Source organism: Anthonomus grandis, chromosome 4, assembly GCF_022605725.1.
Source record: "Anthonomus grandis grandis chromosome 4, icAntGran1.3, whole genome shotgun sequence".
Taxonomy (NCBI): domain Eukaryota; kingdom Metazoa; phylum Arthropoda; class Insecta; order Coleoptera; family Curculionidae; genus Anthonomus; species Anthonomus grandis.
The window spans coordinates 7,478,203-8,000,008 of record NC_065549.1 but is presented as its reverse complement, the minus strand read 5'-3'; the positions used below and the strand labels follow the sequence as shown (position 1 = coordinate 8,000,008).

Here is a 521,806-nt window from a genome sequence, read left to right as displayed (position 1 = left end):
GATTTCGTAATCCAAATGATTTCAATAATTATTAGAATACATACATTAAAGTGAAGTACGGACGTTAAAATCAGTTTTTTCTGTTGTAATACCTTTATGAAAAGAAACTTTTTGGTGTAAAAGGCAATATCGTCACCTATGGGACATAAGTCGGACCTAATAGGAGGCTGCCCTAATGAAGCAATGGCTACAAGGGTCACGTTAAGTCTAGATACAAGGTTGTATGTAAATAAATAATGTAGTTTCAAAGAAAACCCAAATTTAATGAAATTAGGATAAGCCTCCAACAAATCAGTTTTGACCAATTTTCTGGGATTTTGGGATTATATCTCTTCTTATTCTGCTCTCTCTCTTGACGTTAAAACTAATTTTTTCATCTATGAAATTAAATTCTGAATATTTGTGTAAACTTTTGCCTCAGCGATCCTAACTCTTACCCACTTATCTTCCTCTTTATACACTAGTAAAAAACTTTCTATGTTGCTAAGAACAACAAATTCCATATATCTTAACCACACATAACTCCCACATTATCTCTCTCTTAAACCGAGCCTTAAGCCTTAAAAAACCTCGTATTACACCTTGTTTATAACAAATTACATAAATTATTCACACCAAACGAAAAACCGCAGCCTAGAGTCATTTCTATAAAGTAAAAGCGGTAGCAAAGTAGACGTTGCGAAATATCACTTACGGTGAGGTGCTTAACAGGCGAATAATTCCAATTTATAAAAAACAATATGTTTTAGTTTGCTAACATGAAATAATGCTTTAAGCCATCGAATTACTTACGGTATGCGATATGTGGTAGAGAAATAAGGGCAATTGGGACTGTTATAGTGTGTAATTGACTTGCGAGATAAACCACCTTATTTATAAAGGAAATATGTGATTTCTTAATTTCTACCATACAAATTGCCATAAATATAAGGATTTTTTTTTAAATATTTAAATTTTACGTTTTTTTTTAGTGAGCTTCATTAAAGTCTGCCTGTCTATTGCTGCCTGAAGATGAGTCACAGATAAGCAAAATGTTTAGTTTTTAACATGATAGGGAACTATCGCCACTATATTTCATTCCAAAGTAAGTAAATTTTCCAATCCAAGCAAAAATATTATTCTGTATTTTATTGAAATATTAACTTAAAATATTTCGTTGGATGTACCTAAAACAACTCACGTTAATGCTCCAGATACGTTTAGTTTTTATCAAAAGAATATTCCAAGCATATTGCCAGAGCTGAGATTTTTGGAGTAAAAGTGGTATATCCCGCATATTCCCTTAATATTCTGTATGGATTTAACGGATGGAGATTAAGTAAATATGCAAAGATCGAGCGAGTTTTCTTCAATATTCTCTGAATCAAGATAATTTCAAGATTTGAATCCTGATCCTTTTCAATACCATTTATAATTTAAAAGAAAATTCCAGGCATATTATTGGAACTAAGAGTTTGTCAAATTAAACCAGTATTCCCTGCATATTCCTTCGACGTCTTAATCCCTACGTTTTAGTTATTTTGCTATAAAATCAATTATTTTTAATTTCTTACAGGCAGTTGGCGTCATTAAGAATATTTTCTAGGAAATTTTAACTATTTGGAAAATTTCTTAAAAGAAACATAGTTTTTAAGACTTCCAGTACTTGAACGTTTATTTATTTTTTTCAAATTCTTGTAAATTTCATAAAATTAGCCAGATTAGATGGATATTTTCTACTGAACTGCCTGGAATAATGAAAATACCATTTAAACTACCTAAAATTAATCAATTATTTAATATCGTATTTATTTTATTACAAATCCAGGTAAAGTAATATTCATTAATATTAGTCAATTTTAGTACCCTACAGTTAGTTGACAAAGTTATTACAAATATTTTCCAGGCAGTTGAAATTATTATTTAATACTCTAAAGTAAGTTTAGCATATGCCTAAAAACAACTTGAAACTTATTTTTCTATTTTTTTAATTTTTAATTAATTTTCTTTACTTATTTTATTTTTTAATAAATTTTAAAACTTTTTAAAGCAAAATTAGTGACACTTGAGGCAGGTAAAGTAATTTTTGAATATTTCTTAAAAAAGAAAACTAGACTATTTTCATCTAAATAAAAAGTCTGAAATTATAATTTAATTTATAGTCAATTATCGACTTTAAGATTTTCAAGGCAAAATTAGAGATATCTTTCAGGGATTTAAATTGATAAGACTTAAACACTCTTGGAAAATACCATTTAAAAAATAAATTTCTATTACTTATAGTAAAGCTTTATACTGTTTAAATTTTTTGTATTTTGTAGATTCATTTGTAGAAAATTAAAACAAGAAAATAAAATTTTTATTTAAAAAAGCTTTTAACTTCTCGAAAATTTAAAGATATATAAGTAAAATTTGATCCTTGTTTATTTTTTCTTGAAAAACTTAATTTACTAAACCTTAGCTTTAAAAGTTAAATTTTTTTCTTGAACCACTATGTGCGATATAAATTAATCACATTTTTAAGACAGTTAAAGTATTTGTGCATTTTCTTTAATTTTTTTTAAATAAAGTGGTTTAAAAGGCTTTAGCTACATGGACGTTTAACTTTTTTAAACTACCACGTCTAACATAAAATTAGTTATATTTGTTATGCAGTTGAAGTAATTCTACAATTTTCGGAAGGACTTTTTGATTGAACTGCCTAGAATGAGCAAAATATCATTTCATTTACCTGAAATATATGAATTATGAAACAAAGAAATTAAAGTTATTTATAAGGGAGTCTTGCCTTATAAGTAACTTCAAATTGCCTATAGATAGTTGAAGTTGTTGAATATTTTTCAGATTTCAGGTAGTATATAATTTTTAAATTTTTGGGAAAGAATTCCAATAAATTGTCTGATGGAAAAAATATATTTTTGTTTCAAATATCGTATCACAGATATCATTAGTTTTAGCCAAAATATCATTTATCAGTTTCCTTCAAAGCTCTTAAATCAAATTTTTTCATTTTCAGTTTTTACACTAGGTCGAACGTTTTATTTTATCTACCCTTCGTGGCAGGTAAATAATTTTCAGATTTTTTAAATAAGCTGAATCATTGTTAATGTTTTTTTAATTTTTGGCGGATTTTTTCTAAAGGAATGAATGGCTGATAGGGATTATATTACGTGCCACATAAATCACTTAAGTTTATTAGAGAATTAAAGTAATTCTGCAACATCGAAAAAAACTCTTTTGAACTGTGTAGAACGAGCAAAATATCATTTAAAATTTTTTTTAAATTATCATTTAAATTTAAATATATTTCGTAACAATAAAATTAAAGAAATTGTTTTGCAAGACAGTCTGAGTTTCCTATAGATAGTTTAAGTTGTTGAATATTTTCCAGGCAGTTATAGTAATTTTTTTAAATTTTTATCCAGGCAGTTATCATACCCCATTAATATTTTGAAGATTATTAGGAAAATTGGGAAAAAATTTCTATTCAATTATTAGAGGCTACTGTGATATGTCTTAAAAAAATTATAAGGAAAATTAGTCAGATTTCCCAGGCAATTTAATTAATTTTGCATTTTTAAAAAAATATTAAAAAAAAATGAATTGTGTTAATTTATTTAACTTTTGGCTGACTTCTCAGAAGTTGGGTTTAAGAGCCTTCAAATGCTTGAAATAATTTTTTTTGACTTCCCGATTTAGTTCTTTTAAAATCTCCTAAATTTTGTAATTTTCAGTTTATTACAAATAGTTGAACTTACGATGAATGTTTCCCAGGCAGTTAGGATTTTAGAAGAGTTTTTTATTACTTTAAAGATTTATTTAAAAAAACTTGTTTTATATAATGTTTTAGTTTGCTAACATGAAATAATGCTTTAAGCCATCGAATTACTTATAGTATGCGATATGCGGTAAGGAAATAAGGGCAATTGGGACTGTTATAGTGTGTAATTGACTTGCGAGATAAACCACCTGTTATTAATAAAGGAAATGTGGGATTTCTTAATTTCTACCACACAAACTGCCATAAATATTAGGAATTTTTATTTAAATATTTAAATTGTAGTAGTTTCTTTAGTGAGCTTCATTCAAATTTGCCTGTCTATTGCTGCCTAAAGATGAGTGACAGATATGCAAAATGTCTAGTTTTTAACATGATTTCCCAATCAATCGCTTCTCTTAAAATTCGCCTTAAAATTGTACTACCATATTTCATTTCGAAATAAGTAAGTATTCCAATAAAAGCAAAAATGCAGTTCTGTATTTTAGTGAAATATTAACTTAAAATATTTCGTTGGATGTACCTGAAACAACTTAAATGATGATGAACAACAGGCAAATATAAATGCTCCAGATACATTTAGTTTTTATCAAAAGAATATTCCAAGCATATTGTCGGAGCTGAAATTTTTGGGATAAAAGCGATATATTCTGCATATTCCCTTAATATTCTGTGTAGATTTAAGGGATGAAGACTAAATAAATGAGCGAAGATCGATCGTACTTATGAGTTTTCTTCAATATTCTCTAAATCAAAAAAGTTTTAAGGTTTGATGTTTCTGGAAGACCTGCTGATCTTTCAATACCATTTATAATTTAAAAGAAAACTTCAGGCATATTATTGAAACTGAATTTGTTAAATTAAATTGGTATTCCCTATATATTCTTTCAACGTCTTAATACCTGCGTTTTATTTATATTGTTACAAAATAAGTTATTTTTAATTTCTTACAGGCAGTTGGCGTCATTAAAAATATTTGCCAGGAAATTTTACCTATTTGAAAATCCCTTAAAATAAACTTAGTTTTTAAGGCTGCTGCTTGGCTGTGTATTTATGTTTTTTAATTCTTATAAATTTCATAAAATTAGCCAGATTAGAAGAATATTTTTTACTTAACTGCCTGGAAAAGCCAAATATCAATTTAACTATCTGAAATTAATCACTTAATGACGTAGTTATTTTATTACAAATCTAGTTTAACTAATATTTATTAATATTAGTCAATTATAGTACCCTACAGTAAGTGTACACATTCATTACAAATATTTTCCAGCCAGTTAATATAATATTTTATTACTCTAAAGTAAGTTTGGTACATACCTTAACAACTTAGAACATATTTTTAAATATTGGGTTTTCCTTATATATCTTTGAATTGATTTTAAAGCTTTTTAAAGGAAAATTAGGCCAGTAAAGTTATTTTTGAATATTTTTAAAAAAAGAAAACTAGATTTAAGTTTTCTTTTTTTAAAAACAAAGAGTTTTTAAGAACAAAGAGTTTAAAAATATAATTTTATTTATATTTAGTTCTCGACTTTAAGGTTTTCAAAGGAAAATTATAAATACTTTTCAGGGAGTTAAAGTGATAAGAGTTGGAAAATATCTTGGAAAATGCCATTGAAAAAATTAGTTGCTATCACCTAAATGCTAAAACCTAAAGCTTTATACTGATTGAATTTTTTGCGTTTCGTAGATCAATTTGTAGAAAATTAACAAAAAAATTAAATTTTTATTTAAAAAAGCCTTTGACTTCTCGAAAATTAAAAGATATACAGGGTGTTCATTTGAAAACTTCCCACCAAGGATTTATCAAAAACCAAACTTAAACAGTGGTTTTTGATAAATCCGTGGTGGGAAGTTTTCAAATGAACACCCTGTATAAGTAAAATTCGATTCTTGTTTATTTTTTCTTGAAAAACTTAATTTACTAAACCTCAGCTTTAAACGTTAAATTTTTTTCTTAAACCTCTATGTGCGATATAAATTAATCACATTTTTAAAACAGTTTTTTAAAGTATTTTTGCATTTTGTAATTTAATTATTTAAAAAATTAAAGTAATTCCGCAATTTTCGAAAAAAAAGCTTAAAAATTAAAACAATACTTTCACAAGACAGTCTTAATTCCCTATAAATAGTTTAAGTTGTTAAATATTTTCCAGGCAGTTTTAGTAATTTTTTAAATTTTTATCCAGGCACTTAACATCACTTATTAAAATTTTAAAAATTAATAGAAAAATTGGGAGAAAATTTCTATTCAATTATTAGAGGTTACTGTGATATGTCTTTTATATAAAATTATAAGGAAAATTAGTCAGATTTCCAGGCAATTTAATTAATTTTGCACTTTTAAAAAAATATTTAAAAAAAATGAATCGTGTTAATTTATTTAACTTTTGGCTGACTTCTTATAGAAGTTGAGTTTAAGAGGCTTCAAATGCATGGAATAATTTTTTTTTGACTTGCCCATTTAGTTCTTTTAAAGTCTCTTAAATTTTGTAATATTCAGTTTCTTACAAATAGTTGAACTTACGATAAATGTTTCCCAGGCAGTTAAGATTTTAGAAGAGTTTTTATTACTTTAAAGATTTATTCAAAAAAACTTGTTTTATTTGTGTAATTTTTCAATTAAAAGATATAACTACTTAGATTTCTTTTAAATTATCGTATTAGTAAGTAGTATCTCTTTTATTCGTTTCAACTTATTTTAAAGCCTTTTAATATTAGTAATATCTTCCAGAGAGTTGAAGTGAAAAAACCTTTCAATTCTTGGAACGTTTTTTAGAAAATCTGAACTATTATCATTTTATGTAAAGTCGTTAATTGCTTAAATTTTCTAAAAATTTCTATTTAATAAGGGGTCAATTCTATATGCTATCTTGGACATTTTTAAGCAAATTTACTCAATATAGGAAAAGTTTTTTTTCTATTTACGAGGATGATCCCAGAAGTACTCGCCCTGATCTAGAGATGTCGGTAGTAGTTTGAAAAATATACAATCTGTAAAGCATATGTTTCAAGTTTGAAGACGCCACGTTGTTTAGTATTTGTTTGGCAGCCATCAATAGTGAACGTTTTTAGTGAATTTGTGAAAATGGAGAAAATTGGTCATCGTTATGTGATACAATACTTTTATTTGAAAGGCCTCAGCCCAATCAATATAAAAGCTGAACTGGATTCTACTCTGGGTAAGTCTGCTCCTTCGTTAACAAAAGTAAAATATTGGATAGCAGAGTTTAAACGAGGCCGTACGAGCTGCCAAGTCGAGCATCGCAGTGGTCGACCAAATGAGCTGACGACTCCAAAAATTTTAAAGAAAATTCACAAAGTGGTACTGGATGATCGTCGACTGAAAGTGCGCGAGCTAGCGGACATAGTAGGCATTTCAAAAAGTGCGGTACATCGCATATTAACTGAAAATTTTGTGCCGCGTTTGCTCACACTCGAGCAAAAACAGTGTCGTGAAGATGTTTCAATTGAGTGTTTAGCGAAATTTAATAGCAACAAAGCAGAATTTTTGCGTCGTTTCATAACCATGGATGAAACATGTGTCCATCACTTCACACCTGAGACAAAAGAACAATCAAAGCAATGGACTCAAAAGAGAGAACCGGCTCCAAAGAAGGCGAAAACCGTTTCATCTGCAGGCAAGGTCATGGCGTCGGTTTTTTGGGATGCGCGAGAGATAATTTTTATTGATTATCTTGAAAAAGGTAAAACTATCAACGGCGAGTATTATGCGAACTTATTGCAACGTTTGAGCGAAGAAATCAAGCAAAAACGGCTGCATTTGGTTAAAAAGAAAGTGTTGTTTCATCAAGACAATGCACCAGCTCACAAATCCGCTATTGCAATTGCCAAAATTAACGAATTAAAGTTTGAATTGCTACCTCATGCACCCTATTCGCCAGACTTAGCCCCCCTAGATTATTTTCTGTTTCCAAACTTAACAAACTCAAAGTCAAAGATTTTCCAACGATAAAGAAGTGATGTCTGCAGTTAATGGCTATTTCGAGGCGCAAGACAGTTCTTATTATAAAAAGGGTATCGAACTTATAAAACATCTCTGGGAAAAGTATATAGAGCTGAAAGGAGATTATGTTGAAAAATCAATAAATTTTTTTCCAAAATTTTCGTGTTTTCTTTCTTGGATCGGGTACTTCTGGGACCACCCTCGTATAGTAAACTATCTGGGAAATGATTTATATTTATGGACTAATATAATATAAACGTGACTTTTTATTTTTATTTATTTATTTATTTATTAAGTACAGGAAAACTCCGTGTGCAGAAAAAAGCAAATAACAAATAATAAAAGATATAATAACGAGAAAACAAAAAATAAAAATTCTTTTAGTGGTAACCTGTTACATAAGCATTACAAATACTACTAAGTAAATTATTGATAATTACATATATATAATTTCAATTATTACGAGCAGGTTAACTTGTTGACTAATTTAGAGACACATTAAATACATCAATATTAACATTAATTATTAGGGTCAAATTCCTATCGATTGGATTATTTACACCATACAAGATTCTATGAAAAGAAATAGCCGTTGGTAGGGTACATCAAAACCAATTGAATTTCAAAAAATAGGATACTCTAATATACCATTTTTAAGCTTAAACGTATAAGTACCTATGCCATAAACAACAATAAACCAAATCTCTCTCTGGAAGTACTAAGTGGAGGCAAGTTTAATATTTTTAGCATTTTTTTAATCCTCTGATTTTAGTATTTTGAAACCTAATTTACTTGAGATGCACGCCTCCTATTTGAATTTTAATTAAGATTTACGACCCTGCAAATATTTCAATATTTTTCCCGACTTAATACTAATTACACCGATTTTTACCGTGATTATGCAAAAATAAATGCAATTTTCAGCATATATGGTAAGACCAGAAAAACTCGCTCACTTAATATGGGATCAAAATTAATCAATATCGTTATTATTACATTATTTATAACTACCTTAAAGGCGGAACCGTATTACTGATTAAGTGGGTGTATCAGCTAGAAAAACAAACTAAAAAATATAAATAGCTTTATTTTATGATAAAAAAGTGAAAGATCCTGTTTAAAAGAATGCAGTAAAACGTAAGATTTACAGGGTATATACATAAGTAGGAAAACATGATTGCAGGGTTTTTTAGTAGTGAATTACAGATTTTGTTTACATATGATAACGGCGCTTAAGGCAAGGATAGAATCGTGCAACCACATCTTGCTAAAAGTAGTGACACTGTTTAAATTTATAATTTTTTAGGAAATAAGACAATTTCTGATATGGGAAATTAAACTGGAAGAAACTTGTATATGGAAAAATAATTTATGTGCCAAAATAAAGTATTTCCCATATCTCGAACAAATTAAAAAGTTACATATACAAAACATGTCTAACGATTGTGATTATTGTAATGGATTGTGATGTCACAGCAGAGATGCATAAACTGTTAGTCTGTAGGGAAATATTGTATTATATTAATAAATGTTTTGTATAATTGTTGTATGTTTGTACTGGAAATGAAATACATTTATATGTATGGTTAAAATATATATTAAATGTTAAATGTCAATCGGTAGTTTTATTTCGATAAGTCACATTTAAAAAAAATATTGATTAGGAAAAAGATATTTATACGAAATGAAGCGCATCTTTTCTTAAGTGATTTAGTAGATTTTTAATTATATTTTATAAGTTATTTATTAACCCTTTTTACGTTTACCTAATTAATTTAAATGTCTTCCAGGCATTTTACATCATTTTTGACCTTTTCCATAAACGTCAAATAATTTTTATATTTCCCAGGATTTTGGGATAATTTTGTTTGTTTTTCAGTCACTTGTAGTCAATTTTACTTTAGGCATTTCCTGTCTTTTAGGCATCCAAAGTAATTCATCATCTTACTCTATTTCAAGTTAACTTCAAATAGATTTTGTATGTCTTTTAGTGCCAAAATATAACTGTTCATATTTTTCAGGCATTTGGACTCACATTTTATGACTTCCAGGCATTGCAAATAATATTTTATTCTATTTTATACATTTCACGTAATTTTTTTAATTTTTTAAAGAATGTGAAACATTTTTCAAGGTTTTTGGGTTATTTCTGATAACTGGTTCTGGTCTATTTTTTAATGCACGTGTTACCAGGTTAACATATATTAATTAGTTTTTTTATTAAAAGTTCAACAGTCAAGAATTTTTTTTTAACTCTAAAAAGTTAATTTTTTTTAGTATTTAAAGTAAATTTTGCCAATTTCAGTTTTACAGACAGTTACTTATATAATCTTTTAATTCTTTCACCAAAAAATTCTCATTTATTGGTAGGTATTTTAGTTAAAATTAAACTGCCTGGTTAAAAGTTTAAAATACAAATTCTAAATTATCTAAATTTAAAAATCAAAGGCCTCAAATAATAAAATAATTTATATTTGAGACCTGTGAATTAAAGTTTTTCAAAGGAAAAGTCTAAATAAAAATGTAAAATAAAAATTCTAATTAAGCAATTGCCTTTTTTTTTTAATTTTTGAAAGATATATTTTTTATGGTTAAATGAAACTGCCTTGAAAGAAGTTTAAAATAAAAATTCCAGATAATTTTTTAGGCAGTTTTTTTAGCAATTTCTTCCAGGCAAATTCTTTTCTTACATTTTTTTTAATTTAAAATAAAAATTCTGATTAATTTTTCAGGCAGTGGAAATTAACTTTTTTATTAATTTCTCTCAGGGAGTTCCTTGACTTATATTTTTGAATTATTCCAGATAGGTTAAGCACATTTTTTATTTCTTGGAAGATTTTAAATATTTGCCATAGTTCAAATAAAACTGTTAAGATGGAAGTTTCAAATAAAAATTTCAATTAATTTTTCAGGCCACTATCATTTTTTTTTCCTAATTTCTTCCAGGCTATTAATTTTCATTTTTTAATTTTTTCCAGCTTGAATGAAATTTTAAAATATAAATTCTTATTAAATTTTTAGACAAATATAATTTGTTTTGTTTTTCTTAATGTCTTCCAGGCAATTAATTTTACTTTTAATTCAAATGAAACTGCTTAGTTATAACTCTGCTGTTTCAAAGTAAATTCTAAATAACTTTTTAGGCAACTATGTTTTTTTTTCTTAATTTCTTTCAGGCAATATTTTTGAACGTTTTCAGGTAAAATAGTTTTTTTTTCTTTAATATTCGAGATAGTTAAAGTAATTTTTTTAATTAATTTTTAAATGGATTCTAGGAAAACTACATATTTTCTAGATCAAATAACGTATTCAATTACCTAAAAGTCCTCAACTGCCTGAAATAAAGAAAAAAAAACAACATATTTGTTTCTACTAGAGAGCAAAAAATTAAATAGTTTTTTCTACGCAGAGGTACACTCTTTTTCTATATTTAATAGTAATATAACTTTTAAATACCTACCTAGAAAAAAATAATTAAAAAAAAAACATTTTTTATAAACGAAACCGCAAAATAGATTATGATTTACCGCAAATACACTTATATGATGTTTGAATAGGCAAAAGATGTTATACAAAGAGGTTGAAAATATCCATAATTTATCACTATATATATTTATCACCGAAATACAGGCTGATTTAGCAAATTATAATTTTTTTTTAATCCCTACTACTTCTAAATAATCCGGTATTTTTTTCTCGTTTGGTCTACTCACTTATGGTGTCCTGCGTGCAATTTAAAACTGCTAAAATCAAAGAATCCTAGTTAGGCTTTGATAAGACTTTTAGTATAAAATAATACCTTAAACACCCTATATAGTGTAAATGTAATTAGTTCATTTAGTGATTTTTAGGCTCCTAAAATTTTTAATTTTTTCTTAATAGTTGTGGTTTAATTATATTTTTTTAAAGTTTTTTTTCAAAGCCTTAGATTTAGAAAGTTTTCATTATTTTAATTAAAATTACAATTGCATAGTTTTTAAATTTATTTCTGCAGTTGAAATGATAAAACATTCGTAAAATTTCGGAGTACTTTTCTGGTTATTTCACATTTCGAAAAAAGAGCTCACCTGCTTAAGACAAAGACGAAATTTAAGAAAATATTTGTTCTTTACAGACAGATTAATTAATTTTTTGAAAAAATAAAGACAAAAATATTTACCAGGCAGTTAAATTAGCGTGTTTTAGATTATTAAAATTAGTATTAAATTGGGAGAAATTCAGTAATTTTTTATATTTTCCAGGCAGTTTAGTTTAGTTTGCAGATAATTCAAGTGTTTGTTCCAGACAATTATTAAAATTTTTCAAATTTTTTAAATTTCTGAAAAAGGACGGTAAAAATGTTTTTTTTAAGTTAGCTAATAGTTTTAGTAATAAGTAATAATTTTCAATTATAAATCAGTTGTCCGGGCAGTGGACTTTTTAGTTCAGGCGGTTTTTTTCTAGACTTATTTTTTTAGTCAATTTAACTTAGCAGATTATGAAAAAAGTAGCCATTTACGAATTTTCAGAATTCCATTAGTTGAGGATCGCTTTACAATTTCAATAAAAAAATCAATACTACTAACCATGTTCAGATTTTTCTGTCATCTTACTACACAAAAAAAAACCGATCAGCCTGTACAAGTATATGACCAATCAGCATACTTTTAACTTTCTCCATATAAATTTAAATAAGTAAAGTTGTCATAATAAAAAAATATATATCGCCCAGCGACATTCTTAAAGCAGGCCCAACCCAAGGAATTGTTTCAATACCTCAAAAGTACGTACGCATATTTAATTACGACTTTATCACTTTTTCCCACCGAAACCTGCTCGGGTTTTAGCTTTTTTTTCGTTCTACGCGTGCATTAATGGCCTAGATTTCGTCTATGTCGGAGTCAGTCGTACCGCCTTGACAACCACGCAAGGAATTTCGAAAAAATTACTCCGGCTCAGTGCCATATGTCACTTTGCGTATAACAACTGTTTTAACGACCGGACTTTATGGCTTTCAAACGGGCGATGACGAAAGTGGTTTTGTTTTAATCTCGGAACTACCAGGAAATATTTAAATCGTTGAGAAGGTTCTTTTTTCAGAAAAAATTTCATTGTTTCTTGATATTTTCTTGATAAATAACCCCCAAGGAGACTGATTTCCACGTTGATTAATAGAGGCAACCAATAAATTGCGCAAGTCAACAGTAAATTATTATCCATATATCGTTGGAAACATTTATAGGCCACCCACCTCTAATTTTCACGAATTTTTCAGAAGATACATTGATTTTTACGCTAATAATCTTCAAATTTTGTGTTTCGGTGATTTTAATGCTAATATGTTTGATAACGATGCCTCGAACGTCATTGATTTAAATAATATCTTTGATACATCAATCAATTTGAGTCAAATTATTTCTGAGCCAACCAGGGTTTCTGCAGTTAGCCTCTCACTAATTGATTTAATTTGTTGTGATGTTTCTAATATTATACAAGATGTTGGAAAGCAAGATGTGGGTATTTCTGGTCTTGGTTTACATTAAACTAAATATGACTTATATCGAAACCGAAAATATTCACAATTTTTTTAGGTCTTTTGATAGTATAAATTTATCTCAATTTCAATCTGATCTTGAGATGGCCCCTTTTTAATTACTTTATGCTATTAATAAGAAAGTGCTTCTTTTACCAAAGATTATATTAAATATTTTTGACATGCATGCGTTAAAGGAAAAAAAAACAAAAGAAAACCATATAGTCCATGGATTACGGACAAAATTTGACTTATGAAAAACCTTTGTAATCAAGCGTTTCAAAAGCACTCAAGAACCAATTGGTTGGAGAGATTACAAGGATTTAAAAAATCTGCTACAACTGCCATCAGGGCTAAAAAAAAAGGATTATTAGTATCAGAAGTTCTCGAACTGTAGTGCTAAAGAAAAGTGAAGTTAATTAAGAAAACTAATTATTATTAATGCTTACAACAATTTAAAAAATGTTGATCAACAAAGTGCATATTTCACCCAAATTGTCCAAAATAATAATAATCCAAATCCTAACAATCCGGAGTTATTCAATTTTTATAGAATTAATTTATAGTACAATGAATATTTTTATTTTAATGAAACTGATGAAAAACTTATTTATAAAATTATTTTTAATATTAAATCTAAAGCCTTCGGAGCTGATAATTTAAACATAATATTCATAGACAGAGTAGGCCTATGTTTGTTATGAGAGCAAGAAATCAAATGTTTTATTTGTCAAAATTTAGAGTTCGTCAAAGTACCATACTTGGCCCTCATCATCTATTTAAAATATATCCTACAGCTATTCTTTTGTATTATTCTCAAGGAATGAAAATAAAACCATTTTCTTGAATGATTCCTTAAGAAAAACCGTTTTAATTAAATTTGAAATCATTGTCATCGCAAAAACTGATCAATTGTATAAATATGTTCATATGGACGTTTTGTCTCAAACTCAATTTTTTTATAACCTATTAAATGTAAATCTATTAAAGAGATTAAACAGTAGATACCCTTTACGCAAACCACAAGATTAATAAAGTAAAAATTCTCGAGAACTAAAAATGGATGAAAAAATTATTGCAACTAATTTTTTTACATTAATTATTTTTTATTGTAAATTTTTAAAACGGTTGTATAGCAAAATCAAAACAATTTCCAATTTACGTCACATCCCTTGAGTGACGTGGAATGCCGACACGATTGCCAGCTTGTGATGATAATACAAAAATATAAGTTTTTTTTAAATTTATTAATTAAAATAGCACGTTGCTAACAATTTACAAATAACATTGAATTAAAAAATGTCTGTTTTTTTCATTTATTTACTGATGAAAATAACTTACCTATTGTTAACAATTTACAATAAGTTAAATTTTTATTATAAGTTAAAGATACAGAGTAATACTAATAATTTGACCAAAAAAAGCACTATCTGAATCATTTTCAGAATCACTATACAGATCGTGTTATCGTGAGCTACGTATTACCCAAAATAATGGCAACACCACTTGGTTGCGGCTTGCAGGCGGCGGAATTTTTCGTTTTTATTTTTTGAACCGGGAGTCAGCAGACCTCACTTTGCTGTGTTACTGCACGTTGCATCAATAATTTTTGAGCGTTATTTTCGTGTTTTTTTCACTATGGCTGTTTATACCCCTTCCGAAAGAGTTCAACTAATTAAATGGTTTTATGGAGGCAATTCGGCAGTATAATGTAGAGATTTGTTTTCAGTGACATTTTAGAATAGACCGATTCCTTGTGCAAAAACGGTTTTAAATGTGGTTACAAATTTTGAAACATCTTTTTATCTTCAAGATGCAAAAATGCCACACAAAACGTCAAGAACCACCTGTTAAAGTGGTCCGGGATATAGAACGGAGCGGAGAAATGGTTTGCAGTACCCTAGAACTTGATTCGACACGGTCCACTAGAAGTGCTGGAGAGGAACTGGGAATGAGCAATAAAACTGTTGCTCGTATCTGGAAAAAATATGGGTACAAATGTTGCAAGTATTCAAAAACTCATATTTCCTGAAGACCAGTGGCGAAGAATGGAATTTTGTGAAACCATGATGGAAAAGGCAAATGAAAACGAATATTTTTTAACAAATATTTTGTTTTCTGATAAATCTTTTTTTCCATTACATGGCAAACACAATCCTTCCATTGTTCGTTATTGGTCTCAGGAAAACGAGCACAGAAGTTTTTAGTTTCCTACCCAGTATCCTCAGAAATTGAATGTTTGGGCAGGTATTTTGGGCGACAATGTTATAGGGCCATTTTTTATTGATGGCACTTTAAACGCCCAAAAGTACCTTTAGTTGCTGCAAAACCAAGTTCTTCCTGTCATTCAAATCCGGCAAATCAACGCGGCTAGGGTAAAAGAATTTTTAACAAATACTTTTCCTAAACGCCTTATTAGTGGGACTGGCGATATTAAATGGCCTCCTTGATCTCCAGATTTGTCTCCAAATGACTTTTATCTGTGGGGTTACCTTAAGCAGACCATTTACAAGCATGAATTTGGTAGGCCAACAAATTTAGAGGAGTTGCGAAATAAAATTGTCGAAGGTGCCAATTCCATTTTACCTGAAACTCTTTTGGAGGTGCGAAATAGTTTTTACGGTAGGTTAAGTTTTTGTTTAGCGAAAGAAGGTGGTTTATTTGAGCCTTTTATTTAAAAAATAATACGTTGTTAAGTTTGTTTATTAGAGTTTTATTTCTGATTTTTTATTATATTTTTATCAGAGTTGATATTTTATTTTTTATTAGAATAACGCTTTAATTTTCATTATACAAAACACAGCATATTAAACATTTTAAGATTACAATTCTATGCGGGTTTTACACATTGTCATGTCTGTAAAACCCGCATTAGAATAAATATTTTAAAAATGCCAGGATTTTCGCGTAATATTTTGGGACATTTTGTCGCCAAACGACGAAACTCCCACGAAAGTCAAATGTTTAAATCCCGTCCTCGGGCCGGCCGGGGCGGTGCTCTGTCGCAGGCACTCGTACACGCGCGACGTTGCAAAATTTCGCCTCTATGCGGTTTCCTATAAGTAACGAACGAAAACACGATCTGTACAAATAAGCGATTGAATATTCAGCCTGTCAAGTACTTTTCTTTTACATTCCTGGAGTAACAGTGCTAAGTGATTCCTTCCACATAGTCAAACAAGCAAACTGTACTGATATCTTGACCAATATGCCTGTTATAGTAATAGTTATAGTAATTTGCAATCCACAAAATATTTTTTTGGTGGGTTGTGTCTAAAAAAGAAAAAAATATTGAGTTAACTTAAATTATGAAATTGTTTGAGATATAAAAAAAGTTTTTTTGTTTATACCTAGCTACAACTCGGCTTTTAACAAGGTGTGATTAAATTCGATTTCATTATTGATTAACCATTCTTGAATGGAAGACTTATTCCATGAAGAATTAGGTGTTTCTTCTTTAACAGCATGCTGTAATATGGATCACAATTACTGAAGGCTGGGTAAGATTCTTTAACAATTGGTTTGCAATTAATGTTTCAGTTTTGTTCTCTCTTTCTAAAATTGCCTCAAGATCCGTTGATCCTGGTTAATTTTTAATTTCATCTGTTTCAACGTTTAAGGGCAATATTGTCTTCTTGGCAGTTCGCTGTAGTTGCTTGATTTGTCAATCCAGTTAATAAAAAATTCGAGATTGGAGGGAGACAAAGTCAATGGTCTCAAATTATGTTTATTTTTTAAAATCGATTACACGTGTTTCGCCCTAAGGCATCGTCAGATCTAAAAGAAAAAACAGACCAATGGGTTGGCGATGGGCTCTTGTCTGCCCCCGTTTTTGAGTGAGATTTTTATGTATAACCTGGAAAGTAAGGTAATGTGCAGTACATTTGCCAAGGACATTGTTTTTTACAAATGGTATGTATATGATCTCTGTTTGGTCTGGAATGGGGATGAACTCAGACTGGATAGTTTTTTTTGTATTTTTTAAACTATCTACATCCTAACATAACTTTTACCTTAGAAAAAGAAAAAGACGGTAAGGTTCCTTTTTTAGACCTTTTGCTGACTAGAGATAACAACAAAATCACCTTTGATATTTATAGAAAACCTTCCTCGACGCACAACATTATCCAGTTTGATTCTTATTCCCCGTATTCTCATAAATTTGCTGCATTCAACTCCTTTTTCTACCGGTTATTCAAAACGCCATTATCAACAAGAGCTTTTCAAAAAGAGTTAGCTACAATTAAACAGATTGCAGTAAATAATGGGTTTCCATTAAGTAGAATTAATTAAATTTATTTTAAATTTTATAATAAGTACAAGCTCTCCTACAATTTAATCCATAACACCAGCATTAAAAATTTTAGATTTCATTGCCTCACTTATTTTGGTAAATATCTCCTCCCGATTGGCAAAATTTTTTAAAAACTATAATTTACAGATATTATTTAAACAAATTATTTAATAAGCCGTAAACATCAAAGATAAAAGAGAACCCTTATCCCAATCGGGAGTCTACTCCCTTAACTGCGGGGACTGCAATGCCGTTTACATTGGTCAGTCTGAGAGGAAAATAAAAACGAGAGTGCAGGAACACTTAAGAGAATATAATAAATACAAAGATGATGAAATCGGCTTTTGCAAGTCATTTATTGCCCTCAAAACACTTTCCTTCCATCCCGGAAAATGTAAGAATCCTTTATGAGTGCCCCAAGGGAAAGAAGCTAGACTTATTAGAGAAGATGAAGATCACAAGCGCAAAAAGGGGTCCTGTACTGTGTTGTGTGAATGATGTTTTTACCTTCGAACCGCATTTAATTTTTAACAATATTCATCACGACCTGGATAGCACGTTAGTTTAGCGCTTGCCTACGAACCCGATGGTCGCTGGTTCATTTCTCGACCAAGTCATATTTCACTTTTTATTTTTTATTTTATTTTTTGCTTTATTTCCGTTCTCCCGTTCAACTTAACCTCATTCTGCTTGTTTTGTTTACTTTTATTTTATTTAGTTTTGACACCGGATTTAATGTGAACGTCAGCATTATTTTTTATTTTTTATGTATTTATTTTTGTTTCAACTCAAATGTTGGTGGTATTAATCTAATAGCTTTACCGGTAAGTCATATTTTATAATTGTAATTTGTCTATGCATTGTTGTTTTTGTACTAGGATTGCCTTCTTTTTTCTTTTAGATCTGATGATACCTTAGGGCGAAACACGTGTAATCGTTTTTAAAAAATAAACATAATTTGAGACCATTGACTTTGTGTCCCTCCAATCTCGAAATTTTTATTATTAAGAGGTTTCTTTGAGAGAAATGGACTACTTTTTTGAATCCAGTTAATATTATTAATAACTCATGTTCTAATATTTCTTAACAAAAATATACATTTCGCATATATTTGTAAAACATTGCTAATTTTAGACAAATCTAAATGCTTTTATTAATTTCACAAAATAAAATCTTAAAAAATAGCATTCTCTTTCACATTAAGGAAATAAGGCATAAAATAAGTACATAATCTATACATAGCGAACGTTTATAAATCTGTCGTACATCCCAATTAGCATTACTATAGAATATCCAAGTTTACGAGCACGAGAAAGCCCCAGCTAGCAAAGACAACTAATTAGAACTAGGCAGGAATCGAAGGGGCAACAGGAAACCGCTTTTCACCATTTACAACTTTATCGCATGAGCAACAATGGATCGAACAAGAGTACCATTCAAGTTGCGATAAATTAACACCGCGGTACGACCATTAATAATCGCTTTTGAAATTTTTTTCGCCGTACCAAAATGCACCTGTACGCAGCGTGGTAAGTCTTTGAGCGCGCTATTTATGTAATCGTTATAAATGACGGGCTTTTCGCTAAAAAACTACCGCGTCTCGTAGTCGTTTATTTTGTTTTTAATTTATTTTTTTATTGTTTCTTTTAAATTCGCGGTAAAAAATGAGGAATTAGCGCTGCGCGCGAGCAGGTGGTCGCCGGTATAGGAGGCATTTTTAATTTGAGAACCATCGAGTGTGGTGTGGTCGTACCATGGTAGATATACCTCCGCGGTTAAGTTACTTTACATTAAGGAATTCTTTTTGGAAATTTATTTAGTTTGGATATCTGAAATATGCAATTCGCTGATGCATTATGGGGAGGTTAATTAAGTACGGTGAAGGTCATACAGAAAGTACACTGAAAAAAAAACATAATTTGCAATCGATACTTTCTTAAGAATAGAATAAAAAGAATCTTAGGAGTTTTTGCAAAAAATTTTTACAGCAGAAAAATTTAAATGAGAAAAAATGTTATATGAATTAAGAAGGAAAAATAAAAAATTTAAATTTTCATTTTTCAGAGAAATTATCAGCGAATAAGTGGGAAAATTTATTTTTTTTCAAAGAAATGTTTAATGAAAGTTTTGAATAACTCCCAAAGATAAAGAAATTGCATTTTTTGCATATAGAAAAACTGAAAACGTCCTATGGTCTCCATTTGCAATAAAAAAGTCATCAATAAATAGTATTAAGTTTTTAAAAAAAATGCACCAAAATAAACTTGAACTAATTTGGTCTCTAAGTAATATTTATTAACAATATTCTTCTGAATATCATGTTTTTTGTTTTATAAGAATATTCACATTTATTTTTAATATATCTAACGTTGAAGTGACCGGCTCAAAGATCAATCGTTGTCCTAAGTCATCATTACATAAAAGGGCGGATATTTATAAAAATATTGCTTAGTCCAATTTGAACCCTTAACACTATTTATCAAGAATATTCTTGTAAATATGATATTTTATACTACATAAAAATATTTTAATTAATTTATAATATAGCGAACTGTAAAGTGAGTAGTCACCATGAAAATCAGAAAATGTTCTTGATTGTTGATTAAAGACAATATCTGATCTTTATGGTAACTACTCTAAAACGAATGGAAATATTGTTATGAAACAAAAGGCCTAAAATTCAAAAAAAATATTTTTGATAATGCTGTTGAGAAATCAAATTAGTCCAAGTTTTTGTTTTTTATCCAATGTTTTAAAAAAAATCGGACATTTTAAATAGTGTTAAGAAATGATAACGTCTGATCTTCAGAATGACTACTCATTTCAAAATTTGAAACAATAAATATTAATAGGAATATTTTTGTAAAATCGAAAGCATCCTGTCAAAAGTAATCCTGTTAAGGGTCCAAATTTGTTCAAACAATATTTTCAGAACATGTTATATACCTTGTATATGTTAATGGTATATTTTCCGAAAAAAACAAGGAAATTTTAAAAGAGTAATAAATTCAAATCAATCAGCATTATATATTATTTGGTAAAAAAATATATAAAAAGTCAATTTAAAAAAAAATCCATAATTCATGTAAAACTATGGATTTAATTTTTGACAACAAAAACAATAAAAAGTTTTTTTTTGTTTTTTGCTTTTTTAACTTCTTTATTAGTTTCTCAAAGTATAAATATAACAAAATAGAATTTTTTTACCAAGGAATTGTTATTATGGTGTATTTTTTCAGAACTTAAATATTATTAAAAAGTTCTTATTAATGCAAATTTAAGACCTTTTTATTTTTTCTATATGCAATAAATGCAATTTTTTTAATTATTGAAATTTTTCAAAACATGTATTAGATGATTTTATATGAAAATTAAATTTCCCTATCTATTCGTTAATGTCTTCTCGAACATACTTTATTTTTTTTCTTATAACGATATTCTTTTTTAATTTATATTCTCCTTAACAATAAAAATGTTTTATGAAATTATTGTTTAGTTTTTTTTCAGTACATCCTAAGGATCCATATTTTCAGGTTAAATGATTTCAAAATGCCTAAAACAAAATTTGAAATTACCTGAAATGCCTGAAATAAAATAACAAATTATTTTTGCCTGGAAGACATATAAAACCGTTTTAAAGGCCTGGAATGAGATGAAAATTACGTGAAAGTTAAATAAAATTAGAAATGATAAGAAACGCTGATGGTAGTCTCTAGACATGATTTCAAATACCTGAAATTTGCTTCAAATTTATAAATGTCCCTAAAACCGATAACAAAGTAAATGATTCCTTTAAATAACTGGAATTTCTTTAAAATTTCTGAAGTGACTTCAAAATTCTAAAATACTAAAAATGATTCCAAAATGCCTGAAATAAAATTTGAAATTAATTGAAATGCCTGGAATAAAATATCAAATTATTTCAATTGCCTGGAAGAAATATAAAACCGTTTCAAAAGCCTGGTATAAAATGAAAATTACGTCAAAATTGCATAAAATTCGAAATGATAAGAAACTCTTATGGTAATCCTAACACATTCTATAAAATACCTGAAATTTGCTTAAAATTTATAGAAATAACCGCAAAAACCGGAATAAAATTAAAACTTTCTTCAAATAGCTGGATTTTCTTAAATATTTCTGGATGTGACTTCAAAATTCTGGAATATATTCAGAATAGATTCCAGAATGCCTGAAATAAAATTTGAAATTACCCTGGAATAAAATAACAAATTATTTCAATTATCTGGAAGACATATGACACCGTTTCAAAAGGCTGAAATGAATATGACGTCAAATTGGAACAAAATTAGAAAAGACAAGAAGTTTTGAAACATTATTTGAAATACCTGACATTTCTGTGAAGTTCCTGGAATTTATCCAAAGGCCTGGAATAAAATAAATAACTTTTTCAAATAAATAGAATTTTCTTTCAAATATCTGGATATGACTTCAAAATCCTGGTCTATAAGTACATTTTTTGATATACCTTGTAAACTGAAAGTTGTTGAGGTTAAGTAACTTTAAGTTACGCTAAATATCTGTTTTATTTTATTTTTTACAGGTTAGGTTGGAAAATTTCAAAGCGTTAAGGTCACGACGATTTTTTTAAAATTTCTCAAAAAATTCATATAGAAATATAAAACTTACGTCCATTTAATATGTACATTATATCTTTTAAATTATAATTCTAGGTCAATTAGTATATTTACAATGAAATTTGGTGCTTGGTACTTCCACCCTACATCTGCCGAATAATTTTTTTGGAAATTTCTTAAAAATTATTTAATTCTGAAAAAAATATATAGAGGCATAAAAGTTTTGAAACATTTAAAAACTACAAGTTTTTCAAAAATATGATACAGATTTTTCTTAGAGTACTTTTGGAATTATTCCAGGTACCCTAATTTATCTTTATTTTTGGTTATTCAAGTGTAATAGATCTAAAGGACTTTTTTTATGTATTATATGAGGAAAAATGCATATAGCAAAAAAATATAAATTCAAATTAAACATGAAAATCATAGTTTTATGTCTATAAAAATAATATTCTTTTTTTATAAAGAAGAAAAGATAAGAATATAGAAAGAGAAACATAATAAGAAGCGGAAACACTGAAGAAGATAAAAATTGAAATTAGTTAGTAGTAAAAACTTATTACTAACGTTATTACGTTAAACGTTATTACTAACGTTATTTTTAATAATGAAATAATAAGAGGGATAACTGCGTATAGTATTTTTCTACCAAATAATTTTGCTTGTTATTTTATTACAACTTTATATATTTTTTACTTTATTTCTGACATATAAATTATAATTTCATCATTCATTCCTTAATAACCCTAATATTAAATTTATCTTGCAATCCTATTATCTGACGTAAGTTTTGAAGATACTCATGAGAATTTAATATTCTTTGAAAATGCAATTCTTTTTCTCTGCATGTATTTCACGCAGTATTATAAACACAATTATGTAAATTTCTTTGGTTAGAGAAGGTGTTTTACATAAAAAAAACTCACCAAGGAATATGGAGATAAGGAGTAACAGGAAGACAAATTTGTTTGTTAATTTAAACTCTTTACAGCACTTATGAAGAGTATTCTTCTAAATTTCATGCTTTTTATTTCATAAGAATATTCCCACTATTTTTTTATAAATCGAACGTTGAAGTGAATGGAGACTATTCACTTCAACACTATAAAAATCAGACGTTGTCCTTAGTCATCACTTCCTAAGATGCCGGATATTTCTAAAAATATTGCTTAGAATAATAGGAACTTTCAAAAATATTCTTCTTAATATTATGCTTTTTGTTACATAAGAATATTTATTCTTTTGAATATCATAATTTTTACTTCATAAGAATATTCTCATTAATTTTTAATATGTCGGTTTTAAAATTGAATAGTCTCCATGCAGAACAAACATTGTTCCTAACCATCAGTACTTAAAATAAAGGATATTTTCTAACGATATTTTCTAGAATAATTTGGACCCTGTTTAACATTTGTCAAGAATATTCTTGTAAATGCTAAAAGTTTTGTTTTTAAAATAAAGATCTTTAAATTGAGTAGTCACCATGACATCAAAATCAGATATTGGCCCTTAGTCATCACTACTTAATATGACATATATTTCTAAAAATATTACTTGGAATAATTTGGACCTTTAACAGTATTTATCAAGAATATTCATCTAATTATTATATTTTTTGTTTTGCAAGAAAATTCCTAGTCAAATTGAATATATCAAAATTTGAACTGAGTGGCCACCTCAACGATCAGACATTGTCCTTAGTCATCACTACCTTCAAAGGCGAATATTTGTAAAAACACTAATTGGACCGATTTGGACCCAAAATAGTATTTATCAAGAATATTTATCTGAATATCACGATTTTTGTTTAAAAAAAATATTCCAAATAATTTTTAATATATGTTAGCGTTTATTTAAAAAAAACACAAAATTTATACAAAAAAAACTAGATTCTATTCGTTCTCCGGATTATAAAAGAAATACAGATTATGCAAGATACCGCGCGCTCTCGCAAAGAAAAGAAGACTGTTGTTTTCCTTCCAGCACCCGCTTCTCTACCTATTCCCCACCAGCGATCGTAAATTAGCCGAATGGCGACGGAGTGGTTCGACGTCGCAGTCGGCCACAAGGACGACGATCACTAAAAATAGCTGATGGTGCTGAATACTCTTTATCGCTAACACGGCCATCCTGCTTTGGAACGACCTCGTTCCACTGACTTCTGAAATTATAAACAGATGTTATTCATTGCATAAAATAAAATAACAAGCATAAGGGTACTCCCCTCTTAGTTGGTACTCCCAACAAATTTAAAACACAAGGGTACTCCCCTTTAATTTGGTACTCCCAACTATCAACAAAAATAAACATAAGGGTACTCCCCTTTAATTTGATACTCCCAAATTTCAGTAAAATTAAAACATAAGGGTACTCCCCTTTAATTTGGTACTCCCAAATTTCAGTAAAATTAAAACATAAGGGTACTCCCCTTTAATTTGGTACTCCCAAATTTTAGTAAAATTTAAAACATAAGGGTACTCCCCTTTAATTTGGTACTCCCAAATTTTAGTAAAATTAAAACATAAGGGTGCTCCCCTTTAATTTTGTACTTCCAACAAAATTTGAAACATAAGGATGCTCCCCTTTAGGTTGGTACTCCCAACATACCTGTTTCTTAACATGTAGGCCATTTTCTTAACTGCTCATGAGCAGCTACAGTTGTGCGCTTTCCATTTCGACGCAAAACGTATCTTTCATTCGGCAACAGCTTTTGCACTGTATAGGGGCCATTATATTTTGCTCTTAATTTCCCCCCTGCTGCAGATTGCGAATCTTCAACTGCCACTAAATCTCCTTCACTGAATAACTCTGGTGCGTATCTGCTCATATCAAATAGTGCGGCACTTTTTTCTTGGGCTTCAAACATCTTATTTTGAGCCGTTGCTCGAAGTTTCCCATGATCTGCCTGACATCTCTGTATAGGCACATCTTTTAAAAATAATTCTGTGGATTTTAATCTCGGATTCTCTCCAAAATGTAATAAATTTGGTATCACACCTGTCGCACTATGCACTGTTGAATTCAAATCATCTTCAATCTTTGGTAGGATATTCACCCAATTTTTCTCCTTATCACTCGTGAGGGTCGCTCTTAACAAGTTGAATATTGTTCGCATTAATCGCTCCACTTGCCCGTTTCCACGAGGCATACCTGTTGCAATTAGATGCAACTCTACTTTTTGATCTTCTAAAAATGCCTTAAAAGTTAAAGCAGTAAATGCGGTCCCTCGGTCAGCTATAACTCTTTTAGGTTTACCCAGTTTGGCAAAAGCTTCCGCTAATGCTTTAATTGACGCCTCAGCTGTCTTTTTGGCAATTGGCTTTAAGCAGCAATACTTTGAAAAAGCATCGGTTATCACTAATATCTGTGTACAACCATGTGATTTCACTAGAGGACCTGCATGATCTATATGCCAGGTATCTAAAATATCTTCTGGTTTTCTAGAGTTCTGCCACAATCCTGCTCTACGCCCTGTATGTGATTTTCCTAATACGCAACCACGACAGTTTCGAATGTATTTTTTAAAACATTTACCCATGTGTGGCCAAAACAATTCCTCTTTTAATTTTGCAATCCCTTTTTCCCAACCAATGTGTGCCGCTTCGTCATGAAATAAACGCATTGTTTGTAAACGAGCCTCGATGGGAACGAAATATCTAGTCGGACTTTGTTTACAAACAACCATATTATTTATCACTGTAAACTGGGTCTGCTCCTTATCAGTACCGTTTATTATGCCTTGACAAAATGAATCATCCTTTTGGTATTCAGCCAAAGTTTTATCTGTGGTCACGGCTATGTTATCGCTCTTTTTCTTTCGGAGTAAACAGATGTTCTCTGCCGGATTTCTGCTTAGATAATCGACGTGAGCCATTTTATGACCAGGCCTATACTCGATACTAAAATCATAATCTTGCAACTTGATCCACCAACGTGCTACTCTGGGATGTAGTGTTTTCTTTATTGCCGTCGCTCTAACAGAATTACAATCTGTGTATATTGTGAAATGCGTGCCGTACAAGTATACTCGAAAATGTTCGACGGCATTCACAATTGCTAGCGTTTCTAAATCATAAGAATGATATTTTGCTTCGTATGGAGTAGTACGCCGACTATAGTAAGCTACTGGTCTGATGACGTCATTTTCGCTTTGCAGCAAGGCCGCTCCAATGCCGACCGCACTTGCGTCTGTGTGTAACTCAATATCTAGGCTCGGGTCGAAAATTCTCAGAATCGGTGTGTTGACTAATTTAGTGATAATGGATTGTCGTATTTTTTCCTGTTCAGCAGTCCAAGCAAATTCGGTGTTTTTGCGTAATAACATGCTGATAGGAGATGTTATTATTGAGAATCCTTTTATGAATCGCCTGAAATATCCCGCTAAACCCATGAATTGACGAACACCTTTTATGTCCTTCGGGGGCATAGTTGCTGTAAGAGCCTCCACTTTTCTGGGACTTGGTCGTACACATCCCTGACCTACAATAACACCTAAATATTCAGTCTCTCTGGTAAAAAACGTACACTTTGCATAATTTAAAGAGAATCCGGCGACTGATAAAGCTTGCAAAGTATTGCGTAAATGTTGGAATCCTTGTTCGATTGTTTTTGATGGCACTAATACGTCATCCATGTACACAAAGGCTTGTTTTCCCTTTAGGTCACCCAAAGCCTTATCAATTGCCCTTTGATAAGCCGCAGGAGAGTTGATAAATCCAAACGGCATTCTATTGTATTCAAAATGGCCGTCAGGAGTTACAAAAGCTGTTATATGTCGTGAGGATTCCTCAACTTTCATTTGATGAAACCCGGCCTTCATGTCTAGAGTAGTGTAAAAATTAGCGCCACAAAGAGCATCTATTTGATCTTGTATATTAGGGAGTGGGTACCTGTTTTTAACGACTTTCTTGTTAATGTCTCGATAGTCAACGCAAAGCCTTAGCTCACCACTTTTCTTTCTAACTAATACAATGGGACTGGCGTAAGATGAGAAACTCTCACGAATGATGTTATTATGCAACAAGTCTTGAACAATTTTTTGCACTTGTAATCTTTCTGCGTAAGCCAATCGTCTTGGCTTATAAGCAACGGGAATATCATCTTTAAGCGTAATACTAAGTTCACCTGTTTTTATGTGGTCTGGAGTATTTGCCCGGCTTTCTGATAGCATTTGTTGTAACATTTCTTGTTTTTGCTCGTCCAATCCTGACACTTTAATTGGTGGTAAATCGACCTTCCGTTGCACTGACATCACCTTTGGCACAGACATAACGTCATGGTGAAATTCCAACACATTATTTTTCTTTTCAACCCGCAGGTGCGGCAAACCAATAATATCCCATCCTATTAGCGCATCTAGACCATTCGGCAACACAGCATCCGGCACGATAGCGAAAGATATTTCGAGTGTTATGGTTGGCATCGATACGATGACATCACACTTTCCAAGGCTTTTTACACTGCGAAGTCCTAGTCCCTCAAATATGCGATTGTCGTTAGTTATTTTTGCATTTACTTGTTGAGCTACTCGAGCACTAATCAATGATGAATCGGCGCCGCTGTCGATTAAATATTTTATGGTTTGCGCCTGGTTACCATCAAGCAAAGTTGCTATTGGAGAAGTTGCTAGTCCACGCCCTCTTCTGACTAGCATCGCCTCACTAACCTTACTATTTTTTCGCCAACACGACTCTTCTTTATGGCCCTTTTTATTACAATATCCGCACACATCAATTTTTGTCCAGGAATCCTTTTTAATCTCAAATTGCATCGGTTTACTTTTTGGGGCACTTCTGCAGACGCTTTGTCGGTGACCTTTTTCTCCACATTTAAAACAATTGCCTTCAAATTCTCTTTTTTGTTGGTAAGGTCGTCTGTTTAAAGAGCTGCCTTGCGAATATTGCTTGGGCCCTGCCTTCTGAGATGCCTCTAAGTAGCGATTAGTACGTGAGGCGCCATGTTTTTGGGCTTTAGCATCACATTCACCGAACAACTTCAATAACTCCCGTTCGGTCGACGGACGTTGGAGGCCTATAAACGTTTGCACCTCGGCATCGTTAAGCCCGTGTTCCACAATACTTAAAATTTTAAGCCAATCCGTATTGCTGTCGTATCTTCGGATGCTTCTTATTTTTGCTACTCCATATTCTGTAAAAGTATGAAATTCACGACTTTGCATAGTAGCGGCTCGATGCATTAAGGTACCAGGAGTATCGCGGTCCGGCAAACCCACTATAATATCCTCACAAAAATTGTCCCATGTACGACTTGCGGGTCGCCACTCGCGAAAATATCGATAAGCCCGACCGCGAAGAGCTTCGCCGGCTTTTGCAATCATTAGACTGTCATTTATGCCCATGTCTGTTTTTAAAGTCGTAGCATCTTTTAGCCAATCCGTAATGCTATAAGTACTACTATCTGGGTCAAACTCTACAAGCCTAAATGACGTGTCTATATTTACGCGTCGCGAACTTAGCGTATTAACTTGATATCCGCTAGAGGTCGCCGTCGAACTAGGCGTTGTCCCGTTCACGTCACCAACCGCTCGCGCTTGTCTTAGCTCAGCAACAAGTGCATTTTGACTTCCAATCATAGCTGCTAAAAGTTTAGGCAAATCAATATTTGTTCGCTTATTCGAATGTCCTTTTGGTGTGTGAGACCCACTATCACTGTCACTACTGTCTAAATCATTGCACCGTTTACGCGACGTTCCCGCCATTTTTCGAGCAATTAAGATAAAAATGTCCAAAAAATGAAGAGACAAAAAAAAATTGTCCTAGAGCCACTGGTAGGCTTTAAAGGGCTGAATCCCACTTCTGATGTTAGCGTTTATTTAAAAAAAACACAAAATTTATACAAAAAAAACTAGATTCTATTCGTTCTCCGGATTATAAAAGAAATACAGATTATGCAAGATACCGCGCGCTCTCGCAAAGAAAAGAAGACTGTTGTTTTCCTTCCAGCACCCGCTTCTCTACCTATTCCCCACCAGCGATCGTAAATTAGCCGAATGGCGACGGAGTGGTTCGACGTCGCAGTCGGCCACAAGGACGACGATCACTAAAAATAGCTGATGGTGCTGAATACTCTTTATCGCTAACATATATCCAATTTAGAAGTGAGTAGTCGCCATGAAGACCAGACAATGTTGAAGATGACGGTTATTTCTGAAAAGAAATATTATTTGGATTAATTGGAACCCCTAATTTTATATTTTTCTGAATGTTGTACTTTTGTTTCATAACAATGTTTCCACTAATTTTTATTTTAATATATCTTTTTTCCAAAATATATGGAAAATTTCTCAAAAAACTCGAAAATTATTTCTGTTTTCAAAAACAAACCTGTAAAGACTTTTTTCTTACAAAACGCTTAAGAAAACTATATTTTATCCATGGACTTTTTAAAAATTAAAAACTTTACAAGAACACTTCCTGATTTATTCACAATCTAAAAATGATTCGTTATTCTACCGATCGATGGTCAAGACAACAGGAGCAGCAGGGGCAGCAGCAACAACAGCAATAAGATAGTACAGCCCTCAATTCGATCTCAAACTGATTTATAGCGACGCAACGATTATCTTAATCAAAATCTATTTATTAAAATCTCTTATTCTCCCAGGTAGATTGGAAGATTATTTCAGGCAGATAGCGAGTAGTGATAACCGCGCCAAGATAATCGAAAGCAATGGAGCATGCATGTTTATTGTATTTTTTACGAATGCGCGAAAGTAAGTGATAATTATTCACAAGGATTCCGTTGATGATAAGCGGTTGCTGGCGATGACTGGAGGACGAGCTTTAACTGGCAACCAATCAGAATTGATGACGGATATATTGTTACCATTATAATTATTAAAACAAAAATAAATTTGTAATGTCTGCTACTTACGTAACACGTAAAAGATCAATTACAAATTCGGCAACGTAACACGTTCAGATTAAAGAAAAAAAAAGGTGAAATGTAAATTAGAGAATTATAATGTGGCCCACAACACCGGGAGACAAATGACATTTGTCTGATAAATGTGATCAATTAATTCCAAATGGTCGACTTTCTAAAGCTTATCAAGTCCAAATATCATCGAGATACGGCATCTGGTAGCTCGTTGACCAGAAGATATACGTGTGATTTTTTTACGTTGATCTTTTTGTCGATTTAGTTCTCATAACACTGGGTCATTCTACAAATTAAAATAAATATGCATACAATATTTAAGTTAAAATGCTTGTTTTGCTTGTTCATTTCTTTGCATAAGTTAATTATGCATATTTTTTAAAAAATTGGTTATATAAACAACATTATTAAAATGAACTGATAAACTAAAAAAATTAAGCCAAAGATACGAAATAGAATATTGTTTAAATTATTTTTTTTTTGAAGGCTGTTTTAAATACAAATTTTATGGCAAAGTGAGTAATTTAAGAATTGAAGTTAAGTGTGTTGATAGAACAGCCTTAATTCTCCAAGCAAGCAATGAAAAAAATTAAAAAATTTTGTAAATTAATATATTTAGAGCATAATTTAACTGGATATAATGCACGTATATAAGCAAAAAAAATTGAGCATAGCAACTTTGATCATACAATTATTAGAACACTTTCTACTAATAAATTGGATCAAGAACGCTTAAAAAGTTGGCCAAAAATGGAACTGATAATTTATTTTTAAATTTTTAACCAAAAAATTATTTCTAAAAATTTTTAGGCCAAAAAAATGATTAGTTTTGGTTCTATTGGTTAACTTTGTAGGAGTTTTTCGTAGTTTCATGCTCATATATATCCTCATATCATTTATGGTGTTTTTAAAATAGAATATAGATCAAGTTCACTAGTTTTGTTTTTAAATGTATTTAATAATTAAGCAGATGTTGCAGGTAAAGTATCAACAGCAATCAGATAAACTAGTAACTTTAGAAAATTATTTATAGCAGTATATAAAATCAAAAAATGTGTTTTTTTTCCAAAAAGATCAGCATTATTTAAAAAAAAATCAAGTTCCTTAAAATTAATGATTTTATTTTCAAGGTAAGCTAGTTGATAGACTTTATACAAAGTCTTATACCTAAAGCCTTTATTTACACAAGAAGACCGGAAAAAAAATTAAAAAACAACATTTTGTGCATAACTTAATTGATTATGATAGGCATATTTTTATTAAAATTCGAACACAAGTTATAATAAAGATATAGTTGCTTTATTAGGTTGATTTACAAAATTAATATATTTTCATTTCTTTTTAAATAAATATTATTATCCAAAGATCGCAAAAATGTCTTAGTTAAAAGTGAATTTCAATTTCAGGAGAATTAAAAAAAAAGAAATAAAAATATTTTTTTAATAAAGTCGAATTTTTGATAATTTCTTTCAAAAACCAAATTTCTTGCCTTTTTTTATATTTTTCTTGCAGTTTTTTCCTCAAATCTAAAAAACAATCAATTTTCAAAAAAAAAAAAAATGCGGAGCTCACTTTAGACAAAAGAAATTTTTATTTTTTTTTGGATTTTATTTTTTAAAACATTTACAGCTTTATATAAAAAATGTAATTAAAATTATTTTTTGGAATTTAAGAACATTTTCGTAATTTTCTTTTCTTACACAGATTTTTTTACGGCAATATGCCTGTGTAATAAATAAATAAGCCATAAAATGTATATTAAAAATTTAAAAATAATAAGGCATTTAATGTAACTTTGTTTTAATTTTCTATAGGAAAATGTCAATCATGATCATTTAAGTTATGCAATAATTTAGATGTTTTTTTTTTTCAAAAACAAAAAATAGATATACTTCTTAGCTTTTCTTTAATTATTTAAAAATGTAGTAATAATAATAATCTCTATTTAGCATAAAAAAGCTACATATAAAATACAATATATTTTACAAAATAGTAATATCCTACTTTTATCAGCAATAGTCACGCATAACCAAATAAAACATACGTGGGTCATTGCAAATCAATCTTGCTAAATCTTTTTAGTTTGATTAAAAATTGAACCTGCAAAATTGGAAATTTATGAAAATAACTAAAAGTTTCTTGCTTTATAAATATCAATCAATCAATCAATCAATATATGCTTTATTGTCATAAAAGTAAAATTTGTTGACAAAGCTGTAAAAAAAGAAAAACATATAGGTACACAAACATGTAAAAAGGTTATTAGCATGCTATGGTCCATCATCCTAAAGGCATTCTGCTTCCATGAATATGGTTTACCTATACTGGTAAAACCAACAACATCCCCATTCTTCAGAAATACTCCTCCAAGACTCTGAACCAAAATATACAAAGCTAATGTAATGTCAAGTGTATCAATATGTATAACACAAACAGATATTATTCACTCCCGAAATATACAATTTTTATTAAATGAAAAACTGTAAAAAAAAAATGAAAATGAATCACAGAAATAAATTAGGCGAAATGATATGGTGTAAAAAATATAAAGAATATACCTCCTGCAAGTCCAAGTCCTGCAAGAAAAAGGTAAAAAATGACTAAAATCTATCCGACAAAAAATCAATTATTTCATAATAGCCCTTTGCAACTAAGAATTTTTTAACACGTTTTCTAAAAAGTTTCCAGCTACCTATACCTTTCAAATCTGCAGGAAGATGATTAAAGAATTTTTTAACATCAAATATAAAAGTTCTTTTTGATCTTGAACTTGTAGGCATAGGCAAGAGCACATCATTAGCTCGTCGACTGCTATATTCATGCCTATTAGTTGTGTTCACATTTCTAAATTTCGTATGAACGAGGCAAACAGATTCCAATATAAATAAGGCAGGAAAGGTTAGGATTTTATGAGTGATAAATAGCTGTTTGCAAGACTCTCCCATACTCACATTATACAGACGTCGGATCGCTCTCTTTTGCAAATGTCAAAAATGTCAAAATCAACCTCTCCTGTGACCACTTTAAGAGCATAACAATTTGCTGATATTTTTCTACACAATTGCGTGATATGGCCGCTCAGATTTTAGTTTATTATTAATAAATAAACCTAAAAATGTATTTTTCATCTAAGTTGTTTAGAATGTGATCTTCCAAAAACACATTATTTAAACTGCATTTAAAATTCATAACACTAGTTTTTGAAATATTTAAACACAGTTTGTTGGAATCACACCATTTCTTGATTTCAACAATATCTCTGTTAACTGTGGTATTTAGATTCATCGCACTCGTGTCATGCCATAAAAATTGTAAACTGAATGAATTTACCTGAGATCCTAAGATTGGCCATGTCATTAATATAAATGAGGAATAGAAGTGGCCAAGAACTGAACCCTGAGGAACACCCATGAGTCACAAGCTGCTCCCTTGAAAGGGCACCATCCACAGAAACACTCTGCATTCTAGTATGCAAATAAGACCCAAACCACTGAAGAGGCAGACCCCTGAATCAAATTTCAGAAAATATTAAAAAATATTGCAAAAATTGTTCAAAGACCCATAAAAAACAAGAAAAAAATGTTCTTGAACAATTTAATTAATGCACAACTTAATTAATTAGAATATAATTATTTAGTATAAAAGTTATATTGTTCTAATACTTTAAAATTTTATTTTTTTAAATTGCAAAGACAAACATTTTTTATCCTAAAGAAAACCCATAATTTTTTTCAAATAATATCTTTCTTTAAATAGTATTTCAAATTATAACAATATTTAAAATTTATTTAATAATAAAAATTTCATAAAATAGTGAGAGTTATATCTGAGAATCACGTTTTTCTTCTGAGCATTATAATTGAAATGCATTTTATATCTTTCGCCTAGAAATTTATTTAAATGAACTTAGTTATGCTAGTAATATTTATATTTCAAATTACTTGCATTACTTAAAATTTTAAATATACATTTTTAAGTTTTTCTATTTTATTTTATATATTGACATATAAAAATAAATGAACTTATGTTTTATAATAAACTATTAAATTTTATCAGGTTTCTATAAAATAGAGTCGAAAAATAGAGGAAACATAGTGTTTGTCTAAACTGATTTCCTATTTTTTTTTTATATTTATTTTTTTACCAAATGCACTAAAATTAAGAAAAAATGCAGAAATTTTATTTAATAAAAATTATACAAAAAAGTGAAAACTAGACCTGAGAATTGCGTTTTTTTTTTAATACAGGGTGTTCGGCAGAACGGTGGCCAAACTTAAAGAAGTGATAGAGCAGCTCAAAACAATAAGAAATGTTTCCTTATAAAATTTTGGTCAGAAAATGCTTTGTTAAAAAGATACAGGGTGGTTAAGTTTTACATTTTGCTAAATTTATCCCTTTGTATTTTAGAAGCTAAGCAATTTTGAGCAAAGTTCGTGAAAACTTATTCTTTATTTGATCCAAAGAAAAACAATTTTTTAGAATTATTAATAAAGAATAATGTTTTTTTTAGAATTTCTAAAAATGGATTTTCAGTGCTATCTAGAATTTGAAAGAAATGGCCTAAAAAATTAAATGTTTCTTTGGTAAAAAAAAACTAAATTTACTTTTGATATAAAAATAAATCAAAGCTTTGCTATACTTATATTTGAATATGCTCCAAATTGCTTATCTTCTAAAATACAGAGGGATAAATTTAGCAAAATGTAAAACTTAACCACACTGTATCTTTTTAACAAAGCATTTTCTGACAAAATTTTATAGAAACATTTCTTATTGTTTTGAGCTGCTCTATCACTTCTTTAAGTTTGGCCACCTTTCTGCCGAACACCCTGTATAGTGAAAAGTATTTTACACATTTTGTCTAAAAATAAATATAGATGAACTTATTATCATTTTAATTATCAAAAAATTGAATTAGCAACATTAGGAAACAAGAAAAATTCCTCTACCAAAAATCTATAAAAAAACTGTTAAATCAATTTAATTAGTGCATAACTTAAATGATTATGATCCATACATTTCTATAGAAAGTTAAAACGAAGCAAAATTTAATGCCTTATTATTTTAAAATTTTAAAAATACATAGAACCTGTCAAACCTGTAAAATAAATTAATAAAAAATTGCACAAAACAACAGTTTTTAAACCTAAAGTGAGGCTTACATTTTTTTTTTGAAATTATCTGTTTTTTAGAAAAAGTTTAAAAAATTAAGGATAAACTACGAAAAAATACAAATAACAAAATGTAAAGAACTAAACTTTAATTTTTTAATGTATCTAAAAAAATCTTGCAAAAAAACAATGCAATTGATGCATAACTTAATTTATTATGGTAATCATATATTTAAACTATATTTTCTTGTAGTACAAAATACCTAAAAAAGATATCCAAAGAATGACCCTTCTTGTACCTTAATCGGACCTGTGTTTCGAATAAATAAATATCAAAGGTTCAACCGGTTCGGTTCCGTTTAAAATTTAATTAGGTTCAAAACGTCTAGCCCACCTACCTACCACCATCTACGCATAAATATTCAAAGAGCATATTAATTATGAAAATTAATATATTAGTAACTTAGTATAGAGAGCGTTCCATAAAAAGTTTAGTATAAATTATAAAATGGGTAACGTTTCATATTTATGTATAAATACGTGGGGATCGGATCCCCACTGGGAGCGCAGGATGTCATTAGAATTTTTCGATAATGAACTACGAAAATTAAAAAATAATTAGACGGTCACCGGGAGATTAATAAAGCTGATAATGAAATTAAGAGATTTCTCAGGCTGTAAATAAGCAAATAACTGTTTTGCCCGATTGGATGTTATGAACTATTATGAATTATTTAGGTAATAAAATTAGGATGTCTTTTAAGAAATATTTGTTAATTAATTTATATAGTATATAATTTACATATACATTAAACCGTTGTATTATAGTTGATTTTAATTCCATTATTTCTGTTTGTAAGGGTTCTTAGCAAACCCTCTAGAAACACCTAAACCAATAACCTTTTGTTAATCTGTTTGTTTGAATAAAAAAAATTAACCTAATTTTTGACTCAAGACTATGAAATTAATACCTCTTTATTAAAAGTCCTTAATTTTTTCTTTAAAAAAAATCTGATTCAATACATATGTTGTGCCCCACATGTGGCCCCCAAAAGTGCATTGGCACCAAGAAGAAGCGGAAAGAAATGAACAGGTCATTTTGACCACAAAGAGCTGTTAAAATTAATAAGGAGATGTAAACATAAGTGTCAACCGCGAGGGAACCATTAAAACCATACGACATGTTGGTAGCTCCGCTAACCTTTATGGTCGTGTTTTATGGGCCGAACGTAACGTCACAGACGTATTATAACGGGTTGTAAGTTACCAGAAAATCTGGTTGTTTTTGAGGGTATGAGCCGTATTGTGGGCAGATATGGAGTTAGGAAATATAGTCCTTTATTAAACGGGTTTAATTTTAACTAGGATAATTAAAAAAACCAGTGTTTTTAGTCAATGATATTTGAGAAATTTAATAACTATTGGATGTCGGTCTAAAAAATCAGGAATAATTTAATTTAAAAAAAACTTATTAATTTTCCAAAAGGTAGTTTCAAGATTAGATTAAAGTAAAAGATAAGTTGTAAACACACGGACCAGATCATGTGGTCAACAGCCCTGGCTTAACACATATATAAGATGAGAAAATGTATACAGACAGAAAAAATAAAAGCTATTAAACTCTACCTGGTACTAGACGATAAGAAATCAAAAGAATATCTTTTAATAGAGTTCCCATCAAACTACCACATTGCAGAAAAAAAGCTTAAATACAAAATCTATAAATTGAAATGCAAAGAATGTGTAACATGCACGTTGACGTCATCCCAATGGTCTTCAGTGAGCCACAGGGTTCATCTTCAAAGTGTCAACAAACGTAATAAAGAAAGTCTCTGGAAAACACAATCTCCTGAGCATGCAGAAAGGGCATATTAGAGCACACATACCATAAAAAATTCTTATAACAGCAGTTTGTCTCTTATTGACAAGTAAATATCTTAGGTTCTTGTAGTCCAAAATTTGGAAATTATTGATTGGTGGACTTCTTTGAAGACTTGGTTTGGTCTTTTTTTGAAGAAATAATTTTAACATAAATAATCTTGCTCAGTGACAAACCCTACTAGAGTCTGGATGAGTTTTACATTGATTCTTTCTAGTCAATTTTCAATTTTTTTTCTTTTCCTACTTTTAATGATTTGAGTGGTACATGTGACATATGCAATGTATATTAGTTTTTATTATTGCGCAAATTTTCTGTTATTTTATCAAATTTAACGTATTTTTTACGATGTATATTACCTATTAGCGGTTTAGAATTTAGTTACTTATCTGTTTTAAAATGCTTTTGGATTATTAATTGTCTATGCCCTGTTGCATTGATGTGCCTGTGCAAAAATTTATTATTTCATAACAAACTGAAATAAAGTCGATTTACATGGAAATTATATGTCTTGTAAAAAAATCTCTTAAAAAATCAAGTAAAAAAGGCCATAAGTCAATTGTTTTATTAGTTTTAAAGAAAAATTCATTTTAGTAAAGCAATAAGCTAAACAAAAGCATAACTTAATTGGGTTATGTCATTCATTTTTTTAATTGACCAATAAAATTAAAGCTTAATTTGCTTCAAAATTACGTGTGTTATAACCGAATCTTTTTTGGCACTAAATAAGAAAAACAGCAAATATTGGTTTAATAGTTTTGAAGAAATAATTTTTTTCATTTCGTTTTAGTGCCTGTGCGAAAATTTAATATTTTATAAAAAACTGAAATCAAGTCCAACTTACATGGAAATTATATAACTTGAAAAAAATTCTCTGAAAGATCAAGTAGAAAAAAATAAAGATCAAGTAGAAAAAAATATAAGCAAATTGCTCTAATAGTTTTCACGAAATTTCTTTTTTAATCAAGCATAACTTAACTAGACACGACGGATATTTTTTAATAAATGCTTTATTGACCAAAAAAAAGTTGAAAATTCAAAATCAAGTTTAATTTACATGAAAATTACGTGCTTTATAACCGAATCTCTTGTTAATCAACTAAAAAAAGCCACAAGTCAATTGGTTCAATAGTTTTTAAAAATTATTTAGTCCAAGTCTTATTTACATGAAAATTACGCCAGTTAGAAACGATTTTTTAAAACTAATTTTTATTAAAAAAAAACTAATCAATTGGTCCGGTAGTTTTTAGAAATTACTTTTTTTTATAAGAGTGCATTGATTTGCATTGATTCTTTGTAGTCAATTTTTCAATTTTTTTCTTTCCATTCATTTAATGACTCGAGGTACAGGTGACATATGCAAGGTATATTAGTTTTTATTATTGCGTTAATTTTCTGTTATTTTATTAAATTTAATGTATTTCTTACGATGTATATTACCTATTAGCAGTTTAAAATTTAGCTACTTATCTGTTTTAAATGCTTTTGGATCATTATTTGTCCTTGCTTTGTTAATAATATTTTATGTGTTAAAAATTTAGTAAATACTGAAAGAAATGAACAATTTCTTAAAAATTCAAGTAGTTTTCGGTTCATTGAAACTTCCTTAAAAAATAAATATAACAAAAAAAAAGTGTAAATTGAGTCCCTCTCTGTTAAACCGACTCGAATTATTTCATAAACTCGCCAGTTTGTCGGTGTTTCCTTTAATTTCCGCGGTTCCCACGCAAATAAAATGAATATTTACGAGTAAATAGCTCGGAGTCGGACGGCCGATCGTTGTCCCGTCGGATTTCTTGCACTTAATTAGGTCCGGACTGCACCAGGTGATCATCTCGCTTACATGCTGGACGCCAAGCTGCTTCTTATATACGTTTTATCCCTGTCCCCTTTATACTTTGTATACACTCATAATAATTATACACGTATGTTTAATGTTATCGTAAAATTTCAATTTAATTAGGCCATCTGAGAGAAGCTACTAAACAAATATGAAATTACATGCATAATGTGTAATTATGTGCATATATGTGCGTGAATAACAGGAGCTTATGTTTAATTTGAAAAGTAAACAATTGTACGGATGGCCTTGATAACGAACATGTTATGAAATAATTATATTAATAATTTAAATTGTGTACAAAAAATTTCACCTATAAACATCTTGAACCTTATCAGATAAATCATATAAACATGTGACCTTCAAATCTCTAATAATTGCATGTTTGCTCTAAAAACTTAATTATTTTACAAAGAATTAAAAAAAATGCATTAAAATCCATTTAAGTTATGCATTTTTTGCACAGGAATCATTCTAATAATCAACAATATTATGACAATACTTTACATTCTTTTTAAAATTTATATTTTAAATAGAATAAGAGAAAGGTCGCAAGTCAATTGATCTAAATGGTTCAAAGAAATAATTTTTGAAGCAGAATAAAAAAATACACAAAAGCATAAATTAATTGGACACGATGATATTTTTCATAAAAATGCATTATTAACCAAAAACCTTTAAAATGTCAAAATTAAGGCCAATTTGCATGAAAATTACGTAAGTTATAAGCGAATCTTTTCTAAATTAAATAAAAAAACAGCAGCAATATTCTTCAGCAATAATAATTTTTTACAGCAATATACAGCTTGTAAAAAATTATTTTGAAAATCAAGTAAAAAAAGCCATAAGTCAATTGTTTCATTGATTTTAAAGAAAAATTTATTTTAGTAATGCAAAAAGTTAAACCAAAAGCATAACTTAATTGGTTATGACGTTCATTTTTTAATAAATGCTTCACTGACCAATAAAACTTTAAAAATTCATAGAAATTTAAAGTCAAGCTTAATTTTTATCAAAATTACGTGTGTTATAACCGAATCTCTTGTGAACTAAATAAAAAAAACAGCAAGTATATTGATCCAATAGTTTTTAAGAAATAATTTTTTTCATCACAGTGTCTGTGCGAAAATTTATTATTTTATAAAAAACTAAAATCAAGTGCAACCTACATGGAAATTAAATAGCTTGAAAAAAATTCTCTCGAAGATCAAGTAAATGAAGACATAAGTCAAATGCTCTAATAGTTTTCACGAAATTTCTTTTTTAGTCAAGCAAAAAGTTACGCTAAAAGCATAACTTAATTAAACACGATGGTTATTTTTTAATAAATCCTTTATTAACAAAAAAACTTTAAAATTTCATAGAAATTCAAAATTAAATTTAATTTACACGAAAATTACGTGCTTTATAACCGAATCTCTTGTGAATCGAATAAAAAAAGCTCCAAGTTGGTTCAAGAGTTTTGAAAAAAAAAACATTTTAATCAAGAAAAGTTATACATACTAAAAGCATAACTTAATTGGACACGATGATCATTGTCTTATAAACGCATTGGTAATCCAAAACGTCTAAAAATCAATACCAATTTACAGGAATTATTTTTTTTACTAGTGCTTATGTCAAAATTAAATATTTTATTAAAAATTCAAATCAAGACCAATTTACATGGAAAATATATATCTTATAAAAAAATCTCTCTAAAATCCAATAAAAAAAGGCTGCAAGTCAATTGATCTAATTGGTCTGAAGAAATAGTTTCTTTAGTGGAATAAAAAATTACACAAAAGCATAAGTTAATTGAACACGATGATGATTTTTTAAAAATGCATCACTCACCAAAAAAAATTTAAAAATTAATAAAAATTTGAAATCAAGTCCAATTTACATTAAAATTACGCCAGTTAGAATCGATTTTTTTTGAATTAATCGAAAAAAAAAAACAAGTCAATTGGTCCGGTAGTTTTTTAGAAATTATTTTTTCATTGGCGTGCCTGTGCAAAAATTTATTTCGTAAAAAACTGAAATGAAGTACAATTTACATTAAACTTATACGGCTTGTGAAAAATTCTCTTTTAAATCAAATAAAAAGGCCGCAAGTCAATTCGTCTAATAGATTTTAAGAAATAATTTTTTTGTCAATCTACATGAAATGAGAAAACTAAAGCATAATTTGATTGGACACGGCGATCATTGCCTTATAAGCGCATAAGTAACCAAAAACGCTTAAAAATTCAAAATCAATACCACTTTACAGGAAAATTACATGAGTTATAACTTCTTGTAAATTAAACAAAAAAAACAGCAAGTCAATTGATCTAATTAGTTTTAGGAAATAATTTTTTTGCAGAATAAAAAATTCATCATTGACCAAAAAAAATTTAAAAATCAATAAAAATTTAAAATCAAGTCCAATTTGCATAAAAATTATGCCAGTTAGAAACAACGGCTAGTCAATTGGTCTGGTAGTTTTTAAAGGTTGAAGGTGTTTTTTCATAAGAATGCCAGGGCAAAAATTTAATAATTCGTAAGAAATTTAAGTCAAGTCTAATTTACGTAAAAATGATATGGCTTGTGAAAAATTCTATTTAAAATCAAATAAAAAAACCCTTAAGTCAATTGGTCTAATTGATTTTAAGAAATAATTTTTTTATATGAATTAAAAGTTACATTAAGACATAACTTAATTGGACACGACAATTATTGCGTTATATAAATCCATTAAAACCTAAAAACGTTTTAAAATTAAAAAACAAGACCAATTTACATGAAAATTATGTGAGTTGAAACCGAATCTCTTGTGAATCAAATAAAAAAAACAGCAAGTCAATTAGTCCAGTACTTTTCAGGAAATTATTTTCTTCATTGGAGAACCCCATACGGAAATTTGAAAAAAGTCCAATTTACACAAAAATTATATGGCTTGTAAAAAATTTTCTTCAAAATCAAGTCTAAAAGTCCATAAATCAATTGCTTCAATAGTTTTTAAGAAACATTTTTTTAGTCAAATAGATTTACACCAAAAGCATAACTTAATTGGACACGACGATTATATTTTAATGAATAACCAACAAAACTTTAAAAATTCATATAAATTCACAATCAAATTTAATTTACATGAAATTTACATGCGTTCTAACCGAGTCATTGTTACAATTTAAAAGTCATTGCTGCAACTTAAAATAGAGATATAAAACCAATTTTTATTATATTTAAGCTCTGGACACTGTTAATCCTAAATGCCAAATCCATATACTTATTTAAATGTTTAAAGTATGGCTGTATGGCTGTACCCCTGAAACAAGGAATAAGAAGACTATCCTATTAGTCTTAAGCAACTGTTAATTAAAACGAAGTCTATCGACTTCATGCGTATGCAGGCATTTACGTTAAATTATTACTTTTGACATGAACTTCTTCCAGTAATGTGAGAAATAAACGACCCGAACCACCACCGGGAGTAAAAAAAAAATAGCCGGACCTCTTCGGTTCACATTCCGTTGGGTATAGAAATATGAAAAACTTCTGCGGAGAGCGGATTCCTGCCAGCGGAAGATATATCATGCGGAATATTGCTCTATAAGTGCTCTCTGTGGCTACATACATTGGAGATTCCTACGTAACGAATGTCATATACCGAGCGATACATTTTTCAAGGGTCGTTTCTTATAATAACGTCGCATAGTTTTGTGCGGACATTTTTACAGTAGTTCCTTTTTAATGATTCGGTATCACACGGGGACGTGAGAAGGAACTGGAGAATATTTTTCGTATTTTGTAAAGAAGAAGGATTTTTAAAAATAAAGTTAAGTAATGTTAAAAATGCGGTTTACATTGACCCGATAATAACCTTAACGAGATATTGTTACAATCGTATAGTCTAATTCGTATATTAGCTGTTGTTTTTTCTCGGTATTGCTACTGCCTTAATTATTAATACGAATCGAACGGGTCCGACGGATTTTTATTGTTATACTTGACAAAACACGCCTCTCGACCAAAGAATAATAGTTATTACACAGTATAATGTCCAGTTATTCTACTGTTTTTAAAATGTATCGGTCCGCGATCATTGTTATTAAGTAGGTGAGAAAATTGGACGCTAATCGTTGTTCTCTCTCTTTTACCCATTGTTGTGCTTTATAAATCAAACACGTACCGATTTATGTGCTCTCTCGCTATTTTTTACGACAATTAAATCTAACAGGAGCAAAAGTCTTTATAATGTATGTCTTTTTGCTTGCCGACGCGGTTTTCGTGTTACAGATATTGCTGGGCTTGCCGCCACTGGGCGTAATTAGAAAGGATTATAATAAGCAACTAGCGTCAAAAATTATACCCTTTCTATATTTTATTCTTTGGGAGAGTCTATGATTGATATTGCTATTTATTTATCAAATGCATTAATATCGCCCTAAATTGGATCAGTAACTGGAGAAGAGCAATAGAGACTAAGATTTTTTTTGTCAATTTGTGTCATTTATTGAGTTTCTTGTAAATTCTCGAGTTTATTCAGGCTTGTTATAACTTTTCAGGTTTTTTCCCATAATCTAGCACCGTTCAATTGATCCATGAATAGAAACACGAACGTGGTTTAAATTTCAAATTCAAAGAAAAATTCAAAAGTTTTTTATTTAAAAGCTTAGTATGATTAAAATGCACTGAAGCTCCGAAGAACTTGTATGTGCTAGTTGCTTAAAATAGTTCTTTGAAAATACAAACAAAATACTTATAAACTTATAAAAGTTTGTTTAGCTTCACCATAGAAGATAATAATAGCGTAGAAATAAACATTGTACCTGCATTTTTATATATATTTTTTTTATCCGACTATAACCAGCAATTCTTTAAAAGAATCTAAATTCAAATTCAATTTCAAATATGCTTTATTGTTTGAACAAAATATTGTTATAAACAAAGCTTCACCTAATCCTAAAGAGACAGAGTTACATAGTTAAAATTATATTTAAAAATACAAGTTACAATGACGAATCAAAGTTAAACAGTTAAAATTTACATTTTTTTTTTGAATTATTAAAATCAACTATATCTAACTTTTCTCAACTAAGTACAGTTCAACATTTAGGGATAAAAAAAAAAACATTTAAAACATACAGGTTAGGAAAAGAGCTAGGTCTCCCTTAATTAATTAAAATCTGATTGTCGTTGAAATATTCAGCCACAGAGTAATAAGCTCGACCACTCAGAAATCTCCTCAAGAGAAACTTAAATTTGATGAGAGATTTTGCTCCTCTAATGTCCTCTGGTAGGTGGTTAAAGATTTTTATACCTTCATAAAAAATTGATCTCTTTACCAAGGCAGATGTTGGAATGGGAAGCCGCAAATTATTCCGCTGGCGGCTGGCGGACATATCGTGGATTCTGTAGGACAAACCTGTATTGATGGGAGAAAATAAGGCATGCCACCTCCTGTATGTATAGGCAGTAGATTGTAAGAATGCCCTCCCTGATAAAATATGGTCGGCATGATTCCCTAGGTGATATACCGCATATATAACGCACAGCACGTTTCTGTAGAACAAACAACATCTGTAGAAGATAGTTGCTTGCACTACCCCAAAAGCAGACACCATACCTGAGATGGGACTCAATCAGGGAAAAGTACACGGCTCTCCCAATCCCCATGCCAAGCTCCCGACAGGCCACCCTAACAGCAAAACAACCCGCAGAAACCCTATTGCTGAGAATCCGTATATGGTCCTCAAACTTAAGTTCCTTGTCAATCACCAGACCCAAAAACTTATTGTTAGAATAAGGCAGGACAGGGCAGTTAGCAATAAGAATATTATCAAGACTACCGTTATTTGTAAAACAAATTAGTTTGGTCATCTCTGGATTTAATAATAGTAAATTTGCCCTGAACCACTCATATATAAGTTGAAGATCAGCCAACATGGCTATTCTCAAAGAGTCGGTATCATATCCATGCCAGAGAACGGTGGTGTCGTCGGCAAAGAGCGTGAATTTTCCCTGGATATTAAGTCGGATGAGGTCATTAATATATAGGAGAAAAAGTATTGGTCCCAGTACCGACCCCTGAGGTACTCCCCAGGCAACAGATTGATATTCAGAATACTCCGACCCCACACACACTCTCTGACGACGACCCTTTAGATATGAACAAAATCAATTCGCCGCCAAGCCCCTAAAACCATAGTGGAAGAGCTTCCGCAGCAGAACCTCGTGACTGACGCAGTCGAAGGCTTTAGACAAGTCACAAAACACAGCAGCGGAAACTCCACCACCGTTAATCTGACAGTAGACATAACTCATAAAGTTAAACATTGCGTCATTTGTGTTTTTATTTTCTTGAAAGCCAAACTGAGAACCACTAAGAATAATCTTTGATTTTAAATAAGACATCACACGTTTTTTAACCAATTTTTCAATAATCTTTGAAAGTGTGGACAGAAGGGATATTGGTCTAAAGTTTGATGGTTCAGCGAGGCTGCCCGTCTTATGAATTGGGATAACCTTAGCAGATTTTAGGCAAGCGGGAAAGGTGCCCATAACCCATGATGCATTTATAGCTTCAACAAGGACACTCAGAGAGATGTCCGGCATGTTCAGGAGTATTTTGGCAGATAGGCCATCCCCCCCGGCTGAGTTTTTGTTTTTCATAGAAGTTAATACCTACTTAAGCTCAACCAAGTCTGTAGGTATAAAGAAAAATGATCCTTGAATACTGGTGCTTGATAAATAAGTAAGTGGATCTGTTGTTGGGAAACCCAAATCTTTATGGATTTTATTAGCAATTTCAATAAAAAAGTCGTTTATATGACTAGCAGAACATTCAGGGACTGCCATGGAATAATTGCTGTATGATTGACGGATATCGTTAACAATCTTCCAGCATTCTTTAGACTTGTTTGTGGCCTTATTTAGGCAATTTGAGTAGAAGGATCTTTTGGCGATTTTTATTAGTCGCCGGTACAAAGATATATATATTTTTAATACCAACTTGCAAATAATTGTACATTTTTAGGCCAATCTAGTGATTTCAAGTAAAGCGAATTACATGCAGTCCTGGTTTTATACTTATGATCCTTTGTTGAGTAAAGGTTTGAGTGTTTATGGATAAATTCTAAGGTAACTATAATATACAATGACTTAAATTTAAGCACCGGAGTCTCCTCAAACTAAGATAGGGTAAAAGGAGGAGAGATGGACCATATTTAAAAAAATTAAACGTGCTTCTTTAATAAAAAGAATAACAAAATTGGAAAAAATATATATAACATAACATAACATTGGTATTTCTTTTGGTGTAATTAGGAATTAAAAATATAAATTCTAGGGACTAAAAAATATTTATAATGACAGGTATGCCATTGGTCCATCTATCCTACTCTGTGGAGATGAGATGGACCACTAGGGGTAGGATAGACGGACCATGCTATACTTTCTTTTTTTTTTGGTGGCTACAGTCTTTCCACACTTATTGCAAAGGTTAACGAAGTCAGAACAAGTTTCATGTAACCAACGTTTTCAAATGATACATTGCAGCCATTCGTCTTTTTTAAACGTTTGGTTATAGTCCTCCTTGCAACCGACACATTCATTTTCTAAATCACTAAAGTTTTCTTCACCACTGGAACTGTCATCAAGAGTAACGTCATCTTCAGACACTAAAGATTCACTTATATCTCTTACTTTTTAATTTTTTTATAGGTTTTACGTTCTTTTTTGAGTTGTGCATCTTTCTTATTTTTTATAAATTCCTTAGCTGTTATCTCTCCGGATATTTTTTAAACTCTTTTCACTGCTGCAGATGAAACAGGTACAGGCGTTACTTCATCAAAAGCCTTTCCGAGAGTTATATCTTCATCAGGTACTGATGACTTGTTAGGGTTGATGGGTAAGGCCTTTAGATTTTGAATTCCGGAGGGGCCTGGTTGAGAAGACTCAGGTCTAACTGATAAGTTATCCGTCTGGACCGTCTGTAGTGTTTCTGTTTCAGGACTTTCAAGGGGTGTCTGTGTTAAAAAAGCATATTCCGGGATAATTAACGGATTAAATGGATAAATCCCATAAAACCATTTTGAACCATAAAATGGCATTCAGCGTAGAAGCTGATTTTAAGAGATTTAAAGAAGACGCGATCAAGAGGCTGCAGGTAGTGAGTGGTATGCGATGGTAAACAAAACAAAATTATATCATTTTGATCAGCAAATTCTAGTAGATCCAGGGTGGTCGAATGGGACGTGTGGCCAACGAGGGCTTTCTTGGTAGTAAATGTGTAGAAATGTGACATTGTAATTTTAGAACCCGGTGGCATACCTTCATGCCAGTCTTCTTTTTTATTTTTCCTTTGAAAATACAATATGGGGGGATAAAAGTGACGCTACAACATGCTATGACCCTAATTGTCTCACCCTTTTCCCCAGGGCTTACGCTTGGAACACATTTTGATCCTTTTTCGGCTAGTACCTGACCAGCCCTAGTGTTCAGCTCTAATCCTGTTTCATCTGTATTGAATTAATGCCCGGGTCTATCATAAAAATTGTGTTCAGTCATAATTCTCTGTAGATCCGAAAAGTAATTATTAACGGTTTCTCTTGACATTCCCAAAGCTCGCGCCATTGAGGTGTTTTCGGATTTTCTGATTGAAATTTCAGGTCTTCGCTTTAAAATAGTTCTAACCATTTTTGGCCAGCTTTACCTAAAAAAGACGATAATAAATTAGCAATGTGGTTTTTATTTTTTTTTTAATATACCTTCTTTTTTATTAAATTTATTTGGAGTCTGGCCCCAGACGATTACAGCTATCAATGTTATTTGCTTTTAATCTGCTTGTTTTTAGGATCCCAAATGCTTTTGGGGCTTCGTTAATGCCCATACCGCCATTCTTCACAGCATCAACTGCATCACCTAATGCTCTAGCCATCCAAGAACCTTTTTTAGGTGCGTTTTGTTTTCGGATATATTTATTGGGCATAATCCTAAAACAAAATAGCCTGGTCCATCTCTCCTCCACTTAAGTGGGCTAGCTTCTAAAATATGCCGATTAGAGCTACGATTGGTGCTCTCTAGTACACCTTGTATATGGTATCTAAACACTAATCCAACAAAAATCGGTTAAACTTTGAGTGGTACCACTTGAGTGGACCGTCTACCCTCCTGGTCCATCTCCCATCCTTTTACCCTATTTTTTAATTTTTAAAAATAATTTGCATTTTTGAATTGTGATAAATTTTTTTGCATAATAATCAAAAGCAGAACCCCATGTAGGCAAACTATATCGAATTAGTGACTCGATTAAAGAGCGATTAAAGTGTTCTTACTTAAAAAAGTTCTTAATTGATAAAATTTATAAGGCAATTTATGAATTTTGTTTACTAATAAATCAGTATGAATATCCCACTTTAACTGCTGATCTATTTATACCCGTAGGTACTTAATACTGAAAGTTCTTTCTATAGTTGTATTGCAATCTCTATTGCAGTTCTTAGGATCTGCACAAGAGTGAATATATAGGTTGTTGCTAACATCAGGTTGACACGTAGCATTAATGGACAAAGTCATAAATTTAGTTTTGTCAGTATTTAGGGTAAAATAGTTTAAGCTAAGTCAATTTGAAATTTTCTTTAGAGCTTCCTCTGCTCTTAATTTTGTTTCTTCCCAAGTAATAATAATAATAATAATAATAATAATAATAATAATAATAATAATAATAATAATAATAATAATAATAATAATAATAATAATAATAATAATAATAATAATAATAATAATAATAATAATAATAATAATGTCTTTATTAAAATTTACAATTGGTAAATTCTAAATGGCCAAGTTGAAGCTTACTTCCTAGCTTAACCATACAAATCAGCTTGAGGTTAGATATTACAAAGAATTTCAAAATTTATCTTAAATAATTGCATAGTTACAAAATATTAAGTTCTAACTGCCTATATGCACAACCGATTAACATTACAACGTTTGATAACCACACAGACTTATGAAATTTTCAATAAGTTATAGAATAGATATTTAACAACACTCTAGGCTAACAGAGATCAGTAATATATACTGCTACTATACTGCTTATTTTTCGTTTAAATATAGAAGGTGAAATATATTTTAACTCAGGAGGAATTTTATTATATTGCAGATGAATACAGTAACTAAAGCTCCTCTCAAATAAAACAGTTTTATGAAGAGGAGGTGTAATAAAATGCTTATTTCTTAAGTCCAAAACATGAGCGTCATATCTAAACTTAATTTTCTGATAAAGGTAATTAGGACATTTTTTAAAGACAATTTTATTAAAGAGAACAAGACTATGTAGTAACCTCCTTTCACTCATATTTAGCCATCTCATCAAGCGTAACTCACTACTCACACCTCTATCAAATTCCATTAATTAGCCTTACACAACAATTTTGAATGTACTGTATTCTTTTTATATCACTTATCAAAAGGCAGGGGCCATACAAAACATCACAGTAAGTGAAATGGGACAATACAAGACTGTCACATAAAACTTTTTTTTAGTTTAAGTACTGTCAGCAACGACAATACCACCATTATCTGCAAATGCAACTGATAAAGCTTTTTCAATAAGAATCTACAACATTGCGTTTATGTGTTAATTAAAAGAGGATAACTCCTAAAATTGTACACCTACAGATAGCACACGCTTATCACCAAGTACTCCATTCACTCTTACCCTCTGAACCCTATGATCCATATAACTTGTAAGTGACTTCTTTGCAATCTCTCTTATTCCACAACTATCCATACTCTCAGGCGTAATCTTATGATCTACAGTGTCAAAAGCCTTTGCTAAATCTAGAAATACAATTAGAGGCTTCCAACCATTATTTAGGCTCGTTTAAACAAAATTAGTAACTTTGTAAATAGCATCTGTTGTTGAACACCCTTCTTTAAAACTGAGACTCTGAGAAATTATATTATGTTTTTTAAAATGTGTAAGAAGCCGTATTTTAATAGGTTTTTCTGCAACTTTAGCAAAGTTACTAAATAATGAAATTGGTCTATAGTTGTTCATATCAAGTGCGTGACCTTGTTTATGAACTGGGATAACCATTGTCTTTTTAAATACGTTAGGAAAAATTCAAGTTGAGAAAATATTATTAATAATATGGCTTTACGATATCATCCGCAACCAGCTTGATTGTTTGGTTGGAGATATTATTATATCCTGAACTACTATTATTTTTTAGAGAACTTATAATAGATTTCCAGTTCATCTACTGGCAATAAAAATAGCTAATCTCTACATTTGTCTATAATAGACGGTGTTTTTTGATCTTGATTATCTATATTTTGCTTGATCTTGTCAGCCATTTTTATACTGATATTTGTAAAAAATAAATTAAATTCATTGGTTGGTTTGTAATTATTAGATTGTCATTTGGAATTTTGTTTATTTTATTGTTTTTTCATTTAGGCGTATTGGTGGCTTCATTTATGTACTTCCATGTTGTTTTGTACTTCCTTGATGTTTAATTTTAGAATTATTAATGGGATTAATGTGAATAGGAATACCATTAGTGATCGCCTTGATGCTAATGGTTCACTTAAGAATAATCAAGTCTGCTACCAAATACTAATTTTAGATCACGAATTTTCACAGCTACTTTTAATAATTTTTGAATTGTGCTTCATTTATATTAGAGTCTTTGGTTTAATATCTAAGTTACTTTTGTAACTTATGAAACCTTATATGAATACGATCCCTCTGAGTTGCTGCTCTAAGATGCATAAAATTTAAAGATCAATAAAGAGTTTACCAATGAAATGTTTATGTTATGAAGAAAGGGAAGATAAAAAAAGACTTTAATAAAGACTCATAATTTTAGACTCTAGAGTCGTTATTCTCAATGCTAAAGAAATTGAACTTCGAAAGGATGAAAATATTATCTAGATATGGGATTCTTAAGTATGTCACTGCAATCAAATTGCCTGTTTCAGAACAGACATTTCTCATGTTTCAATCAAGCTGAAAAACTTGATCCAGTACGTTCAGGAAAAACTCTGAAAACCATTTTTAACCATGATCACTCCAGACCATAGAGAATAATCAGCATTTTCAAATGACCTGAAGTGCTTTAAATGTTCTCTAACTTGCTCGATTTGTTATTCTTACAAAAGTTGGAAGTAGTGTGCAAGAGGTGCTTTGGAAACTATGCAAGTGCTATGGAAATTATGCCTTACGTTTACTTGATATAATGTGTATATTACTCTGACAAAAAGCTGAAAACCTTGAAACAATTTGCGATTTTAAATAGTCAATAATAAGCAAGGTTCGACAGCGATTGTGAATCACAAAAACGCTCATCATTATTTCTAAGGTTCTTGGTAATCTATTAAGGCTTTAGTCAACTATATTAGCATATACTTTTTCTAATAATATACTTTTTGTTTGGTTGTAAATACCCCTTTTACCTACTCTTTTAGTTGATTTTAGACTATGAAATGAGTCGGTACTTCGAAAAATGAATCCTATTTTTTAGAGAGTGAATAATTGCTTCAAATCTCTAACAATGCCTTTTAAAAATACTTTTTGAAATCGTCTATTTGCATGTAAGTACCGAACTAATTTTGCATCTAAGTGGACATCTTGGAGTCCTTGGAAATCATCCACGTTAAGACTCCTCTCCACGAATAGTTACATTACCTTTTAAGATCTTCTTCAATAAAAACCTTTTAGAAAGGTTGAATTTGAAGTGCCACTGGGTGGTTTTATAGTTTCTAATGTGGCACTTTTCCAGTCATTGGTTTCAATATCTTTCATTTGTCAAACAGAGCCATGCCCTTTTAGAATATTTATGTATTCTTCGGGTTTTATGATAATTTCGATATTTTTTTTTTTGATTTGCGCAAATACCCTATCTGGTGGTATATACGAATGACCTACAATGGGAAAGATAACTTCAACAGTTTTAACGTTTTGTGAAGCTGATGTTACAAGCCATTTTGACAACATTCACCATCAGCAAATAATCGGACAGTGTCAATATCTTGTAAGTCTGAGTGGCATAATCTGTGGAAAACGGCACTTGCAATTTCATTTTAGCTTTTCGGCCTTTCTATTTCATTCCAATAATAAATATGAACATTGCTTGCAGTTAATGCAGCATGTGAGTTATCTTCTACAATAGTAAAGTTATAGAAATTCCATTGACGACTGAAATAAGCTCTTTGGTCTGGTACCTTTGGTAAGCTCATATTCTTCTGGCAGTCAAAAGACATGGTCAGCAATCCATCTCTTTCCTGCTGCAACATTTGAAAAAATGCCTTGGCCTTTAATTTATAAACTCTTTTCTGTGTAATTAAATTTTGTTTTTTAGTTGGTTCCTTTTCTGTTTTGATGCGATGTTTTTGCGACAGTAATGGGGTTCCTGGGCTGTAAAGGACTCAATAAATTTCATAGCTGACAACTTTTAAGGTAATATAACGGTATATTTTTTGATCTCCTCCTCTTGTTTCTTTTGCTACGCTACCGCCGGATTTAAAAGAACGTGTTATAACCCCTTGAACACGATGTTTTTTAATAACTACAATGTTAAGGAAAGCTGTCCTACAAACTGAAACTTTTTGCCATCATATTGCCTTCTTACAAAGTATTTAAATGTTTACGACTTTTCTGAATTTGAATGGAACTTCAAAATATCTTGCATTTTTAAAGATCTACATTGATAGGCATTAGTATTATGGTGACACTTCGGATATGCAGGGAGTTGTTCACTCGAATATCTAAAATAAAAACCAACTCATCAGGTACTTTACTAATTAAAAAACATTTTAAATGGGATTACCTTAACGTTTTTAGTTTATTATTTTCCATTCAGCGATATTTCGCGTTTTCTTCCTCGCCAGCTTCGGAGAAACGGGGGAAATTACGCTTCCGATACTATCGTTCATTCTAATGCTTTGTATACACAATAAAAACACACTTAACTACTAACTTTTAAATATAAAAACCTAATTGTTTTCAAAAGGACAGATCGTAAACAAAACAAATCTAATACTAAATGAAACACGTGGAATCGACTCGTAAATAAAAACCGCGAAAAGACAAAATCTGAAGCTTCCTATTGGTCAGCCGGAGATGGCCGGTTTTGAACGCAATGCGACATTGGAGATGCCGATTTTGAAATTAACAACAAAGAACACATGACAATTTAGCTTGGATGTGACCGTTTTTGTTAGGAAATTATTTTATAATATAATACGGTTTATGTTTTAGAATGTAACGTAATACTTAGCCTAAAAAATGAAAATTTTGGAGATGGCCGCTTTTGAAATTAGACGATTCAGGTGACCTATACCTGAAGCATGAAACATATGTAAAATTCCACGCGAAATTCAAAGATGAAATAAAAAAAGGTGCTTTCATTTGAAAAAATTAAGTTGATGGTCGTAATTTATTTTTGAGCAACCCTGTATATACAAACTTCACGTACAAAAATGCGCAACTTGAAATAAAAATCGACGGGACCGAGCGTTTTTTTTTCGAACACACCCCTGAATTTTAAATGAACTTAGACATAACTTTTGGGATGCACTGTATATGAAATTATGACATTTTTAATGGACAACCTAAATTATTAGGAAATTTAAGTTAAACCAACATTGGGCTGCTTAACTATAAGTTAACAAAAAATTTAAATTGCATTTTTCCTTATTCAATGCACTTGAAAATGGTAAAACTAATTTCTGAGAATTAGTTTTGATGGGAATAAAATGATGTTCTACGATTGATGATATAGAAAATAGGTGAAAGAATTCTCATAAATATATTCCTATCTCAGTCTAAAAATTAGAACAGGTTGGAAATGAAATGATGTTTTTTGGGTATAATTAGACACACTACAGAAGAAAATTACTTTTTCCAGGCAATCCAAACATTATTTAGAAAATGAAACGATAACATAGAAAAAAGGTGAAATTTCGATTTGTCATTTATACATTTGTATATCTTCATCTCAGTCTAAAAACTAGAAAAAAGTAGTAATAAAATAATGTTTTTCGGGTTTCATTAGGCCCATTACGGAAGAAAAATAATACTAGGCGATAAAAAAAACACTATTTAAATATTGAAACGATTATAGAGAAAATAGGTGAAAAAATCGAATTTTCATTTATATATCCCTATCTCAATCTAAAAACTAGAGGAAGATGGCAATAAGTGATGTTTTTCGGGTTTCATTAGGCTTATTACGGTAGAAAAACACTATTTCCAGACCATTTAAATACTATTTAGAAAATTAAACAATGATATAGGAAAAAGGTGAAAAAATGAAATTCTTATTTATATATCCTTATCACAATCTAAAAATTAAAAAAGGATGGAAATAAAATGACGTTTTTTAGATATAATTAGACATATTACGGGAGAAGTACACTATTTTCAGGCGATCCAAACACTATTTAGAAAATGAAATGATGATATAGAAATAGATGAAGTAATCGAATTATCATTGATATATCTCTATCTCAGCCTAAAAATTAGAAGAGGATTGAAATAAAATGATGTTTTTTGAGTATAATTAGATACATTAGAAAAGAAAAACGCTATTTTTAGGCGATCTAAACACTACTTAGAAAATGGGTGAAAAAATCGAATTCTCTAATTATCTATTAATCAAAGACAAATTATCCCACCCGCTACTTGTGACACAAAAAAGTACCGGGAGTTAAATAATTCAGATTTTAAAAGCCTGGTAAAATTTTTTAAAATTTTGATTTTTAATTGTTGATATTTCGAAGTTATTCATTGGCATAGGGCGTTATACATGAAATGTGTTTAAAATTTATCATAGAATCCAAAAATGTCGCACCCTGTATATTTTTCGGAAATCTGAAAAGATGCAATAAAATTAAAGAGAATTGACGTGTCCGAGCGCTTCTCAATCAGGTTATTCATTTACCTGTAAAAGGTATTTTTCTAGACTTTTTAGACATACTGTATATGTGAAGAAGTGATGTAGTAGAGTAAAAGTAAAAAGTAAAAAAGAAGTGATGAAATTACTTCATAGATTAAATATTCAACTAAGCTCCATAACATATTACTGGTAATATACAGTTACGAGGATCCAAAAAGGTGATTATCGTCCGTAATTCCAACTCATCGCGCTCCCGACAATATGATCGATAACTCCGTACAGTACCAAGAAAAGTACGGAACCACCTAGACAATATATTTCACGCACAAAAGTAACGATCGGTTACCGACATACCCTTAATCATCCGCCATAAACCAGAAACAAATCTTTCAACACCATCTCGGAAGCGTTCCCTCAATTATTGAGATCTCGATAGTGCGCGCGAAATTGGTACCATTGCCGATTGGGATCTCGCCGGTTAGTACCGGCGATATTTAAAAGTTTCAAAGTGGAATTCCAGGCGTATATGCAATAAGCGAGAATAGGATCGAGCAGGGGGTAATGACTGGGAGGTGCAGTGAACCAAAACTTTTGACTCAGGCAACTTTTGACTCAGGCTATTTTATTGTCAGGCATATTATATATAGTATATTGTTCAAACACCCGCATATATATAACAGGTTGCAAAAAGCAATTTTCAGGCTCGTAATGAAGTTTTAACGTTTTTGACGTTTCTTTTTTAGTCTTCTCCTCCTCCTACGTGCCGGATGATGGGTCTAAAACGACGACCGTCGGTAGGAGGCCCAACGACCTTGCTTCTCCCTGATGCCTTTTGCTTTTTTCTTCTTCTTCTTTCTTCTTGATTGCACTTTGATTATTGTGATCAACGACGAGCGCTGACGATTATCTTGAGCCCCCGGTCGGATTGCAGTAGCGCCTGTGGGCTATAATGGTACGTTCCAGAATTCAATAAAACTCTTCACAACAATATTTCAGAATATTGCAAGAATATTGAGGAAATAACTTGTGGCAGCACGCTGAATTTCTGATAAATGAATATTGAGATTCATAAATTGATTTACAAAAATTATTTCTTATATTTGGGCAATAAACTGCATTTTGTGGTCAATAAAATTTTAACCATATCTTACATATATTAAAAGTCATATATTGCCATTGCCCAGCAGTAAATATTCTTTCATCCTTATCCAAGATTCTTCAAAGATTTATATCCGATCAAATAAAATCGCATATTGAACAACCTGGTGTATTACCACTGGCTATGGCACCACCTCTGCTTTGTTTCATATATAAATGATGAAATTTTTAGAGCCACAGGTGAAGGTTGTTTACTAGCTTTGACACTTTCAGACTATAGTAAAGCATTTAATACTCTAGAAAGAATTATTCTTTGGCAGAAGCCTAACAAAAATTATTGAGTCACATTGCTGCTCGACTTATTCAACATCGCCTATCAAGGAGGATTTTTATTGAATCAAAAGTTTTGAATTATTTGAACGTTCAGAAAGGTGTTCCACTCAGGGGTCAATCGTGGGACCACTCATACATGTATATATATATTTATGACTTTCATTCAACATTCTAATTTATTTCTTATTTTCTTACTTAGATAAAAACGAGTTTGTGGCATGTATCAACTCCAGTCTTTTAATAATTTCGGAAATATCCAAAGCTCACACTTGTTTTTAATAATTTTAAGTTTAAGGTATTGTATGAATCTCTCTACTTTTACTTACAAAATTGTTGAGCTATAATGCGGTTAAAAATTTTCAATGATTTCTCAAGAGTGTCAAAATCTGCTACCGCTCTATTGAACTCACTCTATTTGCACATAAAATAAAATAAAAACTAGTCTTTCAAAGGGTTCAGTAAATGAATGTTGTATTGTTAATATAAATTATTATTATTATATAAATTACCTTTCAGTGGACATTAGTCTGATTCTGTTCAACCATCTTTTTAAGTGGCCAGTTAAATTGGGGTTTTTTGTTAAGAAAGTATTAAAACTTTATTGGCCAAATATTTGCTATTTTATGACCAGTTAATTCTATTTTAATACGGTCGATTATATGCTTTCTTTGGCCAAAAAATCAATCATTTTTCTATACGTTATATACAATATTGCGCTCTTTCTAGTTTATTTTCATGATCATATTTTTATGTTCTCTACGTCTGGTAGTTTTTCTGACATCAGCAGTTGTTCGGTTTGATCTTTATTATTCCAATGGATTGTCTAAGATTTCTTCACGTCAACCTGTATATTTACTTCTGCTCTTAACGCCAGCTTTTATTTTTTTCATGGCGTTTTGATGTATCTTAGTTTATTTTGAAAAATTCCCAAAAAAAGTTTAGTTTTTTTAGTTTTAATATATTTATTAATTATTGCTTTGAAGAAATAATGTTCTTGGTAAAACTGGAAAAAAAATTTTTTGGAGAAATTGCTGGAACAATTATTTTCTTGTTAAAATTCTACGAAGAGAGTATTTTTTCTGTGAAAAATTGTTAAATAATTATTTTATAAGTGAAATTTTATGAAAACATTTTTTTTTGAGGAATTTTCAAAAAAATTATTCTGTTGCGAAAATTGTAAAAAAAAATATTTTTTTTAAATAATTTTAAAGCTCTTTTTCTAAAAATATTATTAAAACATTAATTTTTTTGGGAAGATTCTCAAAAAAATAAATTTTTTTTCGTGAAAAAATTTTAAGAAAAAACATTTTTTTTGGAATAAATGGAAAAAACAATTTATCAAACAATGAATTTTCGTGGACAAACATTTTTTAGAAGAAATTGTTAAAATATCATATTCTAAATAATATTATAAAAAAAATTATTTATTTTGGTATGAAATTAAAAAAAAAATCTAATAATCGTATATAAAATTGGGTTACTTGGTAAAATTGTAAAAAAAATGTTTTTTTTTTTTAATAGATTAAAATCAAACAATTTTTTTTGGTAATTATAAGAGTATTGTAAAAAAATCGTTTCTAAAAATTGTAAAAAAAATATAATTTTTTGAGTAGAATTGTAAAAATCTATTTGTTTTGGTAAAAATTGTCAAAAGAAATCGTTTATTGAAAAAAGTTTAAAAAATTTATTCTCTTTAACAACTTTAACAACTCGTTATAAAATTAAATATATTTAAATGGAGGGTTGCCTTATTTGCAAGATTAGATCAGATTTTAAGGTAAAACCGGTATATTTTGACCTCGAATGTATCAAACATTTGAATATTGCGCATGTCAGTTTAAACTCAAAAAAATAAGTTGCATGTTTTTGTCGCTCTATCGCTCTTCTGATTATAGTAAAGAAAAAATTATTCTGTTTCAAAAAAATCTAGAGAAACTTCTGATAGCAGCAAAAAGAAAAGCCACTTATTTGTTTTTGGGAGCCGGTTTTAATCTAGAATTTCTTAATGTTAATAATACATCTAACTCATCTAAGTCCAGTTTTGACGATTTAATGTCTACGGTGCTACTAATAAACTACGGTGAGATACTGTCATTTACGGAAGACTGAATTTTCTGATCATAAGGCTGTCTTGGTGGACGTTGCAGCTCAGAGGCAGGCCACAGAGATGACACCTCAATCATAGTCCACAACCACAGATATACATCGATGCAGTTGCAAGCTGCAATGAGCTTTCTATGAACTTCTCAAACTGGTGAAAGCAAAATGGTTTACTATTAAACGCCGAGAAGTCTGTTGTTATGCACTTTAAAAATAACCGTTTAACTATTAAAAAGCCTCAAAGTGCCCTCGTAAAACTGATAGCCAATCAATAAAAAATGAAAACTTCATTAAATTTTTAGGTTTACATATCGATAGCAGGCCAACTTGGGACACTCACATCGATCACATAGCGAAAAGCTTGGCAACGTCGTGCTTTGTTGTAAGTAACCTAACACGTATAGTAAGCACGGATGTTGTTCGACTTTTTATTCATGCCCACGTTCAAAGTCGACTTTCTTATGGTATCATCAACTGGGGGGCTTCTTCTAAGCTGGAGCGTTTACTTGTCCTACAAAAACATATGATCAGAACGCTAGATGGAGCTGGATTTTTAGACCATGCTGCACCTTTGTTTAAAAAATACCTTATAATGACAGTATATTCGTTATAAATTTATAAACTTTTGGTTTTTGCAAAAATATACAATCATTACTTTACAAGGAACGCAGACTTTAATATGGGTATGCCTACAAGATATCACCAAGATCTCAACATTTTGCACCATAAAACGGCTCTATTTGAAAAGAGTGCGATTTTCGTAGCATCTAAAGCGTTTAATAAATTACCAAACTGCATAAAAACAATTGACGGTATAAACCAGTTCAAATCAAAAATAAAGCAACTCCTTTTAGATAATCCTTTATAATGTCATAATGACTATTAGTGTTTGAACCTAAAAAATGGAAAATCTGTGCAAGTTTAGTCCCTAGTCTATAGTGTTTTAGCCTTTAAGTCTTCTTTTGTAAGTTCGTTTTAATAAGTATTTTTAGTATACATATGTATGTCTCTATTTGATTTTTAATTATTAATGACTTTAGTGTATACATTTAGGTAAATTGACGCATGCTATGTTCATTGTTGAACTTTTGTAATGAAGAATTTTAAATAAATAAATAAATAAAATTGTGTATAGTTTTATTATTTTATTTATACACCTTTAATTTCTACACTTTGCTAAGAAAAGTTAGGTTAGCTTTGTTTTTGCCTAGTTCTAATTATTTTAATTGTTCTCATTATTTACATATATTTAACTTTTATATTGTTTTGTCAAGTTTATTTCGTGCAGTGCAGGTTTTTTTTTGCTTTGCACATTATGTTTACTACATATTTATTTTGTATATCTAAATAAACATTTATTTTTGTATTTGTATATAGGTCTGATGCTAAATAAATATAATTATTATTAAAATTCTTATTGCTGTTTTTATTATTATTATTTTTAAAATTGTAAAAACAATTGTTCAAGAAAATTTCTTTAAAATAATCATTTTCTTAGAAATATTGTAAAAAAACTAGTTTTAGAAAATTTGTCAACATATTACATTTTTCTTTCATAAATTTTGAAAAAAATAAATAAAAAGTAAAATGGTTTACTTTTGATTATTTTTTTTAACAATAATTATAGCGAAATATGAAAATTTTCCTCTTCTTTGTCAGTCAACATCCTCACTCATTCTATGTATTTATTTAATTATTTATTTATTTATACATTTGTATACTTTATTTCCCTAATAATATATTATCTACGTTACATTTATTTGCAATTTATATAAGTCTTCTTATTATTAACTTAAATTTCTTAACTTTTGTGTCACATCCTTCATATCTTCACGTCAAATACTACTTTCTCTTCTGCTCGCAACGTCAGCTTGATCTATTTTAGGTGGTTTTCAAATATTCCAGTTAATTTCGATTACAGGAGAGAGAGCAAGTACTTTTTTATAAGACCTTAAAGTACTCTTTGTTGCTTTAGCAAACGTTCTCATTCCTTTCATTATCATTTATAACATTAAACAAAACAAAAACACAAAATCCACAGTATGACGGTAAATTTATTAAGACTTTCGTCAAATGTCGACATATTTCGCCTTAAGGGAATAATCAGTTCGGACAAAAACATAACAAGCACTTCGTTATCATTAATTTATAGTTAGTGCGCATTTTTTAGGTTTTCTTATTATTTCTGAGCCAATTAATGAATTTTTATTTGGAAACAGAAATTGTTTTTCTATGTTACCCAATTATGACTACGACTATTATTTACCATGACTGAGCTGACCATTCTTCTTCTACGTCAGTCAACATTCTCACTCTATTTTTGGAAATACATTACTGTATTTACTATTACTGTATTATCCGACTTAGACTTTAATTACTCTTTTAATTTAAATCTTAAATTTTAGACTCCGATTAAGACTTTTCGATTTTTTAGATTTATCTTACATGAGCGTTGATCTTTTTGTGCGTTTTTCCTTTTATGATCTTCTTTCTTGAATGATCTTTTGGAACATTAATGGTATGTTCAATATGCGAGAAATATAACACTGACTCTAAAAGAACGGGTACCAGTACTGTTTCTGTTAAACAAGTAACAAGGAAACAAGGAAAGAAAAAATATTGAGGAAAAGGTAGTACCATCAGGTATAATAGCTCTGTAAAGCGTGATGCTCATTGAACAATAGCCGCAATAGTAAAATGCATCGGTACTGCCGCGGCAGTCACGTGGAACGATTAGCCAATAGGCAGGTGCACAGTAAAGGAGGACTGATGCGATTTTTCCATCGGTCCAAGAGAGCTGCAGCACAACGAAAGGCCGAGATAATATATCGGCGGCTACTTTTTGTCGGCTCTTAATAAAATACGAAAGTACGCGCTCCTATCAAAAGAGAAGTACGAATAACTTATTAAAATTCTCGGCATATAGTCTGGGTTGATTCAGTGGCGGCCGATTATAGGTGACATTTGGGCCTTTTTATTTTGACCTAATATGGTGCACATTTAAATAACTAAACAACTATTTCTCATTCACGAATCTTTTCTTGTACTGGCGTGATGTAACAGTATCATATTTTCTCAATTAACCTTGAAGAATTTACAAAAAGAATACTGTGATTTGAGTAAATTCATTGAATATGAGAGAAATTAAATAAATGAATGATGAAATAAAGGACATGCGGACTAAAGCAGACAAAATATTCTGCGAAATTTTCGGATGAACGACATACATTGCTGAATCAATTGATAATTTGCTGACTGTTCCTCGAGAAGCAGAACGTCAGAAAAGTCACAACAACTCTATGTTTTGATCGACATTTTATTCTTGGACAAGTACTCTGAAGTGCTTAAATCGACATTCTTAAGGCAATAAAATGCTGCCCAATGCAATGCGACTGTTTTCCAAAATACAAAATATTATCCCAGCAAAATGTGCAAAAATTGATGTAGTGGAATTAGAAAAGACCATCTCTGTTTTCAAGGAACTGTAGTCAAATAAATTAATTGAAACTACTAAAGAAATAAAATTTGATTTTTAAATATGCAAACTTGTTAAATGAAACTTTCTCTTAGGTAGTAACAAAAACTCAATTTCTCAATGCTCTCGAGGGATGTGATATATAGTTTTACAAACATATCTACTAGTAGTTTCAAGTGAACGGTCATTTTAAATTTAACGGAGATTAAAGAGGTATCTGCGTAATAAAACTAGGAAAGAACGATTCAATGGGTTAGCGTTACTCAAGATTGAACAAATATGGGATATTCTTGCAAAAAAGAAAAGAAGACTAGAGATTACTTTGAAAATGCTGCTCTTTCATAGATTTGTCTCTATTTGAATTCAAAGTTAACAGAGAATTAACCCCATCTGTGAGTGAGGATAACTATTACCTATTATTATCCATTGATACTTCAATTTTATCCAATAAAAACTATAAAAATAAAATTTAGTCGGCCTATATTTATGATTACGACAAAGCAGATTTTAAGCTTTTATAGGATTTAATAAAAAATGTAAATTGGTGTGATTTAGAAGGACATGAAAAACTGCTATCTGGATCTCTTTTATAATAGAATTTATTCATGTATCAACCAGTCTGTTTCCAAAAAATCAATTAAAGTAAGGGGCAATAGACATAATTTTCCTGTTTGGTTTTCAAAGGAATTCATTAGTAGTATTAAAAAAAATCATTACCATGCTTTGATAAAGAAGTGTAGGGCCGGAGCTGAATTGATAAATCTCAGAAATAGGATAAAAAATAAATTAAATTAGCAATATAAAAAAGGTATAGAGAAAATTATGCATGTTGATCCTTTTTTAAGAACCAAGACTGTGTGTGACGTACCAAAAGTTATACAATGCAGTGATCAGAAGTTCAGTTAAGAAAATATTATTGCATTTAAGAGTTTGCTACTTTTTTTCAATCAGTTTTCAGTCAGTTTTCACTGAAGAACACTAATTAGCAGAATTGCAACTTTGGAAATATCGACTTGCCTCTAACTTATAAATAAATAATAAAAAAACAATACAAATTAAATAAGTACGAAACAGACTGGTTAGTTCACATAACTCAACAAAAAAAATCATTATGACAGTATAAAGGATTATCTAGAAGGAGTTGCTTTATTTTTATTTTAAATTTAGTCATAGTGTCAATTTATCTTATGCTCCTTGGTAATTTATTAAATGCCTAAGGCGCCGCAAAAATTGCGCCCTTTTCGAGTAGAACCGACTTATCTTGCAAAATGCTAAAGTTATGCTGATGTCTTGCTTGCATACCTCTATTGTAATCCGAGTTCCTTGTGAAGTAATCACTGCAGATTTTCGCAAATATTAAGAGTTTATAGAAATAAATCGAGTATACTGTCATTATACGGTGCTTTATAAACAATGGTGCTTCATGGTCCAGAAAACCGACAACGTCTAGTTTCCTGATCATTCGTTTTTGAAGAACCAATTATCGCTCCAGATCAGAAGACGACATTAATGATACCGTATGAAACTCGACTTTGGACAGAGGCATTAATAAAAAGTCTAACTACACTCGTGCTTACCTTACGTGTTAAAGTACTTACCATGACGACTTGTTATCAGTTTTTTTGAACAGTTTATATTTTTTATAGATTGAGTGTCAGTTCTTATAAGAGCACTTTGGGAGTTTGTAATAATTGAGTGATTATTTTTAAAATGAATAACAGTAGACTTTTCAGCGTTTAATAATAGTCCCTTTTTTTTGCACCAGTTTGAGAAATTCATAGAAACTTTATTGCAACTAGAGGCTGCATCGGTGTAGGGCGGTTTTCGCATTATGATTGAGGTGTCGTCCGCAATTTTCACACAATTCCCTATATAAACAAAGGATGCGTGCACATTCTATCAAAACCCATTGCACACGCCTTTAATTTGGCTATTCAGCTTCCACTTTTTCGGAAAAAACTTACAATAGCAGTTACTATTTGTGTTTTGAAAAATGGCTTTCAAAAAGATATTGATAATTGTAGACCTAATTAATTTTCCTCGTAAAGCACTTTAAGTAAGTAAATCAAAGTAAAGAATATTGCAATAGTTAAACAGGGATAGAATAAGTGTGTTGCATAAATAACATTTTATCTTAGAAGGTAAGTATTTTTTTAAAACGTTTTTGTACAGGGTGTCCCAAATTCGAGGGTGACCATTGGAATCTTAGAAACCGTAAGAGTTGCAGGGTCGGTTAAATGGAGGCAAAGTTGCGTAATTTGGAGCCTAATAAAATAACATTTAAAATTTTTTTAAATTCCGGATACTTCCCGAGTTATCCGAAAAAATCGAAAATTGTCAAAATCGTTTTTACCTTTTACCGACTATATTTAAAGAGACATCGGAAAACTAAAAACAGTTTTTTATTTCTACTTTTTATGTCACCTATTTTAATCCGACGTTTCGTTTTTTTTTCAATACTCATTAACTTTATTTTTTCTTATGGGCTTATATTGGATTTTTTCATTTTTAAAAAGTATTTTTAATTGAATAATATCTTTAAAATAGTAGCGCACTTGCATGTCCGATTACTCCTTCTAGTACTTCCCATAAGAACTCCATGAGTGCAAGAGAGAAAGATTTATCAATGGGATTTCCAAATAAACTGATTTTATATAAACTAAAGCTATAAAATACTCTGTATTTAATGTAGTTTTTTTTAAACCAATTCAATGAAAATATTTCCTAACCTAATATTTTTATTTTTTTTAAATTTATATAGTAGGACTCTTACTAAATTTATATAGTAGTACCGATTTTAAATAAAGTCGGTAGAAGGTAAAAATGATGTTCACAAATTTCGGTCTTTTCTTGGATATGTCTGGAAGTATCCGGAATTTGGAAATTTTTTAAACGTTATTTTATTAAGCTCCAAAGTGCGCAATTTTGTCTCTATTTAACCGACCCCGTAACTCTTACGGTTTCCGAGATCCCAATGGTCACCCTCGAATTTGGGACACCCTGTACATACGTAATAATGAGTAAATTTTTTAGATGCATGTAAAATGAAATACCACAATTAAGGTATACTCCAAGTTTTTAAACTCTTGACCACCGATAATTAGGTGTTATAAATCTGTGGTTGAAAATTAGAAAGAATATTATGGGCGTTCCTCCTGCCACCTAAAAAAATCACCGGTATATAATTTTAAATTATGATCTCAGGAAAACCTCTGTATATTCTGTATTATCTTGATTGAATTGCTCCTCTATTAAAGGAAAGTTTTGCGAATCATCGGCGTCTTGCTGTACCATCGAATTATTTGTGCCAGATTTCATATATGCGACATATAAAGAAAATAGAATTTCTGGATTGAAACTATTTATTTATTATCACGCAATTCTGTTGGTGATTAAGATATAGTAATAACTATATACTAAGAAAACTATTCGCTAGGACGTCAAGCGATTTAATTTTTTTTGAGAAATGGCTCTAAAAACGATATTGAAAATTGTAGACCTAATTAATTCTCTTCGTAACGCACTTTCAGTAAGTAAATACCACAATCAAGGTATACTCCAAGTTTTTAAACTCTTGACCACCGATAATTAGGTGTTATAAATCTGTGGGTGAAAATTAGAAAGAATATTATGGGCGTTCCTCCTGCCACCTAAAAAAATCACCGGTATATAATTTTAAATTATGATCTCAGGAAAACCTCTGTATATTCTGTATTATCTTGATTGAATTGCTCCTCTATTAAAGGAAAGTTTTGCGAATCATCGGCGTCTTGCTGTACCATCGAATAATTTGTGCCAGATTTCATATATGCGACGTATAAAGAAAATAGATTTTCTGGATTGAAACTATTTATTTATTATCACGCAAGTCTATCAGTGATTAAGATATACTAATAGCTATATACTAAGAAAACTATTCGCTAGGACGTCAAACGGTTTAATTTTTTTTGAGAAATGGCTCTAAAAACGATATTGAAAATTGTAGACCTAATTAATTCTCTTCGTAACGCACTTTCAGTAAGTAAATACCACATTCAAGGTATACTCCAAGTTTTTAAACTCGTGACCACCGATAATTAGGTGTTATAAATCTGTGGGTGAATATTAGAAAGAATATTATGGGCGTTCCTCCTGCCACCTAAAAAAATCACCGGTGTATAATTTTAAATTATGATCTCAGGAAAACCTCTATATATTCTCTATATCTTGATTGAATTGCTCCTCTATTAAAGGAAAGTTTTGCGAATCATCGGCGTATTGCTGTACCATAGAATAATTTGTGCCAGATTTTATATATGCGACATATAAAGATAGATTTTCTGGATTGAAACTATTTATCCATTATCACGCAATTCTGTGGGTGATTAAGATATACTAATAACTACATATATATACAAAGATAATTTTTCTTGACAGAACTTTGTCAAATATAAAATGAAACATTAACCTGTATGTCTAAATTGACGTTTTTTTTTTGTATTATATCCAGGATTAAATATACCAATATTATTACGCAAACCACAATAGGATCATTTATGCTTTGTTTTGTATTTTTCCTATTTTAGGAAAAAAAAATGTCCAGTTTCCGAAGAAACACAAATCCCATTTAAATCGACAGATGTATCTATTAAAGAAGAAAACCTATAACAAACGAACAAAACAAATAAGCGACCATTGAGCAGTACCGGACATGATGATCATGATCTGAGCGAGAAACGGGTCGTGATCCGCAAGGTGAATTGTATCGGGCGGGTACCATCGCACGCACGAACCCACCAAGTGCCCATCTCGTCGTACCTTTTCTCTACGGGAGGTCACTAATTGGCCGTTTTGCATCGCGCCGTACTGCCGATCGCTATTGGTACTACTACTGCTTCCGTACCAGAACCTCATACAACCAAAAGAATATTATTTATATTCGCTTTTATGTAACCTAATGTTTGCCTAAGGTTATTCGGGTTTCATTTTTATTGCTTGGTACTTTATTGGCTGCAAGTGGAAATGCATTGGCGTCCTAATAAATCAGTTAAATTTAGTAAATCATCTATAGATATTTCCTTCAGGTGCAAAAAAATTCAAGGGAACTCTCAAGATGTGGCCTTGATGTGAGTTGTTATTCTAGTACAATGTTACTTTCTAACCATAAAACAAACATTAATGGGGAATATACTAGAATTGTGAGCAAAAGTTTAGTGGTATAACACCGTTTCCATCGAACGTTGCGACGGCCCACACATTGCATTTAGGTAGATTTATGTCACTTTTAAGCAATAAATTGTCTTAATATTCGCATAAATACAATTTGAACGGGCGAAGCGTTGTAATAATTGTGAGGGATTATCTTTTTACCGGTCGCAGCATCTGTTTGTCTATAAATTTCGGTCGCTGGCAATTGTCGCCCGCCGCTCAGTTATAAATTTAAATTATCCGTTAGGCCTCTGACTGTTTTACGTTTAACCACTTTCAAAGAAAAGGGTATTTGTTAAGAACGTAATAAGCTGGAACGTTTTACGAAAAGATTTATATTAATTAAGAATAAAATGTGAGCCATATTCTGACGTTAGATGATAAATAGTTGTCGAAAGCGTCCAGGCAATCGATAGTTGAGTAAGGACGGTTTTCAAATTCAGGCAATAAAGTAATTGGAAGTGATTGAATTAACGCAATAATTCAATCTTTATAGAAATGATCAGGTGGTGTTGGTGTTTACAACAAAAATATTTTTTTGGCACAGGTTATTGATTTTGATCCTAATACTAGTCCTGCTCTAGAATATCCTACACTCAAAGCAAGGAAAAAAAATTTAATTTCTGTAATTTTTATCGACTTTCTAATACTAATTTAAATAATTTGTTAAGTGACTTTGATCGCATTATTTTTTCAATATATCCGAGTGCTGATAAAGTGATCTGTCTGCGGGGCTTTAAAGTAATTTTTTTTAATTTAAATAATCCGTTGACAAACCTTAAAATTAAAACTCGAACAAATAATCTTTATACGAATTTCTGCAACATTTGCTACTTTGATTGATGTTATTTTTGTAAGTAAAATATATACATATACAACATCCCCGCAAACAACTTACACCTGAACGAGTATAGTAAAGAAATATAAATAAATAAAAATTCGAAAAATAAGATTTTAAAAGGCTGCCATACTACTTCTTATTATTCCCCTTAAGTAACACCTTTTTCTATTTAATTTTATTATTTAAAATGGCCTCTCCGGCCATTTTAAAGTTTTGCAAAATGAGCTGGAGACCAAAAAGTAAGTATTTAGTTTGTATTTAGTTTGATGTGTGCCAAATTTTAAATTTTTATATAAATGCATTCAAAAGATAAGAGGAAAGGAGAAATTCGACTTTCCCGCTATTTTGCATATCAACGTTTTTTCTTCTTAATAGTGTCTGAATTGACTGTATTTAGTGTTTTTCTGGCGTAAGGTGTCTAATTATACTTAAAAAAAGTCACTTTATTCCCATCCTCTTTTAATTTTTAAGCTGAAATAGGGATATATAAACGGGAATTCGAGTTTCCGCTATTCTATATATCATCGTTTCATTTCCTAAATAATATTTAGAGCAACTGAAAATAGTGTTTTTTTGGCATAAAGTATCCAATTGTTCTTAAAAAACATCAAGTTATTCGCATCCTCTTCTGAATTTTAAACTGGGATAGGAATATATAAATAAAAATTCGACTTTTCCACTATTTTCTATATAGAAGTAGTATTTTTTTGGCCTAAAGTGTTTATTTATACTCGAAGAATATCACTTTATTTCCATCCTCTTCTAATTTTTAAACTAAGATTGGGATAGCATAAATGAGAATTCGACTTTTCCACTATATTCTATATCAACGTTTCATTTCCCAAATAGTGCTTGGATCAACTAGAAGTAGTGCATTTTTGGCATAGATTGTCTATTTATACTCGAAGAATATCACTTATTCCCATGCTCTTCTAATTTTTAAACTGAAATAGGGATATATAAATGAGAATTCGACTATTTTTCCTATTTGTATACCATCGCTTTATTTCCTAAATAGAGTTTAAATCGATTAAAAATAGTTTTTTTGTCTGACGTATAGTGTCTTATTATGCTTGAAAAACCTCACTTTATTCCTATCCTCTTCTTATTTTAAACTGAGATAGGGATGTATCAATGAGAATTCGACTTCTCCACTATCTGCTATATCATCGTTTCATTTCGTAAATAGCGTTTCGATCGACTAGAAGTAGTGTTTTTCCAGCGTAAAGTATCTAATTATACTCGAAAAATATCACTTTATTTTCATCCTTTTCTAATTTGTAAACTGAGATAGGGAAATATAAATGAGAATTCGACTTTTTCAACTTTTTGTATATCATCGTTTCATTTCCTAAATAGGGTTTGGACCGAGTAGAAGTAGTGTTTTTTTTAGAGTAAAGTGTCCAATTATACTTGAAAAATATCACTTTATTCCCAACCTCTTCTAATTTTTAAGCTGAGATAGGGATATATAAATGAGAATTCGACTTTTTTACTATTTTCTATTTCATCGTTTTATTTTCTTAGTAGTGTTAGACAAAGAGCTACCGGAAATAGTGCTTGGAAACAATTTTAATTTTTTTTTTTGATGCAATTTTCCATTGACTTAATTTAGGCAATTGAATTGTTATGAGAATTTGATTCATGTCCTATTTATTCAATTTAGGCAACTAATTGGTTTAAATATTTTATTATTCCAGGCAGTTGAGTATATGAGATATTTTTATTAATTTTAGAATTGTAAAGCCCTAATTTTTTTTTGGTATTAGGAATATTAAAGGAGAAGCTTGTTAAATATTGATATAAATTTTTTTTAATGAACAGATTCAGGCATTTATGATCCCATATTTTCAGACTATGCAGTGGATGCATAATAAAATTTTCTAATTTTGTGCTATTGTGCCTTGTCTTATTTCAGGCCATTGAATTATCATGGGAAATTAATTAATCCGCTACTTAATTTATTTGAGCAGCTTATAGGTTTTTTTATTCCATAATTCCAGGCATTCGAGTCTATGAGATTTTCTTATTTTAGGATTCTAAAGTTATAAACTTTAATTTAATAATTAAACTTTTTTGGCACTAAAAACGCCAAACATAAGTCATGAATAATTTTTTTATCATGTAGTTCATTAATTTACTTTGATCCTTTTAAGTTGAAATTCATAATTTAAAATATCCAGACAGTTGCAAATAATTTTTCCTTAATTTAAAGTGCTTGAATGAATTCGTTCACAAGTTAGTTTTTAATTTCATGCAGTAAAGTGGTTTAATGATTTCGAGCAGTTACCATTGAGCTTTCTGAGAAAATTCAGACAGATAAATCAATTTTTTTTTTCTTTTAACTTTTATTTCGGGCGCACAAACTCGCTTAATAATATTACTGCATGGAGATTTAACATACATTTCCTGACCGATATAAATAAATTTTCCTTTTTGTCTAAACATCTCCATAAATATCGATGAATTTACTTAACTTGGAGCCTCAAAATCGTATTGTTCTGTTAAGCTCGTAACTCAGCAGCTGTTTTACATATTACGCGGATTCCGGCATATATACGTATATGATTCGCGTTTCAACAAAAATCTCTGTATTTCCATATACATATTACGAGTGAGCGTTTTTACGACACTCCTCAATTCAATGGCCGGTCCGAGAATCAATGGACAATGTGTAATAACTTTAAACGCTTATTTATTACCGCTTTCCGTATACACTAAACGGTAAACACAACTTCGTTTTATTATTTTAGTAAAATATGGACGGTAAGAAGTTAAGGGATTGGTTCCAGAAAAAGTCACTTTTAGCCTCAACTGCCTGTAAGAATAAAATCATTCAACGAAGAGCTTATGAATTTATAACTAAACTAAGAAGTATCGTATCCATTTTGATTATGCCTTTAATTATTAAAACTATTTTAAAATGATTGGGTATAAACGAGTGTCATATAAAACAGTGCTAATTTTAATTTTGAGTGAAATAAAAGTAAAATGTTTAGCAGTCTGGGGCGTAGGCTCGACTAATTTTAGCAAAAACTCCATCGATCCTCCTTTTGTTATTTCAATTCCTATAATTATGCGAAAAGCAATTCGAATTATCTACAAGCAAAGAAATACTCCGCACTTGAAGTATCAAAATAGCACCGATAAATTTCCGCTTTTATTCTGCCTTTTTGGCCGTCCGAGACGGTTTGGAATTTTAAATATTTTTATTTATACTTACATTAATGCAACCTAATGATTGTTAACATTATGTTAATGTAATGAATCTTTTGGATATAATTTTCATCGACAGGCTTTAAAACCACACCCCATCCACACTATTAAGCCACCCCACATATTATAATTTGGGTCAAATAACCCTTTTTGACCGACTATTACCAAAACTAATAGAACCCTACCGCACCTCTTAACAGGTGCTAGAACCAAGTCGTCTAAACTATTTTTCAATGGCGTGCTAACTTATTTTTCTTTTTCGGAAAAATTATGTGGATTTATGATTAATATTTGTATTGCCTAATTATTTAGTTGTCACTTACTTCGTCATTAATTTAAATAAAATTTATTTATTTTTATTGTAACATTTAAAAAATATGTATAACAGCATTCTTGACACAGGAAATATATTTTATAAGCCTTTTTATATGTTTTTTTGCATTTCATTACAAAAATGTAGAATTGACAGGATTAATTAAAAAGTTAGAAGTACTTAAATTTATTAGTTTTTTTTGAAGTAATGAGAACCATGAAACATTTTTTTAATATGTTCTTTGAAATTATAGCAAAAAATTACATTGCACAAAGAAAAAAAAGATTAAGTGAGTTAGGGACATAAAAAATAATGCAAGGAAAATAAAATAATCCAGAAAAAAATTACGAATGAGAAACATAGTATTAAAAAATTGAAACTTTAAGAAATATTTTATAATGATTTATTAATTTTACCACCAAATTATTTTTTAATGGCTTAAAATATAATTAACATTTATTTTATAATTTTGAAGCTTCCCCGGCATAAAGCAAATATACAAATGCATCAATAAATAAATCTTTCTTGTGATATTAACCTCAGCAGTGATTTTAAACGATCAATGTCTGGTACACAGTAAACCAACTAAAATAAAAGTATATAAATGAAAATATTGATACACAAATTTTATTCTAATTTTTTTCAAATAAATTGAAAAACAAAATATAAAAAATTAAGTAAGTTAATTAAGTTAAATGGGGAAAACATTTAGTTAAGAATAAAAAAAACAATGTAAGAAAAAGAAAATAAATTTAGTTGTTGTAAATCGGTTATCATACTCCCATACTTCTTAAATATTTCTACATTTTATATATATTATGTTTATATTTATATATATAATTTATTAATGCAGACTACTTAGTTATATGCAGGTACCGTATTACTTTTTTTAATTTCTTTTCTTTGGTTACATTCCCAATGCAACAGAATTAGTTTTTGTTACTATAAAAAGAATCCTAATTAATAATTATTATTTTTATTTTTACATGCATACTATAGGAAACTTATAGCTTAAATTTCTGTTTTTAGTTCCGTTGCACTAATGTGTTCCCGCCTTGCTATTTATTATGTTATGTATATTTTACTGAGGATCACCTCATAAAATCGAAACGTTGAAAAGATATAGGGAAATGGTTGTTTAGGAATATTTAATTTTTGGCCTGTATCTAGCAAACGTTGGTTAAAAAATAAAATACTAATAAAAAATTTAACTTTAATAAAATTTTATTTTTACAGTTAAATTAATTTTAAAAAAAATTTAATATAAAAGACGGCAATTTTGCTTTTTTTTAATAATATATTTAAATGTATTATTCATCTATTCACTTTTGAATTTTGGAAATTTTTAATTTTAAATGATTGCCATTAGAAGAATCACTACCACTAGTACTCAATAACAAACTCAAATACAAAATAATCACTACTATAGTACCAGGAAATAAATTTTCTTTTCAAATTTAATATATATTTTTTTTAGATTTCAATGTAAAAATTTATAATTGATGAAACTAATTAAAAATTATAAGTACATACGAAAGGTTTTTTAATATATTTTCATTGAGGCACAAAATTATATTGGAAAAATTGATACGCAAAATATGAAAAATTAAGTAAGTTAATTTAGTAAAATAGGAAAAAAAGCATAAGCGAGAAAAAAAGACAAGAAAAATAAAACAATTTGAATTGTAGGGAAAAAGTATAAATATAAAACATCGCATACTACTTGAATCTTTCTATATTTGTTAATGTCTTTTATATAATTTATTACCACAGACTATTAGTTTATATGTAAGCACCATATTACTTGTGTTTTTTTATTTGCTTTTGTTTATTTATAATTTTAATTTAACAGCATTAGTTTAAGTTACTATAATTTTTTTTAACATGCGTTACTTTTATTTTTACATACATACAGTAAGTACATTACAATTTTAAATTCTGCTCTGCTGCACTAATTTGTACCTGTCTTATTATTTGCTAAAATTTCTCTCTGAAAATATCTAACATAACATTTTTTTGATATTTTAAATATATGTAATATTTTAGTGTCCTGAGGATGACCCCACAAAAGGCAAAACGTTGACAAAATATAGGAAATTGGTTATTTAAGGACGTTTCATTTTTGGTATGATTTAGATCAACAATTTCTGGATAAAATACAAATGTGAAAATAAATTACATATAAGGTCAAAAAATTGAAACTTGGACAACTATTTTATATTCAACTATTGATTTTTTTTTTAATTAAATTGAAAAAATTTATTATTTTTTAATATACAAAGCGAGAATTTAAGTTTTTTAATCAAAATAAAAAATGCAAATATTGCTTACATCATTGCTGAAAACAACTAAAAAAAATCGCAACTATAATAAAAATATATAACTGTTGTAAGGAAATATTGTTAAAAAAAGTATAATTTAATTTGTTTTGAATATTTTTAAATTAAAAAAAAACAATGCCATTGAAAAAATAGTCTTGGCAAAGAAAATTTATTTTTTTAAGAATTTTATATATTTTTTAATAGATTTAAATATAAAAATGTAAAATTAATAATGAGTGCGTTTAAAACAATATAAAAAAAATAAAATAAATTGAGTTGTTGTCAAAAAGTAAACATATAAACACTGTGTATATGACTTTCAAGTAAGTTTGTATATTTTTTTTATATGTTTTATATAATTTATTAACGCTATTTAGACTACTAATTCATAATCACTATACTGCATGTTTTCATTTGCCTATCTTTGTTTAAAATCTCAACGTAACAGCATTCTATGCTTTATTATAAAAAACATTTTAACGGTTTATTTAAACATATTCTTTTTTGTTTTTACAATTTTTAAACTTTAAATAAGAATTTTACAATTTTCTTTCAAAATTCTGTTCCACTATATTAATGTATTTCTATATTATTGTTATTTACTAAAATTTCTTATTGAGAATTAATAACATACTAATTTTTAATATTTTAAATACCTGTAATATTTAGTATTCTGAGGATGATCTCATAGAGGTTGAAACGTGGACAAACGCAGAAAAATAATTGTCTAAGAACGTTTTTTTGTCCTAAATTTAACAAATATTTGTTGTGAAAAATAACATACAAATTTTGACAATTATTTTTATAATTTAAATAAATTTAATTTTTTTTAACATAAAATAGGGGAATTTTGGTTTCTCTTAATATAATTAAGTGAGTTACTCCATTTACTTCTGTCAAGAAATATATGGGAAACACTAATAAAAATAAATCTAAAAAATAATAAAATATGCAAAAAGCATTAAGAAAATAGAAAATGAAAATAAGATAGTTTATAAATAGTTGATAAAAAACTTTAAATTCATTTAGGATAATTATAAGAGAAATCTATTCACAGAAATTCCTATTTTTTTTTGAAAATGCCAATTTTTGTTTCTTGATTTATAAAATTAAAAATTGTGAGCCTCAATTGAGAAAAAAATTTAATTCTTTTTATATCGTATTTAGTTAATTTAATAAATGAAAATTCATAGACTTAAAATTAAATTAAATTGAAAATTAAAAGTATTTTAATTTAATAATCTGAAAAAATAAAAAATAAATATAGTAAAATAAAATTATTCTCTTAGAAATCCTATGTTTAAGGGCCAAAAAATTCTATAATAAGAATTTCAAAAACAAAACATTATAACCCTTATTTGAACTTATTTTTTTTCCGACAAGTCCACTCACCCAACTGCATATATCAATCATTTAAATATTTATAGGCTTGGCATATTAATACATAAACTCGCCTCTAACCTACCCTTCTAGAAGAAAAAAAATACGAAAAAAAAAGACAAAAACAAGTACAAAACTCACTGTTTATCTTGATGTAAAATCGGTTCGGATCTACGTCAAAAAGCCAAATCGAAGCCGACAAATCCACCTGTCCTGAGGCCTGGTGATTTGATTCATTCCGTGTGCTTTGGAGGCACCTGCCCGAAGGCAGACTTTTTTTTTTCGTCTTTTTTTGGGCCTACCAAGATTGATGCTCATTTGACAGTGGTGGAACCTGAATAGTCGTTAGGCAAATAGGGTTTTAAATGTATTATTTCACTACCGAATTTTACTGAAAGTTACGGTATAATAAATGGACGATGTCTAGACAAGTTTTTGTTTATAAGTAAACAAACTAACGTAAAGAATAACGTGAGAGTTAGTTGTATCGTTACGAAAAAGCGACCAGTTCATTAGAAGATGAACAAACCCATTTCTAGCCTAAAAATCAATTCTGAAATCAAATATGTTTTCGTGTAGGGAGTCAATAACTGTTGCAATACCAGAATATTTCAGAAAAACCTCAAAACAGGCATTCTCCTTGTATATAGCAATCTCATATGGGAAATATCTTTTTTTTTCCAATATCAAACCCAAATGAAGACACATAACCCCACTAATTGCGCGGACGTGTCCTATCCACGATCCCCGATGACTTATGCCAGTTTTAAGAAGATGTAATGCCGCAACTTGCAAACAATAAATAAATGTAATACCCGTAGCGGTCGTAAATCTCGAGTGAATAATCGGAAAGCGGCGGTTGCAAGAAAAATGCCTCCAAATGACCGAAAGAAGAAGGAATGCTCCTGATTAATGTCCATTATTAAATAATAAATCTGAATCCCCGGGCAGTAGATCTGGTCGGTATGCGGGTTCGACTTAATGGCCTTTATATATACTGGAAGTGCCTATATGGAAGGTATAGTTGGCGTGAACCAATTTGAAGGTTTTACCTGATTTAAAAAAACTGGTAATGTATAAAGGGATGTTTTCTACTCACAACTATATTCTTATATGGAGGATATTCTGCAAAAGGCTGAAAATTTAATCGTTTTTATAAATGTTAAATTTTTGGTACCTACAATATTCTACAAGGCATACACTTAAAATTCAGATGAATTTAATATAAATTTCGAAACTCTTAATAAATAAAATATATATACTAGGCAGAAAATATCTAACTTCATTTTTAGGTCAAGAATTTTAATATTTTAATATGTTTTCAGGTTTGTATATTCTGTTTTACATATTTTTGCAATTATATTTATTAAAAATTTTGATAAAATTTAAGTTTGTTTCTACCTAAATTTTTTTACTTTTTAATAAATTTTGTTTTTTTAGATATTGAATCTGTAATTAAATTTTTTATGATTTTTTAAATCTGTAGCAAAATTAAATTTTTTTTTAGGTTTATGAATTTAAAATTTTGGTATTATAAAGGTTGAATTTTTTTTTTAATTGTCCTAAGAAATATAACATTTAGAATAAAAAATATCCATTGAGCTTTTTAATTAAATTGTCATGATAGGATCTATAACAGAGTTTTAATTTTTTTGAAGGTTAATATTTAAAATTTTGTGGTTGCAAACTTTGGTATTTTATAAAAACTGTTTTTAATTTTTTGATAAATATTGATTATTATTTTAAACATTGCATTTGTAGCAAGATTTTGATTTTTTTAAAGTTTTAGCTTTAAAATTTTAATGGATAATTTTTCTTTAGAACTCTAAGGAATTTTTTTAATTATTAAAAATAAATCTTTTTAAAATTTTAAAACTTAAAAAAAATTATATTCTAAAATTTTTGGCTTATTTTAAAATTTTGAAATATTAAATTTCCAAAAGCTAAATATTTTATTTTTAATATTTTTCTCAAATTACATTACATTACATTAATTGTTACTATAAATTAAATTTTTTTAAAATATTGAGACTGTAGTAGTTAATATAGAAGTAGTTTAGGTACAATAAATTTTAACTTACACATTAATTAAAAATCAATTAATTGATTATTCCAGGCAGTTGAGGCTTAATTTTAATTAAAATATAGGTAAAATGCCTTAACTGCCTGGTATTGTAAAACAATTTTAACTTTAATATCATTAATAAATTAATTCATTATTTCAGGCATTTGGTTAAGATATCAAATTTGGTGATTGCAAGATATGGCATTTTAGAGAAATTTTCATGTTTTTTAATTATTAATATCTATATACAAAAACATATTTATTGTGAAGAAAGCTAAACATTTTTTAAAAACATTTTATTTATTAAAAAATTTTATAAAATTTAAGTCTGTTTTTAGCTTGATTTTTTTACATCGATCGTTTTAATAAATTTTGTTTTATTAAATATTAAATCTGTAATTAAATTTTTTATGATTTTTTAAATCTGTAGCAAAACTAAAATTTTTTAAAGCTTACGAATTTAAAATTTTGGTACTATTAAGAATGCCATTTTTTTTAATTATCCTAAGTAACATTAAATTTATAACAAAAAATATCCATTAAGCTTTATTTTTTAATGAAATTGTCATAATCTACCAATGTACTAAAATTTGGAAATATTGAATTTACAAAAGCTTCATTTTTAACCTTTTTCTCAAATAAATTTAATTACATTAATAGTTCTTATTAATTTAAATTTTTTTAAATATTGAAACTGCAGTAATAAATATAGAAGTAGTTTAAGTAGAATAAATTTTAACTTAAACATTAATTAAAAATTAATTTATTGATTATTCTAGGCAGCTGAGGCTTAATTTTAATTAAAATGTAATTAAGATTCCTCAACTGCCTGATATTGCAAAACCATTTTAACTTTAATATCATTAATAAATTAATTGATAATTTTAGGCATTTGTTGATTACATCAAATTTTGTGATTTTAAGATATGGTTATCATTTCATAGAAATTTGTATGTTTTTTAATTAATAAGATCTAAAAAATATATTTTTTGTGAAGAAAGCTAAAAATGTCAATTAAATACAACATATAAAACATATAAAACAACTAAATATAAAAAAAATTAAATTTTGCCCTAATAGTTCATTTTAGAATTAGTGGCTTTCAACCCTATTTTCAAATATTAAATTTCCGAAAACCTAGACAAAACCCTGACATTTTGTCGAAGTTTTAATATTTTTGAAATATTGACATTTTTTTTTTGAATAATAAATCACCAGTGAAATTTTTAGAGCTTGCAAAATTTAGAAATCGGGATTCAACATATTTAATTTTTAACATTTTTCTTAAATAAATTAAATTAAAAATTATTATAATTTTATTTAAATATTAAAACTGTAGTAGTAAATATATATAGCTTAAGTAAAATAAATGTTACCTTAAACATTAATTTATTGATTATTCCACGCAGTTAAGGCTTAGTCTTAATTAAAATGTAATCAAAATGCCTCAACTTCTTGGTATTGTAAAACCATTTTAACATTATAATCAATAATAAATTAACTGATTATTTCAGGCATTTAATACATCAAATTTTGTGGGAAAAAATATGGGATTTTTTGCGAAAAAAGCTAAAAATGTTAATTAAATATAACATATACTTATAACATTAAAACTAATAAAAAAAAATTAAATTTTCCCTTAATGGTTCATTTTAGAATTTATCGCTTTTTCAAATATTAAATGTCTAAAAACCTGGACAAAAGTTTGACATTTTGTCGAAATTCTAATAATTTTAAAATATTGATATCTTTTTTAATATTAAATCAACAGTCAAATTTTTTAAAGCTTGTAAATTTCAAAATGTAGAAATCGGGATTCAACATATTTCAAAATCTTAAAATATTGATTTTCGAAAGATCGAATAACCGAAAAATCAATGATTTATAATAAAAGTTAATGATTAATATTTTGACGTTTTCAAATTCATATATCAATATTCCAATGAAGTTTAAACTTTTTATTTTTACATTTTTGCAGAAAAGTGTAATTTTTTAATAGTTTTTAGATTGCCTTTGTAGCCAAATTTCCATAAATTCTACGAACTTAAGATTTTGGTAATTCAAGAGTTTCCATTTTTTAAAAACCTTGATATATTATATATGTTATGCTTATCTCAAAAAAGTTAGCTTTTTTATAAAATGTTGGTACTGAGTGCATGTAACCGAATTGGTTAATATTGGAATTTTGTGCCAATTCTAATGATTTTAAATTATTGATATTAAAAAAATATTTTTTTTTAAAAAGTATTAAAAATCGTTAAAAAATCGTAAAGAGTTTAAGAAAGTATATATCACTTTAAAAATGAAAAAACCTAAATTTTGTTTCAAGGGTCAATTTTAGAATTTCTGGAATTTCCAAAGTAGATATTTTTAAAGTTGACTATAAATTTAAAAAAAAATAATTTCAACAGCTCTAGTAAGTGCAATTATTATGTGTCCAATTATTCTAAAAAAAATTTAACAAGATGCTCATTTTCAATAAAATTTTGAGTTTGCAATGATACTCTACGTAAAACCTTCCATAAGAGCCTTCATACAAGTACATAAATTCCTCAAGCATCCTAAGGTAACAATCAACAATAAATTATTGGATATTCAAATTCAATTTTCCACGCACTAAGAAACTTATCAAAAACGATAATAAACGATAATTACGTTGAAGCTCACACACACACACACAAGAGGCGCTTGCGTTTGTTTTTATATTATTATTTGTTTGCGTCGTAATTGGATCCATCTCGGCCAGACACAATCATAATATCGCGGGTGTAGTAGGCCTTCATTATGTTAAAAAAAAAAAAAAACAATTCAAAAAAAACCACTTAAGTGGGGGCCCTCTCCCGATCGCACTCGGCCTACGACTTTCTCGACAGGTACATCAGTACTACGTTCCAGAATGCATTTTCAATAATAACAGACAAAATACTATAAGAGAATCTCTGCTTTCATTCATTCATCTCACATGGTTGTTTACGGATTTTCTCTTAGGATTGATTATTCAAGGAAGAGAAGTCAACAGGAAATTGCCTAACCTAGGATGATGATTGTTCTCATTACTCAATCTTTTCTTGTTCCTACAATAGACCAGTTACGTACTGATTTACATGAAGTTGTGTTACAATTTTGCATAAAATCGGAAAAAAACATAAAAAAACATAACATTCTATTCAAAAAAGGGTATTTTTGGTCTCTACTACTATTGTGATGCCTCCTGTATATGCAAAGTTATCTTTCTAATGTTCTGAAAGAGATCTATAATTTGTATTTGGGAAACTTCTTGATAAGTGCATGTTGACGAATTATTAAGGGGATCCGGGAATTTTTTCACACACAGTATGTTTAAACCCTTACACTGATGAAGGGAATTTCTTTTATTTATATGCAAGTTTGGAAGTTTTAACTACAAATAACTTAAATGCCTTATCAATGAGAATTTATTTTTCAGATTCTGATAATAAAGCATATTTTGACTTCTTCGACTTTAATATAATCAATAACAAGTAATAAAAGTCATGGCCCAAGAAGCTTGAAATACTTTTCGCCAGGATTGTATATCATGCTTTCTAAGCACTTAAAGCGAGAAAATGAGAAAAATTTTAAAATTGAAGACTGGATATTTTTTAATTTACCAACTTAATCGCGTACAAGCACTTGTGCTTCAGTGATTGTGCTTACATTTTGTAACTATTTTAATTGTAATTAATAAACGGTATTCTTCTTGTTTGTATTTTTATTAGTATTATTATTTTATACAGTGTTTAATACCAACAAATTTGACATATCAAAGTGAGGTGAAGAAGTGATTGACGGAACGTTGTCCTTAGAACATTTAACTCCTGTATATCTAAATTGACGTATTTTTTTTGTTTTCTTTTTTTAAGAAGTGCTTAAGGGTGGTTTGTTTTGAATTGAAAGCACTATATGTTTAGTCAACAACAGTACAATCTCACATAATTCAAACTGTATCGAAGATATCTGGAGATACAACTAGGTGGTACCAATCCCATGAAGGAAAATCATTGGTTACTCCTCAATTACTGTCTGATAGCTACCGTTTGTTAGAAATAGATTCTTGTGGTTTTGGGGTATTTAGTTGTATATGCTTTTGAACAGTTGCTTCTTTTGGGTTTCTATTTCTTGTAGCTAACCCTAAAGTTATATGGGGTAAGCTTTGGCGCTGATAACATGCTCATTTTCATAATTAAGGTGAAGGACCAATATTATTTATGAATCTATTTTCTTAGCGTTTATGTTTGGAAAGTGGTACTTGGCCTTTGTATGTAGAAGATTTGCAATCCTGAGCGGGAAAAAATATGTTGCTATTTTTATGTTTTACAAGAGCAGTGATTTAACTAGCACACATATATTTGCAATTTTTCTTTTGTAAGCAAGTTTATAATTAATTTACGTTGAAAAGGCACCACGGCCTTATCACCGGGTTATTTACAATGGTACTTAACGTCCAATATATCATTTTAATACAGAAATACCTTTAAGATATCTGCGATTCGTAACGCTCAGATTATTAATTAAACCATTTTTTTGTTTACCTATAAATATAGCTGACATTAATTCACAGCACGGGGCAGTATTTAAACCCGAAGCAATAATAATAATAATAATAAAACCGGTATATAGGGTGAGCCATTATTATTGCACGAAAATTTAAGGGCGTATCTCTTGAGTCAAAATATTAAAAAAACTTATTATAAACCTATGTCCGATAATGTTTTCCTGCGGAGATACAGGGTGTCAATTTCTCTAAATAGTTTGAAATTGAATGAAAATAACCATAAAATTAGGTATAGGGAGGTTTTCTAAGGTGATAAGTGTAAATGTTTTAATAGTTTTAACGCCACTCATAGAAGGCGCCACGAATTACATTTTGCTTTTTTAAATACAACAATGAAAACAAGCATTGTATTTATTTAATTTAATTCTTATAAATCAAAGGTTTTCACTAAAAGAAAAAATGATTAACATGGCGTAAAATACAACTAAAGGTAGAAATTATAAAAGTTGAACCATTGATTGCCGCACTCATTCAAAAACGCCTGCTGTGTTTCCAATTGTTGCGTAACTTGTCACTGTCCTATTTCTCAACTTTAACATTTTCAATTGGAGTAGTTTAAACTAACGGTTAAGAGGTTAAATCGGGAGATCGGGCAGGCAACAGTTGTGGACCTCCGCGGTCTATTCAGCGAATGAGATATCCTCTATAAGTATTCTCGAGCAATTAAGCTAAAGTGTGCTGGTGTACCAACGTGCATAAAATACATTTGATATCTTAGCTCAAGGGGGACATCTTCTAATAATGCAGGCCGTTCTTCTTCGAGATAATGCCGATAAACAAAATCTCCAGTTAATTGTTCTGGCGAAAAAGTGAACCAATCAGGTTATCTCCAATAATTCCCACTCATAAATTAATCAAAAATTGTTGCTGGAGCCGTGTTTCAATCATTTTTCGTTTGCCTATATGTGATTATTGTGAAAATTTATAATTGCGTTTTTTGAGAGATTTGCTTCATCTGTACATATCACGAACTGAGGATCTTTTTCTATTTTTTTGTTGTAGCCATCGATAAAATGCGTGTCTTTGAGTCCTGGTAAAAGTGCTTGCATTCGCTGTAATCGGTACGCATATAAGAGTTCCCTCTCCGCTATTCTGGAGACTGTCGATTGACTAATATTTAGTGCTGTAGTAATCTTTCTGGAACTTGTTGTAGGATCCTCCTCAATTTGGTTTAACACTGCCTTTTCTGCTTTTACAATTGTAACTTTACGGGGTCGTTTATTTTTAGCGGTCAATTTCTTGAAACTGGCATTTTCACAAAATCGCTGATGGAGACGAATAAACATTGGACTATATGGAATAGCACGATTAGGAAATCTTTCTTCATATATACGCCTTGCTTCTTCGGAATTGCTGTTCGCAATACCGTACACAAAATGCATATCACACATATCTCTGTTACTGTTGGACAAATAGTAAATGTGGCAACGCGGCACGTATACATATGACAGGCACATGACAGACAGACAAAAGCCTGTTACATGTTTGATGTTGACATTTAATGCATGTTTGATTTGACATGACAATACCTGCTAATATTGCTTTTGCTGGCTCGAAATATTTCATATCTAATTATATTAACTTCCTAATTGGGGCAAAACATTTTTGGAATATTATCAAATCAAATCAAATCGTTTATTTCCATCGACATCATAACAATGTATAGGAGCTGTCAATAAAAAATTACAATGCTAATAAAATTACAAAGATATGAAAGGAAACAAATTTAACTTAATTGAGTCAATAAATCTACAGTTAAAGAACTCTGTCAACGAGTAAAAAGGACAGTCAGCTCACATGGTCCTAAGAGCCTTCTTAAAAGTTGGAAAAGTCTTAGCTCTCTTTATTCTACAAGGGAGATGATTAGAAATTTTGAGAGATGTAATTTCCGGGCCATCCTGTACCTGGGACGACCGGGTAAATTATAAAGCATGGGAAGAATTCTTTGGGAGAGAACTTGACTATATTACTCAATTTGGTTATGTTATTTCTGGGACAGTTGGTTTGAATACAGACACTTTGGGTTTGGTTGCTCATAATAAATTTGAAGGGCTCATCAAACTGTGGTCAATTATTTATTTGTTACTTCTGAAAAAATTCATGAAGGTATGAAAAAGTTCTGGGAGAAAGAGTAACAATGTTAGTTTGTTAGAGGATGATGAGATTTGTAAGAATCAATTTGTTAATGATCACTACAGAAATTTCGAAGGACGATTTGTTGTTAGAATAACTAAAGTGAGAGATACAAAGGCTTTGAATAATTTGAAGTTAAATATAAAGAATTTATTATAGAATTTACATTTACATATAGAATTAGAGCTGATTAAAGATACAATAAATGTGTCTGAATTTTTACCACATCATGACGTTATTAGAGAAGAGAGTTTAAGTACAAAGTTGCAAGTAGTGTTTGATGGTTCTGTGGCCCATGGTAAATCCGTAAATCAGATTCAGTACAAAGATCCTCCCATACAAAATAATATCTTTCATATTTTATTAAGGTTTAGAGCACATAAAGTTGTAGTTAGAGTGGACATAGTCAGTTTTTTGTCTTGAATACAGTGACTTATGAAATGGTCAGTTTAAGTCTTTCAACTATAAGATGTATTAAGCAACTTACTTTTAAAAATCAGGATAAGTTTCCTAAAGCTTCAGAAAATATTTTGAACGATTTTTACGTGGATAACGTTATAACGGGATTTGATACTATTACAGAAGCAATCGATACTTGTGATAAAATCTTTAGTATTCTGTTGTCCAGGTATTTTTCGTCACGAAAATGGGCTTTGAATTCTCTTCAGGTATTAGCATCATTAAGAGTGTTTTAAATTTTGGAGATGATCAACAAGTAAAGACATTGGGGACTCAATAGGTCAGTTCATCGGATATGTTAACCTTTATTATCGAAATTCTAGATACCTCGCTTCCTGCTACCAAGCGAAATTTATTATCGAGTAGAGCCAAAATATTTGACCCGTTGGGACTTTTATAATAGTCCCTCAATAATTTTGGTTCAGACTTTTATTCAGGAATTGTGGGTTCTTACATTAAATTAAGATAATCATGTTCTTGAAAATGATAATTGCATATAATCAGTTTCATAAAAATGTGAGCTTTTTCAATACATAGAGTAGCAACAAACTCGAGTGTTGAAATACATTAGTGATTCTTCGTAGAAAGCATATAGTGCTGTTATTCATGTCCGTAGTTTTTATGATCAAGGTAAGTCAAATGCTAATTTACTATGTTCAAAAACGAGAGTCGCACCATTGAAGTCTATAACGATGCCAAGGCTCGAACTATGTGGAGCTCTTATGCTGGCTCGTTTAAGTAAAATAGTTTGTGAAGCGCTGCAGCCAAATATAAGTTACCTTCTTTGATGTGATTCGCAAATAGTCTTACATTGGCTACATACAATCCTTGATCGATTAGAAGTGTACGCAATAGAGTATCCGAAATAAGAAATTTAACAGAAGCTTGGAAGTATGTGAATACCAAAGAGAATCGTGCGGATATCGCGTGGATAACTCGTGGTATGGGTCCTACGAAATTAGTTAAATGTAATTCTTAGTGGCAAGGTCCTTTTCAAGAAATGAGGAAGAGTGGCCTTAAGAAATGATATTTTCAAATAAATCTAAGATACCGGAGCTAGTAAAGAATAATAGTATTCTTCAAGTTAATAAAGTTGACACTTATATACTATTTAATCATTTCTCTTCATTTAATAAATTATTAAGAGTTCAGTCGTACAGTTGTGGTTTTGTATTTAATAGTAAATTAAGTTCTGCTGTCAAACATAAGCGGTTAGTAGGTCCTTTGTCTCCTAAAGAGTTAGAAGAAGCATTGATTTTACTAGTAAGACTAGGTTGGGCTGAAACATTTTCCAATGAACTATCATTTTTTTGTAAGGGGGGAAATTTAAAACCTAAACAAAGACTTTCAGCACTTAGTTCATTTATTGACGCTGAAGAGCTCTTGAAAACATGCCTCAATAAGCTACAATTAAAAACATTCATTATTATTGGATGAAAGATATGTTTTAAGTAAGAAAATTTTTAGAAGTAAGCATACTCGGCTATAGCATGCAAGACCGCAGTTATTATTATACTTTATTAACAAAACGGGACTGGGCTACAAATGGCATGAGGAACGCAAAATCAATAGTACAACAGTGCGTTACATATTTCAGATGAAATCCTTATAGCAGCAATCCTATTATGGCAGATATGCCAAGTAAGCTGAAAATTTCTGTCTTATTTACTATTGCAGATGTAGATTATCTAAAAGAATCGTAGAAGTCACGGTGATAAACAATACAAAGCCTATATTTGTTTGTACATTTCTTTTAGTACTAAAACTGTGCACCATGAACTTGTAACAGATTTAAGTACAGATGCCTTTCTTGCTACATTTAGAAGGTTTGTTGCAAAGGTAAACTTTCATATTTATATTCAGACAATAGGTCAAATTTTGTAGGGGCATACAAAGAATTGTCTAAGTTATTTGAATTTTTTTCAAGTTCGTTTACCGAGATTTTGACCAATCTAAATGATTATCGCACGGAGTAGCACCTTATTCCTCTACGATTACCAACATTTGGTGGATTATGGGAATTTAATAATAAGGGGCTAAGCATCATTAAAAAACGGGTATTCAAAACACCGTTTTAACGTATGAAGAATTTTCAACTATATTAGTTCGAATAAAGAGAACCCTTAATTATCGTACGTTTTACTCTTTACCCTCGGATCTTTCCGAATTTGAACCATAAACACCAGCTGACTTTTTAATTGGGGGGTTAATCACCACAGTTCCTGATCCAACTTTGAAGAGGTGAAAATAGCCTCTCAAGGTTTCAGCTAATTCAGAAAATAAATTAAAATTTTTGGAAACGTTGGTCCAAATGCTACTTAAATCAGGTGCAGCAAAGAATCAAAATTGAGGAGCAATCAAGCAAAACCATATAAATCCACTTTTTAACAAAACTAAGTATAACATAAAAAACTCGTTACAAAGAGCAATACAAAGAGCAAAAACTGTTATTTTATTTTGAGACTATTGATCTTAAGTTTTATTTAGTTTTCTTTCTGATGCTTCATCTTTGTTATGTTAGAAAAGTGCATATATTTTGTACGTATATTTTGATTCTTATAATTTATACTTATAAATATAAAAAGTATGACAAGTACTATTGTACTACTTATACGAACCTATAAGCGCTCAAAAGTTAAGAAAAAAACAATTTATAAATAATGGGACATCATAGCCAGTTAAGTTATGCATTATTTAATTTAGTATATTTAAGACAATCAATTGTAAGCGACTTACATACAATTTTAATATAACAGCAAAATAGCAAAAAAACCTTTCCTGTATAAGATTAGGCCTTTTGTACAACTACTTGTTATAATTTTGGTGATCATTTTGACTTTAGTAGATTCTACTTATATTGCTCATTAGTCGTATTATTTTACTTAGTCTTTGAAACCTTCCATTAAGTATCTGTGTACTTTTAATTAACATGGAAGCAAATTTTCAGATTTTCAATCAGTTTTAAAATCGATGTCAAAGTCAAGGAAATCAAGCAAAACCAAACAAATCCACAAAATAAAATTGCGTTTCGTGTTTTTTTTTGTAGTGTGTATTAATCAGATTTTTATTTTACTTCTTTACGAAGGAATGTAAGTTAAAAAACTTTAATTTTTTAAATTTTTTGTAGTAAATAATAAACGTGTGAACATATATTTTATTTTTTTTATAAGTGAATATAATATCATTTAGCTTAAAAAAAATGCGAATAACATCATACATACATTAAAACAATAATTTTACATTATAAAAAAAACTAAATATATTCAACTCATGCAAAATCTGATAGATCAATTGTTTAATTAGCAATAATTCTTATGTTATAATGTTATTAATTAATAAGGACCAAAATATTGGCTACTAGGCTTATAATATGAAACCTTTCAAGTACACCATATTTTATCTTGTTAAGTTCACTGATGCTCTATAGCCACATTTTTTATTAATATCTCGAAATTTTATGTAATGGATTTATCTGGTTTTGCTTTATCGCTCCTCAAATGGAGGCAGATTTTAACGAATATTAATTTAAATGCCCTGATACTTCTGAAAGACGATAACCTTCCTCCGTGCAAGTGGTTACTAGATCGAGTAACAGCAGTTCATCCTGGGTCAGATAATGTAATGCGAGTAGAAGTAAGACAAGTAATCAGCAAAGTGTGTCCAATACCAGATTCAGAAGACTTCCTGGCCTACCAGCTTAACGTGGGGAGTATGGACAAAAACGTGGTTGGACCATAACAGTGGCAACGTGGTCATGTATGACATATGACATTAAAAAATATATGCACATGAAGCAAAGGAGAGACACGTTTTTTCGTTTTTGGTAGAAGACACAACGTTTTTTTGTTCTATATTTAAATACTAATGTTAATAAAAATATAGGAATGTTTGGAAATACTCAAGTTTAATTTAGACCGAAGAATTCACATATAACAATACAGTCCACACCAAAATAACTAAAATTCATTTGAAGTAAAAATTTTAAAAACTGTCAAGCATAGAAAAGTCACTTCGAACTTCAATAGAGGTATGTGACACCTACTTGCATTTAACAAACTAATATTTTATTTACTGGAAACGATTACAAAAATGCAACAATATGAATAACCTTTGACCAACAGTCGACTTTTTATCCTGCAATCTTTGTGACGTACGAGCGATGCATAGATATGTTTTTCTTTGACAACAAAAATTAATTAAAAGTTCCCATATTTTTTTTATATTCACTTTTTATTTTTATTTATTACTTTCGGCATTTTAGGACGAAGATTTATAAGAAGTTTCTTCAATATTTTGACACAAGAATTACGCCTTAAAATTTTCGTGCAATATTAATGACTCACCCTGTACAGCAATGAAATCAAATGTTATTTCTTATATTTTTTATGCAAATGGTTTAACACGCCCGCTGAAAAGAGAGTCCGTGCCCCGGTCTGTTTTGTTATTTTGTCTCAAGGAGGCCGAGGTCGCCCCCGCGGACAGGGTCGGACTCCACAATGGAGGGTGCGCCGCGCGACATCTGTCACATTTCCTGCGCGCCCACTCCGCCCCCCTGTCGTTTGGTGTCTTCGATACGGTTCAAGTCATCTGAGATTTTACTGGTGTTGACTAAAGTTATGATAATTGAATTAAATTGACATGAATGATAAGAAAAATAGTCGATGTAGAATTTATACTTCGTCTTTCATGTGATCCTGTAATAGTTATAGTCCGATCAGATGATAAGAATTTAGAAGATAAATTACTGATAACTGAATGAGTGATGAAGCCAATCATGTAGATAAAAGCAAAAAAAGATTGGAAGTAAATTCTAAGAAGGAAAGTAATCAGCAAACGGTTCCAAAAAATAACCGTCCCAAACCATTACGTGGGAAAAATAAAAACAATTTTTTAAGAATCCCAATTTCTGGTGAAAAAAATTGATACGGGAGGGTATGTCGTAGCTGCCATATTAGCCCAGATCTCGCATCTCTAATTCACTTAGTTCTGCTCGAATTTCATTATAACCCAGTATTTTTTTTGGTGCAGGTGATAGCAGCAAGTCGCTAGTATAGTTAATACGACTTTAAAAAAAGTAAATTTTTGGTGAAAAAATTCGATACGGGGTGGTATACCCGAAAAATCAAAAATCCCAAATTTTGGAGGTCGATATCTCGGCTTCTATAGGCACTATCAGAAAAATTCTAACGGTTTTGACTTTGTTTCATCTTTCCTAATCTAACAAGACCATCTGCAAGATCGTGGCTTTCATACTAGCTAAGATCTTGCATTTTTAGGGCCCATTTTTAGTCTCAAAAACGAGGTCAAAAAATTACTTTTTCCGAATTTTCAAAGTGCTCTCATTTTCTTAGTTCTGCTCGAATCCCGTTATAACCAGGTATTTTTGTTATGTAGGTGATGCGAGCAAGCCACTGGTATAGTTAATTCGAATTGGAAAAAAATCAATTTTCGGTGAAAAAATTCGATACCTACCCGAAAAATTAAAAATTCTAAATCTTGGAGGTCGATATCTAGGCTTCTATGGGCACTATCGGAAAAATTCTGACTGGTCTTAATTTTATTTTTCTGAATCCAACGAAATTATCTACAAGGTCGTAGCTCTCATATTGGCCAAGATCTCACAATTTTAGGGCTCACTTTTGGGCTCAAAAAAGAGATCAAAAAATTACTTTTCCCGAATTTTTAAGGTACTCTTATTCCCTTGGTTCTGATCCAATCCCGTTTTAACCCCGTGTTTTAGTGATGTAAGTGATGGGAGATTTAGTGAAAAAAATTGATACTTCGAAAAAATAAAATATTTCTTTTGGAAATTATCACCGTTTTTACTACATATTTTGACAGGGTCCAGAAATGCTTAAATGATCAAAAAATCTTCAATTGTTTATAATTCATTAGGCAATAGTGAATAGTTGGTGGTTTCTTACGGGAACTTCCCTATCTCAAATAACCAGATATGTACTATTACTTATATAGGGTGTTCGAAAAATAGACGGACATATTTCAGTGGGTGATTCCTTGTAAAAAAAATATGAGAAAAAGTTTGTAAAAACATGGGTCCGGAAATGCACAGTTTTCAAGAAAATAAAAAAGAAATACCGTTTTATTGCATGCCACTGGACAAAATTGGTTTATTAATTTTTGGTACAAAAATCACAGGTGTCTTGGAAAACAAAAAAATTAAAAACATTTCTAGGAGCTTTTTATTGCAACAACAATTACAACAAATGTTGGAAATGTCCACCATCCATTTCTGTACACCTTCTCACTCGACGAATCATTAAACGGCGCACTCGAGTTAAAATTCGAGGTCTACTCACTTCTTCGCAAGCATTTACAATTTTATCTCTTAATTCTTCTATTGTTTGTATGGGCCTAGCATAAACCAGACTTTTAAGTCTGGTTTAAGTGTCCCCATTAATAAAAATCTATTGGATTTAAGTCAGGGGAGCGAGGTGGCCATTGAATTGGTCCACCTCTTACAACCCAATTTTCCCCAAAGGTGTTATTAAGATGAGTTCTAACCGCTATACTAAAATGAGGAGGAGCTCCATCGTGCATAAAAGTTATTTGATTACATACATTTAGAAGAGCTTCTTCCAGCAGTACGGGCAATTCTTGTTGAAGAAATTCTAAGTAAGATTCGCCGTTTAATCTTAAGGGTAAAAAAAAAGGCCCAATTAAATTGTCACCAACAACACCCATTCACACATTTAAAGAACATTGCTCTTGGTGGCGACATTGTACGTAAGCATGGGGATTTTCGTCACTCCATACAGGAGTATTATGAAAAATAACAATACCATCACGCCGAAATCCAGCTTCGTCCGTAAAAAGTATGGTTTTATTAAAATTTCTGTTATTGTTAACTTTTTCGTAATACCATTGGCAAAACGGCAAACGAGGCAGAAAATCTCTTGGTAGTAATGCCTGCACACGTTGAATATGATACGGATAGAAAAGTTGTTCGGAGAGAACCTGCCACGCAGTGCTGTTCGAATGATTTTAATCTCCTAATCGAGCTGCTATAGTCCTGGTACTTACACCAGGATTTTCTTCCACGGCACGTAAAACTGCCTCCTCAAACTCAGGCGTTCTTACAGACCACGACCGGCCTCTATCATTAGTGGGAATGGCAAAACTTCCTAAGTAACTTTATTGTCAAAAGCATTACGAAAAATAAATAAGAAAATTTGCCTCCTTCCCGCAATCTTGGTCGGTCTACGCTTTCAAAGGTTTTTCTATCTGGAAGTTGCCATTGGGGAAACGCTTCTGCATACACGCGTCTCGCTGCATAACAACTAATATAAGCACGTGCATATGTCGTAGCCGGATTACAAAAGCTGTCGTTTTATAAAACGCCTAGTCGTTTTATAAACGGCGGACAGATTGTCAAATATTAATTGTCAACTCATTATTTTCCTATCTGGCTAGCCATTTTATAAAACGACGAGGCGTTTTATAAAACTACGCTGACTGCTTGGCCCGATTATTAAACACTAAAAAGACATTTCGTCGTTTGATATTCTGACATTGTGACGAGTGATGCATTTTAATCGTTTAAAAAACAGCGGCCAGTTACTCAAATTTGATCCATAATTTCAGTTTTGCTTGGTTCATAGTTACAACTCTTCTTGGTTTGTAAGTTCGGCGGGAGTAGATAAAACTACTTTTATTCCCAGTTAGAAGAGTTTTATAAGGGTAAGTATGTAACATGATACAATAACACATTAATAATAATTATAATAGTATAGTTTAATTAATTATTTCCAAGTTTTTTGGGTAATGGGTTAACTTCGGGGTCAACGATTATTAACTGTATAACCGAAAATGAAAATGTTTTCAATAAAGAAAATGGGGCAAAACGAAAACTGTGCTTATCCTGTGATGAAAGCGAAGCGATATGCAATCTTTGTGAAAAGGAAAAATTAATAAAAACACAAAGAACACAATGCACAATTGGCCAAAAACGTGCAGCTGACCAAATGGCCCAAATAACCAAAATAAAATTCCAGGATTTGCAAGTGGGGGAGCATATATCTGTGGACGTTCCAAAATTTGATAGGGGTCCCCTTGACCCAAAAGGGGTACTAGGAAATATTTTGGATATACAAAATGGGGTATACCAGATAGGTACAGAGCATGGTCGGCTTAATCGATGGTTTTCCAGAGACAAATTAAATCCAGTTGGCAATTCTAACTTTAATCCGTTTGTCTATCTAATTTCTAAGGTTTCGCAATTTGGAGGACAAGGTTTTAAGAAATGTCAGTGCAAACCTAGTAAACTGGTAAAACGACTAGGCGTTTTATAAAACGACAGCTTTTATAATCTGGCTACGACACACACATAACATTACATGCATGTCTGTCATTTCCCCAAAACTGTAATTTTCCATCACAAAAACCGAGATAAAAAATTTTTTGAGAAATTTCACCAAGAAAATTAGGTAAATAATTATTTTCTAGGAGAACTGATGCTTGTCAATGTCAAACCTCCATGCAGAAACGATTTTTTGTTTTCCAAGGCACTTGTAATTTTTTACCAAAAATTAATAAACCAATTTTGTCCAGTGGCATGCAAAAAACGGTATTTATTTTTTTTGTCATGAAAAAAATACAAAAGGGCAAAAAAGTTGTATTTTTAAATGCCCAATCAAACAACAAATATTAAAGTTGAAAAAAGGCAGTGGCATACATTTTTTTGCCAATAATATTTGCTAAGATGTCTTCCGGGACGCCATGAACCTTAATTACAATTTTAATCTAATTAGGGCTAAATTAGCCTCTTAATACATTCCTGTATCTTAAAAACTGTGTATTTCCGGACCTATGTTTATAAAAACTTTTTCTCATATTTTTTCATCAGCAGGAATCACCCATTAAAATCTTTTTAGGACTATTTTAATAAAGCGTTGAAATATATAGACGTTGGTTTTAATTAACCTAACCAATGGACTCAATAAGGTTCATTTACACGCCACTGTCAATATATTCCACAATGCAAACCAACGAAAAGAATCTCTAGTATTCGGTTGCACAACGTACGCAATCAATGCAATCTAATACATTATATTATTGATTGTGGGCGCATTAAAAGACAGACGCAGCCTTGAAGGACCTCAAGTTGAATTTTTCCGAATACCGGGGCGCACCGAACAATGGCCATAACTTACTTTTATGCAAGTAATATTTTCTCGGTAGCAGCAAGTTGATTTTTACCAGTACGACCTTATCGGCTGCCTTGCCTCGGGCATAACAGATTGTTTGTTTATACTTATATACATATGTAGGCTGGAGAGCTTATAATGGCCCAACAATGACTTGTGGGCGATGCCATTATGCCCGTGCAAGTCACAATAATGAGAATATAATGTTCGTACTTACTTGGTTGGTTTTAAGTTGCCTGATCATTGCGGGATTGGAATTTCTTTTCTCGATAAGGATCGATTAAACTAATGGTACCACCCTGCATTTGCATCATCCACACTGTACCATCCTACATATTAATTTGTCTTTCTTTCTAGAAAGTATAGTATAATAACCCAGATACCAAATAAAATTTTACTTTGATTATTAATGTATTAGTTGAAGAACATACAGTTACATGCGGTATTACTAAGTAACAAATCGACATATGTACATATCGCATTTTAAATAAGGGAAACCTTTATCATTATATATGGATTATATCCGCTCATATTCATACATGTAAATTTTAAAAGAAATCCGCCTTTTGCCCGTATAATGTTTATTATTTTTTGTCTTTAACAGACGACAATGTTAATAAGTTTATAAGCGCGACATCGCAAGTTGTTGCGTGGGTGCCCCATAGCACTCACTCCATAATGTATGTCTCATTGTATTTCGGTAATAGGCCCAGTTCAAAGCATACGATTAAAATGTTTCGTGGCCTTTTTTACGAACATTTTTAATGAAAACCGCCATTCATTAACCCTATTTGTTTTCTAGGTGAATCGTATATTTAAACTATAATAGAAGTTAACGTTGAATTGTTTTGAAATGATTTTTGATTTACCATTATACTAGCGTAAATTATAACAGAATGTGCCTAGGATATTTAGTTGGTTTTTATGAAGTGGTAAATAGTTTGAACAGCAACGAATGAATTTTATGGACTTATAGTGAACCTTAATAATAAGGCACTAATTACTTAAAAAAGTAAAATTATGATAATGGGAGGAATAGTTTTAAATAAGTTGTGTTTAGTATATATTTTTAAATTATCTACAGATCTGTTAATTTTTCTTCTCTTTTTTAACTAGTCCAGGATTTACTCTTTAAATTATGCTACACATTTTAATTGCAAGTGTGATAATGAAAAAAATTGTACGTGATGTAGGATAATATCATATTTTGATCTCTATAAAACTTATTATAAGCCTTATTATAGGCCTTAATTAGACATTTTTGTGTAAAGTTCATTGACACAGTTGAAAAAAAATTAGGTTATTTTCCTAAAATATAATATCTAATTAAAAATAACATGGTACATCATAAAAAGAGATAATTTATACAATTTTAATTTCGGACCTATACTTTAAAAAACATTTTCAAAACTTTTTTTTCAAATTATTTTTTATAGTAAATTACAGGCTATCCTTTATTTAAATTATAATGGTAGTAAGTCAATTTATAATTTTTAAATATTTATATCTTATTTTGATTTATACTGGGGTCTTACTTTCCTTTAAATTAATAATTTTTTGCATAACTTAAATGGATACGATTTATTGATATTTACTAATTACGAAATTAGATGTTTTTTTGTCAATAACCATTGTCGTATTAATATTTAAAACTGTTTAAGGGAAAAATGGTGTCAGACTATTTCAGACAATACACCTTTAAAGGGCATACAACTTAATAATTTTTTTTTATTAATTTCTGATTAAATAATTTTTTGCCACACTTAAAAAAAAAGGTTGACATGTATTGATTAATTTAGGATAATACTAACGGTAAAAAAAGGCAAAATCTCTTCTCTATACAAATAAAAGAAAGTTTAAAAAAAGTTTTTGGTTTTTCTCAAATTTTCTAGCAAACGACTTAATTTGACCAAAAAAAAAATTAAGATGTATTAATTTTTATTCTGTGATTATTGAAAAAATAAAGATTTTGATATTTAATTAAAAAATATTATGAAAATAATTAATTGCAGTACAAAAAGTGTTCCATTTTATTGCAATCAAAAAAGGGTATCCTGTAGAAATTTTGGCATAAAATTTAAACTCTTTGGTCATTTATTTAACTTTAAAAAAAATGTTTATCCTTATACTGTAATATTCAGTAGATTTTATTTTCCAACCATATTGGGTCGGCAAAAAACCAACAACCCAATAAGAGACTTTTATTATTTTTACTGGATAATTCAAAGCAATATTATATTTGAATATAAAAATGCATTGATGAACTAACCTAATACCAATGTATTTTCAATTATTCTTACTATATTACTCAATAAATGGTAAGCCTTTTAGCAATTTTTTATAAGGAAGGTAGTAGACCTTACAGATTACGAATTGCGCTGAACTGCTATCGCGTGTAAAAAATATCATTTTCTTTACTGGTAAAAACGAACAGGTTAGTAATTTAATTTTAAAATGTGATAGTAAAACTGTAAATTCTGTAATACAGTTCTACTCAAAATAGTAAAATAAATAAGTACTTATTAGACAAGGGAGTCTGGAGATAATAGAATTATGTCAACTGCATCTGAATATTAAAGTCTGATAAGTTGCTTTAAATTCTTAATTTTTCTTGTTTACTGGTATTGTGAATAGCTAATTGTTTTTTCCAGGTAGTGGAAAATTATAAAATTATCAATGGCAATGTCTGGGAAAATTAAAAAATTATTTCTTGAAATTATGACCTCCTTAGGTACTAAAATATATTTTGGCAAATATTTAACAAATGGCAAAATATTCAGAAAAATCTTTCATAGTTACGTGAGATGCCAGGCAAGTTGAATAGTCAGTTATTTTTTAAAGATAGCAGAAAACAAAAAAAAATATTTAAATTTGTGAAAAAACTGGTTAATCATACTGAATAATTTCCATCTCTTCAGCTACTTCTACCTCCAACTAATGCCAAGATATTGGATGCTTAACTTGTAATATCAGACAGGTGAATAGTTAGTTAGTTCTTCCAGGCAGTGGAAAATAAATAGGAAATTGTTCAACTAGCTGAAGTAATTAAAACATTATTTTTAAAAATTATCACTTTTTCAACTACTGGAACATAAAGGCAAGAGTCTCCAAAAAATGGTAAAATATTTAAAAATCTTCAATTTTTCGTGGTTTACTTCTAATGCCAAACAGATGAATAATCAATTGTTTCTTCAAGGCAGTAGAAAATAAACAAAAAATCGTTTAGTTTACCTGAAAAAATTGAAAAAAAATTACTTCTGGAAATTGCCACATCTACTCAAACAAATTTTGGCAAAAGTCTCCAACTAATGGCAAAATATTCAAAAAATCTTAAATTTTTTGTAGTTCACTTCTGATAGTAAACATGGCTCTTTAGCGACGCTCTTATATTCTGGTACTTGATCAGTAACTTGAGTGAAAGCGTTTCAACAGCAGGTACTTTTCTGCAACTTCTGGTAGTACAGTTGATTCAATTAGGGTTCTTTTGCATCCTTCTTTATCGTACTTACAGATTGAGAACTACAATTGGCCTATTTCATAATGTCTGCCTCTTCAGGAATGTTGATTCGCATTTGGAATTTTTAATTGATTAGTATGTGATTTGACTGTTTCTAAGATTCTATTTTCTCCTACTTCTTCAATATTTTCTTTTTCTTTGTGCATTTCTGAAAATTCATCCGAATAATCTTCTGTTGCTGATTCTTTTGGTTTTTCAAATTTTTTCTCAGATAAGACTACTTTAGTGAATTATGTTTCCTTCAGGAGTTTTAGCTTCTTCTTTTGCAGATACAACTGATGTCGCACTAGACAGGTCAGATATATAGTCAGTAAAGTTGTTTGTTTCTTTTTTAACAGTGTCTTTATGGGATAATTCAGTGTATTCTTTTTTAACTAGTTCAGTTCAGTTCGATTTATGGCAAACTGCCATAAATCGAACTGGTTTAGTGCTAAATAATTGTTTTTTTTAAGAGAAAGCAAAAGAAACAAAAAATTTTAAATTCCTAAAAAAATTACAATAAACAAATGTTTCCAACGAATGGTAAAATATTTAAAAAATCTTAAACTTTTTTGTGACATCTTACTTGTGACATCAAGCATGGCTCTCAGATTCGGGTACATTTTCTTATAACATGATTGTTCTATTGGTGCAATTCTAGCTTGAGTAAAAGATATGATAATTTGAGTAGAACAGCAGGTTCTGGGGCCTCTTCTTCAACTTCTAGCAGTACAATTGGTTCAATTGGGGTTTTTTCACATCCTTCTTCATTGCACTTAGAGGGTACTATTGGCTTTTTGTTATTTCTTCTTGCTTGTGCCTCTTCAGGAACTCTGTTTGGTAAATAGTAAACAGATGTTTTATTTTCAGATATTTTCTTTTCAGTTGTACCTTTAGTAACCAGAGATTTCTGTTCAAAAGTGACTTCACAGAGTCAGAGACTCTTTCTTTTCTTCTGCTTTGTATATTTCTTTTTTTTTTGTGTAATGTGGTACTGGATATTCTTCTAAATGATTCTTTGTTGCTGGTTTTTCAGATTCCTTTTTGATATTTGTTTCTTTTCAGGAGTTTCGTCTTTTTCTTTTTCAGAAACTATTGGTGTCGCATGAATTATAACTGGTTCAGTGCTAAATAATTGTTTTATCCAGGCAGTGAAAAATAGGCAAAAAATCTATGCAACTGCCTATAAAAATTAAAAAATTATAAGATACGAGAATTTAAAAATTATCACCTTTACAAGAACAAATTGTGGCAAGAGTCGCCCACAAATGGCAAAATATTCAAAATATATTTAGTTTTCTATGGTTTCCTTATGATACCAAGCATAACTCTTTAATGACACTCTTAGATTCTGTTACGTGTTTAGTATTTGATTGTCCTGTTGGTGCAATTCTGACTTTAGCAGGTTCTTTGGCCTTTTCTTTAACTTGTAGAAGTACAGCTAACTTATATGGGGTTCTTTCTCAACCTTTTTTATCACATTTAGGCTTTTACAATTGGCTTTTCTGTTATCTCTTCTTATGCCTTTGCAGGAATTCTGCTTGGTAAATCAGTCACAAGAAGTAGTAGCTTCGGTAAACGGAGGTTCCTCTTCGGTATGTAGTTTTACAAGTTCTGAGAATGGTCATTCTATTTTCTCCTTCTTCCTCTCTTTCTCTTCTTATTCTCTGTGCATTTCTTTTTCACTGGTGTCTTCTCAGTCAACCGCTACTGGATATTCTTCGGAATAAAGAGATAACCTCTACTGCAGTTGTTATTTTTTCTTATTCAGAAACAACTGGTGTCGCACTAGACTTGTCAGATCCATATTCTTCAGTTGTCTTTTTCTTTTTCAAGAGTTTCTTTATGCGGAAATTTAATGTGTTCTTTTTTAACTGGTTCAGTGACTTCGGTTTATGGCGGTTTAACTGGTTCAGTGCTAAATAACTGTTTTTTTTCAGGCAGTGGAAAACAAACCAAAATTCCTTTTCGGAATTATCACTTTTCTAGCTAAGAGTCTTTAACCAATAGTGTGTTATTTTTGTGATGCCAAGCAGGTGGATAGCCAACTGCTTTTCTCCAGGCAATAGAAAATCAACAAAAAGTCAGTCAACTGCCTGGAAAAATTAAAAAATTATTTCTGAAAATTAGCACCCGTCCAGCTACTAGAATAAATGTTGCCACAAGAATCCAACAAATGGCAGTATTCAGTAATGGTAAGTATTCAAAACATGTTTAATTCTTATGTTTCTCTTTTTCTTTGTGCATTACTTCTTTTTCATTAAGCGTTACTGGATATTTTTTTAAATGATCCTCTATTCTTCAGATTCCTTTTCTAATAAAACTCTTTCAGTAGTTTGTTATCTGTTCCTCTTTTAAGAGTTTTATCTTATCAGATCCATATTACTCAGTTGTCTCTGTTTTTTTTTAAGTTTCTTTATGGGGTATTTCAGTCTGTTCTTCTTTTACTAGTTCAGTGACTTCGGCTTATGGCTACTTAACTGATTTAGTGCTAAATATTTTTTCCAGGTAGTGGAAAACAGACAAAAAAACAGTTAACTGCCTGGAAAAATGAAAATTTTTTTTGTAAATTATTACAACCAATGGTAAAATATTTAACTGCCAATTGTTTTTTCCAGGTAGTGCAATGATGTCAAGCAAGTAAGTGCCTGAAAAAATTAAAAAATTACTAGAAAATTGGTAAAAAATCTTTCCACATATAGTTGTGCGAACTGCACTGGAAAATCCAAAAAGTAACATAGAAATGATATTGTCATGTTTAAAAAAAGCCAACAAAAAATAACTATGATTTTTATATCCCCCTCTCAGTCTATCTTACGGACTGATCAAAAATGCCGTATATCATCTGTGTAATTGAGCAAATTATACAGGAAAACACAGTTTTTAGATAATCCAGATAGTAGAAGGGAAATTAAATGCACATTTTAGTATCTCTATCTTAGTCTTTAATATCTTAAAAAAGGGCCACACATTTCCACAATTTCCAGATAAATCAAATTAATTTTTCATACACTTATTAGATATTTTTAGAAATAATCCATACATAAACATGTAATATTATCAAATACCCTCCGTATCTTATAATTTAAATAAACTTTACTTATGACGTAGCATAAGTATATCAAAGATAACACATATATAACAGTAAACTAATAATATTGCATTACTGAACAACATTTTTAAAGGCTAAAACGAGTTGTTCATTTGCTTAAATAAATTCTACATTTATTTGTTAGGATGTCACACATTAAGGAAGATAACAGTTACGTAATCCATGGTCCAGAACCTGCGGTACCATTAGGTCTACAAACGGTTGGAAATGAAATTTTAAAAACCCTACAATCGTTGCCACAAGGCAGACTAGCTATGGTAAGTAAAAATCTCATTTTAATTAAATAAAAGAAACCCTTTTTTTTATAGATAGATGCATTTACTGGGGAAAAATTGTTATCGAGCCAGCTCTTGCAAAACGCCATAAATTTAGCCACGGCCCTTAAGTTTCACGGGTACTACGGCCAAAGTACCGTTTTATCAATTAGCAGCTCGAATTCTTTGGATTTTTTCGTGCCTATTCTGGCATCGTTCTTCAATGGAACAATTATGGCACCACTAAATCACACTTACACCCCTTACGAGCTAAATCACGTAATACGAATCGGGTGTGCCAAAGTGATATTTTGTTCCGAAGAGGTGCTGCCTAAATATGTGGAACTTAAGAAGTCAGTGGGATTTATTGAAAGAATTGTGTCGTTGGTAAATTTTACTAAGGGATTAAATTTGAGATTCTCAAGTAATTAATTCGTTTAAGAGTTCAAATGTTTCTGAGGAATTTAGGGAAGATGTGGAAACTTTAAAGGAATTTGTGTCTCGTGCCTTAAAGGGAGCAAATGCCAGAATGGAGACTTTTGAGGTTTACCAGGGAAAAAGTGATAAGACGGCAGCTTTAATATTGTGCTCGTCTGGTACCACTGGATTACCTAAAGGGGTGGCTCTGTCACATTTAAATTTATCTGTACGAATATCTCATAGCAGGTAAAGATTTACATAGAATATCTTATATACAGGGTGATTGACGACCGATGGTACGTTAGCCGTATATAGAAAACAGAACGTAGCATTTTTTTGAACATTTCGTAACATATTTTCAACACTGCAGCGTTGCCGCTTATATAGAAAAATTGAAAGGCCTTTGATTTTTTAAGTCGAACACCCTATGTATTTTTAGATATTTTGATTCCGTGTTTTTTTTTTAATCATACTTCTCTATACCTATCTTTAGCGGTTTTATACTTTTTATATTTTTTAACAAAAAAAATGTGCGTTTTTTGCTAAAAACTAAGGGATCACTAATTGTTTACCTCTCAGCTATTTAAGTTCCTAAGGTCAAATTTTAAATATCACTTTAAGAGACTATCTTAATTAATTTGCTGTAGCCTCATTCGATCAGCATTAAACAGGGTCGTTGAAAATTAAGGTAAAATCTTTCATTTACTAAAATGGTGAAATGTTTTTTTTTTTAATAGAACTCCATATACAGGGTGATTTTCAACCTATGCGCATAAACTTGGGAAATGGTAGATGAAGATCAATAATGAGTAATAATGAGAAAAAAATAATTTATTATTTCCGAAATAAAGTTAAACAAATGTCAACAGAACGTGTATCAGATGAACTTATTTTGTTTATTAATAACTGATAGTAAACAAGTCATAATGTTTGGAATTTGTTGTTTGGAATCTTTAGCAGTACTTAGTTTGTTGGTGGTTGTGATCGCTTTCGATCGTTATTTACACACGAACAAAATAAAAGCGTCAAATGTAATGGCGCACATTTTTACAAACGAAGAACTTGTCGACATGGTTTTGGTTTACGGAGAAACGCATCAGAATGCAGTGGCAGCAGCTGATCTGTATGCCCAAAGATTTCCCCGAAGATATCACCCGAGACGTGGGGCTTTCTTACGTGTTATTCAGCGGGGTAGAGAAACTGGCAATTTGCGGCTGCGGCCTGGACAAGATGGAGGAGCTATTAGACCTAGACACATTCTAAATCTGAAGGAGGATATTTTAGAAGTTATCGAAGAACAACCTGGAATTAGCACTAGGACAATTGCAGCACGATTTAGAATATCGCAATCTACAAGTTGGCAAAATTTAAGACACGAGTTGCTGTACCCGTTTTATGTGTAGAGGGTACAAGCCCAAGAAATTTGCCGCTTCGAGTACCCTTTTATGAGTGGTTGTTACATCACCAGCAGTTAAGCCCAAACTTTACCATGAACATTTTAGTTACGGATGAGGCAAATTTTAGGCGCAATGGAATTTTCAACTTTCATAACACTCATTACTGGGCTTTGGAAAATCCGCATATTACACGGAGAACATACTTTGAACAACGTTTTTCTATAAATGTATGGGCTGGAATTCTGAACGGGATACTTATTGGACCTTTTATTCTGGAAAATCGTTTGACTGGTGCTCGGTATTTAGAATTTTTGCGCAACAATTTACCAGTGCTCCTTGAAAATGTGAATCTCAACGTTAGGCAGAACATGTGGTTTCTTCATGATGGTGCTCCACCACATTTTTCACGACCAGTGCGACAACATTTAGATCGTGTGTTTCTCGGACGATGGATAGGCCGTGATGATTCAGTTGGGTGGCCCCCTCGCTCGCCTGACCTTAATCCATTAGACTTTTGTTTGTGGGGTCATATGAAAACAATGGTGTATGTAAACGAAGTTAATACTGAGCAAAAGCTACGACATCGCATAAACGCTGCCAGTGACGCAATTTGCCTACAGCCTGGTTTGGCCCGTGCATGTACGTCTTCATGGATTCGACGAGCTCAAGTCTGTATCGAAAATAATGGAAACAACTTCGAACAGTTGCTTTAAATTCGTTTAAATTAAACACGTTAAAAAATACACGTTTTTTATTTAAAAAACTATGGATATCTCCAAAACTAAAAATATTTTACTACATTTTTTTCTCATTATTACTCATCAGCTATCATTTCCCAAGTTTATGCGCATAGGTTGAAAATCACCCTGTACTTTGTATTATAGTCTAATGGACAGTTAAAATACCTTTAACTTAATATAGCATATTTCTATACCTTAATCGCAGCCTTTTAGAAATAAATAATTATTTTCGTGAAATTTGATAATTTTGAACATTTTTATTTTGTAAATTACTTTGCTATCAAAAAAAAATTTCTAGAAAGTTTCTTTTTTTTTCAAAATATAAAAAGTAATAAAAATTAAATTCTGAATTATTATTCTGAATATTCTTGGGATTATTTGACTGGATACAATATTTCAGTAATAAAATAATAAAAGATTGTCAAGGTTTTGAAAAAAAAATTTTTTTTAAAAGCTCAATTTTTTTTCAAAAATTTTCAAAATGTCTAACTCAAAAACCAAAATTCTGAAAACTTTTATATATATTCCAGACACAATTTGATATTTTTCAAAAGGATTTTGAGAAAAAAAAATTTCCTAAGGTCCATTTTCTTCTCAACAGTTCAGAAAATGCCGATATCGCAAAAACCAGTAGAAATAATACTTTGAAAATTTTTGTACATATTCCTAGAATAATTTAACTGGATATCTAGTTCAGTGTTCTCCAAAAAATTTACAGAATTAAAAAAAAAAACATTTATTGGAAAGATCGATTTTTTTCAAAAATTTCACAAATGCTAATATTTGGAAAAACAGCAAAAATAAAATTTTGAAAATTTCTATACATATTACCGGAATAATTTGACTGAATATTTATTTTAACGCTTTTAAAAAAGTGGACAGAATTTTGAAAAAAAAAAAATTTTTGGAAATGTCGATTTTTTCTCAAAAAAAATCACAAAATACCTATGACTCAAAAATCAATGGCAACAAAATTCTGAAAATTTGTACACATATTCCTGAAACAATTTCACTAAGTACCTGTGTTAGGATTTTTTTACAAATGCTTAATACCCTGTTTGTAAAAGTCTATAATTCTTTGGCGAATATCGCTAGAATATGATTTTCCTTTTGCTATAAATATATTAAATATATCTCTAATCGTTATAAATTTAACCGACCTAAACACTGCTTATTCAAAAACCGCATATAAAAATACATATTTATAAGTTTAAATAGACAGTTCCAGGCATTTTGACCAGGACATAAATTGAAAATCTTTCTTATTGTGCAAACAAATATAAGCCAAAAATATGTTCTGTGGTATTTTCTTTATTTATTAATGTGCTATTTTTTAAAATGCATAGTTATGTAAAATACATTTACAATATTAGTAATAATTACAAAATTGAAAATTTCCAACCATTATGGCTAATACTGTATAACTAGCGATGAATTTTGTAATATAAATAAGCTTTTTTAATCCATTGGTTGTAAATTTAGGTACAATGTGTTAGAAAATAAAATAGAATATAGTGTGTTAATTAAAATTGAATTTCCATTTAAAAAAATTGACTTTTTGCCATTTTAGTAAATGAAAAATTTTAATTTAATTTTCGACGACTCTGTATAATGCTGATTAAATCAGGCCATGGAAAGTTAATCAAGATGATCTCTAAAAGTGGTGTTTAAAATTTGAGCTTTTTAGAAACTTATATAGCTGAAAAATAAACAATTAGTTATTCCTTCTACGCAATTTTTTTTGCTCGAAAACCCTACAGATAAACCCTACATATACGTCTAACATCGATCATCAATCACCCTGTATGACCTCAAATACTGCCTTTTAGGGACCCTCAATACGTTCCATCGACCTACCAAAATGTCCTTGGTCTTATGCCATTTTTTCACGCTTTTGGTCTCCTAACAACCTTCTCTGCTTTGCTAAATGGTCAAACTGTCATATGCCTCAAACACTTTGACGAGGATGTTTTCCTAAGATCTATTCAAGATTACAAAATAAAAAATTTAACACTAGCTCCTCCTTTGGCAGTCTTCCTTGCTAAATCACCGAAAGTACTGAGGTACGATTTGAGCAGCATCACCGACGTATATTGTGGGGCAGCACCTTTGAGTGCCAATACTGAAGAGGAGGTCAAACAAAGGTAAGTGGGGTTTGTTATTACTGTGTAATTTTATTTTAAATTAATTTTAAGACTTAAGTGTGACGCGGTACGTCAAGCTTATGGCCTAACCGAAACCACATTGTCTGTAACCCTGGTGGGTCGAAATGAAGCAAAACGGGGATCGTGTGGAAAAGTGATGTCGTTCATCTCTTGTAAAGTGCGAGATCCAGAAACTGGACGCTCGTTAGGACCCAACCAAGTCGGAGAACTTTGCTGGAAGGTAACAAAAAATTCACACATTTATTTGATAGTTGGATTTGAACTTTTTGTTATTCATTCACTCGCTGGGTCTTGAAAAGTAAAAAAATCTAAATAAGCACATCAGAATCTACAAAAATCAATTATAACGAGTCCTTTAGCTTTAATTTTAAATATTTTATTTAAATTTTTCATTATTTATTAGCCAACTGGGTAATAAGCTGGACAGTTTGCCAGGAATTAAAAAAATATATTAACCTTTTAAAATTTAAAGAAATTGGTTAATTGTAGAGAGAAATTTTAATTATTTAGGAAATATTTCAATTTTATACTTGATTTACTATTTCAATTAAAAAAACCCCAAACAAAATAAAATCAAAAAATAAAAGTTATAAAAAAATTATTTTAATTAAATGTTAGTTATTTAACAGTTATTTGAAGATTTTATTTAGTTTAATTTTTATTTATTTGGCTATTGAGATTTAAAAAAGTTACATAACTTTGCTAAACTTAAAAAGTTAGTTGACTTAAAATTTTCTGTGACTTACTGTGACTTAAATTTTAGTAGTTATTTTAAAATGTTGAATAAACTTGATTGAGTTCTTCCAGATCTTGCAATAGTCAATAGAGGATATCACATATATCTTGCATAGGTATAGGACTAAATACATATAAGATAATAAAAGACACAGATTGAAATTTTATTTTAAACACACAACAGGCATATAATTAAAAAAATACATTAGAATTTGAAATAATTTAAAACAGCAACACAAGCTGACAATTCTGATACACTATAAAAATAATTGACGAATAAAAATCTGTTCACAACAGCCTTTTAAACCAATTGAGTGATAATTTACGATTTTCTCAGAGTAATCTATTTGTGTGCATAGTGAGTTTCTCCTCTAGTGAGGTGATCATGGGTCTCCTCAACAGTCCTATGTCCAGTTTCTTATTTTTTAAAGCATACAGAAGTGATTCCTATATATACTGTGAAAGAATGGTGAATATCTCAAAGCAAAGGTTTTCCATTGCTTCTGTAGGTAACTTCAGCGATGACTTCTTTTCTGCAAATGAAACAGTCTTGCCAGATGTGTAAATTGGCCCACACAAGTAAACCATATATACAAGCTGAATGCACAAGAGAATCGTAGGATACCTATAAAATCCTTTGCTCAACTCTTTGAGCTTAATGTCTTAAAAGAAATACACTAGGCGCCACCTTTTTCCAAACAAAATTTACATTATGTTTTTCAAAAGTTAATTTTTGATTTAGGATTATTCCTAGAAATTTTATTTTGTCAGAATTACTTGGAGAGTCAGTGTGTCTCAATGTGAAAATTATATTTTCAGTTTTATTTAGATTAAGACGATTTGTCCTAAATCATTTTTTTTATTTCTGATCTTAAAGCCATTATTTCATAGATTTCTGAATTCTAAGCTTTAAAATTTCGGATATTAGGCCTTATGAGAACAACTCGCAATGCATAACTTAATTGCATATTTTTAATTTTTTTTTAAAAACTGGTGTCACATCTGATCAGTTTAAAATGAGGCTGGATAAAAAATATTATTTCGTTATTATTAGAAAACCTCCCTTTCTCTTTTGTACCTTGATCGTTTTCGATTTCTACACAGTGCGTTGTTTATAACATGAAGCTGTCAAGTAGCTTAAGTGAGAGCCTCCGAATACCATTATTTTTAAAGATTTCTTGATTTTTTGAAAGCTTTGATCAAAATTAAGGATACATGTATTATTTTTCCACTAGATCTTTATTTGAGCAAATAGTGTCAACTAGATTGGCCAAAGCATCCTTGGATCGTCGCACTCTCTCTAAGCGAAAGGGATTTTATTATTTATAATTTGTTATGATATTTATTTGTAAAATGGTTTAACTCCGGTTTTTTTAAGACTTTTGGTAGTTAAACAATTTCTAAATATTTATTTATTAAAGGAAACTAATAAATAAAGTTTGTTCACTACCCTCTAATATTTCACTTCGTAAATTGTCTGGCCTTTAGTGTAATTATTGTTTAACCTTTAACTACTCGCGCACTTTGTTTTTCACGCTACTACTCTCGCGGTGTACTTTGTATACCATTGCATTTTATGGTCTAAATTTGTTTTTGTTTTATTTTATTTACTCTATGAATTATAAATATACGTGTAATAGATAATTGCTCAATTTAAGTGCATATTTTTGGCAAAAAATTAATGATTATGAACAGAAATAATATTACACAAAAAGTTATCTATTCACTGCCAGATCCGCCTTCCTTACATTTATGGCATGTAATTACGTTATCACTGTGTTCTTTACACACTAATTGATGACAAGTATTGCATGTAATTGTAGTAACTCTATTCTTTTTTCTGCCGCAGATGAAGCATCTTCCTCTGATTTTTCTGGGTGGCTCTTCCTCTGCGTCGTTTACTTGAGCTTTTCTATACCTAGATAGAAAATGTCTGATATCTATAGGTAAAGTAGATATTGCAGATCTTTCAGACAAATGAGGTCTCATCAATGACAGAGAAAGCGATTTTAGGAAAAGTCTTCTGTATTTGTGAGGAGAATAAGGATGAGTGGCGTTATATAAAATTTGGCTATTGATTCCTGCTATATTTAGTAACTGAAAGAAAAAAGCCAATGGCCATCTCCTTGTTCTTCTTCCAACAGAAAACGTATTGCACATTTTGTCCACTGTGTCCACAGCCCCCTTTGTGATATTATAATCCAATTTAATTTCAGGGTTGTTGGTATCTGGGTCAATGGAAGAGTCGTTGTGCATAGTAGAAATCAAAACAACGCATTTTTTTTTGGACACTTGAAACTATGGTTACATCCTTTTGAAATCCGAAAATGGATGACCCAACCAATCTATTTTTATTTGGCAAAAACTCTATTGGCAGCTCCCGTTTATTTTTTAGAGTCCCGATAAATGTAATTTTATCTTGTAACAGCTCCAGTGCCAAAGGGTAACTTGAGTACCAATTGTCGCGAGTTAAATTCCGGTTACTTCCTTTCTGTTCTTCCAACAATCGGTGAACTATGGCAGTTGGCGAGTTTAATTGATTGTATTGACCGTCTGGTTGTTTTCCACAGTAAAGCTTTAATTTACTGACATAAAATGTTTTAGCATCACAAAGCACAAACATCTTCAACCCATATTTGGCAAGTTTGTTGGGTATGTACTGGACAAAGCTGCACCTTCCTCTAAATGCAATCAAAATTTTATCTATGGTCATAAATTCACCAAGACAGTAGTTTTTTCCTGAATTATAAACAAATTTGTCCAAAATAAATCGCACTGGGGTCAGCTTATCGGTTTTTTTTCTTTCGTTCCTTGTTCCTTTGTCATCAAATCTAATACTTGCAAGCAAAAAAAGAAATCTTTGATAATTAATGCAAGCTCGAAATATTTCTGATCCGGTTCCGTCTTTCGTCCATAGTTCGAAAAAATTGGTGTGATTTTGCTTCTTACATCCAGATAAAAACAATAGCCCGATAAAAGCAAGCATTTCCGTTTTTGTAACGTCCTTTGCGTCTCTTTCTCGATTAAAATTTGCCCGAACTTTTGAAATTTCCAAATTAGTATACAGAATGATATGTTCAATCATTTTATCATCAACAATTTTTGAGAAAGCACTCATCTCATCAGTTATGTCACGGGCGCATTGCTTTGGCCCTGGTAGTATTTTTATTATATTTTTGTTTTTGGGTTTAGTAGATTTACACATAGGGTAAATTTTATACGAAATAGTTGTTTTATCCTTGCCAACATACTGACCTTCTCTATTGGCCACTAACACGGATAGAGGAACATCTTCGGAACCTGAACTTTGATCATCTTCCACTTCATCTTGCTCGCTTATTTCTTGTTCGTAAATTGTGTTTATCTTCCTCTATATCTTCATTTTCATCAGATATGTCACCTTCCCTGCCAATTTCTTCTTCGGAATCCGTATCACATATAACCTGGGCCACAGCTTCCAATTCATTTTGGGTTAAGGTTTCCGGATTTTTTAACTTTATTCGATGCCTGAAAATAAAAAATATATAAATTAAATATACATATGGTACCTTCGTGGCACCAACGGAGGTAATCTTGTACTCCCACTTAGATTTTTACTTTCAAACTACATACCTATCTTTTAACTTATTTAAATTTTTATTTAATCACACTCAAAACAAATCCATTACTAATAATATTTACATATGCACACACTTCAAAATAAACGATTTTTTGTTGAAAAACTAAAAAATATATTATTTTAATGTACTTAATAATTACTAACGTTATTACATAATTAATAAGCGAGTAATTATTACATAATTACTCGCGTTGCTGTATTCTGTACACCACGACAAACTTCTCGGGATATTCGACCTTCTACCACAGTCTAACAGTTGAAATCTATATACTTTGCTTCTACTTAGGCGATCAAAACCGTATTGGCACTGCATTTGGAAGACACATCGAGCGAAGCATAGCTAGCTCGGTGACGCCGAAAAAGTGATCGTATGAAATCGGCAGCGGTTGGCGCCAATTTGGTGTATTTTTTACATCAATGCGAGCAGTTAAAGGTTAATCAACCTCTGTTTCATTTGTTGCCATACTTTTTTCTTTTATATTTTTTTGTTGCAGGCAAGATATCAAATTTTCAGAGGTATTGTTCCACATCATAAACATAGTTGCAAGATTTAATTTAAGTCAAGTATTTTTATCAAAGTCTTGTTATTTTACGTATAAAAAGCAGTTAAATTTTTTAAGAGATGCAAAGTTCACAAGTAGATATGATGCCAAATTTTTGCTAAATAAGACGATACTAGTGCAGGGTGGACGATAAGTTGCTACAATATTAATGCTGCAATAGTTTGCTTTAATTCTTACATTTTGTTGCTTGAACATTTCCGATGTTATTATTTTTAAAATTTGGTTGTCAAGATTTTTTTACGTAAACAACGGTACTTATTTACTTTACAATAGATTAATTGATAGTTTGGAATTTGATGTAAAAATGGATTCCAAATCTTAGAAGTTTCAGTTATTGAACATTCTGTGCTCGAATAAAATCACTTATTAGCAACTCTTTAATTGTTTTATTACTGAAAATTTGTTATGTATCTATTTGTTTTATATTTACCTCAAATTGGAAGAAAAATTAAAAATTTTCGTAATTATATTTGTTAATTTTTACTACAGTATACTTTTATTTTGCTGTTGAAAATATAAAACCAAAATCTTTGTATACGACAAAAATTAAAATAAAATTCAATACAAGACACAAGACGAAAAACAAGTAGAACAATAAGAACAGGCACACGTAAGACGCTAAAAAATTACTTAATAAAAAATATGTAATAAAACTTAATTAGTAAAAAAAAGTAATAGATACAATACTTATTATAGTATAAATCTTTGTGCCTTGCTTGGTTTCAGGTAGTTTTCTTTGTCCTGTGCTTTCCTGAGTCTCAGATTCAGACTGGTTACGTTTATTTTTTAAAATTCTTTCTCTAACTAAACTTCAGAGAGTATTTGTTCCTTTGAATCTAAGGGTTTGTTCCTTAAAATCTAAGTAGATTCTTTCTTTCTGATATCTTTGACGCTTTAGCTATTTTTTCCTTCTATTATCAACTTCCTCTATTTTTGATTTGTGCCTTCGGGTTTATTTTAAATGCTTTCGCAAGATTCTTCCCTCCTCGTACTTCTCTTGGCTTATCTTAAGTATACAAGGAACACCATTCGTTGATTATAGTAAGGCGTCCGATTAAACAATGTGAGAATTAATTTCAGATATAAATATCTATTGAAAAATATATTCATCAATAATAAAAATAGCAAAAGATATAGAAACTAATAAAAGTAAATATAAAAATGGGAGTTATGCAGGTTGACATCCTCTCTCCAAAGTTGTTCATTCTTACATTAGCAGACGTTTTCAAGACAGTAGAATGGGACAGAAAGGTTATACGAATTAACGGTAAATATCTATTCTCTTTGCCGGTGATGTTGTTGTTATTAGTCAGGATATCGGTGAATTACAGCAAATCCTGGAAGAGCTGAAAATTGCATCAGAAAAAATGTATACTCCCCGTTATGACTTAGGGAACGGACACTACAACGCTTATCATTAAATAAGCTAATACACTTAGAAAAACGCAATGGGCTATTGAACGAATGATGTTAGGACTAAGTCCTAGGCACCATATTACAAACACAAAATTGACAAACATCTAAAGTCGAAAAGATTATAACACGTATAGCCCAGTTAAAATAGAGGTGGGTTGAATATGTCGCACGTCAGAATGAATGAATGTTAAAGAGAGAGTTGGCATCAGATAGGATAAGACAAAGAAGCATGGAATCTGGCAGGGGAGACCTACGTCCAGGTGTAAACTGTGATATTTTCGCTAATCGGTTTTGTTACTTGCTAAACGTTGCAAAAGTCGCTGAACTGGCAACTTAGGGCTACTTTCTGCGAAAATAAATTTAGTTAACTATATATATCAGGTATTAAAGTATCCCTTTCACTTTCCTTTAATCCGTAGACCATCAACTTATACCCCTTTGCGTCACCTTTTTTTTATTTTTCTTTAAGAAGTTTGTTTTGTTCCATTGCTTAACTCCATTTTATCACGTAGACTTTCTTTCAAATCCCATATCTCTATGGAGAATGATATTATTCAGATTTGCTTAATTTCTTCTTTAACCTCGTAATTATCATTTGAATTTAGCTATTTAAGAGTAATTCAATAGTTTAAATCTTAGGGTCCTTCTATGATGATGGGTTACTACAAAAACGAAAAAGCCACTAAAGAAATCTTTACCCCTGATGGATGGCTTAAAAGTGGCGATCTAGGCTATTATGACGAGGAAAGGTACTTCTACATTATCGACCGCTTGAAGGAACTTATCAAATATAAAGGCTACCAGGTGCAATTAAAATTCTAATGGTAACAAGGAATTTTTGAATACTCTTCCATTTCCAGGTGGCTCCAGCTGAACTAGAAGCCATAATATTAAACCATCCAGCAGTCATTGACGTGGGAGTAGTAGGACTTCCAGACGAGAGAGTGGGAGAACGACCATTGGCTTTCGTTGTTAAAAAAGAGGATGCCGATATTACTGCTGAACAATTAAAGAAATATGTTGCAGGTAATAGAGAATATTGTAACAAATATATCAAAGTATAAAAAAAATTATTTACAGATATGGTGTCACCCCAAAAACGGTTAAGCGGGGGCGTGGTGTTTGTAGACTCTATTCCAAAGAACCCTAGTGGCAAGATATTGAGAAGGCAGCTACGAGAATATTTAAAAAAATATATCACAAAAGCAAAATTATAATTTATAAGAAGAAAGTAGTTGTTAAATTTAATCCATATAATCCTAATAATAAACTAAATATTTCAATTAGAGACGAGTTTTCGCCCAAAAATAATCTGGCATCGGACACCTTCGAAAGCGATAGATCACGTCATGTAAGGAACACGCCTCAGTTACATCACGATGCCAACTACACTTCGCGATCCAGACGCATTATTTTTCCCGTATGAGATTCCTTAAACAAGTGAACCATATGCCAGAGTCATATATTGCGGCTTACGTGATGTAATGACAATTAAAGGACTGTCTCAGTTTTAAACTGGGAAAACTTGGCTAAGACACCGTGTGATTTTGTGTCTTCTTCTAAGATATAGACCAAGCAACTTAAGTATGACTCGTCAACCATTTCATGAAAATTCATAGCTATATAATGGATTTTGAAATAAACTTCTAAATATGGAGAGTTGAAAATGACTTCAAGTGTGTGGAATTAATATAAACTTTTATTTGGCCTATATGAGATAATCAGAATTAAAGGAGTGTCTCATGTGTGGGTCGTGCTTCCCTAGCCATTCTATGAAAATATGAAACTTGACAAGGTAAAGTATTCAATAGATTAAATGCGTTAAATGCATTTTTTTTAAAATGTACGTTCAAGAATTAAAATGTGACACCTAAAGATGAAAGATATATAGATGGCATCAACTGCCTCGAATATTTTTAAGAACAATTATATCTCTGCTTCACCTTTATTAAACTGAGAAAGCTTGCTTAAAATAAAGTGAGATCTTGCAGCTTCTTCTAGGATAGGACAAAGCCAATCAATGAAAATCCAGATCTGGATAAAAAAACAATGCAATAGGTTCAATAAATGGTTCTCCTGCGAGTATCATCACACATCAATCTAAAAGAAAATAAATTATTATTTCATATCGATCAGTCTGAACTAACATCGCTATTGTAAAAACGTAGTTCTTAGCTGCGTTTCGCGTCGACTCCGTCATAGATCAAGATAAGACCAGAAACAAGCCAGATTTAAAGCGAAATAATTAACGAAAGTCGAAATAATGTGGGCAGACTAAACTAACACATAGTTGGATTCATCGCGGCCGTCTGTCTGTCTGGTCGGCGCACCTGCCTGACCTTATCCAGAAATCCTGGACGAGATGTGCGTGTGTTGCGTCGCATGTTCCACGGTCTGGAGACTTTTCGCTTGTCCGTCGTCCTCTTGTACGTTTTCTCGGATTTCGGGAATCCGAACAATGACAAGGAGGAAGAGCCTTGAGGCACCTGGGACACAATATGATTATATTATGTTAACGAGGTGCGTGTGTCTGGAACTGGTATATGGGATGTTGTGGCACAGGTGCGTTTTGGAGCGGATTTTTTTTAGGTCGTTGTATGAATTATATGTGAAATGCGAGTTTTTATGGAAATGGGATTTTACATTTTCCGGTAATATTTTTTAATAAATGTCTGTTTATAGAATTTGAAGGAGGAAAAGAAGAAAAATGCGTTGTTAGGGCTTTTTTATATATAATTTTTGTATATTTTGTTTTTCACATAAAAAGTTAAATCAAATAAGAAATATTTTGCAGAATTGTCAGTAAATGAAGCTAAATTATTAAACAATAATAATTGTTTATACGACAAATTGCCTTCGTAGTCATGGCCTCCACATTCGTGGCCAACTCTGCGAAAAATAAACTATTTAATATTTTGACGTAAACATAAAATATTTTCATCAAGTGATATACATAATTTTAAAGGGAAAAAAATATCTTTTTAATTTAGCAAAAAAAACAAAATGACCGCCATAAGAAAAAAAGAAGTTGAGGATGGAATCTCAGAACCGAAACATCGAAAGCAAAAACTGAATTCAGTTATGCGTTGTTCTTAAAAAGTTGTCCTAATACTGTTTTTACAGATTTTAAAAAAACGTTGAAATAAAAAAAATACAGCCCTTTTTCAAAAATGCAACTTTTTAATTTTTTCCAAATATTTCAAAATCGGAAAAAGATAAAATCGTTCTAAAAGCAGCACTTAATTGGTAACTAAATGCCCTACAACTTTCCCTATTTAACCAATTTTCTATCTCTTATAGTTTCCAAGATACCCATACATGTACACCCAATTTGGGCCACACTGTATATTATGAATAGTCTAGGTGTTCCAAGTCGCCTGCAAATAGTGTTTTTTTCCTTTAATTTGTCAGACTGTACCCGAAAAACATCACTTTATTCTCATACTTTTATAATGTTTAGAGTGAAATAGGAATATATAAATTATGACCTTTTTCTATATTATCGTTTCATTTTCTTAATAGTATTTGAATTGCCCGCCAATAGTGTTTTTTTTTCTTTAGTTTGTCAAACTATATCCGAAAAACATCAGTTCATTTCTCTACTTTTCTAACTTTCAGACTGAGATAGGGATATATAAATGAGAATTTGACTTTTCCACCCTTTTCTATGTCATCGTTTCTGTTTCTTAATAGTGTTTGAATCGCCTGCAAATAGTGTTATTCTTCTTTAATTTATTAGATTATATTTGAAAAATATTACTTCTTTTCCATACTATTCTAACTTTTAGACTGAAATAGGGATATATAAAAAAAAAAACGACTTTTCCACCTTTTCCTATATCATCGTTTTATTTTCTTAATAGGGATTGGATCGCCTGCAAATGTATTTGTCTTGTAACTCATTGCTAAGGTAAATACTTTACTACTTACACAAAAAATGTTATTAGGAATATGTATGAATGAAATAAGAATTTCGATTTTCTATTGGCCAGTGAAAGGTCCTGATTTAAATCAAATTGTAAACATTTGATTTTTCCAAAAGAAACCACTCTTTTTAAGCCCTCCTTACATTCTTTTGGCCGTTAGTTTATGAAAACTCTTACATAATATTTAAAACTTGATGTTATGAATCCTGGAAACCCGCCAAATAACATTTTTTTCTTAACTTTCTATTTTAAAAACACTACTGTGATTATAAAGAAAAATCGATAGGCATACAAGTTTGTAATTAACGTGAAGAGGGACGAATTTGGGTGACTTACAGAATTGATTCTTTTATCAAAAAAAGCAGAATTCTTAACATTTCAAATTTTTTCTAAAAATTCTTGTATCATTATGTAATATAATTTCCATGCGCGTGGAAAACTGTCAATTTCCACATAGTAAAGCAAAAGAAAAGTAAAAATTTTTTGCTGAAATATTTTTCATTGCTTCGCAAAAATCATTGACTTTCATAAATTCCAGTGGGTCGATACCTAAGATTTTGAGACAAAATGAACATTTTCGACCTCGAAACTCTATTTTATCGAGTCGTTGAAGCTGTTGATTGCAAGAATGAATTTTCAATATTTTCAAAATATTTCGATATTCTCTATAAAAGTTCGTGAATATTTAATTAATTTCTGGTAAGTCAGTACCTAAATTTTCTAGACAAAATCAGTATGTTCCTTTAAATTCACCTTTAGACGGATTTTTCATACAAAACTGAATTTTCACAGAAAAAAAATTAAAATTTATTGATAATGAATAATGGTGACTATTGATGTCCAGTATCTGAAATTTGTGAATAAAAACCATTTAATTATCTAAAATTATCTTGCAGACTCCCAATACAAATGTTCTAAGGTTTTTATACCTTTACATGCAATATGTCATAATTATAATGATGCTGTTATTAGGAAATTTCAATCTATTTACGAAATCCTTGGGTATTTTTAAAAAAAAGTTTTATAGTTTGTAACATATAGTTAATAGAAATTATTTGTCATTGTTAAGCTATCATCATTGCTTAAATCTTGTCGGTATCTATATACTGTAATAATTTTGCTTTTATTTTTTCACTAACTTTTAATTTGGTTTGTACCGGTAGGGTAGTATTTGTAAATAAATATATATCAACACTGCCTTATCAGAGGTTATTTTATTGGAAGCAATTACTGCTCACTAAGGTAACTGCTGAACAACTGCACCCTGCTTTTTAATTCCATAAGCTCTCAGTTGCTCTAGCAGGATCTAGTCGGACACACGGTCGAAAGCCTTTAAGAGATCATAGCTTATTTGATCTACCTGGGAGTCTTATAGATAAAAACATAATTCTGGTCCTGTACTCTTCAACATATATTCCGTTGGATTCAAGTTACGCAAAGCTGCAGCTTTCCATACACTTAATAGTGGGTCAGTGTCTGAATCTGAACAAAATCAATATTTTTCTTCAAATGCCTCTATAAATGGATTTTTCATTGAAAATTAAAAAAAAAATCTTTCAATTTATTGGTACTGAATAATGATATGGACATTCAGTATCCGAAATATATGAAGAAGAACCATATTATCCTCCAAAGTTCTTCTTAAAGTTGAAGTTGCTAAATATTGGAATTCACTTTGGAATTGCTGAATATTAAAATAAAATCTTAACATGTTAAAAATCTGTGTAATTATGATACTAATTGATGTCCAGTATTTGAGATTTGTGAACAGAAACCATAGTATCCTATAAAACTGACATTAAACGGATTTTTGCATTTGCTGAATGTTTAAATTATATTCAAAATTTGTAATAGTTTAATTTTTATTTAACAAATGTTTTTGACCAAACTTTCCACATTTAAAGAATTATTAGTCCCTTGTTTAAGAATATACACTATAACCCCCAAGTGTACGCAAAACTGCAACTTTCCTTATAATTTCCAGTGGTCAGCATCTACATTTTCTAGACATAATTAATATTTCTCTTTATATTTACCTTTAAGCCGGGTTTTCATTAAAAATGGCAAAAAATGTTTCAACAGAAAATAAATGTGAATGAGGATAAAAAAAATTAATAGCATAGTAACTGTGGTGATAGTATTGGTATTGATAAATATATTTATATTTATTGATAAGGTACACGCCTGTTTGTCATTTTATCCACTATAATATGATATTAGTTGATATTTTTTTGGTAAAAAAACTCGATCTTTTGGCCAATTCAAACCATCCTCAATTTTTTCTAAATTATATTTATTATCAGCAGTGCAAATCCCCTTGCAAGTTATAGGCCTAATTTTCTATAAAGAAAATTTAAATAGACCAAGATATATAAAGTTTTTACAAGAAGACCTTATTCCAAATCAAATGTGTCAAATAAGAACATCTGGTTTTAACAAGATGGTGCACCTCCTCTTTTTGCACGTCCTGTTCAAAACTATCCGGATACTATATTTACCAGGCAGATGGATTGGTAGAAGAGGAAATTTTAAATGGCCTCCAAGAGTTCCCGATTTAATTCCTTTAGATTTTTTCATATAAGAATATTTGAAATCCAAAGTTTATGTGTCCAGGGCCGCAAACATTGCAGCGTTGAAAACCATCATGAGGCATGAGTGTAGATTAATTTTAGCAGAAGTTATAAGGAATGTTCAAGACGACTTTCAAGTACGTTAAGGACATTACAAAGTAGTAAAAAATAGCAAAAATAAAAAGGTTAATAAAAAATAAAAGCCATAAAATATCGATAACACTGTAATATGTATTTTAATTTTGGGATTCTCAAGTACGGATAATATTAAATAGTAAACGGAAAGATTTTGAGAAAATTGTTGAAAAAACTTTTTTAATAAAACTAATTTTATAATTTATATTAAATAAAAAACAATATTTTCATTATCTTGAAAACCTTTAACAATAGGCACTAAAAAATGTGGTTGCTATTAAAAAAAATCAGCGATGATGTCATATCTTATTTTTGGGACACACTGTATAACTATTTTTTTCAACAAAAAAGAGCGCAACTAAAATTTCTAATTGATGGGTCCGCGGATTTTTTTAAGTAATTAAAAGAAGAAAAAATATGAATACGTATATGATACATGTTCGTTTAATGAAATTGAGAACAAAGCAATTTTTATACAGGGTGTTTGAAAAATAAACAGAGATATTTCAATGGGTGATTCTTTGTAAAAAAATATGAGAAAAAGTTTCTATAAACATGGGTCCGGAAATGCACAATGACGAACACCCTGTATTTAGTGTTGTTTTTTAATATTTTTTTATTTAGATTTTTAAATGAGCGATAGTTGTATTTAATTAAATTATTTAAACATATGCTTACAATCAAACAATCATTAAAGGGTAAGTTATTTGTCAGACATATTAACCCATCTGTTATTTGATTACTAAATGTATTTGGCTTAATAATGTCTTGTACCTTAAAAGTATTAAAGGAAGGATTAATAATATTGTCTCTACAGAATAATCTTTTAATAAACAGATTAATTATCTAATACAACAATTTTTTTTTGCTTATTTTATCATTTAAATTAACTAATATTACAAGAGCAAGGCATGGACGTTCCTTACCTACTAAGGTAACGTATAATTTTTGGATCTTTACTAGAGGTACACTTCTTAGGGACACATTCCTATAATGTATGCATATTTCCTAAAAAATATATTTTGAATCTGCTCTCTTAATTAAATTTTTTTTTAGGATATTACAATTTTTTTTATTTTAGAGTAAAGTTTTCTCATTTTAGAATTAGCCCCCAAAATGAAATTTGATACAGAAAAATTATCCAGAAATTTCGGATTATCGCCCACTGTGCGCTCGCAGAAACATTTCCATTTTAAACGTGTTTTCTCATGAAATCATGTCTAATAACGGTTGAAAACCACCACTTCCAACCCACACATCAATGGGCTCATACTTAAGAATGAACTTTTTATAAAAAAAAAGAAAAAAAGGGCGAACGGATACGATATTTTTTCAGCCCGCAGGAAAAAATATAGGAGGCGTAATGATACCCTTTCCGAGACGAAACCGGACCAAAAAACCCGATGGTACTGACGGACGCTGGACCATGGGTTGTAATTAGTACCACGGTAGTCGGATGGGTGCGTGATGGTCGGGTTAGTTGGTAGTAATTGGTGGCTTCTTAAGAGTCCCGGCCAGTTCAGTCATGCTACTGCATTTAAAAACGCGAAAATAAAGTTTAAAATAAGAAAACAAAATTAAATAGAAGGGATAATTGCGAGGATAATATGAGTTAATTTAGGAAGGCTTTTAACTGGACGCTTTATTTATTTTCGAAGCATAAGTTGTAAATATAGTGTTGGTGTGTTATTTAAGGTGAATTATGTAGGAAATTAACCTTTTTAAGATGATTGAGAACTTTGCAGAAAAATATGGATTTTGTCCAAATACTCTTGATGCTGGCCCATGGTTAAGTGTATGGAAAGACTATGAACTGGAAGAAAATTAATACAAAAAAGCAGATCCAAAATTTTTCTTGCAAAAAATAAATTTGGTAAGCAAACGTAATTAATAAATGATAGTTTATATATTATTATCAGTACATCCCAAATAATAAGGAACAGTTGAAGCGCTAAAATTTATTATTATGCTATTTTTATTAAAAACATAATTCACAGAGTTAACATAAAAATAAAAATGGTTTAATTGGAGTGGAGTGACTTAATTACTTGGCCAATTTTATATGGTCAAATTGATACTTGCTCTAATGCAGGCGTAACTTTGCTTTAATGCAGCCTATATTCCATATTTACAAAAAACGAAATTATGATTTATCGGAGTTAATATTCTATATACGTAGATCATCTGACAATGTTGAATTGAGGGTTGAGTTCAATGTAAAATAACATTGATTAAACTGTTGTTACAACGTAAATCAATGTGATAAGTTTCGCATATTTAACGTTGATTCAACTACACCCTGCTGCCTGAGAATGTCATATGTCTGATCAAGTTACGTAAAAATTGATTTTATTAATTATTCAAGTTGTAAGATGCACTTGAAATGTATTAGAGAAAAGGAAAAATTGAAGAATCAAGTTTACATTTTAAACATATCATAGCGATACGCTTATAGGGCTTTTTCACGTTTTACTCGACAACCTTAAGGTTATGTGAGAAAAGTATAGATACAAAAACTATTTGTATAAATTTTTTCATCACCTATAATTTTTCTAAAAAACGTTTTTTTTCTCAGGCAATTATTTTCTGCAAAAAAACGACTTTCATTAACCCTACCCTTACCCCACCACCCACCCTACACAATTTACCAGTAAGAAATTATTTACAGAAATCATTGTTTCCAAAATAATACCCACGAATAACAGCTGGTTTCGTCGTTAATATTTATTTAATTAAATTTGATATAATTATATATATGTATATTAATTAATATTTAATACAAAAACAATGTTATTAGATTGGATATTATGGACAAAATATTTTTCAAAAGAATTTCTTACTGGGCAAATGTTTGGGGTGGGTGGGGGGGGTAAGGGTTATGTTGATGAAAAAAACTGTTTTTGCAGAAAATATAGACTCAACACAACTGTTTATATATTATATTTAGTATAAAAACAGCTCTATTAGATTGGATAATAGGTACAAAAATCATTAACTTTTCAGAAGAATTTCAGCAAATATTTGTGGTATAGTAATCGAGTTTAAAAATTAGATATGTAAATCCCGTGTCATTTTTTTCAAATGCCAAATTTTTTTCTTTTTTGTAAGCAGAATCGTATATGATATACGAATATTCTACAGTTTAATAAATATACCCTGACCATATGCGGTTGATGGATATACCAAAACCAAAAATGTACTAAAAAATCGTTGAATAAATATATATTTAACAATAATAATATATGATGTGTTGCTTGGGAACCTCTAAATCAGTCAAAATCGTTTTGCTATACATCAAATTCAAAAATCAATTTACATTCTAAGGTAATTATACTTAATATAAATAAATTCTTAATTAGGATAAAAATTACGATTTTTCAGAACGATTTTCATCCATTTTCTATCAAATTTTTAGGCACAGCCAAAGGGTTAAAGACAAACAGGAGAAACTAAGCCAAAATACGAAAAACCTAATGAAGAAGAGGAAAGAGATCTGAGAAAAATACACGGCAAATTCCGCTATCCTGAAGCAAATCAACAACGATGTCTCCAAATCAGTTAGAAAAGATATCAGAAAATATAACAGCGAGCACATATCTCAAGTTATAAAAAACAATAAGAATTTAAAGGTGCTACGGAGAAAGCGAAGAGGAAAGTAACATTTTAAAAGTGCTTGATAAAAGTAGGACTCCAAAAACTAATAGAGAGGATATTCTTGGGATTGCAGAAAATTTTTACAAAAAGCTTTATAAGAAAGACGAGGATTTTCTTGAACCAAGGCAGATACCGAACTGTAACCGTATTTTGTTTGTTAACTAAAACAATCAAAAATAGTCAACTAATTTATTTACACACTTCACTACAAAAACCCGATGACTGACGAGATAATTATTTTTACTGTATTTATTTAAAAGTTTTTAAATTTCACGCCAATATTACGAGATTTATTTCACTGAATTGACCACTGACTACTATCGGCGATGCGGCTCCTTATATACTCGGCAGGACGCTGTTCCGGAAGATTCTCGATTAACCTTCTAGATGTCGTGCGGTTTACCACTTGTGTCATTCCGAAATAGCGGAGAATTAGCTGGCTTCTCGGTGTTTATATTATCGTTAGAGTATTATCTGAAGATATTCCTGAAATAACATAATGAAATACAATCTTGTCTCTATTAAATGAAGGAAAAATCACCTGGAGATAGCGATATAGTTGTCGAATTAATTTAAAAAGTATTTATATGAGGACTATAGATTTATGACTTCTGAAATAAACAACCTCTATCAATAGCACAATTCAGTTCTCATGCACAAAAGGGGTAATATTGGCGATCTAAGAAATTATCGACCCATTAACCTTTTATCCCATCTTTACAAGTTATTCATAAAAATCATAATAAAGAGACTTACAAATAAGCTGGGCAGTTACCAGCCGCACGAACAGGCTGGATTCCGTCGAAGTTTTTGGTACAAACGATCAGGTCACTAAAACTCTAATAGAAAGATGTAAGGATACAACAAGCCACTTATATTTGTATCCATAGACTACGATCAACAGTGAATGCTGCAAGCTTTAGCTTATGGTCGAACCGCAATAATTGGGAATATCTTCGAAACAACAACTGCATGTATAAGACTCCATGAGGATACAAATAAATTTAAAATAGAACGCGATGTTCGGCAGAACCTTTACAGGTAACCCCATATCGCTACCAAGTGATTTACGAGTTTGCTGCAATACGTGTATAAAAAAAATAATTGGAACGAAATATCGGCCCTTAATTTTAAAACATTTTAAACACTTTAAATTTTCGGCCGAATAATTTTTAAACGTGTCTTTTAGGGTGAGCTTGCTTCAATTCGAAGAAACGCAAGAATTTCATTGACGATGCTTAACCAATTTTTGGATTAACTATTTGTAACTAAGTGTCAGTCTTAATTTACAAAAAGAAGGCTGCGTGCGACTCGAGTAAATGCATTGAATAAGCAAATAATGTCCATGATGAACTAAAGGACATGCCTACCAAACCAGACAACATTACGAGAAATTTTTGAATCAGCGACATACATTATTAAATCGATTGCGACTGTTCCTCGACAAACAGAACGTCAGAAAAGTCGGGACAACAATGCTGGAAATCTTGGAGTACTGTAGGCGATTAATCTCTATTCGATTTTTGAACAAGTACTCTAAAAAGTTTGAATCGAAATTCTTAAAGCAACGAGATCTGCTTTCGAAAATACAAAATGTTATCCCAGCAAGATGTGCCGAAATTGATTAGGTTTGAATTGGATAAGACCATTTCTGTTTTCAAAGAAGTATGGCCAAGTGATTACTGAAGGAATAAATTCTGATATTTAAATATTGAAACTTGTTAAATAAAATTTTCAAAAAATGTAAATTTAACATGAAAATCGTGACATAAAAAGAGTTTTTTTGTCAATAAATCGAAGTATTAAAAAAATATAACAAGAAATCGAATTAATTTAAATTAATAATAGCAATGTCTTTACATGATCACCCGGTATACTTTTTAATATTTTTTTTAGAACCTGTGGCGACATCTCTAACTAGAAATTCAAACCGATCAAGACTAGTTCAACGTACATAATATGTATATAACAGACATCTATTATATTACATGTAATATGGTTCACTTGATTTGCACTGAAATTACCAGTAAGAATTATTATTTCTTATAATAAATAAATTTGATATTAAAGAAAATGTGGCGTACTCTTAGTGTAAATAATAATTTAATAATTAAGGTTGTTTATTAATCAATAAAGGCATATTTGAGAATTCTCATTCTTGATTGATCTGTATAATAACTATGGTAACTAAATTATAAATGAGGAAGTTCCATTATTGTGGAAATGAAATCAATACATGAAGGCCCACTAACACTCTCCGTTCAGCTTATTTCATTTAATAAATTGTATTAAAAAAATCATAATTAATCGGAAAAAAATGACATTAGTAATTAAATATTGATTTAAACCAAATTTCGTCATAATTAATTTGGAAAACAAATCATCATATTTTTATCACGTTCTACGAAGATGGTAATTAAAATTAATAAAAATGAATAATTAGCTATTTCTAATCATATTTAGCTATATCTAATCATTTCTTTTAAAGAGAAGCCAGAAAAAATTGTGTGTTATGAATATTTAATGAATAAATTCCCTAAAAATTAATATTTTACCAAATATTGCCTATATCAATTTAAATTAATTTAATATACTTATTATACTTAAAATAATAAAAAAAGGGTTTGTAATGAATAAACTGCCTGGAAAAAACGAATAATTTATTAAGTGGTCTAGGGAGCTCTTGAATATAAATTTTAGAAAATACAGTAGAGTCTCGATAACGTGAACTAATTAGGGATGACTGTGTTCATGTTTTCGAGGAGTTCATGTTACTGGATAAAGTTAATTGCATGAGAAACTAACACGTATATGTACTTTGAATATATATTTTATTGGGAAATCAAACAAAAACATGTTATACAGTTAGTAATACATAGTTGAAAATGTATATGTATATGTTTATACATAGTATAAAGAAAGAAATATTTATTATATAGGTAAGTATATGTATGTAAGTAAGTACAATGTACATTATTTATATTTAATCCGTTGTTTTTAGAAAAAAGTTATCTAATTTTGTTTGAGGGATACGTTGTTTGTTTGAAAGAATAGTTGCACATTCACGTAATTTGTGTAAAGACTGAATATCCTCGAAGTTGGCATTGTTTTGCTCCGCCCATTCTAGACCTCTGTTAAATATACAAACTGCCTCAACGTGAGTGACTTTATCCATAGCCTGAGAAACCTCTGGATCTTGATCCTGTTTGGTTTCTAAATCATTAGACACTGCAGTACAATTCTCATCATGTTCAACGAAGTCATCTTTATTCCATTCTTCGATATCTCCACGTTCGAAGTCTTGCCCTGGATCAATTTCTTCTAATAAATTGAGGTTAGTCTCTACAATGCTATTCAGGCTTAGCAATTCTTGACGAAGAGTTGCTAAGGGTATTGTGTCTTCACGATTATCATTGCTTTGGCTTTCGAAAATATTTTTCCAACACTTTTTAATGGTTGCTAATTCTAATTTATTCCATGCTGGTGATAAGTTTAAAATAGCATCCCTGAGGTTGTATTGTTTGATAATAACATTTTGTTCACGTTATAGAGGCGAGATATTTTTGGCGTTCACGTTTTAAAATAGGCTGAATACCAATTAGGCTGTTCACGTTTAGGGATGTTCACGTTACGGGACGTTCACGTTATCGAGACTCTACTGTAATGATATTTGAACCTATTAAGGGAATATTTATTTTCAATCTAAATTTACCACATTTAATGAATAGATTTACTTAAAATGAAAACTAAATTCTAAATATTCCAAAATTGTTAATTATACATTCATGTAGTTTATATACAATATAGGAAAAATTGAACAAAGCCAAAATTAAACGAATAATCATTAAAAGTCAAGCAAAAACAGCCATTCAGTTTATTCATTTCCTTACTAGCTCAGAGATTATAAGAGAATAAGATAATTCTGAGCTTTGGATAAGGATTGTAGAAAACCGCTTTTCGAGCATTCAATAGCATTGAGTTCAATTAGAAGTTATAAGGAAATTATAAGGTTTTCTTGTATATATTAGGAAAAAGCTCCAGCTTTACTACCAATTAATAAAGGGAATCTCAATTCTTTTCAAGCAAGTTCAGACAATGAACAAAATAAAACAAATTCAATTAATATAACTGAGTATATTTGACACAATCAGTATAGCCAAAAATACAAATATCAATGAATTAAGGACAGAAAAATGGAATGTTAACTATAAGTACAATCGCGACGATAAAAAATCGCCAAATAACTAAAAACTAACAATAAAAGTCACCAGTCATTCTTACAATCTAAACAGTTGTTTTTTGTACATTAATCGCTAAATATAAAATAAAATTTGTACAAAATTAAAATTTAAAAAAAAAATAATATGTATGTAAATAAAAATTTAAAGCCTTCTCGTACCACATTAAAATGTGGATTTTAAGACGGAATGTTGCATAGTAATCACAAAATAAAAATGTTTGTCAATTATCGTAGTAGTTTTTAACGACACAACAATTTGTTTATTAAATTTTAAATCAAAAGCCAGTAAACAGGCCACTTAACAATAATAATTACAAGAATATAATTGGGAGATTCTCAATATCTCAAAAATTTCTATCGATTATAGCAAAATATCATTTCTAATCTGTCACTTTCTAAAAAAGCTTATATTTGTATTTTTAAGGCCTTGTTTTGTATACTAACAATATATTTTATTTGCTTAAATATACCTGAAAATTATAAAGGATAATCTAACAAATATTATAGGCAGCTTAATCTGATACTCCTCTAAAACTCTTTTAACGTTAAATGCAAGTATTGCATAGGTTTTAAATTGCACAAACAATAATATAGATTATACAATAACATATTTTGTAATTCAATTTTGTCGTAAACATGTTACAAATATTACAAAAAACGTTTTATTTTTTTTTAACACCTGATCCAAATTGCGATGTTTGAAGTTTTGTTTAGGTAATATTTAAAATAAATTTATATGGACAATACAATAATAGTTATAACTTAGAGATGGGAAGATAAATATGGGAGGCATATATATAAAATATATAAAAATAAAATGACGGTGATTTGGTTGATTTTTGATTTTTGTGGAAGTGGAAATTTGCATTAATAAATATTTAGGAATACGTCCTAAAAAATTATAAAAATTTTAAATTTCAACCCATATTTATCACATTTTCTATAAAATACAGTAAAAACTATTAAATATTTAGGGCATAAAAATGAAAACGTCAAAATTTTGATCAATTTAGGCATTTTTACTTTACGGTGTAGATTTCTTTGGTAGAGATTTCCATAGTTTTCTAAGTGAGAAACTAAAAAAAATAACTTGACATATTTATAAAATAATTATTTATGTAAATTTGTAATAAATTGCTTAAAAATGGTTAGAATGGTACTCTACGTGTAGGGTTTAATATATAGGGTGTCAAAAAAACTTCTACAATTTACATAAAAATTAAAAGAAAAAAATTCAATAGTTTGTATATGTATTCCCTTATCAGTTTTTATACTTCTTTCATTGTCTGTATTTATTTAAATTTAACTTTTGTATTTTTTAAAAGTTTATCCCATCATAAGAATTCTTTCAAGTCTTATATTTTTTTGTTATATCAACTAAGGGTTATTATGCAGGTTCTTCAATTTTCAATAAAAAAAATAAAAATAAAAAAATACAATAAAAAGAATTCTATTACAGAAGAATTCAACTGCCTAGAATAAGAAACATAGTTAAAAAATCTGTAAAAAAATTTTCAAAGTTCTATGCTGTCTACTTTTGATGAGCATTTCCTTTTTTACAAATTTCTTTCAGGAAGTTAAGTTCTTCATTAATTTCTTTCAAAAAATTGAATTCTCTCAGCAAGTTAAATTTTTTATCGATTTCTTCCAGAAAATTAAAAATATTCTTTGATTTCTTCCAGGAAGTTGAATTCTTCTAGAAATTCTTCGAGGCAATTGAATTTTCTTTCAATTTTTTTACCTCATTCTAAAAAATTTGAATTTTTCTTATATTTCTTCCAGACAGGTGAAGAACGTTGGTTTCTTCCAGGCTTCAAATTTAAACCTTTCCAAAGATGAAATCAAAAAGATAATAAACTGCCTAGAAAAATACAATTATTTAAAGAATCTGCATAGAAATTTTTAAATATTTATTTTCTCTTCTTTTTTGACTTTTGACCACCTCAAGAACCTAAATTCTACACTGATTTCTATCAAGAAATTTAAATCTTCTTGGATTTCCTCCAGGCAGTTGATTTTTTTTACTGCCTGAAATTTCCTTTTAATATTTAAAGGTATTTAAATCTTTTCAAGACTTCTAAAGGCTTCGACTATCTGGAATTTTCTTTAATTATTTAAAATATTTAAAGTCACATTTTATGACTTTTAAATACTTCAATTATCTGGAATTTGCTTTAAAATATTTAAGTCACATTCTAAAACTTTTATTGAAGTTAAATTCATTGTCAGGCAGTTGAAACCATTATAATGGCAGTCTTTCACAGTAGTTGAAACTTTCAGGAAATTTTGGAAAAATATTATTTTTAATATTTTTAATAAGGTTTCAACTCCCTAGAATTTTATTGTGAAATCTTAAGCATTTGAAGTCACATGTCAAGACTATTATAGTAAAACTCTTTCAAGGAGTTGAAATTTCTAGTTTAAGGTAGTCAAAGTGATTTTCAGACACTTGAAACCATTATAGTTAAACTCTTTCAAAAAGTTCAAATTTTTAGAATATTTTGAGAAAAAAAATATTTTATTATTTTAAATAAGGTTTCAACTACCTGGACTTCTTTTCTTAATTTCAAGCATTTGAAGTCATATCTTAAAGTCATATCTTAAGACTTTTAAGGGGTTACTTGGAATATCATTTTAAGCATTTAATATCACTTGTCAAGACTTCTAAGGCAGTTAAATTCATTTTCAGACAGTTAAAACCATTATAGTAAAAGTCTTTAGAAAAGGTGAAACTTTCAGAATGTTTTGGAAAAAAAATATTTTATTTTATTATTATTAAGGTTTCAACTGTGTGAACTTTCTTTCTTCATTTTAAGCATTTAAAGTCACATATCAAGATTTTTAAGGCAGTTAAAGTCATTGTCAGACAGTTAAAACCATTATAGTAATTATAAAACTTTCAAGTTGTTTCAAGTTTCAATTATAGTTGAAATTCTCAGGATATTTTGGAAAAAAGTTATTTTCTTATTATTATTATTATTAAGGTTTCAATTTACTTGCCTTTCTTTCCTAATTTCAAGCATATAAAGTTACATTTGAAGATTTTAAAGGAAGTTAAAGGCAGTTGAAACCACTATAGTAAAAATTTTTCAAGTAGTGAAATTTTTAGGATATTTAGAAAAAAATTGATTTTATTATTTTAAGGTTTCAACTGCCTGGAATTTTCTTATAACATTTCATGCATCTGTAGTTACATTTCAAGACTTCTAAAGGCTTCAACTCTCTGGAATTTTCTTTCAAAATTTCAAGATTTTGAAGTCAGATTTCAAGACTTCAAAGATTCAATTGCCGGGAATTTTCGTATAAAGTTTCAATAATTTCAAGTCATCTTTCAAGATTTCTCAAAGCTTTAGCTTCGAATTGTTTTTAGGTCTTTAAGGTCGAAATATAAAAATAATTAAACTGCCTGGAAGAATGTGAATAGGAATTGAACTTGCTCGAAGAAATCAAGGAAAAATTTGACTTCCTAAGAAATCAATTAAGAATCCAATCCTTAAACTTTATTTTCCTAAAAATTATGATTTAGGTTTGTCATGACTATTATATGAATAAAATTTACAAAAAAAAGCATTTAGAAATTAATTAATCATTTAATTTTTGGTGTCGAAATTTTAAAGGTAAAATACTCTCCAAGTAGAAAACAAAAAATATTTTGAAAAACTTGTGAAGCAAATTTAAAACTACTCAACAAAAAGGTAATAAGAAATGTATGAAAATAAACTCATAATATAACTCATATAAAACTATAAGATAGCAATGGGTTATTTCGTATTAATTTGAGAATTTATTTAAAACTCGGTAATAATGTTCCGGAGACTATTGACTTAAATTATTACATTTTAGGAAATGTTGAAAGTTTAAAAGTTATATAAGAAGAATTTTATATAATTTATTCATTGAACGTGGACTTAAAAATAATTTCAAGAATTTTGACGAAATCGTCTTATTTTTTCTCGAATATCTCCCGAACGTAGGTATTCGAAACTTCTGATATTAAAGGTCAATTTTATACATTTTTCACACTGTGTTACTACATATAATATGGTTAAATATATGCCTAAATTGGTCAAAATTTGCCCAAAATACTGGATAAAGAAGGATTTATTTGGATTAGAAACCAACCCATCTAGGTCCACCCTGGCTTCACCCAAGCCGCTCTAAATTGTATTTCTACTAAAAAATCACTCTATAAGTTCCAAATTGTCTACTGCACTGTCTTAAATACAAAAACTGAAAAAATCAATAAAACTTAACAACTTAAAACAGAACAAATCAAGTCAAAATCATAAAACTATAATCACATTCATAGGGCGGGGACATGAAGCATGAAACTGGCTTGGAAAAATCACAATATGAGTTTTCAAATACAGGGTGTCAATTTGAAAACTTTCAATGTAAATATCTCCGAAAATAAAAAAGTTAGAAAAGCGTAATTTGGTACAAAAGTTATACAGATACGGAAAACTACAACCACTATATTTTGGTTTTAGGATGTACCCGATGCATTCCAATATTTTAAATGGCATCACTCTTAGTGTGATATTTTAAATTAAAGGTCTTTTGGAGTATTATTCACCTGCATAATAATTTTTCCTAAATTTTATACAGGGTCAAAGAAAGGTATAAGTTAATTAAAGTAAACTCTGTTTTTTCAATTACTTTTTTATTTAATGAGATGCTCAAAAGGCTTTCCATTTTGGGCTAAACAAAAATAATAATATTTTTCAAACTCATTCTAAGAGCCTTCCCTTGGAATAGATGCACACTTTATAATAAATCCGTTGCCAAAGATAATCAAGTATTCTACGCTGAACTGTTTTTTTTTGTATACTACTGATCAATATATAATTTAAGGGTCAGGCTGTACTTAAAAAAATCAAAAGTAGCAATAATTTTTTTAATCCGATTAAAGAGTTTGTTTACTAAGTTGCAATGCAGGATTTAGGTCGTACCAGAAAGTAGATGTTTGGACCTAGTTTTAAAAAATATTTAACATTATATATCGTCTTGTGGCTTTTTACAGATTCACCTAAAAGTGTTGGCAAAATAAACAATCAGTTGAATGTTCATAGGAATAGGAACCTAAACGAAGATTTATTACATTTTTAACAACCTGGAGCAAGACTCCACTATGTTCTTTTTGTAATTCTTACATGATGCGTTTCCAGATTAGTGAAGTCGGCGAAGAGGTCCAATGGAATAGCCGGCGAGATCACCAGATCTAACACCCCTCGACCTTTTTCTCTGGGGTCACTTACTGTTGTGTTTAAAACGCAACCATCTTTACTCGATGATATTCGGTGACAGAATGTGTATCTATTCCAAGAGAAGTACTTCGAAATGTAATAAATGAGCGCGAAAATAGATTATACTTTTGTTTAGCCCAAAATGGAGTTAGAAAATAAAACTTCATAAAAAGAGAGTTTTTTTTAACTTATACGTTTCTTTGACCCTGTAATAAATTTAAGAGAGAAATTCTTGTGAAGGTAAATACTACTCCAAAAGACCTTTAATTTTAATTATCACAAAAGGGGTGAAAATTTAAAAAAGGTTAAAATTTTGGGATTGAGATGTATTGGGCCCAAAAAGTGACTCATTCTATAACCAAAATATGGTAATTGCAGTTCTCTTTATCTGTATAACATTTGTACCAAATTGCGCCTTTTTAGGTTCAAAAATATTTATATTGAAAGTGTTCAAACTGACACTCTGTATTAAAATGCATCAGATCAAGGTCCTGTGACAATTTGTAAATTTTCCATCCATATTTTATTAATCTTGCTTAAGCCCCTTCCCACATCTAATATCTCTAGAACAAATACTGTTAACGAACTTGACACTTTTTCGAAAATTCACTCATAATCAAAGAAAATTCCGGTAAAAATATTGCTTTGTTTGGAAGAATTCCCTCTAAAAAAAACCCTCACCAAAAGTAAGTGTTCAGTTCGTAACCAGCATCTAAAAAAAAATCTCCTTAAGGCAACCACCATTATTCACCACCTCACACCTCATTCTTAGCCACCGCACTACTAAACCCAATCTGAGTGACCACCGAAGCCATCGTGTTCTCCTCCGAATCCGAGTCGGAAGTATCCGAGTTGGGCCGCTTAATCGCCACAACTCGCCCGTGACTCTGCGGCGAGTTGCGCGTGCTCGCGTTCGTGTGTACTCGCGGCACGATCGGCGAACTTCGGCTACGCTCGCCGGAGTTCGACTCGAGCGTCGACGATTTGCTCGAGGGCGAGATCGAGTACTCGGAGGTGTTGCCCTCGTCCGAGGGTAACTCGCGTTGTTGCTCGCATCGGTAGGAACGTCGGGGACGTCGGACTGGACGACGAGCCAAACTAAAGTCGAGACAAAAAATTCCATTTAGTGTTCAAGTGAGGAAAATAGTGAGTAAGCGGTGCGTGAATTTATAATTAAAAGTGTATAGGGGTTGTATGTAAGAAACGTGTTCATGAATATGTGAAAAAATATATATAGACAGAAGCTTTAAGGTAACCAACTTGATGGTTTCAGGCACGTACCATCTGCTTCTATGACTTATTATATTTACGTAAAAAATTGCATATATTATCCTTAGAAATAAGAAAAGGAAGAAAGATGAAAAGTAACATAAGAAGAGAGAATCAAAAAAGAACCAAGAAAGAAGAAGAAAGTAAGTAAGATGAAGAAATCTAGGCTTTCTGGTTAGTAATAAAACACCTGCAGTGAAACATAAAAGGAGAAGCAGATATGGCAGACAGAAATAAAAATAATACAGAAAGAGAAGAAAGATAATAGAGAGATGTAAATCTATGAGCATTCAAGATATTAATTAAAAAATGAATAACGAACGAAACAAGAATCTGATAGGCAGACTGGTCTTCTAGTCTGGAAATACCTTCTCTACTCATATTTATTTTACCGTGGCATATGGAAAATGGCAGAGAAAAAGAACACTAAAAAAACAAAATACAATAAAATGAAGAAAATTAAAATAATCTATTAAAAGAAGAAGGATGAAAAGATGCTGATTTTATAAATGTAGATAAAATGTATATCACATAATACCTAGAGTATCTCACTGATACTCTAGGTATTATGTGATATACATTTTGGGAGATACCCCAAGTACCTTATGGAAAATCAGAAACATTAAGGTCTTTTAGTATACAAAATAAATACCTCCTCTACTTCTATCTATTCTCTGACTATAAATAAAAAATTATAAAAAGAAAGAGGATAAGGATAAGGAGATAAAAATTTGTGCCTCCAAAAGTCTGCCTTGAAAAAACTAATAAAAAATTAAACAATAAACGAAAAAATAAAAGAAATATGCAATTAAAAACAATACTGAAAATAAAAGGAAAATAATAATAATAAGAACAAGAGAAAAATACCGGTAAATAAAGGTAAAATTGTAACAACATTAATGAAATACCCTTAGAATTTCAAATATCCTGAGTCTGAGTGTCAGATAGAGAGAATAGGCAAAAAATTCAGATATTATGAGTTTATATGTATTATCTCTTTTCACCTATATATTATATAAGATTAAAATTAAGAACCCAGATTGAACAAAAGCATAAAGAAGAGAAAAACTATAAAAGAAGAAGGCAAAGATGAGAAATCTAATCATGAGAAGATTAGAATAAAATGTATTAATAAATAAATAAATAAATAAATAAATAAGAGGATTTAGTAAATTCATTTACTGAAAAGAGTAAGGGATAACTGAACTTTAGCTGTCCCTTACTCTTTAAGCTGCTATAACTAGGATGAAAATCTAAATAAAAAATGATGAAAAAAGGGGAAAACAAATTATGAGGAAGATAAATTAAGTCTTTTATTTATTAAAGTAAGAGAATGTAGTCAATTTAGTAATATCAAGAAAAAAGGAAAAGAAAGAAAAGTTGTAGAACAATAAAGAAAGAAAGAAAGAAAGACACTGTTTCTACTACTTAGGTCCAAGTCAAAATCTTAAGTAATGACCAAAAATAAAAAATATGAAAAATGCATAAAAAAATAAAAAAGTAAACGACAAAAGGTGGAAAAGAGGAATGTCGTTCAAATAAAGTATGTTTCTGTACTAAAGAAGAGGATGAGATGCACGTGTATATCAATAAGTGTGTTAAATAAAGACATCTTTCATTACCATCCAAAAACTGAAACGGTTCAGAAGAAAAAGAAACAGGATAAATTGAACACGACAAATTATCAGTACTAAAGCAGCGATGACAAGCTAAAGTTGACCAAACTTATGGCCTTATCAAGATAGCTCTAAAATAAATATAATACTTTATTGAAGAAAATAATACTGTGAAAAGAGAGAACATCAACGACAAGTCATGAATTATATTTTAACATTCCGTAAGAGTTTTTAGATAAGAGAGAACTAACAGGACACTTCAAATAATGTGGTTATTAAAGTAAGTGGCTTTATAGGAAGCGAAGAGGGAAATTGAGTTTTTGCAGACTGTACAAACGAGAAAGATATTAAAAAACAATTAAGAGATCAGAATATAAAGAGCAAAAAACATATGAGATTGAATCTCATCAGATTCATTTTAAAAATGCTAATCATCATTATCATTATGATCAAAAGAATAATGCAAACTTTCAATCTTCCTGACAATAGTGATCAGCTTCTTTAAATGTATTAGTAAATAAGATGAGGATTTTAAGATAGTACCATGGAAGAAATCTGATCCAAAGTAAAAATGATAAAAATGCTGACGAATTTCCAAAATCAGTTCCAAGAGAAGATTTATCAGCAAAGTTTTTTTGACGATTTTCTTGAGTTTTTGAATTTGATCAACGTTTTGATTTTTATAAGAACATCCTCAGGAAAATATTTTTTCCCGCATTCGTTTAATTTTTCTAAAATGTTGGTTACCTTACGCTTTTCACCACTCACACACAGACTATTTTTACCTCTGTTTTATCAGTTCCTTAACGGACTTGCTAAATACAAGAGAAAAAATTTTTTTAGCCAATACCTCTTTTTCATTTTACCGAAACAGGCTTATTAAAAAAATCTTACCTTCTCCTTCTCAACGACTGATTATAAATCTCTCCTTCTTCATCTGTAAAACTATCCTCGTTGGCAGCATCTTCGGTACTATCTCTATCCAAGACATCTCTGCTTTCACTCATCGTTCGTTTCCTTATAATCTCACCCAAATTATCAGCAATATTACCATTCTCTGCACTATAAATGGTCATCTCTGAGACTCTACGACTGATAGCTTCGAGATTCTCTTCGCTAGACACTTCTGGCGTATCGATGTTTCGATTCACGGTATCTTCAACTGTGTCAAAGATTATTGGGCTTGTAGATCGTGAGTCGAGCTTAGTTAGTATTGAGACACCTTAAAAATAATAACCTGAATATATGAAATATTTAATTTAAAAAGGAGATCTTACTAGGTTTCGCATGTGAAACGAAGTAATGAAGCTGTACACTATTGCCGTTATGCCCTTCATCGTCAGATCCAGCAGTGAACTCTTGTAAAATAACTTTTTGGGGGTAAACCGTAGGCCGAGCGGTATCAAAAGATGCTATGGTGTTACTGTAGCTTACTGTAGGGCTGCTTAAATCATTCTCACTTATATCCATGCAATCCGTTTGGGTTTCAGCATCTACAACGATCGAAGCTCTACAACTCGAAGCTCTGGACCCAAATCCGGAACTCCTAGGGGAACCTGAGTTGGTTCTGTGATGTCTTTTACGATAGGAACCAGTTGCCGAGGAGGTTTGAGTAGTAACCGTCTCTGATCCTGGATTTAAAGTAGCATACAGTGGTGCCTTCTGTAATATATAAGTAAGTTTATTGAGTGTTTATTGGTGCTTTATTAATTTTACATTTTGTGGACTATCTGGACTTGTTAAGCTACACTCTGGACTAGTTGGGGTGGTGCTTTGATTGTTCGTTCTGTTACGCCTATCGATCTTCTTCCAAGTGCCAAGAAATCGTCGCCTTCTATCGCCTTTTCGCTCTAACTGGTGCCCTACTGCGGTTTTGGCTCTTTCTCTTTGCATCATGCCGGTTAATTCGGCGCAAAGCTGATGAACCTAAGCATAATACAAAAATTATTATGAAAAATGAAACGCTTAAGTCAAACCAACCTGTTCCAACTTCCGATCATACAGCTCCCTAATATCCAAAATATGCTTAATCTCCATCTCTCTCCTTTTAATCAGCTGCTCTTCCTTCAAGTGATACTCGATCTTATGTTTTTGAAGCTGCTCGACGAATTGGGTTATTTGGGTCTTGATCTCGACCTTCCAAGTCTCCTGCGTTTTGAAGAACTGATCGTCTTTGAACTTGGCGAGGATTTCCACCGCGGCGATTTCCAAATGGTTGCTGATCAGCTTAAAGCTGGGTCGCTCTTTCGGGTTGTGTTTCCAACACATTTGAAGGATCAACTTGAAACCGTCCGGACAGGTTGATGGGATCGGAGGTTTCAGTTTGCCGCAACCCACTGAGTACATTATCGCACCTGTGGGGCGAATTATTAAATTTAGTATTCGAGTGAACTCAAGAGGTAAGTCGAAGTTATCCAAGCTTACTACTATGCAATCCACTACCAGGATGAGAAATGCAATTAACCTAACAGAATATAGCAAAGCGTAAGAATATTATCATATGAAAAAAGGACTTAGAAGACACCAGTAGAAATTGATGACATAATAAGGAAACTAAAAACTTACTTCAGTATCAAGACGATTTCCAGCAAGAAGATGAACAACCAGAACAATAATATTATCAATGACAAGAACAGCAACATACGCGGTATATACATAGAATAATAACCAACAGAAAGCAAGAGATCAATATTTTAGTAGGGTGAGAGAGAGACTTGACAATTCTTCAAAGGACATGGAAGATGAAATCAGCAATGCCTGCAATTGATGGTGTGCTAGACAAGTAAGAGCAAAGGCCGACCGACAATAATATATAGAGTATACCTGAAAAGAAATCCGTCAAAGAAAATCACCAGCAAGGATTGATGTAGCGTGAATGGTTAAAATAAAGTTGACACTTAAAGATCTGATAAACTACAAGGATCAACTTACACGAAAATTAAAACTAAAGAAGACCTCACCAAAATCACGAATGAACTAACAAAACAATAGAAGTAAAAAAATGAGTTCAACTCCAACAGACGGATGTCTTTCCGCCTTTTAGACTACAAAAAAAAAGGCAAAGATCAGTAGTGCTATAGATGGTAAGAAGATTAAAGAATGAGAAAGCAATTAAATGTTAAAGAGGTGGAAGATACAGAGTTTACAGCAGCAGATATAGCCGGGTGTATAAAGAGAACACAGAATTGAAAGATCTGGATCAGGGCCATGGTCTGGATGGAATCCATAATTTTAAATAAAGAAATTTCTATCAATATATTAATGCAAAATAGCCAATATCCACTTTTCGACTCTTTTTCCCACTGTGGAAAAAAAAGCCTTAAATTTCGACGAATTCGGACGAATATTGATTTATTCCAAGCATGGAATTTACATTTTCCCAACTGTGTGGAATAAATCAAGAAATAAAGAAACTGCATGAAAGAATGAAATTATTTAAAGGATCTGCATAAAATTGTAAAATTTTTATTTTGTCTCCTTTTTGACTTTTGACCACTTCAGGAAATTGAATTCTACATTGATTTCTTCTATAAAATTGAATTCTTTTTGGATTTCCTTTAAGCAGTTGAGTTTACGTTTCAATTTCTGTTGCATTTCTTTCAATTTCTTTAGTCGACATTTAAGAACAATTCAATTGCTTTGAAGGATCTAAAGGAGAATTTAACATTTTAGGAAGAAATCAATCAAGAATCTTTTCACTAGACTTTAGTTCAAAAAACTTACGATTTATGGCATTTTATGAAAAAAATCAACAAAAAAAAATACCCATTACCTCGATCTATTACACTATTTTAACTATAACTCTTACTGTTTTTGTTTGACAATATTTGCATTTAGATGGTATTTTCAAATTTCTCTTTGGTGTTGAAATCCCGAAAGATAAAATAATCCCCAAAAAGATAAAATTGGAATTCTTTGAAAGAAAATTTTTACTAATGCCTTGGATTCTTTAAATATATATACTTTTTTCCAACCCAAGTTTTTTTATTTTTGAAATTTGAGTTTTTTGAATATGATTTCTTTTGTTTTTGATGCAATTGTAAAAGAATTGAACTGTCTAAGAAAAATTGAAGAGCACATCAATTATCAGGAACTTTTTTTTATATATGTTCTTTGTGTAAATTGAAGATGTTTGTTATTAAACGAACAGAATAGAGAATAAATTTACTGCAGATGAATTCAACTGCCTGGAAGAATAAAATTATTTAAAGAATATCTACATAGAAATTTTCAAATTTTGTTATGTTATGTCTACTTTTTAATTTTCGACTATTTGAAGGAGTTGAATTCTACATTGAATTTTTCCAAGAAATTAAAATCTTCTTACATTTCTTTCAGGTAGTCTAATTTAGTTGTCAATCTTTTTCAGGCAGTTGAATTTTTGTACAATTTCTCGGTCGAAATCCAAGAATAATTGATGAAAGAAATCAAAGAGAAATTCTCAGAAAATACCTAAAAAAATATTTCCTGCAAGAAATGATTAAAAAATTTAAAATTACGTTTGTCTTTAGTAAGGAAACTTACTCATCTCTTTCTATTATGCTTAGAATCTATTATAGATAGAAAAGAAATGTATTGCAGAAGGATTTAAATGCCTGGAAGAATAAAATGAATGGAAGAAGTTCTATTTGGTCAATTTATGATGAGCACTTCCTTCATCGCAAATTTCTTCAAGAAAATAAAACTCTTTGTTGGTTTCTTCCAGGACGTTGAATTCTTGTTGGATTTATTTCAGGCAATTGAATTGTTCTGCAGTTTTTTATACGCTGGTAAAAAAAATTAATTTTTCTTTTAGACTAGGAGTTTAAAAGATTCTACGACAAGAGCAATAAGGATGTAAAAGAGATTTTCTTGAAAACAACAGATTACCATCGATGTAGTGATTTTTGAACAACTCTAAAGGAGATATCAAAATCTAAATGTTTGCTACATAGATTAGGCCAAGGCCAATGATTCAATACCTCATGATTGGCTCATTAAAGTTTTGGATATATAGAAGATTGACCCAAAAATAAGAGAAATCCTTAAGTATCTTACATCAGAAGTATGCTCTCTGCATATCTGTTAAAAATATGCTAGAAATATTGCACTTGGTACATTTGTGGGATATTTTTTAGGCATATTGCAATATATTTTGTCAAATGAGATATGTCTGGGAAATTCCTAGTAGATAGATAAAAATCAATTTTTTACTTGCTTAGGTTTTCCCAAATATTCAAAAAAATTCCCAGGGAATTTAAATAATTTTCATTTTATTCCAGGCATTTGTCGTGACTTTTGAATGTCTCTGAAGAATTTAACGTGATTTTTTACGTTTTCCAGTTATTTGCTTAGCGTAATTTTTTAGACTTTTTCGGGATTTAAAATAATTTTTTCATAAATCGCTGGAAAAAAACACAAAACTACATTAAATATCTTAAAATAATAATTACATAATGTGAAATTCCTAGCAATTAAAATAAAATTTTTAACCTTTTCCGGTTTACAAAAAACCAAAATTACAAAAAATATATAAAAGAAATTAAAAAAACTCGAAAAAAATTAATGTTTTCCAGAAAACCTAAATAATTTCTTATTTTATTTAGATATTTTTTTTAAGGAATTGTAAGTGATTTTTTATATATTCCAGGTATTTGGTCGGTACTATTGTTTTACATTTTCTAGAAATGAAAAAAAAAGTCCTTAAATCTTTGTAAAATGTGCCTTTAAAAATTAACAGAATAACGAAAAATTCCAAGAAGATAAAAAATAATTTTGTACTTTCTCGAGTTTTCAAAAATCCAAAATTATCAAAAAAACTATTAAGCAAATTAGGCAAACTGAAATAAAACCATGTTTTCCAGAAATGAAAAAAAATATTTTTTTTAGGCGTTTATCGAAAGTTGTTTTTATGGCTTCAAGAAACTTTAGGTAATTTTCGGATATTTTACATTACATTTGATCCTATTTTGCTACATGTTTCAGGAATTTAAAATAATTATTCATTAACTCCAGATATCTAATTATTATATTCATATCTTCCAGAAATATCTCATATCACTTGGCATATGCCAAGCTCACCATAAAACATGAGCCAGCAATATATTTCTATCTTCTTTAATATATAAAAGGCATATCTATTGCGTACGTATATTTAATTCCTATGTCTGCAATATTTTTTTATCTTTTAAGATACATCCTGGCATACCTAATTATTTATACAGGGTGGTCAATTTAAAGTTTCAGAAGTCATAAAGGTTGGAAAAGCTTAAATCACCATATTTTTGTCGTCCCCAAGCATCTTTACCCTAATATTTTTAAATAGTATATTAAGTGAAAAAATTAAATATATATATTATTAAATGTAGAGATTACTTCCATAAAAGAAATGTTAAAAATTAAATTCATACCTAACTAAAATTAAAAAAAAGAATAATTTATTTTAAATTTAACTTTAAACGTATGCTACTAGCATGCTTCACAGAAATGAAAATTAAATATTCTCTGCATATCTGTTAAGCATATGCTAGGAATATTGCTTTTGCATATACGATACTTGACATATTTGTGGGATATTCCAGACATATTGCTTAATATATTTTCTTGGATATATTTCATGCATTGAAAGATCGTATCCAATATCTAAAACGTTGTTTGGTATTGTATCTAAAAAATAAATGTTAAGTCTGGTGTTCCTCAAGGTTTCCACTTTGGGCCTATTTTATTTTTATTCTTTATTGATGATATTTTCTATGTCTAAGTTTTTGTTGTATGCAGATGACTTAATGGTATATTAAGTTATAAATTCTATTACTGACTGTTTCATTGTACAAAATGAAATTTCAGATTTACAGATTGTTGGAAGGATACCTAAGAAATAAAATGTTTTTACTTATAGCTTAATCCGTAGCATCTTACATGGTCTCTTTTTTATAATTGCTATATTGATCTTTTAGAAAATGTGCCACACAAGTTTGTAAAATATCTATTATTTAAGTTTAGATTTCTATATATAAAGGTACCTACCCAGATATGTTCGTTTGCAACTTGTTGGTTTAGAATCTTTAAAGCAACGAAAGGAAAAAGAAATGCCTCTCCACATCTTTAAATTGTTGAATGACCTTATTGATTATTTACTACTTTTATCTGATATACTATTCAATATATGCTCTAGATCAATACGTTTAAAGCGCTTCTTTAATGAGAATTATTACAGAACCAATTATGGTCGTCAAAGCTTTCTTGACAGACTTGTGAAATCTTATAACTCAATGATAAATAAATATAGTGAGGAGATTTCAAAGAAAGGATAAAGGTTCGATGATAATAATAATAATTTTATTAATTTATCAGTTAATTTACCTTGTTCCATTCCATCATAAGGCACCTCACAAGTTAACAGTTCCCAGAGTACAACCCCAAAAGACCAAATATCGACTTTTTCACTACACGCCAGTTCCTGGATAGCCTCTGGTGCCATCCAGGCCACTGTGCCGGCAAAAGTCATTTTCTCGCTCACTCCACTCCACGTTCTGGAGGTGCCAAAGTCGCTGATTTTGATAATTTCACCATCTCCAATTAAGACACTGAAATCGTATAAATTATAGTTGTAAAATCGACAGTTTTTATGAATTAGTTACTTAGGACTCTTAAGATCTCTATGAATGATTTTATGCATATGCAAGTAGTGCATGCCGCTGGCGATCTGTTTGGCCCACGTGACCACCCTGTTGGTCGTGACCGCGTTCTTTTGTTTCTTGAGCAAATTGAAGAGAGACCCATAAGGGCAGAACTCCATGATGATGCAAAAACAGGGCTCTTGGGTGCATATTCCATTGAATTTCACTATATTTGGATGGTTGAGTTTTCTCAGGTTGATGATGTCGGTGTCCTTGAGCTCGGCGACTTTCTTGATGGCCACCAGGGTGTTGTGGAGGTAGCCGGAGAACACCGCGCCCTGCCCACCGGAACTGATAAATTGCAAATCGGTGATTTTTTCAAACGGGATTTCCCAGTCGTCTGTAAAAGGTGAAACGTTTATTTATTTATTGGGAAATAACGTGGGGAAATCGATATTTTCCTTATATAGTTTTCTTGCTAGATTTTATATACCCTGAGATCTGGCAGTTTTTCCTTTTTTCTTTTGCTATTTGGGATCATTTTTTTTTATTATTTTTGTGATATAGAAAAAGAGTGGAAAAGTTCAATATTTATTGTCATCATTCGTGTTTAGAAGGAATTTAAAAATATTATAATAGATCCTTGAAATAAATTATTATTTATTAGGAATATTTGACAGAAGATTCCACAACATATTTTTGGATAAAAAAAACAAGGATAATTCATTGAATAGTGTTATTTTGGTATTACCTTGTGCATTTTTACTATCGACCACCCCTTTGCTAATAATACCGAGTACTGGCCTAAGACAACCGAAAATTCCGTTCATCCAACCCTGTTTTAGGTCATAGGCGTTCGGTTGTGGGGTGTCTGGAGAACTGTCCTGCACCACTGGTGGAATATTCACTATTGAAGACTCTGCTAGTTTATGTAGCTCGTCTTCTAATCTATTTAGGCTGGAAAAGAAAAAAAAAAGTTAAATATTGTTTTTTTCTTGAATTATTAGAAAAATCGTTTTTACCAATAATTTTAGAGAATATTGAAATAATCAAAGATAATGTGTGAGGTTAATGATAATTTTATTGTATTTAAATATTTCTTAGAAAAAATTGCATACTATACTGCAGGAATTATCCATGTGCTTTAAGCATCATATTATATTTTAAAGATAAGCTAATGTATTAAGATAACATTGTTTAAATAAATATTTTTTTCTTAAAATTTCACTTCGTGTCTGATTTTAGGATAAATTCCTAATAATACAATTTAACAAGGGGTTTTAAAAAAAAAAAAATACATGGAGATATAGACCTCGCAAATAATAAATAATGAAACATTCCTCTGGAATCAAACGAATATGTCTCAAGAACTAAACAGAGAAAAATTAAAATATTAAATCTCCTAATAAAATAACTGGATACTTATTATAGGATATTTTTTTTAAATATTAATCAAAAGATGGTTGAAAATTCAAATATAGATTCTCCTAGTAAACTAGTAAATATGGACATATGGAAATATGGAAATAAGTATGAGAATTGAAACATAACATCTCGAAATAAAATAATTTGATACTTATTATAGGATATATTTTTAAATGCTTATGGAAATATGGACATATGAAAATAAGTTTGCAAATTGAAATATAAAATTGTAGGGTTTTATTTTTCTACTCCTTATGTTCACTAAAGCTCCATTGATATTTCATTAATTTCAATAATTACATTAATAATTTCAGTCAACTTCTTTTATTCATAATTCTTTAAATTCACACTGTCAATGACATATTACCACTGTAACGCATCACTCTGCTGGTTTAATTATCCATGCTTTCTGTTGACGGTCCGTCACTTTTCTGATTGGTCTTAATTATTTTTTTCTCTGATTGGCTGATATTGACAGCTCAGGCGAGATGTGGGGTCATTACTGATTTAGTTGGTACTGATCCATTTTTCGAGGACTTGTTCCGTGTCGCAGGTAGGAGCACACGTAAAAGGCCGGTTTTTTATTTCCGAAGTTTGTGAAGCAGGAAGTGGCCAATATGGTTTGTAATTTATAGGGTCAAGTGGTGTAAAAATGAGACATTTTATAAAACTTTTAATTTTTAAACCATTTCCTTTTTGAAATAAATGTTCAAAAAATGATCATACTATGTAGATTTCTATGCTGAATATCATAGAAATGACAAATTCAAGGAAATCGTTATGGGTGTTAAGAAAAAAAATAAAACTCCTGTCTCATAATTTACCTGCCATTTTGGGCAAATATGAGACAGGGGGTGGGTAAAAAAGATACATGGCAATTTCAGACATTATGATGTTGTCCATGGTATCGAGCAATTATGAGGTACCCTGGTTGAAAAATGAAACAACATTTTGTACGATTTTTCTCAGATTTATTTAAAAAATGCAATAAAAACTGGAAAATAATTTAAAAAAAAAAAACATTTTTTTTGGGTCATTTTTACCCCATACTAAAAACCTTTAATAAGAAATACATAAATATGTAAAAACAGTTCAATCAAACTCAAGTCGCAGTTTGATAATAAAATAAAAATAAAAAACAGAAAATAAATTCTAGATAGGTACATCAAAAATATTACCTAAATAAATAAAAAAACTCCAAATACTCTGCATGTAGTTATAGTTAAACGATTTAGTTAAGATTATATTTATTTATAGCGATAGAAAACACAAATTTCTGTGAAACTCTGGCAGTACCTCCATGGGTTATTGGAGGAGGTAGTTTCATTACTACGTCATCCTTTGGTACTTCATATTTTCCAGGTATTTGAGGAAATATGAATTTTTCCCATAGATTCTACTAGCGCAACGTAATGCATTTTTTTTTATTTTGGTACAAAACTTAATCAAAACATAGTCGCCAATATTATGTCACTATTTGTATTAAATTCCTCGGCTGCATAATCTTATATCTTCTTATTATAATAATCTTTTTCTTCCTCTTTTATGAGTTCGTCTAATGTCATATTTTCAATGTCGCTTTCTTCTTGGTAAGTTACACTTTCATCATCTGAAGAGGACTCGGCCACTTTTGTCAATTTTTTCTTTGGTTCTTTTTTCTTCTTTTGTGACACTTCTTTTTCCCTAATACTATCTAAATATTCGGCGCTAGTTAAAACAGCACAACTGGAATTAACTTTTCTCCTTCGCTTTATTTCAGGATTTGTTTTGTTTATCTTATTTAGCAAAATATTCTCGAATGAAGTGGACGAAGACGGTTGTGGCTCAACATTATTATCTTAAAATGTTTTAGTGTCATTAGTCTCGTTTGTTGTTTCTTTTTCAATTATTTTCTGTTCGCTATTGTTTACATTGTTTGCTACAACCTCATCATTTTCCTTGTCTTTAGGTTTTAGAATATTTAGACTCTATTACGTCCTTTTTTCGTCTCATTAAAATAATTTTTAGTGGCAAAAAATTGACTGTCTTATTTTTACCCAAAATCTTCGGTGTCTCATTTTTACACCACTTGACCCTAGTCCTTAATCTTGTTCCTTTAGGGAACCGTTTAATTCATAATTCTGGTGCAGGATGCCCAAGATTTTGATGGATAGAGAATGAAACGTAGCAAGGTGAGTGTGTCACATTTTTAACGCCATTCATTTTTTATGGACAGTAAATACAATGGCAACCGTTGTTTTAGGTTTTTTTTTTAGTTTTCCTCTTTATTCTTCTTCAATTGTTGATGGCTGCAGGCTTTTGATTTCCCCGGGTAATTGCTAAAAGCGGTGGAGCTGGAGCTAGAGTTAGAACTAGTATTAGAGATTCCCAGTCCCGATAGCTGAGCTACAAATCGCTAGCCGTTCATTTCTTGGAGGAATATACAGGCCAGTTTATTCCATTTATTTAAATATTCCTAACCATAGATTTGCCTCACTTATTTAAATTTTTATTAATATACCTTTAATTTCAATTTATTGCTACAAATATTTAATCAATATCATAATTTAATACGTCAATTTCTTATCTATAATTTTAGTTATTTTTTGTTCAGTATTTTTCAGTACCTTTTTTGGTAGTTAAGTAGATATAACTCAGTTAAGGCTGATACGCCTTAGGTAAAAAGGTTCATGAACTTTCCCCTGCGTAATACAACTATATACTAAAAATGTTATTAATTGCAATTTATTTTTCAAGTGCTGAAATCTACCTAGTAGTGAAATCATAATTTATATGTTACTTTTGTCAAATTTATTTTAATCATATCAACATTATTCATACTTTAATTCATAGCAAATTATTTAAATTTGCCAGATTAGAACATGACGAGGTGTGTACATATCTTTGATGTAAATATAATTTGGTTGTATTGTTGAGATTTTTTTGCCTCTTTAAATTTACCTTATCCAGGGTCATTTATTTGTTAATTGAAATCTATATACCAAGTCTTTTTCTTAGTTTTCTTTCATTTATAAAAAAAAACTAAGTGGCGCCCTCTTATTTAATTGTTATAATCAAGTTTATATTTTTTAATAGCCAGTCATAAGTGAACCTTCGAACAAACCCAAGCCTCCAATAATTCTGAGCTACCGTCTGCAAACTCTTGGCAAAATAGTAACACTATAAAGTTAACGCCGCAAAATCTCGTAATAAAAAAATTTGATACTTATTATAAGATATATTTTTAAATGCTTATGGAAATATGGTTGAAAATTGGAATATAAGTTCTCATTCATAATAAAATTATTGGAAGCAAGTTGTAGGATTTTCTTTAAATACACATTAAAATATGAACACATGAAAATGAGATTGAAAATTGAAATATAATTTTTTTTAATAAAATTATTGGATACCCATTACCATCAATCATCATTTCATGCACCAAAATTTAAAGTAAATTTAAAAGTCCTCAATTCCTTTTCTGGCTGTATCTCAGGAATGATCAGAGGTAGAGGGTTTAAAATTGAAATATAAAATATTTTCAATAAATTTATTAGATACCCATGTATCTACTATCTTTTTTTTTTAAGATACATGCCAATACAAATTTTCAATATTAAAAATAATATTAAAATGAAATTCGATCAATTTGTCATGTTTTAAGACCAATAACAATTAAAGGGTTGGAAATTAGAATAAAGATCCTTCCAATGAAATTATCTTCAGGTTTCAAAAAATTAAGGGTAATCAAAGTGATAAAAAGTAAGCTATGAAAGATATGTAATATAAAAAGATAAACAAAAGATATTCAATGAAATAAAAAATTAATTATTGATTTTTTTAACAAATGAACATTTTTAAATTTTAAATATTTACTTGCATTGTCTTTCTTCGATTAAAAAAATTAGCTTTATGAGATGTTAGAAGGGAAAGTAACTCGAAGATCCTCCCAGCAGTTAAAGGCAACATGACCCTAACATGGTAGGAGATCCAGAGACATATGACCTGAAGATTTTAAGCCTTGGATAAAGGACAACCATTCAGAGAAGAAACTACCCAAAAGTCATAAGAAACTTTGGGTTATTTCTAGTCGTAAACTCAAAAATTCCTTTACAACCCATAACCAGTTAAAAGAATTCTTCCGCATCATTTTCTTCACAAGGAAATATGGTTTATTCTTTCATTGGAAATTCGTAGAGCTGCATCATTCTCTTAACATTAAACCGAAACATACATTAATCAGTTTCAGCATTTTGCCTTTGTACCACAATGTTTATATGTTAACACAAACTAAATCCTTGGGTTCGTTATGTAAATGATACCTTTAAAATTCGGACCAAAATAGAGGAAAAACTTTTACCAACAATTTACTTTACGAGGAAGACCATGAAGGATTATATTCAAGAATATAGATGATACCTTAGGAACGTCTGTTTACCGTTGTAATACAGATATATCTAAATTTCCTATTAAGCCATTTTTTTACGAGAAAAAATAGAATTATCAGAACATCATACAACAAAAATATATATGACACAATTATAAATCTTCTTTAAGTAAAAAAAATACGCAATATTTGGGGAAAAACTAAAAACTTCTCAGGAGTCAAATTTTTCAATTTATAATTTTTCCAGTATTGGATACACATTTTAGTGTTTTTTTCTAAGACAATTATGCATTAAAAATATGGATTTCCAAAATTTAAATAAAAAATTAAAAATTCCTATATCAAGAAGATCATTTTTCTCATCTCTTATAAGTTAAAAAAAAACAGTATAAAATTAACCATAAACCTTGCAATATAATTTGCAGGCCCATACAGTAAATGTTTATTACGTCGCTCTCGTACCCGTAATATCACTTAAAAAGAAATTTTTTTAAACTCAAGGTAATCGTGTAAAGTACCAGTTTTCATACTATAAATAAATAAATAAAATATTGTTAATAACGTTTATAGCAGCCTGAAATATCCTAATGGTAAGATAAGAGAACAAAGGTCTGTGTGCGTTGCACAATATTTAAAAGTTTGATTGGTTGCAATTTGGTTGTAACGAACCTAAAATGCTCTCTATAGTTAATAGTTTAAATAATTGTTGTTGATAAGTTTATCAATAAAATATTGTTGTTTTTTCATAACACTTTCACGGAAAAAAATGGTAAATAATATTCGTATAAATGTTTTTCCATTTCAGTCTGATGAATCTTAAACAAATGTAATAAAATATTGCTTTTCAAAAATGTGGCCTTTATGCCAATTTATATGCAAAATATTTTGTTTGGCATAAACGCAAACCATTGTACCATATTTGTTTATTGCAAATGACTACCGTTTTCACTCGTCTTAAAATGTTTTACTATAAAGTTTTTTGATTTTAAATTACTATATAAAAATTACATAGTTTGCCATAGTTACGTAATATTGTGTATTTTATAAATATCACTTACGCTTCTCAAATTGTACATCAGGTTTTTTTTTGTATTTTTTCAGAAAATGTACCATTAACGAACGCGTTAGAGCTTATACGGTATTAAAATAAAGATATTCCAAGTCCTTGATGAAGTCTCTATTTTCGCAGCATCTTTGGAAGAAGATATAATAATAGTGGACAAAATACATGTTGGAAATAGCCCAAAAGTTATTGTATAAAAATTATAGAGTGCTGAAACTTGTCATAAAATTTCCTCTCTAGAAATTTCCTGTAGGTATTCCGAGTTTTAATAAATCTTCAAGTTAGGATCGAATCTAATTTCACTACGGATGAAGAGTATATACCTAGTAAAATTAACGAAAATTCCAGCAGTTTGGAAACTGAAAAACAAAGCTTGACAAAATAAGAAACGGTTATGAATATTTTATCCAAGGAAATAATAAAGAAGAATGCAATGATTTTCTGGGACATAAATGAAGACGAGACAAATATGTGGTTAAAGACAAATAAGACCTCAGCAAAATTAATTGAGAATTTAAAATCATTTTGAGGTTTATTAAGGCATATTAATTATATTCCAAAATTTAAAATTAATGCAATATTCTCCTGGGCATTTAAAAATATTTTGAATTAAATTTCCTGTATTTAAAATAATTTTTTAATTTAGATCCAAGAATTGAAGCAATTTGCAAATAAATTTTAAAAATTTAAAGCCACTTTTGCACTCTTTAAGACGTTGAAAGTAATATCCAATTTCATTCAAATTTTTTTAATTTGATTCCAAGAATTTCAATTAAATTTGAGATTCTTGCAGTATTTTAAAATAATTTTTAATTTAATTTTAGGCATTTCAAGTAATTTTCAAATACATTCCAGAAACTTAAATTTAATTTAACCTTTCTCCAGGCTTTCGGAATGTTTTTTAATTTAATTCTAGACCATTAAAATAATAGTTTTAGGTATTTTAAGTAATTTTTAATTTGATTTCAGAATTTTAAATTTAATTTCAGATTCTTCCAGGCTTTTTTGATATTTTTTTAGTTTGACTCTAGGAATTTCCAATTAAATTTCAAAAGTTTAAAGCCGTTTTAAGAAACTCCTAGGCATTTGAAGACATTTAAAATTTGACTACAGAATATTAAATTCATTTTAATTTGATTCGTCGAGGCACATGAAATAATGTTCAATTAAATTCCAAAAAATTCAATTGATTTTGAGGTTCTTCTTGATTTATTTCGATTTTAGGAATTTAAAGTAATTTTGAACTACTTACTCCAGGGCATTTAAAGCAATGTTTAATTAAATTCTAAAACTTTGAAGCCACTTTCTGAAATTTTTTCCAGGTATTTGAACTAATTTTTCAATCTTAAGTATTTAATTAAATTCTAGAAGTTTAAAGCATTTTGACATTTTAGCCATTAAAAGTCATTTTCAAATTAATTCCAGGCATTTGAAATATTTTTCAATTAAATTCCAAAAATTTAAAGCCATTTTAAAACTCTTTAAGGCACTTAAAGTAATTTTAATTTTGATAGCAGGAATTGTAACTATTTAATTAAACTCTAGCTAAAAGTTTAAAGCCATTTTGATACTCTTTTAGGTATTTGAAGTCATTTTCAATATGATTACACAAATTAAAAATCATTTTGAAATTCTTCCAGTTATTTGAAATAATTTTAAATTTAATTTCAGGCATTGAAAATAGTTGTCGATTAAATTCTTAAAATTTAAAGCCATTTTAAAACTCATTAAGGCACTTGAAGTAATTTTCAATTTGATAGCAGGAATTGTAACTATTTAATTAAACTCTAGGAGTTTAAAGCCATTTTGACACTTTTTTTAGATATTTGAAGTCATTTTAAACATGATTACAGAAGTTTTAAGCCATTTTGAGATTCTTTGAGTCATTAGCAATACCTTTCAATTTAATTTCAGGCATTTCAAATATTTGTCAATTAAATTCCAAAAATTTAAGGCCATTTTAAAATTCTTCTAAGCACTTGAAGTATTTTTTTAATTTGATAGCAGAAATTTTAACTATTTAATTAAACTCTAGAAGTTTAAAGCCATTTTGACACTCTTTTAGATATCTGAAGTCATTTTCAATATGATTACAGAAATTAAAAGTCATTTTGAGATTATTCCAGGCATTAGCAGTAATTTTCAATTTAATTCCAGGCATTTAAAATATTTTTCAATTAAATTCTAAAAATTTAAAGCTATTGTAAAACTCTTTAAGGTACTTAAAGTAATTTTCATTTTGATAGCAGGAATTGTAACTATTTAATTAAACTCTAAAAGTTTAAAGCCATTTTGATACTTTTTTAGATATTTGAAGTCATTTTGAGATTCTCCTAGAAATTAGCAGTAAATTTCAATTTAATTTCAGGTATTTAAAATATTTGTCAATAAAATTTTTAAAATTTAAAGCCATTTTAAAACGCTTTCAGGCACATAAAGTAATGTTTAATTTAAAAGCAGAAATTTTAACTACTTAATTAAACTCTAGAAGTTTTTCTGGCACTATTTTAGGTATTTGAAGTCATTTCCAATATGATTACAGAAATGAAAAGTCATTTTGAAATTCTTCCAGGCATTTGAAATAATTTTAAATTTAATTTCAGATATTTAAAATTATTTTTTAATTGCATTCTAGGAATTTCAAGTTATTGTATGTTGATGATATCTGTAATAATTTTTAATTAAATTTGAAGTAATTTTTAATTTAATTCCAGTAATTCAAAGTCATCTTGAGAATCTTTTAAGCATTTGAAATAATTTTTAATTAAATTTCACAAATTTGAAGCCATTTTGAGACACTGCCAGCCTCTTTAATTAATTTTCAATTTGATTTCAGGATTATCAAGTTACTTTCAATTTTATTTGATAATTTTTCATAAAGTAATTTTGTGATTCTTCCAAGCATTTGAATTAATTTTAATTTAATTTAAGACATTTCACGTAATTTTAAAATTAATTCTAAGAATACAAATTTAATTTACGTGCAAATCATTAAAAAAATATAATTTTTGGAAGTCTCGTAATGCTGTAAAAAGTTCAATCTTCAGAACCATGTAGGTATTTCTAACATCTTTTACCGTCGTTTATCATAAATTCAAATTTATGATAAACGACGGTAATAAAACAACTTAGATGGATCCGGAAAAACTCCCAAAGAGACCAGAACGTTAATAAGAAATGAGAAAACACATCGTACGTCTATTCGCTTTTAAATAATATTGAAAAAAAAAGCCCACTTCAGCCCGACGCGACACGTGCGGTTGCCCCTATCTCCGCAATCTCCAGACGAATAAAAAAAATCCCCTTTTTGGCAGGCTCGTTATTCTTCTGTAATTAAATTTCTTATGCACCCCAAAAGTTTTCGGACCCAGTATATCCCCTTTGGCGCGTGTTGGGGCGTAATATCTCCGAAACTATTTCTATATATGGTCCCTATATCGAGTGGGCGGATAATCGTTTTTTTTTCTTCTATGGTGCGAAAGTTTTATGTTTATTTATCACGAGAGTAAACTGTTGTATGAGTTTAAGCTTGTTATGTTTTATTCGTTGATTTGTGTGTAATGTATACTATATTTTAAAGTATTGAGTCTATAGTAGAACATGTTCAAGGATATAGGATGCTTAGAACATCTTTAAATAACTTTAAATACGTGAAATATCTTATTACGAATATATGTAGAATGGTTTATTTTATACTTCTGATAATGGTTTTATTTATACTTCTTAATTTATCAAGTTGTTCTGTTTCTACAACATACTAGTAAAATTACCATTAACATCAATGGTATGCATTTTAAAAAATAATATTTATTACACTTATAATAAAATAATTACTTTTATTGAAAAATATTAAGATGTTCAAAATAAATAACACAAAACCTAACCAACAAACATATTACATAACGGTTTTAAGTTCCGAAATGTCAACGTCATATCTTAAAAAGATGTTCTAGCACATATAAGTCCGAAACCGTTTGCAACGCGGTTTCAGTTATTTATTTATTTATTTATTTACTTCAGACAAAAAATCCACTTTAATCATGTAGATCTCAGAAATAAAAATGGTAAATCTCCGAATGGAAAAGTGCAACCGGATCAACAACATTCCTAAAATTCCGGTCAACGTATTTATTGTCAACATTAGATAAGTTAAATAAAGAACGTTCGTCTGGCCGGATTACGGCTGGTTAATATTGGCCAATCGAATTTTTTCTTTACGGTTTATGAAACCAGTTTCGATACGGTCTTATCGCAAAATACCATTGCGCTATATCGAAGAAACATGGCGGCCGGCAATTTTTTTTCTTTAAATTTTAATTGCGACATATGCTCACTTTGAGATTGATTATTTTAATAATGGGTTCATGTGTCGAGTTGTATGGGCTTGGGTTAAGAGGCTCGGTACGCACCATTATTTTACATTTCTTAAATGTTTTGCATATGATGGGTGGTAATTATTAGAGGCTTGTCAAGGTAAGTCAGTTGTGAAAAAGCATGTTTCCCAAATTATGTAATATTTTACAAAAAAGAAAAGATACAGGACGAATAAAATATTAATAATAATACATCAGACTAAGACTAACAGCAGTATTGGGATGTGTGTAAATGTATTTCCGCCAAAAAGTCAAAAAAAGAAGTAAACCATAATACCAACGTGATCAAAGCCATAGAGACGAATGTGCAAAAAATAAAAGGAAAAATATTTTTTAATATAGCATTAGTTTTTTGTACCAAATTGGTTACCGGCAAATCCTAATGTAAACTATTAATAAATAATTCCTATTGGAGGAATCGTTTTTTTTTTACTCAAAATCGAAATGGTCCAGTCGTTGCTTGAATTCGAGCATCGTGACTACTCAGGATAGAAGACTTCGCCATGCTTCTCTATCCTATACGAGTTTCATTACTTCTAATATTAACATAAGATCTTAACTTGGCCTATGATTTTTACAAAAGATCTGGTTTTCGTTTTTTTGCTGTCCACTTTCCTTTGGATCATAATTCTCTCCATCCCGTCCTTCCTTACGTTTAACGTCCAGGATTCTGACCCATAGGTTTCTATGAAGAATATCATTCTTTTAAGAAATTTCACTTTGGTCTTTGCAGATTTTAACTAGTCTGTCCAGAGCTTCTTTTGCCAATCCAGTCCTTTTCCCGATTTCTTGTTAGGACCCTCCTTTGTTGGTCATTTTTGCGTCAGTATAAATGACAGTTTCATTGGTTTCTATATCATGGATAAGTCAAAATGGCATTGAGATTTTTTGAGGTCCTATTTCGTCATTTGGTCATATTTAATCAAACAAATGTTTGGTCTGTAGTCATACACCTGATTCCCAACTAACAGCTTCTAGTTGTCGAAGTATTTCAAACATTTCTTGTTCGTTTTATGCCTGAACTATCGTGTCATTTATATATCGTAAGTTTGACAGTTTTTTTCGTTAATAGAAACTCTGCCTTTCTAGTTTTCTTAAGTCTTTCTAATAATCCATTCTCCATTTATGTTAAAGATAATTAGGAAGAAAAGACAGCCTTGTTTGGCGCCTTGGGGAAGTGCTCCAATATTAAGGAAAGAGATCAATTTCCAGACCCCCATATCCAGTCGAGTCCAGGTTCTAGTCGACTTAGGATGTCTCTAATTTTCAATATTTTTGAATATAAAATAGTCAGGTAATCTTCTTTGGACTATTTTAAGCAAACAAAACTGTAAGATGAATTATTTTTTTTAAATAATGAAAAACCTACGATTGATTTATTCCAGGCACTTGCTGAGAGAATTTTTTTTTCCGCTGCAACGGCCTGGAAGAAAACATTATTTTATGCCTTCTTAATTTTTTTATCACAAAAATATGCCAAATAATTCTGCGATTCATACTTAGGGTTATATCCCAAATTAACAGTTAAATTTTTTAATACCTGTCAATGATTTTCTTTGTATATTTCTTATTAAATACCTCAATACTTCAATCTTAATAACATTGATTTGAATTTTTTTTTTATACAGTATTTTAATTATTGTTTAGTTAACTTTTTTTTCAATTTAAAATTATATCTCTTTATTTTACAAAAAACCTCCTAATTTAAATTGAGAAAAAATAAACACATTTTTAAAATTGTTTAATTCAGTTGATTCGGAAGGCTCATATTTTCTATTAAAATAATTTTTTTAATTATCTACATTTTTTAATTGAATCCTTATATTTTCTTAAATCCTCTTCAATTTGTACTTATTTTTTAAATATTCATTTCTATATTGCAAAAAAACATAAATTAAAAAAATCAACAAAATATTTATATAAAAGAAAACTATAAATATTTTTCCTTAATTTGTAATATTTTTTAGTTAAAATATATTATATATTTTTTTAGTTAAAAGGTTTTTATATTATTTAAATTCCATCCTTTTTGCAAAAGCTTTCTAACCTAATATTAAAAAAAAAATTACAGGTTTTTATCAATTTTATCACAAAAAGTTTAATTTATAAAAAAAATTATTTAGGATATTTTAATTTAAATAAAAATCAACTAATTTTTTTCAATTTCAAATTTCGATTTTTTTTTAATTCCTTTGCAACGGCCTGGAAGAAAACATTTTTTTATGCTTTCCAGGTAGTTGAGAATGAAAAAAATTTCAACTGCATGAAAGACAAAATTGATGGATGTATTCTAGGCAGTTGCTGAGAAAAAAAACATAGTATCTTTGAATTTGTCTGCAATTGCCTGGAAAATAACACGATTTTTTCTAGTCCAGGCAGTTGAGGACCAAACAAGCGCAACTGTCTAAGATAAAATATATATTTTTTTATCTCTCTTTAACTGTCAGGAATACAAAATTGATTGATGTTGAAAAAGTATAAATATATGATTTTAAAAAATATAATTTCTTTGAATCGTTCTACAAATGCCTGGAAAATAACATAATTTTTTCTAGTCCAGGCAGTTATTAAGAAAAATCGTAGTTTTTTGGATTTTCTGCAACTCTCTGGAAAATTAAATTGATTGATCTATTCCAAGTAGTTGCTAAAAAAAAACATAATTTCTTTGAATTTTTCTGCAATTGTCTGGAAAATAACATGATTTTTTTTTCTAGTGCAGGCAGTTGAAAACCAAACAAGCTGAACTGTCTGAGGGGAAAAATTTTTTTTTGTTTCTTTAACTGCCTGGAACACAAAGTTGATATATGGATTTTAGTTGCTGAGAAAGCACATAAATTCTTTGGATTTGTCTGCAATTCCCTGGAAAATAACACGATTTTTTCTAGTCCAGGCAGTTGAGGACCAAACAAGCGCAACTGTCTAAGATAAAATATATATTTTTTTATCTTTCTTTAACTGTCGGGAATACAAAATTGATTGATGTTGAAAAAGTATAAATATATGATTTTAAAAAATATAATTTCTTTGAATCGTTCTACAAATGCCTGGAAAATAACATAATTTTTTCTAGTCCAGGCAGTTATTAAGAAAAATCGTAGTTTTTTGGATTTTCTGCAACTCTCTGGAAAATTAAATTGATTGATCTATTCCAAGTAGTTGCTAAGAAAAAACATAATTTCTTTGAATTTTTCTGCAATTGTCTGGAAAATAACATGATTTTTTTTTCTAGTGCTGGCAGTTGAAAACCAAACAAGCTGAACTGTCTGAGGGGAATTTTTTTTTTTGTTTCTTTAACTGCCTGGAACACAAAGTTGATATATGGATTTTAGTTGCTGAGAAAGCACATAAATTCTTTGGATTTTTCTGCAACTGCCTGGCATACACAATTGACTGATCTATGCCAGGCAGTCCCTGAGAAAAAATATAATTTCTTTGAATCTTTCTACAACTGACTGGAAAATAACATGATTTTTTCGGGTCCAGGTAGTTATTGAGAAAAATCGTAATTTATTTGGATTTTTTTTGCAACTGCCTGGAAGACAGAATTGATTGGTCTATTCCAGACAGTTGCTGAGAAAAAAACATATTTTCTTTGAATTTTTCTGCACTGTCTGGAAAATAACATGATTTTTTCTAGTCCAGGCATTTGAGAACCAAACAAGGTCAATTGCCTGAGAGAAAACATTATATTTTTGTATGTTTCGTCCACTGCCTGAAATACAAGATTGATTGATGTATTCCAGGCAGTTGCTGAGAAAACACATAATTTCGTTGGACTTTTCTGCAATTGCCTGGAAAATAACATGATTTTTCCTATTCCAGGCAGTTGAGGATCAAAGAAGCTCAATTGCCTGAGAGAAAACATATTTTTCTTAATGTTTCTTTAACTGCCTGGCGAACAAAATTAATGGATCTATTCCAGGCAGTTGTTTTGAACAAATATAATTTATTTGTTTTCTTCTGCAGCTGCCTAAAAGACAAAATTGATTGACCTATTCCTGGCAGTTGCTGAGAAAACACATAATTTCTTTGGATTTCTCTGCAATTGCCTGGAAAAAAACATGAGTTTTTCTATTTCAGGCAATTGTTGTAAAAATACATAATTTCTTTGGATTTCTCTGCAAATGAGTTTTTCTAGTGCAGGCAGTTGAAAATCAAACAAAAAGAGAATCAAAAAAATATGTTGTCTGAAAGGCAATTTGTTGGACTTTTCTCAACTGCCTGAAATAACAAAATGTTTGTTCTGTCCCAGGCAGTTGCTAAGAGAAAACAATTTTCTCTCATTTTCCTTTCAACAGCCTGAAAGAAACAAATGTTTGATATGTTCCAGACATTTAGTTTTTTCTCAGTTCTTAGGCAATTGATGTGTTTTTTGTATTTGTTAGGCATTTAAAAAAGGAACGAGTTTCAACCATTGAATAGACTAGAGTAGACCCATATTTTAGCATATCTATAAAAAATAAATATATTTTTTTTTAGCGTCTTATGTGCGTTAGCTGAAATAATTTTTTTTTATTTTAAATAATTGCAAAATTGGAGGTACTTAAGATACTACCTTATGTATTAATATTCCAAACGAGTTTTCACGTAAGTTTTTATCATTCTCATTTTTTCTATTAAAATCAAATATAATAAAATTTGCAAAGAATTAATGGCAAAAGAACAAGAAATAAAAGAAACGAATTGAATCGAAGCAATAGAAGTTGAAATATTAATAAAACTGTAGAAGAAAAAACAATTAGAAAGACGTTTGTTTACACGGTACTATATTGATTTTGTATAATAGATCTCTATAATAGATAGCACTGCCAGTCAAATTTTAATTTGACTCGCAGTGTCTAATGCAAACCTTCAAGAAAAAATAATTTTGGCTCAAATTTTTTTTCGGTCTTTTTTTATTGTAGTTCCAAAGCCTTACCGTTATAAGTACAACAATTTTTCATTGAAATCTTTGAAAATATTTGGGGAAATTACAAAACGAACAACAAACGGAAACATAGATTATACTACGTATAATAATTTATTTATTACTTCCAGGCATTTACCTTTGTAAGTTATTTTTTAATTTTTCTCAAGGAGTTGAATGCATTTATTGTCTTGAAAATAAAGTCTTTTTTTCACGAATAATGAGATTTTTCTTATTTCGAATACGACTTCAACTGCCTGGAAGAACTAATTTTTTTCCATGCAGTTATATTACCAATTTAGCCCCAGAAAACATAATATATTTCTTATCGCACTATAGATAGCCTGTAGGAATATCGTAGAGGACTTTTATACTATATAAAAATTATTTACGATACATCAGACTAAGCGATGATAAAAAAAATTATTACTGTATGGACCAACTGTGATTTATGAACTACATACGAAAAACATCATTTCAGTTTGAAATTCATTACTTCAAACCTCTTAGACTAAGATGGTGCTTAAGTATGAAAAATAAAACTAAAAACTGGCTTCTACATGTACATATACAAAAAATAAAACAGGTTAGTTGTCACTTCTTTATTCATTGACGCAATAATAATAATTATTGCCAGGCCATAAAAAACACCATTTGGCAAACTCGTTATGATAAACAACTTAATAGCGATTTCAAAGGTCTCCAAAAAACCCGTATTTAATTATTTTACTAAATTTAACGTTAAATTGAGTACCAATTAACTAAGGAATTGGAATTCTCAAACTGACCTGCCATTATTTCTTCCAAAATTCTCCACCGTAAACACGCTGATCACCTTTTCTGACTCCCTCTGACCCCGGTTATCACCCACATTCACCCTCATTTTCACCATATTTATTGCGTTCACCAAATAATTGCACATAAGTACTTGACAACCCTGACGTCACAATATCGCGCTAACCCTCGAATAAATTTTATCGGTTTTCCACGGTAGGTATTTGCACAGCATTTTACCAGAGTTTAATTGAAATAAAACGCCCTTAAAAGGGTACTAAAAGTACATATTTGAACGGATTAATAATGTTTATATTATTAAAGTGGTACCAGGCGAGCGATTAAGAGAGACTGGCGTACCAAGTTGGACTATCGCCGATTGGTCGGCGGTACCGTTATCTCGAATCACAAGGTGAGCGTTTACAGATAAGATTTTTCAGCGAAATCGATTACGTACGACGGGACGCACATGCGAATTATAAATAAATAAATAAGTAAATAATTTTTATTTGTTTACAGGGTAGATCATATCATAGAGAAGATCTAAGGGTAAATACAGAGTTTTTATTATTATTACTAGACAGACATATGATCAGTTTCTGGTAGGTATATTGATGTTTTAGTTAAACATTTCTGGGATATTTGAGAAAATTGTTATTATATTTATGTAATTTTTTTTTTATTTTAGGTTTTCTAGCATAAGTTTGTTTATATTTATAACTTATTATTTTTGCAATAAATTCTTGACTTTTTTGGGGTATATGCTCAAATTAAATTATTGGAAAAATTTTTAAAATTGGCATTTTTTAATTTAAAATTTTGGCAAGCAAAATTAAATTCCAAAAAACTCTTTGAATTTTAAAATTGCCTAAGAAAATAAAACATTTAATTAGGACTAAAGCCTTAAAAAAGAAATAAATTAATAAAAATTAAAGATATTAGCGTGTAAGATTGGATCTTTTCATACATTCCTCTTAATAATTTTTTTATCCCAAAAATATACCAAATAATCCTGCGATTCATAATTAGGGTTATATCTCAAACTAACAGTTAAATTAAATTATTTAATACCTGTCTTGATTTCTTAATAATATTGATTTGAAATTTTATTTTATACAGTATTTTAATTATTGTTCAATTACATTTTTTTATTTAAAATTATATCTCTTTATTTTGTAAAAAACCTTCTGATTTGAATTGAGAAAAAATAAACAAATTTTTAAATTTTTTTAATTCAGTTGATTCGAAAGGCTCATATTTTCTATTAAAATGCATTTTTTAATTATCTATATATTTTAACAAATTCTTTATATTTTTTTAAGTCATCTTAAATTTGTACTTATTTTTTAAATATTCATTTCCTTATTACAAAAAAATATAAATTGAAAAATTCAACAAATTACTTATATAAAAGAAAACGTAAATAATTTTTCCTTAATTTGTTATATGTATTTTTTAGTTTAAAATACATTATGTATTTTTTTAGTTAAAAGGTTTTTATAGTATTTAAATTTTATTGATTTTTCAGAAGCAGAAATTCTTTAAATATTTGCTTGTTTCTTACAAATTTTATCACCAAAATGTCCAATTGAAAAAAAAATTATTTGGGATATTTTAATTTTAATTAAAAATCAACAATTTTTTTTTATTTTGAAATAATTTTAAGATAAAAATATTCAAAAGCACTAATTTAAAAAAAAAAAACAACAATCTTAAAAAACAAACAAATTGTGAAAATATAAGAAAACATGGGTCTAGGCAAAATATATTGTGAATAAAATTGTAATTATAAAAAAAATCAATTTTAATGTAAAGTCAAATTAAAATTTTGATTATTAGCATATTTTACATTATGTACGAGAATAGTGAAAAATTTTAATTGGCGTAGAAGTTCCAAATTTAAAAAAAAAATAAAACATTTAATATTTCTAAAAAATTTACAATTTTCTACATTTTAATTTTTATTAATTGTTTTTGTAATAAATAAAATATTTTTTAAATTTAAAGGTTTATTAATAAAAAATAATGTTATTAATATAACCTCTTCAGTCCATACGTCCAGCCCGCTGTACATTTTTCAAAATATATTAGTACGGGCTCACGACGACTTAACGTAATTTGGAGCCCGCCGTGCAGCGGACTGGACGTGCATACATACGCCAAAAAATATTTGGTTAAAAATATTTGGCAACGTTGGATTTTTTTCAGTTTTGTTTTGACGGAACAGGTGTTATGTTGTAAATCATGGCGTCGTATCATAAACTAGGTAATATTTGCATTATTTTCGATTGTTTTGATAAAATACTGATTAAAATCAAATAAATTGACTGCTATTTAGTAAATCAACAAATATACGTACAGAAAATGTAACGTCGCTATACAGAGTGTTCGGCTTTTAATTTTGTGCAGTATTTTGGACGTCGGGACTTTATTTGGTTTTACTTTTTACCCAAAAATTTTAAATTTTATGGTTGTTATTATTTCGTCTTTTTTTAAGGTGGTATGCAACCACTGACGGATAAAGATCTTGAAGATATTCTAAATGACAGTGAGTTCTACTTGAGCGATGATGATGAGGAAATCACCGCCGAAAACGGTGAATCAATTGAGGCAAATGATAATGAAGACGACGAGCCGGCGCCGGCAGACGCAGATTCGGTTTTTGATACCATTAAAGAGGAGTCTGATGACGATAATGTCCCTTTATCCAGAATAAGAGAGCAGGTTCTCCAGGAGCAAACAAAAAATAAAACCGCAGAAGTAAAATGAAAAAGAAATGTTCTTGAAAGTCGAGAAGATGTCTACCTTGATCCGGAATGGCAGTTACAAGATGATCATGAGTATTGGACACCCCTGAACTATTTTTATGAATACTTTCCAGATTATTTTTGGGAAAATTTATCAGAACAAAGTAATATTCGTGCCATGCAAGCAAATGTAAAAAACCACTAAAGTCAACAGCCAAAGAATATCGAATATTGACTGGAATACATATTTTAATGGGCATTTTTGGACTTCCACGGCTGCGGTTGTATTTTATGAAGGGAATTGAAATATCTTGCATTACTCAGCTATCTAGAGACCGTATTTTTAAATTAAGAAATTTTCTACATGTTGTTAACAATCTTAGTGTTTCAAATGAGGTAAAGCAGTCAAATCGGCTATGAAAAGTTCAACCTATCATCGATGCGATTCGCAAAAAGTGTATTACTTTACCAAGGAGTAAAGAATTGAGCATCGACGAGCACAAGCAATACTGCTCTCCGACAGTACGTTAAAAACAAGCCAAATCCAGTAGGACTCAAAAATTTTGTTTTAGCTACACCTTCCGGACTGGTTTTAGATTTTATGATTTATCGAGGTGCAAAAACTTGGTCAGATGGTTCTCCCGATCAAAATTTGGGAATAGGTGGATCGGTTGTAAAGAAGCTTTCAGAAGATTTGTCGCCAGGGTACATAATTTATTTTGATCGTTACTGTACTCCAGTCAAGCTACTGGATCATTTACTAACAAAAGGAATTTTGGGAATAGGGACAATTATGAACAACAGAATTCCGCGAGATCTTAGGAGCAAAATAAAAAATGATAAAGAGCTCCTCTCGAATGGTCGTGGTTCCTTTGATGAGTTTGTGCGAGAAGACAAAAAAATTACTATTCTAAAATGGATGGACAATAGATCAGTAACAATGGCATCAACATCTTCAGGCTCTGCGCCAGTAACAGAAGTACGCCGATGGGACAAGAAAAATAATAAGTACCTTCTTGTTTCATGTCCAAACTCTGTCACTAGTTACAACCATTCTATGGGAGAAGTGGACATGTGTGATAGACTAATATCTTACTATCGCATTTGTATGCGAACAAAAAAATGGCCGGTAAGAGTTTCCTGGCATTTTGTGGACTTGGCAATTACAAATTCGTAGGTTGAATACCGCCAAGACTGCTTCGCTCGTGGAGATAGAAAAAACTCTATCATGGATTTACTTGAATTTAAACTGTATATCGGGAAATCTCTTGTCCTTGGGGCACAAGCAAAAGGTTTTCAAGATCCAACTTCTTCATTAGATGAAGAAAAAAGTCAACCTGCTAAAAAATGCAAGAAGTCGGAGATGCCACCAAGAGATGTCAGGACCACTGGTAATGAACATCTATCAATATGCAGTGTTAATAACAAAAATTCCTATATGCGCTGCCGTAATCAAGGCTGTACAAAGAAAACAAGATTTTTTTGTGTGAAATGTAAGCTTTATTTATGCATTTCTCCAGAGAGGCAATGTTTTTTTGAGTTTCATAATTAGAGACTTAAGTCCAATTGTCCAAAATACTGGACATCATATTTTTTTGTAGTATTTTTTTTTTGTAAAAATTTTTTTTTTGTTTTTTTTAAATCTTAATAAACCTATTTTATTAAAAGTTTCACAAAAAAAAAGTAAAACAATTCCTTAGGACTGAAGGGGTTAAGTTTAAAATTTGTTTTATTTGCAAAAGCTTTTTATTTTAGAATTTTGTCTTTTTTTTTTAAATATTTATATAACTTTAATTGATTTATTTATTTACTTTTAGTACCGTATTTTATTTTCTACTAAATTTGTATTTTCTTTTCTCCAAATAATAAAAAGGATATTATTATAAAAAATTAGAAATATCATAAATAATATTTTAAATTGAAATGTTAAAGCTAAAGAAATTTTGAAAAAAAAATATTTAAATAAGTGAAAATAAGGGAGTAAATGAGAAAAAAAGTAAGTTATGCAAATATTAAAATATACTAGGCTAAGCAAAATATTGTTTTAATAAAATAATTTTTAATTAAATTTAATTAGATTTTAAAGTATACATTTTCTGACCAAAAATTGTAAATTTAACAATGTAAAAAGAAATTAATTCAATAAAAATTATAATTTAGGATCTGGATTAAATTTTAAAAATGTGATTATTTTTATTTAAACGAGCAAGAATTTTGCACAATCAAGAAAAAATTTAAACAATTTTAAAAAGGCCAAATTTTAAATATTAATAGTTTTTGCATAATTTGATTAAAGTGTGCTGTTGTTGTTGATTAAATTAAATTGTGCAAGAATTGGGATTTTCCGCAATTTTTAATTAGAATCGGAAAATTAATTTTTTTATAAATAAAAATCGTTGAAAAATAATAAAAGCGTGAAAAAATTAATTAAAATTCGAATTATTTAAATAAATAAATGAACAAAGAATTGTTTTGAAAAATTTGTTACAGGAAATATTCGAAATAATAAAAAATTACGACCTTTTGAATAAAAACTATAAAATTTTATTTTCTGTGTACCTTGCCTTGCTCTGTAATATTAATTTGAAAATAATGCTAAATAAACATGATTAAAATTATTTACAAATTCATTACAGACCTGCCTAAGCTTACATACAAATAACGTTAAAACCTTTTAGATGCTACTTAAGTATATAACACTCTCACGTTCCGCATGAAGGACCAAAAAAAACCTGTCTTATTAAAGAGAAGAATACCTATAGAACTTCCTGCACATAATCACCATTATACTGTGGGAAAATGCATTTTTCTTTTGTTCTATCCAGACCGATTTAGAATTAACTTATATACTTTATCTTTATAAATCTTAAATAATAGTTACAAACCTTTCAGCCATAATATTATCGCATTCATCCTGTCCAGGGAGTGACAAGATATGGGGAATTAAAATATCGCCTGTTTCGATTTCGGGCTTGATTATGGCGGCGGGAGCGGAGTTTGGGGGCACCATCCCCCGTTCGAGAGTTCCCTCGGGGGTGTGCATCCCTTATAGGGTCCGTAACTGGAAAAGAATAAGCATTAGGTGTTAATATGCGGATATAAATAGGTAGAAAATTTGAAAGTGAATTGTTGCAATTTAAAATGTTGGGCGCCAAGAAGTATCACTCAATATTTGATGGTAAAATTGAGTGACGTTTTTCTGCAAAAACTTTTAAGACAGTTGTATTGAGAAGTTAGTTTTTAATGCTTAGTTTATTATAGAAGTAAAAATTATTGAGGGTTTCTCGATAATGATATTAACTAATTAGGAGATAAGGAAAGAAATTTTATCTGCTTAGAAAACTTAGTATAATAATGTGCTTATTTGCTTTCTAAATGTGATTATGAGCTATATGAGCTATATATAACCTCATGAGTGTACTTTAAAAGGTTGAAATATGAGCTAAAGTGCCTAAAAGCAGCTTTTTTAAAAATTATTCCAGACAATCAAAGTTCTACTTAAAATAATTTTGTTTCCCAAAAATCTACTTCCAAATAAGCAAGAAATTACACCAACTACGTAGAAGAACAAAAAAAATATTTCAACTGGTTTCAAATGTCTGCTTATAGAGTTGATAAGCTCAATAATGAAAGAGTTATCTGCAATTTTTACGAGTATTTTGCATATAGTAATATTAAAAGAAAATTTTCTTGAATTTAAAAGCCTGAATGAAAATTTAAAAAAGAAATATTAAAAAGACAAAATAATTAAAATATTAAAATAATCAACTGCTTGAAGCAGCAAATAATGACATTATAAGGATTTTTAAAAGCCTCCTCAACTACCTGGCCAACGAGTTTATAGGCTCAACTGCCTGGAAGAAATAAAGGTACAGGTCACCCCAAAGGTTCCAACCATAAGAGTGTAGGTACAAGACAAAGTTGGGTTGTCCAATAGTACCCCATATGTTGGGCACCAAAATCTATATGGATGGACTGAAACCAGATTTTGGCTAGAAATGACCATTTAAAAAATTTTCAAAAAGTCACAAATTAATATAAAATAAAATAAAAATGAACATACAAATCAAGGTAAACGTATAAATAATTTAAAGCTATAAGTATCCTTTTCTGACTATCTTTATATAGAAATTAATAAATAAAAATGGCAGGACTGAAAATTAATTAAAGAAAACACACAAAAAAGTTTACTGGTCCAATATCATCCCACATGTTGGGCGCCAAAATGATGGCTCGACCAAAGTCTGTGAATATGTGTTCATTTTTTTGTGGCCTTATTAATTAGCGGAATATAAATTAATTATAATTTAATTATAAAAATTAATTAGTGGATACTTTTATTATATATATTAGATATTTAAAAGTATATATTTTACATGCAATTGGATACCTAAATATGAGAATAAGCAAATGAGTTTATGAATACTGCCTGAAAGAATTCCAAATAATTTCCAATTTTTACTTTTTCAATTTTTAAATAATAAAAAAAAAGTTTATCTAGGCAATTGGTAAAGTAGTTTCTTAACTTCCAAGTGTTTGGACTAATTAAAAATAATGTTCTTTTAATAATTTCTAAAAGGTGGCAAAAAAATAGTTTAACTACCCAAAAGAAGTGAGAGAAAGAATTTTAAATGCCCAGGGGTGAAATGGAAAAAGAAATGAATATATGCTTAGAAAGGTTACTCAACTCTCTGGAAAATGATCCTTTGAGTTCAAACTACCTGGAAAAACCTACAAATGTTTATTTAATTAAATATTAAAAAAACTATAAAATTCTATCGAACTAAGAAAAATCTACAATTAGTTTAAATCTGTATGTTTCTTTTTTCTCACTTTTTTTATATAAAAATTAATAAATAAAAATTCAGCAGGATAAAAAATTAATAAAAAAGCAATGTTGTTAACACTTGGTTTATATTAGACAATCCTCAGTGCTCTACAAGAAAAAGTTAACTAGGTTAATAACATCCTACATGTTGGGCGCCAATTATTATTAATTAAATAGTGGTTTTATTATTAATTTAGCAGATAATTAATTAACTAATAAACACCCTTAATTTAGTTTTTTAAAAGTTATTATTTTAGATTTAATTGGATACCCGAATATATTTAGGTCCACTGCTTTTAAAGCTTCAAAATCGATCTGTCGAATTTTGGTTTGTTGCAATGTTTATAAAGAATATTACCAGTACGATTAATTAATTAGTAGGGCATCAATCAATTAAAATAAAATTAGAGAAATTAACCGGTAAATGCTCCATTTTGTATATCTGGGACTTTAAATGCAATTGGATGCTTCAAAATCAAATAAGGATATTTTCAAACAGTCAATATTAATTATTCAATTTTCTTAATCAATTCCAAGGTCTGAAGGTGATAAGCCCAGATACCTCTAATTTATATAACTATAAACAGTTTAAAATGCAATATTACCCATATGTTGGGCGCCAAAATGTATATGGATCAACTAAAGACTGACATTTTTGTTTATTTTTTATTGGCCCAATTAGTTATTAGAACATGAATTATTAAGAATTAAATTACAAAAAATAAATAGCGCTCTTATTACAAATTTTTTAGATTTTAAAAAAAGTAAATATTTTATATGTAAAGAGATGTACAAATAATAAATAAGATGGTAAACCCAGAGGACCCTGATTTATGACTATGTGACTATAAATCGGTTAATCTGGATCAAAAGGGTAATTTGAAGTACAGTAATTATATTACCATATATTACCTGCATGTTGGGCGCCAAACTGTACATGGGCTGACTAAAGTCTCTTTTTATTGGCGTAATTAATTAGCCGAATATGAATTAATTAGAATTGAATTATAGAAATTAATTAAGGACTGCTCTTCTTACATATTTTAGAGTTAAGATTTTACATACAATTGCGTGCCCAAATATATTTAGTTCCACTGATTCAAAATCAATTTATTGAATTCTCTCCCACACACAATGTCTATAACTAGTAGCAATAATCAGAGACATTAATTATTAAATGCTTTTGTAACATATTTAGGACTCTACATGCAATTTGGTGCTAAATTGGATGCGGCAATAGCAAAATGTTGATATTTTCAAACCGTCTAAATCAATTAATCAATTTTTTAATTACTTGCAGGGTCTGAAAACGGTAAGCCCAGAAAACCCTAATTTAAATGACTAAAATGATTATTCTGGATTTAGAGAGTAATTTAAGATGCAATTTTACCCACATGTTGGGCGCCAAAATGTATATGGATGACTGAAGTCTGTGAAATTTTGTTTATGATTTATAAGCTTATTTACTAAGTGCAACATGACTTAAATAAAATTGAATTACAAAAAATAATTGGTTGATGTTTTTAAGAGTTAATATTTTACATACCATTGGATGCCTAAATATATTTGATTCTATTTTATTTATTCTTTAAAATTAATTTATCAAATTTTGTTTGCCTGTAATACCTATACAAAATTTAATTAGTGAAATTAATTAATTAGTAAAACATCAATTAATTCAAGTTAAATTAGAAAAATTAATTAGTAAATGCTCTCATTGCCTACTTGAGACTTCACATGCAATTAGATAAAGCAAAATCAAGTTTAAAAATTTCAAACCATAAATCAATTTTTTTTAATTACTTGCAAGGCCTGAAGAAGGTAGGCCCAGAAAACCTGGATTTATATTTTTATTTGACTAAAATGCTTATTTTGAATCTAAAGAGTAATTTAAATGCAATATGACCCGCATGTTGGGCGCCAAAATGTATTTAGATGCAGAAAAGTCAGATTTTGTTTGGATATTGAAATTCAGCTTAATTGATAAGATTTTATATAAGATTATGTAAATTTTATTTTAGGTTAAGTAATTGACTTGTTTAGCCTTTTAAGCTTATAAGAAAATTATACTTTTTAAAATTAATATTTGATCATACTATTGTCATTTTGTATTATTGAGTTTTAATTAATTACGTTCGCTACAATTTATTCTAAAAAAAAACGTAAAAAATAGAAGTGTTAAAATCCCATTCAAGTATTTCATATGTTTTATACATATATAACAAATATTAAAAATTTAATTTTAAAATAAACTTAATGACTAATAAAAACATTTAAATGGGCTGAAAAAAAGAGTTCAAGGAAATGCACCCTCTGCATCAGTCTTTAGCATGTCAGGAATTTCCTGATTGGTATGCGGAGGCGGCGCCGTAGAATCAAATTAAGTAATATTTGCATCAAGGTATCGATAATTTTATGTGAAATTCTTCAAATATTGATAATATAGATACAAACCTTTAAATGAAAACCTCCACTGTAAGCACGTCGAGCCTTTCTTATATCCAAATAGGTAATCCGTTCGGTCAGGTAGAACACAAAACACACATTTTCACAACACTCGCGTTATTCAAAAAGGCAAAATTATGCGAGACAAATACGGATATTACGAAACCGATTGCGAGAGTTGGACGTGTGGTCGCATTTAATGTCGCCGTATAAAGAGGGTCGAAACCTGCGAGGGTTGAAAAACACGACGAAAATCGGTGGCGCACTCGATTTCGGCGCACGGGTTTCGACGAAATCTACGCTCGATACTGAACTGTGGCGTCCCTTCTCTTTTCTTTCTTCATGCCAACCATGATGGCGATACGCTTGTCCATCGGTATCGGAAGAAGTTTGTTCGTTTCAGATTATAGGGTCACTCCGGAGGAGACGTTTTGTACAGCGAGAGAATTTAATCAGAATTTTTATTAAAAAACTCTAATCTTTTCTTAGTTTTGACTCGGTCCTTTATTTTTCAAAATCTCTGTGACACACTGTCTCTTATTACTTAAATTCTTCTTACTAATCTTTTAACTATTTAACATGTATGCTAAGTTTAATTTGCGTGATGTTCAGACTTTTGTGGAATATGGTCCCCCCGACAACTGCTGTTTATTACTAGAATTTATCGATATTCAAAAGAGGAACGTGCCACTAAAAATCTAATTAACTCAAATCAAAACATCAAAATTTTTTATGACTTCTCTTAAAGTGTGAAGATTGAAATGATATAATTTTGGAAAACGATATAAATTTAAAGTTTGATAAATTTTACTCAATTATAAACTTTTATTGCAATTTGTCTTTGCCAGAAAAAAATATGTAGTTTAGAAATCCCATTAAATATTAAAAAATGGATCTTTCGTGCAAAGCAAAAAAAATATTATGTCTATCAAATCAAATCAAAAGTAATTTATTTGCTATAAAGAGTCAATACATCCCTAGAAACAAAACAAAGGTAATATATTTAATATTTTAAATTACATCTTCTGCCGGCAAAAAGGTCTGTCACACAGAATGATCCCATCCTTAAAACAGATTATAAGAATTTAAATAAACATTATAACAAAATAATTTCTCAGGCCAAAATTAACTTGAACAATGATTTGATCATTAATTCATCTAACATACATAAAACAGCATGGCAAATCTTAAACAATAGTAATGGAAAAAACGCATTTTAATCGCCAGCTGATCTTGTCAAATCTCATGCGGAAAACTTCAGTAATTCTCAAGATCTGTATGTAATAAATTTAACAACTATTTTTCATCCTCAATAAACGATATTTTAATTAATGATTTAAACAGCCGGCAAAGTATAGAATTTAGACCTGTTCTTCAGAATCAAAACAAAACATTCTTTTTAACACCTACATCATAGTTTACTCTAGTCTTTCATTATTTAGGTTTTAACTAGAAAAAAAAGTCAGTTGGTATTGACGCTATACCATAGCCAATAAGATTTTAGCTCCTTTAGAGGATATAATAAATACGAAGATCCGAATAATACTGAATTATACTGAATAATACTGAAGATCAGCAAAATCACCCCTTTATTTAAAAAGGGTAGTCGCTATAATATTGACAATTACTGGCTATAAGTTAATGACGTATCTTAAGAATGTTGGGCGCCAAAATGTATATGGATCGACTGAAATTTTGTAAATTTCTTATCGGCGTAATTAATTAACCGAATATGAATTAATTGAAATTGAGTTATGGAAATTAATTAGATAAAGCTCTTATTACATATTTTAGAGTTTATTCAAAATCAATTTATTGAACTCTTTCCCACCCATAATATCTATAACTAGTAGCATCAATTAGAATCAAATTAGAGACATTAATTAATAAATGCTTTTGTTACATATTTAAGACTATACATGCAATTGGGTGCCAAATTGGATACGGCAATATAAAAATTTTAATATTTTTAAGCCGTCTAAATTAATTAATTAATTACCTTAATTACTTGCAAGGCCTGAAAATGGTAAGCCCAGAAAACCCTAATTTATATGACTTAATAACTAAAATAATTATTCTGGATTTAAAGAGTAATTTAAGATGCAATGTTACCCGCATGTTGGGCGCCAAAATGTATATGGATGACTGAAGTCTAAAATTTTGTTTCTGATTTATAAGCTTATTTATTAAGTGCAACATTTTATCTCCTTAGAGATTTTAGCTCCTTTAGAGGATATAATAAATACGAAGATCTAAATAATACTGAATTATACTGAATAATACTGAAGATCAGCAAAATCACCCCTTTATTTAAAAAGGGTAGTCGCTATAATATTGACAATTACTGGCTATAAGTTAATCACGTATTTTGAAAATAATAACCTATTTTCTGCAACTCAACATAGATTTATAGAGGGTAGGTCCACCGAAACCTCTATTTTTGAAGCATCCAACTATATTAATCAAAGCTGAATCAAGGATTTTGCACCACTGGAATTTTTTACCACCTAAGTAAGGCTTCTTTAAGATCTAAGTTAGAAGCCCCTGGAATAGATCCCATCTTATAATTATATCAAATAGACAAACGAATAGCTCAAATGATCTCTGTAACTATCCTTGTGAATCCTAAATATTGACCACACAATGTGAAGTTCCCGAATTGGGGTATATTGTCACCTTTGCAATTTCTGATCTTTAGTAGTGTTAGACCTTTCTCCCTCTCATTACATATGTCAATTTTCAGACGATACGTCAATTATTGTAAAAAAAAAACAAACAATTTTCAAATTTTTGACTTTCGTTGCAAATATTTCTAATAAATAATTGGAATATTTTTAAAAGAATTACACATAAAAGTCAATATTGTCAAACAATTTTATATATAAACGCTTTTTATGCCTCAACAACTTCTTAAGTTAGAGGCGATTTTGTCATCCAAGATCCAGAGACCACCAAATTGTAATTTTATGGTTTTTTTATCGGATATTTTTGGTTATAACTTGAGAACCACTAGAAATATTTTCATAATTTTTTCACGACAAAATTGTGAAAATTCTTGGGGATTATTTTAAGAGTAGAAACGTCACTTTGAATTAAAAATTTAGATCGTTAGATAATTTTTGGTTTGACAAATTTTTTTTTGATCAATTTTTAACTTTTATTGCAAATATTTCTATAAAATAATATTTTTAAAAAGCTTAAACGCAAAAAAAGGCATTTATTTTGAAACAATTGTATATAGGAGCATTTTTAACACTCACAACAGGCAATTTTGTCATCCACGATGCAAATTTGTAGATTTTAAAACCAAATTGTAATTTTATAATTCTTATTTTATAGCGGGCATTTTTGGTCAAACCTTGGGAACCACTATAAATATTTTTAAAAATTTTCCACGATAAAATAGTAGGATTTCTGAAGATGACCTAAAGGTAGAAACGTCACTTTGAATTAATTATTTGAATAGTATGGCCATTTTTGGTTGGGCCATGTTTTTTGCTAAATTTTTCAACAGTCAATTAAAGAAATTAAAATATTTTTAAAAAGATACATACATAGAAGAAAACATTTTTTGGAATCATTAAATATATGAACGTTTCTTGTTCCTGAAAAATCTTTTGAATTAAAGGTGATTTTAACATACAAGGTTCAAAAACCACCTAATTTAAAGATCTTAAAACCAAATTTTAATTTTTTAATTTTTATTTTTAAACGGACATTTTTAGTCATAACTTATTTACTACTTGAAATATTTTCATAATTGTTTTACGACAAAATAGTGGAAATCCTGAGGTTGAATTTGAATGTAAAAACGTCATTCTGAATTTTAAATTTGAATAGAAAGAGCATTTTTGATTTGACCACTTTTTTTACCAAATTCTTAATTTTATTGCAAATATTTTTTTGAAATAATCCAGTATTAAAACCAAATGGTAATTTTATGATTTTTATTTTTTAACGAACATTTTTGGTCTTAACATGAACCACTGAAAATATTTTCACAATTTTTTCACAATAAAATAGTGAGACTCTTGAGGGTTAATTTGAGTAAATTAAAAAAACGATTTTGCGTTAATAAGTTTGGTAGTTAGGGTCATTTTACATCAAGCACTTTATGATGATTAAAAAGATATAATTTAAATTGATTTTTTTTTACAAAACCAGTGATACTACCTTCAAAAAATCAACTACCTTGAATGATAGATTAACTATTCTGAAAATATTATTTAAGGTACCAAAGTACTTATTCAATAATTCTAATAAGAGTACCGAAGTTAAGCACCAAACTTGCACTTTTTTTTTACAAATGCCTCACTGTTTCGTCAACAAATTAAAGTCAAGATTCCAGTTTAATTTTTTTATTAAAAAGCGTTTTTCCTTTATTAAAAAAACCGGTTTCATGTGCTTTCTAGCTGCAGAAAGAAGTTTAGTTCTAGCACGATTGTTGTCCAGAGCATTTCGCTCGCTCTGTAAGAGATTTCCTAAACCAAACTTAAAACAACAAGTAGATTGCTAGAGGTGGTGGTGTCTGTTGGCCAGCAAGATCACCTGATTTGGCACCTCTAGACATTTTTTGCCTGGGGCATTATAAAGCTGCTCATATACACAACTCCTGTACCCACCACATAGGACCTAGCTGTATAGTCAAATTTTCTAATAGTTGTGATAAATTACAATATGATCTAAATAACTTCGTAGCTTGGTATGAAAGAATGGTATGGAATTAATCCAACTAAATATAAAATTATGACTCTTTCTCGTTCTAAAAATACTATTGATTTCGACTTTATGATCGGTCGTTATACCCTTAAAGGATCTTATGTATAAATTATACAATCTATAATATTAAACAGAATATTTAGATTTTTTTGACGTGACAAATGACACTGTTGACAAATGATGTTAAGTAAATCTTCATAAAATATTCCAGGACTAAGCTGAATACAATTTTTTTTCTATAGAATTAGAATTTTCTTTGATCTTAGCAATTGACCAAACTGACAATTGAGATTGGTAATAAATACGAATGACATTGACAATTTATGTAATTTATTTATTTTAATTTTTTCTCGCTATTGACAATTGACAGATGATATTAATGTAATATTTAAAAAATTTCTAATTTTATAAATTTGACAAATGACAGGTGACTATTGATATTTTTAAGAAAAAGGAATGACGTTTGACGTAATTGTCAATAACTTTGTCGGTAAATATGAAAAACATTAACAATCGAGGTAATTCAGTTATTGAAATTTTTTTTCGCTGTTGACAATTGATAGAAATGAAAATTGACAATATGGACAAATAGGAATGACGTTGGCAACTAACATTGCAAAGTAAATTATCATGAATTATTCCAAAATACTACACGAATTTAAAAAAAAAAATTTTCCTTACTTTTATTTTTTTTAAAAACGTTTTTTTTTCCAATGATGTAGCGATCTTTAATAATAAACAAAACATTCCAGACATTTTAAATTTTTTAAATTTGAAAAATGGCAGAAGTGACCATTGACATTGTTGACAAATTAAAATTATATTGAGAACTGACGTTAAGTAAATGTTCATGAAATATTCCAGGCATAAGCTGAGTACAACCTTTTTTCCATAGAATTTGAATCTTGATGTTGACAATTGATTTCGTTGATGAATATGAGTGAATTGACAGCTAACATTATAAACTAAATTGTGATAAATTATTCCAAGATATTTTACAAATTAACAGAATTTTTTTTTCCTGGGACGATCTTTTAACTAATATTCAAGAAATTTCTAATTTTCTAAATTTTACATATGACACATCTAACTTTTATCAGATTTATTATTTTTATTGTGACTATTTTCATTTTTGACGAATAAGAATTGGCAATTGGCATAAAGTGATTTTTTATAAAATATTCGCAATTATTTTAGGAATAAGCAGAATACAACAATTATAATTTTCTTAGATGTTGACGATTAAACAAAATGACAATTGACGTTCTAGAAAAATATCTATATATAATATACAAATTTAATGATATATAATATTTTATATAAATATATAATAACCTATGATTTAACGATCTGTGATATTAATTAATATATTCTAGTAATACAAATTTATATTTTTCTAAATTTGACAAATGACAGAAGTGATAATTGACATCGTTAAAAAGAAATACGAATGACATTAATAACTGATATAAAGAGAATATTTCATAATTTTCTAATTTTATTGGGCTATGACAGAAGTGACAATTGACATTTCGACAAATAGGTATGACATTGACATTTGACCTAAAGTGAATTTTCATGAAATACTTAAAAATATTTAAAAAGGATAAACCAAATAAATTCTGAGAATTTTGCAAGCTATTGGAATATTGAAAATTAGAATCAACATTTATATTAAATCATTTATAATGGAATCTTTTGATAAAATATTTTTTTGAATATATAAGACATTTGAACTATCCTGTTGCATGTTGAATGTTCTCTAAATATTCTGACAATAGTAATTAATTACTTCATTCCATTATTAACCTGCTATACTAACACAAAATATCTCTCTCTGCCATTCAGATCACATCATACTGACCAAGGCAAAACGAACACGTTCACTTTATGGCGGCAGCTTGGTGCCAGCATACTAGAGAGAGAAAGAAGCTATACCACGCGAGACGAAGAGTATGATGGATATGGATGCTATAGGTTTCTTTTGTTTCATTATGGTATACTCGAATTGCACCAATCGTTAAATTTAAAATAGTGGATGACAATATGGTTTTGCCTCGAGTTTTTTTAATATAATTATTATGTCTTCTATATATATTTAAATATCATTATAAAGAAGCAATTAAAAACAGAATTTATGGGTAATTTTATTTAAGCAAATGTATACATACAAGTTTTAAGTACCAGAATATTGGTGCAGTAAGTCCTTATCCAGTGTTTGGGTTCGGCACCATCACTTCCTTTAAAACAGGTATTTGTACCTTTTTACCTGACATGAACCTTTTTAATACAGACACAGTAAATCTGAACGGTTTGAAATCTTTATTTATTATGGGTCCTAATTTATTTTCTACCAGCACCACATGCAATTATGGGATTTATCTTGGCATTGGGTTGAGCAGAAGTCTTTTATTGTATTTGAATTTATGTGAATTTTCACGGTTCGTGTTAATTTTTGTACGAAAATAAATACAATTTTATAATAGAGCATGGCGAAATATTGATAAATTTTGATTATATGGGGTCTATTGATCAAATGAGGGTGGTCTAGGGTCTTATGGCAGTTTTGCTTACGAAATTTTATTGCAGAATCCTCTCTTAATGTTTTTGACATTTTTTAAAGTAAATTTATTTTTACTTATTATTTTATTACTTATTTTTTGTTACTTTTAGACAGTTGAAGTAATGTTGGGCGCCAAAAATTGACACTCAATATTTTTTTGCTGATGTTGAGTGACTTTCTCTTTGTTATTTTTAATTCCCTACAGGGCAACTACCTGCACAAACTTTTAGGTAATAAGGCTCATATTAAAGTTGTTTTATTTAGGTTTAAGGTTCCTTTCAGGCAGTAAGTTAAAACTGAATTAAACTAATTAATCCGGATGAATAAATAATTCTTATAAACTTTATGAAAGAAAAAAATACTTATAATTCTCTGAAAGGAATAACACATTTTTAAAGTCTAGACAAATATGCTTAAAAAATTGTACTCAATGGATTTTAAGAGAAAAAAGCACAATAGCGTTGTTTGAGAATATACCTATTATTCAATCAACGAAAATAGTTTGCCTGGCAATGAATTTAAATACTTAGGAGATCGGGACACAAGAAAATGAGATTATGAGCTTATCTCTGTGTACTTTTAAAGTATTAAAAATAAGGTCAAGTGCTTAAAAAAATTATTTATAATTGTGACTTGTATTTATGCAGTAATATTTTAAAAAAATCTTAGGAATTTGAAAGCCTGGGAGGGAAGTGAAATGTTAAAGAAGCAAAAGATTTAGTTTGACTACCTAAAAGAAGGAAGAGAAAAAAATTAAATATCTAGTAGTCCAATGGGTAGAAGCAAATAGACATACTTAGAAGGGCTTAAAAGTTTCCTCAACTGTGTAAAAAATTATCATTCGAACTTAATTTGCTCATAAGAACGATAACTTCAAAATATACAATTGGTCTTTAAAAAAATTTATGTAGTAAAGCAAAAGTACCTATCTAGAAGAAATGAATAAAATAATTTCAACTGCTTAGGAGCAGCGAATTAGGACAAAGAATTCTTCTGCTGCCTATAGACTCAATTGCCTGGAAAAACCTCCAAATTATAATTTTTTTAATTATCGCATTTTTTAGGCTATAACTGAAAGAAAAAGTTGAGTTGTCCAATAATATCCGATATGTTGGGCGCCAAAATCTATATGGACCATATTTTTCGACCCATATTTTCATTTGTGAAAAACAGTTTTTTCCTAAATTTTAAATTTTAATTATTGCTTCAGCCACCTGGAAAAATTGTACAGAAAATGTATGAAATAAATTAATTATTTATCTACTCCAGACACTCAGACAGTTGAAATAACTTTACGTTGCTTCAAAGCAGTTCTCTTAGAAGTTAGAAGAAGATAATAGAGTAAAAAGTTGATTTTTTTAAAAATTTAACGAAAAATTTTGCTATAATTAAAACACTTAAATTTTCCACAAGCAGTTTTCTTGAAAGAAAGTTGCGTTTTAATTTTCACTTAATACTTTAACCTTTCAACTTCAGTTTTACCAGGAGACATTTTAAATATAATGCAATATTCCAGGCAGTATATTTAATTCCTTTTATACATAAATATGTTTAAAAAAAGGGAATACGTAAAACTTATTCGAAGTTATTTATGTATATTAGCAATTGCAAATATTATTTTCATATTATTTAGGCATTTTGACGTAATTTTTATTTTGTGTAATCTAAGTTATTTAGAAAATACTTATAGGCACTCAAACTTTATAGTAAGCAGTTTTTATAGAATATTTGAATTAATTAGACACTTATTCCAGGCATTTGCAGTACTTAATTCCAATATTTAAAATAATAAGTCACTTATTTCCACGCCTACTAATTAGTTAGTTACTTAGTGCAGATTTTTGATTTATTTATATTTTTTAGGCCTTTTAAACTCTTGAAACAGATGCTAAGGATACTTGTAGAGGTTCAATTCCTGGCACTTTAATGCCCAAAAGTTTAAGTAACCCAAAATCCTAGTATATGTATCTCAATATACCAGATACCTGTAAGTAACTTTCGATTTACTCAAAAAAAGGTTTGGATTCCTTAAGGAAGTGTTTATAAGTCTGAATTAAGTGTATTTTAGTGTATTAAATTAATCAGCCATTTGTTCTAAGAATTTAGATATTATTTCCGGATGAAGATGATCGCTTGATCGGTAATGGCGAAGCTACTCATGACAATGACGTAATTTCAATTTAATCGATCGACTGAATCTAGAGACCACCAAATATGACCATTCAATAAAATCTTTTTTGTTTGTTCTCTTTTTAATTTGTCAAATTTAGTTATTTTTTGGGCATTAGGGTAATTTTTTTTCGTTTTTTAAAAACAGATTCTTCGTATTTTTTTTTAAATTGAATTATCGAAGTTCAACTACCTGGAAGAATTGTACAAAACATTTATTAAATAAATTAAATATTTATTTATTCCGGGAAGATGAAATAGCTTCAAGTTACCTGACTATTTTTATTTAACCAAAATTTTAACAGAATCAAAAAAATTTTTTTTAATTTTTCACAAGCAGTTATCTTGGAAGAAACTTGATTTTTTAATATCCACCAAATCTTACATAACTTGTCAACTTCAGTTTTATCAGGATAGTGACTATATTTTTAGTGACTTCTAGGCATTATAAACTATATGTAAACTACAAAAATTACCTACAAAATCTGAAATAAAATTAAAAAATTAATTGAAAATGGACAGGGGAAAAAATGAATCAAAGAGTATCGCATTATTTTTTTTTCTAATGTATATCTATAATCCTAAAGAAAATTCAATTTAAAACATTAGGGCAAAAATGCATAAAGCAAAATAAAAAATTATTTAAAACCCTTGGAAAATGGAGAAAATTAAACCACCCCAGTAGCATTATTTATTTTAAAAATATATATTTTCCTAGTATTTAAAAAATTAGGCAAATGTTTTAGGAATACTCAAAATAGATATTACTCTTTTGATATGTATTAAATATTATCTACATATTTGTATACGAATAGTTAGGTGCAAATAATTAATTAATGTTAAAATATAGATACAGAACTTCATACTCTTAATACAAGTACTTCAACTCTATGTAATTTTATATTTAATATTCAATTTTCTAAACACATTTTATAAGAGGTATTTGACACACTTAATTTGCAATAAACACTTTATTTTATAGTTTTTTTATGTTTTCTATTTTACATTATATTTAATTTTACTCCAGGCATCATAATCTTGATACATAATCTAGAAAATCATCTAAGTCATGTTACGGATACAAATATACAATAAGAACCTATTTGTAAGTCGTCTTGCACTCCAGGGGATTCTAGGATTTTTTGATTTGTTCCAGACACATCAACAATGTTTTTTTTATTTAAAAAGATTGTGAGAGTAAAGTAGCTGTAAACATAAAGGAAACTGCCCGATAAATTGAACGTTTTGAAGAGAAACAAAAGGCATAACTTAAATGGATACGAGTGTCATTTCTTTATACTTTTATACTATAAAAACTAAACTTAATAAGATGTTATTTACAAGTTTGCATTGTAAAAAACAGGTGCATGTAAATTTTACTTGGGATACAGAAATTTGAACATTTTTATGTACTCCTTCAATTTTTGGTAAAACCAGAAGTAGGTACTTAAAAAGGATCAAAGATAACAGTGTACTGTCAATATATTACGGTTTATCTAAAAGAATAACCTGTTATGACGAAGACCTGCTCAAAAAGGTACAAGAAGTCGGGGCGAAAGGTAAACGCAAGGTAGGTGGCAATACGTTATAAAGGGCCGATGACTCACGGTCTTGTCCTCAGCAGGTGTATGCGTTCGTGAATTGGTGTTTGTTCCCTTCTATATTCTTGTTCTTTGTCGGATTCGGCCTATATTAAAGGATAAAAGTATAAACGGTTTCGTTGGGGTCTTTTTTTGCTTGAAAAAGGAATGCTGGGAAGAATAGGCATACAGGTTCTTTTATGGAAGTGCGATGACTCATTCATTAATTTTTTTGAAAATTTGTAACTTTTTAAAGGAAAAATTGTCTAAGCAGGTAGGGTGGATTTTCATCAAAATATTGGAACTTTTACTCGGTTATTAAAATTTATTAAAATCTTGTGAAAATTTAATTTTTGGCCAGTCATCAGCAGTTGGCATATCTCCTTAAAGAATATTAATTCAAGTCGTTTGAGACTATAATTAATTTTTGAAATCCAACATAAACTAAAATAAATAGCTTTTTCTTACACTAATGTGAAATTTCGATGCGACAATTCCTGTGCTAATTTAATATTTTGCTTTCAAAAAAAAATGAATCATCCTATAGATCTATGTATAGTCTATACGACTTGATAATTCTAATTCATCTACATTCCGTACAAATGAAGGAAGATGAACAGGTTGCGGCATGAGTCACCTGTTTGATATTCAACAAGCAAGAATCTCGCGTTGTTTAATCAGTGACGATGAACACACTTTTGTATTCTTTAGCGGTCTTGAGGCACTCATTTTTAGACCTTTGTAAACAACGTATGAACTGATAAATCTGGGTGTAAACATATGACATCAGTTACATAATATTTAACCGAGTGTGTAACAATAAAATGCTGTACCGATATGTATACATTAGCTTTTGAGAATGAAAATTTAAATGAGAACACCATATAGTACATAAAAGATGCGATTCCCCTATAAAAACAAATTGTTTTTTCTTTTCCATCCCTTCTTTATATAAGTTTCAAATTATTTTTATTCAAACGATACTTTTCTCGGAAAAATTTTCTATTAGAAAAGAAACATCCCCTAAAGATAATATATCAATGCACTGGCTGGGGGAGTAAATCCATTTACGTCCTCCGCGGTTACGACCCCTGACCTTTTCCGAAACTTGGCCCCGGATTTCTTGGAATTGGCTCGGATCTGACGTAAGAGCCTTTTTGGGAAAACACCACAGTTTTTTTTTTTCATTTTGGTATAGAAGAAAACCATCGAAGAATATGAATTTTATTTAGTTTTTTAAATGAATTACATAAAAAGTCAAGTTATTTTAAAAGTGGCATAATACTTTCGCGGGGTTATTCGCTTAATTTTTCAACAAATTAGTGATATTTGTTTACAAATAACCATACTCAGAAGCTCGGTGTTGCCGGATCGCTTATCAAGATGTCGTTAAAAGGAATAATACGGAAACTTGTGATAATTGCGACAAACAAGTTACCGATGACGACCAGGGGCCGTATTTTTGAAACCATTCGACTTTGATTCGCATACGAAATTAGAGGATTTCGCATGAAAAATCGATATTCGTATCTCGAATGGGTATATACCATTCGAATTTCAAAGTTCGTGTATATGCAATTTTGAATTTGAGTCTGCCACTTGTTTTGTTTTTAAACTAGCTTCGTTTTTTTTCATTTATGTGAGTTGGTTAAGTATTTTCGTAGTGTTTTTTTTTGTTGTTTATTGAAAAAAAAATAATAGGCTTGTGCAGTTTTAGCTGAAAAATCTTGGGTGAATTAGCCCGACTTTAATTCCGAGTGCTCTTCCATAAATGAAATTAATTCTTTCTTTTGCTTACTCGACACAAAACCGCAATATTTTTTATTTTTTGAATCCATCTTAAAAAAAAGTCAATTCGAAAAACCCAAGAAACGCCATGAAAAAAACCTCAAAATTCCCTGATGTTTTTAAACTTAAATTTTATGCTAGATTAAAAATTTTTTATCGTCTTCATCCCGTTTGACATGGCCTCCAATAGCACTCGACTTTGCTAAGTTGCCACTACCAAAGTTTACTGAATTGCCACTACAGTTCATGTTCGTATGCGAATGAAATTTCGAATTCTGTTCAAAAATGCACTTTCTGTGTGAATTTTGCCGCTCGACTTTGTTCGCATTCGAAGATTCTCGCGTGGTTTCGAAAATACGGCCCCAGGGCCTTTTATGCGACAAGAGTTGAATATAGAACCATAAAAATGCTTAGCCATCCACGCCTGTTAAACATACATACCGAAAAATTTGTAACTCGAATTATGTTGTGACCTATGTGATAATAATAATCTCAAGACCAGTCCAAAGTAATTATCCAATTTGACACTCAATAATGTGATGCAAAAACTGGAAGAAATGAATCAAAAGTATAAGAAACATTTCCAAAGGAACCAGGAACAGGTTAAAGTGAATGATAAAGTAAGAGTTGAAGTTAAACAGCTTAAGGATCAATTAAAGAAGGAAGAACAAAGGTCTGTGTGTAACAATTTTATGCTTCAAGGTATTCCATACAGGAAAGATGAGAATCGAGAAGAAATAATCGAAAAGGTTGGTAGGCATCTTTATTTAAATTTGGCTAATGAGAACTACAATGTTATAAGTCTAGGAAAAAATGGGCATAAACCAAGTTCGATTAAGACCATCTTTGCCAAGCTGGACATAAAGGATACTTTATTAAAAACACCAGGTAAACTTAATTTAAATCTCTACATTTGGGATTTAGTAATGGAGGTAGGATTTACCTGAATCATGACTTAACTGAATATAATTCAGATTTGTTTAAAAAGATTAGCCTGTTCGGGAAGGAATATTATGTATAGTATATATGGACATATAATGCAAATATTTTTAAGAAAACAAGATGATAGTAAAGTTATATTAATTAGAAAATTAAGACGATTTAAAAAACTAGTGACACGAAATCTTAAAATAACTTATACTAATATACAAAGCTTTAAACGTAAGTAAGATAAATTAAAATGTTTAGCAGCTGCGTATAATTATTATGATATCATATTATTATTATTAACTCTCTGTGTGAAAGTGAAGTTTATTTGTTTCAACATTTATTAAAAAAGAAATAAAGTTTAAGCAGATCAGCATGTCAAAAAATGATGAACTTATAAGTTTATTAGTAATATTTTTAAGTGATTTTTAGGATTACTTTAATATATAGACTAATAAGTAGCTAGAAAAAAAATTATGTAATAATGTAAGACTTTATTAATAAATGCTACAATTAATATGGAAAATATAACCCGAATATCGAGTAATACTATATATGATCATGTCACAATTGTCATAAATCAGATCGTTGAAAAATGGAAATACCTGTTCAAAATAAATATTAAGTTGTCGTCAGCGTAGTACTTGATTTACCAGTGAACTTGTTGACTTGACAAAAATGAATTGAATTCATAAAATGATACGGATAATTTGTATAGACAGAAACAACTTAATAGAAATAATAAAATTCTGGATAATTTTCAGCTCCTTTTCATATAAAAAAATCAGCTAACAAATAAAGTGAAATAATTAGAAAATTTCTATTTTACTAAAAAAATGGAATAGAGCTAAAAATAATCAAAAAATCATAAATAGTTTTATAAAAAATACTATATTAAATAGTAAATTATCTAAATAATCATTTTTGCAAAGTTGGTAGTATGAGGAAATATAAATATGAGGAAAAATAATCCTAAAGGAAATATAAAATATCGTGTCTAACAATAAATTAAATTTTCATAAAATTGATTGTATTAATACTATGTATGGTAGAAAAACTGATCAAAACGAAACAGGATCCATAAATAAAAATGTAAAAAGTAATTTTGCCCCAGAATATAATCAGATATCAATTGCTGATGTATCTAATTTAGATAAAGAGTAAGTAAAGATAGTAGATAAAGTAAGGAATCAGAATTTTTTTCAAATAACCTTAAAATAGATAAAGTTTGATCAATTTATAAAGCAGATCCAAAGACGGATGTGGATAATTATAGACCTATATCAGTTATAACCACATTTTCGAAAATTATGCAAAGTATACTAAAAGACATTTATAGATAAATATATTTAAACAGATAAGTTTCAATATGGGTTTATTAAGAAAAGCAGCACGGTAGGTGCAACAGTAAATTTACTTAATAAAATTAGCACTGAGCTGGATAGCAGAGGAATCGTTATTGCTATATTTATAGATTTAGTCAATTTAGTTGATTTAGTCAATTTTAATAATTATTTACAAGAGTGTTTTTTGTACCACAGGGATCTGTGGAATCGGGAGAGAATTCATGATCAAAAATTGGTAAATAGGTGTCGATTTTTTAGTCAAACTGTCAAAAATAAATACTGTTTTCCACTGCCTGGAAGAATTATCATTCCAGGCAGTTAATGACGTCATAATTTGGAACTTATTATCATTTAACTAAAAAATTACTCTCTATATGAATTATGTTTCTATTTCAGTCAAATAAAAATGACATCAACTGCCTGAAAGAATTGTTCTTGTTCCAAAAAGTTGATCACATAATCTATGAACTTAATATTCTTATATTTGAAATTAATTAATTTTTTATCAATCTATTCCTGAACGAACATTTCCAAAACACGTGTTTGCCTATAAAGGTACGTATAGTAATGAACAAATTTGTAGACGAATGTTTGGATGTACTTGCGATGTCCAACAAAGGTTCATTGATGTTCGCTGGTAAATCTTATAGAAACGCGCACATGATTAGCTCATTAATACACCTCTAAGATACATACAGAACTGACTAATGAAGAAAAAAATATTTCAATTTGCGGATGCAGCTTATAACGGCCAACTTTGTTTGGTCAAATCGATATTTTAACATCTTTTGAACATCTACAGCAGTTTATTTTTCAATTTTCCTTCTTCCAATGCATATCTATAAACAGATGTTTGCAATAATATTTTCCATCGTTTCTGTGTTTCTTATCAGCTACTGCTCATCATGTATCCCTGTACACTGTCTGATGTTACGCAGCTATAACATTTTCTTGATGCCTGGTCTTTCCCCAATCTTACCCTCGATCGTCAACTGCAAGAACTGGCATCTTTCACTACGCATATGATTCCTCTTCTTAATAATTACTAAAACACCTCTAAGAAGTTTTTCATTTATCAGTTTTTTTCCGTCCACGGTATCTTAAGGATTGTGCAGTACACCTACATCTTAAAGGCCTTTGCTTTCTTAATTGCACTCATCTTCAATGTCCAAAGTTTCATATAGAGAAACACTGAGCAAACAAATGTGCATAGCAATGCGTGCTACAAATTACAGTTAAATTTGTTGCACGTTTGATGCACCTTCCGAATTCTTGCCGGGCTTGTTCAATTGCGATTTACTTCGTTATCTGATATCCAGTCTTCGAAACACTTAAATTTCTCCACTCTTTCTATGGGCATTGTTAAAAGTTATGCTGCAGTTTTCAAATGCATTCTGAATACCGGAGATAATCACGAATTTTGACTTTTAGGCGTTGACATTTAGACACTATCATTAGTAAATGATAGAGATATATGATAGATTTTTTTACCACCTTGACCAGTTGTTAGGTATATGTCGTGTATACATTTCAATTTTTATATAACTTTTCAATTATCAACATAAATTTTGTTTTTCTTTAGCCAGTTATGCTTACTGCACACTACAATGTCAGTTCTGTGATTCTGAGAAAACATTGAAAACAGAAATTTTTTCTGAAGATCCTTGCCCTTAAAGGTTTCAAGTATATGCAAATTGCTGATTTGGATTATTTCTAATGTTAATCGAATAAAAGAAATATTTCGGAACATTCACTATGAATTTTTGTTATGTTATACAATTTTAGTAAAAGGCTTCAAACCGTTATTCTAGAAGTCGTATATAAGGTAACGAGAACGTGATTTTGTTAGATATGAGTATTACAAGTAGCTTGTTTTTTTTTACCAGTATACAGGGTGTTAAAGAATTAACAATAGATTAATACGGTTAACAACAATAATTAGCAATAGGAACAACTGTTAACAAGAATAGATTGAGAACAGCTGTCAAGTTGTTTACTAAATGTTTTAATTATTTAATTTTTATGTAGTGACATTTGATTGAGTATTTATTAAAATCTATTATATGTATAATATTTGATAAAAAAAGTATAAAAGATAAAAATTTTCAACAGAAGTATTGGAATTTCTAGTGTTGCCAAGAGATACGAAGTTAAGTGCATTTTTTTTTCTCCAAGACTAAGCAAGATACGAAAAAATTTAAAAAACAAAAAGACTGTATTTTTTATAAAGAATTTAAAAAAATTATAGAGGTCAGTGGCGTCCATTTTTCTAGTCAAAAATATTGGTTTAGGTACCGCTCAGGACGCCACTAAACTTGAAAATTTAATTAACCCTTTCAGGCATAGTGTTTTTACTATGAAACCACCATATCAAAAGTCTTTATTTTGTCTCACAGTGGTTTTTAAGTGAAACCAACGACAGTATTAGCGACATCTGTTATCGATTTTTTATTATTGTAAATTGGCATAAAATTAAGGGGTAAGTACAATATGATTAGTAGGTGTGTAGTATTACGGTTATGTTTAGAGCGATATATGTCAAATGTCTGCAAAAGTAAGATTAGTAAAAACGTTTCTTGTTATGGTTTCGCGGTGAAACCAGTATGAGTTATCTAGCATGAACATAGAATTTGATAATATATATTTTGTAATTAGTGTTATTTAGTTTTGATTTGATTTACAGTTTTAATTTTTATAAATTTTATAAATACTACCTAAAGAATGACATAAAATCTTGCTACAGGCTACAGTATTGGCAGAAAATCAAAAAAATGGTGGCATAGACTGTTTTGGTAGTTCATTGATGTTTCTGTGGTAAACTCGTATATTTTATATCGAAGCTCACTGAATGCGGAAAAACTAACTATGAAGTTATTTCGCCTTAGAATAATTTCAGGGCTTATTGGCGCGACTAAAAAAGGCACTCCTGGCAAAAAAGCGTCACAAAAGAAAATAGGTACAAGCCGCACGTACCGCCTGAGGTAAGAAAAAGTAATGCTCTTCATATGCCCGTCCATGGAGGATCTAGATGTTGTGCTCTATGTAGCACTGCAGTAATGCCACATCGAACTAAATGGGCCTGCAATACTTGTAATGTTGGCTTATGTCTCAATTCGGATAAAAACTGTTTTATTACGTACCATACTACATAAATTTAAGACTTTGTTTTCGGAACGAGTTTATGTTGTGTCTCACAGTGTTTACCAGATAAAACCATGTCCTGCAGGATGCTTGTAAATAAATTAAGGAAAAAAAATTAAAGTTAAGTTATGAGTTAGAGTATAAAGTTTTTATTTATTAATAAAAAATTTTTGATTAAAGACTTTTTCTTTTATGTGCTTGAAAGTGTTAAACTAGGATAAAATAAACCCCTTACTAGTATAAATTATACCACCAAATTACAACAAAATTGGAAAAAGAATAATGGATATTTAAGATATTCCCAAAAAAAAAACATATTTAATTTAAGTTTTTTTTAAGCAGTACATAGTTAATTACTAAAATTAACTTTTTTTGGGCAGTATATCGGCACAATCTCTTTGGTTCGTTTCTGCCATCTGTCGAGAAACCTTAAAAAACAGAATACCTCTATAAAGGAAACTGCACCGAAACCTTAAATAAATGATTATAAATTCTTGCTTGCAACTATAAATTGTTTATTTCAAGTTAATTCACTAATAAAATAAAATAATTCGTATATTAGAAAGCAACTAAAAACCTAAATTGCGCTATTGTGTAATGTGTTGTCAGATATTCACTGCGCAGCTGCCGCTACGTAATTAATTTCTTAACAGATGGCGCCCGGATCGCGGTTTGTAAAGCAAAATGTAAAATGGTTTTTATTCTCGAGAATAGACTTCCATAATGGTGCGTGTTGAATCATATGTTTTTGTGAGCGATATTTCCATGAAACAGTACTAAAAGGTAAGTTTTATGGTATTAAAATCGATAAGTGAGGCATATTTTACAAATTTTCACACCAAAAAACCCGATTCGACTTTATTTCGGGCTGTAGTGGGCAAAAATAGTATGTTATAAAGTGGACTTTTTTACTACAATCATGGCTACAAGCTCTCTGTTGTGGCTTGACGTGATCGAGGAAAATTCAATAAAATTCCACTGGTTGAGGCGTAAAATGTTATTTTTGCTTTTAGAACTTGTGAAATACACTTTTATAATCATTTTAGGTACCGATTTTCTTTTCTAAACCAACATTAATGTCAGTTTTTAAATATTTTTAAGGAGTTCACCCCTGGGTATGTCTGATAAGTTTTATTTGGTTTTGGTTTAATATTGTATAGTCAGTTTACCTCCTGTAAAGAACCATCCTAGCACCTTTGTTTGTATTTTATATAATCGAGTTTGTATGGGAGTTTTTCCTATGAGGTAAAGGCATAGAAATAGAATACAATAAATTCCAATGGGTTTATTTTTATTTTTGTATAGTGAATTTTATAGTTTGCAGCCTTTCTGTCTTAATGACTTTTTCATTCCTTTTTTTATGTTTTATTTAGTTTTATTACATTGTTACTGGTATACATGGTGACACTGTATTAACATGTTTTAACAAGTCATAATATGCCAATTTTGATATACAATAAGTTGAAATTATAGGCGTTTGAGGCATACTAAGCACTAAATAATTGGCAATAAATTGTTAAAAATACAGGATAAAATATAAATATTTATTCAGGGTCTCACTAGTGTTAAACCTGCTCTACAGTTTGTACAAAATTATACAAAGAAGAAATACAATATAGTTGACATTTTGTCTGATGTACTGTCTTTTTATAAAACATAACCCCACATTTTATTGACATTTACTCAGCTGATTGGAAGGGATTTGTAAGTTTTTGTTGTGGTGAGGGTGAGAGAGTAATTTTATAAAATTAAATTATTTATTGTGTAAGGTACCCACTATCAATAATAGTATTCCAATATAATACTTCTCAAATTTAATATTTTTTAATACTACAGGCAAGTGTTTAAAATGTTTTCTTTTCTTTCTTACTATTGGTGAGTGCAATTGCCGCTACAAGTTCTCCGCTGATGGACACTGTTTAATTCAAGAAATGTTATTTTTGCTTGAAGAACTCATAAAATCCACTTTTACTAAGAAGGTATTCTCTACAGTCGAGATTTTGTTGAATCTACTGTCTTTTTATGAAACATAACCTCACATTTTATTGACATTTACAGAGCTGATTGGAAGAGATTCAAGTTTTTGTTGTGATCAGGGTGAGAGAGGAAGGTGATTAATCAACCAATAATTGTATTACAATATAATTCTACTCAAATTTCATTTGTCTACTACAGGCAAGTGTTCCACAACATTTTATCATAGCCATTAAAAAATCATGTGAAAATTATTCTGACAATATTACCAAATAGGGTCAATGAGCCAGTGGTCCCACAATTTAGAGAAAACTAAATTTAAATCATGAATAAACAAATTTTGATAGGTTTTTAGAACCAAAGTCTTTTGGCATGAATAATTTGGTTATTTGGGATAAAGTTAAATATATCAGTTTTGTTCATAAATTTACTTAGTATTTTTGGTATTTACTTAAGTAAAAAAAATGCTGTTTTGTTAGTAGTCGGACAGTCTTTGCCAATGGTCGGCCGGGTAGTTGCCTAGTGGCAACTACCCGACTATGGCAACTAGTGGCAACTACAACTATCCGACTAGTGTCGGACACCTTCTTATTGGCTGATTCTTTACAGTCCCGTAAAATAAAATAGTATAAAATAAAAATATTTTATTGGGGTAAAAAAACAAAAATTTTCTCCACGTAGTATCAATCAAAACAACACATATAAAAAACTTGAGCAAAAAAAGCATTATAGGTATTCTTTGGTAACTAGTGTCTAAAATCACGAAACTAAAAACTAAGTACTTCACTAACGTATGTGTTTTAGTCATTATCACACAGTTTACAGACAAAATCCAAGTTAGAGACTTCATCATAGGAGAGTCCTGACAACTTTGTGCACTCCAAGTGATACCAGCGACTACATAAATCACAGCCAACATTCTTTTCACCTTCGATTTCAGTATTATTATCAAGTTCATCTTCGCATTCTCCACATGTTTGCTTGAATTGAATTGAATTGAATGTTTGCTTTTTTTTATGTATGGTAGATGACTCTTTTACCTTATCTTTTCTTGGTTACCTGCACTGTTATTTTTTTTTTTACTTTGTTTTTTTTGTAGGGTTGCAATTTTCCTTTGCTTTTTCGCATTCTCTTTCTCCTCTTTTTCCTTTAATTTTCCTTCATAATACTCTCTCCAGGCTCCAGAAGAAATTGCGGAGGGTATTTTCTCCCGTTGACGTTTCTTATTTGTTTTGCTAATAGGTTGTGGATATGCAAGATGTTTTTCAAATGAAGAGCTGCTCCAGCTAGCCGACTTAGCCACTACAACTGAATTTAAAGTTTCATTTTTCAAAGGTGTGCAGTTTTCCTCTTTGTCATCCTGATTATTTTTTTTTCCTCTGTACATTTGTCATTTATTGTGGATGAAGTGATTTTTTTCTCAATCAGATTGTGATTTATTTCAATAAGTCCTTTTATAGGGTTAGCTTGTACTGTTGCATCAGGTTTGATTTTTTTTTTAAACTTTATTTTCTTATTTGGATTTTTATTTTTTTCATCTTCGTTAGTTTTGATGTTCTCTGAGGTGTCTTCCAATTTATTTTCTTTTAGATTGGTCTCATGTACTTCCTTTATTTCTTGGTCATTTCTTCCATTAGTAAATATATCTGATTCTGAAATATCAACATCTTCAAACACAATACTCGGCATTAAATCTTTAAATTTCTAAGATATTTTTCTTTTCTATATTTTCATAAGAACAAACATTTGGTTCTAATGTCGGTTCTATGTGAGTATTTTGTTTGACCTGGATTGAGAAGTACATTTTGTAGTATTACAACTTGAGGGTCTTGAAGGTTTTCAGTATCTTCTTGATTTGATACTTCACTGCTAGGTGTAGCTGCATCATCAGTAAAAATAACGTTCATTATCTGAATCTCTTCGGGAGTAAAAAAAGAAACGTCATTACCTTCACTTGTGTTAGTAGGAATAAGTGTTTTTATAAGGATTAAAATTGTATCCGTGCAAAATCCTGGTTCAGATAGCTTCGGTTTCAGCTTTAAAATAACTTTTTCGGTGGTTATGATATCTGCTTCCGATACTGTTTCCTCAACCTGCGTTGTTTCGCTTAATAAGTTCTCCAGAACATTTTGCACACACTTTTTATAATTTACTGTATCTGGATTAAACGGGTACAAACCACATGCCTTAAAGCCCCGTTTCATATTATTTCACATATTAGGATTCTGAAGGGCTTTTTCAAATATGGGACAAAACTCGGTCATTGTAACCACACGATTTTCATTTTCAGCCTGCCATTTTCTTACCTCTTCCCGCCAATAATCCTTTAAAGGCTTAAAAACCGCGACGTCCGCAGGCTGTAGTAAGTGCGTTGCATTTGGCGGCAAAGCATACAATATTATTCCATTTTCATGGCAAAATCTACTAAGTTCCACAGACATATGGGATTTATGCCCGTTTGCTAAAAATAATACTGGTGTCTGAATCCCTTCGTTCTCTAACCATTTATTTAGGTCGTTAGCCACATACTCGAAAAATACCTACGACCTCATCCACCCACTATCTGATTTGCCGAGGACCCAATGAGGAGGCATACCGCGTTTGCTATACTTTTTAGTGGTTTTACATATGGAAATATGACGAGTGGGGGACAAAGTCTACCATCGGCCGTAAAAGTAATTAATACCGTTAAATTTTCCTTGCTGCTTCCGGTTTTAACAATATTGAGATCACGTCCTCTCACACCCAATACTTTCTCACTCTTTGGACACAGGCAGAACCCACTTTCATCGCCGTTCAGCATCCGACTTGGATCTTCCAAAATGTCTGCAGCGTTAGACTTAATTAAAAAAGATTTTAGATCTTGAAACCAAGATCTAATGTGTTCTTCAGTTATTTGTGCTCTGTATTTTTCTAGGGACTTCTAATTTTTCTTCAATTTCTTTTTTCAAAACTGGATCCGGCCCCATCGTTTTGCAAAGGTCGACAACTTTTCCTTTAATGCGGTCCAGGACCAGTCCCAGTTGACTTGGGGACCCCGTACTACCTACACGTTTCGCGCAATTTTGCCCCGTTTCTAACTGCATTGACCGCTTGTTCTAGTGCGTCTTCATTGTATTGATGAAATTTTCCCTTTGGTTTTGGTTTCATGTCTGAAAACCAAAGAAAAACATAAAAAAAAGGCTTAAAGTCTTCAAAGAGACGTCAAAAAAAGAATAGTGTCCGACTTTTGAAACATATTAAATTTGATACTGACCAGTGGTCGGACAGATTTCATTCTCATTAATTCGCGTCTGTATTTTGTTTTTGCTGTCCGACCACTGAATACCATTTAAAACTTTTCCTTACAATATATATTAGAAATAGAAGGAGCTTATTTATGTGCAGTAAGCGAGAAAAAGACAAAAACAAAAAAGCTTCACTTTCCAGTGGTCACGCGTCCGACTACCGGAGTTATAACAAAATTATATATGAGTTTACCGGACACCTAAAATTAACCTTAAAATATTTAAAAAATGCGTTTTTCGTCATATATATGGCATATTTAGCCCATTTTTTATATACATGAAGCTAAAGAACCTCATAAGTTAGTTATTAAGTTTTTAAACCTACCTTAAAACTGCCTTATTTTTATCTTTCACGCACAAAAAATGGGGAGCACAAACTGGTGGTCACTTTAGCGCGCTTTTTTTTCTTTCAGGGAGACAACTTAAGAATATAAAAATTTCTAGAACCAAAGGTAAGGATTGGCAGAACTGAATTTTTAACTCATTGGCGTAACATTAAATAACATTTCAAAGTTATTTCACGATAAATACGTTTTGTCCAACCACTGGAGTTTGTCCGACTACTGGCTAATTCACCCTACTGCAGTACTCTCACATTTTAAAGGTATAATATGTTTTAACATATATGTATGATAACTACATTTTAATAAAACTTCTATTTATTTCAAAACATCAGCTGATATAACAAAGGGTCTTATACCTGACCTTAAATATGAAAAGATATTTTAAGCATTTACATGGTACCTATGTAAATATTTCATACCTTTACTGCACCCCTTTTGCCCATTTTCAATTAAATTTGAATATTTCATTTGTAAACCTTTTTAATTATTACCTTATTCTGCATCTGGTAAATAAAAATTCCAAGAATTTGCATTTGAACCTCCAGTTCTGATCAATTTTCAGGTATATTTTTCTTACTGTACCACTGACAAATAAAAACTCTTAGAACTTTTAATGTTTTCAATTTTTAATCAGTTTCAAGAGTTCCTTAGTGCAAGTACCTCGTGATTACTCAGTATTAAGAACAAATTTTTCTTGTTTCTGTCAAAAGGTCTTTAATAAAAAGTTATTCACATCAGCTTAAAAGTGGTTCATGATATGAATACATGAGATCTTTTTTGGGTATGTAGAGAAGATTTAGAGTATGTTAGGTTTTTCCATTCATTAGGATGGACATTGTTAATTAAATTGAATTATTAAAAAAAGGCGACCATAAAAATAACTAATGGAATTCAGAGTAAGAAAGAAGTTTGGCATTTGGGTCTTATGTTCTAATTCTCCCCCTTTCATGGTTTAGAAATTCTTATTTTCTATAATTTTCATCTCACTAGTTGCAAATCACCACTTTTATAATTTTGTATATTTTATGGCTTTAATACCACAGATCCTGATTTAGACTACTTTAGGTAAATAAATAACCAGTGGTTTCTTTTCCTTCAATCAGCGTTAAAGATTCTTGTAATGTTATTGTGATTTTCTTAATTATTCACTTATTTTGCATATTAAGTTTTTGAATGGATGTGATTGATAAGCCTCATAAGTGGGTCATAATCCCAATAGTCATTAAGGATAGAAAATATAAGTTTATGTCTGATCATCAAAGAACAAATACAAATACAATACATATAGTTTATTCATGTTAATAGAAAAAACACTTATAACAAAAGTAAAACTACTACTAAAATTAGAAATTAAGTATTGCTCAAATCAATAAATCAATAAAAAGTTAAAAACTGTTTAAACCTAGTAATGGGTATGGATCTGATAGCACCTGGTATGGCATTAAAACACTTTACTGCTCAATACCCTTGTTCATATTGACATCTCTCTAGCACAAAGTATTAAGGGTACACATCAGACCCACTGCATGTATGGTAGGAGTGGACATCCTCATGAGAAGGATATTCCTCCATATTCTGTCTGATATAAAGCAAACATTCCTTGCAATCATCTCTAAATCTTAAACCTGTCATTATCCTCATAACTTTCTTCTGTATTCCAAATACCCTGTGTATCTGGGCTGTATGGCCTTATACCAGAACATCATAAAAGAGGTGTGCATGAAATATTGCATAATATGCGGTTTTTAAGACATCCACACAAAAACAAGTTTTCAGATTTCTCAGTACATATTATCTTCCTTCTATTAAGTTTACCTGAGAGTGCATCACTATGATTTTTGCACTGAAGGTTTCGGTCAAGTTCTACTCCCAGAAACCACACTTGTTGTTGTAGTTTATTATTGTGAATCTATCTCAAGGTACAAAACAGTCCTGTGCTATGTGCCTCAAAGGACCCCATTAAAGTCCATTGGTAATTATCTATGTTCAAAATTGTTGTCCTTGAGTACTAGATAGCTTCTTTAAAGGTGCCCTTACACGGGCAATTAAAATTGCTCAATTTTAGGCAATATTGGTCAATTTTACTTTTGGAAATAGAAAGCAATTTCGGCATGGGCAACAAGTTTCAATTTTTAAAAATGCTCTGCAGCAACAATATTGAGCGATATGGTGCAACTCCAAGAAACTAGCAATAAATTCATACACGACCAGTTTAGTTAAAAACTATCGCTCGCAATGGACGTTGATTCTCTAGCAGCGGCGGCTTGCACTGCCGCGTTTTTGCTTCTTCTCTAATTTTTTTAACTCATTATTAAAGTATGTGCGCAAGTTTTTAAATTTTCTTGCTGCCTCGTCGTGGGAAATTTTAAACTGCAGGCCAATAGACAACCATTCATCTTTTTTAAGCAAGCGATCTTTGAAGTCAGAACTTTTGTTGTCCCACAAGCAATTACGCAAATGAACTGCATCAATAAAGTTAATAATCTTTTCATTACTCCAAGTCATTTTACTATGAACCACATGCAATTACATATACACAAATAATAAAAATTCTTGTTAAAAATAAATGATTGTACCAAAAAAAAACCCGCATGCACGCCTGGCACCTCGTTCTCGCAGTGGAAGCGAGACGTTAAGCCAAAAAATAAATATGTGAAAGCGAGATACAAAATAAAATTGACTTAAATTTCCATGTCCAGCGGATATTCGGCAATTCGTCTCGGCGACATTAAGCAATACAGAATATATGGAGCAATATTGCCGAAATAATTGCCGTATTTTAATAAACTTGCTAGATGTTGCTCCATTAATTGCTCCAGATTGATCAATTGAGTGGCCGAGCATTAATTGCACAAAAATTGCCCGTTTAAATGCGGCTTAAGAGAATGCTCAAATCACAGAAGAGAGCTGAGCAATCCCTTAATTATATCTGATATCAGATGGACAATGGCCAGAGTTGTATTTCTTTGATTTCTATAAGCAAACTTGTTTACAAAAGAGAGTTAGCTTCAAAGGATTGTATCATTTTAAGAGCCATACAATTTTTAAAGGTCTTAGACACTATAGGCAAAAGGGATATAGATATTGAGAAATCATAAAAAAATTACTACATATTTGTATTACACTTTAGTGTACAGTTCTGAACACCCTCAAATTCCACAAAAATAAAAACAAAATCAAAATTGTCAAGTTCATTTTCAAACAATAACAAACCAAAACATTTTATACATACTTTTGCAAGAGAAGCTTTCTACAATTTAAAATATTTTTATTCCTATTATACATAGAACTTGTAAGTACTATTTAATATTTATAAAAGGTGCTCAACACAGAAACTAACTTTTCAGTGACTATTTGTCAGTTTTAAAAGACATGTATGAATTTTATCATAACTAAAAATTATTGTAATATTCTGATGTGTATATTTAATTATTGATTTGAAAGGGAAGATCGTCTATGGCAGATAGCCGCCGCAAGCGTGGGCTGCTGTCGCCTCCCACCTCCAGGGCCAAGCAACCGAGGACTGAAGATATTGCCATAGGAGCTTCGTCTGCTTCAACCCAAGCATCAACAAGTGGTAACACTAAGGTAAAATATTCGGATAATAAAAAAAGAGTTAACAAAGTTGAAAACCAAAGGAAAGCAAATCAGGTTTTAATTATTCAATTCAGTATATTACGGTAAATTAACCAATTTACAAAAAAAAAATTTTCATTAAAATATATTGCAATAAAGCACTTGAAGTATTAGTACTATCATTAAATATCTAGCATAAGAAACAGATAACTGGTAACATCAATAAAATCAAATAAAATATAAGGACAACAATGGTTTAAAACAGAGTAACTACAATAGAAAAGAAGAGACACTTTAAGCAAAGTCAAGATATAAAATTATCTTACACTTAAGCAGATTTTAAAATTTATTAAGTGAACTCAGAGAACAATGAAACAAATCTATACTGACACTATTTGAGTTAATCATTGCACAGTTTTTACCATACAGTGTACGATGTTGTTCAAGGTAGAATAATATAGTCTCTCTGAGCACTGTAGTAGGAGGAACATTTAAATTAAACTGACACAACAACTCAGGATTGTATGTTGTGTTAATAGTGAGTCTCGAACTTTTGAATGTTCAGCAATCTATACATTTCATTCTAATTAATATCAATACAAGGAATATTAAACTTGTAAGAAATGTATCTTATGAATTTATGCTGAACATTTTCTAGACACATTATATATTTAGCACAAAAAGGTGACCTTATACATGAATTTGACTCAAGTTGTCTGTGAAACAATGAAAAATACAGAAGTTTGTTGGAATCATTACTGCTGAAATCATGAGTGTGCCTCTTTATAAAACCCAACATTTTGTAAGCCTTGTTACACAGGTTTTCAATATTTGTTGAAAAAGTTAGTCTGCAATCAAAAAGCACCCCAAGATCATGGATCCCTGATACCTTCTCAATAAGTGAACCCATTGGTGAACCCAGGTGGCCTAAAACTCCTGGTAAATTGGACCATTCTATTGTTCTTGCACCATAATTCAAAGTGGTGAAGATCAGAATAAAGTTCATGATGTGCCAAGTTACTGTCTATAATTCTAAAAATCTTAACATCATAAGCAAAAAGTAACACATTACAATAATCAAAACAATGAACAACATCATTAATAAAAAGGTTTAATAAAAGACCAAGATGCTTCTTCAATTCTGTGAGCATGAAACTCACTAGAGTGTAATTTTTTTATTGTTGGCCACATAATAATGGATGACCACTTGTAAAGCCCATTGTAAATTTTTTATTGATTTAAATTATTCCACTGCTAAACCCACTTACTGGCATAACTATTTTTAGAAAACAAATTAAAATTTAATTAAACTAAATTTCTTAGGACGATAATTTTAGGTCATAGTATTATACTATTGATTTCGAATATTTGTTTGAAAGCAGGAAAAATCTTCAAACTAATGTCTTAATTTCGATTACAGGTTAAGACAAATAAGTTTGCAAATCCAAAAAAACGCGAACATTCCCAGTCGCGTTCCCGTTCACAAGAGACTTTACCCCAACAGAAGGAGAAAAAAAGCGGACACAGAGAACCGAGTCCACAGTCTCGTCGTTCTTCTCGCTCCAACCCAATCGATATCGCCGTACTAGATATAGAAGGACCCGAGCACAGAGGCCGAAAAAAACACAAATCGACGCAAGGACAACAACAACAACCTTCCGCTTCTACAGATAAAAGCGGCTTTAGAACGAAACCGGAGGACAAATCAAAGAGTGATAAAGAGAAAAGTAATAAGAAGAAGGTTAAAGAGGATAAAACTGAGTTGAGAAAGACAGCAGGGGGAGAGGATAAAAGTGCAACAACAAGGAAGAGTACAAAGAGTAAACCCAAATCGAGGCATAGTTTGAATTTGGTGTCTATTGAGGACTTGGATGCGAGCACTTCTAGTGCTAATAATACATATCCACAGGTGAGTAAGAGGGTTTTATCAGTTATGAGGTAAGAGATCGTACTAAAATTATGTCTAATAAAAGGGCAACAACTAACTGTAATTGATTGCTTAAAGTCTTTATTAAAGACTTTTTTATCTAGGATATTTTAAGGATGAATGATTTTTCTTATATTCTAAATGGATAATGTATCCAATTTGCAAACCAAACCAATTATTTGAATGCTCAAATAATCCTGTGTTTATATTTTCACACAAAAATCTAGATATGGATACAATTTCTTATCTGAAACTAGTGCAGAAAATCTTATGTACAGTAGTGGCCATAATTATAGCAACAAGTACATTTTTCCTTCAAATTATATGATGTAGTAGATGGTAGATTAGAAAAAAAACTGGTATATATTATGATGTATTTTTTACAAAGCTTTTTATTTATGTTTATTTTTTTGTTACTTTATAAAAGAAATAAAAAATGGGAAATTTTTTTAGGAAACGGGTTGGACAAAATTATAGCAACACATTTTAGAAAAATCAATTTATTTATTCTCCAAAGTCAAAATAAGATTACAATACAATAATATTCTTCAGTAATTAGTATAGTACCCTTTAGCCCTTATAACAGCAATGCATCTTTTTGGCACGGATAAAATAAGTTTGTTTATAACATCATGATCGATTGACAACCAAGTATCCTGAAGAGCTTCGAAAAGTTCTGCAGCATTTTTGAAATTCCTGGTTCTACACCTGTTATCCACAATTTCCCAAAGATTTTCTATTGGATTTAAATCCGGAGATTGGGAGGGCCACTTCATAACATTAATTTTTTCATCATGGAGAAACTCTTTTATTAGCCTTGAAGAATGTTTTGGATCATTGTCATGTTGAAATTGATATAACAGCGGCATATTTTCTTCAGAATAGGGTAACATAACATTCTTTAATATATCCTTGTACATAAATCGATCCATAATCCCTTCTTTTCTGTGAAGAGGTCCCATACCATACCCCGAAAAACAGCCCCACACTAAAACTGCTTAACTAAAAACTACCACCACCATGCTTAACTGTAGGAGAAGTGTACCGAGGATTAAATCTTTTGCCTACAGGACGTCGAACGTATGCAGCACCATCACTTTTAAATAAATTGAATTTTGATTCATCGCTAAAAATAACTCTGCGCCACTGATCAATAGTCCAGCCCTGGTGTTCTCGAGCAAATTCAAGTCGGGCCTTCACGTTCTTCTTCGAAAGAAGAGGCTTTTTTGCTGGTCTGCGTCCAAACAACTTATTTTCAAATAGACGCCGCCTTATGGATCGTTCACTAAGATCGGAACACCCACTGCCATCCAAAAGCCCTTTAATTTTTGAAGAGGACAAAAATGGGTTTTGCCTGGAAATCCGAACAATCATTTTGTCACTTTTTTTTTGAAGTTTTCCGGGGACGTCCCGAATTTTTTTTGGGTACTACCAGCCCTGTGTTATTGTATCTTTTCACTATACGTGATACAACTGATCTGTGAAGAGCAAAATTTTTTGCAATGGATGACTGTGTGATGCCTGACTTATACTGATTAATTATAAGTTGCCTTACTTCAACAGACACGGTTTTACCACGACTCATACTGTTATTTAAATAAGTTAATAACTACCAAGAAATCACAATATAAATTGTTTCAATATTGCACTTCAACAGATTGAAAGAGCACTAAATTTCAATTGTTGCTATAATTATGACCAGGTGAAATATTTGCAATTACAAATATTTATCGTCAGCAAAAAAACAGGTAGGCTTTTTTTTATTTGAATGAGAAATTTTGTTTAAATATTAAGAGGCCATCTAAACCAGTGGCGTATTTTTACGATTAAAACATACATATAATAGTTATTATTAAATATTAGTAAAATTCAGATTTGTTGCTATAATTTTGGCCACTACTGTATGTATGGCAACATCTCTTAATTTATTTAAACAACAAAAACAATCCTCAGAATCCTATTAAGTATAGACAGGCAGTTCAGTCTGTCTTGATTTAAAAGCTAAAAAGCACTATCTCTCTATCAGGACTTAATATTCACAAATACTATAGTATGGGTATGCTGAAGAAATGTCCACCAATAATTACAGTTGATTTATTCTTGCACTAAACATATTATGTAAACTTGAGGAAACTAACTTGAGAAAATTAATTGTGCCCTTCCAAATGTGATTTAATTTAAACTGGAAAAATTGGAGATGAATTATTAGGATGAAAAATTCAACTTATACTTCAGGAATTTAATAATAAATTAATAATGCTTTATTAAGGCTGTGTTTCATCCATAAGCGTTTCAAAATTTTATCAATACCTATAATATATTAAGTTTAAATTTACAGTCACAATACTTTAATTCCTATAATATTTAGAGACTCTTGGAGTTGAACTGGGAAACATTAAGTGTAGCCTACCATTTTCTTTTCTAATATTGAAATTTCTTTGTTCTTGGACTCAAGGGAATTTTAGTTTCTTTTTGAATGGCTCTTAAAATAATTCAATAGTTTAATGTTGATGATGGAGTTTGTTGTTTTGTTGTATAAAAGTTCATTCAAATATACAGTGCCGGCCAAAAGTGGAGAAAGTTTTAATATTTTTATTTTTTTCTTATTAAAACTAATTCGAAGTAATTGTAAATAATGTTAATGGTTATATCTAGTAGTGACGAAAATAATTAGAAAAAAAAATTGAAAACAAATAATTTATTACAAAATATGAAAACTTAATTTATTTTCTCTAAGGATAAAAATGGAGAAACTTGGAATAATTCGTCTTTATTTCGGAACTTATTCGGATTTTTTTGTCGAACTTTTTTGTCTACGTGCTCCCACAAGTTCTCGATGGGATTTAAATCAGGACTTTGAGCTGGCCACTTTAGAACTTGAATTTGTTGAGAGGTTAGGAAATTGTTAACAATTTTAGAAGTGTGCTTGGGGTCGTTATCATGCTGGCATTTCCAAATTATCCTCGATAATTTGGAAATGCCATGTTGATGTTGTTTTTTTGGGTCTACCTGGCTTAGAGATGCTGGCAGTAGTGCCTGTAGTTTGCCACAATTTGATTTGTTTACAAATGACACTTTTATGAAGATCAAGTTCTTTAGCGATTGTTACTTGTTTCACTCCCGCATTGTGCTTTTCAATTATAAGTTTTTTTATTTGTTCAGATAAATTTATACCTCGAGGCATTTTAATACTAAATAGGCTTCTTCACAATCGAAAACGAACTGTTTCAAACGAGACCTATTTAATTTAAAATATTTAATACAAAAAGTTTCTCTATTTATGTCCTCAAGTAAAAAAAACATTGTTTACTATTTACATTCCTGTGATAAATATTCAAACTGTTTTGGTAAGAATTTATGGCTTAGGCTAAGATAAACATTTTTAATACATGGTGTCTTTCTAAAATTTTGAATAGATTATTAAATTAGAAAATAAATTAAAAGTTTCTCTACTTTTGGCCGGCACTGTATGTAATAAGGTCTTTTTTAACCAGTTAATTTTTTTAACAAAAAAGAAACAGATTTATATATAGTCCTCAAAAATTAGTTTTGTCATTTTCAGGTGCATTCATTAAGGCAAAATGCAATTTCAATTTTTTGTTAATACTTAGTTGAGCAGTTTCAATCTTGGTTTTACTTAAATTTCCTAATAATCAACTAATTTCATATATTTCATTAAATTAAGTAATACAGCTATTTCTTGGTTACCTTAAGCTTGAATTAACTAAATTGCACCTGGAAATTAAAAAAATAGATATCTATTCCTATTTTCATCAAATATTTACATAATAATTTTTTTAGGTACACAAATATCCATTGCGAAACCATTCTAAACCAACCGCATCTGGCCACCAACAGTTACAAGGTACAAGTACCGCTTCATCTGTGGAAAACGAACAATTTAAAAGGTAACAGGAAGACTTATTATAAGATAAAATCATATTTAATGTCTCATCAGCTCAAAAATTCAAATTAAACTTAAAAATCTACAATATTTTGTCAAAATCAAACATTATTAAGTAATTTAAATAAACTGATTGAAATTTTAACAAAAATCCCTTATAAATTATTAAAATCTTCCTTTATAAAATACTAGGCAGTCATAGTTTGACAGCAATATTTTTATTAGATGTCTTACATCTTCAGAGCTTCAAGACCAGAGTAAAAGTGTTTTAATTTATTATATAATAATAAATCAAGTATATTGTATGTAATGCCGTTTTCTTATGGTGCATTTCAAGGGAATTTTGAAAACAAAACAATATATATACTATATTTTCAGTAATGATGTCATATTTAATTATATAGGAGCTGTAAATATTGGAGAATAATCTACATTTAACTGTGAATTTAAGTGCATTTTATTGTTTCTTTAGAGTCCTTTTTGGCGAAATTTAAAAATTGAAGGTAACTGTTAGGGGTAGTGATGTAAATGAAGGAACGTTCCCTTCGTGCTATGGTGAATATTCGCGCACGTTCGCGCCCGATAAATCGTTCGTGCGCGCAAGATAGATCGTTCTCTAGTGCGCGAACGTTCGCCAGAGAATTTTCAGCACGATTCCGTATTCGGCGCGCTTTATTTACAAAAACTCCTGTCGGCGTCGGCAACAGCAAACAAATTGTTAAAGAAGTAACAAATTCACATGTTGTACTTGCTTTTAACATTTTTAACGCAGCTTTTAACGTTTAATAAATTACAAGTAGAGAAAACTGGTAAGGCAGTAGCTTTAAAATTACCTGTGGTAACTCGGTGGGGATCTATCTTAAAGTGTATGGAAAGCCTATGGAGCACCAGACTAATATTAAAAATGCTAGCCATTTCGGAAGACATCAGTGACAAATTAAGCACAGCAGTGAAAAAAAATTGTCTCGATGATGACATATATTGGATCAATGTTGAGAAGGTAATGAGAGTTTTGTCACCTATTGTTAAATGAATAACAAGGCTGGAAGGAGATAACCTGCAAATGTCTGATATCACAGAAGCCTTTTATGAACTCCATGATGTGTTTCTAAAAGAGGTACCTGGGCTACCAGTCACCAAAAAAGAGGAAGAAACGCTAATCAAAAACCTAAGTGATCGAAAGAGCAAAGTCGTTTGCGGAGTGCATTTAGCTGCTAATATTTTAAAGCCGAAATATCAAGGAATACATTTGTCACGTGAGGAACACTCCGATGGTAAGACATTTGCAACTACTAACACGGTATCTAATGTAATAATATGATTTTGAAAATTTTTGTTCTTCAAGAAAGTGCAATCGCCGTTGAATTAGCTCAATACATAGCACATACCGAAACGTTTGCGAAGCCCTATTTATGGGGCATTGTTGGCAAAATAGATCCTGTAACGTGGTGGCAGGGTTATTGCTCGAAAACAGCTATCAAGGATTTAGCAGTAAACATTTTGACGCTTCCGCCTTCGTCAGCCGCGACTGAGCGAACATTTAGAGGAGGGCTTAAATGTAGGAATCTGTACCGCGATTCGGCACACACTCGGGTTTTTCGTCGGCTCGGTTCGGTACGGAACAAGCGCCTGCGCAAATCGATTTAGAATAAATAATGAAGGATAAAAATTGATAAATAGCATATTTAAATTTTTTATTATTACTTTAATACGGACTTATTAGGGACTTTTCCGTGGAGAAGAATGAAAATGTAACTAAATGTGCGTTAGGTATATACGTTTTTGATGTTTTAAAAGATGTCTACATATTATATATATATATATATATATATATATATATATATATATATATATATATATATATATAATATTAATATGTATAAAATAATTATTAAACGTTAAAAAAAAAATTAAATTAAATTAAAGATTGTTCCGATATAACTCGACAACATGAAGGTACCTAGCATTCAATAACAATAATTATATGGTTTAAAAACGAAATAGAACCATTTTTATTCTTTAAACTAACCAAGTATAAAATTAGCTACGGAATAAGTTTTTCTTTCCTGTAATAATAATATAATGAAATAATTTTATTGTATTAAGATAATAAAATGCATTTGCAGTATTTTATTTTGCTTAATTTTATATTAATAGGTAGGTACATTATTATATCTACTTAAATTTATTAACGAGATTATTTATTTATTTTCATTTATATTGCGTTTAAAATTATAATAAGGAGAAGATATTCAATTAGAAGATGGAAATTTATAATTAGAAGATAGCTAGATAGCTATACATGCATCAACAATTTTGGACAGACTGTATATTAGAACCAAAAAACTATATAGAGATACTGTGTATAATTGTGTATAGGTAATTTTATTGCTTTCATTATAATATTAGGTATATCAACACAATATTATTAAATATACATAATTGTCAATATAAATGTAAAAGGTAAAATACGTAAAAAGAATAAACATGATAAGATTATTATAATCTAACCACTAACCACACTTTTTGGTGAACGAACGGGCGAAAAACCAAAAACACCACGGAACTAGCCGAACTCACATACCGAACCGAGGTACGGATTCCTACAATTATGCCCTCCTAACATTTAGTAGGTATTCGTTAGTCCATACTAAACGTCGAAATCGTTTGACGGTGAAGAGAGCGGGAATGCTAACCTATATTGCCTGTAACCTTAATCTGATGGCCAAAGAGTCCCTAAGGCAAGGTGAATCAACGTCAATGGAGGTAAACCAACCTCAATCCTTGGATCCTTCCACGTCTACACAGACAGCTTCTCCTCTGGGTGATCAGGTCCATGATTTATTATTAACATTAGAATCTGAGAATTCAGAGAGATGACGATGAGAGCGGGGCCTACAGTGTTCACGATTTCGATTCCAATAGTAGCATTGGGCCAGAAAGTTTCGATGGGCTTGACTACTCTTTATCTTGATATTGATCCACAATTAGAGTACCTGAGTTAGGTTAAAACTGTATTTTTGGTTTATTGCAGATTGCAGTTAATTTTTTTATATAAAGCTTTTTTTCGAGTTTTTTTTTACTTCCTTACATCATAAAACGTTTCTCATGTTATTTTCATGTTACTTTACCTACTTTGTATTTGTATTCACATAGCATAGCACACAAACTATGCTCAGTTTTTAAGAATATAATATCAAACCTGATCGGTAACAAATTCTTGTATATTCTTTAAAAACCCCTTTAAATATAATATTTGGTTATTTATGATGAATATTCTTATTCTATTCGGATTTATGAATATTATGATGTTAAGGTTTTTATAAAGTTAGAACAATAATTCAGTGTCGGTATTTTACAAAGCATTAGGAGAATATTGAGCATTTTTCTAGACATTTTGAGAAGAAATCATGAAAAATAAGTTTCTTTTAAATTACGTGCTCGAGAATTTTACATCACTAGTTAGGGGTCATAATTATGATTGAAATCTATCAAATTTTAAGTAAATTGTGATGAATTATTATTAGACTTCTTTATTATTCTTTTATTCTAATGTTAAAATTCCTATAAGTTCTACCAATAAATTTGGTAGCTTCTTCCATTTTATCTATGGGATCTTTCTTATTGACAATAGGGTTACTTAAGGAATTTGAAGAAGTAAATAACACATTTATATAGGGTTAAATTTTATTAATTTGTTTGACATGCTTGCAAAATAAGTTAAATATCAGTAAGGTTTTCTTTAAATTCTGTTTTGGATAAACAGAATTATGTAGCCTTATTTGTTGTTTTTTAAGTAAAAGTTTATGGATCAATTCTGATTTATAGTCTATGTAATTATGAAAGCCTGCCAATTTATCTTGAATTGGATCTAGTGATATCTCAGGAATTACGGTTCCAGTATGGGTAGGCTTCCTATAAACTTGAAAATTCAAACTATTTTGTATTAAAGTAATTGTCAAGTCCAAAAAATTAAGTTTTTATTGTACATTTGCTAATTCTGAAGAAAATCTTATTGACTTGTGCAAACTATTGACATAATTTAAAAAGTGAGAGTAATTTAAAACCTTCTTTCCAAATAATAAAAATATCATCCATGTACCTTACACAGAACTTTATATGTTATATTATTTTTTACAATGTTATCCGATTCCAAGTAGTGCATAAATACCTTTGCCAAAATGGGAGATTGCGATGATTGTGAATGTCGGTCAAGCTATCAAAGTTGAGAAAGTTTTGTGATAAAGATACCTTTATGACATTGATCATTTCAACACATTCTTGATCTGAAAAATGGCCATTGGTAAAATCTTGTTGGATAATGTTCACAAGTTCTGAAATAAAGATAAAAGCCCATGGTTTTCTAACTCTGAAACTTTTTCTACCAACCCTAAATTATTTTTTATACTGTATTTTAATCTACCATTATAAAACTCCCTTAACTTACCATTGAGCGAACTCGTAATATGGAGAACCTATAAAAGAAACTGCCGATCTTAGTGGTATTTCATTTAAACATTCTGGTTACTATGTTTTTGTTAAGTACTAATTTGCACACATATAAGTAGTTCATTAAATATTGTTGTAGCCTTTTTGTATGGTAGTTTTAACTTCATTTGTAAATGAATTAACGTTCGTATTTTGTTGCTGAACGGTATTGTCTTGCTTAAGGAAACTTTTAACTTAATTACTGTATTCATCAGTTTTTAATTTTTATAATAATTTTTTGTTACCAGTTTGAAAATTCAATCAAATAATATTTTTCTGTTTTTCATTTCTAAAAATTGTTCTGATTTTATCTCTAATATTGTTTTTTTTTCACTGTTAATGACACATTTACTAATTTAAGGTTTTGTAATTGTGTAATCTAGGTTTCGGTTAAATTTTAAGCCTCTACTTAAAAATTCAAATTCTTTTTGTGTTAAATTTGTGTCTGAATTATTTAAAAAAGGTTTATAAAAGTTATGATACGAGTTAACATTTATCTGGTTAATATTCCCGCGACCACGTAAATTGTTTTGTTTTACCAGCTGTTCATTTTTTTTGTGTAGTGTAGTCCATTTTTCGATACCTTTGCACCACTGTAAAAATTCATTCGCTAGGATTTAATTAACAGGACAGCTACAGTATTGGCCATAAAAGTTGGACCTATTAAAAATTTAAAATTTTTCCAATGTTTTAAATTTATATTTTATTTTTGTACATCCAATCAATAAACATATTTATAAGTAAATAAAAAAAAATACCAGAATTTCAACCTTATCTTGTTTCAGACAATAAGAAATACTTTAAATTTTTGTGCTGGACAAAATCCTTGGAACTTTTTATAAAAGATGTATTCTACAGGCAGTCTTTGACACACCAGTGTGCAAGTGAGTTCTTTTTATTTATTTTATTTTGTGTAACCATGGGAAAAGGCAAGGCCTATTCCAGCGACATTCGCCAAAGAATTTTAGATTTTTACAATCAGGGTGTTAGGCAGCGTAATATTGCTCAAAGACTAAACGTTCCTAAGAACACCTTGTCACGGATAATTAAGAAATATCGTATATTTGGAAATGTGGTACCAGGTAAAAGCACTGGAAGACCTAAAGCCGTAGTAGTGTAGATAGGCGAATTTTAAATATTTCCCAGAATGACCCATTTTTGTCATCCTCCAAAATTTTACAAAAATTAAATGAAGGTGAGCCTTCCAATATCTCTGCAAGAACGGTAAGAAGGCGATTGTGTTCTGGTGGACTTAACAGCTACAGACCTGCTAAAAAACCTTTGCTGCGGAAGAAAAATGTCAAGTTACGCCTACAATTTGCAATGGATCATCTTAACTGGACTGTACAAGATTGGAAAAAAGTGCTATTCAGTGACGAATCTAAGATCAATCTGTTTTCCAGTGATGGAAAACTTCGTGTAAGACGACCGAAAGGTGAAAGACTCAAGAAAAAGTTTATCCGACCTACGGATAAACATGGAGGTGGTAATGTGATAGTATGGGGATGCTTTTCTTGGTACTGGGCCAATACATAAAATTGTGGGGAAAATGGATCGATTTATGTATCGGGATATTTTGCGAAATATAATGAAGCCTTACACATTTGAGTCTATGCCAGTAAATTTTGTATTCCAGCATGATAACGATCCAAAACATTCGTCAAAATTGGTAAAAGATTAGTTGGACCAAGAAAAGATCACAGTTTTAAAGTGTCCGGCCCAGAGTCCAGACTTAAACCCGATTGAAAATTTATGGGAACATCTGGACCGCAAAATTCGGGCATCTGGAACAGTCAAAAATGCTAATGAACTATTTTATAATCTTGTTAAAGCCTGGACTCACATTGACAGACAAATAATTGAAAATTTGATTGAATCAATGCCCAGAAGAATGTAGGCATTAATTAATGCTTAGGGTTAACATACCAAATATTAATTATAATATTATGGTTTCAATAAGTTATGTTTTATGTCGTTTTTGAATAAAAATCATTTAGTTCCAAGTATTTTGTCCAGCTTTTTTTAAATTTTTATTCCGAACTGCTACTGGTGCTGAATTTTTGTCAACATTTAGATTAATTAACACTAGTTTTTCGTGTACAACTTTATAAAAGAAAATAAAATGCTAATTAAAAGGCACACAAAATATAATAAATTTTCAAAAGTTCCAAGTATTATGGCCAATAGTGTATATTCTTTCGAATTGATCCCAAAGTTGCACCATTACAACAATCCATTATGCAGTTATTTAATTTTTATTTTATTTAAGTGCTTGTACCTTAAAATCCATAGCAAATTTCGGTACATACCTGAGAACCCTTTTTTTGTTACACATTTTACGGGCAACATTTTTTTATCACAAATTTTTTTGATACAACCAACACTTTTTGTTCCGATAACAAAATAGTTATTATTTAATACGGTTAAAATATAAATAGCGGGATTCGGGACAACAAAACAAACCTCCAGTTTTTAATTGGCCGACGTTTCGACGTTGTTTACTTTTCGTCTTTATCAAGGCTAAAAGTGAAAAAACTTTTTTACTTTTTTGGTTTCATTAACAATAAATTATTTAACAGATATTATGGAGTGAAGACAACAAAAAATTCAAATCATTAAAACATTTTGTAACTAAATAGATGGGAAGCTCAGGGTAATTTTCGGTCATATTTTAGTTTAATTTAGTTAAAATAAATAAAGAAAATACATACATATAACCATAGAAAAAAACAGCATACTAAAAAGTTGAGTGTTAAACATTGTATTGTTGTATATCTGTTTTTTTTTATATGGTTATATGTATGTATTTTCTTTATTTAAATTAAACTAAAATATAATTGAAAATTACCCTGAGCCTCCCATCTATTTAGTTATTATGTATTCTCTTCTTTTTTTAAGTACAAAATGTTTTGATGATTTTAATTTTTTTAAATTTTTTGTTGCCTTCACTAACTCCATATCTGTTAAATAATTTATTATTAATGAAACCAACAAAGCAAATAAGTGTCTTCTTTTTTAGCCTTGATAAAAACGAAAAATAAAGAACGTCGAAACCTCGCCTAATTAAAAACTAGAGGTTTGATTTGTTGTCCTTAATGCCGCTATTTATATTTTAACCATATTATTGAGGGACACTATACTCTGTCATCATGCATTATACATTGATTTCCGCACCCAACACTTTCCTTTTCTTCTTTCCTTCTTTGGCCAGGCATGTATACTATTAAAAAAAAACTGAATCCAAAAGAATGATCCTCGAGGAGATTAAAATATATCCTGTCCAAAAAAAACCTGAAATAAATATGAAATTTTTCTCCATCCTTATGTACTTGACTAAGACAATAATTTCTGTTTGTTTTGTCCTCAGGACCTCGTCCGGTAAACGAGAACTGACAGCGCTGGGTGCAGCGTCGAGCAGTAGTACCGCGAGCAGTAGCGCGGGCGGTAACCGCAGACAAGGCACGGTTCACGCGCCTGCGCCACCAGTCGCGAGCGTGTCCGAGTCCTCCGTATCCGAGCAGCAGCAGCAGCTTCCTCCGACCGGGTTAAGGCAGCCTCGACTCACGCGCAGCGGGGCTTTGTTGAGAAGGAGCACTAGGAGCGCTAAAGGTAAGAAAACCTAATTAAAAACGGATTATTATTATTTATTATTGGTATGATAAGTTATGTATTGTAGAGTGCAGAACATCATTTATTTATTTGAAGTCGAAGAAGTAGTCCATTCTTGCAGTGGAGTTAACGGATCAATGGGTAACTAAAAATACTTCGGTCATCCTCCACTAAATTTATTTAAAATATTAATCCTACATGCTTCGGACATATAAACAGGGATACTATAAAAGAACCAAGGAAACTTATAAGATATAGATTCAAATTGTTAAAATACAAAAGGTATTAAAACTACTTACACAATGTTGTATTTACACAAATTAAATTGTTGTCGTCAACGCCCAATTATTTGTTAATTAATTAAGCTTTTTATCATATTGTGGATGCCATTTTTATTGAATTTTAGCTGTTTTAAGCTTTTAACCTTGTCTGAGGCACTAGATCTGTAAGATGTATTGAAGGAACCCCTTAATTTCTCTAAATAATTTTAATCCCTTTTGTATTTTAACAATTTGAATCTATATCTAGAGTTTCCTTGGTTCTTTTATAGTATCCCGATGATGGACATGTTATATGTCCGAAACATGTAGGATTAATATTTTAAATAAGTTTAGTGGAGGGTGACCGAAGTATCTTTAGTTACCCATTGATTTATTTATTTATTTTATACTCTTAGAAGCATAATTAATTGTAATTATTTAAATAGACTAACCGAGCTAAAAATAATAAAATAAATTATTAAAATTTGGATGCAAATGTTCATATACAAATATTAAACATTACAGGATGTCCGAGACAAATTGGTCCACCCTGAAAGTCTTGAAAAATAAATTGTTTGGCCAAAAACGACCGAACACGTCAAATTTAATATTGAGGAGAAATTATTATTGTGACTGAAATTGAATTTCTCTGACAATTTTTTTTAAATGGGAATATAGGTCGAGGGATATCTAATTTTATTCTCTACATAGCCCTATTTTTATTTTTTTTATTTTATCAATTCGTTATCAAGAAATATAAGTAAATGTGGATAAAAAAATAACCCTTATATTAAATGATTTAATTCCATTTGTTCATAATCACAATACTAGAAACATACATCTATTTAAAATTCCAGGTCATCGAACAGCAAATTTTCAGTAGTCTTTTCTATATGGAATAATCTTTCAATAAATACTAAAAATACGTCAGAAAAGAATTTTGCAAAATATATAAAAGAGTTTTTGTTAGAATCACAATAAAACGCTAAAGTCTTTAAAATCAAAATACAAGTTTTTAAAATGCTATAATATATACATATACTTAAAAACCTCTCAGTGTTCCTGAAGGACCTCTCGGATGTCGCGGATCAGTCCTCCCTTGTCTGTCGGGGTATCACTAAGCCAGTTTCGACCTTTTGCGCACCATACATGTGACTTTTTATTTTGTTTCTTTTTCTTTATGAATACAATTTTTTTTACCAGATATTTTTTTAGCCTTTCGTTCTGTTAAGTTTCTAAGTTTATTAAATGTTAAGTATTAGTAGTAATAGTAGGGTTGTATCACTCCTGGCATGCTTAATGCTAGGTGTCAACGGTTTTAAAAATCGCGATACCATCCTTTTTGTCTAAAGAAAACTATGTGATTCTTCTGCAATTAGCTTTTAGTTAGAATTGTTTTCTCCTTTTTATAGGCAAATAAAGTATTTTGAATTTGAAATGAAAAAAATAATAAGTATCTAACACCTATTTTATTAAATTGTGAAAATGATCTCCGTAGACCTCCATATAAAAATGCAATTGTTGTTCAAAACGTCTGCGCACATTAGCGAACATTTCGGGCGTTATAACTGACATTCGTTAACAATTATATTTCGAAGATTTTTAAGAAAGTCAGGCTTTGTGGTCTTTAGATGACCTCATATAGATGACATACCTCATTTAGATGACCTCAATTACGTAAATAATGCAGAATAACAAAAGAAAAACAATTTAAAGCTAATAATTATAAAAAATTTATCTTCTTTCGCACAGGCATTCCTGGAATAAGAATTCGAATATCTTGACTTTCACTAAATGAATTTCTTCAAAAAAGATTAAAGGAGTCTTCAGGGTCTCCAAAATATCAATAATTACAAAATATTGACTACTAAAACTTAAGATAATGATAAAAAAAAATTTTTTTCTTAAAGGCACCACTGAAATACAAAATTTTATATTTTGACTTTTAGGGAATGGATTTAGGTAAAGTCTCTCAGAAATCAATAATTGCTAAATATTTACTACTAGAACTTAAAATATTGACCTTTCATTAACAAACAAATTATTTGTTTTTTGCAGGAGCTCCTAGAATACAAGTTTTAGTATCTTGACTTTGATTAAATTGATTTTAGTAATTTCTTCAAGAAACATTAAAATAATCTTCAGATACTACAAACAATGAATAATTACTATTGAAACTTAAGATATTGACGTGCAAATTGTGAAAATGATCTCCGTAGACCTCCATATAAAAATGCAATTGTTGTTCAAAACGTCTGCGCACATTAGCGAACATTTCGGGCGTTATAACTGACATTCGTTAACAATTATATTTCGAAGATTTTTAAGAAAGTCAGGCTTTGTGGTCTTTAGATGACCTCATATAGATGACATACCTCATTTAGATGACCTCAATTACGTAAATAATGCAGAATAACAAAAGAAAAACAATTTAAAGCTAATAATTATAAAAAATTTATCTTCTTTCGCACAGGCATTCCTGGAATAAGAATTCGAATATCTTGACTTTCACTAAATGAATTTCTTCAAAAAAGATTAAAGGAGTCTTCAGGGTCTCCAAAATATCAATAATTACAAAATATTGACTACTAAAACTTAAGATAATGATAAAAAAAATTTTTTTTCTTAAAGGCACCACTGAAATACAAAATTTTATATTTTGACTTTTAGGGAATGGATTTAGGTAAAGTCTCTCAGAAATCAATAATTGCTAAATATTTACTACTAGAACTTAAAATATTGACCTTTCATTAACAAACAAATTATTTGTTTTTTGCAGGAGCTCCTAGAATACAAGTTTTAGTATCTTGACTTTGATTAAATTGATTTTAGTAATTTCTTCAAGAAACATTAAAATAATCTTCAGATACTACAAACAATGAATAATTACTATTGAAACTTAAGATATTGACGTGTTATCACGGGACAATTTATATTATTTCTTACATGCACGCTTAGAATAAAAAATTCAATATCTTGACTTTCATTAAATGGATTTTAGTAATTTATCTAAAAAAAAAAACATTAAAACAATCTAATTATTGCAAAATGTTGACTAATTAAATTTAAGATACTTACGAGCCAATAAGAGACAAATTATTTTGTTTTTTACAGGCACTCGTGGATAAAAATTCCAATATCTTGACTCGCATTCATTGGATTTTAAAAAATTCTTCAAAAAACAGTGAAAGACTACTAAAACTTGAAGAATATCATTAAACTAGCAAAGGGTCAGCAAAAAAACTACAAATTCGAAAAAACAGACAGAACAGAAACACGTGGTTTATTTTGTTTATATCAGTACTACACTCCATTTTCGCACTCAAGTTTGAAAACCACATCATTATTAGGGATTAATTAGAATGCTTTTAATTAGAAATGCTAAATAAAACTGAGCTTGTCATCAAAGGATATTCTTATAAATCAGACCACATCAGTTCATTTATTTTTACAATTACCCAAGAAGTAGTCACGCACATACCATTTCTCAGCAATTCTATTTGCTTTACGTTATGTTCAAAAACTGCAAATTTCTACTGTCCCATTCAGCAAATCTTGAATCTAGGCAGTAACGCAAGTAACTAGTAGTAAATATATGTTTTTCAACTTGAAACCCAAATGGATTCTTTATACATTATTAAAGGAGCTATAGTGGCGCCTCCGTGCGACACATAGCGTCACTAGCTATCGAAAACGTGATATGTAGCTTGCAATTTGAAATGGAACAAATCGGAAGATCCCTATAAAGATTGCATTTAATCGTAATATGTAATGGAAGGATTGAAATTGGAATATTTCTACAGAAACTAGGTTGGTTCCAGTAAAATTTGTAAGTTTTTTTTTAATTATAAGCATTATTAAGTATGTGATATTCACTACAGTTTCAGTTATACTAAACAAGTCTTTTCTCAGTCCATATTCGGCGATAATGGATTCAAAATAAAATGTGTTATGAATATTTTTGATGAATTGGAAATTATTTGGAACATACTCGAAATATGCTTAAAAAACATAAATTCATAGAAATATTTTAGAGAGTATTCTTTATACAAACTAAGTAAAAAATAATACAGAAAAAAAATATCTTCTTTTTCACAGGCATTCCTGGAATAAGAATTCGAATATCTTGACTGTCACTGAATGAATTTCTTCAAAAAAGATTCTTCAGGATCTCCAAAAAATTAATAATTGCGAAATATTGAATACTAGAACTTAAGATAATGACGTTCCATTAAGGAAAAAATTATTTTGTTTCTTATAGGCACCTCTGAAATAAAAATTTCAATATTTTGACTTTTAGGGAATGGATTTAGGTAAAATTTTTTAGTAAATGCGAAATGTTGGCTACTAGAACTTAAAATATTGACCTTCCATTAACAAGCAAATTATTTTGTTTTTTGCAGGAACTCCTAGAATAAGAGTTCTAATATCTTGACTTTTATTAAATGGATTTTAGTAATTTCTTCAAGAAACATTAAAATAATCTTCAGATACTACAAACAATGAATTATTACTATTGAAACTTAAGATATTGACGTGCCATTACGAGACAAATTATATTATTTCTTACAGGCACGCCTAGAATAAAAAATCCAATATCTTGACTCGCATTGATTGGATTTTAAAAATTTCTTTAAAAAACAGTGAAAGGGTTTCAGAGTCTTCCAAAAAACAATAAAAATCAAAAATCTGACCACATACATCAGTTAATTTATTTTGACAATTACCTAAGAAGTAGTCACGCACATACCATTTCTCAGCACTTCTATTTGCTTTTCGCTATGTTTAAAAACTGCGAATTTCTACTGTCCCATTCAGCAAATCTTGAATCTAGACAGTAAGTGGTAGATATATGTTTAAAAAAAAATAAAAATATGAATGTATTTAAGTAAGTTACCAACTAGAAACCTTACTTGAGAATTTGAGTAGAACATGCATTGGAGAAATCAATAAAGATAGCATCAACATCTCCAACGCATGTCTGGTATGATAAGAAGTTAGTTATCACTGAACGGTTTTTTGACAATGGTCTCAGTATCCCTTAAAGGAAAAATTGTATGGCTCAGTAATAATAGTCTGAAAAGCTTAGATCTTTGTCTGTAGTTAGTAATTTGAAATTCATCATCTCTGTTTTTGTCAATAGTCAAAGTAATAAATAATAGCTTTTAGAAATTTGGAGAAATGCCAAACTTAAAAAGAAACGTTTTAAATATTGCGAAATAGATTCATTGATGATAGTAGAAAAAAAAAACAGTTTATTAGGCGATGAAAGCCTACATGGATACTACTACTTTATGAAGTTTGTGGAACAAAAATAGTTCATTATATAGGGTTTTGTCAATTAAAAAAAACAATTTTCATTCTTTTTTTATCTCATAATTAAAGAGAAAAACTTTTCCGCTCTCAAATAATAAACAAAGCACCTAATGGGTCAATAAACTACAAAAAAATCTATCGTATCTGTTTACCTTTGGGGCGTCGTAAAATTGTTCTTTCTTTAAAGGTTATTGACTGCCCACAGTCGCTAAACGAGATGTAAACCAGCTGGGCGTATTTTGCAAGAAGACTCGCCCTAAAAATTTATAATTAAATTCATTTAACAAGACATAATTAGAAATTAAAAAGTTATGGCTATAAAGCTTATCTGAAAAACACCTGGTAAGGGTCATAAAAATGCAAATTACTGTTACGGTCTAGTTTTAAAAGCGTTATTCGTTATTAATTTACGCAAATAAATTCTTAACGACACAAGAATAATAAAAGTTCCTTCGATTAATACGTCCTTCAGCGGTTCATCATCATATATAAAATGACGTAGTAACAAAGAAAACACATCTTCTAAGAAAAGACATGTTTAATAATTGTTTACCTTTTTAATTATCGCTAATCATGCCTCCCGGTTACACCAACCACAATAGCACATTCTAATCTTATCAGTCCAGTTAAATGGTAATTAACATAATAAGTAGCAGTGATCGTAATTTAATCAAAATTCGCAGTTCGATTTACCGTGCCGCGCTTATTGAATGATGCATTCGAATCGTCGTTTTCGGATGATTATTCATTAGCCCCTTTATTCTTTGTTTATTCCAAATTTATACGTTTATGTCTGCATATGTATGTTGCACGGCTGTGCCAACTTATACAGTACAAAGTATTCACCGTGGTGGACGTTTGTAGGTGAATTAAAGCCGGAGTTTTTTGTTTTGATTGTGAGTAGTGGAGTGTTTTTTTACATTAACTGTATACAAAAAAAAGTGACATAATTTCTAAACAAGAGATAAGAATAAGTTTGCCAGAGATAACTGGAAAATCTTCATATTTACATATTTTCACGGTTGTGTTAGTCGATCTTGTGGAAAATGCCGCATTATTTGTGATAAGACCAGGATATTTTTTTGACCCCATTGTTGCAGTTACAGATTAATTTTTTTAAGACGCTGATGCAAGTGTCGTTTAATATAACAAAATATGTCACACCAGTCAGATCAAAATGTTTGCACATGTACCGCATTTACATAAATTTCTTTATACTTTAGAACTTTGATACTTGTCTTAATTTGTAAGTGATTTTCCATATTTTTTATGTAAAATCTTTTATAATAACCTATTCAGTCAAATAAACAATAACATTATTCAAAAATCATATTGTGATGTGGTATCAGACATCACATACACCAGTTTGTTTGTTTTAAACGTTTATATAGCATTTTAACACATTAACATTATCATTTTAATGAAATATTATTAAATATAAGTAATTGAATACGCTGTTAAAATGATCTGGTCAGTAATTTAAAAAGAGTAAAAAAAGTTTAATGGTTAAATTCCTTTATGCCCAGTTGAGCCTAAAATAACTTAAACAATCATAATGAACTAGTTTTTAGTATGTAATTGTATCAACTACATTTCCTGGCCTTACATACTCAACGCTGCTCTTCATATTGTTGGCGATTTAATTTTGACTAATATTTGGCAGATGGGTTACATCAGCCCAGAACACAAATATTACAGACTATACAAAAGGTACACCATCCAAACGCACAGTGGAACAGCTCAATATAAAATCAGAGACATACAGAACAAAATTATGTTTATTTTTTTACCATTTAACTTGCATTAAAATTAATAGCAATCACCTATATTTTAAACCTATATTCTAAACACCATTATTTTTTTCGTAATGAAACTTTAGTGTATTGGTATCGTAATACAGCAAGCTTTTGCTTTAAGTGTCAGCTATTACGAATTTTAATATTTTTTAAGTGGGCTCTGAATAAATAATAAAATATAAAAAAATTATTTGTAAGATCTCTTTTTGTATCAGTGAGTATTGAGCTACCATTAAATGTAGATTATGCCCAAATGAAGTCCAACATATGTAGTTTTCACAACTTAATAATAAATAATAAATAAATAATAAAAAAGTATATTTCAAAAAAAAAATAAAGACATTACAAAGTAACAATTAAACAGGTAAATGAAATAAACAGATAAGACAGTGAAGCAACATAGACGCCGCTTGTTAGTGTTTTAGTAGTTGTATCCAGTTATAATAAGAGTCTATTTAGGGTTATAAAGTCAATTCCAGGTTCACGACACAATCAGATATAAGTCACTAATCGATTCCTTTGCACAAAACAAATTTTTGTTGCCTATTACCTGAATAAGCTATACCTACCTAACATTTAAGTACCTACTCTTATTTTTTTAAATACCCATGATCTTTAGAAAAAAAACATGAATATCTTCTCTGCTTTTTTGGAATAGCCACATTTTTTATTTATATCGGAATGTCTTATCATAAAGAACATCTTTTAAGTCATTAGGCAAGGCAATAACGAATCTTGACGCCGAATACGTTTTGGATTTGTGCCGAATACTTTTTTGGTTTTAATAAATTTACATTTATTAAAACCAAAAAGTTTATGTATCTCTTGATTAAAATCATTCATTTATTTATAAAGATGGAAGGCATTACTCTTTCGTATTTCATATAGTATTTTGTAGAATAAAAATTTATTTATTTTTATTTAACACATATGGGACTTTTTGCTTGAAATATTTATCGTGGAACTCTCTCTAAAATAATAAAAAAATATAAAGACAGAGGTACAGTGAAACCTGCCTTTAAAAGTGGACGCCCGCGGAAAACTTGAGTAAATACTGATCGCATAATAAAGCGTATTTCCACAGCTAACCTCAGAAAATCAGCAAAACAAATTCATAATCAGCTTATTCATGATCATCAGTTAACCATTGACATTTCATTGACAATCATTGGTAGATCATGGATTATTAGGACGTCGTCCCGTATTTAATTTCTCGAGCAAATCGACTACAACGTATCAAATTTGCTAGAGAGAACCTTTCTTGCACCACAGAAAAATGGAATACAGTGTTATTTAATGACGAAAGTAAATTTTGCTTTTCGGTACTGACGGGATTAAATTTGTGAGGCGCCTAGTCGAAAAAAAAGTGATCCAAAATACCAGTTGCCAACAGTGAAACATGGAGGAGGTGGAATTATAGTATGGGGTTGTTTTTCCAGGTCCGAGCCGGGTCCAATTGTTCGCATAGATCAAAAAATGGACCAATATGGTTATATGCAAATCCTAAAGAGTCATATACTGAGGAAAATATGCCTCTAAAATGGCAATTCCAAGAAGACAACGACCCAAAACATACTGCACGATTGGTAAAAAGTTAATTTCAAGAAAATAACGTGAATGTTATGGAATAGGCGCCACAGTCTCCTGATATCAACGCAATAGAAAGCCTCTTGGATCAAGTATGTAGAAAGAGATATCAGGGATTTATTTAATGCAATAAAATTGGAATAGGAAAAACTTTATGTGGAAAAAATGTGCCAAATTAGTAAACTCTATGCAAAATAGATGTAGTCCTGTATTAAGAGCAAAAAGCCGTGGTACTAAATTTTATATATTTTTGTTTTGTTTCCAAACTTATGTGGTACCAATATTTTAGAATTTCTAAATAATATGTTTTAACAAGTAATCTAATTTATTTTGGGTATTTTTTTTGTTATTTAAAATGTTAAGTAATATACCATCTTGTTGAATAAGATTTGGTTACTCATTTGCTATGACATTAAAGGTCAATTTAGATTTTATTACACCCCTTAGATTTTTCTAAAGTTTTGTGGAGTACTGTAGGTGCTTAGTGAAACTGTATCTAATGTTTGATTATTTTTAAGAAAATAATCATTAAGCATTTTGTAAATTTTGATACTGTATAAAAGAATATACAAATAAAGAAACTAAAACAAAATAATTTTTCAGGTCAAGGTACGTCAACAACGGGTTCGTGCGCCAGCTCGAGCAGCGGCGGAGGGGGCGCGGGGACGACGAGCGGCGGGCGACGTGTCGCGGCCGGGGGCGGCAGCTCAGCGGCGTGCAGGACCTCGAAGAGCGGCTCCGCCCCGCCTCCGACTCACGTCCATCCCCCGCCACCGTCTTTGCTGCCAGTGCCGCTTAACGCGGCTGCCGCCCGCGCCATGGCGGCCGATCAACCGCAGGCCGATTTACCCAATAGCGGATTACAAATGCGTAAGTTTGCAAAACATGATTTTTGGTTATTTTTTGAAATATTTGGGAATTGGGAACTCTTTAAGGTTTGAAAAACGGAAATTAGGGTCAAAACATTTGCTTGAAATTAAACCAGAAATAGAAATGGAATATATTCTAGACTGTTCAACTTATTGTTTTATTCCAGGCACTTGAACCAAATTTTAAATTGATTTCTAGAAATTTACAGTCAGTTTTTTGGTTACTATGTTGATATAACATTTATCTTTTATTTATTAACAACAATGTTTACTATAACATTGATTCTAGAAAATTGAAGCAATTTACCTATCTTCGTGGTACGGATTTTAAACCACTTCTTCTATATTCCGGACTGTTTGACTTATTTTCTGATTTACTCCAGGCGCTTCAAGCTTATTTTAAATTGATTGCCAGGAATTTACAGTCAGTCCTTGTATATGCGTAGTATATGCTTGAGACTGTTGTTCTATGTTGCTAGCATACATTTGAGAAACTTGAAGTAATTTAGGTTGTAACGGTTTTCTGCCCATACGCAAATTAATTTACGTTCAATACAATAAAAGTCCCTCTAACTGGTATTTGTCGACTCCTCAATCTTTGCTGTGTTGGCTCGGGCGCCACTCTAAGTAAATTAAAGAAGTTTAGAGTCCTCTGTAGTAATTAATAAAGTAATTCTGTCTTAAAAAGCTTAAAGCACCTTATTTTATAACAAAGTTTTATAGATAACTGTGACAGATTTATAAAATATTTTTATAATGCAGTAAGTAATTTGGTATAAAGCACTTATAAAACAATCTTATATAACTATATTGTGTTTTTTTGTCTACGAAATTGTTGTTTAAAAAGGTTATATAACTTTTTGAAGACTAACCTTGAAAATTAATTTAGAATATCTAGTTAGAATAGCTTCTTTTTTTTTGCAAATCAATACTTATTTATAAAAGTACAATTCTTTTCAAAATGGTTAGTATTTCATCTTGGAAAAACATAAAACATCAGAGAATTTAAAAGGAAAGAGAAATATTTTAAAAACTATATCATTGCAAATTATTTATTCTAATTAAAATATTAGTGAGGCAATTAGATCGCCATTTTCATCAGAGCTGACATATCACGTATATCGATGATGAAGTGAAAGTTATAAATATTGATAATAAGGTTAACAAGCTTAATTCAGAGAGAGAGACCAGTAATGAGCTAAGGATGTCTCTTATGTCTTATTTCTTATAGGCACTCCTGGAATAAGAGTTTCAATATCTTGACTTTTAGTGCATCGATTTTAGTCATTTCTTTAAAAAAGTTAAAAAAGGCTTTAGAGTAGTTTATAAATCAATAATATTTAAATTTTGTCTACGAGAACCCAAGATATTTATTTATTGAAAACAGACAAAAACTCTTTGTTTCCTATAGGCACTCCTGCAATCAGAATTCCAATATATTGATTTTTAATTCATCAATTTTAGTTGTTTCTTTAAAAAAGTCTTTCGACTAGTCCATAAATTAATAATTTCTAAATTTTGACTGCAAAAACCAAAGATATTTTGGGTTTTCGTAGTCGTATGTTTCTTACTCAAATAATAACCTATAATATTTTCAATAAAAAAATTCCTTTATATGTCTAGAATGGTAATATCAATAAAAAGGCAAAACAGTCATACAAACCTTCCTTCTCGGTCCAGCCTAAAAAATATTTAACGAAAAACAGCTGATCTTTGACTTTTACACTTTTATTGAGTGTTGCTAGCATGAACAGGTGATGTAAGCAGTGTTACAAAATCCAAAGAAAATTCATGAAAATAACTGAAAAACATAAACTATAGTGATCAAAATCTGTTGGTGCTAGACATTCATTGCTCCTTACTATCATAAGAATAACAAGGACTAGAAAAAAAGAAGACCAGGGATCACAACACAGTCTATGAAGGACTGGGTACAACCTATTAGAAATCTAACCTATCAAAACCTAACCTAAAAACAGAATTTTGTAACTTTGTTACAGGATCTATTCCTAACATTTGGAGCCACTTCTATATTCTCACACTGTTTAACATATTTTCCGTTTTAGTCCAGGCACTTGAAGCAAATTTTAAATTGGTTTCCAGAAATTAACGGTCAGTCCTTTGACCAGTATTTTGCTAGCCTATATTCTAGAAAACTAAAGTAATTTAGATCTCTTCCTAGTATTTGAAGCCACTTCTTTTATATTCACTCGACTCCGACTTTGTTTGATTTATTTTCTGTTTATTCCGGGTACTTGAGCAAATTTTAAATTGATTTCTAGGAAATTAAAGTCGTTCGTTATATGTTCCAGACTGTTATTAATTATTCCTTCATGGCAGTTGAAACCATGACTTATTTCTTCCAGGAATTTAATATAATTTTTTATATCTTTCAGGTTTTTGTATCTTGTGTGCATTTTAATTGATTTTATTCAAATTATTTTCTTCCAGGCATTAAAAATAACTCCTTAATTTTTTTAGTCTTTCTAACATAGATTCTAGAAACTTAAAGCCATTTAGGTATCTTTCCGGTATTTGGAGCTATTATATTCTATAGTCTATATATTCTATAGACATTTTGAATTTTAAAAGTAATTTTTTTGTATTTTCCATGCATGTCATTTTAATCAATCCCTAATATGCAGGTTCTCTTTAGAAACCTTTTCAACTTCTTTTCCGCTCCTTCTCATCATTTATTTAATCATTGTTGTCTGGAACTGCTTGTAAGATCCTCATGTGGATCTGATCTTATTGATTTCAGCTATCTTCTTGTTCTCACTTCTACTTGTTGTTTTTGCTGCTTCTCTTGGTATGAATGAACTTTTTCTTATTGTACCTGTTCTTCCTTTTTATTTTTTTCTTTCCTGATTTCATTAGCATTCTATATTGTCACTCTGGATATTTTTTCAGCAGAACTCTTATGAGTTTTTTTTTGTTCTTGTTACTTGTTTTCTTATTCCTTGTAGTTTTCCTTGATTCCATTCCTTTCTGTCCTGTTCTTCACGTTTCTTTTTCTGTTCTTCGAGCAAAGCGATTGCTTCTTTTAGCGTTAAACTTGACTCTCCTTGTATTGTTTTCTTCTAGATTTCAATTTGGCTTCATGAGGCATAGACAAAACATATTTTACAAATTGTCCGAAATATATTAGAAACTACGCATATTCGAACGACCTCCTGAAATGAGGTGCCATTTTTGTGCGAACACCCCCCGTATAAACACAATCCCATTAAAAAAAAACAAAATTTCTTCCCAACAATACATCTCACCTACAAATTTGTAACCTTGACATTGACTTGGCATCGAAACATCAAAAACATTAAAACCAAAATTGACATATCCGTGACAGTCCGACAAACATTATGAACGGCGACTCTCCTGAATTCGCGGACTTCATACAGTCACTGAGCGAATTTATATTTGGCCAGAGGGAACTCATAAGTAGGAAATTTTCTTTTACAATATCTTTGAATGGAAGAAACTTATATGTATATTTTTTCGATGCACGACAGCTACAGATGAGCCGCCGTCCCCTCAAGAGGCCACACAGGCTTTATCGGCGAGCGGGGGGCCCTCGGGACCAGGACCGGACTCCGAAAGCGACGACAGCGAAGTGGGGCGTCTGCAGGCGCTGCTTGAGGCCAGGGGCCTTCCGCCACATTTGTTTGGGGCGCTCGGTCCCAGGGTGCAACATCTCATCCACAGGACCAATTTGGGATCCAATAACTGTAAGTATGGGGTGTAATAATTAGTAACATAATGTTATAATCTTATTAGGATTTCTTATAGTTGTTTGTTTGGTAGGTCTATTATTATTTTTTTTTTATGGCTTTGTCAAATATAGAAACAAATCAAAGCAATTCTTGCCGCTTTTGGGGCGTATCATGTCGTTTTGAACCTGTACCTAAAAATCTCAACGTTATTCCGAAATGTGGACAGGTTTGGTCCAGTTAAACAAATCAAATCACAAAAACCAGTTGTAGTCATTGTTCTAAATAAAGTTTGAAATGCGTTTGGTGTCTTTCATTGAAGAGTATAAAAATCACTTTAAATGTTTTGAAGAATTTAATATGAGAACCGAACATGGCGACTTTTTTCCGAGATTTAACTGTAAACGCGATTGAAAAAAATGGGGAGTCTTCTATCAATTTTTTGACGAAAAAAAGCAAACGGAAAAAATCCATAGAAACATGAAGAGGTTAGTTTTTTTTCTAATTTTGCACTTATCTTACAAATTTGACTTGCAAACTACGTAAAACTAAAACAGTTTTTTTTATTTACGTTTATTATCGATACACGATGAACACACAATGCTGATCTGTAGTGGGACCAAGCGAATACCTCGAACTCTCCAAACAGCCCGAATTTTCCGCCCAAAATGTTTATTTCACACTATAAGAGAAATGTTGTTTTCAAAGAAAACTGATTTAAAAAAATACCGTTTATACTTGAAATCTACTTTCTAAGGTGAACATAAATCGAAAATTTGCGATTTTTTTAGGAAAAATATCAATATTTTGTCCTAGTATTTAGTTTTTCAAAATCATTCAATTTCCAACTAATAGGAAGAAAAATCTTATGATCTAAGAACTAATAATATTGTATTTTGCATTAGAGACCATCCTGGCAGTATGTTTTAAACTCACTAATTATAACAAAAAAATTTATATTGAAGGTAATACAGATGAAGTGGAAAATATTTTTTATCTACTGAACTCATTAAAGAAGCAGATTAATCAAATCTATATATCTATATCTGTAGTAAGATATATGTCCAAAAATAAAGCACTTATTCAAATATATAATTATGGAATCTTGATAAGGCAAAATAATATTATGGCAATAATTCCCAATAGCAGACAAATGTCAATGAAGTCTTTTTTATACCATGTCAAAAACATAAAAAATGTTGTTAAAAAATGGTTGTTAGAACAAAACATTTGTCTACCTAATTTTATTAAATTTCATTAAAAACAGTATTGAGAAAAAAGTGTGTCATAAAGTCATTTAAATTAAATTAAAATCTGTCACATCCAAAAACCTTCTTAATAAAATGTTAATACATAAAACTATTTAAGTTACATAGTTGTAAAACATTATAGAATATGTATTTGATTTATATTATTAGAAGCATGCATGTAAACATAGAGAGAGAGCATGTGCTCCATTGTGTACTGTTTTTATGAAAAAGTATTTATGCCGTGTGTCTACATAAGTCACTACAACATATTCATGCAATGGAACAATCTCTTCCTAAAATTGCCCAAATTTTAACGTCAAAACTTGCGACCAGTATGCATTCAAAACAAATGTGTGCTGTGGAATTTACCGAAATAAAATAATTCGATCTCTTTGTTTTCATGAATCTCTTTTTAGAGAATGAATCAGAAGATTTTCTTGACATCATTTCCCTGCTTACACGTGAACAATTATGGTTCCAAGAGGATGATGCTCCATGCCACAGTAGGTTAGATGTAAGGCAATACCTTGAAAAAATTGCTTTAGTAAAAGAGTTATACATCGGTTTTCGGAAATTGTTTGGCCACCTCGCTCTCCAGATTTGACGTCACTCGATTTTTTCTTACGGGGTTATTCAAAACAAAATTTATATCTTCAAAGGCCATTTACAAATATTGATCGTCTGGAAAGAATTATTACAGAATCCGTCAGGAGTATTACTCCAGTTATGATGAGAATAGAAAACTTTTGTGATAGAACCTGTATTGAAAGAGAAAGCGGATATATTGAGGCATTAGCGAATTGAAGGGGCTAGTAATGTTTGTAAATTATTACAACAATTAATTATTACGGTTTTATTCATTTAAATGCATCTTTAAATAGTGACAAGACAGACATTAAGTAATTGAAGTGTATAAGTGTTCGGTAAAAATTAAGTGACTAGTTTTTATGTTTGAAGTACCAGGATATAATTGCGTATTTGAACATCGTTTTTAGTTCTAACCAATTTCACTTTATAACAATTTTCGGTATTGTCAAAAATAAAGGTACTCTTGAGCGAAAGTTCGAAATTCACATTTTTTAACAAACCTTATCCGACTAACAAAATTTGATATTTTATTATTGCATTTTAGGTTTTGGAACATGCAGAACTCTTTATAAAGAATAACTCTTTTTCCTAAAACTAATAATATAAAAGTTTCTCATATGCTGCTAACTTAGAGACACACTCTACAGTCAGTCAAAATGAAACTCGTACACCTAAGGTTTCTTTTACATTCTGTACAAATAACGTGCAAAATATTTCCAACTATATATATCTGCAATCAGCATAAAATGTTAAAGTTGTTGAGCAAAAATATGCAAAGAATGCATGCTGAGCATAAAAAAGTATAAGAGATAAGAAAATGTTATGGTCAAAATGAAACCCGTACATCATATTTACTTTACAATAACATTAATATTATTTATAGTTAGCACTTGGTATTAAGAGCATCTGTTACTTTTAACACTCCTGTGTAATTTTTAATTGAGTTTAATTAATTTTTTGTCCTTCTTTTACCATATGGGGCGTCAGCGTGAACAAACAAGCGTTGTAGAATGCAAATTAATTATACAGCATTGGAAAGATGGAAAATCATTGCGACAAATTTCCAAAATGGTTTGTAGGCCGCACTCTACCGTGCAAGAAGTTGTGGATCGTTATAAAAGTGAAAATAGAATATCAAATAAAGTAATGAAAAGCCCTCGAAAAATGTTTAATTCGTACGACGAACGTTGGATCCTCAGGAAAGTTGCAAAAGAAATTAAGAAATATTTACGAAAAACAGTTAATCCTCAAACAGTCAGAAATTTTATAAAAAAAATAATATTCATAGTAGAGTGGCTCGAAGAAAACCTTGGATCAGTAAGGTAAATAAAATCAAGAGGTTAAGCTTTGCTGAAGAACACAGAGACAAAGATTTTTTATTTTGGAAGGACGTAATTTTTACAGATGAGAGTAAATTTTGTATTTTCGGATCAGATGGACAACGGGTGTGGAGAAAGCCCAATGAATCTCTCAAAGAACAAAATCTACGAGCCACAGTAAAGCACGGAGGTGGTGCAGTCATGGTCTGGGGGTGTATGTCAGCTGCAGGTCCTGGAAATCTACATTTTATAGAGGGTATAATAGATCAGAACATGTATTTGGACATACTTAAGCAGAATTTGAAGGCAAGCGCCCGAAAAGTCCGAATTGAAAAAAAATTTAAATTTTACCAGGACAATGATCCAAAGCATAAGGCACAGAAAGTAAAGAATTGGTTGCTCCATAACTGTCCAAAAGTACTTGAAACTCCACCGCAAAATCCAGATATTAATGTCATTGAAAACTTATGGTCACATTTGAAAGTTGCTATAAGAAACCATGAAATTTCAAACAAAGAGCAATTAAAAGTAGTGATTCAAGAAGAATGGTCTAAAATATCACCCGAATATTGTGAAAAATTGGTGCGATCAATGCCCAATCGTTTGGCAGATGTTATAAAAAATAAAGGACTACCAACAAAATATTAATCTCTTTTTTATGTTTTTTTTCCTGTATATTTTTAATGGTGTACGAGTTTCATTTTGAGTTGTAAAATCGAATGTAAATTTAATTTTTTCATTTTTCTTAAAACTTCTTCTTTTTTTTTTTCTTTGTGAAAAATATATTTTTACTTTTATTTTGTCCTTCAAAGGCCATCATATAAAATGTATATATATTTTTTTATGTAAGTAAAAAATATATTTTTGTAAACAAATAAATAAAATGTAAGGGGTGTACGAGTTTCATTTTGACTGACTGTATATGTAACTTTTTGATATTGACCATTTTTTTTCTTTCTAATTAATTTTTAACTAGCCACCCAGCAGACAACTATTACAGTTTTTTTTTTGAGTTTTCTTCTTTTGCTTCATAAAATAATAATTGTAATTTTTAGACTTCGTGCCTTTACACATTTAAACTAAAAAACTATTCCTTGACAAGTATTCTTTCCAGCAGTAGCAAGAGCTCAAGCCCTCATTCCCGGTCTTCAAGCGAACGGCGACGAAGGCCAGCAACTTCAAGCGGTGATAGAGATGTGCCAACTTTTAGTCATGGGAAACGAGGAGATTTTAACTGGGTTTCCCGTTAAACAAGTGGTGCCTGCCCTCGTTAATCTTTTGCAAATGGAACATAACTTTGATATTGTAAGTAGAAGTTTTTAACGATTGATTTGATTGATTAAGTCTTTATTTCTAGCAACAAAATTTAAAATACTGAAGAAACTAATCAAATTTATTAAAACAAAATTTACAGTATCGCAAAAACGTTTAAATGAAATTGGTTAGTTGATTCGCCCGATTAGAACACGTAATCAGATCTACAAATAACTCTTATCATATCGCTGAATACATGAATTTGTAGCTGGAGAACTTATCATTTATTTGAATTTACGACACACTCAACAGAAACTAAAACAAATTTCTTAAATACCGTTAGATCCAGATGATGATCCCTATAAACAGAAGAACCCAGTACCAAATATTCTAACCTAATTTTACCTCTACACAAAAAGGGTGATAATTATAGGCCAATTGCCTTATTATCTATGTTTTCGAAAAATCTTATAAAAAACAATTTATCGCATTTCTTGATATTTTTAACATTTTGTCATGCCTTTATTTCAGGGCTGGATTCTCCACTACAGATGCTATAATCTTCTTTTTTACCTCTTATTTTATACAATTTTGATTTAAAATTGAAATCTGATGGTATTTTCTTTGATTTTACTAAAGCGTTTGATACTGTAAACCACAGTAAGAGGCTGTGCTACATAGATGGCTTCAATCATATTTGTCATATTGAATCCAGACTGACTGACTTTTTTTTTGTAAATCTGAGAGCAAATAGACGTGTAACATTTTCTAACTGGGTAGAGAACTGTCCTTGATTCAATTCTGTTTCTGATTTTTATTAATGCTGATTTGCTACTGATACGTTGACAATTGTCTCAGGACTACCAGTCTTTTCATATGCGAGCTAGAAACTGCATAACTGATCTTTCTTAGTAGTGTCAAGAAAATGGAATTTGTATTAACAGTTTAAAGACCTGTTTTATCCTTTTCATGTATGTTCCAGTTGTCCAAGATAGAAGCTCAGTGAGGGATTAAATACCATTAATAAATAAAACTCATCTAAATTTTTGGTGATTATCATTGACACGAATTTGTCCGGGAATGAGTAGGTGAACTTAGTATACGTGGCAGATCAGCTCGTAGTAATTATGTAAATTTTCAGCTTAGAGATTTTGTAGATACTTACACCTTAAAAAATGTTATTATGCTGCGGTACATTCTGCTTTGGTCTATGGTTTGTTTGCTTGGGATAATTCCTGCACAATTGAAAGGGTTTGATCTGTCAAAGACGTCATGATCCTTTAGAAAGAAAAAAAGTCCTACTAATTTTATTTAAGTAAGAAAATGAGTAATGTATCTCATATGTTTTTTTTTAATGTGTTTTTGGATTACCACTGATTTTTAAGGTAATTAATTAGTTTTCTTAACTACTTTTTTTTTCAAATCTCGTCTATTAATGAACGAACTAGCTAATAGTTTTTTTTGTTTATAAACTATATGTTTTTTATTACTCAAACTATATGTTTTTTATTACTCTTATAAGTCTCTAATTCTTTCAACTGCGTTGTCTTTTTGGTATTTATATTCGAACAAATGCTGTAATTCTTGCCTATTTTTAAGGAAAGGACTTCTCCGTATTTTGTTATGCAAATCCATGTCTTTATTTTAGTGCCTGAGAAAGCTGGCATTAATCCGGTGAAACGTCGCACTAAATTAACAATATTTTATTACTACTCCTAAGTTCCGACAAACTCTGCCATTTTTCAAAGAAGTTAATTTGATTTGAGGAGACGAAAATTACTATAATATTTAATAAATCCACAAGCTTTTTTAGGTTTGGAGTTATTAATCATTACAGATCTTGAATGCAGACAAATGAGTGAAAGGAATGAAAATCCTTTTACAAATTTATACCAGGTACAGGATGACCTTATGCTTATATCTTGAGGATTTTAAACCTACTACCAAACCATCTTAAAAGTGCTAAAAGTCTTGTACTTTTAATTAAAATTCTTTTTTTTTTGTAATTTTAATGCTAATATAATTTTAAGATTTTTTTTTTGTCGAACATTCTATAATTATCATTCAATTGACAATTTCGATGCATTAATTATATTAGTAGAAATGAGAGATTTATCGTGACCTCAGTTTGTATTAAGTTTTTTTGCTTTATTGAATTTAGGTCGAAATAAAAGACTCTTAGATGTTCAAAACTTATTTTATATATTTCTTGACGTTTACAAATATTTTCTTAACGTTTTGATTTCTATGAGATGATCCTCAGGACTTTACAAAGGATTTAAGTTACACATAATATGTTATTACATCTATAATACAGTGCTAATTAACGCTGATATTACTTTATAAAAAATAATAAATAAAATGTACAATACTCGCATATAAAATATATCATCTGCGTTAAAAAAAAAAAACACGTCGTAACTTGATCCCGTGTTTCTACTTTTAAATAATTTTTGTACAAATATAATGGCTTATACTAAAAAGGCTACACTTATTGGCATCCCTAAATGCCTTTTTAAATAGTGTGTTTTTTTTTAGTTCGAGCCTAAAAAGAGTGCAAAACAGGTGCAGACTTTTGTGAAGTTTCATCGAACTGTGTATATTATTGCAGACAATTTTTTCAACATCATGAAAGTTTTAAGGAGATTTCCGTTATTTTTCGATATTTTACTGATACAATAATTTCCTTGCTTTTTTGCAATCTAGATGAACCACGCTTGTCGCGCTTTGACATACATGATGGAAGCTTTACCCAGATCTTCGGCAGTGGTGGTGGATGCCGTTCCGGTTTTTTTGGAAAAATTACAAGTTATCCAGTGCATGGATGTCGCTGAGCAATCTTTAACCGCCCTGGATATGTTGTCCAGGAAACACTCCAAGTCTATATTACAAGCGGTAAGATCGTACAATTATTATTTGTTAACTAAGTTTATATTCGTATTAAAACCGTGCATTGCAATTATTTCCAGGTTGTTTTTCACCCGTTAGATTTTTATAAATACTTTTGTATAGCCTATTTAAATATGTTTTATTTTATTCGTGGCTTCAACAAAACAAAGGTAAGAACACAAAGTCACGGTCTCATCAAATCCATATAATTTTTTCAAAGCTACACGTGTTTCACTCCTATCGGAGCATCATCAGGCCTAAAAAACACATTAAGATATTTTTCACAAAAAGAACGCTTACAAATTATGATAAAACTCATTACCTAGACCTACACAGATCACATTACAACTAACAACAAAAGAAAAGCTAGGTTAAGTTAACAATTCCCACCATAGATAAAAATGTATGCTTAAAAAATAAAAAAGTAAAAATGTAAAATGTCACCAGTGGGGAACGATCCAGCAACCTTTAGATTCAAAAGTCCAGTTTTTTTGCTTTTTGAGCACTCATGCAAAATATCCGCTCCCTGAGTTAAAGAAAAACCATGTGAGGAGGCCAATAAATGATTTGCAAACGCCGATTTAGTTTCAATCATGTCAGTATCCCTGTACCTGTCCACCAAACTTGTATGTTCCTTTATTCTAGTGGAAATTTTTCTCCCCGATTGCCCTATGTAAATGGCTTTACAGTCTTTACATCTTAATGAATATACCCCTGATTTTGAAAACTTAACCTACTAACAACTAACTTTGTTAACTTAACCTAGCTTTTCTTTTGTTGTTAGTTGTAATGTGATCTGTGTAGGTCTAGGTAATGAGTTTTATTATAATTTATAAGCGCTCTTTTTTGTAAAAAATATCTTAATGTATTTTTTAGGCCTGATGATGCTCCGATAGGAGCAAAACACGTGTAGCTTTGAAAAAGTTATATGGATTTGATGAGACCGTGACTTTTTGTTCTTACCTTTGTTTTGTTTTCGTTTGGTCTCTTAGAGAGAAATGGATGATACGTTTCTACGTGACTTCAACAGCCTCTTACTTTGGATACTGACTCAATTATCTGCTGTTTAACCCATTTAATTTTTATAAGAAATGTCTTGTTTTCACTTAAATTATACTATAAAAAGAAGTGCGCAATAAGCCATTATTAAAACGCCGAAAAGACGAACCGTATTCTATTTAACTCATCTTTTCCATTCCAGAAAGGAGTATCGGCCTGCTTAACCTACTTGGATTTCTTTCCTATAAATGCCCAAAGAAACGCTTTTTCCGTCACGGCCAATTGTTGCCTTAACCTCACATCCGAAGAGTTCCAATACGTTCAGGTACGTCAAACCTATTTCAATCAACTTTTTTAAACCCTTAAGACCCTTTCAGGACTCTTTACCGTTGCTTGCCTCAAGACTAACCCAACAAGACAAAAAGTGCGTCGAGTGCATTTGTTTGGCCTTTTCACGACTGGTAGATAGTTTTCAATTGGAACCGACCAGACTACAAGAGATCGCCAGTCCGGAACTCTTGACTAATATGCAACAATTGCTGGTCGTCACTCCGCCCATTATCAGTACCGGTACTTTTATAACGGTATTGCGAATGTTGTCGGTGATGTGCGCCAATTGTCCCGATCTCGCTTTGACGCTCCTAAAGCAAAATATCGCGGAAACCCTTTTGTATTTGTTAACCGGGTCGGCGGAAGTGAGTCAGGATAATATCGATCTTGTCCAAAGACAGCCTCAGGAATTGTTTGAGATTACTTGCTTAATAGGGGAACTGATGCCCAAATTACCTACAGGTACGTGATGGAAATGTGGCGACAATTGTGGTTTTTATGGAAATTTGTTGGTTTTAGATGGGATATTTTCGGTGGATGCTTTACTGGAGAGACAAACGACGATTGCTAAAGATCAGCCGGTGTGGCAATGGCGAGATGATCGCGGTTGGTGGCATTCTTACGGTGCAGTTGATAGTAGGATTATTGAGGCGGCGCATCAAACGGGCGACGATGAAGTTAGTTTAAACACTTTAGGTAAGGGAATAGATATATTCTTCACTGTTTAATTTATCAAATAATAGTGTCATCATCATTAAATAAAAAGAAACAATAATACTGATTATATTAACAATTCTGTCGAGTAATTATTTTTTATTTTAATTAAATTTAATAGACGTTTAGTTAAAATTTCGGAGTCTTAGGTTTCAATTTTTATCAATTGAAAGTCACAAAATCTTGTCCCATTTATTAATTTATTTATTTATTCAATCTGACGACAACACCATTTTTACAATATGTATTATTAAATTATATCATTTTTACATTAAGAGGGCAGAATACATATAAAGTCTTAATTAAGTAGAATCTTAATTAATCAATTCTTAATAAGAATACAAATCACAAATAATTGGGTTACGGAAATAAAAATTAGTTTTGTTGCTTTACTTTTGGACAATACTGTATACATCGGGTAAAGTCATTATAATTTATTAAACTTATTTCTCGTGTTCTCCTTATAACCCAATTCTTATATGTAGCATAATAGAAGGTTACAAAAGCGAATGCCAAGAAGATTTTTAGAAAATTACTGGCCAAACAATAATTAATATGACTTTCCCAAGATGACATTGAATTATTTCATATTATTTTTAGCAAGATCAGAGAAAAATAAATGTATTTTGTCTTTTGCTTATTAAGTACTAAAACTTTCCAATAAACCACTATTAGTAATTTTTAATTGTGTACTTAAAGTGTTTCTTTTTACGAAATGTCTATAGATGGTGCTGTTATCTGCAGGGACGGTGAAAGTAGCAAAAAATAATAAAATTAAAAACAAATTTGTGTAACAAAATTGCTATTTACACGGAAATTATAATTAATAAATTTAAAACTTATTTCAAATTTTAATAATCCAGAAGACTGTAAAACAGTGAATATTCCCGTTGCCAGGGCCTAGGTTTGACAGAATTTACATTAATAGAAAAAAAAATATTAAATTACACAGGTCTCTATAGCTTACATTAAATTTAAATACATTTTAAGTCGTGACAAAGTTCTTTTATTGTTTTTGCTTCCACTGCTGTCTTTGGTGAATTATTGTAACACTGTTACATTTTAGTATTTTTTTCGTGAATCACTTGCACTTCTTACATTGTAGGAATGTTAGTTTTCCATCTGATTTAAGCTTCAGTTTGTTATTACTTTTTTGTGCCTTATAGAGTACACAAATTTAATTTGTCCAAAAGACCTGAACTTTCCGAAGTCCCCTAGTTTTGTTATTTTATATACATCTTCAATTGGAGTAAAGTCGTTTAATAAAATAGTTTTTACTACTTTATTTTGTGTTCTTTGCTTTCATTTTGTTTATTTCGTTGAATGTTCGGAAGATTTTACCAGCACAGTAGTATTTGTTAAGGCAGGCCGCACACCTACGATACAAATGTTGCGCCACAAATGCTTTTCCACAAATGTATCGGACAGTATTTAACGCGCGCGTGTTATTTAATTTGGATCCACACACCTAAGATGAATTTGCTACCAAACGGCATTTGAAGCCACACCGCATTTGTGTTTACTCCCCGGATAATCAGCCTGTCCGATATTTGTTGCGGCGTGTCGTGTCACGTTTTGAAATAAAAATGAAGGACGATATTACACAAACCATTTTATTTATTCAGGAAGTAGAGAAATCTTATATGACCACACTTTGCAGGTAACATTCTATAGTAAGCTTGAAATTCATCATGATGATTTAATAATTGCTTTAATACTTCAAAATTTCCCTTTTTGGAACAACCATTATTATAGAGATGAACCCAGTAACAACGTTTCCTTCGGTTTTGACTTAATAATTGCCACATCATAAAATCATCGTCATCAGAAGACGACGATATAGCTACAAATGCGGAACAGAACTAAGCCCTGATGTGCGTGCTTGTACCGCATTTGTGGCAAATGTACAAAATGTTGAACGAAATTATGTCGAAAGACAAATGTGGCGCCACATTTGTAACTTAGGTGTGCGGCCGTCTTAAGTTTAATTCTAAAAAATATTTATACTGTTGTACTTTTTAAGTCTTTGTACAATATTGAACAAATTTATATCATTTTGTTTTTCTGTTTCGTAATCATTTTAAACAGTTTTATTTGTATTTACCATTGATTATATGCATCAGGAGATTATTTCCCACTTTCATAATAAATCTAACCCTTTTAGAAAACTTTCGCATTAGGTAGTCTGCGAGGGCATTCAGATTTAAGTTTGCAACTAGAATAGTTGCGAAATATTTAATTTCTTTCTCACAATTAATAATTTCAGCATTTCTTAGAGAATACACAGAATTTTGATTTTCCCGCATTTAAACTGAACTTATTTTCACAAACCCAATTAAATACATTATGAAGTTCATTTGCATTTCTTACTCTATACACTATTGCAATATCTGGGAACAAAACAACTTCGCACTTTTTAAACTCTAACCATATCATTTATATATTATAGAAATAATATAGGCCTCATAACAGTTCCCTATGGCACCCCACAATTAACGTAATTAGACTCGGACATACAATTTTTGAACATAACGTGCTGGACTTTATTACACAAATAAATCGTACTCAACTCCCGAAAGTTCAAGTTAACTTATTCAGATTTGTCTATCAATATTTCCGAAAGCTCTTTTATGTAAATATATAAAAATAACGGGATCACAGTCTATAGCTTTGAGAAAATCGTCAGAAATATTAGCAATTTTCCAACTCACAGGAGTCATCCCCGATATTTTTTAATTTTTAAGAATTTCTTTCCCTTTTAACTTAGGTGGCAATAAAGAATTGTTTCATCTAAAAGTTACCTGGGGTATATTTTGTACAATTTCTTCCACACTGTCAGTAAAATATTTATAAAATCTATATGCTTTTTCTTGGACTATTTATGATTTAACTTTAATTTGCTCGGATAGACTTTCCTTTTTATTTATTCTATTCTGATTTTATTTACAATAAAGTTTCTTTTTACCTTATATTCGTCCCAGATATTTTTATATTTACTGATTATAGCTCTCTTTTTCTAAAATTTTTGAAAATGTATTCAGGACTAAAATTGCTCTATAATTGTTGAGTTCCGTAATAAACATATTTGTTGTATATAGGTGATATTTCAGCACATTTTATTGATTGGTAATAGTTTTTTTTTAATGAATTTCCCATTTTAGGTAGGATATATACAATTGACTTCCACTTGATGCAGCAAATAAACGAGGACACGGGCACCTCGAGGCCGGTCCAAAGACTTTGCACCCCGTCTAGTAATAAATCGAACTCGTCCGAACCCGCTCAGTCAACGAGTCGCCCGAGTTCGGCCAGTCGTGACGCCCGAGTCGCCTGTTTAAGGGAAGAACGGGGATTAGCGGCCGCGTTTATTCGATCCCTATTTTCGGTATTGTACGAGGTGTATTCCTCTAGTGCCGGTCCGGCAGTAAGATGTAAATGCCTAAAAGCGTTACTTCGTATGGTTTATTATGCCAGTCCGGAATTGTTGAGGGACGTGTTAAAGAACCAGGTGGTTAGCAGTCATATTGCCGGTATGATGGCCTCTAGTGACTTGAGGATCGTCGTGGGGGCCCTGCAGATGGCCGATATTTTAATGAATAAGTTGCCTGAGAATTTTGGAGTGAATTTCAGGTAAATATTCGTCTTTTTTTGTGCAATTTTGATTTAATATCGAATTTATTTACGCGATAAAACTATGAATTGGAAAGAGATGTTGGGATGTCAGTAAAAATACACGTTACTTAATCAGGATACCTTTTTTTTATAGATTTAATTAATTTTTTCTTAGCTATAAATTTTTTAAATACTGATATCAAAAATCTAATTAATAAATATGCACCATTGCAGTTCAAAAAATTACCTACTAAATTAAGTAATAATGCTCATAAAATATTTAAAGTATAAAATTGGAAGTTGTATGAATTCAAAAATTCTTAATTTCTAATTGTATTACAATATACAGGGTGTTTTTTTCATATTGCGAAAATATTTAGGGACGTGTCCTTGGACCAAATCAAGCAAAAAAGTTCCTATGAACATATGTCCTAAACGTCTTAGATTTTACACTACAGGGCGGTAAAGTTGAATGAAAAAAACTTTTTAATGGTTTTTAATTTTTTATGCAAAAACCATACATCGGGTGAAAAATTACCTAGAGACCAGATATGCTCTAAAAGAAATAAAGAATTCAAAAATTTACGAAGACACATATAATACGGACTCTTTTTTGTCATAGCTAGACGGTGTATTGGGTGTAACATTTACTGTTTTTGTGTTATATGTATGGAACATTTACAATTTTAAATCCTCTCTGAGATTGGAAGAAGTAAATCAATGATTCCATTATATAAAGTACATATACAGTTATAAAGCATTGATTTCACTTACCATACCTTAAAATGGATTCAAAATACATTATTTTTCATGTACTTTCTCGTGTACCTACCCCACGATTAGTAGGTACTATTACAGACTGAGTTAAGCTTTTTAAAAGATTGGATATATGATCAGATCAAGCGAAAAATTCATTGATGTGCAGACCTAGAAAGTTGGTCTTTTTTTCCACATTTACTTCCTCATTAAGAACAAGCAAGCTAGTGGCTTTCTGTATTCTTGATAATCTTGTGCAAAACATTATTATGTTGGTCTTTTCTTTATTCAGGATGAGTTTATTTGTAAACCAACTATTTGCTTTTCTCAATAAAGTGTCTTCTTTGCTTACAACCCCTTTGAAGTTTATCCTCCCTACTGTTAAATTTGTGTTATCTGCATAACATGTAATATTTTTTGTTTGACCATCTGCTGTAAAGAAAAGATCATTGACCAAAGTTATTAATAAAATAGCAGTCATAGGCCTTTCACAGATCCAAGAAAAATCCTAGCACCAAATTATTTTTAACTTTTTTAAAATGGCTTTTGTAAATTAAAAAATAGCTGCCTAAGTAGATTTATTTAAAGTGTAGTCATGCTGGTGTGGGTTCAATAAATTGCACTGATTGGAATTGCAAGTTCAAAAATTTTCGAAAAACTCGGTAGTAGGCTTATTGTTTTGTTGATTGGAGTTACTACCGTAGTATAAGAAATTTTAATCAACATGCAATTATCCGCGAAAAGAATGCTTACTTTGAAAGTTTATCAGAAACACAGGATCAACGATTTTGGAAGACTGTAAAAAAATATTTTACATAACAATAATTTTAAAATTCCTTCTAATTTAAATGTTTGCTATTTTGCTCATTGTAAAAATTTACCTGATAGCACTTCAAGTGACATCATTCATTTTTATCAGAATAATATAACGCTAACAATATTAACAATAAGCTAAGTTTTAGGTTAATGGATGAATCAACTCTCTAGTGAAACTAATGAATTTAATCAGTACCAACTGTCTTGGAGAAAATGATCTTTTTATAACAGATTTAACGTCATGTTTACCTTTTTGCAAAAAATCGCTTTTGAATATCATTAATACGTCTATTTTGGAAAATGCATTTTCTTACTTGTGTAAAAAAGCCATAATCAAGGCACTAGCTAAAGTTTCTGATCCTAAGGAGCTTAAAGATTTACGGCCTATTAGTACTTTACCGCTTATTTCCAAAATAATCTAGTTTACAAGAAATTTTGGAAAAACATTTATTATCAGATAATGGAATTTTATTATTCCATTGAGTCCGAGTTTCGTAACCAGTATCTTCTAGACTGTAGTAAAGCATTTGATACATTGAAACATAGGTGTGACTTCAACAGTATGTTGATGATTCAGAACTGTATGCTGCATTTTATCTCAATTCCTTATCTCTTCCTCTTTTTTTATATAACATTTCTAAATATGCTGAAAATCACAATCTAAAATTGAATGCTAATAAATCATGTGCTCTTTTTTTATTTAATTTTAGATTGTGATTGATCTCGAAGTAGCAAAGAATAACCACACTCTAAAAATCCAATATTCAAATATATCAGTAGTGGATGAAGCCAAAAATTTAGGATTGATGACACACCACTATATATTTTAATCGCTATAGAATAGACCAACATCGTACAACCGCGTATCATTTAGTCACCAGAATCATTTACCTGCTTATGCAAAAAATTACACTTTTTATAGATTTAAAAAATATATTAAAAAGTTTTTTTTTTGAATTTCGCATCAATACAATAACACATGATATTTATTCATCGTTCCTTTATTTGTATTGTGTGTATTGTTGATATTTCTGTTTTGTTTATCGTTGTGGGTGATTTGAATTAAATTGTATATCCTGAAGTAATTTTTTTTTCATGTAACTCACATTAGTTTGACTCCTCGTTCTGCTCCTTCTTTTTGCGTGTTTTTTTTTTTGATGGGAAAAAAGTAAATATATAATGTATTTAAATTAAAATATATTTTCTAAAGGTGCATTCCATAAGTCCTTTTTTATATATAGTGCGTTTATGTATCGGTTCTATTAAAATCGAGATGCTAGATACCTATTTGCTAGGAAATTAATATGGTAATTTAGTAAGTTTTGAATTCTGATTTTTTTTTTAATTTGTTATTTCTCGTTTTGTGTTGTGCCAGGAGATTGCGAACTACGTCCTTGCTATTACAGTTTAAATACTGAAGCATTTTCTATTATGTTTTTTAAACAGGAGAGAAGGTGTTTTGCACCAAATCAACCGTTTAGCCGACCCGGAAGTCCCTTTGGGAGTAAGCCCTCCTCAATCATCCGGTTGCAGCTCCGCGCTCATAAATAACATCGAATCTCAACCGAGTACCTCGCAACCTGGAAACACTCCTAATTACAGCAGTACCTCGGCTAGTTCCAGTAATTTTAACGTTACCGCTAACGGATCTGCTACAACTGTAAGACTTAATTTTGCCGACTTGAATCAGTTGAAACTAATTACGTTTTTGGTGGTTTTTAGCCGTCACTTTTGAGCGCTACTACCGATTTCTTCAGTTCAACGCCGAATAACGTGCAATCTCTGCAGGACAGCGACGTACGCGCCCAAAGTCCCGCGTTACGGATTAGTGACGTTTTGAAACGGAAAAGGACGACTGGCAAACGAACCGGCTCTAAGACCAGACAAGAGGATTTACCGTTATCACCGTCACTTATGCAGGACTTTTTCAGTAAAGCTGCTTCGCTTACTAATTCGTGTAATGCCTCCTCTACACCGGCTGGAACGCAACGATCTAGGTAAGAAATGAAAGAAGTTATTTTATCATAACGTGCTTTCAAACGTCTAGCCAGAATTTATCATTTATAATTCCTGCGTATGCCTACCTAACACTGTATTTAGTTATGTCATTTAGTTTATGTTTAACTGCTGACTTTGTTGGTTAACTTCAAGTATGTTTCTTAATTTTTATCATGTATACAGAGTGTCCCATAAATAATGGTAAATAATTTAACAGCAGATTCCTTTTTAAAACTTAGTCCGAAAGAATCACCAATCTTACCTCATTATAAATTATGAGGATGTGCTTAATGCAATATCGCATATGAACAATACATCCGTGTCCACAGGTGTTTCCTGATATCTGGAAGGTAACTTATATTACTCCTATACATAATAGTGGAGATAATATAAATATGGAGAATTATAGAGGTATTTCTAAGTTTTCTATCTTTGGCAAAATTTTTGAATTAATTGTTCATCAGAAAACAATTTGGCTTTTAAGAATATTTTTTCTATATCCCAACGTGGATTTATTCATAGTCGCTCTACTGTTGTATGAACAGGTCTCGTTTGAAGTCTTGGAGAGACGGTGTAGATGTGGGTAGATGTCGTATATACGGACTTCTCCAAGGCTTTTGACAGAATGAATGAATCATCGATTGCTTTTGGGTAAACTTAGGGGCTTGGGAAAAGTGAAGATTTGGGATTTTGAGTCTTCTAACATATATGTTGCATCTGGAGTGCCCCAGGATGCTCATTTGTTACCTTTTTTTTAATTGTTTTGTAAATGACATAGAGAATTGTATATTTGCAAGCCAATTACTTTTATTGGCCTATGACTTAAAGATTTTTAAAGTTATTGAAACTACAGAGGACTGCCTAGCTTTGCAAAAAAATCTGGATGGTATGATTACACATTAAATGACACAACACTTAACCGCTTGGACCATATAAAAGACCTTGGTGATATTTTTGACTAAAGTCTTTGTTTTGACCAGCACATTGATCACATATCGGGCCGTGCTATAAAGCTTTTTAGTTTTATTAAATGCATACTTGCGGATTTTAATAATGTACAAAGCTTTAAATCTCTAATACTGTTCCATTGTACGACGAGTGTTGGACTATGGGTCTTCGGTCTGGTCTCCAAGCTCTGAGGCCTATAAAAGCAAAATGGAAAGGGTTCAAACATATTTTTTACGTTTTGTTGCTTTAAAGCTTAATTTGAAATTTATAAATGAGCACATGAAGTCATTAACAACTGGACGTATTTATTTAGATCTCGTTCTGTTCTATAAAATTTTAAGTTCCTTGACGGATACCCCAGAGCTTTTACGTGTTGTTGGATTCTCGATACCTGAAAGGGTGCTTCGCATTTACTCTCTTTTTAATAAGTCACATTTCAGAATAAACTATGCATTTAATACCCCATTAGCCAGAATGTATAAGGACGTGAATTTACTGCCGGAAAGCATTTTTAAACTTTCCTTAAATTCATTTAAGAGTAAAGTCAAAATATTTTTAAATAGCCAAACACATTACAGATGTGTTTAATTTTAAATATTAAAATTTAGGCTATATTATTGAGGTTCTTGTTTTAAGTATCTTTGACAAGTGTGAATATATTTAAGCAATTCTGTAATTATTCCAAATTTTTTAAATTGCCAATGGTTAAATATTTTTACATAGAAATGGTTGTATCTTATCACCGTTAATAAACTATTATTATTGTTATTATTATTATTAAGAAACAACGCTATTTAAAATAAAGCACATTAAAAAGGAGAAGGAAAATATGTGTAAAGATATAGAAAAACTATTTCAGATAGAAATTTAAAAAATTATATAATATAAATATGTTAAATAAAAAATTCTGTTTTGAACTCTATAACAGAAATTTCATCAAAAAAAAATTGAATTTTCGGAGCTTTGCCAACTCAAATTAATTTAATTAGATTTTGGAATATCAACGATATATGTATACCTAGATTTGGTTAGTAGAATGCATGCTTAAAATTAGTTACCGTTTACCACTAAAGTTTTCAGCTTAAACGATATAAGATTTGCTTATTAGTAGCAATTTAGCCAATAACTAGTGCGAGAAAAAAGTCCAATTTTTAAAGGAATTTTTGCATGTACAGGATGTCTTTTGGGTACTTTTGCGAAGTATCTCTGTTTTTTTTTATCCTGCTACCTGGGTGCGGTTTTGACGACCGTATGCTATTTTTTCGTAAAGCTAAAGATTCCGTTTACAAAATATTCATATTCTTTTTTAGTTTTTAAGATATATTTTCGAAAATGATGCAATTTGTATATTCCTTAAAAAATGTTGGAAATGCATTAATATTTTGTCCCACTTAATCTAAGCAAATTTTAAAACAAATTACAAGTGAAATGGACAGTTTTTTTTTTTAAATAACGCAGGTGTAGCGGCTCCTCGTCAAAAACCAGCTTCCTACAAAGCCTTAACCCAGCCAGATGGGGCAGAGCGGTAAACTCGTCGCACGAAAGGAATTACAGCAAAGATTCCCTGAACAATTTGTCGAAATCCGCCTCGAATTCCCACATTACCGCAGGTAATAGAGAAAAAACCCGCACTTGGATCAGAGAGCAAGCCAACAAGTTTATCGAAGCCTATTCAAGTAAGTTAATTATAAGTTTTAGTTATTAGCGAGGATGGAATTGTATATTTCTTTTTAATGTCTTTTAGTGATATTATATTAGTTATACTTTCCTAAAGTAAAATGTGAGATCTCTGAGTTTGCAGTTTAAAGCGGTAACTGTGACTTCGTTCCTCTCTCAACAGTTTTATTTTATCAATTGATTTTTTTTGTGAATTATTGTTTTTTTTAATCAATTTTGACGCCTTGTACGTAAATATCCATCAATTGATTCTTAGCAATGAACTTCTTAAGTCATGTGCGATTTGTAGGTCACGAAAGTGAACACCAACCGGCCACGAACGTGCTTGCCCGCCTAAAGTCCGCCATAGAAAAACTACCGACGGGCAAATGCGTGGACGCCTTGGTGGAATTGCGAGATATCCTAATCGAGTCGGACATTTCGCCCTTCGAGGTTAATTATTCCGGGTTAATTAAAGCGTTGCTCGCTTATTTGGCCGATGTCACGGGTCCATTCGATCGGGATCAGAGATTGAGGATATTTTTGAACGTGTTCGCCGAATTACCGCTCGAGAGCAACGTGAGGGAGATTAGCGAAGTTAATTCGACGTGGATGGGCGCGTTAGTCTCGAAGTTAAACGGTGAGTTTTAATTGAGTTGATTAAGAGAATTTTGGTATAGGTAATTATATTCCTGTAATCCCGACTAGCAAAATAGATCCCTAAAAGAACGAAATTATTTTATAATTATCGTGTAGCGCCATTTAAAGTACATTCTTGTTTTATAAAGCGTATCATTACGGCAATTTTGTCATCAAATAAAGAGGTTTCTGTAATACTGTTCTATAGGCGTTCTTACAATTCATATTACAGGATAAAGGAATACTGTAAATAAAAAATTGATATAAATAATGTTTTATACAATTCTTATAAAATTGTTTTAATATTATATTATGATTGCATAGCTATTTTATTACTTTCAATACCACCGTTAAAAATTAATTATCATAGAAGTTGTGTAAATGGTTGTATTGAAGTTCGTTAAGATAAATAATAGGAATCTGATTTTTCGCAGAAGTAAAAGCTTTATACAACAAGTATGAAAGCGTTTTATAATGATTGTATAACTACAACAGTAAGGTCTTTTATAGATAGATACTTATCTTAAGTTTTGTTTTATAAAATCGGTTTATACGTCACCTATAAAAATATCAGAATTCATAAAAATAGCTCATTTTCGTTTACAAAATGAATTCGACATTGTCTCAGTGGAAACAAATAAAAAAGAGTGACTATTTCAAAAGATTAGTAAAGAAAGTAACAGTAAAAAAAGTACCAAAGAACTAACTAACTAATTACACTACAAAAAAAATTGTGACTGAAGACTGGCATCAGTAAAGTCATTAAGAATCAAACGACTTGAGGCTTTGAAAACAGTTTCTATATTTAACAATATTATAGGACTTCAATATCATATAAAGCCCGGATGAGGACAGAATCATTGAACGACTTTTCTTAATAACACAAAATTATCATATTACGTTAATCGCAATATTTATTAAATGTTCCTTGTTCAGATACCGCCGCGATTATTGGAAAGAATTTATACAAAGATAAAAATCTCCAATAAAAACACCTAGATGTAATAATCACAAGTATTGTTATATCACAATTGTTGTTACAGTTGAGAATTCGAAATTAGAAAAAAAAAATTTATAATGTTAATAAACGTACGCTTAAATGAGGCGCTTCATTTTTTTGCAAAAAATATACACATATCTTGTAAGAAAAGTTGGCTGTTTGTGAATTATAGCAAACATATTTATTCATAATATTTTCAATATAGTAACTAGCTAGATCTACCATAATGCCTGATTAATCTTATACTACATATTTGTTTATGTTTGTGATAGAGAACAACGCCTAATAAAATATTATTAGTGATAATTCTATTCTGAACTTCAGCAGTAAACAATAAAATTATTGTATTAACGATTCTGACTGCGTTACAAGATACTTATAAAATATTTTCTAAATAGTTCGTAAAATACATTTAAACCACATAATAAGCACTACTATGAAATAACTTTATAGCAATCCCGAAATAGTTTTGTATAAGAAATCTTAAAAACATACTTATAGGACCGTTTTATAATTATCTCATTGGTAGTCATATACCGGTTGTGTAATGTACTAAACGATCTCCTAAAATGACTGAACTGTTGTATCAACTGGGGTCCTTTTTGGTTGTAAAGTTCTTGTATAGTGGTTTGCAGCTACATTATAGGATTTTCATGCTGTATAATTATTCTATAAACAGCCATTATGAAATTAGTTTTGCTAGATGGGATTATATTTTTGAGTATGGAAAAATTATCATTTTGAGGTCTTTCAGTGGTATCAAATTAAGAGAATTTTTCCTAAATTAAAGTTGGAGATCTCTGAGTTTGCAATTTGAAGCAGTAATTGTGACTTCGTTCCCCTCCCTACATCTATATCATTAATTTTAAATGTATTTTTCTAGGTTTAGTTAGTGTTTGTCTTTTTTTTAATAATGTGCCTTAAAGTTAAAACATTTTAATTCAATTAAATCTTTTAGTAATTATTAATTTATTAGGAATTATAATATGACATAATATATGTTCGAGGTCCGATACTTTACCCACGTGTTGCACGTCCAATTTTAACGCCCAAAAAAAATTTTAATGAGGTTGCACTCTTCACCCTCTCTGATATCAAAATTTTGTGAATTTTTTCAGTTATTATGCTTTAACTCTAAAATTAGGACCTTAACGTATCTTTTTTTTCTTATAATTTGTACGCATTAAGCTATACATCAACACATAAACATCAAATTATTACCGCCATTTACGCTAATAGTTTATGTAAATGGCCTGGCAAAAGTCCTTTTGCAAGTAACATTTCATTAGGTAGTAAGAGAGAGGGGGGTATTTGTACGATAAAACACACCTTGATACAAATTATGTGCAATGGATTGGACGTAGTAGTACAATCGCCTGGCTACCTCGTTCTCCCGATTTATCACAGATTTTGAACAAAAATACAGTAGAAGGATTTCATTCTTGTTCAATTTAACTCAGATAATATAAATAGCCAGCTATAAACTAATTCCATTAGCAAACTATTTAATTCTCTCATAATTGTTATGTTGAAATCCATAATCTATAGGCTATAGCCTCAATCTTCATTAAAGCCTTTGATGATAGCGTAACAATAAAACTTTACAATTCCCAAGATGAATACCTAAAAAATTAATTCTTCATTCACAAGACAATAGAAATACAACTGGATCTCAACCTCAAAAAAAAAAGATCAGTTAGAAATTCATATAATCGTCCGATTAAACCACAATTTTTGAACAATGCATCGCAAATTTTTGAACTTACGGGATTAAACGCCTTAAAATAATAATAATAAATGTCTTTTATTATTCAAATTCATTACAAACTTCATACAAAAAAAAATAAACAAAGTACCTGAACCTGGCGCAGTCGAGCTTTATATAGGTACTCCACTGGACCAGATCAGTGTGTATTCGAAGTATATAAACCAACATGTTATATGTAAAGAAAGATTCCCAATTATAATGTAACACAAAAAAAATGTCTTCTATAAAAAACAGCAAATTTGATACATATTAAACAGTAAGAGAATTGTTTTGAATATTCATAAGAACGATTTTATATTTCTTCCTAAATTTACCTGCACGAAGGTCAACAAATTCTGCAGGTATTTTATTGGAGCACTGAACAGCATTGTAAGAAAACGATCGCTGATTACTTACGTAAGCCATAAACCAAACTGATACAGGCATTTTGAATTTTTTGTATGCGCATTTTACAATCATTATCTAAGCAAAAGCCGTAAACATAATCAGAGTAGTTAAAATTAGAGAGCACCATGGCCTCACATAGGCTGCGTTTAAGACTTAGATTAAGAATATCTCTATTACTATATAAGAGTTTTAAAGCTGCAAACGATTTTTGAACAATTTTTTTAACATGCTCCCTGAATCTCAACTTACTGTCCATCACAATGCCAAATTTTTGGCAGTTTCAACAACCGAATGCTTAGAGCCCTCCACATGAACCGTTATTACACTTCTAATATTTGTAGTTTTATTTGTAATTCCAAAAACCATTAAACAAGACTTTGAGGAATTTAATTTTAAAATATGTTTTTTAGATAATTGATTTATTATATTTAAGTCATTGTTTATACCAATCTCCGCTTCTTTAAGATTATCAGGTTTGAAAGTTGTATATATCTGCGTATCATCAGCAAACGCTTGCACCTTACAAACTTTTAAGGACTTAAGAATGTCTGCTGTATATACAAGGAAAAGCAGAGGTCCCAGGACAGAACCCTGGGGCACTCCAGACAAAATGTGGGCCTGATTAAAATAAGAAATATTTGTAAATATTGTCTAAAATCTATTATTCAAATAAGACTCAATTAACTGTATAGACTCCATTGAAAAGCCATAATATTTAAGCTTAGCTAGTAAAAGGGCATGATTTATTGTATTGAACGCCTTAGAGAAATCTAAAAGCACCAGAATAGCAATCTGTTGCTTATTAATAGCGTCCATTATATCATCCAGTACGTTTAGTAGAGCTACAGAGGTACCAAAGTTCTCCCTAAAGTCACATTGCGTAGCCGAAATAATGTCATTATCAAAAAAATAACAAACCATCTGATGGTAAAGTACCTTTTCAAATATTTTTGAAAGTACTGGAAGTATACTTATAACCGATTTTCTGGGCTAGCAACTTTTGATAAGGGTTTACCAATCGAAATTTTCCATTGATCGGGGAAATAGTGAGCTTCTATACAACAATTTATTATGTGGCATATGTACTTATCAATAAATCGAGATTAAGTTCATACGGTGCATATGTGTATAAGTATTTTACAAATTGAACCCTGTTAATTTTGTCAATGCAAGCACGCTGCTTCCTGAATGAATTCTGAGATCCAGAGTGACAGGCTATAGACAGACTTATCATGTATTAATCGTATCATAAAATAGCGCCACCTCTACATAAATCATGATTTAAATGTAAACCAATCAGTTAAACTTAATCTGTAAAAAATTTGATTTAAACTTAACTTTTACTAGATTTTCAATAAGTTTTACCCATTTCACTCGATTGTCTCCTTTCAGGTTGCGTATCGCAACTGGAACAATTTCCGGTAAAAGTACACGACCTTCCAGCCAGTTCGGGGGCGGGCCGGGGAGACACTAGTGCCCTAAAGTTCTTCAATACGCACCAGCTCAAATGCCTTTTACAGCGTCATCCGAGCTGTCACAATTTGAAGCAATGGAAAGGCGGCACGGTCAAAATAGATCCTCTAGCATTGGTACATGCCATTGAAAAGTATTTAATTGTAAGAGGTAGGGGTTTAAACTCAACACGTTTCGAAATGCGGTTTTTATCGAGAAACGTTCCACTTTCAGGTTATGGAAGACTGAGAGATAAAGACTCCGCGGACAGCGACGACGGCGACTCCGAGACCGACATCGACGACACGTTGGCCGGGGTGGCGATATCACAGAGCGGCAATAGACATAAGTTACAATTTTTAATCGGTGATACAGTTCTTCCGTATAATATGACCGTGTATCAGGCTGTGAGGCAGTTTTCTAATAACGGTAACGACCAAAGTGAGACCGACACGGACAACGAGATGCCGTTGGGAAACGCCGGCGTATGGGTTCAAACACATGTGATATATTACAGGTACGGATCTATTTTAGATGTGCTTTTTGTTTCACGTTACAAGTTACACGTTTACTCTTTATTTTCTTAACACTACAAAAAGAAAAATATGAATCGCAATTTTATTCTGTGGATTTACCTAGTTTTGTTTGATTTACTTGATTTTGAGGTGGATTTTAAAAGGGATTTTGCTTAAATCTGAGTCCATCATCGGATTTATCCGGAAAAAAAAAGAAATATTTTATTAGCTCATTTTTGTTAAAAAGTGGATTAATCTGGTTATGCTGGATCGCTCCTTAAATGTTCTCCACAATTTCTTTCTTTTAGCCCCTGTATATAGTGTCCGGAAGCTATTTTAAGCGACAGATGTATAGGTCGAAATCCATTACTTTTTTATTGCAAATTTTGTATTTTTTTCCAATAAATACGCAAAGTTCACATTTACCGTTTTTTTTTTGTTTGCATATTGTTTATTAAATCTAATATCCTGCAGTCCAAGCCTCTGTGTTAACTGAGAGAAATAATGGAGATACTAAAACGTGAAAAATAATTGTAGAGTTGAAATAAAATACTTTCTTTGATGCTTGAATAAAAAAAATTGCTTTCATGGCTCAAATCTTTTTACAAATTCATTTAGTTACTGGCCTTTATTTTATATTTATCGTTCATGGCAATATCTGGCTCTAAGCCTCTACTGTGGGCCACCTTATAGTTTAGGTGACCCTTTGTTTTTTTTTTTTTTATTAATACAATTGAACGAATACATTGAATATGATTCAATTATTAATATCAATAGTGTTCCAACTTTCACACCAATATTATTTTCTTATTTATAATATATTATAATTTTATAACCCTGGTTAAACAGCCAGCTGGAAATTTTTTGTTATTTATTAACTAAATAATTATTTGTTGATTTATTTATTTATAAATCAGTAAATAATAATGAGAAAATTGCCTTTATTTTTTTTTTAAATGGGGATGTATAAGAAGGAAATAAAACTACTTCCTCTTACAAAAATTATTTAATTCTTTTCTGCGGGAAAATACAGATGTCGGTCTTAAAACTAAGTTTAAACTAAAAACAAACGTATCGATGGTCGCGTCGCGATTGCCACCGTTGACTCGTCGGCACTCGCTCCCTGTACTCTTGTTTTTCTATAGCCTTTGTCGCGGCGGCGCCTTACAGTATCGGACAAAATTAGAGAGACTTCTCTATTTGCCAACTCCAATTTTTTGTACTTGAAATAATATTAATATTTGTTAAGCAGTGTATACCGGAGTTGACAAGAATTCTATTATCAACAATTCATTTTTGTAGCTCATGTTTACATTTATTTAAAGAATGTTTTTAACATTGATAAAAAATTACTGCGACAGAATTAAAGAGACTCATTTTGTATTTAGTTTCGCTGAAGTCGCGATTAGTTTAATTTCTGTTTATTAGTTTGAGAATATCATTAGCAATGCCTCGTGGTAAACATTATTCCATAGACCTAAAAGAAAAAATTATAGAAGCCTATAACTCAGGTCGCTCACAAAAATTAATAAAAGAGCAATTCAACGTCAGTAAACAAATGGTTTCCAGAACAATAAAAAATTATCAGCTCCGTGGAAGAGTGACAAACCTTAAAAGAGGTGGCCGCAAGAGAAAAACCTCAGTACTGCTGGACAGGAGAATTAAACGACTAAGTCAGAATAATCCGCGCCTATCTTCAACACAGATTTTGGCTGAATTGGAGGCGCCTGGGGTTTCATCCAGGACTGTGCAGCGGCGATTAGTGGAGGCGGGGCTTCCTGGAAGGAGACCAGCAAAAAAACCCCATCTATCAAAAAAAAATGTAGCTGCTAGAATGTTATTTGCAACACGTCACCGTTACTGGAAGGAACGTTAAGGACTGGAATAAGGTTTTGTTTAGTGACGAGTCTAAATATAATATTTTTGGAAGTGATGGAGCGCAGTTCGTACATCGCCCAGCAAACAAAAGGCTTGATCCAAAATATGTTTCTGGTACTGTGAAGCACGGAGGTGGCAATTTAATGGTTTGGGGTTGTTTTTCGGGTTATGGAATGGGTCCTATCCACAAAATTGAGGGCACTATGGATAGATTTATGTATCGGACTATACTGGAAGATGTAATGTTGCCTTACGCCGAATGGGAAATGCCGCTAAGATTCACGTTCCAACACGATAACGACCCCAAACATACGGCCAAACTTGTGAAGGAATGGTTTTTGGCTAACAAAATTCAAGTTTTAAAATGGCCACCGCAATCGCCGGACTTGAACCCAATTGAAAATCTTTGGGAGATTATAGAGAAAAAGATTCGCACTAAAAACATCGGGAATCGTGCTCAATTATTTGAAGAAATCGAGAATGCCTGCAAATCAATGGATCCGGCTGTAATTTCGAATCTCATTGGATCGGTGCCGAATAGATGTGAAAAAGTTATCCAGAATAAAGGGTACTGGACAAAGTATTAGGTTAGTTTCATTAGTATAGGGTACAAATGTACTTTAAGGATAAGTCTCTCTAATTTTGTCGCACAGAATTTTTTGCATTTTTTTATTTTTCCTAATAAATCTTGAGAAATGTTTTTTTTTTTTAAATTTATTTTAGTGCCTTTTTAAACTACTTCAAAACGTAACATCCTTCAGCACAAAAAGAGGAATTTAATCATTTTTATCTTACATAAAAGACGTAAGAAGTCGAGTCTCTCTAATTTTGTCCGATACTGTATATGCGGACTCAGGCCGAAGTGTCGGGCCTACTATGGGTGTTACAGATGCCATTTTAAATAAAAAGTTAGGGGTGGTTATTCGGCGATGAATTACTTAGTTATATATTATATATATTTTAGTTTAATTTTTAGTTAATAATTTGGAAATATTTTTGAAAAGAGCATTGTCTTCCATAAAGAAGCATTTTGAAATTTGTTACTATCTTTAAAAATGGCGAAGTTCTATGCTGTTTTTACCGGCATTTTCACAGAATGTTTTTTTTTTCTAATTTTTCAGGTAGTTAAATCATTTTTTTTGGGTTTATTCAGTCACTTAAAGAGTAAAGATTTTTAAAAGTCCCCAGAAGGCTAAGGTCGTTTTGTATATCATTCAGGCCTCTAAACCATGTTTTATAAAAGCTTTAAGAGTATTTTTGCTTCCAGGGGTTAAGGTCATTACTTATTAGGCACTTTAAATAGGTTAGCAGGCAATCGAGGCAATTTTGTTTAAATCTTGTTTAGCCACTTGAAGCCCCTTTTATAAAAAAAGAAGGATTATGTTTGCTTCAAAACATTCATTTAACTGCAATTTAGATGCTTAGGCTAATTTTTCAATAATTCCAGAGGCCTATGAAAAAATATTATTGGTTCGAGGCACTTCAGTTTATTACTTACTTTTTATGCATTTCAAATAACTTCCACAAGTTTCTAGGCCGCTGAAGCCAATTTTCATTGTCATTCTGGCAGTTAAAGCCTCGTTTACAAACATATAAGTTGTTTCAGGCAGCTGAAGTTTTTTAAAGTAGTTTCCAGGTCAATTAAAAATATTAATGTTTTTCCTAAAAAACATGAAATTTCTTTTTCATCACCCTACTTTTTATTTTTCTTAAAACAGAAACGGCTTTAGATAGTTAAAAGTTTTTTGTTTAAATGTTTTTTTCAATTAAAATTTTTTTGATTTCCTAACTTAAGTTCTAGTTATTTTTTAGTTTATTCAGGCAGATAGTCTTTAATGGAATTTTAATTACTTTGTCCGATTATTAGGCCATTGAAGGAAGACCTGCCGGGCCATGGACATAAAGGCAGCGGCAGCAGTAGTAACCATTCGAGCCGTAAGGGCAAAGGGTCTTCCGGGAAGGGTAGTACCTCGAGAAGAGGGAAGGGAGATGATCTCTGGAATGAAGGTAAGAAGTTTTGAATTTTTTTTTTGATGAAAAACGTTTATATTTGATAGGCGACATTTCACTCCTAAATAAAAGGAAGTTTTTGTGTTTTTATCCTTATTAATTTCATATTTTTTACGGTTTTAGGTGTGACTCCTCAAACACTTTCTCCACTAGCGCCATATCTATCAACCGAGCTGCCAGAAAATTTAACAATCCAAGACGCCTGCTTGGAAGTACTGTGCCTACTAAGAATATTGCACGCCTTAAATTTGTACTGGGGCACTCTATATCCCCTCGTAGAATACAGGCCCATTTTACCACTCTCGGAGTTTATAAATTCAAAGGTACTACGACTTGTATTAAATTTTACTTATGTATATATTAATTTATCTGTTTTTTTTTTTAATTTAGATCGCAGCAAAAGCGAGCCGACAACTCCAGGATCCCCTAGTTATAATGACCGGGAACCTGCCGAATTGGTTACAACAAGTGGCCACGGCCTGTCCCTTTTTATTCCCGTTTGAGACGAGGCAGTTACTCTTCTACGCGACTTCGTTCGATAGAGATCGGGCGTTGCAACGGCTGTTGGATATGTCTCCGGAGCTCAGTTCGAGTGACTCTCAAGTAAGTTTTAACAGAACATTTAAAAACGGGACATTATTATCGCAACTTTATTTGTATAAACTTTAATTTGAAAAGTGATTAAAGTTTTAAGGTGGTGTTGCGTAAAGAAATGGGAGGGCCACGCCTCAGTGGGAACCGTTTGATGTTCACCGTTGACAGTAAAACTCTCTGACAGTTGAATTTATGAAGAGTATTTAAAATAGCGAAAGAAAAGAGTTTGTTTTAATATAAGTTTTTTATAAAAAAAAATCCTCCTTGAAATCACTTAAGTTTAACACCTTGTATTATAATTGACATTAATTCAAAAATTGTAACCTACGATTTTGTTGATAATTTAAAAGGATTCTTGTAAGAAGGGCCCATAGGAGGCATGCAAGAATATGGATGATATAAGGTGAAAACTTTTGGAATTTATTTCAATTCGCTCAAAACTTGAATCAAAAGGTTTCAGTTAAACAATGTTTGCCTTTTTTTTTAAACATTTTCCAAAAAAGAAAAAAAAATAACTTGGAATTTCTACAAAAAAAAGTATATAAAACTGGATCAAATTGAAAATTGATCCACAATTCAAATTAAAAAAAAAAAAACTAGTATTTATATTAAATTTAACAAGGCTTAAATTTAGTGTGTTTTTAGGTTACTTAAGTAAAGTGCGTAAATGTATAAAGCTTTTCATAAACTTCAAATGTAAAAATGTGTATAATTACTTATAGGAACGCGTCACACCACGTTTAGATCGAAGGAAACGAACGATTTCGAGGGAAGACATATTGAGGCAAGCGGAGCAGGTGATTCAGGACCTGGCGGGTTCCAAGGCCCTGTTAGAAGTGCAATACGAAAACGAAGTCGGTACAGGTTTGGGCCCCACTTTGGAATTCTATGCTTTGGTCTCGAAGGAGCTACAAAAGGTACGCATTTAATAATATCACTGTTACGGTGAATGAATTACTTTAATAAGTTAAATGAATTACCTGTTAAATCTTATTTATAAAGAAAAACATTTAAAAGTTTTAAAAAAAGTATGTGCCAAGTGTGATATAAAGTTGAAATAGATTTGAACATTAAAGAATCACAACTATTACAGACGTGAAATCTACACTAGGTATTAAATATAGAAATAAAACTTAAATATAATAAAATAATGTTAAACAGTAAATAGATAAAACCTAAAATTAAATTTATTCTAGAGTAAAATAAAACCAGTCTAAAACTGTGGTGAATATAAAAAGCAAACTCACCATTCCCTTTTCACATTACTTAAATTATCACTGCTTTTGATGTTAGCTGGAAGATTGTCTCTATTAATAAGCCTCTAGGATTGAATTAAGAAATGCTATATACCCATTTGTTATGTACAGGGTGGTGCGATTTCGACTGTTTTAACAGAAAACTCGTATTTTCCGAACAGATTGAAAAAAATTGACTTATATGTCATGAGATCAAATTTTGTAAAAAAAATTTAAGCTATTAAAGATAATTGACTTCTGAAAACACTTTCTCAAAGTACTTTTTAATGATAAATATTTTTATGTTATATATTTTTTATACAGGGTGTTTCATAAAGTTGATATTCCAATTTTTTTTTTATGGAACACATATAATTTTTTTATAAATTCTTAAAGCCCTTGAAATCCTCTTTTCAAAAATATATAACACCATATATCTCATTTTCGCTGTTTCCGATATTTCCGATATTACATTGTCATTTTTCCATTTTCCAAGTCTTTAATTTTTATAGAAGTAGGCTTTGGTAAAAAACAGCACATGTCATATGTGACAGTCAGATAGAAAATTGTTTATTTCTCCTGTCAGTAACATATTTGAATTCGCTGTATTTAGAGCTATATAGTGTTCAAATATTTAGAGAATTAAAAAAAAATGTATGAAAATTAGGAAAAAGTTGACATGTTAAAGTGCTATTTTCTGTCTAATGAAAATTCCGAGGCAGCCAGTGAATTATATTTAAATACCTTACCTGAACGTCGTCAACCAGTAAAAGAATATTTCCAGTGTTAAAATTAAATCTTGTGAAGCACGGAAGTTTTAAAACGTCAAGGCCCAAAACTTGCATGCTGTTGATGTTGAAGCTGAAATTCAGGAACTTAATATAATAGATGAGGTTTTAGATCATCCTAACAAGACTCATCGAGCAGTAGCAGAGGAAATAGGTGTTGAAAAAACCAAAGTTTTAAAAACGCTTAAAAAGCACAAATTTAAACCCTACAGGGTTAGGAAAGTTCATCACCTTCAGGATGGCGACTTTCAGAGAAGAATTGCATTTTGTGATTGGTATGTCAATAAGTGCAGATTGGACGAGAACTTCCATAACAACATTATTTGGATAATTTAATGAAAATTTACCATTAGCGAGAGTTCGAAACACGTATTATCAGCAAGACGGTTGTCCTTCGCACAACGCACGAATTTCGACTGATTTTTTAAATTAGGAATTTCGGGATCATTGGATTGGTACTAAGGGATCTATATTGTGGCCTGCTAGGTCTTGCGACCTAACGCCGTTAGATTTTTTTTTTATGGGGGAGATTGAAGGATTTAGGTTTTAAAGGAAGAACTATCGAAACACGGGAAGAGTTGCAAGTAGCGACTAGGCAAGCTTTTCGTGCTATTAGACCTATTGAGCTTATAAACGCTTGTAAATCAGTTAGAAAAAGGTGTTTGTTATATATTCGAGAAGGAGGTGTTCAGTTTGAACACCTACTTTGAAAAAAATGGTTCTAGTTTGTAATACTAGTTTATAATAATTATTATTAAACTCTGTAAATATGCCTAGAAATTATTGTTAATTGCTTTATTTTTTTATAATATGTCGAAAAATATTAAGTTTATAATCTAAGTGAAGTAAATTTTTCCATAGCCTACTTCTATAAAAATTAAAAGACTTGGAAAATGGAAAAATGATAATGTAATATCGGAAACAGCTAAAATAAGATATATTTTTGAAAAGAGGAGGGCTTTAAGAATTTATAAAAAAATAATATGATAGTGTTCCATAAGAAAAAAAATTTTTTTTGGAATATCAACTTTATGAAACACCCTGTATAAAAATATCTAACATAAAAAAAATTATCATTTAAAAATACATAAATAGACATTGAACATTATTTTTTGATAGACATAAAACGTGCCTAGGACAGTTAACGTCGACCCAACTGGAGTATAACTATTACATTTAAAAATCGGTCTCATTGATTTATTTTGCATTTGGTCTAGTTGATCAATCCTATATTGTGGCAGATTAAATAGTCCAATAATAAGGCTTTTGATGAAAAAAATATTCTACTTTCAAATTGCAAATGGTAATTCATAGTAAAACTATGATATTAACGCAAATATATGAATAAATATATTTAAAAAATAATAAAATAAAAATAATTTTGAAAATATATGAAAACTGTAGAAGTATTTTAGAGTCAATATCCTGTGATAGATGCAACTGCAAGAAGAAATAGTGTACCATGGTAAAGAGATATAGCATATAAAAGAGATATTATGGCAAAATCTTAAAAGAGAACGTAATAGGCTAGTAAACCTTTTAAAAAAGAAAAAATATAAATACTATGAAAAAAATATTGAAATGAATAATAACAATAGTGGCAGAATGTGGTTGTATCTTAAAAGCATATACAAACTATTGCAAAAAAATATTGATTCTACTAACATAAACTTCGACACAAATGGAAGTGATATATATGCAACTAATGTGTCGGAAGCAGCCTCTATGTTTAATTTTTTTATTGATAGCATTAAAAATATTGCTCAAAACCTAGAGTATATAATAACAAATTATTTAATTAGAAACATGTCACAACAAATTGATTTTTACAAAGTGAAGAAGCCTATAAAAGTGCTCCATGATCCTTAAAATAAATTAACAATAGTTTTAATAATATAAGTCTATCTATCGCCCTATGCGAGTACTAAGCGCTAGGCCTTATTGCTATTCAATGGGTATTGAAGAAATACGCCAAAATAAAATAAATTTTGCCTCGAATTTTCGGATGTAACAAAAAGATAAATTTTAATTAATTAATTAATTACAGCATAACCTAGAGCTTTGGTACGCCCCGAACGCGACCCAATCGGAGAGCGAGTACGTGCACAACCAGAGCGGACTGTTTCCGGCGCCGGTGTCGCGCGGCGCCAAACTCGGCCCCGTTACCAAAGTGAAGAGTAAATTTAGGTTCTTAGGCAAATTTATGGCGAAGGCTGTGATGGACTCCAGGATGCTGGATCTACCGTTCTCGCTCACGTTCTACCGCTGGCTGTTGGGACACGAGCAGTGCCTTAGTTTGGCCGATTTGAAACACGTCAGTCCGGACGTGTACGTTACCATTAGGAAAATGCAGGAGATCGTCAGGCAACGGGACGAGGTGCTCAACGATGGGGATTTGAGCGAGGAGGAGAAAAGCGAGAGGGTAAGCTAATATTTAACTATATCATAAATCATGAATCGATCGTGAGGTTTAAAAAGAGTAAAAAAAGTTTAATGCTCGTTATTATCGCCGTCTCAGTTTGAGATCACTTTAAGAATCATAGCAAAATTAAGTGTTTGTATGTAAAAATATAAGTACATTTGTAATTATTAACAAATAATAATTTTTATTCGACTTTCCTTTTAGGTGGAAAAGCTCGAATTCGACGGTTGCCCGATCGAAGATTTAGGCCTGGACTTTGTGATACCCGGGTATAACGTCGAACTGATTAAGAACGGCAAAAACACCCACCTCACGATACATAACCTACATACGTATGTAAAGGTAAGCGAGAATTGCTTTTTATAATTGTATTTAATCTTTTTATCAATAATAATAATACTAAAAAGAAAAATCACAATAAAAAACAAAAATTTTCATTGGGTCACAATGTTGATTTTTCTGAAGTTTGGATCTTGGATAGAGAAGTTAATTTTTGAAGCAAAATGCCAGTGAAATGTTATACATTTATATTGATGACAGAGTAAGTTATAGAACCGACGCCCAAAACATCTATCATCTGTTTTCCTCCTAAAGGGTTTTTCACTTTTTGGCAACTTTAACATAAATATCCTTAATTCAAACGTAAATCCTTCATTATTTGAAATTACTGAAATTTATAATTTAAAACAACTGGTATGATAGCCCACAAGAATGTCTGATACTTCTATGAGTCTTATCGATTTGATTGTTTCTAATGTTGACTGAGTTAGGGATGTTGAGGTGTCAAATGCCATGAATATGTTTAAATATTATGAAATATTCATAATATTAAACATTTACGTTTTTATTACTACTATTATACTGTATTGTCCTGCGATTACTAACCATCATACCCATATTATAAATTGTTATCTGGTGAAACGCTATTTTCCAGAAAAGTGGAAGAAGGCTAATATTGTTCTCTTGCCTAAAATTAAAAATCCCACAGAACATATCTTCATTCCTCCAGGCAGTTTACCCTAGACTGTCTGGAAGAAATTCGTTAATTCCTTAATCCTCCACTCTTTTTTGAAATTAATTGGAATCAAACAAACAGCGTCATATTTTTATTCTTCCAGGCAGTTGAAAGTTGGAGTTCGTGGACTGCCTGCTAAAGAATTAGAATCTTAAGTTTTCTTCAGCAGTTCTTATTACGATATATTTAGGATTTTGGATAGAGATCAGGCAACCATTTAAATTATTTTAGACTAACCAAAGTATTTGATATTCATATCATGATTAATCATGAGATACATATAAATCTTTGTTACATTATGTAGGATTTTAACACTTGCATCATCTTTTCTTTCTGCAAACAAGTTCTGTTAATTGTCAAAATATCGGAAGCACTTAACGTTATCTTTGGCGTGCCACAAGGAAGCATTTTGGGTCATTCCAATGCAGATGATACCCAAATTTGTTTTTTATTTAAACCCAGTCACGCCCCTGAAGCTGACCTTAATATTTATATAAATCGCAATAACTTTGCCGAAACCGTCATTTGAAAATTAATCCAGCGAATTCAAAAGTTCAGGATCCTTTTTTTGTAGTAACGTCAATCGAACTGAGATTTTAAATAAGTTAGACTATTAACCAGACTTTAAATTAATAATGATGTAACAATTTCACACAATTTCAAATAAACTAAAATTTATTGAACATGTTACACTTGAACTTAAAATTGGATACTCTGGTTTAAAAACTATTTGTTAACAAAAGAATTACTTAAGTGTCAATTTATATACAGTGCATTTTTTTTATCTCGGGTCATAGGGTTTTACGTGTAATATTTTTAACCCCATGTCAGAACCTGTTCTATTTAATCGATAGGATTGAAACTTGGAACAAGTAAAGTTTAAGTTAACAGACTTTAAAAAATCCCATTATTTTGCAAAAAAATTTGCGAGAAACCTATTTAAAATACGTTTTTCTGATGAAAAAGTTTGCTTTTTCTGCACCTCGTATGTGCACCTTCATTACCTTTACACTTGAAAGCAGGTAGACAAATATCTGACAGTGACACAAAATAATTTCCTTAAAATCTCAAAAAAGTTCTTCGATATTGTTGGGTCTGCCTCTAACAATATCAAACACTTTCGATGATAGATAGCCCCAATAAACGTTATCTAAAGGCGAAAGATCGGGGCTTCGCGCCGGCCATTTAGATGGCCCAAAACGTCCAATCCAGCGTCCTGGGAACGTGGCATTCAAAAACTCGGTAACAGTCGCTGCATTATGAGCGGGGGCTCCATCATGTTGAAAAATTATCCTGCCATTTTGAACAGCGTTTCCTAATGCGGGAATGACCTGCACCTGAAGTAATTCTAAATATTTTGCAGTATTCAGGCTACCCTCTATGAAAAATGGTCCAATTATTCGATCTCCAAGAATTCCTGCCCACACGTTAACTTTCTGTCTTGTTTGGGTATGCGTTTCCTGGATGACGTGAGTATTTTCTCGCGCCCATATTCGAGTATTTTGTTTGTTGACTGTACCATTTGTACAGAAAGTACTTTCGTCTGAAAATAGTATTTTGTTTGTAATTGTGGGGTCGTTGGTTATTCGTTCCATCCACTGTTCATAAAACTGCATTCTAAGAAAATAATCATTAGGCAACAGTTCTTGAACATTTCTAACTTTAAAAGATTTGTATTTTTCTTTTCTGATTGCCTTATAGCAACTACTTCTACTTTTTCCGGTAACTTCAGCAAACTGAGTAAGACTTTTTGTTGGATTTTCTTCAACGGCCAAGCATACCTCCATTTTAAATTCTTCGTCTACTACAGTTTCGGTTCTTTTTCATTTTAAGTGAGAACTGGCGATGCATCCAATCGATAAATATCCATCCATCAAATCATCCATAATCATCCATCCAATAAATTTTTCATGAAACCGTTGTACAGTTGATCTAGACGGGACGGGACGGTTAGGATAAGACACGGCAAAGTTATCTACCACTTCTTGAGCCTACATTCCTCTAATGTAGTTTGAAAACATGTCAATACGTTCCTCCGTAGTGTAAATCGACATTTTAAAGAGTTTTTGAACAATTTCAATGGAGCAATTTAAAAATTATTTTGTGTCACTGTCAGATATTTGTCTACCTGCTTTGAAGTGTAAAGGTTTGTTGTAAGTTGTTTGTTGCAAAGTTGTAAAACTTTGTCTTGACTGCTCGAATGGTTACCTAATAATAGAAAAACCTCAGAATTGTATTTGGCATAAGGAGAAAGGAGGATATTTCTCATAAACTAAAGGATGTGGGTTGGTTGAGTATGTGTATCCGATCGACCAGTATTGCATTTTATTTGTTTTTTTTTCTATAATTTACCTAACTGGAAATCTTCGTCATATTTATATCGAAGGATTAGATTCCGAACTGATGTGCATAACCTAAATATTAGACGAAAAAATTGCTTATTGCACTATTCCTGCACTTATTGTGTGCTGTGTTATTGTTTAAAAAGTAATTTTCATACTTAATTGAATATTATAATAATAAATGATTTTACGTTGACAGAAAAAACTTTTAATGTTAGAATTAAGCTGCTCCTCCTTGGGTAATTATAGGTATTATTAAAAATTATTATCCCTTTGCTGTAAATATTCAGCACAACGTCATAAACAATAAGCTTGCCTATTTTGTAAACTGTAATATGTCGTTTTCAGCTCTAAAGACTGCCTAAATAAAGGCCGAAATGTATGCATTTCTTCTAGAATACAAATCAGTTTTAGATGAGATGATCTTAAACCTGCTACACTTTTTCTCCAGTAATTTTAATTTTAATATTTTACAGGTGATGACCCACTGGATGCTGTACGAAGGCGTCAGTCGTCAAATGGAGGCGCTAAAAGAGGGATTCGATTCGGTGTTTCCATTGAAATGTTTACGTGTCTTCCAGCCCGACGAGCTCGAGCAAGTGTTTTGTGGCAGTCCCAAGGTAAGACAAGATCACCTTTATAAAATGCAAAATTGTTGATTACTATTAATAAAACTACTGGTCTTTCAAATAATCATGGCTTAGGCAAACGACACCAGAGATTTTTAATTGACTTTTCTTTAAGGATCACGTGGCGGGTTGGGACGTGAAAACCTTGATGGAGTGCTGCAGACCGGACCACGGATACACGGCCGACTCGCGGGCGATTCGGTTCCTTTTCGAGGTACTCAGCTCTTACGATTACGAGGAGCAACGGATGTTTGTGCAGTTCCTTACCGGCAGTCCACGGTTACCAGTCGGAGGTAAAAAACCCTTTCGCTTTATCTAAATATAATAATATTACGTTTATTTGGAATTTCACACTACAATAATTATCTTTCAAATTTTAAAATTAATTACATTAAAAATATATATACATGATTTGAACTGGACACTTCCTAATCAAAACGTTAAAAGGCCTGAAAGCAAAACATTGCTCGTTGACATAAAAAGAAAGATAAATAAATAAATAGTCATATATTTTCAACAGGTAAGTCGCCCAATTACAGAAAATACAAAAATAAATAAGTCTTGATAAAGTTTATAAAAGAATAATAACAAAAAAAAAACCAAAGAGGAAAAAGAAACAAAAAATATTTTTATAAAATTACTTAATAAGCCATAACCCTAACCTAAACTATAAAATAAGTAAACAATTGAAGACAGTAATAGATCAATTAACCTTGCTAATTATTGCTTTCAAAGAATCATAGAAAATATCACATTGTGTACAATAAGTTTTAAAAAAAATAACAGACATAATTTATTGTCGCTCTAGTTAGCATATTAGTTCTAGAACGTTGACAATAAAAAGTTAAGGAATATCTTGCGTTTAACCTGGGAATTATGTATCTAATTTGATTTAGTAACTCGGTAGAATCAATTTTATTATTTAAGAGTTTGAATAAAAAGGTAATACCTAATATATGCCTTCTGATTTGCAAGGGTACCATTCCAAACCAATCTAACAAAAAATCATTGTCTAGTACTCTAGCAGGATAAACACCATCCTCTTTGAAAGCTAAATATTTCAAAAATTTGCGCTGCACAGACTCAAGCTTCATGATAACAACCCGGTAAATTGGATGCCAAATGAAACAACCCTACTCCAATTTGGATCTGACAAAACTAAAGTACAGAATTTTTAGTGTGTTTAGAGGGTTTTAAAAATTCTTGCTGTTGCGAATAATAAATCCCAAAGATTTAGAGGCAGCTAAAATGACATTATTTAGATGAGTTTTAATGTCAAAGCTACGATCAAAAGTAATCCCTGAGTCCCTAATCTCACTACATCTTGATAAAATATTATTTTCAATTGCGTAATCAAATATTAACAGATATTATTGTTTTCGAAAATAGGTGAATGTTTGATTTACACCATATATTAATTATTTTATTTGATCTTGCAAATCAATACAATCGTGGATAATGATAATATTAAGGAAAAGTTTAAGGTCTTCCGCAAACTTGAGTCTCGGGCATTTAATAAGTTTAGTAAAAGGTCATCAATAAATATCAGAAAAAAAGGGGACCTAAATTAGATCCTACTAACTACGAGAACGGAAACCCTCAATTTCGACGAATTGATGGCGGCTAGTTAAATAAGATTGTACAAGACCAACTAATTTATCCGAAAATCCCAAGACATTAATTTTACAAAGAAGTGTTTTATAGTCTAATTGATCAAATGCCTTCTGAAAGTTCATATAGGCTATATCAACCTGGCCAAACTGATCCAGTGTAGTACAGATACTCTGAGAAAAACAAGTCAAGTTTGTATCACAAGACTTTCTCTGCGTAAATCCATGCTGATCTGATGATATGAAGCTTTTAATTTGTGAGTAGACCTGATGGAAAATACATGATTTAAAAAAAGCTTAGAAAAGTTGCACAAAATCGGAATATGCCTGTAATTACGCAGCTCAGTTAGATCGCCTTTTTTCAAAACAGGTATGACTGGCGATTTTCCAACAACTTGTTGGAAGATTTACGTTATGTATTTTAGTTTAATTACTTGTTTTACCTGTTAACAAAAAGAATAACAAAATTACAGGATTTAAGACTTACACATTAATTTAAGAAGTGTCAAAATGATCCTACATAGTTTTGGTTAATTAAATTATTACACGAACATTTGTCTTAAATAAATTGATATGAATACTTTAAATTTTTCTTGAATGTATGGGCAACCAATTAAATATCCTCGGAGCAAAATACAGTAGACAACGTTAGGTTGGTGTTTTACATACAAAATCTTTTAAATTTTTTATTTTACCGATACTTTAATTTTGTTTTTATAAATATTTTTTGATATTTCCAAACAATATAATTGTCTAATATCCAAAGTTTCCGTCTCCTCAAAAAGAATATTTCAGGGATAAGTTTTTCTTTTACTATATATCAATTTTATGCACCATTTTTGTATTTTGTATATTGCCCCAAGGGCAATGATTCTTCGTTTTATTTTATAACGGATATACGTTGCTTTTTTTCGCTCGTGGTATTTCTTAAGAGAATGAATTAGTAATGGCGCAAGGCTGATAAATCATTGAAAAGAGAATTTAATTTAGTGTTTATGGCGTCTCCTAAGGAAAAATAAGTACAACCCAATATAATATTATACGTTTGGATCTCCTGTTATATATTTTCTGATTTTTTTTAGATAATAGATTTCTATATCTATATGTAGCAGTTTTTCACGAATTAATAATTGCTAGTTCTAAACGTAACTAGTAAGGAATGTGAATGTGATAAAATATTAAATTTAAGGGATTTTAATTATCTATTAGCATATTACTCTAAATAGTATAAAAATTATAAAAAAACGCTTATAAATAATAATTATAAACATTGTACTGAATGTTTGTTTATAGTCACAAAATTGTTCATACAGTATTCAGATTATAGGACGAAATTCACAAATAAATTTAAATTGGTTAAAAACGACATTAAAATTTCCTGAATTGATGGGTAAATAATAATTTACGTTTTAAAAGAAAATTAATGAAAAAAGCCATAAATCAGACAGGGAAAGGGTAAATAGGTTAAATGTCTTTTTCAATTTTTTTTTCATTATTTTTTTCTTACTTTTACTAACCTGACGTGGAGGTTGTTGAAATTCTCAACAACCTCCAACAACAAGAAAAGTTTTCTCCATTTCTGTCTGATGTTGTTCCAAATAAGAGAAAACAAAATAACTTTTGCATGACCCGAAATAATTGTTGGATATTATTACAAACTTTATAAAAAGCCTAATATTTTGGAAATTCTTGTAACGATTTCATTAATTTTAATTTTCCATGAAAGCTGGTGAGTTGCTTCACCAAAAAGCTCGTTACAAGTTTTCTTATAAATACAACCGTTTTGGAGTTATGATTAGTTCTTCACTGAATTTGGAAAATCTTGATTGTATCAAAGGCTTTACAAAATTCTTAATATTTGTAATGATTTTATTGGTTTTAGTCTTTTATGAGTTTTCTTACCAAGAAGATCCTTACAAGGTTTGTTCGAAATACAAGCGTTGGAGTTATTAATAAATAGTTTCTAATTGGATTGAAAAAAAATTTGATCGCATCTGAGGCTTCACGAAAACCTGAATATTTTGAAAACTCTTGTAACGATTTTGTTGATTTTAGTTTCATATAAACTTTGAGTTTATTTACTAAGAAGTTATCCAGCAATTATTTCTATTACGTTCCATAAGACCTTTTCATAAGAGAAAGAGTGAAATGGGAAAAAAAAATTTACGGTAGTTAAAGAGAGTTTATTAAGTAGTTTAAGGTAATTAGTTAAAGTTCATCTACTAAGAAGTTATCCAGCAATTATTTCGATTACTTTCCATATGACTTTTTCATAATAGAAAGAGTGAGATGGGTAGAAATTTTATAATTATTAAAATTTTTACGGTGGTAAAAGAGAGTTTATTAAGTAGTTTAAGAGAGTATATTGGGATGTTCCCGTAAACAAAACTTTTTTTTGGTAAACTAAAATTAATGTTTAAATGAAAACACACTGTGGATTTAGGCAACACAATGAGAGATTTATGTGGATTGTATTTTCGCGGTTAAAAGTAAGGGTGAAAGAGCCAAAAACGAGCCTTTAAAGATCCTTCCCTTAAGGTCTCCTTTCAGCACGAACCAAAGGAATTTAGAACCTTAAAGACTTATACACGCGTAGATTTGTTGTTAAAAGACGGGTCTTGTTGTGGACGGCTCTTTGAAATGGGATTTGCACATAGATACGTTATCTAAAAAACTAAGCTCGGCATGTTTTGCCATAAGATCAATCTCAGGAGAATTAGGCTTTTTCACGGCCAAAACAGTTTATTATGCTCTTTTTGAGTCACATCTTTGTTACGCCCTTCCATTCTGGGGTACATGCTGCAAGACCCAATTTGAGCGTATATTTAAACTTCAAAAGAGAGCGCTTCGATACTGATTAGGACTTAATAGTAGAGCTCACTGCCAAGTCAATTTTATAAAATATAAGATCCTTACTCTTCCCTCGGTATTTATATTTGAATCTATCTGCCTTATCCGCAAACATGTGTCGCAGATTCCAGAAAGACCATCCCACAGCTAAGGAACATTGATCATAATCTTCATCTGCCAATTCCACGGTCGGAATTAGTAAAGAACTCTATACTTTATGCAGCAATAAAAATGCACAACCATCTGCCTTCCGTAATAAAATCGATGACTACTTTTAGTTGTTTTCGCAATGCCCTAAAATCTTTACTACTGCAAAAAGCCCTATATACAGTAGAAGCCTTTTTTAATATTTCCTTTTAAAGCACACACACTGGCGTTATTAGCTACCTATTATTTGCAAAATGTTTGCCTGCTTTTTATTGTATGTTTTATTTTATTGTATGTTTTTTTTTTGAGACTAAGGTTTTTTACAATTTTATACATATAATTGTGTGTATATTTGTATATACAAATTATTTTATTTATGTATTTCGACCAAATTGTACAATTTGATAATTTGTACAGTATTTTTGTTTTGTTATGTACCTATTTACTTTGTGTGTATTTTGTCTGAATATTTTTTTAAATGTTTATTTCTTTATATTTGTATTTTTTTTTCCTTTAGCTTTGTCGATAAAATGTAAATTTTCTGACAATAATGCATTTTGATTTGATTGATTTGATTTGAAAAATGGTAATTAAATTCATCATAATAAACGATGAAAATTAAATTGGAATTAAGTGGTAGTTTTAATTTGGAGAGAAAAACAAATAAATACTACACACAAAAAACTCAAACTATTTGGACGGACCATATACATATAAATATTAAAATTCAATATAAAAAAAAGTTCAAAACGTCATCGTCAAATTTGAATCACTATTAAATATAAGGGGCCACGATAAAGTGTCATTAATTTTTTTTTATTTGCGTTTTTTTTTTTTAAATTTCCCGAAATATTCAAACAATTTTAAATCGTATTTTAATAAGCAACAAATTACTTAATTTTTTGCGTTCTTGGTCGTTTTTCCGAATTATGATTTTTCCTAATCACATCTCCTCGAATAGTAGCAGCTATTTTCCCGAATGCTATTTTTTCCGAACGATCATTTTCCTGAATACTTTTTTCCCGAGTAATAGTATTTTCTCTAGTAATAAAATTTATTCACAATTAGGTCGGGTTATTTAGTACTTCTATCCAACAGAAAAATATGATTCGGAAATACGATAGTTCCATATTATTATATTAATTGGGAATCAATTTTTGGACAATCTATCGCAGCACATATTTTACAGACTATGGAATACGATTGTTTTAATCATTTTTCCCAACACTAATATAATATTTGAGGAGTATAGAACCAAAACCGACAATATCCATTTTTTTCTGAAACTGATAAAATTAAGTGTTGTGCCAAATAATTAAAGTAAAATAATTAAATTAAGCAAAATAGATAAATTTAAAGTATTTTGTAAGATGTATAAATAAAACATAAATCGCAAAGAAAGTTAAAACTTTATTAAAAAATTCTCTACCCTGCAAAATTTTACAAAGTGGAGATTGCCTCATTTATTCTATTACAAATTTAGTGTAAATAATACTGTTTTTTTTTGTTTTCAGGTTTTAAAGCTCTATCGCCGCCATTGACGGTTGTCCGTAAAACCCTGGAGCCGAACATGAACCCCGACGACTTTTTACCGTCGGTGATGACCTGCGTGAACTACCTCAAGCTCCCGGACTATTCCAGTAAAGAAGTGATGCGCGACAAGTTGAGCGTGGCCGCCTCCGAGGGTCAACACTCGTTCTATCTATCGTAAACGCTCCCCGGAACTGTTGTTTAAATGTATATAATTTAAGGTGTCTTCTCGATTGAATTTCTCGTTTTTTTCTTGGGTTTTTTTTTCTCATAAAAAAAAATAATTATAGCGAAACGTTTTATCCTATGGTAAATTGTTACGTTTTATGGTGGATTAGTAAACGCTGCCGGTCGATTGGGGGAAATTTGATAGATGGCTCGTATGGGGTGTCCCCGGGTTTTTTGAAGAGTGGGCGTTGACCAACGTTGATTAACGGTAAAAATGTTTTTGGTAATTTCTAGAATAAACCGGCTAAGGCTTTGTTATCTTAAATGAATGTGTGCCATTCACAAAAACGTTTCGAATTGTTTTCAAAGTCTACTTTTCGATAAATCGGCAGTTCTTCGTGGGACACCCTGTATATTATTGTATATTTCGAAGTGTGTATATAATCTTATAATAACGCGTGGGTGGATTTAATATATTATAGTATGCATTTGCGGTTTCTTTTCTCCTAAATTATTGGAAATAAAACGAATCGAGTGCCTGTAGTTTTTACGGTTGCGTCACGTTCTTTTGTAAATACTACGGGACATATCTTGTGTATATAAGTGTGAATATAGAGTGTATAAAATATCCTAATCTAATGGCCTTATATAATACGAATGAGGCTCTCATTTATTTATATATTATATAGACTATTCGTGGACTATCAATAGACATACGAGAGGTTTAATACAATAACTAACTGACAATGCAATAATTAGAGACAATTTTATTTTTTAAGTGTGTATTCGAAGTTTGCCATGTACGGGGTGTTCCAAATTCCCTTGGGATATCGAAAACTATTGAGTTACCAGGTCAGTATCTTAAAATTTCAAAGAATGTTAATGTGTCCGAAGATATCCGGAAAGAAAAAAATGTCACATTAACAATAATTTTTAACTTGTTGCAACTTTAAGTAAAATGGTTTTAAAAAGATTATTATGTTGTTTACTTAGGAATATCCTCTAGTAGCAAAAATATTTTTCTTTGGTCTGGTATATACAAGTCCTAACTATATACAAGTTACATGTAATTCTTTTATTTTTCTTGTTTTACAAAAATATCTACACTATTGCCCATAAATAAAGCAACTTTGAAAAAAATATATAATTTTTTCTCTCTTTTTAAAAATAGATCTGCTAATTTAATATGTAATAATAAATCAATTTTATTGAGAGCTTAATTTAAATTTTTAATAACCCATATAATACTTTTGCATTTGCTTTAGATTTTACAACTTGTTTTTATGTTGTGAAAAATCTTGTGACGACTTTCGTTTTATATTAACATGGAAGAAGTTGTCCATTCTCAATTCAGTGTACCAAAAATTCAACACTTTACTTAAGAAAGTGACATTTTTTCCTATTTATTTCCAAGCATTTACTTGTAAGTATCTACCTTTATGTAATACTGATTTTAATCTGGTTAAACCGTCATCTTGGTTAGCTGCTGGTATCATCCATGTATTGTAATATTATTCCTTTGTTTAACAAATCTTTAAAAATCACATTAATGAAATGGTGAAAAACATCTGGGGAATTACATAAACCAAATAGTACCTTTAAAAATTGAAACTGACCTTGATGGGTCACGCATGACGTATATTTGCAGGTAATGGATAATCCTTACTTTAATTCCAAGGCACTAAAAATTCTAGTGTCTTATAGTTTATCTACTTGATTCTTGATTAATGGCAGCGGATATATATCCTTAACAATCTATAGATTATTTTTTACATGTCTAGAATGCATTCTCTAAAAGAACCATCTTTTTTTCTATTACAACTGAATTTACGTAGTCGGAACTGCGGACTTCCACTATGCCTTCATCTATTCATTATTGTACTTGATCGATAACAACGTCTTGGGATGCATATGTTGGTTCATTATAATCTTCATTTCAACATTTGTCATCATTCTTTTTTCAAGCATTTGTCATTATCTTTTTTTTTTATATTTTCATTTATTAATCCAATTTCTAACTCATCTTCATCAATGGTGTTTATATGAAGAATTTCTTTTTTTTCTCTCATAATTTTCATAGATTGTTTTGTTATTTGCACGCGATTTTGTGCAATGCTCTCTAAAAATTCTAATCCAATTATCCAATCATTCTTTTCCAGATTTTTAACAGAAAGAACATAAAATCGAAAACTAAATAATTTAATAATTGAACCCTATGCTGGAACAACGTTGTAACCGCCAAATATTGTTTTGTTGGGAAATCAAAAAAAAAAACAAATAACCGATTGCTTAATCATATGAATTTAATATATGGCTAATATCAATAACACTAAAGAACTTAACCATAGAGAGGCATTGCAGACTTGACCACATACAGAATTCGGATTTACGAGAATATTTTCCTTATTTCAATAAAACAACGTTGTATATCCACGTCGGTTACAACATTGTTTTAGGATGAAAAATAAAGTTAAAGTGAAAAAATAATTTTTATTTTTCATGTCAATTTAAAATAAAACGAAACTACATATTTTTTGGCACCGCTTTTAATATTATTATAGAAATTGATATATTTTAATGGAATATAATCACACATATGTAATAAGTTGGCAAGTTTCTCTTTTTTGATTGGAAGAGGTTCATTTTAGGCCTCCCGTAGGTCATTCAGAGATACTTCAACCATCGTTTTCTTGGGCGATTTTAGCGAATACGACATGGTTGAATTGTGTTATGGGATTTTCTTATCCGGACCATACTGTTCGGGTCATCCGATGTTATTTGAATCCACACTCCCTGTGTTATTTTGCATTTAGGATCCTTCCAAATTGAATTTTCTGCATCAGTAAAATCTTTAAAAAATTTGTGGTGCATATAAATAACTGTGAAGGGATTGTTTACTTTTGATTTGGCGATCACATCTGCCCACTGGAATGGAACATAAACCGAGGAAAGTTTTTTGACCTTTCAATCTGAGCAAAGTCTCTATCACAGGGACAGCTATTTTTGACAGCTATGTCCACTAATCAAAAACTTTTGCTCCACCTGGGTAAAATATGTTTCTTTCAGTAATAGTCAAAGCAATATTATCATCTTCCAATTGTTATTTTGTCCTACGCATCGGTCCGACCAAACCACAAGTTTTCTTTCCTGCCCTCGACCAAGACGATTGAAATTTTGAGTGACATAAAATAGTAATGCCGATGCAATCTCAGGTTTGGGCAAAAAGTAGTCTTAGCCTTTTCGATTTCCCTTATTTCGTGTTCATTGATCGTTGAGCAAAGTTTCATGAACAGCTTGTCACAGTATGAACACGTGTCTGAACTGGGAAGTCCAAAACGTAGGTTAAATTTACTTTTAAATATATAATGATAAGTCCTTAATGAGACTTTACTTTGTGGGTATTTTTCCAAGCCTATACTTTTTTGAGATGCTCAAATCAGCTGGGCGGCAGTTCTTTGTGGATGCATTTCTGCTATAATGATTTTCCTGCTGTGGAAATGAATTAATATGTTCACATATTTTCTCTGCATCTGTTAGCTTTAGTTTTTTTGGGCGATTCATATGCTTTGCACGTTGGTCAGTTAAATATTCGCACCAGATTTTATTTTATCCACAAGGCACTGAAGTCGTCTCTGGGTGATTGAGAATATATAACAAACTGTTGATTTGCATACTGTTTGTTTGGCGGTGGGATATTGCCTCCTCAACCCTCCTTCTCTTCAGCTCTTGAATAGAAATAATTTGTGATAGGTATTGGGATTGACTATCATAACTTAGCTGTCTGAAATTTTGGAATAATATTTGTTGCTTTCCCACCAATAATTCAGCAGAGCACCCATTAAGCGACTGAGAACACTTGCATACACGTCTCTAAAAATTAACACTGTTACTGAATTTTAAATGGTAGGTACTTTAAATTAACTTACTTCATCTGGGCTTTTTAAAGCTTCTTTAGGGACATTTCTAGATGAAACGTAAGCGTCTCCACTGTCTCTGCACCGTTTTCTGGCATTCTGCTTCCAATTGTCAATCTGCATCTTTCGCCTTTTTCCTCTATTAATCTGTGTCATCACAGAGTTTGTCAAAGTAACATCCATTTCGGCTTATAACAATGAACAGCGCCCCTAACACACGTATTAATACAACACGTGTCTGAAACTTTAAAACGTTGGCGGCACATACAACGTTGTTCCACAGAACGAATGAATTAGACTAATTAAAATGTCCCCACTACTTTGTCGATGGATTATTTAGGTCGCATACAACGTTGTTCCAGCATAGGGTTCAATTGATAATCCATCAAAAAATTACATTAAACAACATCCTAGTATGGCAACACTGGAATGTTTAAATACTTTCTTTTACTAAATTACCCTGACTTCCTGTGTCGATTATGTTTTCGCATCTTATTAAAAGTTAGATTTAGATTAGACCAATATGGCCAAATTTATTACATTTAAAGCAATTGGATCCTAAACTTTTTGATTTACAGTTACTTGACCTATTGCATTTTTGTCCACAATTGAAACATCTCAAATATTGCCTATTTTCTGAAGTCCTGACTTTGATTCAGTTTTATATAATATAAATGATCTGGATGGTTTTTTGTCTATATTACATTCTCTATGCCTGCATTCTGTATTTCTTCAGATATTCCATCAATGACAATGAATTAGGGCTTGGTTTTCTATATTTCCTCTACTGTTTTTTTTCATTCTTATCTTTTTTTTCTTTCAGCCAGCATCTTATTCGACCGAGCACCATTCAAAATAGAACCATATTTTTATTTGAGTATTTTTTTATCTGTTTCCATGTTTCGATACCCCTTTCATTTGCATAGATAATTTAGGAAGACCACATAATATAGACTTTTTGCACAAATAAGTACATATTTGCAGGTCATCCTTCAACTAAACAGATAAGCCATAACCTCTTTCAGACTTAACCATCAAATTTACGAATGGAATCTTCAACATCTCTAAAAATCATCCTAAACATAATGTTAGATGTTTTCGTTGCTGTAGAGGAAGCATAATGTTTCGTGTTTGTATTTTCATCTTGAGATTTTTCGTCGTCACTACTTAACTCTAAATTATCGTCGAAGAAGAAACAATTCTTCAGTAGTGTCAACTCCATCAAAAGATTACAAATATCTTTTATTAAATCATTTTTTTCATCTTCATAGTCTAAACACTACAAAAATTAGCAATACAAATATTGTCATTTTGCGTAAGACTGTCAATAATAAGTTGAATCTTGTCTTTATCTTGTGAATTTATTAGACACCGAACAAATTTTTGAACTTTAAACTCGGTAGATTTAATATTTTTATTAATACCAGATATACAACACTTTTTGAAAATTTATAAAGAGAAAATCTTGCAAATAATACATAAATCTAGTGTTCATAATATATTATTTTATCACTAACTTATTTATTTATCTTGTATACTGTTTCTTACATTTTATAGCAGTTACAACCATCGATAAAACAATCAATCAAGAATAATTTGTCTTTTATAAAATAAAATAAAATCGTACAAATTATTGTTAACGTTTACTTTTGAAGTAGCATACCCCTTCTATTAAAATTAGAAATGGTTCTAGATACTACTAAATTTAGGTCTTTGGCTATTTTACGTTGCTTTTCACCATTATTTAGTTTCTCGAAAATGTATTCTTTAATTTGTACAGACAAATGTACAGATCTTGGCAAGTTGTATCTTTATACTTTTAAAGTCACTGTCTGTAGATGGTATCTATTTAATTCCAAATTATATTTTTGTCTGAGTTCCTAATTATTATGAGATTGAATATGTTTATTTAATATTTTTTAAAAGTTGTTCCACATGGGAAATAGTGTATACATTACGTATGACAGCGGTAAAGGAAAATAAAACTAGTAATAACCTTTGATTTTTAAATTTAAAGCATGTTTATGCAGTAAACATTTCACAAACGTGGTAAAAATTTAATGAAACATTTCCCTTTTGCTCAAAAGAAAACATATTTTAATGTTCGTATTAAAAAAAGCAAAATCAAAATGAATGAGATTTATTATCTATCCATAGGTTAACCAGATTAACATCTCATTTTTTGCATACAAAAATTCCTTTAAAAATATCGCCATATACCTTTGCCAAATTTACTAAAAAAAATAAATTTTAAATTGCAGTTTAGTGTTCAATTTTTACGGAAATGCAGGTAGGAATTCCCTACTTTGTCAAATGTAGAGCCATTTTTGGAAAAATTACATATTTACGCGATTTATGAGTCAATAAATACACTGTTATACTATATGCCAATTTAAAAAAAAATCAATTACCAATACTGGACATACCTGACTGACCCAAATTTGTATGGAATATAGGGCAACTTCGAATCAAACTTTCCTAACTATTTAATTGCTAAACCCTAAACGCCATCTATTAAGTTTCTACAAATAACATTGAATTATATAAATTCGATATTCTAGCACACTTATTTCACTGGCCCATTGCCGTAAGAGTAGCTACAGTTCAATACAAAATGCGTGTGAAACTGAATTAATTCTTAAACCTCATTTCGCTATTATATCAATTATTAATGATTATTTATATATAAGAGTGTAGTTGTGTCGGAAGGGCTTCGACTGATCTGTGCAATGTGGACACTTGTAGATTCGCAACGAGTTAAGTATAGTTGATTTTATTGCCGCACGAGGTGATCCCGGACTAATTCTGTATTATAGTTTACACTTTAAATCCCGTACTAACCGTGTGTGTTAAAACGATGCTACCAAAAAGCGGCTTGAAAATATAAGGACAATCGTGGTAAAAAGCTGCGTTTTTTGCCAATACTGTCGCGTTTAGGGGATCACGAGTTATTACTATGTAAGTAACAGGAAAAAAAAACAACTTTTTTTAGTTTTAAACGATTTTGTTTCAAATAAATTTGTATACTTCAGTTTTGTGCGTTTTATTTTGCAAGTACACACCAATTCGATTTGATGAAATAACTTTTTGAGTTCACTCTGTTTTTTCTATGAGATGTTTGCATTTATATCGTGAAGTGTGAAAATTTCATATTTAACAAAAAGAAACACTAAGAACAAATAAAAATTTAGTGTTTAAAATACTTATAATGGAACACGTTAAGCAGTATTCTTAACTATTTAAATATTAGTGTGGTTTAAGTCTTTTCTTTTTCCAAATATTAACTTATTTATTTTTATAGTATTCTACAAATACAAATGGTAAATTGTTATGTTGTTTAAATGCAACTTAAATATGGTGCAGGTAAATATCATTATGTAGAATTCAATGACGTAGCAGAAAAAAAAAAGAATTTGCGATTATCCCGAAAGGGATCTGCCCTGATACTTAAGGACCTTAGAGTTTTTGGGAAGGGATGTCAAATAGAAAGTCTCTTGAAAGTAATTCCTTTAATTATACCAATTCTTGCATTTCAATTAAAATATTTTAGTTATTGCGTAGTGATGCGTGGCCCAGCTGTCTTAGGTGTTTTTAGTACAATTGCGAAAAATTTAAAATTGTATAAAATATTAAAAGAACTTTGTGAGAATTAAATACGTGTAAAATTACATTAGTAAAGTCACTTAGTGGCGTTCCTCAGGGGACTGTTTTGGGACCACTACTGTTTGTTTTGTATATAAATGGCTTACTTAAACTGAACATTAATGGTAAAACTATATCATTTGCTGATGATACTGCTATTTTGTTTAAGGGAGAAACATGGGAGGAATTAAAAATTCAAGCAGAAAGGGATTTTTCGCTAGTTAAAAAATGGTTTGATTTTAACTTATTAACTGTAAATCTTGAAAAAACCAAATGCATATTATTCTCTCCCAATAATAAAACAATAAACTGTCAAGGCATAATAGTGGATAATCAAGCAATACCTGCGACAAAGACTATAAAATATTTGGGAATTATTATAGACAACAACCTCCGATGGGACCATCACATCAAATATGTTGTTCAAAAGATTAGATGTGTCATGCCAAAATTAAACTATTTGAAAGACTTCCTGTCAACGAATCAATTAAAAACTCTATATTTTTCATTAGTGCAGTCACATTTGATCTATGGAATAATTGGTTGGGGAGGAGTGCTAAACTCACATGTTACAGGTTTAGAAATAACTCAAAAATGGGCACTTAAAATTGTATTTAACAAAAGTAGGTTTTTTTCATCGGATACACTATATGGCATAAGTGGTGTCATGGATATTAGACAGCTTTTCTGTTATAGAATGCTCTTAAGATCGTTTAAGAAACATCAAGAAAGTTTAGTTTCTAACGAAACAAACTATAATTTAAGGTCTTCAAATAAAGTTATTATTCCAAAATGCAAAAAAATGTGCGGACAGAGAAGCTGGCTATACCTAACTCCAAGACTATATAATAAAATCCCTGATGATATTAAATGTTGAATGTGAAAGTTTTATTAGTTTTAAAAGAAAAGTGTCAGACTGGTTACTGAGGGTACTATCGCGAGAGGATTTAAACAGTTTTGTGAACCAAAAAGAAAACAAATATTAAATTATATACCCAAAGACTTATATTGAAGTGAAAAAGTGTAAGAAAGTGTCACACAAAAAGCAAAATGATTTTTGCTTTTTCGACAATACTTATGAACGTTTATTACGGTAAATTTATGGTAAAATATGTATTAATATCGAGATTAATATTGAATTAAAATTGTATTTTACATTTGTTTAATAAACGTCCTATATATTAAAAAAAAAAGCAATGTTCTTGTTTTTACGACTTTCGTTTTTTTAATAAAACTAGCTAAAATCACTACATCGGTATTTAAAAATAAATATAAACTTAGTTATTTTTGAAAACAATTAAACCTTGTAGTAGAACTTTAATTGTTACTAACTCTACGTTTATTTGCCATTAAAGCAAGCGGTAATTTTAAAGGAGTCCTATTTCTATTAGGCAAATAAATATTTCAGTAATGTCATTTTGTATATTCAAATACATACTTTAGTACTCTCAGAAAAGCAAAGAAATATCCAAGCAATCACATGAGGCGTTATTAATTTGCAATAGACAAATAAGGATAAATCATCCAATTTGCAGAGGTTTAAAAGGACAAATTACTATAACGCAGTACTAAACGAAACAGTCAATCAATATTTGTGTAGGGTCATTATTATCGGATTGAAGTCGTAGGGTAATGATCGAATTTGTTCGGGCTTGATTGATCCGGTGTAAGCACAAAGGGCACAAGTCAATATTTTGACAAATTGCCATTAAACCCAAAATGTGTTCTCCTATGGTAGACGCAACGGATTATGCATAAGGGGCACAAGTCCGCATCCCCGATGTCTTAGAAATGTCGGGTAATAATGCTAGCGTTATGCATAAAAGACACACGTCAGTGACATGTGCCGTTTATGCGAAGTGTTAGTGTTTCTAATGGTGGGGTCAACATGTGTTTGTCGTGCGTTTTACGTCATCAGCAAAAATTCGACTTCAGTTAATCACGTGGTTTTAGTTTCATTTGACATGGATGACAATTCTTAAATAACACCTAATAAAAGACGAAAGGCAGAGCTTTCTAAGTATGCTCGCAACATACAGAAAAAGGCAAGATTGGAAGGAAAGTGTTATAAAAACAGTAAAGGAAGAGACGTTTGTAAGAAAAAAATTAATAATGCAGTCCTTTGCAGGTAGGTTCTTTTTTAGTATTTTTGGCACATCGGTTAATTTCATTATTTAGTTGTAGAATGAAATGCGCTGAAAAGTTCTCTGATGCAGATGGATTGGCGATTTTTCAACGATTTTATACTTTAAGCTCTAAAAACGAACAAGACATTTTTCTACAGGGTCTTGTGGATATGATGTAAGTAAAGCAGCGGCGTCCTCGACCAGGTGACAAAAATAAACCCAAATCAAAAAGTTTCAAGTACTATTCATTTAAAGGAAGTTCCAAAGTATAGATTTGTGTTAAAGCATTTTTGAATTTATATGCTATCACGTACAAACGCATCAGGAGAATTAACACCTTATCCTCACAAGGCAAGTCACCGAATGACTTACGCGGAAAAATTACAAGTGGTAATACTTTCTCAGAAGAAATTCGGAATTATGTAAAGGAACACATACAATTATTTCCTACAAAAATGAGCCACTATTCAGGACGTGAAAAACATTATTTGAATAGCCAGCTAAATTTGACAAAAAATGCATCAGCTTTACCTAGAGAAGTATCCAAACCAAAAGGTAAGCTTTTCATTTTATAGATGCTTTTTCCGTGATAGTTTTAATCTCTCTTTCGGAAGACCACAAGTTGATGTTTGTTCGACTTGTGAATTACCAAATAACAAAATAAAAGCAGAATTGATAGTTCACAAACGAAGGGCTAAAAAATTTTATTCAAAAATAACCAAAGATATTGAAGAAAAGGAAAATAAAGACCAAGTTCTGTCAGTGGCCTTCGATTTTATGCAAAATGTCCAGTTACCCACAACGCCTATGGATGAGGTATTTTACTACCAGCAGCTTACTGCGTCCGTATTTTGTATTCACATTCTTAAGACAAATAAATCCAGGATGTACGTTTACCACGAGGGACAGGCAAAGAAAACAGCTGACGAAATTTGTACGTTTGTTCTCGAATATCTTAATGAATTCAAGGAAAATCAATCGGAGCTTCATCTTTACAGTGATAATTGCTGGGGCCAAAACAATACTATGGTCAGGATGCTTTTGGCTCTCACAGATTCTGGTAAATTTAGCATGATTTGGCACTTTTTCCCAATTAGGGGGCATTCATTTCTCCCTTGTGACAGGGACTTCGCGTTGGGTTCGCAAAATTTTCAGTCAAAGAGGTTGCAACAAGTGACGTATTAGATTTCAAAAACTGGTGGGGAAAATTTTATAAAAAAAATCTGTGTCTCTGAAGAAACAAAACATTTTCCTCGTTATGAAAAGGTCAACTTTCAAATAAGCACCTTTTCATGTTTTAAATACACATCCCAACAAAAAGGCACTGTTCAAGCCTATCCTTTTACTGACGGTTTGGTGTCACATACATTTAATTTATCACAACCTGGAATGGCCTGCCCAACTTTGCCAACGAGCCTTGCGCATCCCTTAGGAGAAGTTCCTATTAAGGCCAACAAAATGGAGCATATAAGGAAAAGCACTGCTTTTGTTGCAGAATAACACAAACCATATTTTGATGCTATTCTTCAGTGGCCTACAATCAACAATCAATGAATGATCCGAAGATCAGTTTTTCCAAAACATTGTTCTCTTTTATTGAAATAAGCTGTTTATTTTTGGCTTGTACTTTACATAACTAGAGCTGTATTAAAAAAAATAAATATTTTTCAAATTTACTAAATAGCATTATTTTCAAAAAGGGCACATGTCAATTCTTTCAAAGTCTTCTGGGGGAGCTAAAATCAATTTTTAAATTTAAAATATAAGGAGACAAATCGTGCTATTTAAACTACAAATCAATTATAACAATAAATGTTAATAATTTTACTTAATTTGATGAAAAAAACAGTTTTTATCGATTTTCCAAAAATGTGTTTTTTGACATGTGCCCTTTCTGCTTACATCGATTCAATTAATTTCTGCATATTTAGAAATTGGATATTATAGGTAAGTATGTTCTCATATAAAAACCATTTAAGCTTTCTATTCACAAAGTTTTGTGCACGTTTAACCTCAAAAAGAATCATCATATTCGAAGCATGTGCCGACTATATATCCTTGTGCTATACTTTTGGCATAAATAAATTAATGCATGTGTATTTATTGTACAGGGTGGGTCAGCAAAGATAGCGTCTAAACTATATGGCATATGTAGAGCAAAGGTTCTAAAAAAACTAAAAACACTTTTACCTATACAGGGAACGCCCTGTGTATTATTTCACAAAATAATTAGACATGAAGAGAGCTTTACTTTGATATAACATTTTTAAAATTTGCTGGCGGCGTTGCCAGGTAATTAATTTCTTTGTCTTTTAAGTTCGTTTAAAAAAACATCGTAACTAACTACGGGTTCAACCCAGACTTTGTACCACAGTTAATCTAAGATACCTGTTAAAGACTGGCAATGATATTTTGTCATTTTTATATTAGAGTATGTGTTAAAAACTTACTAAAATTCAATACGCAATATCTCAAAATTCAGTTGGAAGGGGATGCTGGTGAGGATTGCTGCATTCAAGAATCCAGTTGGAATATATATAGACTTTAATAGTACTGAGATTTCTTAGGAATGCGTAGGCTTGTAGATGGTGTATTTGTTTTTTTTTGCAGGAAAAACAATTATTATATAAATATACTTTAATATATTTTTTTGAATTTAGGGGCAATTTATGAAATTATTGTTATTAGGATTTTATTCTCTTTGTATTTTATAAAATTTCGTTTGCTTTGGTCAAATAATTATTGCGTTAGTTTAGAATTAATGAAAAACCTATGTATTTGTAACCCTTGTTATAGAAATTGTATTTCTGGGAACAATATCAAATAAATAAATATAATCATATTATTATAAATAATACTATTTATTTTGCATTATATTATTATATTCAACAAATATTTAACAATTAAATTAAGATATTATGTCTTTACAAAACCCATGACTATGTTGGATACCTTATTTCCATACTATTCATTAATTGAACAAAACTGAAAATTAATTTATCTCAAAAATGGTTGTTCTGAGCGACTCGACAAAGGTTTTCCTTTCTTATGTAACTTTGATTTAAAATTTTAAGTTTTCGATGAAAAATCCATAGACTCTCAGGCAGAAAAATGTGTCATACATCATACACGTCTTTATCCTGTCGGAGGATCGCCGATAGGGCCCTCTAGGATTTACACATTAATCAACATTAAATTAAAATTTCTCGACGCCAAAAACCGTCTATTACCAAATTTTGTGCTGATATGTTTCCCATTGTGTACATGAATCATTAAGAAATAATGAAAATCAAATTAAAACTTTTATATCAGATGACTTTACATTACTTTTTAGTTAATGTTACTACCATATTAATAAAATGTATAATATAAATAAAGCAATTTAATAGTTTTAACTAAATAATTTAGTAAAGGTAACAAAAAATGTAATGTAAATAGGTAAATTTTTTAATAAGACCAGCCTTACCTGCATAGTAACTATAACAATAATATTTAGTAAAAATACTTAGGTAGTGGTCTGTTACTTTGATTAAATGATATTGTAAAATAACCAAACTTAATAGAAACGATAACTCAATTGGTTAAATAAATTTTAATAATTTTTTTTCAGAAATAACTAAGTTCCTTTGTTTATCCAATCAATCATCAAATGGCGCCTAAAGCACTTTAGTCAAGGCTCAAAATACAAGTAGTCGTAGGGCCACGTCCCCATAAACAATAAAATTTAAAGCGATGTCAAACTCAAAATTTTTACATACATTTCCCAAGCGAGAGTGCATACGAGTGCACTTTTCGTTCCTACTCCCACCCTCTGGAAGTCGAGGGATCGATTCAACTGCTCAGATCCTGGACCAGGCGCCGGGCGTCGCGCTTCCCAACCCGATCCGGATTCGAACGACTCGCAGATTTTCTGGATATTCGCGTATCGGTTCTCGGACTGGTCACGTGGGTTTTCCAGGATTTTTTCCTTCCGACGGTTTACACTCGCTAGTCGTCGCTTCTTGCTTTTTCGTTCTAATTAATATATATATTTTTCTGTCGTTTTTGGTTTCGCGCGTTTTTTTAGAATAAGGGAAAAAACGATTGAATATGGACTATAATTTTGGCATTTTTGGGTAATTTAAGGCTTGGATGTAAGAGGTAGGTGTTTGTTTATATTTAATTATTAAGTTTCTTATAATTTCTTCAGTTACCTTCAAATACAATTTCATTTTTCAGTCGGTAAATTATGGTCATTTTATACGCTATTCATTTGTCATACTGAAAATTAAGTTTAGTACCTTTCTTTAGAACTTTTTAGTTCTGAAAATACAACAAAACACCCTGTATATTACTATACTGATCCATAGCAAATCCCTTTCTAAATAAAAAAATGTATATGCACTTTTCTTATTAAGTCAATAATAAAGGAATTATGAACAGTTTGTAACTTAGATCAAGTCAACTTACAAATTCTCTAAGAAGATAAATAAAAATACTGTGGAATTTAGCTTTTTTTATTTTTGGAGATTACATTTATTAATTTAAATTATGCAAAAGAATGTGGATAGTATAAAAATTTCTGCTAAAAATGTTTTGTGTGGGCAGAGCACAAAATTTTTAAAATTAAGGCACTTTTAAATAAATAGAAACTATTGTACAACTTTATAAATTATTTCTCTTTTAGTAAAAGCTAGAAGATGTTGATGGAGAACTTTAAACGATTGTATTAAAGCCGTCTTGTGCGGCGTAGCCTCTGACATTTTTGGTACAATTTTAATAATTAATGCACAACTGGCAAAGAATAAAAGATATTAAGATAACTTTAAACGTTTTAAAAATTTGTACTAAAACCGTCATGTGCATACAATTATACTTATTGATGCGCATAGCTAATAAAGGATAAAAGATGTTTATAGAACTTAAAAGCATTTAAAAACTTGTAAGACCCTTTGTGCGTAGCCCCTGGTATTTTCAGTACAATTTCAAAAATTAATGCACAGCTAGTAAAGAGTAAAAAAAATGTTTCAGTTAAAAATTTGTACTAAAACTACCTTGTGCGTCCCTGACGTTTTTAATACATTTAAAAAAAATAATGAATAGCTGGTAAAGAGTAAAAGATATTGATAAAACCGTTAATTAGTTAAAAGTTTGTACTAAAACCTCCTTGTGTGTAGTCTCTGGCACTTTCAAAAATTTGTGCTTAAGCCGCCTCGTGCGTAGCCTCTGGCGTTTTTAGTACAATTTTAATAATTTATATACACCTAGTAAAGAGTAAAAGACCTTGATAGGCGTTAGAATAAATGATTTTAAAATTTATATTAAAACCTGGGGTTTTCAATAGTTTTAAGAAATAATGCATAAAATAATAAAAAATAATAATAATAAAACCTTTAATTAGTTGAAAATTTGTCGTAAGATCGCCTTGTGCGTAGCCTCTGGCGCTTTTAGTGTAATTTTAATAATGCACAGCTAGTAAAGGATAAAAGATTGTTTAATTGAATATATGGCATAAAATATGTATTTAAATTAGAATTTGAATGTTAATTATTTGAAATTTTAGTTAAAGGATTAAATCATTTAAAAATTTGTACTAAAGCCGCTTTGAGCATAGCCTCTGAAGTTATTAGACAACTATATCTGGTAATACTGAGGATGCAAAGATATTTTGCGAAACGTCGGCAATTTTAAGTTAAACTGGACTTTTATTATAGTACAGTTTAGAAAATAACTAAAATAATAGATTAGAAAAATTAGAAAATAATAAAAATTTAGAAAATAATAAAAAGAATACTTAGTACAGTTTTGAAATTGTAATGCACAGCTAGCAAAGAATTAAAGATGAAGATGGAATTTAAAATAATTAAGAAATTTGTTTTAAAACCGCTTTGTACGTGGGCTTTGGTCACATATTACTACGTAATTCAGACTCTTTTATCTACATAGAGACTCTTTATTGGTATTAGCCTCTGGTCACGCATAACCTGGATTTTTACAATTTTACAACTAGTACAATTTTAAAACTACAAAACTAACCTACAGTTAGAAAAGGGTAAAAGACCATTTAAAATTTATACTAAAACTGCCCTTAGCATAAAAATGACCATTCAATTTTTGCAATTAAGCGCGTTTTACGCATTTTACGCGTTAAATTTCTATATTTTTTTCGATTTTAATTCAATTTTAAAACTAAACTGTTGGTTTTATTTATAAAAAATGCTGTTAGATCTTTGAACTATTTTTATATTGTACTAGAAAGAGCTTGTGCATGACCAAAAGCAATGTCCGATCACAAAATTCTTAAATACAACTTTGTACAATTTTATAAGTAGTCCAGAATTTATCAACGTTCTTTATTATAAATAAATGGAACGGTTATTTTTTTAAATATACTAAAACCGATATAATTCAAGGACTTAAAACTTAATCATTGACTATTTATTTTAGACTATTTAAATAGTATTAGAAGGAAAGGCTTTGTGCCTGGGCCACTACCAAATTCTTATATTAAATGTGGAGATAGTTGAGGAATTCTTGGTGCACGCAATTTTTTAAATGATCACAATTTTTACATTTAAAAGGCCAAATTCTTGATGACGTATGTCAATTTTTGTAAAGTTTTAAAAATGAACCATAGTAAAGGGTAAATAATGTTGATGTAACAATATGCAATTTAAATAAATCCCTTTTGCAACGCAAGTGGCTACGCTCTGCATGGCATAGGGTGAGTTTTGATACAATTTTTGCAAATGAATTCGTTGACAAATTGTGTGCTATTTAAATTTAACTTCATTGTACAATGGAGACAGTTGAGAAATACTTACTAACTGTAAAAATATAAAAATCAAGTACAATAAGGGTATTAATAAATAATCCAAAACAATAGACCGGTTGGATGGTTCTCAGTGTTGTCTTTGAATAAAACAAGGACGAATAGTGTTTTTTATTACCAAATCCTACTTTAAAAAACTGGAAAATACTAAATAATTAAAACCGCAATGTGAGGTAAACACGAACTTAATAAATATACCTGGACTGCCAATTTAATAAAAAGTAAATGACCACTACTACGGGGCCGCCATTTTGCGTCATTGTGTCCTTTCGATGTTGGTCACTCTGACAAATTTCAGGTCTGCCAATTATAGGGAAATAAAATAATTAAGGTTTTTGGGAGGTTATGTTTAAAAAGTTACATTTAGTTAAGAATAGATGCGATAAGATAGTTGCGTTATTAGATAAATACAATGTTATTTAGAATCACTCATATCGAGTGATCGTGTCCAGACTTTAGTGCGTAATTTTGGAATCCCAATGATGGTTTAAAAACAATGTCAATAAAAAAAATAAATTTAGTTCGTGACAGATCATACGTCAAACGTCAATTTCATTACCGTTATTTAATATATTTTTTGTTGGCAACACTGAAAATGTTCAGAGTGACCAACATCAAAAAGGCACAATCACTATAAAAAAAGTCGCCAGTCAATGGTTATTTTTGGGTATAGGGGCCATAATATTCATTAGCAGTCCAGGTATATTTACTAAGTTCGTGGAAATAAACCAGTCATCTGACACCTGACAGATCATCTTTTATAGTCGTCAATTTAAAGAGATGAAGTATGGAGGAGCTGTACATCTGTTCTCTAATACACTTTGCATATTATTAGAAAGAAACGAATTAATTAAAATGGAGGTTCAGAACGCATTTGTAATTATTATTCAAATTATAAAATATTAAATGAACAAACATTTTAAATATCCTTTTTATTTTATAGACTGATCTTGAAAGTCAAAAACTCACACTTTTTCGGGTAATTTTCAAAGCTATTTCTATTGGCCTTAATAAAGGACAACAGGCCCGAATTTCCTCTGAAATAAAATCACTGAGGACGTTAAAATTTATTGATTTGTCTAATACTAATATCTTCAGAGAGTTCGGCTGCCTGGAAGACACGATATATCTCACTAAACCCATCCAAATACATTTTCAGAACCCTATTGTTAATCGAGTTGTTAAAGCAGCAAGGGGTTGACATCCACTAACCAACGATACCCCAGTTTTTAAATAGGAACCATATTTGATTTTACATTGGACTGCGTTACAAATTATTGCCGCCATCCGAATCGAAATTCGATTTGAACGTTTGTACTCACTACTTAATTGACACGCCGCCTCCGAGCTCAGTTCAATTACGCTTTGTCCCTAACATTCTGCTATATCAGATATTTTACGAAAACGATTTGAATTCATAGAAATTTTAAAATTGGTATTTTGAAGCTTATAATAAATATGTTGTATTAAGAAATCAATGTTGAATGATTATTTGTGTGGCAATCCTAATGATTTCTTGACTACTTTTAGTCTTATACCGTTGATTGAATAATAGGTTATTCAATCAACTACTATTCAATCAAAGCTTATACTGAAAGGATTATGTGATCAACCATTTTATACAAAAATGTTGTAACAGATTCCCTGAGAACTACATTAAGAATTATTACAAATTATATTTAGGTATGCGTGTTTTATTTCCATTGGGATCACCAGTCACCTGCAATTTAATAAAAAACAAATAATAATAAAATTATATATGAGTGATAGTCATATTAAAGAGAAGTTGCCGCAATAAAACCGTAAAATATTTAGAGGGAAATTTTTCAGCAATTTTTCATGGTCCAAATAAGCCATAAACAAGACAGTAAAGCCGAAGAATATAACCTCAGTTTTCACTCTCTTTTCCGTTTTATTTCTCGTGCGGAGGCGGGTTAAGTTATCGCGGTGGGACCATTCCTTCTCGAAATGTTAAAAGAATTGAGTTTTTTTTGCTAATATCAATGTGGATCATAAGAGTGTACAATTTTTTGGGAATAAATTACTGCCTGGAACATCTTGAAGTTTTGAGTTGTTGTTGAATGAATGTCGCGTGCGTATTCGTAAGTGGATATGTCCATGAATTAATAACCTGCAGAATAATTTTTAAGACAACCAAGGGACTTTAACGTGGCTTTGTCCAATAGAGTTTTACTGACCTTTTTGAAAGAATTTTTTGCGAATTGAAACTATTAATTGGCCTTATATTTAAACCGCAATCAGTTCTAAGTGGTCTTTACGAAACAAACCTACTGCACGCCAATGCGTAATGTGTGTTTCTTCACTAACATTTTATCTAAGTTTTTTTTTCAGTTTTAATTTTGAATAAAATAAATATATAGAGGCTCTCATATAAAAAAGAAATATTTCTCCCTATATTATATCTTTAAATTGATGAACTTTGATTTGGTATTGTTTATTTCTAGCATGCAGAGTTGAATTTCATTGAACTATAATATTTTTTTTCGGTTACAATTTATTTCTTTTTTTTATTAGTCTAATTTTGGTTTGTTTTCGTTCTAGCGCCTAAACAGTCCTCTCGCATATCTGAGATGCCTGCAATGGCCCAATATTTGTACATCTTTATTATATCTTCTTATACACTATCGCAGCAAATTTATCTTTCACAGATACAAGTATTGAGAATTGCTGCTTCTAGATTTCTATAATCCGAGCTGAAATATGTTACATCTGTTACATGGATAGGTTTCGAAACTAAATCCGTGGCTAAAACAATTATTGGTATTGGCCACATTTGTTTGATTTCTACGGCACGGTTTGCATATTTAGTCTGTTACTTCTGGTGTTTATCCAATAAGTTATTATACTTTATACTGCATTTTACATTTTATTTAACACCACAATATCAGTGATAGTAGGACGATCATAATACATCTTAAAAGAATCATTTTCTAGAATTGGCTGTGCTTTTTATTTGTAACATGGCGTAAAGGCATAGAGCAGATTGTATTTGCTTGTGAGTTTCTGATAAAGTAGTTATTAAATGGTACTATATGTTTATAATAAAGATATTAAGGTGTAAAAATAATAATATACAGGATTCTGGTTCACCAACGGAAAAATTTAGTAAAAGGAGGGTTATTTTTTTGAAAAAAATCCTTGGACTCGTCGATGTAACTTTTGGATCAGGGATATTTTGACATCAAATGTAAATATAAAGGGTTTTGCAAAAAAATTGTTTTCTTAAATTAGTTTTTCAGAAAATTGTGGACATGTTTTGTGTATAACGTCCTATACCCATCTTCAACTGTTCCGAAATAATAACGTTTAAAAAATAATTCTTTTGTATTCTACATTTCACATTCTTAAAATGTATTTTATTAAATGCTAGAAGTGTCCATCAACAGCTTTTCCAACCAGTTGATTCATTTATTTCAAGTTTCAGTCATTTCAATTACTCTGACCTCTGTTGGTAAATATTTGAATTTGTGGATATTATTGTAGTCTTTAAATAAGTTTAAATTATTTAAAAGTTTTAACCGTGTAGTTAATTGAAAATATTTACAATGAATTTTCTTAGTAATTTAAACTGATATTAAAAAAACATATTTTTTCGGGCAATTTTAACGGTCCAATAATATATTAAGAAATTATAGAACTAAACTAGAAACTAGAAACTAGAAACTAAAAAGCCCAGAAAATAGCAGAAAAAATGGAAAAATAGTAGGTAGTTGAAATATAAAATTAAATGCATTTTCCATATATGCCTAAACTACAAACCGCGTTTAGTAACTACTCTCATATGACGTTTCTTTCTCATTTGCACCTATTGTATAGTAGAAGCTCACCTTGTCTGGCGGCGGGCTTTTGGCAAAAAAACACATTTTCCGATCTTTTAGCATTTTTTTTTCACTAAACAATTTTTTCGAAAATAGCAGCAAAAAAAGGCAATTTAAAAAAAAAACGGTAAAACTTTTTACATTAGGCATCTGTACTATAAAACGCACGCTTAGCAACTAATCAAATATATTTTTTCTCACTCGCACTTAATGCAAGCGGCGGCTGTCGTCCTTTAGCAGCACATTAGTCCAAGCGTTTTTGACAAAAAAAAAATCAATTTTTTATTACGATTTTGGCTTTTTTTTAAATGAAGCTTTATGTATAATTGTTAAATACCATCAGCAAATAAAAATATAGTCAGATTATTAGGAATCATGAATCATTTCAACAAACTGCCTGGAATTTGGGTTGGGTTAGTTTTTATATTTGTTTCTAACAAACAGTTGAGAAAAATGTTGAAGATTTTCTCAAGAGCCTGAAATAAATAAAAGAAAGCCTAATATTAAAACTAACCTCTATCCTTAGAATAATAAAAATCATCCCAAGCAACAGATCATATATTATTATCGTTAAATATATATAATTATTTAACGATTATGGTCAAGGGTATATTTATTAAACTGTAGAATATACGTATATCATATGTTGACTCTAAAAAAGGGAGAAAATTTCGGCGTTTAAAAAAACTGACAAAGCATTTACATATCTTTACATATCTAGTCTTTGAACTCGATTACTACACCTCAAATATTTGATGAGTCTTCTGAAAAATCACTGTTTTTCATCCTTATTATCCAATCTAATAACGCTGTTTTAATACTATATTTTATATATAAAATTATATCAAATTTAAATAAACAGTGTCATTATATTAATTATATTGCATATTGCATAATATATATTTTCAGCAAAAGCATTGTTTATCATCAACACCTCAACATTTCCCCATTAAGAAATTCTTTTGAAAAATGAGTGTTTTTCGTCCATAATATCCAATCTAATATCACTGCTTTTGTATTAAATATTTATTAATATACATATATAGTTATATCAAATTTAAATAAACAAAGTGTGTTATTAGATTAGATATTAACGACGAAACCAGCTGTTATTCATGCGTATTATTTCAGAAAAGTATAAATTGTAGAATACAATTTTTTACTGGTTAATTGTGTGGGTGGGTGGAAGGGTAGGGTTATTAGAAAACGTTTTTTTTTTTTGCAGAAAATAATGGCCTGAGATAAAAATGCTTTTTAAGAAATTTATAGGTGATAAAAAATTTATAGTTTTTGAATCTATTCTTTTCCCATATAACCTTAAAATTTTCGAGTAAAACGTGAAAAAACCCTATCTTATTTCTCCAAAGCAAGGCGTATCGCTATGAAAATTATAGTAGTTGTGCCATTTTTCAATGTGCCATTTTTCAAGTACCATATCTTAAATAAGTGGAAATTTAGTTTTTTAAGATAAGTCAATGAGTTTTGAAGAAACGTCAGTTTTTAAAATAGAACTATTGGTATATTTATCAACTGTTTGTCTGTCTGATTCTGTTTACAAAAGGGAGAAAATTTCGGCATTTAAAAAAACTGACAAGGGATTTACATATCTAGTCTTTAAACTCAATCTTACCAGGTCGAAGTTTATAATTTGTTTCTTTAAAAACCATTTAGCAATTTTTTCTGTAGCTTTAATGACCCAGTTTTCCTTATGTGGGTTTCTACATTTTTTCCTCACCACTAAATGGAATCCTTAATTTCTGGGATTCTGATAATTGTCTCGATTTTCGATACTTGGTGTGTCGTTGTCGATTCTGTAGTGTTCTTTTGTTCTCTTCTGCGTTTTTTGTTAAAATCTTAGCATACATAGGTGCGGGCTTAATTATCTTCTGATGATTTTTTTTGTTTTAGTGACAAATTTTCCTTTTCCAGAAGCCTTATATAGTCTACATGCCAATTTAGTCTAATTTTAATTAGATATAAGTAATATATGAAAAACTTTTCAGTTATTAAATGTGTGCACGTTAATTCTTCGATACCATCCGTCCATGATGCTAAAAAATTTAATTTGAACTGATAACAATAAAAAAAAAACATATTTTTTCGCCAAATTTAACAGTCCAATAAAACTTAAAACGTCAACACATAAAAAAATCCATCCGGAACAGCAGATATATGATAATGGAAAACGTTATTGAAAACGTAACGGGTTTTTTCATATAACCATTCCACCCATACAATTTTTCGGCAAATCGAACACAATTCAATGGATTCCCGCGTAACTCAATCGCAGTTATGCATTTTCCGAATAGCTGGTTTACATTCCGGAATGTTGGTGAACGGGATCCGGGTAAATAGTCCGGAGGATACGTACTACAACGGTTTGCGGGTACAGTTTAAAGTGGTCTCGCGGTATATATGTATATATGGCTTTAAACGCTCGTGGGTTGTATTGATTTTATGGTTAAAGCGTCAATTTAGGACATGAATACATTTTGAAATATTTCATTTTTGCTTTTACTATCTGATAAAAGTAACAAAAAAAGAGAAATTTTAAAATACGTTTAAAAAGACGACAATAAAATCACGTTATTTCCTTAAAATGCCCTAAAGTTTAAAACAATTAATCTGCTAGCGCATTAAACCTAAATAACCATAAACCCCGTTTAACTACACACCCGAAAGTACATCAAAACCATAAAATCACTTTAAGTTTTAGAAGCAAATTACGTGTCATTATCTTAATCCTTCTTGTAGGTCGCGTATAAACGAATTGTGGCAGGGGAGGTCGCTTAGATAATCGCTCCCCTATACGGGATTATCCATAATGCCTGGTTGCACGTTAAAGCTTTCATACGGGACGTCATGCTTTATAATCTGTTGCGAAAATGTCCCGGATGGGGATGAAGTAAGGAAACATGCTTCGAACGTCAGCTCTTTAATAATAAATAATTTATCATTATAATTTCCCTGATTTTCGGCATTTAACACTTAATAATTGAATATAGTGTGGAAAGTTTAATCTATAAAGATAATTTTATTTTCTTTATTGCTATAGTTAAAGTTGTACAGAGTGGTTTTTAATTTTATTTCCCGATTTTGCGAATGGTTTTAAAAGTTTTTCTATGTATCAAAGTTTTTTCCAGAGGGTTCATAGAAGAGTGGACCAATAGTGTGATAATATTTCTAATGAAAACTAAAGAGGTTGAATTATATCTGTCTCTCTAAAGAAAAACCTAGTAAGTCACATACTTTCGGTTTTAGCAACATCTGAATCTACTAGCTCTTACCTTTGTCCCAATGTACTATTTATGTCAAAATTATAATAATTGTTACGTTATCGTTTTTTTGTTGCATTTCTAAGGTGTAGTCCCGTAAGTGGCAAAATCAAAGCCAAAACACCAAAAAAAAAAGGAATAGATACGAGCGATATTTTAATAATATTTCTATACTAAAAGGGCAAAAATAACTCATTAAAATATTGCAAACATTTATCATGCCCTTTTCACATAAACTCTTAAATTTCAGTCGCAATTCTAAATGCTTTACGGACGCAGCAAAACATAAAATGAGCACTTAAGGTGAATTCTCGAAAAAGTCATATTTTATGCCCTTTTACATTCTTTTTATATGAAAAATTCGTAATAAACAGGAACATTAATTTTTTTTTATAGATAAACAGCAATATGCCACCCCATTCCACCCTTAAGAAAACCAGCGAAAAACTCCCGGAAAAGCAGTTTATCCGAAAATAAAACTAAATTTTGTAAAAATGGCCGGTTGAAGAGGCCGAAATGGCAGGCCTGTACCTGATAGGGTTGCTGGCCTGCGTAGTCCCTTCAGGTCTCTCCCACCCCGAGCCCCTTCTGGTCCTCACGGATATGTGCTATTATCCTATTAATATGACGTATATTGAAGGGGAATTGGCGGCTACCAATATAAGCGTTACTATGCTTAGAGATCCAGGTGAGTGTTATTTACAAATTATTTAAGCTTAAATTTATTTTTTTCTCTAATAGAAATGCATTTTTTATCATAAATCTTAATGGGGAGATTTTTATTTAAATTTTATCTGTATTTACTTTTTTTTAATTTTCATTTTATTATTAATTCAAGTATTTTATTGTATTTTTTCAAACAGGTATGATTATAATTTGAGGCCGGTCTCCTATTTATTAAATTCAATATCCTGTCAATTTTCTCGGTATAGAGTGCATCCCAAAAGTTATGTCTAAATTCATTTAAAATTCAGGGGTGTGTTCGAAAAAAAACGCTCGGATCCGTCGATTTTTATTTCAAGTTGTGCATTTTTGTACGTAAAGTTTGTATATACACGGTTGCTCAAAAATAAATTACGACAATCAACTTAATTTTTTCAAATGAAAGCACCTTTTTTTATTTTATTTTCATACGTATGTTTCATGCATTATGTCCTATACCTAAAGTCAACAGTTATCGAAAAAAAGATGACCAAACATTATTATTGAAGTTCACCTTACGAGTCACCTTATCTCTGAGTATTTTTATACAGAGCAAAATTCCATTCATGCGTGTTTTTTTTTGTTGACTGGTGACCGTGTATTTTTATAGAAACTGTATGACAATTATATGCCAAACAGATATTGTCAAGTGTGAAGTGTACGAGCAAAGTTGCGGTTTTCACAATGGTAAAGTTAATGGAACGAGAAAAAATAGAAATTCTGTGCATGGGAGAAATTCTGGGTTTGGTGATAGAACACGTACTCAAAGAGAAGCTGCTCAATTATTCAATGAAATCCATCCTGATCGTCCTCCAATAGGTCAAAAGGTGGTGAGTAGAATAGAGGCTAAATTTGGAGAATTCGGTCTTGTTAGAGATCTGCCGAAATCTGGTCGTCCTGCTCGAGATGAAAATGAACAACTTGACGTTTTGCTTTCTTTGAAAGAAAATCCATGCACTCCTCTGTCGCAGATTAGGGCAAATTTACACATGGCGAAATCTATAGTTCACCGAATAGTTCAAAAGCACAAATATCACCCCTACAAAGTTATCCCTGTGCAAGAGTAATTTGATGACAATTTCGATAAGCGAAATGAGTTTTGTGAACGCTTACAAAACATGTGCAATCTAAATAATAATTTAGTAACAAATATTATTTTTTCCGATGAAGCCACGTTCTGTTTGGATGGTAGTGTGAACAGACAAAATTGTCGATATTGGGCAACAGAAAATCCGCATTAGATGATGGAGGTAAACACCCAGTACCCTCAAAAACCAAATGTGTGTTGTGGAATAATGTGCGGAAGAGTAACAGGTCTCTTTTTCTTTGAACGGACTTTAACGGGACAAGTGTATCTCGATTTTCTCCAATTTGAATTAGTTCCAGCATCACTAGCTTTATTTCCAAATCCATTGGACCCAGACTATCCTGACGAAGAACTAATTTTCCAGCAAGATGGCACCCCTCCGCACTATGCTGCCACTGTGCGTACATTTTTGGATGAAACCTTTCGCAATCGGTGGATAGGAAGGAGATGACCCATCGAATGGCCTACTAGGTCGCCTGACCTAACACCAATGGACTTTTTTTTGTGGGGACACCTCAAGTCGAAGGTATTTGTTAATAGGCCAAGCCAAATAATCTAGACGACTTGATAGAGAGAATTCGCAGAGAAGTGCGCGCCATAACTCCGGAAATGATTGAAAATGTGCAACAAGACTTTATTGTTTGCCTTGGATATTGTCAAGCCCTGAATGGCAACCATTTTTAACATTACAATGTAACAACTTAATTTTTGTTCTTTTTTTATTTGTTACATGAATCGTCTTTAACTGTTGACTTTAGGTATAGGACATGATGCATGAAACATACGTAGAATTCCACACGAAATTCAAAAATGAAATAAAAAAAAGGTACTTTCATCTGAAAAAATGAAGTTGATGGTCGTAATTTATTTTTGAGCAACCCTGTATATAAAAACTTCACGTACAAAAATGCGCAACTTGAAATAAAAATCGACGGGTCCGAGCATTTTTTTTTCGAACACACCCCTGAATTTGAAATGAATTTAGACATAACTTTTGGGATGCACTGTATATACTTCGATAAATTTCTGAAAAAACATGGACACTATTTTAAGAATAAGAATAATAAAAATTTAAACTCCTTTTAAATCGGACCTTAGGATTCCATCAATTCACCAATGTCCGGAGCAATTAAAGCATACAAAACACTTCCTTCCAACATTAAAAACATAGAATATTTTAATTTTTACAAGATAACAATCAGAGGAATTTTAACTTAAAATATGCTATACTCACCTAATGGCTATTAGCGGTCCCTTTTTAATTCGCCTAATAATTTTAAAGCATGACAATTGTAAGTTATGTTACCCTCAGTTTTGTCATTCTTTCTTTAAATAGTCTTAGATTAGGTTTATCTTATTTTATCATAATTTTTTGTTTCGTTGTATGTTTTTAGTTTGATTTGTCGATTAATTTCTTCATAATTTTTACTTTACAAGTAATTATAAGATTTTACAGCTATATTTTACTTGAATAACTGAAACTTACTAGGAATCACCGTACATACAATATTATATGTATCTTATGGTTTTAAGTATCAAATTAAATTAAAATAAAAAATTAATTGCTGATTACTGATTTATTTGGTCATTTGATACTACATATACAAGAGAATAAGACAAGTCAGGAGAAAGAAACTGATAATCCTAACTAACTTATTTAAAAGAGTAAAACTATTATAGAAAAAAAAACCTGATTACACACTAGGGTGGAGTGAAAACGGCATCGAAAAAAAAATTCCTTAAATCAGTTGACCTAGATGTGGAAAAGTTGCCTAGTATAATGGTCTATTCTAGAAAAAATAAGTGGCTTAAAATATTGCCATCTTCTACTGCCCATTTGACCTTGAAATTTCATTAGTTAAAGAAAATATTTTTTATAGCCGTGATGCAGCTCTTCGCTTATTTCTATCAAATATCTGTTATTTTTTATGGAAATAACCCAGAACGCTGAGAGGTAACTGCATATCGAGTTCCACCACCCTCCCATCCTTATTTGTACTTTTGTGATTAATTTTCATTAAAAACTTGAAGGTATTGACTTTTTGACTCGAATACTGGCAAACTAGCTCTAGAAGCAATTCGTGCCCTTATAAATCCATCCCTAGCTGTATTTCCACATAGAGCAACTGCCGCTTTTTTTTTAAACCAAACCTATTTCCTGAAACCAATTTCCTGTTGGTTTGCTGTTTTCCTACACTTCAATAATCTTCTGAGACCTAATTGCAAACCATGTAGTGGCATACACTTTCATGACATATTCTGTTAGAATACTTAGATTTTGTGATGGTTTCTGTGTGGAGACATATAATCGTAAAATCCGGTTTGCGGTCGTAAGCCATCTGGAATGAGCCATTTTACCTGGATTCCTTTTCGACAAGTTCAAAGAGAAGTTACCTTTTAAAATGGCATTACAAATTTCATATAGGTATTGTTGGTCGGTGCTAAGTTGATTAGCACTAATTTCAGGCAAAGTAATTTGTATTCTTTTAAAATTTGTAGGTTGTAAGGTTTCACATTTTTCTAATTGCTTTATCTCGCCACGAAATCCTTTTGGGCCAGTGGTTTTTCCGTCCAAATGTTGCAGCAAATGTCTTAAAGGAAGTTCGTTTGCGTGCAATAGGCAAACAAACCATTGTAGGGATCGATTCAGCGAGAGCTCAAGATGTCTAATAATTCCATTCCTATTACCAGTATTTACTGATGTGCCATCACAACCTATAGCCCACAAATTAGAAACGTCAAAATTATGCTCCAAAAATTCTAAAATGCTTCTCTTTATACTTTGCGAATTGCCAGATGCAGGTGTCAAATGACCAATGTATTTGGATCCTGGTTCTGAAACTAGGACTATATGCTCCTCAATCTTCGTTTTCTTGGACGAAATTCCTTCTTCATTAGTTTGAACTAACGTTTGGTCTTTTCTTCCATGGAAATATATTTCATATACGAATTCAAAACTTTCTTCTTTATCTTTTCTCTTGAGGTCAGATCGAGATTTTGCCCTTTCTCTTTTTGATGAATCCTCTGTACTAATTATTCCCATATCTTTTAACTATCTTACTTTAACTACTTTTTGTTTGCCTCGTTGGCGCTTAGCCGGCACAATGCGGTGTCAAAGAACATGTAGTATTGCTTCAAGGTCGTTATATTGAGTTGCTGTTTGGTTCTGGGAACGTTTTGTAATACCTTCTTTACGTAAATATCCAGTAATAATTACTAATAAGATATTATTAAAAATAATAAAAAATTATATATATATTTTTTTTACTATTGGGAAAATTCCAATTTTCAAAGCTGTTTGGGCAGTAGAAGTTTTAGGTTGATTGAACTGAGATTTTTTTGGTGAATACTGGTAGTAAAAGGCAACTTTTCTAGACATAGGCTTTAGGGAATTATGAAAAAAAACATTTCGCTCCAGCCTATTACACACATCTAAAACTTAGAAACTATCATATTTTCAAAAGTACCAACAAACAGTGCAAACAAAGTACAGAGACTGACTAGGCAGGAGTGACTTCTTTTAGTCTATTTTTAAATATGTTGTATAAGTTATCTATTTGTTTTAACGAAACAGGCAGTTGAATAAATAAGCTAACTCCTTCATAAAAGGGGGTCTTTTTAAAATAAACAAATTTAAATTTTGGCAAATAAAGAGCATCTTTACATTATATTTATTAAAATCACTTACTTTGGAGAAAGAGAACAATAATTAAAATATATAAATTATACTGAGATATGTATTTTGAGACATATTGTGTCAGAAATTTTTGATTTATTGAAATTGAAATATTATATATGTTTTAATGAAATTTTTTGACATTTTTTTATCCAAATTTCCAAGCTTGATTTTTCCACTGTTACTCTTTTTTAGTAAAAGTGTTAAAAAACGTGTTTATTTGTATTTTAACTTTCAACTGTATTTCTCTTTTCAATTTTAAGATATCAACCTTTGGTGCTAGAAAGTTTTGGTTTTTTCCAGGATTATTTTTTTACTGTAGGTATATTTTTTTTGGGAAAAAAAATGCTGAAATTCATATTCAAATATTTTATTCGGCTTTCAAATTTTACCTTTGTATCCTTGTTGATTCCTTAGTTATAGATAGTGAGTTATAGTTATAGATAGCCAAAGTATTTATTGTTCCAAATTTCCAAGGTTGATCCATAAAATACGTACTTAATTATTTTATTGGAACTATTTGTGTTTAAGTGCTGTCATACGCCCATAGCCCTAAGAACGTTATCACACACATGCAGAAGAGCAGTGACTGACAAGGGTCATTAAAATTAAAATTTTTCCATATAAATTTTCCATGATAATTCGATATTTATGTTAGTTAATTTTTTTCCAATTGTCTTCGATTCTATAATAGCTAGAACCGATTCGTTTTGACAGACCGATATCTCTTAATATTCCCAAGAACGTTTATTTAATATAAAAAGTTGTCAGAGTTATAGTTTATTTATAAAAAAATAAAAACCATTTTTTCGAAATTTTTCGTCAGTATATCCCTTTTGATTTTTGACCAAAAAAAATTTTTTATAGGTTTTTTTTAATTGCTAGTTTAGGGCTTACCTTAAAATTTACCAATAATTATTTTAGGGAAAAAAATGGTACCATGGGAAAAAATGACTTTTCTTTTGTTTTTTCCACCTTTTTATTAATATCCTGGTTTCTATAGCTTCGACTCAATTCATTGATTATTACTATTATTTATATAGTATTTTACTATATAAATAATAGTAAAATTCTTTATCTGATTTGATTTCCTTATAACAGTAATATGAACCAGTTGTATCTGAAAAAAATGCAAGCTAAATTTGACTTGATTATTTTCAAACTGTAGAAAATAAAAACTTGAAAAAAGAAGACATCTTAAAGGCACCCATTGTAAATTTATCACAAAGCGGAAAAATCTGGAAGTATAAAGGATCAATTTCCGTCGACGAGTGCTGAGAGCCTGCGGCACCGGCACGTAGATACAACAACCTCATCGGGAGCACAACAGCTGCGGCTTTGAAGCTGATTACTGATGGCTGTTCGAGCATTCAGTGTCAACCCTCGAGTAGACAAAAAAATCAATTTCAACGCGTTCTTTACCATTTTTAAATGCCACGCAGATGTTTGATATTTTCCAGCTGTTACCCAGTTATTTAAAAAAAAATTGTCAGGAAAATTCAAATAATTTATTGTTTTTTTACATGTATTTTTCGAGAGTCAAACGAAGGCCTTTTTATTTATTAAATTTGGACGTTTACATTTTTATAAAGTATTTTTTGAAATCATTTTTTGCTAAAGAGGCTTAATAAAAAAACTAATTAAAGTCCAATTGTAACATTTTAATTATTACGCTCTTAATTTTTTTTTGTACAGGATATTATAATTATTTGGTCTATTAATGTTTTTTTTTAGCTTTAGGTTTATTTAAATATTTATTTAGTTAATTATTATTTATTTTATTTTTGGCTTTTGTATGAAGATATGATAATAAAGAAAGATTATTATTTTCTATTTAAGAGCTTTGCACATTTTCATTCAGCGCGATAACAGTAAGGAATTCCGTAATTGGACTAAAGTAACTAAAATCATAATGCTTGTCGCATCTAAAAAAATATTATAATATTAATAATAATAATAATAATAATATCGTTTATTTAGTATAATGGCTACATACAAAAAACTGGTATCAAAAAAATATACAAAATATACAAACTACAAAATGCATAAGGTTGCAAGGAAAAAAAAACAAAAACATTAAGAAGCACGAAAAAGTAAACATTAAAAAGTGATAAAAACTAACCTAGATTAAAAATGCTAAGGATAAAAAGTTCAAAATTATAAAAACAATTCCAAGAATAAATTAACAATTTGGAATTACATAAGGTTGCAAGGAGAAAAAAATACAAAAATATTAAAAAGCACGAAAAACTAAACATTAAAAAGTGATAAAAACTAACCAAGATTAAAAATGGCAAAGATAAAAAGTTTAAAATTATAAAAACAATTCCAAGAATAAATTAAAAATTTATTGCTAATAGAATATGGTAACGTTAAAATTGAAAATATAAAATGGTAAAGATAAAAATTAAAATAAAATTGTGAGCTTAAAATGAAAGTTAAAATTTTACATATACAACGGCTACAAAAGATTATAACAAAACTTTCAAATGTAAGAAATGTGCTACAATTTGTCCTATTTTTAGAATTAAACATTTAAGGAGTTTAAAATATTCAATTTTTTTATAGTTTTTTTGATAACCCAACTATTGTTTTATTGATTTTAGAATTACGGGTTTTTGAAATGTTCCAAAAACACCCAAAAACGTTAATATTTAATGTTTGTTAAAAATTAAATATCTTAATAAAAAATACTTAATATTTTTGATGTGTTAGTGCCGCTTAACAAGGTATTTTTTAAAAAACCTAAGCCACTCTGGCTGACAGATAATATACAAGCAATGATTAAACTAAAGAATCAGGTATTTATCAAATATAAGAAAACACGTACGAAAGGGCACTGGGAATACTTTAAATAAATTAGAAATTAAACTAATATCGCTATAGCTAATGAGAAAAAGAGATGAATTTGCAATTGATAATAATAAGAGATTCTCGGGCATTATGGAAGAAATTAAATAATTTAAGCATTTGCAATAAAAAATTAAAAATTCTATTCCTGGCACACTTAATAATCCTGATTCTATAAATCGACATTTTTTACAATTCTCAGCAATTCATAAATCACTGGATCAGTTACTATATAGGGTGGTCCAGTTTAAACGTCTTTAATTTTAATACGTGGAGAATTTAAAAAGAAAAAGACTTCTATTATAAAATTTTTCTCAAAAATGTTTCATAACAAAGATACAGGGTGTTAATATTAAAAATAATTATTTATTTATTTATCATAACTTTGAAACTACTAGCTCAATTTTAATTAAATTTTGCATGCAGGTTATTGTTGTGAATTTACTGATGAAGTCAATTTTTCAAAATATTGCCAGTGGCGTAATATACAGAGGACTTGGTTCTTTTTTGTCTCAAATCTGCGAGGTGATAGAATATTGTTTTATAAGAAGTTAACTGTTAAATTCTCGATTTAATTTGGAAAAAAAAATACTTTTGCACAATTATGATTTAGGGCACTGTTTTCAAAATATCTTAATTTAATTGTTCAGAAATACCTGCTAAAATGTTGCAAAAATTTATAAAAAAAAAGGAAATCGATGATCAAAAGTCCCTATTCATTTGATTAGTATAATTTAAAATTCAAGCCCAATTTTCTTTTTTTTTTCAAAGTTTTTGCAGCATTTTAACTGGCTTTTCTGTACAATTAAACTAAGATATTTTAAAAACAGTGCCTTAAATCAAAATTTTGCAAGAGTAACTTTTTTTGCCAAATTAAATACAGAATCCAAATTTGAAGTTTCATAAAACAATAGTTTTTCACCTCATAAATTGGGAGCAAAAAGGATCATATAGGTTGGTTAAATTGTCTCCATTAATGTTAAATTGACTCCATTAATAATTGGCAATTAACTACAATAATACGCATGTAAAATTTAAATAAAATTGAGCTATTAGTTTAAAAGTTATAATAAATAAACCAATAATTATTCTTCACTTTGACACCCTATCTATATCTTTGTTATTAAACATTACTGAGAAAACTTTTATAACAAAATTCTATTTATTTTTAAATTCTCTATCACATATTAAAATTAATACGTTTAAACTGGACCACCCAGGATATTTTTTATAAAAATAATAGGAAATATTGAATATATATTTTTATATCGGATTGTTTTATATGATTTACAAAATAAACACATTATTTTTATTTATTGAGGAATGAGGGATAGATGTTTCACTTAAAACCTCAATATACATATCCCACAGAATTTCACATCATTAAAACAAATGGTTCAATTTAAATAGGCGCGAGTGAAAATTTACTTCACGTCATCACGTTAATTCCTTGCGGTAGACGAGGAAAAATTGAAGAAGCGAAACGAGAAAATGCAACTCCGCGGCATTTTCCGAACGTCGTTTTTCCGTTAAACAAATTATTGTCGGTATTGTTTAGGAGCGGGAAAACGGGGAGACGTAAATCACGGGCGCACATGGTTGACTTTAATTAAAAACTCCCTCGGTAAACTTCTCGCAACAAATACTGTTTAGTTTGGAAAGTTTTTAGCTGGAAATGTTAGGTTTATATAATATCGTTGTTTATTCGTATTCTATTGTTAAATGACTTTTTTTTGGAAGTTTTATGAGTATAAGTTTGTAAATGTTCATTTCTGAGATAGATTCGAATTTTTAAATCATTAAGTATTTTAAGAGTCCTAAAATTTCAAGCTTAAATATAACAGAAACATGGCAAAAACAAGCCTTGTTCTCAAATAAATTCAAAAAGTTTCTTAAGTCTTTGGATAAAATCCTAAATGAAATATGGAATGTTTTAATGTCCGGGATATTTAGAAATGGATAAATTTATTCCTGTCTGAATCTTCTGGAAATTGCGGTTTATACGCAGTTTGTTTGATTACATACGAATACAAAAACAAGTTTGGATAAGACGTAGAAATAGTCTGGGTGGGTCAAAATGGCTTTACAATTAAAGATCTAGATTCTTATAGGAATTTAACAAAAGTTCAAATCAAACTGAACCAACATATTGCTTAGAGGAATATTGTCTATATACGTTTTGTCTTAAGAAAAAGTACATTTTTTCAAATAACATTCTTATCTATTGTTAATATGAGACAAATACTTTATATTTTTATCTTTATTGATCTATACAACTTTAAGAATATAAATTAATATTTTAATGGTTTACCAAATTTGTTTATATATTTTTTATTTATATATTTTGTCCATTAGTGTAGGTCTTATAAGTGGCAAAATCTTGACTTTTTTGACTTGACGGTTGTTCGGAAATATCCCTGTCTCAGATCTTTAATATCCTCGGTATCAATTAAGGCTTTTTTATCTTTAGTATTAACTCAATAAAAATTTTCAAAAATTTTAATCAGAAATCTTTTTTAAAAAAGTGCGTGCTTCGAATTAGACTTTTGTACACGAAGAAAACGTGTAATTCTTCAAACCAACAATTTAAAGAATAACGACCAATTAAATATGACAAGGAAAAAACAGTGAAAAAAAAACAAGCAGAATAAATGCCCTCGTTTTCCCTTGTCAGAGTCTACTACGCCTAAACTTTCTACATCGTTTTATTTTCGTTATGCAAATCATTTCGAGGGGACTCGGCCAATTTTTTTTCTTCCTCTTCTTCTGGAAAACGAACCGTTTTTTACTTCGCAACTTTTCCTATTCCCGAGGGAGCGGTCGCTCAGCCCGCTCTAAAGCCCGGTAAAGACCATGAAATAACCTAAATCCCCTGGACAAAAGGATGATTAAAAGAGCGCCTCGCTATAACACTGATACACTTTTTTGTTAATGCCGCGCTGCGTTTTAATTTTTTTTTTAATTTTCTGTATGATGCTGTTGCATAATATTTGAGAAAAAGGTTTTTTTAGGGGTTGAGAGGTATTTTAATTAAGCGAAAAGTCTATAGAAAAGGGGTTTTAAGGCAGAACAAGGGTGTTTATATAAAGAAGAAGGATCAATTATTTTTGAGTATTAATTTATTTTAACTGGAATTCAGGTTCTTAACATGTCAACTTATTAATGATTTTTCTTTACTCGACATTGTTAATTAATTAAATTAAATTAATTAAAAAAGATGACCATATAAAAATAACTAATGGAATTCAGAGTAAGAAAGAAGTTTGGCATTTGGCTCTTATATAGGTATGGTCTAATTCTCTCCATTTCATGTCTTGAAAATTATTATTTTTATTGTTATTTTCTATAATTCCCACCAATGCATTTATCGCACTAGTTGTATATTGCCACTTTTATAATTTTACATACTTTCTGATTTAGGATACTTTAGTTAAGTAAATAACCAGCGGTTTCTTTTCCTTAAATCAGCGTTAAGGATTCTTGTAATGTTATTATGATTTTCTTAATTATTTACTTATTTTGCCTATTAAGTTTTTGAATGGATGTGATTGATAAGCCTCATAAGTGGATCATAATCCCAATAGCCATTAAGGATGGAAAATATAAGTTTATGTCTGATCATCAAAGAACAAATACAAATACAATACACATATTTTATTCACGTTAATAGAAAAATCAGTTTACAAAAAAAATTGTGTCAGTGTCTATTTTCAGTCTTATATTCCTAAGTCACAATAAAAATACACATATTAAAAAAACCCAAAATTACATTTTTATAAAAATTATAAGTTATATAAAACAATAAAATAACTTAACTTTAAGCCTACAAGAATTAAAAAAACACTTATAACATACTACTTAAATTAGAAATTAAGTATTGCTCAAATGAATAAAACTTATTTGAGTTATAAACTGTTTAAACCTAGTAATGGGTATGGATCTGAGAGCACCTGGTATGACATTAAAATACTTTACTGCTCAATACCCTCATTCATATTGACATCTTTCTAGCATGAAGTATTAAGGGTACACATCAGACCCACCGCGTGTATGGTAGGAGTGGACATCCTCATGAGTAGGATATCCTCCATATTCTGACTGAAATAAAGCAGACATTTGTTGCAATCATCTCTAAATCTTAAACCTGTTAATATCCTTATAACTTTCCTCTGTATTCCAAATACCCTGTGTATCTGGACTGTATGGCCTTACATCATAAAAGCATGAAATATTACATAATATGCGGTTTTCAAGACATCCACATAAAAACAATTTCTCAGATTTTTAAGTACATATTATCCCCTCTATTAAGTTTACCTGATAGTGGATCACTATGATTTTTGCACTGAAGGTTTTGGTCAAGTTTTACTTCCAGAAACCGCATTTGTCGTAGTCCATTATTGTGAAGCTATCTCAAGGTAAAAAACATATGATTTGTTTTTTCCGCATTTAGCAGAGGCCAATTTGAGTAAAACCAGTACTGTGCTCTTTAGAAAAATTTACTTTGTCCACATTTATTGGCACTTGATTTTCTCTCACTATGTCTAAATACGTATTCTATCAAAAACTACCTTACATTAAAATTTGATTGTTTAAACTGAGCTAAAGAATATAAATCGAAATTTAAAAAATGTATGTTAAAATCACGAAATTTAAAAAAAAACCATGTTTCATTATTTCAGCAAAAAAATTTTAATTCATAAAAAATTAAATTCGGCTAAAATTTATTTAAGATAGTGATGTGAATTTTTTACTCCTAAAAAAGAGAATCTTGATTTTATTTTTCATGCAGTGGGAAAAAATCATGAAAATCTGGCAAATAAAATTTAACCTTTGCAAGCAAAAATCTATAAAAAAAAAATATTTTTCTTTTTATTTACCACTAATGACTTTCTGTGCGAAATAATTAATTAATATATAATAAAGAACTCTATAAAAATCGGGAAAAATAAAAAGTGATCTTGGTTAATGGAAGGTCAATAATCATAATATAATATTTTAAAGACAAAATCTTTTCGAAAATTTTAGTTTATTTTTCTCATAAAAGGAGAAAATGCTGAAAATGGTGGAGAATTTTCAAATTGGAAAATTTATGGGATTTAAAAAAAATGCAATCCATACTCTTCCTTAACGTAAAGTAAAACTATTTTTTTATCAAAAAATTTTTCCAAAAAAAAGTTATTGCGGTCTTTTTTTACCTTATAGCTTATCAGTTAGGGCAAAAATTTAAAAAAAAAACTTTTTGGCCGAAATTACGAAATTTTGGACAAAAAAATATATTTTTGCCCCAAATACAATTTTTCAATCAAATATATTTTTTTATCATGAAAACTGACTTTTTCTTACAGTGGGAGAAAATCATTTTATCAAAACTGTATGGAAAATCTAGAAACTGTAAACGCTAGGTTAATCCTAAATAGGCAATTTTCAAAATAACGTACATAGGATGGTTGGATAAAATTTTTAATTTCTGCAATTTATGCATTTTCTAACAATAAATATAAAAGAATGTAATGTAAAATGTCAAAATATAAATTGACGTTTTTTTGAGTTTTGAGAATCAAAAGTGTGCTAGTAAAAACTGTGCTTTGATTTTTTAAAATTCACCAGGATTGAATTTCTATACAAATTAAAGAATGATACAATTTCCAAAAAAAAATATTTTATCAAAAAATAATTATAATATCACAAACAATTAAGATATTTAATTCTTATTTTTATTACATGTTATTTTAATTTTTATCGAATATAAGCAGGGCAATTTTAAAATGGTACTTTTTCTTAAACCTAAAATTAAACCCATTTTCCCAACATAATAAAAAAAAACAATTTGATAAGAATTTGACTCAATATGGTTGGAAAATTTGAAGAACTAATTAAATTAAAATAATTATTTCATTTTTGCACCATTTAAATAAGAGAATAATTAGCTGAAACGTGATTAATAAAAACATTTTTTTTGGGCAGAATTAGGAATTTTAGAATTACAAAAAAAAGTTCTTTTACTAAAAAAACCATGAAAATTATGGTTACGTTAATAAGTTGATAAATAAGGGTTCCTTACCTTTGGGAATTTTTTCTTCAATACAATGGGAGAAAATCGTTTTAGCTAGAAATTAGGAAGCCACTGGTATAGTTAGTTCGATTTCGACAAAAATCAATTTTTGGTGAAAAAATTCGATTCGGGCCCCTCCCTTCGTATCGAATTTTTTCAATTTATACCCGAAAAATGAAAAATCCCAATCTTTGGAGATCGATATCTCGGCTTCTATGGGTCCTATCGGGAAAATTCCAACGGCCATTGTCTTAGTTTCATCATTCTGAATTTAACGAAACCATATGCGAGGTCGTAACTCTTATATTAACTGAGATTTCGCATTTTTGGAGCCCATTTTTGGCCTCAAAAACGAGGTTGAAAAATGACTTTTTCCAAATTTTCAAAATGCTCTCATTCAGTTAGTCTGTTTTAGTCGAATCACATTATAACCTAGTGTTTTCGTGATGTGGGTGATAAGAGCAAGACGATGGTATAGTTAGTTCAACGAGAATTCAACGAGACCATCCTTGAGGTCGTAGCTCTTATATTCGCTGAGATATCGCATTTTAGGGCCCATTTTTGGCCTGGAAACCTAATACAATATTCTTTTATAATGGATAATTTGAAAAAAATGATATTGCGGTAAAAAAGAAATTAAAAAAAAATAAAATAAAAATGAAATTTTGTTAATTGAAAAACTACAAAACTTGAGAAAATATTGAGGATCTACAGCAGTTCTAAACCCCAAATTATTTTTAAACTTAAATAGAAAATAAAAAAAATAGTCGTAAATTTTGAAAAATGTACCAGAAAAAAAAATTTTTGCCGCAAAATTCATAAATTTGTAAAAAAGTCAAAAGCACTTTTTTTACCAAAAACACTTTACATTAGTGGGAGGAAATCGTCTAGGTCATAACTGGATAAACAATATGAAAATGTGAAAATTGTTTTTTTTTTGTTATAATTAATTGACTATTAAGAGGACATAAAAAATATTTCGTATAGTATAGAAAAGCCAGGAAAAATTAAATATTTCCTTAAGAACATATTTTGCAAAATTAAAAATAATAAATAATCTTAATTGGGCTTGACAAAACTGATCTTACGGTGAGAAATAAATTTTCAAAAACTTGGAAAACCTAAGAAAATCACGTAGCTCTTATATTAGCTGAGATATCGCATTTTAGGGCCCAATTTTGGCCTGGAAACCTAATACAATATTTTTTTATAACGGATAATTTGAAGAAAAGGATATAGCGGTAAAAAAGAAATTTCTAAAAAATTAAATTTTGTTATTAGAAAAACTACAAAACTTCAGAAATGAAAATTCAGAAATATTGAGGATCTACAGCAGTTGCAAACTTCAAATAATTTTTAAATTTAAATAGAAATTAATAATTTTCTTTTTAATATTCACTTAGTTCTATACTATATATTGTATATAATTGTAAAACCTAACATGGCTGAAGGACTTCGGTGGATGGATTTTTGGGAAAACAATTAAAATCTTTAGGAAAAGTCATTTTGAAATAAAAATGAAATCTTGGTAAATTTTGAAAAATTCACCAAAAAAAATTTTCTCTTTAAATTTGAAATAGGATGCAAGTTATAAATTATGTCAAAAAACAATTTTTTTTGCCGCAAAATTCATAAATTTGTAAAAAAGTCAAAAGCACTTTTTTTTACCAAAAACACTTTACATTAGTGGGAGGAAATCGTCTAGGTCATAACTGGATAAACAATATGGAAATGTGAAAATTGTTTTTTTTTTGTTATAATTAATTGACTATTAAGAGGACATAAAAAATGTTTATTAAAATATTTCGTATAGTATAGAAAAGCCAGGAAAAATTAAATATTTCCTTAAGAACATATTTTGCAAAATTAAAAATAATAAATAATCTTAAATGGGCTTGAAAAAAACTAGTCTTGCGGTGAGAAATAAATTTTCAAAAACTTGCCAAACTCGGTTGTTGGCAAGTTGCTTATTCGAATGTCTCCTTTCTGGTTCTAGTACAAATTGCTAATTATTTAAATGTCTTTACCATCTAGACTTATGTCCTTAAGGTACTATATTAGGAGGTTAGGTTTTACATTGTCAAAGGCCTTAAACAAAAGCCGAAAACATCCTACTCGATTTTGATAAGGTTGTATTATTGTTAAAGTACATCGAAATATAATTTAAAATCAATACAGTGGGCCAAAATTTACAGACAGAAATCTATTTTTTGTTCATAATTGATTGAGCATGAAGAGGCCATAAAAAGTATTAAGCAAAATACTTCGTACAATAAATAAGCAAATATTTTTTTTTATAAGAAACTATAGTGCAAAATTAGAAAAACTAATAAAAAATCATCATAGGACTTAAAAAAATTGATTTTGAGGTAAAAAAGAAATTTTGGAAAATTTTGAAGAATTTACCAAAATCATATTAATGAGTTTATTGATATGGTTTACATAAAAATTGTGTGAGTTCGTAAATAAGAATTCTTTATCCTTTTGTTGCCAGTGGGCCAAAAAAACAAAATTGTCCTACTGTCCATACGTAAAACGAACGCATACATGACTCGAGCTTAAAAATCTCAAAATAGCGCACGAATACGACCTTTTAAAAATAATCCTAATGGAAGTCCTAATTTTTATCAAATAAAACCTAAAAGTATACTAGAGCCTTAATGCAGCCCTTACCAACCGAATTGATTATAAGGATCTCAATGGAATCCATTTGTTCATTAAGCCCCAAACGAACTTTTTGAGGCAAAAGTTTGCCCTTGATAAAAAAAAGTTAAGGGGTTTACTTAGAGCGCTCACTCATGATTCACTGGATTGTTCGATTCGATCTGAGGGAATTTAATATTTCGATTTGAGTGGTCTTTACAGAAGGACATTTCTCATAAAAGTTTCCAATAGAAATACTTATTTTACTCAGAGAATTTTTGATAAAAGTTGCTATGCTTAAATCTCATGCTTCAAGGATTAAATGTTCTAATACGAAATCAATAGGTGTTAAAATACACGCGCAATTTAAACTAAAATTTGTTCGAAGATTACATTTATTACACGTAGGATCGATTTTCGTGCGCCTGAAATACCCCATCGGCGAATTACATATATTAAGCTAAAGGGGCGATTTTATTTAAGAACTTCTTAATAAATTTATGTAAGAATTCACTGCCTTCTTAAAAGAGGGTTAATAAGTTCTAAGCGAGTCTGTCGCTTGCTTTGCTAACTTAATAGCATTATGGATTAATGAGTATAATAAAAATGTTAATTGACATCAGTTTGGCCTGATTGCTTTGAAGAGGGGAATAAATAGCTCCAAAGGGAAGGAAAAATTGTTTTTAAAAAGGGTAACAAACTCGCGGAAATTGAGGGTGGTTATAACATTGTAAAACATCACTTTATTCCTAGAATCTTCAAATTTTTAAACTGAGATAGGGATATATGAATGAGAATTTGACTTTTTTACCTTTTTTTATATCATCGTTTCATTTTCTTAATGGGGTTTAAATCACCAGCAAGTAGTGTTTTTCTATATACTCTTCTAATTTTCAGACTAAGATAGGAATATATAAATAATAATTCGCCTTGAATCTAATAATGAATGAAGCCTATTTTTCTTTTTTTTTCAAAGTTTTTGCAGCATTTTAACTGGCGTTTCTGTACAATTAAACTAAGATATTTTAAAAACAGTGTTTGAATCAAAATTTTTTAAGAGTAACTTTTTTTCCAAATTAAATGGAGAATCAGTTGGGGAATCACAGGGAATAATAATTTACCAAAAGAAATAAAACAATAAATTAACTATAATAAATTTATTAAAAAACTAAAGCTTAAGTTTGCTACCTGAACATACAGATATTGTTTAATAAGCTTATTATGATTGCGATTTTAGAATCAGTATTTTGATTTTTTAGACTCATATTATGAATTATTATTGTTATCATATAGTTTTGTAATATATTTATTGACTTTATATCATAATAACTTATTTTTTTATATTCTCATCATTAACTGCCTGGAATTATATCAAGTAGTTCCAGTTCAAGCAGGTAAAAGTTCCTTCACTACCTATAAAAGAAAAATTCTTAAAGCAATGACCAAAAGTGTTTAAATCTGATATGCCTCCAACCAGTTTGCCAGGTATCGTTTTTTTAAGCTTCATTATCCTCTAATGCCGATTCTTCTGTCTGTGATTGCCTTAAACATACTTACCATCGTTTTTTTTTTTTTTATTTTTTAAAGAGGTTAAAAAAATCTGCAAACAGACACCCCGGGCCGGCCCGGGATAGTGTGGGGTTAAGGCCTTTTCCAGCCCCGACCCACTAAAAACCATTCCTCTAAGTCAAAAATTTCAGGGTAAAAGCACACTGGTTACATGCTTTGTCAATTTTTCAAGGGAAAAGCACACTGGTTACATGCTAAGTCAATATTTCAAGGGAAGAGCACACTGGTTACATGCTTTGTCAATTCTTCAGGGGAAAAGCACACTGGTTACATGCTTTGTCAATATTTCAAGGGAAACGCACACTGGTTACATGCTTTGTCAATATTTTAGGGGTTAAGGCACATTGGCTACATGCTTAGTCAATTTTTCAAGGGAAAAGCACACTGGTTACATGCTAAGTCAATTTTTCAGGGGAAAAGCACACTGGCTACATGCTTTGTCAATATTTTAGGGGTTAAGGCACATTGGCTACATGCTTAGTCAATTTTTCAAGGGAAAAGCACACTGGTTACATGCTGTGTCAATTTTTCAAGGGAAAAGCACACTGGTTACATGCTAAGTCAATTTTTCAGGGGAAAAGCACACTGGCTACATGCTTTGTCAATATTTTAGGGGTTAAGGCACATTGGCTACATGCTTAGTCAATTTTTCAAGGGAAAAGCACACTGGTTACATGCTGTGTCAATTTTTCAAGGGAAAAGCACACTGGTTACATGCTTTGTCAATATTTCAAGGGAAACGCACACTGGTTACATGCTTTGTCAATATTTTAGGGGTTAAGGCACATTGGCTACATGCTTAGTCAATTTTTCAAGGGAAAAGCACACTGGTTACATGCTAAGTCAATTTTTCAGGGGAAAAGCACACTGGCTACATGCTTTGTCAATATTTTAGGGGTTAAGGCACATTGGCTACATGCTTAGTCAATTTTTCAAGGGAAAAGCACACTGGCTACATGCTTTGTCAATATTTTAGGGGTTAAGGCACATTGGCTACATGCTTAGTCAATTTTTCAAGGGAAAAGCACACTGGTTACATGCTGTGTCAATTTTTCAAGGGAAAAGCACACTGGTTACATGCTTTGTCAATATTTTAAGGGGAAAAGCACACTGGTTACATGCTTTGTCAATATTTCAAGGGAAAAGCACACTGGCTACATGCTTTGTCAATATTTTAGGGGTTAAGGCACATTGGCTACATGCTTAGTCAATTTTTCAAGGGAAAAGCACACTGGTTACATGCTTTGTCAAAATTTCAAGGGAAAAGCACACTGGTTACATGCTTTGTCAATATTTCAAGGAAAAAGCACACTGGTTACATGCTTTGTCAATATTTCAAGGGAAAAGCACACTGGTTACATGCTTTGTCAATATTTTAGGGGTTTAGGCACATTGGCTACATGCTTAGTCAATTTTTCAAGGGAAAAGCACACTGGTTACATGCTTTGTCAATATTTCAAGGGAAAAGCACACTGGTTACATGCTTTGTCAATATTTCAAGGGAAAAGCACACTGGTTACATGCTTTGTCAATATTTTGGGGGTTAAGGCACATTGGCTACATGCTTAGTCAATTTTTCAAGGGAAAAGCACACTGGTTACATGCTAAGTCAATTTTTTAAGGGAAAAGCGCACTGGTTACATGCTGTGTCAATATTTCAAGGGAAAAGCACACTGGTTACATGCTTGGTCAATTTTTCAAGGGAAAAGCACACTGGTTACATGCTTTGTCAATTTTTCAAGGGAAAAGTACACTGATTACATGCTAAGTCAATTTTTTCAAGGGAAAAGCACACTGGTTACATGCTTTGTCAATTTTTCAAGGGAAAAGCACACTGGTTACATACTTTGTCAATATTTCAAGGGAAAAGCACACTGGTTACACGCTGTGTCAATTTTTCAAGGAAAAAGCACACTGATTACATGCTGTGTCAATTTTTCAGGGGAAAAGCACACTGGTTACATGCTTTGTCAATATTTTAAGGAAGAAGTACAATGGTTACATGCTTTGTCAATATTTCAAGGAAAAAGCATACTGGTTACATGCTTTGTCAATATTATTAGCTAAGTCGAGTCAAGTCACGTCAAGTTATAATTATTTTTAATAAGATAAATAAACTGGAAAGTTACTTCTTAAAATCTAAAAAGTACACCTTAAAGTTACACAAAATAACATCTAAAACGAAATTGATACATTATAAATGTCTTTGCTGTTTACCTACGATTGGAAATTAATTTATTTAGATCTCATTTAGTTGTAGTTGTTTAAACCCTTACTTCAATTATATTATGAAGATAAAGCAATTAAACTAATAAATTTCCTATAGAAAACCATCAAGATTTTAATAAATTCTAAATCCCTTTTTTATAAAATTAGTTTAAAGTGCAAATTTAGCGAATAAATCTGCCAATAAATATTTTGTTTGTTTTTAAAACCCCTCATAATAACGTTTGACTATCATGATCTTATTATTTATCAGATTTAGCTATTAAGTGAGGTACATTTTAATAAAGAGGAAATTTAACGAATAAATTTCCCATGCTTCTCCTTCCCTTTAAGTGTCGAAACATAACCCCATAAGAGAAAGAAAAGATGAAAGCACCAGGTCGAGGGTTCAGGCAGCAAGCCCTTGTTACAGAGCAATTACAACGTAACGAGGTTAGAATTCTGTTTTTTGTAATTGTGAATTTATCCGAATAAATTCACGAGAAAGTTTTTGAAAAGATGTTTAAAGAGTATGAGAGTTTTCATTTATATCTTTACCCGCTTAACAGTTTTGTTTAAAAGTGAATTTAGCGAATAAATTCACCCGGATATTTTAAAAAGAGAATATGAGAATTTTTATTTATATGTTAACCTTCTTATTAATTTTATTTAAAGTAAAATTTAACATTTTAGACAATTTTGTAAAAATATTAAAATTTATTAAACTCCGTATTTGTATTATAACCCCTTAGTCATTTGATGCAGACGTGAATTTAGCGAATAAATTCACCGAAATGTTTTGAAAAGAGAATATGAGAATTTTTATTTATATGTTAACCTCCTTATTAATTTTATTTAAATGTGAATTTAGCGCATAAATTCACAAGACACTTTTAGGCAAAAATATTAAAATGTTTTAAAGGAAATGTTTCACTGTTGTAAAAGGTGAAAATTTAAAGAATAAATTTCCTAGAGAAAACCTTTAAGATTTTAATAAATTCTAAACCCCTTTTTTATAAAATTTGTTTGAAGTGCAAATTTAGCGAATAAATATGCCAATAAATATTTTGTTTGTTGTTATTAGAACCCCTTATAATAATGTAACGTATAAGGTTAGGTGTTTTGTGTAATTGTGAATTTAACCGAATAAATTCACGTGAAAGTTATTGAAAAGATGTTTAAGAGTATGAGAGTTTTTATTTATATCTTAACCCGCTTAACAATTTTGTTTGAAAGTGAATTTAGCGAATAAATCCACCGGGATATTTTAAAAAGAGAATATGGGAATTTTTATTTATATTTTAACCCCCTTATTAATTTTATTTAAATGTGAATTTAGCGAATAAATTCACTAGACACTTTTGAGCAAAAATATTAAAATGTTTTAAACGAAATGTTTCACTGTTGTTAAAGGTGGAAATTTAACGAATAAATTTCCTACAGAAAACCTTTAAGATTTTAATAAATTCTAAATCCCTTTTTTATAAAATTTGTTTGAAGTGCAAATTTAGCGAATAAATCTGTCAATAAAGATTTTGTTTGTTGTTATTAGAATCCCTTATAATAGTTAGGCTTCTGTTTTGTGTAATTGTGAATTTAACCGAATAAATTCACGAGAAAGTTTTTGAAAAGATGTTTTAAAGAGTATGAGAGTTTTTATTTGTATATTAACCCGCTTAACAGTTTTATTTAAAAGTGAATTTAGCGAATAAATTCACCGGGATATTTTAAAAAGAGAATATGAGAATTTTTATTTATAGGTTAACCCCCTTATTAATTTTATTTAAATGTGAATTTAGCGAATAAATTCACAAGACAGTTTTAAGCAAATATATTAAAATATTTTAAAGGAAATGTTTGACTGTTGTAAAAGGTGGAAATTTAACGAATAAATTTCCTACAGAAAACCTTTAAGATTTTAATAAATTCTAAACCCCTTTTTTATAAAAATTGTTTGAAGCGTAGATTTAGCGAATAAACCTGCCAATAAATATTTTTGTTGTTGTTATTAGAACCCCTTATAATAATGTAACATTTAAGGTTAGGCTTCTGTTTTGTGTAATTGTGAATTTAACCGAATAAATTCACGTGAAAGTTTTTGACAAGATGTTTAAGAGTATGAGAGTTTTTATTTATATCTTAACCAGCTTAATAGATTTTTTTAAAGTGAATTTAGCGAATAAATTCACCGGGATATTTTAAAAAGAGAATATGAGGATTTTTATTTATATGTTAACCCCCTTATTAATTTTATTTAAATGTGAATTTAGCGAATAAATTCACAAGACACTTTTGAGCAAAAATATTTAGGTGTTTTAAAGGAAATGTTTCACTGTTGTAAAAGGTGGAAATTTAACGAATAAATTTCCCTAAGTTTTTAGAAAATTAAAAAAAAATTAGAGTTTATTAAAATCCGTATTTGTATTATAACCCCTTAGTGATTTCATGCAGATGTGAATTTAGCGAATAAATTCACCGAAATATTTGAAAAGAGAATATGAGAATTTTTATTTATATGTTAACCCCCCTATTAATTTTATTTAAAGGTGAATTTAGCGAATAAATTCACAAGACACTTTTGAGCAAAAATTATTAAATATTTTAAAGGAAATATTTAACTGTTGTAAAAGTCGGAAATTTAACGAATAAATTTCCTACAGAAAGCCTTTAAGATTTTAATAAATTCTAAACCCCTTTTTTATAAAATTTGTTTGAAGTGCAGATTTAGCGAATAAATCTGCCAATAAATCTTTTGTTTGTTGTTATTAGAACCCCTTATAATAATGTAATATTTAAGGTTAGGCTTCTGTTTTGTGTAATTGTGAATTTAACCGAATAAATTCACGAGAAAGTTTTTGAAAAGTTGTTTAAAGAGTATGAGAGTGTTTATTTATATCTTAACCCGCTTAACAGTTTTGTTTAAAAGTGAATTTAGCGAATAAATTCACCTGGATAATTTGAAAAGAGAATATGAGAATTTTTATTTATATGTTAACCCCCCTATTAATTTTATTTAAAGGTGAATTTAGCGAATAAATTCACAAGACACTTTTGAGCAAAAATATTAAGATGTTTTAAAGGAAATATTTCACTGTTGTAGAAAATGAAAATTTAACGAATAAATTTCCCTAAGTTTTCAGAAAATTTTGAAAAAAATATTAGTGCTTATTGAAATCCGTATTTGTATTATAACCCCTTAGTGATTTCATGCAGATGTGAATTTAGCGAATAAATTCACCGAAATATTTTGAAAAGAGAATATGAGAATTTTTATTTATATGTTAACTTCCTTATTAATTTTATTTAAAGGTGAATTTAGCGAATAAATTCACAAGAAACTTTTGAGAAAAAAATATTAAAGTTTTTCTATGAAAAATTTGTAAAAACATTTGACTATTTTAAGATGGAAATTTAGCGAATAAATTTCCCAAAGTTTTCAGAAATTTTTAAAAAAAATTAGAAATATAGAATTTATTAAACTCTGTATTTGTATTATAACCCCTTAGTGGTTTCATGCAGATGTGAATTTAGCAAATAAATTCGCCGAAATATTTGGAAAGAGAATATGAGAATTTTTATTTATCTTTTACCCCCTTATTAATTTTATTTAAACGTGAATTTAGCGAATAAATTCACAAGAAACTTTTGAGAAAAAAATATTAAAGTTTTTCTATGAAAATTTTTTAAAAACATTTGACTATTTTAAGGTAGAAATTTAGCGAATAAATTTCCCAGTTTCCAGAAAATTAAGAAAAAATTAGGAATATAGAATTTATTAAACTCTCTTTTTTATTATAACCCCTTAGTGATTTCATGCAGATGTGAATTTAGCGAATAAATTCACAACAAACTTTTGAGAAAAAAATTTTATTTAAATGTGAATTTAGCGAATAAATCTTTTTTAAAAGGTGGAAATTTAACGAATAAATTTCCAAAAGTTTCCAGAAAATTACGAAAAAATTAGGAATATTTAGGAATATAATTTATTAAACTCTGAATTGTATTATAACCCCTTAGTAATTTCATGTAAATGTGAATTTAGCGAATAAATTCACTTAATTTGTTCTATTTCTTAATGCAAACTATAGCGAACCCAATCGTAAATAAACATGCTAAAAAATTAATACTAACAAGAATTACTCATAATTAGATATGCATATGCAATAAAAATAGTAACTCAGTAATAATTAATCAAATTTTAAATTATAATAAAATGTTATTGTTGCTAGAAGTGTTTTGTTCTTTAAATATGATTTTAGCAATAAATTTGACTCAAGAATTGCTACTACTAAAATATGAATGGTTGATTCTCTATAAATCAAAATAAATTGCATGCAATTATAAAAAAAAATAAGTACTTACCTTTTACTCCAATTATACAGAAACCACATTAAAAACATACACTCATAAAACATTGACACTATACCACAATAACCACATAGGAAACACTTTCTTCCGACCTTCTTCTACTGATGCCGGAAGAAGACTGACTGAAGTACCTTCCAACTGAATCGAAAATGGTTTTCCCGAACCCGCCACCACCCCCGAAAGACTACGTTATTAGTAGAGGGAGTGCGCGCGTCTTTACTTTCACTTTTTGCGCGTATTATAATTTAATGTATTTCTTAGTCCAGTAAAATTAAACATTAAATTTAAAATAAGCTAAAAAAATTATTCTTTAGTACAAATTTTTTAATTTTCTACATCTATGATCAGTTTTTGAAGCTCTGACCTCGAGGATAAATAATATAATTTTAAACAAAATGTACATCAATGAAACTTAAAAAAAATACCTAATTAATACCTAAATATATCTTAATAACTTAACAAGCTTTTTAAATTTATTTGTACATCTTATATTTTCCGGAATTGTATTTTACATTTTTGAAGCTTGATAGATTGGGTCATTTGATCCCATAGTACTCCTAACTCCTACCCAGTAGACATCATTTTTATTAAAAAATATATTTACAATGGATCTCTGATCCTTTACATTAATTTTGCTTGTTCTAATTCTAAAATCTTAATTATGGAAACCCCTAACTCTGCAATATGTGTGAAGCTAGCGTCCGATCGATATCTAGCAACCAAAATCGAGAACGCAGCATATGTCGGTTGCCAGCGACCAATTTATAGTCCGCGCTCCCTGTTATTTAATCAATATAATGCCTGTATCTCCTGATATTCCCAAGGGATTTTAATAATTTTTTGTCCAGATATTAACAATGAATACCTAAATCGACTGACGATGGTCTCAAACCTCTACAAACTAAGTTTTTGATGTGAAAATTAATTAAAAAGTCAAATGTTAAAGAAATGAGAAAGGCTCTAACTCCCAAAATTCTCAAAGGATTTGGATAAAACTTTTTTCTATAAAAGATCATAAATATCTAAACCGATTTCAGATGGTTACAAACCTCTACAAACGAAAGTTTTTTGATAAAAAAATTATTGAAGTGTTAGATGTAGAAAAATATAAACGAATATACCTTCTAAAATTCCCAAAGGGTTCGAATGAAACTTCTAAAAAAATACGGGCACTATATTGATTAAATAACAGGGAGCGCGGACTATAAACGATGTTAGCGATGTTAGCGATTTATAATCGATGTTATGTAAGCTTCTTAATAACTTTAAAATTATCAGTCAAGTGTCAAGTTATGTTAACCCTTAAAAATTATCTAACTGTATAATGTAGATCTTAATGTATATATACTGGCTCAGTAGAGTAGCTATTAAAGTAAGACCGTACCAGTTTTTTATAGTATTTACTTTTTTTACAACTCTGTATAAAATTTGTATTGAAATTAAAGGGCATTATTTATTTTAGCTCTTGAAGTCTCCTGGCCTAAAATTTCTAATAATTTTACTAAATCCTTGTCAAAATTTATAAAAAACCTCCAAATTCAATAAACATTAATAAAATTATAAAATTCGAATAAAAAATTAATTATTGCAGGGATTTAAATGGAATTTTGTAGAGATGTTTAGAAAAGTCCCAAAATTAATTTGAAGCAGAGACCACAGAAATCCGAGCGTTAGAACGCAAGTTATAGACCAGAGAACCTAAAACAATTTTTCGAGTTTTGCTCTATTAGGACCTAAGCTACAAACATTTTAATAAAAAATTGGTTTTTACAGGGATTTGAATGAAATTTTCTAGAGGCATTAAGGAAAGTCCTAAACATTTACTTTAGCTATCTTATTTATTCTATCCAAACCCACACTATTTAAATCATTAACCCTTCAAAGCGATTTCGAAATACCAAACCGCAACTCATTGACGGCAAACACACGTGAACTTCCGTCCCTTTTTAAAACTTTCACCCTAATATCAAGTGACTCCCCCTTTTCCAGATATATGCGAAAACCATCAGCGACTCCTACAGCAAGTCGTGTCGTCTGCGAAAACCCGATCGGCGTTGGGCTCGTTTCATCCAGAAGTTTGTCAGCCGGGCAGGCGGCTTTGTGAATATTTCAACGCGACCTTTCGGCCCTGGAACTGTCCGACCGTAAGTTTTTTACTTTTAAGGACGTATATTACATTATAGGAAAGAAAAAGGGTCTCTCTCATGTATATATATATATATATATATAAATATATATATATATAGTCATGCCAAAACTTTTTTAATATCGGGATTAGGTTTTATTTATAGTCGATACACGACCGCATTATAGATTATAGATTTTTACAACGTAATTGCAAAATGTCGAGGGGCATGCGGATATTCTATTAATTTTTAATTCTAGTTAAAACCTAATGATATTTATAAGCTAATTTAGTAGCAAACATTGAGCCATTTATTTTCTGGATATCCCAATATAACATGCCTCATACATCCCAAGAATGTCTTAACTGAAATATTTCTGGGATGATTCTTAACGTATATAATGATTTTAAGGTATATCAAAAGACCAATAAGGCTTCTGCAATGTTCAACTCGAAAATCAGTTGGTTCTCAAGGGGTTACCAAAATAAGAAATCGTTAGAAAAAAATATTATGAAATTACAAAATATTCCAAAAAAACTGTACCTCAAACTACCAGGTGCGAACCAAACCATTTTAGGAATGTTCTCATATTCCTGGAACGATGTTTCAAGCATTTTCATATGACTATATATCTTGTTTTACCTCTAGGATGTTTCTTCCTGCTAGTAGTAGAATTTATGATTTCAAGAAAATCCGAACTTTTTGAACTTGGCATTTGGATTGTTAAATTTTTGGCGCCAGAAATATTTTAATTTCTGAAAAACGTAAAAATTTTAATTAAAATATTTTAATTGAAAACTGTCACCCCTAGCCTTTTAGAAAAAATCGCAGAGCACGTTAATCACCTTTTTTGTCCAAAACTTAACGGAAATTTAAAAAAAAAGCATATTTAGTAGATTGCAATAGTTTTTTGGAAGTTCTTAAAAATTTTCGAATTTATGGAGTTTTTCTGAGAATACTTACAATCTTACATTCATCAAAGTTTCTGAAAATTTGCGAAAATAACATTTTCAACTGTTATAGCCAGTGGATGATTAGAAGAGTTAGTGACGTTTTCTTAAAACTTCTGAAAATTTCTTCTTTTTTTTCAAATTTTTGGAGTTTTTGGAAAGATTGACAGGATTCTAAAAAGTTTTTTCCATTTTTTTTTTGGTAATTTCCAAAAAGTCGGCTGCAACTGCCATGACTAAGAGATTTCAAATTTAAAAAAAAAATTTGAACATTTTCAAAATTTTTTATTTGAGTTGTCAGATTTTTATAAACACTGGTTTAATTCAATGAGTTTCAATGCCTTCAGAAAAACTACCCAGAAAACGTTTATAAAGCATCTTATGTTAAAAATGTCTGGTAATTTTTAAATTAAAAATTTTGCTTAAATTTCCTGGAAAATAATAACATTTTCTGAAAAAAACTTGTCAGGTGATGTTACTAATATGACTTTAGAAATTTTTTGAAAATATTGTTTTTCTGAAACTTAAGTTTAACAATTAAATGTATGTTTACTTTTGTCTTTTAAATGGAACATCATTATAATATTATATCCTTATTAAGCTGCATATTAATAAATACCAAACATGCAACCCGTTCAATACGTACCCCCTATTATAAACAACCCACTTCCCTTTTAGTTAATTAACCAACTATAATTATATTTTTATTTTCTTACAGCTCTTTCATGATAACGACAGCCTCGAGCCGAGTCCCTCAATTCCCGAAATAGCTTCTGGATTCGCGAGGGTCGTCGCTGACATGAAGTGGAAGTCTGTCGCTATAATTACCCTCGGTAAGCACCGCACTACGGCCTCTTACTATTAGGATAGACATTATTATCTTCGGCTTACAGTTCCCCATATATGTATGTATAAGCTGTGTTTCTTGGGGCGCTTTGGGAAATTCCAATTTATGATGTTACCAGGTTTATTGATCGATGAATTTATGAGTTCTTGCGATGACATCATACCCAGACAGCACAAACACATTGCATGCATATGTCTAGAATATCTAGTTGGCATATTCATATATTCCAGGAATATCTTATATCTCTTTTGGCATATTCAGGGGATATCGCGGGTCACTATAAAACATATGGTAGGAATATCTTTTTATTTTCTATAATATATGCTAGGCATATCTGTTGCATATATTAGGGTTATTTAATTTATATGCCCGCAATATTTTTTCTTCTAGGAATATCAATTTAAAAAGTGTCAATGTGAATATTTCTTAAAATATAAAAGTTGCAAGAATGCTGTTTGGAATAATTGCCATAGAGGTTGGAAAAACTGAAACCACCATATTTTTGTCAAGTTATGAGCCATTCTTAGGCACCTTTCACTCCAACATTAAAATTGAACCACCTCCTTTTGTTATAATTTAAATTAGGGATCTTTTTGAATAGGATTTATCTACACAAGAAAAATTGTCTCATTTACTTTTCAATGACTGTTAATTGAATCGCCAAAGGAGGATCTATAATAAAGATATGGTGATTCTCTAGTTCTACCAACCTCATTAAAACTTCTTTTCGAATTTTTTCCACTGAAATATTTTCTGAATTAAACGTTGTCAAATTGATGCTCATTGACACGCTTCCTTTTTATTTTCTTTTTAATTTATGAAGACTCAATTTCTTATTCTTTTCTAAAAGATAAATATATTTATTTATTATTGATCTTGAAAGCTGATAAAAACTATACATTTTATAGGCAAAAACTAAAACAAACTCTTAAAAACTTACAAAATATTAAAATAAATATTTTTTAGATATTTAAACAGTTATTTGATTAGTCGCCTAATCAGCTTTATATTACACAGGTAAAAACAATAAATAATAAAAAGCAATAAATATTTCAGAGTAAAAAAACTAAAAATAAAGAATGTTCAGTCATATTTTTTTTTTATTCTATATGTCTTATTTTTCTTAGAGCTCGCTTTCAAAAGTATCTCTATTTCTAAAAAAGAAGAATAAAAATATCAATATTAGTAATTAATTAAATCAGAATATACAGTTTATGAATAAATAGGAGAAACAGTGAAATAGATAAATCCTTACATAGTAAATCAGAACATGATAAAGTCATAATGAAGGCAGATGACAGTCACCGATTATCGGTACTTAACTTTTTCTGAGACCTCTGATGCTCTAGCTAAATAAATGACAATAAATCAATTGTATTGAAGCAGAAGAAAACAGCTAAAGGTATAATAATATACCTAAACAATAATTATTCTTAAAGTGGTATATTAACTGCAAAAATTTAATGCATATGGGTCCTATCCTTCACAAACGAAATTTTACAAATTAAATACGTATAGAGTTTATTAAAAAATAGAAAAAAAGTTTTACTTTTTTTAAAACTTATGCCCCTGGAATATCTGACAGATATGAAAATTGAATATTCGCTGCATATCTGTTCAATATATGCCAGAAATATGGCTTCTGCATATACGATATATGGCATATTCGTGAGATATTCCAGGCATATTGCAATATATTTCATCAAATGAGATAGCAGGCATATTCCGGGGATATTGGGTGCCGTCTGGGTATCAACTTGTAAAAACGAAATTTCTAGATTATCCAGTAGGAAAGATAAGTACATCAATGAATATCTCGAATAAAATCATACTCTTAATAATTAACGCTAAAAGGAATATCCTTCCTTAGTTGTCGTCTGTCGAGCCTACATCACCCCGATGCCCTTTTGTTATGCGTATAAATCCCACGACCCCAAATAAGGATTTCGAAACAAACAAGCTCATAAATTCGGCCTGGAACTTTCAGCATTATCGCGGGGGAGAATCGCGAAAGAAAGAACATAAACGGAACAACAAAACTACAAAAACCAACAATAAAAACTCCGTTTTTTTCTTCTTCTCCTGGGAACTTATATTTGCTTAAAATAGAATTTTTATGCTTTTTATAGACTTAAAATATTTTAATCTAAAGGGAACTACACAAAGTCTCGGTCTCAAAAGTATTTATTAATTCTAAACGCCGGGTACACATGTTTCGCTCATATTAAGAGCATCAGACCTTACAGTTAGATAAAATTGGTACCTTAAAAATCGACTACAAACAGTACATGCTTTACGGTCACATTATACACATATAACAAAATATTTTGTTACATTAATAGAAGTCAATTGTAATGTACAATAATTCAATATAACTTTAGATTGGTAAATATTTTACAGTTTTGTAAAATATTTAACAATCCAAATTTATATCTGTCCTGATTTTTACAGAAACTTAAAAGCAAAAAACAGCAATTGCTACCATATTTCTTGCTACAGCATATTTATAATGATGGCAACTATAAAAGGGATAACGGTGTATAGGTATCCATAAAATCGAATATAAATTTTATGTTTACAACTCCCAATGCCAGTCTCTGGGATATCCCTGAGTGGATTTGTTTTTTTTTTTTCATAAATGGCATCATTTTTTATCTTTCTGCGATCTGTAAGCTACCTCTACTTATTATAAATGGCTTAGAAATATTTTTTTAGCAAATATTAAAGTAGAGTGGGGAATATTTGCCGGAGATATTAACTTAAATTTGTACAATAATAATCAAAAAGAGTCGTTTGAGTTTTAACAATTTAATGACATTCCAACTAAAGTGACTTCTTCTTGTTGATTATTTATATACTTATTGATACCATTATTTTACAAAAAGCAGGGGTAATGATTCGGTTAAATCATTTGGCCTGGATACACACCCAAGAAATCACTTCCCGATAATGTTACAAATAGAGTTCCAAGTAACGCAATTTAAAATAACAAAAAAATCACTTAATTAAGAATATAAGTTAGATAGATACCTTAAAAGGAATAGATGGAGGCTTAGCGACTGAAAATTTAACAATATTCACAGAACTTCTTAACTCATATAAGATTAAAAGGCAGAACAGACAAAGACATAAAGAAAAAACATCGATGGAAATAAAGTGCACAGCTAAATGAAGATTAGACCGTTACATTTTAGGAACTATGTCTACGATTTACTTAAAAAACAAAATTTGAATATTATAGGAGCCAGATTGCAAAAAATATTAAAAACAATGCGAAAAAATTCAATAAACATATTAAGTTAACGGTGGCAAGAGATAAGGAAATATCTAGCTTCTGCAATAATTACTTCATAAATGTTATAAATAAAATGAAAGAGAAAAACCCTGCACTATAGTAAGTCTCAACTTAAATATAGAAAATTATGCGAGTAATTCTACTCCAATTAAACCATTTTTTTATTAAAATATCTTTGCTATCTAAAAATAATTATGTTTCTTTCAAAAAATCTGCATGCAACATTTATCTCCCAGAAATTACGTTGATCGTCATGTTGCTTTTATAATGTCTATTTATCGTTGGTTTTTGGTGCAGAAACGTGTACTTTGCCAATCGACTTTTCGTCAACATTGATTCAACGTTCTCTTAATGTTTGGGATATTTTTAACCCCAGTAAATAGAAACAAAGAAAACAGAGAGGAGACCAACATGAGCAATAAAATTTAAAAAAAACTACATAGAAAATCGTCTGAACTATAACATAAACCTTGTTTTTATAATGGAGACTGTAAACTACTCAAAGAAAATTAATCATATATAATCTAATGCTATTGGTGATGCCGGTATCACTTTATATTTGTTGAATCTTGCTTGCCTTGGATATGCTGAATTGCTTGAAAGTAGGCTACTTCCATAGATCCTATCCTTTTCCTAAAATACCTAATCCAGCAGATATTCAAGATTTGCGATCTACAAGTACCATTTTACTTTTAATTTCAAAAATGTTTGAAAAAATAGTTTATATACAATTAAGCAAAAATTTATATAGAACTTAACTTAGGTCTTGCCTGCTCTGCAATCTGGTCTAGGAAAGGGCATAGTACTACAAGTGATCTTTTACTGATAATATACTTGTGAAAATGAAGCCAACGTGTACCTGGATAATCATTATGCTGATCCAAAATATGTAATACCAGGAGTGCCTTAAGCCTCAATACTCGAACCACTCTTGTTCCTAATAGACATATCTGATCTTATGCTTTTTTGCAATATAAATGTCGTCAGCATTCGTATGTTGACGACACTCAAATTGTAAATTTTTTTGATCCTGAAAATACTGGGTGACCTGAACGTATGTATATGAATGTATAAATTCAGATCTTGAGCAGGTTATAAAATTTTCCAAGAAATATGATAAAGGCTCTAAGCGACTCGTTGCCCTTCTGAATAATTTGTTGAATAAGGACCTTTTTTATTATTATTAATAAAACCTAAATAGTTTAAATAGTCAATTTACACCAATATATAAGAAAGGTCCTACAGAAAAAATTACTGCCCGAGTAGTCTCATAAATATATTTTTTTTAATTTCTAGAAAAATGATCATTTTAAAATGTTCAACAAGAGAATAGTGCCTAATGGTGATATACTTAGAGATCCAGAAATAATAAACAATAAAATTTACAAATAATATATAACAAATAATATAATAATACAAATAATAATAAATAACAACAAATTTCACAGGGAACAATATTGAGACCAATTTTGTTTGTCGCATATATAATAAACTCACTATTCAAACTAAAAATACCGAGCCAAGTAGTTAGTTTTGCAGATGATACGACCTTAGTATTTATGGGTTGGAAGCAGTGAAATATACTTTGTATGTGGATTTCGTAGAGATCAAAAATTGGTTGTAGACCAACTGACAATTAATATTGCAGAAACTAATTATCTTTTAACGACCGATAGCCTTTTAAATAAATAACATAAATAAACCAGAAATAATCTGTAAAACCACCAAAACTGAGTATTTTGGAATTATAATTCACTAGCACTTAAAATGAAAAGATCACTTTTTTTTTTTCGCTAAATCCGAAACTAGAGATATAATATTCTTTAAAAAATAATAATTAACAAGTAATATTTCATTATTTGTCAAGTCTCTCTTTTCTTATGGCATAATTGCGTAGGGTGGAGCTCACAAAATTAATCTTCAACCTTTAAGAGATCTGTAGAATTACATTCTTATAGTAATTCACAAGAAGAATGGGCTCATGTTAACATGAGTAACATGATAACACGCAATATGTGCAAAATGTATGCTCTTTTATACATAGAAGTGACACCTCAAAAAAACAAGTTATGCATACTCAGGGCACTATTATTCCTAATGCAAAACACTTTGGCTATTCCTCTTGACTATAAGCGGGTAAAACTTTAACTTATAGATTACCAAGAGCCAAAATTTTATTATCTAATTTCTTATAAAATTAACAGATTAATAAAATAGTCAATGAAAAGGTCAAAAACTAGAACAATTTCGATAAGCTTAGATCTCTTTTAAGTCGATTCCAGTCTTCAGTATTAAGTTTGTGTATATATTCTAATTGCCGTTGCTTAGTTATAGTTATATTTGTTTCAATTTTTAATGTTTGTTTGAGTATTTGGCCATTGTTCTGAAGTATTATTTTAGTCTTTAATATTATTAATTAATTTAGCAGTGATTTGATTAAATTGGGAATATTTTTCTGACGGTGAATGTTCAGGATCAAAGCGTTAACATTTTAATGTGTATTTCAATTTTTTAATTTTTTTGGATTTATTAGATCTTAAGTCTCTAGAAATAACTTTCTAAAAATAACGTGTACACTACTAGGATATTCCTGAAAGATCCTAACAGCATCATTAAATGATGATCCTGGAATTTTTTACCTAAATATTTCTTGAATATTGCCAAGGACCTAGAAAGAGAATTTTCAATTTATTTAGATAACTAAACTGGAAAAAAATAAATAAAAAATTAGATAAATATGAGTCTTTTAATTATTTTAAAAATTGTTCTGCTATGATTAATGTTCAAATAACTAGTTTTTGCTGACTTAATATTTTTTTTTCATTTCTGAAAAATTACAATTAAAAAAAAATCTGGAAAACAAAACTTATTTAAAAACCCTAATTATATCGTAGGAATAGTAATAAATAAAATATTTTTTTTAAATCCCTCTTCATTTCTAATCTCAAGTCGGTATTTTAAATAAAAAAAAAGTTCATTATGGCCTCGCAATATTATTACGTGACGATTAAACTCCATTTAAATTATTAATACGAATTTATATCCATCATTAAAATTAAAATTGCTTTACGCGCAAACTTGGTAATATTTTAGCAAACCGACTGCGTTTAATATTAATTTCGTATATTACGTAATAAACATAGCTGGGGCTAATAATGAGTAAGTGCCGTACAATTCAATTACGTGCCGTAATTAATACAGTCTGGATGTTAATTATTATGCTCACAATTTAATTAATGCATATATCCAACAGTGCGTTGATATGCTTGCTTTAGATGGGAGCAAATAGGTTCATGTTATTTACCTGCAAACCACAGATTTTATTTGGGGTCTAGTATTAGGTTCTGGGTTTTGAGAGTTTCCAATACTTCCCTAAATTATCCTGTATAGACCAAAGATATTCCTGATAAATCCTTGGAAAAATCATTAAATGGACTTTCGTTTCTATATATTCTAATTTCAAAAAGCACTTAAGTAACACTAAAATTATTGAAAACAAAAATATATATATAATAAATAAGTTTGAATTCCACCCTTAAAATATGTAGAAATAAAAAATTGTGAGAAAAAAATACCCAAAGCTATTACTTAAACCTATCCTATCAAATTCCTTACAACTTTTCCCTAACAGAAAGTATGCATAATTCAAAAATAAATATATAAAGTAGTAAGAAATAATTTTTTTAATTATATATATTGTTTTTAAATATTCTCTCTCTAATTTAGTTGCATAAATTATAATTTTTTTATGAGAGGAAGAAGGGAGAGAGGAATTACCGCATTAAAAATTGCTTGATGTGTTTGAACTGAATGATATCAGATATCTTGCCTGCTCACTTTTATTGCTTTTTCACTAAATAATTAAAATAGGCTACATTTAAATAAGTTAAGTATTACGAATAGTAATGATAGAGTATTTGATATAAAACAGATGGATAGAGTAACCTAGTTAGGAGTACAAATCGACAAGAGGTGGCATGATTTAGTAAAAGCTGTTTCATTGATGAAAACACCTAAAATGTTAAACTAAATGTAATTTATTAAACTAAAATAAAATAATAATAAATTTAAATTATTTAACCGAGTATAATTACAAATTATTTAAACCTTATTAAGTTAAATAATTAAACGAATACATTAGCTTTAAAATTCAGTTTATATAATTTTATATGTGCTCGCTAGCCAATGTGCAAATATACACTACGTAGACTTAATTAAATTTGCTTTTTATTCCAGAAAAACCGAAATTATTCATTTATTTAATTTTGCTTGCTATAACAATTATCACATATTCTACTCAGCTTAAAATTCTGTTATGTATAATAGATTTTTTTAAATGTTATTTATTTCGTATAGCGTTGCCAACATTAAAAAATGCTTGAATCAATTCCAAAAATCAAAATCAAATCGTGAAACTAAACTAAAACTTTTGATCGACAAATAGTATAATGACGGTCTAAAGATTATGGTACCCGATCGTATTTGTCGCATTAAGTTCACGGAACTTTCGAAGTTGAGCTTTAAAGTTTCACTTGAAGTCCGCCTAAACGACACTTAATTACGTGCTTGACAGGTGACAGTGGAGTTTTCAAAGTTTGGATTAGGGTGCGATTTTCTGGAAATTATGCATATCTCTGGAATAATTGGAGTAGCGCGAGGCGGTGCCGGGAACTAATTTGAAATTGAAAATTGATGTTTTTCCACTTGGGGTGAGTGGGTGGTTTGAGATAACGCAACGGTGGAGTTTTATGAAGATTATAATGGCGAAATGTTGGAGAGATGGAAAGGAATTTTTAATTATATTTTTTTAATTTTCAATTTAATATCAGAAATCTCTGCGTTATTTAAATAAGAACTAATTTAGGATTATTTTATCGCAATTATTAACTTCTTTAGAGAATAGGAGAAAGAGATTGAAGGGGATAAAATATAATTTAAAACTATTAATTTTTTGGCTAGGACCGAGCCAAAGCGATAAAAACCAATCTTTTCAAGCTTCCTTTTTGTTTCTTTTTTCGTTTTTTTTTATCATTTGTTTCCCATTGATTTTTGGTTTATAACTTCTTAAGAACCTCTTGTATATTTTTCTTTTTTATTATTTTAATTTAAATTTTACCTTTATAATTTAGGTTTAAAAAAAATAAATTAACCTTTAAAAGAAGTTAAGAAATTTAAACTTAAAATTAGTAAAAGAGTAAGTTGGTGAGGAAAAAGCTCAACATTATTAAAAATCTATTCATTTAAAATTAAGAAAAAATACAAAAAAAGTTGATGGAAAATTGGGAAAAATACAATGTACAAAAGAAAAACATAATATGTTAAAATTATGTAAATAACAAGTAAGTAGACAATTTTTTTTTGGTTTTAGTTTTTATAGTATTGATTTGTTTTAATAGACTTAATATTTTTTGTAGATATTCCTTATATTCTTTTGATCTTTAAATTAATTGGCTTTTATTTGAATTTATGCAATTTAAAATATGTTAAAGTTATACGTGTTTCAAATAATTTAATAAGTGAAATTATAAAAAAATTTGTGGAAGAAATTTTAATTAATTAAAAGCATGGATATAAGGATAATTGAGTATGAGTAAATTCGTGAGGAATAATTATTTTTAAATTAACCCATTTAAAGAAAAGGGAGAAAATGAAAAAGAAATAAAAATTACAAAAAAAATGAAAAAATTATCTGAATAACTTAAAGAAAAAAAATGTATGCTTCTACTTAGGTTTATCGGAAAATTCAAGTATATCATTTATTACTTTTCTTTAAATCACAATTTTAATAAATTTTGTATTTTTTGCCGTTGTGTATTATTAGTTTCTAGATTTGCGTCCTATTTTTTTAAAATAATTTATTATTAATTTCTTCATTTGTTAAAAGAATTCAATTATAATATATTTGTGTTAATTTAGGTTAATTATACGATAAAATTATACGTATCTCAGTTAATTTTAATTAATTAAAGTAGGATATAAATGAATAATTAAAGCTGATAATAGAAGTTCTTGAATTTTTTCTATTTTTAAATCAATATAGAATTAAAAAAAGAGATATTAACAAAATAAATTAATTAAAAAAATGGAAAATTTTAAATAAAAATAATTAAAAGAAAGTTTGTGCCTCTACTTATTTATGTCTAAATTTTTAAGTATATTTGTTATTTTTCAATTAATTGCACTTTAAATAAATTTAGAATTTTGAATTTCTTTATTTGTTTTTATTTTTAGTTATATGTATGTATAGTTTAAAAGTGAATAATAAAAGCCCATAATAACAGTTCATGAAAAAATATTATTTTTATATTAATTTAAATATGAAAAAAAGACGTAAGGTATAAAGTTTTTAAGGTATAAAGTTTTTGCTTAGTACTTAGTTATGTCTGAAATTTTAGGTTTGTTTATGATTTTTTTATCTATTTAAATCAGACTTTTTCAATAAATTTCAAATTTAATCTTTTCTTTTTTAAATTTGTTTGTGTTTTTAGTTTTTAGTTATACTTCCTATATTTTATAATTTGTTTATGATTTTTTTAATGGCTAAAACATTTTTTTAAATATTTTTCAGTTAATTAGTTTCAATTAATTTAGTAAATAAAACTATAAAAAAATTAGTGGAAAGAATTGTGATTAATTAAAATAGGATACAAGGATAAGTATGTGTGAGTAATAAGATATATTACTTTTAAATTAAATTAGAAAAAGAGAAAAAATTAATAAAATAATTAATAAATTAAAAAATATACAAAACAAAAATTGAACTACAAAACAAGAATTGAAAATTATGAATATGAATAATTTAAAGGAAAAAATGTTGCGCTATTGTTTATTAATTTTTTAGTTGTTCTTCCTTTTTAAATATTCTGCCTATTTACAAAAATGTTTTGTATTTTTGTGAATTATGTTATTATGTTATATTTATTTAGAACATTTTTAAGAATCAAAAAAAAAACAAGGAAAAGTTTTGTGCTTCTACTTAGTCATATATAATATTTTATGTATATTTATTGTTTTTCTTTAAATCATACATTCAATAAATTTCATATTTAATATTTTCCACTTTTTTCTTCAAATTTTTTTATTCATTAAATCTATTTAAATAAAATATGTTTTTTTAAGTAAAAAATTATACTTTTAGAGAGTTTTAATTAATTAATTAAAAATTATAGTAAAAAATGTGAAATAAATTTTATTAACATAAGCAAGATATAAAGATAAATAAGTAATAAAATAAAAGCTTTTAACAAGAATTTATACAATATCATTATTTTTGAGTTTATGTAAATTAAAAAAAAAAAGAGAAAAATGAAACAAATTATGGACTTGGAAAAAAAATATGTATTTCGTAAAAATTATGTTAATAACTAAGTCAAACGTTTTATGTTTCTAAATAGTTAGGTGTCAAATTTTAGGAATATTTGCTAGTTTTCTTTAAATCATACTTTTCAAAAGGAGTATATTTCCGAAATTAAAAAAAAAAATTAAACATAATTAAATAAGAAAATTAAAAAAAAGGAAAACATTTAAACAGAATTCTTATAAAAATAGAGAGAAAAAGGAAAATTAAAAATGTAATGTATAGAGAACATCTTAAAATAAAATAACCTAAAATAAGAAAAATAAAAAATTATTAAACATAAAATTTTTGGGTCGTAAAACCTCAAGAACACAGATTGATTAAAAACTGGATTTTTTCAGATAAATTCATTCATTCATTCATAAAAGCCATTCCGGCTTTATTTTTGCTTCCTATTTTATATTTGCTTCTTTTTTTAGATGTATATTAATTTCGTTTATATTAAAATACATTTTCTATTAAATTTGATAAAAGAAATTTATAAAAAGTGTAGAAGACATAAAAAGTATACATTATGTTACAACAGGTTTAAGGAGATTGTTGCGTCAAAAGTACATATTAAAAACCATAAGTAATAAGAAGAAATAAAAAGAAAGAGAAAAAGAAATCTTAAAAAAAATTAATCATTAATAAGAAAAATAACCAGAAAGGCAATAAAAAATTTAGCTTATATACATATTATTTATAAGTTTTGTAAGAATGAAAAAAGGGAGAAATAACTTGTATGCAAGAAAACTGATCTGAAAATCGTAGAAATTGCAAAAAAAAAATAAAAAAAAAGGATTGAATTCATAATAATTATAATTTATATAAAAGTCTTTCAATAAATTTGAAATTTTATAATTTTTTTTGTGTTTTTAGTTTTTAGTTATACTTCTAATTTTTTTTTCAAACTATTTATGTTTTTTTTTATTGTTAATTATAGGCGTTTCAATTAATTTAGTAAACAAAATTATAAAAAAATTAGTGGAGGGAATTGTGATTAATTAAAGTGGGATATAAGTATAGGTGAGTGTGAGTATTAAAAGGACTTAATAGAAGTTCATGGAAAATAATTACTTTTAAATTAATTTAAAATTAAAAAGAAAATGAAAAAATGGAAAAAAATAATTAAGTTAAAAAAAATATAAAATTATAAAAAAAAATTAAAGTTATATGAATAATTAAAAGAAAAAATTTTGCGCTATTGTTTATTTAGCGCATTTTTTTGCATTTTTTTTTAGTTGTTCTTTCTTTTTAAATATTCTTCTTATTTTAATTTTCCTATTCCTTCCTATCCTAATTATAATTTTTTTTTAATTATTTTATTCGTTAAATTAATTCAATTAAAATATTTTTTTTTAAATTTAATAAGTAAAACTGAGCTTAAGCATATTAGATTAAAGGAGTAAATATCGAAAATTTATTAAAACTATAAATTAATAAAAAAATTAAGACAAAGAACATTTTTAAGAATTTAAAAAAAACAAGGAAAAGTTTTGTACTTCTACTTAGTCATTATGTAATATTTTAGGCGTATTTGTTGTTTTTCTTTAAATCATACATCGAATAAATTTCATATTTTATATTTTCCACTTTTTTCTTCTAATTTTTCTACTAATTTTTATTCATTAAATCTATTTAAATAAAATATATTTTTTTTTTAATTAATGTAAGTAAATAATAATAGCAAATGTGAAAGAAAATTTAATTAACAAAAGCATGATATAAAGATATATAAGTAATAAAATAAAAGCTTTTAACATGAATTTATACAATACCATTTTTTTAAATTCATTTAAATTAAAAAAAAAGAGAAAAATAAAACAAGTTATTAAATAGAAAAAAAAATTAATTAAAAAAAAATATTTAAAAATAATTAAATAAGAAAATTTTAACAAGAACAAGGAAAACATTTAAACAGAATTCTTATAAAAATAGAGAGAAAAAGGAAAATTAAAAATTGAAAATGTAACGTATAGAGAACATAATAAAATAAAATAACCTAGAATGAGAAAAATCAAAATTATTAAACATAAAATTTCTGGGTCGTAAAACCTCAAGAAAACAGACTGATTAAAAACTTGATTTTTTTAGACAACATTCCTGCTTTACATTTGCTTCAAACTTTATAAAAGAAATTTAGGAAAATACTTTAAAATATACATACTATTAAAACAGAGCTTAAGGAAATTATAGCCTAAAGCGTATATATTAAAAACAATATAGAGTAAGAAAAAAAAAAAACCCTATTCAAGAAAAATAAATGAATTAATAATAATTAAAATTTATATTTTTCAATAAACATTTTAAATTCGATTAACATGGACAATTCATCATGAAGCCTATTTCAGAGCCATACTAAAGCAAATTTTCCAAATGAATTACGCTCAAATCCACTACGTTAATACCTGAAACAATTGAACCGATCATGGGAGGGCACTATTGTAATTAGTGAGGATTGAGGTCAGTGCACGCAATTCGCTTTATTGGTTCAGGTCAAACGAACTAACAGAACAAAACCGAGATTTAGTGAGTTGTACCAACATAAATTTTGTATTATTTAATTAAAAACATTGACAAAAAAAAACGTTATATTATAACCTTTAGAGGGAAATTTGTCAGGGTAAAATTATACCCGGTTTCTCCGCTTTATTTTAAAGCAGCTTCTGCTGAACATTTATTTTATCGAGTATAAATTCGAAAGGGATTTATTTTACCGACTTTATTATAATTAAATTGTATAGCGGAGTAGATTCGCGTTGATTTATTACTTCCGGGTATTGTCCTTATGAAATTCCGGGCCCCAGAGAGTAACGATCTTAATCTTGTGATATTTTGCCGATGGGGATTTTTAATATCCTCCATAAAATTTTGTTAATATTTATAGCTTAAAGGACGTTCATTAATTAAGAATATTAAAAGTCAGAGATTCCACGTTGCAGATATGAAATTTATGTTTATTGGATACTGTCTGGAACCAATGTCAATGTGGATAATATTTCACCGATGTCACCTCGCCATTGACATTTCCATAGATTAATGGTGAATAAATGGATTGCGACGATTTGTTTCAGCCGGGTCCAATGCCTTTATCTTGTCAGAATCGATTCGTCAAATGCACCTTTTTCGAGAACCCCATAGATGAAAAATAATCAAAAGTTATACTGGGTGTAAAAATAAGTCAGCATTTCCTCTAGAAGATGTTCAAATTGCTTTATTTAATAAAGAAATCTATAAGTTACCATTGAGAGTCGTTTACGTTAAAGCTCTCTGGAATAATGAGAGATTTTTCTAAAATTAAAATCGGAATTCTATTTTTCGCATTCCAAGAAAATCTTTATTGGAAAGCAATCTGTTTATCAGAGAACATTTGTAAAATGTCAGTGTTTTCTCGCTTTTCAAAGGAAAATAGACATATATCTGTACAGAGTTTGTCCTTGAAAAAATGTATTATTTTTCCATTTATTTATACTTTAATTCATAATTTCAAAAAATATATAGATCAAGTAATTTTATGAAAGTTCTTAAAATATTTCCAATATAGGTTCTCGTATTTTCTTGATTGATCCTTAAAAGTTAGTTAAGCTGTGATACTATTATTAGATAATGGGTCCAAGTGAAGTTTTTTATTAAAATTTAAACAATGACTTCTTAATACATAGGGTTTATCCTTAACGGCTAAAACGCCAATTTGATGAAAGCAATTCTAAACGACTTTTTCCCTCCTTTCAATTTATTAAGCCCCTCAAAATATGAGTTTTAAGATGGTTTAAAATTGCATTGTACCTTAAAGACTTATTACGAAAATAAAGAAGGGATTTTCAAGAGTTAAACAAAGTGGATTAAACTTTTAGGACGATTAAAAGCTTTCTTGGCATTCTCTTAAAATAAGAAAACACCTCACAACATTTAATTAATATATTTTTTAATTAATTTTAATTAGAACCCCTGAAGCAAATTTTAAAAGTTTGTTTAAGGAGAGTTTATTTATATAAAAGTTTATATTAAAAAATATGTAGATTACTTGCAGCTAAGTTTTAATTATAATTAGCTGAAAAAGGTTAATCTAATTTAAATTAATTAGCAAGTAGTTTTTTAAAACATGTTTAAAAAATAAGCCCATGTTAGGACTGGTCATGTTTTTGGCCCAGAAATTATATAAAATACATGTATATCACATATCTGACTCTAGAAATTAAAATTGTGGATGTCGGCCATAAATTAATAACTAGCAGTATATTTGGCTATATCTTTTTTGTCTAAAAAAGCCAAATTTCCATTAAACTAAAGCCTTATTATAACTTAAATGACCAATCATAATTGAGTTAAAAAAGCTAAATTTAAACCGCGTTTCAAGTCCTAATATGTATTAAGGAAACAGTCATATTTCAGCTATAATATGTTATAAAAATATCGTAAACAGTGAGAAACCGTCACTCCCGTAATCACACAAGTGGTACACCGCACGACGTCTCGAAGGTTAGTGGGCATCTTCCGAAACAGCGTTCTGTTGAGTATATAAGCAGCCGCATTGCTGTGGTTGTCAGTTCAACGAAGTAAAGTTCGTAATATTGGCGCGAGATTTAAATAGTTGTAAAAATAAACATTTCTAGTAATCGTGAGTGATCGTGTTTTCATAGTGGAGTGTATGAATAAATTAGTTGACTCATTTCTATTGTTTTAATTCACACCTAATAAACGGAAATTGCCATAATATATTTTTAAGCTAGTATCTATATTTGACTAAAAATTCAAAATTTTACTAACCATATTAGACAAAGGGCTTGTTTTTTTCAGCTAACAAAGCCATATGTTACCTAAAAAATATAAATGTTAACAAGTAGTATTTTAGGATATACATTGGTGCCAAAACTTAGTGTTTTTTATTGCTAATAAACCAATTTAATTTGACTACCCAAATTTAAGTTATTTTTCAAGAGAAAAAAAAAGTAATTTGTTGTGTAATTTTTTAGCAAAAAAAAAACAAATTTTAATTAATAGGTAAAAATTATTATCAAGTTGATTTCAGCCAAAATAGTTTTTTGTTGGGCAATTTATTACAGCCTTATAACTACTGAAATCAGTCATTTTAGCTAAAATATATTTTTTGCCAGTATATACATTTGACTAAAATTCAAAAGCAGCCATATTACATATTAGAGGAAGTCACATTTAAAACAGAAAATATGAATTATTAACAAGTAGTATTTTACGCTATACAGGGTGTTTGGCGGAGGGTTAGCCAAACTTGGTGTGCATTGTAAATAGGCTCAGATAGAAGATATTTTCTTAATGTGTTCTAAAAGTCTCGGGTTTTTTTATCTCTTTGATTTTGTGTTATTTTCAGGATTTTCAAAAAATTATGCCTGTTGACGTCTTTAAATTTTTTCAGAATATTTTTTACGTTTTTTTTTACATTTGTATTTAGTCTGTAATGTATCCTGAATCTAAAAAAATCAATATCAAGTACAAATAATACCGAAATAATTCGTTTTGAGCTCAAAAAGTTAATACAAGTAGCATAAAAAGTTATGAAAGGTAACTTTAACTTGACGCAAAAAAAACTAAAATCTATCAAGATGTTCAGGTAGTTTTAAAAACATCTCCAGTTAATACTCTTTTCAATGATATACGATGTGTAACACAAAGCCGACTAACTTGCCACAATTCATGACTTTAAAGGAATATAAAGTAAAAAAAAATATTTCTTAAATTTTATGTATTTATTTCAAAATTACAAATTTTGTTGAAACTGTGCTCCCCTAGTTCTTATACATGCCCTACATCGCCGTCGCATTTCTACTGTCGTAAGGCGAAGTCGCATCTCTTCTTTGACGGTTAGAAAAGCGGCATTGATTCTTTGAATTAAGTGGTCTAGATTGTCAATTTCCACCTCGTACACGAGTTCTTTCGCACGTCCCCATACGTAAAAATCGATAGGGGTTAAATCAGGGGACCGTGGAGGCCATGCGATGAGACCTGCTCTTCCGATCCACGAATTGGGGAAAGTATTGTCCAGAAATTCTCTAACGGCGACCCAATAGTGTGCAGGACACCCGTCATTCTGGAAGACGATTGGCCCGTCTTCAATAAATATATGGGTATATCAGCGAATAATTGTGGGAGATCATTTTGTAAAAAATGTAAGTAATTGTCCCCGTTGAGGTTTCTCGGCAAGTAGTGTGGACCAAGGAGATGTCTCCCAATCATACCTGCCCAAACATTAACACTGAATCTTGTTTGGAAAGACTTGGCTCTGGTCAAATGCGGATTTACGTTTTTGTTTTCCCAATAATGTAAATTATTTTGGTTAAATATCCCCGCACGTGTAAATGTTGATTCATCTGTCCATAAGATGCTTTTTAAAAAGTGTCCATTTTCAACGTCTGCGTGAAGCAAAAAGCAGCAAAATTGTTCCCGTCGCTTATAGTCGGCTTGTAGAAGACCTAGAATAGAGTATCACGATGCCAGTAAAAATTGTGGAATTAAGTTGTTGATGTAGTATGAAATTACCTTGCACTGGGGTGTAATGGAAAAGATGCCTTCCTTCTGCCTTGACACCTGACCATGCTTTCTATGTAGAAATGTTCAGATCTGTAGCTACTTTCCTTGTACCAGTGGTGGGATCCTCATCAAATGCGCGAATTACGTTTTCATCTACAGCAACATCATACTGCCTCCGATTGATCCTCGTTTCTTGAAAATTTAGATTGCCTGTTTCCCTTAATCGACGAAAAGTGTTAGCAAAAGTGTTGTGGTGGGGCACACGCCCATTGGGGTATTGCTCCTCATAAATTCTTTGTGCTTCTCGCGTATTACCATTGGCTCTTCCATAAGCAAAGACAATATCGGCGTATACTTCGGTAGTGTATGCAGCCATTGTGGCGATAATGATACGAAAATAAGGAAAGTCACAAAAACAATAAAAAAACTCAATTAACAGCAACAATAACAATAACAATAAGAACTACAGAAACGATACAATACTAAATTAACGACTTGGGTACGTAAGAAAGCTAAAAAGTTACACCACGACAAATGACAAATGTCAAATGACAACAACAATATGTAGCACATAACCATTCACCATTCAAAGAATCGATGCCGCTTTTCAAACTATCAGAAAAGAGATGCGGCTTCGTCTTACGACAGTGGAAATGCGACGGCGACGTAGGGCATGTATTAGAGCCAGGGAGCGCAGTTTTAATAAAATTTGTAATTTCGAAATAAGTACATAATATTAAAAAAAATATTTTTTTTTACTTTATTGTCTTTTAAAGTCATGAATTGTGGCCAGTTAGTCGGCTTTGTGTTACACATCGTATATCATTGAAAAGAGTATTAACTGGAGATTTTTTTGAAAACTACCTGAACATCTTGATAGATTTTAGTTTTTTTTTTGCGTCAAGTTAAAGTTACCTTTCATAACTTTTTTTGCTACTTGTGTTCACTTTTTGAGCTCAAAACGAATTATTTCGGTATTATTTGTACTTGATATTGATTTTTTTTAGATTCAGGATACATTATAGACTAAACACAAATGTAAAAAAAACGTGAAAAATATGCTGAAAAAATTTCAAGATGTCAAAAGGCATAATTTTTTGAAAATCCTGAAAATAACACAAAATCAATGATATTAAAAAACCCGAGACTTTTAGAACACAAGTTTATCAAGAAAATATCTTCTATCTGAGCCTATCTATATGCCTACCAAGTTTGGCTAACCCTCCGCCAAACACCCTGTATATTTATGCCAAAATCTATTCTATGACCTAAAAAAAAATATCAGTCATAATTTGATTTTTTCGCCAAGAATTAAATTTGGATATTTTTGAAAATCTATGAAAAAAACCAAATTTATAAGGAGTTTATTTAAACCACAAATTTTTTGGATAATAATGTCAAATTTCAAGACTTAGTATGACGCAGCTATAATATATATATTTTTGTTTATTTTACATTTAATTTTACCTTTTAAGTGGAAACACGATGAACTTTTGTGTGTTTTCAATGAAAAAATATATGCATCTATCTAGTTCGGAGAGTTTGGACAAAATAAAATCTACGTTTTTAAACAGTATTATCCTTACAAGCCAATACTAGTATCTAATATACATTAACATAAAGGAGAAAAACGATAAACATAAAAAATTAAGGAAGCAAAGGAAAAAAATTAAAAGCGAAAGGAGAATTATATTACATGTTTAATTTAGAAAAGCAATTTCTCAAGACTTGTCAACAAGATTCAAGACTTAATTTTGAAATAGTATTTTCTTCTAAATTCAAGAAGCATATTATTGTAAATTTTTGGTGCTATATAAAGCGAAGATCTTGTAGTAAATGAAAAGTTATATGTATTAAATGAAAAGAAAATAAGTTATTACCAAGTAGTATTTTAGGCCTTTAGATATTTTTTTTGGCTAAATTTAAAGCGTATTTGAGCTTTAGTTCAATATATAATTTGCCATATTACAACCATAAATATGAAAATAAAATTTTAGCCAAATATGTAGTCTTTTAAGCCAGGATAAAATGTTTAGCCATTAAAATAGTTAATTATTCATAGTTTAAAAATGAGTAAGGTTATTAAATTAGGATTTTGGCCAATCACATCTTTTTTATGATCTTTATATAGGTTGTTCCATTAATAATGGTAAATAATTTAAGAGGAGATTTAAAAAAAAAAAACGAGGTTAAGTTAAATTTTCCTAGTTGGAAAGTCAAAGGCAACCAAGATACAGGGTGATAAGCTTAATGATTTTTTTTGTATTTTGACCATAAATTTAGCATTCATTCATGTTTTTTTTATTTCTTATTTATGTTTTGTATTTTAATATTCATTCGAAATATAAAGAAGTAATTTAAATAGTTTATGAATGTCGAAAACTTTAAATGTAAATATCTCGAAAAGGGTTATTATATCGTAGCGAGATTTTTGAAGTATACCTTTTTTAAGCAAAACTGTTTGCACAATACATACTTTAAATAAAAAATTAAATTATGGCGAGTCTAAAAAAGTTACGGAATTTAAAAAAAATCTAAATTTTCTTGGTTGCTCCCTCTATGACATAATTTAAAAAAAGGTTAATTTTAGAATTTGTCATATAAAAAGAAAACCATATTCTAACATTTGTTAAAAACGAACAATAAATACTAAATTTATGGCCACAAAAAAAAACATTAGGTTTATCACTGTATATCTTGATTGTCTTTGACTTTCGGACTAGGAAATTTTAGCTCAATTTATTTTTTTTTAAAAGCAATCTGCTGTTAAAGCATTATTAAAGGAACACCCCGTATAGGCATTAAGAAATATGTACTATTACCGCCAAAGTTTACAACATTTCAAAATATTCTTTTTTGCAACTAAAAAATGTTTGTTTAACACAGGGAGTAATGTTTAACTTCTTTCCCGAAAAGGTAGCAGTCTCCCTGCACTTATTTATTAAACATTTAGTTATTTAAAATCCCCTACATGTTTCGGACACAGTGGTGTATATCATCAGGGGATACATGAAAATAGTTCCGAACAAAAGACAGACACAAAAAAAAACTTTGATTCCATGTCAAAAAAAACCTCTATATATTATTATTGTTTTTTTTTAATTTTATAATTTTTAATTCTATTTATTTACATTCTGTTGTTGACAAGGACCGAACAGTATGCTAAAAAATTATATATTCTAAACTCAAACGTAGGTGACATCTATGGGAGAAGTTCTAAAAGTACCATGGTACCTGATGGTGTGTTACTACAATTTTTTTGGCAAGGCAAGAGGAAAGTAGAAGGTTCATAGAGCACATATTAGATGGCATGGTTAACATAATAATTCGTACGTTGTGAAGAAGGAAAGCAACGGATAAGTACTATATAAAAAAAATTAAGAGACTATGAAGAGTTAAGACATAGTGAGTACAAGAATGATGTACTTGATCATTAACACAATTAGGGTGGTTATTTTGTGTAGCTTTAATTATTTAGAGTATTTTCAACATTAAACATGTAGGGAATTTTAAGTAACTAAATGTTTAATAAATAGGTGGAGGAGACTGCAGGATTTTTATTTTAACTTAACATCCGACTCCACTGCACGTATGGACTTTTTCTTCACTATTCTTTCCCGATGTAATTTCTTTATTACCATCTAGATTCCAATCTTTCTTTACATAATTTGCCATTAACCAGACAATAAATCTATTCCATTGTTCCATTAAGGGGTTAATAGTCTCGGTTTAAACATACGCCAAAAAAAAATAAAAAAAATCTAAAATCTTTTACATCAATTGAGCTGTTGCAATATTGAGTTTGCCAGTGAATCCTATATAACACAGACACCGAAAATCTCGACGATCGATCATTAATCACGATCAGTTTGAGGCCGTATAAAAGGAAAACCGGAAACGTCTAAATACACCACATTAAAGTCAGTTTTATAGCAAGTTAAGATTAATGGAAAATCCCCAGTTTCCTCGCCTAGAAAATCAAAATTTTCATATTAAAACTAGAACCTAATAAAACCCGTATTTCATCATTGAGCTCCGAACTAATAGCAATAAAAATGTTCTTTTTCCAGCATCTGGATGGTGGCCATCGCTCTCCCAGACTCTCGAACTGGAGCTTAGGGACTTGGGCATCATTCCAAAACACTTGTTCCTGTTCGATAAGGGCGCCTCCCAGCGGTATATTGAGAGGAAACTTCGTGTTCTTAAAAAATGGCCTTGCAGGGGTAAGTAAACTCTAATTAATCTTGGTTTAAAAATAATGTAACGTGCCTACAAAAACAAACATTGAATTTTAACCCGGAAGGGTAAAAAAAAGGGCGGCAATTATTTCCAGGGCCGAATTTTAATACCTTCCGAAAACAAAGGGCGATTGTAGCGACGATGAAAACTTCACAATAGGTACACCGGATTGAACTGTGCGGACAATAGGACAGCTCGAAATTGAATTATCCCTAACAATGAATTGGCCGGTAAAGGTAGAGCTGATTGAATGTCACGCGTACGGGTATTTTGTACTGATTAAACATACATTTTTAAAATTTCGGCCGATTCCTGTATCGACTTTGGGAAATCCTTAATTGAAGCAAATAAAGGTCAACTTTGTCGAAATTTATTTAATAAAAGTGAACTGTATTATCATCAAATCCACAGACATTTGAATAAATAAAACAATGCAGCAAACAGTAATCGTTTGAAAAACCCAGCAATCCGTTATTCCATTAATTTTTTTATTAACCATTGGATGTATCGGTTATTAAATCACAACCTTGTATAGTGACTAAAACTCATTTATTAACTTTTTCAATTATCCTTTCAGCCCTAATTTTCTGTCTACCACCGACGGAAAGCGGTCTGGCGATCTTCCACACGGCCAGACATCTGAATTTATCCCAAGATAACACCCTATCAATTTTCCTGGACATCTTAACCCTGCCGTCGTGGAAAAGCGTGTTCAACGCGACGACGACAACGACGGATAGCCTCAACAAAACCGGCAAGAATTACCTAAACGAGACCCATCAAGACGTTCTCTTATTTCTGGACAACGTTACCCTGACGATCCGACGTCCGGAGGACCTCATAGTGAAACTTACACGGGACAGTTTCGGGTTTCGTACGTTTTTTCGATGTTTTGTTTTGGTGGACGTATTTACGGACGAGCGGTTGTTAAGGCCGTTAATGCGGGCCCTCGAGACGAACTGGTCGTCTATCGGCTTTGAAACTGAAACGGTGCCGGAGAGTTTTGAGGACTGGTGGCTTTCGCATAAGCAGCTGGATGAGTGCGATGCTTTTTGTAAGTTTTCATCGGATAATTTATTTAGGTGAGTTTAAAGTCAATAGCTCCTTTGCATAGGAATTTAACCACGTGACTCTACAATTTATAAAACATCCCTTAAATAGTAAGGAAATAAACTCTAAGTCATAGGTCTCAAATTTATTATAGTAATATCCACTTGTATAATCATTAATCAAAAGAAAGAAAAAGGAGCAGAGAACAACACTACATGATACAAGTCAAGGATAGAAATTAACGTTAAGGATAGAAATAAGAACGTTTGTCCACGTAATTCAAAAGTCTCTATATGTGTATATTGAGTATACTGGTGCTCTTATATAAAGGATGATTTTTTTATTATTATTATTTACTATGGGGAGTTTTTGCATAACACAACTTTTTTTACAAGCACCCCCGAAAGGTTTTTATATGGCAAGAGACGGGTTTCTTTTATTGTATTGTTTAAACCTTCTGGAGAAATATATATAAATACTAACTAGTAATTTTCGAATATTCAGAGATCATTAATACAATGTTATCAAGACTAATATTGAGAAGAATATTCGGTATTTTTTCTGAAATATTAAAATAAGCACATTTTCCAATTTACCATTAACAAAGTTTAAACATGTAAATTTTTCTAGATATACAGATTGTCATACCCAATAGTATATTATTAGGGGTTTCCCGTGGGTTCAATAAATAAGCACACTTGAACACTAAATACTAAGCTTTTATTCATTACTTCACTTACAGTCACTTGTAATACACATACTATTTCTAATCACTTATTGATTATTCAGCGTACTCAAATCACAACTAAAACTTAAATTTTGTAACATTGACCCCCTTTAATCTGATCATCCCGACTTACATATATACATATGACTTAAGCCTATATAAATAAACTACCTTCATCTTTGCCTTAGGGCTGCGCTGAACTCTATAGACGACATTAATCTTCTTTACGAGTACATATGGACCTTTCCAAGTTGGCATCAGCTTTGGTGATTTCCCTTTCTTGGTTTGAGGGTTCCAAACTCATACCTTGTTACCTTGCTATAATCCTGAACAGTTTACTTTAGGGTGGTATCCGATGTTCATCAGGGTGCTTGCAATCCTCAATTCGTAAACATCGTGCAGTTTTATTTTTACTTCGTCCACATAGAACTCAACTGTGACTTCCTCATTGCTTGAGGTACTAAACACCAAATCGCATGGTAAACTCTTTCCCGAACAAAACCTGGCTGGTGTTAACCCAGTCGTATCACGAACTGCAGACCTGTAGACCAGCAAAAATATGGCAAGTAGAGATCCCGATCCCTTTGATGTTCATCCACCACTTTGGAAAGATATTCTTCAAATCTCTTGCTAAATCTCTCCACCATGCCATAGGATTGCGGGTGTAAGGCTGTTGTCGGTCTTTTGTGAATCATAAGTAATTCCTTGGATTTGAAATTTCCTTCCTTGATGAGAATGCAGCTCTTGAGAGACCCCAAATCTGTTGAAGTCATTGTTCATTAAAATTTCAGCTACTTGGTTAGGAAGAGCAAAGACTTCCAGTCATTTAATAAAATATTGTTGGCTAAGTCAATGGGGATTCTTTATAATGGCAGACCTATATTGTCTTTCCTCATCGTACTCTTGGATCTTATGCTAGGGCCTTGACTAGCTGCACGTGTCAGATATTTTCGGCACCATGATTTCACATCTTTACAATAGTTAACTCAATGGAACCTCTCCCGGAATTTATCCAGAGTCTTATTTACTCTCAAATGAGCTACACTTGAGGGCCTTAAATGTCAACCCTCTATCCGAGAAGTCGCTCCATCTACATCTTCATTTGCCGTTTTTCTTCTCTTAAAAATTAATGATTTATCTTGGTCTTCGCGTTGATCTTTTATTAACTCAGCAGTACTCCATTTTTCACTAACCTCAAATTTAAGACTTTGTATTTAGACCACACCTTCTCGTTTTCTACTTTGGCACAATGTTTGAATTGTTACTGGCAAGGTCTCCTGGATGCTTTGTTTGGGTTGTTATGCAGTTTATCCGACCGATGTTTAATGTTGAAGATGTACTGCTTTATCTTCTTTAACCATCTTGTAACTGGTCCTGATAATTTCATCTGCAGCAACTATTTAACGTCCGTCCTAATCAGAAACTGTTGCCTCTAAAGGTATTTGTGGAAAGGGTCTATCGGCTTTACAGTAGCTATATAGCTAAAAGCTACCTCCTTATAACCTAATCATTTCTTTTTGGCTTTGACCACACTCTGATAACATATTCGATGACTCGTTCCTCTCTATTCTGGACTTGGGATAGTACTGCTCCAATATCAATATTGCTCGTATCTGTATCCAGAATAAAATTTCCTTGTTGTGGTTATTCTAATATGGGACTGGAACATAAAGCACCTTTTAGCCTTCGAAAAGCAAGATCGCACTCCTTGTTCCATTGAAAACTGGATTTATGTTCTGTCAACCTATGCAAAGGGGCAGCAGTATTGAAAAATCCAAGTATATGCAGAGATCAAAAAAACTTCTTAACTCATGCTTTCAATTTTTCTCGGTTCAGATTGTATTCCTGCTAACGATACTACATGCCCAAGAACATTCACTTTCTGTTGGAAGAGCAACCACTACTTTAGGTTCAATTTAAGCTGGGCATTCTGAATTTTCTTAAAAACTGATTTAAGTTTCTTGAGGTGTTCATCAAAAGTTATTCCAGAGTGAGAATATCGTCAAGGTAAACAAGACATGTGTTCCATATAAGTCCTCGTAGTACAAATTCTATTATCCGAATTGATAGAGGCCATTTCCAGTAGAAAACGAAAACAGTTTTGTTCTTGTCTTTTTTAGATCTAATGTCGAAAACCAACTTGCACCGACAAGAGTCGAAAGCGTATCTTCAATTCTACTTGCCACACCATTCATTATTAAGATCCTCCATGATATTTGATCTTAAACTGATTTATAAAGCGTTTAAATGAAACTGTTCAATGTCTCAATGATAGGAACTACTAGTTTTTTCTTTTCAGTGCTTGGGTGTACTGGGTGATATCATGCTCGGTTTTCGTGGTATTCATGATAATAGCTGCAGTGGCCGCTGTGCGGTTTCACTTACTAAAACAAAGGGCCAACAAGGCACCGTATAAAGTACTTTTGGCAGCAACTGACTTCACTTTTCCTTCGCTAGCGGAAAACCTTGGGGTAAGTTTAATTTTTCACCCTAATTTTAAAAATACAGGGTGTTTCGGGAGGAAAGGGAAATATTTTGGGAACAGATTCAGAAGGTCAAAATATGATAAATTAATCCGATTCTTAACCGTTTCTGAAATAATCGGCACTAAATTTTTTTTGGAACTTTTTGGAATAATTACGTTCTCTGTATTTCTAACTCATGTTGCAGGTATTTCATCATTGTTTGTTAATACCTATTTTAATTGACTGGTAGTTTTGACAAGCATGGTGGTCAGTTTGATTCATTCTGAACGTTTCAATTTGAAAAGAGCAAAGTTTTCATTACGTAATGCCTCACAAATTCACCCATGCTGACATAATATTCGTGTATGGTTTCTGTAATGGTAACGCATTACGTGCTGTTGATGAATACCGAAGTTGTTTTCCAAATCAAAGAATTCCTAATCGAACAGTTTTTCAGACAGTTGTTGCAAATGCTCAGGAAACAGGAATGTTTCCAAGCGTAAAAATTAATTCTGAATGAGAGGCGGGACTAAATGTGGAAAATGCAGAAAATGTTCTGGATATGGCTGCAGTGAACCCGGGTGTTAGTACGAGGCTGATTACAAAAGAACTTCGATTAGCATCACATGTAGACGTTTCGACGACCCTTAGGAAAAACGGTTTTAAGCCTTTCTATATTCAACCGGTTCAACATCTTCAAGAGGGTAATGATGACTTAAGGGTTCAATTTTGCGAATGGATCCAACAAAATCGAGGCCTTAATAAATCCATTTTATTTAGCGATGAAACTGATTTTACCCGCAATGGAATTAATAACCGACACGACGAGCATCGGTGGTCAGAAGAAAATCCTCATGCCACGTTTGTTAGTGTTAGTGTTTCAGTGTTAACGTAAGGTGTGGAATGCTGAACGACCAGTTGTTTGGTCCTTTTGTATTAGATGAGCGTCTTACTGGAGAAGGATATTTACGCTTTTTGGAAGACCATTTAATACACATGTTGCACGATGTTCCGCTAATTGTTCGACACCGAATGTATTTTCAACACGATGGAGATCCGCCTCAGTTTAGTCGCCAAGTGTGTAATTTCTTAGACAATCGTTTTCCTGATTATTGGATTGGAAGAGGAGGACCTCAAGCTTGGCCACCTAGGTTACCAGATTTAAATCCACTGGATTATTATCTCTGGAGATGGATGAAAGCTCTAATGTACGAAACACCAGTAGAAACCGTAGAAGGACTCCATAATCAAATTTTGAAGGCTTCAAATATTATTTAAAACAGTCAAATCCAAAAAACAAACCCAAGCAATTAAACGTGCACACGTGCTGCAGCACGTTTGTTAAGCTGGTGGGGGTATTTTCGAGAATATTTTAAATTTAGTGGAATTTTGTTTTTTACTAGTATTTGTTGTGTGGCTTTTAAAATAAAAAAATCTTACAAAAAAAAATTTCAGAAGCGATTATTTTAGAAACGGTTGAGAATCGGATTAAGACATATGGATTAATTTATCTTATTTTGACCTTCTGAACATGTTCCCAAAATATTTACCTTTTTTCTCGAAACACCCTGTATAATAACGTATGTAACGAAAAATTACTTCTAAAACCTGCAAGTTTAGGAGTGTTTTTGGTTGGAGAAAAATGAATAAATTATATTTTCATCATCATCATAATTATTTTACCGGTAATTTGATTGTGTAATAAATTCCCATTCCTGATCAATCTGTATTATATCTAATATTTATTAAATATTGTTTTAAATGCTAAAAAATCGAAATTAATTAAATCTCAATGTCGAATTTAAGACAACCCGATAAATCCGTTGATAAAAGCAGTTTCATAAATCAATTTACTCCCCGCTAACTCGTAGAAGTTTCAATTTTCTCGCGCCTCGGCAAAAGATCCGCCTTGTCCTAACTCGGGTTAATTTGCAATCGAATTAAACAGATTTTCAATTAGTTATCGCTTTAATCGGCACTGAACGAATTTTATAATTACGATTTATAAGTTAAAAATAACGTCTATATAGAATAAATAAAAATACAAAAAGGGTACAGATCAATTTCCCATAGTAGTTGAGCAAATATTTGTTATGACGTACACGAGTTATTAAATTTACTCTCCAGAGTAACTGGTAGTTTAACGTATAATATAATGTTTGAACTACGATCACTTTACGATATTAAACAGGGAATTTATTAGATTTCTGTTGGAGCACTATATATTTCGGTGTGCTTATCCTTGTATTAACCCTACTTTCTTTGTATTGAATAAATATCGATTTTTTTTCCATTTATATCGGGTTGTCTTAATTGCATCTACAGTTTTTACTGCTACTCCTAAAAATTGTTCTTTTTTATCGCTCTTAAAGTCAGCAGGCAGATAAATGGATCATCAAGGTATTCAGTTAAATCTAGTCTATTAACCTCATAAATTATCGTTGAAAACAAGTCCGAACTGCTATATAGCCTATGAGCTCCGTATCTGGAATGTGGTTATTGAGAGAGTCGAGAAACAGTTTGTTAATTAGTTTTCCAGTTGTTTGGGGCTCACCTAATTCGAAGAATTTATCGAACGTTTGACTTTCATTTGATTTTGGGTAATAAAATATTGTTAGGAAAATGTTGTAATGGTTTATGAGCTGATTTTATATGTCATAAAATCAGTAATAAAATGGTAGTTGTAATTAAGATAAAGCTCGAGTTAATCAAGCTTAAGCCTAATCAAGTCAACTAAATTCTGTCTAATTCTTAATAGAGAAGTCAAAAATAGTTATCAGGATTTAGCCTGTAGACTATATATTAGTTACCTCATGAGTGATTTTGAAAGGGCAATAAATAAATCAATAAATACCGTGCTAAAATTTTTAAAAGAATAGGATAAAAAATTTGAAAGAGTGAATTGAAAAATTAATATTTTTGTTACTAGCTTCGCATCAAAACATCCAAAAAAATCACTACTAAGATAAATATTTTTTGTCAACCATATATTTTTATTTCAGTAGTGTTTTAAGTTCAAAAGATTGGACCAGAAGGGAATAAAGTCCCATTAAGAATATTTTTTTACTACTTTTGAATTTTGTGTAAAAAAATAAATAGAAAAATAAATATTTTTTCTTTGTCAGCTTAGGTAGCAAGCAAGTAGTAATTTTAATTAAAATTTCGCAGTCTGCATATTGTGATCATGATTTTAATAGCTCCGCATGGAACCGGTATCTGATCCCCGAAAAACTACTACTGAGATAATTCTTCCTTACCTACTTACAGATCAAACAAATTATCTCAACAGTGGTTTTAATGTTTTTTCTCGTATTAACATTTCTTTTTAAGTTTAAGGAAAAAATCACTATTTTTAATAGCTTCAAATGCAACCTGAATTTAAAAGCTAAAAATTTACTACTGCCAAAAAAATTATCTTAACGGTGATTATTCATGTTATATTCTCGTATTACAACATTACTGTTTAATTGAACGTTTTTCCTTATCCGCATATAGATCGTGCAAAATCATCTCAATAGCAATTGATTAACTTAAAATTAATAAAAAATATATTATTAAAAGGAAATTCAGGAACATTCTCTACTGGTCTAAGATTTTAAGCTTAGAAATTACTAATGAAATTAAAATATATGATTTGTAAAAAGCTAAAAAAATATGTATCCAGTATATAATTTTTTATTGAACATTCAAACTCACTGATTATGTAAATAATTTATTGTTCAGAGGCCTAATCCTGGTAGCTATATAATATTGTTTCTCTCTTAATGATTGGAAAATTTTTAGTTGTTTTGCTTAAGTTCAAAGTTAAGTTAAACTCGAGCTGTATCGTAACTAAGGCTTCATTTTATGACATATAAAATCAGCCCATAAACCGATTTTTATCCAAAATCAAATAACAATAAAACCGCTGCAAACATTCTTCCGATTAAGTGAGTTCAACACATTTGGGAAACTAATTAGGGAACAGTTTCTCGACTTTATCGATAACCACATTCCAGGTAGGGATTACGATATAAAGCAATACGGATTTGTTTCCTATGATAATATAATGATTTAGATAAACTAGATTTAACTGAATACATTTGTGATCCATTTACTTGCTTGTTGATGCCTTTACTTAAATTGTTCTAGTAACAAAATATTTATCTTTATAAGGAGGAATAGAAAAAAACCATTTCAATAATTACCAGTTAATCTTGAGAGTAAATTTTATAATTTATGTACGCTATAAGAAATATTTCCTTAATTACTATGGAAAGTTGATCTATACAATATATACTCGCCGCCACAAAATTCCGCCACCCTGAAATATTGGCCAAGTTTGATGTTTTACAAATTTTTTATTTTTTATCAGATTCTCACGATTTTGCCATCAGTTTTTAGATACATTTGTTGTGATTTTTTAAAATCATTTTGTAAAGTAGCATTTTTCGATTAGGCTATTTTATACAGGAGTAAAACAAACTGTTATTTTTTCTCGTAATTTCAAAAGACCCTGTAGGAAAATTAAGGTGGATAATTCTGTTTACATACTGTTTCTTGTAATCTTTGATGTATTAAAACATTTCGATTTTTGATTCATTCCATTATCTCATTTCTGCTGCGAGCTGCAAATTTTTTATTAAAACGCTGATTTGAAGCGTATTTTTATTAGGAGAAACAAACACTAGGTATATCATAAAGTTAATTAAAAAAAAAGATTTTAATAGGGTGTATTTCCTCCTCTCGCAGCAATAACAGCTCGCAGTCTTCGCGGCATCGAATGAATAAGGTTCCTTATTCTTTCTTGAGGAATAGCCTCATATTCTTCGATCAGCGCTAGTCGTAAGTCTTGCAATGTTTGTGGTTGTACAGGACGACGACGAACGGCCCTTTTAAGTTGATCCCAAAGATGTTCTATCGGGTTGAGATCCGGGCTACATGCGGGCCATTCCAATCTTGGGAGTCCAACGGCACACTACATGTGCAACGTGAGGTCTAGCATTATCATGCATTAATGTAAATTGGTTCCGAAGGAACCGATTGGTTGACAAGGAACAGTAGGTAAACAGTATTATCCACCTTAATTTTCCTACAGGGTCTTTTGATATTACGAGAAAAAACAACAGTTTGTTTTACTCCTGTATAATATAGCCTAATCGAAAAATGCTACTTTACAAAATGATTTTAAAAAATCACAACAAATCTATCTAAAAACTAATGGCAAAATCGTGAGAATCTGATAAAAAATAAAAAAATTATAAAACATCAAACTTGGCCAATATTTCAGGGTGGCGGAATTTTGTGCCGGCGAGTGTATATATATTTTTGTATTTTTATTTATTTTATATGGACATTTCTTTACCAAAAAATCTCATAATAAAATTCCTTTTGTACCAATTAAAGCGATGACTAATTGAAAATTTATTTAATTCGATTGCAAATTAAACCAAGTTAGGACAAGACAAATCTTTGCCCAAGGTAAATTATTTTGCGAAATTGCTCTTATTAAAGAATTTAGTTGGTTTTCTAATTTTGACATTGAAATTTAATTAAAACCGATTATTTAATATTTAAAACAAAATTTTATAATAATTAGATATAGTACATAGGGATTGAGAAAGTGAATTTTCTAAATAATTAAACTGCCTGCAAAATATTATTTATTCAATTTTCCCTTCTGTATTCAAAAATCACTTCTGAAATAATTTTTTTTATTTATAAGCGATTAAGAAAGATTTACGATGTATTATTTCTCAGCATCGAACCTAAAATCTGATCCCTAAAACATCGCTATTAATATAAATATTTTTCGTTACCCTCTTGTACGATAAAGAAACTACCTCAACAGAGATTTTTGATAATATTTTTTCGAATTAAAAAATCACTATTGAAATAAATATTTTATCATTTATGAGAAGCTCTCACGATTTTGAATTTCTCAGCATCGCTAATCTTTGAAAAATCACTACTGAGATAAATATTTTTCCCTACTTGCTTATAGAGAAAGAAATATCTCAATAATGATTCTTTAAATTATTTTCTGGCAGATGCCCATATTTTATTATTTGTAAGCCGTTATGGCATATTCACGTTTTTTAATAGTCTCGCATCAAACTTGAACCCTTCAAAATCACTACTGAGATTAATTTATTTGCCTAGAGATGATAAAAATGTATCTCTACAGTGATTTTGTTTATTTTGTTTTATATTTTAAAAAAAGGCATTACATCTATTTAGATATATTTAAGAAAATATACTTTGATTTTTTACTCTAAATTTACAATATCAAAATTTTCGATATTATCTGGGTAAAAATTCAGCGTTCTCGTATTGCGGAAGATGTAATAAAAATTGTTTTTTTTTATTAGTTCTAATTTTGTGAGAGTATACACAAATAAATAAATAGGAAATTACAATATTTCCAAAATTAAATAGATATAAAAGATTTTAGGTATAGGTAGTATTTTATAAGCTGTATTTATCTGAAAAATCACTACTGAGGCTAATAATTTTTGTAAAAAGTTATTTCCACAATGATTTTAACGGTTTTTGCACCCAAAATAAACGTTTATTCATCTTATTGGCATTATCTTCAGGTAGACGAAGGCATCGAAGCGATGCTCTGTTGCTGGCTGCAGCAGCTTCAAGAATTCGGCGGGCCCGAAGTCGAGAAGCCGGACCTGCTTCAGAATTCTGGAGCCGCGTCTGCGCGCAGGACGCCCCTCAGGACCGGATCCAGTCCGAATCTTACCGCTAAACAGGTCATCGTTGATCCGCGGGTCCGTTACAACGTAAGTTTTTTGATTTAAACTGACATTTATAAAGTACTTCAGTTCAAATTCGTGCCGTTCGCAGTTTACCAAAAGAAATTTCCAATTCATCAAATGTTAACTTTTCAATACTCGAATTTTGAAGATCGACTTATATTTAAAAACGTTGATTTTAAACTGCTCAGTTTAGTTCAAGGTAAATTATCAGAGCAGCATATTGTCTTTTATAAACGTACTTTATGTAAATGTAAGAGAGTTCAGTTCAATACATATTGACCCAGTTTTCTGTTTGCCTCTCGTGCCGTTCGAAGTTACTATTAATAATGATAAAAGATTGCAGCCATTATTCTAAATTATATATTTTGTGCGTAGTGAATGAATGAACGTTATTTATAAATTTCATATTTGAACGGCGGAACAACGTAACAGAAATATTCACGCCAAGTGTCTTTGTAAATGACATATCTTGCTATTTTATTAATATAAGGTGAAAAGTATTTATGAAAATATAGCAATGCACTAAAACGCATCAATATTGATCATGCCAGTTATCTTGTTCCAATTCTAGTAATTTTTCTTGTCTCACTGACTCAGTTTTTAGGTGCTAAACGTGATAGTAGAATGGCAGAATCAATGAAAATCAAGATGAAGCAGATGACCAAGGAAAAGGTTAAAAAAGTGAAAACCATTCAGAAAGCCTTTAAAAGAAACAGGCAAGTCCCAACATGGCTTGTGATCCACAATTTTTAAGTGCTATTAGAGATCCGAAAATTCAAATGACACCTCACTGATTTAGCTTCTGAGTGCTGAGCGCAATGGCAGAATGGCAAAGGCAAGAAAATAAAGATGAAACAGAAGACCAAAGAAAAATAAAAACTGCCAAAATGAGTATAGTTTTCTTAGAGTCATTCTTGTCCTAAGAAGGGGGAAACCAAGTCTTCCAGAATAGCAGTTATCCTTTTCCATTCATCTTTTCTCTGTTACTGATTAGACTACTAGGTGCTGAGCGCCATGGCAGAATGCCAAACGTAAGAAGATAAAAATGAAGCGGAAGATCAATTATTGCCTTAAAACATCCATTAAACGTTGAATCTCGAAGAGAAGATTCACTCAGTCATTTGTGGTTTTACTGAGGTTCAAACTAGGGATCCTAAAGAGGATATCCCTAAGAATGGCATTATTTTCTTCCAATTACAACAATTTTTTCTTTCTTACTGATTTGGTTTTTGAGTGTTGAATGACAAAGGCAAAAAAATAAAAATAAAGGAAAAAACTAAAGAAAGATTAAAACTGCGAAGAGAAGTATAGCTCCTTTAGAGTCAATCTTGAACGATATTTATTAAAATATATAAATGCACTAAAACGCATTAATTAATACAAGGTCGTCACCATAAAATGATAGTCTTCTCAGAGTCATTTGTCGTTTTACTAAGGTTGAAAACAGGAATCCTAAGAAGGAGGAGACCAAGTCACCAAGAACAGCAGCTATCCTCTTTCAATCCCAATAAGGTTTCTTCTCTTACCGACTTAGCTTTAAGGTGCTGAACCCGATGGCAAAATGGCAAAGACAAGAAGATAAAGATGAAGCAAATGACCAAGAAAAAATTTAAAAGTGAAAGTCACTACATAATGGGTTAACTTAAAGCGATAATTTGACGATAAATATTGAAGCCTACATAGTAAAATATAGAGCACGTTACCTCTTAGCTAAGGGTATCAAAAGGGTATCTTGCTAGAATCTTGCACTAACACAGTTAACCTATTTGTAATTCATCAGTTATAGTCAATAGTGTTTTGCTCCATCAGCGCCCCTTTTTAAAACCTGATTGAATACAAGGAAAAATTTTATTTACTGTTAGATATGTAGATAACTGTGTATGCAAAATTGACTCAGGAATCTTGGATAATGTGGAAAGTATACTTTTAAGACGTAGTTGCTGTGAAGCATCAATTACTGCCTTTTTTGACGCACAAGCAAACAGACCATACTTAATGTAATGGTTAATTTGTCCAGGGGAAAGAGAAGAGTTCCAAGGTAGCTTATAATCTAATATCTTTTAGTTGGTATTGGAGATCAGGGAATTTATATGAGTTGAAGTGAAGCAAGTGCAAGATTCTTCAGAAGATATATAGCGAATGTGTTTAAGGACCCAGAAGAAACTACCATCTTCTTCCAATTTTAATACTCTTTCCTTTTTCACTTCTGAGTGCTAAACATAAAGGCGGAACGCCCAAGAAGATAAACATAAAGCAGAACATTAAAGAAAAATAAGAAAATCGAAACCATTGAAGTGGTAGTGGTTAAATAGATCATTGGAAATAGCAGCAGCTTGTAGTGTTTCTAGTATGAAGGTCAGTTTCTATGTTCCTATGGTCAAAGTCTATAGTCTACCCTTTATAATGGAAAATGCGATTTTTTCTAGAAGATTGATAGCGAAGGTCTTCAAGGATCCAGAAGAACTTACCAAGATGAGTATAATCTTTTTAGAGTCATTCGTGGCTTTACTAAGGTTGAAACCAGAAACTTAAAAAGGAGGAGATCAAGTTTTAGCTTCTGGGTGCTGAAAATGAAGGTAGAATGCTAATGCAAAAGATCAAAGAAAAATAAGAAAAATGAAAACCATTTTCACGATAAATGTCGAAGACATGGCAAGAAAAACAAAAGAGTTGGCTTATGATCCAATAATTTTTTTAATTGATATTAGAGACTAGCAAATTCAAATGACTTAAAGTGGTAAACTTAAAATATTGGAAGGTAGAGCACTGGAAATAACCGCAGCTTACAGTGTGTCAAGCCTAGTCTCTATGGACGAGGATACAATGGAAATGCGAGTTTTTTCAAAAGATGGGTAGCAAAGGTTCCCAAGGATCCAGAAGAAACTATCAATCCTAATTCTATTTCGTTGATTTAGCTTCTAGGTGAAGCAGAAGACCAAGGGAAAATAAGAAAAGTGAAAATCACTATCGTTAAAGCGATAATGTGACGCTAAGTAACGAAGACAGGAGTCACTATCCAGGAGAAACAGAAGAATTCTAAGGTGAGCTTGTGATCCAATTAGTTATTAGAGACCAGGAAATTCAAATGACTTGAAGTTGTAGTGGTGAAATACTGATTAATGTTGTACTCATTTGCCGTTTAGTTCAGTTTGAATAATATAACCATTACAGCTCATTGAGGGTTATAAATTATTTAATTTGACCATAGCCGTGCTCACTTCATTTCTATTTAGCCAAGTTTACATTTATTATATATATATATATATATATATATATATATATATATATATATATATATATATATATATATATTGCTTTTATGCAGACTACAAAAATACCAGATTTATAAACGTCGCACTCATCTGCCTTTCGGTTCAGTTTAATTAAAATCGGCAAAACAGCATTGAGTGAAGATAGCAGAGCTTATGTGAAGGTAGCAGAGTTTCATGTTTGGCGCTCCTGCGGTTCAGAGTACCCAATACAGTAGAGTACTTACGTCAATCAAAATCCAACTGCTTATTAATTTCCAAATTGTAAACGACAACGACCACGTTATTTATCAATCTGATTGCAGGCAATTTTAATTCAACGTTTTATACTCATTTCGGTGTTGGGAATTAGCATGAGCGGAATTATATGCGCCGCCGGTGTAGAAAACTAATTTCCATTAGATTATCGTGGACGCGGAGCGGCCGTAGTTTTTTTTTAATTAATTGAATTTTCCATGTATTATGGTGCTATCATGAAATTCCATTATTATTTATGAGGGTATACGCATCGTATTACTGTGGGTACGAATTGAATCTAAGTGCTAATTAGATTTTTTGTCACGAATCAGTGAATTGTGAAACTGATACGAGGGACTTTTTCCCGGGAAGTTTTAGATTTTTCCCGACATAAATAATGGAGGTTTTTCAATGGGAAGACGGTCGGAAATTACGGGTTAAATTTCTAATTAAATTATGTATTAGGATGAATAAACTAGTAGAATAATTGTAATCTTAGTACCTTTTATTTATGTTAAAAGGAGTAATTGGAACCGTTCAGAAGTTTCAAATATGTTGGTAATATTTCCTTATTTTTTAATAGACTTTCATCGATGTAAAATAAGAATAAAAGTTGTACATTGTTGTCATGTAGCAAAAAAAAATGTTATGATCCTTCTCTGCACTTCTAGAAGTTATCCATTATTTGTTTGAGGCAAAATTAGGGAAGAATGGGTTAAGTTAATTAAATTTAATTTTTACATTTTTAGGGTTATAGAAAACTAGTTTTGTGAAGTAATTATGGCATATCAATATTTTTCAGGTTATGCAGTATTGAATGTTTTGTCATTATTTATAACTGTCATTGAAATTTGGTATTTGAACTTATGTGCGATAATAACTTTCTTGCTATTAGTACGCATTTATTCATATTTTGATTTTTAGACTTTGAACCAGTTTTGTGGGTTTTGACGTAATTTTGTCAATTTCTATTTTTTTTTAAGTCATGTAGTTTTTCAAGGGTATTTTGAACATTAGATATGTCGGCAACGTTGTCTTGGCAATAGGCGATATACAAAGTTGCCAAGTAGTGAAGAAATATTTTAAGCCTTCGGTTTTTTTAATATGGCTACTGAGGTTATGTTGTATTAGTTTCTGGAAGTAAATTTGACATATTTAAATTTTTGAGATTTTATTGAAATTCTGTAATTGGAAATTTTTGGGTGGAATTTCATCGTAATTCTGGTATATTTTCATTTTTGAGGTTATGTAGCACCAACTTTCTTCTTCTTGGTGCGAGTTTACTAAAATTTGATATTTGCGAATTTTTTGGCAGAATTTCATTAAAATTTATTTATTTTTTTTAAATTACGTCAAATCATTATTTTTTATTTAAATGTTCTTCTTCTAAATCCATTTTTTCAATTTGATATTTTTCAATTTTTGAGATTAAGTAATACTAGTTTATTAACATATTTACATTTTTAATGTTATGGGGCATTATACAGGGTGTTTCAGAACTATGGGATCAAACTTCTAGAGGTTGTTCAGTGCAACAGTAGAATCCATTTGAGTATAGGAACCCATGTCGGAAATGTGTCACTACGCCACTACGGCCCTAAGACACATGATTTCGGCGGACTAGACTAAAAATTTGATCCTCGTTTTAAATGATTTCAAATGCTGCTGTTATTCGTCCAATTAAGTCTAGCTCTGATTCTACTGGAGTTTCGTAGAATAAAGACTTTACATGTCCCCACAAGAAAAAATCGAGCGACGTTAAATCGGGTGACCTAGGAGGCCAAGAAACTGCTCGACCTCTGGCAATCCAACGGTGCCCAAACCGCTGAGCCAAATACTCGCGTACTTGTACAGCAAAGTGAGCCGGCGCTTCATCATACTGAAACCACATTTACTGTCTAACGTTTAGTGGAATATTTTCAAGGAGTTCTGGGAGAACTTCCTCCAAGAAGCGCAGATAAATAGATTCAATTAAATAATCATAAATACAAAAGGTAAAAATAAATGCAGCAGATCCTATTTAGGTAATTAATGTTTTTTTTATAAATTTTGACGCGTCTTAGGGCCGTAGTGGCGTAGTGACGCATTTCACGGGTTCCTATACTCAAATGGATTCTTCGGTTGCACTGAACAACCCCCAGAAGTTTGATCCCATAGTTCTAAAACACCCTGTATTTATCGTAATTTCATTAAATCTCTCAAAATTATGTTAAATTTAAAACTGTCTTGCTCTTAGTTAAATTTTGGCATTTTTTGAATTTGGGTATTTTGGACGTAAATTTACCACTTCAGATTTTTGCGTTATGAAAAACTTGACGTAATTTTGATATATCAATATTTTTCAGGTTATGTAATACCTAATTTTTTGTTATTATTATTAGTATAATTGTCATTAAAATGTTCATATTTGACGTTATGTGGAACTATCTTTTTTGGTATTAGTAAAACTTTGGTCATATTTTAAGTTTCTAACTTATTTTGGGACCGTTCATGAATTTTGATGTAATTTTTTATATTTTCACATATTTTCATATTTTTTGAGGTTATGTAGTATCCGAATTTTTTTCAATTTTTCTGTTTTGAACTTTAAATACTTCTGCAACATACGTTGGCAAGTAGTGAAAAAATGTTTCTCGCTCCCTCTCTTTTGTCCATATAGAAATTACTCCATTTATTTGGTTTAAATTTTTTATTAGGTTATTGAGGTTATTTAGTAACGGCTTTTTCGATTTTAGTTTAATTTCATTGAAATCTGAAATTTGGGATTTTAATTTAGACATATTTGGATTTTTTGGTGGTTATGTTGTACTAAAAATGTCTATTGGTCCGATTTCATTAATTTTGTAAATTTGAAGATTTTTTTTTACGTAGTTTCAGATTTTTGAGGTTGGAACTAATTTTAGTGAAAGAATAGAAAATTTCCAAATTTCAAATATTAAAATTACGTCAAAATGTAATTTTAGAGCGAAATTACAATAAATTACGAAATTCATATACGTGTTCCTTTGGAAATATAAAATTATACAAAAATTCTTACTATCAAAATAATCGTTTTGATGTAATTTTGACTTTTGAAATTTGGTACTTTTCTTGTCACAGTTTTGATATTTTTAGGTTTTTAAGGCTATATGGTACTAAAGCTTATTGACGTAATATTGACATATTTATATTTTTAAGGCTATGGGTGTTAGTATGTTTCTTTCTACTGGTGCTAGTTCTTTGACGTTTTAAATTTTAGAGCCAATTATTGTATCTTGACGTAATTTGGTGAATTTCAAATTCTTTAGCGTTATATTGCTCTAATTTTAGAGATTTTTCGAGAGTGTTAAATTTAAATATCTTAACAACGTCGCCTTAATAATAAACAAAATGCAACGTTGCCAAGTAGAAAATATATCTTTTCCTCCATAGAAATATTTTAAGATAATATCGAAAAATTTATATCGTTTAATAACATTTATGGCATAAATTACCTATTTATGTCTGATATAAACATCTTTTTTTGCGTTCGAACTATGGGTGGTTTGTATTCATTTTTTAGAAAACTAATTAACGCTTCCCAGAAATACTAGATACCTTGCCAAGGCGACGTGCCTTGGCAATAAACCATGATTGCAACGATGCCACGCAGTATAGCCTTAAATTACCTTTTTTTTTCTTTTTAATAGGATTTTTTATTAGGTAGTGCTAATAACACTGAGGTTTGTGGCCATTTTCCATGTTATCAGAATTACAATCATACATTAACATTAATAAATGTTCTAACACGTACCATTTGTTTAAAACACAAATGCACAGACAAACTCTTCTAGCTTTTGTGCTTTAGAGTTCTATGGAAAAATTTGTAAATTTGAAGTTTTAAAAATGTTTTAATAGATAGCGCGATAACAGATATAATACAGAAATAATAGAAAAAAATATAGAATACAGAAATATGTATATTTTACGGTATTCTGAAGATTACAATAAAATTGGTCCAAACGTCGATATAACACCAGATAGATATCAGCGTTTTAATTCTATTGGTCTTAACCCAACGAGACCATCTAATAAATACTTTCTGGGTCACATACATTTGGATATTATTTTTTTAATATTTTAGTAGGTTTAGTTGGATTAAGGGTGTGTTGTTCTTTTTTGTTAATATACTAATATGAAGTCTATAATAACCTTGGCAATTAATGATTGCAACATTGCCAAATGGCAAAGTTTTCTTATTTTTTCAAAGTTTTTCTTATTTTTATAGATATATTTACATAAATAAATTATAATAATAAATATTTATAAATAAAACTCAATTTTTCCAGGGTGATTTAGTTCAAATGAAACCAGTGCCTTCAAACGGTAGTGTGGAGCTCAAAGCGAAAGCGATTGAGTTTTTGGTGCTACTCCACGGATTGAGACACGAAAATTTAAATCCCTTAATTGGTAAGTGTATGCTTCTTTTTTTTTAATCGATTAGTGAATAATGGCCGAAAAAGCCTCTCCAACCATGAAAAAACAAACAACATCCATTAGTGAATTAAAACGTTAAAAAAAAACCACTTCAGGCTGGATTATACACGTAAAATAATAATTCGAAAAGTCGGTTTCGCATCTGCTATTTGTTATCTGTCTGCTAACGCCCCCGGCTGATTTTATTTTTCAGTAGATCCCGATTATTAGTACGTCATCCTGGGTCGGAAAATGTCAGTTTTCTTGAGAAATTTACACAATTATTTTTTTTCATGACAGAATAAATTTGTCTACACATTTAATAATCCTTATCTATACTCTTCAGAGGTGTACATATGTTATTTATTTTAAATAATAAAGGCCTATTTAATTTCTCACTCTAGGTGTTCTAGCAGAACCACCAAGAGCAGCCCTGGTATCAGAATATTGTGCCAGAGGTTCCCTACAGGACGTTCTTCAGCAGGACGACATCAAGCTGGACTGGTCGTTCAGGCTGAGCTTATTAACTGATCTTGTAAGGGTAAGTGTTCAATTTATTTTACTACAATAGACAAAATTAGGAAGAAAAGTGGCGAAAGGAACAAATTCTAAAAATTATAAACTGGGAAAAACAGTCCCGCAATTTCCGTGTTATATTGTGAAAACAAGTCTCGCGGTGCGATAAAATTTACACAAAGCGACCTCAAACCATGCGCCATCCTGAATTTTATATATTTTTAGCGGGAGGGGAGCTTAATATTAGGCACACGGACGGTCGAATGGATTTTCCATAAATGGATAAAGCTCCACTGAGCTCGAAACAGAAAAATTTGTTAAGCAAATCGTATATTTATGTATCCTTGGGTTCGGAACCTTTTGGCTTCAGATTTTACGTGAAACATGCTGGTTTTATTTTAATCCTAAGAAACGCTGAGAATAAAAATGACTTACACTGCTTAAAAAAAATTAACTTTTACATAAAAAACATTAAAAAAAAACAACTATACAGCAATGGATTGTTTATTAGTTCAATTTACAAAGAAATCTCTGTGAAAACGACAATATTATAATAAGTTCACCTCAATTCTTAATTCCCGCACTTTCTGGTAATAAACATTTCTATTAGCTACTTTGCTGAATTGAACTGTTGCAATAATCAATTCTTGAGTTCCTCTGAAAAAAATTTGCTCTCTTAATTAACCTTGAGATACTAATTGCCTTCCTTCAATATTGTAATTTCAGTAGTATTTGAGGTTGTATTACTTCCATGACATCTTAGAGACCCGTATACCGAATTTTTCACCTCCAAGGTTACAACTCAGCTCAAAGTCCGGTAACTAAAAAACTAGTTGAAATATCTTTATGGAATGAAATAGCAAATATTCATGAAAGTATGCTCAAAAAATAATGTTTAAAGTTTCAACAAATCCAAACGTATATTTTAGAGATATCGGACTTGTTATGCAGTGATGCGCAAAAAAAATGTTTGATCTCGAGGGCGATCACTCACTTCAAAGTGCTTTAACTAAGAAATTAGTTGGAATATTCTCTTCAAGCATCATACATAATATTTCTTTATTTATGTACAATAAATAGTGCTTAAGATTCTTAAAATCCAAGAACAAATTTTTAAGATATCGTGGTTCTTATGCAGTGGTGCCCAAAAAGTATGTTTGAGCTCTAAGGCTCAGTTCAAAGTGCTGTAACTAAAAAACTAATTCAAATCTTCTCCTCTAATAAGATGTATAATATTTATGAATGCATGCTTAACAAATAATGTCTTAAGATTAAACAAATCCAAACATAAATTTTAGAGATATCGTACTTGTTACGCAGTGGTACCCAAAAAAATGTTTGATCTCGAAGGTTCAGTTCAAAGTGCTGTAGCTAAAAAACTAATTAAAATATTCTCCTCAAATAAAATACACAATATTCATGTATTTATATACAGCAAACTATGCTTAAGATTCTTAAATCCCAAAAACAAGATTGTTTGCAATTAATTGTTTTCTAGTTAAATTTACAAAGATATCTCTGTGAAAACGACAATGTTATAATAAGTTCACGTCAATTTCTAATCCTCGCACATTCTGGTAATAAACATTTCAATCAGCTACTTTTTGAAACTGTTGCAATCATCGCTTTTTGAGTTCCTCTGAAAAAAATTTGCTCTCTTAAATAACCTCTGATTTTGTTTTTATTCAGAAAAACAAATGAGGCGTTAAGAATCATAGTGGCAACAGGAGTGGCGTAACCCTAAAATAGAAGAAATGAGTAATTTAAATATAAAAATTGGTACGTTTTTCAATAGCGTTTTTTTTTAAATCATCATCATTTTCTATTTTTTCTTTCCCCAGTTCTGCAGAGTAGTCCTTTCTATAAAGTCCTAAATTTCTTGAACCTTTGGATCAGGTATTTTCCTAGCAAAGGATGTCAGGAGTGTAAACTGCTCAAAAAAAGCGCAATTTCTTTAAAAAAAAAAGTTTGACAACACTGCTTGGCCAAAATTACCTTTTTAGTAAGAGTTGTCTTAATTCCTTGTACAAACAATTATTTACACTGCTCAAAAAAATAAATCCCAATTTCTTTCAAAAGAAAAGTTTGGCTATACTGCTTGACAAAAAAACTCATTCAAAAAAAATTTAATTACATAAACAAAAAAAAATATCGTTAACAAAATTAAGGTTTTTTTTACACTGCTTGACAAAAAATAATTAAACAAAAATTACAAATAAACTAAAAATAGTCATTAAAAGTTTAAAAAAAAAATTAAATACACTGCTTAAAAAAAGTTATTTTTTTGAAAAAAAAGGTAAATAAAAATACGCTCTGAATTACATGGACGAAAAATTACTTGACTTGAAAAAACGCAATTTTTTTCACTAGACAAGTTTGACTACACTGCTTGACAAAAAATATTTAAGTACACAAAATTCATTACCAGCTTAAAATAAATAAAATACACTGCTTGGAAAAAATTACCTTTTTAGAATTGCCTATACAAACAATTATTTACACTGTTAAAAAAATAAATCTAAATTTCTTTCGAAAGAAAAAATTTGGCTATACTGTTTGACAAAAAGCTCATTAAAAAAAAATTATTCGTTAACAAAATTAAGAGAGTTTTTTAATTGTTCTTTTACACTGCTTGACTAAAAATATTTAAATAAAAATTATCTTAATTGCCTGAACAAAAAAGTACTTACATTTCTTAAAAAAGTTAGCATTTAACATATTATTTAAAAAAAAGAATTAATTATACACTGCTTAACAAATAATAATTAAACAAAAATTACAAATAAACTAAAAATAGTCATTAAAATCTTTAAAAAAAATTAAATACACTGCTTAAAAAAAGTTAATTTTTTGGAAAAAAAAATACGCTCTTAATTGCGTGGACGAAAAATTTTTTGAATTATACTGCTTGACAAAAAAACTCATTAAAAAAAACTTTATTACACACACAAACAAAAATTCATTCGTTAACAAAATTAAGCGAGTTTTTTTAATGAATGTTCTTTTACACTGCTCGACAGAAAATATTTAAACAAAAATTATCTTAATTGCCTGAACAAGAAAGTACTTACATTGGTTAAAAAAGTAACATTTTATTGGGAGTTTTTCAAAAAAATAATCAATTTTACACTGCGTAACAAAGTATAATTAAACAAAAATTACAAATAAACTAAAAAAGGTCAAAAAAGCTTTAAAAAAATTAAATACACTGCTTAAAAAAGTAAATTTTTTGAAAAAAATAAATAAAAATATGCTCTGAATTGCGTGGACAAAAAATTACTTGATTTACACTGCTTGACAAAAAAGATTTTTCACAAAATCTCTAGGTTCTTTAGATTCAGATTCTTAAGACCAAATAGGCACTCGAAAAAAAGTACAAAAAAATTGTAATTGCCTGATAGAAAAAGAAGAGCAGTTTTTTTTTTTAAAAAGAAAAGTTCAATTACACTGCTTGAGACAAAATTCATCAATACAAAATATTCAGATATACTGCTTAAAAGAAGTAACTTCTTAGTAAGAATTGTTTTAATTGCTTATACGAAAAAATTACTTAAACTGTTAAAAAAAAATCGCAATTTCGTTCAAAAGAAAAGTTTGACTACACTGCTTGACAAAAAATATTTAAATACACAAATTTCATTAAATAAAATACACTGCTTGGCAAAAATTACCTTTTTAGTAAGAGTTGTCTTAATTGCCTGTACAAACAATTTATTTACACTGCTCAAAACAATTAATCTAAATTTTTTCAAAAAAAAAATTATGCTATACTGTTTGACAAAAAAAAACTTATAAAAAAAACTTAATTACACAAGCAAAAAACAATTATTTGTTAAAAGCTTTAAAAAAAATTAAATACACTACTTAAAAAAAAGTTTAAAAAAATAGTAATACGCCCTCAATTACACGGACGAAAAACTCCTTGACTTACACTGCTTGACAAAAAATATACAAAAAAGAACTTTCACAAAATCTCTACGTTCTTTAGATTCAGATTAGATTCAGATTAAGAATCTAAATCTAAATAAGTACAAAATAAGTACTCAAAAGCCTGGAATTAAATTAAATTATAATAATTATCCTATAGAACCAAATCTTTATAAGTTTTTAATTAAATTGTTAAATGGGAATTTTATAAATTTTATTATAGCCCATTAACCATAGAAGATTCCTAAAAATATTTATGAAAATAACATATAAAAATCAAAATTCTATCTCTTCCAGGGTATGAGATACCTTCACTCAACCCAAATCAAAGTCCACGGTTACCTATCATCGAGAAATTGCGTAATAGATGCGCGTTGGGTACTAAAAGTGACCGACTATGGACTACCATCGTTCTACGAAGCCCAAGGCATCCAATCGCCTGAAAAATCCGCCAGAGGTAAAGTAAATTTTATTTAAGTCCCCACCTGATTTTCTACAACATTTCCCGACGTCAATGAAATGCAAAGAGAAGCCGAAGCAAAGCTGCGAAGTTGAAAATGTTTATTTTACGGCGTCAGTCAAAAACCACTTTGTCATCAAAGTCCGTGGCAAAACGGCCTCAATTCTCGGTTTCTACTACGATTTAATAAAACGAAGAGGGAGACGGAGATGCTCCTTGGGGAAATGTCATTTTTCCATTTGATTATCAGAGATTTCTCCTGGGTCCTTAGTGACTGGTTGAATGTAACTGTCTTTATGGAACGTTGCACTAATTTAATATTTAATTTATAATTTTATTGGAATAACTTGCAACGATTTTACAAGTATTTCAAGCTTCTCAAATTAAAATCAATATTACCAGTCGTTTATCAAGTTTTCCACGCTCAAGATGCCTGCCTTAATTTCAAGCGTTTCAATATCAAATCAAAATTACCAGACATATCAACCAATTACCAATTACCTAGACATATCAACTTTTTCAATGCTCTTATAATCAGTATTGTCCCAATCAATATTACCGGCATACAAATGCCTTAAATTTGTAGTTTATGAAAGGCAACTCATGATCTTAAGAGGCTACTCTGGAAATGTCAAATCCTAAAAGTTTGAATCTTTCAAGTAAAAATTCAACAGTTGCTACATCAATAATCTGTTAATCATTATTGTTCCAGTATATATTACCAGCATACTAATGCCTCAAGTTAATAATTTGTCAATAGTGAAATATCCTGGTGATTCAATCAATGCTAATTTAGTCAATATAATTTCAATCATAATTCCTTCTTACAAATACCTTAAAATGCTGGAATGGAAATATTTCAAACTCAATCAATATTTTCAAGTGATTCTAAGTCAATGGTAACTTAGTGCAAATAAATATTTCCAGGCTAGAAATTTCATAAACTTCAACTTTTTTATTAGCATGATTCGCTTAGTACTAACGTACTCAATATTAGGCTTAAAAATGCCTCATGATCTTAATTAAAAATAATCGTAAATTTTTTCTTTAAAAGACTTAATTTGTACAAAATGATTAATTGGTAATAAGTCTTTTGCCCTTAGAGGCATCATGATCAGGTCTGATGATCACCAAACAAGTTTTTTCATAACCTTAAGACGTCAGTCTGGCAATATCCTAAATTTCAAACCCTGCAAGTCAAATTCAATATTTTTATCTTGCTATATTCTGAATTTTGAATGTCTTAGGTTAATACGTTTAATCAAGTCTTAATCAATAATAAATTATTCGATACAGTTCCAATCAATACTACTGACATCTCAAAAATATCCTGAATGTCAAGCCAAATTCAGCATATTTTCAGGATAGTATTCTCAGGTTAAGTGTTGTCATTGTCTAGGCTAGTAAATTGATTGGAACTATTTTTATTAACTTATTTTATAATATTGATTAAATTAGCATTGGCTGAATTATGAGCCAGTAAAAATATTTCAATTTATGTATTATAAGTCTAAGCTGGTAATATTGATTCGGACTTTTAAATAAATTAAACTATTAAATATTCTAGGCTGATATCTTAAGATCATGAGTTATTATTGATAAACTGTCTTTATGGAACTTTGCACTTTCTCCCTTGAATTGAATTGAATTGACGAAACAGTGGGCTGCCAAGGCAGTTGTGCATATAGGTCTCCTGATGGACTCGTCATGCCCCACCGGGGGTTACCAGAGCCCAACGGCCTTAGAGAAACCTATAAGGCTCTCTGGTCTGAAGGACTTAAAGTCGCTCGGTACACTGAAAGTGTTACCCAAGTATATGAACCTGGCGCGCGTGAGTGCTGGGCACTCCCCGACTACACTGTCAACGGTTTCATCCTCCTCACAGCACCATCGGCATTCCGGGTTGTCCGCAATACCGATAGTATGGAGATGGCTTCTTAAGTGTCAGTGACCGGTTAAAAGACCTGTCACTAGCCGAATTTCGCGTCTTTTTAGGCGTAGTAGATTTTTGGTGAGAAAGGCAGAGGGCCCACCTATGTGCGCTTTGGCCTGTCTCATACCAGGGGACTCAGTCCATCTTCGGTGGGTCCACTTGTCCAGCAGACCCTTCATTGATGCGACCGCAACGCATTTGGCGATACCAACTATGGGTTCCGGCCCCATCGGCACATTCGCGGATCCCAGTCTGGCAAGAGAGTCCGCTTGTTCATTACCTGCATGTCCTGCATGGCCAGGTATCCAGACGAGCTGGACCCTGCATCCAACCTGTACCAGTTTTTTCAGGACTTTTATGCACTCTAGTACAAGCTTGGAGCTTACCTTTGCGGCCGTGATAGCCTTAATGGCAGCTCTGCTGTCCGAGCATATTGATACGACTGTATTGCGGTGTTCGCAGCTTAGGATTTTCTGTCCGCATTTTAATACAGCGAATACTTCGGCCTGGAAGACAGTGGCGTGCTCCCCCAGCGAGTATGCCCTACTGGTATGTGGGATCCCACCAATAAGCCCTGATCCAGCTCTGTTATTCATTCTGGAGCCATCTGTGTACCAGATGGTCCCCCTGTTTAGCAATGCAGGTCTGTTGGAATGCTGCCACTCCTCTCTGCCTGCAATATGCGTCACGAATCCCTCGCAGTCCACAGTCACTGGATCAGTCTCGTGTCTCCACAGTCTCCCTTGCATGCCCAAAATTTAAGGTATTTCTAAGCTGCTTGTATTGATTCGGATAGTAATGATCAAGTTAGCATTGATTTAGCAAGACATGTCTATACTGGGAATATTAATTTGGACTAAGAAGGCTTGAAATTCAGAATATTTTTGAGATGCCATCCTAGGATCAAGAGTTGATACGCCATAAGCATTAGGCAATCTAGGCCAGTAATATTGATGGGAACCATGTTGATTTACCTATTATTGGTTTGAAATTGGTTTAAAGCATTAACCTAATAGATTTAAAATCAAGAATATTTCAAGAATAAAAATATTGAGTTTAACTGGCATTTGACACTTATTTCCAGGCTGACTTCTTAAGATTACGAATTGTCATTAATAAATTTACAATTTAAGGCACATTTCTTAGCCGATAATATTGATCGGAATAATATTGATTAGGTCAATATTGATTGACTGATTTATTAGTTGCTATTAAAAAATTAAATTTATGCATAACATTTCTACGCTGGTATAATATTGACTAGGATAATAATGACTATCCTAGTTAATAGGACTAAGTTACTATTAATTTAGAATCTGTTCAAAATATTGATGAGTCAACTTGAAAGATTTGAAATGAAAAATTTATTGTCTAGCATTTTTAAACTATGAGAAATTTAGGGCATTTCTATTCCGGGCATATTGATTAAAATAACATTGATTAGGTATTGATTGAGTCATGAGATGATATTAAAAATGTTTAAATTTATAAACTCTCTCGGCTGGCAATATTAATTTGAATTGAACAATCATATTGCCAGGCTACAAACGTTTATTTCAAGTCAAAAAAAAAAACGAAAGCTCTTTCAATGGCAACTTAAGATGACATTGTGGCAAAATTTTTAGTTTTAAGTATTTCAAGTCTATGACCGCATGGAAAGGCAAATTTAAAATATTTAAATAACAATTCAAGGTGACAGCCAATAAATGGCATTAGTTAAAATTGATTAGTGTCTTGTATTTTAAGCTTCTGTATTTAGGATTCAATCTTTTGAGCCAAGAAATGTAATTAATTGTAATTGTGTCAATAACTTAAGCTTCAAGTTTTCCAAGTCGAAATCAATATTGACAGCCTACAAAAGTAAAGTCTGAGTCTTTGATTGGCAATATTATATTAATGCCATATAAAAAAGCCAATATCATAACTTGGAGTCTATCACTGCTAGTAGCAATATCATAAATTCCAAGCCTTTCAAGTACAAATCATTATTTCCAATCTAGAAATTTTTATCAATTTCAAGCCTGTCAATAGCAACTAAAAAAAGCATTCTAAATACTGAATCCTTTAAACCAATATTTTTAAACTTGAAGTTTGACTTTCCAAATTATTGCTTATTTTTATTTCTAGAGGTTCGCGTCATTAATCTAAAGGTATTCTTCTATAAAGAGTAGACTGGTGACTTCTCTATTGCACCTTCTTCTATTTCACCCTAATCAGTCCTGGTTCTAAAAAAACTATTTTCAAAAGGCATTCCACGGTTGATTTTAGCTGACGTGGTACAAAAAACATGCCTTCCTCACTGATCATTATTTATTTAAGAGTTGCCATATGAAAAAAATATTTTGAAAACGTTTACTTCATCTTCCCTTTAGAGCTTTTATGGACCGCCCCAGAACTTCTACGATACAGCAATTTAAGAAAAACCGGCACCCAACCAGGTGACGTATACTCCTTTGGTATAATACTGCAAGAAGTGGTAGTCCGTGGAGAACCTTTCTGCATGCTAGCCTTCACCCCTGAAGGTAATCCAAACAACATTTGCAAAACCATTATTTTTATATAATTTTTTTAAAGAAATAATTGAAAAAATCAAACATCCTCCGCCACTAATTCGACCATCGGTTAGTAAAGGAGCCGCCCCGCCGGAAGCCATCAACATAATGCGACAATGCTGGGCGGAACAGGCGGAAATGCGACCGGATTTCAATGCGGTTCACGATCAGTTTAAGAAGTTGAACCATGGAAGGAAAGTGAATATCGTGGACACGATGTTTCAAATGCTGGAGAAGTATTCGAATAATTTGGAGGAGTTGATCAGGGAGAGAACGGAGCAGTTGGATATTGAGAAGAAGAAGACTGAGCAGCTGTTGAATAGAATGCTTCCAAGGTACGTTTTTTATTGTTTTTTTCAGGTGTTTTGCATGCTTCGTTTTCATTTTAGGGCCTTATGCTTAGTACATAGAGCACATGCCTTAATGTAGGAACACATTCATAATAAAAAAGGTTGCTACTATCGTATTCGGCCAATAAAAAAAAATAATAAAAGAGGTGCAAAAGAGAGGCTAATATTGGGATCTTACATGATTCTCGTCCTGGAGCCAATGCAAGACTATATCCAGAGGATCCAGACACTATTAATAAAATTAAACCATGATATAGCAAATAGAGGAAAAGTGGAATTCTCACTTATATATCCATATTTTAGTCTGAAAATTCAAGGAGGATTAGGATGAAATAATTTTTTTCTTATATAGTTGGACCAAATATTCTCGAAGAATACTATTTTCAGATGCGCCAAGTACTAGTAATAAATAGAAGCTCTTATATAGAAAATATAGCAAAAGTTGAATTCTAATTTATATATCCCTAGCTTATTTTGAAAATTAAAGGAGGATGGGAATAAATTGATATTTTTCTTATATAATTGTACCAAATATGTCCCTAAGACACTTTTTTTGACGATCCAGATTCTATTAATAAGATGAAATAGTGATACAGAAAATAGAGGTAGGTAAAGTTGAATTCTCATCCTATATATATCCCTATCTCAGTCTAAAAATTTAAAAAGGGTGGGAATAAAAGGATATTTTTTCTAGTATAATTGGACCATTTATACCCAAAAAGCACTATTTTCAAGCGATCCAGACCCTACTAATTAAATGAAACCATGATATAAAAAAAAGACGAAAAGGTCTATTATCATTTATTTATTTTAAAAATTAGAAAAAGATAGGAATAACTTGATATTTTCCTTGTAAAAGTGGACCAGTTATACCCAAAAAACACTATTTCCAGACCATCCAGACACTCTTGATAAAATAAAACCATGATAAAGAAAATAGAGGAAAAGTTGAATTCTCATTTATACAAGTATATCCCTATCTCAGTCTAAAAATTAGAAAAAAGTGGGAATAAAAGTATATTTTTTTTAGTATAATCGGACCATTTATACCTGAAAAACACTATTTCTAGACGATCCACACCCTACTAATTAAATGAAACCGTGATATAAAAAATAGACGAAAAGTTAAATTATCATTCATATATATATATATCCCTATCCTATTTTAGAAATTAGAAGAGGATAGGAATAAATTGATATTTTCCTTGTAAAATTGGACCAATTATACCCGAAAAACACTATTTCCAGACGATCCAGATGCTATTGATAAAATAAAACCATGATATAGAAAATAGAGGAAAATTAAGATTCTCATTTCTATAACCCTATCTCAGTCTAAAAATTATAGGAGGATAGGAATAAAATAATATTTTTTCTTGTATAATTGGACCAATTATTCCCAAAAAATTCAAAAAAGTCGTCCATTTTTCTCAAAGAGACCTCTTAATAATAAAATTCAGAGATTGGAGGGACACAAGAACAATGGTCTTTGATTATGTTTATTTTTTTTAAAAACTATTACACGTTTTTCGCCCTAAGGCATCATCAGATCGGTAAAGCTATTCGTTTAACATCACAAACATTAAAAAATAAATACATTGAAAAAAAAATAAAAAAATAAAAAATATTGCTGACGTTCACATTAAATCCGGTTTCAAAACTAAATAAAAAAAAAAGATTTTTTTTAACTTAAATCTTTGTGATGTTAAACGAATAGCTTTACCGATCTGATGATGGTGACCTTAGAGCGAAACACGTGTAATAGTTTTTTAAAAAATAAACATAATCTGAGACCATTGACTTTGTGTCCCTCCAATCTATTAATTCTCAAAACACACAAAGTGGACCACTTATACCCAAGAAACACTATTTCAAGACGATCCAGACGCTATTGATAAAATAAAACCATGATATAGAAAATAGAGGAAAAGTTGAATACTCATTTCGATATCCCTATCTTAGTCTAAAAGTTGAAAGAGGATAGGAGTAAAATGATATTTTTCTTGTATAATTGGACCAATTATTCCCAAAAAACACTATTTCCAGACGATCGGTCTGGTAGACATTTCCAACATTTGTTGTAGTTCTTGTTGCAATAAAAAGCTGCTAGAAATGATTTTGATTTTTTGTTTTCCAAGGCACCTGTGATTTTGTTACCAAAAATTAATAAACCAATTTTGTCCAGTGGCGTGCAATAAAATGGTATTTATTTTTTTGTCGAAAACGAAGTGGGATACGAAAAAATATAAGAGGCAAAAAAGTTGTATTTTTAAATGCTTAATCAAACAACAAACATTAAAGTTAAAAAAAGGCAGTGGCGTACATGATGTCTCCCGGGACGCCACTGGACCTTAGGATTTTAATCTAATTAGGGCTAAATTAGTGGCTTAATACAGCAAGTAATACTGCCAAATTTTAAAAAAATCCATTAAATATTTTTTTAAATATTAATAAATAAATAATATTTTTAAAAAAATATATCACCCTGTATCTTGAAAACTCTACATTTCCGGACACATGTTTATAGAAACTTTTTTTCATATTTTTTACAAGGAATCACCCATTGAAATATTTCCGTCCATTTTTCGAACACCCTGTATATCCCTATCCCATTTTAAAAAGTAGAAAAGGATGGGAATAAAAGGATATTTTTCTTGTATAATTGGACCAATTATACAAGACAAACAAAAAAAAACAAAACGAAAAACACTATTTGCAGACGCTCCAGACACTATTAATAAAATAAAACCGTGATATAGAAAATAGAGGAAAATTTGAATTCTCATTTATATATCCTTATCTCATTATGAAAATAAAGGAAGATGGAAATAAATTATTATTTTTCTTGTAAAATTGGATCAATTATACTCAAAAAATACTATGTCCAGTCTTTTTAATCAATCTGTGTATATTTCTCAGTAATTTAGAAATTTTTTTGAAATATTTTTAAGAATGGTTTGATTGGCTATAAGTGAAATTAGACAATATTATTGTGGGGTATTTATCCACAGTATATTTGTTTTACAAATTAATTTTGTATGCTTTGTCGGCACATATTTATTAGAAAACTATATGATCACATTAATGGGGTTTGTTAACTAACTCTCTATTATTAACTTACTCTATTTTTTTCCAAAATCTGGCTTTTGAAGTATTTTTATTTAATTAATAATTTTTTTCTAGAAATAGCGTTTTTCGTCGAATTGGCTTTTACGTTATTGGAAAAATTTTGAAATAATTTTTTTGAACAGGAGGAAGAAAAAAGATATATTTTTGGTTTTTGGCGTTATTTTGTTTTTTTCTTCAGAAATTAGATTTTTTAACAAGAAACTGCCTTGAACTGCAAGTAAAGATTCTCTTAAAAATCTAAAATTTTTTTTGACAACTTTCAACTATTAAAACTCTTACTTCTACTACTGTTACAACTATTACGGTTTCATGAACTCAATTACAAGACCTTCCTGACAGGAATTTTTTAGATAAATATTTACTAAATAAGTTTTTATTACTGTCCTCTTAAAGCTAACCAGGACTTTCCACCCTTTTGATATTTAACGTTACAGAACCCATAAAATTCCTTTTTCACTTAGACCCAAACCGGAGCTCGTTTCGAATTTTATTAAAAAGAATTCTGCGGCTGGATCTCTAAGATAATGCCCCCAAAGAGGACCTTTTCTTTATGGCACACTCACTGTATAAAAAAGAACCTTATATGAAATCGCTTGAAATTTATGAGGATAATATGACAGTTTTTATAGAAAGTATTTCGGGTTTTTTTTTGTATCAGTTAAAAATTATATTTATTGGAATTATTTGATGATTTTATTTTTTTTGTTTCCATTTTTATTTTTTATTTTTAACTACAATTTATAATTTTTTTTTATTTCAGTTATGTAGCTGAAAAACTCAAACTAGGCATGCCAGTCGATCCTGAAGAATATGGAGAGGTTACAATCTACTTTTCAGATATTGTTGGTTTTACTACAATATCGGCACATTCAACCCCCTTCCAGGTAAGAATTATCAACTAAATTATAAAAAGTACTTGGTGTTATATTAATAAAACAAAAAATACTTTTGAATCTTTATTACGCTAACCTTACAATTAAATGTTAAACCTCCTACTGCTCCTCACATTCTACTTCTTACAATAAACCTGCGAGATATACCAAAAAAGCATCAAAATAATCGCAAGCAGTAAAACAATTCCCTCGAATATAATTAAAATAATTAAAATTGTATTTTTCATTTGATCCGGGTCCACTTCGGTCTCGGAAGAAGCGGATGATTCCTTTTCGGAGTCATTTTCGGTTAAATATGGATCGATTTCGGACCTATTTCCTGAAGCGATTATCATTATGGTGTTTTATTGATTTATGTCAATATTTTTGTGAAATTTAACCCTCGAATTGAAATCGTGAAAAATGTTTAAGTAAATCGGATAACGTTCAGAATTGTAATAAAATATATGTCAATCTTCGCACTACACTGTAAAATTCATTATACAGTGTGGTGACTTTAACTGGAATAAATTCAGTTAAAACTAATCAAAATTTATCTCGCAAAATTCCTGAGACCCGTCGATTTTTGTTTATTTTTTTTCACATTTCAAGATAGTTTTTGTATTTTTTCACCTACAGGGGGGGGTCCAAATTAACCCCAACTTTTTTTTTTTCAAATGGAAAGCCACTTTTTTTAAACTCTCATTGAAAAGAGCCCTTTTTCTTGATTAAATTGCCCTATTTACTTTTGTGATTATTTAAAGGAGAAATACGAAAAAAAACCATTAATAAAAACATTAATTATTAAAAGTTGCGTTTAATGATGCTCAAAATGAGCACCATTTACTTGTTGGCAAAGCCCAAGACGATAATAAAATTCGTTTCTGACATTTTGTAAAACTTCTGGAGATATTTGTCGGATTTCTTGCCTAATACGTTTTTTGAGTTCGTCTAGGTTTCCTGGTTGGATCAGATCCAGATCTGGATCGAACTGACTCGGATATAAGGCACGTAAGGCTGGAACTAGTTCATGTTCAAGAAATTCTAGATATCTTTCCCCAGTTAAAGTATCATTGAAGAATATGGGCCCTATAACTTGCCTGCCAATTATGCCAGCCCAAACATTAGTTTTCTGGGGATATTGTGTATTAGTTTCCCTTACCCAGTGTGGGTTCTCGTCAGACCAGTAGCGACAGTTCTGCTTATTAACATGGCCATTTAGGGTGAATGTAGCCTCATCAGAAAAAAGGATCCACTCCGAAGATATGCGATTTTCGTCAATGGCGTTCATCATTAATTCACAGAACTGAACTCTGCGATCTGGATCGTCTTCCAATAACTCTTGAACGGGTTGCATTTTATAAGGTCGTTTGTTTGCACTTTTTAAAATTTTTAGCACAGATTTATGATGAATAGATTTTTCGCGAGCTACTCTTCTGGCTGCAGTTACCGGATTTTCTTCCATCGCTAACAATACATTTAATTGGGCGTTTTCATCGATTTTAGAAGACCTTTGTCTTGAAACATCCCTCACGTGCCCAACTTCTCGAAATCTGCTTTCGATTTTACTAACCGTACCTTGGTTAATAGGTGGCAAATCTGGATATTTCTGCCTGAATAAGTGGACAACCTCTAGCTGAGTACGACTTGTGTTCCCATAACCAATCATCATTAAGTTTTCAATCTTATGGAATTCGGATAAATAAGGCATTTTTTCAATATAAGTTAACTTATTTAACAACTGGTTGAAATTCACTTTAACAGTGACACTACAACAATGTCAGGAAATGTCTCGATAACAATAAAATAAACAAACACGCCAAAAATTTACCAACACAAAATATTTCGAGACTTTTAATAATTTAAGGGTTTTTATTTTTTTTTCGTATTTCTCCTTTAGATAATCACAAAAGTAAATAGGGCAATTTAATAAGGAAACCTTTTTCCTCTTTTCAATGAGAGTTTAAAAAAAGTGGCTTTCCATTTGAAAAAAAAAAGTTTGGGTTAGTTTAACACCCCCTGTAGGTGAAAAAATACAAAAACTATCTTGAAATGTGAAAAAAATAAACAAAAATCGACGGGTCTTAGGAATTTTGCGAGATAAATTTTGATTAGTTTTAACTGAATTTATTCCAGTTAAAGTCACCACACTGTATACATCAAGTTGATTTTATAGAACATCATAACATTTGCTTTAAAAGCCTAAATTTTAATTTTTGAAACATAATACAGGGTGTGTGAAAAACGATGTTGAAATATACTTAAAAAAATGACAGAAAAATTTTATTTTGAAAAAGTGTCCATTATTTGACATTCTTAATCACTGTTAAGAAAATGTTTTTATTACTCCCAAACTTTAAAGGGACAAGTTATTTCAGATATTTTAAATATTAATTTAATGCAATGAAAGTTAAAAAATAGTTCTAGGTAGTTCAGTTGTTTAAATCACTCTTGAGATAAATATTTTATTATTTCCCGCAAAAACAAATCACTAGTTTTGCATGTATAAATGTTTAAAGGAGTGTGTTTTATTAATTAATCAACAACAAGACTACAACTGATACACACAAAATAATTTATCATTTTTATTATGTGCTATCAAAACAAAAATCACTACAATGATAAATAAGTATTTATATACGAACTCTATATGTATATTTACAAGGATTAGATCATGTTTTCTAACCCCAGTTGATATCAAAAAAACAATTGTTTTTCTGCTTCCTGGTAGTCGAACCTTTTGAAACTCTGCTAAGATATTCCAAGTCGATACTTGTAAAAAGTATTTTTTTTTACGTTCCTTGATTATCGAAGTTTTGAAGAAACTGCTATTTCTAATTCCGTATATTAAATCACAATTAAGATAAACAACTTCTTCTTTACAAACCGATACGAAAACAATCTTTACTCTCTGAAATACTACTGAGATAAATATTTCTCGTTATTTTCTAGCTTCAATTTCAAATTTTTGAAAATATTAAACTACTGCTGTGATAAATATTTTATTATTTTTTCAGGCTAAATTACCAATTTTGCTTCAATGAATATTTAAAATTAGAGCCATAATCGATATTCCTCCCTGATTGTTAAGCCTCCTAAATCATTGTCATTTCCAATTTTGGTTAATAGATCATTGTTAAGATAAATATTTTATACTGTCCAGTCCCACAAGGGAAAAAAGTTTATTTTTTATTTGTTTATTTGTTTATGGCACTTTTGAGGAAAATATTTTATAATTTTTAAGTAAAACAAAGAACAGATGTCTCAACTAATCCAGGCTAATCAGCTCTTAATCACTGTTGAGATAAATATTTTATTATTTTTTAAATTAAAGTTCCAATTTCGAATAATAAATTCTGCTGAGATTAATATTTTGTTAAATCCAGACCAATTTACCAATTCTGCTTCGCTGAATCACTGCTCATGAGATAATATTTTGATAATAGCAAATAAAGTAAAGAATAGATTTATTTAAGCTAATAAGTAAACAAAAACATTTTTTAGTTACCCTTATTATGGATTTTTCTGCGGTGGCTAATTTCGCATAACAAACCACTGCTGAGATAAATATTCTATTATTTTCAGTTAAGTATCCAATTTAAAGTAATAAATTCTGCTGGATTCAATATTTTGTTAAGTCCAGGCTAATTCACTAATTTTGCATTGCCGATTTTTTATAATCACTGATAAGATAAATATTTTATTATATTTAAACCAATGTACCAACTCTGTATTGTGGAATTTGGATAATAAATCACTGTTAGAATCATTATTTTGTTATATCCGAACCGATTTATCTATTCCGCATCACCAATTTTTTATATTTAATTTTTTCTAATCCAATAAGGGAACAAATTTTACTTTTTTAAATAGGATCTTTAATTAAAGTAAAGAATAGATAGAGGCCTTATTCATGTCAAAAAAGGCACAAAAATATATCTGTTTAAGTTTGCTATTCATAATTTTTTTTAAATTATTGCCGACTTTATATAATAATAATAAATCACTATTGAGATAAATCTTTGAGCAATTTCTAACTTAAATTTAAAATTTTGGATAACATTAAATCACTACTGGGGTAAATATTTTGTTAATTTATTACCAATATACCAACTCTGTATTGTGTAATTTTCAGAATCACTGTTGAAATATATATTGAAAACTTATTTAGGTTAATAAGAGAATAGAGATATTTTTTACGTTCTCTGATTATCGCGTTTGGCAAATTAGATGCTGAAGTTTCTATATCCATGTAATAAAACATTGCAGAGCGGTTTTTAGCAAAAAAATACAACTTTGAATAATAACTAACTGCTAGGATAAATGTTTTATTACCTTTTTAGAACAATTCTGCATCATTGTTTTTTTAAAAATCACTGTTGAGATAAATATTTTTTTCTAATTTTTAGCCTTAATTTCAATATTTGGTTAATAATAAATCACTACTGGGACGAACATTTTTTTAGGCCATATTTACCAATTTGGCCTTGTTGATATTTTAAAATTACTAATGGAATTAATATTTATTTTTTTAAGCAATAAAGGATATATTTCATAACTCATACAGGCTAATAAAAGAACAAATATATTTTTAGGATTATTTAAATTACTCAAATTACTCCTGCATTTAATTCTAACAAATAAATCACTACTGAAATAAATATTTTATTATTTTGTAACTTAAATTTCAAGTATTTAATAACAATAAAACGCTTTTGGGACAAATTACTCATTATTATCAAGCCATTTACCGATTTTGCTTTATTGATTAATTTTTTTAAATCACTATAAAGATATATTTTAAATTTTTTTAAGGAAAGTAAAGAGTTTATCAAATTACTGTTATTTTTAATTCAGAATTTATCCTTGTGATTATTTTTTTTTATTACTTTTAAAACAAATGTTTTATTATTTTTAATTTAAATTTTAAAATATTGAATAGTAATAAATGCTCTGTAATAAAATCTCTGCTGTGATAAAGATTTTGTCATTTTCTAGCTTCAATTTAAAATTTGGTATAATAATAAATCTTTATTAAAATAAATATTTTATTATTTCTTAGCTAAGATTCCAATTTTGGATAATAGATTACTGAGATAAATATTTTAATATTTTCTAGCTTAAATTATGGACAATAAATCACTACTGGGATATTTTTTTGTATTCTTTTTAAAAAAGATTTACATCGTTCATTTTTCTAAATCGCTATTGGGATGAATAATTTATTATTTTTCAGCGTAAATTTGAAATCTTGGATAATAAGAAATCACTGCTGGGACAAGTAATTGAATATTTTTAGTCTAATTTAAAAAGCGATTTGTTAAATCACTTTTGAGATAATTATGTAATTTTTTTCAAGAAAAATAAAGAATTTGTAACGTTCCTGCCGATTTCTAATTCTGGATAATAAATCACTCCTGAGATTTTTTTTATTTTCTTTTGAAATCAATTTTATTATTGATTTTTTGAAATCAATAATTTTTCAAGCAAGTGTAGAATTTCTAAAATCTCCACTGATTTACAATTCCAGATAATAAACCACTGCTGAGATAAATAACTGATTATTTTTTAGCTTTAATTTTAAATTTTAAATAATAATAAATAGGACATACATTTTATTAATGTCACCCATTTACAAATTCTACATCAATGAATTTTTAAAATCAATATTAAGAAGAATATTAATTTTCTTTCAAACAAATTGAATCAAACTAAAGCTGTTTTTAATTCCAGATAATGAATCACTGCTAAGAATAATAATTGATAATTTTCTAGCTTAAATTTCCAATTTTCCATAATGAATCACTACTGAGATAAATGTTTTAATACCTTCTCATAGCAATTTTGCATCTTTGATTTTTAAAAATCACTTTAGAGATTTTTTTAATAACTACTCAGATAAATATTTGATGACTTGCCACCTTATACTTCCAAGTTTGGATAATAAATCAATCAATCAGGGTTGGGATAAATAGTTTATTTTATCCAAAACAATTAATCAATTCTGCATAGATGAATTTTTTAAAATCACTGAAGACCTAAACACTGACTTAAGGGAAACACTATATTTTTCGGCGATTTTGGGTAACATACCAAATCACTGCTATATATTTTCTACCACTAACCTGAAAAAGAACAGAAACACCTTTACATCCTTAAATCTTTAAAGTAACTAGTGTGATAAATATTTTGTCATTTTGAAATAGGAAGAACTTAAAGTTGCTAATAAAATAGTGTTACATTGGCTATAAATGTTCATAAAATAAATACGTAAACCTGTCTAAGCAGTTGCAAGAATTCGTCCATTATGCTCAAAGACACCTTACTACAATTTACAAACAAAACTCAAAGTCTTGGTCTCAAAACAAATTGGTAACATAGTTTTTGAGACCAAGACTTTTTTTTTCTTTTTCCCATAAACTTTCTAAGCAGTAACATAATAAAATAAATAAATAAATATTTTATTTTCAGGTGGTGGATTTACTAAACGACCTATACACCTGTTTCGACGCCACAATAAATGCATACAACGTCTACAAAGTGGAAACGATCGGAGACGCGTATATGGTAGTTGGAGGATTGCCAGTCCGGATCCCGGACCACGCGGAACAGGTGTGTTTAATATTCATCCGAATGTCGCTTACCTTAACTTATTTTACTGTCAATTTATTGCACTTTTCCGTTCGAATTGACGACGGTACGTGAGAGAATTGCCCCGTCAGGGTACGGTTTCAAGGTAGTTGTTTTGAACGCTTTTCAACGCGAACAGGAAATTTATGATTTTTAATTCGGAAAAGTGTGCTCACCTGTGCCCTCTTTTGTTTATTATTTGACTAGTCTACTTTATGGCTTGGGTCATATATCAGGGTAATGGCAGTTTCATCATGGAAATGGGCGGTATGTCAGTGTCATCGCTGTGCAGCCGTTTGTGAGCATCACGGCAAGTAATTTGGGAAATGAGGCAGTAAATTGGCATAAAATGCTAATTTACTGCCTCTACTACCTCCTACCTACCTCCCAATGGATTTGGAAGACTATGAAATTTTGTCGAGGAGGCATTTTTTTAGACATGACATAAATGGTTTTGAAATATTATTGAATCGAACGCTTCAATAACAATGTGAGTATTGAATAAAATATGCCCTAGAATTCTCCTGTTTTCATGCATAATCTAAATGGCTACAGAGTTTATTTTTATTTAAAAGGTGACAATTTATTAGTAAGCACAAAAATTAAATTTAAATTGTTTTAGGCGCAATAAACGCTTAAAGCATAGTTTAACTGGGTGTTAAGATCTTTTTTTTATAAAAAATAAAAGCATATTCTTTCTGCATTTTTTTAGAATTTAATTAATTTTCCCCAAGTTTCTCGTTCGTAATTTAAATGGATAGAAGCATTTTTTCTTATAAAATAATCTAAGAAAATCAATTCCAGACAGTCCTTGTCAGTTGCAGGACTTCACATAACTTTTCATGTTTTCAGTCTAGGAAATTATTTTTTATTTTATTCTAAGCATTCCATGTCATTTCTGACCTTTTCAGAGATTAAAAATCATTCATAACTAAACATTTATAATAAGATTATTAATGCATAATTTAAATGATTATAAAGCATTTTTTTAATAAAAATCCAAACAACATAAGACATTGGAATTTAAAAAAAAGAATTTTGACTAAAAATTATTTTTAAATATGATGAGATTAACTGTGGTACAACGAGATCATACGTAAATAATAAAAAAGAATAATTTTTCAATTTTTATCAATCACTAAAATTATCAGTTTTTTTGATCAACTAATCAATACCACTAAATGTTAAAATTATTTAATTTATTACAATTCTTCCATTGATTGTGCTTAATAGAAAATAATTTACGATATGTCTTCCTGCTTTTTAATGTCATCTTTATGTATTCCAGAAATTTGAAATAATTTTAAATATTTGTCAGCCTTTTGGAGTCATTTTTCAAGACTTTCAGGTTTTGTCTTATCTTTCCAAAGAAGTTTTTTTAAGTAAATAATGCATAAACAATGCATAATTGAAATAGTGCCAACTTCAGTTCCACAAAAGCATGCGTGAATCATAGAAAAGACTAATGTTCCAATTTTCAATCAATAAATCACTATAATAACTATTTTTATTGATCAGATAATCAATACTATTGAATGATTAGGTTATTTAATTTATTTTCATTTCTCGATTGATTTTATATGTAGAAAACACTTTGCAATATGTTCTTCTGGACTTTGAGGTTATTTTTGTATTTTCCCGAAATTTGAGATAGCTTTTCGTGTTTTTCACAGTCTTCTAGAGTCATCTTTTTAAGCCTTTCAGGCCTTGGCAATTATTTTTTAGTTTATTCCATGGCATTTACTTTTTTATGTTTTTAAAAATTTTAAGTAATTTTTTAGGTTTTCCAGTCCCGAATAATGCATAATTTAAATGTTTACAGTGCCTTATTTCATACAATTTTTAAAAACAATATCCCACTTCTTTATATATAATTTAAATTTCCTTAAGGCTTTCGTATAATAAGTTCATGAATGCATAATTTAAATTACTAAAAAGCATTTTTTCTTACAAAATTATCATCCAAACATTATAAGAAAAGAAAATCAATTACAAACAATCAAGAAAATTTAAAAAAAAAATAATTTCTAGTAAATACTATTTTTAATTACTATGACAATTATTAGATTAATTGCAGTTTAATGATAGCATACCTAATCTGTTAAGGCCTTGTTTGAATCAGTTTTAATCACTATGAGAATTAATAAAAAAGAATAATTTTCTGATTAATTTTACTTCGGTTAGGTCTACTAATCAAAGTTATTGATTTCGAGTTAATAAATTACCATGTTAGTCAATATAATCAATTCCATTAAATGTAAAGACCTAAGTTTTTATGATTTTTCTATTGATATTGTGTATGTTAAATGTTTGTTGCCCTAATTATTCAATCATGTTGACCCTGTTAAGGCCTTGTCTAAACCACATCAGAAATTTTGACATTTCTTAAATGAATTTAAGACATCTTTAATCACTATAAAAATTATTAAAAGAAAAAGTATTTTTCCTATTAATCGTACTTCGTTTAGATCTATGTAAATCAATCTTATTGAGTACGGGTCATGTAATCAATTCCATTAAATGTTGAGTCCTTCTAAATTATTATGATTTTTCTATTGTTTTTTGTGTTTTTACCAGCAAAGTTCAATAAGTTAACGCCACATTGGTTAAGGAATGTCTGAAAGCATTTTTTTCTAAAAAAAATTGACTTTTCTCTTAAATACCTCAAAAACAACTTGAAACCCCTTAATGGGGCTTTCACTCAAAGCTTAAGACATTCTTACTGAATATTTCCATATATTAAGAATTCCTGTAGATTAAAGATTGTCTGAGCTACAGTCCAATTTACCCCGCATTATTTCAAAGGAGCTAAATTAGTTCATATTAACACACAAAGTAAGACAAACAATATAAGTCAAAAACTTCTTCATTTTTCTTCGAGTATTTTTATATCTTTCTTTGAGATAGTGTAGTGGGACTTTGGAGAATTAGTTTCATGTAGAAAACATTATTGGTTAAGCCATGTCCAAAAGCATTTTTCTCCGAAAAAATTAACTTATTTCTCAAATACCTCAAAAACTATATGAGGTTTCTCAATGAAAAAATATTTGTTACTAAATAATAAAGGACTTTTTGAGTTACTGTCAGATTTACCCCGCATAGGTTTAAAAGGAGCTAAATTAATTCATGTCAAAAACTTCTGGAGGAATTTGTTTTTTTTTGAGAGAGTGTAGAGAGACTTTCAAGGAGTAATACTATGTATAAAACATCTTTTAAGTGCAAAATTCAATCAGCTAAAGCCACATTAATTAAGCCATGTCTAAAAGCATTTTTTCCAAAAAAATTGACTTCTTTCTCAAATACCTCAAAAACTATTTGAAGCTTCCCAACAGAGTTTTTTCTTGAAGTTTAAGGAATTCTTAGTGAATATTTTCATATACAAAGAGTTTTTGAAGCTTAAGAACTTTTTGAGTTATAGTAAAATATACCCAGGATGGACGTAAAGGGAGCTAAATTACTTAATGTAAAAACACTTTTGAGTGTAACTCAAAAGTTTCTAAAAATTTTTTCAAGGGAGTATGAAGAGACTTTCGGGGAAATATTCTACGTATAAAACATCTCTCTCTCTCTTTAGGTGCAAAAATCAATAATCTAAAGCCACATTGGTTAAGCCATGTCTGAATGACTTCCTCCTCAGATAACTCAAAAACTATTTAGGCCTCCCAATGATGTTTTCAATTCTCACCAAACATTTTCATATATTAGAGATTCCTGTAGATTAGCTATTTGAAATATATTTTTTTAATTATTAATAATTAATTTTTAATCGTCATGAGAAATTAATAAAAAAGAGTGATTTTCTGATTAATTTCACTCCTTTTAGGTCTATGTGAATCAACTTTATTGTAATAAATTACCATGTTAGTCAATGTAATCAATTCCATTAAATGTTAAGATCTTCTAAATTATTATGATTATTTTATTGATTTTGTAGATTTCACGATTACTGCGCTAAATATTGAATCATTTTTAGAACGTTTTATCTGAATCACACCATTTACTTTTTTTTCGTCTTTCTAAGCTTCAACGTTATTTTGAAGAACTTTAAATTAACTTCTTGTATGCTTTCGACGTCATGCCCAAGGAATACCGCACCAATAAAATAAATAATAGTACATATTAAATTTCCCATTAGCTCTATTAGTCAAAACGAAAAGTTTAAATTGCACAATATATAATAACTAATTTTAAGAGGTCTTCAACTAGAACCACGTTTATATAAGAATATATAAAAAGCAAATGCAGGTACCGATCAACAAAATAAATCACACAACGTACAATGTAAATCAAGACAAACCTAATTAATAAATCGAGGTTATTCATCAATTCTTCTATCAGATAGCCACAATGGCTCTGGACCTACTACATGAAAGCGGGAAATTCCGAATCCGACATCTACCGGGGACACCATTGAGACTAAGAATAGGACTGCATACGGGACCATGTTGCGCGGGTGTGGTCGGTCTCACCATGCCTCGCTACTGTTTGTTTGGTGATACTGTTAATACGGCATCCAGGATGGAATCCACGGGTAAAGAATGTTGTATGAGAAATTAATTTAAGGGGGACTATTAATTGATAAACTGATTTTTTTAAGTGTGGGTAAAATATACTCGTTTATTTTACCCACTATGGAACCGATAATTTTTTATTCCATTAAAGTCCATACAGTCTTATATCACTCGTTACTTAAATTTGATTCACTTAAATGTTCATAAAGGCTTACAATAGTACTGAATTAGTAACAGTCTCTTAACTGAATCAATAATTTCCATTCAATTGATTCACTAAATTTTACTTTGTTGATTATTTGATCAATTCCAGGGTAGTAAGAACTAGTTTGAATTGCATTATTTTTTCATTGATTATGCTGAAACTATGTAATAATTGATTTGATTAGAACCTTTATAATAACTGCAAACAATATTTGGCAACTTATACCTGAATAAAGTTCATCTAAATAATATAAAAGCGTCAAAAACTATTTGATAAACGACATTAAAAAAAAAACTAAAACATAAAAATGACTTGATTTTAGATTGTCAAGGTTGTGTGTCAATCAAGACAATTTTATTCATTTCGGATCAATTTTGCTCATATAATCGATTCTTACCTGTTTTTTTATGTCTTCCTGATATGTATATTTTTTTCAAGTTTTATAGGCATTTATTTATTTAAGTTATTTTACATTTCATTTAAGGTATTGTTATTATTTTCTAGAAAACTTTTCATGTTTATTCATTTTTAATCCTATCCAGGCATTAAAAATAATTTTCCACGTTATTCCAGGCATTTGATGCAATTTTTTATGATGCTTTTAAAGCGATAACTTTTCGATTTACTCCGGGCATTTCATGCACATTTTTATGATTTTCAGAAATTATAATAAGTTTTATTATATAAGTGATATTTAGGTACTGGAAATATATTTTAATTTTAGTCAATGCATTTTATATATTTTTTGTTGATTATTAGTTAAGGTATTATTTCCATATATTTCATATTAGGGCTCTGATGTTTTTTATGCTGTAGGTAAACAATTTTATTTTTATGTCGTCATGATACTGTTTTTAGCTACTTTTTGCTTAATAAGTAAATGTTGATACTGAATTTTTGAATAAGATTTATTATATTCAACAAGCAAATAATTTTATTAAAAATTGGAATAAACCTATTTAAGGTGACATGCCCTTTTTCACCTACTCTTTGTTCAGTAATTTAATGTACAACTTAATTTTTAATAGCAATAACCATATTCAAAAAATTGAATATTTTTGTTAAAAATTGCAATAGACCTCCTTGTTCATGAAATTTTTTTTCAGCTACTTTTTGCTCAGTAACATTTATTATATTAAAAAAAAATCTAAAAATGCATAATAACTGAACATTTGAGAAATAGAATATTTTATAATAATTTTATAATTTTAACATTAAAATTTGTAGTAAAAATATTTTTATTAATGTAGTCAACGTCATGTCATAATAACGGACTTGACATCAATTGAAAATATTATTGAACAGAATTATCGAAAATAAATCAATAATCTCTTTAATCAATGAATTGAAATCAATGTTCAATCAAATCAAAATCTGACTTAATTGTTCCATTTCAATCATTGTATTTTTTTATTGATTTCGGAGAGACAGTTCTTTAAAATTATTTATAGTCTATAGCCGTGGCAGTACAATGAAAGTCTCGATAGAAATCAGTAATATAATTATAATTTTAATACCTATAATTTTTACATTAAAATTTGTAGTAAAAATACTTTTATTAATGTAGTCAAAGTAGTCTTAATAACGGACCTGAAATCAATCGAAAATATTATTGAACGGAATTATCGAAAAGAAATCAATAATCTCTTTAATCAATGAATTGAAATCAATGTTCATTCAAATCAAAATCTGACTTAATTGTTCCATTTTAATCATTGTATTTTTTATTGATTTCAGAGAGACAGTTAGACCATAGCAGTATAATGAAAGTCCCGATAGAAATGAGTAAAATATTTAATCATTAAGATGTAGTAGATTGACTGAATGATTAAAATTGTTCATTGACTTAAATAAATGTTGACATTACTATTAGGCTAGTGATAGCTTAGTTCAAACAATGCAATTTTTTTATTGATTTTATGCACACGATGCTTTAAAATGACTACGATGGATATTCCTATCCCAAGAGCATTGTCTATTTTTGATCGATAATTCACTTCAATAATATTTCCATTGATTTCAACCTATACGACGACTATTTTAATAATAGAATCAATTCCAGCATAATAACAATCTAAATTAATCCAAAAATTGTTTTATTAATTTTAAGTAAATGTTCCATTAAAACCACGGTATTGATTATGTAGCTAATTTCATTTAATCATTCCTTTTCAATTAATTTAATTTTGGTATTAATTAAGAAGAGCCTCTTTTTTAGCTACTTTTTGCTCAATAACTGAATGCTGCAACTTAGTTTTCGATGAGATTTACTATATTTAAAACTAAAAATTCACACATTTTAACATGAAAATTTGCAGTAAAAATAATTTTATTATTTTTTTCTTTATTGATTTAACCTGAGGAGAGTCTCTCTGCATAGCTTCTCCAGTTATTTTCATTCTATAATTACTATTCCTACCCTGGAATTGACGAATAATACACATCACTTCCTAGGCAACTTATTGATTTTTCACTGATTTTCTCCTCTATGAAACTACTGATCTTCTATTTTTTTCAAATATTTAGGAGCCGCTTGGCGTATTCACATGTCAGAAGCAACAAAATCTCGACTAGAAAAAGCTGGAGGTTACCACATCGAATACAGAGGACCAACGGAAATCAAGGGAAAAGGAACGATGGACACCTATTGGTTACTGGGAAAAGAGGGATTTAATAAAGAGCTCCCGGTGCCGCCCCCTCTCGAGTAAGTTTATTAATTTAATGCATAAGACCTTCCTTGCTGAATATTTATTACTGTTTTATAAGTCAATCTAAGTTAGCACGAAATAATCAGCTTTATTTTTCCTTTATTTGGCTGCTTTTATTAGGGAAAGCCACGGGTAAGTTTACAGCTTAATTAAATGAATAAAATGATCTTTAAGTAGAATCTTGAAAATTATTAAACGAAAGTCATAAGTGAAATAATGGCATGATAGCCGAGTCAGCTAAATAACGAAACGAGGCAGCGCGCTGTAACGAGTTTTACGAGTTACGACATAAAATAAAACCATAATTGACATAAAGATAAGCTGACACTTTAAAAAGTATCCTTTTGTATCCGAGATTCTATTTAACCGAAAAAAAGGAAATTCTTAAGTGTCTTATTCGAAGCTTCATTCGGCTTATGTAGTTGTAACATCCGGAAATAACTGTAAAGAGCTTCTAGGGAAATATTCTACTTGTTGTGCAGTGCCATTGGCAATCGTATTAAATGCTTCGGTGGTTTCTTCCATTAAAGGAATTACCTTGGATAATAAAGAGACAAAGTTCGAGAACATTATTTTGAAGTTTATGTAAACGACGTTTCTAGGTTAAATTATACAGTACGTTTAATCCGTTTAGGGTTTAGTTGAATCAAAGCAATTTTTTTATGGATTTCCGGTGAATGAATATGTTGAACTTATTCTAAAATTCCAAGGGTATCACCAGCAATTGAGGTCTTCTCGGAATCATAGAAATTTTCATAGAAATTATTGATCCATTATAATTATTTTTTTAATTTAATCATTTCCACGTTAATATTAACCTACATAAATAAAAAAATTCCTCATAGATTTTGGATTTATTACCCATTTAAATTGCCGTGCTGAATTAATTCCAAAATGCTAAGTGCTTATCTGACATTGATTTTCCTATAAGACTTAAATCACAATAATTTTTAAAAGCCTATCTGAATCATTGTCTATTGATTTTGGATGCTTTATAATCAATAATTTGACTAGTCATTGATTTTCTAACCTCAGCCTCTTGAGGTCTTTTCTAACCCAAGCAAAATTCAATTAATTCCGCCTCCTTGACTCATTATAATTACTATATTGAATATATTGTCAACTCTAGAAAAATTATTATAATTATTGTAAAAATTATTCTCAGTTCAATAAAAGCAGGACAAATTATTTATGTCTAGTTAAAGTTCACATTGATACACTGTAAAAAAACATTTTCATTGATAGGAAATGTTTCAGTTAAATCACGATATTAATTAATAATTTAATAGAAATTTCTGGTCGATAATTCACTTCAATAATATTTCCATTGATTTTAGGTCTACGACCCATTATTACGTCTATGTTAACATAATCAATTCTAAGATATTAACAGTCTAACTAAGTTCAAACAATTTTTTATTCAACATCAGTCCTAAAGAACTATTGACAACTATATTCACAGCAGTATAATTCAAATCTCTCTGAAGATTAATGTAATAATCAATTTCGGGATGGAGTAGAATGAGTGATAAAACACAATTTTTCATTGATTTTTTTAGATGTTGAGATCAATATCAGGCTTGTAACAGCTAAATTAAAACCAAGCAATTTTTTATTTATTTCGGATAGACAGTCCTCAAGTTATTTATATCTATAGCCATAGCGAAATAATGTAAATCTCTAAAAATTAATAAAATAATCAATTTCAAGATAGAGTAGACTGACTGAATAAACACAATCTTTCATTGATTTTATTAAATGTTGAATTAATATCACGCTTGTAACAGTCTAGTTGAAACAATGCAATTTTTTTATTGATTTTATGCTGACCAGAAATTAATAAAGAAATTATTGATAACTACATACATAATCAACCTGTTATTGATTTTTAGTAATTAAATTTAGCATTAAAATCACGGTATTGATTATTTAGCAAATTTTGTTCAATTATTTTATTGAAATCGATATAATAATGAATATTTTGAACCAATTCCAGGATTCCACGTGTTTCACTAGCAATTTTTCCAGTCCATTGAGATTTTATTAGAATTATACACATTTTTAAATTCATTTCTAATCAATTCTTAATTTCTATTTAAAATAATTATAATGACTCATTTTAATTTCTTCTCTAATTGGGTAATCATTTCCACGTTATTAATTTGAACAAAAACAATTTGTTTATAGATTTTGCGCTTATTACCATTTCATTTGCATCGTCACGTTTAATCAATTCCAAGATGCTAAATGGCTCACTGATTCACAAGCAATTTTTTAAAAGATTTAAGTCTCATTATTTTTTTTTTAATTTCTCTGAATCATTGTTTATTGATTTTGTTCAATGATGTGGCTAGTGTATGATTTTTTAACCTCACATCCATATAAAATTCAATTAATTTTGAATCAATGACTTGCTATACTTACTGTATAATTAATTATAATAATCAGTTGTAGGATAATCATTGTGGAAATAAATTCCTAAAGATCATAAAAAGCATTAAACATTATTTAAGTGTATAGCTGATTTTCATAAATAAAATTGATTTTCATAAAATTATTAAAGAAAATATCGATTTCTAATCGGAATAGTCTTCAATAATAGTTCCATTGACTTCCGATCTATGACTTCGTTGATTATATAATCAATTTCAAAATATAATCAGTTTAACTGGATCCAGACATTTACTTAATGATTTTGAGTAGATGTTCCATAAATCATGGAACATATTGATTATGTAGCCAATTCTATTAAATCATTTCTTTATTGATCAAATTTTCAATTCATCTTCATTCATTTTCATAATTTTTTTTTGATTTTATTACGACTACTTGGATATATAATCAATTTTAGGATATTAACAGCCTAACTAAATCTGGACAATTCTTTGTTGATTTTAAGTAAGCGTTCCATTAAAATCACGGTATTGAGTATGTATCTAATTTCATTTAATCATTCCATTTACATTAATGTAATTTTTTTGTTGACGCTTCTTTATAATCTTATTTTTATCTCGATAGCAGTTTTATAAAAATTTACAAACTATTGATTTCTGATCGATTATTCACTTTAATAATATTTCCATTAATATAAAATTCATTATTGTGACTACGTTAATATCATAATCAATTCCAAGATATTACCATCCTAACTAAATCCAGACAAATTTTAATTGATTTTAAGTAGGCTTTTCAATAAAATGACGGTATTGATTATGAAGCCATTTACATTAAATTTAATCATTCTATTTGACCCAATTTTTTATTAATTGCAAGTAAACAGACCTTATAGTCACTAGGATCATTATTTCTATCCCATTAGCAGTTTTATGAATTTAATAAATAAATTATTAGTTTCTGAACGATATTTCCCTTTAATAATATTTTCATGGATTTCAGATACCTTACTACGACTATGTTGATTACATAATCAATTCAAGGATAGTAATAATCTTAGTGAATCCAGGCAATTTTTTCTTGATTTTTAGTAGGCGTTTCATTAGCATCACGATATTGATTACGATTTGTAGTCATTTTTATTTATTATTTTATTTTTATTGATTCTGTATAGACAATTCTTCAGATCGATGAACTATAACTCTGTTGATTATATAATTAATCTCGTGGTGAAAAAAGCTTGTCTGATTCATAAGAGTTCATTGGTTTCTGATCGATTACTCATATTTAACTAATACATAACTGAATTATTTACTTTATTATAAATCAATAACTCAATATTTTTTAATGGATATAAGTAACGTGCCAAGTTTATGCTATAATCACTATGATAATTAATGAATAAACTCTAATCAGGTTAAGGTCTTATCGAAATCATAGCATTGACATAAATATGAAATCAATTCTAGGAATATAGAAGCCTGTCTGATTTATAAAATTTATTTGATTTTGGATGGATTTAAATTGATATTCAATAGTTTAATATTATTTAATCAATTACAGGGATCACTACCAGTTTGTCTGAATTATGTACTTATGAGTATTTTTAGCTTAAATATGAGTATTAGGAATTTTGATAATATTATTGATGATAACTCTGACACAAACTTCTTCTGAACCTTTATTGATTTTAGATTGATTTCTCAATATAATCAGTACATTCATTCTCCTACTACTTCTAATGTTAATAAGGATGAGGTTAATTGATTCTTGTACTGTTTTATTAAATCAGGGTACATAATCCACTATGCTCACCTGATTGATTGTAATATCAATTCTGAGCTCTTAATCGCTGAGCGTTAAATAAAAACATCATAAACCAGTCTCGTCTCTTGATTACGTAATCAATTCTAGGCTAATTAAGCTTAAGATCTTGTACATTATACTTTTCTTACTTTATAGACTAGACGAAAAATTAGTCATTAGCAACCACTCAACTATTCCTTCACTTAAAGAAGACTCGTCGTTAGGCGACTCTGTCTCACTGGAATCATGCACGAGACACATGAGCATCAGCGAGGGTCCTTCCAAAGCCACCAGCCCCAATCCCACGTTCATCAAAACGATGGAATATTCCAGGTTCGCCACCTTATCCAGAATGAGCAATGATGAAAAGTAAGTGTTATAAACAGCTATAAATTTTTTTTTAATAAAAAAATGTATAGGACATCCGATAGGATAGTCAAAAGTACTTCCAGCGATATGCCCTTAATACTGGGAACGCCAGTGTCGGCTTCGGAAGTGGCGGCCGCTTTGCTGGGTTCCTCTACGAACTCGTTGTGCCCTTACAGAAGAGGACCAAGGTCTACTAGTAAAATTAAGGTATGTTCCCTTAATGTTTGAATTTGAATGCGTGATATTCGTGAAACGATCCAGGTAATATGCAAAGAATGTTCCTACAACAATTTTTAGTGCTTGTGTCTGATGAAATTCTAGAATTATTAAGATACTTCAGTTAGTTATGGAAGACAAAGAGTACAAGAAGATGTTCTTTGAATTACAACAGTTACTTTATTAATGGATAATTCATACTCAGTTTATTAGTATCGTATCATTTATTTTATATATGTTTGATCGATACACCTTTATGAGCATTAAAATCTTTATTTAATCAATTCATGGCCCATATATCTTTATCTAAATTGTAGCAGTAAGTTTAGAAGTTATTGATTGATAACTCTTTAAATCCAGTTAAATAATTATTTAACCAAATCTCAGTTTATTTAAATAATTTTTTGTGCTTCTCTAAATTATATCATGTATCTTATTGACTGATTTATGAGCCTTTACAATTAGCAACATTAATATTTTTAATCAATTGTCAACTTATTTAAATCATGTTCTTTTAATTACTAAATGAATTTAGTAGAAGTCATTTTTATCAACCTCCATAACTAATTATTAAAAAAAATAGTATTTAATCAATTCTCATAAGTCATAACAGTTATTTTTCTTAACGGACTTTTATGATCAATAAATATTTAATTAATTCATTGCTCATAACTGTTCTACTGAATCATGTAAATTTTCATTAATTTTATTGAGCCTTAAAAGTAAAAATGATTATTGAAGCAATTTTTAGCTTATTAGAATCATAACAATAACTTAATTTATCAATTTTTGATAAACCCTTATGACCATTGAAATAATTATTTAATCAATTTACTGCTTATCAATTATAACAATTATTTTATTAGTTATTGTTGATGAATCTTTACAATCAATAAAATAATCATTTAACAAAATTTCAACTTATTTAAATCATTTTTAGTAAATTTCTAAATCAATTCTCAACCGACAAAAAAAAAGCCATAACAATTATTTTTGTTCATTAAGTATTTAATCAATTGTCCACTGATTTAAGTTTTTTTTTTTTAATTTCTAAATCAATTTAATATATATCTGAATCATAACAATTAGTTTTGTTAACCAACTTTAATGGTCAATGATTGTTTAATCAATTCGCGGTGCAAAAGTGCTTTTCTAACTTTTAGCAATTGATAATTGATTCATGAGCTTTTACTATCAGAAAAATTAATATGTTATCAAATCTTATTTGAATCATTTTTTTAAATTTCTGAATCAATTTTTTAAATATATACAATGTAATATATAAATCACACAACAATTAATTTCTTAATGAATGATTCATGACTCTGCAGTCAGCAAAATGATTATTTAATAAATTATTCTCAACATATTTTCTTTAAATTTTTTACGACCATTAAAAAAATGATTATTTAAATAATTCACGGCTCATAGCTGTTCTTCTGAATTATCATATCTATTTTATTAACTAATTCACGAGCATTCAGACTCAGTAAAAAAAATATGTAATCAATTCTCAATTTAAAAAAAATATAACTATTTCATCAATTTGTGCCTATACGTGCTGTTTTGAATTATATCAATAATTTTATTAATTGATGAGCCTTTAAAATCAGTAAAATTAATATTTAATTATTTGAACCATTTTTTTTTTAATTTCTGAATGAATTTATTATATCTAAATTAAAAAAAAATATTTTTGTCAACGGATTTGTATGATAAAAAAAATTATTTAATCAATTGACGACTCATAAATACTCCTCTGAATTATATTAATTATTTTATTGATTAATGATTCATGAGCCGTTACAATTAGTAATATTAATATTTAAACAATTCTCAACTTACTTGAACATTTTTTTTAATCAATTCAATATATCTAAGTCACAAGTATTTTGGTTGTTATTAAACTTTCACAATCAATAAAAAAGATGACCACTTCATTAATTCACGAATCATAATTGCCCTCATAAATTATATCAATAATTTTATTGTTACAATCAGTAAAACTATTATTTAATCAATTCTCAGCTTATTTGAGTCATGTTCTCTTAATTTCGGAAGCAATTTAATATATTTAAATTATAAATATTTTTGTCAAGGAACTTTCGTAATCAATAAATACAATTTCATCAAATCGGGGTCATTAGTGCTCTTTTGAATGATATTAATTATTAAAATAATTGATGATTCATAATTCCTTACAATCATTTAATTTAATATTTAATCGCGTTCTGTGCTCTTGTACATTATATCAGATATTTAATTAATTATTGATTCATGCGCCTTTACAAAAAAATTATTATTTAATTATTTCTCATTTATTTGAATCATTTTGTTTTAATTTCTGAATCAATTCAAAGAATTTAAATAATAAAAATTAATTTTGTTAATAACTTTCATAATCAGTAAAAAAAATATTTATTTTATTTGGGTCTTATAAGTGCTCCTTTGAATGATACTAATTATTTTATTAATTGATGTTTTAAATCCTTTACAAATTAAATTAATATTTAATCAATTCTCAGCGTATTTAAATTATTTTCTTTTATTATTTGAATTAATTTAATTTATCAAAATTATAACAATTTTTACGTCAACAGACTCAACATAATCAATAAAAAAAATTATATTTACTCAACTCTCGTCTCATAAGTGCTCCTCTAAAAGTAATTTTATTGCATAATGATTAATGACCCCTTACAGTTAGTAAAGTTAATTAACTTAAGTTAAAGTTAATCAACAATTATTTGATTAATTTTTATTGAGCAACTTCTGTGATCATTACCTTATTGATCATCTTATTAATTCGCAGCTGATATCAAAATTACCTGAATTAATACTATTCTTTTTATTACTACTTAAAATTTTACAATTTTTGATATATCTTCCTTATCATCAACAACAATCATCATAATGGAAAACCGACATGTAGATTATTTTCAGTTGGACTCAACTTCAGTTGGAAGTCAACCAGAAGAATAATCAATTATATATATATTGGACTTAGGATTCAGCTAAATGAAACTACTTGGAGATATATTTATGTATTATAATCAACGTTTCTTTCAATATATGGTTATACTCAAGATTCTACTTCAGTTCAAACTGTTTTAGTAATAAAGATTCCTTTTAATTCATTTCGGGATGGTGTTAAAAATGCTAATTCTAAATAGTCTAAAACACTCAAATAAAACACAGAAGTCAAGGATTATAATAAATTAAAAGATTTGGCCGCTCTGTCGCTTCCTTTTTATCCTTTATATAGAATAACGGATCCAAATCTGGTCTGTAAAGCTCGTTTTAACCGAAATATAATACCCACCCCCGTAGAGATATACGGTGGGTAATCTCATACGTTGCTAAGTTAAAATTGTGGTTTTCGAAAGGCAGTTCTAACCCTCAATATGCATATTATGTAAAGTTAGGCTAAACAATCATTTGCAAGCCTTTGCCTTTAATCCATATTAACCCGGTATCTTTGATAATGGAAAATGCAAATTAATGTAAATCCCCCGAAATAATGGACATATTGCATTGTTTATAATTAATTTGATTTTATATAGGAGGAAGAGGAGGATATCAGCACTCCTTACAGCCACTACAAGTGCCTGAGTCCCAAGTTGAGAACTGGGAAGTTGCTTAGGAGGCAATTTAGCTTGGACCGGGCTGAGGATGTTCAAAAAGTCGTAACTGAGGTATGAAATTTGTAATTTTGGAAAGCAATTATGTGAAAAGTGACAACTTACTCCTTTTGATAGGTACCGAGAATTTTTTAACTCAAACTTGCTGATATTTTAAAAATTTTGGGTATTCTTAGACCAATATTCAAAAAAAAAGGCTGGTATGTTTGGATGCGCCTTAAAAATAAAGAACTCTTAAGTCTGGAAAACTATTGTGGGAAAAGTAAGGATTCAAGTCACATAATTCCAAAAGTTTCTTATATTTTTATATAACCAGTTTTTGTTTAATATTTATCTTACAGAAACTCGGTTCATGTTTAAAATGTTTTTTAGGCAGTCTTGTAAACTAATTTTTATTTCATAAATGATCTTAACTCTACCAATTTTAAATTTGCTTGAAAGTGCTTGCCTTATGCAATTCACTTTTCCCTACTCGACCATATGTTACAAGATAAGTAAGTAATATTCGATTATTGGTTTCTTGGAGCACTTTGATGAAAAAGTCTTCTGTTTACTTTGCCTTTAATCATCTTCTTTTAGATATTAGGTCTTCAAATACGTACCAGGGGTTCAGAAGGGGAGTAAAAGTATTGCGTTTTTAAAAAGCTTATTATGAGGTTAATGATATTTTGCAGCTTTATAAATAGTAGGCCGGAAGCATTTGAAATGTAGATCTATCGAAGAATCTTGAAAGTTCAATGGACAACAAGAAAACAAACAAAGAAACATCCATTAATATCAGCGAAAGAAGAAGAAGAGTCCAATAGGGCCATCCAAAAAGTCATATTTATTTTAGTTCTTCAAATATTGAATATTCTGGATCCAATATTGAATCCAAAAAAATTGTCAAATAGATGCGGAATGTTAAAACTCCTGTAATTGCGGCATCATAACCCGGCATTTTTGTGATCTATATTACGTAATATCTTCTGAATTTTTTCGCATCTAATGCTATTTTTCATAAGAAATTGACGAAGAAATACGTGTCTTATATCCCCACGTTAGTTATTTAAAAATCCGGAAAAACATAAAAGTCTCTCTCTCTCTCTCCCTCACGCCGTGAAACTTCCGAGTGTATGTCGGCTTTGTTCGGGGGCTGAATATATGACCGAAAACTTTCTTGCAAATTCTCGAGTAAATTGAAGCGAAATCGCTTTTTTAACTGCTCGAGGAAAATTTATGGAAGTGGTCGCTTTACCAGGTCTTTGTCTAACCAATTTTCTTGTCGGAAGTTCTTTAGGACTCCGACGCCATCGTTTAAAAAAAAAACGACGCTCGCGAATGGCTTTTACTTGTCACGGTTTCAATTTTGGCAAGCACAAAATATAAAGGGAATATTCCAATATATTTTTTGTCTAACGCACCATTTTTATCACGAGGCTATCTTTGTTCAATACATTTCTTTAAAATTTCTACTTACTTTATATCTGATGTTGATACGTCAACTAGCAACGACCTGCCATATCGAAAAACAATTCCATAGTCACAATTGGTGTTCTGGTGTGATGTTATTTATTGCTTTGATCACTTAAGTGATGTAACGTTGGCATATTTATCAGTATTTTACTTGAATTATTTTTACACATATTATGAGCACTAAGTGACTTGTGGTACACGTAACTCAAGAAGCATAGAAATACATCGTGACAACGTGAAAGTCAAAAATTCTTTCCTAGGTTTAATAGGAGTTTGATTGAGTTTAGTTAAGTTAGGTTTGATTGACTTTGCTTTTATATTGATTACCATGAGTTTAGTTGTGTCAGATGCTTAGGTGTGATTGGGTTAGGTTGAGTTTGGTTGGGTTGAGTTCTGTTAAGTCGGATGTGGTGAATGATGTAATTGAGCAAATAAAATTAAAAGTCAAATAAAGATTTTGTAGGTTGGCTCTTTTGGATTAGGTTAGTGTTAGATTAGATTTGATTAAGTTATAGATTACATTGGCACAAGTTAAGTAAAGTTTGGGTAAGTAGAATATGGTTAAGTTTGGTTGGGTAGTACCTCTCGTAATTTTCTTGATGATATTCTGCTTAATTATATCCAATAGATATCGGTGAATATGATAGCATGAAGGTCAGTAGAAAATAAATCATAAAACTTGATTTCTGTGTTTACATGGACATTTCGGCAGTTTAAATTGCATCCTCAGAACACTAAAATTGTTTTTTAATGGGTACAAGTACAAAAAAAAACGAAGCTCGCCAATGGCTTTTACTTGTCACGGTTTCAATTTTGGCAATCACAAATATAGAGAAAGTATTCCAATATCTATCCGTGTGTGTTTAATACACCACTTTTAACATGTTCATACAGTTGATGCCAATACGTTCTCCTCACGATCCAAATAACGTTTTTGACTTTGGGTTATACAACCAACGTTAAAACGTACTTTTATTGTATAACAATAAGAGTTGTGTAATGGACCTTTAAAGCGTGAAGTCTATTTAATGCTACAGTACATTCAGTTAATCTACCTACTTTCATTCAGTTAAGGCTTAAATAACATTAATGGTACATCATTGCACTATTTAAGGACATTTAAACGTCTTACTGACTTTAATTTTACTATAGTTATATGTAACTGTATTGGTTATTCTTACGTTGCAACCAGAAAATCGAAGTTGGAAGTCAAAAATTCTTCTCCAACTTGGGTATATTAGGTTGGACCGTGCTAAGTTGGGTTAGGTTGGTTATTTAAACAATCTAACCTAAAGTTCAAATTGGATTTGATAAAATCCAGCATTACAAGACATTGTTGAATTGAGCTTATTTGATTGAGTTTAGTGAAGTTAGGTTTGATTAAGTAGAATGTGATTGAGTTTGCTTGGGTATTAGGTCTCGTACTTTGTTTATGACAGCTTACTTAAATATATCCGATTTAAATATATGCAGGTCAATAAAAAATAAATTATACAATTTGTTTTTGTGATTACTTCGACGTTTTGATAGTTTATATTGTCATCCACAGAGAGCTGAAATTGTTTTTCACTGAGATACAGATATACAAAAGAAAGGACGTCTGCGAATTGCTTTTACTTGTCAAGTATAAATATACAAAAAAAATGCCATATCTATCTTTGTCTAACATATTTTTATCAGGAGACTGTTTTTGTCCGATACATTTTATTATAAAATTTGTTTAGTCACCTGATATTGATACGTTTGCCTTACCATCTTAATAACGTTAAATTCGACTTTAGGTTGCTTAACTGGTGGTTAAAACATCGCCAATGTAACTCAAATGCAACTAATGTATTTAAGAATAAATTATATTACGGGGTTTAATCACTCCCCATTAAATTCCAAAAACTACTCTCAGAAAAATATAAGTTATTTAAGGAATATATTGGGACGTCCAACTTTTTGTAATGTTGGTTTTTTTTAAATCTCTATTTTAACTTTAGAAATAATACTTAAGCTTAGATCCACTTGAAGTTAAGAAACAGGTAAACGAAGTTGAAAGTCAAAAATTATTTTCTAGGTTAGATTAGGTTGGGTATTCGGGGTTAGATTAGATCGCTTGGATTTACCGAGGTTAGATAGTTGGGTTGAGATGGGTCTCATTGGATTATGTTAGGTTTGATTGAAGTGAATTTTAATAAGTGGGATGTAGTAAATGGTGCAATTGGCCAAACGAAATTAGAAGTCAAAAAAATTGAATTAGATTGGCCATATTGGATTAGATTGTGCTGAGTTGGGTTCGGTTCGCTTAAGTTTGATTAGGGTTTGGTTAAGTTAGGTTCTATAGACTTAGGTTTGATTGGTTAAGTTAGGTTAGGTTAGGTTAGTTAGTTTGAATTGGATTTGCTCAGATTGAACTTATATAGGTTTGTTTAGATTAAGTTTGGTTAGGTTTGGTTAAGTAGAATGTCATTGAGTTTACTTGGGATGCTTAGGTTAGGTCTCGATTTTTTTTTACAAACTAATATCGATAAATATGTCAACCAAAAAGACGTTAAAATAATTTAAATTAGTTTTTCATGTTAAAGAATGATTGCATGTAGATGAATCGAAAATTAATTATAGAATTCTATTTCTGTGTTTACATTGACGTTTTGACAGCTTATATTAGCATCCTCAGAATACTAAAATTGATTTTTACTGAGATATAGACACAAAAAAACGAAACTTGCCCATGGCTCTTACTAGTTACAGTTTCAATTTTCTCTATATTGACAAGCACAAATAAAGAGAAAAAATGTAAATATCTTTCTTTGCCTAACACACCATTTCAGTCATAAGGCTGATTTTACGATTCCCTAACTATCAAAATAACGTTGGATTCGAGTTTAGGTTTGGAAACCGAGGCACAGTGAATCAAACCATCGAACGACGCGACGTTAAAACAACGTCAATGTGATGCAACTAGTACTAACGGTTTTAATCCTTTCCTATTTAATTTCAAAAACTACCCCACAAACTAGGAGGATTGAATTGGTTGGATTTTATTTAATCTCTCTTTGTACCCAAGAAATAATACTCAAACTTTGGTGCAATTAAGGTTGCTGTAGTGTACATTCAATCAACTGGCGAGGTCATGTCAAATCATAGTCACAACTGGTATTGTGATTTCTTTGCAGGAAATTTATTGCTTTTATGTTTTAAATCATGTAACATTGGTATTTTTATCAGTATTTTACTTGGATTTCTTGTACACAGATTATGAGGACTAAATAACATTGGTTGTCGTACAAGTCAATTTAAGGAGCATATAATTACATTGTAATAATGTTGTAAGGGATGTTTTTTATATAAGGCTCAAATGATGGTACATTATTGCACTCTTTATGGATCTAAGACGTCGTAGTGACGTTAGTTTTGATATCATTGTAAGAAAACTTTGTTGGTAAGGTTGTATGTGACTGTATTTGCCTATTTTGACGTTGCAACCGGACAAACGAAGTCAAAATTCAAAAATTCTTTTCTAGATTAGGTTGGGTTTATTGGGTTAAATTGTGGAAATTAGTTAAGGTTAAGTTTGATTGGCTTTGGTTGAGTTAGGTTGGGTTAGTTAGCTAAATTTAATTAGGTTAGATTGTTAGGTTGAATTGGGTTCGGTTAACGGTTAAATTGGGCAAATGAAATTAGAAGTCAATAAATTCTTATATGGCTCTATTCGGTTCTATCTAGATTGTCCTGAGTTAGGTTATGTTGGATTAAGTTAGGTTAGGTTAGAGTAAGGTAGGTTGTATTATCTCAGGTAGCCACATCTTACCTGAGGCATTGAGTTTGCTTAGGTACTAGATCTCGTAATTTTTTTACGATAATATCCTCAAGCAACTTTTTTACTGGTTGCAAGTTGCTGAATGTTTAAAATCAATAATCAGATAAATATTTATAATAAGAGAATATAACGGTTTTTTACTAATTTCAGTTGGATGAAATTTTTTTTTTTTTTGATAAAATATGAAAACCATGAAATTTTTATTAATTAATAACGTTCTTTTTTTCTTTTCCAGACAAGTCCAAGACTCTGCAAACAAAACTCGGCCGGAGCAGCTGACCTAGAAAAAATCGAAGAAATCCCCCTGAAGATCCCCTCAGTGACGCCCTCTATATCGTCGCAGATTCACAGCGCCCATTCCGTATCAGCCGATTCACTAATTCGATAACCTGGTTTCTTTCATTCATATATTTAAAAACGAAAAGCAATTTTTAACAATTACGTGTCCTTTTTGAGAAGACTAGACTTTTACACTTTTGAATATTTTTTAAGAGCTTTCACTAGTTTTTGAATATTCAGTAAACTTAGGTTTAGTTTTATGTGAAGATGACCGATAGTTAAGGTAGTAGGGTCACCTAGTGAATTAGCATCAAAACTTTTTTTGAATAGTATATACTGGACGAAATGGTCTCTGAGGTTTCACATGTCGGTGCTGACTTGTATCAAAATCCCGACTCAAGTTGCATGTTTTCCAATTGCATAGAAGTGATGTAAGCATTACTTTATAAAAATCTATTATGTTTGGATCTACTTCTGTGTTCATTTGTCCTGCTCCAGTGGTCGTTTTGTCGCGGGATTTGGTATAAGCAGTTCTTGATATCCAGCAGACATTCTGGCTTAGTCTTTTATACTAAACCTCGAATGGTTATCTTCGAAGTAAACGCAGTCTTGCAATTCTTCTGATTTTGTTCAGAAGTTCCCTTGTTATACGGAATTGTTAAAAATCCTGTAGGCCTTCAGTTGCTGTTGGTCTTTCCTTATTATCTCTGTTATCCTCCTATATAGATTTTTAATAATTCCTGCCTTTGTTGAACCAGGATCATTGAAGTTGTATAGGATCAGTGAAGTTTGGTATTGTCAGTATTGTCTTATATGGGTACCAACCCTGAGATCCTTAGGCGTCCATCGTTGTTTTTTTACTGGAGCCCCTAAAGCGGGCAGTACTGACTTCTTGCTTCTTGCTTGCAAGTCCTTTGTGAACTTGATGCTTGATCTAATTTTATAAATGTGCTTCAAAAAGTTTGCTAGCTCTATAACGCTTTTGTCCTAAATAATAAATATGTCATTAATATATCGAAGCTACTACTAGGGTTTGTATTGAGATGTTCTTTTAACGTGTTCTTTAAACCACTCCATGTAGAGGTTGGCCACTACTGGAGATAATAGCGAACCCTTTGGAAAACCATCGTCCTGGATGTAAGACCTTTATTTGAATTGAAAGTGGGAGTTACGAAGACAAATCTCCAAAAAGTCCATCTCTTCCTCCTCCAGTGGAAGTCCAATGGGTTTTGCAAGTGTTGCGTCCTGTCTGAATCTTTACCATATCAAATCAAATGCCTAAAATGATATCAAATACTTGGAAGAACTAAGAAATACCTCAATTTCCTGGAAGTAAAACAGACATGACTTCAATTTTCTGAGAGAAGTATGTGATTGACTTAAACAGGCTGAAGTAAGTTATGATTTACTTCAACTGCCTTATAGGATTATTAAATTAGGTCAAGTGCTTGAAAGGATTCTAAAATGCTATCAAATGCTAAGAAGAATTATAAGATACTTCAATTTTCTAAAAATAAATAACTTCAACTGCCTAAGTGCAGAACGTAATTGATGCGAACAGTCTGGAGTAAGCGAGAATTTACTCCAACTGCCTTATAGGATCCTGAAATTAGGTCAAATGCTTCAAAAGATTCTAAAATGATAACAAATTATTGGAAGAATCATAAAATACCTAAATTTTCTGGAAATAAAACAGACATGACTTCAACTGCCTAAGAGCAGAACGTGATTGATGCAACGAGTCTGGAGTAAGCCAGAATTTACTTCAACTGCCTTACAGGATCCTGAAATTAAGTCGAATGCTTCAAAGGATTCTAAAATCATATCAAATGCTTGGAATACTTCTGAAATACAGCCCTAAAGAAACTGCCTGGGTGAATTTTGATCATTATATGATGATATAAGGGATTCTTCAATAGGCACATTTGTATAAAGCCTCTGGACGCCAAAGCTGCTTACTACCTTATCGGTGCGTTTAACGTTAGTAGTTATTCGACAAAAACAGCTTGGATCAGCTCAAACTGGATAATGCTCAAATAAATAATGCTCAAATGAGTGTAGCAAGTTCCAATATTGACGAATCCCTGGAGTTAATGATACGTCAGGTTTTACGTCATACTAGTTATGTGGGATTTTATTATAATAAAAAGTTAAAAAAGAACCAGCATGGCTTTGGCTCATGGTTTGCCAACAAAACCGACCTGAAATGTCTTCTTGATACCTGAACAGTTCTTACTAAAATTTACGTTATCTATAAATTAAGCTAATTCACTAGGTCTGTCAAAATTTCCAAAAAAAAAATCGAATTTACTAACCTACAAATTTTGAGAAACTGTCATTACGGACTGATTCGATTTCATTTTACCACTTAATGTCTGTAGATTTATTGTGATACTGAGTGTCCCTAATCACTAGAATAAAATTCTAAAAACGGAGCTTAAACATGTAGGTTTTATTGTTAGGACACTATGGTAGGTTAAGTGTTCAGATTGGTGTTTAGTCTTATTTATATAATATGTATACCAGTCAAGTGTTGTGATTTTTTTTAAATAAATAAATTTAAAAATAAAAAACATTCTAGTCCAACCTAAACCCCTTAAATGTTAGTAGACAATCCCAAAAATAAGTATATTTAGAAGAAAAACAAATTTAAGTATACCGAGAAGACTTTGATATATATTGTGAAACTGATATTGTTGTTAAAAAATTAATTATTTCAAGGAATATATTATAATTTTTGTTAACGATACCGATAATTTCGTATAAGAGTTTACGTGTGTTTTTCTAATCGCCCCTTTTGTCAGATCGAGATTATATAGATATAGTACAGTATGTCGTTTGTAAATAAAGAATGTATTTCAGTTTTATTTTTGATGTGTTTTATTTTTTCCTTTTTAAATTGAATTTTATTTTATGGAGTGCATATATATGTTTTTATATCAAATATTGGTGAAAAACATATTTTTTTGTATTTGTCTTTGTTTTTCTTAAAATTTGTCAAAAAAATAAAAAACTAATTTTTTAACAAAAAAATAATAATAAATTTAAGCAATCAGAAATAAATAAAGGTTATTGAAAGGAAAAGGCAAAAACTGAAAGAAAATCGAATGCTTCTCTTTTTAGATCCAACTATATAGAAAATGTCATTAGAAACACACAATTTCTACTTACTCGAATGCGAAAAACGCGAAAATAAAAAACCGAAATAACTTTCAGTATTACGTTGATTACATGTGTTTTGCTTTATTTGTGAGCATCATCAGATCTACTAAACCAATTATTGTTTTATTTTCTTTTTGTAATACAACATTCCTGTTTTTTTGTCAATTAGGATATATATTATATCAACAAGGACAATAGTCAATTGGAAGTATATTGGATGTTACTTTGATTTTTTGTCTTTTTTGTCAAAGTCACTTGAAGCAAGGCAAGTCACTGAATGAAGAAACTCTATAGAGAAATTTCTCTCACTTCTTTATGTTTTGGTGAATGCCATTTAATGAAGTCTTAGAACCGTTAAAATCAATAGACAAGTTAGAGACTATATTGCTCAGAAACTAGAGAAGATACAAGGGTGGTTACATTCGAAATTTTAATGCTTAATCAAGTCTTTTTATAGTATTGCAAAATATTTATTGGTTTTTTTTAATTACAGACTGCTAATAACTTTATCCCCCTAAATGGAACGAAAGGGACCTGGATTTTTTATTCCATATTTTAATGGCATTTTTCATTTTTTTTAACACGATGTATCGCGTTTCATTTGTATCCAGACGTTTCGTCATCAACGAACAACCTTCATCAGGAATTTTTCCTCAATGAGATAAATTTAATTTTGTTTCCAATGCACTTGGAAACTCTTTTTTTTTTATGGTAAACACAAGCATAAGAGGAAAGTCCTATGTCACTCTTGGTGTGGTGCTTGCGCGAAGATATTTGTGGGCATTTATCTTGAATCGCTGCAGGTTGTATGCGTCCGGAAATATGTGAGGTGGAAGCCCGTTCCACAAAGAAGAAGTTCTCCAGATGAATGAGTCCCGATACAGCGACGTCCTTGGGGTAGGCAGGTAGACTCAATGTTGATGAGCCGCAACTGCTAGACGCGTCCTTCTTGCCGGAACAGCCCTGGGTGGAATCAGGCCTGCCAGGTCAGAGGAGCACTTACCGTGATAATAACGGTAGAATAACCAGAGATCAGCCACCTTTCTCTCTCCTGTGCTCCAGACTATCCAGACTCTTTGTCAGTTCTGGTTTGTCGATAAGACGAATAGCTCTCTTCTGTATAGAATCTAGCAGCTTTAAACTATGCTTGGGTGCAGAGCTCCAGACATGCGAGCAATACTCGAGGGAAGGGCGTATTTGAGCCTTATAAAGAGTCAGCAGCTGCTCTGGTGTATACAGTTTTTTCGTTTTGAAAAGCACTCCGAGTTTTTTGGAAGCTGCCCTGGCGATCTCGGCAACGTGGTCATGCCAGGACACACTGTTGGTGACTTCGACTCCTAGAAGAGGTAAAGATGATTTCATTGGCAATGTTTTCCCTGCCATAACTAGCTCCGGGCCATCAACGTTAGTTTTCATCGTAAATACTGCAGCCTGCGTTTTTTTAGCGTTAAAATTGACCAAATCACTGCTGTTTTAAATCGGTTATAGCGTCGAGACCAATAAAGAGCAAAAATATTTTTTAATCGGTTGCAAAGGTAGATCGAATAACTATTGAGAGAAATACGTATTTTAATCACTTTAGAGATAAAATAATTAACACGTCAATGTATGCAAGATCTTTACAAATCACTCGACGTTTCATCATAGGAATAATCTTCATCAGCAATTTTTCCTCAGTGCGGACCTTATCATAATATTTTTAAAATCAACGCAGAGATATATTTTTTTACATAGAAATTCTACTGATATGAACCTGTCCAAACTAATACAGGCAGAAGTTTTTTTTTTAATTATAGGTCGATGAGTCTTTAAAATCACAGCAGAGATCATTTATATTGCGGTAAAAAAAAACAAAGACATCTTTTTACCGGTTATGCGAGCTAGAAAATCACTGCAGAGAATAATGCGTGATCGCATGTCGGGGAAAAAAGGGAACCTATAACTTGGACCCGTTATAAAATTGTTAAAAAGATCCTATTAAAAAAATCCTCCCTAACATTACGAGGATTGTGGAGGTTAGTCATGCAGTAACACTTGTTGAAAAAGAAATAGAAGAATCATTTATAGAATCCAGAGCGATTTTGTATCTAATTCGTCGTTGAATCAAGACGAATTAGATCTGGTTAGCAAGCAGGCCACTCTATCGAACCTGTGTAAAGTAACTTCTAGCATCTGACAAAAAATTTCAATTGTCAAATAGGTATCTAATGAATATATATGAATAAATAGTCAAATAACTCCCATCTTACCTTGATTCCTAAATAAGCAGAAACTTTTCGTCATTAATTCGGTCCAGATTCAATCCAAAGTTTTTACTGGGATAAATCGTTTATAGCGCTAATAAAGAAAAAAATATTTTCTTATCGGTTACAAGGATAGAACTAATAACTATTGAGATAAATATTGTATAAACTAATGCTAATTTGGATATGTCATCGCTTTCAAGGCCATAAATATAAAAAAATATTTTCTCTCTTATAAGTCCATAAATTACAGCTGAAGTATATTTTTTTCTGGATTAAAAACTCTGGTAATATTAATGATTATTTAATCACCGCTGAGATTAATGCGTTTTCTTATCGATAATTCCAGACTTTTTTAAATCACTAATCATTTGCAACATTAGAGCAAATACTTACTGAGAAAAATTTGTTTTTACAAAATCAATAATATAAAATTTGGAGATAAATTAGTTATCACATTAACGCATTCAAGACTTTTAAAATCACAGATAAGATGATTTTTATATATATGAATGCTAATATAAGAATGTCATCACTTCTAAGCTCATACAAGAAAAAACAATTTTTTATGACATTATTCGATGGATTACAGCTAAGAAAATTTTAATTATTTATATGGGTTGAATCCATCATGGTTTACGGGGGTTTTTAGCCATAATCTTCCACGTTGGCTAAACGGGTTGGAAGATGTGAATATCAGCCGCTCCTGACATGGAGAACGCTGTTTGCAGCCGTCCACTCTGGATCAGACGCTGTGTGACAACTTTCTTAGCTTCACCTTCAGCACTTCGAGACCCTACCGGCATGGGTGGCCCTACCGGTAGCTATGCTACCGCCGGCATTGCTCCCTGGCTGTAGGTTACTGAGCCCTCTCACCGACGACAAGGTGACAGTTCCCCCAGAGAGGGAATATCATAGAATTACAGGAGATGTTGGCAGAACTTCAAAGAGAATCGAAAAGAATAGGTTTAACCATGAATTTAAATAAAACAAAAGTCATGTCACCTGACAATATTCAAGTACATATAGAAGACCGAATTATTGACAATGTCGAAGAATATGTATATTTGGGATATTGCATCAAATTGGGCAAAGAAAATCAGACTGCCGAAATAAACAGACATGTTCGTTTGACATGGGCAGTCACGGGTAAACTGTCACACGTCTTGAGAAATGAAACTATTCCAATTAATTTAAAAAGAAAGGTCTTCAATGCCTGCCTACTGCCCGTGATGACTTACGGAATGGAAACCATGACACTCACTGTTAAATTAGCTAACAAGCTTAGGACCACCCAAAAAGCCATAGAGCGGATGATGCTAGGAATAAGCCTGAGAGACCATATCACAAATGAGAGTATTAGACAAAGAACTAAAGTTGAAGACGTCTTAACACGCATAGCCTACCTGAAATGGAGCTGGGTAGAACACGTCGCCCGATAGGACGACTTGAGATGGTCAAGACACATCGTTCAATGGAGACCTCGCATACATAAACGCAGCGTTGGCAGACCACAGTTACGCTGGCTCGATGATTTCAAAAACAAAGTGGGCAACAGATGGCACCAACTGGGATAGAACAAAGAAACATGGAAGAATATAGGGGAGACCTATGTCCAGGAGTGGACTGTGAAGGGTTGCTGAAAGAAGAAGAAGAAGAAGAAGATATGGGTTGAAAGCTCTGCTGATATTAAAGAATTATCACTTTGAATCGATTACAAGGATAGAACGGGTCACTATTGAGAAAAATACGTATTTACATAACCTGTAATAAAAAGGTCACTTCAGAGATAAGTTAGTTATCACGTCAGGCACTTAAAATCCCTGCTGAGATAAATACTTTACCCCATTCAGACGAATATTAGAAAAACCACTGCTTTTATCAGTTATAATGGAAAATTTTGTATTTTGCTTCCAAGCAAGGTTAACATATTTTAAGCAAACACATTTTTATTGGGTCGATGAAATCATCATGAATCATAGCTGAGATAAATTTAATTTTTTTTTTGCATGTGTGAGAAATTCTACTTATATTAGTCCAAGCCCATAAGAGCAAACATTTTTTTGAAGTCGATATACCTTTCATCACTGCAGAGTTAAAAATTTAGCTATTACATCAGTGTATTTAAGACGCTTAAAATCACTGCAGATTTTTTTTAGTGTGGGTGGAAAACTCTGCTGATATCAAAGAATTATCACTTTCAAGCTTATAATTTTAACGATAAATCAAAGAATCTTCAAAATCGCTACTGAAATAAATATATTACAGCACCGAAATCAATTAAAAAAAAAATTGTTTTCGGTATAAGAATGTTATGTAACAGTTATCACGTCAATAAATTTAAAATAATGAAAATCACTGCTTAGATAAAAACATTCTCTCATCCAGACAAAAATAAGAAAAGACTCTGCTGCATTTAATTACTGATAAATCAAAATATGATTTTTCTTATGTACTGATGACATAAATATATTACCACAAGCAAAGCAATGAGGAAAAAACTTTTTTTATTTGTCATTGGCTGGTAATTCTAACTGTTACTAAAGTCTAAACAATTTGTTTTTAGTGGTTTATTGAATATAAGGGAATTTCTCTTTAAAATCACTGCTGAAATAAATACGTTATCGCATCCAGACGTTGATGTCAAAAAAACTTTTGCTGATAATGAGAATTTGAAAATCACCGCTGAGGAGTGTTATCCCATCGAAGAATTCAAAATTTTCTAAATCATTGCTGGGATAAATAGAGTATAGCGCTGAGACAAATCAAGGAAAAATATGTGTGTATTGGTTATAACCTGTAATTAAAGTCACTTCAGAGATGTATTAATTATCTCGTCAACGTATTGAAGACTTTTAAATTCGCTGGTCAGATAAATATGGTATTGCAATTAGAAATGGAAATAAAAGATTTTTTATAGTTTGTATCCAAAACTCTGCTGATATAAACGAGTTATCACTTCCAAGCTCTTAAAGTTACAGTAATAATTCTAACGATAAGTCAAAGAATCTTTAAAATTACAGCTGAGAATTATTTATATTATAAAAACAACAAAATATTTTTATCGGTTATGCGAAGTATCTTAAAATCAACTCTGAGATAAATGCCTAAACGCATCGACGACTTTAAACCTTCATGATCACTGTTGAGATAAGTACGTTATCGCATCCAAACAAATACGAAAGGAATAACATTGTTTTGCTTATGTACTAGTTATTGGATCGATGAGCCCTTAAAATCACTGACGAGATAAATATATTATGACAGGTAAAGCAATGAGGAAAAACCCTTTTTATATTGGTGATTGTCCAATAATCCTGCTCATGAAGTACATTTTTTTTACTAAGTTATGTAATATAAGGGAATTTCTCACCTTAAGTCAATGAACCTTTAAAATTACTGCTGGGCTAAATACGTTATCCCATTTAATTCTAAAACATTAAAAATCATTTTCAAAATAAATAAACGATTTCACCAATAAAGATTGATAAGCATTAATATTCCTTTTAAGGTAAGAAAGCAAGTGGTTATGGATAAAGAAACTATTTAAAATCACTGCTCTGATAAAATGGGGGGAAAAAATTATTTCCCACTAGTTCTGAATCAATCAGACTTTTGATATAAGTTAACATTAAGAAATATTAATATTATGATATTGATGTCATACTAAGAAATTTTTTGTCCATTCATTCATATCTTCCTTAAACTCTTGTTATCAGGGATATTCCGTAATCCCAGGTACCCCCAGTTATTCCTAATTATTTACATTAAATTTTAATGCCCCTTTATGCTAAAAATGTGCTAACATAAAATTAAAAACACCATGCCGTCATATAAAAGGTCGGTCAATAACACTCGCATCAAGGCATAGTAACAGAATAAGAAGCTCTCGCCATATAATCGTCATTTAGGCAAATTGACCATAATGAATGGCCAGAAGAGCCAATGTAAACCAGTTTACTTATAAGAAGCGATTCCGTAAAAAGGTTCGATACATGGGTACCTATACCTGGCCAGTTCTTTGCTGAAAAGCCGCACGGGCACTCTCCGGTACCAAGTATGTGACGCATCCGCGGCGCGAATCATAACCCGCGAACTTACCGGATTTCGTCTCATCGGATTTGTCTTTTTTTTTTGGGTTGCCGAAAGTGGATTTTTGGTTTTTTGAAGAGTTTGGTACGTGAAGTGATGATTTTGGATTTTTTTTTTCGAGTGGATTTTATAGGAGCCTTAGGTGGATTATAGAGGATTATGAAAAATGTAAGTTTATTTTTCTTGTGATTTTTTTATTGACCATGAACCATTTTAGGAAAAAAAATGGTCTTATGGCCCCTGGGTCGATGAACCATTCAAATCACTTTTGTGATAAATATATCAGTATACTTAAGATAAAAGGCAAAAAATTGTTTTGTGTATAACAAAAATTAAAATAAACAGGCTATTGCTTTTAAACCGAAGAGAAAAAATAATTTTTGCTGGTTATGGGTTCAAAAACCCATAAAGTCACTGCTGTTTTTAGTTTTTTTATATCAGACCAAAATTTTTGCCATTTTCATTTGCTACCTTATTAAAATATGCGATTTTCTCGCGAAATATGCTTTGTATTAATTCTTCTTCTTAGAGTTCCCGATAATATTAATTCATTGGCTTTAGTTTTTTTTCTTTATATATTTTTTGTGCGCTTTGCCTCTAAGTCGCATTAGCAGTTTGATCTTATCAGTGTTCTATGGCAAAAAAGGCATATCTATGATTTTTTTTTACTTTACTGGAGCGTGCTTGTTTTTCAAAAATAGTACATTTTCATGTTTACAAATTTAAGCTTTCCTTCAATATTCCTAGTATTATGAATATTATATCTTAGGTAAACTTTGACCTTAATTTTGAACGCTATTTAGGTTTATACTTTTATATTGTCTAAAATTCATTATCCTATTTATTGACTATTTAGTAATTAAGTGAAATTTGGCATACACTAAACAATGGTCCGGTATTTCTTCAGAAATGGGAGCAGGGCTGCTATGTGTCAATGAAAAGTTGTTGTCGCTTATAATAAGGTGATAAATATAGAAAATTAAATTTTTATTGTAGTTATAGATGAACGAATGACTACTGTAATAATTTTTTTATTCTTTATATGATTTTTTTTAAATCCTTAATTTTAAATTTTTAGTTTCGAAATTTAAAATGTAAAAATGTAAAATGTATATCTTTTTGCCTAAAAATCGTCAAAAACACGCTTCTAAAAAATGTATATAATACTATGGAAGTCAATGAGAAAAAAAAATTCTTTCCAGTTAGTTGAACTATTTTAAGGTCATCTTTTTTAGATAAATACGTTATAGCCTCAATGCATTTGAAAGCATTAAAAGCACTGCTAATATTTTAATGCATCCACGGTGATAAAAATAATTTTTTATTGGTAAGGGTTTTATAACCGAATAAATACTCGTAAAAATTTGTATTTATATGTATGGGCCGATTTTAAAGTTACTTTGGAGATAAATATGTTATCTCATCTACTAAAATATCTACAATAATTGTTTTGATAAATAACTAAATTCAAGAATTAATGAGTTTTTTATAGCCAAGTCAATGATTTTTATTATTAATGTAATGATTTTTTTTATTAAGGGTTGACGAACTTTTTATCAATGCTAAGATAAATATTATTAGGGGAATAAACAACTTATCTACTATTAATGAATAGACGAAGAAATGCAAAAATAGCCAAAACACCTTGTCGCATTAACGAATTAAAACAATATAAAATCACTGCTGAGATAAATATGTTATTGAACTTGCTTTGACCAATATGGCCAATGAACTGCTGCCAAAAGATATATTGCTTCTTCTTAATCAATAGGAGAATTTTTTTTACTGTTCTAAGGGTGGTGAGCCTTTAAAATCACTGCTGAGATGAATAAGTTATCAGATCCAGATACAGAAGAAAAAACGTTGTTTAATTAACAATAAAAAAATGATATTTTGCTTTCAAATGGGAGGATAGAAATATAGTTTTGTTGTTTACTGATCGATGAGTCCATAAAATTACATTTCCAGAATCAGGTTTTCATGGTTTCGTATTTTAGAAAAAACGACAAACTTATTAAAGTCTCGAACTTATATTACTATTAACGATTACTTGGTAACACGTGTTTCGCCCTTAAAGGCATCATCAGACTTGATCAACAGTTTCTAAAATATATATTCTTAAAAACAGCAAACTTAAGACGTGATACTTTGTATTACGGATACTATGTATCGCTAATCTGTCCGTAGTGTGCAGTATCAGGTCTGATGATGCCTTTAGGATTGAAACACGTGTTACCAAATAATTATTATTAGTAATATAAGTTCGAGACTTCGAACAAACTCGTAGTTTTTGTAAAAAGTAAGCGCCTGAAAGAAAAAATGGACGAGTACTTTTAATTTCGTATCTTAGCTTTTTCAAATTGACATTTCTGCCACTTTTTTTGAAAATTCAATATTCAATAAAACTTTCTGTATTAGATTTTAAAAGATGAAGTGCATCGCGTTTTTTCAAAAATAAAAACAAATTAAAAATTAGCATATATGCAAAAAGATATTCAATTTCCTATTAGACATTTAGGGATTTTTATGTCAATAAATAACTATTTTGTTAATTGAAAAAATTATAAAAATTCTTATAGATGTAAAAAAGATTTTCACGTTGGAATACTTTTTTATTAAACTTTCAAGGATTTTGATACCTTTGAATATTTTTTTTTCGAAAATTAAAAAAAAACTAAATCTTGTTTGCTTATCAGATTGCCCGACTCACGTTTTAAGGATTTTCACTTTAGATCCTTTGGATGGAAATGATCAAATTTCCTGCTCTCTTATCACACTTTTCCGAAAATGCGAGAAAACCAAATATCTATTTCAGCTTTTCTGAATTGAAATTATATTATTAATACATCTTCTATTGGAAGCAAATTTAAACTCCCTGAATAGAAATGATCCAATTTCCCCACGTTTTATTAAATTATTCCCAAAAACCTTCACAAGGAATACATACTTACTTTCCCATCAAACTATTTCAATCGTAGTCTCATAATTTAGTATACCAACTTTTACGAATATATATCACTCATAAACTCAAAAAACCCCAAGTTTGCATAACAGACTATAGGTTCCTAAAACACGTCATTTATTTTAGTTTCTTTAGATGGACTAGCAAAAATACGTTTTGTCACAGACACACAACTTCCTGCATCTCGTCTAACGACCATACAGGATCAGTTATGGAAACTGAAAAGTCATCAGTAATGCAAATTAATTAAAACGACACTGCGAAGTCTGATAAATCTATACGGGCGTGCTGATTTATTAACTCGTAAGTCCGGCCCAGATTTGCATGCCTTAATAAGAATTTAACAGATCCATGATAAAGCAGACATTGGCCTCACACCGTCGCTGAATTCATTAGTTGGTTTATCAGTACGTGGCTGCTAACGTGTTAAACACCATGAAGTACCACCCTATATTTAACCTTAGATCACCCTGTATATTTATAAGAAAACATATCTTCTTCAAGCAAAAACGGTTTTGACATATAACAAGGTTCTGTTGGAAAAAATCAAACATACATCGCTGCCAGAGGCGATCGGTACTTGATGCAGTACTTCTTTCATATTTACAATGAGGCATTTAATTATTCGACGTCACATTATGCATGCATGAGTTATTAGTTCCTTGTTTTATTTGACGTTTGGCGCGTAATTTATTTCTGTTTAGTAGGTGCGCCCCAGTCTTGTATGGGATTTTTCAAAATTTATCAAATCAATCAACTATGTAACTCCGCTATATTTTTAAAGGTATATTTATTTTATTAAGTTGTCTATTAACTTATATTTAGTAAAAAATTACCTTTTCCGTCATTCATCCAGTTTCCAATAAAAAAAATCTTTTATTGATTATAAATATTAAAAAAAATATATAAAATAATCAATTGGGCGAGATTCAGGTCATTTGCTTACAGAGAAACAAATGATCTGTTCTTCCACTTATTTTGTGGCAAGAATCTTCTCTATCTTTGACTTGACTTTAATAATAATCCAATACCAAACCTGAATTAGGAGAATGGATGAAATAATAGAGCAGGTACTGAGGAAGAGAAACAACTCATACATCATATTGAATACTATACTTTAATAAGGCCTAAAATGAGTAAGGGTAATCCAGACAGCGAGAAGTACATATAAAACCTTTAAGATATTTGAAAAAATACCGAAAATGTCCACGTTTTACCGATACTATACCTAGTGCTTAGTTTTATTTTAAATCAGAAAAATATAGTGCAAATCAAACATTCTATATGAAAATATTCAGGATTACATTATAGCATCAAACTCGTAATACACCGATTCTCCTTTTACAGGGACAGCGATGATGAAAGTAACAGTAACAACAACCATCAGTGGCTACTCCAAATAAGCACCTGTAAAGAATGGATTCTTGCGAGTCCGCGACCTCGCAGGCATCAAGAACAAAGGGGCAATAGAATTACCATTTCAGGTAAGATAGATGCTGTGGAATCTTCGAATTTTATGTATATATATGTATTTACATCAAATTGTACAATTAAGGAGTTTGTAGCAGCCCTGGAATGGTCACGATCGAGAACGAGCACAGTGTGTCCCACTTGGTTTGTAATTTGCAGGTTTGAATTTGATGAGTTTCACTTGCAACAGTGAGGTCATATTTTAGGCCCTGTATAAATGTAAAAAATTGTATAAAGTAAAAGCTACTATAAGTTGATTGGTTTAAGTTAAGTTATGTAGTTGAAAAAATGTAGAACACTTACATTAAAATCCGGTAATTAGTCTAAAATATTGATAGAGCAAAGATATTTTAGAATATGTGTTTACTAATGACCAAATATTACCTATTTTTGTGTATACGAAGTCCCTGAATATCTATTCTATACCAAATATAGTCAGTAAGTTCATCATATTTTAAAGAATAAGTATAGATATGGATAAAGTTTTTATAGCCTAAAGTAGGTATGTTTGAATGTGTTGCGTCTTAAACTTAGCCCATCCTTACTATTCTCAATTAACACTTGCATATTTCGGTTCTTATCGTGCACTTGGACTGCCTTGATTTAAGGCTATTTTTCCCTCTTTTGAAAAAAAAATAATATAAAAAAACGTCGAATTTGTGTGTTGATATACCAAAAAACCTAACTTTATAATCCTACTAACTTAGCCAATATGTGCAATAACTGATATAGTTTACACGCTTTAGAATGATCAGAATAAATGCTTTTAATTTAAAAAATCATCTGCATATAATTTGTCAAAAATTTGTTGTTATAAGTTTATCATATTGTAATAAAGCATAGTTCTATAGTATACAGGGTGAGAAGTCGTAATTCTTTCAATTACCATAAAATTTGCATTTCAATTTAAACAGTTTAAAAATCTCTTAGTGATGCCAGTCCTCTGGCAATGCATAATATCTTTTTAGTACAGTTTTAACATACAACTGACTGGCATATTTTACAAAATATTAAAATAATTTTAGATTATTTATAATAAAGTACATCAGAACAACAAAGAATTCAGAAAATGCAAAACTCTTGTAGGTTAATTCAAGAGTTTTGCATTTTCTGAATTCAATCAAATTGGCTGAATATGTCAAACAGATGGAATTTTCATCTTGCCAATTTTGTTTATAAAATTATCACCGGCACTTCTAAGACTTCTTCTATAAAAAAACTTAAGAGTAAATTTATTCCAAGAAACAAAGTTCATCACTTAAATGTAAGAAGCAAAGAATCACTTACTATGCTCAAATTTAGAACTGCTCTATTTAAAACGTCAATTACATTTAATGCTATTAAACTCTACAACCATATTCCTAACCACTTTAAAATTCTAAATATTAATAAATTCAAATTTAAATTTCGTTCTTTCGTCTTTCAAGCGCAAATATAACTAAATATTTTCAATCTCATCAAAGTCTTCAAGTTGAAAAATCATGTTTTATTGCACCAATGATCTGTGTATTTTTATTTTGAGTTTGCTGCACGCTTCCTTCCCTTTACCTGGGCAAGGAACTTGAGCATTTAATTCCGGCAATATACTCCTTTTTTGTAGCTTTATTCTTCTTTTATGTTATCTATTTTTAATAGTTAAGTAGGAGCAGCCCTAGGGCTAGACTTCTTCGCCATTATTTTCTATGTATGATTAACTATGTATGTATGTATGTGTTTGTTTTTTTTGGATTTAAATAAAAAGACTTATTATTATTATTATTATTATTATTATTATTAGTAGTAGTATTATTATATTAAAAACATCATGTGCAGGGTCAGAGGTCGTGCGTCAATATCATGGAATTTCCTTGACAAACGAAACAAGACTTTTGTCTAAAAGAAATGAAAAATTACTTGAATTGCTTGTCCAAGCAATTGAAGCTACATAAACTAGCTTCAATTTTTTGGACGAATGGAAAACTTACTTTAACTACTTGGAACAAATAAAAAAAGCAAAAAATGGCTTCAAACAGCTGAAGGTAATAAAACCTGGTTTCAACTAACTGGCAGAAATCAAAAATGAAGTAAAAACCCTCAACTGCCTGGAAAATTGAATAATTATTTTCAATTTCCTGGAGAAACAAAACTCAAGCAATTAAATATGTCTCAAAGTAAATTAAGTGACTTTGAGCTATTGATAGCCATGACCCATTTGAAACAGGTTATTGTTCGAGGTCTGGAAGTCCAGGTAATCCAGAATAGAGCCCCACCAAGTCTTTAATGTAATTAAGAAATAGTACTGATCCCAAGACTGTGAGGCCCTGTGACATTATATTATAATTATTTATATTATCACAGTATTATCATAGTCTAAAAGATTACATTAGACTCAACCGAACTCCATTTGAGCAGCTACATCTGGTGAAAACTGTAGACTTGTAGTTTGTTATTAGAAGGGCCTTTGTGAATCAAGAACCCTTTTAAAACTCGCCAACATACTCCAATTATCAGAGTTTTTAGATTTTAATTGAAACACTTATGCGAAAATAAGTAAGAGTTTTTTAGTACCAAACAGTTCCTCCAATTATCACAATTTATGCATTTAAATTGAAAAACTTTAGGCGTGCATTTTAATAAGAAAAAAACTATATATTTATACAAATCTAACAGTAAGTCCTTGCGGTAAAGCCCAACATAAAACAAGACCCAATTGTAAGGCCCACCCATGATCGTGGCATAGAAACGCCATTAAAACAAACACCGATGGGCTTGTAAAGAGTTAATATTGTGCACAAGCCGGCGTTTCTTTATCAACAAATTGCGATCTTCAGGGACCATTGTTCGTGCTCGTACTACTTGCCTATAACAAAGAGGTTCTTTGAAATGCAACAAGTGCACCTCTCGGTACCACGACGACATTGTTGTCGTTGTTGGATTGTTTGATTCGTTCGGAATATATTTATTATACAAAATCTCTAGAGGGATATTGGTGTCTGATGTGTGAACATTTGGGTGGGAAGGCTTGGAATTGTTTTCAAAAGAAGTCGGTTCCGGCCCAATTTAGCAATTGCCGTCATTTGCTTAAAAACCATTGGATATAAGCGATTTGCATGCTTTTACATCGGATGCTGGACCACTAACTTATTGTTTGGTGGGCTGGCTTCCGTGGTATTGAGGGTATGACATAGTTGATTGTAATTGCAATTTTTTGGGGGTTTTCGTAGAAAATGGCGTTTTGTAGGAAAATCGTAATATTTAAATAAAAACAACTCTTAGTAGATTACAGTCAAATTAATTCCGGTTATATAAGGGAAAAAATGGTTTTCGTGGGTGTCATGGGAATGCCAGTATTCGGCGTCAAAGTCAAAAAAGTGTACAGCAAAAACTGCTCTACGTAGACAGTTTTGAAGTATTTAAAAAATAAGTTTTAAAAAGTTATTAAAATGCTGAAAGTTTGAAACCTCTAGGTACCTTAACAAAGTTGCTCAAAAAAAGGCTCAAAAAGGAGTTTATATGTTTTAACGCAGCTCGCCCTGTGTATTACCTAGCGCCATAAATAATACCTGTGTTTAAAGCTAAGGGATCAAGCTTTCAAGTTACGTCAACAAATTAATTTTAGTGATCTTTTTTATATTAGAAGAAAAATCATTTCTGTAAAAGAAAAAAAAGAAAAAAAATTCGTATAAGCTCGTTTATATCAGAAAAAAACCGAAAAAGACGCCGTTTAGGCCACAGACCTAGTTAAGTAACACAAAGTACTGCGCTAAAATTTCAGAATTTACGCACGTGAAAACCCTACTTTTACAGGGTTTATCTTAAAAAACGCCCTTTCATAACAACTTTCTATGAAGGCCTTTGATGTCAATGAGTTTCATTATTTATCCCAGTCAGTTTTCCACAACCGATTAAAGCAAATTGTTTCCTCAAAAAACGAAAATCTTTCACGAGGACATAATCATAGCTTCGCTCTTATAACAATCTGATGTCTATTTGCCAGTTTAGGATGAGATGAGATTAAAATTTATGATCCGTAAATATTTTTCTTCATGACCTTCATCCACAGTCAAAAATCCAGTGAAAATCTTATACAGTATTAGACAATTATTGTACTGCTTCATAGAATTTGAAATAAGATACTGAAGAGCCCCGTTTATTCTACTTGACAGAATTCTTGCACTTATAGAGTGTCACCTGATCTTCTAATCTACACGTTTAAATTATCGGTCAGTTGTATTCGATGGATTTTGCTATAAAACCTTTTATACCGTGAAGGTGATCGTTAGTGCCAAAGTTCATCCTGAAACTCGCCTGATCCCTAGGTTGATAAAAGTTCAATTTTTTTTCTAATTGATTTGTTATTATTCTCATGAATAACTTATAAAGGTGGTTTAATAGGCTTGCGGGTCAGTAGCTTTTAAGATCTCTTGAACTTTTTCTTCTGTTTTAAAATGATTATCTTGATGCAGAAGATATACGTTAAGGAGTTCCTTTATTTTCTCTAAAAGTCTGTCCCCCTCCAATCTTTATGGCTTCTTTAACAGTACTTTTACCGAAACTTTATTTCTTTTTATTTTCTTCACTGCGTTTCTTATTTCTCATTTCTTACGATTCTTAGTTAACTACCCTTATTCCTTTTTCCAGAAGTTTTTTGTTTGGTCGACTCTTGTACAATTTTTAATATTCATTTCTGTTGGTGATCATAGTTCCATATTTGTCTTTTAATTTGATTATTGCTTCTTTGGCACTGTTTAATTTTTTTTCTTTGATCCATGTGGTTCCTCTAATTGAACCTCAATGTTAAGAATCTCGTATCTATTTGCTAGTATGAAATGCACTTTTGATACACCTCACATAATCCCGTGTTAATAATTATAATTTAATAATAATAATAATTTAATGTCTATTTTGCTGTTTAAAATGAGATAAAAGTATAATTTATTATCCGTAAATATTTTTATTTATAACGTCAGAAATCAAGTGAAAATCATATGCCAAATTTTAACAATCTTCATTTAATTTACCAGTTTAAGATAAGGTGATATAAAAATTTATAATTTAAATTGTAGATCATCTGCATAGATACGTGCTTCACAGAATTTGAAATAAGCTACTAGGAAACCCCTGTACTCTTCATGGAATTCTTCCCTTGTAAAGTGTAGACATCCTGTCTTCCCCTCTACACTTCTAAAGGGGATCCTTGTAGTATCACTAACATATTCCAAATTTCAACAATAATATTTTTTTTTACCTGTTTAAGATGAGATAAGCTTAAAATTTATGATATGTAAATATTTTCCTTCACAAGTGAAAATCGTGTACAATAATAAACAATTGTAAGTCATCTGCATAGAGAAGTACTTCACAGAATTGAAAATAAGTTACTGAATAACCCATCTACTCTTTCACTTGGAGACTGTAGAGGTTTGATCTTCCACTCTACACTTCTTAATGTAATACTTGTGCATAACATATAGTTCAACATAGTTCCAATCTTGTCTCTTTGTCAGTTTAGGATGAGAGGAGATTAAAACTTATGATCCGTAAATATTTTCCGTCGTAACTTTTTTTAGCAGATATCAAGTGAGAATCTTGTGCAATATTAGACAATTGAAAATCATTCGAGAAGCACTTCTTACATCGAGAAGTGCTTCATAGAATTTGAAATGAGATACTGAAGCCCCTTGACTCTTGACAGAATTCCTCCACTTGTGGAGATTTGATCTTCTAATCTCAAAAATCTTTATTTTAACCTAGATAAAACTAGTGTAACAAACTATATCTATAATTTTATGAAAAAAATGTCAAAGGAACAAGCTTTAGCACACATAGAGCAATACAATACTTTGTCGGAACTCCAATATGGCTTTAGAAAGAGGCGATCAGTTGGGAAAGTAGTGGCGAAATTTGTTTCAAAAGTATACGATCCTCTCGACAATTCGATTCCATTCATCTGCATTTTCGTTGATCTCGTCAAAGCATTTGATACAGTTTCACAACTATAGAAATAAAAAATGTAATCAAAGTGACTACCATCACCATACTGAATATATCTCGAAAAAACTAGGGTCTCTCATATAAATAGATCTCATAGAAATCTTATTAATAGTGACTAAATTAAAAAATTAAAACTGGCTACTATGCGCAGTCACACCTTAATTATGCAATATTGGCTTAAATATGGGTTCAAAACACTTAACTGGAAACTGTAATTGTTTGGCAAAATTAAATTCTTAATCCTAATCCTTAATCTATCAAAATTACTCTTTGACAAATTTAAAATTTTTCGTATTAAATAGCTTTTCTTTAAGATTTTCCTTAATAAAATACCAATTCAAATCAGAAAACATGCATATTGCACTAGACATAATAAGACCAACCTAGTGTCGGTTAAGTCTAGAGTTAAAGGGACTATGTACCTTCATTTACATATTTGTCGTTCTCTATTCATGAAAGAATATCTAGGGTACTGATGATGCCTACAATATATTTTTTTAAACGTAAGTTAAGGCATTACATCAGAAATGAGATATCAAGGTTTAATTGACCATTTTTAACATTGTTTAATTGACCTGAAAAATAATTGAAGAAATTTCCCTTTTCTTTCTAAAAATTCTTTAAATTATTTATTATGCAAATTGTATTATTGTATATTGGTTTCTTATTTGTTTGGTAAATATCTATTTGCTTGCAGCTCAACAATTGCATGTATGTACATTCTCCATGTCCGAGGTTCCACTTGTGAGTAGAAATCTCTGTGTTTATTGTTGAATTAAAACAGTATCTTCTAAGGTAAACGCTCTTTTTTTTAATAAGTCGTTTAGATTTTCATTTTAAGAAAAAAATCACTTCCAAATGTGATCCTCGTGATACCCTTAAAATTAAATCAATATTGACAATCTGACCAAGTGTACTATCTTGAATAAAATCTTAAAAATGTTGTAATAATATATATAAAATTCTTTTCTCGAAAGTAACTACCGCTTACATAAATTATCTCACGGTAGTACCGCTTGACCGCACACAAGATCAAGCTATCAAATAACAAAAAATATTCACAAAAAAAAATATCAAATCTCATCGTTTATATTATGCGCGTCCTTGTCGGTAACGTTTCGTCTCCGCAGTGCACGGTACCGATAGAAAGTGTTTTGTGTTTAGTACCGCCGGTGGTACCATTCGTTTGACATTTTGTCTCTCGAGTGTCGATTTCCTGTCCCATGTAATATTTCACGCCCCGATTCGGGCACGTTCATTCCGCAAATAGTACGGGGCGGTGGTGGAGTTGTGAAAAATACGGCCTCCGTGACTACCTGATTTGGGTACGCGTAGTGGTTTTCGATTGAGAAATATTTACCGGGTAGTGTGAATGTGTTTCTGTATACTGGATTATTGTTTTTACTAGTTTTGTAGGTATGTATGTGTTTTTTTAAATATTGTTTGGTACCCTAGTAATGCATAGACATATCAAGGATATCTGGAAAAATTTTAGGACATTCTTGGAATATTTCACCTCAGCTTTGATAGATTACTATTTTTTTAGGAATTATCAAATAACGTTTAAAATTTATAGACAATATGCTACGTGGGCTTTTTATTTTTTTTTTTAAACATTTTGCCCTAAAAAATCTAATTTTAATAAAAAGATCGCGAAAATTCACCAAATTTTTTGTTATTTTGAATTTAGTCAATGGTTGAAGAAAAAAAAACTTTTCTTTTGCTTTATTTAAAATATGTATGCTAATTTTTCTTTATTTTAAACTTTCATTTAAGTCCATTTATATTAAATCTTTGTTTGTAATTCAGTCCATGACATGTACTTTGCATTACTTATTATGTAAAAAAACATATATTTGGTTAAAATATTAAATATTTTTTAATATAATGATTCTTTTAATATTTTATTTTTTTAATACTTAAGAAACTCCTAATTTAAAATAAATAAAAATTCATAAACAAAATTTATTATAATATTTTAAATTAAAGGTTAAAGAAAAAAAAATTAAAAGTTTTGAGAATGGCCAAAAACCAAATATTTCGTACACATACACAAACTAAAATCGTTTCCCTTAAAAAAGAGAAAAACAGAAAAATTAATATTCATTGGGTGGGACACTATTAAGCTTGATAATAATTTCAGTATTTTTGGCGAAATATTCGGTAATTTTTTGACAAAAATTCTGGTGTAATTTTGACAGTATATACCAGGAATATCCCAATAACATATATATACATACTTCATTGCGAAGAATTTACTGATTTTTTTTTATTCAAATATAAAAATGTTTTTTTGTTTTCCTAATTTTTTTACCTTTATTCATTATTTTCTCAACAAAATTGCGTTTTGAAACTACATATTATATAAGTCACTTTTCAAAGTTTCAAGTTCTTTGATAACATTTCTAGATTTTTTTATTTTTTTACTTAAAATATGTTCGTTATTTAATTTTCTTTGCAAAATATGGTCTTTTTTCAATCTCAAAATTTCATATTTTTTAAATATTTTCCAAGAGGTTCTAACCTTCAAAAAAATTAAAAGCCATTAAGAAATATGAAATAAATTTTAAAATTCACCAAAAATCATCAGTGTTCCTTAAAATCATAAGAATTATATTATTAAAAAGCAAAAAAGAACTTTTCAACCATTTTTCATAAATAATTAATTATGTTGGTGTATACTTATATTTCATTTACATATCGTAGGAATATTTATTGCTAGGGACTTTAAATATTTAATTTTTCTTATCTAAGAACTTTTTTTTATGACTATTTTAAATTAAACGTTAAAATAATTGAAAAATTGTTTAAAATGGCCAAAAACCAACTATTTTGTACACATGGAAAAACTTAAATAATTTTTCTTAAAAATAGAGAAATAAAAAAATAAATATTAAGTGGGTAATAAACTGAATAAAAAAGTCAGTATATATTCAATATTGTTGGCTAATTATTCGGCATTTTATTCAGATATCCCAGGAATGTGTAACTGAAATATTTCCAGGAATATCCCAATAGTGCATATTTTTTTAATTTTAAAAATTTACTGATTTTTTTTATTAATATTAAAATTTCTAAAATATTTTTTTATTTAACCAATTTATTTATTTTTGTCGTAAAGTGTTTTTTTTACTCGTATGTGAAATGAAAATTTTTTTTTTCAAAATTTATATTTTCTTTCTAATAAGGCTAACAAATATTGCTATTATTCATTTTTTAATAAATTACAAGAAGATCTAATGCAACAAAAAATTTATAAAAAAATATTAAATCACTAGTTCTCCTTTAAAACATAAGAATTAATGAAAGAAATATTGCAAAAATAGCTTCCCATCCATTTTCATATTTATTATATCAGTATATACTTATATTTTATTCACATATCCTAGGAACATTTATTACCAAGGAATTAAAGGAATATTTCAGGTATGTCTATGGGTTATTAATGTACCTTTATATGCTTTTAATAATAAGGTTTTGATGGTGTATAAATAAAAATTTAATAAAACCCTGCAAAAGCATTTATTTCCATTCGTCATTATTAATATTATTTATATTTATTGCGTTTTTTAAAAACTTGAAAAATATAATTTTCCTCATTTTATTTCTTTTTAAAAAGTTTTGACATAAAGAAATGCATGTAGATTACTCTACTAACAACTAAAAATTATTATAAAAAAATATAAAAATAATTGGATAAATCATATTTCCTAAAAATACAAAAACACAAGAAAATAAATATTCAATACGATACTATTCAACTTAAGAATAATTTCATTACTATTTGCTAATTATTCTATATTTTATTCTAATATCCCAAGAATGTTTAGCTGAAATATTGCAATCAGTCAATCATTTATTCCCTTATTTTTAATTTTATAAAATTTATTTTTTAAAGTGTTTATTTTACTATTTTTTAAAATTTGCTTTCTTTCGTTACCTTCTAAATAAAAATTGCCCTTATAAATTGGGTACATTACACTAAATTTTAAATATTTGACAAAATTTATAGATTTTCGTATTTTTTTACTTCAAAAAAATTAATTATTTTCTTTATTTAATTTCGTTTAAAAAAATACCTTTTTTCAAATCACAACTTATTTATTTTAATTTTTCAAAAGATTCCATCTTTTAAAAAAATTAAAAATTCTTAAAAGAATAGAAAATAAATTTGAAAATTCACCAAAATATCAAAATCTTTGAATATAAAGAAATGCAAATCAGTTTCTTTTAAAAACTTAAAGATTATTATTAAAAATATATTCCCAACCATTTTTCCTAAATTATTTAATTTTATATTAATGATTTCTTCATATAATAATCGTATTTTATTTACATATCCATGAATGTCTATATATCATTAGAGAACCTTTAGATATTTTTTAATAGTGTATAATAAGGTTTTGACGGTGTATAAATAAAAAATAAATAAAACCATTTTTCTCTCAAATTTCGACCATTAAATTGCCAAAATAAACGTTAATTTACATTAAAATGGCACATGAAAAACGTATTTAAATGTTAAACAAACAGAAAATCCAAAAGTTTATCACATATTTACCTTACGTAAACATACATATAAACTACCAAAAATATACATAAAACTCATATATGAATTTTCCATATTGCGAAACGAGTGCTTAAAATAAATATTTAATTTCCAAATTATGTGTTAAGTTACTAATGCGTTAATAATTTACATTTAAACATACCTAAACAATTTTATATTTATTACAACCTTGAGTCATTATTTTTATTGTTGCTATAGGATGCGCCGTGGATATGTATAGGATGTCTCTGTCTATTTAATTATGAATTTCAATATTAAATAAATATTCAATATTAAATAAAAAGTTGAACTGGCAACATTGAAATTTTTTAAAACAGTATAATCAATCATATGTTGTCGAGGACTTTATAAGAATATACAAAGGACGTGAAGTATCTTAAGAGGGCAATTAAGTTATCGAACAATCTAGGCCTCATTAGTAATCTTCACTTTTTAATTAAAATTAATATTTTTTTTCAGATAAGAAAATGTGTTTGAAAAGTTTCATTATTTTTGGGTGATAAATCAGTTTTTTTTTGGCAAGTGATTCTGTTTCTGTCTAGATCAAATCCTCAAAAAATCTGATAGAATAATATCAAGAGATTCTGCAGCTCAATAGGTCAAAGGCATTCTATAGGTTTTTGTTAGGTCTTCAGATAATATTCACAAATCTTTCAATATTGAAAAACTCAGTTTACAAGCATTTAATTGAAGCATCAAATAAATGACATCATAATATAGGGATTGCGATATTGAAACTTAATCAATTCTACCTCTTTATCCACGCAAACCTAAGTGCTCTGAACCTCCCTTTTAATAGAAAATCTGTTGAAATAAGATCTGGAGATCCGGCGAGCATTGACTGCATTGATCGCAATTAGGTCAAAATAGATTCATGATCATAGGTATTTTGATGAATAGCAGGAAAACTCATCAATTCTTGTCCTTTTTACGTTTAATTGATTTAACTATAAATTGGTAGTCTCAAAAGAAAGTAGGCCAAAACGTTGACCAACTAATAGTTAGTTTCAATGTTCTATTATAGGCAAGAAAACTACATTAGAATAAGATCCGGAGATTCTACGGGCCACTTCATTACAATAATCTCAAATAGACCAAATTTAGTTTCTTGATCATAGATATTTTGATGAAGCAGCAGAAAAATACAATAAAGGTTGTCCCTTTCACAGGTTTAATTGCCCTAAATATAAATTGATAAGCTCTAAAAATGGTCTAAAGTTAGTCAAAACGTTGACAAAATAAAAGATTCTTTTCAATATCAGTCAATTTGTTCCATTTAATGTTTTGTTTCCCTCATTTGCTATACTTGACGAGAAAAGTCCATTGGAGTAAGATCTGGAGATTCTGCGAACCAATGGACCACAATGGATGCTGTCTTCATATTCATAATAATTGATGATGAGAGGGTGGAAACCACTGATCTTTTTAATACATTTCGAGTGAAAAAATGGGCGTGGCATTAAAAAAAAATTTTTTTCATTTATTCGTCAGCATAAACCCTTAGAAGTCCGTAAAGAAATTGTCTGATTTAGCTTGGAGATAGAGAAAGAACTAAAATTCCATAATGTATAAAATTCGTACTACTGGTCAAATTTGGATGATTTTTTTTCAATTTAATATTATTTCTTTTGAGAAAGTATGTACCACTCATTCAATATTAAAACATTCAGCTTAAAAGCATTCAATTCCAGACAAATGCTTCTAAAGCATCATATAATTAACATCATATTTTAGGGATTAAGATGTTGAAATTTAGTCATCAATTCATAAGTTTCCTACAAGAAAAAATCCATTGGAGTAAGGTCTGGAGATCCTGCCAGCCAATTAAACATGGCATTGATAGCAATTAGATTAAATGTAGATTCATGAACAAAAATATTTCGATGGGAAAGTAGGAAAATAAAACACTGCATGTCCCTTTCACATGTATGTATAATTTGGTAATTATTGGTATAATTGGGTCTAAACATTAACAAAATAATAGTTTCTTATCCATTTTTTCCATAAATTATTTTCTGCCTCTATCATCTGCTATACCTGGTAAAATGTGGAGATTCCAATTTGGATGAAATTCATTGCATTTGCCATAATAATTTTTGTCGTCTATTCATAACGCTTCAATTCATAGAAATTTTGATACTGTTTTTATTTCTATATCGTATGATATTGATATGGTGATAATTAATGACGATGACGGTAGAAACCAATAGAATAAAATCCGAAACTTAATGTTATTAATGCATTTCAAGTAAAAAAAATAAGGGTAGCGTCAAAAATAATATTTTTCTTCAGTTAATCACCAAAACACTTGTAAAAAGAATTATCTGCATTGGCTTGACTAAAATTCGATAATGTGGACACCCTATAAAATATGCAAATAATACCGGTCACGACATACAATTTTTTTATTTAAAACGTTAACCTTAACTGACATTGCAAACAATTAAATGAAATCGTTTTGTTGGTCGGTTATTTTTAAACGGTTACGTTAACTTTATAAGGAGCAAACAAATTAAATTTTCATTTATACAGTTCGTAATGACGTATTTTCTTTATTGTCGAACGGAAATCACGTGAAACAACTATTGCGTAAATTCGAGCCAATAAGAAATCTGTATTTTAGCCAATAGAAGCCGTTTCGTGACGTCTCATTTGCATGAGAATCCAGCCTAAAGCGCTTTTAGCAGGTTTGGCGCGCAATTTAACTGTACTCGTGCAAGAAATCAGTATTTCTGAAGAATTTTTTAATATTCTAACGTGATACACTGAATTCGTTCGATTTTCGAGTTTGGTCGGAAAAATTTTGATCTATGCGGTTCGTCATAACGTATTTTTTTATTGGCGCACGAAAATCGCGTGAAACAAATATTGCGTAACTTCGAGCCAATAAGAAATCAGTATTTTAGCCAATGGACCCCGTTCCGTGAGGTTGGTTGCATAAGACTCTAGCCTAAAGTGATTTCAGCAGGTTTGGCGCGCAATTTAGATGTACTTGTGCCATTGAGCCAGTAAGAAAGCAATATTTCTTAAGAATTTCGTAATATTTTAACGTGATAAACTGAATTCGTTCGATTTTCGATTTTGATCGGAAAAAAATTTCATTTATGCGGTTCGTAATGACGTATTTTCTTTATTGTCGAACGAAAACCGCGTGAAACAAATATTGCGTAAATTCGAGCCAATAAGAAATCAGTATTTAATGGACGCCATTCCGTGCGGTTAGTTGCATGAGAGTCTAGCCTAAAGCGCTTTCAGTAGGTTTGGCGCGCAATTTAAATGTATTTGTGCCATTGAACCCGAAGAAATCAGTATTTCCGAAGAATTTCGTCATATTTTAATGGGATAAACTGCATTCGTTCGATTTTCGACTTTGATCGGAGAAATTTTCATTTATGCGGTTCGTAATGACGTATTTTCTTAATTGTCGAACGACAATCGCGTGAAACAACTATTGCCTAAATTCGAGCCAATAAGAAATTAGTATTTTAGCCAATGGACGCCGTTCCATGAGGTTGGTTGCATGAGAATCTAGCCTAAAGCGCTTTCAGCACGTTTGGCGCGCAATTTAAATCTACTTGTGCCATTGAGCCAGTAAGAAAGCCGTATTTCATAAGAATTTCGTAATATTTTAACGTAATAAACTGAATTCGTTCAATTTTCGACTTTGATCGGGAAAATTTTCATTTATGCGGTTCGTAAAGCCGTATTTTCTTCATTGTCAAACGAAAATCGCATAATATAAATATTGCGTCAATCGAGCCAATAAGAAATTAGTATTTTAGCAAATGGACGCCGTTCCGTGAGGTTGGTTGCATGACAATCCAGCCTAAAGCGCTTTCAGTAGGTTTGGCGCGCAATTTATATGTACTTGTGTGATTAAGCCAGTAAAAAAGCAGTAATTTATAAGAATTTTCTAATATTTTAACGTACTAAACTGAATTCGTTCGATTTTCGATTTTGATCGGAAAAATTTTTATTTATGCGGTTCGTAATGCCGTATTTTCTTAATTGTCGAACGAAAATCGTATAAAACAAATATTGCGTAAATCGAGCCAATAATAAATTAGTATTTTAGCCAACGGACGCCGTTCCGTGAGGTTGGTTGCATGAGAATCTAGCCTAAAGCGCTTTCAGCATATTTGGCGCGAAATTTAAACGTAATTTTACTATTACGCCAATAGGAAGTCAATATTTCTTAAGAATGTCGTAATATTTTAATATAATGGGGTAAATTCGTTTCATTTTCGATTTTGACCGGAACAATGACCGGATCTAAAGAAAGCGCCGTGTTTAAGACTTATGTGCCTAAAAGCAAACAACATAAAATATTTTCTTTAATGTTATAAAACCGTCAAAACCTTATCAACGTCAGTACTTAGGTAAATATTGTTTTAAGGCAAACCCGAAGGAATAACTGGTTATTTTTTCAGGATTATACCGCGAACGACGATCGCACCCAGCAGGATAATCTTATCTCGAACCGCCTGATAGTGTCGCTCGATGAAAACAAACAATAGCAGCCGATATTCTAAAGTGTTTTCTTTTTGACTTGAATAACGTGATGAAAATTTAATGTTTTTTTCTTTTCTAATTATTCTGTGATGTGATTGACCGGAACAGAAGATGGGGAAAAGTGCGAGTAAATTGAAGAAAAGGGCGAGTTTTCACAGTAAGTTTTGTTGACTTAGGAAAAAAAATATTTATATATAGGTTAAATTAGAATTAGAATAGATGTGAAGAGATAGGGTAGGTAGAGATGGTATGTAAACAAGGTAGATATGTAAACAAGGTAAATAAATGGTAAATAGATATTTTGATTTTGTACCTATATATATTTGTAAGTGGCTTTATACGTATTGAGATCTTTTATGGATTTAGGTCCTTAAGAATGCACTAAAGCAAGAAAAAACATCCCGAAGACGTCATAATTAGTCCTTATGATAAATTTAAGCCAGGAGGGCCAAAATATTACCTTGAAGGTACGACTAAAAACGACCTAAAAACATCATCGTTTTCCGCTCTTAAACGTCGGCTACAAATGGGAAAGGAGTAAAAGGAAAGAGAAAAAAAGACGAGCCTCTTAACAGTTTTTGCTCATTTTCTTAAAAATTATTGAGAAAATTGAAAATTTTCTTTTAGCAAAGGGTTCCAAATTAAAAATAGAATAATTCATAAATAATAACATTTCGTCGTAAATCTCAAAATTAAGGAGTTATGGAGGATTTTTGAAAAAAATGGAAAATTTTTGGGTGAAAAATTGGATTTTTTTTTCCAAAAATTGAAATTTTTTTCGGCAAATCGATAAATTCCCTAAAACACTTCAAAAAAAGTCTTATAAAACTTAGTTAGTAGTAAAAAAGTTATACGCAATTTTCCCAAAAAATCTTCCTCAAAAAATTCAAAGGGGTACCCCTAGAAAAATGTGCATAATTTCGGTTTTTATTTTTTTTCTGGAAAACTATTAATTGAAAAAAAAATTGTTACAACAAAAGTTGTTTGGAATTTCAATGTGCATCAGACGCAAAAGAAAAATAATTTTTAAATTCAATAGTTTTCCAGAAAATTAAGAAAAACTTCTCAACAGTTTTTCCTTTTTTTCTAGAAAACTATTAGGAAAATGGAAATTTTTGTTTCAGCATTAGAATTCTATTCAAATGTAGAATAATATTTAGTCATAAATCTCAAAATAAAGAAGTTATGGAGGATTTTTGAAAAAAAATGGAAACTTTTTGGGTGATAAAATTGGAAAAAAAATTTTTTCCAAAAATTTAATTTTTTTCTGGCAAATCGATAAATCATCTAAGACACTTCAAAAAAGTCTTATAAAACTTTTATAATGACTAATTTTGCTTCAAAGACTTTTAACATAAGACCTCTGTGATTTAAAAATGACTGATACAAAAATTTGCCTTCTTTATGTATTCTTACAGTTCCAATTAATAGAAAGTTAATTATGTCATTTAGATCTTTAATCAGTATAAGTTATTATGTCTGAAAGTGAAAAAAACATATTCATTATTTACGTATTTTACATCTCTAGACACGACAATAATAATTTCATTACAAATCTCTCTAATAAAAAGAGTTATCATGTCTGCAAATGGGAAAAGTACAAATGTTCCTTGCAATTCCAAGGCAATTAAAAATAAAAAAGATGTACCATACCCATTTAAGTTATGCATAATTTAATATTCTATTTAAACATCATTTGCCCACGAATTTTGCGTTTCTGAGAAGTATTAGTTTTGAATTCTCAAAAGAAAATGCATTTTTAAAATCTAATATATATGATATAAGTTATGCAGAATTAGAAGTATTTAATTTAATGGAATAGACTATGATAGAATTAACCTTTAATTTGATTTAATTTTAGGAATCCAGCATAATCATTAATACAAAAGATAGGGATACCCATGGATACCCGCATTTCAAGTTTGTATCGCGTTCTGTTTTATTTTGAAATGTAATTTTTACTTCGTAATTTGAGTCACTACACATAAGAGAATAATTATTTTATTACGAATATTTATCACTTTATGGGTCTAAAAGAGGCTAACATGTCTCCACATTAAAAAATAAAAAACAAAATTCAACTTTTCGTTTTCTGCTATATTTGAAGTCTCGACTACGTCATTCGGTTTTGAGGTAAATGCATCATTTCATTAAAATTCTCCAAGATTCTTGATTTTCAACCGTTTCTTCATCTCTACCATCTTTCAAGTCTCTCTTAGATCCTCACTTACCTTGAAATTGAATTTTTCTTACGTAACTTAGATCACCTCATTTAATTAAATAGTCATAATTTAATTAAGATTGTCGAGGATTCTTGATGCTGAAATAGATAGAGAAAATATTGATTTTTTAACCGTTTCTTTATCCCTATAGTATTTGAAATCTCTGTTACGTTTTTAATTACCTTGAAATTGATTTTTTTTACCTAATTTGAATCACCACATACAACAGTCATCATTTCATTAATATCCTTTATGATTCTTAGTGCTGAAATAGATAGAAAAATTATTGATTTTTTAACTATTTCTTCGTCTTTACCATATTTCAAGTCTCTGTTACGTCCTCAATTGCCTTGAAATTGAATTTTTCTTACATAATTTGGATCACCACATACAACAATCATCATTTCATTACGATTTTCTATGATCCTTGAGTTTTTAAATGGGTAATCATTTCTAATAATTGGAAAATATGAATTTTGAAATTTTATTCATTTTCTACCGCATTGAACGTTTCTGATATGTCCTCACTCACCTTGAAAAAAATATTTATTTCTTACCGCATTTTATGTGTCTATTATAATCCCAATCACATTGAAAGAATTTTTTTTTACATAATCCGGATCACTATGATGGACGATTTCATGATACGATTTTAGGTCTAAATAGGGTAAAAATAAGATAAATATGAAAATTTCTTCATCTTCTTTTGTTTTTCACTTTAGAGTTAATATAAGGGTTTTCTCATCATGGAAATATAAAATTTCAAACAATGATTGTCTGGATTCTACATCCCTAATAAATATATTATTCTTAAGGTTATTATTAAGGAAAATTGTAAAAAATATATTTTCAATTTTCGAAATAGTCAATATTTTGTCACATTTCATATCGAATCATTATCGAAAATTTCTGCAGGAACTGTTGGTTTTAATTAATTATAAATTCTAATTTAAATATTCTTGAATAAATTGCATTGAGTTTTCGAATAACTGCAGCTCTGATTCATGTACTCTCAACGTACTATATATATAGGCAATAAAATTTTTTATAATTCAACTTCTGGTCCAATTGAGACCGCATATATGCCGCAATTAAATAAATTATATCGTTATTTAAGACACTTGCTTAACTGTAAAACTCGCTATCTACCAGTTACCATATATAAAATTTAATATTATTGTTTTCATACAAAGTCGATTAAGCAGAAAACAATGAAGGCCTTTTAAGCCTGACATATTAATATGCTTACGAAGTGCATTTTTTATTATAAAGTGATTGCGGAATTTGTTGTTGGGTTCGGAGCAGTTAAGATAAAAGTGTAAATAAATTAGCAATGCTGAGTTAACGGGATTTTGATTGTAATTTATTTAGAAGAAAAATTAAACATGAAATTTAAGTTTTGAAAGACGATTGTGGGAAGCATTAGTTTAATGAGAACAACCAGAGATTGTTACTCTCGGAGTATTAAAAATTTTGAATAGATTGATAATTTAAATAAAAAATTCATTTTATACGAATTTTTCGATACATATGTAAGTAAATAATGACTATACAGTGATCTCCATTTACCAGACACTTATTTGAATAATTAAGAGAAATGCATAAGATAACAAAAATGGATACAATATTAAAACTACATTAGAGGAAATGTGATACCCTTACCATATAAAAGCAAAATGCGTCATAGACAAAACTGAATGGGGATGTATCAGGTTTCAAAAAACAGATGGTTAAAATGTATCTTGTTCCTTTATGATTTTTTTAAAGTGCATTTTATGATATAATCTCCGAGAAAAAAAGTAGTATTACTGTGGCCAACCAAACATGAGTAAAACGCTTATCGTGCCGTATTATCAGTTGCCTTAGCAATGTAATTTATTCACGGTTATTTCGAGAAATTCACGTGCAAAATTCTGATGATGATAATAATAATAATAGTAATAATGTATGTTTCATTTTTCGTGTAAATACCGTTTTAATTCGCATTGTGAAATGTTGTTTTATTAAAACCGGTACCCGAAAACCAACGGAACTATAACTGTTCAGTGTAGTTTTTATATAATTTATTATTTTTGTGGAATGAATATCAGACAATGGTGTCACATGCAAGGTACATTTTATTGTTATATTATTTAAATAAAGCTGTTTATTAAATATACATACATATGTTTTATATAATTGCCAAGGTTGCAGTGTGTTGAATTTTTAGAAGATCCACTGATTCATTGGTCTGCCTATTTATTTATTGTTTTTAATGCAAGGATCTTATAGCTATAATATGTCTTTTTTCTAATTTATTCTTAATGTATTTTTAAGGCCAGGAGCTAGATTTCTTATATTATGTGAACCTTTAACCTACATTGATTACAATGTCAAATAACGTTAGAAAATCAAAATTTAATACTTGATTGTCCATCGTTTGTAACAGCTGTCATTAGATCTGGTGTTTTTTTTAGTTTTTCCAGATTTTATTGCAAATAGAACCTCACTCTTAAGAATTTCCGGCTATATCAGCATTGTTATAGAAGTTAAATAAATTCAGTCTATTATCATCAAATACCTCATTTATCATACGCTCGTTCCAAGGGTTTCTTTTTCATCTAAGATATTTTTTCCTTCATTATTTACCAACCATTAGTGATATTTTTATTGTATATACCTGCCACTGCTCAGACCTTTTTATACAGCTTAAAAAGTGTCACGTTTATTCTATAGGTCTTAACCATTTTTTCACATATACATCTTAAACTCAGTGTCTATAAGGAGTTTGTAAGCAGAGTCACATTTCAAAGTAAGTTCGACCCTAATTAGAAAACAAACTGCAGTGAAATTCCACAAAATCGGCTTTTAACCAAGGTTTTGAGATCAAAAAGAAATGTTAAATTTCAAGGTGAAATATAGCGTAATTGAAAAATGAAATGCCTTAGAAACTCAAAAATATACATCTGTCATCTGTCAAACCAAATTTTGACTATGGATATGAACCTTAAAACATCAGTGTTTTAATCAAAATTGCTATAATATAATATTGGATTTTGTAAGTTTTAGACAAGGCAAGAACTATTCAATATAATTCATTCAAGGTTCAAGTTGAATTTAATCATTTATTATATTTTTATTCAAATTTTGTTGTGAATGTTTTTCAAAGAATTTTTGATTATGGTCCTAATTATTGAATGTATCATACATTTCTTGATCATTAAATATTCTTTTTCACTTAGTTCAACATTATGGTTGGAAATATGATTTAGTCTTTGGGTGGATCGTGTTCTGGAATTTAAAGAAGATGAATGCATTGGTTCAGCGATATTATTTTCACTATTATTGTTAAATCTTCTAAAAAAATTATTTGAATTAATAAATGTTTAATAATTATTGTAATTATCATTCATGTTTCTAGCCAAACTGTTGAATGAATTATTAGGTAAAATAACTGGTCAATTAATTTTATTTTGAGAATTTGAAGAATTATTATTTTGATTATTATTAGCATTTAAAATATTAGATCTTTTTTTAAATTGTAAAAAATGTTTTTCTTCTTTAACGAAAGCTTGCTGTAAAGAAGAAAAATTTTTTATCTAACTATTAATTACAAGTGATACCGTTAAATGGAACTACCCGTTTTACGCCGAAAACGCATGTTAAACTACTCAGTGGTTACTTGGGACAGCAGAAATATGAACATAATAGACCAGCACATCTCTTGTGTTGATTTTTTTTGCTTATATAATTATTTAAAAAAAGGAAACCCTGAGTTGATACGAATTTCATAAATTCATTTATTTATTTATTACAAAAATGCATATCTAGGCACTTGTATAAAAAATAACGGTAGGTACTTGTAACATAGCTCTACGATTTGTATTGCAAGGAACAATAGAAACTAAAAAAATGTTCTCTAAACACAAAAAAATATCACAAGAACAAAAAAAACTTTCTGTAAACCGAGAAAAATGGATCATTATTTGAGTTCTCCTTATTGTATGTAACCAATCTGTATTTTCTAATTCATTAAATGTATGGCGGCCTCTAGTAATGCTCACGTTCGTTGCTTTGAGCAATCTTACAATTTTATCCTCTGGGACATCAAACTCATCGGCTAAATGTGGGAACACAAAATGTTTGTTATTTTTTGAAGATTTTCTCATAAAACTGCAAAAATATGATTTATGTCCGTCTTTAGTGTGGATTGATTTGACAAGTCCAATATAATATTTGTCGAGTTTCTTTTTTGTTGAAGCTGAAAAGGTAAATTTGGCAATAACAAAATCGTTGATTGAAATTCCTACCTTTCTAATTTCCTTATCAATAATTTGTTTTTGTCCATTTTGTTGGTTATTATTTCTTTCCTGGTTAATATTATCTCGTAGTTCAACTAATGTCAAGTTTTCCTCTATATCACTTTGGTTAAAATCTTCTCGGTTTTCGTTTATATTTTACATTGTCAAAATCCTCCCAATTTTCCTCCATATCCACATCGTCAAAGTCTCTCAATGAAAACTGTTCGTCGTTCCCACTGCTCTCATCTCCGCTAGAACTGCTGTTGCTAGAGCAAGCTACACTTTAGTCCTGGTTGAACTTTTATTTTCTTTTTCCGTTTTTTTTCTGGGTTTTGGTTTATCCTTCTTTGCAATAGCATATCAGCAAAAGTTTCTGACCATAAAATGCTTGTACTACCATCAGCACTTGGTTCTTTTCGAGGGATACGTTTCAATACCTGTGAAAATGCCTGTTGCCCTAAATCCACTTATTAAATTTTCCTCGATAGTTATGTTAAGCTTCTCTAGTGTATCTGCTAATAGACTGGGAAACGTATCTTTTGGAATACACCCTCTATGAGACATTTTCCATTTATTAATCACTTGCCTCCAATAAGTCTTCAATGGTCGAAACACAGCAACATCTAGGGGTTGACAAATATGTGTACTGTTTGGTGGGAGTAACACAAAACGAATACTAAATGCTTTGCAGAGGTCTATCACATTTATAGATAAATGTGAAGCTAAGTTGTCCCCGATTAACATTTTTGCAACATCCCTGTCATATTTTTGAAAGTATTTTAGAGCAATCTTGCTGAATCAATTTTCAAAAATCACCCCGTCAAACCAACCACTTTTCGATCGGTTATACCTGGTTCCTTTTGGACCTCCTTGCTACCAAGTGTCGTACAAATGTTCAGCTTTGTAAACGACATAGCATGGTAAGAGCTTTCCATAGCTCACCTCTGTGTCGACGCAAAAATGATAAAATCCAATCGGGCCCAGGGAAATGTTCTTTAAATCGTTTTTCTATGACACCCTTAATATCCAGATATCGTTTCACCATGCACCTTATTTCAAAGTGAGATAAGGGAAATCCCCATTCAGCTGCTGTGGTTAGCCCTCTAATAAGTTCGTCTTCTTCCGCTTTTTTCAAAACTGTAGGTCTTCCATAACTCCCTAAATTCTGCTTTGTACATCTTCTCTGTAAAGTTGATTTGGTTACCTTCCATTTTTCAGAAGCTGTTTTATAGGACATTCCAGATTGCACGTCTTCTATAGCACTTTCCATATTTTTTTCTTCAAAGTCATGATATTTTTTAGAGTCTACTTTGCGAATATATTTTCTTGGCATGTTGATTCCTGAAAACAAAACAGATTAAAGGTTTGTTCCAACCCATCAAAAAACCGCCCTGAAACGGTCTCAAAAGTGTCACGCGCATGCGCAGTGGTTTAATTAAAAAAACATATAATCACTGCGCATGCGTGTGAAAACACTTTTGGGACCGTTTCGGGAGGTTTTTTGATGGATTGGAATAAACCTTAAATAATATGTGGTAACTTGAGACACGGGCTAAGATGGGACAATGGTTGTCCCAAGTTACCCAAAATCATGATCTTATAGAAAAATTTAGTTTAAAAACTAAAAAAAAGGTCTAAAAGCAGGTAACAATAATGGCAACATTTATAAAACATGCGAAACTAAATAAAAAAATAATTGGGTAAGTCCAAAAAAAGTGTTTACCTTTCGACTACCTTTTCCAGATAAGGTTTTGAATACTTATTTTTGCCGTATTTCTGACCACCACTTATGTTTTTTTTATACTTCTGAAATGTCATCAATTTAGGAAGAATTAATGTAATTTATTCATTAACCTGTTGCTCTTCAACTACCGAAAACATTAAATAGAGCTTATGTTTATATTTGCGTTGTTGCTACTAGCAAAATTAGAACATGAGATGTTGCGTCCCAAATAACCCCATTTTACGGTAATTAAGGTTATTTATGAAAGTGTTTAAACATAAATCGTCATGTTGCGCAATTTTTAATAAACTTTATTTGAGTGCTGCATTTGAACTTTTATTAATTTCGATAAACAATTAAGATCTAGCATCTTGAAATTGCCGTCTTGTATTTTGTATCAAGTATCTATTATGTTCTACGCGATTTTGATGATTAGTGACAAAATGTTCGCATAAAGAAATAAATCTTTTTAAAGTTTATGTATTTCCATCATAATTTTGTATATTATCAGCTTGATAACGAATTGATTGGTAATTCGGTTGTGCTATTTTTAGGCTATCAAAAAGTTCTACTTGACTATCTAAATATAATCAAGGAAATTTGGGATAAAATAAAAAATATAAATATTTAAAATTCAAAGCAGATATTATCAATAAATCAATGATTTTTTTATGATAAAAATTACGACTTACGGTAGCAATAATAACCTCAATATAAAGTACCTTGAAATTAACAAAAAAAAAATAACTCTATAACTGCGTTCTTATTAAACATCTACTAATATAATTAAATAATAATAAATTAAAACTATCTAAAAATTAATTAAATAAGGGCTTGAAATTAAAAGAGTTGACATTAAAAACTTTTAACCGTAAATATTTTTTATTAATTAATTAAAATTATTTAAAAATAAATTAATTAAGTGTAATTTAAAAAGATTTAAATTTATTTTTTTATTATTTTATTTTAATTATTAAATTTAAAAAGAAAATTACTCTAAAACTACTTATATTTTTTATTACATTCATTCATAATATAAGTGAAATAGAAGTAAAAAAATAAAACGGCTTGACATAATAAAAAAAAACTCATTTTTGTGAATTGATTATTAGATAATAAAAAAATTAATTAATTAAAAGATTTTACATTAAGAACAAATGAACTGCACGTATTTTTTTTATTATTTAATTAAACTAAACTAAATAGGGTTCGATATAAAGATTATTAATTAAGTATGCAGGAGTAAAATTGTAAAAAAACTAACTGAATATTTTTATTATTAACTAATAAAAATTACTTGGAAATAAATTAATAAAAGCCTAGGAGCAAGACATAAAGTTGAAAAGTCAAATAAATATTTTATTAAATTACCATTAGTTTAAAATATTAATTAATTAAGTATTAAGAAATAAAATAATAAACCGCCGTGAAATTATTAAAAGAATTAATCATATTTAATTTAATTAAAATTATTATTAAGAACCTACAGATAATTTCTTTATTAATTAATTAAAAATATTTAAAAATTAATGAAATAAAAGCCTAGGAGTAAGAGATACGTACTTTAAAATGAAAAAAGAAACATGCTTCAAACTGCCTGGATTGGGTTCTTATTACATAAATCTACCATAGCATTTAAAATATTAATTAAGTGAAAAATAAAATGCTTCCAATTAAAAAAAAATCTGCAGATATTTTTTAATAAATAATTAAAAGGCAAATAACTCCTAAAGGGCAATCTCATTAAATAACTACATATTATCAGCTTATTTAAAATAATAATTAATTAAAATTCAAATATAAATTATTTAAGTGTTTCAAAGTAAAAGAGCGAACGCCTTAGCATGAACAAAAAAAAATAACTGTACATATTTCATGTATTAATTAATTAAAATAAATTAGTTAAGTACCTAGGAGCAACCGATAAAGTATGGTGAAATTAAAAAGAAAATTACTTTCAAACTATCTGAATTTCTTATTACGTTGCTACCACTTGAAAGTAATAATTAATTAAGTAATTAGAAATAAAAAAAATAGAACGCTTTGAAATTAACAAAAGAAATGAATTAAATTTTTATTAAATTAATTAAATGATAAAAACAAATTACTAACAAATTTAGTATCTAATTAATTAACTAGAAGATCGAATGCCTTGTCATTAACAACCATCTTACTACATATAATTTTTTCATTAGTTGGTTATAAATATTTAAAAATAATTAATTACGTGAGTAGAACTTAAAAAATTGAATGCCTTGAAATTATTTTAAAAAAATTAATTATTGATTTTTTTATTAATAAATTAAAAACATTTTTTTGAAAATATGCCCCTCGACTAAGAGATTGCTTTGAAATTAACAAAAAATTTCATAAAGATCTTTTAATAATGAATTGAAATTAATAGTAAATAAGAAAAATTTGTTCTTAATTAACTAAAAGATGAAGCGCCTAGACATTAAAAACTAATTAAAAATGTAAAATTAATTAAATGAGTGCGTAGGAGTAAAAGATAAAACGAGTTGAAATTAGCCAATATAACTGCAGACATCTTTTATCGATTAATTTAAAAGAAAATAACTTAAAACTGCCATCTTATTAAAAATATCTGAAAATTAGTTAATTACCTTTTTAAAAAGAAACAGAACTTTTCATAATTTTTATAAGAAAAGTTACATTTCATATTTCCTCTATGGGGAATAAAATTCGGTAGAAACCCAAAAAAATCAACTAATTTTTGGACAGGAATATTAATCTTAAAAACCCAAAAATCACAAACAATTCAAAAAAAAATATACTCATTATCTGTAGTGAATTTAGCTACGTAAAAAAATAAATTTCAATAGGATTAAGATCATAATTAAAAAATGTAAAAGCAAAATTGACAATTTTGACATTATTAAGCCAAGAAATATCTAAATAAACTAAGATTTACATCCTAAATAGAGTACAATTTTCAGTTTTACAGTCGTTTATGCATTAAAACAATATGTGACTGTAATGACAAATTTACTGAATCTAAAGTTGTTTATTATCTTCTGAGGGACTAATTTAACTTTTAAGCCTCCAGCCTCTGGCTCTGGTTTCTTTAAGGTCAACCAGTAACAATAACAATCAGTATTCTTATAAAAATTCCAATATTTCCCCAAGCAATTCCGATAACAATCCGAAGAAACACCTGTTCCACCAAAGGGTCACGGCAAGTCATTGTTTCAACAGAATCAGTAGTTTATGGCAAATTGCTCAATTATTTCTGCTCCGGATTTTTATTTCTTTATTATTTACTGTGAGAGAGTTTCTCGTTTTTCTACGGCCATCTCGGGTATTTTATTAGTTTTATGTAAATTAACCGCGGATAGAAATTGCTGCGGTTTATTCAGCTGGAAATATGCATCATTTACGGTTATTAGATGTAATTTAACGGTAGGGTATCATTAGGGTCATTATCTATGACTTATTTCGAGATAATTAATATGGGTGATTGATGTGTGGTCGAGAGGCTCGGACGTTTATATGTTTCGGATTATCGTTTGTAATTATTTAATATTTCGTTTATTTGTCATAGTATCATAATCACCTTAGGCTTTCATATAGTTATAACCAGTATCAGGATATTTACGTATTTAAAAATTATTATACAATTTAAGAGGGCTTAAGAACTTGGGTAGTTTTTTAAGTGGTTTGAATAATGTCAAATCAATATGTTTATTTATTGGCCAATTTAATTCGACATGAATTACGATCTATTTAATTATTTTAACAGCAAAATAAAGGGGTTCCTTAGAATGTTTTATGGTTTGTCGTTAAGCAACTTTCAAGCAAGGATTGATTTTTAAAATTGTAACTAAACAAACCTTATGCGTGGCCAGAGGCCTTGCATCACTAAGAATTCCTCAACGGTCTCAATTTTAATTTCAGAATTGTCATAATTAAAAAAATGTTGCGTAGCCTCTACCTACGTGCAAGCCGTTCATTGTACAATTTAAAATAGTTCAGTCTGTGAATAGTCTTTATTATTAATACACAGGCATTGGGTTTCAAAATTTTACTAAAATCAGCCTTATGCATGCATTATTAAAAATTCCTTAACTGTCTCAATTAAAATTTAATTGCGTTTTTTCGCGTAATTGCGTTTTTCAAATATTATATGTTATATTCATCCTATATCCTTTAATTTCTTTATATTAAGCCAATATATTTTTGTTATACCTAAATGAAAAATAAATATGTATCTTAAAAAACTACAGCTTTTATTTATTAAAAAATTCATGGGAGGGCCCAAAAAATGATTAACCTATTTTGAATTCCTAATTTGCCTCTAGTTTAACTTTAAATAAAGTCTCAAAATTGTAATATTCCAATATATTTTGTGTAAAATTTAACGAAGAAAAGCTAAAAGATTTCATTATATTGTCTTCTTTCCAGACCTTAGCTGGTCCAGATTCGGCTCTCTTCCCCTTCGAAAATCTCGCCTAGCCAAAGAAAATGGCACCGCCATCGTCCCGAAACCGAAACACAAGGACATCGCCCAATGGCTCAAAGATCTGGAGCTGGAGGAGTACCTCCAGTTATTCGCGAAGTACCAAGGGGTCGAAGAGATCCTGGAACTGTCCGAGTCGGATCTTAAGACCCTGGGGGTCAAGAAATCTTCCCACAGGGCGACGATTATTAGCAGTTTAACCTTGCTACGGGCAAAGTACCATGGTGAGTACCAATAAATCAACAAAAAAATACATTAACTATTTTTTTTAATATAGAGAATTTTACAAGAAAAGCCCCAATGAGACATAGCGTTGCCGTCGACTTATCGAGGAAAATTCAACGGGAAGACACATTGTAAGTACATTAATTTTATTATTGCCAGCATAAACTGTAAAAAAATAATTAAATACGCTTTAAGTGGCCCTTATGCGTGGTTATTGAGCTCTTGTAGTCATCTTTATAACTTCTTTTATTGTAAAAGTGCTTTTATGGTCTCTAACTTTGTCCAGTTAGTGCCGCTTGATGCCAATGATATATTAATTCAATCAGCCCCTGTTTAAAACCACCCATCGTGACTGGGAAAAGGGCCAACTGAAAAATGGTCGATAGAGGGAGAGTCCTGAAGAAGTTTTCAACGAGTTTCGATATTTTGAATAAATATTTTGTTTATTTTTTTTTTGGAAATTAAAGACTAGTTTATTCCCATTATGGTCCAGAGTGGGTTTTCAGAATGGGTATTTACTATTATTCCAGAACGTCTAATTTATATGTGCATCAATCTTTATGGTCACTACTCAGAGTAATTATCACTCGCAATCATCTTATTGCCGAATATATAATATGATGACACTATTATTGAATCACTATTCTGATTTTTTATAAATTATAGTCACTTTTAAATTAATTCGCAATTTATTTCAAGAGTATTTGTAACCTAAATTCACAATTTTATTAATCACTCTGATCACCATTTCTTTCATTTTCAATCATTATTTCTTTCATTTTTAAGTCGATATTTTATTTATAATTATTATGATCATATAAATTAGCAATCAATTCAAAGAATGTATATCGATTTGTAATCAGTGTTACTTACTGTATTCGACGATTCATCCGGAACGTCTAATTTGTATGTGGAGTAATTATCAGTCAAAATCATAATTGCTTATTGAAGAATATATGATATGATAATAATATAATTAAATCACTATTATGATTTTTTATAATTTATAATTTATAATCACTTATTTACTATTTCTTATTAGCTGATTTATAAATAATCACTGTTACTTATCACTACAACTATTTAATTATTTGTTGTAGATTGATTACATACTTACTATATTTTAATCAATTCTCGATTTATTAGAGCTTATATGGTTATTTATGTTTCAAGAATCCTGACAATCAGAGAAATTATTATATTCTTGTTGATCCAAAACTGGCATTTTATATTCACTATATTTGGTTTTGAATAAATTCACATTCAATACAAGAGTATTTGTTTTTTAATATTGCTATTTTAATAATAGTGATAGTTCACTTAGGGTTGATAAATCATAATAATTAATTATTCGCACCGTTGGTAACTCTTTATAATTATTATCAATTTATAGTCTAATGTAATGTAATTCATCATATTTATGTTATTTATTTATGTTTTAAAAGCCTAAGCGATCATTAAGATGATTATTTATGACTCAAGACTGGAATTGATATTCACTATTTTAATTTTTAAATCAATTTACAATCAATTTACGGGAATGTATCGATTTATAATCACTGTAATTTTAAAGTAAACTAGTAAATTTATAATCACACAACTCTATAATTATTGATTCTAGGTACATTTTACTATTATAATTTGTTTATCAATTCACGATTGATTAGAGCTGATAAATCATAACAAATATTTTATTTATTCATGTTTCATTAACTTACACGATCATTAAAATGGTCATTTATGATTCAAGCCTAGAATTTGATATTCACTATTTTAATTTTTAAATCAATATACAATCAATTTAAGATAATGTATCGAAATACTACAATTATTAGATTATTGATTCTAGGTTGATTATATAATTACTATAATAGTTTTCAATTAATTTTAAGTTAATTAGAGCTTATAAATCATACTAATTATTTTATTGATAAAATGTCCCATAAATCTAGGCGATCATTAAAGTGATTTTTTTGTAATTTAAGTCTGGCATCTGATATTCACTAATTTAATTTTTAAATGAATTTACAACCCATTTAAGAAAATATATAGATTAATAATTACTGTTACTTATCACTGTAACTATTCAATTATTGATTCTAGATCAATTCTAAAATTAAGAACAAATAAACAATTGATTATTTCTTATAACTTTTACTAATTATTTTATTTATTCACGTCCCGTATTTACCGATTGATAGTCACTGTTACTATTATTTAATTATTGATTCTAGGTCAACGCTAAAATTACTATTAAGATTGTTTAATTAATTAATTCGCTATTGATTTTATCATACAAATTATAACAATTATTTTATTGATTCATGTTTCATAAACCGAGACGATCAATAAAATAATTATTTATAATTCAAGCCAAGCAATAAATTCCAGGGTATTTATCGATTGACAATCAATACAACTATTAAATTATTGATTCTCGGCCGATCCTATAATTGTTGTCATGATTTTATAATCAATTACTAATCAAGGAAGGTCCCATAAACCTAGGCGATCATTAAAGTGATTTTTTTGTAATTTAAGTCTGGCATCTGATATTCACTAATTTAATTTTTAAATGAATTTACAACCCATTCAAGAAAATATATAGATTAATAATTACTGTTACTTATCACTGTAACTATTCAATTATTGATTCTAGATCAATTCTAAAATTAAGATTAAATAAACAATTGATTATATCTTATAACTTTTACTAATTATTTTATTTATTCACGTTCCGTATTTACCGATTAATAGTCACTGTTAATATTATTTAATTATTGATTCTAGGTCAACGCTAAAATTACTATTAAGATTGTTTAATTAATTCGCTATTGATTTTATCATACAAATTATAACAATTATTTTATTGATTCATGTTTCATAAACCGAGACGATCAATAAAATAATTATTTATAATTCAAGCCAGGCAATAAATTCCAGGGTATTTATCGATTGACAATCAATACAACTATTAAATTATTGATTCTAGGCCGATCCTATAATTATTATCATGATTTTATAATCAATTACTAATCAAGAAAGGTCCCATAAACCTAGGCTATCATTAAAGTGATTTTTTTGTAATTTAAGTCTGGCATCTGATATTCACTAATTTAATTTTTAAATGAATTTACAACCCATTTAAGAAAATATATAGATTAATAATTACTGTTACTTATCACTGTAACTATTCAATTATTGATTCTAGACCAATTCTAAAACTAAGAATAAATAAACAATTGATTATATCTTATAACTTTTACTAATTATTTTATTTATTCACGTTCCGTATTTACCGATTGATAGTCACTGTTACCATTATTTAATTATTGATTCTAGGTCAACGCTAAAATTACTATTAAGATTGTTTAATTAATTCGCTATTGATTTTATCATACAAATTATAACAATTATTTTATTGATTCATGTTTCATAAACCGAGACGATCAATAAAATAATTATTTATAATTCAAGCCAGGCAATAAATAAATTCCAGGGTATTTATCGATTGACAATCAATACAACTATTAAATTATTGATTCTAGGCCGATCCTATAATTATTATCATGATTTTATAATCAATTACTAATCAAATTATTTTATTTCTCACAATTTTGTATTTTTAAGATCAATTCACGGCCTGTAAAGTCTTAAAAAATCACAATAATTATAATAAATTACTAAATCATTCATTGTAGGTAGATAATTTTATAATCACTGTTATGATATGGTCATCAATTTACAGTCGAGAAGAGTCACTTATCCAATAATGATTAATAATCACAGACAATCATTTAGTGAATATTTTTCTAAACTTAATATTTGAAAACTAAAGCTATTTAATCAATAATTATTGAGTTAGATTACTCTTTGTAATCACCATCTTAACAATTTTTGATCGATAAAATCACTTATATTGCATTATCTACTCATACTCCAGCAACTGGACAATCATTGAGATGATTATGCTATCACAGCCAAATAGCTGTGCTGACTTCCAAAAAATGTTAAGAACAGCTCAATGATCTTGATTACTATGATGATTATTACAATGGAACAAACATGAATGCTAGTCTCTTTTTCCAGATTATACATGAAATTGATCTCTTATCCTTCAACCTCATGGGTCCCAGCCTCCCTGTCTAGCACAATAACAACGTTCGTGAGGGTGATTTGTTCCCTAATCAACATTTTCACTCCACTCCACGAAATAATACCCTGTGCCGTTTAGCGGCTGATTCTCATCAGTGATCTTGATTGACGATACACGGCTGAAGCATGCTAAACTAACCAGTATGGAATTAATTAATGATACTATACAGGCTCGCTCCGCTTGGCATGTATAGTGGAAGCTAATTTTGCATGGGGGGTGCTTTTTCATTGTTTAAGGTCCGATTTAATGTGCAAAGCACGTCGTATACTGCGAACTCTACATTTTGGTTTAGTCATTTGTTTTGTTTTACGTCAACTGGCTGAAGCTTTTAAGTGTTTTTGATGAGATATACCGTCAACAGAATCACATTATTAATAAATTACTTAGAGTTGAACTCTAGCAAACGCCTTTCCTAAATCAGATTCCTGTAATGGTGGTGTCATGAAAAACGTCAAATTTGGTAACATAAATAATTCTTCAAGAAGCTCTATTGCTTTGAAGATTTTAGTTGCTTGACAGTCTAGAAAAATTGAAGTGTAAATTGACTTTGATATCACTGGCAGAAATAAAATACTATGATGGCAGCATGAGTAGTAATAATCTTTAGCATCATAAAGGCAATAACTATCAGAAACTAGTAAGAAGATCTCCCTCTTTCAAGAACCAAACTTTACCACAAGCCTTTGCTACATCGGTGAAGATATCAACAATCTTGTTCTTGTTACTCTGAGGCTTTTTGTTCTTGAGTACTAACATGTGATGACTCAAGACCTTTCACATCATTGGCATCAGTGAAATACCAGAATAGAAGCCAGTTAGGAAGAGTTATGAGAAGTCTCAGCAGATCTTTTGGGGAAAAGCAACCAGTTCCTTGGGTACTTCTGCAGGTTTTGGAAAAACTTCTATATATCAGTAAAAGACGCTCTCATATAATAGACTGACTAAGGTCTGAGTCCGTAGAATCCGTGACATTTTCTGTAAGATTTTCGAAAATCTGATCTGGACAACTTCTCTTCTTAACATGATTATAGTTGAAAACTTGGCCTCTTGAAAAAATTAACAAAAGGAATTTACTTCAAGAAAGATTTATTTGCTATAGATGGTGAATAGTATTTATCAAAGTATGATAATCGTCATATCAGTCTACTACAATACTTTAGAGGTTAATATCGCCAGTAATTAAAAACTCTACCCTTTGATATGTTTATTTTGTTTCAGTATCACCTAGTTCAGCATCTTAATCTGCTGATTCATCACTAGCAACAAAAAGATCCCCAAATTTCTCCTGTTTCTCCCAGTTATTTAACTGATTTGAATCAATCAACTTATTATCAGAATATTTTAAGTCTACATAATTCTCATAAATCTTTTTCAACTTTTCAACATTTTTCAAGCTTTCATTATCAAGACCAACAACATCAGCTTCTTTAGATTCAGTTTCGTTGAATGAAAGCAAAAAATTGAGTTATTGAGAATAAAATGGGAATGCCTGGAAGATTATTTTTATTTCAAATAACTGTTTTCTTTCATTTCCATGATTAAAATAAATATTGCTTTAAGTTTTGCTTACACTGTTTCATTGAGATAAGCTTTCTGATTTGGATTTTGCAACAATTTTCATTCTCATTCCCTAATCAGTAGAGAAATCGTCTGGTTTTTTCTTTGCCCAAAAATAATATAACGTTTTTTGACTTGAGTTTTTTAGGATTTTCTCGTCGTCTGTTCCTTTTTTTTTGAAAGTTATTTATTAGGAAGAACATAGTTTGTGCGTTTCGTGGATGAGGAATCTTCTTTAAAGCCTTTAGCCAAAGGCGTACCACAGGGATCAATTTTGGGACCCTTACTCTTTGTGATATGGATTCTATTATTAGGTATGCTTCAATGATACACGGACGTCAGTCAGATCTATACCAGTTTTTTCTAGCTGTTCTCGACTGAGTATTTAATCAATAGCTAAATATTCTAAAAATATTGAGATGCGACTAAAATCAGTCGTAATATTTTGGACCTGATCATAAGTGAGCATCGATTAATTTTACTTCAAACTCCAATTCCAATCGTGAGTGAATGTTGGCATTATTTTTGATTCTAATTTAACCATTTCGTAACCAGTTAGCAAGGGTTCTTTAAAAGGCATATATGTCATTGCCAGATCATGTTCTGATTCACATTGGCTATAGAGAGACCTCTAAGTTAATTCACTTTGCAGGCAAAAAACCTTTACAAGATAACATTCTTAAGGATCATCGATCTTGTGAGTTAAGAGAACAAGACTATCAGCGTCAGCTTCTTCAGTTTCATTGAATGAAAGCAAAAAAATTGAGTTATCGGGAATAAAGTAAAGTACTTTTTTTTGTTAATCAAATTTTACAATTTTAGTATTTTTATGTATCTGAAAGATTTGTTCACATCTTTCGTATACCGGAGTCTTTCGACATCCCTTAGAGTTCGTCTTTACAACTTAAATATGCGTTCCACCGAAGGTGCATTACCCCATGACAGCAACTCATAAGTACAGTTCAACTGGATTAAAGAATGATCTAATGGTGTTATGAGAAGAACCTCCTTCCCAACTTGCAATTTTATTACATGAAAGGGCTTATAAGAGACTAAAGCAGGATCAAATTGTGTGAATCGAAGTAATCAAGTTTCTCAGGATAAATACAATTTCTTCGGTCTTCCCCACATTAAGTTTGCATCAAACCATTGGCCCAAATCTGATAGCGATTACTTCATCAGCAAGTTGAAGTCCACCAGGTGGTCAACTCTGCAAAGGACTGTACTGTCATCTGCGCGAACAAGATAACTTTACACCCCACCAATCTATTAATATCATTGACATATACTGTAAAGAGGAATTGAATTGAATCCTGTGATACGCCGTGTTCAGACCAAATACCATTCAGCTTCTCTGTTTTTGTCCCATAAGATATGTTCCCAAAAATTCAAGACTCTGAACATCTGATATGCAATCAAATGCCTTTGAGAGATCACACAATGAGATCCAATTTCGAAACCTTTAACTGCATACTAGAGGAGATGCAATATTGTTGTTATTAATTAATTGTCTCCTAATTTGAAAGTTAGTTTTTTTGAAAATAATCATATAATTGAGGTTTCGGGAAAATCTTTGAGATTAAAGATATGGGTTTGTAGTTGTTTACATTCTTCTTGTCCCATTTTTTTTCCAAATTGGTATTACTTTGGAAATCTTAACATAGGTTGGATACGTACATTCCCTTATGCATGGGTTAAAGAGTTTAGTTAATGGGTAAATGAGATACTCTTTTACTTGTTTAAGCAATGGAACATTTATTTTTAAAATACAGATTTTTAAACGATTATAACATAAAATCGTGATTTATGAAATGTGTCTTAAGGTCGTTAATTTCCGGGTGTTTTTTAGATTTTTCATTCAATCACATTAATTAATTTATTAAATGAATCTACATTTACGTTTACTAATTTATTCTCATATGTTTGTTTATTTTTTTATATATTTAATATATAATGTTAAATAGATAAACCCAAGGTGGCTTATATTTTTTAATATTTGCTTTTGTTTCTAAAAATATCATTTTCATGATCAGACAATGATGTATCTTCCATCCTAATATCACACTCTTTTTTTTTAATTAGTAAGTACAAATTACATGATCTATAATTGACCTAGTTTGTGAGATTCTGGTCGCATTTGTAAAATTAATCTCATTAACAACACAATAATTATTTACTGCTATCATATCTGTATAGTCTTTGGTAATTGAACAGTTTTCATTTAATAGATTATTTTTAAAGCTGCCCAGTATGCGTGGTTTGCATTATATTTAGTTATCACTGATTCAAAGTTGATTAAAACTTCATTAGATGGATAGAATGGAGATTTTTAGTTTTAATATCACTTAATTCCACACATACCCAGATTGAGTTATTTAAGACACTGATGAATTTAAGACATCTTAAAGTACGGAGGTTACAAAACCGAACATATTTAAGATGCCTTAGTACAGTGCCTTTAATGCCTTTAATGTCTATTTTATAGCAATATTCATACCAGCATACTTTATTTTTTGGTTTCTCATTTGAAATTATTACTTTGGCGGCTCTAGATATAAAGTCGTCTGAGATCTGAAGATATGGGTTTTGTTTCAGATTTAGTAGGGGTTCAACCTTAATAAAACTGTGGACGACTCTAGTATTTTCAGACATACCAATATTTAAATCAATTAAATATAGGGTCAAATTAAAAGATAGCTATTTTTCCCCAAATGTTTCACAAATATTTCGTGAACCACCTTCACAGTACTCAGAATCAGGGCTAAAATAATCTTTGCTTGTTTGCCTTCAGCTTATAGCCCTTTCAGCCCGGATGTAATATTTCTGCATATTACTTCTCTTCATTTTTACTTACACTTTTGGAGTACACAATTCACAAAAATCGTCGATCAAACTGGATAAAGTTGAGTAACAAAACGTGTAATCAAGTCTAAGTTTAGACTTATAAAATTCAAGATTATCAGAACAATAAAATAAATATTTTAAAGTGCATGCATTTATCCCAAGTTAATTGAAACTTTGTCTCATTTTAAGTGAGGATTACTTTTTTTCATAAATTTTAACGAAATTCTTAAAGTACAAGAAAAATCACAAATCTAACGCAAATTTCTTAAATTCTTAACTAAATGTAACTTTCTATTTTGTATTTGTAAGCATAACTTCCTAAAAACTAATTGTTTTGTTTCCCTATAATTGGCACAACTGAAATTTGTCAGAGTGACCAACATCGAAAGGACACAATCACACAAAATGGCGGCCTCCTAGTAGTGGTCATTTACTTCTCATTGAATTGGCAGTCGAGGTATATTTATTAAGTTCGTGGTTATAGGTACGTTTAAAAACCAATAAATGTCGAATAAAACACAAACTCGACACTCCAGAGCACGCGAAAGCAAGAGATTAAAATTGAGGAATTAAAATTTGAGGTTAAGATGAAAATTCTGCTGCTACATACGGAAGAGCAGAATTTTATTTATCTAATTGGCTGATTCGCTTCGTTCTCTGACCAATCAATAAGCATAAAAATATACCGGTTAAAAATTACATCATTGATGATCAAATGATTTAATCGTTTTAAAATTAAAAATAATATATAGCAAGGTATTTAACAGATATCTTAAAGATATAACATATTGGACATATTCTTTCGTAATGTATTAATAACGATATCTTTTACTGGTCTTAAGACATTAGTACATTATTTGAAAATGGCAGGTGCTCTATGGTCTGTATCCTTAATATAACCATGTTTCTGTAAGAATAACTACATCGCTAGATATATACTTTTTAGGATTACTTGATACTCCTCATACTTATTTCGTAGAGTTTCATTATTATAATAAATTATGGTGAGATTATTTTTGTGGGTTAATTCGTGTCTTAAATCATTAGAGTTCTCTATAACATTAATTTTACTATTATCGTCTTTAAGTAACATGACTTTCCTACTGTTTATCCATAAGGAATTGTTTTCTTGCTTAAATCGCTTAGCAGTTAAGTAAGTAAAGTTTTAACCTTTATTCCATAGTTTGCTAAGTAAATTATCATCACTGGCAATAAAAAGATCCCATTTTTTTTCGCCTGTTTCTTTCGCCGATTTGAATCAATCAACTTATTCGCGGGCAAAAACTTCCCTTACATCGTGACATTCTCACGGTGCGGGAAACGGCTGCGCCCCAATCCCGAATCAATAACTACGGGGTTGTGCAAAAACGGGGTGGGGGTGTGTCGGACGGGGGGTACGCACACGCACACCGCATGCATGATGCCGTTCAGTTTATCATCATAAAAACACCGATTGAAAGTGGTCTTCAAAACGCGGAAGAATCCACCGTATACCACCACCACCGCCACCCCCGTCATGTGTTGTTTTCGCTTTTTAAAAATATCGGACCCCTTGAAATCGGATGGTGGTTCTTAGGGACGGATACAGGGGCTGTCCGGGGTGCTGTGACAGTTTTTCGGTACGAGACTTTCAAGCGGTTCGAGTTTTTTTCGAGGTTTTCACACTTTAGTTTGTCCCGTATATAATTGGATAGATATAGCCAGATAGCCAGGGTTTGATTATGAGAAATGGTAAGTTTAATAGGATGATAAATATTGAAGTTGTAGTTAGCTGCTCAAGTTGAAGGGCGTTGTAAATTGGATGTTGTAAATTTGCATGAATGGTCGATTTGGAGTACTACGATAGGATTTATAGTGCAAAGTTGCCAAGTTTTTGGATAGCTCTTTTTTTATTTGTTTGTTTTGTAGATAGAGTTTGATGGTAATGAAAAGATGGATTCTAGGCATATATCCCTTAGTTTATTGGCTGTGCAGTTTTCCATGAATGGATCAATTTTACGATTACATACCAAACCAATCATTTCTTCATCTTCCTTGGAGTTTCTTTAGACTGGGATGGTGATATAGAAATGACGCTTAGATTGTTCCACTTATTTTATACAGTACATTCACGATAAAAGGAACCAATTCATTTAAAATTCAGGTATCTTTTTCTTCTTTGATTTTTTGGATACATCGATTGCTATTGTCATTTGGGCGTTTTAAAAGATTTCTACACAAAGTGTCTCAAGTAGAAACTATAGGGTCAACATTATTTTTTTTTAAATAGAACACCTGTATATTATGACGTTTTACAATTCTATAATATATTCTGTATAATACTTTTTGTATAGCCAACCATAGGCCTAAAGTCAATGGTTTGTCAAATGTAAGACGTAACAGACTAATGAAATATATGAAACATAAAAATGTATTCTAGATTTATTGCAACTAATTTGTTGTCCATTTGATCCAATGTGTCTTTTGCAATGAAGATTTTGGTTACAGGGTGTCTCAAGTAAAAACTATGACACCAACATTAATTTTTTGGTGATTTCTTAGAAAGTAAGTAGACTTTATTATTTTCGAACAGTTCTGAATGCAGGATTGGATTAAAAATCTTAAGGATTGGAAATTTTAATTAGACGAAGAGGACCAATTGAGTGGCCACCAAGATCACCGGATATAACCACCTTAGATTTTTTCTTATGGAGCTATTCGAAGTTCAAAGTGTATGTGAATAGAACTAATAATATTGATGATTGAAAACAAAGAACTCGACAGGAAATTAGACTAATCGACCCGCAATTTATTGCAAATGTGCAATTGAAAATTATTTACCGACTTCAAAAATGCATTGAGTTTTTAGAACATTGAATACACTACAATAAACATTAGCTGCTTTGGATTGAGCACAACATCTACACAGGGGGCATAGAGGATATTTTTTTCATAAACAGGCTTAGTGTTCCATGTTGCCAGTGATTATCTATAAATTTGTTTAATACCCAAAACTATTTTGTATTATAATTACACTGAACACTAATAATAATTAATATTTTTAATTTGGATTTTTTAAATCACCAAATTTCCACACCTAGCGGCAACGCTGTAAATTTAGCACAGAAATATTTTCGCGATAAAGGTATTTGGCAACCTTTCATACAGTATTAGTATTAAAATGATATTTTGAGTGGTTTCAGTGCGTTTTTTTAATTAATATTAAAACTAAAAACTCCCTTTTTGCTGAAAAATGATAAAGATGTCTGAAGTGTGTCACATATATTAGGGAAAAAGAAATTCAAATCGTTCCTTTCACAGGCGAGATAGGTGTCAATGGTAAAATGGTGTGATCCTTCTTAGGTTATAAAAATGTATAATTAAGTATATTATTATAATCTATAGCAAATTTATGGCTTATTAGAACCCGAAATGTCGCAAATGAAGGTAGCGTCTGATCGATATCCAGCGACCAAATCGAGAACGCAGCATACGTCATTTGCCAGCAACATATTTATAGTCCGCGATTTAATCAATTTAATGCCCATATCTTCTGGAGTTCCAAAGGAGTTTTAATAATTTTTTGTCTAGATATTAACAATAAATAACTTAATCGCTTTTTAGCAGGGATAAACCTCGACAAACTAAGGTTTCTTTGTAAAAATTAATTAAAAGGTTATTTTCCAAAGGATTTCAATTAAACTTTTTTCTGTAATATATAACAAATATCTAAACGGATTTGAAATGGTTGCAAACTTCTACAAACAAAAAAAACACAATGGACAACAAACAAATTGAACATCACTTGCAATAAATATTTTATAAAATTTAATTTTTTAATATGGGGTGTTCTATTTTAAAAAATAAATGTTGGCGCCATATTTTCTACTTGAGGTACCATGTATAAGAAATTTTTATTGCAAAAAGCGCGCAAGTGACAATGCTAATCGACGTTTTCGAAAAATAAAAGAAGAAAAAAACACTTCAATTTTAAATGAATTTGTTCCTTTCATCGTACACTGTATATCACTGGAAATTCCGCTGGATCATCTGGAAACTTTTCCGCTTATGTCGCATATCACCCTTTAATTTCTTTATAGTTGTACTGATGATCCGGAAATTGTATTTTTCTCGTGCACTTTTTATACACATTTTTTTAACATTCTTTAAGTGAAATGGGGATACAGAAAACCTTTTCCTGGCTTCGCCTCGACTTATGAAAAACGTAAATAAACTAAAGAATTTGCTTAAAATAATACCGAAACCACTCAGATGCATCGTTATTCGATTTCCTTCGACTTACGAATCTATTTTCGGCGCATTTCCTCGCTGCATAACTGCACATTTTGTGTCTCCATCGTATATCTTGCCCATACGTGTTTCTGTAGTTTCCCGGCCGGATAAGTAAACAGCATGTACGACTATTTGATTTATAGACAAATACCGATAAATCGTGTGTTTCTCCAGAGGCAGATAAAAGTCTATTTTATATGACGGTTTCGGTTTCTCTCTACGGCAGTCATGCAATATTTTGCGGAAAGGTAGAAACTAATAAATTTCGAAAACGCGATGCTCGAGTTTCTTTTTTTTTTTTCGTTTCGACCGTTTTACGATGAAAAGCTATAAGAAAAGTGCTTGAAGTGGTTTAGTTAATTTAGTGTCGAAGTATGAGGAAGACTGCGGTTGCTACCCTTGAAAATTTGTAAAATTGGCACTATTGCCTAGAAGGTTATTAAAGCTTCTTTGGAGGTAATAGTTACCTCTTAATGGTATTTTTTAAATTGTATTTACTTTAATTTTTTCCACTCTAAAGAAAATTAAATTGTCTATAATATCAGAATAGCCGTAAACTTAGCAACAATGTTATGAAAATTATTAGGCTAATTAATATAAATAACGTCTTCTCTTTATTGATAGCCACTCTGTATAATTAATAAATTTTAACCTATTTTATTTTTATTTATCAAAACAAATAAGATGTTAACAGGCCGAAACAAGAGCAAAAATATAATAAAGTTGTGGTTAATTAGAACTAAGATCTATGCTTCTCTTCTTAAATATAGAAAGACGGCGCCAAATAAATCTACAGTAAAAAATGTGGAATTATATAGGGAAAACATACGACTTAAAGGGGAATTCTTTGCTACATTGGTTCCTATACAAACAGACCGGAAACAAATAAGAATTTTATGAAAAGGTATTTGCGATATTAGGTAAATCGAGTCAATATGATACATTTTATATTATAAATATAACACCAATTGTCCATATACGAGACTCAATTAAGTTTCCTATAGCTCTCTGAAAAATTATAAACTTGGCAATGTTGCCCGATAGGTGATACGATAATAGTAATTTTTTTATATTCTCTTTTTTTTTTAAATTAAATTTTATAAGTCTATTTTTATTGTTCATATGTTTTAATCATTCCTACAATAAAGCCTACCGGAAAATCTAATACTAAATATAAAATGATTAACCATTAAGATGTTGCCTTTCTTAAAAATGTTGACCTTTATAACGTCATCTTCAGGACTATTAAAAAAGCCAAAGCAGTTTGAAAAATGAGAGAAAGATATAATGAATAAAGTAAAAAAAATAATTAAATATACCAATTACGTATTGGCAACGTAAGTAATAGCTAATTTTCAATCTTTATTCTTTGTTTTATTTTTAGTTTCACCTGTCCTATTGATTTTTTTTACCTTTTTTTGTTTTGATTTTTTTTCATAATTTTGTCATAAAATACAGTATAAATAAAATAAATAATTGTAAATGCTATACAATAGTGAGGAGAGTAACTAAAAAAAAATTAATAATTTTTAATTTTCTTTTAAGAAATGTTTATTGTATTTATGTTTTAACTTTTTCCTATTTATTATTGTAATTTTGTTTGTATTCGTATTTGCTTCTGTTTAACAATTAATCCTCAAAGAATTCTATCAAGCAAGAAATTTAAAATTATTATTTAGAAGAAAGCAATGAAAAAATATAGTTTTTAAACATTTTAATAAATAAACGATATATTTGGTGCAAATATGTACATATAAAAAATGTCCTTTTATAGTTTATAAAATTATTTCTTATACGTTTCGACTTGTATAACGGCATCTTCAGGATTAAAAAAGATAAATGAATAAATTTCTCTGAATAATGGTATACTTGGCAACATTGAACAATAGAGGATTTTTTGTCTTTGATTTTTGCAGTTATATTATTTTAGTTTACTAAATAACCAATACTTGACACAAGTATTAACAATTAGAAAATGATTTTTCCTAAATGTTTCGACCTCTATACCGACATCTTCAGAACTATTGAAGCCAATAGAATTGAAAGGAGATTTATATAACGAATTTATATCGAATTATATAACGAATAAGATAAAAAATTAAATAAATAAAACTGTCTAAATAATAATATATTTGACAACGTTGCAAAACATACTATCGCTAGTTTTAATTTTTTTGTGTCTTTTGATTCTTGGACTTGTTTTATTTATTTTTTGTTTTTCCTATATTAATTTCTTTTTTATTTTTTTTAAAGATTGTTTTTACAGTTTTTTATCGTAAAATACAGTAAAAAATAAATAGATATAATTTCCAAACATAATTTTATTGTACATACATACATACATATGTTTTTTAAAATTATTTTTGGCATTTTTGTACTTGCTCCTTTTTAATAATAAAACCACCCAGGACACAAGAGAGAGAAAGAAATGAAGAAAATATTGAGACAGGATTTTTTTTAAATCAAAAGATAAAGAACGATATACAATTTTTAAACAGTTTTGATCTCTATAATATCAACTTAAAGTCACACCTTATTATAATTAGTTCTAATTTTTTTGCTTTATTTTTTGTTTTTCACCTTTCCTATTAATTTTTTCCCAAATTTTTGTGTTTTTTTTTTCAAAAAAAAAAAATTTAAATAAACAATATATTTGGTGTAAGTACAAAAAAAAATTCTATTAACGTTTATAGAGTTGTTTCTTTCTAAACGTTTTGATATCTATAACGGCATCTTCAGGTCTAAAAAAATTAAATAAATAAAACTCTTTGAATATTATTGGGAACGTTGCACGTTGCACCTCAGCTTTGATTTTTTGATTTTGTTTTATTACATAAATAATATTACGGTTTTTATCATAAAATACAATAAATTATAATTTTATTTTACAAATGTATGTTTTTTTATTGTTGTTACAATTTTGGTCTTAATCGTATTTGCTTATATTTAAGAATAAAACCGCTATGGAAACAATTCTGAGGCAAGAAATTTAAAGAAAAATTTAAAAATAAAGAAGAAAATTTAATTTTTAATACTCTTTTTAAAATCAACAAATATATTTGCTACAAGCATTAACGATCATAAAGTTATTTTTCTTAAATATTTCGACCTCTATAACGTCATTTTCAAAATAATTAAATATGTAAAACTGTCTTAATCATAGTCTAATAGGCAACGTTGCCCAGTAAGTCATAACTTTTCGTATTTATTTTGGAACATTTTGTTTTATGTTTTGTGCTTGACCTTCGCTATTTATTTTTGTCTAATTTTTTTATTTGTGATTTTTCCAATAAAATATTCTATGACACTGCAAAGAAATTACCTGAATGGATAATAAACAAGAAAAATGAAATAAATAAAACTACTTAAATAGTAGTATATTTGGAAACGTTGCCTAGAAAATTAAATCTTAACGTCACAGCTTATTATTATTTTTTTTAATAATTTTTGTTTGTTTTATTTTTTGTGTTTAAACTTTTCTATTTTTTCTCAGTTTTATTTTTTTATTCCTTTAGCAATTTTAATAAAATACACTAACAATATATGCACAAAAATCACCCATAAAAGAGGTTTAAGTAAAAGACTTCGGTCGAAACAATAATGTTTTGGCAACGTTGCCCAGTAGGTCATCAAATCTTAAGGTAATTTTGATTTGTTTTTTGTTAATTTTTAGATTTTTTGTTTCATCTCTGCATTTTTTTTTATTTTTACATATTTTTGCAATAAATGTAATTTTTAAATAAAAAAAAAATATAAATCATAAGAAAAATACATGAAAAACTTGGGAAGGTTGCCGAAAAGACATATGAATTTTTGATTTGATTGACTTTTTAATGTTTTTTACTTCTCACCTAATTTTCTTAGTATGTGAGTTATTTTTTTTCAATATACTGTTTAATTAATATAAAATTAAACCTCTTACAACATATTCATTATACAACAGAAATAGTACATTGATAGTACCTAACTATATATAGACATATGGTATTAAAAAATAATTTATAACAATGTTTCTATAATTTTACCAAAAATGAAATTCTATTACTTACTTTTATATAATGGTTTATATTGCTATTTTGTACTATAACGGCTCTAAATAAAGCAAACTTTTTTTTCTCTAATTATTATTATTGACAGAAATAAAATGCTTATAAAACAGTTCCATTCATTTCTAATTTTATTAATCCATTTCTTAAATTAAAGAAAATAAATTAATCAAAAAAATATAGTGGATATATGGCAGAGAAGGAAAAACGGAAATCCTCCATAAATCAAAAATCCCGCTTAAGACGGTAAAAGATTGTTGGAAATCAGTGAGGGCGCCCAAGTTTGGCGCTTACCCCCTAAAAGGAAAATACCGCAGTCGGCCATAAATTCCGAGAAAACTCGTGCCAAAGTTTCCCTGGTGTTTTGAGTTTTCCACGCTCATTCCAGAATTCAATTTGGTCTCGCTGGAGTATTTTTCCAATTTTTCAAAGGAAATTTACTATTGGTTTTGCATGGAAACTCTTAATTTACTACAAATTGAACCATTCTTAAGACTTTTTACGTGACAACCTTGTACTGGACAAAAAAAAAGTTAAAATATCAAATTTACCATAAAATAAATCAAGATTTAAAAAATTATGTCTTATTTTACAACTTGTATAGAATTCTTGGGTTATAATATTTGTATTTATGTATTTTCTTATATTTTCAGGACCGACCTAAGGATCGTTAGTGAAGCCGTTCAGAGCAAGAGCCTAAACAACCTGATTATGGTAAGGAACCAAAAAAAATAAGTAATCGGCAGAATATATATCCTAAAAATCCTTGGTTTTTAAAATTCGTCGAATATTAACCGTTCTTTAAGACGATGATATTGAAATTTGGCTACACTAAAGGAGATTGTGGTATTTTCGATAATGAACAAGTAGATACAATCTCTAAAAATGCAGTTAATTGTGATGGGATAGTAACTGGTTTACAATTTTATGACACATATCCATTATCAAGAAAAATATGTCAAATCTTTGGAACATTTCTTATCGTAATTATTAGGCAAGCCAAAATTTAAATAAGTACACTCGTACTTTCCCTGAACTCTAAACCATCTATTCATTTTCAGGGACTTATAACCAGAAATCGTGACATAACTCTTTTTCAAATAATAACTGGACATGGTAATGTTAAGTATATTTAAAAAAAAACTAGGACTTACAGAAGACAACACATGTGATTGTAATGGCAGATCTCTAGTCTCTATGATAAGTCAACATTTTGGGAATAGTTATCACTTTTATTACAATATGTAAAAGAACGTTATAGGGTATTATATTCTCTTGTTATCCATATATTATGTTAGATCGTTTTATCCTAGTCAATTGTCAAATAATTAAGTCGCCTAATTAGACCACTATATGAAGTGTGTGTCCCTGTTTTGTATGTTTTGAGGTATTTAAGGTGTTTTATTTTTAAATGAATGGTTTTGGGATTTTAGGGATTTGGAGTGGCTGCATGAATGATTTATGTGCAAAGCCGATCAAACAAGAAAAAACACAAAAAAAAAAACAAATTTTCTAAGAATTGTCTTTATTTCTTGTAAAAAACACCCTGTATATTATTGCGGCTGTCACAGCTCCAAGGGTGGGCCCTAACCAATAAACCTAAAAAGAAAATACAATATTAAGAATTAAATTTTCACCCCTGCTTATATAAAGAAAGCCTGATGTAAGGGTGGTATATTAGCGATTAAGTTATTTTAGTCCAAGGTCTAATGGTCGAAAAATTAGTGTGTTTAAAATACCTTAAAGGCCATCTTTTTTTTTAAGTTGACAATTTGTGAACTGACCTTAAAAAAACTATGAAAAAACCCCCTGCGACCTTAGAAACCCTTATATACGTACCCAATGGTTGGCGAAATTATTACTAACAACCGCTGGTCCAAAACTTCTTGCTGGATTCATGCTAGCCCCCGTATATACACCCTAAAATTATTTATTTATTTTTTTTTATTATCCGTTGTCAAACTCACCCCAGCAAAATTAAGGGCTGCCACCAGCAACCCTATTTTAAGCGGCACAGAGTCTTGCTTGTCATTATTTCTCGGATCCCAGGACGAGCAAATTGCCAAATTCATAATCAAACTTAATAGAAATTCGGTTAATATGCCCTAAAATAGAAAAAGTTCTTTATGTCGCTTCGAGAGTGTCCTTGTGTGCTCAATTTACTTGATATATCGAGATGTTTTCGTTTATTTTGTTTACGCAAGACTGGCCCATACCGTCTGGGATCAGATCGTTATTCGTTACGGCCTAAAATTATGAAAAAAAATTAGTAAAAAATCACAAATTTAATTAATTATTGTAGCCCAACAGTTTGAGCACCAATTTGGGTAATAAATGTACATTTCTTTAAATCTTAACATGTATTTTGGTCATTTTATTTGGAACTCCTGTATTTTGCCAAGCAATTAAAACCGATATAAAAAAAAATAAAAAATATATATTTAATCATATTTTTTTAATTTGCTTATAAAAATAGGAAATTACATGGAAATGACTTCGAAATGTCTTTCTTGTCATTTTTCTAACATTTGAAGTTAGTTTATTAACGAAAGCTAACCTAGCCTAATGGCCCTTAATCCTCTACAACTTCTTTGCCAAAAACACAAAAGGTGATAAATACCTCAATTTAATTTGGTATTAAAGAAATAAATACAACTTTGACCATATCTTAGGCAGATTTTCACATTTTAGGATTACACCAATCGTTTTTAATAAATATCCTCTCAGTAGAATGTTGGTTTAATGCATAACTTAAATGAATTTGACGATCATAATTTAAAAGAGTTTTGTATACAGTATAAAGTGTATAAAGATATTTCAAATTTAAATTCAAATATGGAGTACAATATGATTACATATGAAACATTTGCACTATGGATACAATCTTGCTAACAACTTTATATTTTTATATCTATGTTAATGCTACATATAAAAAAAAATTGATATTCATTCATTCATTCATTTATTCAACATAAAAAATACATGCTTAATACAGGATAGATGTAAACAAAATTAATTTGTAGTACCAATACAATAAAGTACACCTCGGTGCAAGCACCTGTATCTGTATAACTTAACTATATTACTATATAACATAATTATATTTACTAGGGGCCCCATACATTCACCAATTCACATAAACCTGAGGGTAGTTAATAAAACAACTATAAGACATAAAGATTCAAAATATCGGAAGAAAAGGAAAATCGTTATTAGTTATTTATAGGTCAAGTAAGGCACGAACTTAAAAGAACATATTTTTGATTCTGTTAAGTAAAATTTTCTAAAATTTGACTACCAATTAGTCACTATCAATTACTTAGAACGCCCTATATATAACTAAGTAGAATCTTTAAAAAATGAACTATTAAAAAACATTTTTCGTCATTTTAATTAGACGATCCTGTACAACGCTTATTTTCGTACTTACTGCAAATAGACCCGCCCCTGATAAGGAACCCAAAAGTTGAGCAATTCCGTACAGAGGCAACTGTATCCATTCAATTTGCTTTACTATAAGGGCACTAATCGATACAGCCGGATTGATATGAGCTCCAGATATATGTCCAAAAGTCTAAAAAAAAAATTACTTGGAAAATGGTAAGTACGGTCCTATGGCACAATGACAACCAACGTCTTTATTACGTCTGCACAAGTCAGTTCATAGTGCGCGCACATCTGTACATCATAGCGGTAAAAGACAGGACCGTAGTAAGATTTTTTTGCGAATAAAACTTTAAGGCGTAACTGAAAATACCTGGATAGCAATAGTAACAGCTAATCCAGCGGTTAAGCTGCTATGCATCGACGAAATGTTTCCCTGAATGCCTAAGCAGGATCCCATACATGACAGGAATACGAGCAATGCAGTGCCAAAATATTCAGCCAGGGCTGTGGACGTGTGATTCCGTATTGTCGGTCGGCCATTGTCCTTTTTATTGACGAATTCGTCTGGAATATGAATTGAGCACTTTAAGTGAAAAATTCAGTCAGGTATAGCAGTTGAAAGTAAAAAGAGAGGGATTTTTGGAAGACTTGACTTAAACTGAAGAAGTTATTATCAGTTAGGAGTTAAATGTCAAGGAAGAGTCGAATAAAGCCTCTAGTCGAAAGCTTGGGATATGTCAACAAAAATTGTCAAATTTTTGCAGGACCAAACTTTGCACAGTTCTTAATGGTGAACTCCGTTATTACCTCTTCTTAATTGATATTCTTGTGATCACTGCAATGAGGATCCTAGTAATTTCTTATCTTAATTTCTGTTCTGGCAGATTCTTTAAGGCTGGATACTGAATACTGAGAAGACTCTTCGTAGAACGTTATGTTCCGTTCTTTTTTCTGCAACATCAAAAACCATCAAGGATCAGTCCACGATCTTCCCTCTGCTAGTTCACCTAAGAGACTCTAGTCGATGGTTTGACAACTTCGTTCTTCTGACTTCTATTGGTATCCTTACTGGTTTCTTGGGTATGAGGTTTTTTCAGGTTAGATTCCAGAGGTGGTCTTTTTCTAGGGCTTGATGTTGTTGGTTTTTAATGTTCCTGAGGATATGAATTATCTCCTGCAAGATAAGTTGTCATATGCTGTCCCTCATGGCTGACAAATTACTGATGGACTCTGTTACTGACTTTTCTTCTCAAAGTATGTGATACCATTTAACTCAAGGGCAAGGTTTTTTAAAACTGGATTCCAACGGTAGACTTTTCTTCAAATTTTATGCTATTCCTGAAACAAGGTGATCTTTTCCTGGTTATTCTATGAACTTGCCTTTCTTAATGACCTTACCTAAATGTTTCTTTACCTAAATGAGGTTCCTTAGTGATTTGGTCTAAGTAAGCTTGTACTACTTCAAGGAGGAATTTTACTTGAAGGAAATTTATTTTAAAGTGTTTGATAGTGATATCAGTAACATAAAACTAATTTAAAAAATGTAAGAATAGCTATAATAAACCCATTTGTAAAATGGATTATATGTTTTTCTAAGGGCCTATAAATCATTTTAACGAATTGTGCAAATATTTAAACGATAAAGGCATATCGTATAGATAAATCTAAAGTGTAGATAGGAGAACTCTTATTGATAGTATATATAGGAATGTGTGTATACAGGGTCCTGCAACAGTGCGTCGGTCTTCCATAAAGCCTAAAAAAATAAGGTTTAAAATTTCTAACCTCTTAAAAAAATTTTGGGACCTGATAGCGCATATCTGGAAAATATTTTGAAGTATACAGAGTGCTTCAAAAAAGTAGGGCGATATAAGCAGCATGTTTTTAAATGGAATGCCATTCTTTTTATTTTATTTTTAAGACCGCCTTAGGCTACCTAGTATATGCGCTAAATATGGCTGCTTTGCCATGCGCAGTTTGACTGCAATCATTTTTTTATCAAAAAATCTAAAAATCATTACATCATTTAATTTCATATTGATACTAGGAATGTTAATTCAATGTCAATATTGGACTTAATTGGGATTCTAGAAGAATGGAGAATTACTTTGACCTAAGTTGTTTCCTTCTGTCATATACAGGGTGTTCGTAGTTAGCAATCATATTTTACGAATTTCAAAGCTCCATTTCTCGCTTTTTTTAAATGGAATACCCTGTATATTTTTTATCCATTTAATGAAGATTTAATACATGAACATTTTTTAACTAAATTTTCATTCAAGTAAACAAAAGTAAAAAAGTAAAAATAACGTCATAAATATATCAAAATTTCCATATATTTGGCAAAAAATCTATATCATTGATTTTAGTCAAATCAAATTACGATAATTAATTAAAATGTTAAAATTCCTGGATATTTAAAGTAAAAAAAATTGATTAAGATATTCAATTTTCTGGATTTTTGACGAAAAGAATAAAGAAATTTAGTAAATTGTTAAAACTTTTGGATATTTGGCAAAAAAACAATTTTTTTAATAAAATATCAAAAATTCTGATTTTTTGACGAGAAAAATTTTAAAACTCATTTAAATATGAAAGTTTCTGGCCTTTTTGAAAAAACGAATAAGGAAATTAATTAAAATGTCGAAATTCCTGGATTTTTAACGAAAATAATTAAAAAATTCAGTAAATTATTAAAATTCCCGTATTTTTAGCAAAAAATTAAAATATCAAATTTCCTGGATTTTTGACGAATCATATTACGAAAATTAATTAAAATGTCAAAATTCCTGTAAATTTATATATTAAACAAACAAATATATTAAAAAATAAAGTAAATTTATATATATATATTAAACGAAAAGAATTAAGAAACTCATTAAAATATCAAAATTCCTGGATATTTATAAAAAAAAAACATAAATATCTTAAAATTTTATTAAGATATTTAAATTTCTGGATTTTTAACGAAAAGAATTATGAAATTCAGTAAGTTGTCAAAATTCCTGGATATGTGGAAAAAGTACTATGCTAATTTTTCTACGAAAAAAATTAAGAAACTCATTAAAATATCAATGTTCCGGGATTTTTGAAGAAACTTATTGGGAAATTCACGAGAAAGCTCAAATTCCTGGACATTTATGAAAAAAAAAAACACTTTTTTAAGATATTCAAATTCCTGGATAAGTGTCAACTAGATATTTCGCGAAAAAACTAAACTTCTATTAAAATATTCGAACGTCTGGTTTTTTGACGAAAATAATTAAGAGACTCATTAAATTATTAAAATTGGATATTTTAGTCAAAAAAAAATTAAATATCCAAATTCCTGGATTTTTGATAAACATTTCTAGATATTTGATGCAAAAAATGTAAAACGTAAAATGAAAAAAATTATATTTAAACTTATAGTTTTTTTAAATTTTTTAAACGAAAAAAAAATCAAAAAAATCGTCAAAATGTATTTTTTTTTGGATGCTTTGGCAAAAAAAGGACAAGTAAAAATGATGGTATTAACATGTAAAAATTTTTAGGTTTTTATGATGAGAGAACTTCGAAAACTAAAAACGAAATTATCATTATGTTCATTCATTATCAAATTATCTTATGCTTATATAATGACAAAAAAAAATTTATAAATTAAATTATTTATATTAAAAATGTCGTTAAAATATCAAAATATTTGATCGAAAAGAACTTCAAAGAAGCAGTTACGAAAGTTTCAATAAAACGTCAAAATAGTGAAAACAAATTGTTATCAAAAAAACTCAAAAGTCATGATTTTTTTTATAAGAAAACCTGAATTAATTTTATATATTTTTGTTGGTTCATTAAAAATGTGAAAGGTGAGGGTCATAATTATGGAGAGTATGTACAAAAATATACGAAAAATACACCAACATTTCTAGATCCTATTAAAAAGTAATAATAGAGATTTTTGCACAATTCTGCTTGTTTTATAAAAAAATTGAGAAAGGTTCGAATTTCATAACTTCAACGCAATGCAAATAAATGTATGGATTTCTTAAGTTTTATAAAAAAGGAAAAAACACTTCTACGAGGAACAAGAGGACGTCTTTAAATCAAATAAATATACAATAACCAAATTACCTTTTAAATCTTCAAACATTTCCAACCACCTAACTACCACACTAAATATTTAACAAATAAATAATGTTTGCCAGTCAGTACTATCAGTGGATGCCCCAACAATCACACAATAAATCAATCAAAGAGGGTAATCTGGGGTATTAAATGATTGTCTTCACGTTATCACTTATGGAAAAAAAAAGCTGAACAATTGAAGTAAGCGAACAAAGTGACTAAATCCCTTTTTTGATGTCTGAATTAAGCACGTTATTGATATAGTAGTAGACGCCTTTTTATTTTATATGATACATGTTTTATTAGGAATTTCTGATATTTAGGTCGTTATGTTTTAATTATAATAAAATTAGAGAATGTCCTTTTAAGCTCTCCTTAGAACGCATTATATTTATTACAAGCAACAACTTTGAAACCTGGAGATATAAGCTAGACCTGGACCTTTCTTGCAAAATCGGTCATTAAATGAGGTTCAACTATTTAATTTTTTTAAGACTCAATAACTTCTAGATGTTTCTTTTAACATTTTTATAAAGCTAAAGGCTTTCTAAATCAATTGGCGATCTTGAGAAAGTAGTATGTCTTATAGCTTCTGAGCTATGACTCTTCAAAAAGTCAAAATTAGATACTAAGAAGCGGATTTCCATTGAAAAACGCATTTTATAAAACGCATATTTAGAATTCTGTGGTCTCCCTGAAACGTTTTGAAAAAATACAAACCAGATCTGAGATGTTTCTTTCAACATAGGATCATTTAGAAAGGTACAATTAATACCTATTCTGGTTTTCTCATAAAACATTAACCAAAAGACAGACAGATAATTTGGATTTCTGAAGGATAGCGTCAAGTGCCTCCGGCCTAAACAGCTTTAACAGTCCCCGAAAACGTTTTCAAAATCCCAAATTGCAGCGAAACTCTCGGCTTTCAACTTTTCCACTTGATATTAACTTCGTAATCCCGCAGCTTCGCTCTGTTCGAAATCCAATAAAGCCGTCTGACGTGCCACATAATACAAAATTCATCGCTGTATTCATATTATATGCCGAGAAAATTCGGTTTTTCTTTTTTAACATGATACAGTAAAAAAAATGCAATGGGAGCAGCTTTTAAGACGTTTCTTAGAACGTATATTCAGCTCTCATTCTGTACTCGTTATCGGGAATAAAAGAAAGGCAATGCAACGCGTAAAATGTCACCATCCTCTTTTAACTTAGTTTTTTCTTAATATTTGGATATAGCATACTAGGAAAAATTTGAAAACAAATTAATTGTAAATCACCGAGATAAAGCTAGCTTAGGTACGGTCCTGTGGCGGCATATTGCGTAACAAACATGCCAGTTACGGGTACTAACCCGCTACCTTAAGCCGACACTGCAGATCAATTGTATGATAAGCCTTTGTCAGCAAAGAAATTTCATAGATCGACCTGTTAGGACCCACTAAAGATGTTGAAAAATGTCCTCATTTTTTTCCTCCGTGTATAACTCCCTCCTTGAAGGTGATAAACTCCCTAGACCCCACTCTATTTCCCTAAAAGATTCCGGACGGCCGGATTAACACAGGATATTCGATTTTCCAAGGAAAACGTACGCTGGCAAGCTTCATTTTCATTTCCGCCTCGGTTTTCCAATTTAGGACCTTCATGTAGAGTTTGATCCGGGTGTTACGGATTAGGACGTCACCCCCTTTTAAATCTGACATTGTTTTTTTCTTCCTTCTAGGAGCCGGTAGCAGATCCTACAGTTAACGCTACCGACCTCCGTAAAGCCTTAGAATGGGAACTGTCATTGGACAATCGAGATCTGCGGTCCCACGCTTGGTACCACGGTGCCATACCACGGGCAAGGGCTGAAGAAATAGTACGAGAGGACGGTTGTTTTTTGGTAAATATTTCCTTAGAAAAACCGTTATTATTTATTATTATAGTTTGCCGTCAAAGATGATCTATTTTCTTTGATCTTACCGGCATAGTCCGAGCGTTTATACGAATTTTTATAAGCGTTATAAAGTTTTTTTTATTTTTAGATCAGAGATTGCACTTCTCAACCGGGAAACTACGTGTTAACTTGCCGAACGAAGGGCCATCCGTTGCACTTCGTTATAAACAAGGTCTTCTTGCAACCGGAAACCGTTTACGAACGCATCCAGTATCAGTTCGAAGATGAAGCGTTTGACACTGTACAAGATCTGATCACTTTTTATGTTGGTGAGTGGCCGAAAACCTAAAAACAGAAGTCTTTGATATTTTCAGATCAAAATTGGGGAGTTAGAAACAATTTTCTCAATACAAGTCCAAGAGCCATCAAACGTCCAAATTTTTATTTACCAGGGGACATTTTTAGGCATAGCTAAAGATCTAAGTGAAATATTTTCATAATTATTTTACAGCAATATACAGGGTCAAGCAAGCTTATCTAAATTAACTTTTCAAAATTTGGATTTCCCATATATCCTATAGTCTAGTATGCCACAGCTTATAGGTTTTTTTTTATTGTCCTTCGAAGTCGAAGTAGCTTTATAAAAGTACCTGTCACTATTTCAGAAATCTGTGATTTCTCGGTATCTCGCAGACCATAGCACTTTCTGTAACTGCTATGAATGCAATCTGATCTTTTTCCTTATTAGAACTGCCTTTATTGGCCTATCTTTTGTTTTCATTTCTTGCATGTATATTCAGCTTATAATTCAATCCTTTCTGAAATATCCTGGTTTACCACAATTGTAGCAAATAAATCTCTTCTTCTGTTCATAACTTGTGCTGCCTGTATTTTTCCACTTTCTCTGTGTACTGCATACAACGGTGTTTCCAGGATGATTTTCTTCCATTTGTGAACTTGTAGTTCTTTTTTACATTTCATGGTCTAATAATTTCCCTTTAACAAAATCAAGTATTAATTTATCTAAGATTTCCAGGGCTATCACAATGGTCTCATAGATAGCGGACAAAATCAATAGCAAGTAAAATACAATATCTATTTCTCAAAGAGATTACAGGTATCCACTCTACTTGTGATTTCTTCAAAATTAGCTCCGACAGATTTAAGATTCAGACATATTATAATTCGCTTACAGTATCTTCAAATTTTATAAAGTGACTCTATAGAGTTCTGCCCTTTTAAAGTCAGTAATTTCGCAGGTACAATTAACTGGCAATTTCTTTCCTTTGGCCGTTTCTATTTTGATATGCCACCTTTTTATCCTTTATATACTCAAAGGTGAGTGTATGCTCATTGAACAATAGTTGCTTTACCTTTTTTTGGTCAAGTATTAGCTGCTGCTCTGTTGGAGTATTCATTTAACTTTCAATAGTAGATATAACCCCATTCTGGTCTAATATTGTTTTCATCCTACTTCCAATGGTTATAATCTTTGCCATCAAACTTTGTGATTCCATACACTTTTATCATAAAGTATGATTCATAACGTTCATTTTTACTCTATATAACACCTATATACATTAACACAATAAAATGTCCAAACTCAATTACACCTTTTCCTCTGTCCAGACCCATAACCTGCAGAGTACTTGATACGTTAGGCAGGCTTTTGAGCTTATGATTACTTGAAAAATTCATTAATAAAGCAAATAATTAAACACAGGAAAAGGCATGTATTTAACACTATAGAATAGAGGATAGTAAAAGACAGCCAGCTTGTCAGTAACAAAATTAGACATGTCAAAATTAATCTAAAATAAGGCTGCATTCACAAATTATGTAGCTAAATAGTTTTAAGGATTTATATTCCTTCTGTCTTAGGGTAGGTTATTATTTCTCTGTTCCTTCACCAGACATTCCTGGAACGTTCACAACGTTCTGGAATGTCACCTTAATAATCCTTAATCTTGTTAATCCTTATACAGGGTGTCTCTTTGAAAACTTCATGAAAAATCGGAAAGACACATTAATTTTATTTTTCAGGGGAGCACTTTAAATAAATATGTTTAGCCTTCTTGTTTCAGCCTCCTAGATGAGGTAGATGTCACGATTAGAATCTTGAATATGAGTGGGTGTCAAGTGAAACATCATTTTAAAGGGCGTTCATTTCTATTAGAGTAGGTGACAGCGTTAAAATCGTTGAATAACGATTTGAAGGAAGAAAATCTAGATTATTGATTATTTTACTTCGACACAAACAACTTTCTACACTAATGCACATGAGATCTACTTATGCACTATCTTATAAGTTAAAAATTATGTCTAATTTCCTCCCTAACATTTGCGAAAACTTTTTATAAATTATTATGTTGACAATAGCAGGCGGTGAGACCAATGAAGCTATTGTTTCTTCCGTATGTTTCAGGCTTGAGTAGGTGGACCTGCTCACATGCAGTAGTGGATCATTCTCTCCAAATTTTGTCCCAGCTCAACATCAACGCGATTCTTGAAGATATTCGTATTTGGGGCCGTCACCGTTTCCTGATTTAACGAGTTAGACCACAAGTGCACTGCACGATTTGTTACAAAGTTTTTTCTGGGAAGTTTTGCCGTTCTTTCTTTTTCAAGCTTCCTTGTATGTCCTCGGAGATGATGGTTTTGGCTATAGTGGAAAAGGTTCGCCAAATTGCACTGGTAATAACCACTGCTAATCTTGTAGGTTTCGATGAGATGGCCTCTATGTCTTCGCTCCCTGAGAGTGGTCAAACTAATCCTGATTAATCTTTTTGGATATGGCACCTCGCTTAATTCGTAAGGGATTTTTGTTACTTTGCGCTGTAATTTCTCCAATTGGTCTATATCTTTAATATAATATGGGTTCCATACAACAAAGGCATATTCTATTTTTGGTCTTATGTAACTTTTGTATAGAGTGGATATCATTTCAATATAATGGTCCCTAAAAGCTTGTTTTATCAGATAGACTAGCGAGTTTGCTTTTTTACAAATTCTGGATATATGACGTGCCCATTTTAGGTCTGATGTTATTAGGACTCCTAGATCATTTTGTTCGTTCACTGATTTTAGGGCACATCCATCCAGAAAATATTCATTATCAGGATTATCTGGAGCGATCCTCAACACTGTGCATTTTGATGTGTTTACTTTCATACCCCATTGCCTTGACAGTCATCTGCAAACAGACTTGTGTCCATCTTTATAAGTCCAACTAGATCAAACAAATATGATGTAAAAAGCACTAGGCCAACTACCGATTCCTGGATAACGCTGCTGCTCACTCGATGTGGACTGGACAGCTCCCCATTGACTATAACCTGGTAGAATCTCTCATTCAGTAATGCCTTGATCAGATCAAGCAGCTTTCCTCTGACTCCAAAATTCTCCAGCTTTGCCGTTAAGAGCTTGTACGGGACTTTATCAAATGCCTTTTCATAGTCAAGATATATTATGTCTGTTGGCTGGCCATTGTCGTGATTTTTTGTCCAGTCATTCAAACACTCTAAAAGGTTTGTTGTTGTTGAACGTTTAGGCAAAAATCCATGCTGAGAGGCAGGATCCTTAACTATTACTTTCTCCATACATTTCAGTGGGTTGCATGTGAGGCTGATAGGTCTGTAGTTTTCCGGTTTGTTCCGGTCTCCCTTCTTGAACAGGTGTCACAATTGAATGTTTCCATTCTTCTGGTATCTTTCCTTGTTCTAAGCATTCCGGCATTGCCCCCGAAAGCAAGGGACTGAGGGAATTTCTGCAATTTTAAAGGAAAACTGTTGGGATTTTATCTGGTCCTGGGCTTGAGTCCCTTTTCATATTTTCAAGCGCTTCTTCGACTTTCTCTTTTGTAAAATAAATAGTTACAAGTGAGGGTTGCACCCTGCTGTGATTAGGCAATACTGGAATTGGATGTGAATCCTTCGTGAATGCTGTATCAAACTGTTCTGCGAATGTTTCCGCCATCGATTTGCTGTCTAGAAACTGCTGGGTTGCTGTATCTTTTAGGGTTATGGTTGAGATTTTCTTGATTGAGATTGACTTTCTGGCGTCGACCAACTTATGTTTGGTAATATTATTTTGGCACATATAAGCTTGATATTTGTCCTGAGTTTTGTTTGTTATATACTTTTCCCATAGTTTCCGTTTCTTGTTAATTTCTTTGAAAATATGTTCATTTATCCATGGTTTTTGGGGGTTTGTTTTCATATGTCTGGTAGGAATGTATTGTTCGATAGCACCATTCACAACGTTTTGAAAGTTTTCGAAGATCGATTTGTTTGCATGCGCTGTTTGTAGTTGAATGAAGTGGTTGATTTCTTCATAGTTTGCAGTGTAAAAGTTCCTTCTTACAATTGTTTGTGTTTGTTTGGGTGGAATTTTTAGTTGTGTTTTTGCTTTTATTACGACATGGTCGCTGCGGCCAATGGGCGGTTCTGAGCAAAGATCAAAGATGCTTTTAGGATCGTTGGTTATGAAGAGGTCCAAAAGGGAACTTTGTTTTTTTCTGTATCTTGTTGGGAAATCAATCAACTGCTGGGCTCCTATTTCTTGATACATATTCATAAAAACTTCATCGGGAATTAATCGGCATTCTGCTGTAATTCTCCTTTTAAGATTAGCAATATAAGCAGGTTGTGTTTTATAACTAATAGATTTAATATGTCCCCAAAAAAAGAAATTTAAGGGTGTTAAATCAGGTGATCTTGGAGGCCATTCAATTGGTCCCCTTTTGCGAATCCATCTATGCGGGAACCTCTCGTTGAACCACTATCGGACTGGAAGAAAATAATGAGATGGAGCACCATCCTGCTGGAATGTTAAAAATCCTCCTGTAAAACTGCAATAGCTTCTGTATCAATTTAAGTTTCTAGGTCATGGGTGATAAGAGGATCAATAGTTTCTTCAAGATTAAAGTACAGATCACCCGTCAAGTTTACTTCAATAAATAAAGGACCAATAATAACATTTCCAAGAATCAGTCCAAACATTAAGGGATACTGTATATGTCCTCCTCGAAAAATATGCGAATTTTGAACCCTCTAATATCGACAATTTTGTTTCTTAAGATTTCCATTTAGAAAAAATTAACATCCAACGGTGAAACAGATATCTAGTTTTTGAATTTTATATATTATTGTCCATTATTAAAAAATTTATTTAACTTCAACAGATAACACTTAACATTATATATATTTTTTGTTAAGCACCTAGCTGAATGAACAGCTGTATGTGCCGATGTAAATTTACTTAAATCTGTTATAGCTTATTAGAGTGTATTCAAATAATACCAGTTTTAATAAATTTCTAATTGTATCTGTAATACCTATTCTATACATATACATCAATTCTGACCCCACCCAACAACCCTTCGCAATAGTTTTTATTATTTTGTTTATAGGTATAGCAACATGATGTTAGAATATTGATCTCACATTTAGAACATCCGCTGTAAATAATAAATGGGTTGGATAACGTTTGTTCTTTTTATAAATTATTTTTAAGACATATTTCTATATGATCAGTTGGTTTAAAGTTGTGTTATAGAGACCTCCCCCTACCAAAATGCCGTACCGTATAAGTGACTTAACTAATAATGCCTTATATATTACTATCAATAACTTTTTAGATAATATTTCCCTTAAAATGTAAAATTAGATATTAATTTCCTGATGTTATTTTTTAGTTTGATTAAAAGACTTTCCCACTTCAGGTTTTTGTCAATTATTATACCCAAATATTTAGTATTATTTACTTCCTTAATATCAGTTTCAGAATTTGGTACCGAGATCCATGAATATCTAGGGCGATTTGCTGCAGAGGTAGAGAAAGCTATGTAATTAGATTTGTTTAAATTAAGTGTTAATTTATGATGGTCCAGCCAGTGTTTTATTTATTTGTTTGTTTTTATTATGCAGAATACTAGGAATCGCGTTGACGAATCATGAAAACGTTAATGTTTATGATTTTTTGTACTTGTTTCTGCAACTTTGAAACGCGATTATTCGGAAACCTCTAAACGAAAAGCAACAAAGTAGGGTTTTGCTGAAAAGAGCATTGAACATTCTTTAAAACGATAAGCCACTTGATTCTTATTTTCTTCTCATTGGAGAGTCTAAGGGTGACGTATCTACCCACCCACGGGGTTGAAAAAAAGAAGGCTAAAAATATTAATTTCATGTGTCCCCTTACAAATAAAATTGACGTGTCTTTCCAATTTCTCCTATTTTTAACTGCAAGACAGTTATTAGGGATGGGAAGTCTTCAAATTGACAGTAGATATGATAGAATTTAAAGAAAAAAATTAATTTTTAACAGCATTCGCCTTGTGGGAATTTCCTTAATTACTATAAACATTCATGTCATATTAGTAATTCAGCATTCTTATTACATTTAGGTTCTGGTAAGCCAATAACGGTAGCCTCCGAAGCCCGAATCCAAACCCCAGTAAACCGTATGTACCCTCTATCGTTCTACGCTACCAAGTACCCCACCCCCCTACCAGCCAGCCGAATGTCATCCCCAGCAACTACCCCAGTGGGAGGAATGCATTACCGGCATAGTCCCCTCCAAAGCTACAGACCGAGCTGTTCACCCACCCGAAGAGACGGCCTTCAAAGGCTTCCCTCCAAGAAACAAAGGTCCCATTCTCTCACCCCCGCAGAAGCAAACCGGATGTCGCAGGAAAAGTGTAACAGTGCAGACGGGGTGATCCAGTCCCCCCTGATGACCAGATCGGTTGGTTCGGAGAGCGTCAATTCGGGGTTAAAGTTCTCCACCCATTCTTTACCTCGCACAACACATAATACGAGGCTGTCCTTGTCGAATAGTGCGAATACTTTGGGAAGGCATTGTAGGTAAGACCTTACCTTAATCAGTAATTTAAACACCACGATTTTACTACCATTTGTGCATCCAGCAAAACGAAACCAACCCTTATAAGTTCAAATCGATGAACATTTCAGGATAACCAGTGATCCGACTTTATCGCCATGCGCGGAACGTCGGGGCGGCAACGACGCCACCGATTCGGGAATCGAATCTCCACCACCGAAACCGTCGAGGGTTCCCGGACTCGCTCGGGCCGAGTCGGTTGACTCGGCAGCGCTCGGGTTTCCGTCGCACGGCGGTTTGCAGCGAGTGACGTCGTACCATGCGAGCGGATCGGATTCGGGCAACGGATCGGGTGATTCCGCTCTTAGTTCGGCTGCAGGAGATACTGCGGATTTACCGAAAGGTCGGTAGAGAGTTGCTTATTGAAGTTTTATTTGATTTGGAATGAAAATTTAAAGGTAAAAATTAGCTAAAAAAGAGTTGAACCATGGACACACGATGGACATATCTTCATTTTTGGATTTTGAGAAAACCTTTAATAGTATCAACCAGTCTAGGTCGTCCAGATCTTAACCAAAAATACTTATAACAAATTGTTTGCTGGTGGCTGGTGTCTGGTTTTACCTGAACCGAAAATTTGGTAATTTTGCAATTACATTTAATTGAATAATTTAAGATTCGCTTATTAAAATTTTTTGAAACTTTGCACGAGGGTTTGCTAGATTGGTCTCTTCAAAAAGTTATCTTACATTTTTTCTGTAAAATGTACAGGGAAGCCAATAATTGACCCCCTCAAAACTTACATGGGATTTCCTATGTTCCGCTCGGCGACGCACCACCCGGTATACATATGTCGAAAAAATTATTAATTTATTTAGAGCCCAACAGTAAATAATTAATATGGTTGGTTCATTTTTTAACACCCTGTATCTCGAAGAGAAAGCATTTCTCGAAATATATTTATATAACAAACTAGGGCTTATTGTTGACGTAACATGCGTGCTTAAAATTTTTTGGTTAAGATCTGTAAATCCATATACTTATATGTATAAATCCATTCATTTTATTAGGTGTTGTCATCAAAAATCCCAGATATAACATGTCAACATCAGAATCCTCAACGACCTTAAAAAACTTCGAAATAGACTATATGGAAATAGAAGAAAAACTTCTACGGTTACCTGAGGCTGCACCCATTAAATTTAACAGCAGGTCAGTGACTCCCATAGACATCCTCGCTCTTCACCAAACACTCCCTTAACTCACCCATTTCGCTTAGTAGATTTGACTTGGAAAATTTCCAAACTCTTCTTCTGCCAGTCAACGAAAACAAGCCGCTGGACGCACAAGCACTAAGAAGAATCAAAATGACTCTGGCAGAGTCTGGACCTCGGATTCTGGCCAATCACCTTACGAGAACCGATATGGACTTGATATTTGGGAAACCCGATCTGGAAAACCCCCAGTCTAAGCTTTGTGGTGGTATCGAGCTTTGCGTGTTACCCCATGGGGGGCAGCTAAGGACGGACTTAATCGAAAGGTAAGAATTAACTTGCGGATGATCTGAAAGATTCAATGAGTTTTTTAACTTTTTAGGACAGAGTGTTTAAAGCTCCTAGTAGCCGTCAGTATACTGACATGCGCAGATGAGTCGGAAAGGACGGAGATGCTGAATAAGTGGATAGAGATCGCTATAGACACGAAGACCGCCTTGGGGAACTTATTTGGTTTTTGTGGCATTATGTTGGGATTGTGTTTGCCGCAAGTAAGTTATAGTAAAAACTAGTTTAATTAAAAGTTTGATTCTTGAATAGTGAGAAATTAATATTCTCTCGTTCCAGATTGAACGATTAGACTCGGCATGGCACATGCTCCGTCAAAAATACACCGACTCGGCCTTTAACTTCGAAGCAAAACTCCGTCCCACGTTAAAACACATGAACTGTTGTTCAAACCCTCAAGCCCCCAACACCACCATACCTCACCTCCTACCTCTCATCCTACTCTTAGAGCGAAACCTCCAGGATTTTCTGCAGCCAGGCAAACAATCTCAGTTGGCCAACAGTTGCCTTAGCTTCTGGGAGTCAAACACCCAAGATTTTGGCCTCACCACCTTACTGAACCACCTACAGGCGGCCAGGAAGTACATGGACACCCAGCAAATGTACCAGAGAAATGCGGAAATCGTACTGGGAGAAGCCCGAACCGACGAGCTGACCCTTGACATGTTCCGCACGGAATTTCATTTGAAATTCTTGTGGGGCAGTCGGGGGGCGTTAGCGAGCGCCCCCGAGCGACATTCGAAATTCGAGCAAGTGCTTACTGTGATGGCCGAGAAGTATTGTAATGTCAAAAGTGAGAGTGAGGTCTAAGTTCAAGTTCCTAGGCAGGTGATTTTGTTATTAATGTTGTACATTAGACTGTAGAAATACGGATTATGTCCGTTCTTATTTGCAGATGATACAGATTTGAACTACCGGATAGCCGAAACTAGCGCTAAGTCATAAATCACAGGCAATTTTGAACGTTTTTATATGCATTACAGAGCAGTTCTTTGGAAATCTTCAAAATGGCGCAATTTTTTCCTTTTAGGTTTGGTATCACTGACTGGTTCCATGCCACCAATGGTAGAATTTTCTTTTATTTGAAGGTTACCTTATATAAATATCTCTTCTGTTGGCATCACTGAAATCGTCAGTATTGAGAACATCCAATGTCATTTTTTATTATGTTTTTCTATTGTTGGCAGCCTGTTAATAATGCTCAGTACCGCCAACTTAAAAGATAAAAGAGTCATTTTATTTTCAAGTGGTTGACACTGGCAACTAGGGGCGAAAATTACAAAAATAATTCGGGCGTTGCTAATTTTTAATACTGAATCGAATTCCTAACACAACCTTTCATAATTGTGAAAATTGCTAAAAAACAGTAAGAATTATTTACCAAACTTAATCTCTAAAGCAAAAAATTGCATTTTTCTACTATTAATTACAATAATAATTCCGTCGTTGCTAATTTTTAATGATGAATGGAATTCCTAATACAACCTTTCAAAATTGTCAAAATTGCTAAAAACACTAAGAATTATTTGGCACACTTAATCTCCAAAAAAAAATTGCGTTTTTCTACTTTTGACGGCCTGGTAATGAAGTCAATCATTCCTCAGCGCTACCAACCTAAAAGACCTTCAACTCGTATGATTAGTTATTTTATTTTATTTTCAGTTAGTGATTTTATTTTCAAGCGACTGGTAGGCTTGATTTTTTATTTGGTTTTGATCGGCGACTACAATTACATACTCATTCCCATGTTGCCAGTTTTCAAAGTAAAATCGACTTATAATCCAATCAACAAGAAAAAATCCTTATTTTATTGCCAACTTAGACTCCAAAACAAAAAACGTCATTTTTTTTTTCATACTATTGTAAGCATAAAAGGATATTTCAAAAGCGTCGGTATGGTTTATATTGCCCCCCATTAAGACTTCAGATTTTATTTTAAGTGTTTGGCTGGCCTGGTTTTTCTCATTCCGGTGTTGGCAGTCTGTAATACCAAATCTGAACTGAAATTGACATTTCGTGCTTAAAAGACAATAGATTCCCAAGAATTAAACGCAATTCTCTTGCCTCAAGTTTAAGAAACAGCTGATTTCTAGAGTTATTATCGTTAAGTCATAAATCACAGGCAGTTTTGAATATTTTTTATTGGCATTACAGAGTAATTTTTTAGAAATCTTAAAAATGGCGCCATTTTTGCAGGGTTTTTGTCGTTTTAGGTTTGGCATTACTAACTGGTTCCACGGCACCAATAGTAGATAAATAAAATATTATTTTTATTCCGTTTGAAGGTTTCCATATACAAATATTTCTTCTGTTGGCATCGCTAAATTCGTCAGCATTGACCTTATTTTTTTTTTTATTCCCAGAACAACATATGTCATTCTTATTCTGCTTTTCTATCGTTGGGAGCACGATAATAACGCTCAGTACTACCAACCTAAAACAGTGATTTTATTTTCAGGTGATTGGCATTGGGAACTAGCGGCTAAAATACAAAAACAATTATCGCGTTTTATAATTGTCAAAATTGTGTCTAAAAAAATAGAAAAAAAATTAATCATGTGCCAAAATGACCAAATCTCCGTCTCCAAAACAAAAAATTGCCTTTTTATTCTTGTACTATTGGTAGCCTCAGTCAATCAGTCCTCAGTTCTACCAACCTAAAACAGACTGCCAGACTTAATTATTTAACCAGCGGTTAAAATTACATTCTTATTCCGGTATTGCCAATTTTTAATGCTAAATCGAAAAGCTTACACAACATTGAACTTTTATAATTATCAAAATTGTTGCTAAGAAGAAATTTTCATTTTACTTTTTTACTATTGGCAGCATGATAATCAAGTCAATCATTCTTCAGCGCTACCAACCTAAAAGACCTTTAACTCATAGAGATTACTTTGATTTGAAGACTGACAGACTTGATTATCAATAAGAAAAAAATATTGTCTTCATACTGTTGGGATGATAATACAGAATACCACAAAAGCGTCGGATCCTTTCCCCATTAAGACAGTTATTTTATTTTACTTGCTTGACTGCCCTGGCTTTTCTGAAAATCACATACTCGTTTTGGTATTGCCAGACTTTAACTGCAAATTTGAACTGAAATTGGCATTTCGTACTTAAAAAACATTAGATTTCCGGAAAGCGAATTTAAGTCTCTTGCCTCATAGAAAATAATGTTAAAATTTGCCTATTATAGGTACTAACGTTAAACTAGTCTGGCAACATCGGAATGAGTAGGTAAATTTAACCGCTAATCAAGTTTATCATACAGTACCAACCTAAGAAAAAAAAATTGATGGTAGGCGTGGCACTAGCAAGTAAAATATATATGCTATATATGGTTATATATCGATGGTTTAAAGCGCAAATATTGTATGTCCAAATTTATAAATTTTGCAGAAATATGAAAAATAGATTTTCTTTCGCATTCAAGTAAATTTTGTGATAAAATAACAAAATATTTGGTATTTTTTTAAGTGAGTTCAGGTATTTGTAATACCAATATATTATGATATTACAAATTGCTATCATCATTTTTAATAAAAATAGTTATAATTCGAAATATGCTGGACATACGATATATTAAATTTCCTCAAGTGGACATACTACAAATAGGCTTAATAAAAAAAAACAATTTATTTATTATTACAATTTCAAGATTTTATTGAGAAAAACACATTCGGTGACAAATTAAAGGTAGAACAAAGCTTATCGTATATTATCGGCATTTTAATCCTCTTCATCGTCGACGTTAGGATTTGTTTTATATGGAACAAGATCTTTGGCTTTCTTTGAACTCGGTAAACTTTTAAAATAACTTTTGTATGCCATGGGAATAATTTTCTTACCAAGCAAATAAAGTAAGTCTTTTTTTTTGGCTTCTGAAATTGGCAATCTTTGTTTATATTTTTGTGCAATTAAGTCCAGAGTTTCCCATGATACAGTTTTCTTTTTTCTTCCTTGCAAAACATCAAATTCTAAGAATTCATTATCAGCCAATGAATATGTATATTGAATGATGAATGGTTTAGATTTATCAGATCTTAGCCATTTAATGTGAAGCCATTTTATTTGTTCCTTAGAAGTATTTACTTTGGTATTTTGCATTACAAGTGACGCCAGTTGCTGTAAGTCATAAAAATCTGGAAAAGCAACTTTAAAGACCTGATACGGACATGGTTTTTTTCTTGCCATTTCTATTAACAACCCCCATTCTTCGGTTGTGAAAATTTTGCGATGTTTACGTGCTCGTTCAATAGTGGCGTGTATTGAATCTGCCTCTAGATAGGAATGGCCGGATTCCATGAACTTTAGATCTACAATTTGTAAGTGTTCAATTTTATTGACAGCAAACAACATCGCTGCAGTAACAAATTGATTCCGATTTTGCCCTCCGCAAGTATCAGAAAAACTAGTAACATGTGACACAGTCTGAGGTAAGTTGTACAAATACTTTAATAGGCACGTACCAATTTCTAAAGGTCCTTTAGAGCCATGAGTTTCCTCCCAAAGGAAACAGTGACCACTGTGATCAAAAGAATCAAATATGGTGAAATTAAAAACAGAGAGCTTACGCTTGTAATTGATTTGAGAATCAGCGGAAAAAGGGACTAACAAAATAGCTTCTAAATCAAAAGAAATTGCTCGGTAGATTGATCTAGATTGATCTTCTAGTGATCTTTTTTTATCTGCATCTTTCATCTCCATTGCTTTTTTCTCCTTCTTTTTGTGAAGTTGCCAGCTTTCTTCCAAATTGGTTTTGTCTGTAGCGCTATAATACACATTGCATGTGGAACATTGGTCCTTTTTAGGGACATGGAACGACAGTTGTGGATCATAACTATTAAATATTTTTCGGTAAACATTAATAGAAACAGGAGGGATTGATTCACTTGTACAATAAATTTCAACATACAAACGGTACATAACAGATAAATTCAAATCAGCTGCCAAATACAATTTTTTCGTTTCGCTCCGACTGTAGTGACTCTTTTCGTCCATCAGTACCAATATAAGCTCCACCTGGACCACGTTTTTTCAAAGCAAGATCAATAATTTGGAAACTTATGCTAAAAGTTGCACAAAAAAATTTTAAGCAAACTCGCACATTAGAGCCTTGTTCATCAGGTAGTGAATATACGCGTGATTTAGTTTTTGTGATATTGCTTTCTGGCTTTCGTTTCCTGTGACGTTGAATGCTATTTTCTGTGACCAACGAGCAGAAGCGTGCTTTTTGACGATCGGCATCAGCAAGTCCCCAATACTCTTAATGCAAAATTTGCTGTCTCTCCAAAGATATCTTATCAGAACATTTGAATCTCCACCTTGAGCAATTGATGTAGCTTGGCTTTTTTTCTGGCATAACGATATTTTTTCTGGTTTGATAGCTCTTACCAAACATTCTTTTTATTTTTCGCTCGTTTCTTTTCCATGTATCTGGTTCTGCTTGCCTTTTCCGTGTTTTTTTAACTTCAGGTACCAAAACTTCTCTGGATGTTGTTGGTTGTGGAGGTATTTCTATAGGATTTGTTTCACCATCTTCATCATTGTCACTTGTTGTGTTTTCTTCCTCTTCTAGGACATATTCCTCAGAAGTAAATGAACTTTCACTTGGTATTTTATTAGTGAGTAAGTCTATCATTCTCGGTTTCAATTGTATTCATTGTATACTCGAACAGATTGAATTCGTTGACCGAATAGTCGATGTTTTCTATCAAGTTTTCTGGAACTCGTGGTTTTTCTGCAAATTCTTCGCAATGGACCACAGAAACACCACAGGGGGATTCGTCTCAATTGACTCTACCAAATTTTCTAGCACTTGTAACGATGCCGATTGTTCTTCTGCAATCTCTTCGCATTGGACCACAGAAACACCACAGGAGGGATTCGTCTCAGTTAACTCTTTAGCTGAATCTGTAAGAAGTGCGTACAATAAAATTTGATCAAATTTTATTAAGACTCCTAATAAATGAGGCTTTGTTCAATGAGGTAATTATTAAAATTAAGCACTAGTTATTTACCTAACAAGTGCGGAAAGTGATACTTTACCGCACACGGTAGCAGTTAACAGAACGATGCAAAGCGAAGTTCGGTCAAGCCATCAAGGGCGGTAAAGGCACTATACTTTCTGTATGTGTTAAGCACAAAATTTTACCTCCGAGCATTAAAAAATGCATTATTGACTTTGACTTTTACTTTACCGCACACTATGCGATAAAGTAACTTTACTGCATTGTGTGCAGTAAAGTGATACTTTCCGTCTTGAAAACAGTGCTGTAAACTGCACTTTATTGCACGCGAGTAGGTAAAAATATTAAAAAAGAAGATTTAAAATAATCAACGATATGAGTGTGGTAAGTGGTAATTCAATGTAACATACCAAAAGGAATAATCAAAATATCTGATTGAGCAGAATTTGGATCATGTGAAGAACTACAATCCTCGCGAAAATCGGTGGACTCCTCGCAGGTTTGTAATGCATTTTGCAGATCTAAAATTAAACCAGAAAATATAATGTGTGCATATCCTATAATTTTTAATTTTGCACCAACCCAGTAATTTTTAAATAATAATATAAGGACCAATAAAATACAATAGTAATTATTAGTTAAGCTGGATTTATACAGATAAATAACATAAAATAGCAAATAAGATAAAAAATTAAAGAAAGGCCTTATTTGACAGTTCCCATTTATACAGGTAACAAAATAACAAATAAGAAAAAAGGGTAACCAATCACATTATCGAACACACATCTCTCTCGTTCACTGGATATTATGACCAAAACAGCCTGCGCATTTGCATTTTATTCTAACCTTATTCGTTATTTTATCTTATTCCTCTGTATAAATCTTATTCCTAATATTTTATCTTATTCCTCTGTTTCTTGATGATCTTTTTGCTTTCGTATCAGGTCAACCATCATTTTACCACGTTTAAACATTGTTGCAACAATAAAAGTTCACTTTAACTCACAATAAGCTGCTTCTTATTTAACTAACAGAACACTGCGACGCCAATAAACATCATTATGAAAATAAAAATATAGCAAGTCCAAACAAGTCGAAAACGGAGGGCTTATGTCAATAATACTACAGCGCACATTTATGTTATGTCCGGATATACAATATTTGAGCTCGTGTTAATTGTTCTAAAAAAACACAAATATTGTATGTCCGGACTTACTATATTTGTGCTTCGACCAGTTGTGCACTGCTTTAGAATCCATTATATACTATAAGTGTGCTTAGACAGAACTTATTAGTCTGTGGTTTTACAATATGAGTGAAGTGTTGATCCCCACCTTACTCGTCATTCTGGACATACAATATTTGTACAGAAATGGACAAAAAGTGGACATACAATATTTGTGCTTTAAACCATCGATATGGTTTATCCGAAGTTTGAAAACGGATTAAACTAAGGTGGTCCCCATATTTAATCCATTCCAGGGTAAAATCAATTTTGCTGTTTCACCCTATATATAGGTAGTCCCTGTATTTGGACTATATAGTCCATAGTCTGCAAGATTTATGACTTTGCAGCTGAGCAAGGCTATTTCCGGACTAATAGTATTACAAATAGTCAAAAATTTACTTAAAAAACACAGCACTGCCTATAGAGCTAAAAAACTGCTGTTTAAACCGAGTTTTCGCTAAGTTTCAATGTAGCACTGCCAGTTTTATAATGACGGAAAAATAGAAACAACGCTTTAACACCAATCTATATTATTAACTATATCATAGAGGCTGTACTTTTTTGAGGCATATTTAAGTAATTATGTGTACTTATGTACATGTGTATTGTACAAACATTGTATATGCCTTGTAACATCATGCTTTTTTATATATTTTGAAAGAAAAAATCAAAATTCGTTTAAAACGTAGAAAATCAAAAAAAAAGTAGCTAAAAGCAATAAAGTCATACGTTTAATCAATTCCCTTGGCTGGACACATCATATAAAGTGTAAGCATGCAAACTCCCTTTATTTGAGGGGGGCATTTCTAAGCATTCACTATATACATATTTAATTTATATATTATTTTCACATTGTAGCAACATATCATTCCTACTACTGTTTGTGTGATTTTTAGAGACATATATAATAACGTTTTAGTTTTGTATGGCTTGAAGAACATACCCAGTATTGTTTATATGTAATTAAAAAGCTTTAACTTTTGTAGATAAAGAGGTTATAATAAAAAAGGTGCTCATTAATTCATGTAATAAATTTACGTTCATAAAGCACGTATTAACATTACACAGTTTCCTTCATTTTTGTCTTCGATTCTTTGACAATACAAACTGAAAGACTGCTGTTTTTGCTCTTGTTTGCTACTCGAATAAGTCTTTCCTATAAGTTGCTATAATATTTTTTTAATAAGATATATCCTCAACTAAAAGCGGAACTATTGAGTTAAAAGCTTTTTTATATTCCACACAATCCATGTTAATTCATGCTATCAACAAGTTTTATAAAGAAAATCATTAAATAACAGGTGATTCACATATAAATAATTTTAATTGCAACAGCCTATATTTTATTAAATTTTTGGCCATAAGGTTTATATCTTTTAATAAAGAAGATTTCATGAATTATTTGCTAAACTTATGTAACAGTAACTGTACCTAGGAGAGCGGAGGGGAATTGGAGCCACTTAATGCATTATTGTCAATAGAAATATAAAAAAAGTTCTTTCAAACATACCAGCATTTAAAAGGATTTTTTAACGTTACATTTTAATAACAGTTGTGGAAAAAATAAATTTATTTCTTTTTATAAAAAAACTTTTTAAAAAAGTTCGTTTGGCTTTCATTTCCCACAACGATTGGGTAATGGCAGCCAGATTTATTATTGTAGTTTTTAAGATCTTTTTAATAAGTATTAAGCTAGTCCTCATAAAAAATGGACTTTATTTGAAAATGTAACGAACGTAACATAAATTCTTAAGCAAAAATACCTACATGCTAAAATATAACTACCGTCGTAAACAAAAATCACAAATATAGCCCTCTGCATCCTGTACGCCTGAACATTCAGAGTGTGCCCAACTGCCACAATTCGTACAACGGTACCACAGTTCATTATTTTTTCCAACGTCGTCACAAATAATGCATCTAACATGAGCGGCGCTGTCGCTAAGATCATCGCACTCACAATCTCATATAAACTCACTTATCTCTTCGTCTTTTGAAGATGACGATTCTTCAGCAACTTGTCTTTTGTTCGTGCCTTTTTTGTAAACGACTTTTCCTTTTGCATATTTAATATATTTATTAACTGGTTTTGACTCCGTTTTGGACACATATTTGCTAATAACTGTTTTCTTCAAAGGTTCTTCATCTTCTGATGACCACAATTCGTCTGCTCCTACTTGTCGTTTAGCACTTTCTATTTTGCTGTTCTTTTTAGTTTTGTTTATGTTCTCTGTTTTCATGCCTTTACATGTTCTTTTTTTTTTCATCACGTTCTTGTTTCTTTCGCTTTTTTTCTTCAAAAAATATCTTCATAGGTGTCTGGGTAAACATTTCGGAATGCTGTTTTCGTGTTTGTCTTAAGTTCTTGCTTTTATTATCGTCTTTTTGAGGCAATGGGGATATTATAGAAAGGAGATCAGAGATGGACGACGTATTAATGGACTGATCAGATTCCTCTTGCCATGTGGAACAACCTAGTACGGGATCGCATGATCGACTACTTTCATCTTTTGTTGGTGTTTTATGAATCAGAGGAGACCGTGTCTGATTTTGGGCATTGTCTTTGCTGTTTGCTTCTGTTATTTTAGAGCTACTTGCTGGTGATCCCGTTGTCTTCTCATTAGTATCCACGCAAGCTGGTGGCACACAATTATAGACAAAATCAGCATCAGTAAAGATATCTGGCTGGTATGGAAAAATACCTGTGCATCTGAACCCTGATATTCCCTTTTCCAAAGAAGCAACTTTGGAATAAGCTTTGTTAAAAAGACTTGCAACATCATATGGAGTGATTTGTATGAGGTTATTTGACTTCATGTAATTGTCACATTCTTTATAGTAGGACTTCTTTAGTGGACCATAAAATGTTACATCTAACGGCTGCATCCGATGTGATGAATGTGGTGGGAGGGACAGTATCGTAATGAAATTTTCTTTGCAGTAATTGTAACTTTCAAGCGTTGCATGACTAGAATGATTATCTAGAATAAGTAATACTAGTTCATCACGATTGGGCTTAACAAATTTTACAAAATGCCGAAGCCACAATTCGACCATTTCCTCATTAGTCCAGCCGTTAAAAGTAACCTGATATTCCGCATCTGGAGGCCCATCCTTAGCAAGTAGTGGAGAAAATCCTCTTCCGGGGAATATAAAAAATTGGGGCACAAACGATCCGGCAGCGCTTATGCAACAAATTACAGTAATGTTTTTGCCACGCTCCCAACTAGTTGCCGAACCTATCCTTTTTTGACCTTTTCTAGCCAATATAGTTCCAGGTTCTTGAACCGTCGTTATTCCCGTTTCATCCATATTAAAAATATTGGACTTCTTGAAATTCTGTTTAGACGGAACCGTGTGAAGATTGTCGAAAAAGCGAGTAACCTCGTCCTTGTTAAAACCCTTGATGCGGTTTAAACTCGTGGCCTCAGGTTTACGAATGCTGATCGTGGAATTCCGTCTTAAGAATCCATCTAGCCAGTCTTTTCCAGCTAACTGCTTCTGTTTATTAAAGGGGTGATTAATTCTTAAATTTTCGGCGCATCTGTAAGCTAAGCGACAAAATTGCCACCTAGTTAGCCCATAAAACATATTTGCAAGGGTAACTAAATGTTGTGCCATTTCCGTTTCTTGCTGAAGGGTAAAGACCCCATCTTTACCCTTTTACCAAGTTTTCCTGAACTTTGCAGTTGTTCTTTCTTCAATTTTAGTTTAGAAGGAAGAACAGTTAATGCTAAAGCAAAACAAACACGTTTCTTGAATCTAAATGTATCTCTAAGTAATACAACCAAAGGAGAAAGCATAATAACTCATAATTCAAAACTTACCTTCAAATTCGGAAGACTGCCGAAAGTGAACTGATTTAGATGTAACTCAAAGTAGTTTGAAAGCATCAAGGTTAAATGTTTGCTGCGTTCCAAGATTACATTACGCACATCATGGCGTAAATAACGAGGTGGCTCCCATTACCCGCTGGCTCCTATTCCCATTATGCAAATCATCCTGTATAAATAATGAAACATTTATTTTATTAATTTATCTATTCCCATAAAAAGACAAACTGCTCATGGTTCACCAAAAAAAGCTTAATAGAATTTATTATATGGCCTAAAAGTAAATAGGTGTATATAGGCTCCGATACTTACCATCAGGCTAATAGTAACCGACTGAATTGTGATTTTTAGTATAGTTTTACCCATTATATACATGATTTTTATGTGATGTTATTGTACATTTTAACATGTAACTAGGAAAACAAATATATATGTATATTATATTAATATGAAGATATTGTAGCGATTTTAATAATTTATTAACAAGTCTATTACGCTATAGGAATACTAGGTTTTTAAGAAACTATTACGAAGTAGAAGGAATGTAAGTAGTAGAGTAGGTTATTCTGTGTAACAGCAGTGTTAAATAAATGGATAATCAATAAAAAAAATGATATTCAGAACCAGGTTTTTACTGTTTTAGAGTTATTAGGTATTTTGCATAAAATGCTTTTTTATTTTAAAATAATAAATTTCTTATACTTACCTCTCTTGTACACAATGCTTATTTGGTAATCAATTATATACTAGTTTACAAAGGTTAGCAAAATAAATCCTTCTATTTAACTAATCATTCAACTTGTTTATTTTCATAAAAGTTCTTTTTAAAATCTCTTCTTTCACATGCTGTGGAATCCTAATCTTTTTTCTCTTCTTTTTCTCAATTTCTGGTTTACTTTCCTTCTTCTGTATGGGATTTTCTTGGGGTTTCTTCTGCTTCTTTTTACAAGACAAGGGATTGGGTCCTTTTTTCTTTCTCCTTTTAACTTTTGTCTCCTCAGTGGAAATTCCTTCTTCCTCCTTCAACTGCTTAAGTTTTTCAACTTCGGATTGTACTAAACCAGTCATTTTCTCCTCAGCTCTCTTTATTGATGCTTCTGAAGGTTGCTCCAAAACAGGAGTTTTCACATGCAAATATAACAGTGGAACACCTAAAAATATAACAAACATAACACAAGAATAAATTATTTATTTATTTCCTCCATTTACCTGGCAATAATCGCAATTTATCTTGTAAATCTCTGTCCTGGGTACACACAATGTAGTGCTTTGGGTTTTCCATGGCAACCATATTTAATAAACATTGGGAACCAGGAATCGGTTTTCCTTCATGCCCACATTTGTGTAGCACATATTTTTTTAATATTATCAAGGCACCATTCAGTTTAGGGCCCAACTTTTCCATTTCTATTATGGCACATTGGGTCGTTATTAGTTTTATTTCACTTTGAAGGTATTTTGGGATGTCATTTGCAACATTAATTTTGTTCTACAAGAAAAGGAACTTGGTAAGTTAAAGGAATGATGAATAAATGTTCTTTTGGAAACAAGTCCTACTCAGTCTTGGTATCCTATTTAAAAGAAATGGGGTAGACTTTTCTAAAAGCTTTTGAAGAGGGGTATTAGTTTATAAATGTAATACTTACGTTGAGAGCTGCAAAGCAAAATGTACCATCAGCCAAAAGCTGGTAGGGCTGCCTGAATCCAAAATTATTGGTGAAGAAACCAAGGTGCTTGTTGACTTTTTTGTACCTTCTAATTTTCATTTTGAATATCAGTTATTGACTGACCCCTATTCTTCTACACTCATGGAAGAGAAATATATTAGGTTTTAAACACAACACAAGAATATTTTAAAACTTAAAAAATTAGATGAGAAAACCTCTAAGTAATTTTAAGGTTATATTATGACTTTTGTTATGAACCGAAAATGTCAAATGTGTCAAACGTCCATAACAACCACGTGGTAATAGTAATGGCAATAAGTTATCGATATTTATAAAGTGCAAAAAAAGCTGCTTCAGATTATCGATACACACTTTTTTAACAATGGCTGAAAACTAAATGTAAACCGGTAAAAATGAGTTATTGGGGTTGCTTAAAAAAGTATGAAATAAGTTAAAAAATGTAAATAATTGCTTTTGCTACCATTAGGAATCAATAAAGTTTATTTATTTAAAAGAATAACAAATGGATCTAAGTGGATAAAAGTTCTTACGCTACCTGGAAGAATTAAAAAAAAAAACTTTTACTCCTTTGAACAAATTAAACAAATTGCTGCTTGGACGCAATAAGAAAACATGTCTTAAGTATTTAACTATTAGGAATATGGGTAGAACAAAAACACAATAATAGGAGCTATTTTTTAGTTATTAATTTATACAAGGGTTAACATCAAATTAATTTAATTTTTGTAGGATATATTTTTTCTAAAATCTACTAATTGTCATAGACAGACATTGCTAAATTACATACTATTCTCGACTTATCCTATAGTTGGCAACACTGGTAGCAGTTTACTAAAAATATCGATCCATATATACAGCCCTACTAGTAACTTCCTTGTTCAAATTTCCCGCTCATTCTGTCATTCTGCCGGAAGCAGCTTGAACTGTCAATGTCAAATCGGCAGCCATTTTGTAATCGTTCCGGGAGCTGTCTTTTACGCAAAGGACAGAAACATGACGGGGTTCAGCCAGAAGGTATTTTTTGTTTATTCCATTTTTAAGCAATTTTTCCATAATTTTTTTAATCAAATCCCCTTCACAAAAGTGTCCTCTCAATGTGCTTCAAAACATCTGCAACAGTTTTCATTATTTTGACTTAATTCGCCATACGTTTGGTTCCTAACCTTAGCGTGGACTGGGGAGACACGTGTATTTCTTACGTTTAGCTCAAAAATAACGTTTTTTCCTCTTATTTCAGCCTATCCTGATAGACGGAAGGGGCCATCTGCTAGGCCGACTTTCCGCTATCGTAGCCAAAACCCTTTTGGAAGGGCACAGGGTTATTGTTGTAAGATGTGAACAATTAAACATCTCCGGTAACTTCTTCAGGAACAAATTGAAGTTTATGTCTTTCTTGAGGAAGAGATGTCTTGTAAATCCAGCTCGTGGACCGTTCCACTTCAGAGCTCCTTCCAGGATTTTCTGGAAAACTGTCAGAGGTAAACCATTTTTAAAATAATTTAACTTTATCTAGTGGTGTGCCCGAAAAACAGTTCAGACTAGCTTCAGTTAAAAATCAAACCTGCTGAAACTCTTAACTTATCAACATGATTATAAAATTATCTTACCTACATTATTTGAATAATAATGAAAAGCATCTTATTACAATATGATTTCTTATTAAAATAATAGTTTTTTTATTAGTTTTGATGTAAGTTAGTAGAAAATATGCATTTGTAGGCATGCTGCCCCATAAATCTGAGAGAGGAAAACAAGCTCTTCGTAGACTAAAGGCATACGAAGGTATCCCACCCCCATATGACAGGAGGAAGCGTGTTGTAGTCCCTGGAGCTTTGAGGGTTGTGTGTCTTAAACCAGGACGCAAAGTAAGTCATTATTTTAAAACTTTACCAATTCAACTTTAAACTGTTACAATGATTACTTTACTATTACCTACATTATTTGATCAAAAATAATGAAATAAACCTTGAAAATGAGTTTTCTTATAATTTGACTATATTCACTACTGGTTAATGAGAAAGACTTTAAAACAATTTTTTAATTTGTAGTTCTGTCATGTCGGACGTCTGTCTCACGAAGTAGGATGGAAATACCAATCTGTGGTACGCACATTGGAGACCAAACGTAAGGTTAAGGCAGTGCTGTCCATCCGCAAGAGGGACAAACTAAAGAAGATCACTAAGCAGGCTTCTGAGAAGGTTGAGAAGCAAGTGAAACCATTCACAGAAGTTATTAATGCTTATGGTTATAATTAGGACATATGAAATAAAGTTTTTAATTATTTATTTTGTGCTTTTATTAGGAAAAGTTGGGGTTTTAAAAACTACATAAGGGAAATGTTTCGCTTACTTAGGAAAAGTGATGAGGGCTCCTTTTGGGGAATTAAGTTAGAATTTCTTCATTTGTCCAAATATCACATTATTATAAAAAGATTTGTCGGATCTGTTAGGCATTTTTGGCAGGAATTTCCTTGTTTTTGAAGGTGGTAGACAATGGTACAGTGAAAACATCTTGTCGGACTTGCATTGTCTTATTTATTTATTGTAACACGACGTCGTGTTACAATAAATAAATAAGACAATGCAAGTCCGACAAGATGTTTTTCAGGAATTTCCTTACAGCTGAAACATAAGCAAAAAAACAGGATTTCCATAGAAAAAAGAATTATTTCTCTTTAGCATTATAAGTGTAAAAATGGTATTAAGTCTACTTCCAAGTCAATTTTTCCTTCATTTTAGAGCCAAATTGTTAATGATAAATCTCAAAACAGTTTTTGGTGAAATGAAACTATTATTAGTTTGGGAATTATTGTCATGAAAAGTAGGAAAGGATTTTTTAGTTTTGTATTGTATATTATGCTGGTACAGGCTTCAGCAGTATTAAGGAAGAAATAATGAATGACAATACAATTTAGGTTTGCAAGGCTTAAGGAGAAAGAATAAATCAAAAAAACTACAATAAATGAAATAAAAAACAAATCATCATCTGGTACAGATGGGCTCACTCTCAAAATGTTTTCCAATCTGCCAAATTGCACCTTAATCCATCTAACAAACTTAATTAACAAGTCATTCCAAAATGGAGTCTTTCCTACCTGCCTTAAGACTACAATAATTATTCCTTTGCATAAGGGAGGAGATAAACAACAAGCTTCAAACTATCGCACTCCTTCCCACTTTATCAAAGATCATTGAACGATTGGTTAAAAAAAGGCTCTTATCGTTTCTGTTTAAATATAAAATTCTTACTCCTCACCAATTTGGATTCTTGAGTAACAAGTGCACAAACGATGCTTCTCTCTTTAAAAGTGTTTACACCAGTATAAATAATAATCATTCAACAGCAAAATTTTTTTGTGATTTCTCCAGGGCTTTTGATTGTGTAAACCATAACATCTTAATTGACAAATTGAATCACTATGGGTTCAGAGGAACGCCCCTTGAGTGGTTTAAATCGTATCTCAGTTACAGAAATCAGCTTGTAAAGGTTGATACGACAAAGTCTTCTTGCAAGCCAATAGAATGTGGGTACCTCAAGGTTTAGTCCTGGGCCCTATTTTGTTTCTGATCCTTATAAATGACATGGCCAATCTTAACATCAGTGGCAAAATCTGTCTTTTTGCTGACGCGACTAGCTTTACACGGAGCAATCCGGATGCTAGGGCACTACATGCTACTATTTCTAATGACTTAATTACCATTAAATCGTGGTGCGATTCTAATCTTCTGTGCCTAAATGTCTCAAAAACTAAAGTCTTATCATATAAAACTACTATTCAACCCTTTGTACTTAACAACACCAGTTTGGACATTGTTGAATCTGTGAAGTTCTTGAAACTTAATGTTGACTACTCCCTAAAATGGGACTTGCATTTTCAGGGAATTAAGTTTTCAAACATCAAGAACAGTTTATTATGCCCTTTTTGAGTCACATCTACGTTACGCCCTTCCATTTTGGGGCACATGCGGTGTGACAGAGAGCAGTTCGGTATCTGCTTGGACTTAATAGCAGAGCTCACTGTCAAGAAATCTTTAAAAAATATAAGATACTTACTCTTCCCTCTTTATTCATATTTTAATCTATTTGCTTAGTACGCAAACATAAGTCAGAAATGCCGTAGTAGTAGTAGGCCGTCTCACAATTATTCACTTCGCAACGCAGTGCATGATCTTTATCTACAAACCCCTCGGTCCGAGTTAAAAAGCTATATTCTATACAGAGCCAAAAAGATGCATAATCATTTGCCTTTGGAAATTAAATCAATTACTTCTTTTCCTCGATTTCATAATGCTTTGAAGGCGTACTTTCTGGAAAAAGCCTTGTACGCAGTGGATGATTTTTTTCTAGGATAACTTTTTGGGTATCACACACACACTGGCTCTTTTTATATCTTAAAATAGAGAATATATTAGTTTTTTTTTTAGTAAATAAATTGCACTGTCATTCTGTATTTAATTAATTTACTGTTATTGACTATTGTGTTTATTTTTATTGACATTTTATACATCATGATGTATATTGACCAGGTACATTGTTTTTGTACAGTTTTGCATGTATTTATTTTTATTTTTTTGTGTGTTTTGTTTTGTTTTAATATTTTTTTTTTATTAGCTTTGTCTACAAAATTTTGTAATTTTTTTGACAATAAAGCATATGATTAATTGACTTAGAGGTAAAATTATGGTACGCCACCGCTTTTTTGACAATTTAATTTTTTCTTAGATTAAGCGGTCAATAATGAAACTTTCTTGCCTCTTGAGCCTTTCTCGTATCTAGCTTTGTTTCTAGGAAAAAAACCAAAATCTGTGCCTGGCCCTATTAAAGCAAATAAAAAATTCGCATCGATTATTGAGATTCATTTAATTTCTTTTCAAAATTTAACTTAGCCTAAGTAACAGATACATACAAAAGCAGATTTTCATAACAAAAAAAATTTTTTATTAAAATACTTTTACACTCTGTATCTAGAAAACGAAACAAATGTATCTCTACGTATTTATGAAAAAAAACTCATTTTTTTGCCTGGTAAAACGCCCTTTAAATCTTTGCACTCAATTTTGAATCTCCCTGTATATAAACATATGGTAAAACCTTATTATTAGTTCTAAGTTATATTTATTCTGGTGTGTCTTTTGATATAATGGCTGTCTTTTTTACCTTTAGTCCTATAAAATTCTACTGTGATCATTTTTAACAAATTAAACTATTTGTCATTCATGTGTTTTATTTTTTTTATCAATTTTTTAACAAATGTTTGAAAATTATTCTCAATTAATTTGTTTTAATTTTATTATTGCTTAATCTTTATTAACATAATTACTGCCTTTGTTATCCTTTTTATTGGTATCTTTTCTACTTGTAAATACAGATATTAATATTTTTAATGCTTTGTCCTGGAGTCTGTAATATTAAGTACCTTCTCTCTTGTCTTGACTGTAAACTAGGGATTCCAGTAAGCTTATAATAAACAAAATGTGACAAAGCTAGGTGAACCGAAATAAGACAACACAATTTGCAAATATGTAAAATTTATTTCAACAAATTAGCATTTTTTTTTTAAACATTTATTCACTTTAATTCTTAATATAATCTTCCTCCCTCCTAGACCAACCTTGTCATTTCTAACCTTCTTAGTATACATAGATTTTTTTTTACTTCTAGTGTACCTACGTAGTATTACTTCAAATACATTTTATCACAATGAGTTTTAAACCGTCATAAGTTGTCCGGAACACCATCGGCAATGATGGTAGTTCTCATCTGGCTGCACCAAATTGCTACTTTTAATTTCCGATAATAAAGTGATAATTTCCTCGGCCACTTTATCCCCTTTACCCGGATCGTCCGGTTCTATCACGTTGCTCTGTGCCATTTTGCTAAGATCCTCGCTCATTTTCGTATGTTCCGCACATAAATTGTCGTTACTTAGACCGGCGTGGTGTTCCAAAAGTTCCGGTGGCACCGTACCTTTCTCTGTCACAAGTCGTTTTATAAGCGCGTTCAATCTGTCCAGTTTTATTTTAATTTGCTCTCGGTCGTTGGCCAGCTGTTTTAATTGCTGATCCTTTTCTAAGGCTTTTTGCTTTAAAACCATCCGCTGGTGTTGATATAGTGCCACGTATTCCCCGATGGTTTCCGTCTCGCCTTGTAATTGTAAAACTATATGCTCTAAACGTTGTTTTTCGTCAGTTAGATCCGCGATCTCTTGCATGGTCCTTTTTACTTTCTCTTCCAGGCATTTCATCACGTTTTCTTGATTTAGCATGTTCTTGTCTGCACCTGCGTCTACGTTTTGTTGTTTTTCATTATGCATTACGTTCTCCTTAATTGCTTCTTCCGTTTTTACAGTGGCATCATCACCTTCTTTACTAATAGTTTCTTCCAAATTTCCATTTTGCTTTGTAAAATCATTCTTCTCCTCCGCAGTCTTTTTCAGTTGATCTAATTCATTTCTGAGCTTGTCAATGGTCTCCTTGGCGTTAAAAAGCTCCCTCTGTAAATACTCCGAAGAGTTACCAGGGGCCTCATAGTGCCTCAATCTATCCTCCATCAGTTCCTGCTCCACCACCCTCCTATTTAGCTCTTCAGAATTGTCTCTCAAGTGAATCAACTCCTTGTCTTTGATTTCTATTGCGTCCGCGAGCGATTGTAAGGTCAGTTCGGTTTTTTGGAGTTTCTCCATCAGGTCTTTGTTGGTTTGTTGCTGTGCCTTAAGGTTTTCTGTTAACACTACTTTGTCATTGTCCTGGAATAAAATAAAATCATGATCAATTGATTTTTTTAAGCCTAAACTATGTTCATAATTTAATAAATAGATATCATATGATAGAAGTTTTTTGGTCTAACTAATACGGATTTCGCAGAGGCTTATCCACAGAGAGTGCTGGAGTAGAACTAACGCAGCACATTTTTTAATGCGAATGAACATATAGTAGTATTGTTATTTGATATCTCCCGAGCCTTTGATTCACTGCACCCAAAATTTGTGAGCGAGAAGTTGGGGAGAGTGGGGATTAGAGGGAATATTAATTCATATTTCAGTCATTCTTGACCGAGAGGCAGTTTAATGTAAAGATAGGAAATGAACAATCTGCAAATTTTGTGATGAACCTGGGTAAACCACAGGTCAATGTAATTGGGCCCATTTTTACAGTTTTATGATTTTTTTACAGTTTTATGGTTTAATCACTTAGCAGAATTTATTAAAAGTGCGAAGATTTTCATTTTCTGTGATGACACAGCTGTTATTTCTGATCCGGATTCGATAAACTTACAACGCAAAGTCTAGTCATGTCTAATTGAAGTTAACAATTTGGAATTGAATATTTTGTATCAATGGCTTTGTACTAGGTTTGCTACTAGCTACCAAAACAAACTGTAAAAAATGTTTAGAAGGCTTAGGTATTGAAGTTATTAAATCAAAACTTGTCACTGAAATAAAATATTTAGCGGTACTCTTAGGACAACAATTAAATTTTTAGGGTCATCTTTTCATCTAAGAAAGTTGGGTTTTTTGGGAGAATTTCTAATTGCTTGTCTCAATGGACTAAAATGTTAGTTTACAATACAATTATTTTACCGCACTATAATTTCTGTTCCTCATTTCTTATATCATGTTCTCAGGAACATATAAACTAAATACATCTTCGATAAAATAAAGTAATGCTAATTATTCTTAACTGTAATTAGTAAATACCGGTCAATATGATGCTCCAAATATTAAAAAAGCATCCTATGAAGGAGAATATTCCTAAAGCAAATTTCAATATATAAAATAGAGCACAGATTTATGACATCATATCTGCAAAATCGAACTTTGAACTGCAGGTCAAATAAGTTCAAGAAACGATTTTCATATATCAAGACTTAGATCGACTTTAATAAGAACTTAAGAGTTAGATCGTGTTATGTGATACAATTGTATAATTGTATAATATGTATTAACGCAGATATGTTTTACTATTTTTTATACTACTAACTTTATCAAATTGAATGTATCAGCTAAATGCTAAATAAAGAATATCATTATTATTATTATTATATTACCATTTTCATAACGACCTCCTGCATGCCCTCCAATTGTTGTTTTAACTCCCTGTTTTGTTGGATTGCCATTGAGGCAGCTACTTTATCACTTTCCATGGTTGCAAGGAGCTTAACACTGTCCGGCTGGTTGCCTTTAAGTTGCTCTATCATGCTTTCCAGTTGAGATATGGAGTCGGTTTTGGCTTCTAGCTCCTTTAACAGCAAATCCTTCTCATTGGAAACCTTTAAAGGTTATATGCTATTACAAACTAGGTAAATTTAAACTAATTAAGAGATAAAAATATAAATTCATTGTTCAGTAGAAGTTTATAAAATGGGAAATATTGACCCTTAGTAGTACATAAATTGTGCTGCCTATTATTTGTATAATATTAATGTATGTGCCTTTCACACTGATTTTTAATTTGTCTCTTAAACAAAAAAAAATTAAATTTTCAGATAAATTAAGGTATGCAGTTATACCACCTATATATTTTAAACCTGGAATTGCTAGTAGGGTTGAGATCTTCTAAAAACTGCTAAAATATTCGAATTTATAACAATAGTGTAAATTACTTTAGAGACAGGTTTCATTCAGGACAACATTTCATTCATTTTTTACCAGGGAAGTCCACTATGTCAAATTTCTGTATTTTTACAAGTTTTACAGCAGGGTCATAACTATTAAAACTCAACTGGATGTAATTTTTACCAACTGCACCAAAGCTTTTAACAAAGTTGATCACTCTAAACTTTTTAAACTTTAACTAAGTAAATTTGGTTTTGGTCTAGGCGCATGTATTTTTCTCAGATCCCACCTTTCTATAGATTAAATGAAGTTATAGCGGGGAAAAGTTTTTCTAAGCAAGCTCAATGTGTGAAATTTTCAACAAGCTCCCTGTTTGATGATGATTTTAAGATTTTTCGAAAAATCTCAAATCTTCAAGACTCTGAGATGCTGCAATGTGATCTGAACTGAGTAAGTCAATGGTTCGTCGATAATAAAAGTGTTATGTTTTAACTCGAAAAACACAATACATAGAGAACCAATACAAAATTTCTAACTTCATAACTGGAAGAAAAAACACAGCAAACTTTGAAATTTAATAATGATGTTGGCTTCTTAATGAAGTATGCCTCTATTATATATAATTGAATGTTGATCTGATTGAAAAGATTCAAAAACGATTCCTAAGGTTTCTGTATATTAGAAAGTTTGGTATATATCCATACATAATTTCCTATAATGCTATGTTAACTTGTTTCAAAATTTAGCCACAGGATAATAGGAGGAATTTACATTCAGTCCTTTTTATCTATTATGTTGTATCACATTAAATATAAAGACTGCTTTTTTATATATAATATTAAATTTTTGATCCACAAATATATCTAAGGATAAATAACAATTGACTGTTCTCTACTAATAAGACTGATTGTTCACCTATAAATAAGATGTTAAAAGAATGTAACCATGTGAAAATTAAATGTGATATAGACTTTTTAATTTTTCTGTAAAACAAATAAAGGATGCGTTTAAAAAAATTGTTAGTCTGCAAAAGCTATCAAGTCTTAAAATCTCATTTAGTGTTTTTTTCTAGCCTGAGTTTATTCAGTAGTAAGTACTCTTTTAATGTAATAATAATTATTGTGTGTTTTAAAGGAGGAGAAAGAAATAATATTAAACTTTACATAAGTTGGATTTTTTTAGGGATTTACCTTGGTATAGTTTTCTTCCGCTTGAGTTTTTTGAGCTTGTAATTGTTCACACTTCTCCCTAAAGCTCTCCACCTCATTCTTAAGATCTACGTTACTGACTCCTCTGCTAATGTAATTCACTTGGTCAGTTTGTAGGCTTTGAAGTTGTCTCTCTAGATCCCCAATATGTTTGATTCTGTTCTGTTCTTGTACGCGTAAATTTTCGTTTTCTTGCTGCAGCTCCTCTTGTTTGGAAGATAAATTGCTTATTTGTGCTAAAAAGAGAAAAATAATCATACACTTGATACAGGATATCCACTCAGCCCGACCTACCATTTAACTGTTGGGCATACTGTTGAAACTGAATAGTAGACTCATCTCTTTCCTTGATAACGGACTTCAGCATCTGATTTAAGTTGGCAATGTCACCTTCAAGAGCAAATTTCTGTTGGGTTAATTGCTCAACTTGGCTGTCAACAGTTCCCACCCCACCACTGGACAATTGTTGTATTTTTACTTCAGCTAAGGAGAATTTCCCTGTGATTTCCTGTCAAAAATACATATTATAGTTTCAAACAGCCCTATTAAGCAGTTATTTACCTTCAATTGTTGTTGCAGTTGCACATTTTCCTCCATAGTATTCTTCAACTTCTCCCTCACCTCTATTAGATCTTGGGCAAGTTCATCCCTTTGCTCTTTTAAAACCTGATACTCCTGCCTCAGATTTTGTAGAGCAGACCCATACTCCCCTTCCAAGGTCTCCATTTTAGCCTTACCAGTTTTTAAATTGTTAACTTCCCTCTCCAAATCTGCCACTCTGCTCCTCGACGCCTTTAATCTAGCCTGTAATTCTTCAGATTCCATTATTTTTTGTTTGAAATTTAACTCATACTGACTTAAGTTAGATGCCAGTTCAGTTTTTTCGGCAACAAGAAGCCCTATAGTCTGTAAATGGGTCTGCAGTTCACTTCTTAGCCTAACTATCTCTTGTTGGGTTTCAAACTCATTAGAGATTTCTTGCTTGGTATACTCGGTTTCTAAATTAGCTATTTTTGCTTGTAATTGATTGTTCATTTGTCTAAGCTGTTCAGAATTGATTTTTTCCCTTTCCAAAGCAGCAGCCAACTCAATATTTCTCTTTTCCAGATCTGTAATGGAACCTGACGAAGAATAATCATAGTTTGGTTCTATCATTTGTGTCAGATGATCAGAGAGTTGTCTTAAGCTTTCTACATTATGTGAGTGCTGGATTTCCCTTTGTGTCAGATCTGTTGAGTTGTCTATTTCATTGTTTATATGGCGAATTTCGTTTTTTTCTCTTTCCGATGCCCCTGTAGTACCTGTGGAATTAACGACCCTATATTTGTAGGAAATACTTAATTTTTTAGATTTAAACATATATAGGGTATTAAAATTTAATAGGATAATCCACACATTATAAGTCACATATTATAAGCATTCATTAATTAAGCATTGGCTTAAATTTTCAGATTTATTTAGATTTTTTTTTGTGGAAAGCATTTGTTTATCCCATGAAGAATGTACAAAAAAAAAAACTTATACTAGTATAAAATAATTATTCATTTTAAATATTTCTTAAAATAATAACTATGACTCAACAATATATTTTTTTTTTACTTACACATTTTATAGGTATAATTATATTTTATATTACTATTAAAAGTGGTTAAGTAACAATAGTAATGTGTTCAGAATTAGGGTTGTCCCTTATTACAAATCTATTAAAATTGAATTACATATTCATGATGATAAAGCTATTTTTGAAGTTGAATATAGCAACACAAATACTTTCCCCATTTATGAAAACATTAAGAATGATACATGGACACTAAAAAAAAAGTATTAGGTACTTCTAGTCTATTTTAAGTCTTAGGTACTTAAAATTAATATTTTAATTTGCTTCAAAACTTATTTCTTTAATGAAAAATAGTAAGGCATTGTATAATATATATATTTCCGATGTGATAAATTGATTTAAGTCCCATGCAAATATGAGGTAAATATAAGGGATTCCTCTGTCTGGTTTTCTAGTTATGTAAACAGTTAAGTTATAAAAATAAAATTCTTTTTAAATTTGCATGTTCTCAGTATGAACAAAATGGGTATCTTTATAGAGGTGGTCAATATGATTTTTTTTTCAAATTTTAACTACTCTATTTTGAAGACTTTTGAGTGGAATTATAAACCCTTCGACAGATGTACCCCACACAGAGATAAGATAATATAAATGACTATAAATGTGAGCATAATATAGTTGTTTTCTTAAATTTAAGTTTAACAGATACCCTATGTAAAATGTCAATAAAAGATGAAATTTTTCCTCAAATTTTCAATGTGTTTCAATTTTATGCTTAATATAGAATAAAATGTGCTAAATTTAAGATAAAAAGTTGGTTGGAAAAAAAAATTATTAACCTAATTATTTGTAGCACCCTATATATAATACAGCAACCACACTGACTTCCTTAGTTGTACTTACCCAAATAATCCATCAGCTTTTGATTATCGCTTGCAGAAAACACACTTGCCAACATGTGCTGCCCATTATGTTCCATCCCAGAATTCCCAATCGATCCCCCAACATTCTTCCGAGCAAATTCCCCCATATCATGTTGCTGAATCTCTGGATAATCCAAACTAACTGAATCGCTTTCTATTGGAATGCCCATATTTAATTTATTGTCATTGGGATTTGGAAACAGTTTATAGTCATTTACTCCAGCAGTGGAGCTAGTATTCTCCCAAATGGCATCACTGCTGTTAATGTTATCAAAGTATCTTGGTAAACCGATATTTTCAGAGTCGCTCTGTGTGGGATCATCGCGGTCAGTGTTAAAATATAAAGTCTCTTGTGATGGTGAAATGTTATCGAAAAATTCTGCAGGACTTGGAGCGGCAGCTGCACCGAAATAGTTTTCTAAACTGGCATTGTGTTGTTCCTGGATGACAGGAGTTGCAGGCTCTTCTATGGCACTTCTAGCAACACTCTCGGACGTTTCTGCCGCTTGTAGTTCATCAGACTGTTCTATAATATGGGTTTTAAGGGGTTCATAGACTGGCACAGCTGTTTCTGATACTGGGGTGTTTCTACTGGTTGATTGTGCACTATTTGGATCCTCCTGGACACTTTGAGGTTCTCCCTTGCTTTCATCCCGTTTTTTCTTTAATTCCTGTAGTTCCTTAAACTGAAAAGAGTTGTTTGATATGTATATGTTCATGTGACAGTAATGTGATGATGTGGCTTACAAAGTTTTAAAGCTTCTTAGGCTTATTGTAGCCAACAAGATTTAATGTAAAGGTAGCTTTGGTTGAGTTGGAGTTTTCAAATAAAAATAAATACCGTTGAATCTTACCCTTTTTCGAGAATTTGCTAATTTTGCCTTTTTATCTTCAGAGGCATCCATAGTTTATTTTGTTTTGTTTTGGGATGATTTGACAGGACGTGCCACTTTGACAGTGATAGTGATTACTTTGACATTTTGCTATGAGTTGGAAGCCTGGCCTGTAGCAAAGCCCTAGAACAAGCAGTGAAAGGAGAAGAAGAGTAGAGGATTTTTTGAGGTTAGATGGACATTTTTGTTTTGCACTTTGACGTTTTCCGCTTTCCATTTTTTCATAATTTCCATAAAAGTACCACAAGAATAAAGTCGAAAAGTGTTTCAAGGCTTTTAAATAAAGAAAAGTACCACAGAAATGGGTAACGACAAGAAACGGCGGTCGAGAAGTCGCGAGAGAACTGAAAAGGACCGAACCGATCGAGATAGGAGAAGCAAACGGTCCAGATCCAGAAGTAAGGACCGAATCCATAAAAGACACAGGTCTCGTTCCAGGGAACGACTGGAAAGATTCGAGAGAAGGGATTTGCGAGAAGAGAAACTCGATAAAAGGGAAGACAAGTTGGACAGGCGAGAAGATAAATACAAAAGCGAGAAAGACAGGGACTATAAAGATAGGAAGGTACAATTTAAGAACTTTTACATCTAAACTGCCCTTATAGCTTTATATTTTATGTGTAACTTCATTGACTCAGAAATTCTGTTTCTATTTGCTGATATGCATTTTTTAAATTCACATGTTTCTTCTTGCTTATTTTACAGGGTAATTCCTCTCACTTTAAGTAAAAGTACTTCATACTCATAAGGGTACTTCGACTTTAAAGCATTTGCTTTAGAACTATCTATTTATTTATTGTGTTTATGCAATTTAGTGGCAATACTATTTTTACTCTATGTATTATAATTTAAAATTAAACCATTTTTACATTAGGATGTTTACACAACAGACAAATCTTTAAAGTCAAAGCATATTATTACTTTGAGGAAAGGTCACTTCAGAACACTTAGAGGTATTTAAAAGAAACCCATTTAGGTTTGCAATTTTGATCCAGGTCTTTCTGCAATTGAACCTTTAAATCATCTGCAAAAATTAAATGTCTAGACGACAAACCATGGTCAACTTAGACACCCCAGAGGAAACTGAATTATTTGAATAAAAAGTCAACCATTTTCTATTTGTTTAATCTCAATTATACAGAACAGTGTAGTCAATCATTTATAAAAGTAAAAATCCTTGCATATGCATTCTCAATTTTTTTGTTAAAATATATAAAAACAATGACTTTAATTCAATGAAAGCTGCTTCCTTTATTTAAAACTGCAAATGTTAAACAATAATTTACTGACCATTGGTCTTTACAATAAATTGAATTACTCAACACACCATCTATATTTTAGGAAATTTAACACCTAAAGGCATGCTTCTGAATGTCTAAGAAAGTCACAATAGGAAATCTCTATTATGCCTTGACAGTGCTTTCCGATCACTTAGAGCCACTTGTACTGAGATCTGTTTACCTCTCCTTAGTTGAGTCTCATATTAGATATAGAAGAGCATTCTGAAGTTGTTGTAGTACCACCAGTTTTTCTACAATATTATTCTACCCAGAAACAGGTTCTAAGGTTCATTTTTCAAGTATCTCTCGGGAATCTAAGGCAGTTTAGTAAACCAATTTTTAATTCACAAAATATCTTAACTCAACCATGTTTGTATTTGCTTGAAAGTGTTTGCCTTGTCTATAAGCAGCATTCCAATTCACTTGTCCCAACTCGACCATTTGTTACAAGGCAAGTGAATAATATTTGATGATTCCTAGATTCCTAGAGTTTTTCACTCCCATGATTCCCAGGAGCACTTTAGTGAGAAAGTCTCTCATTTAATTTGCTAAAAAAGCCTTTAATCATCTTTCCTTAGGCATTAGATCTATGAATATGTACACAGGTTTAGAAGGGGAATAAAAGTATTGCTTTTTAGGGAAAGCTTATTCTGTCATTTTTATAAAAGGTAAAAAACACGAAATCTACAGCATCACATTCGTGATGCTATAGATTAAATAGATTTCGTGTTTTTTACCTTTTATAAAAGTGTATGACCAGCATCTTTGGGATAATGGATGAATTTTTCGAGTTTTATTCTGTCATTGCTGAATTCTTTACTGATGCTCTCTAAGCTTGACTATAGCATTCTAATAAATATTGTATATTTATTTTCTCCTTTTAAGTTATCGCAGACCTGCCACTTGTATTTCTCTGTTTCTTTATTCTATCTGTTTTGACTTTATTGTCAGTTCAGGCATGTGAATTTGAAATCTTTGGTTTTGTGTGATTTATATTATTTTATGTTACATTTATGCATATATTGTTTTGTTTGTGTAGCTTTGTAAATGATATTTTTTTATATTTTTAGAATAAAGCATTTTTTATTTAATTGATTCAAACATGAGTTTTCTCTTTTCTGTTCTGTTGCTCTTCAAATGGCATATTATGTAAGATTCCCAAGTTACTAGTGTGAAGAAACTACTCTAATTATCTCTATAGAGATATCTAGCTATAACGTATCTTTTTCTAGGATGAACGCAAAGAAGACAAAGATAAGAAACCCTCCTCAAAAGAAATTAAGAAGTCAGGATCACCTGAAGCCGAAGAAACAGAGGTTAAGATTGAAACCAAACCTGAAGTAAAACAGGAACCACCACCCAAGAAGGAACCTCTATCCCTAGAAGAATTGCTGGCCAAAAAGAAGGCTGAAGAAGCAGCCAAAAGCAAAGTAAATACTTCAATAATTAATTGTTTTATTATGCTAAAAAATTGTCTCCCTTTATAGCCAGTATTCTTGACAAAAGAACAAAGAGCAGCGGAAGCTCTAAAACGCCGGCAAGAAGAAGTAGCAAAGCAACGACAGATGCAGGAAGAAGAGAAGAAAATTATTCAAAAAATGCAACTGAGCAGACAGGAAGAGAAGAAAGATGATAGAGATAGGGACAGAAGAGGCAGGGATCGTGAAAGGGAAGAAGAGAAACAGAAGGACAAGGATAAAGAGAAAGAACAAGATGCCATTAAGGAAAGGTAGTAGGCCACTTCTCTAAAAGTTATTTATAATAAAATTTCTAAAATTGTAGGTATCTAGGGCTTATTAAAAAGAAGAGAAGAGTGAGGAGGCTAAATGACAGAAAGTTTGTCTTTGATTGGGATGCTGGGGAGGATACTTCACTGGACTACAATCCAATTTATAAAGAAAGGCATCAAGTATGTAAAGACATTATTCACATGTATATCTTTAAATATTTTTTTGTTTATTAATTTAGGTTCAATTCTTTGGAAGAGGAAACTTGGCTGGAATAGACATAAAGGCCCAAAAACGCGATCAAAGCAAATTTTACGGTGAATTACTAGAGAAACGGCGAACAGAAGCGGAGAAGGCCCAAGAAAAAGTCAGACTCAAAAAAGTGAAGAGGAAGGAAGAGAAACAACTGTGGGATGACCGGCATTGGACCGAAAAAGAGAGGGATGAAATGACTGAGAGAGATTGGCGTATTTTTAGGGAGGACTATAATATTACCATTAAGGGTAAATTGAATATTAATCGATTAAATCTTTTAAAATAAATATATAAAATTCGTTAGGTGGCAAAATTCCTGAGCCTATTAGAAACTGGAGTGAATCGGGCATTCAGAAAGAGTTGCTTGAAATCATCGATAAAGTCGGTTATAAAGATCCCACCCCCATTCAGAGGCAGGCCATTCCCATTGGAATGCAGAATAGAGATATAATTGGTGTGGCAGAAACGGGTAGGCCTAGATCTTTCATTATGCACCCAATATTTCATTGTGTTTCCTTATTACAGGTTCTGGTAAGACTTTAGCCTTCTTAATCCCGCTTTTATCCTGGATTCAGTCGTTGCCAAAAATCGAGAGAACAGAAGATGCCGATCAAGGGCCGTATGCGATTATTTTAGCGCCGGCTCGTGAATTGGCGCAACAAATAGAAGAGGAGACCGTTAAGTTTGGTCAGCCTTTGGGTATTAGGACAGTTGTTGTTGTGGGAGGTAAATATTATATATATTTTTTTATTTATTTGTTATGTTGGTTAAAAAAATTGCCCTACGATTTGTTTATTTAAGCTTGAAGACGCAAATAGATTGACAAATCCGAAAGTGTCATGGTGTTACAACTTTAAATTATATAAAACTTAATAAAACGTTTAGATCAAGAGGACAGAGGTAAAAGAGGTTATAACAACCACAGAACTAGTACTTGAATCAATATGTAAGCAAAAGTTTTAATATTTGGTCAATACAATTTTAAGTTATAAGAGACTTTTTATTAAAAAAATATATTATTAAAATGAATAGAATATGACATATGAATTAGACTAAATGTTTTAGATAGATATATTGACTAAGGTTTTCAATCTATGTTTTTATTCATTTTTTAGTTCTGTCCTCCTGAAAAGCCAAAATTTGGTGGAGGAGCTCTAATTCTCAACAAAACCCAGGCACTAAACTCTAATAGACTATAAACTTTTCATTTACTCATGGTGCTACCCTAAAACCCTAAACTTCAGATGATAGCAACTCATTGTTTAGCCATGAATAATTGTGTATTAAAATACTGCTAAAGACTTTTATCATCTAACTTTCATACAATATTGTATTTCGTTTTAATTAACTTTTGGTTAATTTTTTTTTAGGTTTGAGTAGGGAAGAACAAGGTTTTAGATTGAGAATGGGATGTGAAATCGTAATAGCAACCCCAGGTCGTCTAATTGACGTTTTAGAGAACAGATACTTGGTTTTAAACCAGTGTACTTATATTGTTTTGGATGAGGCCGATCGTATGATTGATTTAGGTAAGAAGAGTGTTTTTTTTTAATATTTCAGTAACAAAATATCCGGGATGTTACTGTAAAGCGTATACTTGGGTGGGCATATTGACAAAAATCTGAAATGAGATCTATAAATAATTATTTATTACACTATATTTATTTATTATGGGCATTTCTCTTCGGGAAATTAATTGTGATAATTAAGAAACGCGGAATATTAATATGTGGGATAATGCATATGAAAACACGAAATTTTTTATTAATAACTCCTGGTCTCGTTTGAAAAATAAATTATGAACCATAAACACTAAGCAAGATATATAATGAAAATCAATACCTTATAATACCCCTATATAAATCTCGGATAAAATAAACACTCAATAATTTATTGCTAATTGAAATAACAGTTTTTAAAAGCTCGTTTCTTATAGTTTTATAATCGCAAATTTTCCTAGTTATAACTTAAAATAATTAATAATACATAATCAGTAAATGTGTTATTAATTATTTTAAGCATTATAAATCCTCTAACTTTTTTCCTTGGTTCCGTTGTGAAAAATTAATAATAGTGAAAAAACAGCACATAAAAACTATAAAACTTCAAAACTGGAAGTAAGTGATAATTAGACTTTAAATAAATCATAATGCCGTACAAAATTCCAATAGCTTTTATAAACATGTAACTAACTTACGAAGATTAAACTGCTATTTCAATAGTATGCAGCCGAATAGTAGATTTGCTGAAGATGGTCAGGACTTAATTTGTAATTTTTTAGCATTTACAAAAATCATAAATGGCACAATTCCCAATTGAAATTTCGGTTATAATCTTGATTTTGATCCTTAAAACTAAATATTCTCATGGACCTGATGACATCATCAGTTTTATTAAAAAATTAAGTGTGCTCCCTAACCAAACCCCTAAAATTCAATCTGAAATTCCCCCACATTATGACAGCCTTTTTGCCCAAGAGTTCTTAATGGTTAGTAGTAGTTACAATATAATTAGGTATACGTCAGCAACACGATTTTTCTGAGAGTAAATCTACCGCAACTAATTTGCTTACATACCAGCAATACTTGTTGGACGCCTTTGAGAACCATAGATCGGGCTGACAATAATTTACACTGACTTCTCCAAGGCGTTTGACATAGTGAGTCATGGGCATCTCATCTTGCGTGTGATGGTCCTAGATAATTACTAGTATTATTCTAGGGCACAATGGGCACACTGCCTGTGTGCGCACCTTATTAAAATAAGCACATGAATATCCAGTGATAATAAACTAGGGAAAGATACAAAATAAAAATATGATACTATTGAAACAGGATATTCCATGATAGATATTTTCGAAATTATTGAACAACTATAGAACAATATTTTTTTTTAATTTTCATGGAATTGCTTGCATATTTTATTCCTTATATGATAGTTTTATTTCATTTAGAAATGATATTGAATACTTTAGGCAGATAAACGAAATATGTCTTTGAGTTGCAGCAAACAAAGTAGTAGGCGCAAAGTCGAGTTTTTTGGACCTTGTTTTAATTGAGTGATGGTTGATCATGCTGTGGAATTTATTATTTCTAAAGCGAAATAATTTATTTAATCAATATACGGGATCAACCTTATTACAAAAAATATCAATATTTCTGAAAAAGAAAGAAAAGCTAGACTACCACTAATTATTAATTAACAATAATTATCAGACTTAATCTTAATACCAAGGATGATAATTAAACTGTTTTACAAGTAGTAATAATAATCTCTCAAAATCTGAACAATTAACAATGCACAAAACAAATTAGCTAAGAAAAAAGAAAATATATTATTATCAATGACAATGATCAAATGTACTTCAATTTATTAATCATGCAGTAAAATTATTTAAAAAAACAAAATCCTACAAATTCTTAATAAGACTCCTAAAATGCAATAAGGAAATTCCCAAAACTTCAATTCCAGTAGAGTTTACTAGCATCAAGATTCTTTCGATAGTGCGAGTGCGTAGCATAGTTGGTACGATGATGAGCAAAGAAAACAATCGATTTACCCTCAGATTACGGTGTGGAATATTGAATGAAATTTTATTAAGTAGTTCGGGACAAATCACAAGGCCATTCAAAAACTTCGCATAAAGCCAGAATCGTAAAAATCTATTTTGAACTCTCTTCAGTGCCATACAATTGTTCATGTAAAGAGGAGACCAAATTATTGATCCATACTCCAACAAAGAGACAACAAGTGATATGTACAACCTTTTGCAAGTTTTAACCGACAGGTCTTTACAATTGCGCAGGAGAAAACCAAGGACCTTAGATGCATCAGTTAGAATAATATTATAACTATATAATTTTTTTTTATAGTTTTAGAGTTAACATATACTAAATCTAATATAAGAATCGGACCAAGTAATGTACTCTGGGTAACACCGCACTCCACTTTCTGTGAATTTTTACTATTTGCATACGATTCGTAAGATATATCTCAAAAAGTTTTAATAAAGTATGTCTAATACCTAAGTACTCAAGTTTTTCAAGTACGATATTCCACAGTGTCGAATGCCTATACAGGTCTAGGAATACGGCCAATGGCTTGTAACCTTCGTTGAATTTTTCTGTTATGACATGAGTTTCAAGTCCGACCCTAAATTCAAATTGATAGAAGTTTTTTTCTTTTTCCAGAAAATACGATAATCTGAATTCAATACATTTCTCAAGAACCTTATTAAGAGTACTTGTTAGTGCAATCGGTCTATAATTCATTTGTTCTTTCTCGTCACCTTATTTATAACTGTTGGGTAAAATGGATTGATAGTTTTTTTTTATTGAATCGTATTGAATTGGTGTGTATAAATAACATTTTGAGTAAATTCGGTCTTTTTCAGTGTACCTCAGGTCATTTCATTCATTCTAAATATTACTGAATTTTTATTATCTAAAATTGTAGATGATACAATCCGCAATTGGGATTAGTAGTAAATCATTACCGTATAAATAAATGACTTAGTTCACTCTTTAACTATCCTTAGAGGTTCTGTAAGTAGACAGTAAATTAACATTTGTGCCTCATTATAACGAGAATGTCAATAAAGGTACGCGTAATTTTCCATTTGAACTGTTCGTTCTGGGCTAAAATCACCGAGGCGAGGCATCCTCGGTGATTACTTATTATTCTAACCCCTGTAGAAATAATTGAAGCCGTTTAAAAAGGATTTCTTCATTCCCTAGCCTTCAAGGCTGACATTGAAATTTACTAGGACTTGCATATAAATTATAAGATAATAAAAGATATATTTAATATCAATAGTCTTAAAGTAAAAAGGACTCGTTCGGACCTATTAAATAGATTTTATTATTGCTAGGGTATTCTGGAAAATGTACCATTAAATGTTAATATCAGTAATAGATGTCAGAATCCTGCTGTTTGTTTGCATATTCATTATGCTAATTATGGTGTCTTTTCTTCAATCACTAGAATGATAAGAGCATTTAATGAAGTTAATTTCGTATATAAATTTAACTTAAAACTTAAGGAACTAAAAGACTGAAAATGTCTCTAAGGTTAGGTTTTTATTATTTTTTCTACAATTTTGATTATTTCCGTATCATTGATTATTTATTATGTTCTTTATAGCTGCCACTTATTATTATGTATATGTCTGTACTTATATTTTATTTTATTCTTGTATATGGGGTTTACCGTTAAAATAAATAAATAATGTATAGAGTGAATATTAAATTTATTCTTGGGAAATTTACTGGCATTCCTAAGATAAAAATTAAATTATAATTCTTATTTATGCACATACAGATATATTTTCATCTTTGTCAGCTGTACTTACTTAAAAATGTTGTTTTCTACGTTTGAAATAAGTTTAAACTTCAAATGAAATCGTTAAATTCCCATTTAGGTTTCGAACCTGATGTACAAAAAATCCTGGAATACATGCCGGTAACTAATTTAAAACCGGATACAGAGGAAGCCGAAGACAGTCGAGTGCTACTGGCAAACTACAATAGTAAGAAAAAATACAGGCAAACCGTCATGTTTACAGCTACTATGCCTCCGGCTGTAGAAAGGTCAATTTTATTCCCTACATTAATATAATACTGGTTTAACGAATTGATCCATTTTAGATTGGCAAGAACATACCTGAGAAGACCGGCAGTGGTTTACATCGGTTCGATCGGTAAACCGACCGAACGTGTGGAACAAATCGTTCATATTGTCAGCGAAAACGATAAAAGACGTAAACTAATGGAGTATCTTTCGAAAGGGGTCGATCCTCCGATCATTATTTTCGTTAATCAGAAAAAGGGTGCCGATGTGTTGGCTAAAGGTAAATAACAACAAGGACAAATACATTTTTTTAGAATTCTGGTTTTATCTGTAATATTGTAGGTCTGGAAAAACTGGGTTACAACGCCTGTACACTTCACGGCGGTAAAGGACAAGAACAGAGAGAATACGCCTTGGCCAGCTTAAAGTCGGGCGCCAAAGATATTTTAGTGGCCACAGATGTCGCTGGTAGAGGTATCGACATTAAGGACGTCTCGATGGTTATTAATTATGATATGGCGAAAACTATTGAAGGTAAGATATTATTTTGGATTACGAGTAGTTATTCTTGAGATAGTCTTTAATAAATAATAATATTTTATTCAAATTTCAATATATCATGCAAAGCAGGGGTGCATGAAAACAAATCTGCGGCAAAAAGAAAGTCACATTATAGTCGATAAACTATTTAATCATTAAATTGGACTATTGTTTAATAATATTAATGTTTATTTATAATACATGGGATTACATGTATAATATGTGGTTACAAAAATTCACTAAAACTAGTAAAATAATAGTAATAATAATAGATAAACATAATAAATTCCCAGCAAAAAAATGTCTTCTAATACCAACTTACATTAATATAAAAATAAAATAGATGCAGATTTGAAGTGCAAAATAATTTACTCTTATTTAGGATTATTAATTTAACTACTTGAATACTATACAACGTTAAATAGTTTATAGACTTTATCTATTGTGAAATTGTAGGTGGTAAAAGGGAATTTGTTTCCTAAATCGGGAATTGTCAAAACGATGTACTTTAAGGAGCAGTTTGGAACATTTTCGGGATTTCGATCATGCATAATTTAGGCTTATTCATTTGTATTTATCTTTTATTAGCATGCGAGTTCTTTCTCTGTCTTTCTTGGTACAACAACTATTTTCGCAATTGCGATTTAAACATATATAAAGAATTCAATTTTTTGTTCTGGTAAACGTAAGTGAATATGTGGACTGATGTAAAGAATGAACCTTTGGTGTTGATGTTTTTACTAATGGAAGGGAACCCGTTAGATGCTTATGTGTTTTATCGTTATTAAAGTATCTTTTTTAATATATCGCCTTAAAACTATTTTTTTATAAAAAGCTACCTTATGTCTAATAATATAGTTTCTTTATATAAAAGATCCGTAGCGTATAGTTTTTATTTGTTTATAAATTATTTTTATTATCCATTTTTGAATCGTTTCCAAAACTTGAAGATGTACTATCGTGCCGAAAAAAAACTGGGACAGCAAAATCTCCTAAATCTCTTGGTCTATTAGAATAATATATTTTGATGTTGTCAAAGTTAATTTAATTTTGTGTCGACAACAACATCGTTTTTTCAAAATGCATGCAGTATCTCCTCAACAAAAAATCGATAATATACACTCGTCTGATGGATGGAGTTCCTATAAAAAGAATCGCAGAATAATTGGGCATTAGTAAAAATACCGTTTCCTTAGCTAAGGCAAAAATTGCAGAATATGGAGCTATTGTAAGAAATCCAGGTTCTGGTCGACCAAAAATTTTAAACGACATTCAAGATAGAGAGTTAGTTGGCTTTCTAAGAAACAATCCGTTTGAAACAGCAATAAAGGCGAAAGAAGACACATTTTCCTGGTTCTGCTAATACAACTCGTAGTAGAATAAGAAATTCGGAAATTAAAAGTTGCTGTGCAACAAATAAAATATTTTTGACTGAAGCAAACAAACAGAGAAGATTAGAATTTGCCCATCAATATGCACACTAAAACAACATATAGGAAACGGTAATATTTTCGGATGAAAAAACCTTTCAATCGTGCAATAATGGCAAAATCCTCTTTTACAGGCCTTCTAATACCAGATATGATGAAAGATTTACACATAAGACTAATCAAAGCGGACATTTTAGTATAAACGTTTGGGTCTGGATGAGTTTAGAGGACCAGGCGTTTGTCAAATGGTGCAGTACTTAATGCCTTGATATTGCAATATCCTGAACAATGGTATGATGCCATCGGTTGGTGTTGTCTATGGGCAAGATTTTATCTTCCAACATGATAATGCTTCTATACATACAGCCCGTATAGTTCAACACTATCTAGACGAAAGACGAATTCAAGTTTTACCGTGGCCCTCGAAAAGCCCTGATATCAACCCAATTGAAAACGTTTGGGGTAAAATGGCAAAATATATGTATTAGGATAACTTTAGGCCTAGAAATCAGAATGAATTACGCCTAAAGATAGATTTGCAAGCTGTAATTGATAACGACGGTGCGCTTACTAAGTAATAATAATTTTTGATTCCATATTATCAAAAAAGATATTAGTTAGTTTTGGTTTATTCATAAAATGTGTTCAAAATAAATATCGAAAAATAAAAATGTTTTTTATCAATATTATTATTTAAATATGTAATTATTAAGACTCCAAAAATTCATAATGCGTAAATATGCATACCATGCCCAAGAAATGCGATTTATTATATAGAAATGCGATTTAATAGACTAGGAGACAATTCCTTACCTAAATTTCAATGTCCCAGTTTTTTTTCGGCACGATGGTACATCTAGTGCTTCACCCCTTACTATTAAACCATGTGTTATATCAAATTGTTGGTGGTGTACCTTATGTGCTCATGCCACTTTAAATTTGAGTACAATATTATATATTAACTTTTTTTTATTTAATTTTGATTTCGGTACTATTTATTTTAATATTTAATTCTTTGTATCTACTTTTATCAAAATTAGCAGTCAAAAAATGATTATTGATCCATTTAAAGATTTTAGGTAGATCTCGTTCGACATATTCTTTCAAAGCTCTCCAACAATTTGCTTTTAAAATATCGTGGAATCATTAGTGAAACATGTCAATTTTCCATAGACTCAAATATAAAACAGGTTGTTAATATATAAAACAAATAGTATGGGGCCTAGTTTATCTGTACTAAGAAGATCCTCAATTTGTACCCGTTGTGTACTATTTGACAATTAGGACTCGCACAACATTTCTTTTTACTAGTTCCAATAGTTTAAAACGTTTACACATTATAACACATTTGCTCCCTATACAATTAACCAATACCCAAAAAAAAAGCTTGAGAATATTGGAAAGAGAAAAAATACCCAAATAAAAATATGTTTATTACATCAACCATGTAACATTACTATCTTATAGCCAAGTATGAATTTTATGTTTAATTCGATATATAAAGTTCTTTGAGATTTTAGGGATAATAACATTTCCATTCGGAGCTTAGTATGTTGAGAGTGAGATATAAAATGTAGGCTCCAGCTTTCAAGTAAATTTGGTCAAGTTGCAACACTTTAACCTCTTTAAATAAAATATACAAAGAATATATTTATATATAATTTCGAATCTAATTGTCCATTGTTCTTTTTTTAAATTTATCATGACGTATCGGTTGAAAATGTCCAGAGGTTATATAATACGAGGAAAAAACTATTTCTTTGTGCTATATTAAGATTATTGTAGGGAGCTATTGACTGTCCTGGAATTCTTTCTCGACTTCCTTTTCCTATTAATAGAACCAATTGTAGAAACATAAAAACTCTATGTGGGCTTTTCTAAAACTACTAGATTGCGAGATTTTAATAAAGTCACCTTTTTAATTTTGAATTTTGTTCCGAACTATTCCTAGGTTCTTTTGACTTCTCTTTTATGTTGTACCATAATTTTAATTGAAAGTATGTATATTGAAAGTGGTGTATAGTTTTAAGTTTGAATAGCAACTCTAGACTTTTGCTTAGTATACAATAGTAGTATGGTGCTGCAGAACAATAAAATAACTTTGTCAATAATTCAATGTAGAATTAACGTTTAAATTAAGTATTTAAATGTTAACTTATTGCAAGATTTAGAATTTTTTTTTAAATAATATTTTAGCCGTGTGACATGGGTATGTGTATTTATTATTTAATAATGTTTATTTATTTTCTGGGTGTTTCTTGTATTTTTGGTATTGTTGCTTATCGCATATTTCCTGGCGTATCCTTAAGAAACCATTTATTAAGGTTTTGACAGGAGTTTTATTGATATTAGACAATCGGAATCTTACGTATACAATTAGGAATCTTACGTAAGACTTAATAACCTAAATAAAGAATCGTTTTGTATTATAAAAAGTCAATATTTGATTTAATTAAACCTTAAAGAGATCTTAATAGAGATCGTAAGAGCTGCAGTGGATAGAGTAAGTCCCAAACAAAAACGGACACTAAAAAAATATCCATGGGTGAATGATACTGTAAAACGAGCACAAACAGAACGAAACAACGCATACAAACGATTTTGTCTTACCAAAAATGAAATTGATTGGTACACTTACCAAAGGTTACGCAATAATGTGACTTCACTGATACGACAGGAGAAGAAAACATTTTATGAACAAAACATAGATATGTGTAGGGGTGATAGTAAAAAAATGTGGCGTACTCTAAAAAGTTTGATAGGAAGCAAAAATCAGCCGACAGATTTTGGAGATATTGATTTTGGTCCATATAATACCAGCGTAGAAGAAAATTTTAACCAATATTATGCAGATAGTGTCGAGGAAATTTCAGAAAATATAGAGAAACGGCAATGGGACTGTAAAGTTAGTGAACAGAAGGACTCAGAAATAGCAAACTTTAAAAACCTCACTCTCCAGAAACTAAGATCTATTATATTTAAACTTAAGAACAAAAGTACCAGTGATGAGTTTTTCAGTGTTAAGTTGATTAAAGACTTGTTTTGTGTGTTGGGATATCCTTTACTCTATCTAATAAATACCTCTTTAGAAACTGGTCCCAGTCGATCTGAAGACAAGTGTTATGATTCCCATCCCTAAAGTGTCAAAACCAACCATCCCAGAAGAATTTCGACCCATTAATTTACTCCCTGTTGTAGATAAGATCATCGAAACAATTGTGTGTCAGCAACTTAGGTACTACTTTGAGGAAAACAACTTACTCTATGTTGGACAATCCGGATTTAGAAATAACCATTCATGCGAGTCGGCCCTACAGTATATTTGTGCGAAGTGGAGAAAAGAAATAAACAATGAAAATGTTGTGCTTAGTGTTTTTATTGACTTAAAACGTGCATTTGAGACTATAGATCGGGATATCCTCTTTAAGAAATTAAAGTTATATGGAGTTAAGAGTATTGTTTTAAAATGGATTTAGGATTTTCTAAGTAACAGGTGTATGAGAACTAAAGTAGGTGATCGATTTTCAAATAAGGTTCCAAGTAAACTGGGTGTGCCACAGGGCAGTGTTCTTGGGCCCTTATTATTTATAATTTACGTAAATGATATAAACACAGTTCTGCGAAATTCATTTATTAACTTGTTTGCGGATGATACTGTAGTATGCGTGGTAGGTAGGAACTTCAAAAATATTACCAGAATAATGAACTCTGAGATGCATATTTTGTATGATTGGTTGTGCAAAAATAAATTAAAATTAAATATAAGGAAAACAAAGTGTATTGTGTTGGGGTCAAAGACAAATTGTAATAAATTTTATGAATCAGGCTGTACAGTAAATATAAACGGAGATCAAGTAGATTTTGTTTCGGAAATTAAATACTTAGGAATAATTATTGATCCACAGTTGAATTTTTCATTGCACATAGATTATGTTTGTAGAAAATTAGGTAAAAAAATTTCATTCTTATCTCGTATTTCAAGTTCTCTGTCATTATGGTCTAAAAAGTTAATATTTAACACTATTATATTGCCTCATTTTAATTATTGTTCTGCTTTACTTATATCCTGTACACAAGAAAACATAAATAGGCTTCAATTACAACTAAATAAAGCTATGAGGGTTATTTTGAACTGTAGTAAATATACACCAATTGAATATATGCTTTCTACATTAAATTGGTTATCGGTAGAAAAAAATATTAAAAAGGCAAATTTAACATCAATTTTTAAAATCGAACATGGTCTTTTACCAAACTATTTATCAACGTTTTTGGAAAAAAGAGAAAATTTCTATCAATACAACATTCGGTCAAAGCAGAACTATAATATTCAACATGTTAAAACCACTGCTTTACAAAAATCACTGTTTTTTGAGGGAATTCGAATGTTTAATAACCTACCAGTAGAGATTAAAGAAGCAACATCACTGAAAATGTTTAATAGAAAGGTGTTTAATTTCTTAAAGAATCAATTATAATTTAATTTTAAGGAATTTATTATATTACACACATGTATATTAAATGTTTGTTATAGTATTATGTACTAGCCAGGTGCTAAATAAAGGATTATTATTATTATTATATTATTAAAGTCTGTCAAAAGGTAAAGAAAATTATAGACTATAAAAGAATGCCACTTATTTATTTTCTGTTATTTTAATTAATATAAATTATAAATGTGTACTTAGAAAACAGCTTTTTAACTTATGATGCATAACCTAATGAGATACTACATATAATTATCGTTTATCGACATATTTATCAATTTCCTAATATTAGGTTTTAAATTAAACATTCCAGCATAACAATTATTTCGCTTAAAAACATGTTGTGCATAACTTAAATCAATACGAATCCCGTTTCCTTATTTATTGTTTTTACAAAGAGTTGCCAAGTTTTTGGTCAAATTGAAATGAAATTCTGCATTTTATTAGGGATAGTGAAAATCTAACATCCAGTTTTAACTGAATAAAAAACTGTTTTTTCAACTTGACAATAACGGAAAATAGTATTTTTATTTATAATAAATGTATTTCAGATTACACCCATCGTATCGGTCGTACTGGTCGTGCGGGCAAGACCGGTATAGCCGTCAGTTTCTGCACCAACGACGATTCCGCCTTGTTCTTCGACCTGAAGCAGATGCTCCTGTCCTCGCCGGTGTCTACTTGTCCGCCCGAACTTATGAACCACTCGGAATGTCAAAATAAACCCAACCAGCCCAAAAGGCGTAGGGATGAAATGATTTTTGCATAAGATCAATTTAAGTGTGTTTGATTACTATTATTATATTAGAGAATATAGGAACTATTTTTATTTTGTTTGTTTTTTTTTATTAATGAAAGCTGCCTGAAAACATTCGATCAAATCTCTAACTTAATTGGCATTTTAGGAGGTGGAATTTGTTTTTATGAAATTTATGCACTGAACGTAAATAATATATGCATTTATTCTGATTTAGGGACCAATAATGAACTGTCCCAATAAATATATAAAGTAATTAGTGTTTTGTACAAGTTATTACGGATAGTATAAAATAAATTTCCTGTAAAATATATAATAAATAAGACATAATCTTACGTACCGTAGTTTCCCCTAACTTTAGCCCTAAAGCGCAACTATGGTCCAAAGACCGCGTAAATTTAAAAAAATCACGTGTATGTTATCCCCACTTGAACGAAAAATGCAGCTACGCGCAAAGACAACTATTGAAACCACCTAGAGAAGTTGTTCCAGTTGCCGCACAAAATATAAACCTACGTAAACCTGTGGGTAGTTTATATTTTGTGAGTTGCCGTCCGCATGGTCCCAGACGCAGAGCGATAACAAGATCAAGTGGCTCAGTTAAGTGTGATTTTCATAACCTGCGAATTTTGTGCTGTCCATCCCTTATGGTAAAGATTTTCCTTATATACTTTTTCCTGTATATTTATTTATATGTTTCTGCTTATTAAAGATGTTTGAAATTGATATAACCTTAATTTATTTTTTTAAATATTTTTGTTTACGAAAAATGGCAACTTGGAACCTAACAATGACCACTGGACCATTGTTGGGATACAGTTTCTTAAAGATTAATATTAACCTATTATAGGTGCCAGACTATTGTTATGTGCCAAAAAATAAAACATTGCATTTTTTAGCTTTTAAAAAACAAATTATTGCATTTTTATTCTTTTTCAGATGCCTAGATCAAAATTGGAACGTAGAAAAGTAGGGGCGAGGCCCTATATCCCCTATTCCGAAAAGATTTTGGAGCAGTGCATTGGAGATATAAAAAATGGAAAAATGTGTCAAAGATAAGCTTCAGAGACCTATAATATTCCGCGCAGCACTATTATTTCAAAACTAAAAG

General features: G+C 30.4%; 10 protein-coding genes, 1 long non-coding RNA gene and 1 pseudogene across 23 annotated transcripts; 8 read left to right on the top strand and 4 right to left on the bottom strand.

Annotated features, from left to right (window-relative positions):
- The first annotated feature begins 100,037 nt into the window (after nucleotides 1–100,037).
- LOC126735326 (luciferin 4-monooxygenase-like) lies at nucleotides 100,038–112,599 on the top strand. Its single transcript, XM_050439280.1, has 8 exons — nucleotides 100,038–100,261; nucleotides 100,313–100,645; nucleotides 100,701–100,924; nucleotides 104,645–104,959; nucleotides 105,011–105,200; nucleotides 111,953–112,117; nucleotides 112,174–112,339; nucleotides 112,394–112,599. The coding sequence occupies exons 1-8, from the start codon at nucleotides 100,130–100,132 to the stop codon at nucleotides 112,528–112,530; spliced, it is 1,662 nt and encodes a 553-aa protein (XP_050295237.1). The 5' UTR covers nucleotides 100,038–100,129; the 3' UTR covers nucleotides 112,531–112,599.
- Nucleotides 112,600–126,828: 14,229 nt separating this feature from the next.
- Nucleotides 126,829–168,810, bottom strand: LOC126735115 (mitogen-activated protein kinase kinase kinase 13). The gene is made up of 10 exons (XM_050439043.1): nucleotides 168,504–168,810; nucleotides 164,107–164,282; nucleotides 142,319–142,524; nucleotides 141,589–141,967; nucleotides 141,311–141,534; nucleotides 135,950–136,323; nucleotides 135,686–135,895; nucleotides 135,247–135,631; nucleotides 134,864–135,191; nucleotides 126,829–132,182 (listed from the first exon to the last, which is right to left on the bottom strand). The coding sequence occupies exons 2-10, from the start codon at nucleotides 164,262–164,264 to the stop codon at nucleotides 131,840–131,842; spliced, it is 2,607 nt and encodes an 868-aa protein (XP_050295000.1). The 5' UTR covers nucleotides 164,265–164,282; nucleotides 168,504–168,810; the 3' UTR covers nucleotides 126,829–131,839.
- Nucleotides 158,233–175,335, top strand: LOC126735116 (uncharacterized). Its single transcript, XR_007660327.1, has 4 exons — nucleotides 158,233–158,690; nucleotides 158,799–158,886; nucleotides 158,994–159,023; nucleotides 175,062–175,335. It is a non-coding gene; the product is annotated as an uncharacterized LOC126735116 (long non-coding RNA).
- Nucleotides 175,336–187,393: 12,058 nt separating this feature from the next.
- LOC126735770 (E3 ubiquitin-protein ligase TRIP12) lies at nucleotides 187,394–274,424 on the top strand. 8 transcript variants are annotated; one of them, XM_050439873.1, is made up of 28 exons: nucleotides 187,394–187,510; nucleotides 195,777–195,920; nucleotides 197,329–197,817; nucleotides 201,637–201,743; nucleotides 209,595–209,836; nucleotides 219,399–219,665; nucleotides 223,174–223,389; nucleotides 227,631–227,833; nucleotides 230,489–230,677; nucleotides 231,873–231,995; nucleotides 232,048–232,462; nucleotides 232,520–232,696; nucleotides 235,876–236,344; nucleotides 239,345–239,558; nucleotides 239,621–239,895; nucleotides 242,303–242,520; nucleotides 242,811–243,140; nucleotides 247,687–247,917; nucleotides 247,981–248,263; nucleotides 252,007–252,146; nucleotides 252,273–252,472; nucleotides 252,540–252,752; nucleotides 253,466–253,660; nucleotides 256,814–257,188; nucleotides 257,393–257,530; nucleotides 261,022–261,165; nucleotides 261,290–261,467; nucleotides 267,296–274,424. In XM_050439873.1, the coding sequence occupies exons 2-28, from the start codon at nucleotides 195,789–195,791 to the stop codon at nucleotides 267,490–267,492; spliced, it is 6,360 nt and encodes a 2,119-aa protein (XP_050295830.1). In that variant the 5' UTR covers nucleotides 187,394–187,510; nucleotides 195,777–195,788; the 3' UTR covers nucleotides 267,493–274,424. The 8 variants fall into 8 exon arrangements, with proteins under 8 accessions (XP_050295830.1, XP_050295831.1, XP_050295828.1 ...); XM_050439874.1 differs by having other exon boundaries at nucleotides 187,431–187,510; nucleotides 195,782–195,920; XM_050439871.1 differs by lacking the exon at nucleotides 187,394–187,510 and adding an exon at nucleotides 187,938–187,972 and having other exon boundaries at nucleotides 195,782–195,920; nucleotides 227,646–227,833.
- Nucleotides 274,425–276,999: 2,575 nt separating this feature from the next.
- On the top strand, nucleotides 277,000–278,346 carry LOC126735172 (uncharacterized; annotated as a pseudogene).
- Nucleotides 278,347–281,127: 2,781 nt separating this feature from the next.
- LOC126735396 (retinal guanylyl cyclase 2) lies at nucleotides 281,128–404,760 on the top strand. The gene is made up of 21 exons (XM_050439363.1): nucleotides 281,128–281,301; nucleotides 291,483–291,774; nucleotides 318,231–318,385; nucleotides 320,036–320,150; nucleotides 341,373–341,525; nucleotides 342,119–342,623; nucleotides 345,618–345,789; nucleotides 352,362–352,556; nucleotides 360,346–360,466; nucleotides 360,877–361,013; nucleotides 365,213–365,372; nucleotides 369,681–369,830; nucleotides 369,883–370,195; nucleotides 374,100–374,223; nucleotides 380,683–380,823; nucleotides 385,180–385,372; nucleotides 388,084–388,261; nucleotides 392,622–392,834; nucleotides 392,885–393,041; nucleotides 396,614–396,745; nucleotides 402,187–404,760. Exons 2-21 carry the CDS (start codon nucleotides 291,603–291,605, stop codon nucleotides 402,337–402,339), a joined length of 3,639 nt encoding a protein of 1,212 aa, XP_050295320.1. The 5' UTR covers nucleotides 281,128–281,301; nucleotides 291,483–291,602; the 3' UTR covers nucleotides 402,340–404,760.
- An 18,511-nt stretch (nucleotides 404,761–423,271) lies between these two features.
- LOC126734813 (breast cancer anti-estrogen resistance protein 3 homolog) lies at nucleotides 423,272–490,620 on the top strand. 6 transcript variants are annotated; one of them, XM_050438564.1, is made up of 13 exons: nucleotides 423,272–423,544; nucleotides 431,133–431,371; nucleotides 443,862–444,140; nucleotides 444,194–444,272; nucleotides 461,670–461,730; nucleotides 470,231–470,392; nucleotides 470,535–470,715; nucleotides 476,793–477,252; nucleotides 477,361–477,632; nucleotides 478,300–478,441; nucleotides 478,512–478,769; nucleotides 478,826–478,994; nucleotides 479,071–490,620. In XM_050438564.1, exons 2-13 carry the CDS (start codon nucleotides 431,326–431,328, stop codon nucleotides 479,599–479,601), a joined length of 2,640 nt encoding a protein of 879 aa, XP_050294521.1. In that variant the 5' UTR covers nucleotides 423,272–423,544; nucleotides 431,133–431,325; the 3' UTR covers nucleotides 479,602–490,620. The 6 variants fall into 6 exon arrangements, with proteins under 6 accessions (XP_050294521.1, XP_050294519.1, XP_050294522.1 ...); XM_050438562.1 differs by having other exon boundaries at nucleotides 423,272–423,548; XM_050438565.1 differs by lacking the exons at nucleotides 423,272–423,544; nucleotides 431,133–431,371 and adding an exon at nucleotides 435,396–435,546.
- LOC126734815 (aquaporin AQPAe.a-like) lies at nucleotides 462,525–468,636 on the bottom strand. The gene is made up of 7 exons (XM_050438570.1): nucleotides 468,514–468,636; nucleotides 464,774–464,967; nucleotides 464,447–464,590; nucleotides 463,180–463,263; nucleotides 462,984–463,121; nucleotides 462,856–462,936; nucleotides 462,525–462,615 (listed from the first exon to the last, which is right to left on the bottom strand). The coding sequence occupies exons 1-7, from the start codon at nucleotides 468,530–468,532 to the stop codon at nucleotides 462,529–462,531; spliced, it is 747 nt and encodes a 248-aa protein (XP_050294527.1). The 5' UTR covers nucleotides 468,533–468,636; the 3' UTR covers nucleotides 462,525–462,528.
- LOC126734814 (rRNA-processing protein UTP23 homolog) lies at nucleotides 490,588–491,752 on the bottom strand. Its single transcript, XM_050438569.1, has 3 exons — nucleotides 491,474–491,752; nucleotides 491,037–491,316; nucleotides 490,588–490,978 (listed from the first exon to the last, which is right to left on the bottom strand). Exons 1-3 carry the CDS (start codon nucleotides 491,591–491,593, stop codon nucleotides 490,614–490,616), a joined length of 765 nt encoding a protein of 254 aa, XP_050294526.1. The 5' UTR covers nucleotides 491,594–491,752; the 3' UTR covers nucleotides 490,588–490,613.
- Nucleotides 491,753–492,395: 643 nt separating this feature from the next.
- LOC126735557 (60S ribosomal protein L13a) lies at nucleotides 492,396–493,800 on the top strand. The gene is made up of 4 exons (XM_050439591.1): nucleotides 492,396–492,529; nucleotides 492,753–492,993; nucleotides 493,235–493,380; nucleotides 493,564–493,800. The coding sequence occupies exons 1-4, from the start codon at nucleotides 492,509–492,511 to the stop codon at nucleotides 493,768–493,770; spliced, it is 615 nt and encodes a 204-aa protein (XP_050295548.1). The 5' UTR covers nucleotides 492,396–492,508; the 3' UTR covers nucleotides 493,771–493,800.
- Nucleotides 493,801–497,026: 3,226 nt separating this feature from the next.
- Nucleotides 497,027–504,739, bottom strand: LOC126735064 (golgin subfamily A member 2). The gene is made up of 7 exons (XM_050438956.1): nucleotides 504,613–504,739; nucleotides 503,739–504,444; nucleotides 501,839–502,578; nucleotides 501,572–501,785; nucleotides 501,260–501,513; nucleotides 499,562–499,783; nucleotides 497,027–498,260 (listed from the first exon to the last, which is right to left on the bottom strand). Exons 1-7 carry the CDS (start codon nucleotides 504,661–504,663, stop codon nucleotides 497,223–497,225), a joined length of 3,225 nt encoding a protein of 1,074 aa, XP_050294913.1. The 5' UTR covers nucleotides 504,664–504,739; the 3' UTR covers nucleotides 497,027–497,222.
- A 102-nt stretch (nucleotides 504,740–504,841) lies between these two features.
- On the top strand, nucleotides 504,842–520,767 carry LOC126735065 (probable ATP-dependent RNA helicase DDX23). The gene is made up of 12 exons (XM_050438957.1): nucleotides 504,842–505,216; nucleotides 507,164–507,361; nucleotides 507,419–507,660; nucleotides 507,714–507,840; nucleotides 507,900–508,161; nucleotides 508,218–508,382; nucleotides 508,439–508,639; nucleotides 509,284–509,442; nucleotides 513,333–513,501; nucleotides 513,559–513,761; nucleotides 513,824–514,015; nucleotides 520,490–520,767. Exons 1-12 carry the CDS (start codon nucleotides 504,953–504,955, stop codon nucleotides 520,705–520,707), a joined length of 2,400 nt encoding a protein of 799 aa, XP_050294914.1. The 5' UTR covers nucleotides 504,842–504,952; the 3' UTR covers nucleotides 520,708–520,767.
- Nucleotides 520,768–521,806: the final 1,039 nt, after the last annotated feature.

What these genes read in the sequence shown, in the direction of transcription:
- LOC126735326 (XM_050439280.1), top strand. Translation starts at nt 100,130, where the DNA reads ATGTCACACATTAAGGAAGATAACAGTTACGTAATCCATGGTCCAGAA. An exon ending in TTGAAAGAATTGTGTCGTTG is followed by an intron (nt 100,646 to 100,700) that starts GTAAATTTTACT and finishes AATTCGTTTAAG; the next exon opens with AGTTCAAATGTTTCTGAGGA. An exon ending in ATTAAAGAAATATGTTGCAG is followed by an intron (nt 112,340 to 112,393) that starts GTAATAGAGAAT and finishes AATTATTTACAG; the next exon opens with ATATGGTGTCACCCCAAAAA.
- LOC126735115 (XM_050439043.1), bottom strand. Translation starts at nt 164,264, where the DNA reads ATGCACACCCCCGAGGGAACTCTCGAACGGGGGATGGTGCCCCCAAAC. An exon ending in TTATGATGGAATGGAACAAG is followed by an intron (nt 136,324 to 141,310) that starts GTAAATTAACTG and finishes TTCGCCCCACAG; the next exon opens with GTGCGATAATGTACTCAGTG. An exon ending in CAGTCGTTGAGAAGGAGAAG is followed by an intron (nt 132,183 to 134,863) that starts GTAAGATTTTTT and finishes TCTCGACTTTAG; the next exon opens with TTTGGCTCGTCGTCCAGTCC.
- LOC126735770 (XM_050439869.1), top strand. Translation starts at nt 187,953, where the DNA reads ATGGGAGTTTTTCCTATGAG. An exon ending in AATTTTGGAGTGAATTTCAG is followed by an intron (nt 236,345 to 239,344) that starts GTAAATATTCGT and finishes TTTTTTAAACAG; the next exon opens with GAGAGAAGGTGTTTTGCACC. An exon ending in TGTTTTGTGGCAGTCCCAAG is followed by an intron (nt 261,166 to 261,289) that starts GTAAGACAAGAT and finishes CTTTTCTTTAAG; the next exon opens with GATCACGTGGCGGGTTGGGA.
- LOC126735396 (XM_050439363.1), top strand. Translation starts at nt 291,603, where the DNA reads ATGGCAGGCCTGTACCTGATAGGGTTGCTGGCCTGCGTAGTCCCTTCA. An exon ending in CGCTAGCGGAAAACCTTGGG is followed by an intron (nt 345,790 to 352,361) that starts GTAAGTTTAATT and finishes CATTATCTTCAG; the next exon opens with GTAGACGAAGGCATCGAAGC. An exon ending in ATCCGCGGGTCCGTTACAAC is followed by an intron (nt 352,557 to 360,345) that starts GTAAGTTTTTTG and finishes CAATTTTTCCAG; the next exon opens with GGTGATTTAGTTCAAATGAA.
- LOC126734813 (XM_050438564.1), top strand. Translation starts at nt 431,326, where the DNA reads ATGGGGAAAAGTGCGAGTAAATTGAAGAAAAGGGCGAGTTTTCACA. An exon ending in CCCATTAAATTTAACAGCAG is followed by an intron (nt 478,442 to 478,511) that starts GTCAGTGACTCC and finishes TTCGCTTAGTAG; the next exon opens with ATTTGACTTGGAAAATTTCC. An exon ending in AGGACGGACTTAATCGAAAG is followed by an intron (nt 478,770 to 478,825) that starts GTAAGAATTAAC and finishes TTAACTTTTTAG; the next exon opens with GACAGAGTGTTTAAAGCTCC.
- LOC126734815 (XM_050438570.1), bottom strand. An exon ending in CTGTTACTATTGCTATCCAG is followed by an intron (nt 464,591 to 464,773) that starts GTATTTTCAGTT and finishes TTTTTTTTTTAG; the next exon opens with ACTTTTGGACATATATCTGG. An exon ending in CAGCCCTTAATTTTGCTGGG is followed by an intron (nt 462,937 to 462,983) that starts GTGAGTTTGACA and finishes AAATAATTTTAG; the next exon opens with GGTGTATATACGGGGGCTAG.
- LOC126734814 (XM_050438569.1), bottom strand. Translation starts at nt 491,593, where the DNA reads ATGAAAATTAGAAGGTACAAAAAAGTCAACAAGCACCTTGGTTTCTTC. An exon ending in TTTGCTTTGCAGCTCTCAAC is followed by an intron (nt 491,317 to 491,473) that starts GTAAGTATTACA and finishes CTTTTCTTGTAG; the next exon opens with AACAAAATTAATGTTGCAAA. An exon ending in TAAATTGCGATTATTGCCAG is followed by an intron (nt 490,979 to 491,036) that starts GTAAATGGAGGA and finishes TTATATTTTTAG; the next exon opens with GTGTTCCACTGTTATATTTG.
- LOC126735557 (XM_050439591.1), top strand. Translation starts at nt 492,509, where the DNA reads ATGACGGGGTTCAGCCAGAAG. An exon ending in TTTCTGGAAAACTGTCAGAG is followed by an intron (nt 492,994 to 493,234) that starts GTAAACCATTTT and finishes ATGCATTTGTAG; the next exon opens with GCATGCTGCCCCATAAATCT. An exon ending in GTCTTAAACCAGGACGCAAA is followed by an intron (nt 493,381 to 493,563) that starts GTAAGTCATTAT and finishes TTTAATTTGTAG; the next exon opens with TTCTGTCATGTCGGACGTCT.
- LOC126735064 (XM_050438956.1), bottom strand. Translation starts at nt 504,663, where the DNA reads ATGGATGCCTCTGAAGATAAAAAGGCAAAATTAGCAAATTCTCGAAAA. An exon ending in AAAGCTGATGGATTATTTGG is followed by an intron (nt 502,579 to 503,738) that starts GTAAGTACAACT and finishes TTAATTCCACAG; the next exon opens with GTACTACAGGGGCATCGGAA. An exon ending in AACTGCAACAACAATTGAAG is followed by an intron (nt 501,786 to 501,838) that starts GTAAATAACTGC and finishes TATTTTTGACAG; the next exon opens with GAAATCACAGGGAAATTCTC.
- LOC126735065 (XM_050438957.1), top strand. Translation starts at nt 504,953, where the DNA reads ATGGGTAACGACAAGAAACGGCGGTCGAGAAGTCGCGAGAGAACTGAA. An exon ending in CAAGATGCCATTAAGGAAAG is followed by an intron (nt 507,661 to 507,713) that starts GTAGTAGGCCAC and finishes CTAAAATTGTAG; the next exon opens with GTATCTAGGGCTTATTAAAA. An exon ending in CGATCGTATGATTGATTTAG is followed by an intron (nt 509,443 to 513,332) that starts GTAAGAAGAGTG and finishes ATTCCCATTTAG; the next exon opens with GTTTCGAACCTGATGTACAA.